At 36.8% G+C, this 576,716-nt stretch overlaps 3 protein-coding genes and 1 pseudogene across 8 annotated transcripts; 3 read left to right on the top strand and 1 right to left on the bottom strand.

The window, feature by feature from the left end:
• The first annotated feature begins 164,900 nt into the window (after window positions 1-164,900).
• SLC5A12 (solute carrier family 5 member 12) lies at window positions 164,901-204,984 on the top strand. Its single transcript, XM_045825129.1, has 15 exons — window positions 164,901-165,591; window positions 170,466-170,531; window positions 171,941-171,992; window positions 172,846-172,913; window positions 177,342-177,496; window positions 177,595-177,735; window positions 179,971-180,100; window positions 181,051-181,139; window positions 186,768-186,880; window positions 191,617-191,684; window positions 194,272-194,358; window positions 196,673-196,839; window positions 198,856-198,959; window positions 202,094-202,221; window positions 204,076-204,984. Exons 1-15 carry the CDS (start codon window positions 165,253-165,255, stop codon window positions 204,226-204,228), a joined length of 1,860 nt encoding a protein of 619 aa, XP_045681085.1. The 5' UTR covers window positions 164,901-165,252; the 3' UTR covers window positions 204,229-204,984.
• Window positions 204,985-211,567: 6,583 nt separating this feature from the next.
• ANO3 (anoctamin 3) lies at window positions 211,568-500,304 on the bottom strand. 2 transcript variants are annotated; one of them, XM_045825477.1, is made up of 28 exons: window positions 499,927-500,304; window positions 424,300-424,371; window positions 350,183-350,377; window positions 349,073-349,144; window positions 338,214-338,332; window positions 308,944-309,102; window positions 300,470-300,570; window positions 295,202-295,246; window positions 292,473-292,604; window positions 289,238-289,344; window positions 288,367-288,422; window positions 287,032-287,153; window positions 284,183-284,317; window positions 278,529-278,625; window positions 273,565-273,625; window positions 245,873-245,955; window positions 245,318-245,458; window positions 244,589-244,753; window positions 237,489-237,525; window positions 235,174-235,285; window positions 234,345-234,402; window positions 229,187-229,284; window positions 226,221-226,354; window positions 225,297-225,449; window positions 220,341-220,488; window positions 216,546-216,626; window positions 216,253-216,358; window positions 211,568-214,567 (listed from the first exon to the last, which is right to left on the bottom strand). In XM_045825477.1, the coding sequence occupies exons 1-28, from the start codon at window positions 500,090-500,092 to the stop codon at window positions 214,385-214,387; spliced, it is 3,138 nt and encodes a 1,045-aa protein (XP_045681433.1). In that variant the 5' UTR covers window positions 500,093-500,304; the 3' UTR covers window positions 211,568-214,384. The 2 variants fall into 2 exon arrangements, with proteins under 2 accessions (XP_045681433.1, XP_045681434.1); XM_045825478.1 differs by lacking the exons at window positions 424,300-424,371; window positions 499,927-500,304 and adding an exon at window positions 411,180-411,329.
• MUC15 (mucin 15, cell surface associated) lies at window positions 261,295-273,366 on the top strand. Of its 5 annotated transcripts, XM_045825480.1 has the most exons (5): window positions 264,920-264,947; window positions 265,680-265,790; window positions 267,138-267,856; window positions 270,132-270,281; window positions 272,127-273,366. In XM_045825480.1, the coding sequence occupies exons 3-5, from the start codon at window positions 267,175-267,177 to the stop codon at window positions 272,285-272,287; spliced, it is 993 nt and encodes a 330-aa protein (XP_045681436.1). In that variant the 5' UTR covers window positions 264,920-264,947; window positions 265,680-265,790; window positions 267,138-267,174; the 3' UTR covers window positions 272,288-273,366. The 5 variants fall into 5 exon arrangements, with proteins under 5 accessions (XP_045681440.1, XP_045681439.1, XP_045681435.1 ...); XM_045825484.1 differs by lacking the exons at window positions 264,920-264,947; window positions 265,680-265,790 and adding an exon at window positions 261,295-261,476 and having other exon boundaries at window positions 272,223-273,366; XM_045825483.1 differs by lacking the exons at window positions 264,920-264,947; window positions 265,680-265,790 and adding an exon at window positions 261,295-261,476 and having other exon boundaries at window positions 272,220-273,366.
• Window positions 449,546-449,658, top strand: LOC123810239 (annotated as a pseudogene).
• Window positions 500,305-576,716: the final 76,412 nt, after the last annotated feature.

The raw sequence follows: 576,716 nt of genomic DNA, 5'->3' as shown, positions 1-576,716 counted from the left end.
TGGTTCAAAGGCTAATGCTCAATCCACTGAGCCATACCAGCCAGGGCCTGGCTATATGTTAGAAAATTTATTGACCTATGACCTCTACCACCAAAATGGATTTTTAAAATGTCCTGATTTAAGCTTTGACTTCTAGAGGTGTTTTCACATAACAACTTTTATAATCACTTTCCATGTTTCTGCTCATCAATTCTACCCCTTGTCTGACACATTCAAACAGTTGGGGAGAGAGAGCTTGTTGCTACAACTTTTGCCCTTTGTTATTATAGGTTCTCTTAATGGATATGATGCCAAACTGTAATATCTGAAATTCTAGCATTTTATATACCACGATGGTAAAAACAAAACAAAACAAAAAACATCCAGGCATTTCATACCTTTCCCTCCTACACTTTCATTTCAAAGACTACATCCTTGATCAAGGTCTAGAGAATTAAAAGAACAAAGGAAAAGCAAGGCGTAGCCCTACAGTCATTCAAAACAACCTTACCTTGAAAGTCTTCGCAGCATTACAGGGAGAAGAGAGCAAAGTTCAGATGGCTTTTTGCTCCATAACTGTTTACTGCTAGTTGTATTTTCATATTAGACTTGAATGTAAATAGTAATGTAAGTCTACTTTCACTGCTTTCTCAGATGCAGGCACACTCCAGAACTAACAGACTACTGTGGCTGCTCAAACATTCCACATTGTTGCATTGGGAATTGGCATAGATTCGTGTTCAGGAGCAAACGTTCCAGAAGTAGGGAAACCTCAACCTGAATGTTGATGCCATTTCCTGTAAGTATGCCATCTTTGGCCTCATTTCTACAATGATGATTAGAATTTCTAATTCATGGATTGTTTGAAATGTCTTGAGATAATGTGCATAAATTATTAAGTATGGTACTTAGCACTGTCACATAGTAAGTATATATTACTATTATTCCACTCTATCTTCTCAAATGCTGTTGTTCCTTTTCACCAGAAAGTCTCTTTATCTTATCCTTTTAAAAACCTGCCCAAATGTGGGTGACATCTTTTTCTGTGGCAGATACAACTTTGATGCCTTTGTTTATACAGAGAATAAAAATTCAGGTTTTCACAATAAGGAAAAGAGTTTCATACATTCTTTATTTCCCTATAAAGTACAACAATCAAACATTACAAAATACTGTCCTTAGTGCTCTTAGTCTGGAAGGTGGAGATTTTACTCTCTTTAAGTATCTTTGCTGCAGAGTAAGTGTGCACTTAGGGTGAATGAAAGCAGGGACTCTGTTTCTGGACTCTGTATTGGAGATTCTGTAGGCTTCTGACCTGTCCTCCAGCCCCAGCCTTTTCATAACTTTTTGAATGGGTAGGATTTGTGACTTCTCACAGTTAGCTGACAATGAACATTTTGTAGGCAATTGTGTTAGACCTTAACAAAGAGCCCTTTTACAAATGTGTTTGGTAGGGTGAGAAAGCAAGGCCAACAGACAGAATTATGCAGTTTGTAAATACTGGGTATTTTTGCTCAGTGCAAATGTGCAGTCATTCTATATGGAAATGTAGCTCTTTTTGGCACAACTCCTTTAACAGCAATGATCAATGGTAGTAATATTTTTTGGTATCACTAAAGGAAAAAGTCATACACAGTATTTATACCAGAAAAATTTCACAGGGTTATTTTATTTCTGTGACTCTAATACACCTGCAGTTTTCTATTGTTTATCTACACAACCAGTATATCATAATTCATCCATTTCCTCTATTATTACATAATTATAATACGTTTTGGGAGATTAAATCTTTCTTTATTTGTTCCTTCAATGTCCCATGTCTCTGTGTGTATGGAAATACACACACATTTCATCTCTGTGATTACATAGCACAGATGTTGGTGTATAGTCTGCAAATCCCTATCTGTCCAGAGAATGAATCAGTGCCAGAATCTGAGACTTATGAAGCGTTCAAGTCAGAAAGGTTCCTGTTCCACCTATGCAAAGCAGATTTTACATCTTGGACCCCTATATATGGTGCTTTTCTAGTCTGCATGGACTTGAGCTGAATCCCCAGGGTGACCTCCTCCATATTTTCTTACCAGCCATTGAATCCTTCCCAGGGAGAACAGGAAGTCTGGCACTGCTTTTGATGACACATCAATGACGTGATGTCTGGTTTCTATTAAAGATTGAAAAGCAAAACATTTGAAGCCGGAAACAAAAATTTAGACACTGTCATACATAAACATTAATATATTGCTTAATATACCAAGTAACTAGCTTTGGGGGCTTCCAGTGGGTCCTGAATCAAAGTGGACAATAGTATAAGAGGCCTAAGCAAGAAGGGTCTATACAGAATACCATTCATTGGGAAATACCACAGACAACCACAGTATTTTTCCATTGTGGAATTTTGGGATTTTCTAGTAAATAGTGCCAGTTAATTTAGCTACAAATATGTAAACTATCCAGTTAGAGGCAAAGTAGTTTCCAAGCATCTCTTGAGTTTTAATGTAAAGCAGACTCCGTTGCTTCAATTTTGCACACATATGTGATGCATCCAAATTTGCTACATCTAAGGCCTATAGCTTGGCCTCCATGTAGATCGGGACTTAGCTATATTCTTGCTAAGATTTGAACTAGGTCTCAAGGGCTCTTATATTTAAAAATGTAAAATGTATATTATCTAGCAAATAACTGAGTACCCACTGCATGCCAAGATCTGCATGAGGTTCTAGAAAAACATAAAATAAGATTAGTGCTTTGTTCTCAAGGAGCACACAGTGTAGTGGGAGAGGTAGACGTATAACTTGCAAAGGCAATTCAGTGTAAGAAGAACTGTGATGAGGGATGTACAGAGACAGCACATCTGACAAACTGGGGAAAGGGCCACAGGTGCCTTCCAGAGGAAGTGATGCTCACCATGAGACTCTCTCCATTGATTTCTTCATTGTTTCATGGCCTAGGCATTGGAGATGTTTAAAATGATATATACTATGTAGGTGTTATGGACTGAATGTTTATGTTCACTGCAAATTCATATGTTAGAATTCTAGTTCCCAGTGTGATGGTACTAGGAGGTGGAGCATTTGGGAGGTAATTAAACCATGAGGGTGGAACCCTCATGAGTGAGATTAGTGCCCTTAGAAAGGAGACTCCAGAGGCATCCCTGTTCCTTTTGCCGTGTGAGAACACAGTGAGAAGACAGTAGTCTGTAACCCAGGAAGCTGGGTTCTTATCAGACACTGAATCTTCTGGCAGCTTGGTCTTAGACTTCCCAGTCTTCCAAATTGGGAGAAATAAATGTGTGTAGTTTAAGCCGCCTACTCTATGGTATTCTTTTATAGCAGCCAGAATTGACTGGAGGGTAACCTACTGATATCACAACAGAGAACAGAAATGCCACCAGAATCCACAGGTAGGAGAATTTTCTTTTCGTCAAGAGTAAGGGAAGGATGTGAATATTTAGGCATTAATATTTAATATTTACTCTTACTATGTGCCATGAAGTTGTCTAAGAATTTATAACTATTACCTCATTTAATCCTCTAAACCTCCTATAAGCTAAGTATTATTTTGAGATTGAGAACCTTGTGGAGAAAAAGTAGAAAAAGGTTGTAAACCAAACCAAAGGGGGGCGAGGAGTAAAAAGTGAGTGAACTATGGAGAAACCCTCTAAGAGAATGTCCCGCCCAGAGGACATAGCTCTTGGACTAGGATCTGAGGCAGCACAAAGTCACCCAGCTTCTTAAAAGCATTAGTTGGAAGGGATAGTGAGGACAGGGAGGCCAAGATGGTAATTCAGTTTTACTGACAGTTTATTTTGAAATTTGGCCCTTAACAATGTTTGATAAGTGGTCTATTCTCAGATTTTTACTTCTTTAGGAAAATAACCTCCTCTTTCTTTCCAGTGCATGGAAATGGATAAAAAATAATAGTAATCGTTAATTTCTTTAGAGGGTTTACTACGTGCTAGGAACTGTTTCAAGCACTTTAGCATGCATTACTTTATTCAACTCAAGTAACAAGTCTGGGAAGAATGAGCTATAATCACTTTTGTTTTCCAGATAAAAAAGCTGAGATTTAGAGAGGTTAAGTAATTTATCTAGGGTTCACATCTCTTAGTGGGTGTTTGAGCCAACATTAAAATCTCCCGCAGTCTGATTCCAGAGTTTATACTTTTAATCCCAAACCAAGGGAAATGTTAGACTATAACTGAAGACAACATTTTTCAGCTATTGTAGAAAATTCAGAGAAATAAATTGTAGCAAGATATGTCCTTTCAAAATCAAAATATGCTTTAAGTATTTAAAGATTTTTTGGCCATAAGGCACTAGAGACCACTAACAAATGTGTGCTGTCTCAGGCGGAGAGCAGAAACAATGCAGTGATAGCTGTTAGCTGTCACCCTGGGGCTTCCTGCAGCTGCGATTTTGTGGGGTTGAAGTTTGGGGCTATCTTGTCACTTGCTTTGTGGTGTCAGAGCCTTCAGAATGCAGAAGCTACTTTGCATTTTTATCTTTATTTCCCTCAGACTGGACAATCCCTGTATCACGTAACTTATTATCAGTCATGTGCTCTTTGTTGTCCTAACATCTTGCACCGGGGCTGGTGGGAGGGGGCTGTTGTTCCTGATTTCAGTGGTCTCATTCTTCTCCAAAGTCATTTTCACCGTGAGGGATACAAAAAACCAAACCAAACCAAACCAAACCAAAACCACCACCTCCCCCAAAAACCCAACCGGTTTTCCTTCTGATGTTTTGTTTTGTTTTTCATTGGAAAGAACCTGCAAAAAATGCTTTTCAAAACATTTTAAATTGCAGCACATAGCCTAGGAGGTGATTAAATGCAATGGAAAAATATGGGATTCATAAGAAAGGGTTTTCAGGGAATTTGCACAGAAAAAAAAATGCTCCAGCTCTTTAAAATACAGCTTTGTCTGTCAAAGTGCCCTTTTTGGTACCTTTACACATGGACTTTCTTTCCCAAGAACTCAGGCTCCAAAGGTTCCGAATTTACAATCTAAGGCAAATGCGGAATATTTGAGGCAGCAGGTCAGAGCAAGCAGGGACACGGGCCTCAGGCGCTGGCTCTCCACCGCTGACATTTACTAACTGGGAGACGTGAGGCAAGTTTCTGGGCTCTACCTCTGCCAGTCCCAGTTTTCTCATCTGTAATTGGGGATGATGATAACAACTACCTCATAGTCATATAACTACCTGCATATCTGTGAAGATTAAATGATATATATGAAGCTATTTGGAAAGTTCTTGGTATATATGAAGAGCTGAATACCAGTAGGTATTATTATTGTTTTCTAAGTATCCTTTCTTCTTCTTCATTGACATTAAAACGATAACTATAAAAAAATATATGTGTGTTGGTGTTGATTCTTTCTTCATTAAAAGGCAGCCTAGAAGGTTTCAGCCTTCCTCTGGTCCAGGCTTCTCCCAGGCTAGAGAAGTCTGCCTCTTTCTCCCAGGGGCACCCACAATGTACACATTACTGCTTTGGGTGAACCTCACTGTTTTGCATGATAGGTCGCTGCATTGTTGGAAAGCTAGCTCAGACTTTTAGAAAGTCCCTGTTCTAGTGCTGCTTTCCAGTAACTTCTACCCGTTTGTCTTAGCTTGGTTCTCTTGGGCTACCTGGCATGGATCTAGTCCCCCCTCTTCCAAATATATGACAATACCCAGGCAAGTTACTTAACTCTTCATCTTGGTTGCTCATATGTAAAATGGAGATTGTTTCACCCCCATAGGGTTTTCCTGAGGATTAAATATATACACACAGACACACACACACACACTCATATATATGTATATATATACACATATATGTAAATGTATGTATGTATATGTGCAGTCTGTCCAGAAAGTATCTAATATGTAAATGAAAAATAGAGACATTTCTTGAAAAAGATACAAGATACAAGAAACATTGTACATAGGACAATGATGTCTCAGCCCCTTCAAAGTAGGCACCTTGGGACCTCACACAGTTCTCCTTATCGCCATCACCTACTCTGTCATATTTTCCTGAATTTCATCAATGGTCTGAAATCTCTTCCCTTTCAAAGATGACTTTAGTTTTGCAACCAGAAGTCACAGGGTGGCAAATCTGGGCTGTAGCAGGGCTGAGTCCTCTGGCTGATTTTGATGTTTTGCCAAAAAACTCTGCACAAGATGTGATGCGTTAGCAGGTGCATTGTAGTGGTGAAGCAGCCAGTCTCCAGTTGCCCATAGGGTGTTCAAGCTTAATACAAAATTTAATGCGGATTCGTTGCTTTATGGACTCAGTCATTTTGAATGTGTTGGCCACACAGTACACATGCTCACTCAATGGCATCTACTGTACTGACTAGTACAGTGAAGTTATCATTGTCCACACATGTACATTCCAGCCACTCTCCTTGGCTTCCAGGATTGTATTGATGTCATGCAAACTGTTCTCATTATATTAGCAATGGTTGGACTCTTTTCGGACAGACTTCATATACATGTATATATATGTATGTATATATATGTCGATATATATAATGTGTTTGAAAAGAGCTTCGCATACAGTAGGTGCTCAATTAGCTGTAGGATGCCAAATCCAGTTTAAGTGCCTCCCTGGATTCCATATGTTTCTGGTGTATGTGACTAGTAACTTCTGAGGAAGATGGCCTGGCACCATGCTTTTCTTCAGGCCACAGAGGGGGAGGCTTTGATCTTCATTGAACTACATGGCAGCCCTCCATGGTGGGGGCCTTAGACTTGGGGGACTGTCTCAGTCAGACAGCCAGACCCACTTTGAGCACTTTTCTCTGTCCCTTGTGTCACTAGCAGTCATGACCTGGCAGTGCCTTGTCTCACTTCTCAGCTCTGCTGCAGGGCTTCTCTCTTCCCCTGGTGCTCAGCAGACCTTGCAAGTCACTTGCTGCCCATATTTGTTCTTTGGTTCACTTAGGCCAACAAGGCCGCTGGCTAGCACCTTGAACCAAGGATTACATAGTGGATGGCACTGCTGCTGTGTTGGGTTCTGGCTTCCTCAGGCCAGGATGGGCAATCCTGAGATGTGGTGAGGTTAATGTCCCATGAGGCACACATTGACTAATAGGAGCTAGGAGTTATCCTCCCTTTTCATTCCTTGACAGTTTGGAGAGCAGTGTTTCAGCCAGCTCTCTGAAGACATCCCATGAGGTTGAGCACTTGGTAGTGCTTGTTGGAATATACTATTAAAATTGTTCTCCTTCCTTTCCTGCCCCTCTCCTCTCTTTCTTTATTACTTTCTTCCTTTTATTCCTTCCTTCTCCTTTCTCCTTTCTCCTTTTTCCTTCCTTCCTTTCTTCCTTCCTCTCTCTCCTTTCTGTTCTCTCTTTCCCCATACTCTTTTTTTTTTTTTTTTGACTCCCATATTCTGGGATTGTGATCCAAATCCTTTTTCAAGAGTTGGCATGTAAACTGTTGTTCCACTCTCTGTATTCTTGGGAATTCCAGCAAAGACAGGGAGCATTATTATTATTACCACTACCCCTCTTCTTGTTCCAGTTTAACTTGATTACCAGTTCTCCACTCTTTCAAATCTCCTGCTTTATGAGTCAACACCTTTGGCCCAGATTTTCCTCCCTCTTTTTGCTCCTCTCAGAGCATTCTCCCCTCATTTCTCATTCCCTGCTTTCAAACTTCATGTGGAGATTTGATCGAAGATAATATGGTAACAGGGCAAGTGACTCCACATGTCACCTGTTGGAGGTAGTATGTTGGTATTTTCACAGGACTTTTCTAAAGAAAGACAGTCTTAATTTAACTGGAAACCACGAGTTGCCAAACATTTCCTGTAAAGGATCAGGGAGTTAGTGTTTTAGGTTTTGTTGGCCTTGGCCATATAGTCTCTACCATATGTATTAAACTCCTACAGGTGTAATGAGAAAGAAACCATAGCAAATATGGAAACAAATTGGTATGACTAAATTCCAATAAAACTTGATTTATAAATACAGGTTTGGGCTCAGATTTAGACCATGGGCTATAGTTGTAGACCCTTATTATAAATTGAGGATTTACAAGAAAACAGAATTTTGAGAAAATATGGGCTATCTAATACCTCTCAATTTCTGTTTATTTCAAATTCATTTTGATTTAATAAAAACTTGTGAGAGAAGGAAAGAGAACAAACTCGTATGGAATGCTTCCAATGAGGCAGACCCTAGGCTAGGAGATTCCATATGATATGACATTTATTGTTATTTGCAATCCTATAGTTGTTGATAATCTTTTTTTTGATGAGATGAGTAAAGTCAATCTCAGAGATAAATGGTCACTTTGTAAAAAGCAGTGTCAAGATTCAAAAACAGGCTCTTTGTACCTGAAGGTCTATATTAAAGTATTTTAATTAAGTACCTACTATGTACAAAATTCTGAATTTCTGGCTGCATAACATATTGAGGGAAATAAGACAGTTTCATTCAAGTTAGAAGGAAAATAAAATGTTGACAAAGTAAAATAAGACTATCTCTGATGTCTCAAAAGATGTACAAAGTACTATGGGAATTTAAAAAATGGTGTGTACCAGGCAAGTGGGAAGTAGTAAAACCCCACACAGTGAATGGAAATTAAGGTGAAATCTAAAGAACAAGTATAATGTTGTAAAGCAGAGATAGGGAGAGGGTTGGCCCAAGCAGAGGAAGAGAGTGAAAAAAGCCAAGCAGTCTAGAATAGGAAGAAAGAGTGCCTACTGAAGGGACCCAGGCCATCAATGACAAGACTTGCCTTCTTCATAATTTGGACAAAGGCTTAGCCCTATGCTTAAAGAGCCCCTCTGAGTCTAGCCCTGGCCTGGGCCTGGCCATTACTTAAGTGAAATCAACCTTTTCTAATCTTCTCTTGGAAGGGTATCTCATTGAGCACTCAGGATTGAGATAGAATTTTGGTCCACAAAAACAAAAAGGGACAGAGTGGGAGCTAATGGGTCAGAGGTTGAGTAGACATTGACAGAAGGAAATGCAGAAAATAGTCACAGATTGGTCCAAAGCCAGAACATCTTAGAAAGTCTCCTGAAAGAATGGACAGTCCATGACGTGCTGTTTTCATGTCTTTTGCCCTCCCTAGGTCATAAGGTCTATAAGGGCAGGAAGCCTGTCTGTCCTTTTGAACATGCTGTCTCCTGCATTTGGTACATCCACCTTGTACATTCTATGTGCTCAATAACTATTTGCCATTTTGTTGGTTGAATGAATGATGTGTTTGGTCTGTTTCCTTTCCCAGTTAGAGAGCTAGAGCCCGAATCTTGCCCAACTTGCCCAGCCATCCTCTGCAGAACAGCCTTTTCCATCGAAGGATTCCTACAATCCACTGGTGCTCCTCAACTGGTGCTACTCTCCCAACCTGTGGAGGCTCAAAGCCAGGAGGAAGTGCTCAAATCACCTCATGTAACCTAGTCTTGCATCATTCACAGAGAGAAGGAGATTTTCCAAGTTTTTGTTGCTGTGGAGAGAGGATTTCAAACTATAAGAGGTCAGCAGTGCTCTTAACATTGCCTTTGTGTTGTTTTCAGATAAATATTTTTACTGGGACATCTTTTGGCAATGAAAGCTTGCTCCCAAGACTGTGGAGAGAAGGGAAGCTTTGCTCACCACATGCCAGTGGTATGCACTTGAGTCAATTTAGGGTCAGTGTGATTTGATAGCATGTTCCTTTTCACTTTTGTCTTGATGCTTTCCCACTGACTCAGTGTCTATCGACCCTTTATTCTTTTTTCAAATGGGAAACAGCTGGGCTAAAATGAGGTCCATGTCCAAATTCCCTGTTCCCTTCCTCCTCAGTGTTCCCGCCCCTTTCTCTGGCCAAGAAAGCAGCAACTGTTTCTGAGACAGTAATTAGTAAAACATCTGTTTTACTAATTACCAAACAGCTCAGTTTGGCAGCTCATTGGTGGAGCTGCTAAGTCAGATTCACATATTTAAACATTTCTGCCACTCACCTAGGGAGGGTCTGCTTAAGGTCTGTCACATCATTTTGTTGGAGTAGCTCTGAGAGCATGCCTGTTTACCAAGGTGGGTGAGTTTCTTTATGAAACAATAACCTCTTGATCCTTCCACAGAGAGTGTGGTTGGTTCATCTCTGTCCATCCCGCTCTCCAATGCCTAATCCATAATGATGTTAATGACGATTGAAGGATAATCATCAATGGTTAAATGGAAAGATACAAAACTCTATGTTGTACCCTTTTCTTTCTCAAGGTTTATTTTGTCCATAGTACATTTAGCCTAATTTTTTATGCTAAAGAGTAAACCAAAATAGTATTTGGTAATAAGATCTTGTGATAATAAAAATACCTCACATATGTAAAGAACTTTACTTTTTTATGTTCTAATATTTTTATGTATATTTTATTCATAGTTGGGTTCATACTATATTTATTCTTTAAAATTTATTTTTATTTAATTGTTCAAATACAGTTCTCTGTCTTTTACTCCCATCCCAGCCCAAAGATACTTTCTTATACATAAACTTAGTTCATTTTTATTACCACATAGAGCAAGCAAAATGAATCATTTCTATTGCTTGGGTTTTCCACTCTATCAATCCCTATATCCAGTATAAATCCAAACCATTGATTCTACCTATGCAGTGGATCCCCAGTCAGTTCTTTATATTTTCAGTGTTACTAGCTTAACCTGTGCTGTCATTCTTCTCTCATACAGACCTTTGAAACTACATGCTAGCTGACCTCCTAAACTTCTGATTCTGCTCTTCACAAGCTTGCCATGATCTATCCAAAGCATGGGATTGATCTTGCCACTCCCCTTCTTCTGACACGCCAGTCACACCCCACTGCCCACTAGATCAAATGTTCACCTCTTAGTATGGTGCCTAAGGTCTTTGCTCAAGTCCTTACCCACCTCCACTTAGTTTCTACATGACTTGTAGTTGCTAAAACATTTCATCCCCTTTATATTTCCCTGTATTTTTCTATGTGGTACAATTTATCCAGAATATCCCAGTCTACTCTGTATTTTTGCAAAACTCCTATTCATATTTGAAGACTCACTGAAACACTCACCTTATCTATGAAGGTTGCCATGATCCAGGAAGAACGAAGTGCCTCTGTATGTGGCACTTTAGAAAAACATAGTCTGGCCATCACACTGTAAGAAAATTGTTTGCATGACCAGTTCCTCTACTAGTCTGTTGGCTTATTATATCTCCTCTGGCTATAGCCTAATGCCTGTCTCATAGTGGTTACTTGACAAATGCTTATATCATAAATGAATTTTGCAAATAAAGAAAGAAACTATGAGTGAATAGCATGGAATGAAACTTTAGAGATATGTTCTAATCCCTGTTCTGCCACTAACTCATTGTAATCTCCCTGGACCTTTGTTTTCTCATCTATTAAATGAGGTCATCCCATTAGACTTATCTTGCATGGTCTCTTCCAGTGCTGAGGATTTAATACTGTAAGAAATTCTGATGGGTTTTGTTATTTTCTTAGTTACTAAGCCAAATCCAAGTTCAACATCTCCTGACTTGGAGTTTAGGTACATCTAATATGCTTAATTGTTTTAAGGCAGAGATTGAAATAAAAGAGGATGATACATCAAGAGAAAAACAGTTATTGGCCCTAGTGTTGGGAATATGTTGTACCAGCTGTGTGATCTTAGATGAGGCTTTGTCACTTTAGTCCCAATTTATTCATTAGCATAATAAGGGCAAGGGCCTCAATTTCACATATGTGGCACTCACTCCTTATACCACACATTACTACTATGCTCAAGGCAGACATTGCTAATCAAGAACTCATTCTCGCCAAACCTATATGCAGGATTAGTATTCATTACAATGTAATCTACAAGAAGTGACATTATTCTACTGAATCATTTTAAATGCCAAGAATGTACATGAGACTAAAAATAGAAGAAACCCTTCACTATTCTTGGCACTAGATATTTTCTAAAGTCCCACTCAGTTCTGTTATTTTCTAATAGATCTGTAGTGGGCTTTTGGTGTGTTTGCATTTAGGTTTCTAACCTCTGAGAGTTATGATGAGGAGGAAGCCATACCCAGATCCCTCGAGTGGGTGGGCTTTTCTATGATGAACCTGTACATAATCAGTATCCTATGAGTAACCAGCAGTCTGTTATGTTATTTCAGGCCCAATGCTACTGACTTGGCCTCATAAATCATCAAGGGTATCTACATTGAAAGCATCTAAGCTGAGTGAAAAATCAGTCACAACTGGGGACAGATGTAGATGTCCTGTTCTCGTGTATCTTTTGTCTTCTCGGTGGGCTGCTGCAAAGGAAGTGTTAACTGATCTTGTCATCCTCATCTGCTTTCCAGAAGCAGATGAATGTGATTTAGCAAAGAATGTGATTACTTGGGGAATCCTGGATGCTTTTGGAAAGTAGATGACATCAGAACATTCTCTGCATTTTAATTCAATTAATTTTCCCTTTTTGTTCTTGACACATAATAAGTATAAAAACAAATATTTGTGTAATGAATGAACTCTTTGTCTTTTATCTAGCAAGCAATTCGACTGCCAAGTGCCATGTTCCCTCTGATTACCTACTCACTCTCACATAAGTAGTGTCTTTCTTCTGTTAGTTGCCTTAGCTCCTCTGACTTGGGTAATAGCTGACTGTGGGGTATAATTAGACCCATTTGAACACATGAATCTCCATGTCTCTGACTAGTCTCTATGTCCCCACTGAATGAATCAGCATTCAGTAACTACTTAGCAATAAATGATTATCCACAGTCATGGTACCATAGTCTCTAAAATGAGAGTGCCAAGCAAGGGAGGGTTTATTATGGTATTAAGTAATGCAGGCTTAAACTGTGTGAGCAGAATCATTATCTTAAGACTACAGGGTGAGGCAGTCCCCTGGATTGGTGAGATAACATGTTATATTTAGCTCTGCCACTACCATCTTCAGAGAAGTGGGGACAACCTGAAGCACATTCAGAATAGAGGCCAAGGTTGGTGATGGACCTGGAAAGTGTGTTATTAGGCAAAGGCTGCTTCAGTGCTCTGGAAGCATTGACTTAGGGAAGAAAGGGCTTAGAGCTGGTCTGATAGCTCTTAAAAATATCTGAAGGGCTTCTGTATAGTAGCAGGATTAAGGCTTAATCCCATGGGGCAGAACTGAGACTGGTTTGTAGAAAATACACATAAGTGTGGAGATGGGAGCTATCCTCTCTACGTGCCATGGAATCGCTCACATTCACCTCTTAGGGATCCATGGCTAAAATCACAAAATCCCCAGATTGCAGTCTGGTTGCTAGGTTTATTGATTGCACATGACTCAATATTCCTTTTATTCATTTATTTAAAAAATTGTAAATCATAGCAATTTAAAATTTTAGTTGAATCAGTAGTATACACACACGTAATATATACACACATTTACATTTAATGTTATCTGTATTCTTTTCAGGTGTACAGTATAGTGGTTAGACAATCATACACTTTACAGAGTGATCTCTCTGGAATTTCCAGTGCCTACCTGACACCATAATAGTTATTACAATATTACTGAGTATATTCCCTATGCTGCACTTTACATCCTCATGACTATTTTGTAACTATCAATTGTATTCCTCAATCCTTTCACCTTTTTTACTCAGTCCCCCACACCCCCTCCCCTCTGGCAACCATCAGTCTATTCTCTGTTACTATGAGTCTGTTTCTGTTTCATTTGTTTCTTTACACTGTTCTTTAGATTCCATATGTAAGTGAAGTCATATGGTATTTCAATATTCCTTTTTGAATGAGACATAGGGTGATAGATGTATTGCTGCCTATCCCCCTCCTTGGAAATCTTGAGCCAGAAAAAAATCAGAGAGATGAAGAAGCATGCCACTCAGCAAATAAGCCAAAATAATTACATAAAATCTAAACTTTAGAACTCAGGGTCTCCAAACATCACAGATCCATGGTACCACCCTGTGAAGCCTGTGAAGTAGTTTATTGACCAGAGGATCAACTATGTGCAGAGTTTGAAAACCACTTGACTGGTGTCTGTCATCACCCATTATTTCTAACGAAGGCAAGGGCAGCAGGCTCAGGAGGTCCTGGAAAGACCCTGAATCTCCCTGCCTTGCCCATGAACATAGGCTGGTCTGGTTACAATCTCCTGTTGGGAAGTAGATTTTAGCTTAATAAAAGTGATGCCTTTTTAGAAACTGGAGTTGCCCAAAGACAAGATGTACTACCTTGGTGCATGGTAAGTTTTCCAGGGCACTTTCAACAGAAAGGAACTATTTTCTGATGCACTCAGAAAGGAGTTACTGAATTTTTTTGGACTGTAAGATGCAACAGACCATAAGATGCACCTAGGATTTAGAGGGGGAAAATAGGAAAAAAAATTGAAGCAACAAATGTGGTAATATTTAATAACACAAATAACATAGGCCACCCCCCATAGCGAGTCAGGTAAGCTACATTTGGATTATAAGATGCACCACCCATCCTCCCCCCCCAATTTGGAGAGGAAAACCTGCAGAGGGGGACCAGGGAAGTGTGTCATATAGTCTAAAAAATACAGTGAGTGCACGGACTTCCCAGGTTATCCCACTGGTGCCACTCAACCCTGTCTGAGCCCCAAACACAGCCACAGGGAAGCCACAGCACACACTCAGATGATTTTCCACCCGTGTTTCTTAAACCGTTCCCTGTCCCTGCTTCTATCCTACTATTATCCTTATGTTACAGAACACAACAAGGGGGGGCCTGGGACTATATACTATTATTTAAAAGGCCCCCAGGTCCGTCATGTCCGTCGCCCTAGGAAAGACGTCTCTCAATGCCAGAGATTTGTGAAAAGGAAAGGAAATGTTTATTTAATGCTATACAAACTTAAAGTAGTGACCTAATGTCTTTATCAAAAATCCCAAAGTCCCCCAAAACACCCACAAACACAGTCACAGTCCTGCCTTCCTTCCCCCTTTGCCCAGTCCAGAGTACCATATCTCAGGGAAGGAAATAGAAGTCCATGGCTCAGGCAGTCCTCTGGTTCTTCCCAGTTAGTCCTCCATCTCGACTGGGAGACCTCCCTGGGTTCCCGGCACCCTCAGCTGAGTCACCGGGATCTCTGCTAAAACCAGGTGGTGGTTCCCCCTTCTAAAGCTGTGGGGGTCCCCACTCTGTCCAGGCCTCGTGGTTCTCCCTCTCAGGGCTGCGGGAAGGGGAGAGTCCCCACTCTGCCAAAGCCGCGTGGTTCTCTCTCTCTCAGGGCTGCGCATGGTTCTCTCCCTCTCAAGGCTGCACATGGTTCACCTCCTCAGTGCTGCACATGGCTCTCCTTCTCAGGGCTGCACATGGTTCTCCACTCTGTTAAAGACGCATAGTTCTCTCTCCTAATGGCCGCCAAGTCTGGCTTTTAAATCCCCATGGCCAATCTTCCTCTGCAGCCTCATTTCCGACTCCTCCCACACTCGGCTTCACATGCCAGAACTTGTATCCTTCCAGCTTTACTGGGCTGCCATCTTGAGTCTGGGCAAGTGTGGCCCCATGTCCTGGAGCCAATCTTCTCTGAGCTCCCACGCAGGCGCTGTAGCTTGGGGGGGGGGATCTGCCCCAGTCACGTGTTGGTGGGGAAGTTACTTCCATTCCCCTGGCTCAGAGATGATCACAGTTATTTAACATATCTAAGCGACCAGCCAAAGGCTATAGATATGTTAAATGACCACGCCAGAGGGTAGCTGCAAGGCTGTTGCTATGCAAAACAGATCTCAATGGCCTTGCTCCATTTGTCCCTTCCCCCCAACCCACACCCTGGGTGGGGGGATGGAGACATCTTAAAATCTCCTGGACACCTTAAGTTCTGGACCCCATTTCAAATGCCCATTTGGGGTCCCCCCCTCTTGGCTGCACCCTGTAACATTTATAGCAGTGATTTTTGCTGTTTATCTTCCCATAGCCACCTTTTCTCATCCCTAAGGTTGACTTTTTGTCCTGTGACTCTCATCATCACTTGCTTCTCTTTAACCCAGCTAGGCTGCCCTTGGGTCCCTAGAACAAGCACAGCCCTTGGTCCCCTTGGCCCAGGACCCATCTGTGCTGGCATCTCTTTTCCCTGGTCCCCCTCTGCAGGCTGCCTTCACCTCGCAGAAACAGGGTGTGAGGCCATGCTCCTATGGAGGAAGGAGGTGCCCTCTCCTTTTACCCAACCACCTGGAAGGCTGCGTTCTTCCAGACAGCCCTCCTTCTATGATTTTCCAAGAACAGAACAGCACTATTGTTTAAAAAAGCTGTTAACCTGGGTGGGCTTCTCTCTCCCTAACATCTGCATTTACCTCACTGAAGCAAGCTTTATACTGCACAGCTTAATTAAAATGCTTTTACACACAACAACATTTTAGACTTAATATCTTCTCAAGGAAAAAGCAAAACTGAGGGAAAAGGAGCTGTGTTAACAAAAAGCATCTGCGTTATTTCGCAACTTTTCTATTTAGGCTCTCTTGCTGGTAAAACAACGTATTAAATTTTCTTCACTAACTTGCCTTACAAGCCCATGCTAATGACATGGAATAATGACTGTCTGGATGTAATTAAAGGAAATAGAAACCTTTCCATCTGCCCACTTCAGATGACATCCTGGCTTTCTCATGCATGCTTTACCCTCAGAAAGCTGGTCTTCGATGTGTCAGTGCAATGAACAGCGATGTTGCAGCTCAGAAATGCTTTTGAAGGTATTTCATCATACATAATGAAATATAAACAGGCAGAGCATTTTAAATATATATATTTTTCTTTGGATAGTACCCAGAACACCCACAAACACACTCTGTGGAACCTGGACCACGACAGTGAGGCTGAAATGTAAATATGGACGTGGGAGATGGTGCCATATTCTGACAACAGAGCCAAGTTTGTTTCCATACATTCACCTGAGCCAGACCCTTGGGTAGAAGACAATGGCCAGGCCAGACAACTCTGGTTTCTTTCGTTCAGCTAACATTGGTTAGACCAGTGGTTCTTGACATTTTAGGGGGCACAGATTTCTTGAAAAATTTGATGAAAATTTTAGGATATCCTTTTCAAAAATGACATTCTCACATGAGCAATTTCATTTTATTTTGGCATAAGCAATAGCTTTTATTTTTGTCATTGTAAAAGTAAAGTACATTTACTATTAAAATTAATAAAAAGAAGATATTAATTCACAGTCCCCACAAATATTTTTATCTTGTTATCTCTTTAGACAAATTACTTTTTTTCCACCTTCTTTTTTTACTATATTTCTCCATTATCATTTAGTCCCCTTATACTCCCCTCTCTCCTGCAATCACCACACTATTGTCCATGTTGATGAGTCCTTTTTCCTTTTTGCTAAATCCCTCCATTCCCTGACCTCACCCCTCCTAGCTGTCATCTGCTTTCTATCTATGAGCCTGTCTCTATTTTGCTTGTTAGTTCAGTTTGTTCATTAGATTCTACATATGAATTAAATCATATGGTATTTGTCTTTCTCTGGCTGGCTTATTTCACTTAGCATGATGTTCCCTATGTTCATCCATACTGTCACAAATAGTAAACTTTTCTTTTTTTTACATCCAAGTAGTATTCCATTGTATAAATATCCCCTAGTTGGTTTATTCACTCGTCTACTGATGCACACTTGGGCTGCTTTCATGTCTTAGTGATTGTAAATAACACTGCAATGAACATAGGGGTGCTTATGTTCTTTTGAATTAATGTTCTGGGTTCCTTCATATATATTCCCAGAAGTGGGATCACTGGATTAGAAGACAGATCCATTTTTAATTTTTGAGGCACCTCTATACTGCTGTCCACAGTGGCTGCACCAGTCTGCGTTCCATCCAACAGTGCACTAGGGTTCCACATCCCTCTTTTTCCACATCCTCACCAGCACTTATTGTTTGTTGATTTATTGATTATAGCCATTCTGACAGATGTGAGATGATATCTCATTGTGGTTTTAATTTGCATTTCTCTAATGATTACTGACATTGAGCATCTTTTCATGTCTATTGGCAATCTGTATGTCCTCTTTGGAGACGTGTCTATTCAAGTCCGTGGCCCATGTTTTAATAGGATTGTTTGTTTTTTTGGTGTTGAATTTTTTAGGTTCTTTATAAGCTGTGGATATTAGCCCCTTGTCAGATGCATTGATGAATATGTTTTCCCATTCAATGGCTTGTCTTTTCTTTTTTTTCAAAAGATTTTATTTATTTATTTTTAGAGAGAAAGGAAGGGAGAGAGAAAGAGAGGGAGAAAAACATCAATGTGGGGTTGCCTCTCACGCACCCCCTACTGGGGACCTGGCCTGCAATCCAAGCATGTGCCCTGACTGGGAATCAAACCAGTAACACTTTGGTTCACAGGCCAGCACTCAATCCACTGAGCCACACCAGCCAGGGTTGTCTTTTCACTTGTTGATGTTTTCTTTTGCTGTGCAAAAACGTTTTAGTTTGATGTAGTCCCATTTATTTGTTTTTTCTTTTGCTTCCCTTGCCTGGGGAGATATATCCAATAAAATACCGCTCCAAGCAAGGTTTGAGATTTTGATGTCTATGTTTTCTTCTATGATTTTTATGGTTTGGGGTCTAACATTTAAGTCTTTAATCCATTTTCAATTTATACCTTTGAAGTTAATTCATATTTGGTAGAAGAAGCAAGCACATACAATGGGCTAATGATAGTTTATTCAATAAAGATGTTGGGAAAATTGGACAGACACATGCAGAAAAATGAAACTAGGTCACATGAGCAATTTTAATAATATACATATCACATAAGAGCCTCAGGCAAGGAGGGTAAGGGGTTAGGAAATCAATATAAACTTAAAGTGTAATTTGCAGCTCAGAACTTGATGAGCACTCTTTTTCATATGAATTACCAACTCTTGTTCCAAGTTTCAGAATCATGACAACTTGCTAAACATCCCTACTGAATCCCATACATGTGTCATCAGAAATTCAAATTCAATCTACCTAAAAGTTAACATCTAACCTCAAAATATGAGTTATTTTGATTTCTTACTCTGTATTCCTTTGAGCAGTCAGTCAACACATTCATCCATTCCCCCAACCCTGCCCGGGGTTCTCTTACATCTGTTTTTCCCTCGCTGCTTCCTTTGCTGCTTGGGTCCTTAGTACTACTAGTGTGCATTGGAATTGAATTTTTCAAGAGATGTAAACCTTTGGCTCCAAAACATCTTTTTAAAGATTTTATTTTTATTTATTTTAGAGAGAGTGGAAAGGAGGGAGAAAGAGAGGGAGAGAAATATTGGTGTGCTTGAGAAACATTGATGGGTTGTCGCCCAGCTGGAGACTTGACCTGTAACCCAGGCTTGTGCTCTGACCATTTGCACCAGCAATCTTTCAGTTCACAGGCTGGCTCTCAGTCCACTGAGCCACACCAGCCAGGGCTTAAAAGCAATAAATTTTCTTATAGATTATATCCAATAAATTGTCTCATAGGTTATATCCAAAATTCTCCTGTTTTGATTAAAATGCTTCTTTTTACCTGGTGAGTTTATCTTTACTTGTAGAACTCTTACATCTTTAAAGAATCTCTTGTCATTTCCCCCAACTTTCTCTCTGTCTTTCTCCCTTCTGGAGAAGATACCATCTTTCTTTGAACTTCTATATCACTGTGCCTACATATCTTTTCAAGCCTGGCAAAAATATTTATGACTTTGTAGAGCCATTTGCTTTATGGTATATAACTTTTATATCACAAAGTTCACCCATTTTTAGTGTGCAATTCAATGATTTTTAGTAAATTTAGAGTTGTGCAACCATTCCCACAATCCAGTTCTGTATTTATTTAATTTAGCAATATTTACAGTGCCGGGCACTGTGATCAGCACATTATTTTTTATAATTATAACCATTCTGAAGATAGTAATTATTTCTAGTTTATAAATTAAGAAATTAAGGCTTAAGGAGGCTAAGTAATCATCTGAAGTCACACAACCATGAGGAAGCTATGTTGGAGTCCAGATATGCTTGACTGCAAACATCATATTTTTAAGCAATTCAACCTATGTTTCTCAAATAAGAAAGAAAATCCTACTTTAAGACTATAATCTACTACATAAAAGTGGATTAGTGTTACTCATGGTTGTATCCAAATGCCTAGCACACATTGATGCAAGCAGTAAACATCTGTTAAGTGACATCATGAATGCATACCTATGTTTCATGATAATTTAGAATTTCTCCGCTATTGTTTTTGCTCAAATGATAGTCTGCTGATAAGTCTGGGGTGTTGGCATAATTTGTGCAATTATGATTTGTAGTGGAACAGGGAAGGGTTTATTAATTCTGTTGCCACGGGAAGGGGATGAGCAGGCTCACTGATTTATGTCACCCCTGAGCTAATTAATCCCTCAGGGTTTTAGTTCTTTAATCTATAACATGGGATAGCAATAACCTATGTACTCACCTTGAAGAACAATTATATTGAGAAAAACATGAGGATAAAGGTGAGAAAAATAAAGGGACAAGGAAAAAAGGAAAGAAAGGAAAATAGTAACCCCATTTAGAGGAAAATGTAAAACCTTTTTCTCTCTTCCTTATGTATTGGTATCATATCCATTCACTTCCCTCCTTGTAAAAAGTGAAAAGTAGATGCTCATACTTTCCTTGATTGTCCTGAAATTCTAAAATCTCCTAGTTAATATGGATCTAGTATAATTGTAATCAAATAAAACATTGTCTGTGGCTGACTTTAGCTTCATTTTATAAACAATTAAACTTTACCCAATATGATGGGAGGAAATAAGAAAAAAATTAAACAAGGAAAAGAAAATAAATTAAGAGAAGAAATTGATGACAGCAAAAACAAAACAAAAAAACAAAAACAATGAAAAACAAAACAAAACAGGAATGAAGGGTCAAGAAGAGAAAAATAATTAAATAAGAAAAAAGGAAAGAAATACATGGACTAGAGAAAGCAAAGGAGAGAGTTGAAAGAAGGAACTAAAAAACAGAGTGGAACAAAAGGAGTGTAGAAAAGTTGGAAAGGCAGAGAGGAGAGAAACTACATTTAAACTATTTCCGCTAGGCCTGTGCATTTTGAAGCAAAATGATCTGAATCCATGCTTTAACCACAAGCCTTGGAATACAGTTTGAACTGGAAACAGCCTCCATCCTGACAGTTCTCCAAATGTTTTGCTGCTGAAAAGACTGCTTAATGTATGGGATCCTTCTGTGTCCCAGGCCATGTTGGAAAGCAAACCTGGAAAGCCTTGGCTTTCCATTTCCATAAGGAGCAAAGGGTTATGTTAGCCAGACATGGAAAAGCTCAATTCACAAACACATGCTGACTAGGGGAGAAGAATGAGGGTTTAACAGCACTGCAGGAGGGCCAATGTGCTCATGTCTCTCCTGGTTCTGCTCCAGTGTGATGTCACATGTCATGACAAGAATTCTATTCCACTTTGGTGAAAGTGGTCCTCATTAAATGAACCCTAGAAGGCTCAGCAAGGCAGAATAAAGATGGCTTTGGCCTGTCTTGAGCACTCAGTAAAGGGGAAGGATGCTAACTTTCTGTCAATACTGTAAAGTCCAATCAATTCTCAAGATAATTCATAAATTATGTAAACCTCTTGAATGCTCTTTGCAAATACTATATGTTCTGTTTATCTGCAAAAATGAACACAGCTATTTCTGCCCAACTGCTATGTCTTTCAAGACAATGATTTGCTATCTGTTTTATATTGAGGCAAAGGGATGCAACACATCTGTAGATTGCACAGAAGGTTGTTTATAATGCTTGCTTTTCTACCATAACCTTCCCAAGTGGTTTGGAGATACTGCCTGGGTCATTCATATGTGTCAGAGCTTAATTGTTTGCTAAATGAAGCTGAAGCATGACATATAAAATGTTTTATTAATTGTGATTATACTCAAATCCACATTAACTAGGAATTCCTACAATTTCTGAACACTCAAAGGGAATTATGGAAGTGTATATTTGTTACAAGCTGAAAGTTTGTGTCCCCACAAAATTCTATCTTGAAGTCCTGAGCCTCAGTGAGATTGTATTTGGAGAGGAGGCCCCTAAAAAAGTAACAAAGATTAAATGAAATCATAAGAGTGGACACTGATTTGATAGGATTAGTGTCATTATAAGAAGAGACACAAAAAAACCCACACCCTCCCCTTCTTTTTCTCTCCCTCTCTCACTCTCTCTCTCCTTCCTTCCCTCCCTCTCCTTTTCTTCCCCTTTTTCTTTCTCTCTTATCTGGCACAGGCACTGGGGAAATGTGATGTGAGAAAATAGCAAGATCATAGCTTTTCCTGACTTTATAAAAAGTCAAGAAAAGAGGCCTCAGAGTGAAATCTACCTTGCTGGTGCCTTGAGCTTCAAGTTCCCAGACTTCAGAACAGTGAGAAGTAAATATCTGTTATTTAAGTCACCCAGTCTATGGTATTTTGTTATGGTAGCCTGAGCAGATTAATAAAAAAATTCTTTACTTTTTGCAAAGAGAAAACAGGTGCATAAAAAGTTAAGACATGACCAAAAAAGAAGGAAGGTGACCTTGTTCCCTTAATGGTAGTTGGTGGTTTTTCCTTATTTCTGAACCCAACTGTTTCATTCTCTTAAAATGTCTGGGACTAAGCAAATATTCCAGAACATTTTGACACTAATCTGCTGATTCCGTAGTCATGGACATACATAAAATATTTTAGAAACTGTGTTTTTTCCTTAGAGAGAGTAGTGTTAGTGGCCTTACACTGAATGATTGCCTTCAAAGAAAAGAAAATCCTATGGGCAGGGGATTTTCATGTTCTTTTTAGCCTACAGATTCAATTTACCCACTCACAGAGGTTTCAGTATTCAGATGACTGTGATTATTTGCTAAGTATGCTCAGTTCACTTCATTAATATTTTCAGAGGAATTTTTAGACATTAAATACTAGCACCCCTGAACAGCCCTTCCCTTTAAAAGAATGTATGGTCTGAACCTGGTGGGCCTGCCTCTGTTCTCTAGAGATGGCTTTCACCAGAACCTCTTCTTCCCAATTGCCTCTTGTTGGGAACCACCCTGACTGGTATCAGAAGCTGAAACCCCTGCCTAGGCTAAGGCTGAGGGAACGCCCTTGGAACCGTAAGCCAGCAAGGAGACAAAAGCTTATCTTCCTGGCAGGAATGCTGCTTCTGCTGCTTTATTCATGACTGAACCCCAGAAAGCTTGGTCGGTTAGCCAAAGACGGGTAAGTTTCCCCACGGGGGGGAACGACCTAAGACAGGCACAATCCCTTTGGGAGGCCCCCCAAAAGAAGGACTTGGGGGGCTGCAGCAAAAGGGGGTGATGGACCCTCACTCCTCGACTTTGACATAGCCTGAGTTCTCAGCGTCTGGGAAAAAACCTCCTTGTCTCCCAGTTGCCTTAGTTCCCTTGCTCCACCTAAGCCTGAAACAATGACAGGGTGGTGCAGCTCTGTACTGAGAAGTGCGGATTCCTCGGGGTGATCAGGCCTAAGAAAGAACATCTAAATTACTGTGAAACCTTCTTTGTTTAGAATGCTCTCAGTTGAATGAGAGGGGTCCAAGGAGGAAGTTATTTTGTTCCTCAGTCTTACAGCTCTTTGACCCCCAACTCAATAGACTGGCAGAGTTCTTTGTTTTCTATGGTTCCTTACTTCCCCCTAATGAGTACTGTACTTTACCTGAATTATTATGCAAAATGAGCCCAATAAAAGCAGGTATGGATGGTAAATCAGCGCGCTCCCCACTAGGGGGGGTGGCCATTTCGTCCCTACTTCCCCACAGAAACTGGGCTGTCTCTGTGCATGTCGTTTTTTCTCGCGTGTTTATCGTCGAGCCATCCGCAGAGTTCCGTGGTCACTGCTGGCCGGGGACCCACGCATCAGCCTCTTCTTTCTCTCTGGTCTCTCCTCCATTCATACCCTGTCCCCATTGTCCTACAATACTAAGTGACCTGCAAGTCCCCGAGGGCTCCAGTTGTATCCATATCTTTGGTTTCTGTACTTGCAAATTTCTGTTTAGAAAGTGCTTCCCTACTGGGATAATCCTGTCTATACACTTAATTTTATCGATTTTATTAACAACTTAGTGAGAGCTTACTGTTGGAGAGATGTATCCTCCACACTTCACAGATGTGGACTCATTTAGCCCTTATAATACTGTTATTCTCCCAATTTTAAACATTATTAGTGAGGTAGAGGTTAAATAACTTACCCACCCACTGTCTCTGGTGTATAATATTGGGATTTGAACCCAGGCGGTACAGCTGTGTATTACAGTCTGTGTTATAGCATGTATTGCAGCATGTATTATAATATGTATTACAGTCTGTGCTTGCAGTGGTATGCGATGCTTGCACCAAATCATCCCATGGATGTCACTTCCTTTGGGAAGCATTCTCTCTAAGGCTAGGTTACCTTCCTCAAACAGATGGTGAGCTACTTGAGAGAAGCACTGTTTCTTTTATTTATCTTTTCTCCCACTTACCGCTTGGCACATAGTAGGCCCTCAATAAATGTTGAAAGAATGAAATATGTGATTAGCTGGATCATATGCCATATCTCTAGTTCTGCTTCTCTGGCTTATTATAAAAACCAAAGGGAAACCCTTGACTTGGAAGTTCCACCCTGTTTTTAAAAGTATCTTATTTTGCTCTTTGACATTATACACCATGTGGATGAAGCCTTATATAATCATCAATTGTTTATTAAGAATCTATTATTTGCTAGATACTGTTCTAGGTACTGTGAACAAGATTTTGGCATCTGTGAACAAGACAAAGGTCTGTGCTCTCAAGAACCTTTTTTTTCCTAGCCATGTCACAGGCTGAGCCTTCAGGGAAGCATGTTCTGATATGGAGTTTAAGGGTCACGATGTGTATTATGAGGTACTCTTGGTATCAAAATCTGTGGAAGGAAAGAAAACAAAGTAGGACTAGAGAGAGGGGATGTTGAGCGGCAATTAAGGCTCAAAGACAGGCCACTCCATGGGGAAGTTGGGAGATAAAATGGCCTATCAGAGTTGTTCCACTAAAATGGCTAGGCTTTTATCCCTTACCTTGACTATTCATTGTATCTCAGCTCTCCTAGGAAAGAAATGACTTTGGGCAAGGTGGCCCTCTGTAGTTGAGACAATCCATGAAAATGCAGACAGCTCTGTGATGAACAGAAGGGGTATTAGACAGCCTATCACCATGGAAGTGCATCATACACTACATGCTACATACATATAATTCCAATATAGGTATAATTAAAAATACATAAGCCCAAATCCAAAATCCATACTTTTTTTTATTTTGGAGATTTATTCTTAGAAACAATAAAAAAAGAAACAAACAAACAAAAAAAGAAATAGTAGATTAAATTTATATACTTTGAGAAATAAAAGAACATTATAATGCTAATTATTATATAAGACACTACAAATAGTAAAGAAATGTGATAAATTCTAATTTTATATAATTTTATTATTTTAATATATGCACACTTTGAGGATAAATGAGTGCTATAAATTCCTTAATAAAAGTGGCATGTTAAATACATATACATATACATATGCTTACATATGTACATAAAAGAGAATGCCTAATGTGATTATAACCTATAAAATTCAAAACAATAGTTCACCAGGAAGAACAAAACTCTTTGTCAAAATTGTTTTACCAGACTTTGGTTAAGAACACATAGTCACTGTGCAATTGGGGTCCACTCCACTATTTGGGGATGAGTAAGATATAAAGATCTTGAGACCCATCAAAGAAAGACATCTGCCTGCTAGGCCTCCAGTTTCTGATTTGTGCTTTGGTCTTGTCCCTGAAGTGCTGACACATATTGGCTAATTCCAGGGGTGTGCTTTTGGCCAACTTCATTGTCTCTACTTCCTCTGTCCCTTCCTCATCTTCATGATTCTAAGACACAATTCTAGCTATTTCTGTGTAGCACGATGGACAATTTTTACTCTTACTTCCATAACATTCTTGACTCCAACCCCAAGTGCTAGACCATAATAACATGTGGGTTTGTTTAGTGCCTTCAGGAATAACGTTTAGCCCTCTCCTAGGTCCCGTTAAAGTGATCAAGAGACAAAAGCTGAATATCATCCTAGTTACCAGGTACCTAAATTAAACCTACCTGATTAGATTCCCAAATTTATGCCTTTTCAACTATGTGATCTTGGGAAAGCAGCTTCACCTCTCTGAGCCTTAGTTTCTCCTCTGTACAATGGGAAAAAAATAGTAACTGCTAGAAGAATGATTAAATAGTGCCTGCAACAGTACTGGCAAAGGATAGTGTTCAGTAAATAACAATACCCAATAAGTATGCATAATTTTATTGTTATTACTACTAACGTTGGCATGAAAGAATGTAAACATATGCGTAAGCATGTATATATGTATTTCCCATGCTGATGATGGAAACAAAGTATAAGCTACTCAGCTGGGTCATTAATTTAAGAGAAGAGCATCAGCTAATATGGTATATAACAGAATCAAGGGGTAAAAATATACCAATACATCTCCAGTCTCTTGAAGGAAGGGGCATATTAGTTTCTAAGCACTGTCCCTTTGTCCCTTGAGAGGAGAAAGGCAATTGATCAGGCTTCTGTAGCTTGATGGAAACACTGCTTGAAAATATTCAATGCCTTTTGGTCTAAGTTGCTCTTGTTTAAAATAAGAACTTAAAATACTCCTTGAAATGGCATTGTATGGTCCAGTGCATTTGAAAAATGTTGTAAATGGTTTAGTCCTCTAGTACTAACATCAGCATTTAAAAAGCTGCAGACAATCTTAGGATAAAGACTTGCATTTAACTTTAAACCAGCATTTTCCAAACACATTGGCCACATTCACACATGCTGCCACTCCACTCCTGTTTGTTTTGTTCTAAAACCAAGACATAGCCCTGATTTCCTGTTTGCACAAACCACAGGCCAGATGACCTTCACTTGCTTAGTGCCTCGGATAACTAAAGAAGCAGGACAGCCCAGCCCTGCCATCTCCTGGAGACACACAAATCTGGGACCCACAATGGTTGTCCATCCCCTCCACAAACACCTTAGAGGTGCTTATCGAATCTCGACCTCAGCTTGCCCCAGCATTTTATAGGTACACACCAAGAGTCCAAAACAACAGCTTGCCGCCCTGGCCAATGGTAAAGTGGACCTTCTCACAGCTAGATCTGGGCAGCTACTCAACTGAAAGAAATGCCTTCCCAGCACAGGTTAGGGCCAAAGGAAAAAAGAGCTCTTATGCCTGGAGCCCAAGGTGGAATGATGAGAACAGATTACAGCAAGATTGATGGCACCATGGGCCCCTCCTAGACACCACTCTTGCAAAATGGAGCTTGCTTAGTCAAGTGGGTACACTACACAGTAAATGGAGAAACAAAGAGAAACACAGAAACCCGTGTATACACACATACACACAAACACATACATTCCCTGTGTGTTTTCCAGATAGCTGCTTCTGTATCTGAGGATAAAACCAACTGTAGATGGAGATATTTGAAAAAAAGGAAGTTATATAGTTGCTGACATGTACTGTGTAGTTAGGCCTATGGTGGTTGTGTCTCTTCTGAACACAAACAGACTTTTATTGTTGTCCTTATTCCCTAAACAATACAGTATTACAACTATTCACATAGCATTTACATTGTGTTAGGTATTATAAGTAATCCAGAGATGATTTAAAATATATGGGAGAATAGGTATAAGTTACGTGTAGATATTATGTCATTTTCTATATATTACTTGAGTGGATTTTGGTATCCCTGAGGGGTTCTGAGCCAATCACCCCTTGATACAGAGGGATGACTGTAGCTGTCCTTCACTCTGGAATCAGGGGTTTATTCTTACCAACCCAGTTAGTAAGTCTTTTGTGAGTGGGGTTTGTTTACAAATCCATCTTCTATAACCCATTGATCCCTAAGTGAACTGTTAAAAATTTAATTTCTGAACCTGTAAAACTGAGCCCACAAACTGTATTTGTGAGGGCATGCAATAGAGATGAAAGATAGCACCCTCGATGTCAGAACTCTAGGGCTTGGGTCCTGGTTTTCTATTAACTGCTTTCAGCCATTAAATTCTCTTCACTGAAGCTCTCTGCTCTCCACTGTCCTCTTCCTTTAGCAAAGGGATGATAATGCCAGTTTTATTCTTGTAGTTGCAAATTGCTGTGTAAGTATATAGTATCACCATGATACTCAAACCCTGAAATCCTTACTCCCAGAGCTAAAACATATTTGAGAGATTGTGTCTTGTAGACCCCACCTTTAGAAAAGTGAGTGTCTTACCACTGAGACTTAATTTCTGGTTGACTTAATTCGCAACTCCAAACAAGAAAGTTTTGCACATGGGTGATTCATGGTTTTTCAGATATAGCTGGGTTTCCACAAATACTTATCTAATCTAATTCAGTTGAAAATATTTTCTGCAGCATGTAGCTGATGTAGAACTTCAAATACACAAAATCTCTATCTTTCCTGTGATTGGTCTTTCTATACTAACCCTCTATTCTATTCACTGCTGATCACTTGAGCTAGTCACTTCCTGGTGGTCTTAATCAATCAGATGAGAAGCTCAGGCCCGTTCAGGATTTTCCCATTGTTCTCCAGTCCCTGTTCCCCCACTTCCTGTGATTGATCATTTGCTCTGGTACCTTCTGGGACAAACAACTGTCCACTCTTCTTTTTAATCATCTGCTTAAGAAACTAAACCTTTTCCATATTTACATCTCTAGAGAGGTCTGTGCCCATACCTGGGTTCCCTGGTCCATGGTCTAGTGGAACTAGGTTACTTCCTTTATCACTTTGCTCCCTTCTTCCACTTGTCCATATCCTTCTTGTCTTCTTTCTTTTTTTCCTTCTCCTTCATTTGTTTCTTTGTTTCTCTCTTTCATGCTGTGCTCACCCTGCCCTTACACATATACACCATTTATCGAACACATAGTATTAGTCCTACAGAAGTTACTAAAATATAACCCTTGCCCTTGTTAAGCTCTCAAATAAAGGTACCTGGATCATCAAGGTGAGGCCCAAAATTTCAGCCTTGCAACAGCCTCAGTCTCTCAAAAGAACTTTCTCACTGAGCAAGCCACATCCCCAAATGCCAGTCACTGAATCTTAAAATCATCTTATCTTTGAATCATCTAAGACATGATACCCATCACCTGGCTCAAATGCCAGAACTAAGAGTTTAGCATGGGGTCCAGAGGTTTCTTTGGTTCCAGGCTAAGAAGGGGGAAGCTCATCTTCATTGTCTATTATTAATCACCATCAGTTTGACTGTGGTTACAGATGAGGTAAATTCCCTTAGCAGGCTGAGGCAATATTTTCCAAAGGAAAGCAAGTTTTGTTTTTCAATTGCTCCTCTTCATCATCACAAGCCTTGCTTGGACTCCCTGCCTGGATCTGCCCACAGTGACCATCTGGCTCACAGCTGCTACGGCCAAGTGGAAACACTCTGGCATGAGCAGTCCAAGGGCTCCTTTTACTTCTTGTAAATGACAATGTCTGGGTTGTAGGTTATCCCATATTTTCCACTGGAAAGGCAACAACTGTCATTTTCTTTCCTTTTTTCTTTTCATACACGGTTGTTTACAGTGCGACCACATGTGTCAGGCACATGGCAGGGGACTGGTTAGCTTGAACTGTAAGCTTGATCCATTGTATTTCATCAACTCTGTAAATGTAGCTCTTTGGGAGAAGCTGAGAAACTGAAGTTGTAAGGTCAGAGTTGTGGAATCCAACCCAATGCACGCTCATTTGGTCAGATGAGCCTGTTGGTTGAGGGCTTACATTGGTCTCGGCACCATAGAATAATCTGTCCCTTCCATTTTCTGGACCTGACCAAGCCTGGTGACATGGTTTGTAACAGCAATAGTTAATATTTATGAATACTTATTATGTGCCTGATACTGTGCTGAGTGCTTTATATGCATTATCCTATTAACCACCCTATGAAGTAGTTGTAAATATTATCCTTCTTCAAAATTTTGAAATCTGAAACTTCAAGAAGGTGAGTCATTTGTTCTACAGGTTGTCTGGTCTACTTCTATTTACTGAAAATGGTAGGAGTATTGTAAACTCCTTGGGGGCAGGGATTATAAATGCCCTGTACCAAGTTCTCTATACTTAGCACAGAGCTTCTTGCACAGAAGATGCTAAAAATAAAAACAGAAACAAAACAAAAAACAACCAACCAAACATAAAACCCCAAAGTCACCTAAAACCCAACACATGGAATGAGTAAGTGTTGAATAAATGGATAATAAGTTTATATCTTTACAGTAGAAGTCTGCCTTCACTAAAAATCATGAATCTCTCCAATCCACTTAAATGGAGATCATCTACACTCAGGAATATGGCAGAGAAAAATGCCTCTGCTACATGGATCTCTCTGGACACTGCTCGCACTGCCCCCCATCTCCCCATTAATCTGGCAGCTGGCCCTTCTTACCTGAAAATAGGTTACAACTGATGTCTTACTTGTGTTGACCTGTACTTTTCCCTCTAGTCATGCTGCTTATTCCATTTGCTCATTCCTGTCCACCTTCAATTTTCAGCTCACATTTCATCTCTTCCTGCATGCCTCCCCTACGGTCCTTTAGTCTCTGTTTGCTCCTACAGCAATTATAGACTCACAAATGCCAGATCGAATGTAATGATTGCCAGGAACCCAGCAGATTACATTTAAAGGCTGAGGGTTTAGGTCTATTGGATAATGAGGGCTTTAGACACATACAGTCTTGTGTCCTGGATGGTCCCTGGATGGTGGTTAATGATGACTCAACAATCCAGCATTTGTGGTCACATCTTTGGGCTCATGTCTGTTGAGGCTAACCCATCCTTTGTTCCTCTGATTCTTCACATCTGTAGGGTTCAAATTGTGCCTATGTACAAAGACACAAGCTTACAATCAGAGTATTTCTTTACATTGAAACTTTAGACAACATTTTTATCTGACATTTAAGTGCCTACTCTGTGCTAGGCAGTTTACCTACATAATGGCATGAATCCAGTATTTAAAGTGCAGGACCAATCTGAACTGAAACAAAATATGCTAGTTTCTAGGGCAGGCATTTTTGGAGGACTGCAAAGTTCATGTGGATTCCATCTACTTGAATCTTCTTTCTCACTTCTTCCTCCTTCCCAAAGTTCCACTCTTGGAACTTCATTCTCATGATTGTTCCTATAAAGAGGCAACCATTAGGGTTTTCATGATCATCATATTATGCCATGAAAAACTTTTCTTCTACAAAGGGTGGCCATCCAATTACTCTAGCTGTCAGAGTTTTGCTTTGCTTTCTTTTATGACACTTCTGTGTGTTAGAACTAAGGTCAGAATAACCTCATAGCTGATATTAGATCAGAGTATCATAGTTTACAAAGTGCTTTCAGAGGCCCTCTTCTTCACCTTAAACTTCTTTAAAAGGGAAAAGAAGATTACTGTCCTCACTTTGCAAATGAAGAAACCAAGATGTGAAGAGACTGAGTTTCTGGTCCAAGGTCACACAGCCAGTAAATAAAGGACTGATGTGTTCCCCGTCTCCAGCTTTTTCCACTATATCATGCTTGCCATTCTCAACATTGTCCCAGACAATGCTAACCACTTAGAAAGACCTGGAATGCTTATTTAAAATATCAGTGGCAAAGCCCCACCCTAAGTGATTCTAACTTCAATGGTAAAATTGGAACCTGCCTGTCATGTTTTTTCAGGTTCCCTATTTCCAATGTGAGAACCATTGATTGATAGTCTTTGTTTCCATGACACTTGGTAATATGCAAAGGATTCTACAAATTGATAGCAATATTAATATTAGTGTTTCTTCTGTGTAGCAGTTGTGAAAAGTCATACTGTTAAACCATTGATTTTCTTGACCATTTCAATACTTTTCCCTTGAAGACTTCTTTTTCTAATTTTTGTCTACATCTTCATAGGCCATTCTACAGAACTGCTGAGCAGTTGTCCTGTCTGCAGTAGGCCTCCAAGATGGGCCCCAGAGATTCAGGTTCTTGGTTTTCATACTCTTGTGTGATCTTCTCTCTTGCAGTATGGGTGGGAGTTATTTTTATTTTATCTATTATCTATCTATCTATCTATCTATCTATCTATCTATCTATCTATCTACCTACCTATAATTTCTAACAAACAGAATATGATAAAAGTGATGGGATGTCACATTCTAAATAAAAAGACTATGACTTCTACCTTGGAAACTTTTTTTTCAGTATTTGGTCTCTCTCTCTCTGTTTTTCCTGGCACCCTCTTTTAATTTCATGGATACAATATCTTTTCTTATTTCTCCAAGTTCACTCTAGTCAGTAATTTCAGGTATGGGGGCAGAGTTGAAGTCATAAATAAACATGGAGCCCAGACTATGAACACACACTAAAGCAAGGGGTATTGTGTAGAGAGTAAGATGATCAAATGGTTTAAGTCATGTATAATCCTTAGCATTCCAGGAGTCTTATATATATAATGTGTATAACATGTATCGTTCTTATGTGCTAAGAATACTTAGCATGTAAGTGTTCAAGAAATATTAGAAGAAAACAAAGGGGAAAATAAGGAGGACATCTTTTTAATAATTCAGGTAAGAAAGTCTTTATTTGACCTAAATTGTAACAATGGATACACAATAAAAGGGAGGATGTAAGACCTCATAGAATAGGTAAAAACCCATCCTGTGTGATTAATTAGTCTATGTATAGTTTTGTGTTTATCTGTTATTATAATCTACTTAATTAGATTGTTAGCTTCTTAAGGGCAGAGAGGAGTCCTCATAAAGTTGATTATTTGAGGTTTTCAAATTAGAACTGTTCATACAGTGGGTGTAATCGGTCCTTCTTGTCTCTTACATATCACTCTCTGACCCTCTCCTCTCCTCACCTTGTTGCCCAGGCCCTTGCAGTTCTGCTAAATGACAGAACTCATTAAAACTTAACCCTTTTTATTTTACCTCTGGTTACTTGGACCACTGTCACAACAAAATCCACTGCTTCTTAAAAAATAATCATCCATTTTTCTCTCTGAAAGGAAGCAATTTATCTTAAACCAGAAATATAATGAGGATACTAAGTTTTCACAAATTAAAACTAAATTAATTATATACCATCTAAGCAGTTCATTGGAAGCTATGAAAAAAAATACTCTCTTTATAGCTCCTTGTAGGAATTTGTATTTATTGCAATTAAACACACAACATGGATTTACTTATGCCATTCATATATGCCAAGTATGTAGCTCATACTAGTTAGTCAAAAATACTTTGGACAGATTCTCAAGGTACCTGAACAGGCATTAGACAAAGAAGGAAGAGAGTTGTAGCCTTGAACTCTGTAGCATCACCAGCATGATACATCAGGCTAACACCCCTAGAACATTTATGGTCTAGTTTCCTACTAGGTAAATCAGTAAAAAATCATATATGCATGGTCTTAGAAGGGCTAATTAAAAATAAGGTGTGTTATTTTCTTCCTCTCTCTCTCCCTTTCCACCTCCCTTTCTTCTTCTAGTCTCTTCTTCCCAGCCACCTCTCTTTTTTCTTTAGTTAATTGAGTAACTGTTACATTCCATCCACTGGGTAAAGAACAATTAGGAAGATAAAGCCTCCATTATATTTGATTTTGACTGGGGAATAATTTCTACCACTAATCAGGCCATAGGGACTAAATTTTAAAGCAGTCTTTCTCACAATCTAAAAGAGAGTTCTGCGTGAGAACCTGAAGGCTGGTGCCTTCCACTCTACCTCCTTCTACTCCATTTGACTGTGAACTGGTCAGGCAAGAGACTAACTTTCATTTGACTCTCTTTTCCTTGCCTTCTGTTCCTCAGCTTCTCACCCCTCCCATCACCAGAAACATTATTTTTCACATTGCTGGAGCTCCATAAAAACTATTAAAATAGAAATTCAAGTAGACAACCTATGCTATCAGGGAGGACCAGAGAAATTGCTATTGGGATTTGGAAATGAAATTTCACAAAGCAATGTGTTGGAGAGAGATAGGTAGAATTCTGGAATGGGTGAGCTAGAGACATGATTGTAAAAGCTACATCCTCTGGGGACTCTGAGGAAATTACCCACGCTCTCTGGTCATTGCACCCAGCTCTTAGTAAAATGAGCATAATAGTATCATTCTTTTTCTCCCTCCCTGGGCTACAGGTGCATAAAGTGGATCACGTGTGTGAAAGCAATCTGCACTCCTTAGAAGGCAGGAGTGACAAACCTAAGACATGGTATTGCAATTTCTTCCTGAGTTTTTGTATTGAAAATAATGACATTATTTTTGTATTTAAAGTAACATTATTTGAAGTTAATAGAATTAATATATTTTATTTATGATGACATTTTAATTGCTAGAAACTGAAGGTATATAAAATGTTGGTTTAGGTGAACATTAAAAATGAGATCAGGTTTTTTTTTTTAATGAAAATAGTTGCTTTATTTTCAGGTGGGCGAGGCTAGGCTTATGTTGTGGTAACAAGTGCCCCCGGAACCTCAGGGATTTCACATCTTACGTCACTTCTCGCTAATGTAAAATCTGTCAGAAGTCTGGGAAGCCCTGCAAAGCAGAAATACAGCAGTCCATACCACTTGTGCCTGGAGGCTTCACCATCTCAAAATGAGCCTTCTTCATGATCTCTGGGACAGAGGAAAGTGAGACTGGAAAATCAGACAGCACTTTTCCGTGACTCAGCCTGGAAGGGCCACATCTGATTCCTATTCATGTTTTATCACTCAGAACTAGACACATGACCCTCCTTCCTCCTGAAGTGCTATGGAGTGTAGTCTGCCATAAATCCCCGGAGGAAAAGAGAATTTGGTATTGGAAAGCATAAATAATGTCTACCATACTACCTTACTTACAAATAGTGTTGATACATGTTCCCAATGTCATAGGTAATAGGTATAACAGTGAGAAAGGTGAAATGCAGCTTAGACTAACAACTCATTTTAGAGATACGGAAACAAAGGGTTTATGCCCAAGGTCATGAGGTCAGTCATGATGAGTCAGGACTAGAACCCAGATCTCCTGACTCCCAGTCCAGAAACCTAATAGGTGCCAGACACTCCAACAGATTCCTGACTCAACAGATTCCATATTACTCACGACTTCAACACTCTCCCCTGAGTGCTTTCTTTGGGAGGTTAATAGGTATGTCTCTCTCACGCAAAAGTGATTCTGTGGCCAAGTTAATTCACAAAGCCCGGTTAAACAGTAGGATAAACAAGGCTATATGGATTTTTTTTTGCAGCAGAAATTCTCAATCTTTAACATAATAAAGCACATTGTAACCCTTAAGGTACCAGAGCATTCAGAAATTACTGAGCATTTTTGAACACAGAAACTATCCCCTCGACTCCAGTATTATTTTCTTTACATCACCTTCCAGTGAGGATCACACTTTAGAAAATTCTACATGATCATAATATACTTCCAAAATTGTTATGCTGGCAAAATTAACCTTCGAAAGTTAGCCTTATCAATATTAGTTAATAAATAGATATCTTTGTTCTCTCCACCCCTCTTTAGGCACCCATTTCTTTCATGTCCTGATTTTGAGGGCCATATTTCAATGATGCATATCATTATTCTTACATGCATATGTATCTCCAGTCATATAACAAATATTTAGTGAGCATACACTCTATGCCAGGTCTGACAGTGATGTTGACAAGTTAAAGATGAACAGGATGTAATCTCCATTTTTATATTGTATATAGATGAAAATGGAAACTATTCCAAATAAACAGTGTAACAAGATGTTCTCGGTGCTATTACAGACATGGGAATGACATTCCATGGAAGCACAAAATAGATGTGACCAAATTTTGCTCTTTCTAGTGAATTAAAACTCCCAGGAGATTTTTCACAAGAACTATTATTAAGTCTCTCTCATCCTTTATTTGAAGAAATGATACCCTGGATCTCAGTGCTGAGTTTAACTCTTATGGCAATTACCCTGTGTCTTATCTACTTTGGTCTACTGGGGTAACTGGACAGTGTCTTTTGGAATTTCAATCTAGCTCTCACTTCCTGCTCCTGTCATGTATAGATTTGATAGCCTTCCTGAACATTTTCATCCAAGTTCCTAAGGACAATTTTGCTCAATGTAGGGCCAGTGACCCACAAAAATAAATACTCCCAATATTAGAAAACTCCATGTCACTACAGAATCATCCTCTGTCCTTAAACCAGTTCCAGCCCAAATGAAAGCTCTGGAAGAAGGAAGACACAGTTAAAGTGTTCCGGATCGGCAACTGCCCTCCAAACATTCTTCCTATAGAAATTTGCATCAGAGAGGAGAGCTTTTGCAGTTGTTACTCATCCTTATTTTCATCTTGTTTTCTAAATGATAACTGAGTTCCTAGAGGTACCAGACATGATGGCAGGCATGCTAGGGACATGCAATTTAATCCACATTGTGGCCTTCCAAATTAGGTCCACTTACCCTCATTTTACAGGTGTAGAAACTGAGGCCATGAGAATTTATGTCTTGCCTGGGGACACACATGTCCATATATCAAAGAGCTGAAATTGAATGTGAGTTTGTCAAATTCCAAAAGATTTTTTATTTAAAACATACTCTGCCTTGTCCTGAGGCCTCATTAATCTCTGGATATAAATATGCCAACTATTCTATTGACGCTTGAATAATTTTCACTTACTACTTGCCAGGTCTCCTCTAGCTGTCTCTGGGAGTCTACAGGGATGTCATACATACATTCTGATTCAGCAGTTTCTAAACCCATCATTATTAGAATGATCTGGGAAGATTTTAAAAATTAGATTCCTGGGCCCCACCTTTAGAGAATTTTGATTCTGCAGATCTAGTGAAACACCCAGGAACATATATTTTTATGAAAGTGTCCAAGTGATCTGATGACAAATTAGGTTTTGATACACTGGTTTGTTTTTTCATATGCCATCATAAATTGGGATTGGGGCTTGAGGTCCAGATGGAGCGTAGATGATCAACAAAGTGTCCTGTGATAATGACGTTAGAAAATAATTTGGGGCACTGTGTAAATATTCAAGATCTTAAATGGCTTGGGAGGGGTAGGGTTTGCCAAAGTGATAGATAAAAAAGTGAAGAGCTTTGTGGGTTATGGATATAATGTATTGACAATAAATATTGATAATGGAAAAGGGTTGAATTTAGAATTAATTTAACTTATAGAAAATGGTCATTGTTTCTTGTACACCTGAGTTTGTCACCAATAATACATGTCATAGGAGAAAGATGGGGATATTGATAAAGAGCACCCAACTTAGCACTTGGAGTCAGGTTGGTTGTTATCAAAGACATCCTGGGGAAATGAACCAGAGACATTCATATTCAATGCTATTTTATCTGTCAATATGCCACAAAACATTCCATAATTTCAATAGTGCAGACCAGGAGGAATCTTGTGATTAGCTGCTACTTCTAATTGTAAATATTATTGGAATGTCTTTATCTGATAATATTTTACCTAAGTGATATTTATAAATAATTACAGTCTTAAACTTGAATATAATAAACTGGTCTGCTGTAACTGATGAAAGTCTGTTTCATGCTTTCTCATCTTCAGCAGGAGACTGTGACTTCCTTGAGTGCAAGTAAGTAGAATTTTAAAGTTTAATTTAATTATTTTTGTATTGCATAGAACAATGCCTGGCACTGGTGTAGTAGGTGGTTGGCAAAACTGAAAAAGAAGAAGAAGAGCAATAAATATTAAAAAGAAGAAGAGGAGAAAGAAATAGATGGAAGAGCTGTGGATGAAGGAAGAAGATGACAGTAGAGAAAGAGTAGTACAGGGAGATACAAGAGGAAGGAGAAGAGGAAGGTGGGGAAAGAATTGTAAACATTTGACAGGCAGAAGCAAACAGGGAATAGGCAAAAGTCAGCAGATTGCTCCCAATTCCACATCAGATCAGAACGAGCTGTATCGCCCAAGAACCTGCAGCCTACACAGGAGGCACACTTCTGCCTCTCTTGAAAGAGTTAACTTCCATAGTGAGCAATTCCATAAAACTTGGAGATCCACAAGTAGTTCTTCACTGATAAGTTTAGAACCCTTAGTGCTGAGTGCACAAGATTCGGGAGAACATTCTTAGTTTCTCTCTGGTCCTTTAACAACTGGGCCAGGTCATGTTGTGTTCAGGAAGAGAGAGGTTTCATGTCACGCTCCTCAAGAGCTGCTGCAGCACTGAACTGAGCGGTAGGTCTCCCCACAGCTGGAGTGGCCTCCCATTGATATCATCATTACCATTCAACTTGATAAAAGGTTTTCTCTTCCTAGAAGTATGAAAGTAAGCCTCCTTTTGCTTTCTGGGAAGACTGGCTTTTCTCTAAACACATTGATTTTCCTCCGTTTCTCAAGCATAAACCCAAACAATTGTATCCTGTTTATTTTTCTCTTTTCATTTTCATCAGCCATGCTTTGAGGACATTTCAACAAATTGTGCTGCTGGAGTGGCTGCCTCCAAGCTAATGGACATAAATAAGCATAGCCAGGAATTGGCTCTTGTGGCCTTGGCAAAGTCACCATAGAAAGAGAAGAGGAGAAAAGATATTTGTTGGAATAATGCAAAGGAGTAGCCAGAAAATGCCATTAGGCAGACGTGCCCCATAGTCTTTTGGAAATGAAATGGTTTCGGCCTGTCAGCGTTGTTTCCTAAGAAATGTACAGTTGTGCTCTTTAGGCTAGGCAGCAACATCAGTGATGTTGTTCTTCTGTGTATGTAAAGTTTTCTCATATTTGAAATTGTTCAAGCCCAAGACTGGAAAATGTTAATAAATTCTGGTATTCAAAAATGTATCCTCTACTCTTTTGATTTCATGAACAGGGAATACTGAACTTATAACAACTTTTATGATAAACTGGGACCAGTTTTATGGACCTTCATTATTAAATTTGATAGCCATAAAAGTTTGTGCTGCATGCAGTTTTTTATCTTCTATGTTAAATAATAAATAGTGATTTTCAAAGGTCTCTCTCTCTCTGACTCTCTTACCCTTGGTGTTATTCTAGAAACCTGTCAAAGTATATGGTTTTGTTGCTCCAGTTTTGCGATGGCTATTTCAAGAGGAAGGAAACATTGTCATTTAATTTAAAAACACGTTTGTAAGATTAAGTTTGTAAAAAAAAATGACCAGAGGAAAATGAAACGTAGCTTTATCTAAATGCACACATTGCTTTTTAACCCATGCAGGAAACTTTCCAAATCTTTATTTGTTACTTTTAATCACCACTTTTTAAACTTTTTGCCAAATTATTTCCATGGGCCAGTACAAACTTTATCCCAGAAAAATGCGCTAGTCAATTCCTGAGCTATGAAGTGTGTGTGTGTGTGTGTGTGTGTGTGTGTGTGTGTGTGTGAGTGCATGCTTGCAAGACAAGGGAGTTTATCTCTCAATCTCTTCTACTTTTAAAACAAATAAAAGATAAGTTTTGCTGAAACAAATTCAATTAATTAGGAAGTATTTGACTTAAGCTTATATTTTCAGGTCACCGTTTGAAAATAACTTGGGTTATAACCAACTTTGCTTTTGTATTAGCTTTGGTGTGAATACCTTCTGGACACCGTTATAGACATGCTGACAACAAGGCTAGGCTTTAGCAGAAAGAGATGGCAATGACATTCACTGCAAGCTGAATTTCTGCTATTTGTCAGCACTCATCAATGACTTTATCCTGAGACTCAGTTGATTCTGTGCCACAAACACAAGTAATTACAGTTATAAAATTCACTGGGTTATCATATTCACAGTCTCTTAATGTCAGCTTTTCTTATATATTGACTATGACTAAAGAGTAGTTAGAAAAATATCTTCCTGTGCTCAAAATCTCTCACATGATATTCCCTATTCACCCATGTCGCAGCATAACGTGATCCTTGGCTGCCATGTGTTTCCTGTATAAGGCTGCTATACCTTGGCTCCAATTTGACCAAATTCAGCTGCTGCCAGAACACACTATGACAAATTGGAGAGAGTCTATAATCAACGAAGGATTTTTGTGGCTTATAAATGCACCCCAAATTGCCAATAATGAATATTCCATAAGCAAGGAGGTTTTTTTAGTTCCAAATGCTATTAGGGAAGCGGAGGTTCTGTCAAAAATACTTACTTTGCGAAATACTTTTGAACTTAGCAAATGACTTTAGAGATTAAGCAGAAAGACTCCAAGCATGAGTGCTGCTTACATCCAAAGTGGGATTTGCACATGCAAACGGACTTCACAAGAAACCTCTCAAAACCATACACATCTTCCCAAGGAGATGAGAAATTTGTTCATATTTTCCAAAGGCTCAATCTCTAGGTCCAATCAATTTTGTTTATGTTACTGGAAGATTTCTATTTCTAGAGGTTGGAAATGTTCCTTCCAGTGATTAGGAAATAAATTATTCACTGTTTGGAAGACAATTAGCTTTCTCCGGTGGCTAGGTGACTTTGTATACTTTGAGGTTTTGCTGAAAAGTAGAACTACATTAAACAATTTGATTTCAAACAAATATTTTGGAACATTTTGAGCTGGAGGGACACTTTAGAGTACCTAGTTAAGAGGCATGATGTTAAAGGTGAGAACACCAAAGAGCAGAAGTGAAAGAGACATGCCCAGACTTATGCTGTAGGTTGTGCAGGTTACATAGATCTAACTTCTGGGTTTCAGTTCCTCAGGTTTTTCACTACAGTAATGTATCATCATTTCCCCCTATTTTAATCTTCTCTTCATTGTATCTTCATTTACTCTTCTCTTCATTCTCTTCTCTTCACTCTCCTTGTTCAGTTCTTAAATATTTTCCATTTGCATATAGAATCCTGTTCTTTTTGTCCCTATTTGTGATTCTCTCTCCTAGTGACCTACATATTTTTATATGCTTTTCTGTTAATATTTCTAGCTTACTTCTTAGTAGCTTGCTAGAGCTTGGTCAAGTCCATGTAACTCTTGAAACCACAGTTTATTCTTCTTTAAAATGTGGCTAAGAACACCTTACCTCCCTGAGATGTGAGAATTAAAGGAAATGATATGTATGGAAGACTTTTACAAACTACATATCATTATATACATATTAGATACTCTTATTTTTATTGTTAGATATTCTACCCTGTTATCCTCAATGTTTTACACACTTATATTTTAGTAGAAAATACAAATTTTCTACAGCATTTATATTCAACATATCTTTATAGCTATAAAAGTACACTATTCTGATTCTAGAAGACCTTCCTACTCATGATCCTAACTTATCTTCTCACTGTGCTCTGATCATTGACCCTATTACGCTTGTGCCCATATTGCTACAATAATTCTCATTTTAAAAAATCTCCCTTCTTTCAGCTATATTCCTTTAACTTTCCTTACATTTGTTGCACAACTCACATATCTTTATAAACTATCTAAACTTTCTCACCTTCTATTCCCTCAAAAGCATGTGGTGGTTACTCAGTTTTTCCTTTCTGAAATGCCTACTTTCCTTTCTTGAAATCTAGGACACTACTGTCTCTTGGTTTTTCTTATGATCCAATCACTGCTCCTTCTTAGACTTCTTCATTAGGTCCTTCTAGTCTTGTTAATGTAAATATGGAATGTCTCAGGCCTTAATGTTTGAACATCATTCCTATCTCCTGTGCTGCCCAGGTGAGCTCATTCTGTGCTACAACATTAATTATCACTTATATGCTAATAAACCCATCATTTAACTCGACCTCCTATTTGTCCTTTAAACTCCATATTGTAAGGGACATAGTCATCTTCCTTCTGAACATCTACATTGAGAAATCTGATAATAATCTTTAACCTAACATGTCTGAAGCCTCTTTAATTTTTTTCTCTCCAAATCTGTTCCTTTCTCAGACTTCCCCATCTTAGTAATTGGAAAAAATACACTTTCATTTAATCAGGTCAAAATTGCATGAAGTTATCCTGGCTCCTTTATTTTTATGTAACACATTTTGTTTCTGCTGGTTTCATGAGGCACATGTAACAAATTACCTCAAATTTAGTACCTGAAAACAACAGAATTTCATTCTCTCACAGTCCTAGAAGTCACTTTGAGTCCCAATCAGGATTTCAGAAGCCCTAGGATAGAATCTGGCCCTTGCCTCTTCCAGATCTGGTGGTGAACCCTGGCATTCCTTGACTTGTAGCTACATCACTCCACCCTCTGCCTCCTTGCTCCTACTACCTCCTCTTCATTTTTGTGCCTACTAAAGCTCCCTCTACCCCTTTCTTATCACACTTGTCATGCTTATGATTACATTTAGGGTCCACCTGAATAATCCAAGATTATCTTCTCACCTCAAAACCCCTAATCACATTGCAAAAACCCTTTTTCCAAGGAATTTAACATTTTTTGGTTCCAGAGATTAGGACCCGATATCTTTGGGTGGCCATTACTCAGTCTATTACAATTACCCATCAACAAAACCCTAACAGTTCTGTTGTCAAAATATATCTAGAAACTGACCATTTCTCACCACTTCCAGAGCCATTACCCAATTTCATCATGTTTCATCTGGATTGCGGCAATAACCTCCTAAACTGCATCTTTCACCTGGATCCTCTTAATTGGTCTTCCTGCTACAGAGCTTGTCCTCTTCAGTTAATTGTCAACTCAGTGGCCAGGAAAATACTTTAAGAAGTTATTTCAGATCATGTCACTGTTTCTGCTCATAACAGTCATTCTAAGATTTTCATCATCTTCAGAATAAGATCAAAATTTTCAACCAGGATTTACGAGGTTCTCTTTAGTCTGGTCTTCCACCTGACTGACACTTTATTACTAATTCTTTTATAGATTTCTCAGTGAGGGCTTGCTGGTCTCCCTGCTACTCCTTGAACACACTAAATATGCTCCATCTCCAGAAATTTCTTCTGCCAGGAATGTACCTCTTGAAGTCGTTGTCATGATTTGCTCCTTCACTTTACTCAAATATTGTATTTTCACAGTGACTTTACCTGATCATTCAATTTAAAGAGTCACTCTCCTCCGTGTGTCAGTTTCTAATCCCTTACTGTGCTTTATTTTTTACTTTTAAACACATATCACCACATTATGTGTTTACTTGTTTATTTTTTTTGATTCTCCCACAAACAATTTTGTTCCTTAGTTGGCATATGGTCAGCACTCTCATTTTATGAAAGAGCCTAGAAGATACTAGTGATGAGATTGCAATATGTAAAATAAGGTAATTAAGTATACTCTACTAAAAATGATGATCAACTTTTCTCTTTTATTTATACCAAGGGATAAGCTGTGCATATTTAATAGAATGCTATCCTGCGATGCTTTCTGTTTTGGTGGTGACTGTTACCTTTAAGTCTGAGAACAATAAAAGAATTCTCAGTGCCCCATTCTTGAGTGAGATGTTGATAACCTGTGCAGATCCACAAAAGTAATAGTTATGAATCAGTTTTGTGATTCTCAGTTCAACAAATTCCTCAGTAGTACTTCATAAAGTAGAAAGTTGACAGACATTTTTTGGAGACAAATTTTATGAAGAGGGTTGTTGGGCTTGAGCAATGTTCTGCCTTGCCCCATTTAATCCCCTTCCTCCTGAACGGGATAAGATGGGGTGGGCTGCTTATCTTTCATCTCAATCCAAGCAAAATGGCTTCAGAAGAACCAGGCATGTATCTTGGCTTGTGTTCTGGAGTTTATGGGGTACAGAGAGTGCTACTAGTTTGATGGTTAGAACACTGTAAAGGTAATAGATTACATTATAGATTATATATGTATAAATTAGATTTCTAGTATCTTAGAATAGTTGTATTGAGAAGTAGCTTCGCTTCTACCAATATTATATCTGAATGTATGTTTTATTAATGATTCATTTTGTACTCTATAAATGAAGCCAACTTGAGGTCAATTTGTATTCCAAGAAAAGCCCAGGGCTCTCATGAAACCCTATCCCTGCCTAAGTTGCAATATCCTTTGCTTCTGTTTTATAGACTTCCACAAGAACTCATTGAATAATTATGAACAGCTTAAGACAATAGCTTGAAATCCACTAATCTGTTGATGAAGAAAAATAATCACTGCACAATGTGACAAATGGTACATACTTGGCTGCTATAAGGCGTTGATGCCAGCTGAGAAGTGGAAACAATGAACTCTTCCTGAGGAGGACTGGCAAGGTGTTCTCAAGGAAGTAAGCTTTGACCTGGGTTTTAACTAAAGAGAGAGGCAGAGAAAGGAGAGTGGCATTTGGAGTAGAAGAAACTGTGTGTAAAGACTCAGGAAAGAAAAAGGCTGTCATATTCATGGAAGAGAAACAAGTGTAGGCTGTGTGGTTGTGGGATGGAGAAAGTGATAATAGGTTAAAAAGGTCTCTGGAAAGAGTCACATATGAACATGCCAAATACTGATTTTTTCTTGTAGTTAAGTCCTGGAGCACTCATTAGTAGTGTTAGCACAGGCAGCTAGTTCGATATTAATGAAAGAGAAGGGAGCCAGACATCTAATTAAACTGGATTATCTAGGTAACTACAGCATCACAGCATCCCAGGGGACAGCTGCATCATCTGCCAAAGGGGACATTAATCCCCAAGCAGGCAAGAAAGACTGCTTTCCAAACTCCACAAGGAATAACTGGGTCATTCACCCAGATTTCCAAGGGTAGGGAGAACTGGTGAGGGGGAAATGTCTTTGCTAGGTGCATGCACAGTAGAAGCCAGATAAAGAAGCAAACCTTTGGAGCAAGTGCAGTAGGAACCAAGATGTTGACCACCAGGGGAGGAGTCTAGTCTGGGAAAATCTGGGAAAAAGACTAGGTAGGATAAGGGCATGACTCCAGAAGATCTAGGAAATGGATTAGATAGAGGGAGGGCCCAGCATAAACCCACAAAAAATTAGAAGGAAATTGGTTGGTTTTAAAAAAAGCTTACCCTTTCTCAACCCCAAGGAAATATAATCAAAGCTTAACAAAGGACCAAGGCACTTGCATGCTCTTTTTCTCCATAGCAGCTGTGTGAACCTGGGTGCGGCAGTGTGTGGGTCAAATTGCAGCACTGATCACAGGCCAGTTGGGAAGACAGACAGAGCTGGACTGCTAGGGCCTCAGGTGTCAGGCTAATGACACTATAGCTGAGGTCCTGGCCCTCCTCCTGGGCTTGGTGGAGAAAAGTGGGGGCCCGCAACCCCAGAGGCTGGACTTCTTTTGCAGCTGAGCCACCCGGTCATGATGAGACAGTGTGGTTGCCTGTTTAGGGACATCTATATGCCCTATGTGCCCTTCCATTAAATCTTGCCGCTATTGCCCAAATCCTCCTAGGCACATGTGTCTCTGAAATACTTTTCTTATGAAACCATGAGAACCCATTTCTAGACCAGTCAGGCAGACCCTCCTTGGTCCCGATCCACCTCTGACAACAGACCTATTGCATTGGCCTCCTAAAACGTTCTCCCTCATTTACTTATTACTTCTTTCTAAAGCATCAGTGAAAATACAACAAATGAATTTTGTTGCTGCTGTTGTTCAAATAAAGCTTGTTATAATCCTCAGGATGAAATAGTAAAAAAATTTTAACATGGTCCACAATATCCTGCTTGGTCTCACTTCTGTGCACTGCTCCAGCCTCATGCATTCCACACTGCTCTGTGCGATGTACTCCTGCCACAGTGTGCCTTCTTTTATTTCCTTTGATGCACCACACCACAGGGCTTTTACTGCTATTTATGCCTGGGATTCACTCTCTGTGGCTGCTTCCTCCTCCTTCTCCTGACCATTGTCTCTATCACCTGTGGCACCTAAATCAACTGCTGTATTCCCTCTGTCTCTTACCAGTATCATCACTGCCTCAGAATAACACTTTCAGGAAATTTCAAATGAACGTAATAGTCTCACTGCATCACATATGTTTCTGAGAGTTGTCATTGAACATTATTGTATAATTTCTGTAAATTCCCTCAGACTAATCACCGTGTATTTTCCTGCCCACCCATCTTTAGTGCCCAATGCACAGGCTCTAGTACCTTTACACAGAGCAGGTATACAATAAATATCTCTTGAATGAATTAATAAAGCACTCAATTACATATAAGATGATTATGGGTAATGATTTCTGACTTTTTAAAAGTTATAAATATCAATTAACCTAATATGTTTGCCAAAATCTAACTCTAATTTTTAGTATTCATATTTAAAAATTTTCTAATCTCCTTATGCATGAGAAAAAACATTAAACTATGTCCAAAGTAATTTCTATGAATCAAAATAAAATGCATTGAAAGATATGTAATAGAGATGATCTGGTATGAAAATAAAAATTAATACTTCCATGATGACTGAGTAATTCTAGGTGTTTTCAGGTGGCATTTAATGAACATTTCTTCTAAGTTACCACTGTCAAAAAGCATTTGCTCTCTATAAAGCTCTAATATATACTGCACCTGAAACATACACAGAAACTGCAAAACTTTACAATGGCAAGGTTTGTAAAGAAAATATAACATATGATTTGAGTGACTGAGTAGGCTTTTCATTTCAAAACCTGAACATAATGCTAAGAACCAAACCATCATCTCTAATGACAAAAAATGCCATTACTTAGTGAAAATTTTTATTTTGTGGAATTTAAAGATGTGACTTTTATTTGCATAATGGTTTTAGTCTAAACAATATATCTTCTCCTACTTGTGGTCTCTTCTTCAGAACATAAAGGGCCCATATAGTTAAAATGGAACAAACTGAGGCAGAGTGACACTATATGATCCTTTACCTTGTTCATGTAATCAACAAGTGCAATAAAATTCATTTAATCAGATGACAGTCTAAATTAACTGATATTCCTTCTTCCCATCTTCAGTGCTGGCTGCAGTGATGCCTCTAGAAATTATTTTGCATACTAATCACCTTGGAATCTTGTTAAAATGAAGGTTCTGATTCAGTTGGTCTGCAGAGAAGCAAAAGATTCTGCATTTCTCATGAGCTCCCAGGGTCTCAGATGCTGCAACTTTGTGGACCACACTTGCCAAATAATGCTGAGACCACAGGGGCACAGAAGACAAACTCCTTTCACTGGAGTTCTGAGTTCTGCTGGGTGGATTACGTGGCACCAAAAGTTTGTGTTGGAGAGGGGAGATCGCCTGTGCAAAGTTTTCTAAAAGTCTCTACAGTTGTTTTCTTTTGCTTTTCAAGTTTAAGACTTAGCACTGACTGGTAGTGCTGATACTATTAATGGGACCACTGTTTCCCCAGCTATAAACTCTTGAAAGTGCTAAGTTAAGCAGGAAGGAGCACTTTGCTCCTTCAGCCTTTTTTCCTGTCTCCTACATTCACTCATATGGCAAGTCATATTCCTTACCCACCCTGTGCCTATTACTCCTCTCTCCTTTTCCCCCTCATTGTTATCACCAACAACATTTTCTGTGAACTAGCAATATGTTGGTCTTTACATGTGTTGTCACAGCAGGCAGTTAGTTAGTTAGTTGCTAATGAAAAAGACTGGTGTTCTGGTTAAGCCTGATTAAGTTGGGAGACAGCAGTTTCACAGTCACTTCAGGAAGTAGCCCACATCATTCCAGGCAACAACCCACCTAGTCAACTAGGCAAGACAGATAGATTTACAGCCACCCCTGGGGGTAAGTAGCAGGGTTCTGCCGAATTAACAGGGAGAGGGAGAAAGCAGTGAGGGGAAATACCTTTCACTGAGTGTATGCACAGCAGGAACCAAAATGACAGCCATAAAGGGGGAGGGGACTAGCCTGGGAAATTCTAGGGGAAGGATTGAATTGTTTAAAGGCACAAGCCTTGGAGAACCCAGGAAAGAGATTGGATATGGGGAGGACACAAACACAAGCCATGAAAAAGCCAGGAAAGACATTGGGTAGTTAGAAAGAAAGCCTGCTCTCTCCAGAACCCAAGGAAATATATGGAATCTAGACAAAGAACCCAGTGTGCACCCTCCTTGGAGCATACCTGTGCCCTTCCTTCTCTCAGGCACATAATTTTTATCTTTTCTTCTCTTGAACTCTAAGGGTCCACATGAGACTTGTAACCAGGGGAGAAACGATCAATGGCAGAGGACTCTCGTTTTGCCTCTGTAACTTCCTTTCCTGGGTCCACACAGCCACTAGCCTATCTCCTGGCCACTCTTTGTCTCACTGAGAGTGTGCTTTCTTTATGTCCTAATAAATCTTTGCACTGTTGCTTGAAGCTCCTCCTACAAGAATGTCTCTGAAATTCTTTCCCCACAATACCACAGAAGAGCTCATTTCCTCTGGTAACAGTTTTATGCATTTTTAACCTGAGTCAGGTATATTTAAAATTTTAAATTCATTTTATGAATGGGGAAACTGAGGTTGAGAGTACAATTTGTCCACTCACATTAGTAAGAAGTAGCAACATGGAAATGTAAACCTATGTCTCTCTGACTATAGATACTGCTCCTAACTGGTATACTGGTTGCTTTCCCACTGATATCTCTTCCCTCAAGTCTACATTAATTTTTACTGGGATCTAAGCATATTTATTATTGCAGATTTATATAATCTTAACTTCATGTTAAGGTTATGTGACCTTAAGGATACTTGAAGTTTTAAGTCATTGTCATTAAATCTATTATACACACTGATGTCAGAATTTCTTCCCAATGCTCATTCTGATGATGTCTCATTGCCCCACAAATGTGTTGGTTGCATTTAAGCTCCTATACCATGTAGTCATAGCTTACCTCTCTCCACAAACTTTCCACACCAGCAAAACTGAGATGAATCCACATCTCAATGCCTTTTACAAGGACTGTCCTCCAGCTCAACAATCACAAAGTCAGGGCTAAAATATTAAACATCATCTTCTCCATGAAGTATTTATCAGTTTTGGATTAAAAATCTTCTTCATCTTCCTGAATATATGAAGAGGTTTTTACTGTCTTCTGGCACTTATTTAAAAAGGGGCATTGAGGGAGTCATGATTTAACTTCTAATTAAAAAACTGAATTCAAGTCACACCTTATTAAAACAACTCTTTGGGCCAGTATATTAAATTGTTCCAATGAAAGAGTGAGGAGGGGTTAAATTCAGTCTAAATCCAAGTCCAGCAATCCTTCTGACTTAGAGTTCCATGATTGAATCAGCTTCTAATCCCCTACTGCATCTGTTGTATGCAATGAATGAAAATATTTACCCTGCATATAGAATGATGACATGTATGTACCATCCTTGGGAAAACTGAGAAAAGTCACCAAAATCATTTTTGGTGTTCTGTGGTTCACATGAAGAACTCAGACAGGTTGAAAGGATGAGGTACACCTTTGTAATTCATCCACCTGGAAGCGGCATTTTTAATAATTTGCACAAGGGGACTGTAGGTACAAGCAAAGACCTTGGATACTAGAGCAATTTATAAATTTAACCTCTGTACAAACCAAAAGCTTACTATTATTATAATTATTATGGGTATTTTTTCCTGGTGAACTCTAAGTTCCTTGAGACAGAGGCTGTGTTGTATTCATTTTGGCATGCTCCTTGTCATCACCCTCTCTGACCCTACACTTGTATTCAAATACCTCATTCATACTCAGTCCTTTATAACTAGCCTTTTGTGTTTACATCTGGTCTAAAGAAAGTTAGTCCTGCTACATCTGTATTTTTTCTTAAGGCATTATGATTTTATTTTTTGAAATTAGGTAGGACAGATAAAAAAGAAAGAAAGGTAGGCAGTGAATAATTATAATGATTGAAAGAATTGCTTTCTCTGTTTAAGTTCTACCCTAGACTTCTCATGCAATGGGGATTGGAGGGCACTGCCATCTGGCACTTGGGCACTATGCTTTAGAAGCCATGGGCAGCTTCTTGTGTTTCTCCTTTGGAAGTAATGAGAATTCTTAATAAAGACTAAGACCTAGAACTAGCTTATTTTCTCTTTTCCTGGGACTAAGTGCTGGTTATAAGAATATACCACACTGCGCGTAAAGGAGGAGGATTCTTAACAATAACACCTTTTCACCAACCTTGTGATGGACCTCAATCTGGATTTAATTTAACTTAGAGAGACAAGAATAGTGAGACTTTTAAAAATATTCCATGTATTTTATATATAACAGAAATAAGGAAAGAAGCAAACAAATGAGGCTGTCACATTTATATCTATTGTAATAACTCAGTTAGTTGCAAAATAAATAACAGAAATTTGGTTTACTATTGTAGAAGTCCAAACAGATCCCTTATTTTAGGTTTACTCCCTTCTTTTAGACAAAAAAAAAAAAAGCCAAACACAACACGATTATCTGACTGGTCCTGAAATGCTGTAATTTTTCATGTGACAGAGCACAGAACAGCCCCACTTAGAAAACCAGTCATTTCTGGTTCGGCCTTCCTGTTTACTCTGAATCCACTCTTTCTTGTTCTCTCATTGACTGGCTCTTCTCTCTTTTGTTTCTTCCTGTTTTGAAGTCTGTGTCTCATCCCATCATTTTAAAAACCAATTCAGAATTCACTCCTCAGTGTCCTGGATGCAGGTTCCTGATGAGTGATAAGATCTGCATAGCTGTCAATTCTGCTATTTTCTGCCTTTCCCTAAGTTTTGGGTCAAAGACTCCACCAATGTTTTCTCCTTAAAACCCTCCAGCAGGATGAATCCATGGATAGAAGAAGGGCATTTATTTAATAACAATATTGTGTCTAATTTCCCTCATATTGTTTTTGGAAGTACAGATAATCAATGAAAATATACACGTAGTTGAAAATAAGCAGTATATGGAGGGAATATTTGAAAGTTTGCTTTCAACCAGAAAGCTTAGGAATCATGTATTATAAATTATACTTTTAAAAAAGGATCTTCCTCCTTCTCTTTTTTCACAGACTCCAATATCAAATTGACTAATACCAGAATCTCTTCTGCTATAATCCCTTGCAAGACTAACAATAATCCCTGGTTAAAAATGTTTTCTAATAGCACTATTTTGTATGACATTTCATAATTCTTTTTGATAAGTCAAAGAAGAATCACCTTCATTTGGAATCTGAACTTCTGTCATTCTTACCTACTGATGCTAGTTGTCCAAAAGCAATTTCTTCTTTCAAATGGTTGAAGAGAGTAATAGTTTCTCCCCTTATTTTAATCAGAATACAGTGTTTCCATTCTTTCTGCTGTTCTTCATATAACTGCTTTTTCAAATTTGATATTAAAAATATTGCCAGCCAGTTATAGGCTCTAGGATTGGTCACGCTGGGTTGAATCCCACCTCTGCCATCTACCATCTATTGTCTGTGTAATCCCAGGCAAGCAGTTCTGTGCTCTTGTGATTGTTCCTGCATCTGCATAATGAGAATAAAAGTAATACTTGCTTAATAGGTCTACGGATATTAGTTGAGAACATACATAAAATGTTTGCGCCTGATTAAAAAAATCAACCCAATGTGTGATGTATGGTTCAGATAAGTTCAAGAATGAAAATGGAAATATCACTTCTGCTATAGAAATTTTACTTCTATCCAAGAAATAAAGATTTCATAGGCTAATTCGGGTGTTTCACTACATTGTTAGGTTATATTGCTCTTGCAATAAACTGAAAATCCCAGAAGAGCTCTTGTTAACCCAAGATTCCCTTACACTGTGGTTAGACAATTAACTTTTAGAATCTAGGTGCATGACTTTACATTGATTCTTATTACATTTAGCAATTTTTGTTCATTGTTTCAGAATTTTGAATTCTCTCTGCAACTCAGAGGTTTTTTTTACTAGATTTTGCCTAGCCACTTTAAACTAGTATTAACTCATAATTTTTTTACTGTGTTCCTGAACCTCAAATGTTCTTGAACCTCAAATTGAGACACCCAGAAACTTTAAGAGAGAGCACTTTTTCCCTGAGAAGGCTTATCATCATAGAATTCATTCATAGTGGATGCAAGTTGATTGTCTGTGGAATTTATCCTCTTGAAAATAATTTTTTAATAGTGTAAATAACTGCTTTTTCCAATCATCAAGAAGTAGTATTTTTTCAAATGGTGATGCTATTTGGAATAATTGATTATTGCCAACTGGTCAAAATGCCTCCTTTATATGGCTGCTGACATAAATTTGACTGATGTTCCACAGCTCAACATTAGAGTCCACTGCAGGTATTGCTCTTAGAAGTTCTTTGAATAGGGAGTTATAAAAGCAATAACCTGATTTCTGATGTCTAGACGTTCTTTCCCACATGACTCCATCAAGGAAGGCTGAGACTCAGGCTGTCCCAACCTGCATAATTTATGTAGTCGAGGCCTATTTTCACTGTCAAGAAGCCAAATCCCTCAGGCAGCCTTGCCAAGGAACTGTTCCACTCATTTTTTTTTTTTTACATCCCCAAGGCCTTCATCTTAGCATTGACTTTCCTTATTAACAAAAAGCAGGAAACAAGCTCCTATTTGTGACATAATGTCTTTTCCATCAAGAGAAGTTAAATCCCCAGAAAAAAATTGCCGCCTTCAAGTTGTTAGCTTTCCCAGGAAGTTGATTGTTTATACATCCAATGTTCATGACTTGCTATTGAGGTATGCCTTCAAATGTATTTGTTAGGTTCAAGTGACTAAATGGATAGTATTCCTGGTAAAATTACATCTTCTTTCTGCGGCAAATCTTTCTAAATGGCAATAAATATTGAAGATCAGGAGGAGATTTTTTTTCTCTCTAATTGCTTCTATACTAGCCTTGTGGGGAGAAGTGGGAGGCTGAGATCCCAAATCTCAATTTAAAAATTATCTGATCATAATTAAAATTATTTTTATACAATAGGCCCTATGTTAACCCATATTTTGACCTTTTCAGAAAGGGTTGAGCATGATAGAAAAAGGATGTGCCTGAGAGTGAAAAGACTTGTGGTGTTGTGCTGGCTAAAGTATAGTTTTGAGAATTTGATCTAAATAATTTTCCTATTTGGACTACACATTCCTCTTAGGTAAAAAGAATAATCTAGGCTCGAATCTGTAACTCTTCCCAGCTTTAATATTTTAGAATTTATAGGCTGAGACCTCACCATGAATGAATATAGTACAGGGAGTATAGAGAGTGAAAAGAGAAGGAAGAGGAAATTTTGTGGAATGGAAGAGCAGAAGAAAGAGGTGGGTTGTGTAAGTACATGTCAGTTTTGCGAGTAGCACCTATAGTCATACAATAGAAGAGTGAGGAGGATTTTTGTGCTTAAGAGACATGCAGAGAGGGTGTTATCACCCCACTTGTCTTTCTACCTTTTTACTTTTCTCATTTCTGACTCATATAAGGTATAATTTCTGTCCCTGAGTAGTGAGACACATCTAGGGTATCAGGGACTAAAAAAGGTGTGATTCTGGAGGCATATAGAGGGTTCTGTGGTCTACTTAACTTTGAGAGCAGTGAAGAGCATGAAATGGGCTTGTACTAATTGTTCATGGCTTAAGAGACCCTGTAGATAATTCAAAGGTATCATGCATGTGTTTAGAGAAGAAAGTCCTCCAATGTGTGTCTTTCTTATGATAACAGTGTCAAATAATTTAATAATTTATTGTGAAGATAGGAAAGAGCCCACTAAAGTTTAGATAGTGATGATGAGAAGATACAAGAAAACATTTCTGAAGAAAATTTTTTTTACAAAGAATAAAAATCAAATCAACATCTGATTATCAAATGAAACACTGGAAGCTAGAAAATTTTAGAATAACATATATAGGATAGTTGGGAAAAAATCTTCAACCCAAGTATAATATTTATTTATATGGATAAAAAATACATGGCAAGATATTTAAGGATCAAAGAATACATGCTTCTCATTTATCCCATCTAAGGAAACAGGTAAGTAGGAACTCTAAACAAAAAGCAAGCAAATCAGAATTGAGACTTCAAGATAGTAGAATATGAGTAGGAGACAAAACAAGGGTATTATATTTTGTAATAAGTATAGTCAAAATCTAGGTGGATGATAAGGGTTGGACAAGGAATATGGAATATAAGTACAAAATAAGAATTTTTGAACTAGCAAAGACAGTCTGGAGTGGAAATTCTAATGATTTCAAACCAAAAATACTTAACCCCCCACCCAGCAAACTTGAGGGCTTGAGGAGGCAGACAGATGGAAAAGTAAATGCTTTTTACACATTTCATGAACTGGAGGAATGTGGACAAGAAAACATCTTTAATGGTCTAGCTGTATTGGGGGAAAAGAGAAATCATCGATGAAATAGAACATCTTGATCAAGGGAATAACCTCCATCATTACAAAAAAATATGTGTCTGGTTATTGTGTTCAGAAAGTTAACTATAAATAGGATGTAAGAGTACAGTAAAAATCCCAAATTATAGGAAAAAATGAATGACCACTTGATCTAAGCAGTAAAAATAAGAAAGAAAAATAAGAGGGAAACAAAATTTGTTTAAAAGAATGGATTGATTAACCTGGAAGCAGGGATCGTGGGTCTAACTTATCATGGTAATACTAAAGTCTAGTATAAGATACGCTTTCATTTATTGGTTGAATAAACAAATGATCAGTATGAGAACCACCTTCTTAGTAACATTATAGGTTTAGCAGCATTTTAAATAAAAATTCTAACCAAAAAAGGTACAGATTTCCAGATATAAAATAAGTTAATGGGGATATAGTATGTAGCACAGGGAATGTAGTCAATAATATTGTAATAACTTTACATGATGACAGGTCGTTAATAGACTTACGGGGTTATCACATTGTAAGGTATATAAATGTAGAATCTCTATGTTGTATACCTGAAGCTAGTATAATATTGTATGTCAACTATATTTTATTAAAAATCCTAAATGAAAATTATGATTATTCCCTACAAGTTATTTTCATTGGCTGGCCTTTCCCTTGGTTTTCATGCTTAGCACTAAACATCTGTGGAAATGCTTTAAGAATGTATTGGAACAGGAATTCCAGATTCCCAAACTGGGTGGAGTTGCAACACTTCATTTTTTGAATTCTGATGCTGGTTTCTCCCCCCCCCACCCCGCAAAAAAAGATCCTAAATAAGCATCAAGTTAAAAAGATTAGAAATCAAATTGCTTGCCTGGTGATGCTGAGGTGGCTATGGATATTTTGGGGATCCTACTAAGGGAAAATTATATGCTTAGTTTGGGCTTATCAGGATATATTTATGTGGCTTGCCATTACCTTCATGTACTCTTAAGTTATTGCTAGCCATCTCAGTAAACTTGCAAAAATAATCCTAACTCCAAATATTCCATCTCACTTAGTAATGAGACTAAATGGTACAGGACCAGATGCCGTATGGGGAGATGAACTTTTCAAATGCACCTAGGCAATGGAAATATACTGGTAGTGGAGGAGAAACAAGGTTTGAAATGAACTGAAATTTTATGCTGAGGAATATTTTTATCAATCATCATATAATATTTGATGCTTCATATTCAGTTCTTAATAAAATTTTGTCCAAATAGAGAAGTTCTCTCCTGTCAGAAATGTTCTCAGTAATGTAACATAAATAATTATTAAGGCATCATACAATCAAAGGATTTCAAAGCTTACTGTATGCAATCAATAGAAATTATTCTGATATTGAAAATATATTGTGTCAATTTTTTCTTATATTCAAAGTGATAATTTATTTAGAAGAGACACATTTTGAATATAAGTAATAATTAGGCTATTATTTTGATTGGTAATTAAATTAACCAAGTGGAATTAATCATACAAATACATTAGTAAAAGAAGTGATATCCCTCTGATTTCAAATGAAATACTAACATGGGCAAAACCAGCATAAAACTTATACAACAGCACTATAATGAAACCATTGAGGACAACCTGGTTAAAGGCTATCTTTAATTTAAAATTTTCAATATCATTCATTGAATTAAGAAAACTTGAAATACCACAAAATCTGATGGTGCACATATGAAGAAACATTTGATAGAGTATTGTTTGATTTTTATCCAAATTTGACAACCATCTTAAAAATTTAAATGAAATTATCAATAATTCTTTAGCATCTGAAAGAAACCTCTAAACTATAAATACAGTTTAGAGCAAAAATGATAGAAGGTTGATGTATCTTTCCATTCACCCTCCAGAAAATGGTATTACAAAAGTTATTGTTATATGAAGAGACAACTAAAGACTACGTAAGCCAAGAAATATAAGAAAAAATATTATAAAGAGATATTAGACAGGTAAAAGTAAAAATGTTTTATTCTTGAGTTTTTGGCCTTTATGACATATGTCAGCATTTATAGTCTGTAATTGGTTTTGATTTCTCTTCTAATTCAATATAAATATTATTGTCCTCATTTGGGAAGAGAGACCCGACATGTCATGGGACTCTCACCTGTAACTACGGGGACAGATGAAAAATCAATGGGCAGGTATTCTGAGCAATGGAAAGCGGGGGTGAGCAGCATTATGCTCACACAGTGATACTCAGACACACACACAGGCATATGCACTCTCACAGGCATCTAAACCTCAAGGTTTAAATGAACTATCAAAGGATCATGCTCCAAATTCTGTCTTCTTGGGATTTAATGATTTAGGAGATAAAAATTTAACAGTTGAGAGCTTGGGTTTTGGGATCATAGTTTCCAGGTCCTAATTGAGATCTTACATACATTGGCTACTGGTGTTTGGACAAAGTATTCAGCCTTGTTAGGCATCAATTTCCATTATTATAAAACAGCAATAATAGGGTGGCTGTGAGGAATGCTTGACTCTCATTATTATCTGCTGTCTCCTGTGGGGAAAGAAATGGAAAAAGTCCTGGGATAAGCATGGAAGTTCAAAGGCAAGTCATCCCCCATATCTTAGTATCTCAGGAAGATTTTTAGTTGGCAGACTTAAAGAAGAAAAAAAGAAGTATGTTTGTGTTAAAGTTAAATATAGAGCCAGGACTTTTATAATATAAAATTTGTGACCCTACCACTAATTATGAAACAACCATATTTTACTAGTTAAAATATAAACAACTATAATGTATTTTTTGTATTTTGAACATATATTGTATGTACCTATGTAAATAGTGTGGACTTTGACTTATGGTAGGCTTGATTTTGAATTTCAACTCTGCTGCTCCCTAGGCCTGTGAGGGAGACAGGTGATGCACCGATGTGCTTCCTCACTTCTAGAAGCTGGCGATGATGTAAATAACTCAATTGAACACTTGCTATCCCAGGCACTGTGTTAAGGGCTTGTGGTATGATTTCATTTAATAATTATAATAACCATATGTGATAGACTCTGTCATTATCACTATTTTATAGATACTGCATTTAAGGTCCAGAAAAAATTAAGACATTTGCCTAAGGTAAAAGAACTAGCAGGTGAAAATTAGATATTAACAAAGAGATTCTAATTCCAGAGCACATGCACTGTGGACCATTTTAGGCTTCAAGGGAAAGAAAGGATATGAAAAAAACAACAAGAATGTAAAGCAAAGATGAATATTATGAAGTAGCACTTTGTGGCCAGTCCTTAAAATTCTTAACTGCTGTAAAGGCAGAGAAGACCACTGATGCTTGGTCTAAACTGGGGAAGTCCTCACGAAGGATGTGGCTCAACCTTATGCTGGTAGGAAGAGCCAGCATTTAGGTAGCTTTCGATGCTCCATACTCTGCCTGTCTTGTTGACAAGGACAGCAGGGCATGCCAGGTTTCTCTTTATTTATTAAACTTTGGGAAGTATGCATTTTAAAAAAGTCCACTAGGTTGTGATATTGTGCTATAGTTTTTCAAGATATTACCATTGAGAGAACATGGGTAAAGGATCCATAGGACCTCTTGTGTTATCGTTACAGGGTGCAGCCAAAAGGGAGGACCCCAAATGGGCATTTGAAATGGGGTCCAGAACTCAAAGTGTCCAGGAGATATTAATATGTCTTCACCCCTTCCCCCACAGGTGTGAGTTGGGGGAAGGGGCACACAGAGCAAGGACATGCAGGGCTGTTTTGTACAGCCACAGCTTTGCAGCTAATCCATGGCATAGTCATTTAACATACCTATAGCCATTGGCTGGTCACTTAAATATGCTAAATAGGTGTGGCCATGCTCTGGGCCAGGGGGATGGAAAGGAACTCTTCCACCCAAGATGTGACTGGGGGGCAGGTCCTTTGAGTTACAGTGCCTGTCTGAGAGCTTAGAGAATATTGGCTCCATGATATGGGGCCACACCTATCCAGACCCACAGTGGCAGCCCAGTAAAGCTGGAAGAATATAAGATTACTGGCAGGTGTAACTGAGTGTGGGAGGAGTCGGAAATGGGGCTGCAGAGGAAGATTGGCGCAGGGATTTAAACCCAGACACGGCAGCCATTGAGTGGGAGAACCACGCAGTTTTGGCTGAGTGGGGACTCCCGTGCCCCTGGGAGAGAGGACCGTGAGGCTGGAGCAGTGGAGAGAGGACCATGTGCCTTTGCCAGAGTGGGGACCCCTGCAGCTTTAGAAGGGGGAACCACCACCTAGCTTTAGCAGAGATCCCAGCAACACAGCTGAGGGTGCCGGGAACCCAGGGAGGTCTCCCAGTCAAGACGGATTACTGGGAAGAGCCAGGGGCTGGCTGAGCCAAGGACTTCTATTTCCTTTCCTGAGATACAGTACTCTGGACTGGGCAAGGGGGGAAGGAAGGACTGTGTCTGTTTGTGGGTGTTTTAAGGGACTTTGGGATTTTGGTGAAGACATTAGGTCAATACTTTAAGTTTGTATACCATTAAATAAACATTTCCTTTCCGTTTCATAGATCTCTGGCATTGAGAGACATCTCTCCTATAGACGGCGGACACAGAGGTCCTGGGGGTTTCTTTCAGTAATAGTATATCGCCCCAGGCCCCCCCCCCACCCTTGTTTGTTCTGTAACATTGTGAAAGTGCAATGGACTCAAAATAAAAAGTTTTTTTAAAAAAGGAAATAACATGATGTGAATGGAAAGACATGCAATAATTCATTCACTGTTACCACTTGTGGAGTCAGGCCTCAGCAGTGAAAAGAAACAAGGTCTTGCCCTAGCAAACACTCTGACCCAAGATAGAGAAAGTGAGTAGAAGTAAGCCCAAATAAGCCATTGAAGTTTCTCCCATCTTGAAAGCAATAGAATGTTCTGATTCAAGTAATAAATCTTTCTGGCTACACTCTCAAGTGTAATAGCAATAGGTCATTGGATATGCATGTTTAAGGGACAAATAGCCACCCCCCCAACACACACACAAAGGGAAGTTATTTAAAAATCACACAATAAGGCAATGAAGGAATCAGATCCAGTGTGTGCCAAATCAAACTTCAAGGAATTTTTCAGTATCAAAGTTTACCTGTACCTTCCCTGGAAAAAAAGCTGTTATTGAGATATATGACCTTGGTTGTACAAAAGGAGATCTACCAGTTCTGGGGAAATCATGACTCACAGTAATTTAGTCCTCATGAGGTGTTGGCAGGACTCAACTCTTACTTCACAACAGCTGTAAAATCTGCCTGGGATACCCTTGTGAATGGTCAGTGATGAATGGCCAATGGGAGCATGGGGCTTTGATTTAGTTGAAAGAGTTCTGACAGAGCACACCTGTGAGTACTGCACTGTATTCGGGAATAGCAACAAATGTTTTTGATTCTTTGGTCCCAGAACATCTAGTTATATTTATTGACTGGATAACTGAAACAAGACGAATCTGGCATCACAAAGCATTGTTGAATTTTGGGGATTTATTTTTTTAAATCTGAGAGCCAAAACCATCACTTCATTTGGAGCTCCAAATGAGCTGAGTATAATATTTAGCCTGACGTTGATCTTTAAATGTAAAAGCTTAAACTATCTGAGTCCATGTTAACTCTGCAGTCATGCCAACAGCTACCTCCTTTTTAAGGTGCCTCGGACTTGGATGCGGAGTGATTTGTGTAGCAGAATGTCAGTGATGATGTGCAGTTTTGTGTTTAAACTATGCAAATGGGCTCCTACAACTAGGATTTGTCACTCATGTCTGTCTGTCTAGTGAAATTTTCATAAATTCCATCAGGAATTGATAGAGGTATATAAGTCCTTGATCCTTGAATCACAGAATTTTAGGACCTTAGAGGTTTCCAGTCTATTTTTTTCAGTGTCACCCTATTTAGGGTGACAGTTGAAATATTTATTAAGTAGGAAGGCTGGACATTGATAAACCACAAAGCATTCAGGCTAGCCATAAGGTACTAACACTGATCACTTTATTGCCAGAACATCAGCTATCTGGTCCACTGTTCTGTCCAAAACAATCCCAGTGATTAACAACAAGACTAGTAACATCCAAAGAACTTACATAACACAACCAAGTTTATAGAGTTAGTTGCCAGAAATGAGTGCAAGAACCATGGTTTTTTAACTTCCTGAAGTAGAGAGGTCCAGTGGAGACAGCCTTGGTTCAAACAGAGTTTGCATCTGAGATTCATGACTTACTATAAATTGTAGTAAGGACAGTGATTATGTATATAGTCATTCATTCACTAAATATTTAATAAGTGCCTGCAATTTTAAACTGAACCTTGAAGGTTAGGTCAATAAGCACATTCCAGATATTGAACATATATTAGTCTTGTGACCTGATTGCTGAATGACAACACTGTGTTTCATACAGTTCAGGGCAGTTTAAATGAGGAAGCATTTGTAGTACCAAGAAGATAGTAGGCACTCAATAAATATTTATGAATTTGATTTCTCCATGTTATTGCATTCTTTCTCAATGTGTATCTCAGTTGTAACATATTGACCATTTATTTCTTCAGCTTTCAGAGAATTTGTAATACGTCCTCTTCTCTCTTTGAGGAGAGTTTCTTACTTGATTTACAGTTTCAAAAAACTGTGACACCCATGCATTTGAGCTTCTCCTTGTAAATACCTATGTCATAGATTTCATCACTCAGTCAATTAAGGTTTACTAAACTTTGACTCTTGACTCCAGAATTTTCTAGATTTTGTGATAAACAAATATATCAGGTATCTTGATTCTCTGATGTACCATCAGCCCTGAGACCAGTGAACCTTACATGTACAGCTCATGTAACATTTTCTAAACTTTGTACTACTGGGTTTGCAAGATATTTATGGACAAATAAGTTGAAGAGACTCTGAGTTAAACATTTAAGTTATTAAGCTTTTGATAACTCATGACTGTTGTGAAACTTTAAAGGCAATGATAAAATTATATGATTCAGCTTTTCTCAAACTTATTTGAGCTTGGGACACTTAATTTTATTAGAATACCTATTCACATATAGGAAAGCTAATATTTCACAGAACCGACTTTGAGAAATGTCTTAAAGGTTAGGAGTTAAAAATACCTAGGCACTCATCTTTCTTCTACCATCAAACAACCATATGAACTTCAGGCAAGTTGCTTAACTTTTCTGTGCCTCTATTTCCTCAACTCTTAGGAGGTAATAAGAACACCACCACCATACTCTAAGTACTGTATAGAAGAGAAAGTAGGAAGCCAAATGTGAAAGTAATTGTGAAAAATTACTTTGGCATATAATTGCATGCCCTTGTAAGTCAACTGGAAGAAAATAATAAAAGACAGTTTATAGAATCATACAAGACATTGTGTGAGTCTCCTATAGCATTTCCTGTGATGGTCTTGAAAATCTTAAAAATATTGATTTTTATAAAAAATTAAAGAATATCTATGGATTTTCAAATAAAGATTATAATGCTTTTAAATTTATCAATGTCTGCATAAAAATGATTCTGGCTTTGCACTATTTTTCTGACAACTTGAGAGAATACCTTCAGAAGCCAATGGCCCATAGTTTCCAAATAGTTTCAACAAAATTGTACTTATATGTAGAAAGAAGCAGCATGATGTAAATTTTCCATTGCCTTCATAAGACAATGTTAAAGTGTTTCACTAAATTCTCAATGCATGTTCAATTATAAGAGTTTTTTCTATCAAAAGACTATCTGTAATAGTTTTAAAATTCTTTACAAAATCATTGAATAAGTTCAAAATAATTATGAATCAGCTGTTTGAAATCCAAGTGGAAACAATAAATTTCCCATTCAGTATGTCATAGGGAAATTGCTTATCTTACTGTTACCATGGATTGAAAGATTCTTATAAACATTGCTGGTGTCTGGGCTCAGGTTTTCAATCATCTGTGTGGTTTTTCTAGAATGCTGTCATATCAATACAATACAGGATGATGCACTGTTCCCCAAAAAGTGAGCAAGAAGAAGGGACACAAAGAGGACTAACAGGAAAGGTCAGGAATGTTTACTGACCAGCATGAGTGTAAAGAGAGGCGGCGATTCAGCCTGGTCCTTCATATGCTATTTACAAATGGCAGTGGTATTCTGTGAGAGGAAGTCAGAATCCTTTAAGATTCAAGATGAGTTAGAGAAAAATCTTGGCTTTCTTACTTTCAACGTGTATGGTCTTGGAGATAATTCACAAGATGTTTGAACCTTAGTTTTCTCTCTTGTAATATGGAGATACTATTATTTACCTCAGAGGTTGAAAGAAGTATTAAATTAAAAAATGAATCAATAGTAGTGGCTGGTATATAGTAGGCACTCAATATATATGCATTTCAGAACATGAGTTGAGAAGAGAATCCTTGCTCTTTCACCAACTGATGGTAATGTTACAGAACAACAAGGGTGCCAAGAGGAGCCAACGGGCGATATACTATTACTGAAAGGAATCCCCCAGGTTTGTTATGTCCGCCGCCAGAGGAAAGATGTTTCTCAATGCCAGAGATTTGTGAAAAGGAAAGGAAATGTTTATTTAATGCTGTACAGACTTAAAGTAGTTGCCTAATGTCTTCATCAAAATCCCAAAGTCCCTTAAAACACCCACAAACACACACAGTCCTTTCTTCCCCCTTTTGCCCAGTCTGGGGCATCATATTTCAGGAAAAGAAATAGAAGTCCATGGCTCAGGCAGACCCCAGTTCTTTCCAGTAATCCGTGGTTGGCTGATGGGCCTCCCTTGGTTCCCAGCACTATCAGCTGTGTCGCTGGGATCTCTGCTAAAGCCAGGTGGTGGTTCCCCCTTTTAGAGCTGAGGGGGTCCCCACTCTGGCAAAGCCACATGGTTCTCTCTCCACTGCCCCAGCCACATGGTCCTCTCTGCACAATGGCTGCAAGAGTCTCCACTCTGCCAAAGCCATGTGGTTCTCCCTTACATGTCCACAGCCACGTGGTCCTTTCCACACAATGGCTGCAGCCTCTGGATTTAAATCCCTGTGCCAATCTTTCTCTGCAGCCCCATTTCTGACTCCTCCCACAACTGGCTACACTTGCCCGTACTCTCATATCCTTCTAGCCTTACTGGGCTGCTATAGTGAGTCTGGGCAGGCGTGGCCCCATGTCATGGAGCCAATCATCTCCAAGCTCCCACACAGGCACTGTAACTCGGGGGACCTGCCCCCCCCAGTTACATCTGGGTGGAGGGAAGTTACTTCCATTTCCCTGGCTCAGAGCATGGCCACAGCTATTTAATATATCTATGTAACCAATTAAAGGTTGTAGATTTGTTAAATGACCATGCCAGAGGTTAGCTGCAAAGCTGTTGCTATGCAAAGCAGCTCTCAATGGCCCTGTTCCATGTCCTTTCCCCCAACCCACAACTGTGTCGGGGAGGGGTGAGGACATCCTAATATTTCCTGGACACCTTAAGTTCTGGACCCCATTCTAAATCCCTATTCCCCCCCCCCCCTTGGCTGCACCCTGTTACAGTAACAATAGTCTCATTATTTCTAACATTCATTTTATATGTACCATTTTAATGTGAAACTGGTCCATTAGAATTCCTTGGGAGCAACAGAAAAAGAAAGCAGGAGTATAGTGTTTGGAGTATAGTATGGCTATTGCTCCTACTTCACTCACACACGTGGGACATCAGATCAGATTAGGAAACTCTGTGCTTGGGTCTAGCTTTTGAGATCACCCAGAAACCCCAGCTGGTGCAGTCGAGTGTGGCTCATTTTCCCTGGTTTGGGGTTTAAGAGGAAACTACTATACATCTGTTTTGCTCTCTGTTCTGAATACCTACTTTCTTTATTGTGTAGTTCTAAGAAATGGATCCAAAGTCTGAGCCATATGTCTCAAAGATTGTCTGTCTTCATGAGCTTTCTCCTTCTGCCCTAGCCTTAGACTCCTGGCCTTCTCAAAGCATATGGACCACTTGAATTCTGTCTATAATCAATGTCTGCTTAAATATTTTTAATTAAATCAACCAATCTAGAAATTAATTAATGTGTTTACATGATGCTAAAAGAATCCCACACCTTTACTATCTAATGTATTAAAGACTCTACCCTTCAACACAGGTTTTTATTCAACTACCTCACTGGTTTATAGAAGAAAATGATACCTCACAGGTAACAATTGGAAGACAGTATCATGCAATAATTCAGATTCAGATGATTCTGATGCATTACAGAGCTGAGCCAAAATTGCAATTCATTAGTAATTACTTCTATGACACTGAACCACACACTTGACTTCTCTCAAAGTCACTTTCCTAATTAATAACATGAAGTTAACAGTATCTGCCATAGGGTTGTGGTAAAATTTGAATGAGAAAATACATATAGAATGAAAGAAAAATGACTTAGTCACAGTAAATCTTCAATTACTGTCACCTAGTCTTGTAATTATTATTTTATTTTTATTAAAAAGTAAAACTAGGCATAGAGAGAAAGTATAAATTTGGCTTTGGATAATTTGAATTAGAGAAAGGAGAAGGTTTAGCCTAAGTTAGAAATAAATTAATAAAGAATTTATTTTTAGAAAATGGATCCAGTTTTGGAAAATAATTCAGAAAATTCTAATTAGTATATAATGGGAAGTAGCCAGTTATTTCCCAAAAGAGTTCTCTAGTTTTCTTTTGTATCTCTAGTATATTTAAAAAAGCACTTCTAAACAGAGGATATTTCTCCAGCTCAGCCACTAGATATATTTTGCTAAATGGATTACATCAAAGATAGTTTAGATTCGAATTGTGTTTTTTAGCTTAAGAATCACTTCAGTGACTTTTTACAATCCCCCCCTTTTCTTTTTGGTTTTTGTGTATAAGGATTGTTTTTCAGGCCCTGGCTGGCGTAGCTCAGTGGATTGAGCGTGGGCTGCGAACCAAAGTGTCGCGGGTTCGATTCCCAGTCAGGGTACATGCCTGGGTTGCAGGCCATGACCCCCAGCAACCACACATTGATGTTTCTCTCTCTCTCTCTTTCTCCCTCCCTTCCCTCTCTAAAAAATAAATTAATTAAAAAAAGTCTCCATCACAAGAAAAAAAATTAAAAAAAAAGAATTGTTTTTTAAAGTATTTGTCTTTTCTATACTTTATATTGGTAACATTTGGGAAAGAAAATAAGGTGGCTATTTTACTTTTTCTACATTTACTAAATTTACTAACATAAATCAGAAAAATCTTTAACTTAATTTCTCTGTTAATAGAGCTCTTTCAAAATATGCTGATTCTGCAGTTAAATTTTGGTGTAGTTGCTAAATTGAAGATACCTGTTAGTATGCTTGAAAAGCCACTTTTATAAACATTTCTTCTTCATTTTAACTGAAAATGACAAATTCAATAAAATTTCTTAGATGTTCTCACATACAGTCCTTTTTTTCAAACCTCACAGTTATTTAACTAAATCTAAAAGCTCATAAATATCAATATAATATTTTCAATTTTTCCATGGTTAAGTTACATTGTAGATACATGATCTCATAATCACAATTTCTGGATCTCTAATTATACAATGGTTATGGTTAGTGGAATGGAGACTAAAACAATTTTTTACAATGCAATTTAGAAATTGAATGATTTCATAGACATTCAGTGCTGCATTGCTGCATTATATCCAAGGGTGGACACAGCTATTTGGATATTATGTACTGAGAATAAGACTTCACATAATATATCCAGATAACTGCAGTTAATTTTTCTCTCTAATTTCCTTTCATTCTCCAGTTTGTTATATTTTCATAGAGCCATAATCAAATGTCTAATTTTCCTGAAACTGTTCTTATGTTGGCAATCATAGGCACATCAGACCAACTTATGCCATGTTAAACCCATAGGCTTTATTTTCATTCTACATTTTGTGAAAATTATAATCCCTAGTCTGGATATATACTAATGGTGTTCTTCCTTTTTTTGCCATACTTCTTTCACCATATATTTATATCCAATGTGAAGATAAGTTTTGAAATTCTATGATTTGAAAGATAGGGCCCACCTTTTTCTAATTTCATATGCTCTTTATTTGTGGAAAGGAGAAATAACCAGTGAGTCATAAATATAGTGCCACCTCTATAATAGATAGTACCTAAAATTTTAATCTAGATTTCTTTAAAAGAATTTTTTGAAGAATTTTTAAGAATGGTCTACCTAATTATCAATTGGGAAAACCTCTTTTAGGAGGCACAAAACTTTGCATCTCTGTGGTAAATTTTTTTTCTCCTAGAAATTTATACCTTATCCAACAGCAGATGGTACTTGCTCAAATATATTTACTGTGGTATTATTTATACTAGCAAAAGTTGGAAAACAATAAAATTCTCAACAGTAAAGTAGTTTAGGTGACCCCCATTCTTTAATTAGATGGACTATAAAGAGCCATTAAACAGTAATCATTGAAAGCATTATAATACCTTAACAATGCCTATATCTATGACAAAATGCTTGTTTAATATGGAATCAAAATGGTATTTATTCATTTTCACATCTATGAAACTTTTCACATAGAGAAGGGAATACAAAAATTAAGAGAGTTACAGCATTCAAGTTATGTATTATAGGTAACTTTATATTGAATATCAATGTAAACATACAAATACATCTGTTTAAATTATGCATACAGTTGTCTGCATTTTCCATGCAAGTTTCTCTGGATAGAAAAGGAAGCAATCAGGCAACTATATACTATTCTGATTAAGCCATTGATCAACCAAACTTTATAAATTATCTGTTTCAAAGACTACATAATGCTAAATTAAACTGGCTAGTACAGTAAATTCAATTAACAAATTAGTCATGGAGAAGGTAATCATATTTAAGGGTGATGCATATTTTCCAGACCAATCAGAATGTACTCAGTCTGAGGACTATTGAAAAATATTTTGAAGTCTAGATTCCAAACATCTGTAATGTCTTACGTTAAAATCTCCTAATTCTCTATGGCTATTCTCTAAATTTTGTAATCTTGTTAGAAATCCCTCATTTAGTGGCAGGATATTTTGGGGGAAGTCTGATAGGGGAATCAAAGACCTGTATTTTAAACCTAGTCAAGCATATATTCTTTCAATGACCTTGGACAATGTAACAAATCTCTCTGGAATTTGGGTTCTTCAACCGTGAAATTAAAGAGATAAGTTCATTACCTCCCTGTAGGTTTTATAATACCAATATTTGTTAGTAAGACTCCAAAAATAAAGGCCTTATTTAGATCTGGTTTTTCCCATGGATGAGGTAAATGATCACCTGTTTAGTTCATAGGAATGACTCTGGGACAGAAAGTCTCTCTTCTTATAGTCTTAGGGGCTACGAGTTTTTTCAGGACTTCGCTTGATCAAGGTATAATATTTTCAGAGAGGACTCACTTGTTAATCAAAATTTTAGCAGGTATGAGGTTCCTGATGAAGCTGTCTCCTGTCTTTGTCCCTTAGTACATGTTTGGGATCCTGAGGTCCCCAATATATTTTGATGGAAAACAGAAACATGGGTATAAGGCTTAGGTAGTCTGATGACAGGCCTTCAGGTATTTGGGGAAATTGATTTAATAGGAAATGCGATGGGAAAAAAGTGAAAACATGAAGATCAGCCAATTCTTTCAATTTTTAAAAAATTCTTTTAGCTCTTTTCCAGTCTAAGAAAAAAATCAGCAGGGGAGACGTGATTTTAAGGAATAGCTTTTGAACAGATCAGATTAAGAAAAATGGATTAGGAATTTTGTAAAGACTAAAACCTTCTCAGGGATTTTCAGAGCAAGAAAGGTACGCTTAATTAGGTAAATTATTTGTCTGCAAAATAAAGTCACATAATTCTAACCTTGGCCACAGTAATTTTCATTTTTTTTCAGCCTAAACTAACATACCTCTTTGAATCCTCCTGAATATATTTTATTTCCAAATTGCATGGAATTGGTTGTCGAAACATTCCCACAACTTGCTTTCTTCCAACTTGGCTTCCTTGGAAAGCAAACAGCCCATTTTACCTTAAATGACTGTAATCGTAAATGGTTGGTTGGCTTTAAAGAACAGCCTGGTTGTATGAGAAGGTAGCAATTATTTCCCCAACAGTAAAGGGATCTTACTGTTTTCTTTTCCTCAACCTTCATGTATCAAATATTTAAGAACTCTGATAAAAACAATAGATGATTTGAAATTTTTTCTTGCTTTGCTCAATCTAGTATTCACATTATACTATTAACCAGGCATCCTGGAATTGAGGAACTCATTAAACTTTTAGGACTTAATTCTCCCCACTTATGCTTTCATTTCCTATTTAACATTTACCTCTAATTTTTAAACTTAACCAAAACCAGACCAGAAAGCAAACTGAGAACTGGAATTTCTATTCACTGGAAAAGCTTTCATAAGAAAGCTTGAATTGTCTTTAATTGTTCTAGCATTGCTGTAACTTAACAAGGAAAAAAATATCAGTAACATAAAAATCCCATCACCCACCAGCTGTTTTGTTTATACAGACGCATACAGGTTAACTGATGGAATGTAGTTTAATTGGCTTTCTTCATGGTTAATTTGAGTAATTCAGAAAGGATTTCCCCTAAATTATTTATATATGAAATTTATAGAATTTACCAGATAGTTATATTATTTTCTAAGTTTTTTTTCTACACATACAACCAGCTCAACTAATAATTATGCCATAGAAAATAAACAGGATAGACTAGCATGGTTAAGAATCACATTGTTACTTAAAGGATATACTTTAAAAAAATTTTTATTGACACTATTACAAATGTCCCCACTTTAATTCTAATTTTGTAAATATACATGCACACAAATAAGATTGAGTGGTTTTAATTTAGTTCTTGTATTTTAAGATATCTGCATTGCAAATGTATCGGCTTTGTAATAAAAATTACAAAAATAAAATTTTCTTTTAAAAACCCTGACTGAAAAACCCATGCCCTGACTGATGTGACTTATTTGGCTGGGCATTAGCCTGTCAAATGAAAGGTCACCAGTTCATTTCCAGGTCCAGGCACATGCCTGGGTTGTGGCCCAGTCCTAGTGGGGGTATGTGCAAGAGGTAACTGATCAATGTTTCTCTCTCATCCTTCCTACCCCTCTCTTTAAAAATAAAAATAAATAAAATCTTAGAAAAATAAAAATGAAGATAAAATAAAAACTAAGTATGGTCATTACTATGGTTGTGAAATTTTTCAACTATTTTATATGTCATTTTATATATAATATGACCCTGAATAAATTAAGCAGCTCAGGGGGAGAAAAGTAGTCACTTTTACTTATTAATCATAATAGTTTTTATAGCTTCCATAACTTTCTAAATGTACTGCTGCATCTAATTCTCTTTGTTTTTTGTCCTTGCACTTAAAGCATTTCAAATACTTCACAAACATGTTTGACATCAACACCTTTATCACCACCAGGAAAGACTGACTGAATGATCAATAGCATTGGTCTTTTGAATGTGGGAAGGATGCTTCCTCTTGGATTTGATCTAGGGGATTAAGCTGTAGCTCTACACAAGTTCGGCCATATGTTTTCCCCATTGATCTACACGGCTATCCCTACAGGTGTCATAAAGAAACAATCTTCTCAGAATAGATCTTTCTTGTGCTGATGAAACTTTCGAGCCATTATTATTCATGCACTCCTATCTCATGAAATTATTGTGCCAGCTAATTCGGGTTTCAATTTATTATTTTTTAAAAATTTATTTATTTATTTATTTTTAGAGAGGGAAGGAAGGGAGAAAGAGAGAGAAAGAAACATCATTGTGCGGCTACTGGGGGTCATGGCCTGCAACCCAGGCATGTACCCTGACTGGGAATCGAAACTGTGACACTTTGGTTTGTAGCCTGGGCTCAATCCACTGAGCTATGCCAGCCAGAGCTCAATTAATTTATAAATAAACTTTGTATTTTAATTCCAATGAAAAGTATTACTTCAAAAATATTTTGCTTAGAAATAATTTCAAACTTGTAGAAATGTTGCAAACATGAGAATAGGACATTGAACATCCAAATGCCCTTTACCCAGATTCACCTATTGTTAACGTTTTCCCCTAATTGCTTTATCATTGGATCTCTCTTTCTCCCTATATGAGCATAGGCTGCATGCATCATGTCTCTTTATATTTCATATGGATTAAAAATATTCTCTTACATGACCACACAGCAATCTCCTTCAGTAAATTTAGCTTTGATGATTTTTTTATCTATAGTATAAATTCCAATTTTAACAATTGGCTCAGAAATGCTCTTTATCCTCATTGAACTGTGGGACCTCAGCATTAGCACACTGGCCCTCATTCACTGAGGAAAATTATTGTAACTACAATTAGATGAAACCTTCTGTAATATCCACTGTGAAGAAGTTGTCCACTGTATTCCAAGGCGTGCACTTTATAAGATCCATAGCAAAAACTTGGGTCGAGTCTTACCACCAGAAATAACTGTTTCCTGAGTACTCACGGACACTGAGCATGCTTTCATGTTTACCTTGGCTATCAAGAAATATAAAGCCAGAAATGGTGGCAACTCTTGTAAGAATGTGTGGTGGTTTATTTTTCTTTGTACTAGCCCCAGATTTATTATTTGTTTTCTATTACTGTCTTAGTTAACTTAGGTGAGTATGACAAATTACCAGAGACTGGGTGGCTTATAAACAACAGAAGTACATTGCTCACAGTTATGGAGGCTGGGACATTCTTGATCAGAGTGTCAGCATGGTTGGTTTGGGTGAAAACCCCTTTTCAAACTGCAGATTGACAAATTGCTTCATATTCTCTTATAGCAGAATGAGAAAGAGCTAGTTTACTGATAGATTAATGCTCTTGTTATGAAGGCATTAATCCCAACCAGGAAGGCTCCACCTTGATCACCTACCTAATTACCTCCCAAAGCCACTATTTCTAAATACCATCACATGTAGAATCATATTGCAACACATGAATTTTCATGGGACACAAACATTCATTCCATAACACTTAATGCCCCTTTTGTTCCAATTTTCACATCTTTTTACTTTACTCTGAACACTAGTCTTAAATCTGCCTTATTTCCTTCTAGAACACAGTCTGGGTGTAAACAAATAAGTGGACTGAATATATACATAATACATACATAACTGTGCAAAGAAAATGCCATGTTAGAAAACTGTAGTTAGACTTAAGACAAAGAGCCTTCATGCCCTAACTAGGTATCTATCTGTGGGTAGCATCTCTTCACACGCCTTTACTGGATCCACTGCTTACATTTCCAGCAGAGAGCCAGGCACCAAAACCACGTCCTCTGATTTTGTTATCAATCTCAGGATGCCCAGCAACCCAAACGGAGATTCTAATCATGAAGACAACTTCATGAAGACAACTCTATGAAGACACATATGGGTGACATTGATGTGTAGATGTACCAATTCCTCTTGATCACTTGAAAGTAAAGGAGGTTTGGTAGCATTCATATTAATAAATTTAATTCACTTCCACAGTCTGGACCTCTTTTTTGGTAACTGCAGTAAATAGAGACCTTTCAGGGTTCCATACCAATCGTGGTTGTCTTTTTCCATTTTGAAATCTTCTTGGTCAAAACTCTAAATGAAGCTGATTCTATCCAGAACACTTTGCTAATGAAAAAAAAATTAGAAACTGCTGGGTTAGGCTTAAAATGTGATTTTTAGAGAATATTTGCTAGAGATTTCTTTTCTAAACAACTTATCTTCTTACAGGTCAGGGTGTTGTGCAATATGTAGGAATCCCCATGCCCACCTACATAGAGTTGTCTCTATAAGCAGATGGATTTGTTGAAGTCTCACTTGAGAGTGGATTTGACAATTTAGAAAATACAGCCATGTTCATGACCTTGCCTGATTTTCACAGCAACCTAGTGAGATAATCATAACATGAATTATGAAACGTATTTTATAGATGAGGAAATTGTGCCTCAGTGAGTTTTATGGACAGAAAGGGGTCACATGCTAAACCTGACAAGCTCAGGGGAGGCCCTCATGGTGGGCCTCAGGTGGTTCCTAAAGGAACCATTTAGGATGGTCTGAACATACAAATTCCTAACTAAAAGCAGTCATGGTGGGTAGTCACATCCTAGGCCTGCAGCTTCTTGACAATGGTCCATTTTTCCCTTAAGTGAGCCTGTTTATTGTCTTTTTGCATCTACAATAACATACCTTTGGAACGTCAGAGTAATCTTGTCCAGGCCCTCAAGGCACAGCCACCACACCAGAGCACCAGAACAGGAGACCACAGAACCCTCACTATTACCTCGTTTCCCAATTACCATCTCTATGTGCTGTAAAAGTTCATTAGTAACTGCCTTGTACCCACAATGTAAAAGAAGTATGTGTCTCTCCATTTCACTTTTTATCCAATCCCAGAGATTTCCGTGCGTTGCTTTCTCCCACCTCCTTAATCTGCCACCAATGAATCTCCTGTCACTCCCCTTACATCTCCTCCTTTGACTCTAGTGTATAAAATAAGCTGCGAAACTGCCATTCTCTGGAGCACTTTCTCAATTCGTTGAGATTTTGCTTCCAGGCAATTACTGTCAGTCTGGCTCAAATAAACTCATAAAAATTCTCTACAGGTTTGGATGCTTCTTACATCAACAGGTTAAAGCTGCCCAAGACCAGAAAGGGTCTATCTGCACTCTTTTGATTGCAAGCCCCAAACCAAACTCATCACTCACCCACTTCACGCAGGGCATCACCATGCTTCCAGTCTTCCAGGATAAATAGGCTAATCTTCAACTTTTCCTTTGGTGGAACTCTCTACACTTTGTGAAGAAGCCAAGCCCTGTTGTCTCTGTCCCTAAATGTCCCTGCCATCTGTTTCTTCCTTCTGTCACTTCATTATCTTCTGACAGCTATTACTTTGTTACTGTGGACCTGAATCATACTAATCCATGTCTAACTGGCTAGCCTGCCACCAGCTTCTTTCTGATTCTAATACAAATCTGTTTGTGTAGTGTCTTAACACATATAAATAATTATGACCCCTCTGCTTCAGAATCCACAATGAATTTGTACTGTAAGAAAAAAAAATCAGCTTACTCAGGCTGCTAAGTGGAGCTCTCAACTATTTATATCCAAATTTATTTATAATTTTATTTTCTGCTATAGCGTACATTCTCAACCTGTAACTTCTATTACAACCATGGCGTTCTCCTTGCTAGTCTCAAAAAGCTCTGTATTCTTCAGCTGCTGAGTCTTACTTAAATTATTCATGCTATTCCCAAAACCCATCCTTCAGGATTTAACTCAAACATGCCTCCTTCAAGAAAAGTTACTCTATTTCTCCAGCTGGAATTCATCTTCCCCCCATAACTCCATGACTCTTGGTTCAACTGCTATTTTAAAACTCACTGGAATCCAATCTTTAATAATCATTTCTGTGTGTCTGTCTGCCATGCCAGACTACACATTCTGTGAGGGCAAGGTCCAATTCTTTTTCCTTTGTTTTTTTCCTACATCATCTACAGTGTTTTGCATTAGTAGGCATTCCATAAATGTTTGCCAAGTTAAATTACTTGAGGATCTCAGGACTTTGGGTTAAGGTACTAAATCCATTTTTATTAAAATGAAGATTTACCTGAAAGAAGCCCCACAGTGACCAAGTACATCCATTTTTCTCTATCTGTGGTTATGTTATCAGCACAACAAAAACCAGCAATGTTCTGAGAGGCTGGAAGAGGAAGCAGGTATGCTAGGAATGGGGAGGTTTAGTGCCCGTAGACTTTTTGTGTAGGTTAGCATGAAGGAACTTGGCCTCAAAAAGGATACACAAGCTTACAGAGAAAACATGATAGGCAGTAAAAATGGTGGAGGGAAGAAGAAGAAAGCTAGCATTTTTTGTAAGCATTAATCCTGCACCAGAAACTTTGGTATAGGTTCATATTTGCCTCTCACACTAGCCACAAAAAGATGATGTTATTATGCCAGCTATTAATTAACTTTAACAATGAAGTGACTGAAACTCAAAGAGGTTTAGTGATTTTGAGCCCAGGGTCACCTCAGTCTAAAGTCTATTGTGTTCCCTGCCACGTTGACTTGAATAAGATGAATACTTGAGAGAAGAGGAATAAACTTGCTGAAAGACACAAATAGGGGATGGACTATCAGGTGTTAGTGGGAAATTTCTATTTCATTGATAATTTTGCCTTTGGTTTATTTTTTTTGAGGAAAAAAGGAAAGTACATTCTGACAGGAGAAATAGACTTTATATCTGATTTTGAACTCGTATTCCATTAAACCTCTGCTCTTTTCACCATAGAAAGCCTTCCTATTTCCAGTTGTACATTCTGCAATTTGTCTTGGATCTAGGGAAAAGGGGGAAGGGGAACCTAGTGAGAGAGGTGGCTTTTTATATAATCACTTTCTTTTTATGGAATGAACTGTGGTTTGAAAGTTAGACTCGCATATTTTAGACCATAAATCTGAGTGGGGCATGCTGTCTTGGCAAAAACCAGTAGCAATGTGCTAAGTGTTTACTGCCAAAAGCAATAGCATCATGACAGCAGATAATTATGAACAGTGCTAGTGATCAGTGAGCGGTGAGCAGTGCTGGGAAGAGATGGCTCAGAGAAAAGGGTGAGGGGGCTCTAGCTGAAACCAACCCTATTCTCTAAACCCTTGCCCCTGATCCACCTAAAGCTCAATCCACTTTCTTTCTTCAAGGATAAGAGTGAGTTAGTGCGGAGCAAGGAAACCCCTTAAGAGGCATCTGGAACGCGGAATGAAATGATGATCAAGAGTGAGGAAGGTTCTGTTTTTGTTTTCAATACCAAGCCAAAAGCATCTTTACACCCCCAGACTTACAAAACGTGTTGCTATTCCAGTGCAAGTTCCCAAGGACCTTTGTTATTTAGGTTCTTTCATCCAATTTTCGCTCCTGATTTCCAGTGGGCACATTTTATTAGGTGCAAGAGCTGGATCTTGCTGTCTCTTTCTCTTGGTCTGGAGTCAACTTATGAATGAGGGCAATTCAACCTCCACAGCATGGCTGGAAGGAAAAAAAAATCTAATGAATTCAGGCTGCAAGGGGAAAATCTGCTCTGGGGCTCTTTTTCATAGGGAAGGGAGAAGAAAGGAGGCAGTCAGGCAGCTCTCTGGCAGCGTCTGGAGGCAGGGGGCGTCTGGACCTAGGGTTTCCTGCTGGAGTTAAACAGGCTCTCTGTTATGTAACACCCAGATGGCGGTGCTCTTTAGGCAAAGGCTCTCTCTGAAGGCCACACCTCGGTCCTGCTTTCAGGAACTTTGCTTTGGTGTTTTCATGCTTAGTTCATCTCAACAAAACACGCCTGTTTACAAAGCCTCATTTTGTCTGAACCCATGGACTTCCTACAAAGGAATTTCTCCGAGTTAATGAAGTACAGCTACTACCAGAACATTTTGTTGATGTAGCTCCATCAGGGATTTCAATATTCTAGTAAGTGAATTGTCCATCTAAATTATGACTAGCCACTTGATAGGTAGAAAAAAATTTATCCAGGGAATTCAAGACTTTGTTTAAAAATATTACCTACTTCCTTGTTAGAACATTCTGAATGTAACCCTACATGTTCCTTGATGACCCAAGGTCATAATGAAATGTATTGATTTATTGCATGGCATGATATAATGATTTCTTTAGGCAAGGGTAAGAAGCAACGTATGTATTTAGCAATAGTGCTTAATGGAAGTAAACGGTTAGAATAAATGTTGGCCATGGAAAATCCCCTGTATTCTAATCAGCAAACCCTTGGAAATTATTAGTCATGTCCTTAGTGATCAGTACCCTTGAAATTAATATCCCTGGCTTTCTGGCATTTACCATGTATCTATTTTACATATTTTTAGCTAACTTAATCCTCAAATAACATTACAATACAGGTAAAATTATTTACATTTACCAGAAGAAAAAGGACTTAGAAAAGCCACACAAGTTGCTTAATGTCACACAAGTAAGCGGCCAGGTTAACATTTGAGCACTCCTTACCTCCTAAACACCAATGTCACCTACAATACAATGCCTTGCTCATTCCTCTTGTCCCTAATTGTAAATTGTAATTGTCCCTAAATGCTATAGTAAAACTACACAGTTGAGCATTTTAAATTGGTAGTCTCATTTGAACATACACAGACCTCTCTCCTCCATAATTCAGTAAACAAGCTTCAATTGAATGCCTACAATGTTCCAGGAACAGAAAAATCAAATGGTCCATGCAGTGAAAAATCCATGAATACTGGTTCTATATATTCAACTTAGGCAGTTTGGCCAAATGTGAGTGTTGTAACCTCCTCTACAAGGCAAAATTGTTAACCTTTGGTTTTATGAAGACCCTTTAGGTTTTATTTTCAATTTCATGGTAGGTGAAAGAGATAACTGAAAGGCTAACTCTGGATAAGCAAGTTATTGATAAAAATTATACCTTGCTTCCTGCCCACCTGCCTGCTCCTTCCCCTTAACCTAAAACATGCAATTAAAGAGAGTGTGCTGAGTAACTTACAGCCATTGGAACCAGCGCAGTGACAGAACAAAGTCTTCTTGGTCTTAATTCACCCCATGTATGTTTACTAGTGTCTACTACGTGCCATGCACTCTTTTGGGACTCAGTCTTGATCTTTATTTTGGGTCTAACTGTGCTACGCATTCACTGTTCTATTTGGAACAGCATTTCTACTTGAGTATTTCAGATGGCTGCTTCCATCCTTTTCCCCTCTTATAAGCCAAGAGCAACATGAAGTCTTTGAGGCAAAGTTTACAACCTTGTTTTTCTGTTACTAATATAGCATGCTGTTCTCATCATAGCTCTGATTTGGCTACTGACATGATGACATTTTGAAGTGTTTTCTCAGAGTGCCAACAGTAAAAAGGAAGCAACAACAACAACAACACAAAAGCACAAAGAATTCAGAACAAGTAGGTTCATTCCAGAAAATTCTACAAGAAAGAATTCACTTTTTGTCAGTTCCCTAAAGACCAAGAGCTTGCACCATAGAATCTGTCTGGGTATTTTCTGAGACATCTTACTGGGGAAACTGGGGATGAATGTGAAGCTGACCCTTGCATCCCTCCTATTAGCTCTCCAATGGCTCCTCGCCATACTTCAGGTAGATGCAAGGACCCTATTATTCAACAACTCTTCATCTTTTCAGAACCTGCTCATGAATCACCTCTTATGAGAAAGCTTTCTGACATCCCTACCCCAGTAAAACTGTCCAGTCTTTCTTTATATTCTCAATCTTTCATGCAATAGCATTCATTGTGCTGAATTTCAGTATTGATCCAGCATTTAGGCTCCAGGGTTAGATCGCCTCGGATTAAAACTTGATTTCCACACTCAATTATTTGACTTTCAGCAAATTTCTGAATATTTCTGAATGTTTGCTTCAAAGATGTTAAGATATTTCATTATTCTTATACAGTTTGCCTATCAATAAAATGAGAATAATAATAACAGTATGTTTCTAAAAAAGTTTGTTATAAGAATTAAATGAAATAAGGTAAATTAGCTATTATAGTATGGGACATACAGATTTCAAGGGTAATAAAAATATCACCCTTGTAATTATTTTATGCTTGCTTATTTTCTCTACTAGACAGTGAATTCACCAAGTACAATAATATTTGTACTTAGTGTCTGATGATGTTCTTATTTAATTTACTGATAAAAGCTTCATGGAATAGGGTACGATTCACTACAGGCTATATTAGTTAGGAAACAGTTTCAAGTTGACTCAAATGGTAAAAAAAAAGTTGCATTATGAGGAATCACACTTGGTCCGAAGGATAATCAGCCCATTATATGATAGGAATGCAAGGAGGGACTACCATTCTATAGACAGTTATTTTCTACAGCATATATCCTTTTAGGAGCTTGTTCAATTTGTTATTGATACCAAACTTAATTTTCCTGGGAAGGCTCTGATTTTCTCCTAGGCCAGGTTGTACTTCTGTTATAAGCCAGGTATCCTGTAAATATTCAGTAATAGTATAAAGTGTTAGTATAGGAAGACTAATAGCCGTATAGCATATTTATCAATCACTTATTATAGGATAGCCATTTTTATAATTGTTTCATATGATTTAACTTAGTTAATTTTAATAAGCTAACTTTGTCACAGAGAAGTTAACTAACTCATAGAAGTCTGCACAGCTAGTAAAGGGAAAAGCTCAGGCTACTAGTTTAAGGATTGGTGTTAGCCAGCAGGCAGCTGTTGTCTGCGTTAGTGAAAACCACGCCTCTACTTGGAAAAGTTTTGACTCTTCTGCATTAAACTATTGACTCTTTTATACTGAAACACAGTCTTGGAGTGAGTGAATCAACTCAGGTTCCAATATTGCCTTTGGCACTTTCTAACTGGTAGTTTGGGTAGCCCATTTAATTTCCCTGTACTTTAGTTTCATTACCTATAAAAAGAATTATGATAGCTTCTTAAAGGGTTATAGTTTAAAATTGAGATATTTTATGCAAAGAACCTGACATAACATAGACCCTTAATAAATAGTAGTTGATTTTGTCAGTATAAATATTCTTTCCCATCCCAACTCATAAAGATTTTTGTTGTCATTGTAGAAATGAGGTCCCAATATTCACATGTAGAATAAATAGAAAAAAATGCTATTATTTTTGTACTTACTTTTCATCTATTAGTGTAATACCTTATATATGTGTTTGAAATAAATTATATAGAGCAACAGATATCACTGTGAAAACAGCTATCACTGAGAAGTGAAGGAAGGAAGCAAAAAGCTAAGCATTCATCAATGCTTATCCACTGAGAAATGTCATGATATTCTTTAATTTTGTTTTCTGATTGAATGTCTATATCTATCTTTTCTCATAATGACTTAGGTGCTTAATTCCACCAAAGGTATTTTTAAAAGAATGCCATTTCTTGATAAGAAATATGTGACTGTTGCTTTGGAAAAAAATACTGAAATGCTGATATCACATTCAAAAAATTACTTGTCTACTCTTGATAGGGGAAATCAAGAGTTAAAAATTTTTAGCTTTAGTTTATAAGTTTATAGGCTTAGTGATTAATGCATGTAGAAAGCTATTGTTCCAGGAACTGGAATGTATGACTGGACCTACAATGACTCCAGGTGGCCCACGAATGATTCAACCTTTGTGCCTCAGGAGGGCTGCAAGCAATCAAAACAGTATCTGAGCAATTGCATTCCAGGGAGGTGATGTCTACAGACCAGGATGCAGATAAAGAATTCCTGGATGTTAGGAAAATTGCCGGACTGCAACTTTTATCTGACTAACCTTTTTTCCTGAATTCCAAACACCTTAACTACCCTTTTCTTCTCCTTATAAAAAAAAGTCAACTTGAAATGAAGTGTTAAGATGGTTTATAGGATACATAACCTGCTGTCTTCTCAGGTTTCCAGTCATATTTATAAAGCATTAGTTAAGATTCAATCCTTGTCTCTACTTATTTGTTCTGGTAGTGACAGGCAGCATGAATGTCAACTTTTCTGGTTTTACTCTTTGTTCTCAGAACACACCATGTACACACTGGTCTTTGTTCCTTTGGTTGTGCTGCTCTCCTTGCCTCTTCTCATTTCTGCATATCTTCCCTTTACCCGAGTACTTGGTTTTAAGTTCAACCCCATAGGTCTAAAGAAAAAAAATGCTGACTACCTCTGAATGCCTAGCCCTTTCTGACCAATCCCTTTCCAAACTCATGTGGGACTTAGAGTCTTTCCAATAATTTATGTTAATATCATGTTATTTTGTAAAATTCATACAAGTAAAGCTGATTGCTGGAAAGAGCATGAAGTTTAGACTCCAAGTCCCTGTTTTTCTGCTACTAGAAAATTGAACAGAATCAGTCTTATTTTTCTTTCCCATAATAAAGAGTGTTGCCACATCAGATACATTTAATAAATGTTTGCTCAATTAATTATTAGTAGATGCTCAAAATATTAATTTATGTCCCATGTGTACTATAGCCATGATCCTTTCATGAGTATGCAAGCTCACGGTTCCCTGATTGGGTGTTGAGCTGACTCTGTAGAGCCTCCCAATTAAACTGAACCTGTATTTTTAAAATTGAACATCTAAAACCTTAGATCTAACTGACTTACAAGTTCTTAGTCAAATAATTGGCTGTGATTTTGGATATTAAAAAGCAGCCATCATGAGTAGGATGTCACTGATACATATTTTTGTCAGAGGTAGAACTTCTGGAGGGATGGAACAAGTTGTTTTCCAAAGATAATTATCCCATAAATTCATTTTGCAATGTGACATTGACAGACCTCCAACAAGAGGCAGGGGCTATGTTCTCTTCCTGCCATTTGAACTTGGATGAGCCATTGTAACTACCACAAACAATAGAGCATACCATAAGTAATATTATATAAACCCAGCCTGGTTCTGTCTTTCTTGAGACATGTACTTTCAAAACATTAAGTAAACATGTAAAAAGTTCAATTCTCCTTAGGTCCCCATCCTGAAGAGAATACACAAGGAGGCCACACAAGAGAGAGATACCAAAGAAAGCTCAGTTATACTAGTCTCCAATCTTCTAAGATCAGGTATCAAAACATGTGAATGACAAAACTCTAGTATAATCCCAGTTCCAACCAACATCTAATTACAACCTTGCTAGAGACCCCAAGTCAGAAAGCCCATATGGGCTACTCTTGCATTCCTGACCCCCAAAATTCTGAGGGAGATAATAAATGGTTATTATGTTTTAAACCACTAAGTTTTAAGGTGATTTGTTGTGCTACCATGGTAATGAGAACAGGACAATTGGGAAATTTATTATTATTTTTCTTTAGCCCAATTGGCTCCAAATCGTCATACAGATGAGCAATGTCTTAGAACATTCCAACCCTCAATCTAAGTGACCACTGTGATGGGCAAGCAGGGACTCTGCCCAGTTTGTGAGGTTTCCATTGATTCTTGGGGTTGTGGCAACTGAGAAAATCTAAGAGAGTTGTCTTCTAAAAAACACATGGCTCTGGAGGAATACAATATACTTTCTTAATAACTTTTCCAGTAATTAAAGTTTTATTTCCTCATCCTTTTTAGTAAGTAAAAAATATATTTCAAATCACTCTTTCCCTCAAAGTGGGAAAAAGGGGTGAGGGAAGCAGAGACCATATGTCTCCAAATAAATGTAATTGCAGGCCTTGCCTTCACCAAGGTCACACACCTATACAGTGGAGGGCACAGGATGGTGGAGGGAGATTTTCACATCTGGATTAAATCAAATCATATTGATTGCAGCTTGCAGACTGCAATTTCTTGCCAATTTTCTTGTTATTAATCCCTTGGGACCATTAAAGAAAAAAATATGGTTCTAAACTCTTCATAAACTGGAATTGGCTGGAACTGGGCCACAGCCATGGTGGACAATGAACAACCCAGAATTGCTACATGTTAACAAAGCTCCTCCCTTGCAGCCATGTGGTGAAATAAAACATGAGGTCTACACAAGTAGAAAGAAGTAAATAGTAGGGTTTTGCTTCTGGCCATGAGGGAAGTGAATGAAAACAAAGTGTGCAAATCCTGAAGGGGCTGAGAGCAAGAAGTCCCTCTCAGTCCATCAGTGGGAAAGGTGTTGACTGGTCACTGAGTCTGTCTGGAATTTCACCAGAAGGAATGTTTTCCCAGAGCCTTGGTCCTGGTAGTGCATACAAAACATTGATGATGGACGATTATAGGCTTAGAAATAAGGGGGGAAATTGAGAAGGGCAAATGGTCGAATTTTTTTAATGTATTTTACCCTGCCAATGAGTAGCCTGGAAAAGAGAAATCATGATTCTCAAACTCAAATTGGGCTCTTACATCATGAGTTGGCATGAATTCCTACAGATCTAAGGACAGAGTTGACACAATAGGGAAACAAAAACTGGGTCCTGCTTTCTAACTCTTGGCTCCAATGAATGAACACCTTTGGTTTATATACATTTAGTATTTTCCTTTGTCATTCATCTAGAGTGATGGTTAAAGGAAACAGCCTTAGACTTATACCCAGATCCACCACTCCCAGATCCTCTGACTATTTGGGTAGGCTTCTTAATTTCTCTTTGCCTCAGTTTCCCCATATTTAAAAACTAGGGTAATGTGTGTCCACCCCAGAGTATTTTGTGAGGATTAAGTATAATGAGACAGGAACAGGACATCATGTAGAATCTGGTACTTAGTACTCAGAAACTTTCAGTTCATATACTTATGTTCTGCTATATTTGTCTGACCCACTCTACACCTACACATGATTTTCTAAGTTGATTTTTTATTGCAGTTTCATTATCATTTATCCTCCTTATACTCCCACTCCCACCCAGCAACCACCACACTTGTCCACGTCCATGAATTCTTTTTCCTTTTTGCTCGATCCCTTCACTCCCTAAACCCTACCACCATCAGAGCTGTCAACCTTCTATCAATGAGTCTGTCTCTATTTTGCTTATTAGCTCAGTTTGTTCAATAGATTCAACATATGAATAAAATCATATTGTATTTGTCTTCCTCTGACTGACATATTGCACTTAGCATAATGTTCTCTAGGACTCTAAGCTGTCACAAAGGGTAAAATTTTCTTCTTTATTTATAGCTGAGTAGTATTCCATCTCATAAATGTCCCATAGTTGTTTTATCCACTCATTTGCCGATGGACACTTGGGCTGCTTCTGTATCTTGGCAATTGTAAATAATGCTGCAGTGAATATAGGGGTGTTTATGTTCTTTTGAATTAGTGTTTCAAGTTTCTTCAGATAAATTCCTAGAGGTGGAATCACTGGGTCATGAGGCATTATCACTGATACAGCTGATAAAAGGTTAATACCCCAAATTTATACAGAACTTATAAAACTCAACACCAAAAATGAAAACTATATGACCCAATTAAAAAATGGGCAAAGGACCTGAGTAGACACTTCTCCAAAGAGGACATGCAGATGGACAATAGACATATGAAAAGATGCTCAGTGTCACTAATCATGAGAGGAATGCAAGTTAAAACCACAATGATATTATGACCTCACACTGGTCGGAATGGCTATCATCAATAAATCAACAAACAACAAGTGCTGGAGAGCACATGGAGAAAAGGGAACCCTTTAGCACTTTTGATGGGAATGCAGATCAGTGTAGTCACTGTGGAAAGCAATATGGAAATTACCTCAAAAATTAAAAATGTGTTGATTTTTAGTCTTCTTTCTTACTTTCCTTCCTATGGTATAATGAATTAACTATTTCCATTTGTGGTGTTTGCTGTCACAAGTCATAGGTAACAATAAACCTCCTCTCCTCCTTTTCACTTAGCCTGATATAATTTATCTACAGTTAGGTCTTTTTTTTTCACATTAGGTTTTACTAATAGCATTTAAAAGCCAGTTCTTTAAAAACCAGCTGGGAGGGAGGTGGGGAGGGCTGGGTGGGTGGGCTGGGATGGGAGTAAAAGAAAATTGTACTTGAACAACAATTAAAATAAAATTAAAATACACCAACTGAACAATCACAAACCTCTGGATATTTTTGGCGTTGGAGTGATGTTCTTTCCTATGCAGAAAACACTTCATCTTAAGTGAAAGCAGAAATTGAACAGTATTTCCTTGAAGACCCCATGTGGTTTTACCTCCTTTCTGATTTAAGAAAAAGAAACACTAATAGAAGATTTATCTTCTTTTATAGAACATTAAATTTTGTGATTCAGGTAAATTAATAAAGAACACAAAACTGTTAGCTTGTAGAAACATTAACTTATCAGTAACATGAGAATATCTTTTAAAAGCCTATTAAGAAATAAAATTAGACCTAGGTCAGAAACAGAATCACAATCTGGGCTAGACTTAATCATGGTGTTCGTGTTTAAATCAGACTTTTTTTTTCCCAAAAGAAAGAAGAATTTTAATGCAATGTCATAGGGGCCTATGGGTGTGCCTGTTGCTTTCATTTACAAACAACTATCTGAGCATGTCCAGATATTCTTTTGTTGAGTTTCAGCTGAAACCTACTCTATTTAATTAAAAATGTCCTGAATGGTGACTAAACATCTTAGTTTTCCCAGGGCTATAAATTCCATGTCCCAGGAAGATCCCTCATTTCTAGACAAACTGGGTAGGTTGGTCCCTCTATGACAACCAGTAGTGTTGGTATTACTTGGGAGCTTGTTAGTAATGCCAAAGCCTGGTAATGTCTCAAACCTACTGAATCAGAAATTGCATTTTAATAGGATTTGCACATGATTCAGAGTCACCTTAAAGTTTGAGAAGACTGTTCTATAAACAAGAGTGGAGAAGCTGTACACCTGTAGTATAAAATTCCTGAGGCACTTTAGAAAATGTTTTCAAATGTCTCTATTTTTTACTCTCTTTAGTCAAACACTAACATTAGTAAATTTATGGGCAGATATTCATATGCATGCCCAGGAATTAGTTCATCATAATACCTTCTTTGGAAGCACAGAATATCAATAGGTTATCTACTCTTAGCTCCATTAACTCTCTCTCTGTGTCTCTCCCTGTCTCTCTCTTTGCTTTCTAATTAAAATAACTTTTTTTCCAAAAATTTTTTTTATTCATATATACTTAGGTCTCTGGAAAGTGATAATTAAACTCACCAAAATACACAATCATATAATCACTACATTAAAGAACTATCATATCATTGAATTTATCTGGACACATGGATGAAATTGTTCTAGTGTACTTTGGACTTCTTTTGAGATGACATAGTTTTAATTTTTATTTTTGTTCAAATGGTTATCTGACCATTGTATCTAAACATTCAATAAACAAGTCAAAATGCTAAATGTAACTTGTTGATAATACAGATCTTTGTTTTGCAGTTCCTCCAAGTTCTATGTGTAATCTAAACCACACAGATTCCCTTTCCCTTTTTGGAAGGCAACAGAAATCCAGCAGAATAGTAGAAAATTAAGTTTTTTCATATTTTGATTTTGTCCTCTCTAAAGTACTTTTCTTTAGCATGGTGGGTTTTCCACCTCTGCTCTCATATCTATGGGATATCCTTCTAAACCTCCAAAATTTGTTTAACTTGGCATAAAGTCCTAGAACAATTCCAGCAAGGCTCCCTGTGGCCACCATCCAGAAACAAAGCCCAGACACACTACTGGCCCGTTACCTGAAGCCTTGACTGCCAAGTCAAACTGCAGGGTTGACTTAACTCAGGAATGAAAGTAAGGCTTTGTGCAGTAATTACATTGTTCTGGCCTTTGTTTCCCTTCATTCTTATCCAGTTTAACTAAGGTATTACACTGCATAACTTTGCTAAACAAAATACCCATATTTCTTTCCAAGGAAAATGATATTTTCAACATAATGTAAGATTTGAATGAAGACAGATCTTAGTTTGCCTTAGTCCAACATTAAAAGCTGAATGACTTGGGGAAAAATCACAGGACCTGTGAGCCTCAGTGTCCCCTTTCATAAGATAAATAATAACAAGTATCTTTTAGAGTTGTTGTGAGAATTAAATGAATAGGTGTATGAAAAGCACAGAGCACAATGCCCCAGCATTTGTTAATTTCTTGCTAACTGTCATGATTGGTGGCTCTCTATGTTATGTATAAAATGATAGTACTTACAGTACTGAAAATAAAAATAAAATCATTATATAATTCTGTACATATGGCTAGGCATATGTATTTAAACATGTTCATATGTTTTCCACAACTCTAATTTATTTGCACAATTTTTTCCTAGTTGGCTGTCCAAAATATTAAATGTCTTCGAGGAAGAGAAATAAAACAACACATGCTCTGACTTGTCCCAGGCCAATTCTTTATTTTTTTAGACAGATTATGTCAAAATGCCATTGTTTTCATGGAAGATATGTAAGTAAATTACATGAAAGCTCACACCAGAGCCTTACTCAGTCTTCAGTACTAATCTATGTTCCTTTTATGCATAGCATATGCTGAGTTTTCCCTTGACATCATTTAAGACAAAGATTCCAATTTTTACAGTTTTAAATACACATTCTACCCTCTGTGCACAGGGGACAGCATGATAAAGGGATATGGTGTCAGTCATACTCTACTTTCTGTTCATTTTGCTGTGTACTTAAAACTTCTCTGAAAAACAAAGTTTATTAAAACAAACACACAAACCAACCAAACACATAGAAATTTATTCTGTCACCGTTCTGGAGGCCAGAAGTCATAAGTCAAGGTTGTCAGAAAGGATTCACTTCATCTGGGAGACTCTGTTCTTTGTCCCTTCCAAATTCTGTGGCTGTGGGCATTCCTTGACTAGTGGCCATATCACCTGCATGACTTCCTCCTCTTCCTCAGGGTGATCTCACAGACTCAAGATGCTCAATTATGTCTGCACAGGTTTATAGGTTCCAGGGGTTAGGGCATGAAAATATCTTTTTGGAGGCTATTATTCAGACCACAGCAATGGTCACTAACCCAATCTTGGTCAACAGACCTCAGGGAGATTCTATTCAAGAACTTCTAGGACAGCTTTTTTTCTTTATTTCTCTTATATTTATTAAAAAGGATGCACAAAAAGTAACTTCCTTTCTACCTTTTCATGCAGTTGTAAGAAGGCAAGTGCCATGAGCAGTGGCAGCCATCTTGGGTCTAGGAGGTGACAAGCCTGAAAACTTGGTTGAGCTTCTGAAACAAGCCTGGAAAAATATACTTCTGAGCTATATTCCGTGTGAGGTTATAAATGTCCTTATTGTTTAAATGACTGGTAATTGTTATTTTTGTTACTTGCAGCTCAAAACACCCTAATTACTGAGATGGAAACATACAGATATAAGAAAAAAACTTATATGATACTTACAGGATTAGAGGGTTATAACCCAGGAAAATAAGCAACTAGCTATTCCAATTGTCAAGTTGACTAAAGAAAGAATAGTTTGGGTGTTATTCTAAGAATACAGATAGAAAGAACCATATTTATACTTAGGAACAGACATGAAAAGGAATAGCCTCACTGGAGCTTAAGAAAAGTTGTGACCAACCATAGACTATACATTTCATAAAGTTCGTTATAACTCTATTCAGATGAATGTACACATAAATTATATCAAATATCAAGAATCCACTTGTCTTGCTTCCAGACTTTAAGATCTAATGGGCAACTTTTGAGATCTTACTGGGTATTGTAGTACAGTTATATACTCATCAAATGAAAAGACAGACTTTTATTTGTAGCAACATATAAAATCTATTGTTCAGAAGGCAGACCCTGATGCAGTACTGCATAATCAGAGTTGGATTTGACACAAACCTTATGTGATAAAGTGCCAGTTCATCTTCTGCTTTACCTCCAGTTCCCTTAGCAATAATGAAAAGGTAACCTAGACAGGTTCTCTTATGCACACATAGCCTGACTTACAGCCAGAGAAAGCTTGCGAAGATTATGAAAAAACCCTCCATTATGAAGTTCATGGAGTCATCCCTTCTATGTGATTAAGTGAGAGTTTAATTTTGATTGCTGTCAGATTTTACAGCTTTCAACACCTGCAGTTCCCTGGTAGACCTGAGATAGGTCTTTTGCAAAATTGTTTTCTCTTTTTAACATCTAAAAAGCAAGTCTTTATTTCACTGAAGGCATGACAGATCTATTTTGCTGTCAGCAGGTCTTTGACTTAAGTAGATGAATTAGCTCCCTGATCTGACAGTCAGGCTGTCTTCTTTGCTGTGCCCCACCACTGTCCTCATTTTCTGCTTCTCAAAGCTGTCTTCACTCTTACACATAGCTCAAAACAGTGCAGCAATATTCTTTCCCCATGCTAGAATCGTGAGGGATTCTCAGTGGCTCAGTGGGAGCATCATTGGACTCTGCTTTTTGTGGAGACTTCCCCACACCATACCTAACAACCCAAATCACCACCCTTATAATCACAAAACAAAAACAAAAACAGACAAAAAAGAACCCTGTAGTTTTGTCAGTACCTGAAGAATAGTCTCTGACCATTTTCAAGTTTTAGGGCAGAGGACAGGTGGCTTCTATTTTTAGAAAGACATTATATGATACCAAGACCAGTGTCTTGCCTTAATAATAACTGGCATTTATTGTGCAATATTTGTGTCTCCTTTAATGACCTTATTAGTAGGGACCACGATTATCCAATTTTTAGCTGAGAAAGTTCCACTTACAAGTCAAATCACTTAAAGAAATTTCAAATAACTAGTAAATGATGGAAATAAAGTTCAATTTAAGTCTTGTTACACTCTTCACTTCTGTATCTTCTCACACTATTGAGATGTTTACTGCAGCTACATTTACACTGCATTCTGCCATCCTGAACTCTACTGTGGATTACCTCCAGAGAAATCCCTGCTTAACCAAACCTTCAAAAGAAGTGGGAAGTACTTTCTGCAGGGACTGTGGAGGCAACAACCCATGAGCTCAACTTGGCAAAGGTGACTGGTTCCAATTATGCAATTTAATTTCAGTCTCCATGTACTTCACAATAGTTTTCACATGTTGCCAAAGGTATAGGACCAGAAATATAATATGTAGACAATTTGCATTATCATGAAGGCAGTTGCTTTTGTCTAGAACAGAGGTTGTAACTCCAGCGGGGAAAAGTGAGTTTAAAGTTCTGCATAGGAGATAAAAATTGGAGAATGAAGGAAAAGATGGAAGTCCCTGAAAGAGGTCACATGTGTGTAATGGATGTGGGCTGGGCAGAGAACATAAGTTGACTTCAATATTGCCATGTACAAGCAATATAGGACCTAGGCCCTGGCTGCTGTGACTCAGTTGGCTGGAGCATCGTCCTGTGATCTGAAAGGTCATGGGTTTGACTCCCAGTTGGGGCACATTCTGAAGTTGCAGATCTGGTTCCCAGTCAGGGTGTGTGAGAGGTAACTGATGGATGTTGATGTTTTTCTCTCACATCAATGTTTCCCCCCTCTCTCTCCATCTTTCCCTGTCTCTAAAATCAGTAAGCACGTCCTCAGGTGAGGATTTTTAAAAAATGTATTAGGATATAGGATCCCTTCTGGGCTTCAACAAGACACCTGAGGAATAAAATCTAGATGGGGGAGACCCCCTCACAATCTATGATGCTAAACTATAGTCCTGTCCATTAGTTTCAATAAAATGGATGTGTCCTTTTGTGTACTAACTGTGCCAAGCAAAACACACAGGTTCTCTTTGTGTGTTCTCATGATAGTACTACAAGGAAACTGCTGTATCTTTCAGTTTTAAAGAAGATGAAACTCAAAGAAATGAAATTTCTTTACCCCCTTTTGGTGCTTATATTTGAACTTTCATTATGATTTAAAAAGTGACAGAATGTGCACACTTAAATAATGTATTCTCACATAAAACATCCGCACACAAATGGAAGGCTCTTCCAAATGTTGGTCTATACACGGTGATGGTATGTATCAGATAATCTGATATGCCTAGATAGCTTGATAGTTTTTTCCAAGCAGCTTCAAAATTTTGTCTCTCTAGGATTTGGAGAATAGGGCTTTCTAACATAGCATGACATAGGAAAAAGATGGCCTGAGGATAACTCATATAAAAATTCAAATAATTTCAATAACTCTAAATTAGTTTGATGTGAATAAGCTTCAAAATGAACTAATTAAATTTAAGCTTTCTAAATAAGTAGAACAATTAAAAAAATTTTTTTGCTTAGAATATACTTTCTTAAAAGATCCCTAAGGAGAGTATTCTTAGTGTCTTCTCAAATTCTAGGCTTAACCCAAATGAAAACTTGTGTAATCAAACCTATATTTCTTTTGCTTGAATCCTACACCCTGGACTAAACCAAAATGGCTGGTCAATTGTCACAGGACCACCCCAGACAGCCCTCATGGGTCATGTGATACACTATTCACTAAATATTCAAAAAACATCCCAGGGAATTTTCTTGTGCCTTAGGAGCAGGCTTTTGTTCACCTCAAGTTCAAAGATCTGTTTTCTTCATTGGGACCTTTATATAACACTCCCTTCTGTGCTGTTATGAATATTCTCTAAGATCTGGACCTCTGGAACCTCTCAGGATGTCAGAAGCAGCTACTTGAACAAAGTTGTTTGAGAGCAGGGGTTGTGATTTTTCAATTGTCACTGCCATTGGGTGATTCTTACCATCTTGAAGCTGCTCATTGTTGGATTATGTGTGTGAGCATGTGCCAAATTTGGGAAAAGACACTCTTCCAGCATGACACTGAGCATTGTTAACTGGTTTTAAGAAACAAAAGCCATTCTACTGAAATCCTTATTAGAAAACATATCCCACAGTTTACTCAGTTCATTCCAGGACTTTTAGCCAGTGAAGTGTTTATAAGTTTCGAGTTGGGTAAAATAGAATCCGTCAGGGATATGTCACTGTTTCCATTACATTGCCTCTTTTTTTTTATCCCAAAGTAGCACAAGTTTATTAGTGTGTCCATAAAAATTAATATTCCACTGAAACTTAGCACCAAACTATAAAGTAAATGTTTACATATCCCTTCTAATATTAACCCAGTTGTTTCTACAAAATGATAGACCTGCCAGGTGTGAAAATTCTCAATTCATAGCCTTTCTCAGTTAATTCAGTTGAGCTATTCTTTCATTGACTAAACTTAGCTAAAAAAACAGCACCTGAAATGGACAGGGTGCCAGAAAAGGGCTGCGAGAGAACTTTATTAATTATCCAGCAGCTTCCAATATGAGGTCATCCTGTAAAGTATAAACTATCAAATGAGGCAAATATAGCCAAGCAGAAGTGTTATTTGCACCCAATCATACACCCCTGGTCTCTGTCAACTACACGTTAGCTGTCAGGAAATAGCCTGAAGGCCAACAGGCATGTGGCTGCAGTGGGAGAGGTGTTTGGGACAGAGTTGCAGATGGAGTGTGAACTGAGCTCCCAACTCATTTGGCTGACCCAAAAGAGGGGACGCCAGACCTCCATCAGTGCTGAAGACTTTAGGTCTATTGCAGGAAGGTTGACAAAACAATTTTCTGGATGAGAGAGGCCCGTGAGGGCAAGGGGAAGGAAAATGTGGTGAGCTCAAGAGTGAAGATAGAAAAGAACTAAGGAGCCAGAGTCTCTTCTTTTGTCATTCTGTATCCTAGTTCTGTTCAGAATGAATCCCTGTTCTGAGTGTTTTGTCTCCTTCACTCCTCCCATGCCTTCCTCTAAATACCTATTATAGTAAAAGAGATATCAGATTTAGAAGGCTTATTTGCTTTAAGACCTGCTGCACTACTTACTAGCTGTGTGATTTTGAAAAGACAGTTTCTTAGTTAAATTTCTTTTCTTTATTCATCGAGTAAACAACTAGGGAAGAGTTCTCAAATACTTGATGGTACAAAGTACTGCCTCTTTTACCTTATGTGGTTAAGGTAAAAAATCACATGAATCAATACATATGAGATTATTTGGTAATAATAATAATAGTAATGTTATTAGTAGAAATATGGATCTTCCACGGGACCACAAGGGAAGCATTTCAAGGACCCGTGCATGGGAAATTGTAGTGTAGCTTGATTTATTTTGGTGGAAATCTGACCCTGGGTTTCCAATGTTTCATCTACTTCTGTCTCACCATAGAAAAACTTTAACCTTGTCCTCAGCAAGGCCAAAACAAGAGCCAGTGTCCATAGTTTCTGCTTCACATTAAAGCTCAGCTCTTCAGAGCCCATGTCATCTGCTGCAGGCCCTGGTAGCTTCGAGGCCTACATGGTCATGAGATATCAGGTGAGAGAGCACATGAATAAATGGGGTGAGCGCATTACTATTTGGGAGAGAGAGAGAGACACAGAGAAAGACAGAGAGACAGAGACAGAGACAGAGGCAGAGACAGAGATTGTTTGCTCCTGTGGGGTTATTATTAGCTTGGGGTTGGGATGGACTAGGTACTTTTTTTAAAAAGAACCTATTAACTTCTCAAGCATTTGTGGGCTTTTTGATGGGTCTATCCCCCAGTCAATCCATTGTTCCCTATACTAGACTGATGAGCTTCTATGGTCAAACACTTCACCCCTATGCCATTTTGCCATTTTGACATCTATTGTTCAGGTATCTGCCTCCCCTTCTCCCTCTACCCCTAGGCAATCTGGTACCCAAGGTAGGAAGGGAGGGGTATTAATTCCCTTGGAGCATAATGCTGTGGTCTCCTTAGCTTCCTGGTGAAGCAAACAAGCTCATGGTCCCCAGATCATTAAGTTAATTCTCCTTCCTCTCATTTATTATTAATGATTAGCTAACTACCTATGGTAACAATAATAGTAATAATGATGAACATATATTATGTGCCAGACAAAGTTAAGAATTTGGTATTCAATATCTTACCTAATCTATACAAGCAATCTATTTAAGCAATTTTGTTTTTGATTTTTCAAATGAAGAATCAGAGGTTTTGGAAGTTTCTGCATCTCTCCTAAAATGCTTATTCTCCCCAAATAATGTATAGATTTAACAACCAAAATCCCAGATTGTTTACCTTTTTTGTAGATACTGACAAACTGAACCTAAAATCTGCATGGGAATGCAGGTGACCTAGAATAGACAGAATAAGTTTGAAAAAGGAAAATAAACAAACAATGGAGGGGATATATACTTCCCGATTTCCAAACATACTATAAAGCTATAGGAATCAGAAATGATGTGGTACTAGAATTAAGATAGACATGCAGATCAATGCAACAGAAAATAGAATATAGTAATAGATCTATATGTATGCTAGAAAGACAACAGGGTAATTCACTATGGAAGGACAGGATATTTTTTAAAAGAAAGCAGCAATAATTTTATCTAAATGGAAAAAATATACTTTGGCTCCTACCTCACAACAAATAAAAATTAAACATTCATTACAGATATGAATATAAAAATTAAAACTCCAAATTCTAGGGAAGAATCTTGGTGAACTAAGAGAATGCAAAATTTTAAAATAGAGCACAAACACACTAACTATAAAAAAAAACAAATACTCTGGGAGATCTGGACAGTTACATACAAAAAAAATGAAACTTGACTATCAACTTATACCATACACAAAAATAAACTCAAGGTGGATAAAAGATTTAAATATAAGTTGCAACACCATAAAAGTTCTAGAGGAGAACATAGGCAGGAAAATCTCAGATATTCCATGTGGCAATATTTTCACTGATACGTCCCCTAGAGCAAGGGACATAAAGGAAAGAATAAACAAATGGGACTTCATCAAAATAAAAAGCTTCTGCATGGCTAATGAAAACATCAGCAAAATGAAAGGGAACCAACTGCATGGTAAATATATATTTGCAAATAATACCTTGGACAAGGGTTTGATCTCTAAAATATATAAAGAACTCACATGGCTCCACTCTAGGAGGACAAACAATCCAATCAAGAGATGAGCAAAGGACCTGAACAGACACTTCTCCAGGGAGGAGATATGGAGGGCCCAGAGACATATGAAAGAGACTGATGCTCAGCATCACTAACTATCAGGGAGATACAAATTAAAACCACAATGAGATGTCACTTCATATTGGTCAGAATGGCTGTCATAAATAAATCAACAAGTGCTGGTGAGGTTGTGGAGAAAAGGGAACACTGGCACACTGTTGGTGAAAATGCAGACTGGTACAGCCACTGTGGAAAATAGTATGGAATTGCCTCAGAAAACTAAAAATGGATCTGCCTTTTGACTCAGCAACTTTACTCCTGGGATTATACCCTGAGGATCCTGAAACACCAATTCAAAAGAACCTATGCATTCCAGTGCTCATAGCAACACAATTTACAATAGACAAGTGCTGGAAACAACCTAAGTGCCCATCAGTAAATGAGTGGATCAAAAAACTGTGGTACATTTACACAATGGAATTCTATGCAGCAGAAAGAAAGAAGGAGCTTCTACTTTTCATGACAGCATGAATGGAACTGGAGAGCATTATGCTAAGTGAAATAGGCCAGGCAGTGAAAGACAAATACCATATGATCTCATCTGTAAGTGCAACCTAATCAACAAAACAAATAAACAAGCAAAATATAACCAGAGACATGGAAATAAAGAACAAACTAACAGTAACCAGAGAGGAGGGGAGAGAGGGATAATGGGGAAAAATAGGGGTAGGATTGTCAGGAACACATATAAAGGACACGTGGATAAAGCCAAAAGGGGTAGGTTTGAGGCTGGGAGGTGGGGATCAGTGGGCTGGGGGAGCCATGGTGGGGTGAAAATGGAGACAACTGTACTTTAACAACAATAAAAAGACAGATTTAAAGAAAGTTTGCGTATATTAATTTTAATAGGGTATTGAGAAAGAGAGCAGATGAGAATACACAGCTCTAATCTATTATCTTTTAAAGGACACTAAATAATTACATTTAATTGCTATCGAGAAGGGAAGGGAGAGGAAAAGAGAGGGAGAGAAACATGAATGTGTGGTTGCCTCTTGCACACTACCCACTGGGGACCTTGCCGGCAACCCAGGCATGTGCCCTAGACTGGGAATCGTACCAGGGACCTTTAGATTCACAGGCCGGCACTCAACCACTAAACCACACCAGCCAGAGCTCAAGGTCTTCTGAGTAAAGGTCCAAGCTGATATGAATACCTAGGGAATCAAACTGCCATGTGGCTCTCTTGTTAGTACAGGTATATGGAAGTTAGGTAAGAAATGGAGCCCTAGTACTGGCCAGTCTCACAGTGGCCTTACTGCATCCAAGGGTGTATCCAGTGTTCATTTCTCTGGTTTCTGAATATGTATTTGGAATGGACATATTTATCACTGGCAGAGCCCTGCATTGATTCCTTGGATCATGAAATAATATCAATATAGTAACAAAGTTACCACACTCATTTAGAACCTTATGTAACTGGCTAATCAGAATTGGTCTTATCGAATCCAGAATAGAAATGTTCAGGCTGGCTTCCCAGACACATTACTTAATCCTTGTTTTCTTTATTTTTTCAAGATCCCTTTGAGTAAAAACCATAGAGAAGTAGTTTATTCCATGGCTATTTTGGGGTCTAAGTAGAAATTATTTGTCAAGAACAGTGAAGGATCAGACATTTCGCCCTACTTGTAAGTTAAGTTAGCCTAACTCGGTTTCATGGATGCTGGCAGAAGATGTGACAGTTTTAGTTCAGAAATTGCACGATTCTTGGCATAGCATGTAACATGAACAGTATGTATTCATTGATTTCCCCTTGCCCTCCATGTTCCATGGGAGTTAGGTGGAGTAGCCTACATGGATGCTGCACATGTAGTTGGTTTGCATCATATGTGGTTCAGGAGCCTCACACTTAGAAAACTCCATTTAATGGACCCTTGTAAAACTTCCTGACATCTTCCTTAGAGGGAGATACTATCTTTTTATACCTGACTCTAAACAAATGTGCCCTCTGCTCTAGAGAGAGACATTATTTTTATCTAAGGCTGTTCACTTTACCAATATCCTTGAAAAAATAATCTTTAAAAAAGGCAAGATATGCAGAAACATGGAGAATTGTGTCTCAACATTAGTATATCTTTTTCTGTCACATTTTGGTATAAAATTCATATATTAGGTAAGACACAAGTGTTATTGATAGACTTTGTATTATTGCAATATTATTTATAGTAGTGGAATTCTATCTCAGCCTCTGCCATTGACAAAAGAGGCAGGTACATTTTTCACATTAATTTCAGTATTTTTTAAAAATCTTTAAGAGTTACACTCTTTCTATTCTTACTTTTTGAAATACTTTCAGTCTAAACTTACTTTGTAGATGAAGGCTGGTATTTGCATGTGTGTGTAGCTGAGACCACTGTTTTGGGTCCCAACACAGTTCCTACTGGGTTAAGGTTGATGCATTTATTAGTCATGCCATTCCATCTGAAAGCTTCATCATCGAATGAGAGATTTTCTGAAGGGGCCCTCAAGTGAACTGCACATTTTTTTTCCTCAGTGTAATTCAGCCAAGAAATAAATTGGCATCCTTTTTGGTGTGAGCACGTAGTGGAAAGAACATCAGACTGAGATCCAATAGACTCATGTTCTAATCCCATTTATTCCATTAGCTTGCTGGGTAACCTTGGACAAGCATGTAGGGCTTTAGTAGCACACAGTAAGAGTCCCATATAACGATTCGAGCCAAAAAAAAAAATGAAAGAAGCTATGCCAATTTCAAATTACATATCTGGCTTCTCAATTTTGAGATGGATTTTTTCTTTATATGCAGAACAATATTTTTTTCATGTGAGAAGCAGTCTACTTTACTCAAGTTCTTCTTTTAAACAAAGAGAAAAAGATCAAATAAAAACCATAGATGTTCCAAAATATTTTCTAAATCTGTACCTATGGAAAAATTCAGTCTTTTATGCTTTACATATTAGGCTACAGAGAGGGAATAGAGAAGTCTTAAATTAGAAAATCTCTCAATTTTATATTTTATATAATGTACTCAAAGTTTTTTTACTTTGAAAATATTGTATTTCTTATTTTAGAATATGTATCTATCTTTGCTTATTCCCACAGTCACCACTCTACATGGGCCTAAATGATTAATTATTAATCTCTGAATTGATTTCCAAGTCTATGTCCTGTCTCTACCCTCAATCTATCCTTTCAATTTAATCTTAAAATTTAAACCACTTGTGCCTGGTAGATCAAGTCCAAACTATTCATTCCAACATTTCTAATCTAGGATTATCTTGTTTATTCGACTTTTATCTTTCTCTACACCCAAAGGGAACTCTCATTCTAGTCAGATGAATACACGTATAAGTGCCTTCAGTACTGCATTTTTATCTCCATGACCAAACTTTTCTGACTTAGAACTTTCCCCTCCATCTTTTCCATCTATCTGACTTCACCCTTTCAGCGCAGTAGTATATCTACTTCTGAGAAGCATTTCTTTATTTTTTTCAGATCTTAGCAAACATTTTAGCCTTTTTAAATAAAAGTTCGTAGGACTAGTACTCTAATCTAAAACACATACATTTTTTAGTTTTACCTTCTTATTTTTCCTCAGGTTGGGCTTTTTTTGAGATCAGAAATGTAACTGACTTATTTATTATTCCTCAGAGCTTTTGTCTCCCCCAGTTTCTCTTGATTTGATTGGTTGAATTGTGACTTGGTATGAAGGTATTTGCTGCACCTTTTATGCTTCACTGTAACCCAGTTGGAAATAGTCCTTTGTTGTTCTTCTGTACCATGGAGATGATGCAGGGTGATGTGGCTTTAGTGAGAGGAAGCATTTCCTAAATGTACATTGACATCTCTCTTTACTTACAGTATCATTCATCTAGATGAGGCTTGGATAGAGGGTTTTAGACTCAGCAATCTGAAAGTTATTGGCTGGTTTTGAATTGTATTTTTAAAAGAGTGTTGAGGAGTAAATCCAGAATTGTTGGGAACCACCCTGCCTGGTATCAGAAGCTGTAACCCCCACCTAGGCTAAGGCTGAGGGAGTGGCCTTGGACTGCAAGCCAGCAAGGAGACAACAGCTTATCTCCCTGGCAGGAGCACTGCTTCTGCTGCTTCATTCATAACTGAACCTCAAAGCTTGGTCAGTTAGCCAATGACGGGTAAGATTCCTCAAGGGGGGAATGATCTAAGACAGGCACGATCACGTGGGAGGCCCCCAAGAAAGGACTTTGGGGGCTACAGCAAAAGGGGGTGATGGACCCTTGCTCCTCGGCTTTGACATAGCCTGAGTCCTCATCATCTGGGAGAAAATCTCCTTATCTCTTGGTTGCCATTGTTCCCTTGCTCCACCTAAGCCTGAAACAATGACAGGGTGGTGCAGCCCTGTGCTGGAAAGGGCAGGTTCCCCAGGTGATCAGGCCTAAGAAAGAATATGTAAAATCCTGTGAAACCTTCTTTGTTTAGAATGCTCTCAGTTGAATGGCAAGTGTCCAAGGAATAAGTAAGTTTGTTCTTTAAAGTTTTACAGCTCTTTGACCCTGACTCAAAGTAGGCCCTCAGACTTCCCTGTTATCTATTGTTTGATCCTTTCTTCCTGGCAATGAGTAATGAGCTTTTACCTGAATTCTTATTCAAACGAAACCAATAAAAAGCCTCTCCGGAGGGGGAATGGCGCACTCTCCCCACCAGGGAGGGTGGCCAAGCGGCGCGCTCCCTGAGTGAGGAGTGGTCAAGGCGCCCTCCAGGAGAGAGGGTGGCCCTGCTGTTCCTATTCCCCCACAGGACCTGGTTGTCTCTGTGTATGTTTTTCTCACGTGTTGACGAACATCTGCAGCCGAGATGGATACTGCTGGCCGGTATCCATCCACACAGAATAAAGTAGGTTAACTAGAAAACTTATAGAGTACCTACTAATTTATTTGTATAGTCATGTTACTCAATTAAACTCATTTTTCAATTAAACTACTATAGTGGTTTCTAATATATTTATTTTTATAAATAAATATATTAGAAATATATTTATTATTTATTATTAAAATATATATTAATATATATTGTATATTATAATATATAACACATATTTATTATTTATTATAAATATATTATTTGCTATATTTATTTTTTACTTTTTAAAATTGTTGTTCAAGCATAGTTGTCCCCATTTTCCTACCACCCTCCCCCCTCACCCAAACCATCCCCTCCTCCCATCCTTCTACTTACACACTTCGGCTTTGTCCATGTGTCCTTTATACATGTTCTTTGATGGCCCTTCCCCTATTTCCCCCATTATCCCTCTTCCCTCTGGTTACTGTGAGTTTGTTCATTATTTCCTTGTCTCTGGTTATATTTTGCTAACTTGTTTGTTTTGTTGATTAGGTTCCACTTATAGGTGAGATTATATGGTATTTGTCTTTCACTGCTTGGCCTATTTCACTTAGCATAATGCTCTCCAGTTCCATTCATGCTGTCATGAAAAGTAGAAGCTCCCTCTTTCTTTCTGCTGCATTGTATTCCATTTACATTGTAAATGTACCATTGCTTTTTGATCCACTCATTTACTGATGGGCACTTAGGTTGTTTCCAGCACTTGTCTATTGTAAATTGTGCTGCTATGAATATTGGGGTGCATAGGTTCTTTTGAATTACATTCTTAGGGTATAATCCCAGGAATGGAATTGCTGAGTCAAAAGGCAGATCCATTTTTAGTTTTCTGAGGAATTCCATACTGTTTTCCACAGTGGCTGTACCAGTCTGCATTCCCACCAACAGTGCACTTGTCTTCAAGGAGGACATACAGAGGGTCCAGAGACATATGAAAAGATGCTCAGCATCACTGGCCATCAGAGATATGCAAATCTAGTTGTTATTTTGGTCTCTGGTCCTGTCTCTTGTGCAAACTTTCACACTAGTTGATTAGGTATTTATAAAACAGAAACCCACCACATGACTCTTGTTCGAAACCCATCAGTGGTTTCTTACACAGTGGCTGCAGGATCAGATCCTAGCTTAGAAGCATGGTTCAATAGGCACCATCATCTGATTCCCCAATATCATCTCATACCACTCCTTGCCTCTTGCCTGGTGCCTTGAAATGCCAAACTGCTTGTGATAGGTGAAACATACATTTTAAAAAGTGCATTTCTAATCTATAAAACAATCACCACAGAGATGTTTAGACATTGTATATCTCCTAAGAATTATTCGTGCCCAAAATATAAAATGTGGATCTGATGAGGTATCTCAATCTAACTATATAGTTCAGAAAATACAGGGTCAAAAAAGTTTGTGGAGCAATGCCGTTAGGGATTCATCATCAAAATCCAGGATGTTGAAAACTCTGAGTAATTAAATAACCTGGTTTCTTCAACATATAAATTACAAGGAAAAATAAAGTTATGTTACAGGGTGCAGCCAAGAGGGGTGACCCCAAATAGGCATTTGAAATGGGGTCCAGAACTTAAGGTGTCCAGGAGATTTTAAGATGTCTTCACCCCCATTCCCCAGGTGTGGTCTGGGGGAAGGGACACGTGGAGCAGGGCCTTTGAAAGCTGTTTCTCATAGCAACAGCCTTGCAGCTAACCTCTGGCGTGGTCATTTAACATATCTATAGCCTTTGGCTGGTCACTTAGATATGTTAAATAGCTGTGGCTTGCTCAGAGCCAAAGGAATGGAAGTAACTTCCGCCCCAAGATGTGACTGGGGGCAGGTCCCCCGAGTTACAGCGCCTGCATGGGAGCTTGGAGAAGACTGGCTCCATGACATGAGGCCACGCCTGCCCAGACTCATGATGGCAGTCCAGTAAAGCTGGAAGGATATGAGTTCTGGCATGTGAAGCTGAGTGTAGGAGGAGTCGGAAATGGGGCTGCAGAGGAAGATTGGAGCGGGGATTTAAACCCAGATGCAGCAGCCATTAGAGAGAGAACCACACAGCTTTAGCAGAGTGAAGACTCCCATGGTCCTGAGGGAGAGAACCACGCGGCCTTGACAGAGTGGAGACTCCCGCAGCCCTGAGAGGGAGAACCACACGGCTCTGGCAGAGTGGGGACCCCCATGGCCTGGGGAGAGAGGACCACGTGCCTTTGCCAGAGTGGGGACCCCCGCAGCTTTAGAAGGGGGAACCACCGCCTGGTTTTAGCAGAGATCCCTGCGACTCAGCTGAGGGTGCTGGGAACCCAGGGAGGTCTCCCAGTCGAGATCGAGTACTAACTGGGAATAACCAGAGGACTGCCTGAGCCATGGACTTCTATTTCCTTTCCTGAGATACGGTACTCTGGACTGGGCGAAGGGATAAGGAAGGAAGGACTGTGTCTGTTTGTGGGTGTTTTAAGGGACTTTGGGATTTTGGTGAAGACATTAGGTCACACTTTAAGTCTGTATAGCATTAAATAAACATTTCCTTTCCTTTTCACAAATCTCTCGCATTGAGAGATGTCTTTCCTCTGGTGGCGGACATAACGGACCTGGGGGCTTTTTTTTTCAATAATAGTATATCGTGCCAGGCCCCCCCTTTTTTGTTCTGTAACAGTTATAACATTAAATGACTAGACTCAAAGAGATTGCAGACACCAAAACACTCTAACATATGCACTTTATTTAGATCTTGATTCAAGCAAACACATATTAAAAATAAAATAATATTTTGACAAATGAGAAGGCATGTGAACAGTGACCAGACAATAAGAAATTGATTTTCAAATTAACTAATGCTATTTTGAAATGTTTAGTGTTTATATCTTTTATAGAGATATACAGAAACATTTATAGAGGAAATGGTGTGATTTCAAAGACTAGTTTCATCATAATTTGATTTTTAGGGAGGGGAAAAGGTTGAAAAATAAATGGAGGTAGAGATGAAGCAAGATTGCCCAAGAATTGGTAATTATTGAAGGTAGGTAATGGGCTTATGTCTTTTTCTAGTTTTGAATATGTTTCAGTTTTCTGTAATACCAGGTAAAAATAAAATTTAAAGCATTATCAAGTAAGTAGTGATTTTATAAAAGTGTGTTTTCAAAAAATTTATATCAAAGTATAATTGCTAGAATGTGAATGTTTCGAAAGGGGGTTTTCTATTTAAAAAGATTAGGAGCAGCTAGTCTAAAGTCTACTTTGATGTAGAGGAGGTCTGAACAAGGGAGGAGACAGAACTGTGGTCCAACTACATCCACTGAGATAGTGAAGTACGTGTCCTCCCCAGAGTCCTGGCAGCCTATGTGCACCTTCTTTTTGATAAAGAATCATAGCCTAACCTTGCTCTAGATTATTCTGCAATGCTAGCTAAAGGACTACAAGTTACAACTTTGGAGGCCTCAAGGCTTCAAACCATTCTCTTACAGTAGCCTAGATATCTTCATACATTGAATGTGCATACCTATATTAGTGAAACCACTTTTAAATATGTATTTCCTTTGACCAGGGAATTAAACTTTTCATAATTTCTACTAATTAAATAATAGCACATGTTATTCATTCCTCCTAGATACATTCACAAGATGTTTGAGATTAAAATGTTAAAATATAGATATGTGTGTGTGTATGACTCCACTAGAATTATAAATGTGGATTACTAAGTGTCCATTGCCCTCTTTCTTTCTACACACATGCACACACACACACACTTCCTTGTACCCAATGGCCACCCAAACCAGGAAATTGACATTTCCTTTCCACTGCTTTAAATAATCTTACATGCCCACAGTACTTGGATCCAACAATCACTTTTAATTCAGAAGGGCAGATTTAGATCTCCCATACAAATAGGAATTACTATAACAGACACTAATAAAATCTTCACCTTTTTATTTAACACACCAAAGGAATTTCCCTATCACGGGCAGCTTCTGTGTTCATTTGAAGCTTAGAACCACTAACAGGGATTCTGATGGGTCTCCAGAAAGCAAGTCCTGAATTTCTTTGTGGGCAAACATAGAGGAATATAGAGGGAGACTGTAAGAAATTATGTGAGAGATGCTAGTTGTAAATCCCATTTCAAGCTCAGAGCTGATGATGGTGCACAGAACCCAGATGGGAAAAGAGGTACAAAAGTAGTTGTAAACAGAATGCCTCGATGGTGAGCAAAACAACAAGTTGTAGGAAGATGTTGCTAATGTAAGGTGTTCCTAGGATTTAGTTGAACTAAAAGGAGATTGTTTTATTTTCTATTTTTTAATTTAATAATTATTGTATTTTTCCATTACTATTTAGATCCCTTATACCCTTCTCTCCCAAGCAATCACCACATCATTGTCCATGGCCATGAGTCCTATTTCCTTTTTGCTCAATCCCTTCACCCCTTCACCTCTCCCCTACCAGCCAGCTGTCATCCTGCTCCATCTATGAGTCTGTCCCCATTTTCCTTGTTAGTGCAGTTTGTTCATTAGATTCCACGTATAAGCGAGATCATATGGTATTTGTCTTTCTCTAACTGGCTCATTTCACTTAGCACAATGTTTGCCAGGTCCATCCACTGTCACAAAGAATAAATTTTTCTTTTTTATGGCAGATTAGTGTTCCATTGTGTAAATGTTCCATAGTTCTTTTATCCACTCATCTACTGATGGACACTTGGGCTGCTTCCATATCTTGGTGATTGTAAATAACACTACAATGAACATAAGGGTGCTTATGTTCTTTTGAATTAGTGTTTTGGGATCCTTTGGATATATTCCCAGAAGTGGGATTGTTGGGTCAAAAGGCAGATTCATGTTTAATTTCTGAGGTATGTCCATACTGCTTTCCACAATGGCTGCACCAGTCTGTATTCCCACCAATAGTACAAAAGAGTTCCCGTTTCTCCACATCATCGCCAGGACTTACTGCTTATTGATTTGTTGATGATAGCCATTCTGACCAGTGTGAGTTGATATCTCATTGTGGTTTTAACTTGTGTTTCTCTGATAATTAGTGACGTTGAACATCTTTTCATGTCTATTGGCCATCCATATGTCCTCTTTGGAGAAATGTCTACTCAGGTCCTTTGCCCATAAATGGAGATTATTTTAGAGATCTTGAGGGACAGGAAATGAAAATGAGGGGACAATTGGCCTTAGTACTCAGTGAGGTAACCAAGAAGAGAGAATTGAGCATTGTATTAGAAAGGCAAGATAGATCCTAAAGCGAACAAGACTCTAGAGTGAAAGCCAGGAGAATCAGGAGCAGTTTATAGAGTTAGTCTAGTTAAACAATTGGGTAGTATGTAGGATTGTGGCCAAAAATATGATGCCAGGATGGGATACCTGGTATTAATTGGAAAGGGTGATTTTATGAAACAAAGATGGGAGGGAAAGTTTAAGGAACACTACATTAATGCAGGAGTGATTAATTCTACATTTCTACTATTGTGGACTTTGCCTATGTTTCAGGCATGATAACTGGATTTCTGCTTTGTTACTCAGACTGTATATTTACCCTGTGCCTTCTTTTGGTAATCAGGCCATTGACTTGTTCTGTTATTCTTAAGTAACCTTCTTAATAAGCCAGGCTAGAGAGCATGTCATATGGTTTAGACTCTTGGCCTGAACTTCTTCTACAAGGAACCATAGTCCTGTCCTTGAGTCTCAATCCTGTGGTTCTGAATATGCAAGGAAAAATATAAACTAATGAAAAGGTCTTAATAAAGAATTATTTTTCTGCTAGTTTATTGCAGGCATCTGTTGCCAGGATCTTTGCATATTGTTTTATTCCAAATTTTCTCTTTTGATTCTCCATCATATTCCTTGTATTTCCACCTCTGTCTAGAACAGTGCTATCCATAAAATTTTAGACATAATGGAATGTTTTATGTCTCTTTGTAAATATTAGCCTTTAACTTAATCTGGTTTATTAAACATTTGTAATGTAGCTTCTGCACCTAATTTTCTTTTAATTGGTAGTTAATTTATATTTATGTTAAATAGCTACATATAGCTACCAGCTTCCATATAGAACACTGCAGTTCTAGAACTTGACCCAGTGCAGTAGAAATGTTTACTTCTGAGTCCTAGTCCTATCCACTTTGCACTTGGCTTTCTGCAATTTGCAATATCATAGGACAAAATAAAGCATGAATCCCAGAATTTGTAATTCAGGCTGCTGAACCCTATTAATAAGCCTTCAGTCACTGGCTGGAGTCCAACCAAATTGAAGGGACCAATTAGAGAAGGGAAAGATACTGGATTCGAGGGTGCACCCCATTTTCATTCTCTAGTCATTTTGATTTTGTTTAGCCTGCTATTGCCATTGTGCTGTTGGGTTTTAATATGAATCACAGCGGTGAATTAAGAGCTAGGCAGTAATTAGTGATTAATTTCAGCCAGGTCATGTGCCCAGCCACGGAGATTATTTACTAGTTTAACAACCTTAGTTATCATTGAATTGATTCTCAGAAAGCATGAGGTTATAACTTATGTTTGTAATTGTGTGTGACTTTTTGGACTCAGTCAAGCCCCAGGAAGATAGTCACTGTTCCTTTATACTATTTTTCTGTGTCTTGTCACTAAGAAATTTAGTTGCTCTTATTCTTTTATAGCTTCTTTGTTTGGGATAAAACTTCCTCTACCATCTTCACTGATTGATATATTTCTTTTTTATATAAGGAATTTACTCAATTAGTTTTTATATTATAATATGCATGTCTTTTTCATGAGATGGGGAATTTGTAAAACCAAAGTATAATTTCAAAAAATCAGGTTTTAAATCATTGAGGAATTTACCAAAAAGCTTTAGGGAAAATTATTTCTTGACACAGTGCTCTGTTTTCATTAATTTTTAATTATTTTATATTAATGTTTTTATGTGACATAATTTTGAAAATCCCACTTCAAAAATATTTTTAAAAATTTATTTTTAGAGAGAGGGGAAGGGAAGAAGAAATAGAGGAAGAGAAATATCCATACGAGTGAGAAACACGTGGCTTTTCAATTGGTTGCCTGTTGTATGTGCCCCTGTAGGGGACTGACCATGCAGCCCAGGCATGCGCCCTGACTGGGAATTGGACTGGCTACATTTCTCTTTGCAGAACAATGCCCAAACAACTGAGCCACACCTGCCAGGGCAAAATTCCACTTTTGATCAAAAGACTCTAGGGGATGATTGACTTCTTTACGAGGGAATTGTTCAATAAATATTTTGCTTAGAAAGTATGGCATTGAAAAACAACTTAAAATGGGTGGGTAAAATTAATGTACTTTTTAATCAGTTAAAAATGACATGACTAAAATGAAAAATAACACCAAATGTTGACAAGGATGCACAAAAAATGGATTACTTATACATTGATGAAATTGTTTGACTACTGTGAAAAATCATTTGACAGTTCTTTTCAAAACTAAAAATGTACTTACCATATGACCTATCTGTTGGACTCTTGGGCACTTATCTCATAGAACTGAAGACTTACTTTTACATGGAAATTTGCACACAAGTGTTTATAGTAGCTGTGTCTGTAATAGATTCAAACCTTGGAACTTCCTAGAGTCATTATCTGTTTTGAGCCTTACTATCCACCTAAGATTTTGGCCACAGAATAAGAACCAAATTTATTGTCTGCTTGCCTAGATTGACTCCTCAGCAACTCTGGGTTCTTCACCATCTCCAAATTCTATTCTAATGTTGAAGGTCAAAGATTTAGTTTCAAAATTCTAGGATACAGGCTTAAGGAGTATCCCTTGAAACCTGGGAAAGTAAAATTTAGGACAATCTAAGGATCTTGGATTAGAAAATTTCACTTAAACACCACCATGAAATAGAAGGTGATCTATGGACATTACCTTGAAGACTCAGTAAGGAACTAAGTGACTCCACGTAGCCGCTACTTAAATAGCTCTGGATATACACTCACAAGAAAGAAGTAAAAGAAAATAATAATAATAAATAATTCTGAAACAATTGCTATGTGCCAGTCACCATGCAAATTATTTTCACATACATCATCTAATTTAGTGTTAGCAAATACATGAAAACCTTACTACCATTCTTACTTTCCAGTTGAAGAAATTGAGGGTCAAAAGTTAAGTGACTAGTCTAGGGTGTATAGCAAGCAATTCCAAAATAATGAGGGAAATAGAATACATGAAAAGATCCAGAAAAGAATGGAAGCTGAACCATGTGATAAAGAGATGGCCAACAAATAACTCAAATATGACAGTATGAGTAGTTACCATTACTAGAGCTCACATGTTCTCCATCTTTGCTGATGTCAGAAAAGGGAAATAAGGTAACCCTTAACAAAAGATACTGCTATCTAGCAGAAAGCTGGATTTCCCAGCAGGCAAGCCTGTGTGATGCTGGAAGATGTTTTGAGGTCTTTACATTCATTCAAAACAATTATTTTTATGCATAATATTTGCTCAGAACAAGAGCAGATATATGATAATATGAGTTACAAATGTACTTATCCAGAATATATTAATCAAAAAAAGAAGTGATATGCTAGGTGTTATGCTCAGTAATTCTGGAGCCGCACTGTTGATTACAAAAGATTGGGCCTCAGGCTTCCTATCAGACAATAGACAAGCAACACTAGTGCAAGGTGCTAGGAAACAAGCAGGGTGCTGAGGGGTGTCTAGTCTGGTGTTACTAGGGGAGAGCTTCCCAAAGAAAGTTTTCTCTGACCACGCATCATCCAGGCAGAGAGGAGCAGGAAATGTACTTTAGGTGGAATAAAAAGCATGTGCAACATAGGGATTGTGTGGCTTCTCAAAATCCCTTCCAGGGGAGGAATTTCATAAATCAACCCATATCTTAGGTCCCTCATGCTGTTATCACGGTCCTGGCATCACTGCTCTCTTTCTGGTTTTTCGTTAAGCCACTAAACCACTCTGTAGCTAGTTTTCTCACGTGATAAGTGAAAATTTGGGAACTATCTCTCCATGCATGTTGTGGAGCTCAGGCAGCCCATGGGAGTGGGTGATGGAATGGGACAACATGGGGCGTGGACTCAGATGACCTAGGTACAGTGCTTGGCTGTGCCGTATACTAACTTGATGGTCTTAGAAAAAGTTCCCAAAACTCAACGGCCAAGAACAGGGCCATAAAGATGAGCAGAAACAGCTATTTTTTTTTTTTTTGCTATTTCCTGGCAACAAAATAAAGAAAATTCATTCCAGTGAAATGGAAAATTTATTCCTCTAAATTGTTTAAAAATTTTATTGGCATCCTATTCAACGGGGCTTGTGAAACACAGATTGCTAGGTCCTGGTTTAGGAGGTCTGGGTGGGGCCTAAGAATGAGCATTTTAAACAATGTTCCAGGTGCTGGTGGTATCGGGGATCACACTTCGAGAACCTCTGTTTTAGAATATGTTTTCTACTAACTAATTTTCAAGCTCTTCCTTTCTAAACCAGTGAATGCAACTATTTCTTCAATACCCATGACTCTTCCTTTCAGATAACCCCAAGTACCACCAGAAAATGCTGCAATGTGAAGACAGGAACAAGCAGATATTTGACCATTTTAATACGCCAGCCTTTATTCCAAGCCCCTGTCTTGGCTGGATCTTTCATTTGGTCATTATTAAAGTAAATAGAGTAATTGGCAAAGTCATCAGTAACCCCAGAGGATTCAAAATCACTTAGTACAACTGTTTATTTTTGTTAAGGGCTAGGAAACCACTTATAACTATTTTCTTGAGAATTTCAATGATGAGGAATGCAGCAGTGTTCAAATGGGTATTTTATCTCCCCTTGGCTGCCTTTTTATGTCATCTGACAATTCCCACTTCCACAGGATGAGAATTCATAAGCTTATATTTCTTCACTAAATTATATCTTCTTTTCACAGTTTGTTTTCTTCCATCCTGGAAGAACAGCTCTGTAAAAAAGTTACTTTCCATATTACATCATTAAAAATTCCTGACATAAAACAGTCAAAACCTGAGGCAGAGTCAATTGCTGATTCTCCATTTGAAGCAGCTATAGTCTCAACATCAGTGTGATTTATGTTTACACAACACAATCTTAGGATAACACCAATCACCTTAGGAAAGGGTTGAGTTTGACACCACAGTATCTTCATCTCTGCCTCTCCTGGGAGCTCCAAGTTGCCTTGCTTTCTCCTAAAATTTGGGAAACATGACCGAAGGCTGTCGGTCAGAGAGAGGACCAGCTGGGAGATGTAAAGGTAGTTTCACATATACTATGTAGAAGAATAACAACATCTCATTGTACTCAGGAGGACATGAATCATTTTTACGGTTAATTTAGGCTGAGCCAGAAAGACAACTCAGGACTCCAGGCTCCTACTCATGCTGCCTTCTGAGTTTCTTCGGGATCTCTCATCGCTTCTTTCAATGTCTCCCATCCTGCTGAACACCACCCTGCTGAACACCGCCGTCCATGGCTCTACTCATTTTCTGCCTCTACCCAATATCAAAATTACCTTTAATAACTGCTTCAAAGTAACATGGTGCCAAACCACTTTTTAATAAGAAACTCACAAAATTTAACAGCTTTCAAGACCTAATAAAATTAATCTTTATGGTTTACAAGGCTAAAGTGGATCTCCTGAGTACAGAGTTTTTCTTAACTGTGTCTGTCACTGAACCAGCCTCTGACTTCAGATCAAACCTGACCAGGAATTTGTAATTTTCTGCTTTCACTTCCATTCCCAGATCTCAGCAACCACCAGGGTGTCTGGACTCCTCTTCTGCTGGAACAGGAAGGGTATGCCTGTTCTTGCCCCTCCAGGAGAAGAGATGGTGTGCTTGCACAGCAATCTTGGTTGTTCAGAGTGACTGTAGTCCTGACCAACTCCTCGTGGTGGACATGGGGGAAGGTGAAGAAAACATCCCGAAGATAAAGGAGGATGTCAGCCTTGAGCAGAAGGCCTCGCTAATATTATTAGCAGTAAAAAACTTTTTTCCATGTGACTTAATTAACCACTGAACGAAAAGCAACTTTGAAGAAGAGTATATTAATTCATTAGTTTTAGTTTAATTTGTGACCTCTAACAAGTACCCATACTCATGGTGGATGAATTCAGCCTTTAACAGAAATTTTTCCATTCCCTTAGCTTCTTGTTTCCTGTTTTGTCTTTGGGGTACACAACATAGAGACATCCTACTGATGAAATGAAATACTATATTTACTGGTCACTTAAGTCCACCACATGCACACACAAAAAGTGGTAATCCTGCCCTGACCTGTGTGGCTCAGTTAGTTGAGCATCCTCCCACAAAGAGAAAGGTTGCCAGTTCGATTTCTGGTACAGGCACATGCCTGGGTTGAGGACCTGGTCCCCAGACAGGGTGTATGTGAGAGGCAACTAATTGATATTTCTCTCCTCTCTTTCTACCTTCTTTCCCTTTTCTCTAAAAAATAAATAAACAAAATCTTTTAAAAAGTGGTAATCTAATAAATCCTGATAATGTAATTTATACTCATGATTATTAGTAGCATTACATATCTTAATAACTACTAAAATCTGTAGAAATTAGTAGTAAATTAAAATAAATACTTCTGGTTTTGTTTATGAAAAAAGCTTACATACGTATAACAATTGACAGTTTACACAATGTTTCTTGCATATTTTTCTAATGTCCATCATGATCTAATAGATAAGAGGAAGTTATTATTTTTATTTTAGAGATAAAATTTTAATTATTTGCCCAAGGTCACACGTCCATTTTATACCAGGTAAAGTTTAAAGAGGTACTCCTCTTTAAACTTCTGTGCTAATATAGTATGTACAAACATATTGGAAGCATTGGTCTAAAATGCCTGTATTCTTTTGGTTTCCATAACAGTACCATATCTTATTTTTTCTTCTTTCTACTTTGGTGTTATATTTTTTGTATCTTGGCCAGTTTATTATTCTCTGCCAGAGTACTAAATGTTGGAATCCCTCCAAGTTTCTGACCTGTCTTCCCACCTCACCTTCCACTCTGCTTAAATAACTTGATCCATTCACATAGATTTAAAATTTACCTGCATGCCAAGAACTCATAAATATTTTATTTTCACAACTGTCTTCTGTCCGTGTTTGACTATCATTCTTACATCTCCATGTGCCAGTGCAGGTTTAATGGGTCAATCATTGACCTCTAAACTCTTATTTTCTCCCCACCTCCCACCTGCTCACAGAAACTTGTTTCTTATCCAGCTTCCCACATCAATAATGACACCCTCATATAACTAGATGCCCAAGTTCCAAACCAGGAGTTGTTTCTATGGCACCTCTTCCCACATCAGATCAATAAGCAAGTCCTCTTGTGCTTATATCATCCAAAGGGATCTTAAGTCTGTGCACATTCCACCATTTCCACCATTAACATACTCTAAATCAGTAATACCAGTTCTCTTCAACTAGCTCCTTTGAGCTAATTTCAACAATATAAGATAACGCTCTTTTTAAAATAGAAATTAGGCCCTGTTAGGCCTATTGTTTAAAATAGAAATTAGGCCCTGTTAGGCCTAGAAATTAGGCTCTGCTTGTAAATCTTCAATGGCTTCCTCCTGGCTTTTAGAAGACAAATTAGTAACATAACTTACAATGCCCTTCTCTTAGCAGCCTTCATCCAAACCTCATGGCCTCATGGCCCTCTTCTCCTTCCCTCCTTCACTACATTTCTGAACCCTGACCTCCTCTGATTTGTTCCAATGTATCCACCTCTTTAACGCCTCAGAGCCTTTTAGCATGCTGGCTCCACTTCCTATAGTGTCCATGCACCTCAGAGCTCACGGTTCTTTAAGTTGTTGATTGTGTCATTTACTCAGAAAGGTCTTTTCTGACTCTGTTCTCTGGATCTAAATGAAATCTTTTTAAAATATGACTTCAAGCATCCCAAATCTTTTCTTTCATAGTACATGTAACAGTTTTAAAGTATTTGATTCTTTGTATGATTATGCTTGTTGTTTTTTTCTGTAATTCTTAGTAGACTATAATGTTAATGACACCAGGTGTCAAGTCTGTTTTGCTCTCTTCTGAACAGTAACCTAGCATAGTCCCTGGAAGTATACGTGTTATTTATATTTGAATAATTAAACAAACAAGTTTGTCAAATTTACTACATATTTCCCCAAAGTCAAAACCCCTAGTCTCTAGTTCTTATTCTGAAACAAACCAACCACATCACTCACAGCAAATGTCTTTTGGGTGCTGTTCCCCTCATCTGTATAAAGGAGTGATAGTCCATTTGCTAACTTTCTTTTTATCTCCAAAATTCCCTATCTCTATTACATTAGTAAAAATATATCTGGCACTGAGGTTAGAGCCTCAGAACACATTAATGGGTCTCTAAGTGAAGGGGAAATGGGTTTATTTGTGCCATAATGATATTTAACAAATTCTGTTATTTTTGTGTATTTGAAGCAAATTTAGGATTATATCTCCTACAAAATGTATTTATTTACTTTAAAAATTTTATTGGGTGATGTTAGTTAATAAAAATATGTATATTTCTGTTACACAATTCTATAACACATCATCTGTATATTGTGTTGTGTGTTCACCACCCCAAGTCAAGTCTCTTTCCATCACCATGTATTTCCACTATACCCTCTTCTACCTCCCCTGTTCCCCTTTCCCTCTGGTAGTCACCACACTGTTGTCTGTGTCTATGAGTTTTCTTTTTTTCCCCTTATGAATTTTCTTTTTCTCTGCTACAAGGCTTAATAAGATAAAGCTCATGCTTGTGAATCATGAACTGGATTGTGTGTGTGTGTGTGTGATCTCATATAGGTCTTTATCTTGAAGGGCACCTTGACCCAAGTTCATTCTGAAATTTAAATGTGTCATCTCTTTAGTCTATGCCTTCCAATTCTTGTATAAAATCAGAGGCTATTGAATTAATTGGGATAGTAAAAATTATAAAATAATCCAAACACTTATTTTTATTGGCTATCAGTGGTCCCAGCAAGTAAGAATCTGTCATGTTGATTTTTTATTAGCATCTGTCTGGAAGACATTACAATAAAATGGAAACCCTAGTCTTTATGAGTAAATATTCAAAACAAATAAACATCACTGAGAAGACAAAACACTCCTTCCAAATTACCTGTGTTTATCTTCCTCTGTGTTTCCAACCCTACATATTGTATCTTCTGTCTTACTCATGTCTTGCTCTTCTTCTATTATAGATCACAGATGTTTTGGGCTAATAGTTTTATAAACTAGTCCTTGTTTCTTGCTTTAAAATTGGTTCCATATTTACAGGACATTTTTGGAAACTTGTATGAACTCAAATATTTATGATTGTTGCTAACCTCAGAATTAAATATTGCCTTCCCCTTAAACAGGAGAATTTTTTAAATTAGGTTCTGGAAATTTACTGGCTCTGCTCTCCAAGAAGCTTAGGATCATTTATCCTAAAATTATCTGGTAGTTGGAAAAACTAAAGTAGACACTGGGGAAGCCAGCCCTCCCACAGAAAGAAAGGAGCATGAGCAATGAATGGCATGCCTTTGGCTCTGCAACTGACCCACTTAGGCTCATCTCCAAGAGCTCCAGTTAAATAGATGACATTTTTTTCTGTCCTGCTTAGGACCTGGGTTAGGGGAGTAGGTGTATTTCTGTCTGTATTGGAATTTCCCAGAGTAAGACATTTATGGTGAGATTTTATACATTGTGTGTGACTTACATTTTTTATTTATTTATTTTGCTACATTTCTTTTGAAAAGTTTTTTAAGCAGCAAATTATAGGACAAAGAATGTGTGTTTTGAAGCCTGATAGAGCATGGTCAAATCCTGGTTCTCCCTCTCTTTTCTTCTGAGCCTTCCTGTCCTCATTCACTTATTGAGGACAGTGCTACACACCTCATCAGGATGTTGTAATATTAAAAGGGGTGATTTTCTAGGTACAGTGCCTTAGGATATATAAAAAATGTTTAGTAGAGTGTTGCCTTATTATAGCTATTGTTTATAGCCTTCAAGATGCAACTTTCTACAGAAAATCATGGTTCATTGAGGTGTTATCTAGAGTGAGGAGAAATGAGGCAAATTTCAAGGAATATTCATTCTTGGGTAATAACTTAAGCACTTTCACAGCTTCTACGTTATCTTTTTCTTTCAACCACTTATCGAAAGTAGTTATAATAAGTAATGTGCTTGCAGTCACATAACTAGTAAAGTAGTAGATTGAGGAACTAACCAGTTCTATGGTTGGTTAGTTATGGTTCTATGCCCTTTCCATTCTGACTATAGACTTTTTTCTCCTAATTTTAAGAGATAGTGATAGGTTTCCATACCTAAAGCAGTGCTTCATACTATGTACTGAATAAATATGTATTGGATAAATTAATGGCATTTTTGTACTGTGAATGTCATGGGCTAGGAGGCCAGTTAAAAAACTTAAAACTGTCTGTTCTAACTATACCTGACAGGCCAATGGATAAAGGTTTCTATGGAATACTTCACCTTCATTGAGGGAAATATTAAGGCCAGAAAAGCCACCCCACAGCTATGGAGACTCTTAGCTCCATATAGAGCAGCAGCATGAACTTTTTACCTGTAGGCTGAGGAGTTGGCAACAGCCAATGGATAGGGAATATGAGAAGCAGAAATGAGACACAAAAATGACCACAGATTTCTAGCTTATGCAACACAAAAGATGATGGAGGCATTAATTGAGAAAGAGGACATATTTAAGAAGAGTGCATGTAGGAAGGCTGATAATAAGTTTAATATTAGGAACCAATACAAGGTTTTCCAAGCTATTGAATGGCAATGTCTATAATTTGTTTGCAATATGAAATCAAGAGTCAGGTCTGAGAAGAGAATTTTAGATCCAAATTTGGCAGTTGCTGAGGCCACACTTGTTGCCGAATCAATGGACAGAGACACCTGTAATAGCTGGGTTCTGAATGTATATGCAGTCACAAATGCTAAGAGGCAGCATGGAACAATACTTCTCAGTGTGAACCCTAAAGCCACATTACTGAGTGAACATCCTGAGTGCCACTTCCCAGCATAGTCATGTTATCTAAGTCATGTTACTTAGGTTCTCTGTGCTTCTGTGCTTTTAGCTAAAAAAATAAGGCTAATAATAGTACCTATGTGATAGGCGGTTGAGAGAATCAATTATTCTATGCTTAGAAATTATGTAAACAAGTTCTGGCACGTCATAAATTCTGAATAAATGTTAATTGTGATTGTAATGGAAATATGAGAAAATCCTTTGCATGCACACACATCCAGAGAGGAAGTGTTTTTCTTCCTGAAAAGGTCAAGAAAAGCTTTTTTCTTCCCAGACTGCCCTTCCTTGACCTTTTTTATCTGCCTGACCATTCACATTTGTCCCTCAAAACCCGCCCAGCTTTCATTCTTTTCTGTAAAGCCTTCTGCTATCCTCCTCACTTTATCAGAATGGATCACTCTACTTTTTATGCCACTTCTAGACCCTGTAGTTTACCACCATCTGTTGGATTGTTCTTGTTTGCTTTACCTTTCATTCCCAACTTTCATGAAAAGACTTTGCATTGAATATTGAAGATTATCATTAGAATATGCCAGAAACCTAGAGTAAAGTATATGTGTGTCAAAAAGATAAACAAGTGAAGTGGGAAAAATTACCTGAGGACTTGTCTTACCAACTATTAAATCATATGTTACTCTTAACAAATGAACCAGATGATGACAAAATGAATAAATAGATCAATAAAAAGATAAATGGTCTAAAAAAAGATTTTATTTCAATTAATGGCATTTAGAAAACTGGATAATCACTTTGAAAAAGAACAGAATTTCACATCATGCATGAAATAAAACATATCACAGATAAATTTAAGACTGTAATATTTTATTTAAAAAATAAAATATATTTTACTATATTATTATTAAAGGTCTGGAAACAATTTTTTTCTAAGTTTACTACAACAACAGCAGAGACTACATTTTTAAATTGCAATTGATAAAATAGAATGTATAATTTCCATACAGCAGAAGTACTGAAAATAAAAATGTAAAAAATACATTACAGATAAAAAGCTGGAAAAAATATTTGTAGCAATCAAGGCAAAATAAGGATCAAATAACTTTGACTTTCAATAAACTTTTTACTATAACTAAGAACAAGATAAACTCACACAAAGAAAATCACTAAATGACATAATTAGTTCTCAAAAGAACTATTAATCACTAATAAAGATATTTTACCAAATAGCTAATTGAATATATAAAATTAACACATATTGTACATCAACTTAAAACTATTAGATTGAATATTTTTTTAAAAAAAGAGTGAAATCCCTCATTGACATGGGTGTGGCCAAATGGGTCTTACCTAAATTGTAGGAGATATAAACAATTATAGCTTTTTGCAGAGTAATTTGACAACAGTTTATGTAACAAAAATTTACCAAAACATTCTCTCAACTCTACTTTTAGAAGTTTTTACTAAATAAACAATCACAACAGTCTTTATTTACAATGCAGTTATCTGGAAGGAACTTCAGAGTAAGTTCTAGAGTGGCCATATATGGGTTAGTTATCAGCCATGAAAACCATTAAGACCTGTGTTCATTGACCTGTACGTCAACACAACGTACTATAAAGTATAAAACCTGTTTTTAAAATATCACCTTTATTATAATCTCATATTAATAATAAATGTTTATGTGTTGGGGAGAAGTAGAGAGTTCATATAAAGGTGTGAAAATGTACTTAAAGAGTATGTCTACGATGGTATTGTTGGTGGTTTTTATCTGCTTTCTTTATATGCATAGAAAACCACACATATGGTTTGAGACCATATTATAGAGAATACATTGTCGGGAATACATGTATAGTGATTTTATAACTGGAACGTGTTATTGTTATTATGAAAAAAGATATTGCCCAATAACCAAATGGATTAAAAATAATACACTTTTGTAGTTTCCAATGGCATTCGCTAAATACTTGGAAATGGTCATCGTAAGGCCTCCCTCTGTGTAATTAGAAACACAGCTGTTAGCCTTGCACAGAAATAATTCTAGACTTAAGATTATGTTTTCCTATTTTTCCTTCTCTTCTTAATTTTCCAGAGCCTAAGAAAACAAAACACTCTGAATTATTAGTCCATGGAAAAATTATCAGGGGAAAAAGACCATTTTCAAAACCTTCAATTTTAATAAATAACTTTTTTCTAGGACCTAAATGTTCAAAACATCCATGAGTTATAGTTTAGAATGCCAGAGCTATTTCCCATGGAATGCCAGATCCATTTTTCAGATGTGTTATTTGTGAGGCTAGATTATTTATCACAGGTGTCAAAGATTTTTTTTTCTCTCCTTTAAAATTGTGTAATTAGCTGAAAAGGAAACCTGTTTAATTTATTTAAGGAACAGGATATGGAGGCAACATAAACAGCTCAGTCTCATGATAAATGTGCAAGAAGCTGCAGATAGTAGATTTGTAACATTAACATACCTTTGGAGTGGATTTTGTTAAGATGGCTTTTCCTAATATAAAAAATATATATTGCTAGTATGAAACAGCATCATAGAGATGGCATGAATATTATTTTCTATTTTGTAATTCACATACAATGTGAATGAATGCCCAATTAAACAAATGATGGTAGAGCTCTAGTGTATATTGAAATACCTTTACATTTCTTTAAAATATTTATTAAATATTAACTACTATGTAAATGTTTTCAGCATTTCTCCACTCTATTCCTTTCTTGAAAGACAGCTTTCTGTCCCTTATTAGGACTTTTCCTTAGGAGAATGATATTGATTTTGCTACTGCTGCTAATAATAACCACCACCACAATAAAAATTGTTACATGTAGTTATTACTTTATGAGCAACACAGCACCTCTGTTGTTATTAGTTCCATTTTATAGATAAGGAAACTTACATGTTAAAGCTGTCTAGATAGTAACTGGTATCTAGAGAAGGGTCTTATTAAACTGGAAGGAGGTTTCTGTTTTCCCCAAAGCTCATGAGTAGTTGATTTCTCTCATATTATAACTTTTAAAAACACTTTTGAGAGAGAGTTAAAAATTTTGAGACCATATTATAGAGAAAGGAAGATGGGCAATTATTATATTTATAAATCAAGTTATACAAATGGTATCTTTCCTCCTATTTAAAAGATTCAAGCCAGTTTGCTTTCATTCATAGAAACTCCTCAGAAATGCAAGTCAAATGACTGAGAAAACTGCTCTGGAAGTGAATTGTCTCTAATCCAGCAGATTAGCCACTGGAATCGTGTGAGCCACCATTTGTATACATGAATAAGTAAAATGCAAACTGATGTTCAGGGCTGGTATCAGTTTTCCAATTCTGTGTAACCAATTACACACACTTAATTAACTTAAAAGAACACACATTTATTATCTCACAGTTCCATCGAACTGGAGTCTGGGCATGGCTTAGTTCGGTCCTTGGCTGAGGTTCTCAGAAAGATGCCATGAAGGTGTCACCTAGGCTGTGGCCCTATCAGAGGCATAAATAGAAAAAAACCTACATCTGAGCTCCCTCAGGTTATAGGCAGAATTCGTTTCCTTGTGGATGTAAGACTGATGTTCCCTTGTATTTTATTTTTTTTTTTTTTGCTCGCAGTTGGCTGAAGGATGCTCTCAACTCCTAGAGTTGCAGGTTTTCACCAGCTGGCCCTCTCTATAGGCAGTTCACAGCACAGCAGTTCACTTCTTCAAACCAAGAAGAGAGAAAAGTCTAAGTCCCTCTCATGTGATAGAAAGATGAATATATATATACACACCCCCACACACAAGGAGTAATAATCACAATGTCAAGAGCGACATTACCCCATCACATTTCATCCTCTTTGCCATATTTTGTTTGCTAGAAGCAAGTCTCAGATCCCAGACGTACACAGTGTGAAATGGGGCCACTCTAAGTTCTGCCTACTACAGTTCCCAAGACACAAGTGACACTCTGGCAAAAGAAAGAAAATTGTATTTGTTTCAATGTCATTTAAAAATCAAGCAAATATTTTGATATTATATTTCAGCAATGATATGGTTTCAGATATACGCATCATGATCATCTCTCATTTCTTACAGTTACCTTTTATCAACATGCACTATTATTTTTAAAGGAAGCATGTGAAGAAAGAGACGTAGCAAAGAAAAAGAAAAAACGAAACAGTATAATATAATTTCTATGTTAAGAAAAAAGGAGCAAAAAATGATCAAGAGATATTTTTTCTTAGTACTGAATGAAGTGGACCCCTTACTTGAGGAAGGACAAACATAAGTTACAGTGGTATGGCTATCACTGGTAAAGAGTACTAGAAATGACACTGCAAAGAGAAAAAAAAACTCCCCTATCTACTTATCTATCACATAATATTCTGCATAAATTGCTGGTGCTTCTCATGGACTAGGAAGCCCTTCCAAGGAGTTCAAGTAGACATCTCTTGCAGCAGCTTGAGAAATATATTACATGCACCCAGAAAAAGAAGTTAGCTAATTTGTGTTCATGTGCATTATACATCTTCAAATACAAAGCAAAAACATGAGGTGAAAGGGTGGAAGGACTGAGCAAAAAGGAAAAAGCACTCATGGACAGGGAAGACAGTGTGGTGATTGATGAAATAATTTCTATTGAAACTATACATGGAATAAATATATTTTAATATTCTATAACTGAAAAATAAAAAATTGTAATTTGTAAATCAGTTCATGAGGTAGAGGATTTATCTCATTCATTTAAAGAAAAAGTAGAGAAGACGCTCTGGTCTTGGGAATGGTATTGGCACAGCTCTAATCAGCTTTCTCCCAGGACCCCACATTGTGGCTCTCACGGATTCTACAGGTGTTCTTTGGAAGTTTTTTGGGGAGGAAGGTTAAGAGGGGCATAAGCAATTATGTGCTGGGTGACAGCAAAGAAAGTAAACAGCCAAGATAGAACTGTTTTAAACATACGCATGCGAGTATACAGGCATTCTTGCTTTCATTCCTCTAGGCCAAAAGTTCCCTACTTCTTCCCAAAGCTTATCTTTTTGTCCATGATCTGGATTCTGGAATCTCCTATCTACTCAGCCATCTTGATCTATCACTGTACTTTCTCTGCCTTGGGTTGTTAACATTTTCCCCCCATGGATTATTCTCCTACAGCACATATTCTCACTGCCTCAGAATTTTTCCTCTTCCAAAAATCCTTTTCCAGCTCTTCCCCTACCTTTTTCTCTAGCTATGCCTCATCTGGCCTGTCCAACTGTACACTCCTTGAGAATAGGACCTGAGCCTGGTAATCAATGTTTATTAGAAAAGAACGAACAGCTCACATTCTGAATCTAACATCGGCCTGGCAACAAATCGTCAATATGGTTCCTGTAGCCAGTGGATCACAGTAAGATCGAGACACAGATATGGGATTTATTGGCCAAATAACCACTCCAAGAATTTTAGCCACGTGATATAATTCACGTGGCTAAATTATATCGCCACGTGGCTAAATTATGAGCCACGTGGCTAAACAAGTACATTCTATGTACTTGTTCCATAGAATCACTATGGGAAATGATCTGTCTTGAGGTCAGATTTCTGTCACCTTTCATGCACACTGAGGCTACACACCTATTTTCAGAGCTGTTCTACTTCTCACGACATTGTCCCTTTCTTGGTATCTGAGAGCAGTGAAGGCCTAAGAGAATCGTTTCTTTTTCTTTTTCTCATGTTTTCTTTAAGGTCTAAGTAGCTTGCCTTCTAATTAGAGAGGACATGAGTAAGTAATGTTTGCATACAGAGGAAGAGACAGTTTTGGGTGTTTGCTAAATAGCCCAGGAAGTAGATTAGCCATGCCCAAAAAGGCTGAAACTTGGTGCATATGTGGACTCTCCAGTTAGTCAAAACAGACTCTTTGGTTAACAGCTGCTTTTCATTATATGGTGCAGCCTCTAAAGTGTTGTGTGTTTTTTGTTTTGTTTTGTTTTTATTCCATCAGAATAAAAATCTTCTCCATTGGCCTTGGGCATACGGAATTTCATAGTCTGGAAGGGTCGGACTATGAACACAAGCTCTATAATCAGTTCTATCAATACTAGAAGTAGCTGTGCCTGCTTAACTTCTGAAGACACTGGGCTTGATTTGGGGTGTTGTGGATTAATCTAGCTGGGAAATCACCCAGAGATATAACAGACATATGGCCTATCTTCTCTGGGGCAGTTTTCAAAAGACTAGCTCTGTTGTAACTATACACATATAAGTTGTTAGAAAATAAGATTCTTGTTCTTTTACAGATTTGGAGAAGCAAATATAGCCATGCTAGTTTCTTATGGGGCAATGTTTCAGAAAAACATGAGCTCGAGACTCAGACTAACAGGGCCAAATCCTGGCTTTCCTATTAAGAGCTGTGTGATTTTGAACAAGGACAAGCTAGTTAATGTCGCTGAACTTTGGTTTTTCTCATTGTAAAGTGGGAATGAAAGAGTGCCTACATCCCAGGGTTATTGTGAGGATTAAATCAGATGATTCATATAAACCATTTAGTCCCTAGTAACCACTGACTATATGAGAGTTATTTGGATTATTATTTAAAAAATTTATAGATGAAGTAATAGAAGCATATGTAGTTCCTAAAACTTGTCTGAGATAGACAGCTTGTTAAAAAAAATAGTTAGAAATAGGGTTTGGATCCAGATCTCTTTAGCAACAAACTCTTTGCATATTCACTTCAGCATGATGCTTGAAATGAAAACATCCCATAACGTACTCAACCATATGTTTCACAATTCCTTGCTGTGGGAAACCTAGGTTCAGATTCATTATACATGTTTCCTTTCTGTGAGAGGCTGGGATGGCACGGGAAGGGTTGCATGGGAGTGATCTAGAGAAGGCAAACCCATAACTCTGTTCATGGTTTTTTATGGTTGAGCTTCAGTTGGGGCAGATGCAGGTATACTAATAAAATTATTTAGTAATTGGTTTAGCATGGACACCAAAAAATCAGAATGGACAGGTGGCTAGCTCCAGATGGAGATCCTGGAGGTCCCTTGCTATGCCAAGTTTATATTCAGTAGTTGCTAGATTGTTGGGAGGTCTGTGGTCTGGCTTGGGGCAGGCCAAAGACCTTAAATACCAAAGACCTTAAATACCAAAGGAAGTATTTAAAAATCTTAACTATGGTACAACTATGCAGTAGCATGTCAACTAAAGGTCAGCCCTGGAGGTATGTGCCTTTCCTTCTAGTTACTGGGTTGTCTTCCAATTCTGGATATTCTAATGCTTTTTTTTTACTAGCGAATTTTATGGTGAGTTATGCTCAGTTTCTTGGCAAGTGAGAACTACTCCAAACCCAGGGTCAAGTCTCATTCCATAGCCTGCATTCTTATTCCTATGTCACATTACCGCAACCTCAGGGTAATAAAACGTCCACAGTTTCGCTGATAGTTGAAAAAGCTGAGACCTAATGGCTAATAGTGACAGAGCCAGAACTTGAACTCAGAGCTTCTCCCTTTTCACCCAGAGCCTTTCCATCACATCCCATTTACCTCTCTAATCAGCACTAAAAATAATACTGGTCTTCCCTGTAAAAATCTGGCCCCTTTCGTTACTTCAGCTCCCTGGTTGGAAGGACTCTGATCAGGGGGTGCCTACACTTTGAATCCTATGAAGGATTTGTAATCAAGTCTCACCTCATGCAATAACTCAGACTCCTGTGCAATCCAGCCACTCAAGCTACTCTTTTTTATTTTATTTTTATATGAGTGATGGGAGCTTACTCAATTGCTCAAACTAGCTAATGGTACCACTTCCTTTTCACTTCCATGTGACAATAATAACATGTGGTGTGTTGAAACTCAGAACTTATCATAACTTTGCCTATATTAAGATGAGCAACCAGCATATTTCTGGAATATATTGGCTTACTCAAATGCCCTGGCATGCTTGATGCATTGAGCACTTTAGGCTAGGTTTACCCTAAAGGTAGAAGAGTAGGAAAATGGCAGTGAAATGGAGATAGGAGAGTATAATAATAAAATAAATACAACTAAATAATAAAAAGGGCTCTTTGGAATAATTGAGTATCATGTTCAATAAAGAAGCATGAGTTACTTTTTATTCTGTACCTGCTGTCTAAGAAATAAAGTTGCCCAAGAAACCAGGCTATTTTTTGTCCAGAATAATTAAATTGTGAAGCTCTACTCCACTTTTATTTCTTGCCATCAGAATTTCTCAGTTCAGTCTTTTAGAGACTTACATTTTTCTTATGCCAAAAAAAATATGCCCTTTTCTCCTAAAACATATGGAACATCCATTATTAGTAAAGAAGTTACAGACATACTTGAGAGAAGTCAATAACTGGTGAAATCCTAACAAAGCCCATTTTCACATACTGAATATAATTTCTTCCCAAATGTATTTTTAAAAGATGCTTATTTATTTATGTGGCTCAAAATTCTGGCTGAGTCCTGACTGGTGTGGCTCAGTGGATTGAGTGCTAGCCTGCAAACCAAAGGGTGGCTGGTTCGGTTCCCAGTCAGGCCACATGCCTGGGTTGTGGGCCAGGTCCCCTGTAGGGAGTGCTCAAGAGACAACCACACATTGATGTTTCTCTCCTTCTCTTTCACCTTCCTCTCCCCTCTCTAAACATAAATAAATAAAATCTTTTTAAAAATTCTGGCTGATAAAAAGTATGTGATATTTATACAAGACTACTTGGTAGACAGCAGTAACGATTCATACTTCTAGTGTACTAGTTCTTTCCTGTGTGTTTGTGTATCACATATATAATAAAAATGACATATAAATGATATACATAACCTGCATCTTAAAGGTGTGTGGACTGACGCAGAGTAAATCATAGCCTGAATATAGACATGAATATACTAGGTAATTTATAAGACATTGGAAGTATAGAATAGCAAAGTAATTTTTTTGCATTCTTCACTGAGTGCTTACAAAGCCTGCTGTTCCAGAGAATTAAGTGCCAAGCTGTATATTATGAGATGAAACATGTGCTAACTTTACAGAAGTTCCCTTGCCAAGCACTAGAGATGATGGAAACTGTGGGAAAATGTTCAGGCAACCTTATGTAGTGGAAAATAACTTGGACTAAAATTGTGAGGCCTTGCCTTCGATTCCCTGTGTTGCCTCTTTCTAACAACCTGAGAAATCACACAGTGTCCCTTAAACTCATTTCTTCATCTGTAAAATCTGTAGTTCTTAGTTGCAAGATAGTGGTAATATTCTAGCAACACAGCACACTTCAGCGGTTACGATGTAAGGGAAACTAGTAGCAGTTACGATGGTTTCCCTCCCCTGACCATGCCACCTCATCTGCTTAAAGATGAAAACAAAACAAAAGGTGAAAATGAAAAAGAATTGCTTTGTAAGTAAGACAAAAGGAGAAGACATTCTGAAGAACATTGCATCTATTGAGAAGTTAAGGGGAAAATGGCATCAGCGCAGGAACTGAGCACTGATCTCCTCAGTCTTTCTGGTGTAAAGCTGTGCTCAGTCAGAAGCCCTGAGCTTGGAGCTCACTTCCAGGCCCTGCAAGTTTGGGTTGTTCAGCCAGCTCGGAGTTGAACATTTCTGTTTCAAGAGGTGAAACTTATAGCACTAACTGAAAAATTATAATTTTTCTTCCCTACTGAGGCATTTTTGTGAGTTATGGGAAGGGTACACACAGTAGGGCTGTTCCTGGCAACTGAGACATACCACCCCCTGGGGAAAGCTCACATCTGTGTTTCCTGGGCCTCGTTAGCTTACGGCTGCAATCAATTCACAAGCACAGTAGCACAGTGGAATTTCTCTAACTCTATTCTCACTAACAGAATTATGAGAACCGTGGGATTAGTGCTTTTTGAATTTTGTTCCTTCCCGATTAGTTTATGGAGTCCTCAGAGACTGATGCTCTGGTGCTTGTGAATTCATTCCTCTTAGCTCACAGTGGAATTTTTGCCATTTCCTCAGGCACGTGGAGCGAATGCAGCAGTTTCCACTGACACGTTATGGTGCTGGCCATTTCTGCTTCACGCAGACATTCTGAGTCCTGTCTCTGGTTGTCACCTCTGATGTTTACTTGGCTTCTCCTCCCTGCCTGATGGGGACTTGTTAGATTTCTGCCATTCGTTGCTTGCATTTACACTGTTGCTGTCGTCCATTCTTTGTGGTCCCTCGTCCTCTACAGGCTCTAAGGCATCAACATTGAAGGTCTCAGTTGAAAGTTTAGCAAAACATTTTTAGATTTATTTTTAACTATTGTTTCCACTCAAGACTCTGGCACAAGTTTCTGGAGAAAAACATTAAATACGTGGATAATACAAATTGCTCAACCACTATTGCCCTGAAATGAATTCTTTCACTCTGTAACTGCTTATCCATCTTTTCAATACTTTAGGTGCCTTACTCTCTCCTCTGTAGATTGACTTTTTTTAATAATGACTATTGGCTCCTTATAAAAATGCCAAGAAATGAAAAAGATAGTCTCTAAAAGAGAAAAAACCTGGTTAAAAGACATAGCAGCAGGAATACTTGAGCCCATACTGTAGGATTCCTAGGCTGCTCACATTGGAGTATACATTTTGGAAGCAATTAAAACCAGACTTGCCTCAACTAAGAGTACTCAGTTCATGTAGAAGCTTGGAGTTGAATAGAAGAAGGGAACCACCATAGATTTCTGAGCTATAGGTAGCCATGAACAGTCATGTGTACAGGGTGGCTTGGAATGCACAAAGATTATAAACAGAGAGGACAGCTAGAACTGCATGACACACATTTGGTGATACCAGTTTAGAATCTAGTGGTGGTAGGGTGGTAGACAGGGTTAGAAAGGAGAATGAAAGGCATTTTAAAGGAATAACTGACATAGCTAAGCCCTCAGGCGAACATAAAAATTCCAAGGCCATTTCAGGGAGTTCAGCGGATTGAAATGCATGAATTCCCTTTTGGGGGTGTTTCCATTAGGTGATTTTCACACTAGGGAATCTTATCCAGGAGTTGCTGTCTCACAACTTCACTATCCTGGAATGCAGACCCATGCCCAGCAGGATGCAGATGACTTCATCAGAATCTGCCTGTGGTGCCTAGATTTAAGTTTACAGGGGTGGAATTGGCAGATCTGATGAGTGCAACAAAGTACACAGATCACCAGACTTCCAGATTTGACTCGAAAACACTGAAAAATCAGAGCAGTTTTGTGCAAAAATGGGAAGGCAGAAGGTGATACCTACACTGGGGGCAGGGTGGCGGCACTGGTTTTGACCCTGTGGTGTGATTTTGGACAGGTGGCTATGTGGTGAAATACCCAGTAGACAAACGTAAAGGATGGTACCTTCCAGAAGGTTGGCATTAAAGATAAATGTTTGAGTCCCTGGCATAAACTTCATCACCTATCACAGTGGACAAAGCAACCATGGGTTTCCCCTACAGGACAGTCAGCCATGAACACAGGCTGTTTTGACTACAAAGCTATAGGAGGGGTGTGATTTATGATTCATATCACTGATTGCCTGAATTGTCTTAGTCACCCAGCCGCTTTTTTTTGTGTCATGCTGACCCTTGTGGTCTTCCATGGCATCTGATCTAGTGTGTCCACATGGAGGCCTGCACTGTGATACTGACTCATAACGGAACTTTAATGTTTGCCCAATTCCTGCTTTATAAAGACTTGCCCCAGAAGGAGAGGTGATATACCACTTTCTGACTTTTAGAAATATGAGAAAACTCCATCAAGTAAAATAATGCCTCTAGTTTCCCTTACTTCCTACACTGATGTCATTTAGCTTTCTGCCTCTGCACCCTCTGTTAGTGTCATGGGGAGTGGGATATGAAAGAACACTTTCATGAGAGAACTGCCACTGTCTTCAGTAGGTCACAGCAGTTTTCAAAATGCCAGCTCAGCAAGAGACACAAGCTTCAGAGACCACAGTGCAAGATGTAATGTTCACAACCACAGTGAAGTTGGCCCAAATAATTTATTCTACAAAATTTCATATTGTGGCCAAGGTATAGAAAAATAGCTACATAATTTATAGGTCCCATTTAAGTCTTCTCCCTGTAAAATTAAATTCCACCCTCTTCCTCCTTCTTGCAACAGCAGTTTCCTGGCACTGCTGACAAGCAGTGCTCTCTGGAGCCCTACTTCTAAGAGCAATGCAGACTGTCCGCAGGCTTGTGATTAACCTGCCAAATAACTGAATTTGAAGACTTCGTTTAGGAAGAATCAAAAGAATCTTGACTCCATTTTCCAGATGGATTGTTCCAAGGGCCAGAGCAAAATTGGTCTAGAAGAAAATCAGTTGTGGTTTATGAGAAGAAAAGTGAAGAATGGAGCTTTGGGATAATACAGTGCTGGAGTCTAGTCCTAACTCTTTGCTGCCTCAGGGTCTTTGTTTTGCTGTACCTCAGGCTCAAATCACTGTTCTCTTAGCTTAGCTTGTTACATTGCTGACATCTCATTCTTCATATCTCAGCTTAATTGTCACTTCTCCAGAGATGTCTTCCCTGACCAGTCCACTTTCCTATTCTCCCTCTACTTATTATCATCTCGATCCCGAGTTTATCAACTCCAAAGCATTTTTCTGCAACTGTATTTTATTTATCTATCTATCTATTTATTTATATGTTTATCTACTTTTAGCTTTGCTTTCCCTCTAAGAGGCAAGTTACTAGAAGGCAAGATGGTAAGCACCCTCTTGTTTTATTTTTGAGAAGCACAGTAGTGTTATGACTCTCAAACTTTTGGGTCTTAGGATCTGTTTAAAAGTTATGCGGAACCCAAAGAGCTTTTATATGAGTTATACCTCTCTATACTTATTGTATCAAGAACTAAAGCTGAGAAATTTAAAAAATATATTTAAATCATTTAAAAATAAGAACAGTAAAATCCATTGCATCTTAACATAAGTAATAATTTTTATTAAAGAAAAACTATGTTTTCCAAAACATACAAAGATAATAAGAGCAATGAGTGACATTGTTTTATATATTTGTAATATCCCTGTAATATCTGGCTAGTGAAAAAGAGCTACATTGTCACATAAGCTTCTATATTCAGTTTGTTGTGATATACTGTTTAGATCGAAGAACAAAAAATCAAATATTACATACAGTCCTTTTTAATACACCAAAATTGGTAAGTGATAGTCCCTTAAGGGTTAGATGCAAAATAAAATCTGAAATCATATGGATGGAGTTCTCACATGTTACACTATAATTCATTGGTCTTGTAGTATGATAATCAATTACCTGGGAATGATTTTGTAACATCATGAATTGATCATCTAAACAAATATTGGTTAACTGGTGTATGAATTTCTCTCAAATGCTAACATAGTTTGTGATAAGATCTGAAAAAATTTCATTTGTAAATAGCATCAATAATTTCATAAGAAAATCATTAAATATTAAGAAGCTATCAAGTTCACAATGATATATATATTTTTTTTAAAATCCTAGTTTTCATTTATAAATTTAAATTTTATGAGTGAGAACACATACTCTCAGCTGTTTGTGTGGCAGCAACAAGCTCATTTCACTTATTTATTGATTGATTTAATTTTTTTTAAAGATTTCATATTTTGGAACAGTTTTTATGATCACAGTAAAATCAAGGTGAAGGTACAGAGAATTCCCATGCACTCCCTGAACACACACACAGCATCCCACTAACAACACCCCCATGAGAGTGGTACATTTGTTACAATTGATGAATGCACTTCGCCGCATCATCATCATAGGAAGTCCACAGTTGACATTATGGCTCCCTTTGGGTGTATGTTCTGTGGGTTTGGATAAATGTGTAATGACAGCCATCCATCAGTATGGTACTATATAGAGTATTTTCACTGCCCTTGGCCTACGTATTCCTTCCCCAGTGACCCCTGGCAAGCACTGATTTAATATTTTGTTTAAGATTTTTAAATCTATGTTGTTGAGCGATAATGGTCTGTAGTTTTCTTATAGCGTTTTTATCTGGTTTTGGTGAAGGGTAATGCTGGCCTTGTAGAATTAGTTAGAAGGCATAATCTTTGCACTAAACTAGCTTTATTAGTCTTGAATCATGTTAAAGTGAGGTATCTTTTCCAGCATTTTAAGGGTCCAGGCCAATAATCCAGATGCCTAGTTATCTCACAACTAGTTCAACTTTGGAGCCCTTGGTAGACTCTCCAGTTTTCACACCTCATCTGGGAAGTAATAAAAGACATTCGATCATACCATATGGGGCCAGATAAGAGTCTTTGAATCTCCCTTCCCCAAGTAGACATCACTTTGAGCATTTGAAAACACGGCTGATACAAATAATACATCTTCCTTTATCTATTCAGACCACATAGAATCTGAACATCACACAATGCCCATCATTGCAAATGTTTTTCTGATCATTAATTTATAGCTGGAATTAAGTCTTTGGAATCAAATTCAAAAGTTAAGAACCGAATAGTCTGATGGTATTTTCCCTTTGTGCTGACAGAAACCCTTTAATAGAAACCTGGTACCAGACATGCCCTGGGTCTTAGCCACCCCTCAAGAAAGAAGAGGGGGCAGGAGTGGAGTAAAGGAGACCAAAAGACAGCAGAGGAAGAGCAGAGAAGGACACTGTGACATAGCCAGGGCTGTTTTCCCAGAACTGAGACAAAATGACCGGGCAGCTATTATTTTCCCTCCAGGAAAATCAACCCTGTCTTCCTTCTTTCCATTGTTTCTGCTGTTTTTTTTTTCTTTCTGATCTTTTTGTTTTTATTTTAAAAAATTTCCTTGTCATGGTTGTTTTTAAAGTGATCCAAAGACAGCACCAATGTGTCCAGGTGGCAGTGTTCAAACAACCTGGGACATTTAGCTAAGCAAGTTGTGGGATCAAGGACAGCTGCTTTTTTGGATAATTACACACTTCTAGGGAAGAAACCTGTAGACCAGAGCAGAGCTCAAGGGGGAGCCATTGACCTTCTACTTAGAAGTTAGAACAGACAACATGTAAATCAGTCTCGCGCTCTAGGGACACAAGGAAACACTGAAACAGATTGTTAGACTGGTTTCCTTTCTTTGGACTAAAAAGCTATTTAAGATTAAATTACAGGATTTTGAGGACACGTTTATGCTTTTGGATATCACTGCCCTTCTTTCTCGTTTTTATATGAAATAAGGTACTTTTTATATGAAATAAATTTGCTCGGATACTTAAGGATTTAGGAATAAAAGGCAGTGACAAGAACCATACATTGTTTTTAATATCCCTGGAAGTTTAATAGAAATCATTAGACCACAAACGTAATCAATATTGAATTTGATTTTGTTTGTAATTTCTCCATAACTTGAGGTTATATTGGTTATTTAAAAGTAACAGAAATGGCTAGCTGGCTATTGATAATTTTATAAGACTTTCTGGCATGTGATTTGTGGGTCAGATATTGGTAACAAAACATAGTCACCTTGCTCATGACCAAGGGGTGAAGCTACCTATTAAGTGAAAAAATAGATAAAATAAGTTGTCACTCGTAAAAAAGATAGGAAACTCCTGAGTAGGCAACATGCACACTCAAGTCCTTCCATTCTTTAGCTATAGATTTCTGATTTCTGTGGACTAAATTTTTTATGTTTATATTTTCAATTGCTTATTCAAAGTTTATTTCCCAGCATAAACTTCTGATACTCACCCTCCCATGAAGAGACCAATGGATGACATTTTTATCTACCGAAGCAGTACATTTTCAGTTTTCCTCCTGTGACTGTATGGTAGGTACAATTTAAAGAATAAAAGCATTTGAAAGAGACAGTAGTACGGTGATTACCAGAGAGAAAGGTGGGCAGGGGGAGGTAAGAGAGGGTCAAGGGGGGATAAGTGGTGATGGAAGGAGACTTGGCCTGGGGTAATGTATTGTAGAATTTTACCCCGAGCCCTATATAATTTTATTAACTAATATCAGCACAATAATTTCAATTTAAAAAAAAAAGAGTAAAAGCATCAGGAAATGTGAACTTCAGGCCTTCCCTTTGCCAGGGCTTTCCACCTCTAGGGGGTGCTATTGATGTCCTTAAGCACACCAAGAAATTGTTTCGCTATGTTTCTTTTGTAAAATTCTTTTTTTTCTCAAAAGAAATATTTACTCCCATCTTCTTTCTGAGTAGTGACAGAGTCAGAATTGACAACTACAGGAAAAATCTCAATGTCCACCTTCTCAAACTACAGATATTTTTATGGCCAAAGCACCATGCCTTTATTTCCATTATGTACTATTTTAGGTCTTCAACATCTGTCCTTGGTATTATTTTAATAATTTGTTTCCTGGCCACCATCTTACTGTCTTACTGTTTTTGCTAGATAAATCTTTCTAAGGCACAGTTCTGAAAATACTTCTTGCTCAAAATCCTTCAGTGGCTCCTCATTGAATATAGAAAGAAGTGAAATCTCCTTAGCCTGGGATTTAGGTCACTGTATACACTGGCTTTGAAGTTTGTTTCAGACTTTCTTGCCATTACAGATCTCTCCACTTTTAACTCCAGCAATAATACTGCACTTAACATACTCCGTTTTACCATGCATTTTGCATGCCTCCAAGCCTGGAATTCTCTTCTTTTCCATCTTTAAAAGAATTATTGAATGTCTGGGAACCAGTTTAAATATTTCTCTAAGGAATAAAATATTTTCAGCAATTCTGCTTCTGCACCGTTATTGAACTTTGCACACATTTTTGTCAACTTCATGTTGTTTATACAGACCTACTTGTCATACTTATAAACTGCTAGAGACCGAGAATTAAGTTGCTTCATTTTGAATCTCTGCAGGACCTTAACAGAGTCTTTAAAATAATTTATTAGTTACCTCCAAAGTGGTCAATTGCTAAATTATAACTATCCTCTAAAACTTCTCCTAGAGAGGTACAATGGCTGTGCAGAAAAAGAAAGAGTAAAGAAAGAAAGAAAGAAAGAGAGAGAAATATTTTCTAGTGATTTTGGAACTAACAGGTGACACTGTATTCAAAACACTCATGTTTAAGATAACTCCCCACAATCTTTGTTAAAAGTTTTTCTCAGCCATCTTAGCCTTACCACATTCTGAAATGACAAAAACAATGATCTAGGTTTTTTAATTTATTTTTTCCAGATCAGAAGCCTGGCTTTCTGGTGGCTGCTTTGGGAATAGCAGCCCTACACCAGATATTTGCTGAGGGTCCTGAGCAAAGATTCTGCCTGAATACAAGAAAGAACATACTCCTGACAAGAAAAACTAGATTCAGCGTGCTTCTGTAGGAGCCAAGGAAGAGATGCCTAGTATCCTGGGTCAGTCTTCCTAGAGCTGCTTAGAGGTGACAGGTATGATGAGGTTCCTGAAGAGTAGCCAACATGGTCAGTTACGGGTGGGATGTGGAGAGGAAAACAAGTTAGACAATGAAACACAGGTTAGAGTTCAAGAAATAAGAGACTCATTGTCAAAAGTAGGGTAAATTTTCCATTTCTTTTGTTAATTATTTTCTCATTGTTATAAAATATGTAAGAATTTGTATGTCGGAGTGTAGAATGATGTATCTACATGAGCTGAGATGGTTCCAGACAAGGGAAAACTCTTGACATTTAGCTCTATTATGCAGCCTTATTGTGGTAAAATATGACTACCACATATTTTTACCATTAGATTTTAAGACATATTGAAAATGGCTTTTAGACCCCTACTATAATTTTTGTGGATTGCTAGGAGCCCGGGATCTAAGATTTGAAGAAATCGTTATGATGAATAAATCTGAATTTTTCATTATTAGTTTTGCAATATGAGGAACTTAATAATCCCATAGCTTTACTTTCTTATGCTATTGCTTCACTCCCAGAGAAGGTGGTCTTCATTTTAAAATCCTCTGTTCTCTCCGAAGCCACCCATATGTTAATGACTCTGGTCTGCTTGCCCACCCTGTTCCTTCACGAAACCTAACACTGTCATCTGCAATTATTTGAAGGTAAAGAGGTCCAGACCCAAGCCTTACAAAGAATTTTCTTCCAGGGAGGCTTCCCATTCCCAGTATGACGGGAGAGTCAGATGACCCCAACTGGGAATAAGGCCTTTCCAGGATGGTGGAGAAAACACTACCTGAGTGGCTGCTTTGTCAGTCATGGATGGCTTAGGCATTTTGCAAAATCATCCCCCTTCCCTTCTGCTCATGAATAATCTGTGCTCAGTGACCTGACATTTTCTCTTTTTATTCATGTACATTTATTGTTTATAAAAAAAAATACACAGCATGTTACAAACATTCTAAAACTATAAAAATGTCAAGCACAAAGCCTAATTATTCCTGGACCATGTCCGTAAACCTCCAGTTTTACAGCCAGTCCCCATGCCCTGTTGGAGCAGCCTTCCACTTCTTCTTGCCTGCATGTACTAAAGTGTCTGTGCATATGTGGTTTTTTATCTACATATGTTTTTTCACTTCAAATGTGGTATAATTCTATTTAACAGACATCTTTTAATATTAATTATCATGTCAGGGATGGATATTCACTTCACAATCTTATTGTTGAAATGAACTGGAAGTAGAATTATTTTTGTCTTTCTTCCCCCTGGAGAAGTGGCCTTCTGTTTAATCCAAATCATAGACTTTTGTTCTTCTGTTCCTTAGCTGAGACCAGAGAATAATTTCAGTATGAATAGCTCCTCTTATCATTTCTTTACCATATTCTCCCATGAAGGTTTATTGGTCTTTAAGATAAAGAACAATTATAGAGCACTTGTCTGTTAGCAACTTAGTATTTTCAAAGGAAAAAAACATAAAACTCAATAATTTGAAACCTCTAAACCAAATGAAAAATGATGCTTTACTGAGAATCATTTCCTTTTTTTGCCTTTTCCTTTCTCCCATTCTGTCTTTCATTTTCACATATCCCTTACATATCCCTGGTGTTTTTGTCTTTCTTTTCTTGGTTGTCTCTTCTCTCTGTGTTTCCTCCTCATCTTTTCTTTCTATTCTCACATTCTTTTTTTTTTACCTTGTCTTACCCTCCTCCTTCACTGTTTATGTCATAGAATTATAGTATTCTTAAAAACACATTTGCTATAGAGAATTAATTAAACATACAATAAAATACTATGTAACCTTTAAATTTTATGGTGTAGAAAAAATATATGTATTATACATAATACATATACACTTAATAAACTTAAATTTTCAGAAAATCTACAAAACAGTGTCCATATATAGTAAAATTCCATTTTGAAAAATAATTCTATTTATATGGATATGGGATATTATAAAACCATTAACAAGATTTATTATTGGAAGCCCTGGCTGGCATAGCTCAGTGGATTGAGCTCGGGCTGCAAACCAAAGTGTCACAGGTTCGATTCCCAGTCAGGGCAAATGCCTGGGTTGCAGGCCACGGCCCCCAGCAACCGCACATTGATGTTTCTCTCTCTCTCTCTCTTTCTCCCTCCCTTCCCTCTCTAAAAATAAATAAATAAAATCTTTAAAAAAAGATTTATCTTTACGTGGTTATAAGATTATATTATTTTATGTTATATTTAAACTTTTTGCATTTACATTCTTCTTGTTTTTTCTTGTTTAGCATACATGGCACGTCAAATAAAATGGTTTTACAAAAGAACTTCCAAACAACTTTATTGAATGAAATTTTCCACCTTTTCTATAATTTCAGTAACATAAATTATACAGTTAAAAGTATATACTAAAAGAAGGAAATTAAATTAAAATTAGAATGTAAATAAGTAATAAAGTGACTTTTCAGTCACTTAGAAGATGGAATACAAGTCTTCTGTTAGAAATACAGTCTGTCAGAAAGGAAAAACAATACAAGAAAGGATTCTTCCATAAACTGTCCAACAGGACCTTTGAGTGGAGGTGGCCGCCACAAGCAAGGAGGGGAGTACTGTTTGTGCTCCAGGCTCTGGTTGGCCCCCAGGGCCTGAGGCCCACCAGGCCCAGCAGTCAGCACAGACAGAACTTCGAGGCAAGGACCTGCAGACACTTGTGCTTTGTGCATCTTCCTGAGGCCAAGACTAAATCAACTTTAAACAAATGTTCAAGAAAAAGGCATGGTAGGCTTCAAATTGCCTTTGTTATTTTGTCTGATGTGCAGATGGTCTTTTGGGCAAATAAGTAGCATTGAACTTACTAAAAAGACTTCAAATCCATTCCACGGCAGACTCCTTAAATACAAGGGGCATTACTCATATAAACTGTCAACCAATGTTCCAGAGTTGTAGCTTCTGGGAACAAAAACTTTAAAGAAATGAATTCATTCTTCAATGCATCTCTTAGCTGACGGATCCTCTTTGAATTTTAATTCAATGCTGGGGAATTTGTGTTTGCACCTAGGCAGCACATACATTACACTTGGTTCTCCCTCCAAGTCTTCCTTGATTCCATGCTTCAGATCTCCCCTGATGTCTTGCCTCTTCAATCATCTTTCTCTTCCTTTTATATTTATAATTTCCTCAACAACTTCCCCTGACAATATAAATTAAGTAAAAGTCCTTCATTTCTAAAAATACAATAAAAATATACAGTTGTATATTTTTCTTAAACACCACTCCTATTCTTTTCTTCCCGTTGCAAACCTCTTAAAGGTACAGCTGACAACTTTTGCCATTCTGTGACTTTGCTATATGACTCAGACATGAGAACTCAATTGGATACATATATTAATAGTGAGGCAATATTTTAAGTCATCAAAGGGAAAAACCATCTAAAGAATGAAAACAGTTTGATAACAAAAAATGGTTCTGGGCTAAAGATTAAGAAATGCCTGCCTAAAAGGGGTGGACCAAGGGAGAAGGAGTAGAAAATAATTGATGGAGGGAGACCAAAAAAAAAACAGTGAAGAAATTTCAGTGTCATTGAGTACTAGTAATAGTAATACTAGTTACAGTTAAAAGAACAAAGAAAGCAAAAAAAGAAAAAGAACCCAACAACAATAATAAATACAGTGACTATTCTCTGTGTTGATCGTCCATTTTATACTAATCTTTCTTTTTGGCATATGTATTATTTTTCATTTAATTTTCATAGCAATCATCAAAATAGATGATCATGACTCTTTTTTACAATTGAGGGGTCTGAGGCTCAAAGAATTTCTATTATTTTCCAGCTATACAAAATAGGGTGACAGAAGCATGATTAAATTCAATCCCTTGTGCAATATTTCACATGCCTCAGGTGGCAGTTTATAAATATGTAAATATATATTTCCTTTCCTCTGTCCTTCTCTTGTTAAATGCCCAGAAACTCTCAGAATGTAAATTTCCTTCTCTCTTCCTGCCTCACTTCCTCTTTGTTCCATCATGCTTCTGCAATGTGTGGTTCCCAGTTGCACTGCTCTGGGTCTTCATCTTCATTTGTCTTACAGATCAAGCTTCCAAAAGGTTACAAATCCTGTAGATAATATCTTACCTCCCCAATCCAACACTCTGCATCCAAATATAGCATTCTTAAAAATCATGCTGATGATACCCTTCTCTTTTTAATCTTTTATTGTGGGTAAAACAAGGAGTCTATGTTTTCTATTGCTACCCTAATAAATTCTACACACTTAGTGGCTTAGGCAACACAAATTTGTTATCTTATATTTCTGGAGGTCAGAAGTCTACAATGAATCTCCCTGAGATAAAATTAACATTTCACAAGGCCGTATTCCTCCGGGGGCCATAGGGATTTATATTCTTCTTTAGGTTTCTTCCTGCTTTTTTCAGCTTCCTTGGTTAGTGGTTCCTTCCCCCATCTTCAAAGCCAGCAACATCAGGCTGAGTCCTTCTCATGCTGCCATTTCTCTGTTTCTCCTTCTGCCTCCTCTCCACTTACAAGGACCCTAATGATTACTTTGGGTCCACTGAGATAATCCAGTGAGAAAATCTCCCAATCTCAAATTCAGCTGATTTACAACCTTAATTCCATCAGCGATGTTAAAGACCTTTTGCCAGGTAGCCTAACATATTTACACATCCTTGGGATGAGAATGTGGACATTTTTAGGGGGTCATTATTCTATCTACCACATGGAGCTAGGGAAGCCTCACCGCAATAGTACAGTGAATTCTCATATTCCCTTCACCATTATGACTTTTCTCTCCATATACTTGTGTTTATAGCCACACATATTGTATTTACATGTATTATATGTAAATATACATATAAATTATATGTGCAGATGATATATCTACAAATATATGCATTTTATATATATTATTTTAGAAATGTTTGAAAGTAAGTAGTAGACATATTGACCCTTTATGTCAAAATGTAGCTTTTAAGAACAGACATTCACTTATAACCATAATGCAGTTAGCATAATTCATAGTAAAGTAATAATGACACAACAATCTTTAATATTCAACTTTCACCATTGTTCCAAAAATATCCCTTGTAGCAGAAATAAATAGATAAATAAATAATAGATAAATAGAGAGAAAGAAATAAAAGGAAAGGGAAGGGAAGGGAAGGGAAGGGAAGGGAAGGGAAGGGAAGGACTCTAACACAGGATCAACCAATGCTGATAGTTTTTGAAGAGAAGAGTACAGGATGTTCATTTTTACAGAATGTACCTTGGTCAGAGTTTCTCAATATTTTTTCCTCATCATTAGACTCAGGTAATGCATTTTTGGCAGCAACACTCCATAGGTCAGGCAGTGTCATCTCAGGTCTCAGGGCACTGCCTGGGAGGCATGTGCTCTGAAATTCTTGTGTTATCACCAATGTTAATTTTGATTACTTGGCCAGTGGTGTTTGCCAGTTTCCTCCACTGCAAACTGGCAAACAACAGTTTCTCCTTCATAAATAAATAGTCTGTGGGAGATAGTTTCAGACTATAGATATGCTAATTCTCATCCCATCAAACATTCACCCAAATGTTTTTAACTTCTATTGCTGACTCTTGCTTGAATGAACTATTAATAAAAGAGACAGGAAAATGAGATTTGATGAAAAATTGATCATTCTTTCTATACTCTTAAATTGGCATTTTATTACAAGTTTATATTAATCTTCAACTCACAAACCCGCAGTGGTTACTCATGGCCTGTCGAGCAAAACTCCTCACCAAAGTCGTGAGAACACTTTGGAGACACAGGGACATAGGATGTAATTTTCTACTTGATGCAAGTTATTATCTAAACAGACTCTAGCTGACCTGTCAATTGTTCAGAATTCGTTCTAACTGCACCTTGGCATGTGTGATTGGAAGAATGGTCTTTAAAGAGGAAAAGATTAGCATGACCTAATGTCATGCTAATGTCACAATGTCACTTGTTATGCAAATGACATTAGTGAGGGGCTATGCCTGTGTTAAGTGTGGGGAAGGGGAAATAGTGGCATTCACACCATGCTGTTGACTTCCCTGCAAATGAGGCATTCAGTGCTCTAACCTTTCAAATTCCTGAGAAGCAATATGAGCTTCTTATTTATAAAAAGAAAATACAAATTCATTGTTTTGACAGTTCTTTATAGAGATATTTTCCCATGGCTGTGTTTAATCATAGTTTATAGGGACCAACACAGGCCATAGACATTTCCATCTATTACATCATGTTGGAGACTGATTGCACTACAAGTTTGGTTTAGTGTTATCATCATGAAATGATGGTAACACCATCATTTGAAGATGGTTAAACAAATCAGGTCATTAAAGAGTTCCTGGGGTTTCTCAGGCCTTTTATTTCACTGATTCTAAAATGTATAGCCCAGGCTCAGTACTTGGTTATTGTGCAGAGTGACCAAAACTCACTAATTCTCAACTAACTCAATGCTGGGCTTAGTGATGTGACCCAAGTGAATGATACAATGGTATGTCTGCCATCAACACAAATTCAGTCGAAAAAAGTGGGAAAAACATGATGAAACAACTAGCACATTTGATTGGAACAAACTCTGAGACCCAGGACCTTTGTGAAGGAACTATGGCTTAACTGAGTCTTAAAAGTTGGATTGGATTTGAATTGGAGCAGAGGAGAGGGAAAGGTATTCCAGGTAATGGAAACTGCATGAACAGCATGTGGGAAGCAGGAATGAAGATGCTGCTGCTCTGGAAACGTTAGAGGAAGGCTTGTGTTGGAGAACAAAGAGAGGAATGAATTATAGAAGTGAGATGAGATTAGCTGCTTAGAACTGTTGGGGTCCAGGCAAAGAAGTTTCACCTTACGATGGCAAATAGGAGTTCCTGAGAAAGAGAAAAATAGCATTCCAAGGAAACTATGTTGTAGAGTTTTGCAGGATGGATTAGAATGGATGGAGATGTGAGGTAGGAACATGGCTGAACAAGCACTGTGAAATATCTTGTAAACTAGAATGCACGATTCAAAGACCTACGAATGTGAAAGAGAACCAGAAACAGGTTAAAATCCTCTGGAATGCAAAAGGCAGAGTTTGTTTAAGAGAATTTAGAGGAAGAATTCAAAAAGGCTAGAGGGACATCTCAGAGTAACTAACAGCTAACATCTATATCCAGTCTATTTTTGGCTCTTGGCAGACAGCGAACACACACAAAACTGATGTCTTCAGAAAAAAAGTAGAATTAGTATATGAGGTATTCAATTAATTCACAATTTAAAAGCTTTCATAGTAATAGCTATTTACTCTTTCAGAGGGCTTAGAAATAAGTTGTAGAGCATAACAAAATATGATAAATTAGCCTGGGTTTCAAGTGAGTGAAAATGCAGAAAAATTATAAAAGACTGGATATAAGTTGTAACAATAAATAAGACTTGTCATTCAAGCTATAATGAGCCACACATTTAGTATGGGTGTAAGCAAGGAAATTTGGCTCTAAACTTTCTCAAAGTTAATGTCAGGTTGGAAAAACACAGCTGTTAAATAAACTAGCATTATCAGATAAAACTATATGAATTATTAGATGAAATTGTAACTTTGTTTACAAGGTTTAGTAACTTTGGTTTAAGTAGTGTAAATTTAGCAGGGTAACCTCTCATTGCATGTATTTCATGTGAAAGTTATTTTTCTCTGCAAGAAAACTCTCTCTCTTTCTTTTTCTCTCTTTTTTTCTCCACACCCTTCTCCCCTATACACACATACTCTATACATAGACTTCCATACAAAGAAAAGTACTAGAGCTAATAGTAATTAAAGAGTAGAAAATGTCTAACTTTGGCTATATTGGCTAGTTTTGATGGATAATTCAACACTCCTCCGTATACACACACAAAAAAAAATTCCCAGAAAATATTCCCTTGACATAAAAACATAGAATTGGTTTTTATAATCTTATGTCTTGTGAGGGACTTGATGAAATTAAGAATTTACAGGTAGATAGGATGGGTAAGGAGAGAAGTGAGAGAGAAGGAAATGAGATATTCTTCTGGGTTTTTTCCCTGTGATCTGAAAAATTAATCATAAGCCAATATTTAACCTTGATTGCAAGAGGGCTCCACAGTGGAATTTAACTTAATCTGTTCCAAGAAGTTATCTGAATTTGGCAGATAATGTTGCATACCTCAGGAAAGATTAGAAAACTCATTCAAGTACCAGTTGAAATAACATTTAAAAGTAAGAATTATATTTTATTTGTAGTAAAATATAATGACTGCTTAATCTGGTACTGTAATATTAGAAGAGTGAAGAATTTATGTGCAAGCCCCATGCCAAAGTGAATTCCCAATATAAGAAAAGGCTCATTAGAGTATAAAGTTCTTGCTTCATATTTTGTCATTAATGTCAATCAGGTACTTCACAACACGGCTGTGGTGGATTCCTGCTTTTATAGGCAAGGCCACTATAAAGTCTTGGGGTGTTTTCATTTTTGTTACATCCCAGCTACCAATCCCAAAAGACTCTGTCTTTCTAATAGAGGAAAGTCAAATTACAGCTTATACAGTAGAAAGAAAGAATGTTTTATTTTAGTAAGAGGGAGTTATGGAGACTATTCGGTAATATCCTTATGAGCAAATAAGAGGCAGAACAATGACCATGGTTAGGGTTTGAAATTACACATATTGAGTAACATCCAAACATATTCATTATTTGAAAACTGTAAGAAAGCTCATGTGTAAGAAAGCAGTAAGTCACAGTGAAAAGAATCCTACAGGTCTGGATTGTGTTCTGGCTCTGATACTTACTGAATAATATGGCCTTGGGAAAGTCAAACAACTTCCTCAGTCTCAAGTTCTTCATCTAGGAAATGGGAATGGTGATGCCTGTTTCTAAGGGTTGATGGAAGAAATAAAAAGACACACTACTTAATACACCTCGTATAAAGCCAGGCACATAGGTGGTAATCAATCCAGGATGACAACTTTACTAATTTCAGGGTACTTTTTTGGAGATTCTGGGAGTATAAAGACATAATTCTTTTTCTCAGGAATGAAGAGTTTAACAGAGGAGTCATATAGATAAATAAAAATAAGAAGTTATATAATAAATATTATAGCAGCAATACATATAATGTTCTAAAGGGGCATAGGTTGAACAGTGATTAATTCTACTTTGGATTGTTGGGGAAGCTTTTCTTGAGGAAATGACATTTGAGCCAGTTTTAATAATGAATAGCAATTTTTCAATTTCTCAGCCTGAATAAAGATAAGAATATATGAAAACCTCAGAGTAAAGGATGAATTGGGTCAAGGTTAAAAAAAAGAGAACTAAGAATTAGGTTACAGTTAGAATTTGAAAAGCAAAGTATATATATATTTTTTAAGTCTTTTTTTAGGGTTAAGGAGGTTGCTGTTTTTTTTTTTTAAGATTTTATTTATTTATTTTTAGAGAGGGAAGGGAGGGAGAAAGAGAGAGAGAGAGAAACATCAATGTGTGGTTGCTAGGGGCCGTGGCCTGCAACCCAGGCATGTGCCCTGACTAGGAATCGAACCTGCTATGCTTTGGTTCGCAGCTGGTGCTCAATCCACTGAGCTATGCCAGCCAGGGCTTAAAAAAGCAACGTATATTTTGCTAAGAATGTAAAATTTATCTTTAGGTAGTAGGAACTATAGATGGTTTTTATCAATTTTAAGCAAAACAATGACAGGTTTAATCTGTTTTAGAAGGAATGCTGACAACTCTTTGGAAGAACTGGAGAATTTAGAGACTGGAGACAGAAGATGAATTAGCTATTGCTATAGTCTGTGTGAAAAATAAGAAGTGCCTGGACCAAGGTCAAGGTAATAAGAGTGGAAGGTGGGATTGGCACTCCAGGGACTTTTCAGAGACAGATCAACAGAACCTGGTAATGGCTGGATATTGAAGACTAAAGAAACTGGGATTTTGATAACATGCACAGAGGTGTTATGGGAAGGATCATCAATCTGTGAGAAGAGGAAGAGCAGTTTTGCAGACAGAATGTTGGATTTACTTTTGAACAAGTTAATTTGAAATGCTGAGAACCCATCTCAATGTAATAAAGAGTTGTACATTTTGATCTGGAGTACAAGAGTCAGAGATGAAAATAAAAAGTGAATGAATATAAATAATTATATAAATTATAATTATATAAATTATTTATCAGTCACGATGTTAAAAGCTTTACTACATTATTTTATTTAACTTGGTCAATATCTTTTTGTTTAACCTGGGGAACCTCAGAGAAGCTAAATAGTTATACACAAAGTGGATTTTATTCCTCAGAAGGAAAGTACATTGGGTCAGTTTAGGAGCTGTTAACGACCAGTGACAAGAAGTTGAGTGAACTCTGTAATTTATTGATTCACACAATTGAAATGTCCAAAAATAGCGTAGGCCCAGTTGATTTTGGCCTTAAAACTCAACAATGTGCCATAAAAAAAAACCCAGCTTCTGTTTGATTCCTGCTCTGCCATTCACAGATTTGCTCTGACTGACCAATTTAAATCATACAGTCACTGCCTCCCAATTAATTTGAATAGAGAAACGTGATGTGCTGACTTCCTCACACCTGAGGTCATGTGCATCCTTGTGAACCAGCCACCAACCAAATCCAGGAAGGAGGGAGGGGATTACGCTTACTAGTGAAGGTTTATAGAACCTATTCTTTCTTTGGAGTTATGGGCATCAAACCTAGTCAAACATTAGAATGGAAAAAAGTTAAGTTTTAGGGGGAAGGAAAGGGGCTGCTGGGAAGAAAAATAACAATATTCACTAAACAGAGTAACCATCAACAAGGATCAAAAGTGGATTCTGGAAAGGCACTCTATGCAAGGGGCAGGCTGAAGAAGTAGTGTGATTGCAAGAGAAGGAGAACGAGTGTCCGAAGAAGTAAGAGGGCACCAGCGAGGAGCACCGAAAGAATGGGAGTCACGAGTGCCCTTGAGCCTAATTTTCCTCAATTCCCTCAGAAAAGTCCATTTGATTTAGTTCTTTAAAAGTGATAAAGTTATTACTAGACTTTTCCAAAGCTATTTTTAATGCATAGAAATAAGGATTTATGCTAATATGATCATAAAACCTCACTTGATGTTTTACAATAATGTCCTCATGCTCTAGAAATAGTCTGTAATTCTTTTTCTCTTTTAATGGAGGAAATATGAAGTTTCTGATCCCAGGAAGGTTGGTGTGGCCTTTGTGGGGGAAACCTTCTGACTTTCTACACTGCAGTGAAAGTTTCTGTGATGGCTTTGGAGGGGGCACAATCTCCAACCCCACCCCAGGACCTTATAGGAGGCACTCAACCTATAGTGAGACAGCATTCTCTCCAAGATTAAAAAGACAGAATAAACTCAATTTTTTAAACTGCTGTATGTAATTATTTACTGTAACTAAAGATACAGCACTGCTTTACACAAAGAACATAGGTTGGTGGAGAGAGGTGTCTGACAGACCTGAGTTTGAATCCAACTTTTGATGCCAGTCAAGAGGCGTGACCAGGTTACTACAGCCTTTCTAGCATCAGTTTCCTGGCAATAAAATGGTGAAATTAACACTACCTTGAAAAGTGTTTACAACATTGAACAAGACAATGTATGATTATTAACTAGCATGGCACAGAATAGTCGTCCAGTAAATGGCAGTTATAAAGTCTGCTGTGTGTTATCTTTATAGTTGCTATTGTTATTTGCTATAAAAATGAGGCAGTTTAAATATGGGCTAAGCACACAAGAAAGGAAATCAGTTTGCCTAGGTTTGAGTTCCACAACCATTTTTTAATATCTGTAAGTCTTTAGACCACTGTATCACAGTTACAGGCTAATGGTAAGGACAGTACTTTCTCAAAGGACTGTAAATTGAATTAAAAGACATCACTGAAGAACAAAAGAGGGCTTCACATGGCAATAATTTTAAAAATACTTAGTTAATCATTAGATATTCCTGTTGTTTAAAGCCCTCATATTAAAGGGATTTTTTTTAATCATCATTTCACCTGTCTATGCCAGCCGCAAACCTTCTAGCTGATTGCCCCCTTTTCCTCTTTTCTCTTATCTATTCAGTCTTTTAAACTTCACCCACCATTCTCCAGTGTAATTTATTTTGCTCTTACTTCTTTGACTTCTATAGACATATACTCTTAGATTTTTATATTCTCTGCTGTGACTTTCTTATCAAAGGAGTTTTCTGAACAAATGTTTTATCCTGTTACCTATGAGAAACACTTAGTAAAGTTCCAGCAGATAACACGTGCTCATAAATATAGCAGTTAACATTAGTGAAAGTAGTAATTATCATTATCATGATGTTCCTAAGGGGAAGGAACTTGGTCATGGGAAGAAGATACCGTTATAAGGCACCGCTCTATTGCCTTCTTCCATAGGAGCATTGGACAGGTTACTTAACTTTCTTGTTCTCATATTCTTCATCTATATTCCAAGGTACACAATTAGTGTGTATCTTAGAGAATGGTCATATGGACTGCATGAGAGGACATGTAATGTACTTAGCACTGTGTGTAGGCATATTTAACATTTAATATATGTTTATTATTATTATCATTTATTATTATTATAACATACATACTAGTTCAGTAAACACACTTGAAATACAGTAAGTATACATGGGATTTTCTTTCCCAACATATGTCTGAATGTCTGGTACAATGGTCTTCAAAAGAGAATCTTTGAAAGATTAGTTGGAAGACTAGCACATCTGTTGGGATACAGGGAAGGATATTAGGGGATATAGATAGATAGATACTAATAATACATAAATATTATATGTAATATATTTATAATCTGTATATCTTATCTCTGTTATTCTAATATATATTATATAAGTATAATATAATATACTTTCAGGAATTGGATTTTGTTGTGGAAGAAGAAGCAGTGTGCACAATTTGTTTTTTCCTTTAAGGGAAAGTTCTGGCACATTCCTGACTTCTGGCTCCCTGAAGTGTTTTATTAAAGTGGCAGGTCTCTAAATATTCATAGGATTTATCTACTAGCCTCTGCAGCACTTGTGTCTTAAAGGCTTTTGCATGTTAGTCACCTTTGACTCATTCTGGTCAATCAGTATGATGTCAATGATGTGTTAGATCAGTGTGATATTTTGTAGGCTGTCAGGACTGTCCAGCTCTCTTCCCTATATTATGACAAAGAGACAGTTAACCCAGTCTGGGGTAAAATTGTGAGTATATTGTTGTTGTGAATGTCATTATTTCTGATTCATACTCCTGATGAAATAGAAAGGAATACATTCACCAAATTACTGGTCACATACCCTGTATCCAAAGCCATATTATATCAATGTAATCTAGCAAAACATATCTTGTTCAGCATGATAGCTGTTATTGGGGATGCTCCTTTGTTCAGCTTTTTATAGTCTACATCATTCTCCAGGAGCCATCTGGTTTCTGTAGGAGACCAGGCTAGCAAATGAAAGTAAACTGCTTTCTTTAAATCGTGTATATTCTAATCTGTCTGCCATCTCCTTTAGGATGCAATGCTGTATTTGATTTACTATTTTGGGCAGACATGGGTGCAGGTTTACAGGTTCCCACTTGGCTTCCCAACTCGACTGGCAATTATCCCAAACGCCAAAGACCCAAGGTGAGAGTGACTCCAACTGCCAAGGGTATCAATCACAAGGATACACTCATGGACTGAGGAAATGCCACCAGGTGAATTTATCATAGTTCAGACTTTAGGAAACATGTTGATGCCTCAGATCTGCAGGCATTAGAGACATTGTGTTCTATTTATGATCTCCAAGACCCTCATTTATTTAAGTCCTCTTGACTGCCATTCTGACCATGCCATTCATTGTGACAATGGTGACATCCCAGTTTCTGGCTGTTCATTCTGCTGCATAGCTTCTATACTTTGAGAGCCTTATTATCCTCATGGCTTTTAGTGAGCCAAGATCTGTGACAGCTTCTCCAACTGCCTGACCTCAGAGGTGTTCGTGCCTCTTTCCTCCTCACATCCCCAATTCTGGTGAAACCTAATTCTCCTCTGGGCCTCTGGCCTTCTGGTCCACCTATAATGTATCTGCACAGCTTTCTCACTTTCTCACTCACTTGTGTGAGTATGCTTTTTTCAAAGTAAACTTTTAATTTTAAAATAATTTTAGATATAGTAAAAAAGTACCAGGATAATACAGAGAGTTCTCATAATACCTCCCAACCAATTTCTTCTTCGATAACCTCTTCCATCACTATCCACAATTGTCACAACTAATTGACCAACAATATTATTGGTTAAAGTCCATCCTTCATTTATACTTCCCTAGTTTTTTTTTTACTGAATGTCCTTTTTCTGTTTCAGGGTCTCATCCACAATACCACAGGACATGAAGTCGTCATTGCTCTTTAGGCTGCTCTAGACAGTGACAGTCTCTCAGACTTACCTTGTTTCTGATAACCTTGACAGTTTTGAGAGCATTTGCTTTGTAGAATGTCCCTCATTTCACTTTTGATATTTTTATCATGGTTAGACTGGTGTCCTGAGCCACTTTGTCCCTTTGTCCACCATCTGCTATGGCAACTCAGATGCTTCAACTTTTCCCAGCATAGCCAGTGCTTTCTTCTTCTTCTAGGAGCCATGCTAGTGGTGAGTTTGGACCATTCCCTGGGGGCCTGGCTGAGATATTAAGTATCATATCCCAAGAGAGTGTCCCCAGGTCAGTAAACTCTCCTTTATCTAGTCTTGTGTCCTTGGCGGATAGTATTGGTGATCGGAGAAAAGACAGACTCTTGAGAATTAACATAACTATGGAAGTTTCTGTTGATATCCACAGATGATCAGTGGGTCTCCAGAAAATTAGGATTCCATTTCAAGAAGCAAGGGGGCCCCCAGAATATATTTGGGTTCTTCATGCAGAATGCAGTCCTTTGACTGGCAAGTAGTGAAAAAGTGGCCCACAAAACGGCATTTCTTTTCTTCTCCTTTCCTTTCGGTAGGTTCTTTTCCACCGTCTGGCCTTTAGAACAAGCTTGCACAATGCTTCCTTATAGAGTCTTCTGCTTCATGGCAAGATGGGACATAAAATCAACTTACAGAAGGATTTCTTCAAAGATTATTCAGAACCTAAAATTTATTGAGAGTGTCTTGTTTAATGTAACATGTAATGTTAATTTTTCTTCACATTGAATGACTATTTCCTGGGTTGAAACTTCACCATTCAAGACCTTTGTTGGTGATAGACAGTAATATCTTATTACTAGACAAAAGAATGATTAACAAGAGCCAAAGTCTAAAAATAATGTTTAATGAAAGAAGAAATAAGCTTGTTTGTGTGCAGAGTGCTAAGCAATGATTTTTAAATTTCAATGAAGATTTTCTTATAAGTTGTGTATTTCTAAAATTCTTATCTTATGTAGAAAGACCCTTTATTGAACCAAACCTGCATATCTGATACTACATTCATTATCTTAACTACTTTAAAAGCATCATTTTATTAATCCTCACAACTACTCTTCATAGTATCATCCCTATTTTACAGCTGAGGAAACGAAGTCTCAATGTTTTCCTAACTTTCTCCAACCTGAATGTGCAGCAGAGCTGGAAAAGGATCCAAATTTGACCAAAGCTATAATGCCCTGTCTTCTTAAAGCTAAATGTTTACTTCTGTCTTACAAGGTCACTAGTTGATTTTTAAAAGCCACCTCCCTTCTTTTTCTTTTTCTTTTTTTTTTTTTGTATTTCATGCCAGCTCTGCAAGTTCAGTTGGTTATTCAAGACCCAAAAGAACAAACCCTTTAATCAAGTATAACAAGACCTGTCTTAGGAAAAGAGAATGTCAGGCACACCATCAAAGGGCAGGCAGAGCCACAGTTCCAAATTTGAAAATTGAATCGCTCCTCTTGAGTAGGATCATTGTCCATTGATTCTTATGAATAAATTATATAGATGTTCCTAAATTAAACACATAAAATCAAACACCAGGGTTTCTGCTATTAGGTATTGTGAGGTCTACTTACTGTTTTTCCTCCTTTGATATTTAGGTTAACTTTAGTCCCATGAGCATCTGGGGCATTTTCATTCTTTGGTAAGTGAAAATAAACACATTATAAGGTCAGGTTTAGTGGCAGGAATTGGGGCACGAAAGCTTGCCTGCTGCAGTGTATAGGATTTCCTCCACCTCAGTGGTAATGCTTTGTAAGTGTTGGGGGGGGGGTGCTTTGACACAGAATGGTGAAGGATGCACCTCTTCTTGACTGCAAGCATTTCCCCAGTTGAGACATTACCAGGAAGTGGGGCTGTAAAGCAGAATATTCTGGAAACTTCTGTGATCAGAAACAAAGTACCAATCACTGGCCTGAAAGTTGGCCTGAGGCATTTGCAAGAAGTCTGCTGAATGTACCCCTCCCTTCCAGTGTCTGACATATTCCTTGCAGATAGGGTGCCCACATGTCTTGGTTTGCTTGTCACAGCCTCAATTTCTCTCTCTAACCCAGTGTCACAGTACTGCTCTTTCTACTTCAGCATTCCCAGTTAAGATGATGAATTAGAACTTACAGGACATCTTTACTTATAGATGACACACTTACATTTCCATCTCCACAGCCTAGCTGGATTACAGATATCTTGGGAGTATGAACTAGATTTCACTTGCTCTTGCATACCTCCTCAGCACTTAGCTTTGAATCTTTTATGTAGCTTGTATTCAATAAACATGTGTTTTATTAAGTTGACCCTTGTATGAATTTCCCCATCATAAAAAAAGAAAGCAACAAATATGTATAGAAAAACTAGTATGTGGTAGACACTGTCCTAGGAACTGATTTATATTATCTCTTTTGTTGCTCATAACTACACTGTAAGAGATTTCTATTTTACTAAAAAGGAACTCAGCAAGATTAAGTAATCAGACTAAGTTGCATAGTTAGCAAATAATACAGCAAAAATCCAATTCAACTTCATTTGATGTCTAAATTCAAGATTACACTCTTATTCTCCCTGCTTCTACATAACTGCATATTCCAGTATCCTCATACAATGCTTTTACACTTTCTAATGCATAATACTGTGGAAACCTCAAAACAGCCTTTTGAGATTAGTTGCATTATCTTCATTTTAATGAAGGTTTGTTTGTTTGTTTGTTTGTTAGTTTGTTTGGTTTTACTTTGAGTCACACTGCAGATGAGCAGCAGTACTGGGCCCAGACTCAGTTTCTTTCACTTCAAATCCAAGTTTCCTTTGATCCAATATTTTGAAAAGTATTGAACATGGGGTAACAACTCACCTGGTGATATCTTCAGTATTTTAAGATTCATTGTGACCTCCCACGCCACACCTACCCCGCCTTCAATTAGGAATACTGAACACAACCTTCCTACTTATGCAGATGATGGATTCTTAAGACAAAGATAGTGCGTTTGGCTTGTGATATGTTTTTCTCAAATTGTTATTAAAAGTGCTTTCAATGAATAATTTCACAATGTATCTTTCCCACTTAGTAATTTTTGCTACCTATCCATGCTTTCCCATTAGAAAAACATTAGCAATCCTGGACAGACCTCATAGACATCAAGCAAAGTCTAATAATTTAAAAAGATACTTGGCAAGACAAGGAGTAGGCCTTTGAAGTTGAAATGTAGTAGGTAAACATGTATAATCACCTCATCCTCATAGCCATTCCCATATATAGATCTATTTTAAAACTAGAAAAATAACTTCTTCAACCCATGTTTGTCCTATGGAAGCACTGAGATTGTAAAGGATATATATATCCTCTAAAATTTTAAAATATAGCAAACAGCAAGATTATTTGCAACTACGCTTTCTTACTTATTCTTCTCTAAGTTTTAGTTATGATATTCCATAACATTTTTTCTCCATGGGAGACTGAAATAACACTGATTTGGAAAAGCTTAACACATTTAAAAAATAGGCCATACACTTGCTTTTCTAAAACCAGAAAAGACAAGAAGTTACTTAGAATTTATAATGGCTGCAAATATCTCCCATGTCACAAGTCAACTGGAAGCTTTCCTGACAGAGTTCAGTGAAGATAGAATTTTTAGTACATTTATAAGGGCATTACAATCCCAAGATACAAGAACTCATGTAAAAATAAAGAAGTAAGTGATATAAGATGAAAAAAAGAGAGAATTACATTCTGAAATGAAATCAGAAGGGCTTCCACAATCTAGACATTACAAATACAGACTAGAGCAAAGCCAAGGGAACTCCAAAGTTGAAATCTGACTTTTGTCTCCCTGGCTTAGGAGGTAAATATTTACAAGTAATAATACAATATTTCCTTTGGTATTTTCCTATATTCTTTGTTTATTCCAGGACAGTGCTGAAAGTTCCTGGTACAAATGTTGAAGTATGACAGCTGTCACTAATAGTGACATAATAGGCACCATTATGACGTTTCTATGCTGTGTAAGGTAGTTGACACATGCTCTAATACAGCATTGCAGTGAAAAGGGATTATCTCTACTTTAATGATGATCAATTGAGTACCAAAGAAAATAAATAACTCTCTTAAGGTGATAATATTAGGAAATGATGCAGTAAACATCTGAGCCTAACTCTGACTTGAATCTTCTAGTCCTCATTATTAATAAGAGCTTCTATTTATAGACACTTAAGGATGTATCAAACACTTGATTATCACATGCAAGTTTGTTAAATTATTTCTATATCATAAACAGTCAGCAAAGGCCAGTTGTAATATATATATGTATATATATATATTACACACACAAATATAATAAAATAACATTTTTAATTTTGTTTCATACATATATATGAATTAAAAAAATTCAAGGACTCCAGCCAGGAAGGACTAGCTAAAATTTTTGTGTGGAGTTTGTATCAGTATGCCTATAGAATTCCCATGGAAACCTATAGTGGCAAATTGCATCAATTTATTCTACCACTCCCATACTACCTAGCATACTTTGTGTATGACATAGCTATTATCTCAAGTTTCATGATGAAGAAAGAAAGACACAAAGTAAATCTCCTGCAGTCAAAAAGTTGGTGGATGACTCATATGAGATTTAAATTCAGGGTTTTCCCCTGTTTTTAATGTAAGACTAAGCATTTCTCATTAATTTAAATAATTTCTAATCAAGCACCTGAAAAACTGAATCTTCATGGGAATTATTTTTATAAAGAATTTTCTATGTATCATAAACCAAAATAAAATATCATCCAGGGCCTAGCAACTTAACTTAGTTAGGAAATCAAGTCTTAGAATAGAATTAGAAAGCACGGAACTATAATAGAATTCCAAGGAATTATTTCTTAGATTAGAATTCCAAAAGACACTAAAACAAATACTACTGAGAAACTCAGCTCTTAAAAAAGAGTGAATGGCCAGTGTGGGTGGACCTCTGTTACTACCTCTTGATCTCTTACGAACAACTAAAGAGATGGTTTTGGTGTCACTAAACACTTGAGAACATAATCACCCAAATCTGGTCTTCAGATGAGTCACTATGGAAAAACTGTCTGTTGTAGTTATCATATACAACACATTTTAGTTATCATACACAACACAATACTAAAAGTTTTCTTTTGATATAGCCTTTGAGGCTGGGACACATTTACTTGCATATTCCTAGTAGTGACAACTTTTCTGTAAGTTTTAGTTTAATAAATATGCAGAAATCATTTATTCACAGTGAGGTGAGTAGTAGCAGGAGTGGCAGGAGGGACATTGGAATGGATAAGAAATGATAGACTAAAGTGTTCTTGTGGTAAATGATAAAATTGGGTCTGAGCTTGCCAACTATATTGTATGTTCAAGTGTATTTCAAAAGAACCTGAACACTACAAGTCACTCAATGTTAAAACTATTTCAATTAAAATTTTATTTTGTCAATTGGTTATGACCGCCATTAGCTCCCTGAAGATGTGTTGATATCAATGTTCATCTTGACAGCTAGACCCAGATTTTTCTCTGATGGATTTGTAAAGCCTCCCATAAAAGCTAGAAAAGTGAGTAAGCTGAAATCATTATTGTAAGAAATACTCAGTACAAAAAAAACCCCCCAAAAACAAAAAAAACATCAAATTTGGAGCCACTCAGGCTAGACTTAAGTCTAAAACCACCAATTAACAGCTGTATGAACTTGATCTTCACCTTGCACAAATCACTTTTATGTGTTTTTTTAGTGAAATGGGACTATTGACTGATTTTTTAATAGATTCTTATTACCATATAAAGTAAAAATGATATCATAAAGTGTCAAACACAAAGTACACTCTGTCCCCTCTTGGAGTTTATTACCAATTTTTATTTTAATGCCTAGAAGCCTGAATCAAACAAGAAATCCTCTCCCTTTACACTTACTTCACAAAATCAAGCCCCAGTAAGTCATGCTGTGGTTTTCCCCTTTGCCATTCTATAACAGAAGGGTTGCTTGAGACCTAAGGACAACAAGTGAAGGACTTTGATCATCATGCTCAGTTGCTCTCCCAGTGAGATATTTCCTCTAAATGTTCTACTTGTTTACTCTAGACATGTCCCTTTGTTAGTCTGTTTTAATACTAACTATGTTCTCTTCTGGACACCGAGTTTGCTTTTTAAAGTTGTAAGTCACCATTTCTTCACATTTGTTAAGCCTATGTGGAATGAGTAAATAAAGTGTAACCTCAGTCACATTTAATTACAATGAATTTTGGGAACCTGATAGGATGGAGTACAAATTTCAGTTATTACTTAGGTGGGAAAAATGTGTCTGGAGGTAGATAAATATTTCAGCTTTTCAAAAATATCTTAGAAAAAAGTTTTAGTTATTTTTTTCTCCTACTAATAGAAGAGTTAAACATAGATTATACAGATGAAAGGCACCACTTGAATTCACATAATTTAGTTTCATTTACTGAGACACTTCAAGGTACTGAGAAGTACCTCAGAGAACAAAATAGACAGTGCCTGTGAGGGAGTTTACGTTCTTGTAGAGGGATGTTACATTGAAAATATCATACAGTATATTAGTAGGGTATACATTTCTTGGAGAAAAAAAAAGAGTAGGACAGAAAATTTGGAGTGTCATTGTTTGCAATTTAAATATGTTAGTCTATGAAGGTCACATCTGAGAAGACTTGTAAAGGTAATTTAGTTACTTATATTAGTCTAATTATATAATTATTAATATGATATACCATCATTTTTAAAAATATGGTCACTAAGAATCAGAGACATTAGTAACATGTCCAAAATCACAAAATGGCTTAGTAAAAAGGTAGACAAAGACTTGGTCTTTTTTTGCAGATAAAGGATGTTTTACACTGTATCACACTGAGGCTTGGGAAACATATTTTTCTAGTATATGAATGAAATTCAAGTGTCAACTCCTAGATGCTCTAAACCCTCCAGCCTTCCAAGATAACCCTCTATTTTAATGTTAGAAAGCTAGATGGGATGGGGAGAGAGAGGGAGAGAGGAAGGGAGGGAGGGAGAGAGAGAAAGAGTGAGAGAGAAAGGGAAGGAAGGAAGGAAAGAAGGAAGGAAGGAAGGAAGGAAGGAAGGAAGGAAGGAAGGAAAAGACAAGAAAAGCAAACCAAGATACCAAGTGTTCTCTTCCCCACTTCAACCTCAAAGATCATAGATTCTCAGGAGATCTTCCTCCAATTTTTGTTTATTTTGGGCTCTCAGTCTTTCCTGTGTTTCTTACTTCCTCAACAATTTTCCTTCCTCATCTACCATTTTGAGAAGAAAGATAAACACAAACTTTTCTCTAATTTAATAATGAAGTGCTGATGCAATATCAGTGACATAGCAGGTTTTCCCTAAGGCCTGGGGTAAGGAAGAGAATTACACTTCAGCATAAACATTTTTACATGACAAAAACTTACCCTTTGTCTGAGGGTCTAATGTACGCAGCATGATGACTATAGTTTAGAATAGTACATTATGTACTTCTTGAAAATTGCTAAGAGCAGATCTTAAATATTCTCACCTCAAGCCCTCCTAAATGCAATTATGTAAAGTGATGAAAGTGTTAACTAATCCTAAATGTGGTATTCATTTTGCCATATATACATGGATGAAATAATCACATGCACACCTTAAATGTACATAACGTTGCATGTCACTTATATCTCAGTAAAGCTGGACAATGTTTAACATTTACTATTAATTATTCTAATTTGGTTTTCTCTTACACTAGGACAGTCTCATTGGTTTTGAGAAATGTTCCTTCCACAAGCCAGATTCTTGTACCATTTTCTTGTCTCCCATCTTATGCCAAGTCTCCAACACCATTTCCACAGTTAAAAAAAAAAAAAACAAACCTGTTAATCTGCAAACAGAGTTCTGTTGTCTTCACCACTTTCTCCTCAAACCTACTCTTTTTAAATTCATAAAAGTGCCAACCAATCAAGAGACCTCTATTATGGGTCATGCATTTTGCAGCTCAAAGGAGCAGAAACTTTGGATTTGCAGCTTATCGCTTTCACAATAAAATCATTGGATATGGTCCATTTATCATCAGTCTCCATAAGCAGAAGTATGCATTATTGTATACAGGATTATTTTCTTCAAAATAGGAATTATTCAGTATACCTTGGAAGGCAGAAATGGCTGTAGTCTCTCTAAGTCTGGCAAAAAGCAATAATTGCTATTCAGCTGTAACTTGGGGTAACCAGTTTGCATCCTGGGGATTTATTAGATAGGCATGCTCACTGAAAGGAGAACTCTGTGGGAGGACAGCTTTCGCTACCAGATTGCAGCAGCTTCCTCACTATCTGGGGAGTTCTTTGAGCCATCCTTGATAATGGCCACTGGATTTAAAAAAGTCATTGTGTAAAATTATTAGAGTAGATTAACTTTTCTGAGGCACAGCTATGATCTTGCTATTTCCTTGTTTAAAATCAAAACAAAACCAAATAACAGCCATTTATCCTATTATACTCCTGTTCCCACTGGCATTTAGAACAGAGCAGTGAAAACAGAGTCATTCCATAACAGTGCAGTCTCAGAATGGCCAAGTCCCATCCATGTATACATTCCTCCTTCCTGTCCCTGGCCCAAATAAACACAGTGTACATAGTCCGGGATTAGCAACATTGCACCAATGGTATCTTTTCTTTGGATGCTCTATCTTTCCAGTTCTTGATCCATTCCTTGCCTTGGTAGTATTCAATGTCCTCCAACTCTCTTCCTCTTTCTGTTATAACTTACTTGCTCCATGCAAGATGCAGAACTGTTTTACACTACAGAAGCTACTACTAACAGTTACAAAACTAATCTGTTGGGTAACTGGATAGTGGAGCCTTGTTGGGTGACTGTGTGTGTCTGTGTGTGTGGCAAGTGATGGTTTCCACACTGTAACTGTCTTACACTAAAGGAATGAAGTATTGATGGTGGCACTTGAGACACCAGCAAGGGGGTGTAGGAAATATTGGAGTTTCTTCAGGTCAAAGAAGTACATTTTCCCTTCTTTTTCCCCATGTTAATATTTCTGATATAGAAATGTACCTTTTAGTTGATGTAGTGATTTAATATATTTATTGTTTTTTTGTTTGTTTCCCTGAAAAGTTATTAATAAATTGATGCTATGTCTTGTAATTGGCATAAACCTTGCATAGTTTTAATGGGAAAAAGGAAGAGAGTTTAAAGACATGGAATAATACCAAAGCCTCTCTTTTATATCTTTATCTCAAAGGGTAAAAAGAAAATAACTGAGAATTAAATTAATGCATCGATGTTGTACCTTATAATCAGCAAAATGTTGCAAGCAAGAACTACTTTATGAGAGGCATAAAGTTTCCTTCACATCCCAAACTGTTAGCTATTTTGTTTCCCTGGTGTTTTAAACTCCAAGACTAATGAAATTCATATAGAAAGTATTGTTTCTTGATGAAGGTTAATTAAAACCACCAGAGAGAGATCCAAGATGGTGGTGGACTAGGTGGGAACTATATTCATCTCCTCCAAGGACCAAACTGGAATTATAACTAAAATATAGAGCAAGCCACCAGAATAACCAGCTGAAGACTGGCTGAAGAGAAGTGTTATAACCAAGGATTTAGAGGAGAAGTCACATCGAGATGGTAGGGAGGGTGGAAATGTAAAAAGGCTGGCCCTGCTCCCACAGACAGCAGCTGAGGTTCTGGAGGGAAATCCTAGCTGCAAAGGATCCCCCCAAGGAGTGTGGGGTTTCAGCCCCACACCAGGATCCTCAGCTGGAAGAGGTACACACAGAACACCTGACCATGAAAATCATCAGGGATTCTCTCTGCCAGGGAGAAATGAAGTCTGCCAGAGACACAGGTACAATTTTATTTTATTTTTTAAAAAGATTGCATTTATTTATTTTTTAGAGAGAGGGGAACAGATAAACATTGATCAGTTGCTTCTTGCACACCTCCAATTGGGGACCTGGCCCACAACCCAGGCAAATACCCTGACCAGGAATTGAACTGGCAACCTTTTGGTCCAGAGGTCAGTGCTCAATCCATTGAGTCACACCAGCTCAAAATGGTGTGACTCAATGGATTTTAACGGGCCAATGCACAAAATCTCTTTTGCAGCCACTCAGCCTGGGCTCCAGTGGAAGGAAGGTGAAACAGACTAGAGTTGTTCACAAAGAGTCTGGGGTTTGTTGCTCTGGACAGAGAGCTGAGGGGACATCTGCAAGGATCTCTGTGCTGAGTCACTCTCCCATACCACAAATTCCATATTTATGGGGTGGAACACACCTGTCCCATGGCATCAGCTTGGGGAAATGCAATCATCCCAATGTTGGACTCCTTCTTGTCACTGTGTCTGTGGAGGTAGTGCCCTGCTGCAGAGCCAGCTGCCTGGACTGTGGTGTAGAGGTCAGGGAAGACTCAGGAGGTGTCAGTGATTGAGTGGTATGGCTTTAGGGGGTAAACATTCCACATTCTTTCTCATGGACCTGACTGGCCCCTCCTCATCATGGGAGATCCTCTAGCCCCACCCCCCAGGCTTCCAGAGTGCTCAACCCCTCAACACTTGGTGGCTGTGTCTTGCTGAGGTCTGGGCAGAATCTGGGACAGACTGAGTTGTATAGTTCTGGAGCAGGAGCCACACCACCTCCACCTTCCCTCAAGCCTGACCACCTCTCCTATTCTTAGCAACTCTGCCCTGCTGGGATTAGGTTCCAGGCAGACTCTGGGATAGATTGTATTGTGTGGCTCTAGGATCAGAGAAATTTTTCCTCACACATTGACTAGTGTAGAGCCTTCCTTTCACACAACCAAATCATGATTTGTTAAAGCCTGATGAACTCTGCCAGCCTCACATTGATGATTCCCTGGGACCCCACCCCACCACAAAGGTATGTGAGCACTCAGTGGGTGGTAGCTAGACCTGGGACATTCTCCGAGTGATTTCAGACCCAACACTGGCACCGAGTTTGAACCTGTATCAGTCTGGTGAGCCCCTCTCTTCCCTACCTGGTGATACACTGAGGACTTATCCTATGTATCTTGAGTACCACCAGAGGTTCTTTCAGTGATTGAACCTAACAGGCTGCTGGCAGGTGGAGGCAGGAAGATCTTAGGGTTCCTTGAGACTTTGGCTGAGCTGCCCCCTTGTACAGTGATGGCAAATGCCAGTCTTGGTTCACCGCTTGATCCTTCCAGCACACATCCAGACTGAACAGAGCCAGCCACAAATTGTGGATTTCTTTGTAGCTCCAAACAGCTTGCCCAGGGCCAGTCACAGTCAGGGTCTGACTTCGCCTTCACCAGAGTATTTCTCAGAAACCCCAGAACCAAAATACTCAATGTCCAGCATCATGCAACATCAGTGCAGAATTCAGATAGCTTCACAAATAGCATATTCAAAGGGAGATCCTGGCAGTCCAGCCCCTGCTAAGGAGATATCTGCTTTGTGTGGTCAGCACCTGCACAGCAGATCTTATACTCTGGTCAGGTTGATTCTCACAGTCAGCAAGGCTGAAAGTCTACCCCATACATGAACAGGCCACCAGCAATCCAGAATCAATTACAACAGGAAGCCTGTCATAACCCAACAAGGATCATTCCTAGAAAACCCAAGGAGGTGATCAAGGAGCCTATACCACATGGTTCCAAAGGACAGCTGCTATGACCCCTAGCCATACTGGGGTCCTAGCAAATCTAGAAACATAGAAACAAACACAAAGAAGTAGTAAAATGGGAAGGAAGAAACAGGTGTAAAATGAAAGAACAGAGGAAATATCCAGAAAAAGAGCTAAATGAAATGGATGCAAGCAGTATACCAGATATAGAGTTCAAAAGAATAGTTACCAGGATGCTCAAGAAACTTAGAACTACAAGGAACTTAGTGAGAACTACAACAATATGAAAAAGGACATAGAAACTATAAAAACAGTCAGAAACAAAGAATAAAATATGTAAAGTGAACAATTACTAGAGGAAATAAACCATAGGTGAATGAATCAGAGGACAGAATCAGTGATTTGGAAGACAAGGTATCAGAAGACAAGCAATCAAACCAGCAAAAATTAAAAAAAAATAAAAATGTGGATAGAATAAGGGTCCTTTGCAACAAAATGAAGTGAACCATTATCTGCATCATAGGGGAACTGGAAGGAGAAAAGAAGGGATCACAAACCTGTTTGAAAAATAATGACTGAAAACTTCCTTAAACAAGTGAAGAAAAATGACATGGAAATCCAAGAAGCACAGAGTCCCAAATGAGATGAACCCAAAGAGACCCACACCAAGAGACATCATAATTAAAGTAACAAAAGTTAAAGACAAAGGGAATTTTAAAAACATCAAGAGAAACACAGTTACCTACAAGGGAGTCCCCATAAGCATGTCAGCTGATTTCTTAACAGAAACATTTAAGTCAGAAGGAATTGTCATGAAGCATTTGAAATGATGACAAACAAGGACTACAACCAAGACTACTTTACACAGAAAGGCTAGCATTTAAAATTGAAGGATAAATAAAAAGCTTTCCAGACAAGATAAAGCTAAAGAAGTTTGTCACCACCAACCAGTATTACAAGAAATGTTAAAGAGTCTTCTTTAAGCAAAAAACAATTAGAAAAAAAAACCCCAGAGGAACACAGTTAAAAGAATAAAATGGCAATAAATATCTACCTATCAAAATCACTTTAAATGCAAATGACTTAAATTCTCCAATTAAAAAGCATAAGGTAGCTGAACGGATAAGAAAATAAGAACCATATATATGCTGTCTACAAGAGATCCACCTCAGAATGAAAGGTACATACAGACTAAAAGTAAAAAGTGGAAAATAATATTTTATGCAAATGAAAATGAAAAAAAAAATCCTGGAATAGTGATAGTTATATCTGACAAAATAGAGTTTAAAACAAAGGCAATAGTAACAGACAAAGAAGGACAATGCATGATGATAAATGGAGCAATCCAACGAGGATAGAACACTTGTAAACATTATTCACCCATTATAGAAGCACCTACATATGTAAAACAAATCTTGGTGGACATAAAGAAAGAGATCAACAGAAATACCGTTATGGTAGGGGATTTTAACATCCTATTAACATCAATGGACAGATCTTCCTGACAACAGTGGCCTTAAATGACACACTAGATCAGATGGATTTAATTGATATCTTCAGAACATTTTACCCCAAAGCAGCACTATATATATTCAAGTGCAAATGGAACATTTTCTAGGACAGACCACATTTTAGAAAATAAAACAAGTCTCTATAAATTTAAGATGATTGAAATTATATTGAGCATCTTCTCTAACCTTAATGGTGTGATACCAGAAGTCAGTCACACACACACACAAACTGAACAACACACGAGGACAGGGAGGCTACATCACATGTTACTAAACAATGAATGGGTTAACAATGACATCAAGGAAGAAATCAAGAAGTACCTTGAGACAAATGAAAAAAAGAACATAACAACAGAGAATCTATGGGACACAGTGAAAGCAGCCCTGAGAGGGAAATTCATAGCATTACAGGCCTACCTCAAGAAACAATAAAACACTCAAATAAACAGTTTTAACTTTATACCTAAAGGAACTTGAAAGAGAACAACAAACAAAACCCAAAATAAGTGGAAGGAAGGAAATACTAAATTCAAAACAGAAATAAACAAAATAGATTTTTAAAAATGTTATAAAAGATCAATGAATCCAAGAGCTTGTTCTTTGAAAAGATAAACAAGATTGACAAAATTTTAACCAGGCTTATTGAGAAAAAAGAGAGAGGAACCCAAATAAATAAAATCAGAAATTAAAGTAGAAAAATAACAACTGACTCCACAGAAATACAAGCAATTGTAAGAAAAGATTACAAACAACAATATGCCAATAAATTGGACAATCTGGAAAGAAATGAATGAACTCCTAGAAACATACAATTTTCCAAAACTGAATCAGTGATAATCAGAGAATCTGAATAGACAGATTACAACTAGTAAAATTGAAGCAGTAATCAAAAGACTCCCAAAAAACAAAATCCCTAGACTGGATGTCTTCTTACATGGATTTTACCAAACATTCCAAGAAGAACTAAAACCTTTCCTTCTCAAAACTATTTCAAAAAAAATTCAAAAGGAGGTAATTCAAACTTGGGATAAAACTCATCCCAAGTTCATTTTATGAGGCCAGCATTATCCTAAATTCAAAATCAGATAACACACTACAAAAAAGAAAATTATAGGCCAATATCCCTGATGAATGTAAATACTAAAATCCTCAACAAAATATTAACAAACCAAATATAGCAATATAACAAAAAGATCATACACCATGATCAAGTGGGATTTATTACAGGAATGCAAGGTTGATACAACATTTGCAAATCAATAAATGTAATACATCACATGAACAAAATGTAGGATAAAAACCATACAGCATATCAAGAGATGCAGAAAAAGCATTTAATAAAATTCAGGGCCCATTTATGATAAAAATTCTAGCAAAGTGGAAATAAAGGGAACATACCCAAACATAATAAAAGCCATATATGACAAACCCACTGCCAGCATCATACTCAATGGGCAAAAACTATAACTGTTCCCCTTAATTTTGGGAACAAAACAGGGATATTGGCTTTCACCTTTCTTATTCAGTGTAGTACTGAAAGTTCTAGTCATAGAAATCTGACAAGAAGAAATACAACACACCCAAGCTAAAAAGGAAGAAGTAACTCTGTCATTATTTGTAGATGACACAATACTGTCCATGAGAACCCCAAAGATTCCACTAAGAAACTACAAGCACTGATAAATAAATTCAGTAAAGATATGAAATTAATATCCAGACACCAGTTGCACTTTTAAATGCTGATAATGAACTATTGGAAAGGGAAATTAAGAAAACAATCCTGTTCACAATGTTTCAAAAAGAATAAAATACATAGGAATAAATCTAACCGAGGATGTATAAGACCTGTACTCATAAAATTATAGTACACTGAAGTAAATTGAAGAAGATAGAAATAATTAGAAGCACATACCATGTTCATGGATAGGAAGATTGACAACATTAAAATGTCTATACTACCCAACGCAATCTGTGGAACCACAAAACTCCCCAAATAGCAATAGCAATCTTAAGAAAGAACAAAGTTGTAGGCATCAGTCCACTTAATATCAAACTATACTATAAAGCCATAATAATCAGAACAGATGGTACTGGCATAAAACAGACATGTAGATCAATGAAATAGAATAGAGAACTCAGAAATAAACCCACAACTTTATATTTAATTAATATTTGACAAAGGAAGCAAGCACATGCCCTGGGCTAAAGACAGTCTATTCAATAAATAGTCTTTTGAAAATTGAACACATATATGTGCAGACAAATGAAACTAGACCACCTTCTATGCCACACACAACCATAAATTCAAAGTAGGTTAAAGACTTAAATATTTAACCCAAAACCACAAAAATTCTAGAAGAAAACATAAGCAGTATAGCCTTGGACATTGCTTGTAGCAATATTTTTCTAATATATCTCCTCAGGCAAGGGAAACACAAGAAAAATAAACAAATGGGACTACATCAAACTGAAAAGGTTTTGTACAGCAAAGGAAACCATTAACAAAATAAGAAGACAACCCACTGAATGGGAGAACATATCTGCTGATAAGGGGTTACTATGCAAAATTTATGAAGAACCTATAAAACTCAACACCAAAAACCATACAATCCCATTAAAGAATGGGCAAAGGACTTGAATACACATTCTCCAAAAAAGGACATACAAATGACCAATAGACACATGAAAAGATGCTCAACATCACTAATTATCAGAGAAGTGCGTATTAAAAGCACAATGAAACATCAACTCACACCAGTCAGAATGACTATCATCAATAAATCAACAAATCGCAAGTGTTGGCAAGCACGTGTGGAGGAGGAAATCCTTGTGCACTGTTGGTTGTAGTAGACCATCCTGTGTGGCGTAGACCCAGCTCCCACTGGGAGATGCACAGGACCCACGCCCACAGATAGGTTCTCCAGTGGGGAATCAGGCCTGCAATGTACCTAGGCCACTATGAGTCTTGTTTTTTTGCTAAAACTCCCTCACCCTGAATTGAGGATATTTACTGCAAAGCAACTTCCTAAAAACCATGCTAAACTTTCCAAGGATGAGTGTAACTGGTCCAACTACTTTTGCCTTTTCATTTGCAAATAGCCCTCTTCTGTTACATGATTAGCAGCATTGGCTCCTTTGTTTTCTGTAAAAGGTAACCGCCTGAAGCAAATCTGTACATAGTAAATGAGGACCATCTTGTAATGGGTGGAGAAACCCAATAAGGGCCTGTCATGGTGGAGGCTGAGGCTTTTTGCTCCCCTTGAGAGAAAAACCATGCCATCCCTTTTCCTCCACCACATTTGCTAATCCGTGTGAACATCTCATTTTATCGATAATGACTCGGACCCCAGGAGCGGGGTCTGCATCGGTTGATGGGAATATAGACTGGTATAGCCACTGTGGAAGGCTGTATGGAGTTACCTCAAAAAATTAAAAATGGAACTTCCTTGTGATCAAGTGATTCCACTACTAGTAATATATCTAAAGAAACCTGAAACACTAATTTGAAAGAATACATGCACACTTGTGTCACTGCAGCAAATAGGGTTATTTACAATGGCCAAGATTCAGAAGCAGCCCAAGTTCCCTTCAGTAGATTAGTGGATTAAAAAGCGGTCGTACATTTACACAGTGGAATACTACTTGGCTTTAAACAGAGAATGCACTCTTACTTTTTGCAACAGCATGCATGGACCTGGAGAGTATTATGCTACATGAAATAAGCTAGTCAAAGAAAAGACAAATACCATCTGATTTCACTTATATGTGGAATCTTTATTTTTTAAGATTTTATATACTTATTTTTAGAGAGTGGGAAAGAGGGGGAGAAAGAGAGGGAGAAAAAGATCAATGTGTGGTTGCCTCTCAAGCACTCCCTACTGGGGACCTGGCCCCCAACCCAGGCATGTGACCTGATTGGGAATCAAACCATGACCCCTTGGTTCACAGGTTGGCACTCAATCCACTGAGCCACATCAGCCAGGGTGTTTCATTTATATGTGGAGTCTAATGAACAAAATAAACTAACAAATAGAAACAAACTCATAGATACAGAGAACAGACTGACAGCTCTCAGAGGGAAGCAGGAGGGGAGGGGAGTACCATGAAAAAGGTGAGGGGATTAAAAAAACCCTTATAGACAGACTGCAGAATGGTGATTACCAGAGGGAAATGGGGGTGAGGGGAGATAGGAGAGGGTAAAAGGAGGGTAAGTGGTGATGGAAGGAAACTTGATTTGGAGTGGTGAACCTACAGTACAATATACAGACAATGTCCTATAGAATTGTATGTATGAAATCATATAATTTTTAAATAAATGTCACCCTAATAAGTTCAATAAAAAAAATAAGACCAGCAGTATTCATTGATTCTGCAACTATAAGCTTTTGGTATTTAACCTTTGAACATCACAGATATAATAATAGTGTTTTGAATTAATAGTCATCTGACTTGTACAAGTTGTTTATATGCCTTGTGGATTTAATATTAATTCTTAGGTGGTATATTAAGTAGTCAAGCTTCTGGAAGCCAGAGTTCAGAGTTTCTGCTGAGACTATTACAAACAAAAACCTGTTATATAATTAGAATACCTCATGATAAAAATGATTAAAACCTTAGGCTAAGGTGAAAATGTTAAAGACCTTTTCTGTTAACACTGATCATATCAACTCTACAAACTTAGAGAAGGGATTTGAGAAACAGGTCGCAGACAGCTCTTGGCAGAGATTTTGCATTTTTATCTGTAACTAACAGCCTATTTCAGCCATCGAAGCTTTCTGTGCTGAATTCAAATTCATGAAGGAAAGTCAGGAATGAAGACAGTGTCTATGCTACACAACCACTAGAAGATTTATTCGGTTACCTGAATGTCAAAAACAAAATTAGAGTTTCTTATTTCTGATAGGAAATGTTTGGCCTTGGGAATTATGGATAAGTTTTGTTTTCTTCTTTTGCTTTTAAGATTATTTCTTTATTTTCTACAATAGCTACTATTCACTGGGCTCTATCAACCAGGACTTGTGCCTTTATACCAGCTGACCAATTCACACAGCTATATTCTTTAAAATTGACAGGGGCACTTGCAAATAACAAAGTCCCAAGGGAGACTGAATCCTACAGGAGCAGAGTTGGGGTGAGGGAGCAAGAAACGTGAGTCAGGAAAGGCTCCAAGGAACTCAGGAACTGGATCTTGTGCTTTGTTGAGGTGGGGTTGCGAAAAACCTTAGAGAAGGAAGAGAAGCACAAACAGCATTGAGAAATTGCCACCAAAACCTTGCTGGAGATACTTCAGAACAACTGACAGAATCTAATAAGGGCAGAAACAAGAATTTACAACTGGATTTTCACCTTTCTTCTCTCATTTGTCCTGGTCTTAATTCTAACTAAGCCTCTGGATAGAAACATTATAAAACGGTCAAAATAAAGGGGAGATGGAAAAGATAAAGCCAAGGACTACAAACAATTTATTCATTTTTGACAAGTCCACTTTTTGAGGCCTAGTGTCAGGAGAGAATCAACTGCTAAGTTCAATGTACTCCCCTGTAAGCATAAATAATAGCCAATAAGCTAAATATTATTGTCTTTCATTTTAAAGATCAGATAAAAGAAGTCAGGAAGTTTGAGACCCTTAAAGACTCATGATAACCCTATAAGATGATTATTCCTTTGTTTATGAATCTCAGAAAAGCTAAGTGGTTTGTCAACAATATCACAGCTCAGTTGAAGGTTGAGCCAACTTGAACAAGGGCCTGTTTCCTAGTTCTTTGCTCCTTTCCCTCCATACTCACTGTCTCAGGCAACTGCAAGTTCACACCCCCCGCCTTTCCTTACTCAGGAGAAAGATGCCACTGAGGGGGCTGTGTTTGCATTTTACAGATTCCATTTCACAAATTCAGAATGCTGAGGTGGTCAACTTGTATCACCTCTGTTTCCCAGTAATGTTTAACCTTAAGTTTAAAAAAATCTGGAGATAAAAGGGCATGTTATCTGGCAAGTCCATTCCACATGCACCCTCCCCCAGTTTGTTATTAATTTCAGAACACATCTGAATTCCTTCTCTGTGGCATATGCTTAAGTAAAGGAACAGATAGTTCCTGGTCAGGGTCAAATTTCAATTTCTCATCTGTTGGTATCAATACTGTTACCAGATTCCTCTCTGTAGCCAACTTTTCAGATCTTCTCTGAGCACAACGTGGTGTTTGAAGATCCATAAAGTGCCTCTGGTCATCATTCTCTTCACAGAATCAGTCTGCTCTCTGGGAAAAACATCTGCTGTACTGAGCTTTGCATTTGGAACCAACTTTTCCCTGGGACCTGGTTGAAAGCAGTTCTCTGGTGCCATACTTCCCAGCATGGAGGTGAAGAACTTTAAGGTTTGGGATTATCTCGTATTTGCAGCCCTCTTTATTGTTTCTTCTGGAATCGGAGTGTTCTTTGCTGTCAAGGAGAGAAAGAAGGCAATGGCAAAGGAGTTCCTGGTGGGGGGAAGACAAATGACCTTTGGTCCTGTGGCACTGTCTCTGACAGCCAGCTTCATGTCAGCTGTCACTGTCCTGGGCACCCCTTCCGATGTCTACCGCTTTGGGGCCTCCTTTGGGCTTTTCGCCATTGCCTATACTTTTGTCATCATCTTCACATCAGAGCTCTTTCTGCCTGTGTTCTACCGATCTGGTATCACCAGCACTTATGAGGTAAGACCGCTATTACCCTGTTCTCTATTTTGGGAGGAATTGGTTCTATCTCCACTTGAACAATATTTTTTTATTCTTGCTTCTTTTTTCTGTAATAATACATGTCCTCTTAATGGTAACATGTGGAAATTGAAGAATATTCACTCATTTTCAAGAAAAGATATTACAATATTATTGGGACAAGTTTAAGCTTTGGATACAAACACACCTATTCTTTCATCTGTAGAACAATATGGAGTCAACATCATGAAGCTATTTCAGGGATATAATGAGAACCCATATATAAACACCCAAGGCATTGCCTAACTTGTAAGAGATTCTCAATGAAAGAGAGCTAAAGTTATTATTTGTATGATTATTAACATCATTCTGAAAAGCATGCAGGACATATGCCATGAATTTGTCATTTTCTAGCTAAAAACAGAGATAGTACAGATGAATGATTCAGTCAAGATCGTATAGTGAGTAAAGCTTACTGAGAACCTACTTTGTCTGTATCTCTTTCCATTAGAGAGTACAGCTGAGCACTCCAATACAAATAATCACTGTGCTCCAGTTATTAATGGGGAAATAGTAATGTTTTTAAAAAATTAAAAACTATTTTAATAGGAATGGATTGCTAAATAAAACACACATGGAGGGGAATTTTCCTTCCATTATTTTAATGGAAGGAAAATGAGGTAGTTATGTTTTGATGTTGCAATAATTCTCAAGAAAAAGATCAAGTTAAATCATTGAATATGCATGTCCAATATTTAAGTGTGACTAATAATCGGTTTCCATGAAAAAGGTATTTATTTTCCTTATCAAACTTTATCCTTAGTCCCAGCAGAGAACTCTTAACAGACCTTTTTCTTTCTTTTCTTTCTGTAAGCTAAATGATTGTAAAGGATTACTCTAGACCTCAAAGCCATTCAGGCAATTGTACACTTTCTAGAAGGTTTTAAAATTTTGATTCCACAGTTGATATCCCTAAAATTCAACATTAACCTTCTCTCCCCTACCCAAAAAAGGAAATAAGGATTAGGTCATACAACAGTTACTACCTAGGATATAGATTCAAGAAAGAATGACTAAATTTATACTTAGTCTTAAAATATATGTACAGATACACTCATTGCTCATTAAAGTACTTCTGAAAATACAAATATATTCTAGTTTTTTTTCATTCATCTATTAAATTTGGACTCCCAAAGGCATTGCTAGCATTTTAAAAAGAATTGCTTGTGTGTGTGTGTGTGTGTGTGAGAGAGAGAGAGAGAGAGAGAGAGACTTAGATTCAGAAAATACAAGTTCAATGTCTAATCCATTGCTTAACAGCAGGGTCACTTTGTGCATTAGTTAGCTCTCATCAACTCTAGTTTCCATGTAGAAAATAACTGCCATATTTTATGAAGCTTTTGTGAAGTGTTAAAAAACTTTTTAATTATTAAAACATACCCAAATGTGAAAATCATTTGTACCACTAAACATCCCTTCAACAAATATCCACTAAGCATCTACTGTATTCTAGGCACACCTTTGGAGATAAAGCATTGAACCAAATATGAAACTGAGGAGATTTGAAACTCTGTTTTAATTATTAAATTAGTGCAGAAATGAAAAAAAAAACATTTACAGTATCAGGGCCTCCATGGGACAAACATGGGTTGAAGAAATTAATTACCTCTTGTTTAAAAATATATCTATTTGTGGGAATGCCTACAGGATTATATTGTATGAATTTAATTTACAAAGTTTATTGTCCTCCACATATTTAAAAATTTTCCATATCTTAATAATAAGAAATCAAGGTTACATGTAAAGCACATATGAGGTTATTTTGAGATTGCCTTTTACTCTGTAAGATTTGGCAGTGTGGCTTAGGGGTTAAAAGTATGGACTGTAGAGTCAGTCTATTTGGCTTTGGATACTAGTTCGGCCACTTGCTAGCTGCGTGACTTTGGGAAAATTGCTTAACTTCTCTGTAGTTAATTCTTACATATGTAAAAGAGTGATAATAAAATCACTTATCTCAAAGGATGTCTCTGCAGATTAATGTGGTATCGTATGCAAATAATTTTTATTATTTTTTATTTTTCAATTAATGTTGACATTCATATGCAAATACTTTTAATACAGTCTGGCAAACAGTAAATCTGACCTAAGAGTTTTGTATTATTATTATTATTATTATTATCTATCTACTGATGCTTGAATCTGTTTCTTTGTTCATCTTTCATTCCCTGTTCCCTACCCATAAATCTTCTTTCTGGGATCTTTTTAAGTCCTAAAAACCAAAGGGAGTAGAGTCTATTTCCACAACCCTTGAACCTGGACAGAGCTTGTGATTTTTTTTTTTTTTTGACCAACAGAATGTGGCAGAAGTGATGCGTGGAGTTTAGGCATCATTAGGCTCATAGCTTCTGCCTTTGCTTTCTTGGAATGCTGTACTGATACTGCTGTGTCAGGGAGCTGTTGCAGCTGGTCTAGCTTCTGGAGTATGAGTTGAAACATAAAGGGAAGTAAAGACACTGTAGCCAACAGCCGTCACCAACTACCGGATGAGTTAGTGAGGCCATCTTGGATTTTCTCATCCAGCTGACACTTCCTTGAAAACCCAGGGGGAACAAGTAGAGGAATCACCCAGCTGATCTTCAAAATTAGGAGAAATAACACATCCTTGATTTTTAAGCCCATGAGCATTGAGGTGGGTATTACACAGCAATAACAGTGGGATTTCAAGACTAAAATATGTCATCTGTACTACTTTGTCACTATTCTGTCCCATGTCAAAACATACGGAATTGTTCTCACCCTCAAGGTATAAATTAGGCTCAGCTCATTTCCAATATCATACATTTGCATTATCTTCCCTTAGTTTATAAATAGTCTTGGTCTGGCTGGTGTGGCTCAGTGGACTGAGTGCTGGACAGTGAAGCAAAGGGTCACTGGTTCGATTGCCAGTCAGGGCACATGCCTGGGTTGTGGGCAAGGTCCCTAGTAGGGGGCAAGAGAGAGGCAATCACACACTGGTATTTCTCTCCCTTTCTTTCTCCCTCCCTTCCCCTGTCTCTAAAAATAAATAAATAAAATCTTTAAAAATATAATTTGTCTCATCATGCTGTTTCTACTTCAGTTGATGTTATATTTTTAATTATACACTAATAAATTCAGATTATTATTTACCCTTATCACTAGTTTAGAGGCTAGTGTCTACCTGCTTTCTCACTTTTGTTGGACTTGTGCAACGAAATGGCTTCTAAACTTCTTACTTCTCTTTAATTCAATTTTTCATTATAATTGCATGGAATATTTTTTCTGTATATCCTCTTTCATAGTGGTTTTAAGCATTATAGACTACTTTTTTAAGTAAATTTCTTTCCTTTTATTTCTCCTTTAAATTACATTTGTGATATCATAGCAGTTATATTTAAATTTTGAGAAATTAGATGTATAGGTATAATATATCATTATTGAATCTTATTTTAGCACAGTAAGTGATGTTACAAAATGTTTGTTGTGAAATAGATATTTAGGGCCTGATAGGATCTGAACCCATGTTATGAAGTCTTCTTTTAGGTCATTGTAAGGATGAGCTCATCCTCTCTGTAAGATGGGTCATTATAGTGTTTGGGAAGAGGCATGACATGATGTGGTTTGTATTTTGAGTATCATACTGATTGATGTTGAGAATGATTATAGAATTTTGACTGCAGAAGCAGTGGTTCTAATTAGGAAGCTATTGCTATAGTCTAGGCAAGGGGTAATGGTGTTACGGTGGCAACAGAGGAGATGGTGCAAGTAAATATGTATGTCGTGGAAGTGGGGTATAAGCTCTAGGATTAAACGATGGACTGGATGTGAGCAGGGAGAGGAATTGAGGAGTAAAGGATGGCTTCGTGTTCTTTGGTCTTGAACCAACATGAAAAGTGGCCTTGCTATTTATTTCCTGAGGTGTAAAAGAAGGCGACTAGACCAGGCTTGGGGGGTTGAAATTAATTTAACATCATGATGGTAAATGTTACCCGTGCAGCCCAGAAAAGGGCAGCTTTTCTGTTGAACTTGTGTTTTTCATTTTACAGTCTGTTGACTGTAGTAGTAGTGGTAGATGCACTAAAGGTGGCCACTGAACACACTCAATGAGTTAATACATTCTTCCAGATGTAAAATTACATAGTTTGAATAGTCTCCCTTATTTCATGGATGAGAAACCAGAGGCTTAGATCAAAGAGTGAGATGGTGGTAAAGCTCACACTAGGATTCAAGGAGGCGTATTTCTGATCTAGGTTTTTTGAAATGTATCTTTTTCTCCATACTGTCTTTCTAGGTTGACTTAAGATGGGAAAACTATGGGTAGGACAATAAAGGGCTTAGAATATGAAGCTTCCATGATACAGAATAATTAAAGATTTTGAGAAAAAGAGGGACATGAACAGAGTTCCATGTAGGAGAATCAATATGACTTGATGTGTGGTTGATAAAATGGGTGGAAGGACTGGAATTCAGGAGACTGATTAGGGAGCTACTCCAGTAGTCTAGGAAAGGTAAAATAAAAGCCTGAGGCAAATTTTGGAGCAGTGGGAACATAAAAAGAAATGATGCTTTGGTATATCCAGTAGAAAAACCCTGAGTAGAAAGCCAGAATACCTGGATTTTTTTTCAAGCAACTGTTTATGTTTCCTGACCATCATGAGAAGCTTGAGCAAGAATTGAGTTTCAGTATATTTTTGACTTTAAACAGTCCAAACTTTTATCCCATTCTGCCAAGTAGATAGCATAAAATCACATTATAAATCCAGTGCTAAATTCAAAGGAACAACAAAAAAATGAAAACTTCTTAGCAGCTCCATGTGAAACACACTGACTTTTTGTATGTTGTTTATTCCCTATAGTACTTACAGCTGCGATTCAACAAACCAGTCCGCTATGCAGCAACAGTCACCTACATTGTGCAGACGGTAAGGAGAAGGGCGGCTGCAGATGTGGGATTGTGGGCTGACAAGGCACAGGTTTGTGTGTTTCAGGGGGCAGTTAACCCAAATAAAGGGGAGACTTCATACTAAGAAGAAACTATATTCTTTCAGGGATAGCGCTTTCAAGATATGTGATTAATAAAGAGTCACCTGTTGCATATGCCCCACAAGTATGTACAAATAACAAACAAGTGTGTATCAAAACCACACACACACAAAAGCATTTGCTTAAAATTCACATCACCTCTTAATTAATCTGTACAAGTTGTATATAAAGATAGGAAATGGTCTGTTAACCGATTTATTTTTCTGTTTTTTAATTGTTCAATTACAGTTGTCCCCACTTTCCCCCTATTACTCTTCTCCACACTACCCACCCCCACTTCCCACATTCAATCCTCCCCCACCATTGTCTTTGTCCATGGGTCCTTCATACATGTTCCTTGACAACCCTTGCCCTTCCTTTCTCCTTTATCCCTCTCCCCTCGCCCCTCTGATTACTCTCAGTTTGTAACTGATTTCTTTTTTTAAACTAGCTGAGTTGAACCAGAAATACTCACTTTGTTGAAACTCATTTGAAGACAGTATTTCCAAACCAATACTACCACTTTCTCCTTTTGGACTCCTCCCCTGCCTCCCAGGCTCCCGGTACCTTCATGTGACCTCAAGGTTACCTGGGGCACCCCGTTGGTGCATTTCCACGGCTCAGGAAGCACTTTCTGCGAAAAGATAACCGTCTTCCTGTTTCTTAATCGAAACTCCACTCAGGGACTAAAGGATTTAAGGGAGACGAAATGTGGAAAATAATGCACCCTTGACCTGTTCACAGGTATTTGCCTTTTTAGACCCTCACATGCATCTCTAAAGGGTGAAATTTCATTTAAAATAGAATGGAACTGCACCCACTTCCATCAGTGTGTGGTTGCCATTCCGGGAGTTACAAGGTGTACCTGGTACATAGTTGTAGTCTTCTTTGCACATTACTTCCTCCTCATGGACGCTTTCCAAATTCAATCCAGCATCCATATTTTACAAACTGCTAACCGTATTTGTGCCATTGCGATGTATGCTAGAGGGAGAGAGAGAGAGAATCAAAAACTTGAAGCTCAGTTTTCTATTCTTTGGAAGTATACAAAGTCTAGCCATAAAATCTCAAAATATGCAGCCATTTTAAAAACCCCACCCTATTAGATATTCCTCCATCTAGTCCTTACACCCCTTCTGCAAACTCATTACAGTGGTCACCAACTTCCAAATGAGAATGGATGGGAATGAAATGTTTGGCAAACAAGGTGAAGGAAATATATCTCTAAGGTCAATAAAGAACTTTCTAGGAAGCTTTCCTTTCTGTGTCATTTTTCTCAGTGATCACCTAATTCTTGTTTCTCCACCAGATTCTCTACACAGGAGTGGTGGTGTATGCTCCCGCCCTGGCGCTCAATCAAGGTGAGTTGTGCACATTTCCTTGGGTACCACCCACCATTTTTATGCCTGCATTCTCTCCTTGAGAAATAAACATAAGGAATCTTGGGGAGACATTCCTGTTTTTAGGTTGCTCTGAATTACTGTAGGAGTCACGATATAAAGCTCTCAAAATGGAACCTTGAAAGTATTGCAAATAATGATTGGTTTTGCTCACCTGGTTCCACACACACAATTTAATTGTTGTTTGTTTTGTTTTGTAATCACTGTAATGCCAGCAGGTTTGGTATGGTATAGACACATGACTAAATAAGGTCACCTATACAAATGGTGATTTCTCAGTGCTTTCGTGAAGTTGATAATCTGACTACAAAAATAAAATGTGCTTGAAGTAATTACTTCAAAATTGATACTTGACCCCTTTGAGAGAATAGAATCCTGGACACAAAAAGGGAAAAGAAGTGAAATAAATTTCATAATGATACCTATCAGATTGAGAGTTCTCAATATTCCATTGAATTAGAGTATCTATTTATATTGAGAAATATCAGTTCATGGCTGATGTTTAATTGGTTTCAAAGTATTCATACTAACTTTGTTAAGGATAAACAAACACAAGTATTTGGTGCAGATCACAACCTCCAGAATTTTAGGAGGAAAAATTTGACTTTTAACGTTATGTGAAATGTATAAACTGGGTTAATGGATAATAATATAATAATCTTATCAGAAGTGAGAAAATTTAAGAAAAAACTCTAATTTTATTTTCATTTGCCTACAAAGAACACTGACAAAAATACTGATGTTTTCCCTTGTAAAGCTTGCTCTTTTGCTTTTCTCAGAAAAACTTCTTTCAATATTTTTTCTCCTTTTGCAGTGACTGGGTTTGATCTCTGGGGCTCCGTGTTTGCAACAGGAATTGTTTGCACATTCTATTGTACTCTGGTATGTACCTAGCTGTGAAAAAGTATTTAGCACTATCTCCTAATACAGGATAAGGGCAAATCTCCAGCAGCAGGGCTTCTAAATATAGCAGAAACAGCTATTCCGAAATTAAACACAAGTATGCTAGCTTATCTGTTACTCTTTCCTGAGGAAGGTGCTGTTGTTTTATATAAAACCATTTTTGGTATCAACCATTAGTGGAATTTAAGCTCTGAGTTCATTTGAGAAAGCCACAGCTAAGAGAACACTTAATGAATAAAATACCTCCTTGATCAGAGGATTAGGTGACCAAATGCAACTTCTGGGAAAAAAAAATGCTCATTAATAGTGATTCTACACCATGAGTAGAATTTATACTTCACTGTCTAATGGTTGAGAAATATGAAATGCATATGTGAATAATCAGGGATGGCTGGCATTTGGTAAACCTGAGAATTCCACAGCTTGCTTCTGTCTCTTATTTATGGACTTGGCTTTACACATGCTCAGTCTTTAACTAAGGGACCTGGTGGTGTAGGCAACATATTTATATAATTGCTACAATTAGTTTAGTTCAACAAACATTCATGGAGCACCTCTTATTTGCCATGCTCTGCAATGGGAATCTCTCTTCTCCTGCGTCATTGCCACCATATACAATCCAAAGGCTATAAGTAACCAGTTAGAAATACGGCAATGGATCCCAGATAATTGGATTTTCTTTCCTCCTTCTTACAGAGAAATCAAGTACTTGATATGTTATCATGTAGTAGACCTGCATGTGTTTTGGCATTAGGTGCATACCACATACTTTTTGAATATATATCATGAGAATATATAATTAAAAAATGCCCCTATTTTTTTTTCATACTTGCATTCCCACCATTTGTTTACACTATAAAGTTTTATCTTAGCTTGTTTCCATTCCATCTCCACTACCATACCATTCTACTCCAGACACACAGCTCCTCCCCAGGTTAAAAATAGGCTCCTGTTCCTTAAGCATCTGGCATTATCTGAGATTAGTTGCTCTGACATACCTGCTCATGCAATGATAAGGAGAAGCACTGCTAGGGGTACTAAATGCTGACTTCTTAGCAACAATAGTGAAAGACAGAAATAGTGGATTAACACCTTCAAAGCACTGAAGTGAAAAAAATTGTCAACTTACAATTGTGTATTTAGCAAACCAATATTTCAGGAGCTAACTCTCAAGAACCAAGAGAACTTACCACTAAAATATCTTCACTTGAGAAGAACCTAGAGGAAGTGCTGTGGGAAGAGAAAAATTTATCAAGTTTTATATAAAAAAGTAATAAGATAATAAAATAATAAACATTTAGAAAGTCTAGCCAAACAATTTTTGGTACTTAATGATAATAGTTTTAAAGTATAGTGTAATTTATGTAACATCTAATTACATATAACATTTTATAATATTAAAAATATTATAATTATTATTATTACATGTAATTTGGGGATTAAGAAAAAGAATAATCACCTGCTGAACAACAGTAGTGTGTAAAATCAGAAAGAGACTAACCAGACTTAAAGATTTTATAAGCCTTGAATTGACATTTCTTAAATTTAGACTCTAAATTAAAAATTTTATGGGGACTCATTTAAATGAAATGATCAAAGTGAAAAAATGGAATTAAAATAATAACTAAAGAAAACTTCAACTGATTTAAGCAAGAGAAGAAAAGAGGGTGGGGAGGGGAAGCATAGAGAAAATAGAACAAATAGAAACCCAAAAGTAACATGTCAGAAACAAGTCTGGATATTTTAATAACCAGAATAAGCTAAAATGAACTAACTCTATTACTTCTTATTTGGTTTCAGTGCTTCCCTCCACCCTACCTGCCTCTGACAGATTAATCTGGAAACATCCATTTCTTCAAGCCACTTGGCAACTAATTCTCTTCTTGCTTCCCATTGTTTACAGGATCAAGTATAAGCTTCTTAGCCTAGTGCTGGAAACATTTCTTTCTGTGAATAAATCCACCCATCTAATCCCTTCCCACCACACCCCTGTTCCTTCTCTCTGCTCCGTAGCCAGGTTAGAGGCTCCCATGTCTCACCAAAGGGTGGCTTATGTCTAACACTTTTGCTGGGACATACTGCGGACTCTTTACACTGGTAACCCTGTGGCTGCCTGGCCTAAAACAAATGGTGGGAAGAGATTAAGGAAATAGGAAGTGACACTTGCCATTCAGGGGTATGCAATCTAGTAAACACTGGATGTCAAACAGCACAGATAGATTAAATACTTAGGGATACTATGGCACAATCCTGATTAGTGGTGTGTGTGTATGTGGTTGTGTGTGCACACATGCATGTAGGTGTGTGTCTTGCTATGTGGAGGAATCATAGAGTCAGAGCAGTTTTCAGGGTGGTTATAACCTATCATTTAATGAACTTTTGATAAAGTGGTTTGTCTTCATATCACTATCTCTGATGTTGAGATTTCAGTTTGGAAGTTTCAGTGTCTTTAGAGGAAATCAAAATGTTACTCTTTGGGAAGTGGGAGTTAAGAAACTAACTATTTTTCAAATCAGAATCTTAACATAATATACAAATGAGGTCCCTCTGGCATGAATTTTAGTGTATTTTAAAATTGTATTTTAATTGTAATTTCAAAAGAAATGATGGGACAACCCTAATATCATCTTTCTTCTTAAGATGAAGATGAAGGTGAAGCCTGTCATCTTTTCACAGAAGTTCTTGACACTCTGGAGGAGTAACAGGGGAAGATAATTCTATTTTTTATTATTGAAAATACCACATCCTTTCATTCTCACAGTGCTATTAATTTTCAAAGCTCTTTTAAGTACATCGCTTCATTTAATCTTTCACAATTTGCTCATTCCACCTTCACCAAGGTGCTGCGGGATTTTATACCTGGGTTATTCCACCAGTCTCTTTCCTCTTTTCTTCTTGTCCACATGTTCTCAACTAGAATTGTACATTAGAATCACTTGGGAACTTTCAAAAAACACTGAGGACTGATTCCTACCCCAGACCTCGGTTTATTCAGAATCCTTGGGTAAAGGGCTCAGATATTGTTTTGTTTGTTTGTTTGTTTGCTTTCAGGTTCTCCAAGGAACTCTAAGCACCTCCCTAACCTCTTGCCAATCACATTGCCCTGTGTTGTGCTGTTAGTTCCACCTTCCTGAAATTCTGGTTCACTCAACCCACTATTTGACCATCCTGTAGCTCTTAAAACTCCTATTTCCATGAATACCCAGAATCTATCATACCTTCCTAGTTCTTTCTTCTTCTAAGTGTTCTACCATTTCAGCTTTCCAAAATTTATTCACTGTCTCTAGCTTTACAAAAAGAAATCTCAGGTTGCACAAGCCAGGCCTGGGTGATTATCCTCATTTCCCCCTCACTTATATTCAGTTAATCACAACCTATGTTGATTTTACCTCCCAAATATCTTTCAAATCCATCAAGTCCTTTCAATCTCTGCCTTATTTCAACCTGTTGTCACGTGGGCAACTAAAATAAACCCTGAGTTGCTCTCTCCACTCCTGTTCTGCTATGGTCCTTGCAATCTACTGTCCACCCAACTACCACTGAAACTACTGTGGAACGAACAAAGTTTTCATCACATAAATGTGTTTTGTGCTCTCTTATTGCTCTTAAGAAATCATTTAGGTGGCCTTGTCATAATCTGTGTGTTCTGGTCTCTAGCAAATTCAGCAACCTCCCTATGGGCACTCTGCATATCCCTCAGTCGGTATAGTCTAGCTTTCCTTTACATCCTCAGGCAGCCATGCTTCTCCTTGCTTCTCCTCGCTGCTCCCCTGTCCTCTGTGTTCTCTGGACCTGGCAAATTCCCTCTTGCTCTTCAGAGCTTGGCTCCCATGACACTATTTTTCTTTTTTTAGAGAGGGAAGGGAGGGAGACAGAGAAAGAGAGAGAGAGAGAGAAACATCAATGTGCAGTTACTGGGGGTCATGGCCTGCAACCCAGGCATGTACCCTGACTGGGAATCGAACCTGCAACACTTTGGTTCGCAGCCCATGCTCAATCCACTGAGCTACGCCAGCCAGGCCTCCATGACACTTTCTTAAGACCAGATCAGGACTCCATGCCATATGCTTAAGTTGTACTTTCCACAATTTTAAGTTAAAAGCTATATTATTGTCTAGTATCTGCTTCTGCCACTGGATTATCAAGGAAGTTAAGGGAGTTAATTCAGAAACTAAGGAAGAAATCTGTCTGGTTTAATCCCATACTTAACATCATACATGGCACATAAAAGGTGCTGAGCAACTGTGCTGAAAAAAAAGAAAGGAAAAAAAGAAGAAAGGAAGGAAGAAAAAAGAAGGAAGAGAGGGAGGAGGAAAGAAGAAAGGAAGGACACATAGATCATATTAATGGAGTTGGAAGCATTGTAGGCTTCACGTTGAGAACTCACACCCATTCTCTCCATTTCAGGGAGGACTGAAAGCAGTGGTGTGGTCAGATGCATTTCAGATGGTTGTCATGATTGTGGGCTTCTTAACAGTTCTCATTCAAGGATCAGCTCAAGTTGGTGGACTTCACAGTGTGTTAGAGCTATCAGCAAATGGATCTCGACTAAACATAATTGAGTATGTTCAATGCTACTTTTTCATCTTTTATAAAGATTTAGCTGCATGTCCTAATCCCCTAAAAAGTCTTTGTTCACTCTCTTCTCTCTGCCTTGTAGCTTTGATATAGACCCTCTCAGGCGACACACTTTTTGGACAATATCAGTGGGAGGAACTTTTACCTGGCTCGGAGTCTATGGAGTTAATCAGTCAACCATCCAGCGATGCATTTCTTGCAAAACAGAAAAGCATGCTAAGCTGTAAGTTATTAATAAAAACATTTCTGCATTTTCTCTACCTTATTGAGCATTTCATTAATGCTTCCTAATGCTGTGTGCATATAAGAGAAACAGAAAGATTCATTTAACCCTTCCAACAATATTTTGAGGTATGTATTATTACTCCCATTCCAGCAAGGAATTATTAGAGCTGGGATTTGAACTTAATAGTATGTCTGTCTTTGTTCTCCATCATTTTCTGCCTCTATTTATTGAGAAATGACAGGGTTAAATTAGGTGCTGTGTGTAGCAATGCACACAAAGTTCTGAAGTTCCAGCCATCCCTGACTTGTCGGGTGCTTTTGACTTTTCCTAGAGCAGGAAAGAGTCACTGAATATTTCTGCAACTGACTTTAAAGTACTTTCAATGCACACTTTCTTATTTCAACCAAAGGAAATGAAGTTGCTTGGACATGGTTCACCAATTTGTAACTTAAATTCTAAAAGTGAATATTTCACTTTATCTGCTTCACACATTCTCAGAAGAAAGAAGTGAAAGCATTACTAGTGTTTCAGCAATTCCTAGCAACCTATTTATATCTGAGAATAATAAATAATATTAACAAACTCTCTAAACACATGATCATCATTTGATCAAATAGTTGAGTTGATGAAAATGTATTAACATCAAATATGTCTTTGATATTAAGATTCATATAAAATTAAAATTCATTTAAAACTCTGCTTTAAAATAAACGAGAGTTGAAGGTAGAACTTATACGCTAGGCCTGTTTGTAGGAAATGGTGCTCTGAGGGTAGGAGGAGTTGATACCGGTTATCAGGTCCCTCCCCAGCACCATTCCATCTCCCTGCTAAGATGAGTACATCCACATACACACACACTTACTTTCTATTCCCATTCCCTTTGTTTATTTTCTTTATATTTCTTATATCTTAGATGTGACTCAAAGATAATCTCATTCATTTAGTTCATGTCAGAGATTATTGCTTGGCTCCAGTCCAAGAATATCATCTCCATGAATGTGGGTTCTGTGTGCTTATTGCTTGCTGTACTGCAAGTACTCAGAAGAAGCTGGCACAGAGAGTTTGCCTGAATACAACCAATGCAATTCATAGGTATCAATCACTTTATGTATCAAGTGTATTCCAAAAAGACTATCTCTAATTCAATCCCTCCACACACACAAAAACAAATGAAACTCAAAGATAAACATTGTAAGACTATCCCCAAGAGAATAGCTTTTGAGGTAAGACTCTTTGCTAATGTAAATAATGTAACATAGAAACTAATCAATGGGATAATTATTGAATATATTTGCTTCAATAATGAATACTTAGATTTCAGGGCTTTCTGAAAGTTGGGTATACCTATACAGCACAGGCTTTAGGGGACTTTGAAATGAAGGTGTGCTCCTTACACTTGAATGTGGATGCACTTAATTCCCTTCATTTAATGACTGGGTCCAAGAAAATGTCTGGTTCTTCTCTCCTGGTCCTCTGCCACTAGAGCCAGAATGAGACTTTTTATTCTCTCAGGCATTGCAAAGCTAGCCTGCTTTCAAGTCTATTTTCAGATTGAGAAAATGAGTAAGTTTTTTACTTTCACATGACAGTAATAAATACAAAATAACCATAGGCTGCTGCAAAATCATATGCATAACTATAATTAAGCATATCTATGTGCTCTAGAATAAAACAAATTGCTCCCAAAAATATGGATAAAATGACCTTAAGGCTCTTCACACTTTCTATTTTCTCAAAAACAAACAAACAAACAAACAAATGAAAAAACCCGTCAACTTCACATTTCATCTGAATTAATCCCCAAAGTGAGTATTTCCAAAACTTATCTGTGTCTGCATTCACTTTCTTATTCCTCTGGAAGAAAATATATTAAAATGTAAGTTGGCTTTTTGACAGTTTCCTGAATTGATTGGGAGGGGCATCAGTTGAAGTTATACGTGAGTGGTTGTTATGTGAAATTTCATTTAAGAAAATAGATTTCACACCACACATTGAGACTTTGCAGAAAAACTCCCAATTAAAAAAAATCCATCAAATCTACTTCAATCAAATTTTGTAACCAGTCTAAAACTGTAATGTTCTCAAACAAAAACAAGAGCAAAAGTATAAAATGTAATAATTCTTGAAGGCTGTAACATTTTATTTTAAAGCAAGAAGGCCAAAAAAGCTTTCACCTTGAGTTTTTGTAATATGTAATAGAGGCTACCAATAGACCTGTGTGTTTTTTTCTAGAGCCTTGTACTTCAACTTGTTGGGTCTCTGGATCATTCTGTTTTGTGCTGTCTTCTCTGGCTTAATCATGTACTGCTACTTCAAAGACTGTGACCCTTGGACTTCTGGCATTGTCTCAGCACCGGACCAGGTACATATTTCTGTCTGGCCCCTGGGAACAGCTAAAATGAGTGTGCTTCTAGCCATTGATGGGTAATGTGAGGTCTTCTTCTTTTTCCACGTGGACCAAAAGACTACATTTCTTTTCTCTCCTCCTGGGTGATATCACCACACCTTAGGTTCTAATATGAGGGATTAGACATATAAAATAAAAAAGGTACCTCACCTTGTCCTTGAAGATGAGGCCAGGAGCTAGGGCAAGGCTGCAGACAAAGAAAGGTAACATTGAACTAAAGGGTTTGGTTGTCAAAGCTACCTTTCAACTCTCTGTAGACATCTCAAGGTTGATTAATGGTGCTTTGGTCTCAAATGTAACAAAATGACCCATATTCCTCTAATGCTTCAGCTCATGTCTTCTCATCATAGCTTAAACAGTATCACCCCGATGTACTCCACTAAACATTCTCTTAAAAATTCCCTTTGTAGACAAATGTTCAGGAGGACCAGTCATCTCGTCTGTCTTCCCCCATATCTTCCACTGTCTTACCCTATCTTATGGGGCTTCTCTCTCACAAATCAGGCTACAAAGTAGAACCATAGCACCTAGATTTCTTGAAGACCTGCTTTAAGCATTTGTTTCTATGCTTTACTTACTAAATTTAAGGGTAAACAGATAAGAAAATATCATACATTGCAAACAAAAGAAACATTTTTAAAGTTTCTGAGCTTCCTAAAGTTTGTCCAGCCCTTTTTTCTGTCTCTTTTCTGCCCCTCCCCCTTCCCTACAGAGGGACCTCAGGTCCATGGAATTGGATTGGTCATAACCTCATTTGCTAGTATGTAACAACCTAAGTCCATGCAAACTCCTCTGTTAATATTAATTGTGTATTTTTTCACTTCCTTTTGCTAAAAAGCTACATTTGCACAGTTCAGACACTGGTGATGAGACCTCTAACCCTATCTTGTTTGCTTCCTCATCAGCTGATGCCATATTTTGTCATGGAGATATTTGCCTCAATGCCTGGACTGCCAGGACTTTTTGTGTCCTGTGCCTTCAGTGGAACTCTGAGGTTAGTGCATTGACAGCACTCTGCTGCAATGATAATGACAGTGCAACAAGGGTGATTGGGTGATAGTGGTAGTAAATCACTAGTATTTAACGAGTATTTACTGTGTGTCAACTTGTGCTGCTCAATGCTTTATTTGTGTTTGCTTGTTAGTTGTTACACTATATATGAGAATGAAACTTTGCTCACAATATCATCAGTTTAGAGATAAGAAAACTGACATTTAGCAAGGCAGACAACTTACCCATGGGACATAGGAAACTGCAGAGGCAGGACATAAACCTAGGTGTGCCTGCACATTAAACTTTTCTTTTATCTTACTAACGCTGTCTAATGGCAACTGACCCCACAATTGCACACCACCTTTACACTAGGCAGCTCACTCTGGCAGCATTTGCCATCCAGCCACGATGTATATCTGCAGATCCATCCTTTGCAATCCATTCTCCCCATTTTCACTAGCGCACTGAGGCAGCTAACAACTCCCACCCTCCATAGGTAGATTTTATTCTAAGGTTTATGTTATGCCAGGCACAATTGGTGATGGCAGGGATGTGGGGATACTGCAGAGAACAAGGCTGGCATTGCCCTCATATAGAGTTTGCATTCTAATTGACATAGAAAGTGGACAATATATAAGAGGACAAGATAAACAAGATATAGTGTCATGACAAATAATATAAAGGAAATAACAGAGTGATATCCTAGAGAGAGGTGAGGCCTGGGGGATTCTGTTTTTAAGACAGCATCTTTAGGTGCCCCCTGTTTGGGTCTGTGACTTGTGTGATGAGATTGGAAGCATGTGAAGCAGCTAGCTCCATGAAGAGCACATGCAGGCTTACAGGCAGAGGGAGGAGCAAATTCCAAAGCCCCTGGAAAAGAAACTGTGTGGAAATGTCAGGAACAAACAGAAGGGTTAAAGCTGAGGAACTGGGAGGGGAGCAGATGGGGATGAGTTTGAACACGTAAACAGGCATCTGATCATGAAATGGTAGAGTTTGCATTTCAAATTAAGTGGGAAGACATTAGAAGGTTCAAAACATAGGAGTGAGTAATGTCATACAATCGAAGACTCAGTTTTCTGTGTGGGGAAGGGCTTACAATAAAAGCCCGAGCAGTAAAAGTGAGTGACTCGTTAGGAAGCATTTGTCTTCATCCAAGTGAGAAATGACAGTGACTTGGACAAGGGTAGGGGCAACAGTGTTAAGGGCAATGCACTAAAGCAGTAAGGTAGTGTCATTACTTTCCTTTAAGCCAGACCTACTGCCTTTAAGAACCAGAGACTCGGCTAGAGAGAAAAGTCTTATTTCCCTTCCTGGAACTCTGCTGCACAGGATCAATTACAGGATTGGTTAAAGGCCAAGTTTAACATAGTAAATTGATCAGTAAGTTGATCATAGTAAATTGATCAAAATTCAAGCAGTATCAGAGGACAAAAGTAAAAACTATATCTTATCCTCCAAATCCCTTGACCCACCCCACAAAATTAACCACTGTTAGTAATTTCTTGTTAACAAATCAGAACATGTCTTCACTTATGTGAACATATGTACCTTTTAGTGTACAAGAAAGAGATCACATTGTTTATACTATTCCATTTTTTAAATTAATATAATTTAAGAATCTTTCTGTATCTGTAGATCTACCCTATTCATTGTTTGATCTACCAGTCCTTTGATGTAAAGCATAACTAACAATGCGTATGAGTTAGTTTGTTAGGCTGCTGTAACAGAATACCGCAGACTGGGTGGCTTATAAACAATGAAAATGTATTAATCATAGTTCTCAGGGCTAGGAAGTCTAAGATCCGGGCACCGGCAGATTTGATGTCTGGTGAGGACACACCTTCTGGTTCAAATGTGGCTGTCTTCTTGCTGAGCCCTCACACCTTAGAAGGGAGGATGGAGCTCTCCATCGAGTATTGTTAGTGGTCTCTCACTGATCCCATTCATCAGGGCTCCACCCTCATGGTCTGATTGAGTGTCAAAGGCCCCACCTCCAAATACTGTACATTGGGAATTAGGTTCCAATATAAGAGTTTTGGCAGGACATAGCACACCACATTGTATGTCTTTCTGAAATTGTGCAAGGATATATGTAGGCTACATTATAAGAGGTGGAATTACTGTGTCAAAATACATATTTATTTAAAACTTTTCATGGACATTGCTAAATTAACTTCCAAAAATTTGTACTATTTTATATACTGAAAAGAAAACACTAGTGTAACTCTTTCCCCACACTACTATCAATATTGAGTACTATGACACTGTTAAACTTGTCAGCCTGATAGTTGAAAAATGTTAACTAATTTAACTATGAATTCCCTTCATCATAAATAGGATTGACAACCTTTCCCTAATTTAATTGGTCATTCATTTTCTTTTGTTTGTTTGTTTTGAAAAATACCAATTCATTTACCCAGGAATTTTTTTTTCTTTTGAATTTTCCTCTTTATAAATCCGAAAATACTTTTTGACATGTCTTGTTTTTCTCATTTGTTCTTTATGCATTGGCTTTATTAATGGTATTTTGAGTATATGGAGATTTTATTTCATATTTATTAATCAATTATTTCACATTACAGTTTCTAGTTAATATCTTTCTCAGAAAGGCTCCCATGCCATGATTATAAATGATCACACAGATTTTATTCTAATATATTAATGCTTTTGTTAAATGTTAAAATTATTAAATGATCTAGACTACACATGTGACATGAGGAATGGAGTTTCTGACCCATATTTTTTCTGTTAGTTACCAGTTGTCCCATTATTTTTTCACTAAAAACCAAAAAAAAAAAAAAACCATTCTCACTACTGATTTGAAAAGTCACTTTTAGTACATCCTACATTTTCCCATGTGTTCAGGACTTCTTCTGGATTCCTTTTTATATTCTTTTGATCTATTTGTCTACAGTTATGCCAATTCTAATAATTTTAGCAAGTGTGCTTTAAAATATGATTTGAAAACTGTGAGGCTCATAATTATTAATTACCTTTCTTTTGCAGAAGTTCCCTCAATATCTATTTTTTCCTAATTATTTTCAATTATTATTTTAATTTTTTTAGGACTTGATTGTACTGAAATCATATCTGCAAATATTTTTGTGTTTTTCTTTTTTTAAATAAGTATGCTTCTATGTTAATTCTCACATATAACTGTGCTTTGAGGGCAATGATAATTGAGGAATGGCAAAAATCCTTGTTTTGTTATGTAATTTAAAGGGAATATTTCTTGGATCCTATCATTAAACATGATTTTAGATTTTGATTTGAAAGATATATACATTTTTAAATATTTAAATAAATTAATAAAATTGTAAAAAAAGACAAAAATGCATACATTTATTGTACTTTTAGGAAATATGTTTACAAAGGAGGATATTGAATTTTGGTAAAATTTTGGAAATTTTAAAATAGATACTTTGAAAATTTTTATGCTTTGACATATTGATATTGTGTTGACAAATTTTCAAACTAGAAACTTCTTGAATCCATATAATGACTGCAACTTGCTAATGTAATTTTAATTTAGCATACTGTTGAGTATTTTACTCTGTTTTTTCAGAATTCTAAATTAGCAACACAAGGTGGTGTTGCCTGTGATGCTGGCATTAGGACCTCGAGGAAACTAAAGATGGAACCAATGAGTACTGGAGGATCACACACAAGCAGGGGTGGCACTAGCCTTTCCAGAGAGTGCTCTTTGTTTTTTTTTGTCTTACTCCATGACCGCCTTTCTTCAGACTCCTGAAATACAGCTGTCAACAGATTAAACCCCTTAAAGATTCCAAGAAAGAGATGCCCTTAGGAGTGTATATCATAGAGAAACTATTACTGCTATAATGTTCAGGAGAGTATTGGATTAGGCAAAGGGGAAGGCAAGAATAGGATAAAGACATAGTGGTGGAGAGATAGGAAAAAAAACTTTCTACCATCTTATAGCAGTTTTATAATTTGAGAAATCGACATATGATTAATACAACTGACTGCAAAAGCAACCCAGCAGAAGTTCTAAAAATCTGATCCTTCTGGGCCAAATTCAGCTTTTTGTTCCTTCCTTCACGATGGATTCAAGGGTTAACTATGATATTTGCAATTTTCACGTAATTAATTCTGAGACATGCGTGTTGGGAGCATGGGTGCTCCTTTTATTTGATCATCTGCTTTCCTTACTTGACTTCCATGAAGCTGCAGGGAACATATACCAGGCCTTGATTCTCAGGAAAATAAGAATGATATATACTTAGAGTTTCAATTCCCAGAAATGGGTCTTAGAAAGTTTGTACTTACTATATCTATCATTTAGGGATGGAACTATTAAATAATGCATAAGATGGACCCTTGGAACTATTCCAACTGAAGTAACCCACAGCTAAGATTAGTTACTATTATCCAGCATTACCAAAAAAAAGAAGTTTCAATTTTCTTTATTACATTTGGCACAGCTATAACAAGTCTTCAAATGTGAATTGGAGGATAACAAAAGACCTAATAATGAATGCCAACGGAAAACTTACAAATGGTTGGCTAGATTTTGTTCAACATCTTGTTAGTTTTCTAGAACTTTTGTTTGTGGTTGTGATTTTGGTTCATGTGAATTTACATAGTTATCTATTCTACTAGCTGAAATATTCCTGGCCTCTATAAGGAATTCAATAAGCTTTTGTGTATTCTGCAAAGAAAATGACAACTTTCAGGTCCTCTCTCACCTAAGTGAGTTTTAGAGCCATAAAACTGAATTCTAATGGGAAAGTCAGAGCTTTTATAAATTTAGGTCTTTGATACCTTTCCAGCCTTATCTTTTGTCCTTTAACCCCTTACTGATTGCTGGCTAGCTGCTCTGATGGCTGCAGATTGTTGAATGCAACAAACTTTCAGACATTTAAATGTAATTTTCCCTTTGTTCTAGAACATCTTTTTCTCAATTTGCATGGGTGTTTTCAGTTCCTATTTTAACCATAACTTCCAAAGGTGAAAATCTCCTAACTTCATATTGGTTTAGGTCTCTGCAAGACATGTTATCTTAGCACTTTGTTATTTTCCTTCATAACAGTTTATACAATTGTTAATCAATCACACAATTGCTTGTTAAATGTCCCTGCCTCCAAAACAAGTGGAAGATCTTTGCTCATTCACTATTATATGCCTAGTATCCAGCATGAACAAACAGATGCATGAATGTTATTAATGCATTAATTAGTATAATGAATGGCAAAGTGAACTGACACCTTAGTTAGGATAGTCTCTGCATCTTGCTTCAAGTCTAACCTAAGCCCGCCATCACACCACACCCAAGCACACACACATATGTGCACATGCAATCTCTCTGCTACTGCTTGATAACTCATTTAACATCTTGTTAAGAGAAATGAGTGGGAGTTAAAACAGGAAAATCTAGCTTGTTCAGTGGAGTCTGTGGGAGAATTGAAAGAGCATTAAGCAGAGAAGCAGCTCTGAAGAGCGAGTAGACAGGACATGTGGTTCCCCTGGAGTTCCAGAATGAGGATGTATGTCAGCATCTGTTGTCCCAGAGTGCTGCCTTATCTATTTGCCCTGGAAAACAGGGCAGGCTGGTGGCTTAGCTTTATTTAGCTTGGACCGTGTTCTCACTTTTCTCTCCCTGTAGCACCGTGGCTGCCAGCATCAATGCCTTAGCAACAGTGACCTTTGAGGATTTTGTCAAGAGCTGTTTTCCCCATCTCTCCGACAAGCTGAGCACCTGGATCAGTAAAGGCTTATGTAGGTATAGCCAGTGAATCTCCATCCCATATCATGAAATGTATGTGTGTGGTACATGTCAGAATCCTACATGTGCTATTCAGAACACAGGCACAAAAGCATGTGAGATACGTAAGGAAACTCACATGCAGATTCTTACTCTTGCAAAGATACCAGCAGGGTACCAGGAAAGCATGGCCAGCTAGCTCACCTTTCACCGCCCTTACTTTCAGCACTCTTTTGTGCTTGCCCTACATTCTGGACTCATCACTTCAATATCTAGTGATTATGCTATGAAATGATTGTGCTATGTATTGATCATATTAATTCCTCTGTATAGGATATTATTCTGCTCACTACAGCCAGGCACTTTGTCTAATAAATCTAAATACTTTATTGCCAAACTCCCAGCAATATCACCTCAAAGAATAATTTCTCCTTGCTTAATTGTGTGATTGTATATTATATTTATAATTATTATAATACCTATTATCTTAATTATAGTTTTATACAACTGACTTCTAAGTATAAACAGATAATTTCTTGTTTACTTATTATAGGAAATATAGGTAATTTGGAAAAATATATAAACTTTTAAAATAAAATTATATCTGTCTAATTCTGTCACCTGTTTTTTTAGTTTAAAATTAAAAAATGTTTTTATTGTTACTTTTTTTACAAGAAAATTTGCTCTCTATGTTTAGCTTTTCTTTCAGCATAACTTTAAAATAAAATGTATTGCATGTTACCTAACTGCACTCTCCCATGTGGGACTGCATTACATCTGAAAATGCATTTGGGAAGAATTGACACCTTTGTAAGATTTACATATAACAATAGCATTAATTTTTTTCCATTTAATAATATAATAATTTTGATCCTAGATATTAATGATATTCATGCCTTCCTCTTCCTCCTTCTTGTCCTCCTTGATGTCTTCTTATTCCCCTCTCTCTCCCCCTCTTTTGTTCTTCTTCTTCCTCTTCTTCTTCCATTGATGTTGTGAATGAGATGCTTTCTCCATCTCTCCTAAACTGTGTATAATCAATGCGGAAAAGCTGTAGCTTTTTGTTTTTGTCTTATAAAGCATATATCCTTCCATTTACCCAATTATTGTTGATTTCCAAATTTTAATTGGCTTTCTAGTAAGTATGGTCATTGCCTACTAATATTGGTAGCTTTATTCTCCTTATTCTCAAATTTAGGTTGTTTGTTTTTTATATTTTTCAGTTTTTCTCTTATTTCAATAGCTTTGTTTTTTAACTCTTCATACTTTAAGAAAAATTTTCCCTCAGTTAATTCTGAATTCTCCACAAAGTAAAGTTTTAACTGTAATCATTTAAATTCTGCTATTATATTTTGCCCCTTAAATTTTATTATAAAAATTGTATCATGCAACAAGGTTTAATGCCTTTTACTATGAATTCCTATATATATATCATCCATTAACATTTTTCTAAACTAATTTTTCCTCATATCCATTTAGATCTCTATCCATTTAATAATCCATCATATTTAAATACATTCCCCTAGTTTTTTAGATGCATATTATTAACTAGAATTAAGTAACTGTTTACAGTTTTCTTTTTAAAATAATTTTTATTATTATATTACAGTTGTCTCAATTTTTTCCCCTTAGCCCTCCTCCACCCATCCCCTCCCAAAGTCAATTCCCACACTATTGTCCATGTCCGTGGGTCATTCATACATGTTCTTGTCTAGTCCCTTCCCCTTCTTTCCATGATTCCCCCCATCACTTTCAGTCTGCTCCATGTTTTCATGCCTGTGGTTCTATTTTGTGCATTAATTTATTTTGTTCATTAGATTCCACTTATAGGTGAGATCATATGGTATTTGTTTACCTGCATGAAATGGACAGATATTAAGTATGCATTTGCTGAGTTTTGACAACTTCACACACCTGTGCAAACCAACCACTAAAGACATAAATCACTGTCATAACCCTGGAAAGCTTCCTTTTGCTCATCCCAGCCAATCCCTGCTCCCCTTCCCCCAAATACTTTCCACAATAGATTGGTTTTACCTCTTCTCACATTTCATGTAAGTGGAATCACACAGTACACACTCTTTTTTGTAAGACTCCTTTCACTCAACAAATTTGAGATTTATTCACGTTGTTTTATGTATTCATGGTCCATCGCTTTCCATTACTGAGTAGTATGGCATTGTATGGATATAGAGTAGGTTTGTGAGTTTTGTTTGCTTTTTTTTTAAGAGAGAGAATGAAGGGGGAAGAGAGAGAGACATCAATTTGTTGTTCCACTTAGTTATGCATTCCTTGGTTGACTCTTGTATGTGTCCTGATGAAGGATCAAATTTGTGACGTTGACATAACAGGATGTCACTCTAACCAACTGAGCTACCTGGTCAGGGTCTCTCACAGATTTTTTTAAAACTTTTACTTCTAGTGGTGGACCTGGGCTGTTGCAACTTGAGGTTATAATAAATAAAGCTGCTATGAATACTTTTATACAATCTATTTTTTTTGAAAAGTACCTAAGAGTGGAAGTGCTTGGTCCACTATCATGGTTTTTATTTCCTTGTAGTCTTTCCTTATCACACCTGGATCCATCTTTACCTAACATATTGGTGGTGCCCCCTATCTCATTTCTTTTCATTTCATTGGTTTTCTCTTGCCCTCTCTGTTGTTTGCTTCATTGAGATTGTATACTTTTATGTTATATTAAGTTTGCCAAAGAGTTTATAAGTATTTTTCTTTTCTGGTCATTAAGGTAAATTATTTCCAGAAAGTGTAGTATTTATTTGAGCATTTAGGTGAATGTATTTATTCCCTTGTTTGACAGCACTTGCCATGAATTTCATATGATTTGTTTCTTTTGATTTATGCTTGAACAAGGACAGATCAACACCTTACCACATGTTTGTCAGCTGGTTAATTAAATTGCCTTTGTCTATTTACTTATCTTGAATAATGAGTTAGAGCTAACAGCAGGTGGATGGGCATTACTCCCAGTACAATTCCCAATTTCTAGCAGATATTTATGAATGTGCTGGATTGAGTACAAGTTTCTTTTATTCCCATGGTTTATTGTCTGATCCTCTGAGCTGATGTAGCACTGGCACAATCCACAACATTAGCTGCAACTGTGGAGCTTTCTTTCCCACTCACCTTTACTGCTTTGCCTTGCAGTTCTTATTGATAGCACTCTTCTGAAGTATAAGTATTCAGTGCAGGAGAGGTTGAATCAATTCTCTAGTCAGCACAAAAAAAGGTAGAACCCCTGATTGAGGGATGGCTGCTGATTATTTCACTTGAATATGTAACTGTTGGTGCACCAAAGGATAATCAGTAGTAGAGAGAAAACATGTCCTGTCATTTTCTTCAGGTAGGTGAAGTCCTCATTCATAAAGCAATACAGAATCAAAGAAAACATTGTTTTCTGCAATCTAATTATCATCTTTAAATGTAATAGGAACAAATTTAGAATTCTGAAATGTATTTATTGATCAAACTTGGCTTTTAGTATTGTTCTGAGTTTCCTTCTTTTTCTGTGTCTTATTGAGAAGCTGGAAAATCCAATATAAAAAGATGTTAGCCTGATTTCCTTTTGAGTGACTTGCTGATAATAAGCATCATAACTATCATGTATTAACCCTGACATAGAATAATAAGAACAATAATAATAATAATAGAAAACAGATAGTATTTGCTATGTATCAGGCACTGCTAGATATATTAATTTTTTAACATGCAGTTCCTTTTTAGAATGTGAGATCTTTGGAGCAGGAATCAAGTTCTGACCTTTTATAGTACTAGCCTCTGGTAAAGTGCCTGACACATGGTCCATATTCAGTAAAGTTGCATTAATAGTCATTGGGAACTGATCTAGATATTTAGCTGACAGAGAATTTCAAAGAGAATGAGCAAAATTGCTTTCTCTCTGTTTCTGTCATTGTGTTTCCATGGATGTCTAGCTCCACCTCTTTGTCTCTCTTTCCCTCTCTTGTTTAGTTTATGAGTTATAATGGGTATGAAATGTACTTTTAAGGTGATTTTTGACCAAAGATGTACTAAAACAATTATTTTTTAAAAGATGATGATTTAAAAAAGACATCATCTTTAAAAAATGACTAAGAGATATATGCTGATTCATGCAACAAGACCCTGTGGTACTAGAAGCACCGTGCGAGGTGCTTCAGAGCACGGCACCCTGAGGGCTCTGGTGGTTGTCCAACACGGATATGTGAACAAATAGCCCAGTATGCTATATGCCAAGGGCCATGAGGGTAGTATGAATAAATCACTTAGGGAAACAACCAGCAAGACTGTCCAGATTTGCAAAGCTTGTAAGATAAAATGTATAAATGTTTAATGCTTTTCAAGCTGTAAAACTATATGAATCCCAGAGGAGTTAGTAACTTCTTCAGGTGAGTGTTTGTTGGTCAAAGTGGAATTAGTTCCCACTGTTTGGATCAGCCTTGATGAATGGCCTTCCCACGGTTTCATGTTGCTTTCATCTGACAGCTTTCTTCTTGAGTCTTCCATAGGAAACTACTTGACACTAGGTTCCAGCTCATTCCACCTGACCTAAGATAGCATGTTCCAGGGAGAAAAATCTCCTAAATGCTCCTCCTGGGGCTTGTGATGGCTGAGGTCAGTTCTTACTGACATCCCTTCCGATTGGGCTTGCATCAGAGGGAGTTCTGGGCAGGAGCTAAAGCAACCCTACAAAGCCAGGTTGGGCGATGGTAATGAGGTTTTTTTATCCTTTCAGGTATCTTATTTGGTGTGATATGTACCTCCATGGCTGTGGCTGCATCCCTCATGGGGAGCATCATACAGGTAATGAAAGAGGAAAAAAACACATTTAATTTCATAGCTACATTTTACCCACTTTGTGTTCTAATGTTTTTCCTGTTTTTCCAAGCCATTCTCTGATGCCAGATCCAAATTAGACATACGGATAAAATTTCAACCAAAATTGCTTTCAGAAGAGCAAACTATTTAAAAAAAAAACTAATAATGGGACTCGGTGACAAAGTACACTGTAATAAAATTATAAACTTTAAAATTCAGATCTGAGAAGTTATGACACTGAAGTAAAAGTAGGAATGATAATCATGACAATGAAAACAATTGATTTTATGAAAGGCTTATATAATCTAGGTAGAGTCTCAAATGTATTACCTCACTTAATCTTGATCACTTCTCTAGAGGGTAGTTTGATTAATCTACTGATTTTATAGCTGAAGAAACTAAAATGTAGAGCGGTGAAGTAATGGTCTCAAAGTCACATAATTAGAGAGTGGAGCTGGGGCACGACTCATCAAGTATCTACCTATCATCCAGCCTGAACTGTCCCCCACATGTCCCACTCTCAGTTCCATGAAATGCCCACACTAAAAGGAGCCTAAAGGATAATCTGTTTTATCATTGTCCTTTTGTAGACAAATAGAGAAAAGAGTAGAAATATCCTCCTCAAGTGCTCACAGCCAGTTAGTAGCTGAACCAGGTTTATAACCTGGACTCCTGAGGTATAATACCTCATCCCTTCACAGACTGCCCAACTCACAAAGCAACAACAGAGAAGCAAGCCTTCAGATTCCATCCACTTCAACCCTTTCAATTCCTCTTTATCTTTGTATTATATGAAGATTCTTTATGTTTTCTTGGCATGGCATAGGTTTTCAATAAGTGTTGCTTAAACAAAAAAAATGAATACATGTGAGTGGATAATAATTACTGACTTTCTTAGATTTTTTTCTTTCTATCACATAAGACTTTTATTTTTCCTGAAACTAATGAATTTGTAAGAGATTTTTAATTTTTCCCTTACTGGGAAAGATAAGTACTTTTTTTAGTGAATTGACTTTCCCATATAATACCTAGTAAATTAGCTTCCAAATTCATCAATCATAGCAACTATGAATTAATGCTGTCAGTCAACAGAGGAAGTGTCAAGAATATTATATTAAGTATCTACATTTTGGAAAAGTATCAGCTTTAATCTTATCAGCCTCTGTCTTATGAAAGATTTATTTGTGGCATTGAGTTCTCTAAAAATTAACCTGGAAAAACATTCATAACATTGCCTTCCATCTCCTGTTTCTGGACAGAAGAACTTGCAATGCAGGTGGAGGGGGTTCGAAAGCCCCTTGGTCATGTCCCTTTATTGTTTTTAGAAGTCTCTCCAAAGTAGAATGAACCTGAGTTAACAGAAAGTTCACTAAATCATACCTTTGTGTGCCCGGGCCAACATTAGAATTTAAATATTCTATTAGTGATGGACTCTTTCAAGAAATTTTTCCCTTAAGTGAAAAAAAAGAAGGCCCTTATGGTGATCTATGCTCTTAACTTTGTTTCTTTTTAAACACTCCTTTTTGAAAAGAAAATGTGGGTTTTATAGCCAGACAAAATGGCTTAAAACTCTTAAATCTCACCTCTGCCTCTGTCTAGATGGAATATGCCTTTATTTTAACTATGGTTTCTCTCAGTCCAATGTTCTCATCTATAAAGTTGCATTAGTGTTACCTACTACAAGGGCAATTTTAAGGATTAATGAGGTCCTTTATTTAGAGCACCTGAGTAGCTCATCCTTATGATCTGGCATATAGGGGGCATCTGACAACCATGAGATACCATATATGTAAGATCTTTGGAACATCCTCATCTCAGCCCCTTGATTTAAGAGCCCTAGAGTTGCATTAATGGAATGAGACAGGGCTGATCGCAGAGTAGCTCTGTGTGCATGAACATGCATGTTTGCCTGAACGACTGTGTCTGCTGTTCAAAGAGGCCATGGAACAAGGCTATAAGTTGACAGCAAATTAGTTTAATGAAAAATCTTTGCCACTCCACTGGGCTCAATAGTTTAGAGTTTAAAAGATATGGAAATACATTCATCAAATTCCGTTCCCACAAGAAGCCGTAAAGGAGGGGAATGGGACATGAGTGTCCTATGGCCTCCCTCCATACCTCAATGCTTCAGCTTCCTTGAGGTGTTTTGTACAAGATGTCAGAGGTGGAGTGACAGGCAATTGCTATGAAAATAAGATGATTGCTCAAACAGCTGGTCAACTACATAAGATATGAAATGTGTTATAGGTGTACTTATTTGGTACACTATATAAAAACGTGGTTTTGATAAGATGGAAAACACAAACAAATCAATGAGTTCCAACTCGAAAGAAAACTACTTTTACCAAATCCACATTACCTGAGTGTGTATGCACATGCACACATGTCTGTATGTATTTTTATTTTTTAACACAATATTTACCACTGAACGCAGAAGGGAGCAGTGACTTCCAGAAAGCCTGTGATTAATTAGTGGTGCAGTCAGGAGTAGGATTGAATTTTATCCCATCTAAAAAAGAGGTGGACCCAGGTAGGTCACGAAGCTGTGATTCTGACCTGCTTTTCTCTGCAGGCTGCACTCAGCATCCACGGCATGTGTGGGGGGCCGATGCTGGGCTTGTTCACGCTGGGGATCGTGTTTCCTTTTGTGAACTGGAAGGTAAGGGTCCTGCACTCCCCTCTCCTCTCTCAACTCTTACTCCTCCATGGGAAGGCCATTTGTCCTTGCCAAAACAAAATGACAAAATGAGTGGCGTCTTTCCATAGAACTGAACAAAACCTGAGCCCTCCTATCTCTGACTCAGTGAAGCTGTTTTAGAAGTGGAAAGCGAAGCCAGTGAGAGGTGGTTGTGAAATATCAACTGTCACGCCATCAAAGATGATTCCTCAGGGTTTAAATTGTCTTCTCTAAAGTAAGGGACTGCACAATGAAATTTCAAATAGATATTGAATTCAGAAATACTTTAGTTTAAACATGATTTTTAAAACTTAAAAAATATGTACATCTCTTTTTTTTATTTTTTTTTTACTTATGTTATAATGAACTAATTTAAGGAGGGAAGAGGAGACAAACCCTGTATACTCTGAGAGCTGGATCTTCTTGGTTTTGCTAGCTGGCAAGCTAATAGTCTGTCCTTAAGTAAATGTTGGTTGGATGACTGTGTAGTAAGTATAAATCAAAATAAACATTTATTTGGAAAAATAATAATATTTAAAAATCTTTTAAATATTACAATTTTTCAATCTAACAAGTTGATAGTTTTAATATTTCCATGTATATACTTATATACATAAAGTTTTAGAAAATTAGACTCCAGAAAACCTGACCTTGCATATTTTTAATATAGTATACAGTTGTCCACAAAGCCTGATCAAATGAGGTATACCTAATTGGGTCTCTGTGACTACTTGACCATTATTGATCTCTCTTCTAGATAAATCTTATGGGAGGGGAGTGGATAGGTAGGGAACATCTAGGAATCTGCAGTCCTTCACTTGCTGTCTTATTAGAAGACACTTGGTTTTAATCAACTTTTCTGATATTGAAGTTGACAAGGATAGTTATATCCTTGGTGAGACAGTATGAAGGAAGGCAATTTCTTAGCCACAAAAGAACTGATAACTAGCTACATAATATCTTAATGCATTCTAAACATTAATTTGTTATCTATGTCAGTGAATAGTGGTGCTTCTATTTAGTCAGGAAAACCACCTTGTTCTAGATAAAATATAATAAATATTACAAATTTGTATCACCTTTCCCCTTGTCATTGGCCTTGGAAGATCTTTGCAATCCATCCTGGCTATCTCATTACTAAACGTGGAGGCCACGTCAGAATCTCAGCATGGCTTTCCAGGCAGCTGCTCTAAACCAGTGAGGGTGGAGCCTTGTATTGAAATCCATTCACCCTTTACTAGTAGCCCAGAGGTCAGCAAACTGCACCTTCCAAACTGAATCCAGCCATCTTCCCGGTTTTGTTATGGCTGGCAAGCTAAAATTTCTTAAGAAATGGCAAGCTGACATTTCTTAATTGTTGGACAAAATCAAAAGAAGAATAATGTCTTGTGATATGAATATTAAAAATTTGCATTTTGGTGCCCATACATTTTACTGGAACACAGCCACTTTCCTTTGTTTACCGAGTGTCTGGGGTGTTTTCCTGCTGCAATGGCAGGACTGAGTGGCTGTGACAGCCCCTGAATGGCCTACAAATCCTAAAATGCTTATTAGCTGGCTGTTTATAATAGATGCTTGCAGACTTCTAGTCTAGACGAAGTTACAACCATTCAAATCACATGCATTGTTTTAGTTTCTCTAAATCATAACAAACAGAACATTCCACTGCTGTTATTGGAGAACTTCTATTCTGCATCAATAGAGAAACAAACATGTTGTTTTCTTTTGCAGAGAAGGCTCAGCTATTCAGGAGAATCCAGGAGCATGCAGATTTTATTTTCCAGTGGGGCTGGGCTCTGCTTAGACTGTTCTGTTTCTTTTGCAGAAGAAGTGATTTTTTTCACTGTTTATTGAGAAATGAAAGGGCTAGTAAATATATATGCTAGAATTTAGATTCAACACTCCAAACTTGGGAGTCAGAGGCTGCTAGTATCACTTGGAAAAGCATATGAAAGAGTTTGTGTTATTAGCTTATAATAATAGATGTCAATGAAAAATGACCACGTTGTCTCCATTATCTGAGGTTTTCCCAAACTTCTGAAATTCAGCTGTTGGGAACTAAAGTTTCAACAGCTGTTGAAATGATCACTAGGAAATTATGTAGTGCTTTTATTTAAGGAATGAATTATTTTTAAATAAAAAATACATTGTGGGAGTTGGAAGGAAGGCTGTTTCCAGAACGAGTGACTAAGATTTAGGTGGAAAACCAGAATCTCTGAGGCATAGTACTCTTCACTTCATCATGCTTTCAACAGCTTTGTCAAACTTCTCATTAACTTTTCTTTTCCTTCACAAGGGTGCACTAGGAGGCCTTCTGACAGGGATCATCTTGGCATTTTGGGTGGCCACTGGGGCCTTCATTTATCCCGCACCAGCCTCCAAGACATGGCCCTTACCTTTATCGACAAACCAGTGTGTCCCATCAAATGTGACAAAGCTTGTGGCTCCGGTGCTATCTAGCAGGTATGGGGCCTCTAAAGATGGCGGTAAGTCCCAGGAAGTGGGTCACCAGGTTAGAGGAAGGGGCACTCTTCAGCAATCAGTCTGAGCAGACAGATGTCGCTTTGCTGTGGGACATCCTCTGGGCAGCACAGAGCACTGTGGAGTGTCCTGTAGGGCTCCAGCTTTCTGTAATTTCCATTCCTCTGTGATCTGGTGTGGAAGGGTAAATGTGGCAGAAGGAAAGTTGGAGGTATGAGTGCAAACAGATAAAATAGTGAGAAGATTGAAAATACATCTGAAGATCATAGTGTTTTTTGAAAGAGTACAGGCTTTGAGTAGAATAGGTTTGTGAGCAACACAGAGAGTGGTTGGGATTTACTGAGGAAGGAGAGGTGGTGTGAATTTGTCGTTTCTATTAAACTGTACAACTCTTAACAAAGGATTTTCCTTTCAATTGTGAGCTGGGATAAGTACTTGAAGATACCAAAATACAGGAGATATGGGGTGCAGGGAGAAGACCTTGGGCTTTGAAATCAGAAATACCTGGGTGTGGATTTTGGTTTTACAATTTATTCACACTTTATCTTTGTACAAGTTAGTAACTTGTCACTTCTTGAATTCTTACAGTCTTTAGGGAAAGTAATAAGTACTTTACCAATATTTTGAAAGTGCTAAATAATACAAATTATATATATAATTTTAAATTATATTAAATTTATATCTCGATATAAAATTATATCTAGCCCTGAGTGGTGTGGCTCAGTTAATTGAGTGCTGGCCTGTGAACCAAAGGGTCACCAGTTTGATTCCCAGTCAGGGCACATGCCTGGATTGCAGGACAGGTCCCCAGTGAGGGTAGGGCACAAGAGGTAACCACACATTGATGTTTCTCTCTTTCCCTTTCTCCATCCCTTTCCCTCTCTCTAAAAATAAATAAATAAAATCTTTAAAACATTATATCTGTGTATAAGTATTAAAGTTTATTATCCATCTACCTATCTATCTGGAGAGAATGAGGGAGTAGGAGAGAGAGAAAGCCAGGAGCACTGTGCCTGACTCCAATAAATTCGCATTTCCACACCTAATTATGCTCCTGAGTAGGTGGTCCTTTCCATATAATGTATGAGCACTGCATTGTCTTGCTTTCATTTGTCTGAGTTTCATTAGTTTAGAGTTATTGTTCTCCACAAATCTTATGCACAAACAATATCAACTGATTTATAGTTTCCTAGTCTATCATGTTGTTTTTTCCTTCTTGCTTGTGCTTACAGTATCTATCCTCTTTTCTTTGCTTCATCAACTAGTAACCACTTTTTTAAAATGAACTAAGGCATCATTTCATACATCAGCCTGGGTTTGATGCCCTTTCTAATGCTCCCAGAATCCTCTTATGCTCCTATTCCACCAGGACATTGCCGCTCCATTTTATGGTGGCTAACTCCTATATTTAGACTTAGTGGCTTACTCTCCTTTTTCTTTTTTTTTAAGGTTTTATTTATTTGTTTTTAGAGAGAGAGGAAGGGAGGGAGAAAGGGAGATAATCATCAATATGTAAGAGAAATATGGATTGGTTGCTTCTCATATGGCCCCAACCAGGGACTGGACCTGCAACCCAGGCATGTGCCCTGACAAGGAAAGGAACCAGTGACCTTTCTGTTTGCAGGACGACACCCAACCCACTGAGCCACACTGCTCAAGGTGGCTTTATAACTCTTCAATGTCCGTCACAATTTCTGGGACTAAATCTGGGCTTAATAAATGTCTGAAGAATAAATAATACAAAAGAATTGGAAGCACGGTCTTTATTGCAATTGTATCTCAGTAGCAATATTTGTAATTTGGGGATGGATGGGATAGAGTAGAATACTAAGCACTACTAGTCTACCTTTGAGTCTTCAAAAAATAATCAAATGGCAGAAAGTTAAGCTTTGGAGTTTGGAGAGATGCCAGGCCCTAAAATGAACCCCCAATAGTCCAGTCCTTGAAGTCCCTGTGAATCATAACTTGAGGACTCACATGTGCTGTTGTCCTCCACAGACCTGCAGTCGCTGACGCCTGGTACTCGCTCTCCTACCTGTACTACAGTGCAGTGGGCTGCCTGGGCTGCATTGCTGTTGGAGTAATCATCAGCTTCATCACAGGTTGGGTGCATGGATCTCCTCTTTGGGGCCAAGAAAGACCTGGGCTAGTTTCATGCATTGGTGGACGAGGGACTATTCTACTGGTGTGATTTTGGATCCACCACAAAAAGCTTCCCTTCCCAAAGATCTATCTACTCTCCAAAGTGACTTGCAAACACATCCCTCTTTATATATATTACTAATCATATATTCCTAATGTTGAAGATTAATACGTGATTAACATATAACATATAACTAATAATATATATAAAACATATATTTTTAAGTATCCTCCATATATTATGAAAAAAAGATGTTTTGATACATGGCCTCCAGAAGCCTGAGTATGAGACATCCTTTGTGATATAACAATCAATAAGGAAGGTTAAACATCAGGAGTGATTCTTTTCCCCTTTATCTCAGTAAGAGACTGGAGTTTTTCCTATGACCACTCTGCTCTCTCATGGGTTAGCCTTTACTAATTGGCTATACAAGCAGAGGAGAGTCTTACTGTCACTTTTGGGTATGTTGTCCTCTGGAGGTCACTGCCGCAGGGTCATGAGCTCTGCACAGTAAGCAGCTTTACTGTCAGACATTTTTGCTACCAGTGTTTACTGTTCGTACTTTGAGCCACTGTCCCTCTGATGGTTTAATGCCTTTTTTATGCCAAAGCCCATGAGGGATTGGTGAGGGAGAATGGGGTGACACAGGCCCATTGTAATTTTGCTACTCTGCCTCTTTGGAATATATATATGAGTGTTTTAGCTGAATAAATTAGTATTAAGATGTTGTATTTTTCCCCACCACCATTATATAACTGTAGGCAACAGGAAGTCAAGATTCATACTCAACACGTAATCTAAGTGGTAATAATTTGGGTGACTGTGCACTGGATATACTATGTGTAAGCTCTGGTGACTTATTACCCCAGGCACCATATCACCAGCTATTCTTTTAAATTTAAGCCACCCTTGGGTATGATGTAGTATAGAACATAAATTTTGTAACTCCAGGCATTCATGTGCTAAAACTCCCCATATCTTTCTTTGTGAAATTAGATTCAGATGAAATTTTGTTTATTTATTGTGTTTAAATTCTGCCTTACTCCCCCAACAACTGTGGAGGCTTCCTTGATGCTGGTAAGGATACCCCTAGACTTACCGGTCTAGTGGTCAGACAGCTTTAGCAGACAACCAGAGCTTCAGCTGCCTAGCTCCAAAGCAGAAAGTGTGCACACACCAAACCCTGTGGCTGCCCAGTCTAGGTATTTTCTATATGCACATCAAAATTCACATGTTCTTGAGCTGATATTGTAGCACTTACATTAATTACATTTGGATTGAAAATTCTTTGCTATCTTGAGTATAAACAATTGTCTTTGTATTAATTCCTGTGTTTTCTTTTTCTGCAAATGTCCCAAATACTAGTAAAATATCCTTAAGACCAAAAGGGAGCACTTTATGAGAGTCCAATTATGCCACTCCAACAAATCTTTGGAAAAATCATTTACTCTTGGCATCAGATATTCCTGCCTTGGGTGCCTGTCTTTCAAATGAGGCCGTAGGGCTGACTTGATGCTTTCAGTTCTAGTCTCAGAGGCCTTTGCAAGCCTTCTATAATATCCTATATTTTAAAAGTGTCTTACGATGTTTAAGAGTCAGAAGGGAAGACCAGAGGCCTTTTGCAGGCCTGCTCATTTTGTATCTTATTTTATCTTGGTCCTGCTGTTTGTCTTGCTTGGTATTACTGAGTGGTAATTTAAATTCTGCTTCTTCTGGATAATCTAGCACTTTAAAAATTTGCTATTCATGTTACTCATACATGTTGATAAACAGAACTATGTCTGTTTTGATTAATACTACCAGATCATTTATATCATTAATTTTTCTCTGCATCAGCTGCTAAAGGGTGATCTTGGCTCAAGATACACATCAAAGTCTTTATTATAATTGGTAAAATTCTACTGGGCAGCTAAAAGTTATTTTCCTTTATATTTTTAACCATATAAAATGAAAATACCATTTCATATATCAAGAACTAATATCCTTGTTGGTTTATTGAATGGCCAGAACATCCCACTGTGAGAATAGAGCATATAAATTTGTTCTATTCCATTTTTCACTGGGCGACAATTTGTATTGATCTGAATCTTACCCATTTTTATTCCTCATTTATCATATGGCTGCAAGACTCAGATATGAAAACCTTAATTATTAGCTCATTAAGCTTATCTCTTGGGTTAGGAGTCAGCAGACTAAGAACAAATGTGACCCACTAGTTGTCTTTATAAAAAGTGTTTTATAGAATCACAGTGATGTCCATTTATTTACTATTGTCTCTGACTGATTTCATTCTACAAAGAGATAGTTGAGTAGCTACAAAAAAGACCCTCTGGCCAGCAAAGCCTAAAGCATTTAATTTATAATGTAATATAATATTTTAATATTCAATATTCAATATTATATAATATATAATATTATATATATAATTATATAATTTTATATATATATATAATTCCTGACAATTTAGAATGTAATCATGGAAATGTCTCTGACAAGATCAAAGATACAGAGGTCAGCAAACTTTTTTTCTTAAGGGCTGGGCATTAAAGACTGTAGTCTTTGCTGCCCAGACTCTTGTTTTATAGTAGGATTTGAAGGAATGGGACATCGAACAGTTAGGTTTTAATGATGGGGAAGGAAGTACCAGGAAAATCTAGAGTAGCTGGGGAGAACATGAGGGTATTGTTTGTTCAGGATGCTGGGGTGGAAAGAAGAAACAGCAAATATAACCTTTTCAATTTTACAAATATTGACTCCACTGCCCTTTAATATATCTGATTGGCTTGAAAGCTGAGAGCTTTCCTAAAGGAAGAAATTATATAATTCCTGCTGTCACTTTTGTTAAAGGGTACTAGTAGAGTTTCCCATAATAAAATATTTTAAAATAAGTGTTTTTCTGTTTAACTCTGTGGCCATGAGCTTGCCTCACCTGACACCTTGTGGATGTTTAAAAAACTAGCTTCCACCCCTTTGAGCAGTTACCAATTTCTGTCTTTTAACCAGTCAGGCCTATTTAAAAACAGCTCTTAGACTGAGAAGAGACCTACTTTTCAAGTGTGCAACCACCTAATCCACCTATTCTTTCATTAATAGGTCACCAGAGTGGCAAGGATATTCAACCAATGCTAATTCGACCCATTTGCAACTTATTTTGCTTTTGGTCTAAAAAATATAAAACACTGTGCTGGTGTGGAGTTCAGCACGATGGTGGAACAGAGCAGGTGAGCTGGTGTTCGAGCTTCTGAAAAACATTCATTGGCTCAAAGAGATTTCCTTTTGCTCATTTAAACCATTTGCAAGGGTGGGTGTCGGGAGGGAAGGCAATGAATATTAGGACCTGGAGGAATCTGGGTTTCAACCTCAGTTACCTCAGCTGATTAGCTTTTAAGCAAGTAATTATGTTGTATCTAAATGCGCCTTTGCGCTAAACCGTTGTTTTTGCAAATGATCAATTTCCAAAATTTTATTTAACCCCTCCAAGGGTGGATTTTAGGAAATAATATAAAAATAAATATTAGAACGGGAATAAAATAGGGTCACAGTCTCACATAATGGTGAAAGCATGGGCTTTAGTGTCGGCCCTGAGTTTACCCTGGATTCCATGTCTGATTCTCCTTCATGCCTCCCAACTTCAGTTTTTACCTGAGCACTGAGGGTGAGGGGTGGGGAGTGGGAAGTAGTGCAGCACAACCTGGACACATACATCTCTAGTTCCATGGAGTATCAATATAAAATAAGATTTATTGGGGGAACTTAGGTAGAGAAGCATTGGGATACACACAACGTGCTCTCATCCCCCTACCCTTATTCTCCTGATTCCACTGAGAGCTGTGCTTTGGCCAGGCAGGGCGAGCGACACTGTCCAAGTACCGTTCGGGCCACTTCCTCCAAAGGTCACAGCCTGTGGCCAGACCAAATTAGACTTACTAACTGATGCAGCTCGATGGAGTGGGGGTGCGGGCAGTCCAGGGGCACCAGGGAACGCTGTCCTCAAGAAAAGGGAAGACTGTATTTTGGATTTGGCTCCCTGCCAAAGGATCCTGAAAGGAGGGGAAGGGAAGCAAGAAAGAAAATAAAGCTGCCTGGAGCAGTGTTGGCTAAAGAGCACCAAGTGTTTGGAGTTGTTACGGTGTTTGACAACTGCAGAACCCTGGGAGGAGCAATGTTTTCTCTCACATTTGCAGCTGGTCTTACCTGCATGTGTTGGTCCTCTTAGCATGACTGATGACAGGTGTGGGGTTTTCTTTTTCTTTTTTGTTAGGGCTTATTGTCATTCTTTTGGTCCCAGACATGTCATTCTTTTAATACTCTAGGAGAGTGGCCCCTCACCCTTATCACATCACCTGTTGTCAGTTGCTCCCCTTCTCTCCAAAACACCATAATAACATCAATATGAAGCAAAGCTGAGTTTAATAGTTACCGCAGTAAGGCGAGCACCGTCTAGGCAGGAGCTCAGAATGGGAAGGCACTCTGTTTTGCTGAGAAGGTAGCTGGTTGGTCAGTATATTGTTTGGATAAATGGATTTTGAGTAAGCTCCAAAAGGAAAGTATCGAGTTACTTATTAGTTTACATATTTATCTTCCTAGGCAAGAATTTCCTGGACTAAATGATAAATCCTGTTGATGCAGGCAGCGTCTGTTGTCAAGGCTGAGTAGAGAGTGGGAGGGACACTTAGCATGCCACTATTGGGCTCTGTTGCCATACAGTACCCGTGTTAGGCCATCACCGTCTGAGACACATGTTGTCTCTTCTCAGGAGGTGATACTAGTATGTCACAGGTTTGCTCCACTAAATTATAAGTTATATATAATTTTATATATACACACACATATATTCACACGACACACAATGTATTGTAAATGCTCACTAAATTATTGTTTTTATTAGAAATAGTACCTACATGAATTGAGGCATCAGAGTTATCAATTAAAAAGTGTCATGGGTCAGTTATTTGTGCTGCTTTCATATTTATATAACATTTTTTCAAAGGAGGAGGCCTAAACGAGAGTCCTTCAATTTGTTTTAGAATACACCAAGACTATTTCACTAATATGTGCCTTTCAATATTCCTCAGGAAAACCTTGAGAATGGCAGTACCCAGAAACAAAGAACTGAATCTGTCTTACAGAACGGACTCAGAGGAGAAAGCCTGGCCCCTGTCTCAGGTTATGATCCCAAGGACAAAAGCTACGACAATGTGGCCTTTGAGAAGATTACCCATTTCTAAGGCAACACGTGCACGCGTGCGCACACACACACACACACACACACACACACAGATCCACATAATCCACATACTTCTTGCCTTTGGTTAGTTTTGTGTAGTTGCCACTGCTAGAAGACAAGAATCTCTATGTCTATTTATACTTATTTATATCTACAAATAAAATGAGTGTTCCCCAGGATAGTCTTTGGAAGATCCAAACTTTGAAGAGAGAACAGTCAAGCCTTATGTGCCCTGGCAACTTCCTTCTTGAATAAATGAAGACTGGATTTCACCATAGTACAAGGAATTATTCTCTTTGTTTTGCTTCGTGTCATATTAAACTTCCTTGTTTTGGTAGTTTTTTAACCATCAGATATTTTGGAGTTTGGAGGCTGACTGAGGATGGGGATAAGCATATTAAATGCTTCTCTGTCTTTGCCGATGAAACAAGGGAACGGCATCTACCCTACCCCCATACCTCACATAAATGTGGACACATCCTACATTCTCCCCATCCCACAGCTTCAGGTGGAACACACAGCTGCTGTTAATACCCTCGCCACACAATTATTTTTATGTCCTCTTCCAGTCATTTCTCCTACTTCAGCCGTCCTAACCAAGCCTTAACAATAATTGTGCTGAGTGCAGGAGGAGAGTGGAATTCCTGGTTAGTGAAAACAATTATAACTAAACACTTTTCCCACTTTGGGCATTCAGTGTTGTATTTCTTCTCCTTTTTTATCACCTTACAATGAAAATTGCTTCTGTGCTCAATAAGAGGTGTGTGGTCTTTCTCTGGAGATGTATAAAGAAGAAAGGAATGTCCTATAGGAGGCTGTTAAGACAGCATTGTGTAAAAGGGCCTTGCCAATAGCCCACCAGCCCACAGGAGATTTCACCAGACAGGTATTTTTTTAATGCAAAATACCTTGTTCACAGGACTTACATTCTGATCATTCAGCTCTTACATGCAAGCTCAATGTGCTAACATAGCAGAAGATCTTATTAGTTGAATTCTAGTAGATAATTTTTAAAGTTCTGGAGTAAGAAAGACTAAAAAATCAAAAGGTGGGTTAACAAATGGAGACATAGTGAAAATTTTCTGGAAGAAGCAAAAAAAAATTCTTAAAAGGCAAAGAAAAGAACCAGTGCCACTGGGGTTAGGTCAGAGGAAAGAAGATACATTATGGCTGGTGTCAGATATTTATTTTGGTGGCCAGGTAAGATCAAGAGACCTAGAAACAGGGTCAGCCAAGTAAGAAGAAATGGTCCAAATAGGCAAGGACAAGGACTCCCAAAAGCTGTGCTGTCTAAATGTTAGCCAGGAGAAAGAAACCTTAAAAGAAACATGAGACAGGGAATATTATGTAACCAGTATGTTTTATTAGGGGGAGAAGACAGAAAGAAGGGGAACATCCATAGACGAATGAAAAAAATGACAACTGGCATCTATATGCCACAGCTCAATGCTTTTCTTTTCTCAAATAGGAGAAGACAAGAGGAGGAAAGAAATAATTGGGAAGAGAGTTATAAAAGAGACATGGAAAATATATTTGAAAAAGGCTGAAGGAAGCAAAAAGGGGGTGTGTTTGGAAAATATTTGAAATTGAGAAGGAACAAAATTTCTAGAAACATTTTAGTAGTTAGGACATTCCTATACATTTTAACTTAAAAAAATTAGGTGGATGTTGAAATCTGGGCAAAATCTCACTGGCATATATATTTGGAACATATTTCAAGATTCTGAGCTTCCACTTGAAATTGCACAAAAACAAAATGTACCATATGGTGTTTCATTTCACTCACAAGTTTTCTCACATATCTTGCTCACAAATTATCCTACAGGTATTTTTGTCCCTTTTAGGTAACTACTGGAAAGCACTATGTTAATACTTAACCAGAAATATTTTTAAGATCCTTTTTTTTCAGTCACAAATTTTCTTACCTGGAAATGTTATTTAAGAATAAAGTGACTTACAAATGGAAGGTAGTAATGTTTTCATATTATTACATAAACCTCACAATAATTGAATAAACCTCACTTTCTAATTGAATAAACATGCAAACCTCTAAGGCTTCAGGTAGAGACAGGAATCCACAGGAGAGTCATCTTCCACAGGGTATAGAACCCACTTTTGTTGCACAGCAAAGCAAAAGGGAACCAGGAAGTTCAAAGTCAAGAGATTAGTCATAGCACACCTCTCCTACCCTCGCTCTGAGGAATGTCAGTTGCGAGCTGTGTAAAGGCCACTGGTGCAGTATAAGATCTGTCCCATGCCAAGTTCAATACAAGCCATGGAAATGGGTTAAATTTGTGACTTTTTTTTTGCCACAGACTAGGGATGTCCCCCATAAATGGGGCTACAAATGATGAGTTCCTAGCACAGCCTAAAAGGTATCAAACTTGATGCCAGTCTCTCTGTTTTAAACACAACAAATATTGGTAAAAAATAGAATGGAATGACCTTGATGCCTCTTACACTCGTTCTGAATGAATCTGTTTTCATGGCTGGCATTGTCTTTGTCACCATTTGAAGAATACAGCTTATTGATTGAAATGAGGAATACATTCAAACAGCTTAAGTTCAGACATAAGTTCTTACACAAACTATCTCAGTTTGCGAGAGGCTAAGCTTGGTAAGACTTTTTAAACTTTAGTTGACTTACAAAATGAAAGGAGCAAAAATTGTCCACACTAAATAGGGGGCTGTTGTGAGGATGTACAGAGGTAAATCATGTACAGTAAGTAGCGCTGTGACTGGCCTGCATGGGACATTTAATACTTGTTAATCTGTATTACATGAAGGAAGGAAGGAAATAGTACTCATTAATGTATTCATTTCAAGTTAAGTTTGTTCACTGTTTTGAGGATTTTTAGGATACTGGCATAGTACAAGAATTACTGAAGTAGTTTGAGAATTAGAAATAACAAGATAAACATAAGGTATAAAGGTATTAAAGTAATGACATACATTTCCAATTAGTAGCCTTATCAATGCCAAGTTTAAATAAAATATGATTTTCTGGAGAGTCATAAATTCTTGAAAATTAATACTGTAGTAAAGATAGACAAGTTTATCACTGAAAAATGCAGTATTCATATTTATGGTTGAGTATTACGTCTATAACTGTAAACCTTGGTAAGTAGATAGCATTTTAATCCAAGTTGAAGATTCAGTGCACAGTGAAAAGCAATTGTGATTCTCTAAACAATAGTGGAAAGGGGAAGGGCTTTTCTCTTTATTTAAATAATACTTATTGACTAAAAATGTTACTATTTTGAAACTTTATGGGGTTAGACCATTTTATTATAGAGGGGAAAATTAACAACAGACCAAAGGGCTTGCAAACAGTATTTCAAAGAGGGTATTACTGAAATATTTTTGTGATATTACAATTTTAATCAAACAGTATTTCCAAGATCCTATTGCTAAATAGAAAAAAATAACGGAGCCTCCCTTTAATTGTTCTTTTAGAAATCGTTTTAAAACATGGCAGAATTTTTAGCTTTCCATATATACATTCGTATATTTAGAAACCTCTGTGCTCAATTTCTATATTGCAAGGTATGTAGGTTTACTGTAAAGTGAACCTTTTATCCAGCATTTGTATCCTTGAAGTAGAATCTATTTTCAAACATCTTAATTTGTAATCAAATTACCAATGACATATATTAAAATGATAGAAGATTGTAATTAGTCAAGTGCAACTTATAATTGATAGTAAACCACTTAATGGGTTTTATTATTTCTAATTCTTTAAAAAAAGTCAAGCTATTATTTCCTCCTCTATTCTGATGTCCTGACCAAGTCAATGTAGATTTGCAAACACCTGTGTGAACAACAAACATAAGCCCACTTTTCTAATATTTTACCTTTCGTATTTGAAGTGTCAGCTATTTTCAGAAGGCATACATGGTTAAGCTTATCAACATTGGGCTACTTAATCACAACATGGTCCTCACCTGGGGTGTCAGAGAATCAGTGGCTCTCTAATTAGAACCTGTAACAAATAGTCCTGGCCTATGGCAGTGAATGGTAATTGATATTTCTGCATATCAATAGGAAATTTAAGATATGTTATATTGCCAAATGTTATGGACCTTTTTCATAAAGCCCTTGAGTACTTGTAAATTAAGTGCTGTATTTACAAAAGTAGTTAATTTTAGAGAAAAAACCTGTAGAATGAGCATAGATATATCATTAAGCTAGATACTTATTTTAATTATTTTTTAAAGTAAGTTCAGGTCGAAGTGCATTCAAATGATCAATGTGAACATTTTCCACAGGGATAGGAATAAGATGCAAAATACTTGTCTACCCTAAAATATTTTACAGTAACTAATAGGCTAAAGCAGGTCTACCTAGTAACCAAGGAAACTGTCAAAATCAGGTCTGACATACTGTATAACATGATTTCCTCTTCAGTGCATCCAATAGTGCCTGTAATATTGGGGCTACCCAAGTCTCAGGGCACGCATTTGCGCACACACACAAGCACAAAACAGAAGTTACCTTATGACTTAATGGGTTACCTTGATCTTTTTGTCCTCAGGAATTTCCACAAACAGCAATATATCTATTTTGTTGTTGTTGATTTTTAATGTTAAAGCAAATGTATACACAACTGTTCAGGGCATTCAGTTAATTTCTAATTTCAAAATCTGCTTGGACAAATTAAAAAGCTAAGAGTAATTTCACATAGTGTATTGATTTAATGTCCTAATGTAAGTAATTGCCATGTAAGAAAATACATGAGCAAGTCTTAAACTGCTTTTTATAACAGTGAAATACAATCAGGCAGAATGCATGGAGAACTGAGCTCAGGCGATGGTATGGGCCAATGTGGAACGACACTGCTGAGGTTTACATGTACCTTTATTTTTTACCATTTTCAAGAATGCTGACCTGAAGACACCAGCTTAAAAATTGATTCATTTTATTTCAACAGAGGAAAGCTCCCTTAAGCTGACTTTCAAATTTCTTATGAGAGTTTGATAGGAATGTTTAATGATTAACAATAATAAATATCTCTATCTATATATCAATGTCAATATATCTCTATTTATAGATACATAAGTATAGATATTTATGTAGGGGGTGTCTCTCATACACCCCCTACTGGGGACCTGGCCTGCAACCCAGGCATGTGCCCTAGACTGGTAATCCAACTGGTGCCCCTTTGATTCAAAGGCTGGCACTCAACCACTGAGCCACACCAGCCAGGGCTACTATTTATGTTTTTAAGTGCATTTTCATCTTTGACATTAAAAATTGGCACATTTATTTTTTAGCTGCAGTTTTCACTAAACTCTAAGCTACTGTGTATAGCTTCATAAACCTTATAATAGATAATGAATAAAAAACTCTTTATTTCCTTTGAATGTTAAAAGATGAACTAAATTGCAGTTTTCAGTCAGAAAGGAGACACAGTATGTGTGCAGCAGATAATGAAATAGAATCTTCAAATCAGATACATTATTTTTTCAGTAGAAAAGTCTCTATGTCCCCTCCACCATCCCCAAAACATTGCTTGTACACTGATCTTTGCCACCAGATTTTTTGGACCATCTAATCGCTCTCTTCACAGAAAAAAAATCATGAAAAAATACACTGTGTCAAAATCAGTGGGAAAACTCTCCTCATCCTACTTGTTAGAAAAGATATAAAATTTGCCCTAAAGGGCTCACCTGGCAGTGAGTGGCATGCTCATTGACAAAATAATTATAAAGGTTTTGAGGCAGCTTGAGTACCATGCATTGGTCATCACCAGGACAATTATTTTTGTGGGCATTATCTAAATGGGTCTCATTAAGTTTTATTTTCCAACTAGTAATTTAGGAAAGCTTTGTTTTCTGAAAGACAAAGGGCAGAGACACAGCTTTTCTCACAGAAAGAATGACCATTGTGATGGAAATACATATTCTGAAGAAGTCAATATAGGCATATGCTAAAAATGTCCCACCGTTCCTTCCTAGGGAAAGGTGTAGAGCAATATCCACAGAGCTCACTATCTAGACTCCTCAAGATTCCCACTTTGAGCCAGCTGTGTGTGCAACAGGAGGCTTTCTGGAGGGAGAATTGTGCCGGGGCACACACACTGGTGCAGTCACAAAACAGCAAGATTTGATGGATAAGCTGCTTTTTCTAGAGAGCAGATTTTGATGGTATGGAAAATTGGACCTGGTCCCAAATATTGCATGTGTCTTTTCTCTACCAAACTGTGTGCTTTCATTTCACTTTCCTGAAAAAGATGCCTTCATGTGGATGTGTTTAGGATACAGTAGCTATGTACTATGTGTGTTCTTTAGAAAGAAAATCATCAGATGTAGTCATGGAGGTGGTTTTTCAGATGAACCCAGATGGCAAATTCAATCAATGCTAACTTATCACCAGTGCAAATACATAAACCCTAGCTAGCACAATCTTTCCTTTGGACTGTATATTGTTGGCATCTTTCATTTTGAATAGAAATGCCCACCCTTCCATCAGAATCTGGGTTTTTCAGGCCATCCCAGAGATTATTTTCTGAGACACTGAGAATACCAAAAATGAGGTAAGATGTTAACTAGTTTTTTGGATGTAACCTCAACTATTTCCAAAGCCTTTATAACACTGTCATTGGGAGAAAATGGAGTAGAAGGCCTGACTCGGGCATATCTCAAAGAACAAGTGCCCACTGGTTTTACACACCAAAAGATATGCCTAGCAAAGTGTGTGAGCGCGCACACACACACACACACACACACACTCAACATCCTGGGCCTATGTCTACCCGCCACAAATTGACATATTAATCAATTTAGCCATATCAGTTAAATAACTCATCAGGGAGCTTGGATTTTCAATTTTAACCATCAAGTCGAGTAAAACAAATGGCCAACTTGGTAGCCTGTTGTTGACAGTTGGCTCTGGTGCCCTTACATGTCCTCCTTCCTCTGCATGAACTATATCTGTGCTAAAATTCCTGTCCTAAAGAGATTTTGATGATAATTAGTATAGCCAGCCCAAGTGTGAAAAAGAAGCATTATTACCCTCATCAGAACCAAGCAAGCTTCCTCTGCCATCTGTTTCCAGCACAAAGCATTATTAGGATCAATATGACACTCCATTGCACTTTCATTTGCAAATGCCTTGATGGTGACAATGAATCTAACAGAAGACAAATAGTCAAAACTTTCTAAGCATGTGATAAAGGGCTTGTAAGAACTGGAAACTATTGCCATGTAGAGCTCAAGAATGAGTAATGCCCTCTCCCCATACACACTCAACAAATCCCAACATAATATTTAAAAATCAGGCAGGAGTAAATTTAACGTGCAAATTATAGGAAAATATATCACATGATAATTTATTGAGTGAAAAAGTTCCTTTTCATTCTACCACAATTGTGCTACCACAGATTGTGCTAAGAGTTGTTCTGGAAGAATGTACAGCATTGGAAGTTGTACCTCATGCAGTCACTCAGCAGCATTTGATCTAAAAGTGCATGCACAGACTCAGACAATTACACACTGTTTCTGTTACAGTCTCAGGCAATTTCCCACACACTATACTGTGAAAGCGCTTCGGCTTTGAACGACTTCTCGAGGTTGACTACATGCACATATATATTAATTTGCTTGAAAAGACAACAGTTTAGAATATGAAAATAGATAAGCAGCATTCATGTAATACAGAATTCCTGAGAAGAGTGTGTGCTATATAAATCTTTGAGAAAGACTTTGTATTTATTTGAAAACCATGATACAAAGCATTTAAACTAAAGCAGAGTGATCTAAAAGTAACATACTGTGAAGGGCTGTCAATATTTTGTTGTTAACCATGATGAAGGCATAGCTAAATTCTACTGCTTTGTTTCCCAAGAGGAAAATTTCAGATGCTTTTTCATTGTTCCTCCCATTTTCCATCATTTTCAAAAACATTAGAGAAGGAATTTTCTAAATTGAGGTATTATACTTTGTAATTTTAAATAATTTTTTATTTTCACATTTTTCACCGTAGGCAATCCATTTAATTTTAAACCTTGATGGTGGGTGTATAAAAAATAACTCAGAAAGAGAAGAATTCTCAGGTGCACACTGTCATGATTCTTTGCTCCTGTGTCCCTTATTTGGAGAAGATATAAGTGACAGGTTATGCACCTGACTGACATTTACATCCTCAGCAGGCACAGAGAGTATTTATTCTCAGGTGTGTGTATATAGAAGAGGGAACGCAAATGCTATGAAAATGGAGGGGTTTACAGCTTCATTGTAGAGTTAGTAAAGTAGGTTCCTCTGATACCCAGGCAGCAGAAACAGAACCTCTGTGGAATATGATGGGAGAGTCCCATGTGGCAAGGTCATGTGATGGACATTTAGAGGATGAAGTCCTTCCTCTTGCTCAGAACCAGAAAACAAGTAAGGAAGTGAATATTTCTGTTAAAACCAAAGAGCCAACCAATGACTACAACTTTTCCATAGAAGGAAAGAAGGAAAAGTTAAAAAAAATTAGTGTTAGACTTATAAAAGTAATTTTGAGTAAGAGAAACTGGATGATTTTCTTACTAGAGAAAAGCTAGCATATACATGAAGTAGCTTTATTACTATTGGGTTTAATTTGATCTTAATGAGTTTTGGAAATAACTGCCTTGTTTAATTGGACAAATAATAATCACAATAATCGCATCTATGTGTAAATGGGTGAGTAGGTTATGTCTCACCTTATTCTCAGGGGAAGAAAACTGAGATTAGCTTGGACTGTTCTGCAAGGAAAAGGTTCTTGATTTCTATCATACATTTCCTTAATTCAACTCTTCTCTTTCTTCTCTTGCTGCCCCCATAGCTTATGCCTTCACCAGATGTTCTGTAGTTCAATGTCCCATCTGCCCACTTCACCCATCTGTGAACAGTCACACTCAAAGATACAAAGTTGACACCGAAATAGCAACTCCACAAAAAAAGCAAATCTTTCACACTTAATTTGCCTTTGTTTCTAGAGAGTTTTCAAAAATAAATCAAATCAATCTGCCAAAGAAATAACAGAAAACTCCCCTCAGTAATGAAAGAAAAGTAAAATGGAAAAATAATGTGTCAATGTTACAAGTAATAGAAATTTATATCCATGCATTGTTTTCATTCACTCATGAGCAAGAGTGCACAATGCCAGAAAAGCAAAAGAGTTGAAAAGCATCTGGCTTCTGTTTTCCTGAAAAAACAAGTCACAACGGTATACGGTGGAAGTGGTCTCAGAGCTGCATAAACTGTAACTTGTATTACATATTGTCAAGGTGCAAAGGTACAAGGAAAACCAAAATATTTACAGCACTTCATTCTGAGTGGGTTGATGTAATAAATCAGCAAGGGGAACATTAAATATATTATAAACAGACTTCCATGGCAAAACATGAATTAGTAGTGTTCTAAATGATATGAGTATAAACACACATACTGTATAAGCATGTGGCTCTATTGGCATTTAGTAAAAAAAAAAAATCCAGTGCAACTGGTTCTATGAGTGATACAACAGATTTAAATAGAATGCAATAGACTGTTATTTTAGTGAATGGTATTCTTTTCAGAATCTCAGATTTTTGGTTTGACAACTAAAACTGATGTGCAGCTCTTCAACTGCATAGTCAATGTAGAGCAGCATAAAGTCATGGACCTGTGGCACAGGTCCGTAATCTCAGCAAGAAACAAGGGAAATTCTTATGAACCAGTAAACTGTAGGGACATGGATTTCTGGCAGCGAAGGCAATCCCTCATTTAAGTTATTTCTGATGAGTATCGTAACTCATCCTAAGGTTCCAAAGTCAGATTAGAATGTGAGTGAAAACCACACTATACTTGAAATCATGCCTGGTTTATGAAATTTTACATGGAACTCTTTCTCTAGAAACCTCACTATCACCCTCCTTACTATGCTACAGCTGATGGAAGGCGGGAAGGCCTTCAAACATACAACTCCCTGTGTGTTATATCCTAGCTTCCTGCTGTGTCAACCTAACCATTTTTTAATGTTGTAAGTCATCTTTTTGCCCGCCTAGAAGCTTGGATATTCTAAATCCAAGAACTGGCTGTGATGCATTTCCAAGCAAAATATTATACACATGGTTTGCCAGGAATGCTTTCCTCTGGGATTCCACCTAGACTTTGAAGTTGCTATTACTCCTCCTACTGGGCAAAAGGTATCTACTAAGGCCATTCATGGTGAACGGGATGACCGCTTTTCCTCCGTTGTTGTTGCAAATGCTCTAGCTCAGCCTCATACATCATTTCTTGGACTAAGTACTTCTCCCGTCGTATTCGGTCATACAGTTTTTTTGGTACATCTGGAATCAGGTATGCGATGAATGACTTGATCCCAAAAACAAGGTGCTGAAAATTTAAGAAGAAAAAGTACACTTTTCAAAGATTCAGAAATGCCAATTATAAAACAGAAAAACCATGAACAATGTTGCATTTGCCTCACAGTCAATCATCAGAACTCAGTATATATGATTTAGAATATTAATATTTTCAGAAATTATGTTGGGAATACTACTGTTGCCTCATATCACATAGGTATTAGGAAGAAACGAAGAACTGTCATATACACATGAGAAAGATCACATCCAGGGAAAACCCACGTATCCAGGGAAAAACCATGGAGGGATGGAGATACACAGCCAACAAACTAGAGAGAATGTAGTCTGCCTGTGATGCTGGGATTAGACTCAACCTCCAGTACTTGAATTTGTCAAAACTTCTACTCTACTAAGTCCTTTATCATTACAACTGCTTTAAATTTTTTGTTTGTTACATAATTATTCTACGATAAAATATTTTAAACAACAGACGGACAAAAGTATTACATATAAAAAACAGGAACAAAAATCAAAAGGTAATATGCCCGTGGTTAAAAAGTACAGATGCTAAATGAGACTGCCTACATCTGAACCTTACTCTGACTCTTGACACAGATGTATAACCTTGTGCAAATCACCCACATTCTCTGTGTATCACCTCTAAAATAATGATAATAACAGTATCTCTTAAAGGCTGGTATGAGGATTAAATGAGTATACACACTACTTAAATATTACTTCCTATTATTATAAATGCATCCTTTGTCTTTTCCCATAAAGAAATGTAGATCTTTCTGTTACTCAGTAAAAAAAAAAAAAAATCTGATACTGATAGAGTTACTGTGATCTATAGAAAAGGACACATTTACCTAAAGGATTTTGTGACAATAGTCTCTATGTGGAAAGAAAGAATTCACGGCACTTTTAACTGAGCTTGCTATGTGTGTCCCAGGAGACTGCACTGCCCAGTGGATCATAGTGAGCAGGTCAAGTTTCCCACAGAAAAGCAGGTTAGGAGTTTCTTTCCTCGCTATCTCACTCTGTAATTTTGATCATAGGAAACAGATGCCTTCCAAGTTTGTCCTTAGACCTTAGTAGTACATTAGAGAATAGATAATATATTCCAGTGTTAAGCTCTTACTATATCAAACTGGTTGGTTTATGCTAAGCAAGGCAATAATTCCGTAGCTTCTCCAAGATGTCTTCATGGGACTACAATCTCATATTATTGCATGGCCTGATAATCTCAATCTATGCAATTTTTATAAAAGTGTTCTCAGGCATAACTGACTAAATTATGCAATGTCCCTTCTATTAATACACACAATCAACTGTAATTAGAGTTGATTGTTCAGGAAATACATTTCTCTATCCTGGTGAATAGATATGAATTATTTTGTCAGATGATAAAAAAACATCCTTTTCTTTTAAAATTTGGTTATTAGGAGGCTCAAAACTAAGCATTCAGTTCAACTGTAAGTAGGTTTTTATTCTAGTTTTCCTGGTACAAACACCCACCCACTGACCTACTTTTTTACATTTTTCACCTATTGCTGTTTTGCACTTGTTAGAGTGATTCCATTGTATCTGAACCTTTTACTGGGACATAGTCTAGTCCCTTTTTGGAAGTCAGTAGTGAGTGTACTTCAAAGAGGCAACTAATATATCAGCTGGAAAAGCATTTACCTATGGTTATTTCATCAGTTTGTGACTAACCTCGAACACGATAATGAAGGCCAACCGAGCAGCGAGGATGTGCCAGTACTGTAAGGTGAACTCATAGGGTTTGGAACTCCAAGGGGGACTTCTGTAGTCTCGGTATCTAAAGTCCACAAAAAACAAACAAGAAAATTTTTTGAAGAACAGAGATCAAAGTATGGAGGCCCCAAATATTCTTGATTTGCCAGAACTCCAAAATGACAGTGAAAATGGGCTCGTTATTATGGAGAAGGAGGAGATGGAATGATGAAGGCAAGAAGAAAAGATAGCTATAATTTGTAAGTCAGTACCTGCAATAACCTGATTTTCCCATACCAAGCTCACTCAGGTCAAAAAAGGAGAGGCTGTTGTTGACATATCCCTTTAAACAACTGGAGGAAAAGAAAAGTATCATGTCATTCAGAGATTCATAAATTTCTAGTCTAAATTCCTCATTACAAATGACAAGATTTGGTAAGTACCACCATTCTTTTCATTCTAATTACAAACTCCTAGCCTCTTAGTGATCTGATTCTACTCCCTAACTCCCCTTACACCTGTATTTAATGAGTCAGACTTTCATCTGCCATTTTTTCCCAATAGTTTCCATCTTACACATTCATTTGGTTTACATTTATTAAGTGTTTATTATGCACTAGGTATTGGTAATTACTTCCTATGGATTAAACCCCTATAAATGTTTTATAAACATGCAGATAATATTATTTGCTTAATTATAATTATGCAGCCAGTCAATGAACATGTTTATTTGTAATATATTTATTAATTACGCAAATATATTTATTGAAAACCTCATTTTGTTAGAAAAATTCTAGAGTCTTGGTATTCAACAGTGAACAACTCATGTAAAAATCCCTATCCTGGTGGTTATATATTAAATTATGATCAGGGTTTTTACAATAACTTTTTAATCTCCAATGTGTAAATTAAAGAACTAAGGTTTACAGAGACTAAATAACTTTCTCTAGGCCTATAATTCTTGAAAATTTTGGTCTCAGCCACCCTTTATACTTTTAAACATAAAATCTCAAAGACCTTTTTTTGGGGGGTATATCTATTAATATTTAACACATAAGGGATTAAAACTGAGAAATTTAGAAAACATTTCTCTAATAAATTTAAAATAACTATCAAATCCATTATAAATTAATAGAAATAACACATTTTAAAGAAAAAAATAGCTACATTTTCCCAAAGAAAAAAGTGTAGTGAAAAATGACATTGTTTTACATATTTCCAAATTCCTTTAATGTTTATCTTAATATTTAGAAGACAGCTAGATTCTCATATCTCATTAAATTTTCATTAAATCTGTTGAATTTGTTATTTGGGTTAAAGAGTTAAGTACAGAATCTGTCCTCAAAAATATAAATGGTTGGAAAAAGGAGAACTATTTTAATAATATTTCAGATAGTTGTTGACATTGTTCTTTGATATTCCACCAAAGCTCTGCATCTGGGCATTTCTTACAGTTTAGTTGCAAGTGGAATCCAAACATATCAGTAAAGTTTTCTTATGTAATTATGTTAAAATCCATAGTTCTACCTTGAACTTTGAATTTATTTTTTCACCCATAATGATTTTGTAACATCAAATATGGGTCATTTGAAAAATATAGGTTCCCTCAATTATACAGATCTTCCAAATGTTGATATATCTTTACTATAAGCTATGAAACATCAGTAACATTAATATTATCATTGATTTTTATTAGAAAAAATAATCTATAAGTTCTGGAAAGCTTTGAAGCTCACAGGGGTACATAAAAAGTTATTTAAAATCCTAAGTTTCACTTCAAATCTTAAACTTTATTCATAGTAACAAACACTGCCCATTATTTCCTTAAAATGATAAGATAGTTTTGTGTATTTTAGAAAAGTGTGAATAATCATTGGCTGGCCATCCTCACTGCATGCTAGAACAGCTTGGTGAGTTTGCAGCTCCAACAAGCACATGGCGCTTTTCTTTGAAACGAACATCTCACTTCGATACATTACAGAAGTGCTTTATGCACACTTTGCATTTTGTCATATAGACTATTGAGAAGGCATGTATTCAAGAGCAGAGATTTGGTGAAATTAATAAGTATTACTGTTTCATCAGGGACATTCTGGAATTTCTTACTAGCACTTTTAAAATGGTAATAGTATAGTAATGAGAAATACTATCAATCCTGGTTCTTGTTGGTGTCACTAACTTGGGTTAAGCAGAGTCACCAGAAAAATTTACCCCCACAGCTTTTGCCCATAAGTGCAAATGTTAATGTGGTGAAAAAAGAAGCTCTATGACCGTATTATTATTAAAGTAGTATTGGCCTCATGGGCCCTGAAAGATACCTGCAGAATACACCTTGAGAACCACTGTCCCAGGGTAAACAGTTGATAGTACCTGGGTTCAAGTGCACATCTATCCCATTTTAAACCTGGAATTCTTCATTACACGGCCACACTGGCTTCACTCCCTTCCCTGCCCCAGACCTCATAATTTACCATTTCGACTGTTATCTTGCCAGCACCCTCCTCATTGCTCTCTTATCCTTTTGTCACCTGGCCTTGAAAATTTACAATCTGAATGACTCTACTCCAATTTAGCTGCTAAGCATACCTTGAAAAAAATGAAATAGAAGGTTGACCCCATGTATGTGTGTTTTCAACTTCTCATAAGCCTTTCACACCTCTTGAACTTATTCTACATCCCTAGTCATTCATTTTGGAGAAAGGGTCAGGAGCTATCTCTACGTGAAAGGTAGGTCCGGAAAGTACCCAAACAATTTAATTTTCTTTTGCCTCTAGGTGGCAGTAAAGACACCAGCTTCTAAGGAAGAAGGCTGTAAAACTGTCTACATATTTTATAAACCCTTGAAATCTGTTCCTAGATCATTATGAATTAAGAAAAAAAGGATTTTTTGATTTTCAATTATAATAATAAAACCACTTTATATTGTGTTTCAGAGTACATAAAATGTTACCTTAGACATCATTTCTTAATCATGGGTCAAGATTGATGATGTTCCTTTGAGTAAAAGGTAGTTAGCATTTAAACCTAAGGTGTTTAACTTCAAGTTAAAAACCCTTGAAAGGACTCTATAATATAAAAAAATATCATGCTTTATTACCTGCCTTTGAAAAACTGAAACATTTATGTTTCTAAAGGAATTTCTATGTTCTAAGAAAACATCAGTTCATCAGCAGATCTAAGGACTGATTTCATCCTAAACCAGGGCTCAACCTGTTGGGGCACATGTCCTGCCTCTAGATAAGTCACATACCCAAAACTACTCCTGAAGGAAGAAGGACAAACAACTTCTCTTATCACTGCTTTACCTTCGATTAGGAATTCTACATCAAAGGCTAATCTCCAGCTAAAATTCCAGTTTCTCTCTGTTCCCGAACACCAGTCTCTCTTGCATTCCTCCCTAATACCAGCATTCAAGAAGAAAAAATCTGAAATATCTCATAGTCCCTGAAGCAATGGTTTTAAGCTGGGTGGTTTTGTCCCTCAGGGGACATCTGGCAATGTCTGGAAACATTTTTGGTTGTCACAACTTAGGAGGGTAGGGAGGCTGCTATTGGTAATGGACTGGGCTAGGGCCAAAGTTACTGCTAAATATCCTATAATGCACAGGACAGCTTGCTGTAAATTCCTTTAGAAGAATCTCTCATCATATAGCTGACAGGTCCTTCCTATTCTGTATGTCCCCACCAACTAGCTTTATTCACTTCAGCAATTTTTTTACCCAGTGTGGGCCCCAGTTTCCCCATCTGCATAGTCAAAAGATTGCACTAGATGATTTCTGAGGTCTTTTCCAGTTCAAAATGTGACTTCTAAATGCATTATAACATCTTTTTTTAACATTTTGATGTCAGTGATACATTTACAAGGGAAAACATGGAGAGACTCTAAAACTGTTTACTGTAAAACACTGTTTTCCTTTTTATCCTGCTTGATTTCTCCAATATACACATTATAAATGCAATGGTCAGAAACATTGCCTTTAATTGTCACAGAACAAAACTTCCCAATAAGTTCTTGTTTCAATAACAAACATAAAATCTATCAGAAAAACGTGTACATTTCGCCCTTACTTTTCACCGTAGTCGAAATGTCTTGCACAGGGGCCATATTTGTATTCATAGACAAAACGGGGGATGTAATCTGATGTAATAGCAATGACAAACGCATTGGTGATCACAGCCAATATACCGATCCCTTCAAGAATTCCATACCATATACCTAATAGAATAAAGATAAAAGATAGTGAATAAAATAGAAAAATAAAACCCTCTCCTCAATCTTATTTTGAAAAGAATGTTATAGTTATGTTGGAATCACAGTTGCATTATTTAATTTCTTGGTATTTCTCACCACAGATAGAACAGATATTGAGTGCTTTTTCACAGGGGAAAGGAAGACCTCTGTCTTGAAAGGTTTGAAAATTAAAATACCGTTAGGAATTGGTTTACGTCTGTAATAATGAGACTTGGTACAGCTGCTTCAAAGCTTAATTACAACTTGCTGAAGTAATAAAAATAACAAGCAAAAATGATCTAGTTAGTTCTACATCATTCGCTAAAGTCTGAAATATATATACTCGCTACGTCAAGTACTTTTTAAGGCAAAAGTACAAGAAAGTAAACCTAGTTTGATATTAAGACCTACAAATTACTAGTTGACATTTCTGCTTCTTAAGAGGGCAAACTGGCATCAAAGAGACACACAAATAAAGCTTTGGAAATTGCATATAGTATCAGTATACTATTGACTGTAGTCAAAACTATGTTTTAAATAGGACTAAACTTAGCTTTAAAAATATTGATATAAAAATAAAAAAGCTCTAGAAAAAATACTCAAAGTGCTAAAGATGATTGTACAGATAGGCAACTTTGCCCCTGCAATCCTCCCCACCTTCCTTATTTTCAAAATCTTTATAATATATCTGCATTGCATTGTAAAGAAAAAAAATAAATTAACATTTCCTTGGTTGGAAAGGCTGTATGACCAAGAAATCAGAATGCAAAAAAATTCAATATTTAAACATATCAAATTTAACACTTCTTTTCACAAAAGTCACACTATTTAGTCAAAAGAAAACAAGTCAAGGAGAAAATATTTGCTTCATATAAAACAGAAAAGCATTATTATTTGTTATTAATATACAAAGATATCCTAAAATTTTAATAAAGCAAACCACCCAAGAGAAAAATGAGCAAATAATCCAAATAAGTAATTTGGTATAAAAATATAGGTAACCAATACATATATGAAAAAGTTTTCAATCACTAGTATTCAGAGAAATGTGCTTCAAGAAATAAGATTTTTTAAAATTTATGGGATTGTTGAAGATTTGAAATTCTTTATTTTCTAATTTTATTTTAATCATTGTTCAAGTACAGTTTTTTGTCCTTTACTCCCATCCCAGCCCACCCACCCCTCCCTCCCCATCTCCCTCCCATTTCCACCCCCCCTAGTTTTTGCCATGTGTCCTTTATATTTGTTCCTGTAAACCCTTTCCATTCTATCCTGAAATTTCCTCCCCTCTTCCCTCTCCCCTCTGGTCTCTGTCAGCCTGTTCTCTATTTCAGTGTCTTTGGCTATATTTTGCTTTTTTGTTTGTTTTGTTGTTTAGGTTCCTGTTAAAGGTGAGATCATATGGTATTTGTCTTTCACTGCCTGGCTTATTTCACTTAGCATAATTGCTAGCTACCAGAGAGATGCAAATTAAAACCACAATGAGATACCACTTCACACCAGTCAGAATGGCCATCATAAACAAAGCAACAAACAAGTGTTGGAGAGGTTGTGGAGAAAAGGAGACCCTAGTGCACTGTTGGTGGGACTGCAGACTGGTACAACCACTATGGAAAACAGTATGGAACTTCTTCAGAAAACTAAAAATGGAACTGCCTTTTGACCCAGCAATTCCACTGAAACACCAATCCAAAAGAACCTATGCACCCCAATGTTCATAGCAGCACAATTTACAATAGCCAAGTGCTGGAAGCAACCTAGGTGCCCATCAGTAAATGAATAGATCATAAAACTATGGTACATTTACATAATGGAATTCTATGCAGCAGAAAGAAAAAAGGAGCTCCTACCCTTGGCAACAGCATGGAAGGAGCTAGAAAGAATTTTGCTAAGATTTGAAATTCTTATACCATCCAGTGCTATTTGGAGATTGAGGAAACAGGAAGTGTTTTAGGTAGGTAGGTAGTTGTTTAAAGTATGTCTTGTTACAATGTTTGTGATAATCTGATATTGGGATCATACTACAATCTGTATATATGGATATGTGATGTATAATACATATCAATTAAATCTATATCTATATTTATATCTATCTATAGCTATATGTATGTATGTTTATTCCTGTTTATGGTTGGGAAATTAAGTAAATGTCTATAAAATTTATGTCATTCATATTATGAATATTATTACTCTATTTAAATGAATTACACCACTATGTTTTGAGCTAGAGGATCTTCATGAAGAAAAAAAAGCAAAGTCCTGGCTGGCGTAGCTCAGTGGATTGAGCACGGGCTGGGAACCAAAGTGTCCCAGGTTCGATTCCCAGCCAGGGTATATTCCTAGGTTGCAGGCCATAACCCCCAGCAACCACACATTGATGTTTCTCTCTCTCTCTCTCTCTCTCTCTCTCTCTCTCTCTCTCCCCCCTTCCCTCCCTAAAAAGAAATAAAATCTTTAAAAAAAAGAATATTTAAAAAAAAAGAAAAAAAAAGAAAAGCCCAAAATAAGCTCATAAATATTTTTTACATATTTGTATGAGCAGGAAAAACATTGACAAAGAATATATGTCTGATTGATTTCACTGAATCCCTTAAGTAGAAGGGAAAGGTAAAAGGGGGGAGGATTATTAATTATTTTTATAACTTTGTGTCATCTGGTTTGAGCAAGACAGTCTAGCAAAATTTAAAAAATAGTACTCTATGCATTGGAAAGTGCAATAAACACTAAAGCTAAAATTGGAATTTTGTTTTTCTCCTCCGAGTTATTTTTTAGATTTTCTTTAACGTGCTTACATTATTTTAACAATAAAATTATACACATATCCAAATTAAATAGCAGCAAATTAACAAAATGAATATTAGTTGTTTCAATAAATGGGAAATCAAGTTGAATGGCATTACATCTCTACAGACCAATATATTGTGAACAGATTTTCGTGGTTGTTGAATATACATAAGACTAATATCAACAGGAAAAAGTAACTTTGCAATAATAGCCAAACAAGGAAAGAATGCAAGGCTTTGCTTTTCCATATGTTTTGAATTTCTATTACAAAACTTCAGTTTATTAAAACATTATGCCAAGAATAAGTAGTTAGATCAATGTACAAATGGAGGTTCTAGTAATATACATAAGTTTATGTAGAATTTGGGATAAGAAAGATAATTCAAATAAGTTTAAAAGGTATGGGTTGTTTAATAGTTTTAGGATAATTGGCTATCTGTTAAAAAAAGCTGGATCTCAGTTTTAATGCCTTTATTAATAGCAAATTTCAGACAGATCAACACTTTAAATAAAATCATAAAATTCCAACAAACAAAAGGCAAATAACACATGTAGCTAAAATACAAAACAATTAAAACAATGGGTGAAAAATCTTGAGTTCTAAAGGACCTTTTTAAAGAATGCCACAAATAATAATAGCTATAAGGGAGATATATCAATTTGACTATATATATACTTTAAAACCGTATGCATAATATAAAAAAATTACAAATCAGCATTTCAAAATGTTCACATTTATATCAAAGACTAGCATTTTTTAATATGAGATAAATATCACCAAGTCAGGTGTAATGGCCAAAGGTCATAAACACAAGTAGTAAAGAGAGATACAAATGTATTAATGTCATAGTTATAATAAATGCAAGTAAATCTAACATATCATTTTTCTTCCTCTTATTGTTGAGGATGGAATGACAAAAACCTGACTACAGCTGGAGTTGTTGAGAAAATGGAGAAATGAGCATTCATTAGCTATGGTGGGGGAATACATTGGCGCAGTATCTCTAGAGAACGTGTTAGCAAATGATCAAAACTTTAAATGTTCACGCTCTTTGACACAGGACTTGCATTCTGGCAATTCACCTCAAGAAAATAATAAGACAAAGTATGCATGAAGATGTTCACCTCTGTGTTGTTTAGAATAGCAAGAGCTAAAGCAATCTGAACATCTCTAAACAGGTGGCTGATTTTTTAAACTGTCATACAACATATAATAGAACTCTGTTTACACAATGGAATACTACTCATATTCCATTGTGTATAAAAAAGAAGAAAATTTTACCCTTTGTGACAGTATGAATGGAGCTGGAGAACATTATGTTAAGTGAAATAAGCTAGTCAGAGAAAGCCAAGTGCCATATGATTTTACTCATATGTGGAATCTATATGATTTTACTCATATGTGGAATCTAATGAGCAAACTGAACTAACAAGAAAAATGGGGACAGACTCAGATGGAGAGAACAATGACAACTCATAGTGGAAGAGGGTGAGAAAGTGGGGGAATTGAGCAAAAAGGAAAAAGGACTCAAGGACATGGACAACAGTGTGGTGATTGTGGAGGGAGAGGGTATAAGGGCACTACATGGTAGTGGAAAAAATACAATAAAGATTAAATTAAAAAATAGAAGAATAAGGCAGAGCTATATTTATTAACATAGAAAGATGTACATGAAATCCTTTGTAGTTACAAACAAGTTAATGAAATAACATGTTTAGTATGAAACTACTCTCAACTAAATTAGTCTTTTTCTCCTTCCTTCCTTCCTTCTTTCCTTCCTTCCTTCTTTCCTTCCTTTCTTCCTTCCTTCCCTCCTTCCTTCCCTCCTTCCTTCTTCTTTATTTCTCCTCTCTCTGTCTCTCTCCTTCTTTCTTCCTTTCAACTAAAAACTGCTATTTTGTTATGGCTGGAAGGGAGCCCCAGCGATAGAAACCTGCATGGTATTATATAAGACCTGGTCCCCTCTTGGCTTTAGCAATGCCAACACCATTTAACTCTTGAGTCTTACCTATGTCAGTTGCTCGGGCTGGCAGAGGCCTCCGCCACTGGGTGACAAATTTGTATGCATCCAGCCTGATTTCAATGATATTGTTTAACAAAGCCAAAAGAGGGGCCAGAGGAAAAGCCGCAACAAATATGGTGGTAAAACCAAACTGCAAAACTGTAAAGGGAGAACATTCAAAAATTAGTAATAGAAACACTATCATTTATTGAATGCCTTCATTGTGCAATATTAAGTGATTCACATAAATTACTCTTAATCTTTTCAACATCCCTACAAGGTAACTATGTTTATCCCACTTCAGAGTTAAGGAAACTATAGCTCGTATGTGTTCAGTAAACTCCCTAAAGGGCAGATAGCTAAAAAATGTTAAAACCTGCATTCAAACTCAGCTCAGTAGACTGAAAGTCTATGTTCTTTCCACCTCTGTACCATGCAGCATATAGGAGGAGTAAACACAGAAGAAATCAAAGAGGGGGCCTTAAAAAACGCTTAGCTCTAGAAAGGACCCAAGAGACCTAGTCTTGTCCTCTCTAGTTTAAAGATAAGAAAACTGAAGTCCAGAAAAAGAGCAAATGTTAACCTAACACATTGTGATTTTAACAATTGGAATGTAAATCTTTATTTTTCTAATGTAAGTAAGTATGCTTCTTGAAGAAGTCACGACTTAGACTAGGTCTGTGAAACAATTATTGGGAGGAAGAATTATTACTTTAATAGGGCTGACACATATTATGAGGACAAAATGTAATAGACTTCCAAGGACAATGCTTTTAATACCTTTAGTCTATTGGGATGAAGGTGTCAAGGTATTTTAGAATGCTTGGCATAGAAAGGAGAGAGATGATTTTCTCTTGAACCAAAAACGGCATAAAATAGAAAACTAGTAACAAGGCAGCCAAATAGTTCTGCAGAAGGATCTCTCCTTACCCATTTCTAAATATTCATCCATCAGTCCATGAATATTCATAGGCTGCAGATTCCAATCATTTTCCCACTGAGGTATAGAAGCATCTTGTATTCCTCGCTTGATTTTATGTCGTGACCACCAGTTCTGGATCAACCTACACCACAAGGCAGACAAAGGGCTTTTGAGCTCTTATTTAAGTACCTGGGGAATAATTCATAGTGTATTAACATCAACTACCATGGGACTACACTAAGCATTCCTGGGAACTGAAGGTCTCGTCTTTCAAGTTTAGCATGGGAGAAAAGGCCTCAGCCTTCAAGAACTCTCCAAGATCCTATAAACATCCACATATTTATCTAGGAATTGATCCCCCACACACTTAGACACTTCCTGATATTGATTAGACAGACAGACATCTGTTTCTATGATTGCTTCCCACACCCCATCTATATAAATACTTGAACTCCTCTGTTGCCTGTTGTTGTGATTGCATCTGAACCCTTCAATTTCCATAACCCGAAGTTTCTGGGCTATGTTTTCTGACTGTGAGTACAATCAGGTTCCACATTAAAACAGTAAGACCTAGATAGGGTTTCAAGACATGTAGTTTCTAGTCCCCACCTTGCAATGCACTAAGTGTGAGTTTTAGCAACTCATTTCACTTGATTTATAAAGCAAAGGGTTTGATCATCAGTGATTACTTTCTGCTACTATAGTGAACAATACTTTACAGGCAATGGACTTGTTTTTGAGTTCATTTCTCAGACTTGGAAAGTAACAGCACTCTTTCCCTACCCCAGGGGCAGTCTTGAAATTATATGACTCAGAAATATACCACTACATACATATTGTGGACTTTTGGGCAATGAATTATTTTGAGTGAGATGCAAAGTATTTCTAGAATGAGGGACATTTCACAGGATTCAGTATACAACTCTCAATTTCAATGAACTGTGGACCTAGAACTTCAGGGGGAGTTAAAAGAACTAGAGGTAGACCAAAATATGAGGCAGTACGTCAACGTGTGTCCCACAGAGGCTGCCTCTGGGGGCCCCTGGAGATAAAAAAGGGGATGGAAGTTGGAACTGAGGCAGGTTTGCTCGCTTCTTTTCTATTTATTTCAGTTCTGCTTAAGATTTTACTTGGAAGGAAAAGAACTATGGTTCAAAAGTTTGAAAATCATTGCTTTAGTGACTGGCCTACCTCTGCTAGACTATTTCCAATAATACCTCTGCCCAACTGTTGCACAAACACCAATAGGATGTCCTTTGCCACGGTACCCTGGGCATTTGATATGCATAACCCAGGCTGACCCTGGGCAAGGCCATGCTAAAAGAGTGCTGTCCAAAGTGCATGGTGAGTACAGAAGCCCAGGAAAATGGTAAGAAAAGAATTATTCTTAATACCGTAATGACTACACTATCCTGATGGTGCTTGTGAAGTGCTCACAGCACCTCAGTTCCTGTGCTGGGCACTTAATGGCTAATTTTCTCAGGCATTTTAAGATAATATTCCCCCAACCTTATGTTTCAAAGAGATGAGCCAAGGATAGGAAGGGGTATGAGGAATAGAGTCGGCTCCCATATCCTCCATCCCCTATTCTCTCTTCATTTAGAAAAGATTCATTTTAATCTGGTGTGAATATTGAAGATCTGTATAAAAATCTCTTCACAAAAGGGTGTTGTCATTTACTGAAGTTAATGAGCATATGGTCGTCTCAATCAATCTTTATTAATCCTTTACTTCACACATAAAAATGATAAGGTTTCAGTGAGGCCAAGTAAATTATAGGCACCTTTTAGCAAGGGGTAGAGAAGGAATTTGAATAAGGTCTTGGTGCTTTCATACTAAGACTGTTTGTGATTTAACACAATACTTTATGGCAGATTTCCAGACTAATGTCCCCTCTCCAGCCCCAAAGTCTCTGCTGAGGAATGTCCCAGTGCCAGTTGTGGGCCAGCAGGGAGAAAGAATCATGGTATAATTTGATGACTAATCCTAAACTATTTAAATCATCTATCACCTAACCAGTTCTTCCCCATAGTCAGGAAATTCCTCCAAACAGTCATGTTTTTAACTTTGATTAGGCCCCAGAGCTATCATACCAACTTGTTTGAAATATAGTGCATTTTACTATATTTTGAAGGATACCCTACTTAACAGATGAAAAAGTGGAGATTCAGGATCTTTTCATGTCAGCATTTCACAGACAGTTAAAACTTACCTAAGGGACAAAAGAGTGGTCTTGATTTGATGTTATTACAATCATCTTGTTCTGATGATTGGTGTGTTGTGTGTGTACGTGTAACATGGAGTACAAACCTCTTCCATCCCTGACTTTATCTTTGTTTTACCCTTTTTTTTGTGGGGGGGGCATAGTGGAAATGGAGTCTATAGTAAATAACAACAGTTTTGGACTTTTGATAGTGAAAATAAATCAGAAAGTTATTTTTCTCCCCAAGAACATGTACCATCAATAATATTTTAAGAAAAACAGCCCTGGCTGGCATAGCTCAGTGGATTGAGCACAGGCTGCGAACCAAAGTGTCGCAGGTTCGATTCCCAGCCAGGGTACATGCCTGGGTTGCAGGCCATAACCCCCAGTAACCACACATTGATGTTTCTCTCTCTCTATCTCCCTCCCCTCTCTAAAAATAAATAAATAAAATCTTTAAAAAATAATATTTTAAGAAAAACAAGTATCTTAATGTGTTGAACAGAGTACCAGTTACTCTACATCTAGTATTTCCTTCAGTCCTTACAACTGTTCTTGCAGTGGATATAGCTGTCGATCCCCTTATAGAAATATAAAAACTGAATATCAGATAATTGTATTCCCATATATACGGTCACACATTTAGTGAGGAGCAGAGTGAGAACGGGACCCTCACCTGACTGCCAAGCCCAAATTCTTAAGAATACGCTCACTACCTCTATCTGTCTTCTTTGTAACTATATAAAAGGCAATTTTACAGATAGTGCTCACGGGTATCCCAGCTCCATGAAGTTGTTCCATATTTGCTTCAAAAACATGATCACTCCCATCTGGAGGCAGAGGTCTATCAGGCAGCCACTCGGATGACACTGGAACAGAACCAGAACAGCAATGATCCTTCTCTTCTCAGCTGGCCTGAACATACCCACCTTTGAATTGTAAAGCAAATTCTAAAGCCAGGTCACATGGCCACAATGTATATAGAAAATAAGAACAGGAAAGAAACTGCATGAATGAGGATACTAGATAGGGGAGTTTTCAGGATTTACATCAGAACTTCAATCAAAAGAATAACAGCAGTAACAACAAATCTAACTTTTTTACACTTAACATGGCCATTATTTGTCTTAAATTAAATTTATTTTATTATTTTTCAATTGTTGTTCAATTACAGTTGCCCTGCCTTTTCCCTGTTGCTCTCCTCACCCCGTCCCCCCAACTCCCACAGTCAATACCCCATTGCCTGTGCCCATGAGTCATCTATTCATGTTCCTGGGCTTGCAGCTTCCCCTTCTGTCCCCCATTACAAATCTAACTTTTTTTTAAAAGATTTTTATTTATTTGTTTTTAGAGAGGGAAGGGAGGGAGATAGAGAGAGAGAGAGAAACATCAATGTGCAGTTGCTGATGTACAATGTGCATGTACACTTTGGTTTGCAGCCCACGCTTAATCCACTGAGCTACGCCAGCCAGGGCTACAAATCTAACTTTTAATTAGCACTTGCTACTGCCAAACTCTGTGTCAGGAATGATCACCTTAGTAAATGTTCTGGAATACTATAGTTCTATTAACAGGAGACAGACAAGTGTTTAATTCTATGGCAAAATGTTTATAATATTTTTTAAAAATAAGCTTTTTATACCAGAAAATTTTAAATTTGTAGAAAATTTTCAAAGATAATACAGAGAGTTCCCACATACCCCTCACCCAATTCCCTCCATTGTCATTAACATTGTCAAGGTATATTTGTCAAAGCTAAGAAGCCAACATTAGTGCATTGCTATTAACTAAACCCTAGACTTTACTTAGATTTCAGTTTTTCAATTTATACCTTCTCAATCCAGATACCCTAATGTATGTATTTGTCATGTCTCTTCAGTCTCCTCTGCTTTAGACAGTTTTTGAGTTTTTCATGTCCTTGAAGGCTTTTTAATTAGGGTGACGTTAGTTCACAAACCCAAACAGGTTTCAACTGTACAGCTCAATAAAACCTCATTTGTACCCCATATCCTGCACCCATCTCCCCAAGCAAAGCCTCTTTCCACCCCCATCCCCCCTTTGCCCACCTCTACTTCCCCTCATCCCCCTTTCCCTGTGGCTACCACCACACTATTGTTTGTGTTTATGTGATATATTCTTTTGATTAATCCCTTCACCTTTTCTTTGATAGTTTTAAGGACTGTTGGACATGTATCCTGTGGAAAATCCCCCAATCTGGGTTTTTCACTTGTTTAGACTGGGGTTATGTGTTTTGGGGATGGAGGCAGATCACAAGAGTGGAATTTTCATGACATCAGGGGCTACATAATATCCATATGACATCACTAGTGATATTAACCACCGTGTGGTGGATCTAGTGTTTTGCAGGTGTTTCTACTGTGGAGTTACTCATTCTCTCCACCCCCCACCCCCCCCGGCCCCAGTCTTGTCTTTAGAAGTCAATCACTAATCTAGCTCGTTCTCAAGATGGGGGCAGATGTTAAAGCTCCGCCTCTTCATGAAGTATCTACATATACTCTTAACGTATTTTTAAGTGATAAAAGCATGCCACAAAATACTTTGTCAGTATAATCCAAATTTTTCCTTCTCCGTGATCCTTTGCACTTTTCAATGTTAAATTGAAGTTAGCATTGACAAGATTGGGTACATTCAGGTTGATATGGTCATAGCAAAATTGAAGCAGACTCACAGATACAGAGAACAGACTGACAGCTGTCAGAGAGGAGGAGATTCTGGGAGGAAGACTGGGTGAAAGAGGTGAAGGCGTTAAGCAAAAGACAAAACTCATAGACACGGACAACAATATGGTGATTGCCAGAGGGCAAAGAGGGTACAGTGAGGCTGAAGAGGGTAAATGTGACGGAAGGAGACTTGACTTGGGGTGGTGAACACACAATACAACATACAGATGATCTGTTATAGAACTGCACACTGGAAACCTATATAATTTTATTAACTAATGTCACCCCAATAAATTCAATAAAATTTTTTAAAAATTCTACGTCTTAAAAATAGCATTTTTAGAAACGCATACAAACAAAAGTATGATTATAATGGAAATTGCAATCAGTATATTTTGCTTGAAAACAACGCACTATAAAAAAGTTTTGGATAGAAAAACGTGGGTGTGTTTCTTTGGAAATGGGTTCATGTCCTGCTCACAAAGATGATCAACTCTACAGCTTTGATCCGCAGTTTCTATTTCTACCAAATCGGTAGCAGTGGGACTTCAAAGAGAACAAATAATTAGGACATGAAAAGCCTGATTTTCCAGTTTCAGCCCAGTAATTTAAAACTTCTAATCTGAGCCAGAGAGAGTGTTAGGCCGTGGCGATTTTTGTTGTGTGGAGAAGTCTAGGTTTTCCCATCTAAGCATGCCCTTTCTCTCTAGGATGAATTGAGGACCCCCTGAACTGTGCCACACAGATACGATAAATGGGTTGATAGACTGTCCAAGGCAGAATAATTACTGAACTACAGAAGCAGAGCAAAGATCACAGCTGCACGCTGATGCTCTCATTTTTGCAGAGAGTCTCAAAGAGGCAAATTAACTTATTGGAGGTCATGCAATGTTAACTGATGGTATGGGAATAAAAGGGTTGGCTCCTGAACCCAAATCCAGTGCTTTTTTACATAATGCTAAAGATGAATCCTATTTACCAAACGTTTTTGTTGCCTTGAGGGGTTGGTTTATCAAAGCATGTTATTACGTGGGGAAGAAAAACGAAGACTATTAGAGAACCATGTGATTGAGTCACTGTCCCCAAGAGTAGGCCAAAGTTGGAAGGTTGGGTGGCAGACCATCTATAATTTTGTTGAAATGATGCCCCAATGGCTTTGTGATTTATAGGGCAGAGAAAGGGATCTGGCATTTTTTGTGAGTCTACTCTCTTCACATGATGATTCCCTTGAGCTAAATCTAGTCCTCCATAATCGAAAATTCATTTGGTAAAAGGTCTGATACTTAGAATGAGTAAGGAGCTAAGGAGCTAGGCATGAAGGAGCATTCAGGAGACCCAGGCTGTCACTCCCATTGCACCACTCACAGTCCTGCGACCATGGACAACCCAAAGCTGGGTACCTCCACCTGTGCTGCTCACGAGAACCTGGTGAGATGGGTGTTGGCATCTCCACTGCACTGATGATGAAGCTAAGCAGCAGACAGGACTATCAGACTCCGATTAATACCCATGATCCTTTCACTTCCCCTACTTTATATGTTTACTCCAAATCCAGTTCACCCGTGTGAGTTAGCAATCATTCAGCAATCTCTCATGAAAGTTAGTTTCCACTATGTTCTCGACTGGGTCTGTGCCCATCCCAGCGGTGGCTGGAAAGACAGTGTTCAGAGCACAGACTCCAAAGCTAGGCTGCCTGGGTCACACTGGTATCAAATGGATGACTTCATCAGTCTATCAGTATGTTTCATTCACTGGAGGCAACTTATATAACTTCTCTAAGATCCTGTTTTCTCATCTGTAAAATCAGTGTAAGAGTAAATTTTCTGTGATACTTAAATGCATGAATATATGTAAAACACTTAGAAATGATTGCTGGAAAGTGCTGGCATATAGTAAGTCCTCATTAAAAATTAGCTCTTGTTAACATTTTATGTAGATTTACATAAAATACTATGTGAGTATTTTATTTACATAAAATACTATAGCATAATATGAGGGAAGTCCAGTATAGCTGTTCATAACTGTTCTAAATTACAGTGCAGTGTTGTTTATCTGTCTTTATAATGACTACCATTATTTGTGCCAGGGATTTCACATGCATGATCCAATTTAATGTGCTTATCACCTCTACTACTGAAATAGCCATTTATGTCACAATTTACAAAAGGAAAAACTGAGGCTTAGAGATATGTGAGGTCATGCATTTGGGTGTGACAAAATTAAGATGTGTACTGTCAGACGCAAAAGGCACAATATTTGTTAGATATCATGGTTACATTCTTTTCTTCATGACTATTGACAATGTCAAAGAAAGGAAAGGGGCTTCTTCATCGTATACCCCCTGCTCTGCAGCAGGAGCCTAGAACAGAGGATTTGTCAATGCATGCTTGTTGTATGATTGAATTCATTATCTTTCATTATGTGTACTTTTCACAGATACATTTATAGGATGTTTAGTGTCTATTGTAAACACACATTTTTTCATGTCACTAATTTTTTCCAAAGCAAATAACCCCTTGCTGAAAAATATGGCTCTATCTATGGCATATATATTGTGGAAAATGTCTAGAATGGTTATAAAACACTTCTCCTGACACCAGTATTATAATTATTTCCTTGGCCCTTTCAAAGAAGAATCATGACTTCCAACAATTTCATATAAGGATAGCCAATTACACAAAATCATTGGTGGCATTAATACACAGACCTGCCTGCCTGTAACGACTCTGTTCCCCACACTACCGTTGTTAACTCCAGCTGGGCACTTCAACTGGGTAGATGAAAAGCCTTCTAGCAGATTCAATCACTCTTCTGAGCTATGAAAAAAACTGCACATTTGATTTGGGGACTTCTCAAAAACCTGGGATTTTGAGTAGCCCTAGTCTGTCATTGGCCAGCAGAATAATATTTGGGTAGTTGTGGAGATAGAGTATCGATAAATAGCAACTAAAATTTATTGAGTACCTACCACAGGCCTGGGGTTGTGCTAATTTTGTTATACACATTATTTCTTATCTATGAACAGCTTTGCAACCCAAGTATTATTATTGTCAATTTACAGATGAGGAGAGAGATATTCAGAGAGGTTAAATTAAGAGCAAAGCAGTATTAAGAAGCAAGGTTAGCATTTTCAGCATGCCTGAAATTCCCTGTACTTACCTTCTCTCCCTCTTTCTCCACCCCCGTTTCTCCCACAGTCACTGGCCCACATCCATGCATATCCCCACAACCACCCTTACATTACTTACTTCCTCCAGTCTCCACCGGTTAAAGAGTTTGTTGTAATTTCCTGGGTGGCCTACAAATCTGTAAAAAGCCATTTTTAATTCATTAGCATTTATGTGGGTTGACTGAAGAACATCTAAAGCATCGCAAGTACAAGTGTGGGGAGACGTGAGTGTTCACTGATGTAACTTGTTCTGAATGGTTGACTTAGGTCATGCTCACACATCAAAGTACTGGACATAAAAAGGAAAAAGTGATGTGTGAATTCAATACTGATGGGTTGAGAAAGTACAAACCAACTGAATGAAATTCTCTGCCTTCACCTCTAGAGTTTTAATGTCTGGTTGACCTAGCTAAAGAACACTAATATAATGTGGTAAACAATTTAATTTTAAATGGGCATAGCTTCAACTATGTTTCCATGGCAATGGCTGGGGTGTTAATCAAATGGCATACAAGAAGCCGTGGTCTAATATTGTTTCCATGTTTTACAGCCAAAATAGGAAAAAAATGTTAACATGGAAGGTAGTGGAAGTTTCCACACTAAGGAACTGTGACCTAGGGTTATGCAAAAATTATTTTCTTATTTAACAAAACCATTACTGAAGATTGCAGAGTCATAATTCAACCCATGGATGGCAAATAGCTTTTATTTTTTTATGCCAACTTTAATGGTAGTGAGAGCTGGAAGCACTATACTGAAATCTTATGATTGAAAATATGTGAAAACTGATTAGCCCCATTTTCCAAGGCCGGGCATAAGAAAAGTGCCACCTTTGTTAACACACTGCAAGTGAAATTGTTGACAATCTTTTTTACTCTATAAAGATAATGTATATAAAGCTGACTTACCTCCCCAAAAAGAAAGCGATATAGAAGATAGAACTGTTTAAATTGACAAACTGGAAGAGGAACATCTTCAGGGCAAAACTGTTTTCCCATTCCGATTCTGTTCGAGGATATTCTAGAGGAATACAGGGTGTTGTTTACATAGTTGAGGTGAAGGACAAGAAATGTGGATACAGAATCAGAATCTTTATGTTTAAGTTCTGGTCCGGTCATTTCCCAGGTCTGTGAGGCAGTCAGGGTCTCTAAGTCCCAATGTGCATCGGTGAGATGTGAATGATAACATCTGCTGTACAGGGCTGATGAAAGGGTCCAGTGGGGCAATCTGCAGATGTCCCCACTACTACGAAAATTTGATGCCTGTTATTAACATATAAAGATTTCCAGGATCCTCTCTGTTATTGTCATTTAGAAGTAAACACAGATATGAAATCAACCTTTCACCCTATCTGGCTGTGCTCAACACAGGGACCTAACTTGTGCACAGAGTTCTTTGAAGGATGAGTATTTTGAGTGCACACTTAGTGAAATGGTAGAGAAAACAGAGGGGCTACATCAGGCAGAAGAGCCAAGTTCTTATCTCAGCTTTCCACACAGCTGCTGGTAATCTCAGGCAGGTGTCTTCATATTTTCTGCAATAAGTCTTATCATCTATAAAATGAGAAATTTAGATGATATGATTTAAAGAACCTGTCAACTCTCACATGGTATGGTTCCAGGATTCTTAAAACAAAAGAAAACCAAAAAAAAAGTGGTGAGAGAGACTGGAAGAAGATGGCAGCATGAACTGCACCCTCTGCTCTTACCGGGGCATCCACATAAATGACAAAAACTATATATGTAAATCTAACTTACTGTGATATAATCGAAGGATTCAAGAAAGGAAGAAAATTAGATGAAATCTAGTAAGAAAAAAGTAGGCCAATATATAGGCAGGAGCCAAGGACAGAATAAAGAGGGACTAGGTCCCAGGGAACTTCAAGCCCAAAGCCGGCAGGTTCCGGAAATAGGAGGGCCTGGGGGTCGTCTGTACAGCTGCCTGGTTGGTGGGCGCCAGGGAGAGCACTCGGGAGGGCCGGTGTTTGCTCACAGAAGCGCTGCTTTGGTCCTTAGCACAAGTCACTCTTCTGTTTCCTACTATTAGTGATGGTACCCCAAGTCACTTTTTTAGATTTGTTGTCATCCTGGGTTTAAAGTACTTTAAAAGAAAATGAATATGAATAATCAGAGCTAAAAGAATGATTTGAGGCAACCTAGTTCAAGTGCTTCATTATCCAGATGAAGAGACTAGCTCAGATCAATGAACCATCATCCCCTCTTATTGAGCAGTTGTCATGTGCCAGGCAGCCAGCGACAACAGGATGAAACAGGAACTGTTCCTATTCTCATTTTACCAATGAGGAAGCTGAGATGCAGAAAGAGGAAGAGGTACAGAGGGAGGGGAAGGAAAGGGAGGAGGAGGGTAATGAATGGGGAGAGGAGAGAACTTGGTCATAGTTACATAATGTCCAAGTGATATTATCATTTAGCCCCAGAGCATGAACTAGGGCCCATTGGTCCCCTCCATACAATGTTTCTTCTATCATCACTCGTCCTTGTAACTGCATTACAGGGGAAGAAACATATCACAGTGGAATGATACAGTTATTCCACCATAGTTAACTGGAGCCTGTCATGTCTGCTTTTAAATTCTACTCATTTAATTATCTTGTTTTCTAATCCATAAAATGAGTATCCTACTGTCATAGAGTTGTGGTTACAGTACAACAAAATGATGAATGAGAAATGCTAAGTCTAGTGCCTGGCCCCTGGTGAGTTCCCAAACAATAAAGGATTCCTGCTCAAATAGCTCTGTCTTAAAGACTCTGACCCCCAAACAGAGGGACCAACAATCAAGTTAAAATATAGAGAAAATACATTTTTGGATATACAAGGTCTCAAAAAATTTACTTCCCAGGTATCAGGACAAGAATTAAGCCAAGGCAGATGGTGACATTGGGTCTCAAAAGTAGTATCCAACTGAGAAATAAAGGCAAAATAATATTGTAGAGATCAAAGAACTGAAAAGGTAGGGGAAACAGCACTCCAACATGGGAAGAACTATGTTTGATGACTTCTAGTTTGGAGAATTTGTAACTACATACGTTGCCTTTGTACAGTTATGTGACGTAGTCCAACATCCTGTGCTGCTTCTTTCATTTCTAGTGGCAATTATGTAACTGAAGTTGATATTAAAAATACTAATGTACATAAAGCAACTACAGACTGATATTCCCATATAAAGTGTTCTTTTACTAAGGAGTGAAGAAAAATGGACTTACCTAAATTAGTGAGAAGGTAAGCAATTTTTTCATAAGCCTGTAATATGAGAACAATAGTCACTACTATTATTTTCTTTAGGAAAAGCTGCTATTTACATACTCAAAGAAGCATCTGTGTATTGTACAAAGTAGCTACATTTTAGGTAGAAGCATCTTTTTAAAGTTACTATGTAGTGTTTTACATATATGCACATAATATAGTGTTGTAAATATGTGTATATACAGTCACACTTGATTTCTGTAATAACAAAGTCTGTTTCAAGAAATATATTTCCATTTTATAAATAAAGATGAGTCTGAGAAAAACATCAAAGTCATTTAACTAGTGAATGGCAGACCTGGTATTTCATGCCCAAATTATATAGTATTTTTACTACATTGGAGGGCTAAGTGGAAGGTTGATTTCTTTACTACTGATAAAATGTTTTCCAAACTCTGACAAAGACAGTGCACAAATACGCATTCCTGAGGAACAAAACAGGTTTGCTGGCTATTTGACACAAGATTCGTAAGACTAATGTGTTGAGTCTATAAGCAAGCAAGGCACATTCATAATAGAATTTTATAATATTTTTCATCTTCTGCCACCTTCTCCCTGCCCTGACATGATCTGTTCATGACTCATGCAGACTCAAGGAAGGAAAGCATATTTTGTTATATTCCAAGTCAATATAGTTGGGAAAGTACACTTGCTACAGAAAGAAGGGTGAGATGTGTTTGTGGGCATATGTGTGTGCATGTAAATGTTATTACATAAACCTATAATTCTACAAATTATTCTCTAGATTATAAATTTCAATAACCCTCCTTGCTGGCATGAACAATTAAAAGGTAGGTATCTAGACACTTTAAAAGTTGTTCACCTTCCCTGCCTGTTCTTCAATAGGGCTATTGTGATTATTCATCTTAGCCATGATTTAAATCTACCTCTCCCTAAGATCTAAAGTGTTATCTCGAGACAGAAAGATTACATTGAGTACAATAGTCTCATTCTTTCTCTAGTGTAGGACTTTATATATAAAAAAAAACAACTATACACGCAAATGAATTTTAGGACAAGATTAGCTTAAATTCATGAACACCAATGTTATCTTGATTGTAAAATGGTCTTTTCTCCTCTCCATTTATCATCAGATGTTTATAGAAGGGTCTCCAAAAAGGATAAGATAGATTTGTGTCAATCAATAAGTAGATCTTAAATGGCCCTGTGCTTCTGGCACTGAACTCAGTGCCTTCCCTGAGAGTGAAAGAAAACATTATTTAAGTATGTGTCATTCAGAGTATTTGGGAGGTGCCAAGCAGTACTTTATATATATTATTATTTAAGTTAGTCCTTAAAACAATGTTATCAAACAGGTATAATGGTCCTCATTTTACAGAAGAAGAAATTAAAGTGTCAGGTACCTTGTTTGAGGTAACACTAAGTACATAACAAAGTCAGAATATGTTAAATGGCTTTCTTGTACTATTTATGCTATGCCTTGTCACACAAACTATTTACAGTTTTCATCTTAATACCTAGCACCAAGAACCTGTCTGCAAGTCTGGGATGGCAATGTTTGCAGCTGATGCCCCAGTGGATCACAACAACATTTGGAAGAAAGTTATAAATCACAAAGGAAGATCATCCACCTCTGGAAGTAGTGCTCTTGCGAAGCTTTCTGGGGTACTTTGGAGCCTGCATCATCTCAGGCCCTGATGCTAGCCGACTGGCACAGACATGATGATGAGCCACAAAATCTGTCCTTGCAGAGTGACTTGTCAACTCCAGAATCACCATAGTCCAGGAAGAACCATCATGTAAATACATCCAACTGTATGTGTGTAAAAGGTATCATATTGACAAGGCAGTTTTGTGGGGTCTGTGGAAGGTTTACCAATGGAAACCTTAGCCAGATTTCAATTTTTGCAATATGAGTGCTTTTTATATGGAGAAGGTTTGAGGATAAAAGCTCTTTTTTTTTTTTCAAATGTAAATTTGATCACAAGTTCTTCAGTTTAGCTGAAAAGAACTTGGGTTAAAACCTGAGGTTTGAACCCTGGACCTGGAGGTCCTGTTCCCAGAGCAGTCATGCTTGCCTTCCCAAGCAAAAGTTAATTAACCACATTCGGCCTCTTCGTGTTCTTATTTCTTCAAAAATATTAGGCAAGTTCATTAATTCACTCAAGAATTTTCAAAGATAAGTAGGTCTTTGGAACAAACTGCCAAACACAGGAACACAGGGTACTCTCTTGAGGGCAATAATAAATGATGGGTGGGTGGGGAATAAATAGGCATGAAGCCATTAACATTGATTACTTTTAATGGGTACACTTAGTTTATGGTAGGAATGGGGGTGAGCGGCATCTGAGGTTGAGTCAAATGACTTTTCTTAATATTTTTAACGTCGTTATACCATCAACAATATATATTCTGTAACTGAAAGTTCAAAACTGATGAAGATCATAGACTTGAAAAAGGAGAAGACAAAATTAAGACATTAAAAATGAACGAGGAGGAATACTAGACATTAGTATAGTGGCCAGGATTTCTATATGAACCAATAGAAATTTCAAATTTTCTTGTGTTTTAGACATACATTTGATAAAAAAAAGACAGACTATATGTTGACAACGTATATGTGCTTCTCTTTTCACAGAGAGCAAATTGGAAGAAAGTTAAGATTTACCAAATGCCTTCTATGCACCAGAAGCAGATCTGAACTGAAGTTCCAAGATGTTACAAGAGATGGCAAGGATCACACAGGTAGCAAATCTCTGCTTTGCCTCTGTGTCCAAGGCCCACTCACTGCCTTTTTGGCAGGCACATTTCTGAGAAACTGGCAACACACACCTAGGAGAGCCGGGGCAGCGCTCAGGGAGCTGGGCAGAGACAGGGAGAGACAGAACAGAGGAACGTGTGTGTGTTTGAATGTTGCTAGCTACTGATAAGCCTTTTCTTTACTGGGTGAAAAACAGAATTTCAAAAGTTATCCACAGTTGCTACCTCGTGGCTGTGGGTTTATGGGTGACTTATACATAAAGTAAAAGCAAAGCACATTCCATTTCTAATTTATTCCAAATTTTACAAAATGCTAGAATGTTTTAAAAATAAAGGTTACTTTTTTCTAATTATAAATCAAAACCTACCTATAGGGGTAAATATTTAAATAAACAGAAAATATTATATTAAGTCAAATATTATCCCACTACTGAGAGATAACCACCTTTAACATTTTCTTCTCATTCCTTATTGTCTCAAAATGTAGATGTGTTCCAGTGGGAATCAAGGGCAATTATATATAATTTTTATGTAACTGCATGCCCTAAAAATAATGTTAAAATAGCATTTTAGTTGGTTTTATGATACTCCATAGAATGTGAATTAATGTATTTTTTGTGTTTTTGGTCATTTAGGGAGTCTCTTTCCTATTTTTGCTCTCAAATAATATTATGATAAGAATCCTCTACATAAATCCTGGACTACCAGTTTTGATGATTTCTTTAAACTAGAATATTGGAAATTAATATCAAGCATTGTCTTTTCCTAGTTTTAAATGCCACATAAGTTTATCATAGAAAATCTAGAAAATACAAATATACATTTAACATTAGATAAGATGTTATGAAAATAAAAATCACCTATACTTTTCAGTGGTCTCTTCTGATAACATTTTGATATATACTTGCAATTTTTATCTGGGTGGCTATAATTGCTCTTTAGTTTGATTCTTGATACTATCTTTGTCACATACATTTTTAAAATCAGGTTTATGTTTGCTCAAAAAGCATTAAATCTTTGTCTAAATTCTGAATTAATTAGCACACAGGAAAACATCTTTTATTTAAAAGTGAAAAAAGAACATCTCATTTTATAAGGTCCTTAGATGAGGACCATTTAGTTTTTCCCTAGAGTTTTTTTTTCTTGAGAGTAGAAATTTATTAGCATTGCAACTACATTGTAATATATTCTAATATTGTGATGCCTTTTACATCGGTAAATGTATCTGCTAAATTGACTGGTGGCTAATCAAGTACCCGCCTGGATGGCTCCCCACTGCCCAAGGAGGGGGGGAGATGAGGCTTAAATTCTTCATATTACGTGCTACTCCAGATCGCCACAGCTAGGCACTGACCTCCTCTTCTAATCTCATTTTCTTCAATCTTTCATAAATGTACGTTTCGCAGACACTTCCTTCAATCTCCTCAAGACAGACAACATGCGCTTCCGTGTCTCTGTCCACCTGCAGGTTGAATTCTTCAAATGGTAATCCGCTACCTGCTCTTTCTGGGCTCATCGGAGTGAGCACCCTCTTTTCTTCCCTGTGAGCCCTCTGATCCACTACCGCAATCCCACCACCTCATTTCGGATGCAGCTGATGGCTTCTTTCTCATCTTACTCAGGTTTTTCTCGTGCTGCAACTATGCGGCAGTCCCCATTGTGCCTTGAGTCTTATTTTCCCGCTGGTTGATAAGCTAATGGAGAGCGGCACTATGACCAGTCATTCTGATGTCAGCCCACTTACTAAGGGTAAGAAAGGAATTCAATTCAAGGTCAGGCTGGCTGACTGCTACTGTTACCTAGAAATAAACGCATCAAATACTTAGCCTCCTTTTCCTCAGAAAATGGGGCTACCCACAATAACCTCTGTCCACTGGAAAACTGTCATGATATACTGATTTTGTTAGAAATAAGACCTTTCACTATCTACCATAAGAGTATTATCATAAGTGTTAAAAAAAACTACAATGACTGTGGGATGAATGGCTCTCCTTCAATGTGGTGACTTTGTGCAATGCACAACCTATACTACCCTCTAAGCCTCCCTTTCTTAGTACTGTATTTTTTTCAGTGCTTATTATTCAGTTTAATCCATAAGCCAAGGGCATAAGTTAAAATAGTATATGGCTTGTTTGAAGATACTATAATCAATATTCTCCTTCTACAAATTAAAATGAACCTGAAGAAAGCAGACTCCAGTAGAAAATATTATTAACTATCATCCTTGCATTAAAACTTACTCATTGATTACAAGTGACCATTCACTTTTTTGTCAAGGCCTTCCTGATTAGTTCAACGTTTAATAGCAAATGGCCCTAAATCTCTCCAGGCTAAGCATGTGACATTAGTGTCAACTGACATTCGGAACTAAATGTTTATGACTTAGATATAAATATCAACATCATTATTTGAGTGCTGCTAATCTATCTACAATAAATTATCTCATGATGTCAATATATCAGCACTAACACTATATGTATAATTTGGGGTAAGGTATTTAAGCTTTTCCAATTTTAGTTCCCTCATTTACATAATGGAGAGAATACTGGCCTGTGGTGTTGTTGGGAGAATTAAAGATATTATCCTAAAGGTGCCAATCACTGTCTCTTCCCTTCAAACCCAGAGAAAACAGACCCTCATCCATAGACCTTGCTGAAGGGGTAGGTAGGCCCAGGCCTGATGCTGCCCGCTCAGCCGTAGGTTCACGAGGCACACGCTGTGTGCAATGGTAAAACCAATTGGATGCTGTTGTTGAGAAATGAGCACACTGAAATAACTGGATGATCCATGTGAAATGAACTATAGAAAGCTGACCAGTATGGTTTTGTAGTTAGAGCCAAAGAATAGAGCACAAACAGAAGTGCCGCAGCACATAGCACGAGACGAGGAAAACAGGTCACGGTTAGGCACAGACGGTCATCTTCCTGATAGGACGGAGTAGATGGGCAAACAGAAGCACTGACACAGGAGGAAGAACGGAAGGCAGACAGAAAGAAAGAGGTGGGGGAGGGGGAAAGGGAGGGAAGTGGAAGGGAAGAAAATTTTTCTTTTGCTTAGTCCCAGGGAAAGAAAAATGGAGTGGTTGTCTGACTGCATTCTATTTCACCTGAGGCCCTGGTGATAAAAGTCCTTCACTTTCAGATTTTCCTACATCTTTCCACCAAATTCACCTGTGACTTAGAGTTTGTAGGGAATGGTTTTCTAATCCAAGCAATCTTTTACTTGAATGAAAGGAATATAGTGCTTTCTAGCACACACTGGACATTTATGAATGAAGTTATCACTAATCAAACTGTAAACTCAAAGGGAAAGGAATTTTAACAATATGAAGGGAGACCAAAAAACCAAAACTTATTTATAAAAAATTGTGTATTTATTCCTATATTTTTAAACTTCAGTCACCTTCCAAATACTCTCCATTTGATGCAATTACACCTGTTGAGACATTTTTTACACCGATCAAAACAGTTTTTGAATTCTTCAATTTTGATGCCTTTTAGTGTTTCTGTAGTTTTTTGTTTTACCTCTTCCACATGGGCAAAATGTTTCCCTTTGAGGACCTTTTTCACTGGGAAACAAAAAAAAGCTGCTCAGGGAGGGTTTGGGTTAATAGGGAGCATGGGACATGGAGGGTCATGCCAGGTCATGCTGTGTTTTTTGGTCAAAAATTGCTGAACACTCAGTGCACTGTGGGCATAAGTGCTTGTAAATCACCCACCATGCAATGGGCACACACATTGAAAGAGTCTTCAAAAAAATTCACTGAAGCCACACACAACCTCTGACAATGCCAGCTGGCACACTGACACAGATGGGTTCCTAGAACACTCACCTACTGAGGGGAAGCCTGTACTACAAAGGGCCCACCCTCCAGAAGGTAATTCTGGGTTTTTCAGGGGAGGTCCCCCCTTATACAACAATCATTTATTTTATTTTATTTTAGTTAAAGATTTTATTTATTTATTTATTTATTTTAGAAAAAGGGGGACAAAGAAAGAAAGGGAGAGAAACATCAACGTGTGGTTCACTTGTATGCACCCCCTACTGGGGATCTGGCCCACAACCCAGGCATGTTCCCTGACTGGGAATCAAACCTGAGACCCTTTGGTTTGCAGGGTGGCACTCAATTCACTGAGCCACACCAGCCAGGGCTCACTGATTTTAATTTGAAGGAATCTATCATGTGAACTACACGGATAAAGTATTTTCTGCTAAACTCAATTGTCCTTGCCAGAGACATGGCTTGGTCTTATTTTGGTTTCCTCTAAGTACAAGCTAAGTATAAAGGAAACAGACACCTCTTCCCTTTTGTACCTATTGAGAAACTGTAAACACTTACAAGGTTCAGGGCCATGATGATTACAAAATTGATACAGACAGCAGCTGCAGAGGTTGCAAACTGCCAGTGTTGTTTGATGAAATTCCACTTGAATGATGCAAACTGCTCCATGACAACCAGGCGATACACCACGACTGCAAACACTGCAGTGATCACCAAAGAGATCTGCAGTTCGGGGGACCAAGAGGAGGTAACCATATTTTGCACAATTAACAAAACAAAGGCAAAACCATGGATCTAATACACTGCTCCCAAGATCTAAAAAATTTACTTTTCTAAGAAAGTATAGATACATTTAATTTTTTTCCATTAAGGAACTAAGTTACATTACAGTCAAAATAAATAGTATAAGATTTAAGTTGTTGTAGTGTGATAAAGTTATCACACTAAAATGAGAATTTTGTTAAATTTCCACTTTTAAATGGAATACTTGGCTTTAAAACAAGATAACCCATTCATCAGGGTGACTCATGCAATTTCCATTTTACCTTAGGTAATCTTTGTTTCTTCCATAGGGTGTTTTACCTAAGGGCACGCAGAAACTCCCTTGGTCACTACTCCATGACCTGCTGTGAGTTTTATTTTGTGTAATAGTACGGAGCGCCAAAGTATTGAACAGGATGTGGTCTCTTGCATCATCAGGATCACAAAACAAGTTGGTACCTATCCTAGAGCTGCCTTCTAACCCTGGGATCCCAAAACACCCTGACAGCAATGGCGATGCTTTACCATGAAGAATATCCCTGAGATAGAGACAAGGAGACGGCTGACTTTGTCTGAAGAAGGCTGATGAGGCTCAGGTTTTCCACTGATGGGATTCACTCTCTCCATCTTGTAGTACTTTGCTTCGAACTGGGGACGGAGCGTTTCCTATGAAAGAAACTGCAAGTTACTAAATATCAAAGGGAGAAGATTTTAAAATTACCCAAGAATTGATACAAAATTCCTGCTTTTTGGCTTATTTTTATATCAAATCTTAGCAAAGAAAAAGTAAGAGGCAAATTACTTTCCAAAGAAACCCTGACCTATATATTTTAATCAGACCAATTTTCCACTAATGTAGTTTAAGGAAACATCATAGAAATGCTTTGAAAAAAAATTATATTACCTCATCATTGATCTCTTTTATCTTCATTAAATAAAAAGTATTGTTAGTAAAAAAAAACATCAAGGGAAAATCTAATACATTTAGCTGCTTTTGATTTATATGTCAAGGGCAGTGAACAATTTTCTGCATAATTTGTCATCCCAGTTTCCTTATCTTCTGTTTTCCTAACATCCTACCTCCTCCTCTTCCCATTCAATGAGATCCCAAGTATACGTCAGTGTACTTCTTCTTCTTTTCCAAAACTCCAGGAAGACTGTAGCTAGAAATGATAATAACATTATTGTTATTATAATAATGTACTCAGCCACATTACACTCTTTCACCCTTGCTTTTCTTCTTTGGGTTGATGCATTTTCACCATATTATTGAATTATTAAAATTATTTAAATTCACAGTAAATTTATACAATTGGAATTTTGTTTTCTCACACTCTGCTCTCCCTATCTCTATACCCTGCTATCAGTGTGCATTCCTAGAAGGGAAGTAAATTTTTTCATTGGATTAAATAAGCAGACTTTTGGTAGCATGGCCCATCAAAGTGATGCTGCAAGGGAAGGTCAACAGTAGTGGCAAACTATTTATTGTTTCTTTTGATTTGTACATGCACATTCAAAATCATCTAAAAGACCTAAATAAAGTCTTCTCTGGGAATGACAAGAAATGCCAGGTGCTTCTTCTCCAGGATCCAGAGAGGGCTATGGTGGGGTGTGGGAGGAAAAGAGCGAGGCTACCATGCCTCAGGCAACTTTTGCTCAACAAGCGAGTGCTGTGCATTGACCTGAACTTGCCATCTGGCCAAAGGTGTGATGGCTCACATTTATACTGGCAGCAGGCACACCTCTGGTGTTGCCCATGGCATCAGTAAGCTCTGGAAACAGAGAGAAGTTCTTGACTTCTTTCACACAAAAATGTTCAAAAAAGTTCTTATGTTTTAGAACTCTTCAAGGTGATCCAATTACCCAAATCTTTGGCAACCATGAAATGTCCTGGATGTTCGGTGCCAATCACGAAGAAAAGTGGTGGTCATCACTTGATTGATGTTGTTGCTGCTAAGTTAGCAGCATTAAAACAATCATGGCCCCTAATGGAGACATCTCTGCCACCAGCTGAAGTAATTGGGGACATAAAACATGAAATTATGGGATCACAGCATTTAGCTGCTCAATCAAACAAAAAAAAATGGTTAGAAAAAAGGCTGTACATTTGGCCCTAAAAGAAACTTACGGGTAGGTCTGAATGACCGACAGTTCCTCCAGATCACACACAGTATCATATGCTACGATATGTGCACAGCTGAACTCACTGGGACATGGACAAAGTGGTTTCAGAGGGAAAAAAAACACCAAATAGTGCTTGAAGCTATCTCCAAGACAGCTTCCCAGGTATACAAAAATAAAAATTAAAAAAAAAATAAATAAAAAGCCAAATTTGTCTGGAGTACAGCTCTGGAAAACCCATTCATACTTGTATTGGGCATTTTCCCTTGTGTTTAGGCCCCTTTCAGGCCTGGAAAATTAATTTTATTTGGTTGTGGCCTTCAAGGATACAAAGATGTGTTTGTACTACATTCTCTGTTTTCTCCTTGGGTGAAAGTATTCTCATGCCACAGAACCACAGCCTCAGCCGTAAGTAAATTGACTCCTAGAAAAGCTCTCCTATTTGGGGAATCCCTTCAGAAGTCTGTGGTGACTGGGTAACTCACACCACAGGACACATTACACACTCTGTTGGTAAGATCTGGCTGGTTTTGAAACACTTCCTTTGTGCATGTCATCCCCAGTCCTCCAGTCCCATAGAGCAGGCTAAACCGGTAATCAAAACTCATTTGGCAAAACTGGTGGATTCCTCTAATCTGCCTGGGCCTACGTTTCTTCCCTTGGCATTGCTCAACGTAAGATGGACTCTTGTCAGCAAACATAGACTGTCACCTTTTGAAAGTGTCACCAGCAGACCCATGAGATTAGATCAAGGAATGTATGAACTTGCACCCCTGAAAGGAGACCTCCTGATTTACTGTAAAGAACCTATAGGGCCCTTCAGACTAACTCCAAGTTCCTGCAGGAATCTTTCCATTACAGAATCCAGGAGATGGAGATCCTACATCATGATCTCCAAACTGGAGATGTTGTCTTTTGGAAATGCCATCTCTGTAAAGGTGCCCTCCAGTCCTGATGGAAAGGGCCACATTGGGTATTACTAACTCACCCTCCACCCTTGTGGCACTACATGGAAGGGTACTCATGTTTCTCATTTAAAAAGGACATCCACTCCTGAGTGGTCATCTCAGCCTCTTAGAGATCTGAAACTGAAAATCTCTAAACAACCCAACACCACACTAGAATTCCCACTCCTGGATCGGAGCAGGTGGCACCTGATGTAGATGGCTCTCCCGAGACCCCAGACAGCCAAACACACGTGATTCCATCCAGCAACTTGCACTTCCTTTTGACCATTTTTGTTTCATAGTCTAATTATATTGCTATTATAACCTAATTTTTGCCTGAACAAAACTCCTGAGAAAACATTTTTCTTTTCCGTAGTTCTTCAGTTTAATCTTAAGATGAACATACTCAGATTCTTATGTTTGCTTCCTGAAGTGACTATCCTATTTGCCTCCCAACACCCTTTCAGTCCTGCTGTCCAACGATTATCCAACAGCATCAATTTAACAAATGGTTGGATATGAGCTAAGTATACTCAAGACAAACCAGAATAATGGCTTGGCCCTCAAGCCTTAAAAGCTTACAAAACCTAACTGAAAATAACACCACATTTAAAGTCCATCTTTAGTCTCAAACCTCTCTGATAGGTAAATGTATGTGGCCTACTACAAATACAGTAAGAAAACTTGGAGCCTAACCTAAACTAGAAAGTTCTTAGTCCATCTACATATACTCAAATTCCAATAATACACAGTGAAATAAAACACTACACTGCCCTAAGTCATCAGTGAGAGATACCCCACTGGCTCACATTTAGCCCCCTGGGTTAAAGAGTAGATTCTAAAAAATAAGTTATAGATTCTAAATGTGAGATGGGGGACTAAAAGTTTTAATGTCTCAATTCGGTCATTTTTCTTTCTTCCAGAAGAGTATTATGAATTTAACCTGATTCTTGATAGGAGAAGATGAGAAAAAGCATTGAACTGGTAGTTGGTTGAGGATTGACTAATGGGTCTGAAAATGTAATGTCACAAAGAAACAGAAATCTGTCAAGGACTCTTTGAATCAGTAACTTTAAGAAAAGTATCCATAAACCATGAAAGTGGCAAGCAAACGTTAATCATTTTATTAGAATTGGTGGTGAAAAGTTTGGTATGCATAGTTAACTCTGGGATTCTGGCTGGACAAGGTGGTGTCTGATGCAAGAAGCAGGCTGCAAGAACACGGGAGAGTTAATGACGGCAGGGATCCAGATGGGTTTCAGCAAGGGAGAGAAGGCAGAGGAGGAGGGGGGTGGGGGGAAGAGCTGGACAAGTGAAGCAAGAGGATTGATTTAGTTTAACATCTTAGAGCTGTAAAAATATCCTAATGCCATGCTCCACCTCAGAGAAATTAAATCTAAATCTCAGGACAAAACCCAGCGCCAGTATGCTTTTAAAGCTCCCAAAGACTTCCGACATCGGCCAGTGCTGATCTCCCGCACCTAGAGGAAACGCAGTTGTGTTCGTGAAAGAGGTGAATAGAAGTCAGTCATGGTTATTGGGCCAGAACCTTAATTCTAGAATTGTTTAAGGTCAAGCTGTCAGAAATAATGACTGTTGTTTCATTTTAATTTCCAATTATTTGTAAAGAGTTTTAACAATCATTGTAGATACATTACTTCTAATCTCTATCACAGTCATTCTCAAAAGTTAACAAAAGTATGAATGTCGACTACATATGAAATGTGCCATAAAATGGCTATTTTATTACTCTGGTGCTTTTAAGATGAGAAATTTAGGATTTCGAGAGATTAAGCGACTTGCTTAGGTTACACGGCTAATTGGACCCTAAATCATTTTTAACTAAAAAAACTCATACTCTTTCTATCATAGTGCCTCCCTGGATGTTTATGGATGGAGTTGAGACTGGAGATGCTCATAGGTGGGAATGGGGATCTGAGAGCAAGCCGTGAAAGTCTTTAAGCAAGCAGTACCCTGGAGACAGGTAGGTAGGAAGCACAGAGAGAGTGGTAGACAGGAAAGAGCATGGGCTTAAAGGAGGGAACGATGACGCAGTAGGGCAAAGAACAACGGCCTGGAAGGAGTCTGGTGGCTGTGGGATGGTGCAGAGGAAAGGAAGCATACTAAACTCACTTAATATTAAAATAAAAATGCTTTAAAAATTAAGTGTATAAAGTGAAAGCCATTTCACTTACAAAGAATAAAGTGTCAACAGACATAAATAGAAATACTTATAGAATATGTATGTATGTATATATCAAATATATAAATAGATTAGTTACATTATAGAAATAGATACATAATGCCCAAAAGAATATATAACAAGGTATTAATGCTAATTATCTGCGAGTCCAAGAAGTGTCTACTGCCTACAGTTTTGTTCTTCTTACTGTTCTACATGGAAAGTTTATCAACCCTTCCCCTTGGTTTCAGAAAATGGCTTGAGGGTGGAGTCGGAAGATAGGAGGCCTCCAGTGGGACAGGGCTTTTGCTATCAGGGGAGAGCCCAGTTTTATGTGAGTCGTGGAGCAGAATGGGTGTTGTGGAAAGGCTGAAGATGCTATTTCCTGATTCTGTTCCTTGGCAACCATACATTGTATTAATTGTTTTATTCCTGCCCTTCTGACTGTAATGACAAACTCTTCTCAACTTCAAAAAAATCACAGAGGCACATGCCGAGTCCAGTCCTTGTACTTGCATGTTCTCATGTCCATTTCCAGTGGCTCTCCTCTGTGATCTCAAGTCAAAGGCCCGGAGTGACGGAATCCCATGGTCATGCATGTAAAAGACGTCAGATTCCATATGTAGTTTGTTCCCAGTTACTTATTTTAAACTTACAGAAAACAAGGCCCCGAGTGGTTGTCATGCATCACTGACCTTGTCCAGAAATCTGCCAAAGCACCTGCAACACTTTATTACATTTGTTCCTGTGCTTGCTTTTTCTTACACTTGAAGGTAAGATTCTAAAGTGCCTTTTCCCCCCTTATCATTTTTAGTGCTTAGAACACTGATGATGCTCAATAAATATCTGTTAAATTGGACTGATTGGTTGAATGGAATCCAGTGATTGTGACTCTAACTCCTGGTCAAGTGCTCTCTCCATTATTCTAGACCTTTTCAAATTATGCTGCATGGAATTTCATTGGAAATATGCGAAGGGACCCTCACCAGAGAAACCTCCTTTTTTATCTATTTTATATATTGATCAAATGCAATATTACTTGAAAAAAATTATTAATTTAAAAGTTTGAAAGTGACTTCACCATACTTCTGCAAGGTTGGGGGTTGTTAGGGGGGTTGAGGTGCAGGGGAAAGAGGTCAATTCCCAACACAAATGAACTTCAATATGTTTGAATATGGAGAACAAAAAAGGAATTCCAAGTATTGTTTTCATCAGAAGAGATAAAGACTTAAAATCTTCCTGAAACAAGACCCAGCTGAAACAACAGTTTATCAGAGCAACAACTCTGAGAGTGCCAATTTGGATAACACCCAGGTACTGTTGAAGACTCACCTCCATTTCCCAGGTTAACTTTCAGCAACATCCTCAAGCATACTCTGCTTTCCCCACATGGCATTGCAACATCCTCATACTTGAGGTAAAAATAGAAATCTCACTGAACCGGTTCTACAATGAGCAGAATGGCAATGACAGTGGCACGTTTTAAAGTTCCATGCCTAGGGAATGCTACTGTTTTATTTGTTTGTTTGTTTTTTGGTTAACCTTTAGCAGATATGAAATTAATGGAGGTCTGTACCTGAATCTAGAGTAAGCTAATCAATATACAAAGCCTATAGATATTGGGAGGTGACAGATTTTGAATATTTGAGCTGAACTGTACTTGGCACAGCCATACACGTAGGACTCATGAAGTAATCAAGCCCTTCATGTCTTGTTAAATTTCTTCTTTGTCTAAGGATATGGGATCTTTCTCTAACTTTACTTCCAATTTCCTTCCCTTCTTTCTTCCTAATAACATTCAATAAGAAACAACAAACAACTAGGTTCTAAGAACCAGGTATGGCCAGCAGTTGAACCTTAAGCACAGAAAATCTTCACCAATTCCTAAAATCAGACTTGACATTTTTCCCCCTAATAAAATTCATTTAGAAATAACAAGCTGCCTGCAAACAGCACGTTGTTATATTAAAACAATGAGAGCAGACCTAACTTTTATGTAAAGAATCTCTCTAAAGCTAACTCTTCCGGCTGTAACCATGGAACATTTCATTTCTTTAACATGACCTTTTCTGCTTTCTTTCCTTCTGATTCAAACTGGCCTCACTCAGCACCCTGACTCACCCACCTCCCTCTCCCTAGCTCATCCAACTCCCTTAACGATTAAGCCCTCTGGACAATGAGGCTCTAATCAGCATCAAACAATCTTAGGAATGAAGGAAGCCTCAGGTCTATTGACCAAAGGGACAGAGCTTCAGTCAAACCAGAGATACCATCTAGGTCTCAGTTGCATTTCTGCTCCACCCTAGAAAATCGGTGAATTCAAACAAAGTTACTCATGGCTGACATCAGGACCAGATGTACTGATCCACTACCCCCTACCCTAGTACTGACCAATCAGTACAGACCATGACCCTGACCCTAATTCCCTTAGTTACCATGACTAATGATTTCCCCCCTATGTAACCCATCCCCTGGAAGTCATAGGGTAGCCAGGTCTTTCATTAGCTCACTTGTGCCTCCAGGCATGGGCTACTTTCTCATGTAATAAACCCTCACTTTTTTTTTGCTCCAAACCCCTGTTCCTGTCTTACTGGGCTATAATGCACACAGGCAAATGGATTCCTTTACTCTGGTAACTCAGTCACTCAATATGCCACCAGCATTTGTATATTAGACATTTCAGTAGCATCTGTTCAAGTGCAAAGTGATCCTTTCAATTGAATTGCTGAAAAATTGGAGGAGTCCACTCACATAAAAATTTGTCAGCTTTTGCTTTGTATTTTTAAACAAAATACAATGTAATCTTTTTAAAGCACAGAACTGATTTTTCTAGGCCCTTTCCTCATCTTACCATTCAACTCTGTGACAGACTTCCTTCCCTCAATTCTATGGAACATTTTCTGATTACAAACGCGACACCAGCAGGTGTCTAGGAGGGCCCGCCATATACTTGGCTTTCAATAAACATACACTGAATGAATTAATTAAAATTGTAAAGAAAATAAGTCACCTATAATCCCACCACTAATAATAAGCTATTATTAAAATTTTGGTAATTCCAACCAAGGTAATTTTCTTGAGCAGTATATTTAGGACAGTATGTTGCTGACAGGCAGAGGTACAGCCATCCTGGTAATTAATTTGTGACAAAAAAGGAAAAAACAAACACATAACTAAGTCATTTAAAGGCCTCATACCCCTCATAGGCTGTCCTGTCCTCCCCAGGAAACATTCACAAGGATCAAGAAACTGTCCAGTGAATGCCTGGAACAACTGTGGCCCCCAGGACAGTGCTCCAAACTAAGGTTTGCATTCATCATGTAAGGTTTGCATTCATGGCCAGCACCAGAGCCCTGTACACTGTTATGTATTTGCCTTTTTGCCTTAAAGGCATCCCTCTGGAACCGAGTACTTGGCACCATAGGTGAATGCCAACCACTATAAAATAAATTATTAACCTCACTCTTGTAATAGTATAATAAAATCTATCTTGATCAAATTATAATTATCCTAAAAAAAATCTAGGAAAGGCGATGTGGTGTGTGGAAAGAGCAGGAATTGTAAAAGCCATGCACTGGGTAGAAGCTGTCTGTGGTCTTCTCTAATTGTGTCATCTTGGACAAACGGCTAAGTGATGAAAAGCCTCTGTTTACACAACTTACCAACAATGGTAAAATTGTCTTCATGGGGGTGTTGCATGAATGAAATAAGGTACAATTTGTAGGTAGACTAAACTTAATTCATTTTAAGAGTCAAAGAAATTATAATAACCAATTTTTTCAACATTCTTTTAGTTCTTGATAAACTGCTTGGTTTTTACTGCATTAAGATACTGTATTTTTCAGAAATAATACAGCTGTTGTTAATGAGTTATATTTCAATTTTATAAAAATTCAGCAATAAGTTTCCCTATATTAATTCCCACTTTTGCCCATATCTAGCAATGGCTTATATCATCTTTTTTTCTTCTTTTGTATTTAGAACTGTAAAACTGCCTTTGAATAATTCCATACAAAACATTTTTAAAGCACAATATTTGTGTATTGTTATAAAGAGTATATAGAAAAGGAACTGAATTGCATTATATACTAAAAAGAAGAGAACTAGCATTTATTGAGCACTTTCAATGTTTCAGACTTTGTGCTAGATATTTTTAAGTTACCTAATATGATTTCTACACCAACCCAGGTTTGGTAAAGATTACTGATCTCATTCAGTAGATGAGCATATGAAGATCTTGGAGGTTAAATTACCTGAAGAAGTCACTTGGGTGAAATTCAAATCCATATCTTTTTCCATGCCAAAGGAAACTTGATTTGGGATAGACCTTCTTGAATTATGTAATTTACAACATACTTCTGCTAAGAATTATCATCTCAGACAAAATGTTTAAGCAAAATTGCAACATTCTAATAGATGTAAATGAGACTGAGAACTTGTAGGAGGTTAGTTGCTCATCCACACAACAGGGATCCATCAGTAAAGAGTTCAAAGTCCTGAACTTACAACCCCCCCCCCCACATTTCGTAGTCTAAAAATGATTACTGACTATTCCTTTTTCCTATAAATATCTCTACCAAGACAGAAATCTCCACACTGGTCTTATAGAGAGTATTTCCTTTGCAGTAAACCTCTACTGAAGTTTTGATACATATAACTTAATTGTCTGAAAAGATTTTTTTCTTTGATTAATCCACTATATCTAAATTTTGTGGAGCCAGTCATGCAGAGGCAAACAATACTTCTTGGTCCACACTTTAAGCAAACGATTAGTCAAAGGATAATTAAATTGTTTATATTTATAATTTTGATATGTCTAAAAGCTCCCTTTAGATACAACTAGAATCTCTGTCTCCCCCAAATACTGGGTGATAGAGTGGCCCTCAATGTGTTTTGACAGTTGACTGATGGAATGTTGAGTCAGGGATACATTTAGTTTGGGTTTAGTAAGGTATTTAAGGGGTTTGCAGACACCTCCGTGTGCTGTTCAGGTATAGCTAACTATGCAAACACAGGAATGGGTTCTGAGGGAACTCCTTCCCGTGCACAGGCCGACTCTGGCAGGTGCCAGGTGGGGCCTGCGTGGGGAGATGCACAGGTTCCCTGGTAGTCGGCGCTGACAATGGAAAAGAAATAAAGTCAGAAATGAATGGAGCCAGAAACTCCTCTAGGGAAATTTTTTTTATATCAGTTCATATTGAAACACACTAGAAATTTTCCCAAATTTACAACTTGTGCCCAAACGGACTGCACTTTATCCCAGGTCACTCTGACTCCAAAAGCAGGTTACTGACTTAAAATAGTTATTCAGAGAAGGAGATTCACAACCACCTTAGGTACCTTTTTTAAAGATTCTCTCCTGATTCAGCACAAAAATTTCTTTTTCTGTAGCTAAGAGTTTCTAGGAACAACCAGTTAAAAACAACATTTTCATTGTTCTCTATAAGGTGTTTGAGGTGTTATTTGTCCTTTAAATGAATGTGAAAGCCACTTATTGTTATTTGCTGCCTGGGAACCTGATTTCAAAATCCTCCTCAGGTCACATAAATTTTTTTCTTTTTCTTCTGCCCCAGCTTTTGAGCCAGGGAACAATTCAAGACTTTTCAGAGAGTACAGACCGAGCACAGGCATTTCCTTCTTCCCTCACTCTGCCCCACTCCCGGTCATGGCTCAGTGCTGAGAACACTTAGCAAGTAGACTCCACGCACTGTGGCTGCTGAGGTTGTTGTTTAGCTATTATAACTTTTATAACCAGAAAAAAACCAAATTAGAAATCTAGGATTTTCTATTTGACTTGACATGTATTTTTAGAAACCATTAATCAATCACTTGGATTTGTTCCTAAAGACGGCAAAATAAATTATAATATTATCAGTCTGCCAGTTTTGCCATTTTATCATATTTATGCCTGGTTGTATGTGTACTTAACTAAGTCCATATGAAATGATTACACAGTTTATAAATTGGGCAACTGTAACCTAATGAGCTTAAACTGTATAATTAAATTAGGGTTCTAAAATAAGGAAACGTATAACAGTAGACTCTGTCAGACAGGGATGAATTGGTCGTGTAGTATTCCTACACAATAGAATATCTTGTACTTGCTAAAGAGAGCAATATTATTTCCCAGCAGGCTGCTACTTGCAGGTTTGAAAAGTTGTTTCGGGCATTAGGAGTAAGAGGCTTCACTTCAGAACTCATCTATACAGGAGTCTGGAGGAAGCCCAGAACTCTCCATCTTGACAAGATGTCCCCATACCCGTATTCCACACAGGCACCTTGCTGTCCTTTCTCCCCCACCTTTGGTTCCATCAGTACTAAATCGCTTTGCTCTTTAACTGTACTCATATCACTCACCTCAAGAAGACCAAAATTTTCACATCACCCCTTAACCCTTAGATTTTAATCCTCTGACTGCTAAGGAATGGGGATTTCCTTTGAGAACATCCCCACTCCATCCCAACTCTTTGATATATTTTCACTATGTCCTCGTTTCCTCAAAGTCATCAACAGCAAAGTCTTTTATGTTGCCACGATTCTTGATCTGACACCTGGGATGGCCCTGAAACCCCACTTTCCATATGGCATTCTCAGGTGATGGCTATTTGTATCCCACCCCAACAGGTACTGAAGATGAAGTAGTGAACAGCTTGTTCCTCACTGATGCTTCAAGAGCATTTTTCTCTCTCTTTAAAGATTCACGGAGTTGAGTGTCACATCGTCAGTCCACACTCCCTACTACCTTTCCTGTAGCAGTCATAACACTCTTTGGGGACGCTTCCCTCAACCGCTCCAAAGATTTTTGAGCTCTTGACTTAGTATAACGCTTACTAACGTAACTTCCAAAATAATTCTTGGAAGTTACAACATATGCAGATAATCTTTCTAGAACCTTGGATTCTCAGTTCTTTGATCTCTACCCTCAAAGTTATTTTCTCCTACACTACATTGCTCATGTACTTCCATGGCACACTTCTGATCAATAACTGCACCCTCACCCTCAACATGATCTCCAGTTATCACCTTCATCCTTTTAGCTCACTCACCCTGAACTCCAATTTCAATACTCCCCTGACCCAGATTTTCAATCCATTGACCCGCCATATTTTCACTGTCCTTTCCTCCTCTCATACCCTGACTTCCTTCTTTATGTATGTTAGTGGTCAGTCATTACATTCATTCATTAGCCTGCAAATACATTCAACTCTCAAGGCTTTTTCTCAGTTTGTCACGAACCCATAGATTGAACATGACCCTAGTGAGAAACCATCCTCTATCCACAATGGACATTGCTAAGGAAAATTACAGCTATGCTCGGTGACTTATCTCATTTAAAATTGATTTTAGTGGATTCTTGAGCCTGCTATGCTGTCATCCTTTCTTCCCTTCTTTAACATCCAGCACCTGTAATCATATTACTCTGAGTTGCAATTTTTCTGTCTTTTTAACATTAAAACTAAAGTATTCAAAGAAATTATCCACCCAAACTATATCTACCCCTGTGCCCACTGTCTCTTTATTCTCACCTGCTCTAACACAAGATTTGTGTAGCCCTGGCTAAAACCAGGTCTTCTTGTGAACTAGCTCCCACCTCTTATCACCTGCTAAAGGGAACTGGTCAAGGATCTGTATGTACAATTATATAAATAGGTCCAAGGGATATATTTAAGTGAAAAAAAAGCTGATTTCAGATCTGGATGAGTCAATAAGTAGAAAAATATTCTAGGAAGAAGCAAAGTGGGCCAGCAGATGTCATCCTTAGTATATTCACTTATTTTTGTTATTATTGTTAAATGTATTTATTTGTTCCTATATCCATTCACTCATTTATTCATTCATCTATACATTTATTGAGCATTTAGTCTCTGCCAGGGATTATTTTAGCTCTGTGGATAAAGTAAGGAAGAAAGCAAATATAAAAAATGCTACTTTTAGTAGCTTTCAAGTACAGGAATAATAAACAACAAAAACAAATGAGATGGGGTATGGCAGCTGGCAGTTGAGTGCTGTGGAGAAATTAATGGAGGGCGAGGAGATAAGACAAGTTTTAAAAATTTATTTCCATTCTACTTATACCTCAGAATATTATCCTTTATACTCATATTTATGTCTTATAATGCTTATTGATTATCTTGTCATACTTCCCTAAAGCAACAAAGAATATAAAAGAATTTAAAATTATTTTTAAAATCTCTTGTGAATATGAGGGTTTTTAAACAATTTGGATTGCCTTATTAAATATATAATAAAACAATAAAATTCATTCCAAAATTTAATGAATATTAAACATAAAACCTAAGATGTTATTATAAAAATATCTCAAAGATATAATGTCATTTTTTTTTCAATTGATCGAGGCATCCTTGGATATATCCTGGTTTTTACTGAGATAGCTTTCAGCATCAACTCTATTTTAGCTTCTTGTCTTCATGAAGACATTTACCAAGAAAATATATTGACATAAATGTGTTGATAAGAAGAATGCAGAAGGTTTCGTTACAGTTATGTCATTCATTTCCTTGAGCCACAGCTGAATTAAAGTTTATATATGATTTCTCAGCTTTAAAACCTTCCTTAGCTCCCCATTTGTGTAATATGCATACAACTATGCACCCACACATGTATGTCCATACTATGTCACAACTTCTACTTAACAAAGGGCAAAGTTCTAGAAAGCCCTTAGCGCCAAAATGGAGTTTTTAACTTTTTCCATAAAGTTACAGTTAAATGAAGAAGACCATATTATATCCTGTGACTTGACAGGAAAAAAATAAGCTTGCATGTTAAACAACTCTTAGTGTTCATGAGAATGGTCCCTCTATTTCTCCTCTAACAGAATATTAAAGCAACAATTATCATCCCTAAAGAAATTTTCCAGCCATCAATTCCCATTATGTTTATAACAAATATCACTGAAGTATACTAAAAGAATATAACAATCACATTGTTTATTTTATTATTAGTCAAATATTTATTTGTTGCTGAATGTGTCCATGCTTCTACATGGAGAAAAAATATGAATTTAGTTTATATTCTGCTTCCAACTCATAACTTGCTGATAATGGATTTGACCTAAAGTAACAAATTCCCTATGTGTGACTTCAGCATCAGGCATGCCATACTATAGGATTTGAAAAAAAATACCTTTTAAAATCTAGAACAATGCTTTGATTTTATTTGAGACATGGTCCCAAGCTACTCTACTTCTATTTTCAGATTCACTGTGACACTATCTCTGTATTTTTCATGTTCTAGAAAACACTTGTGACTGTTTCCACCATTAAAAGAGGTGTTTCTTCTTCCAATATATATTGAGAGACTTAATTAATGGCTATGAAGCAATCAGTAAGTGGCAGATGAAAAGCACCATAGTAGGTAAGCAAGAAAAATTATGCAAGCATTGCACTATGTGTCATCTCAGCTGGCTTGGCTGACGAACTAGTCAGGTAATTGTCTCTTATTGTTGGACTAACTCTAGTGAAACAAGGTCTGCCACGGGACTGTTTTTCCAAAATACGGCATATACCTGGCAATGTATCTCAGTGAGACTTGTTTGCCAAAAAACTACTTTTTAACTTCAACTCAGGTGATTTCACAGGTGATCACAACTAAGTGAGCAAAGCAATAACTAAGGCATTACATTTATGCATAGTTTTCATGTATAGCTTACTTCCAGCATGTGCATGAGGGAGGGTAGGTAGGGTCTATCTCCAGGGTCAGTTCTAATCAAGTGGTTATGAGTGTCAGCAGGGCGATGATGAAAAGGATTCTGAGGCCACAGTTAGGGTCTTCAGAAAAGAAGGTCATGGGAGATGGGCTCTGACTTTTATGGCAGTGAAAGCAGAGAATTGTAGCAAAAGTGCCTTGTAATTTCTATGCTTAGTATGGGCCATAATTAAGGGTCACGTCAGAAAATGGTAATGTATTCATACACATATCCAGAAAAATTCCTCAGGGACACCCAATCCTGCCAAGTCATGTTCAGTTCCCTAAGTACAGACATAAAATATTTATTTCAGTTGAATTTTTTTCCCTCAGTAATCTGAAAATAACCAGTTGAATTCTATTAAGCCATTGCTTAGTAACCAGTCACTTTACTAAATTTAACTTGCTTTTCCTCTTACCAATGCAGATACAGCTTAAATATTCTTGGAGTGAACATTTTTGTAGGGGTTGGCTTCATTTATAATCAAGCTCTGAAAGGTCCTTTAGGCTTCATAAAATTAAAAACTATAGAATTACCTTGTTCTTTCCTGGGGCCAATTACCTGGGCAGATTCTTTGCATTCAACTTGAAGCTCCTGAACCTTAGCTAAAGTTTCGTTTTCTCTCTCAGCAATTGGAAACCTATCTCCCTGCACGACAGAAACTAAGCACGAACCTCAGGCATACTTAGCTGAACAGACTTTGGCGCCAGTCCCCAAATATTGATGTTCTGAATATCCCAGAAAGTGCAGTTTCACTCTTCTCCTTTTCATAAGCCGTGAAAGGAAGTGAAGGAAGTATGCCAGGTTGTTATTCAACTCTAGCATTTAATCAAGCATTACCTGGGCACTTCTGAAACTCTCCAGCTTCGAGATGGAGAGTAAAAGCAAAGAGAACACAGGGTGGAAACTACTTAATTGAGAAAGCTCCCAGGATTTCTCAGGATCATGTGGCCACTTGGAGACAGGCCCCAGTCACCCCTCAAACTTCTGCAAGTCAGCAAGAAATCCCATCCCAGTCCTGGTGATTACTTCGAACTTAAAGCTTACAGCTTTCTCAAGGGTCCCAATACACATCGATTCACCCTGTGTTAACTGTCACTTTCTATAAAACTGATTGCAGTGCACAGCAGGGAAGGCTACCCACTACTGACCCCACTACATTTTCTCCATTCAGGTTTTAAGTACACAAACAGAACGTTCCACGGTGGGAAGGAAAGACTTGTTTCTGAGTCAAGAGAACACATGTGGCCAGAAGACAGCGGCAGGTGCAGGGCGTGACTCATTTTGGTTCCTCACCTGCAAAGTGGGAACCCGGCATGTGTTAGAAATTCCTGATGCACCAGGAGTGTTACCAAAGTCTTTGTCCTTTTTTCACTTAGGACTAGAAATAAATGCCCTTTGTTTTGCACCGCTTAAGCCAACTAGCTGGCTCCAAAGTCAAAACAACCAACCTATGAAAGCTGGAGGGCTGGACTTATTTTTTTAAAGGCCTGAATGAGGTTGTATCTTCGTGCTGACAGCTGAGAAGCAGGTCAGTCAGGTTCTTGGGTTCTTCTATTACACAAGCAAGATACAGCCAGCTCCACCTAATTTTCTCCGCCACCCTCCTGCCTAGTGGGACATCGTCATACTTAACCTATCACTTTCTCTAATGCACAGCAGACTCATTTTGGCCGGGACAGCAGTGGTATTTCAGTTCCTGTTTGTAAACACCTCCTAGACCTAAAGGTAAGTGTGTGCTGGGTGCTGTGTTACACAGAATTCCTCCTCTCCCAACCCTGTGTCTGTTTGTCTGACCCTCTCTCTCTTTCATTGATTTCCCAAAGAGAATGAAAGTGGGCTCAACTGTTTGACAAAGAGTCTGGGAGGTAGCTACAAAGACCATTGTAAAGACAGGTAGTTATTTCATGAAATAACTACCTTCCAAATAAGTATATGCATTGTTAAGTGAGTTAACTTTAAGAATTATTGCCGGGTTTACTAGATAATGAAACCAACTGAAGAGCTAAAATAAAAACCTTCTTCAACATTCGTGACTCCAAGTAAGAGTTTCCTTAGATCACTTCTCAGTAAAAACATTTTAAGTGGAGATTCCAGCATGAATGTAAAGTGAATATTTAGATGTCAGTTATGCATTTTAGGTTTCAAGGTTGTTGTGAAAGTATTAGAACATGATAGTTTTAAAAAGCAATCTCTTTATATAATTAATTACATTCCCAAAGACTTTCTTTAAAAAATTTGGCAAAATGTGTGTATATAATACTTAGCATGATATGTGCACGTGTCCACCACTCACTGGAAATCTAAAGGCTACGTCAGTTTTACAGAAGACACCCCATGGAACAAATATAGTTTCTTGAAATTAATCTTGCTTTACTGTTCACCCACTTTCTGTTTGATCTATAGAGGCTGTTTCTACAGACTGTGACACTGGACAGAAGGCTGGAAAGCATGTGTTTGGGAATTTGGGTCCAGAATATTTCTTTCAGAGACAAGTCTGTCTTTCTAAGCATGACATTCTTTCACGTAATTATTTCAGTATTGAAGTTTATGACTAACAACGCCCAAGTTAGCTGGGCGTATGCCATTCTCTATATTTTTACTGGATTTTTGCATACCTCTCAGACTTTTAGTTAGAATGATGTTTACAAACTTTTGACAAAAAAATTTGCGGGGGCTGGGAGGAAAGCCACAGTTATCTTTCTTTTTTAAAAAATATATTTTATTGATTATGCTATTACGGTTGTCCCATTTTCCCCCCCTTTTCCCACTCTGCCCTGCACACTCCTTCCCACATTCCCCTCCTTTAGTTCATGTCCATGGGCTGTACATATTAAGTTCTTTGGCTCCTATATTTCCTTTACTATTCTTACCCTCCCCCTGTCTATTTTCTACCTACCATTTATGCTACTCATTCTCTGTACTTCCCCCCCCCTCCGCCCTTCCTCCCACTCCCCTGCTGATAACCCTCCATGTGATCTTCATTTCTGTGGTTCTGTTTCTGTTCTAGTTGTTTGCTTAGCTTGTTTTTGTTTTGGTTTGTTTTTTTTTTAAGCAAATAAAAGTAAAATAGTATGCCTATGATTCTCAGGTATAGTCCTATTTTATGATTAGTGGTCTCCTCACCCCTTCAAAACCCTCATAAAAGAAGCATTTATAGAGTGATAATTCCCTACATTCTCATTTATTGTGGCTCTTTCATTTAAGGGAAAGAAAACACTGCCCAAGATTGGAAAAGTCACTCATAGTAACACTCAAGGTCTGCCTCAGACATGGGCTACATGTCAGACTGAGTTTCCTATGACAAAGACAGACAAAACCTGTCTGTCTTACTTTGTGGTCTGAAATCTATAACAAGAAGCGATCAAAAGCAACTAAGACAGTAGCACAGTATACTCTTTAGTCGTTTTACTACAGGAACATGCATATTATCTCCTCAGTGTATCTACCTGAAGTAATGTTTTTATTTAAACCTTCTGGTTTTGATGGAGTTCAGAATGACTAGCATTTCTCTTCCCTTGCATGGGCTGATTTTCCTGACACAAAGAGATAATTTTCTTGTTTTTAAAGTTTGGTATAAAACAAGTATGACACAGTCAGAACACGGAAGCTGGGCAGAATAATGACTTCATGCATTTAAGGAGAAGCAAAATTATGTACAGAGATTGTGGATTTGCCTCCCATAAGGGCCAGTTTTGTTTCTCTCTCTCTCACCACCTTCTGTAGCCCTCCATACAAAAGTAGTAATGTGAAACCACTTTTTAGTACCAACACCAGAAAAAGGGAGAAAATGGTGTTCATTTTTCTCTGTGTAAAGGAATTATTTTAAAAAACAGTGAAACTCACACTCTCTGAAAGTATAGTTTGCAAGTTATTAAATATTAGAAATAATACAAACATCTCAGTATATACAGAAGTATTTAGAATCTGTGCTTAAGCTATCACAAAGTAGATGGACATTCTTTTTTTCTGTTCCCTTTATAATAATTCTAATCTAGGTTGTTTTTCAAGTTTGTAATGACCTCAGATTTGCTCCTATGTTACACCCTCAAAGTTTCTGTTGGGAGTTTCCATTGATGGGCAAGAAAAGGCAGAGAACAGGAGTGGGGGGAATGATACTACCTGGTTGGTTGTTCTGATTTCCTTTCCCAGTACAATTTCACTTTTCTCTTTCCTTTTGCCTGTCTCCCTCTATACTGCATCTGGTTGACAGATGAACTTGGGCACACACAAACACACCATCCATCATTCACCTTAACTTAGTTTACATAACAGTTCACAATATAGTTTAAGAATCTGATCTCTGGAGGTAGAGACGAGATGAGAAGAAAGTGCAAAGAGAGAGGATATATTGTTATTTCACTGCCCTCTGGAGCTTCTCTACCACTTCCATCAGCCTTTGCTGTTCATAATGTGCTTTATTCAATTCAGAATGGGATTGGACTTAACTAAAATTGCTTACTCTTTGCTCCAGCAAAACTCCAGAACAAAGGTGTGGAATAGGTAGTGGTTTCAAGACCTGGCTGCTTCTATCCTTTTAAGATGAAGGGACCTATGGAAGAGGTGTAACATGGTTCTCTTACAAGCCTGGGAACAGAAATGAAGTTGTCCTTGCTGCCACACCCAGACAGCAGGAATAAGTCTATGTTCACAACTGTATTAATTTAGGAATAAAATGCAAATAGTATTCATAGCATTCTGTCTCATCCCTCTCTGTCCCTTCTTTATAGGGTGTAACAGGATGTTTGGCTCATTTGGGGTATTAATACCTCAGGTTTTCACGTTGCAATCAAAAACTAGGTGAAGGGTAGAAAGATCCCTTTGGTGGTTCCATGTTACAGGCAAAGGGAAACAGGGACAACAAAACTCACTTTGTTGACTCTCGATAAGAGGGCTCTCATTATGGGAAGGGAACGAAAGCTCAAAGCCATGTTTCTCCTGTAACATTACGAGAAAGGTAGAAGAACAGCCAAGGGACGTTTTCTTACCCTCGGGTGACCACTTCATTAGAAAGGGAAAATAACCAGAGAGCTTAGGTAGAGGAAAACCAGATCAAGCTGCATAGTAACGATAAGACGGGTGACCAAGTGCAATTCATAAACTAATCAGATCACTGGCAGTAGATAATGACAAAGGCTATAATGTTTGCCACAAAACTGATAGAGTTCACAGGAGAAGGGTGCTTCTGAGAAGGTCCATGTGAGTATTTTTCAATGAAATGGAACTGCGTTTTAGATGTGCTAGGTGAGGCATCTGTTTAATGAAATGTAGGTCCTGGAGAAATCATTTGTGTTTTATTCACGTTAATCTGTAAACTACACCATAAAGGTGTTCATCTAGAATTCATAGAGACAATTGTTAAAATGCATTAAATTAGGATAAAATTGTATTTAATGCATTTGAAAGTTACTTAAGGTAGAACACCCAATTTTTCCAGTGTTTAAAAAATGAGGTTATAAGTTGCTATAATTAAAATAGAAAAATAATAAAATTTGTAGTTGTGCTAAGACAAGGCTGATGGGAAAAGTTCTAAACAGCAGTTGAGTACTAAATTCTGTATTCTTTTGTAATTTTTATTATATAGATGAGTATTTTTTGGCTTTATATGTAGGTTTAAAACTAACTCTATTTCTCTAGTTGTATGTTTCTAGGTAATGTGTTTATTAGGTTAATTTTTATGCCCCATTTTGTCATCTGTAAAATAGGATGAATAATCCCTTCCTCAGTATTTGATTATTTTTAGTAAGGATTGAATGAGAAAACCTGCAGAACATCTGATATAATAAATGCTTAATAGTAGTAATATGTTTTCCAGTTATGTTAACAATTTTTAGAACCTAAATTAATTTTTCTTGGTTATACCAAAAGTGCTCATTAAATATAAATAAATAGCATTATCAAAAATCCAAACACGTATGTAACCCATACCAGGTCAAGAAACAGAGTAGGGTGGACACAGAGAAGCCCTTCCCATGCCTACCCAACTGATACCATCTCTGGCCTCCCCATGAGTGACCACTTTCCTGACAGCTAACATTCTAGGTTTGTTTGTACCTGTTTTTGAACTTTATTTATATGGAATCACCAGGACAACTGGTATTTTAAGTTTGGCATTATAATTGTGATGATCACCTATATTTCTGTATGTAGTTGTCATTCATTAATGTCCACATATTAATCTTACACAATTTATTAACCAGTCTGTTACTGACAGGTGTTTAGATTGGGGACACTCATAAATAATGCTCCTGTGAATGTTCTCATACATCTGAACCTCAGTTTCTTCATCTGCAAAATGGGGGTGACAAGCTATTCTTTTGGTCTTAAGGGATCACTGTGATGGTCATGTGAGATGTTACTGTAAACTCTGTCAAGTGTAAGACACTCAAAGAAATATTATGTTTTAATAATAAGGAATGGAAGTTAATGTTTACTAACTGCTTACTTTAGGCCAGATATTGTTCAGAATAATTCTACTTAAATTATTTCTTTCAGTCTTCAGAACAACAGTGTGAAGTCAATATAGTTATGGTGATGACGATAAAACAATGGCTGGTTATGATTATTGTTTTTCATAGGTTATTTGTAAAAGAAGCCAGGATTTTAATATACATGTAATTTCAAAACCATTTCCCCCATATCCTGCTATCTACTGAATTAGTAGCACTTCGTAGTAGCGTAGAAGACACTTAACAAGAAAAATGATGTGCCTGGATTGGAGGTCAGGACTATGGTTCAAATCCCAACTCTGCCATTATCTAGCTGGGTAATTTATATCACTCTAAACCAGATGCTTCATTAATGCAGTAAGGAAATATAAATAAAGAGTATCCTAAAATCTAAAAGTCTTTCTGAATGAAGGGTATCATGAGAAGTATTTTGAAAAACGAATGTTAATTTCAAATTCAAATAACTCAAATTAGGTATAAAATCTTTTCAAGTTGGTTCACTGATTCACTTTAAAGTGGTACATTTACTGTATATTCAGTAACACAATTTTCATAATATTCAAAATTACATCTTTATAAATAACATGTTTTCCTTAAATAAGTTGAAGGAATCAGCCAGTTCTACATCTACATGCACTATATTTACAATATTTTAAAAAAATCATTTAGTTTATACACACACACACAAACAATATTTGAAATAGTGGAATAGTGGTGTCTGGCCTGAAAAAGTTTTTGCATGTAATTTTCTTAAAGGAAGAAAAAATATTATATGGAATACAGAACTCAGTTATTCTAATATTAGTACATAATTCAAAGAAAACAAATTTTTGGAATTAAGAGTATGGTATTATTATCTCAGCATTATGTCTCTAGATTTTATCACCTTAAAAGTGTAGATCTTTGTTTAATAATTCAAATGGTTGTTATTTTCCTCCAGATTTCCCTGAATAACACCAATACCAAAGAAAGCTATAATGTTGACCTCAACACAACTCCTGTTGATTCCAACCTTGTTTAGTGTTCTTCTATTTGCCATGGGAAATGAAGGTCTGGAAGCAAACACAACAGAAAACATTGCAGAAGACTTAAGAGATACAATAAAAGAACGTGTTCCTTTCACAAGTCAAGCAGATTTCAACTTAGATAAAGAAATGCAAGAAACCTCCAATCACAACGCAAGTAATTCCTCTCGTATGGATCCATCAAATGAAAGTCCTGAAACAACAGATTCCGGCGGTAATTTGACCACAGACTTTTCCTGGAGTCCAAGAACCACGCCCCTCGTTTCCGAAAGCTCTCCCTCGAGCCACAGCGTTGTTCCTAAATTACTTCAGAACTCATCAGTAACAGATGAAAATTCTCTGTCCCTCTCAGAGCCTCCCAATACCACGTCTGCTGTGCCTTCAGAAAAGTTCCCTTGGTCTTTGGCCAATGACACCGTGAAAACTGATAATGGTTCCATTACAGTTAGCATCCTCCCTTCGGCACCAGCTACCACGTGGGCGAATTCCAGGACAACAGAGCCAGATGCCTGGCTCAGCACGACCAGTGACAGCATAGCAGCGTTCACCCCCTACCAGGAAATGACTCTACAGCCTACCTTAAACTTCACCAATAATTCAAAAATCTTTCCAAACACATCAGACCCCCAAGAAGGTAAATATAAACACACTTAACTTTCCTTTGGTATGAAATAATCTCCAAGTAAATCATAGGGGTTACAACTGGGGAATGTGTCATACTAGAAAAATGAAGGAAACTACAACAGCATAGGTTGCTCTCACTTTTAGGGGTCACCATGATATAACCATTGGAAATAGGGAAGGAATTTTAGAACTTAGGTCAGCATGTGCTGGTCATTACTGTAGGGAAACATGAGGAGACAGTGGGACAAAATGAGAAGTGGGTCAGGCTGACAAGAAATAGAAACTGAGGTGGTGATACAGTTTAGAGATACTGTCTAATGATTTCCACTGAATTTTAGAAAGACTACTTGAAATTTCATATGCTTTTAGGAATACTGTACAAATGAACTGTAAAAATATATGACTGTTGGTTTTGAAACTTGATATAAGTACACTTATAAGTTATCTGATACCTATTGCAATCACAGGAAAATAAAACACTGATTTTTTTTTAAAGTACATAAACTCAATGAAAGGAAATCCTCCCTAATTTTTAGTTTAGTACCTAATGAACACCATAAAACATAGTTTACCTCTATCTCAAAAAAATTGTACATGGGGATATTTTTATCTTTCATTTTTATGGATTACATCAAGCTTTAAAACCTAAGCAGAGAAAGAGCTCCAATATTTAATGAAAATTCATTGCTTTATTTTTTTCAGGTCTAACCATGTTTCTATTTCCTTGAAACCTAAAAAAAATACTCTTTTTTTTTTTACTACAAACTCACCAATTTCCAATACAACTTATTTACAGATTATATTAATGATGCAAAAACCAAACCATATATATAAGGTCTTATTGGAAAATTGTTGCAAGTATACAGGAAAGGTTTTAGATTCTGAAATCTAGGCTTTCCAATAGCTCTGCAACCAATATATTGTGTGTGTGAGTGTGTGTGTGTGTGTGTGTGTGTATATATATATATATATATATATATATATATATATATATTTTTAACATTTTTGTTGTTGTTCAAGTACAGTTTTCTGCCTTTTCCCCTCCCCACCACCCCAGCCCTCCCAACTTCCCTCCCCTCTTTCCAATCCCCCTTGTTATTGTCCATGTGTCCTTATAATTGTTCCTGCAAACCCTTCACCCATTTCCCCCATTACCCCCTCCCACCTTCCCTCTGGTCACTGTCAGCCTGTTCTCAGTTTCAGTGTCTGTGGTTATATTTTGCTTGCTTGTTTGTTTTTCACTTTAGCTGTAATTTTAACATATCTACACCATTTAAACATGCTCTAATATTCCACCAGAAGTATTTTTAAAAAATACTGTCTTTTGTCTTTCTAAATTCAAAATACTTATTGAGAACACTGAGCACTTACTCCTGACATTGCTCTTTAATTTAAAAAAATGCTAACTTTGCTTCACTTTTATTTTAGTAATAATTTTACTGTTAACTTTCTGGTGTGAAGATTAATTATTTTTTAAAAACATAGGACTTCATATAGAATCAGAGACTATATAAGATCTCTTATCTACCTAGTTAACTTCTCAAGAAATTAAAAAAATCTCATTAAAAGTAAAATACACTAAATATGAGTTCAGGGAGCAGTAAGTAGTTTATTGATGATGGTCTTCAACTACTGACTTGGTAAAGGGGATGACAGAGTGAAATCGTGGGTTCTCTTAGGCTCAGACCTACACATTTGTTCCCTGTGTGCAAGGCATGGACAACACCTTGCTTCAGTCATTTGTTCTCTTTCAAAGTATCCTTATCAGGACAAATTGCTTTTTTCTGATTGCCTTTTTACTTGGAGCTTTGTGGATTCATTTTCTATTATGCACTTACTCCTATTAGCTTTTTACTTCCAAATTATCATAGAAACAAGCTCAAAGTTCATTTCACCACTAAAGTTCATCAGAGATTCAGAGTTGATTAAAAACAATATAGCTTTCAACACAGAAGTTATGTCCTAATGGAACACACACATGACATTTCAGTAGTATCAGTGTTGATAAGCAGTGAGATGCTGTTATAAAACTAGTACTTGGTTGTATCAAGAAACATATTTTGCCAGTATATCCCAAGTACTCAGTACTTGATAAAACACATACAACATCACCCTTATCTAATAAATAAATACATATAAAATATTATTAAACATTCTTTGTGGTATGTAGGAAGTCCACAGGTATGTACGGGTGTGTGTGTATCTACACACACACACACATCTGTTCTTTGAACAATTATTTTTATTTCTTGTTTGTAAACTATTTTTTTCTTTTTTTTCTTTAGAGAATAGAAATACAGGAGTGGTATTTGGGGCCATTTTAGGTGCTATTTTGGGCGCTTCGTTGCTTACCCTTGTTGGCTACTTATTGTGTGGAAAAAGGAAGACAAGTTCATTTTCCCACCGGCGACTTTATGATGATAGAAATGAACCAGGTAAAAACAACTTTCAGGACTTCCTCTTCCCACAGTGGTTTTAAGTGTTGACTGCGATTGGTCACTATATTGTCTAGAGAGGTTCAGAGATTCACATGACAGGAATAGACAAAAGATTTACTCTGATCTACTCTCTGGTTCTCAAGTAACATAAACAAAATAATTATGAACCTGTGAGAAAAATTTTTTAAATATTTGAAACTGTTGCTCACTGCATCACAGTTGGTTTTAAATAATATTCCCTGAACCTAAAATACATGTATAAAATTGGAAGATAATGTTATGGTCTTGAGAAAAATATGGCCAGTTTTGTTAGCATTGCTGGATTTTTTTTATTAGCAGTAATTTGAGCAAAGACATACGCTAATGAGAAGCTCTTCACAAGTTTTACAGACACAGTAGACCTATACTAATTATTTTATTGAATCTCTTAAACATGATTTCTACAGAGTTGCATATTTGGTTATATAAAGTCACAAGGCACAATTTACCTTAGTTCAGGATTTTCCCATTCACATGATAAAAAAGAACCATAATGTCTATGAATAAAATAATGTAACTGCTAACAATTAAGCACTGAGTTTGATCTCAACAATTCAACGTTTAGAACACAAATGAAATCAGTTCAAATGCTTGACTCATCCCTTTGTTTACTGGTTTTCACAAGGGACTCTTGCTATCATAAAAAAAAGTTACATGACCCTGGTGGGGTCCATAGGTGAGTCCTGTTGATTTTTGGTTACTTGAGACCATGACTGACATACACTCTTTTTTGGAACCAAATCCACTACTTGTAAGTTTAACTGAATTCTGTCTGAGTTTCTAGCAATCGATGTAAAGTAGAAAGTGGAAGTTTTCAAAATTAAACAATAGGATTTCTAACAACAAGGGGTTTTAGTTTGTTTTTGACTTTCAGAATATTTTTCTTTATCTATAATCACATACAAAAGCTCAGTGTATTAAATTAATACAACTTAAGATGTGATTGAAACAAAAGAAAACAACTCATTTACACCATCTACTTTACTCCTTCAAGACAGACTAGGGACACTTCTCCCAAATCCCTATAGTCCTTGGGAGACCAGTTTGTAAAGAGATGGCTCAAGAAAATGATAGGATATGAACAACGAACAATACTCAATGAACAATTAGATTAATAATCTACTTAGTAATTAGTCACTGCTTTAGTATTTAAGCGTATATCCTGCATGCCAAGTTTTCTTTGAATATAAGTTCAAGCTCATTAAGGAAATAATGTTTGGTTGATTCATGAAAAAGAAAAAAAATTATTTATTATCTGTCATGAAACCTTGAGTACATGGTAGGGTGGATCTACCAGCAGGACATACAAGCTTTTACAAAAAGTTTTCTTCCATCTCCACATTTAATGGCTCAACCATGTGAAGTCACTTGGTAGAATAATGACACTATTTTTAAATTAATTCTCTACACTTTTTAAAAATTATTTTTACACCAGAAATAAAAATTTTAAATATCAATTGACAAGGCCTGAAATCACAAGATTCAAGTAGTAAGACATTTGTTTACTTCTTTACACAAAATATTGCTGTGTACACTTTTGTTGTGATTTCTCCCTTAGTTCCTTTAGATTTGGTGTACCAGCGGGGAAATTTTGGAAATCAAACTGTTCTTTTAGTATTAGAAAGAAATGTGGTTTAAAAATATCTATTTATTTACAATTTCAAAACTAATATCTACAAAGCCCATATAAAGGGTAGATGTACTTACTGATATAGAATGATTCCTAAGGTGTGGCAGATACCTGAGTGTGTATGCATCTTTCATACTGTCACCATAAAACACTCTTTTTGGTTACTTTTTTAGTTCTGCGATTAGACAATGCACCGGAACCTTATGATGTGAGTTTTGGGAATGCTAGTTATTACAACCAAACTGTGAATGATTCATCCATGCCAGCAGGTCGAGAAAATGCACGTGATGGCATTCCTATGGATGACATACCTCCACTCCGTACCTCAATGTAAAACTAAGGGGAAAGGCTTCAGATGGCAAGTGTTTACCTACATCCTGGACTTTGCACCAACCCGTCTTCCCAAAGCTGAAATGAGATCACTGTCATGTGGCTTGTGCCAAGAAGAACTATAAAAACCTGAGACTAGGAGCAGAAAAAGAAAGAGAGGAGAACTCATCCAAGAGGTTTCCTTTCTTGCCTGTAGTGAAGCATCTGTTGAGTAACCTTAATTTGTATTTTGGTCTACTTTTTTCTATAAAAAATCCATAAAAAATGTTTATGGATTCAGGTAAGACTAAAAGATTTCACCTCGATTACCCTGCTTGATAATTTAATTTTAAAAAATCTTTCAATGAAAATGAAGAACCCAAACTACATTTTTACTGTTTTTCTTATTGGACAAACATCAATGGATGGACTCTTGACTGCTTCCCCTATAATCCTAAAGTCATGCATCACTATTAACATTTTGTTAAAGGAACATTGGAAGCTAGAAAGATAGTATGGCACAGAATTTCTCCTTCTGGGAAATTTAGGTGAAAGGAGTGAGAGACCTACCTTTTAGTACAGTTTACTTTTCTGCATCAGCACATAGATGGTCAGTCCCTTGAGTTGCCAAGTTGACAATGACTTTGCACTCAACAGGGCTATGTTAGAAAAAGGGGCCCTAACTAGGAAAGTAACTGCTTTTCTTCAAAGGAGCAGGTATTCGAACCTGTCTGATTTACTTTAGGCCTCAATTAACTGGGTACTTTAAAAATTCAGTGAGGAACATGGTAACAAAAGTTAGCCAAATCATGTACCTGCACATAATTTTTACAGTTTTAGGATGTTACTTAGGGACAGAATTTAATATGTATTTGACATTACCGATCAATTGTATGTGGAATAGATTCTGCATCTGTAAATATATGAAGAATAAGGTAAAAACAGATAACTGGAAATGTTAAGAAAACAAAAATGTTTCTGACCATCAGTTTCAAGAGAGAATATTCAAGAAGCTCAGCTTGGATTTTAATGTATTTCAGTTTGTTTTTAATTACCATCTGCTTCTGGCAGGAAAAAAATAAGCATTAGTACAGGAAGGTCCCAGGCTTTAGGGATTAGAGGATTAGATCAGGAGATAAATTCCCAAAGAAGCAATGAATGTGTGAAGAGGGCAACCAAAGCAAGAGACTCCACTGAATTGATTCATGGTGTGTGTGTCCATGCAAGTGTGTGTATGAAGAAACACAGCAACAGCCTCAGAGAATGAGGGATAGGAAGCAAGTAATGGAAGAACATACTTACCCCATATTGCCATAAAAATAGCAAAGAAGACAGTTCCTCCATTATCGAACAAGTATGTCACCTTAATGGAAACAAACAAAACTATGAGTCACAGTGTTGGTTAAAACAATCCAGTGACTGTGGTTTGCATTTTGGTCCTGTAATTTTTTTCCAATAGAATCACATTATTTCATAGTTTGTAAATACTAGGTATGAGATCATTTCAGGGATCCTGCAACTGTTTCATGCGATTGTCTCATAGGGAGAGACAAAGGGTCAGCATTTCCCCCTTTTCTTCTCTCTTCCTTGTTATTCCCTTTGAGCTCCAACTTCATTTCTGCTTGGAAACCTTTCTAGCACCTCGAGGAAGTAGTTGTGTGGGACACAGGAAGTCAAGCTACTGAGTGAACTGTAAGAAGTCAGCTTTTCAGTTGAAGATACCCAGTTGTACTTTTTGTTAGCAAAACATACAGGACTGAAGGAGTTGCAAAATGCAGACTTCCAATGGCACGATATCACAGTGCCGTCCCTACTCTCTGATATGTCAGAATTGACCATGGCCCCAGAGAGGCTATAAGAGGCAATGAATTTCATCTTAAGTTGTTTTTCAGAAGTTTCCTAAATCACTGACATGTAGGATATAGTGCAAGTGTTTTTGAATCAGACATTACCTGAAGTTTTATAAAGAACAATGTACAGTTATATGATGTTACTGAATACATTTTTCAGGGTTGCAAGAATTGTTTGATTTTAATAAAGTGTAAATGCAGTTTACCTTTGCTTCTTTTCATTTGCATAATGCCCTCACTGTATTTATAAGTTAGTGAGAGAGATTAAATGCATACAGTCAAAACAATATATGTCTGGTGGTCAAATACACACCATCACCACTATAGAAAAAAGAAGGACACTAACCTCACCAGAGAGAGGAGATGGTTAGGGACAAAACAAAAGAACATCATTATAAGGGGAATGGGAGTAAAATGCATTCTTCTTTGCTCAGTCTACAGTTCAGAGGTTGCTCAATGAGAGCAGTAAATGGGCATTTGTTGGGAACCGCCCTGACTGGTATCAGAAGCTGAAACCCCCGCCTAGCTAAGGCTAAGGGAACGCCCTTGGAACTGTAAGCCCGCAAGGAGACAAAAGCTTGTCTTCCTGGCAGGAATGCTGCTTCTGCTGCTTTATTCATGACTGAACCCCCAAAAGCTTGGTCGGTTAGCCAAAGATGGGTAAGATTCCCCACGGGGGAATGACCTAAGCCAGGCACGATCACTTTGGGAGGCTCCCCAAAAGAAGGACTTGGGTGGGGGGCTGCAGCAAAAGGGAGTGATGGACCCTCGCTCCTCGGCTTTGACATAGCCTGAGTTCTCAGCGTCTGGGAGAAAATCTCCTTATCTCTTGGTTACCTAGTTCCCTTGCTCCACCTAAGCCTGAAACAATGACAGGGTAGTACAGCTCGGTACTGAGAAGTGCGGATTTCCCGGGGGTGATCAGGCCTAAGAAAGAACATGTAAATTACTGTGAAACCTTCTTTGTTTAGAATGCTCTCAGTTGAATGAGAAGGGTCTTAGGAGGAAGTTAGTTTGTTCCTCAGTCTTACAGCTCTTTGACCCCCAACTCAATAGACCAGCAGAGTTCTTTGTTTTCTGTAGTCCCTTACTTCCCCTAATGAGTACTGTACTTTACCTGAATTATTATGCAAAATAAGCCTAATAAAAGCAGGTATGGACGGTAAATCAGCGCGCTCCCCACTAGGGGGGGTGGCCATTCTGTCCCTACTTCCCCACAGAAACTAGTCTGTCTCTGTGCATGTTGTTATTTCTCGCGTGTTTATCGTCGAGCCATCCACAGCGTTCCGTGGTCACTGCTGGCCGGTGACCCACGCGCAACAGGCATTTTAACTATAACCCCTGGATCATGCTGCAAACAATATGCTGAAACAGATAAAGGCAGGATGTATTTTCCTGTATCATAGCATCACTGAAAATATCATTATACAAAAGATGTACTCATTTTGATGGTTTGTGGATGGGTGTAAGATGTCCTATGTGGCTCTAAACTTCTACTATTATTAAGGCTTGAGATTTCTAAAAATGTTGTAAAAATTGGTTTTCATAACAATCATCAGTAGGTCATCAGTATATATTATGTACTGAAGAGAAAAAGACCATAAAGAAATTCTCCTACAGAGCTTATAAAATTACACCCAGTGGGGGGATCCAGCTTTTTTGTTTGCAGAGGCATTCCACAGAGCCACCTGCTGCCACCACCCACTGAACAGCTGTCTGCTTTCCTCTAGAAGTGACCTACTGCAGGGAATCGTCTCTTCGAATGTTCCAACACAGACTTTGCAACGGGGACTGAAAAGGTACTAAGAAATAGTGGCTTTTGCCTGCTCCAGAAGCAGCCATGCTTTTAAAGAAGTGGTAAATAAAGAGCCACAGGATTCACAACACTTGGGTTGCAAGGACATGATTGGTCACAGTTTATGCAAGATTTTCCTTGAAAAAGCTTCTCATTGTTTTCTTGATAAGTTTGTTCACGCATCTCAGCTATTTTTTAACTCAGTACATTAAAACATTAATTTTTTAGAAATACATCCATGAGATACAGCATGGTGTATGTAAAATATTCATATAATGTGAGTCATAATTGTCTCTAAACATACTCTTTTCTACCAGGAAAAGGAGGCATGAGGATTCTGCATGATGAGAAAAGCCCCTGGTTTTGGACAGTTTCTTTGCTTTATCACTCGGCCAGATGTGGGTGTTTCTTATATGGATGCTTAGTGTTCAGATAATGCCAGTGTAGCTCCTTAAATCTGTTTGAGTGAAAGCAGAAGTGACATATGTATGGATTTGTTGGTGTCCCTAAGGCAGTCATTCATGTCTTTGAAATGCATGGGCTGGGAGAGCGACATATGTATATACATCTAAAAACTCCAATGCATTTGACTTTTACAAAAACTGTGCAGGAAATGCTTCCTAAGATGAGACATCTGTGTTGACACTGGACATCTTTCAAAACTAAGTGTATGTCAGAAACGAAATTATAAACAAAACAGACTTTTTCTATGCCATGTATTCAAGATATAATTCAGAAGCTAATTTTACCAAGTTTGGTCTTGCAGTAGAATATTAAGTGTCTCTTGATTTTATACCTAGCTTTGTCAAAAGTAAATGTATAGAGACTTCTACTTCTGAACAAGATGGAATAGCAGTGACTAATTTTACCCCCCATTCTGGAAACAACCAAAGAATGCACAAAATATATAAACAACAGATTTCAAGATAGTGAATGTTAGGCAATGAGTGCTGATGACCCTGGAGAGGTGGAAAACAGAGGGAGTGAGTATTATGAGTGCCTCAGGTTACTACACTGAAAGAGTTGGTAGGGTGCAGAGAGGGGCCATCCAGACAGTGCCCAGTGAACATGTATGTGAGGAAGCTACCTGAGGAAAGAAACATCTGAGAGGATCAGAGGTAACAGTGTCGGGAGCTCAGAGACAGAAATAGTGCCTATTCTCACTGCCAGACTGGAAGCTCACATTATACAGAGTGCATTGAGTAAAGCACACAGAAAGATCTTGTGTTTATTGGGGATGTGGTATTAGACAGAACACTGCTGTGAGCCCATGTCACAGATTTTAAAATCAAGACCCCAAAAGATGAAATTATTTTCAAGTAACTAAAGTACAATGAGAATAGTTAAACTTAAAAAGAATGACCATACTAAGGGGTAGTGACTATATAGAAAACTGGAATTCTCATACACTGTTGGCAAAAATGTAAAATGGTACACACACTTTGGAAAATAGGTTGACAGTTTTTAGAGAGTTGAATCTCCAACTATCGTATAATCCAGCTACTTTACTCCTAAGTATTTACCCAAGAGAAACAGTAGTACTTATCTATTGGAAGATTTGTAGATGAATGTTCATAGAATCTTTATTTACAATGGTAGTAACTTGAAACAATCCCAAAACCCATTAATAGATGAATGGGATAAACCCACTCTGGTATGGCCATATAATGCAATGCTAACTCAGCAGGAGAGAGGAATAATCTGCTGATAAATGTTACAGCATGACTCTCCAAATGACTATGCTGTGTGAAAGAAGTTGTAAAAAAATCATATCCTCTAGGATTCCATCTACATAAAAGTCTAGAGAACACAAACTTGACTATAATGACAGAAAGCAGTTGGTTGCCTGAGTACTGTGGTGGAGTTGGGAGGGTGGGAGGCAGGGATGACAGATCAGAGTTGGTGAAGAAACTTGGAAGTTATGGATATGTTCATTATCTTGATTGTGGTAATGATTTCACTGGTGTACATATATAACCAAAATGTACCAATTTATACACCACACATAGGTACATTTTATTATACGTTAATTATAATTTATTAACATTATTTTATAAATAAACAGTGACAATTGTGAAGTTTAGTTTCTCAAACTTGTATGAATGTTAGAATCACATGGGAGGTTTTAAATATACTGATGTCTAAGTTTCAAATCCAAAGATTTCTATTTAATTGCTCTGGGATTATTTGAGTTTCAGGAGTTTTAAAAAACCTTCAGGTGATTCTAATCAGCAGCAATCTGAGAACTTTTGGTATGTCATTTTATTTTTTTTTCTGTAAAATTAGAAGTACTTTAATTTCATGAGTCTTCATGGAAGATTTAAATGTAATCATTACCAATAAAAATAATCATCATTTCCTAAAAAGAATCTAGACATCATTCCAAGAAAAACTTTGAGTCTATAATAGCAATAATCAATATATAAAAACAAAGGGAGACAACAATGTTCAAATAAAAATATATGCATTTTTGTAATTGCCATGGAGTGGCATCTCATCCCACTGTCAATGATATGGATTGTGAAAACCCTTGGGAACATTTAGCTTGGGTAAAAAGCAATTTAATGAAGTCATTTTTACTACCAGGAGCTCAAGAAGGACACATGAGGGTCCACACTCACCTTGGCATAGATACAGCTGTCATTGAGTCTCTGTAGTGAGCAGTTCTTGTCACAGAGAGGGCACATGAAGACTTCGGTAGCCTTGCAAATTTCTTGGCTTGAGAAATCAAAGAAGAAAAAAAGAAAGCATAAACCTTCATGTTTAGGAAGGTGCTTAGCTCCTACAATCAATCCTGTGGGAACCAGCAAGACAGAGAAGAACAAAAGAAAAGGAAATGATGGGGCATGATATCCAGGTAAGGGAGAACTTAAGACTGTGGCTCCAATTTGAATCTTTTTAAATTTTATATATATTTATTGAGAGAGAGAGAGAGAGAGAGGGAGGAAGGGAGAGGAGAAACATTGGTGTGAGATAAAAACATCCATAAGATGCCTCCTGCATATTACCCAGCTGGGGACCAAACACGCAACTTTGGTATGTGACCTGACTAGAAACCGAACCCACAACCTTTTGGTGTATAGGCTAACCAATCAAGCCACATGGGCCAGGGTTCCAACTTGAATTTTTAGGGTATTTGTGATACAGAGCTTCCTGTTTGCTTCTTTGTTTTGAGAAGTCTCTATCTAGACAATGTAATGACCATAGGCCATCTTTTACACTTGGGAGACACTTGTGGGGTTTTGTTACGGAGACACTTTTACACCCAAGGGAATTTTAACCAAGTTCACAGGCTTGGAAGTGGTTAACTGTATCACAGCTCACTATTTTGATTTCTCAAATTTATTACCCTTCCCCACTGAATCTCACAGTCTTAGAATCAGCAAGATAAATAGATTCCATAATTCACACAACTTCATAATCCCCACTGCAATAAATCAATGCATCATGTCTACTAGTGTAGAGTAAATGGAGGCAGTCTGGCTCCCTTTTTGTCTGGGTAACTAAGGAAAGCAGTTTTCCTATAACCTTGAATGGGCCTGACCAGTAGTGTTCTCATAGCCTTGAGACTGTGTCCGATAAATGGTCCCCACAAGATGAAGTGGGCTCACATGCGCAGAATCATGCTATGTTATATAATTTTTTGGCTTGAGGCTGGCTTTGTGTGTCTCTAGTATTTGAACAAGTAGGAGCTTCTCACTAGAGAGACACACAGCTTGTAGCATGCTTGGCTCACCCACCCATGAATAAAGGCATATTAAGCACCCCCATGGCACTGAGCATTTTCTCCTGTCTCCCTGAGTCGCGAGTGGACCCACCAGGCCTTGAACAGCTGCAAGACTATGGGAAATTTGAGGATCATGTCCATTGGAAATTTGAGGGAGCTGATTCTCCTTTCCCTTTCCTTCCGTTTCCTTCCCTTCCCTTTTGTTGCCTTCCCTTTCTTCTCCTTTCCCTTATTTTTTTTTTTGTTGTGCTTTGACATGCAGTGTCATGCTGACATGACATAGATTTTATTTACTGAAATATATATTATATTCTGTATTAGAATGTAACTTTACAATATCTCTCTTCAGTTTTATGCCACTACCTTTTAAAACATCTCAGCATACATCATAGTTGACTTTGTGAAAGGAGTAGGGCATCAGTAGGAACTTCTCAAAAGCCTCACAGCCTGAGAGTTTCCAGCCATCTATTTTCAAGATGTTTTTGTTTTATGTGTCACACATGGTTCTTCCCCACTGAGTATCACCTGAGTAACTTGTTTTTAAGTAAATCTACTCTGGAAATGTTGAAAGTAATTTCAAGGCTTTTGAAAATATGCCTGAAAATAAAAGTTTAATTGATGGTGTTTGTAGTGAGAATTGCAATTTTCCAAAATGTCTGCACTCAAATGAAGCAAAAACAGATTCATGTGCATGTCAAGTGCTGGATGTGTGTATTCTCAAGCCATAGTAGGAGTAAACAGTAAGGAAGCATACTACATAGTCATGCAGTGCTTTGCAGTGAGCAAAGATGAGTTCATGCTCATGAAATTCAGTCCTCACTGTAATCTCCTGCAATGGGAGTTATCCCCACAACACAGAGCAAACTGATATTTCATCTAAGTGAGTTGCTCGAGATCACATAGCTAACAGTAGATACTTTAGGGAACTGAATTTAGTTTTTTCTTATTCTGGGTCCAGTTCTCCATCAACTATAATATATCTAAAAGAATGATACATTTGTTTTATATTTTAAAAAAAGCTGTCTTACCAAAAACTAACTTATTAGTGATGATGATATAATAGGTCTTACACACACTATCATCTTCCCACTTTCACACACACCCTATTTCTACTAAACAGGATGTCCATATGAAGTAGAAGGAAACAGGCAAAACACACAATTTAAAGGTCCCAGAGAGAGAGAGGATTGTATCTTCTCTTAGTAATACTACTAATTTATACAAACAAGAAGAAATAACACACTCCTTGAAGGAAATTTTGATTGAAATGGTATTGCTCTCATAATCCCTTGTGTTTTGAGAATGACACAATGCATCCTGTATTGAAATCTCATACTAACAAGGTATAATAAAATCATTTTATACCATACCATCTTCCTCATCTTCCAAATGGTCAAACAAAACAGCAAGTCTACAATTCTAGCTACCAGACTGAATCCTACTTTTAATTCCAGAATCATTAAACTCATTCTCTATAATTTTATCAAAGTATAACTTGATACATAATGAAAATATTAAACAACTTTTGACAATGTATTTTTTAGCCTGAAATAAGGGATTTGAGGCCATCAGAACTTTCGTTTTTACTGCACCACTAGAGGGAGAAAGAGAGCCCAGCAAGAGTGTTTTCTTCATTTCTTTTGTTGAGGCAGATAATATAAACCACGACTTCAACTGTGGCTTTCTTTTCTTTTGCCTCTAATGTCAGATATACATAGTAAGGGCTGAATCAAATAAAATAATAATCACCACCACTTAAGGTAATGGGTGGAGAGAGAGATTTGTCCATTTGGGGGTGGATGTCTGGATCCACTCCAGGGTCTCGAGGCTTTCTGTGACAAGGCACAGAATAAGATGCTTGGTGATGTCCATTTGGGGGACTTGTGAAAATGTTTAAGTAGATTTAAAAGAAGGTAGTATAGAAGCATGAGGAAAGCATGGGTTTTAGAATCAGATATAATCACCAGGAAAAAGCAAATCAAATCATGAGATATTAACTCATACCTGTTAAGATTGCTATTACCGAGCAAACAAAAAGACAAAAAATGACAAGTGTTGGCAAGAATGCAGAGAATTTGGAACACTTGTATGTTGTTGGTGAAATGGTACAACCACTATGGGAAACAATATGGACTTTCCTCAAAAAATTAAAAAATAACAGTACCATATAATTCAATAATCCCATTTCTGAGTATCTATCTAATAGAACTGAAATCAGGATCTTGGAGAGATATCTACACTCCCATATTCACTGAAGCATTATTCACAATAGCCAAAATATGGAAATAACCCAAATATCCATCAATAGATAAATGCATAAAAAATGTTGTATAAACATACAGTGAAATATTATTCAGCCTTAAAAAGGAGAAAGTTCTGCCATATGCAACAGTGTAGCTGAACTGGAGGATATTACATGAAGTGAAATAACCAGTAGCAGGACAAACGCTGCATGATCCCATTCACATTAGGCATCTAAAACAGTCAAACTCGTGGGAACAGAGCAGAATGTAGTTTGCCAGGGTTAGGGAGAGGGAAATGGGAGCTACTGTTCAAGAGGTATAAAGTTTCAGTTATGCAAGATAAGTAAGTTCTAACAATCTGCTCTCCAATGTTGTGCCTATAGTTAACAATACTGTAGTGTTCACTTAGACATTTTTAAAGAGGGTAGATCTCATATTGTGTTCTTATCACAATTTTAAAAATACATTAGATTGAGATTTGACACTTAGCTGACCATTTACTAGATATATTAGCCTGACCAAGTCCCTTACCTCTCTGAGGATCAGTTTGTTTATCTCTAGCTGGAGATGATATCTATTTGTGATATTATATAAGGGGCACTGATAACGCACCTGCCATATCACAGAGAGTTAATAACCCTCCTTGCTAAGGATGTTGTGAGCAGAGGGTCTAGAAGGCCTTTAAGACCCAACTGCTTTTGGAAGAAGTTCAATTTCTTGGTGAATTCTAATGCCAAAGAAGAAAAGATGGACTAGAAAGTTGGGATTCCTGTTCTTTGCTCTAAACCTGAAACCCAGGGCCTGAGAAGCAGGCCATACCTACCTGCTTGGTCATTTTCATATTACTAGATATATCCTCTCCCAGGCATAAATATGACCACATTTGATTACACAAGACCAGTGAACACATGTAAATATATACATGTACATATACATAGAATAAATAATCTACAACTTGATGGTTTTGTAATTCTACAGTTAACTGCAGGGAAATTAAGAAATATGGCTTTAACTTATCTGAACAAAGCTGGTAGAAACATAATAAATACAACCTAATCCTCAGCTTTTCAACATTTTGTTTCTTTACAAGAAACCAGAAGAGCTTAGAAGTATACTGAAACAAAGCAACACAAAAGAAAAGCTCTGTGTTCTCCACCAACCCACCATGATAACACCTACAAGTTCACGTCTGACACCTTGAATGGAAGATTTCAGCTCACGAAATTTTGAAAGATATTCAGTGAAGCTTAACTTGATTTAGAATAGAAAGTCTGACAAGTTCTTAATTATAACATGACAGAAGTAGCAGAAATACAATACCATAAAGCACTGAAGCAAAGAGTTTGCTAACGCCTTTTGAAACACTCCTTGTATTGAAGGTTAGAGGATACCAATATCATACAAAAGGAGCCTAATTTGCTCCACTGGTACATACGTCAATAGGGACAGCAAATCGAGCCCTTTCATTGTCTTTTGTTCATTTCCAGCTTTGTAGGGGTGGAGGGGGAGTCTACACCACATGGTAAAACCCTGTACCCGTGGAACCAAGATAAACAGCAGCTGTCTAAGAATCATTTTCTGTTTGTGTTAATCCATTTTACTTATTTTATTTTTTAAATTTATTTATTTTTAGAGAGGGGGAAGGGAGGGAGAAAGAGAGGGAAAGAAATATTGATGTGCAAGAGATACACTGATTGGTTGCATCTTGCACGCCCCCAACGGGGGACGTGAACTGGGACCTTAGTTCTCATGAAGTGTGCTTCTCTGGGTGGAGCAGGCTGACCCTTCAGTCGAACCCAGGTGCCTTTCTCTTTGGCTTCCTTTTTTTTCTGCTCTTTTTTCCTTCACATGTTTCAGGAAGCTATCTCGGCTCTTAGAGTGCTTAATATGCTCAATTTGTACATTAATTCTCTCGGCAAGAATCTTGCCCTTGTTTGTTTACAACAATGCCCACTGCATGCTGGGTGTCATTGTAGACTCTTCCAGTTTTGCCATAGTAACATTTGTGGGGCATTCCTTTCTGAACAGTGCCCATTCCCTTGATAGCTACAATATCACCTTTCTTGTGGATTCGCATGTATGTAGCCAAAGGAATAACTCCATGTTTTCTAAAAGGCCTAGAGAACATATAACGGGTACCTCTCTTCTTTCCCTTTGTGTTAGTCATTTTGGCAAATTACTGGAAGATGGCGGTTCTGGCCGCCAAGAAGCTCATTACTTGTTTTTTATAGTCAGCATTACCATAAAATTTTTGTCCAATCGGAGGAAAGACCAACAGTTTTCAATAAGCCTGTTAGTAGCTTACCTTACTTGACTTGCATTCATTGTAAATATTCCATAGAAGAAAACACACAAGCCAACCAGTGCGGCAGGAATCAGCATTCCAGTATACCATCCCAGCCAAGCAAAGTACAGCCCAATCTTCTCACCAAAATACAGCCTGCATAAGAAAGCAAACTGTTAGCTTAAGGCCACATAAGTCACACTACAAATGCTGATGTCACACCTAGTCAGAATTTCAGACAGATGCCTGAGGCTACCAGCTCAGTCCCTTGGCAGCTCCATCTGGATTATCTTAACATTCATGGTTGTTAATAATTCTAATAACGGTGACATTGATTGTCTTTAAACTTGTCATTTTAGGAACAATTTTATAAAATGTGTTTATTTCTGTATCAACTTTCTCAATGTTGTTCATAAAGCTTTTCACCAATTAATTCTTGCATGTCTCCAGCCTCCTAGGAGAGTCCCTTTTTTGTTCTCCACACGTAGCTGTGCTACACCACATTGCTTTTGCATGACTTAGAAAAAAGGCTCTTCTCTAGGTGGGTGGGGACAGCAGATCTGATATCAGTCTCCATATGTGCGACTACCCAGACACCTGTACACGGGACACAATCTGCACAATTATGCCACATCTTCCTCAACAAAGTTCAACCCTGCAGTTCCTGGAACACATGATTCTTTACTTGGTTCATGCTTTGAAATATTACATTCCACTTTCTTCCTGTGCCTGGCTTACATTTATCTGTCACTTTTGATCGCTTCTCCAGGAAGCCTTTCCTGACTTCCATTCCAACCAGGGGTTAGATGCCCTGTCCTCACCCAAGTTTCAGTGCCTAAATTCACTGCAGTTACCTGGCACACCTCTGTTCCCCTCCTGTCCCATGGCTGCAGCTGTTGGGGAGGCGACCGTGCCTTACCAGCTCCCACCATAGGGCGTTATCAAATGAAGTGAAGGGAATTGAGTGTATTTTATTTCCCTTGAGCTGATAAATACAGTCTACATGGAAATGGCAGGAGAATAAGGTGGTTGTAAAGACTAAATCGCCTTTTCTTCACCAAGTCTACTGTAAATATTATCTGTCACACTGTTTATACAGCTCAGGTATAAAATGATAGCTTCTTGAATTCTCTACTACTGTTCAGTTTCCATTTCCTAAAAATGCTCACTTAACACACAGTTTGGCCCAACAATAGTTTTAAAGATCGGTGTTTTATAGTTCATTTGGGAATATTGCACTCAGCAGGGATTCTTGCTGGGAAGAAAATTATCTTGTTATTTTTTTCCTTAACAAGACTTCTTTTTCTGAAAATTATTCTCTTGCTACTTTATTTTCTGTATTATTTGTGTAAATTCTACCAGGTGTAGACAAAAAGTCACCTTCCATTAAGTGCCATTTATCTAATTTTTTTCATTTATTTCTCCTAGGAAACACACATCACTAGTCTATTCATTTTTTATACAATGATGATGTTCTACTTTTAAACAGAAGATTATTTTAATAACAGATACTGCATCAAAGCCTTTGTGCCTTTAAACAAGTGTTCTTCTGAAGGTTGGAGTTGTTTTGTTTTAGCGCATATTATATGTCAGAATATCTTTAGAACAATTATAGAAAACTACATGTATAGACCCCTTACATAGAGAGTATTATACTGAGATTTCAAATTATACACTGTTAAAGGTTAAGTAAGAGGAGTGACACTATTATCGGAGAGGAATACAATCACCTGAGTTACATCAGATTTCTGATCTGCTTCCGGAGAGGAAAGAGACAGTTTCAGGCAAGGAAGGTGAGGGAAATCCCTTGACCAGAGCAGTGTTATTCCCAATCTTCTAGGCCATCTAGTGATTCCTTAAACATATCTCAAAACCACAACAGGGCAGGGACGAATTCGGGGCTGCTGTTGTGTCACTCCCCATCACACTTCACCCATGGCCATTCCATTTTTATATTTTTTATATTGCTTCCCCATGTGACATTTCATTTGATGATAGGATTTGGCTGCAGAAATAACCTCAACCATAAATAAACATATGATAAATTCAACAGTTTTTAGAGAGAAGTATTTTATTAATTTTTAAATCTTTTAGGGAGAAGTATTTTATATTAAAATCTTTCTGATGCTTATGGTGAAACCTTTTGAAAAACGCCACACAACTCTTCTGTTTACTGGGTTTTGTAGCTGACAATATCTAAAGTGTGCTCTTTTCAGATTCGGCAAATTTTTTTTCAAATATTTCGAATCAAATAGATACTCACTAAATCTTTGTTGAAAGATAAGTATATACCTAGATGCTTTGTTGGTCATTTCCTCTTTGCTCTCGAATCCTTTTTCTGTCTTTCCTTGTTTTGATATGTTTTCATAGGAAAGTAGATTACACAGATTCCTTTATGAATTGCTCCAGGTTAAGTGGGGCCAGGAGGTACTTGGAGACTCAAAGGAGAAAGGAAGGAAGGAAAGGAGAATCCAGGATCTTTTCTCCTGTCTTGGTTGTCCTCAGGACAGCCATGGTTTATCCATAGCTCTACTCCCTACATTTTCACATCTTTGTAGGTAGCCCGGTCACAAATTTCATAGCCCAGGTATCAGGCACTGAAATATACTTTATTCCATTTTCCTTTCAGCCTAGGATAGTTCGCAATTTTCCACTGTTAATCTCAGGTTGTCACATTATTCCTGTTTGATTTCTCACTTTTCCTGTCCCCTGTCCAATCAGTTTCCTAAATTAAGTCCCTTTTATTGAAAAGATTCAGAATGGCTTATTTTTTCCTGATTGCATTCTGATGAGTAAATGAAACAATTCCAAATCGAAGAAAATGACAACAAAATAGCATATGCTTTCCATTATCGATTCACATGGAGTACCTAATTAAATCCAGGGGCTGATGCTTGTACCACATTCCCCATCGTGCCCAGCGCTCATATAATAGATGCCTGTTATTCTGAGGTCCATGAGTTTTGATGGGATGGCTGCTCTTGTAGGCTCCCTGAAACAGATACAGTAAGATAAATGGGTACCCCTTCTATTACTAAAATTTGAACTAAATAGAAATTGCTTTTGTTTTGTTTTCTTACAGAATAATTAAAAACTTATTGAGAGCTTCAGAAATTGTAAACTTAAGCTTATCTCTGGAATGATGTTGTCTTTATATATCCATCATTCATTGAAAATATTGATAGTTCTTTAAAAAATCTTCTCTTTAATTCCTTTTTAAATCAATGAGATTCCTTTCACTTACAGTAAACTAGACTTTACTCTGTGGAACCTAAGGTCTATTACTAAACACCATGACTTCACCATCACTGAGAGACACTGGAGTCTGGTTTTCAGGGCTCAAAACTGTACCTTTGAAACTTAAGGTTTCTATGCCTCAATGACTTATTTATAAAATGGAGTTAATATCATCGTCTATTTCAAAGAGTTTTTGGAAGGATTAAATGAGTTAAACCATACAAAACATTTAGCTCAGTGCCAAACAGTAAGTGCTCAACACATTTTATCTCTTATGGGCTGCACTATTCTGTGAACTCCTGGGAGTCCACAGCCTTAATACATAGAACAACGACCAGTTTTGAAAGTACATCAGTGAAATTTTTAACGACTCCATTCTTATGTGGAAATTCAAATTTGCTTAAAAAATGAATGCAGGGCGTGTGTCTGGGGGGAGTGGGGACATGGTAGAGTTAAAACTGATAACGGATTCAAATTTAACTCAAGACTCAGCAGGCGAAGCCCACCACAGCTTAGAGCAGGCTTTTCTACTGAAAATTGGCAGAGAGGTAACATCAGGTAGAGAATCAAGTACATAATGGACTGTAGGTTTTCTGTGGGTTTGATTTTCAGGGATCCCAATGCAATAAGTACAAACCAGGGACCTGCCCCTTGGGAATGGTGTGGGTCCCCGACTGTGTCATCGTGGAGCTCTGTGTTGGAGTGGAGGCATCAGCCAGAGCAGCTGAGCCACGTGCATGAGTTCCCTCCAGGGCTGGGCCTCCTGATGCGGGCAAACTGTAGGACGGTTCTGGGCAGAGGAGCCTGCGTATAGCCACCAAATGTCACGGGGGCCTCAGAAAAGCCCAGTTGCTGATTGAACTTTCTTGAGAGAGGGAAGCCAGACTTAAATTTAAAAGTAAAATGGGATCAAGCATTGAGCATGGAAAACTTATTAGTTTGTAATGGAAATTGTATTTCAAAATTACCTCATGTGGGGGAAAAGCTGCTATATAGGAGCCATTGTTTATCAGTTTACAGATACCTGAAAAGAGAAGAAAGGACCAGTTCTTGAGTTAGTTTAAATGAAGACTGTCTTCTGAAGCAACATGCATATACTTCAAACAATAAGTTACTTGAAAAACTTAGAATAACCAAAATGACTTCCCTAACCACCTCACCTATGAGGACACTGAGGTTTTGAAAGAGACTGATGTTGAGGGTGTAATTCTGTCCTTACAATATTAACACAGGGAGATTTGCAAGGTGCTAACATAAGATTTCACTTTGCCACATCATGATACAGGGGGAATTTTAACATCTACTCATTGGGGATCACATAAGCCTACAGTAACTTGTTCCTCAACTCAAAATTTGGTTAAGGGGGCAGAGGAATTCTCCACCCCTCAAAGAATCTCAAAAAGATAGTGGTGTTGAGAATTCATTGTATTATTTAATTTTTAATAGATGTATTGTGTGAATGTAACCTAGTTCATTTGCCAATTCCTAATGATGAACAGTTACAGAATTTCCAGTTTTATTTTACTACAAAGCCACAATGAACAAATGTCTTTGTATATTGTTATTCAAAGTTGGATTATTTCTTTGGCATACATTTCAAGAACAAAATTTCTCTTCCAAAATGTTTGCATATTTCACATTTTGATACATATGGCAAAATGTTCTTAAAAGAGTTTGTTTTATTGAAAGGCAGGCAAATAGAATGTTTAGAGTTTGTGCTCAGTGTGTTACATGTTCATATTTAATGCATGAAGGCGAAGCTTCAGTTGTTAAATATTTCTTGGTAACATTAGCAACTGCTAATTTTCCTTTCTCTGCATTATTATTTAGTGTTCTTACCCACTTTTGATATTCCATTCTCGTATTTGGTGTGCTGCAGCATGTGATAAACGATCCTGCTTCGAGTAGCGTTGCTGAAGAAGGTGTCCTTATTGTTTATTATGAAGCTGTTAAGATAGCGGGGGTGGTTTTAATAGTCAGAACAGAGCACAGAATCCAGCAACAGGAAGAACTTCCCAGGTGGCCATCCATCTGTCTTCTCTTTTATACTAATGTATGTGAAGTAGAGTAAATCAGAAAATAAACTATCCTCTTTAAAAAGAAAATCAATCAGCAGAGAAAAATTAAATACACATCATACAGGGTATTATCAAATGTTCATGTAAATATCTTTCGGTTCCTAAGAAAGCCTGGGTGTCTTCATGATTTTTGTTTGGCACCAAACAAGGAGTTTCCATGGGCTCCCATACATTTTAATTAAGCAACGTAGTTCTAAAGAGAACACATTAAAAATTGATGCAATTCCCCATGCCACATTTTCCAAGCAAGCTTATCTTACAGAACTTTAATAATGAGCAATTGTTCTCTCTTCCCTATTGGCCCTATTCTGTCCCTACATGGGAAGAGCTGCAAGGAGGAATCGCGTCAGAGTCAGTGACAGGAAAACCAACAGGGTGATCCCAGGAGGAAAGGAAGGGTCTGTTTTTAGCATTGGAAATGCTAAAAAAATGGAAAATGGAAGCATTTTCCATTTTAAAAAAATGAAAAATGGAAGCATTTTCCATTTAAAAAAAAATGGAAGCATTCTGGCTCTCACTCCACTGCTTGACAATGTCTGTTTCCAATTGTTTTATCTGTATGAATGATAAATCGCCATTTTCTCAGACTCAGTGCTGAAGTATTAGGTCTTCTCTGATCCTTGCTTTCTCTTTACTATCCATATTCAAAGAGTCACTGCCACACAAAGTAACTTTTATAACTATACTGCCCCCCGCTGGCTTTCTTGTATCCATCTAGTTCTGGGTCTCATTTGCTCTTGCCTAGGTTATGAAAAGAATGCCCTCTTACCTGGCTGCACAACTTCCCACCTGACTTTAATGCCCTGTTCTGACTCTTGGAGGACTCCCACTATTAATGGGTCAGCAGTTCTCCAATACGCGTAATTAAATTTTTTACTTTCTTCTGAGGGCTCTCTATTCTTGCATTTCAACCTCCCCCTTTGTCTTCTTACAGCTCTGGCTTCTTGTACCTGCTAGTCTGCCAAATTGATCGTCACCATGGAATCCCATCTTTCTTTACCTCAAGATTTTGTTCTGTTTCTCATATCTGTTCTTTTACCTCTCACTGCCTCCCTCCACACTTTTCCCTTCCTCCCTGCTGAAAAGAACTAGCTCCTTCATAAAGGTTTGCTGGATCTTCTCTTCTAGGTATAGTTCTTACCTCTCTTACAAAAATGCACACTTCATTTGTATCTTTCCTAATGCGTTAATTTTACTCTGCCTTGTATTATGGTAACCTATATACCTGCCCATTTTATTAGACCCAGAGTCGTTCTAATATTCTGATATTGTGCTTTCTATTTCTGTACTTGGATGCACTGAGTTAACAGTTCTTGTCTCCTGTTAATTATAAGCATAAAAAGAAATGTCCATCAATTATTTTACCATCAGATTGATCCAGAATTTTTGGAACAAGTATTTTTTAAGAGATAAATTCTTTTTCTGTGGAGTTACATTACAAATGAAGGAAACAGATAATACATAAGTAAATAAATCAGTTACACAATTTCAGGAGTTGCTAATATGAAGAAAAAAGGAAACTGCTTAATGGCATAGGGTATGACTGGACAAGGGGACTACAGATAAGATTTTCAGAGAAGGGCTCCCTGAGCTGCAGGTTTTGAGTGGGAGCTGAATGATAAGAAGGGACAGGCCATGTGAAGATGTGGAGGAAGAGCATATTGGCAAAAGAGAACAGCAAGAACAAAAACTCTGGGATGGAATAAAGCTCGAGCACTCAATGGGTGGAACCGAAGCTTGTGCCCCTGAAGTAAGTAGATGGCATGGAAATTGTAGAAGATGAGAGGATAGCGCTGGGCAGGGACCACAACATTTAGGTCCACATGGTAGCTGATAAAAATTCTGAGTTTTATTGTAAGTGTAAATGAGAGTCCATTGCAAGAAATTTAAGCAAGACAGTTGCATGATATGATTGAGATTTTTGGAAAATTGCCCCAGTTTCTCAGGTTCCAAGGGAAAGAGCAGATTTTTTTAAAAAATCGGGGCAACACAGAGCTTGAAAAAAGTACAACAAAAAGCTGAAGCAGCTTCCATGAAACTGCAACGTGTCTCTAAATGTAGAAGTCATTTGGGTTTCCATTCCTTCCTCCATTTCTCGTAACTGGAATTAAAAAATAATGCTTGCAGATTCGCCTGTAAGAGTAAATAATAGCATACATAAAATACTTGGAAAGAGAGGGTTTCCCATTGATTACTGGCTCAGCTACACGTCTGGTGGTCAGGAATTCTGTTTCATCCTGCCTCTCAACTGCCACCATCCCAGAAGACAAGTCAGTCCAAAACTGTGTATGGCAAATTGATCTTGCAGCCATAGACCCACTGTATACTGCACATTTCTCCGTCTTCATGCTTATCTTATTTTGTTTAATTATTAACTTTACCTTTTTGTCTGACCCAGTTGACTGGAAGTACAGTGAAAGCAGGGACTGTGCCATAACCTCAATCTGCATCATGTAGAAACTTAACAAATAGTAAGCAGTAAATAAAGGAGATACTGTATGTTGGTAGATAGATAGGCATGTAACAAATCCCTAAAAAATTCTTATTCACCTTAGTTTAATAAGATTAAACTAATATATACACATTAATTAAATATAATTTTAAATGTAATTTGTTAATTAGAACAATATTACTCAAGCATGTTATTTAACATCAATTCTATTATTATTAAATTCTCATCTTTTATGTTACTTTTGTTACATTAACTGACTTACTATCACAGTAATTATTTTCAAAGAATTAAGAGCTAGACTGTCATTCCCTGAGTTTACAATTAATTATTCACTACTGGAATGTCTCTAAATCATAGTTGATAATTAATTAATAATGTTCACTGACTGTTGTTCTAGGTTAAGTGTACATTTTAATAAAAGGATACCTTCTCTGACTTATTTGGCAAACTGTGGGACTGTTCCCAGCTATTCTTATTCTACCAATAACTCCCGGTAATGAAAGATGCCATGGCAGGTAGTGGGAGCAAACGGGTGGGAACTCACTGGTGAATCCTTGCACGGCTGAAGGGGCCGGTGTAGCAGTCTGACTCCTCCAGCTCTGGAAACGCTGACTTGTCCAGAACCATTGGGTTTTGAGACATCCATTTTTTGAGTCTTCTAAAATAATTGTGTACACTGGAACAAAGTCACATTTTAGCATTAGATGAGGATGCATCCTGGAGTAATGCCTACCTTCCACTGCCGCTCCAAAAAAAAAAAGGGTTCCAAAAAGACATAAGACACACCCACACTCAACAATCACACACATGCATTCTTCCTGTTTCCAGGAGGGAATGAAAAGAAATCTGAATTAAAGAGGCAAAAATACTTGGTCAGAGCCCAGATTGCGTCATACCAGCTGCGAAGGCTGGGGGTTGAGGCATGAGGGGTGGGGAGTAGTGATGATAGAGTCATTGATTTTTTTCCTAATTCCCCAAACCAGTTGCAATTTGTTATGCTTTCCTGAAGGATCATTTTAAAGACTCTTTAAAAACTGAATGTGCAAGTGCATTGTAAACAAATGATAAATAGTAGCAATAGTAAAACTATAACCCCTTCCTATCGACTTGCCAGGAGAAATGATGAACTTCAAAATCTGAGTAATTGCCTGTATATCAATTATCACCTCATGTTTATTGGCTGAAATACCCTTGCACAAAATACCTTTCCCACTTCAAGAAAGAAAAAATGCAAGTGAAATCTAAGTGCACACAATTAATTTTGTTCCTCTCTTTCTAACTATCTACAAATTGGGTTTTGTAACTTTATAATGATGATGACCACACACACACACACCCCTCCACTAAATTTTTCTCCTCCAATGGTAGTTTTTTTAAACATCAAGATCATTCATTTCCTTAATTGAAAGTCTAAATTAAGGCAAACAACACAACCTTCTTTTTTTCAGTTTAATATGTAATATACTTTCATAACCCCCTTTCCTATTTGTTCACTACCCTCTCCATTTGCATCCACAAAGTAAAGGGACAAAGGGAATATTTGTAAAAAGTAGACTGTAAAAAGGTTGACTATAGTAGCATTTAAGAGACTTTAGTAATTACTTGAAATAACTGACTACTGAATTTTTATTTCATGAAAGAGAAAATTGTAACTACAAAAGATAATAAACAGATATAGTGTTCATTTTCTGTTTACTTTTGAATTTAACCAAAATAGAAAAAAAATTTTTCTACTGTTAAAATGCTGTTTCTTTAGGATTTAATATATATGTGTTTATTAGTCATTCTAAACACAAGTTTATTCTAAAACTAAATTATGATAGTATTAGATAAATAAACATTTGTGGCCATTTTAAAATACAGCATTTCATCCTTCTGCAAGTCCCTAAAATAAAGATGCCTGTTTATCAGAAAACCCACTCATTACACAGCAGCAGAATCTCACTAATTCTACAGAGCAAACAAAATTGAATTCAGGCATTTCTCAACAATTCCAACATTAAGCAGGAGCATGCAGGAAAAAAAACCCCATAAAAATCTGCAGTTGTAAATTTATAAGTTATAATATTCCAGTGACTTTGGCTTTATTACATGAAAATTAACTGAAATTTGCTACACAGACCAGGACCAAATAGGCACAAGGGAAGTGATGGAAGTTCATTCTGATGCTGCGCGTGCGTGCTAACTGGACAAAAAAAGGAAAATCTGACTTGGCTGGGGATCACAGTTTTTTAAAAGAGCAACTTGAGTACTAACCCCTTTAATACTTGTTCTAATATTAAGTTTCTTCTTTCATGATTTATTTGTTTTGTCACCAATCCCTACCATGCCTAATTTAATGTTTGAAATTTTAAAATTAAAATCTTTCTTATTGTAAAGTTCTAAATTATATTCAGCCATTTTCTTGTTAGAAGAACTATCCTGAAATGGTCTGATATTTACATTATATAAATCTTCTACTTTGTGCCATTCTGACTTGCAATATCCCATAACATTATTCAATAGGGCATACTCTACCAAATTCATATTTTGTTTTAGTTAGTTGATTTTTATCACAATGAGCAGAAAAACAGCCAGGTGTAAGAAGCTTTTTATTTTAGTATTCATTAAAAGGAAACAGTTCCTCCAGTGAAACAAGACCACGGCAGTTCAGGTAGGATAATTTCTTCTATCTGAGGCTTGTGGTTTGATGAATTCCTTTAACATAGCTGCTGTTACCCAAATTGGTAAGAGATGCTGTTTTTCAAGAGCTTCATGAAAGCTCTTAAAAAGAAGTTTGTTCAATATTAGGATAAGAAAGGCAGCTTTGGGTGGTGGAATAAGACTAGTTTTGTGATTCCAAGGTGCTGTTTGGCGATTCATCACTGTGAATGCTAGTCTTTCCTTTACCAGTTTGGTCAAATAAGAGATTTGGGTCACATGATCTAGAAGGTCTCTGTTGGGTCTGTTAATTTATTAGTCAAGTGGGTCAATATTTACCTATCAATCTTGGCTTTATAAGTATTTTCAAAATTTAAAATCTTCTAAAATCCTAACTTGCAAATATATCAAGTGAAGATTGCAGGAATGTCAATGGTACATTAAAATAAAAGAGATTGTCTGTTTTTAAACATTGTTCAATGTGGCACATCTTTTTTGAAATCTATTGAATAAATCAATAAAGTGTTTTTTTCCCTAAAATTTACAACTGCGGGTAAGGGTAATCAAATGTCTTTCTATTTTTTTCCCCAAATGGCAAATTAATCATAAACAAATTATGTATCACCCACCAACCTGCCCGTTGATTTGCTCCTCGGGTCAGTGTAATAGGACTTTTTCCTGAAAAATAACAGAAATCAGCTGGGGAAAGTCACATGAAAATAGTGAAACCAGTGAGTGACAACATGCGATCATTTTGAGCATTTCAATATTCCAACTTCCACATGCTTAAGAAAGACATGAAATCAACCAGTATAATACATAAAATTTACATTGTTTTAATTTCAAAATCTAAGCTACTAATAACAAAACACTTTCATAAATCAATACATCATTTTAAATATTTGATTTTTCATTCTATTTTTTGAAGGTCTCACTTCTGCTACACGATGCATATTAACTACAGTATCTGTTATACGAAGTCATCCATCTATCCCTCCATCTAAACACATATGTAATGAATATTTCTGATTTTGCAAGGAATGTTAAAGTATAACCTCTAAAAATTTAGAGAATAAGGAGTGTTTCTACTCTTAAAGAGCTTCCTTTACAATTGAGAAGACAAGTGATAGTTATGATAAAATATGCCAATGCAGGAAAGTAGAGTTCTGTGGAAGTACCTAGGAAGGAATCTCCACAAGTTTCTGCAGAGAAGGAGAAAGGAGACAGGGAAACACTCCCAGAGGGTGTGCTGTCTGTGTTGAATCTTGAAGCCTGAGTGGGAGTAGTCCCCTGAATGAGCCTTGAGACACGGCCTTATAGACTGCCTATGAAGTGGTTATGAGACCAAGAACAAACATTGTTGAGATTCAGGAGCTGTGACTAATTAGGTAATCACCAGAGTAGAAATTACGAGTTGAGGATAGTGATAAAAGACGTGGGGGCATGATGAACAAGGCACAGAAAATGAGGAGTCTGACCACTAATGCTCAGGTTTTGGATGAAAAGCAATGGGAAGATATGTGTTTTAAGCAGGTGTGGAACATGTTTTATTTTAGAGAAACTAAAAATTCTAATGACAGAGGTTAATTAATCTCTTCAAAGATTCTCACTACATCCTCATCCTGGAGCTTGGGAACGTCATCCTGAGCCTCTGTATCCCCACTCACGAAACCCATTACAGAGGATCAGTGTGGTATCTAGAAAGCACTGCTGAGAGGCAGGACAATTTATATGTATTCCTGTGCTAACTGCTTAGAAAACTAGAAAACATTCTTAGCTACCCCACTTCATTGCAATCACTGGTCCTATGACTAGAAAATAGTTTTTAGGTTGTCCCGACATACTAACCACTAAATTCAAATTTGAGATTTTAAAGCTTGCTATGTGTCTTCTGAACTCACACTTTAAATTATCTTCCCCCTTCATTTTTTTCAAACATACATTTGTTTGTGTGCATATATCATTCAATCCCGTTGGACTATAAACCCATCTTCACTCTGAACTTCCTCTACATAGACAGACTGTCTTGCACTATTTATCCCATTGTTATACAACTATTCACTGACTATCTTTTGTAGTACATTGAGCTTCTTGAAGACAGTAGTTCTATTTCATTTGACTTTATATGCCCGATGTATACTTGTCACATTATTTGATAAGTGGTAAGCACTAAGATGGCTGAGGAATGAGTGAGCCTTCATTTAATTCAGAGTTGCGATTATCTCCTTCGGTGCCGGAGAACACTACATTCAGTAAACATTTGTTGATAAGATATTATTAGAAAACTACAAAAGTAGAAATTAGTATAATTTTAATATCAAATATCTAGGAATGTGAGTAAGAGGAGAAAAAGGTTATAGTTATAAGTATTGGTCATGGATATAATAAGACATATACAATCAAAGAGCATTTGGATTAAGCACTGCTCTTTTTTGTTGCTATTTTGAAATAGTTTTTTAAACATTTTTTTTAAATTTTGAAATGCCTTGGAACAAATAAAGGAAGAAAGTCATACAAGATGAATATACATATCTTTAAGACCACTACATCATAAGAGCAAATAAAAATTAAAATAAGAGACACAAATTTTCCGATTAACTAACAGCTTGATTACTAATCGAAGCTAGGATGAACTATGTGAAAATTAGTGCTAGTGAGTCCTTTTACTTGAGGACTGGTTATGTTTATCTTGAGAGCATGTCAGTCATGGGTTGTACTGTTTGGCTACATAAAAAGCTACAATTTCTTTATGTTGTTGCAATTTCTTGGCAAATTACCTGTGATGCACATCCCATTCTATTTTAATGCTTATTCAATAATAAAAGTGTTTTCTTTCTTTTCTACATTTGTGGAGCAGTTTTCTGGATTGGGGGAGATTTTGTTTTTAATTATATACCCCCAGCAATATACAAGTGTACACTAAAGCTAACAATCACCTGCCATTCTTAGTTTCCTACAGAAATGAGCCTGCAGAACCAAATCATTTTCTACCCCTAATCCTCCACTCTGTAATTTACTAACTGTGTATTATTCAGGTACAGAGCTTTCTTTATTTTTCCTTTGAACGATGTCTGCTATTTTACACCTTGCATCAGGGCAGCATTTATTTATTTTACCCACTGTTACACAATCGCTCAAAATTATAAGTAAATAATTATGTCAATGCTGTTTCCAACCAGTTTCACACAGCCAAGTAGCCACATGCAGAAATGAATGCAGGGCTAAGAGGGGAGGGAGGTCACACAGATGGGACCCTGGGTCTCTGGCTTCTTGTCAAGCACAAATACTCTACTTTTATTTATTCTGTATATTAGGTTTCCTGTCTGTTTTCATATCATTTTATTTTTGAATAAGGCATCCTTTGCATAAAAAAGTGATCTAAATTTAATCCTAATTGTGATAAAATATTTCTTTTATCTAGAAAAAAGATGGTTCTTAAGAAGTTGAAAATATTCCCCCAAATTTGCTGCATTTAAAATATTTGTAGGGGAAGCTTGAGGAAAGATGGAAGGTTGACCCCACCTTGTAACTCAGCCTGAGAAGCATTTAGGATGACTGAATCATCCTAAAACGTGTTTGACACTTTTAAGGTGAAAGAGAGGTAAGAATGAATAGGGAGCACCTTTGAATTAAAAGAAAAATAATGAAAGCAGGAGTTGGTATTTCTGGAATGTAGACAGTACAGGTTAAGTCCATCCTGACAGGAAAAACATTAAAAAATGTAGAGTATTTTAATTCCTGAAATTCCCTTGGTGAGTTTTGAAACATCAAGTCCAATATTTAGGTTATATTTACTTTAGAGGAATAATCAAGCAAAGAGACAGCTAGAAAATATAGGTATACAGAATTTTACACATACATTCAATCTGATAATTCATGTAAATTGCTCAAGATTCATGTTCATACAAGTCAGCTGAAAACTTCTGCAGGCAGTGTTAAAACTAATATTTTTTCAGAATAAATTTGCAGCTTTTTTGTGGAATATAACATGCATATTTCAATGTTGAGTAAATATGTAGATTAGCCACATTTTTATGTGTAAATCTTTAAAAAGAGATGCATTTTCCTATTTAAGTTCTTTGCTATTTTTGTATATTTAAAGACAGCATATATGTTCTTAAATGTGCTAACAGTTGACAGTTGGAATGTGAATTGGCCACCATGAAACACTTTGCTATGTAGTTTATGCTTGATTAGCTTTCTCTTTTTATGAGCTGAGAACCATCCCAAATTTCAGGAATATCATAAATAAACAAATAGCTGATAACTAAGGCATTAGGCAATGCTGTATCTATTATTTAAGCTCGTCTGGAAATATGTTCCAAAAGAAGTCTGTGTTCCAGCACTCCTCTAGCTATTTTCCCAAGGATACTGTCATATGAAACTTTTAAAAAATTCATTATCAGGTGGGAGTTTGGGGAAGGTTGCTCGGTATAGCTGTCCCTTGAAATTCATAAAAATTATGTAATTAAAATGTTACAATCTCTGAGACAGTATTTCTTTCTCATCTGCATCAGAATCATTTGAGAAGTGTGTTACAAATGTATATACTCAAGCTTATCCTAGACTTAATAAGCCAGAATATCCTGGCGTATGTTCCACAAACCTTTATTTTTACAAAGTTTCTTGGGTGACTTTGATGCACTCTGAAGACTGAAAATGAGGAGCACTTCTATAAAAATTCCTACAGTGAAGAAACATTGTGTAACTCAGAATTCAGAATATCATAAATAAATAGCATATTTGGTCACAGAATATTTTTCTACTGAGCCTGTGGAACCAGCATTATTTTGATACATTTTGAAAAATGTTTCATATTTTCTAATATGTTATTATTAAATCACTATACAGCAATTGTAAACATTATTTAGAAAAACATAGTATAAAGACAAAATTTCAGATACAACATTAATAAGAAGAGATAATAACTGCATAATTTTCATGATTTTTGTATTTCTTTGTTTACATGTCTCAGAACTCCTCTTTCAAATGTATCCTTACCAGGAAATAAAAAAATAATATCATTTTTTTAAAAATGAATATCATAAGACTTATTGATGCCAGCACTTTTAACCAGAGTTGGCCTCTTTCATGCTACCAAGTATGAGAAATTTCTCCATATGTTTGAATTGTGCTTCTGCTGTTCATTCATATTCATTATTTAGAGGCCATTTTTATTGGTATATTGTTACTCTGAACCTTTTAAAACATTCTTAGGAGCTGATGAAGCATGCTGAGCTTAAAATGAATGTAATTGTTCATATCTTCAATGTGAGTTTACACTTTGTATATAATAGGAAAACTACTGAATTTAATTTGGTAAGTGATGGAGGAAAGGAAAACATTCTGCAATATAGGAAATCATGTCTATTTAATATTTGTTGGTCTACAGGAAGGACTGATAAGTCTTTGAACTGAGCAGGCATCTCATTACAATTTTCCTTTGATACTGAGGGCAGAGCTAAGAAACCATCTGGTTGAATTGCATCTGAGGGATGATTCTTGCTAACCACTATCCAGAGAAGAACACCGTATTTGTTTACTTGAGGATAATACTTAAACCTCCTGCCTTCCACAAAAACAACGAGAGTTCTATCCACCCATAAGAAATAAGAAATGAGATTGATCTTGAGAATAATGTTATCAGTTAAAATTTGGAAACGACTTTTTCTCTCGCTCTAGAAAAGTCCACCTAGAAATGATATAAAGTACCTAGGGAGGCAGAAGATTTTCCACATTAGGCAAGCAAATTATAAGGGGAAAAAAGTGTCCCAGATCACCTAACCTTTGGAAGAAAAAGCATTTCCCTTGTTGAAAGAATTGCATTTATTGCTGTAAGGTTTTGCAAAAAGACTGATCTTAATATATATTGAGAGAAAATGAAATAAAATTTCCAAGTACCTGAAGGGCATCCTGATATTCAGCCTCTCTGCATACTTGCACAGCGTGTCCCATGGAATGTGAATTTTAATAAACATGATATCAGTGTTTGCAACAGCTGGCTGAAAAGGAGAGCAGGGCAGGCACCATTATTTATAATCAAAGCTGATGATATCATGGGAAAATTTGATTTGAGATAAAGAACACTGTCCTCTTGTCTACACATGTGCCATTGTCATTAATTTAAAAGTAATTTATATGAATAAAAATTCTTAATATGTAAAAATCTTAAGTAAAAATTTAATAATGCCATCATATACAAGAAGTAATCACCAGTATGACTTAGTGCATTTTCTTATATTGATCGTTATCAAGACCCAGAATCCCCAATGAGAAAAATTATGATCCAGTTAGAAATCTAAAATTATTTTTGCTGGGTAATTTATCAAGTTCCTCCCATTCTTGCTAAGAAGAGATGGACAGTTGCCACCAGTCATTCAGTGTTTCATTCACTTATTCTTTTAGCATATCTAATTGAGTAATTACTACTTGCTAGGTACTATGGAAATCCTGGGAGGAAAATGGAGCAGAACATATACAAGTCCATTACCTTACAAAGCTGTCAAATTTTCGTGGTTATTCTAACCTTTTAGTGCACTCTTTCCCATATAATGAGATTATAAGAATTTCAGTGTCTTTGATCTAGACAAGAGTTTCTAAAGCAGAGTCATATATGTACCAGAATTATCTAAGAAGCTTTTAATAAAATTGCATACCTTGTTCTAATTCTTAAGAATTCTCATAACTGCATCCCATTGTTCTGAATATTTTGCTCAGATCACTAATAGAGGATCAATGATGCCTCTTTGAGCAAATCATCAAGATTCTAACATGTGGTCCAATAGTGTAACACTAGTCTACTAAATAATCTACTACTTTGGCATTGCATATTCTTCACATTCATATTCTACTTTTTTTAAAAAATATATATAGATAGTTATTTTTGGAAGTTCCTACAGTATCTGAGGCCCACAGAGCTAAGAAGTTTGTGGCCACAGGGCTTCTCCTTCCTCTTATTAGAGGAGTGAACATGTATAATGGAAGAAATGCATCTGTTCCCATTTAGACACACGTACCAGGTTAGACACAGCGGGACTCCATTTGGTTAACATTGTTCATTTAAATTTCAACTAGACAGAACTTCTCCAGAAACATACCAGTCTTAAAAACTCAAAAGTATGGAAGAAATTGATCAGTTTGTTTTAAAATTACATATCTTTTAAAATTAAACTGTTCAATTTTATATCCCTCTACTCATAAAGCCCTATATTTTAGATATGGCTAATTTCACAAGTTTGCTAGAACAATATTTTCAATTTGTATCAGCAACATTTTAAAGCAGGGTTATTGGAGAACCATGAGCCATTCATTGAACTAATACTCAGATGTAGAAGATAGCCTCACCACTGATGCTGTACAGCAGGCACTTCCACAGACCAGCCTTTGCCAGAGCTTGTTTCACAGAGTATTATAATGAAAAGAAGTGGTGGGGAGGGGTGTGTATTCCATGGTCAAGTTAGTTCTGGGTTTCCCACTAGAAAACTTCTCAGACATTTCAATATGCATGTGCTTGCTCAACAATACAAAAGGTGAAAAAAGCCTGCTGAATGTCCACTGTTTTGGACCAGGGATTGTTTTTTTTCTCTTCTGGTAGCTTATTGGGGTACCAGTATTTTACAAACCACCGTGGGAAAAACAGCAAAAGATGCTTTCACCTCAGTACAATTTCCAAAGACCTTCCCTATGTGGAATGTTTATTTTAAATGAAGCTAAAGAATGATGAAAACAAAAGTTGGCAAATGTTTAATGAATGTATGGATGTAACTTATTTTGAGTTCATTCTGTGTAACTTGCACCTAAGCAAGAAATAGTGGAGATAAGAAAGAAATTAAGCCAGAATTATTTTGGAAGAGGTGTTACGCGAGGAATCAAATTAGCATCATGAATAAATAGATGGCTTAGGACTGATTAACTCATTTCTATCAAACTCTAAAATGTGAAATAAAATACACCTAAATAAAAGGGATGCTTTAGAGGGATGTTTCTGCATTACTCTACCATAGATGAGTGAAATGTCAAGCTGAGGGCACATAGAGCTAGAACACGTTTAATTTTGTATGTCTTCAAACACATGTAGATCTTTTCAAGCAACATAAATTGCCTTACAGTTTCCTTAAATTAATTTCCTTTTTTAAAATAACTACTTTAAAAAAGTTTTATTTTTTTGTAGCTACTGAGCAGGGGGCTGGTGAAGGGATTATTTGTCAGGGGGAAAAATGACTTTGTTTTGCAATCAAATTCCTAATCTGGCACTATCCTGTTTAACTCTGGCTAAGGCAGGCTTCTCTGAGGGAACAAAACACCCTCTGCCTTCACACTTCACATTATTATTTAATTGTTCCATCCAAAATTCCCAAGAGGTAGAACATTCACTTGAGAGGAGATGGAATTTAAAAATCATTTTTACAAGGTCTCTCTGCAAGTTAGCGTCAAAGAACTGAAAGAAAATAGAATGTGGAGCTCATGGTACTGAGTCCAAGATAACAAGAAATTGCTAATATGATCTGGAAATTAAGTTTGAAAGCAAAGCACCCTCCCTGACAGGGACAGGTCATCTACCTATCCGTGTGGCCTTCAAATATGCATCATTCCCTATTGACATGACCATCTAAAATCTGTTGACATCACCATGCAATTGAATGAGGATTTGAGACCTACTCTGTGCCAGACTCAGTGCTTAGCTTTGGTAAATGTAAATAAATCTAAGAAAATGAGGACTGTTTATTAAGAAATGCTCTCATTTTTCAGTTAAAATCCAATAGTGCAGATATTTTCACAATTTCATTGTCTCTTTTCTGCCTGTCACAAGCCCTAAATATTTTCAATTTATATTGATTAAAATTAAGTTGCCATCAGAGGCCATAAATATTTATGATAATGTAAAATGCTGAATTAGAGAATTCAAATAGATGTAAGTATTTACATACCAGTTAGTCAGCAGTTAACATAAGATTTAAACTGAAAATATATTTAGATTTTATCTTGTCATCATAGAGGTAAGTTCCTTTCTGTTTGCTTAGAAGGACAGTACATTTCTTCATGGTGCTGATATTTTTTAATAGTGTGGCTGGAAGAATTCCTAAACCTTCTTCAAGATCCTCATTCTCCACTGCTGTCCTGGTCATGAACCACCCTGAGGACATGTGAATATAATGAAATATTCACCCGCATGATTAGGTATGTTGTATATTATATTGCTGTTAAGAAAAAGAGATTATCCTTCAAGGCAGATGAGCCCCTAAAAGGAAACGGGCTCCTTCTGGCAAGACAGACTGAAAAGAACAGAGGGACACAAGGAAGATTCTCTATTGTTGGTTTTGAAAATGGAGGAGCTGTGTCATGGGGAAAGGAAAGAGAATGGCCTGTAGGAGCTGAGAACAATACCTGGCTGACAGCCAGCAAGTAAATTGGAACCTTAGTCCTACAACCCCAAGGAATGAAGTCCTGACACAACCACATAAGCTGATGGGGCCTGTAGTTCCAGGTGTGAATAGAGTCTGGCCAACACACTGATTTAAGCCTTGTGAGAAACTGAGCAAAGAACCCAAGTACGTCATGCTCTAAGCTTTGACCTACAGAACTGTGTGTTAATAAATGGGCTTTGTTTTAAGCTGCTGAATGTGTGGTAATTTGTTAAGCAGCAATAGAAACTCAACACAAAAGCAGTGTTAAAAATCTTAATTTGAAACCTTAAGGCAATCATTTTTATGATATAATGTTAACATGCTTTTTGTAGAAACATGTTTTGGTTCAGTGATACTGAATTTGTCATAGCAGGTTGATTTCCTACACTAACATTGGGGTAATTAATCTAGTCCTAATTAACTCAGCTATTAAAAAATCAATGTCATTCCTTTTAGAATTAAAAACATAAGATAAACCTTTGGTAAAAATATCTTTCACAAATGAAAGAAATAATTGTAGAAAATTCACTTTAAAATATAATTCAGAAACCTTCATTTTCCTTGCATTATACCTGATATTCTATTACTCTATCTTCCTTTTCACCTTGACCCAAAAACCTTTAAATTTTTTTTATCTCATCTGTTTTCTGTTTCCTCAATTTTTCTCCTTTCCCTTCTCTCCCTGTTTCCCTCCTTCCATCTTTCTTTCCTGGAGACAGAGACAGAAAGGGAGGGAGAGAGGGAAGAAGGGAAGGAGGGAGGGAGGGAAGGTGGGAGGGAGGCAAGAAGGGAGGAAGGCAGACAGGAAGGAAATTAAGCAAAATTTGTCAAGATCTCTTTTCCCTCATTAGCTATTGCTTTTCTTCTTCCCATTTACAGACAAGCAAGTTGATGGTATTTGTAGATGCCTCTATTTTTTTCATTATTTGCTCACTCTTCTACTAATGACAATCTAGCTTGCAAGCCCTAGAGAAATGATTCCATTGCTTTTACCAAAGATCTCCATGTTGTCCAATGGAATAGGCCTCTTCCTTGTCTTACTAGACTTTTCAGTAGTAATTTACCCAGACAACCACTCTTCTTCCCTGTGACTCCTCATCTTTTCCTTTTCCTACCTACTTCCAGCTCCTCAAGTGACTTTTCTCCTCTTCTATGTTTTACAGGCTTATTCTAGGGCTCATTTTTCCCCCTCACCCCTATAGCAACTTTTGTCCTAATAAATTAATAAATAACTTCTATTACCATCTATATTTACTTTCAGTTCAGATTCCTCACTTGAGTTCTAGGCAGAAATTTCAAACATTTCTACTTGTATCTCTCAAAGTTACCTCAGTTACTAGTTTATGGTTTTCATTTCCATAATCCCATCCAAACTTCTCCACAGATTAGCACTCTCCTAGTCAACGGTAGTTTTATATCAGGTATTTCTTCTGCAGATGGCATTTGGCCCCTTTGTCTTCCCATGGTGTACTCCTCCCCATTGATATCACTTTCTTTCAGATCACACGTGCTAACGTAGCTACCTAGTCACACTCCCTATATAACATTCTGTTTGAATTATTGAGTAATGCCCTTCACTATGTCATTTTCCTTATCTGTTCATGTTTATTCTCCTTCCATGAAAACATGGCACATTCTTATCATAGTTCCTATTCATCCCCAGAATACCGCATGCATGGGTGCCTCACTTATGCTTGTTGAATGAACAAAGAAATGACTCAAGCCAGAAACCCATGTTATCCTTAAGATTTCCTTTTCTTTCCTACCATATCCAAATCACCATCAAGTATCTATAGTTTATCTTCAATAATAAAATGTGAATGTGAATTGATAGAACCATATTTGTTGAACCCAGAATTCAGGGACAGTGTTATACATGTGGACACTGGCTTGCTGAGAGCCAGTCTAGACCAAAAACAGAAAAAAAAAACCCACAAACAGAACAAACATACATCTTTCAGCAGAGACTAAAGAGCAAAACTTCCGGAATGAATGGATTTCTTTTTAAAAGCAGAACAGAACCCCTTTGAGATGAATGACACTCAGGATTATTGGCGGGGCGGGGGGGGGGGGCGTGGAGAATCTAGAGGGATAAGGGAAAGGAAGACTTAAAAGAGAATCTAGACATTTTGCCAAGAAAAGTGGATAATGACTATGAGCTGATTAGTTAGTTTTCATGACTGACTTCTACACAGACTGGGAGTTAAGTGAAGGCAGGTACATGGTCTACTTTACTCATTGGATCCCCAACAGCTGGCACGATACCAGTCCAAATTGCAGAAATAACAAATAACTGGAGATATTTGAGCAAAACAACTACCAGTATTTTAATAGAATGTGTTTATAAACTGCTCTGGAAACAAATGAGGAAGTAATTGATTCTTGTGGTATAGGGAAGAAATTACAAGGAAAATAAATGAAGAAAAGCCCATCAAAAGACTTAGTTAATAAATTTTCCAATAAATATTTCTTGATTACCAGTGATATGGATATTCTGGATTAAAAATCCTGGAAGAGGCATAAAAAAGGAATCACAATAAAGGAGTCAATAGAATTTGAGATCAGAAATCCATTTAACCAATTCTGTAACTATAGGTTACATGTGAATAAATCCTCACCTTGAACAGTTTCAAGGCATTGCATGATTGTTATTTTATGCATTTTAAAATTATTTTAATAACTAAAACTATGTTTGTTTTTCTACATTTCCTAATGTATATTCCTCAGAAAACTAATAGCAGGAAATGTTCTGTGGGGAAAGAAAGGAGGGGGTTCTAATGTTACTTAAATATTGGTGGGTACTCTATTCATTGATAAGAATATTAGACAATTATCTAAATATTTAAACAAATAAACTATCAAAGCTTTTTTTTTGCCTGCTCTGTACCATTTTTATAAGAAAACCATTAACTATCATTGGTTATAATTTAGAGGTTCCTCCAACAGCTTATTTAGTTTTTTTTTCCTCTCAGTGGACTGACCATTACCTGATTTCAAGAGTTACTCTAAAGCTACAGGAGAGGTATTGGTGAATAAATAGACAAGTAGATCAATGCAACAGAATAGTGAGCCCAGGAACAGACCTGCATAATATCAACCTGACTTATAAAAGTCAACTGATCTTTAACAAAGGAACAAAGGTAATACAATGGAGTAAAAACAGTCTTTTAAACAAATGGCTGTAGAACAGCTGGAAATCTGCAAGCAAAAAGAAAATGAATCTAGCCATAGACCTTACACTTCTCACAAAAATTTAGTAAAAATAGATCATAGAATTAACTGTAAAGTAAAAAACTGTAAAACGCCTAGGGGAAAAAAAACAGGAAAATACTTGTATGACCTTGGGTATGATAATGTCTTTTAAGATACAACACCAAGTGCACTATTCATTAAAGAAATAATTATAACACTGGACTTCATTAAAATTAAACCTTCTGCTCTGAAAAATACAAAGTCGAGAATGAGAACACAAGCCACAGAGCTGGGAGAAAATATTTGCATAAGACACATCTGATAAAAGATTGTCATCCAAAATATATGAAGAACTCTTAAAACTCAATAATAAAAAAAACAAACAACCCAATTAATAAATGGGCCAAAGACCTTAACAGTCACCTTATCAAAGAAGATACATAGATGACTAATAGCCATATGAATATTTGATCCACATCATTTGTCATCAGGAAAACTAAACTAAACTATATTAAAATAAAATAAAATGTAAAATAAAATAAAATATAAAATAAATAAATTAAATAATTAAAATAAAATAAAACACCATTACACAACCATCACAAAGGCCAACAACCAGGATACTGACAACAGCCAGTGCTGCTAAGGATGTGAAGCAACAGGAACTCTCACTCATTGCTGGAGGAAATGCAAAGTGGTGTAGCCATCCTGGAAGGCAGTTTGGATGTTTTTTACAAAACTGACTCTCATCATATCATCCAGAAATGCAATCCTTGGTATTTACCCATAGGATGTACAATAGATGCTTTCTTCATAATTTGCAAAACATGTAAGCAACCAAGGTGTCCTTCAGTACATAACAGGTAAATAAACTGTCGTATATCCACACAATAAAATATTATTCCACACTAAAAAGAAAGGAGCTACAAAACTTAAATGGATACTTCACTGTGAGAAATGCCAATCTGCAAACTCTATACACACTGTGATTCCATTATATGACACTCTGATAAAGGCAAAACTATGCAGAAAGCAAAAGACCCAAAGTGGGGGATATTGGAGGGATGTCCAGGTGAACACAAACAATTTTTAGAGCACTAAAGTGCTCTGTATGATCCTGCAATGTGGATCCATTTTTCACACATGTCCAAAGCCAGAGCATGTAGAACTTTAAAAAGGAACATTAATGTAAACTATGGACTCTGAGTGATAATGACAGGTCAATGTAGGTTTACCAGCAGTGACACATGTACTGCTTTGGTAGGAGATGTTGATAGTGGGGGAAGCATCACATGTGAAAGGGGCCAGGGTATGTACAAATCCTTGTACCTTCATCTCAGTTGTGCTGTGATCCTAAAACTGTTCTAAAAACAGTTTTTAAAAAAGCATAAAAGAAAAAGGATTAGGAAGACAGTCACTCATTTTTCCAATATTAAAACCCCAATACTAACAGTGTGGCAAACTCTCTTCTTTCAATATTATCTTTTTCTTTTCATAGGGTTTTGTACTTTACAGTGGTATAATTATTCCTTCTTCAATTTAAAACATACTAAGATAGTTATGCACTTTGAAAAACATTTAAATTTACAGAAATGTAGAGTAAAAAAAGAATACACATTTAAGTGGGACTACGCATAGTATGTATTTCTTCTACATTTGGGAGAAAATACCTATCCACTTTGTAAAGCCATGTGCGACATACTTTTCATATTAAAATATAAAAGATCATCTCCCTTCCAGCATATTATATAACATAGTTAATGTTATTAAAACACCTACCTCCTTTTCCAACATCAAGCCTTCTGCTCTCAGGTTTTTTTCAAATGTGTTTCTCTTGTCATATTGTATATTTGACTTCCTATAAACCAGAATGTAATCAATCCGCTTTTTGCCATCTTTAAATAGAAGTCCACTGGATGCTATGTAATTCATGTCATTCTGCAAAGAAAACAATGATTGTTAATAGTGTGGGTGAGACAAGCACACAGTTTGGGTTTCAGTCACTTCTTTGGATAATGGCAATCCAATATCAAAAAAAATGTGTTTTTATATTCTACGATACGGAAAGATGATTTAAAAAATTGTCAGTCTATTGGAGGAGACAAGCTAGGAAGTAATGGAACACGATTTGAAATTAGGAAATCTAATACCAGAACATGGGTTCTCTGATGCTGGCATCTAAATGCACATGTTATTCTATATAGCTTTGTAAAACATAAGTTCAGCTAACCTATGTTGAGTATTTACTCAACATCAGGCCCAGACATAAGTGGTTTATGTTTTAACTTATTTAATACACACAACTTGCATTTCAAAGATACAGATACTATGGCTTAAAAATATAAGTGCTGAGAACTGAAACAAACATTATTTTCTATATTAAACAATATTTAGGCCAGAAATAGTTTTCCTAAATCTATGTTCAATGACACTAAACCAAACAATAATCCCTGAGCTGCCTGCTCCAAGAAATACTTGCTCCCAGAACATTAGACAGTGATCCAGTTAAAACAGTACACTTAACACCACTGCGTGAAGGCCCCAACCTCGCTATGCTCACTCGAGTCTGCTCTTTTGCACAGACTGCCTCATTTTCTACTGAAATTCTGCTTTGTGAGACTTAACTGAAAATCTCTCAGACCAGGTCCTAGAACTGTTTGAGAACTCTTTCCTTACTTGACCTTTTAAAAAAACACTACTAAGACTATCCATGTCGTATCCTTATTTGCTCTAACTTTAATAAAATCAGCATTAGTGATCACCAGATTTTCATGATAGTCTCCTGAGAGAAGGGGTTTTACCAGTATCTTGCCCAAGATCACTGAAGAGCCAGGACTTAAGTCCTATTTGGACTCCAGTTTCCATGTTCTTGGCCACTGTAGATATTGGCCTTCTTGCTTCATATTTTCCATCAAACTACTTGAACCTCTGCACCAACTCTTTACTCCATTTTTCCCATAAAGGTATTCTTCAGATCCAAAAACTTTCCTGACATGTGGAGAGCTATATGATAACTTTTACTTAAGTCAAGGAACAGAACTTCACCCGCTCCTACAGAAGCCCTCTCTCATAATCGTGAAGCTCTCTGCATCTCCCTCCCCTAAGGTAATCATAATCCTATCATGTAAGGGACCGCTTTCCTACCTTCTTAGTTTTATCACCAAAGGTTGTATCTTTAAACACTATATTTAGTTCTGTCTGCTATCAAATATTATGTACATGTAAATATAAAATGACTAATATTTTGTGTCTGGCTGTTTTCATGTAATATTATGATCATGAAATCTACTCTTAAATTTTATATATTTGTAGGTCACTTTTTCGTTGTTTTATCATATGAGTACAACAAAACCTTATTTATGCTTTCCACTAATTGTATTATATATCTGGGCTATTTCCAGTATTGGTTATTACATATAAAGCTATAATAATCACATATGTGTGCATCTTACAATATACATGTGCATCCATTTGTATCAAGTCTGTCACCTAGGAGAAAAATTGCCGATTCACAGGAAATGCTTGCTTTCAACGTCAGTAGGTAATGACAAGCATTCTAAATCAATTTAAATCTCTACCAGTAGTACTTAAGTTTCCCCTGCTTCATAACTCCATGACATCTTCACAAGTCCTCCACAATGTGTTCTGCTTACTATTCAGCAGGCAATAATGCCACACTGACATTGAAAAATAAAACTGTTTTCAGATTCACAAAACAGTCCATCACAAAAGAAGCCAATTAGTGCCTTGTCATAGAACCAGAGCAGGCTCCCTCAGAGGCCCAGCAAGGTAATGGTGGACATGGGGCTTGGGGCAAAGAAGAGAGTGAAGTCGCTGATTGATTGTTCTTTGGCACAACAACTTAGGCTGAAAACAGAATTCCAAAACCAGAAAAGAGCTTCTTCTCCGGTAGTAGCCTAAGAGCAACCTGTCCTACCTGGGATTTCCATGGTGATTTACTTCATCTTGCTTTTACTTGACACTCAGTGGACATGCAAGCTTTGTGGTTCTGTGCAGCTCCCAGATGAAGGAATGAGGTTTTGAAGATGCAGGGATGTGCCTCTCAGTGCTTAAGCTTTGGGGGAATGAATGCACAGGAAGAAAAAAACCATTACCCCCTCCCTTGACCTAGAGGCAGGTGCAAAAGGATCCTGCAGTCTCACCTGCTTGTAGGATATGTAATTTACAAGGCAAAACTATTTGCTCCAAGACATAGTTTCAAAATAGCATATATTGAAAGCAAAGCAGTAACAAAGCACCAGAAGCATTCCAGACCTTATGCCAATCTCAACCTCCATCTCATTCTTGAGTTTCACTCTCCCAGGAAGAAGGCTTTTAGAGGAATAGAGACACTTGGGAATGAGTAGAACTTAAGATGCCTGTTCTTCCTATCGCTTGATAACTTCACAACATTGAGACTTTCACAGCTTTTTAAAACACATCATATTAAAATTTTAAGAGCTTTAAAAATAACTGAGCTGCCAAGTGAAAGAAGGCAGTCTAAATAGCAGGAGGCACGAATCATTTAGGCCATCCCAGAGTCTGTCTATCATGGTAAGGTTCATGAATTATATAAAATCAAAGGACTGGTTTGAAAGATTAAAAGGTTGGTTTAGAAAAGAGATCTCATGGAATACTGTATGAGGAAAGGAAGGCTTATGGTCTCATTCACCAAAATCCTCACTAGAACTACTGGGGGATTATTTACCAGTTTGGAAAATGTCAGAACAGGGGAAATAAGAAAGAAAAAAAGAAGGAAATGAAGGGACCTGTTTTTTTTTTTTTTTTTTAACTCCTGGTTCTATCTCAGCTAAAGTCTCTTTAGACAACAAAGCTTTCCTCTCCATTGTTCAATTTCCCTGCCACGAAGCAGTGTAGGTGCTAATGCAAGTAAAGGCCCTTGTCGCTCTGGCATTCCATGATGCTCTTCTTTTCCCCACGTGTTTCTCCAGAGGCTGTTTTCTAAGATCTTTCAAATCATTCAACTAACCCTGGTGAGGGTTTTTATGTCTGTAAAGAATGATGCTCACATAAATATCTGGCAGCTGAATTCACTCTCTGAAGTTCCCCAAAGGTCTTTTCAGGGAAAACTGGGAGCGACAATTGAGATGTTTTACTCCTGCCTGAGTAAGCACCTTTAACATCATGAAGGAGAAAACAGGCGACAAGGGCTTCTCTTATTCCAAAATAAAGAGCAGTCTCTGCTCTAACTCAATGTTATCAAATTTCACGTATCAACTGGAATACAAAGCGCATACTTTGGCATGTGGCATTCTTTTATGACCACCGAAATAAAGCCTGGAGGGGAAAATGCACAGATGGAAAAATCTCCCTGATAAAATGTGCATGAAGTGTGAGGGGCAGAGCATAAAAGCAAAAGCAGGGTTATGAGTCCAGCAACATGGCAACAGCACACCAAAACACTCCTGCCATAAAACACCTAGAAATGGTTGATCAAATAAAACACATGTATTTTGAAATTCATAGAGAAATGAGCAGGAAGACATCTAAAATTCTAGTTGCCAGGTTATGTAAAAAGGCAGAAAACCAGAAAACATGCAGGCAAGTTGATAGTGTCACTGCTCTGGGCAGAACTAAAAACCCAAACCAAAAAATAACAGTAATGAAAACATACTTATAAGTTTAAAAATAAGACATATAAGTAATAAGCCAAAAAAATAACATTCAATGAGAAGAAGAAAATATCTAAAGCTAAAATATGGTCTCTTTACTAAATTATGCTGTTCAGATAAACTAGATATATACATATGTATATGTATATATACATATATAAATTAGTTTGACTTCTTTGGACTTTATACAAACATTAATTTTAGTTCAGTAATAAACATATACATCTATGGTCAATTGCCTTTCAACAAGATTGCTAAGAAAATTCAATTACAAAAAGAGCCTTTTCAAAAATACAATGCACAACTGTACATATATTCATGTGCAAAAGAAGTTGGATCCCTACTTAAACCACACACCACAATTTCCTCAAAATGAATCATGGACCTAAATGTAACAGAAAAAAAAACTGCAAAATTATTAAACTATAAGATTTTAAGTAAGTTTTTGGGACCCAGGGTTAGGTAATGATTTCAGATATAAAACTAATAGCGCAAATAACAACAACAACAAAAGATAACTAGGACTATATAAAAATTAAACATGTTTGTGCTTCCAAAAAGTACTATCAATAAAAGGCAAATCACAGAATGAAAAATAAATACTTAAAAAACACATATTTGATTAGGGACTATATCCACAATATACAAATAACAGAAACACAAATAGCTCAGTTAATAGTAAGTAAAGGTTTGAACAGAGATTTCATCAAAAGGATACACACGTGACCAACAAGCACATTCAAGGTTTCTCAAAATAGTGAAAATTATTAGGGAGATAGTGTTTCACACCCACTGTGATGGGTAAAATCAAAAAGACAAAATTGAGTCAGCACTGGCATGGATGTGGAGACCCTGGACACTCACACATTACTAGTGGAGCTGTAAAATGGTACAGAAGCTTTGTAAACAGTTTGGCGATGACTCATAATGTTAAACATAGAGTTACCATATCACCAATGTAATACTTAGGTATATAAAGAAAGTAACTGATGGTATGTATTGCCAACCATAAAATTTGAAAATGATGTCAGCAGATGGTCACATAGGAATTTCCAATGTATACATCCAGGAAAAATGAGAACACGTGCGTACAGAAAAACTTGTACATGAACATTCATAACAGCATTATGCATAATAGTAAAAAAAAGGAGCAATACAATGTCTATCCTATGAACACATAAAAAAATGCAGTATATCCATACAATAAAACATTGGTTGACATTAAAAAGTAATTAGGGATGAGGTGGCCAAGTGGTTAAGGTGATGGACAGCTAAAAACTAATTAAATATTCACACATACTACACTATAGATGAACATTGAAAATATACTAGATGAGAGAATCTAGTACTAAAGACTTCATATAATTTATTTATATTAAATTCAGTAATAGGCAAATACATAGAGAAAGAATATAGATTTAATTACATTTCAGGGCTGGAGGAGGGGTGGGTGGAATAGAAATTAACTGGAGGTAGAAGAAATTGCTAATGGGTACAGGATTTCATTTAGGGGAGACAAAATGCTTTAAAATCATATTGTGTTAATGGCGGCATAACTTTGTGCAAACTGGAAACATATTGAATTGTATACATTAAATGGGTAATGAATTGTATGGTATGTGGATTTTATCTCAGTAAAGCTCTATAAATCAATTAGATAAATTATTAATTATGAAATGCACAAAATACTGCTTGTAGAAGCTAACATAACTCAGAATTGGTGAATAGTTCTTTTTTTATTATTTTTAAATTCTCTTTATTGTTGTTAAATTACAGTTGTCCTTATTTTCCCCCCATTACTCTCCCCTGCCTTACCCAAACCCCACTTTCCACTTTCAGTGTTCCCCCTGAACCTGTCTTTGTCCATGGGTCCTTTATACATGTTCCTTCTCTTGACCCTTCCCCTTCCTTATGCCATTATCCCCTTCCCGTCCCTGATCGTAGGTGAATAGTTCTTAAACAGATCAAAAAAAGAAAATCATGGATAAACTTGCCTACAATCCATGTAAAAGCATCTATTCATCACAGGAATACTCATTATTATAAATATCACATTCATCCTATAAAGTTGATATAATTTAAAGTAAAATCTCAACAGTTTTATGTGTATATATATAACTTAACAAGCTAATTCTAATATTTATGTAAAAGATAAAAGTTTTTTCATAGGAAAAATTCTGAAAGAACTATATAAGTGGGCTTATCCTTTAAAACATCATTATGTACTATAATTGTACTGTAATTGATGCAGCAATGTATTCATGTGGAAGTAGACAATATAAGAAGCAGAAGAGAGATCCCAGGAAAAGACCTACATGTGTGAAACTGAGATGGAATTACAAATCCATGTACTGTTCATGAATAGGGCATACTATTCAGTTAGTGGTGCTAAGTAAATCAGATATTTTCATGGAAAAACTAGACACAATACACAAAAAAGAAAAAAAGAACTAAAGATAAATATGAAAAGAAAAAAAATTAAGATTTTAGAATAAAATATAGAAGGATGTTTTTATGACTTTGGTAGAAAAGTAGTTTGTTTATGTGTTTGTTCTTTATGTGTTTGTTCTTAACTAGGAAAAAAAAAACACCACCACCAGTAATGCAGGTAAAACTGATAAATATGACTACATTCAAATAAAACTTCTATACAAGAAAGTCTTCTTCTTTAAAAAGAAGCTTTAGCAAGAAGATACTTGTCATAAATACAGCTAACAAATGATTAGTCCCCAAAATAAATAAATAACTCCTCTTAATCAATAAAGCAAGCAAATAATGTATTAGAAAAAATGTGATGGTATTAATAGACATTTAACAAATGAGAAAACACTGTTGTGTTATCTAGAACAGAAGAGGATTAGAAACAAACTCCACACCAACCAGAAAGTGCATAAACTGTGGAGACCCATTCAATGCCGTTTGTTTTGGAGTCATGCAATGGAGCATGATGTATCTGCTTACGTAGCCATCCCTCAAGGGGTTAACTTTTTAAATAGCAATATAAAATACACCAGATATTCTTCACAGTTTAAAAACCTGCAAAATGATGCCCCCAATTGTTTAAGGATATACCATATGTAGTGAGTGTATAAGAATATTAGTAAGAAAACTAATCATCAAAATCAGAACAGTGGGTAATTTTGCTGAGACAAAGAGGAAAAGGATCAGGGAATATTTTATAAGAGTATTCAATTTTATGTGCGATAATTTATTTTGAAACAATTATGACAAGCAATTCACACCCAGTAAATCTCAGTGCTGGACATAGCTTGTTACAGCTAATATAATCTAATAATACAGTTTTCAATTTGCCTAAAATATTCATAATAAGAATTTAAAGATCAACATTGCTGTTGACATTTGAAATCAACAATCTGGGATTGTATATTTGTTTAGCAGTTAAAATCTTACTTACAATTTAAGCCTCAGTTTCCTCACCCATATAATGGGGACAATAACTTTGCATGAACATTTTAAGAATTAAATGAGATAAACACTGAAACATTAAGTGGCACACACACACTATAGTTATTGCAGTCAAAGACCTTTAAACAGTCAAAACTCTGACTTTAATCATAGCCACCCAACAGTATACTACCTTCAGTCAACTCTACTTGTACCTAAGTCCTCATTAAAAATATGAACTATGATAAAATAAGCTTATCAGAGACATTAACCTGGACATATTACATCACAGGTGTAATATGATCACTGGTGTAATCGAAAAAAGACTCTGTGAGGTCTGAGGGGCATCTTTAGGAACAAATGAAGAGAGGTGAACTCTGTCAAGTTCTACGTCAACCATGTAAGACAACGTTTTATGTAAACTCTACTTAAACCCAGCCTGAAGTTATTCTGCACTTGCGCTGTGTTCAGTTGGAAATACAAAGAAAATATGTTTAAGAATTTACTTAAAGTTTGAAAATAACAATTTTTAGACTAGAAGATAAAATTTTAAATGCAGAACAAAGTTAAATGACATTTTTATTATAAAGGAGTTTGAGACAATGAACTTTGTACAGAGTTTTGAAAAATAAGACTGCTTGAATGCCACGTTTATTACTTGTAACATTAGTGCAATGACTTACAACATTAACATGAATGCCATACTTGCTTTCACAGAGCTCTCAAAACAAAAGAGTTTATTGTAAAGGGGCACACGATGATTTCCAACATGTGTTTAAGAAACCAATTTAAAATATTGGTAATCTCACAAATCCAATGACTACATGCCTAAAAAATGAAGTGCTATTTCTAGTTATTCAGGTCAATCTTTCCCATGAACAGTAAAAAATTATGCAAAGCAAAATATTAAAAATTATCAAAGAATTCACAAGATAGTGAAGACCAAGGCAGATATCAGAAATGGACAGGCAAGCTACATACCTGAGCACTTAGGTAGCTTTCACCTACAAGGACATGAACACATCCTGTAAATATGGACTTTCCATTAGCACTTTCCTGGGGGCGGGGTGCCAAGGGTGAGCCAAATAGCCCAGTCTGCCCAAGATATTTTTAGGGTAACTCAGCAGTAAGAATACTTGAAGAGTAGTCAAGTACTTTGGCCCTAGCTTCAACAATATAAACAGCAGGTAAATGCCTGTAAAGAAGAAGTTCAACACAGAAAGCTCAAATTCTACCAGGGTAGGTTGACTTCATCTGCACTTCTATAAATACAAATAAAAATGTCAAGTCAAAAATATAGAACATAGAAAAATATCTCTGAAACACAGGAATTACCCAGAATATTACTCTGGCCAAAGGCTACTTTTTCATTTGAATATTCATTTTGAATTGGCAGACCCTCAGATTACAGTATCAATGTTTCTGGCACTGGAGATGATAGCTTCTCAGTATCATCCTTTATGTCCTTGACCATACATAGAAATTTGTGTAATTCACATGTGATTCAGGGAAAACTATATTAAACTTTTAGGTGTTTATCATTAATCACCTACTCCATGAAAACTGAGAATAAAGTCTCCCATAACCCCCACATCAAAATGGGTTTGATCTGATGAGAAATGGATTGGCTCCTGCAGAAAAGATGAGCCCTAGACTGTGCTCCTTACAGTTGCGGAAAATGTTTAAGAACCAGCAGTCCTATGTTCCTCTTCCTTCTCCCTAAAAACTCTGTCAACAAGACAAGAAACACTTGAGATCAAACAAGAGGAAGAATGATTATCAAACAACTATTTTTGCTAAAATCATAAAGCAGAGACCCTTATCACATTGGCTACAAATAATCTGCTCATCGTAAAAATATAACAGGTCATGTTGGAAACTTTGGAAAATTGGCATTGCATATACAATGAAATATTAATGTCTAGCCAGAAGTTTAGTTTTTTCAGTTCTAGAATTACTCTTGTTAAAAGTTAGATGCTTCATGAAGATATAGAGAGAAAAACAAACTCAATGAGATCCCCACGAGTGTCATTCAAGATTATGGCCCTGGCTATTTGTATTGTATGAGCTTCTCCAGTGGTGATTGTTTAATTTCTTAAACTGCAGGAGAGCGGGTCAGGACAGAACCAGTGGCTTTTAATCCTGTTCTGGTAATAGGCAATATTCCAAGAAAAAAAAACATACACACCTATCAATATAACCACGTTTACCATTTCAGAGAGTTCACGGACCCCTGGGAGCTCACGTGAGAGCTCTGCAGAGTTCCTGGACACCAGGCTAGGAACTTCCAGGTCAGACAGTTGCAGAATCCTCCCAGTTCTGAGAACACCTGCCTCTGGAACGAAGCTCCCCCGGCAAGGCTTTGCAGAAGGGGTTGCACCTCTTACTGCAAACCCTCTGGACACTATGGAAGCCCCACAGCCAAACTAACAGTGTAGCCATTTGAATTTATATGAAAAAGGGGCATTAGTGAAGGTCACAGACATTTCCATGTCCATCTTTCCTTTTGGAAACTATGAACAACCAGCACAGAAGGCCTCATGTTAGAAACCGAGCTAAGTAGAGGCATTTAAATTTCTTCAATTTTTGTGGAGACAACATGGCATGTAGTTAGGGCACCAGAGTTAACAACCTACTTCTACTTCTTATCTCGTGTTACAATACTTAATATTTCAACATCTTTATTTATAAAATGGTAATAATAGGCCTATTTACTTCCCCTCAAAAATTGTGAAGATGGTGGCTGGTGTGTTTAAAATAACTGGCATAAGTGCCAGACTTCTTAAGCGCTAGATAAATGACAGCTGTCATCTGGGAAGTGACTAGACAAGGTACAATGTGGCACTGTTTCTCAAATTGTTTATATATATATTTGTATATTGCCACAGCCATAGACCATGTCTTTTATTTTTTATTGCATTTTTCCTTTAAAAATAGCCTTTTGCAATAGCCTTTGCAAAAATCATGTTAACCTAAATAGAATCTGTTAAGTGTGGTCATTTCTTCTAACACACATTAAAATATGGTTATGTTTATTAACAGTTTTTCAGTTGTTACTGTATAGCTTAAAAAATACTTTTAAAGCTTTGTCAAACATGTGGCTATGAGAAGCCATTAAACCTTACCTCATATTAAACCTAATTTGGGTTTATTGTCCCTGGCCTGGTGTAAGACTTGAGACAAGGTGGCAGGACTTCTGATGTTGGAAAGAGAAGAGGAAATGCCCTGAGGAGGCCAGATGGCAGGGCCTTGGGCATCTGATGGTCAGCCAGTGAGCCACAGTCCCTGAGGGCTATGAGCAGAGGAGGAGGACAGCAGGCAGCACAGAAGATGCAGGCACTTTAAAAAGAGACATCAGTGATCTCAGGGCCACAGCTGGACTAGCTGGTGTCATTCTTAGCAAGTAAAAGCTGCATCTTTATTTAATGGTTATCCTATTTTAAAGCTGGCAAAACAGTCATAGGTAATTCATCACTTAAAGAAGTAGAACAAAAAACAAAATGTAGGTGTGGTCCGGACATTAGCTTTGAAAGGCAGACAAATTGGCTCTGCTGATTTACTGATGCAAATCATTTGTAATGCATCCCTGTTTAAGAGCAGAACACAAGGTTGTAATTCTGTGAAGGATTCAGAAGAGCATTAAATCACTGCGTATTTTTTAGCTAATACTGCCCTGAGCTGCCTAGAGCAGTCCTGAATAAGTGTCTCCCTATATTGAAAATAAAAAAATATGTCAATAAACAAAAATGCAAACAAATTACATCTCATGAGAACTGGATTATTATAACTCAGTGGTACACACACACACCTACTGTAGAGGCTACTGAGATCTACACGCTGAGGAAACAGAGAGGCATCTATATTCACCAAATTTCTTTTTTTGTGTCTACTGCCCCAGATACTTGTGCAAGTGATTGCAGATAGAGAGTGAACAGTAATCAAAAAATAAAATGAGTACTAAAGTGAAGTCTTGTATAGTCCAGTTTGAATAGAATGATTTTAAGTCACCGAAGAGTCCTAGCAAATTGCGTTGGGGTATGCAGGGCCATGGCAACCACATTAAGTAGTGGTGACCTGGGAACACACAGCATCACAGATGACTCTTAATAATACTGTTCAACATATGTTTAGATAATGATGTTTTTCCACTAAAACTTCCCCTCTTGTCTGCCTGTTTTAAGACTGTATCGAATATAGATGACAGCTTCCGAGATCCAAGTTTGTCAAGAATAGTACTTTGTCTAATCTTGTCCCTGCCCAGGATCTCTTTCCATTTTACAAATGGTTATTTTATGTTCATCAATGAAAAATATTTTAATTAAGTGTCAAAACATGCCAGTAGCCCCTGGTAAAACTCCAATATCTCATGTCAGGGTGAGAAATCTTTTGAAGGCAGAGTGAGAAATCTTCCTGAATACATTCTTGTTACCAAAGGAAGAACAGCTTACCAAGGAAGGACTAAGATAAAAAATTACATTTATAAACTCATAAACATTTTGAGCACTCTGGCAAGCATTTATGATTTTTGAAAATATCGTTTTCCAATGCACTCACGCACGCACACACACACACACACACACACACGGTCCAGAGGCCTATATTTAGGAATCTTAAAAACATCTACTCACCACTTAATCCTCTGTGTGATTTTTTAATAAATAAACTTCCTAAGTAATATATTTTATTAATGCATGTGTGTCATTTAAAAACAAATTAAACTTATTTTTAGATAATGCAAGGAAAAATACACATGGAACTTCATATATGTACATGAATTTTTCTTATATACAGGTAATTTCCCAGTAGGAAGTTTTCTTAGATACACATAAAACTATCTGTATCCGATTTACTTCTAAATACCTTGGCTGCTGCATATACATCTGGTCCAGATGCTGCTGATCTAGTCCAGACTCTGTACTTCTGCTTCTTCTGCTCCTCCAACCATCCCAACCCTTCCTCTGCCCTTAATGATGGCATTTTTCAACTCTCCCATTTTTCTCAACCCTGCTTTTGTTTTCCCAATAATGCATGATCAATACAAAATAAAGAGACAGTATTTCTAGAGATAACAGCTTGGAGATAATTGCTATTACAAATTCAGAGTTTTCTTTCCCTCATTCTCTTCTCTCACCCAAATATAGATATAAATGCATGTGTCTATGTACATGTAGTACACATAATATGCAGCAACACACCGAATTTTATATATACTGTGATAAAATGTGTTCTTATTCAACTGTATACTACAGATATCTATATTAATCAGGACTCTTTCAGTTCTAAATGACAGAAATCCTATGCAAGCCACACAATCTTAACTTCTTCTCAATCCCCAAAGACTTTCTCTGCTTATACAGTAAAAAGTATTCAGCTCTCTACCTGTCGACAGCCCAGAAATAGAGTTAGATAGCTTCCAGAACAGTAGGTTTTGGAGATTATTAAAATGTAGTTGTCAGAATTCTCACTACTTCTACTATTATATCTCTATTCTACCTCTGAGTTCTGTTTTTGTTTCTTCTTCTCTTTGCCTCATTACTTCTTTCTAAAAATAACTCTCCCTTCCTGTATTTGTAGAGGTGGCATCTTTCCTCACAGTTCTGAGAGAGCATCCCAGCTTGGATGGAATTCATCTTGGGGACCTTGTCCAAAACTGTATTTGTCATTTTAGATGGAGAATTATTTTGGCTATTTTAGAGTAGGAAAAGACGGTCAGCTCCACCTGAACCCCAAAGAAAGTGACGTTTAGGTAAAACAACAGGAAAAGTCCATTATACATGTCTAATACACAAAGTTTTATCAAATTTTGTTTGAGTGAGGCACAAAACAATGGCTGTTCCATGATAGTGCTGAGTTACTTTCATCTTGTTTAAGTGCAAGAAATACACATGAGATCAAGGATACATTAACATTGGGGTTCCTAAAACTCTTACTTGCTTTTTAGGGAGGAGTGTCTGAGGTTTGATGGGTCTCAGCAGCTAGAGTGGAGCCAATCTGCTGAGTCAGGGTATTCCAGGACCAAGGGTAGGAAATGCCACAATTTTATATTCCCATGTTTTATTTATTGCTGTGCCACTGGCCCACTAGAGGATTAATGGAGCAGGCTGGCTGTGTCTCACTGCACTTTGAAATAGCTGAACATCATTCTTTCTATAATTATATCATTATTTATTTACCTTCTCTTGAAGGGTATTTAGGCTGGTTTTCCTATATTCTTTGCTATGATTCATATTAATGCAATGAATATCCTTGTTCATATACCTCTGATTATTTTATTAACATAAATTCCTAGAAGTAAAATGACTCAAAATTTTTATTCCTTTTTAAACATGAGCTTACTTCCTTTAACTCTTGAAAGCCACACTCATAACTGTACTCTACCTAAAGTTGTAATATTTTACTAATATCCTCTTTCACGTTTACTTACTTCACGAGTTCACTGTGAGCTCCTGTGATGAGTCAGGCTTTGTGCAAGGAGCTAATGTAATTACAAAGAGAAATAACCCAATGGTCCTCATCCTTTAAAAGAGAGCAATTTAGTCAGGGAGCAAGATAGGAGGACAAGTAATTACAACTTAGTGTGATTTGTGCCATAGGAGAGGTGAGTTCAGGAGCTTTGAGAGCAAAGATGTACTGACAGCCCATGGAGAGAAGTGATATATTCTCTTCAACAAGTGGTGATAGAACTGGACATCCAAATGCAAAAAAAAAAATGAATCTAGATACAGACTTTACCTTTCACAAAAATTAATACAACATGAATCATATACCTAAATGTAAAGTGCAAAACTATACTCTCCTAGAAAATCACATAGGAGAAAACCTAGATGACATTGGGTATAGTGATACCTTTCAAGATACAATACCAAAGACAGGATCCATGAAAGAAATAACTCATAAGTTGAACTTCATTAAAATCCTACTCTATGAAAGACAATATCAAGAGAACTAGATACAAACCACAAACTGGGAAAAGTATCTGCAAAATACACATCTGCTAAAGGACTGTTATTTAACATTCATAAAGAACTCTTAAAACTCAAAAAAAACAATCCCCAAACCCAAACAGCTTGATTAATTACAAATTGTTTCAAAGGCCTTCACCAAACAGACACTTCACCAAAGAAGACATACATATGGCAAATAAGCATAAAAAGATGCTCCACATTATATGTCATCATCATATATTTAATTTAATATAAACTAAAATAACAATGGGATACCACTACACATCTATTAGAATGGCCCAAATCTGGAACCTTAACACCACCAAATCCTGGTGAGGATGAGGAGCAACAGAAATTCTCAAACATTGCTGGTGGAAATAAAGTAATGGTACAGCCATTTCATAAGACAATTTTAGGTGTTTCTTTAAAACTGGACATTTTCTTAACATATGGTATGGTAATCCTTGGTATTTCCCCAAAGGAGTCAAAAAGCTATGCCCACATGACCACCGGCACATGGACCTTTACAGAAGCTTTATTCATAACTGCCCACACTGTGAAGCAACCAAGATGCCCTTCAGTATGTGAGTGCGTGTACGCTGGTCCATCCAGACAGTGGATTACTATTCAGCACCATAAATAAATGAGTTACTAAGCTGTGTAACTCATGAAGAACCTTAAATGCATATTACTAAGTGAAAGAAACCAATCTGAAAGGCCATATTACCGTATGATTCCAACTACATGGCACTCAGGAAAAAGCCAAAGAAAAGAAACTGTAAGAGCACTAATAACAAGATCAGTGGTTGCTGAAAGGGTGTGGGGTGGGGTCAAATGATAAACAGGCAGAGAACTAAAGATTTTTAAGGCAGTGAAAGTCTATGCACGGTACTAGGATGTGTATATGTCACTACACATTTGTTCAAACCCATAGAAGGTCTAACACTAAGAGTGTCCCCTAAGATAAATGATGGATTTTAGTGTTAGGTTCATCCTCTGTAAAAACGTTACCATTCTTGTAAGTTGACGCTGATCATGGGGGACGCTGTGCATGTGTGGGGGCAGGACGTACGTGGAAAATCTCTGTACCTCCTTCGCAGTTTTATTGTGATCCTCAAACCTCTCTGAAATAGTCTTTAAAAAGTGATGTATGATTTAATTTTTGAAAAATTAATAGAGAAGGGGGAGTATGAGCATTCCTAAGCAGAGGAAACACTACATGTAAAGGCACAGGGCATAGAACAGGGAGAGTGCATTCCAGATCTGTCAGGGTTGGTAGTGATAGGAGCAATTAGTACCTGGAAAGACTTTCAAATAGCTTCAAGATAATTTTTAACATTTGACACCCAATGCTCTTATGTCCTTATTTATTGTCCTCCCCAATAAACTGCACACTTTTTTGAGGACAGGAACTGTATTTTATTCATTTTGTACCAACAATACTTTGTACAGTGCCTGAATGCACATGTGAGTGTATACACCCACACGATTCACACACAAGCACATGGCCCATTCAGATTGCAATGGTCTTCTCAAAGCCACAGCTTTTCCTTTCAATGAAGTATTTCAATTTAGGAATTTTATAATGAACATGTTACTTATTGCATACAAAAGGGAATAAAAATCACCTATAATATCAGTACTATAATTGGTCTCTCTCTCACACACACACACAATTATAATTTTGCTTTCTACCTGCTTTATTTTTTCACTTTCTTGACATATTCCCATATTATTATAATCAACCCTATTGCAACTTTTCAATAACTGCTACCTCTGTGGTTAGAGAGCCAAACGGTTTTCACATTTTAATGTCAGAGACTGATGTATCCACCTCACCTGCAACCACTCACTGTCATTTTTCAGCTGTCATTTTTCATAAAGTCACCCCAACTCCTACCACTGATACCCCACCCTCACATACACAGTGATCTTATAAAAACAAAAATCTGTTCAAAACCCTTTGAACTGAGAATAAAATGCAAACTCCCACCACAGTCCCCCTGCAGCCTTGTGCCTGCTTACCTCTCTCCCCACCGCTTTCATTTCGGCCATCCCGGTGGTCAGGCTCTGAGTTCCTGCCTCACAGGCCACACATCAGTTTCTCAAATATACCATGTTCTTCCCCACCTGAGGGCCCTTGCAGGGCAAACTCTATGGCTGAAATGCCTCTTTCTCCCACTCTCCCCTTGGCTGGCTTCTCATCTTTCAGTTCTGGCTGCTAACACCTTCTGAGAGGCTGCTTTCCTGGTCACCCCGAGTAGCTCCTCTTCCAGTGCTTAATGACCCACTTAAAGACAACTGGTAGACAAGTATTTATGTGTTGGTTTACTTACTTATTTTGTGACTCTTCCATTGGACTACAAGCTTTGCAAGAGTAGAGATGTTGCCTGTTTTATTCATCGACAAATATTGAGACTGAATATAGATTTTGGCACATGGTAGTCTCTCAAAATGCAGAGTACACTGGAGATATTGAGGGGAATTTTCAGGTAGTGATTCTCAAATGTGGTATCAGCACCAGCAGCATCAGCCATCAATGTCAACTGAGAACTTGTTAGAAATGCAAATTCCCTTGTGTAAATGTACCATGAAAGCAGTGTTTGTTGAATATTTACACAAGGGAGTACTACCTGGCCCTAAACAAAAAATGGAAATCTTACTTTTTGCAACAGCATGAAAGGGCATGAAAAACATTATGCTAAATGAAATAGGCTAGTCAGAGAAAAGCAAGTACCATATGATTTCACTGATATGTGGAATCTAATGAACAAAATAAACTAACAAACAAGATGGAAGTAGACTCATAGATACAGAGAACAGACTGACAGCTGCCAGAGAGGAGAAGGGTTGGGGGGCTGGCTGAAAAGGATGAGGGGCTTAAGAAAAAGAAAAAAAACAAAACACTGCACAGACACAGACAACAGTATGGCGATTACCAGAGAGAAGTGGGTGGGGCAGGGAGAAGAGGGTAAAGGGGGGATACATGGTGATGAAGAGACTTGACCTGGTAGGTGAACGCACAAGACTATCTAGAGATGATATATCATATAATTGTACACATGAAATGTATATAATTCTATTAACCAATGTCATCCCAATAATTCAATGACTTTTTTAGTCATGCAAATTCTAAGGCCTCCATTGGAATCACTATTATTGGAAGCCCTGGAGGTCGACCCTGTCCTCTCTCTTCAGGGAGCCCTGCAGGTGATTCTGATATTTCCAGTTCCACAACCACTGTTGTAAAGTGTCTGTTTTGAAACAGAACCATACATACTTTGTCTAAAAGTTGCCACAGCCAAAATTTCTTAGAATGTGAAATTTGAACTTTAAATGTCACTGAATCTATCATTTTATTGATTAAAATGTTAAAAAATAATTTTTGAAATATTTAATCTAACAGTTAGTGATAGTTCTGCCTGTTAGTTTTCTTTTAAGGTTGATAAATATCCACCTCTCTTATAAATACTAAGAATAATCACAGCACATATTCTTCCTGAAGAGTCTTTAAATGTAAAGCTACTTTCATACTAATGGTTGAATTCAGTTAAAATCAGATAAAATGATGAAAAGTTGTGTTTCTACTTCTCTCAAGATGGTTCAAACAATGAATTGATCTGGATGATTTATCAGGCAATTTGCTTTTGAAGGAAATTTTCCTACAGTGGTATTAGTTGTTTTATTTAAGGAGGATCATTCATTTTCCACGTTTCGAGTACTATGTAAAAGAGACCTACTTTGCTGGGCAACGCTATTAGTGGGGTCACAAACAAGACGGAAAATTAATTGTTGAAGGTAAAACTTTAGACTGGATCTAAAACACCCGAGTTACGTGACCTGCATAACTGCATCAAGGGGGACTCTGATACCATCTACTAAGACACATATCAATGGAAAGAATTAGAATTCTTTTAAAAAGTTAAACAAGAACTAAAGAAAAGAGAAAAAATATTGATTGAATTTCTGTAATGTAACTAGCATTGTTCTAAACTTATTCGCACTTCATCCAATTTTATTTACTCAAAAGTACAAGTTTTTCTGGTTCACCTAGTGAAAACCAAAGCCAAGCTTTTCAAAATAGAATAGTCTATGATGGAGCATAAACTGTGTTTTTTTTACTGTTTCTCCATGAAATCAACATTTAAAAAATATATATGAGCTTTTCATATCCTCTTAGTGGAAGTAATTTACAGAGAATAAATTTAGGTATACCTCTTCTAGCTGACTGATTTTTATATTGAAATACTATATAAGGAACCTTTAAACACTTATTTTTTTCTTAAAGAAAACACATTTCCATACCAGTGATTATTCAGTTTAAGTGATCTAACTTTAAATGCATATTTAGAAAATAAGCTCCCACTTCCAAAGAAAAGTAATTAACATTTTTAAACAAAGAAATTAAAATAAAGCTCTCAGAATGGGAAAAAATTAATTTTATTATCACCTTTAAAACTATGGAAGAGTGAAGACAGCAAGGTGAATACTTCTTGTTTTGTTCCCTAGCTTAAATCACAGTTAATTTCACAGTTGTGTTACTTGTTTATTTTACCACTTATCGGTGTGAGATATGCTTCAAGTTCAGATTTTTTTCTTAGATTTTCTACTTTGAAATTATTTACTAAAACATCTTAAATAAAATAATATTTAAGAACATTTCAAAATAAGTACTTTAACAAGTAATTTTATCTTATACATTTTTGAATCAAGAACTAATTTTAGAGCAGACTTTGTGAATGACTATTTCAATCAAACTAACATTCAAATGAATTTAAAAATAGTCAAAATTTGAGAGGTGGCATTTGTTTTACATGCAAGGCAAACTGATAAAATATTACCATAGAGATCCTATATTTCTTACTTTTAAAAATAAATTTCTAATATTTTGAAATAACAGACATACTCATCCCCCATTCTGAAATCAATATCAATTATTCTTAATTGGCTTCTCCACCAATTTTTAAGAAAACAAGAAAGTGATATAGATTGATGTACTATTACACATACCACAGTCAGAATTCCGGGTTCAGCTGCATTTGGAATCCTTCATTGCTGACACCAGAGTCTCAAATGACAATCTCCTTTAAAGCACCGTTCAGCCCAACAGCACTAGGTTCTCTCCTCCACGCCTGCTTTTCCATTAGCCGGAGTGTTACATATTGAATGCTGCACAAAGCATCTGACTGGAGGGTTTTTAGACAACTCTTTAAATGCCTTCGTCTGAATAATGACTTTTAAAAACAGACAGCTCATCTCGTTAGAAGAATACCTGTATTGTCTTTTTCTTTTTCTTTTTTTTTACTTTATTTTAAGGGAGTTAGGAATAGGGTGCGGCAGGAGGCTGCCTTCCTATCTCATTGGTTAATGTGTCTATGTATGATTCACCTAAGTGACATTTAGTCATATGACATTTGGATAATTTTATTGTCAATTTTTAATCATGTAGTTCACTTTCTTAAGTTATTTGAACGAGCTGCGCAGATTAACATACAAGGGAGGAGGTATCTTTCTGTCTGAACGGCAGTGGTCTGGGCAACGAGACTTTTTCCTTAGTGAGCCAGGTAATGTTTTATGATAGCTGAGTCAGGTTCACTAAGAATTCGTATGGATTTGTTCAGCTTTTCATGGAAATCGTCTCATTTTCTTGCTCATCAGAGAAAAGTACAACAGATACAAACCTTTCTAATTTCTGAGAAATCCTGCATCCGTTAAACTTGTGATTGCATTATATTGGCACTGGGCTGAATATAATGAAGTGACTGTAATTGGAAAGTGATGAAAGTAACTGTTATATAAAAATAAATACATAACTGGAGTTGAGTGTTCTTGCCACCCTCCTCCTCATGGTTAACATTCACTTGATGAGATGCAACAGAGAATTACATTTATTTCCGTTAAGAAAGCTTCCACAGGACAACTTGTAACTGGCACTGAGGAGATACGGAGCTAAGAAGCAGCCACTTGATGGATACGGCCTTGAGTTAGTCAGCAGGCTTAAACATTGACTTTTCAGTTGGCTCACGGAGTAGGAAATTTTAACTTCATGCAATAGTCTGAAACTTTTAAATAACACATGGTGGATTGCTGTAACCCCTGGGTTTAAATTGCCTGTGGCATCAGGGGATTAATAAAACCATATAGGTTTCTGTGATGGACACCCTCATTTGCAATCTCAATTTGTATCTTGCAAAAACCTCAACAACAATAATTTTTAAAAAATTTCCACAAGCATAAGTAGTTATTTAATAATGACAAGAGTGTTTTATTTTTGTTGACATTCTTTTTCTTTGAGATTAGTGGTAGCTGCTCAAAATATTCATATTTTGATGAACTTATTTGATAACATTAAGAAGTCTGCATGCCCATGTGAATGGAGGAAAAGGACATGGGCAGGGGAAGAGCTACAAGCAGCAGGGAAGGGGTATTTTATAGTTTATCAAGATCTGAGCACAGGACTCTCAATTCTACTATATTTTATCTTAAGCATAAAATATCAAGAAAAGCACAATATGCATAGTCCCTAATGTACTTGATCACACCCCAGTAATGCAAACATGTTCTCTACCTACCTGATACACTTGTCTTGTAGCTTCTATATAGCCCTTTGTCCATACACACCTCCATTATACAGCATCTGGCAGAGGTAAGGACTGCTTGAGTATGGTGGGTAGGGTAATAATATGGGTGTAATAATTTATAGTTTTAATTTGAACTTTTCACCTAAAATGTCATATGGTGTGTTTGAGTGTGATATTGTTATGTTACAGAATTACATGCTTCTGATTTTGTAATAAAATATTTTGTAATAAAACAGGGGTGTTATTGTGCCAGAACATGTATACAGCACAGCAGAGAGCTTAACACTGCAGTGGCTTCTGTATAACTCCTGCTACTGCTTACCCATCTCTACGATGTCAAGAAAGCCACTTTGCCATTATAAGCTCCATTCCCTCATGTATGAAATGTGGGTAAAAATACACCATAGCTTTTTAGAGTTACTGAGAGGCTAAAAGAATATAGGTCCCCAACACCATCCCTGAAAAGACCTTAATAAATGTTACCTGATGTATCTATTTAGTATCATCATTATCATTAATGTTCCAACTCTCAATCCTGTGATCCTTCTGATATACACACAACCTGGAGGGTCTGGTTACCTGGTTACCTCCATAACCTGGAGATGGGAGATGAATGAGGTAGCTTTGATTTTCAGTATTTTCAAATGACATTAGTTTTGACCTGACTTCTCTGACTATCTTCATGTCTAAGCAGTTACAACATTAATTTAATGTGAGCCTATATTGATCAAATGTATAAATATCAAGTAGAACAATTATCTGTACAATTTAATTGGCATGCTCACATACTCATTTATTGAGTTTACTTTCACATTCCATAAACATGTTTAAAATTTCTGCAGCTCTCATTTTAAAGTTTAAGGTCCTCCAGGGAGGCTTAGGAAATAGATCTCCCAAAATGAGCTCTCAAGCACTCATGGGGAAAACCCATAAGCTGGTGACTGAGGGAGCCTGCTGTGTGTCTAATTAGCAAGATACTAGTTTCAGGAGAGAGGAAACATGTATGGCATCTTGTTTGTTTTCTGTATCTCTTATGAAATAAGACTAAGACTTCCTAAACAGACAAGCACATTATTTCCTCTATAGTTTTTAAGGGAACTAAAATATCTGCCCCAGCACATGCTTCCCTCATCTCTATCTGCTCTAATAATTAAAATGTCTCCATGCCTTGATACCTGGTATTCTGCTCTACACAGAGCTGTTGGCAGCCATAGGGTGGGGCTTTTGTGGAAGAGGTGGGTGTTTTGTGTTTTTTTCCTGATTGACAAGAGGAGTTCCATACTGTGTAGAAGAGGCATTTGAAAATATTTACTATACTGATTATTATGCAATTCCAAGGAATGTAAACCTTTTCCATTTTCACTATTTTTCTGAGGTTTAGTATTAAGTTTGTAACAGACTCCCTGTCTATTTTTATTAGTTTGTTGATACAAGAGTAATTGCAAACAGGTCAATCCACTCCTAGGGTTTCATAAGTTAGCCACGCAATTATTAAAATGCTGAGCTGTCTGCTTCAGAGCCATGGTTTAGGGCTTTAGACAGATGTGACTAATATATGTGAGTGTAATTCTTACATTAACTATTGAACCCAAGTCAGAGAAGCACAGGGTTCTGGAGTCAAAGAAACAGAGCTACAATCCAGCTCTGTTTCTGCCCAGCTCAGAAACGGGGCTAGAAATTTACCTCTCTAACTTTACTTTCTTCATTGGTAAAATGAGACTACTACTACTTCCTCTCATTGAGTTATGAGAATTACTTGACATGATGCATGCAAAGTGCTTAGCCACAGATTCTGGTGTATAAGAGTAATTTGTACTGGGGGATGGGGCTAACTGAAATGCCACTTACCATGGTGACCAGACTAAAGAGGTAAAGTCCTGAGTTGCTCTTGTCTTGCCAGTGTAGTAAAGTAGAAAAGCACCTTCAGAAAACAGAATCACCTTATTTTAAAGCTTAGCTCAGTCATTTACTAGCTATGCAACATTTTAAAATGGGAATGATAATATGGTAATACTTATGAGTTAAATTTAAACACTGTACAAATTCTTAAATTGTAAGCATTTTCTCAGTGAAAAAGAGCTGAAGATTTGTATACAATTGGTATCAGACTTCACATATTGTTTTTGCAACCACCTTCTTACATAACCATACTGAGGGGGTTGTTATTTTTCAACTGCTTTGTTTGAGGGCATTTCTATTTTTAGTTTCATCTTTTATTCTTGAACATTTAAATGCTTTAATCCTTCCCATTCCTCGCAAATAACAGTGTGAGAAACATCCTTAAACATAATTATTTGGGATAACATTTAATTACATTCTCTGGATAAATTCCTACAGTGGGTCAAAGAGCAAGATGATTTTAAGGCTGGTAATCTTATTGTCAAATTGTTTTCCAGAAAATTTGGATCAATATATACATCTACTAGCAAGAAATAGAATGAAAAGTTTATAGGATAAATTCTGGATTTTATTTTGTGTTAAAATGTTTTCTAATTTGGTTTAAAAGAGCATTGCTTACACTTGTATTTCTGCAATTACTAGTACTGCTTATCATTTTACATGTTAAAATTATATTGTTTTTCAATATTTTTTACTCTTGAATTTATTCATTATATTATTATGATATCTTTGCAGATTAAGAATATTAACCATCCTTACATACATGTATATTCCAGTATGTCAGCTTATTACCAAGTGCTAAGTTTATATCTTACTTTAAATTTGATTGTAATTTTGATACTGATTAGTATAGAAATACTTAAATCTATTAAGCATTCCATGATTAATTGTATTGCTGATTTGCAAAATCTATTTTAAGAAGCCAATTTTAAAAAATTACGTGATTTAAAAAAATGTTAATTTTTGCATATTAATTTTGAATTTAATATCTATTGAGATCTTAAGTTCTTGTTATAAGATGTGAGGTAGGCATCTAAAATGTTTTAATCCCCTCTGAATAACTGACCCATTCTTGAGAGACACTTGCACATTTTTGAAGGACCAATATTTCATAACTGATTTACCTCTGTCATCATGCACACACACTTTTAAATTTAAGCAGTTCACAGACAATGTGGAGTAATTCTGTAAAACCTTATACTAAATCTTCTGGAAAATATACACTAGGAGCAACTAAATGGCACAAGGGGAGGGAGACGCCTCCAACAGCACAGGGAGGAAGGACTGTGTCCCCCTCAGTATCACAGACCCTGCTGACCAGACCAGGTATCCTCTGGGCTGTTGGAAGAGGAATTTTCTTAATACTGGACAAGAAGATAAATGTAAAACACTGGCCAAAGGATATAAATCAAGATAATGTGCTGTATGTCCCATATTTTACATGAAAATCAAATACTAGGGTATCATTGCCCACAATGATATTACTACACATAAAGATTATCATTTTAAGTCCTAAAGGTATTAACATTTTTCTTTAGAAAATAACTACCTCACTAAATTCAGATAATTAACATTTGATTTCATGTATATTTTGTCAATTAAAACAGCCATATAGGGTCAAGTTTAGTCCTTTATCTTGTAGTTCATCATAATTTTCCTCCAATTGCTGAAAAATATGCACTTACAGAATATTAATCCCTGTTCATAATATACAGGTAAAGAGCCATGGAGGCAAATAAAAGAGCTGCAACACCCACATGAAAGATACATCATACAAGGCCACAGAGCCAGCTCCCTTTCACCTTCTCCACCAAATCATCAGTGTCCCCAGTCTTAACAGAAAGTTATTCCTGTTACCGAGTTAAAGATGAACACCATCTGACAATTTATACAATCACATTGATTGGCCTTGAGATTTAAATTTAATGAACTGCTAAAATATTCATGCAAAGGTTTTCCTAGCCCATAACCTCTTTTCTGTCTAATTTGATACCAAACGTTCTGTAAAAGGAGACATCACCATCATATGGAATGAATAGAGATTTATATTCTCAGACTCATTATTGGCAACATCTGTAGTTATCGTTGGCATCCCGGGAGATGGGAGCAGCAGCAAGCTCTTCACGAAGCAGAAATCATGGATTCTGCTTCACGAGTTTATTTTTTCTAACACAGACTAACTGTAGATAGTTGTGTACACTGTCCACTCCTACAGGCTCTGCCTGGTGTGTAGAGCATGGCTCTTTGATGGAGAGGATTTTGCTTCTGAGGATCATCCTGTTGACTATAGGACCTTATCTTTAAGTGTTATTCACAGCGCTCTCTGTATTACTATGACAGAGACAGGCAATCATGTTTTAACCCAAACTATGTTAAAAAACAATCCCTCTATACTCAAGACTTTGCTTGCAGATAGCCCAAGAACTCCAGTTTATACATTTATGAAATTGATTCTTTTCTTACATTACAAATTTGCTTTCTGGATTTCTATCCACAAAGGTGTGAGAGAACATTTTGTCAAAATGTTGAAAGGAAATAAACTCGCCTTTAAAAAATTAGTTCATTATTTTTATTGGATGTTTGTGACTGCTGTAACTCTCTATATAAATATAGTCCAATGAAATGTAATCTTGGAATTTTGACCTATGTTAGTGTTATTATAAAGAAAGCACTTTTGTAAATAGAGTTTTAGAAATGGTCATTTCAGAAAGTTTTAGATAGGTTGCTTAGATATCATGCAATTTAGGCTATGATATTTAAATATATTTGGGTTCTATAGAATTAAATGAATAATATGAGTATGTTGTGAAAAACTCAGACACGAGTTTGCAAATATTCCCAGTGACTGATGACAAATTCACTTTTTATTAGCAATCACTGATACCGGCCAACATGTTATCTTTTAACATTTACGGTTGTCTCCATTAGCTATTGGCGAGAAACAAACCATCCCCAAACACTCATTATGCAGCTCAGGATTCTGTGGATAGGCTGTCTCAGGTGGACTGTTTCATGAGTCTATGTCTCCTGTTCTTTGTCACTGAATTTTCTCATATTTCTGCCTGAGTTGGGTAACTGGGCTCACCAAGCTCTGGCCCACTTGGTCTCACCCTCCTGCAGAACAGCCATGACTTGTTCACATGGTGGAGGCTGAGTCCCAAGAGAAAGAATGTGAGTGTAAGACCTTCAGAGTCTCAAGTTCAGCACTGGCACATCTTCCCTTCTACATCAGTCTACTGGTCGACACAAAGCCCAAGGCCAGTTGAAGAGTTTTTCACCTCTTGATGGGAGTAGCTGTAAAGTCTCATTGAAAATAGAGTGGGCACAACAAAAAAAGAAGTGTGGCCAATTTTCTTTTTTAATTTAAAATGTCTTTATTCAGTGATAGGTAAATACTGTTCCCTACTAAAAACAATAACATTTGTCTTTCAATCTGGCAAGCTTAATTAGGAAATTCATCTGTCTTTTTCTTTCATATTATGTTGACATGATACAGGAAGCAGTATGCAAGAATCAATTTAATAGGTATTATTCAATAATTTCACACAGATGGAGAACTTTGGATAAATGGTTAAAATTATAGATGCATATTCGATGTGGGCATATAGATAATCTGTATGCACCAATGAACTTGACAGAAGATGTGTTTGCACTCATTTCTGGTAACCAATTTGCTTTCTGTGACTCTTCAAAAACAATGCCAAACCTTACAGATCCTGGAGAAGGGATTTTTCCTCTTTTTGAGTTTTCTACAACTGATTTCTTTCTGTTTTCTAGTAGCTGTTCTTTCAGTGATTCAATTGTTTTCCATTTCTTCTTTATGTTCTTGTTTTTCTTTTGTCTTTTTCAAGATCTTATGGTGAATTTTCTATTTACTACAATGCTTCTGAGACATTTAAATATGGCTTCCATTATAAAGCTAAATCTTCACTTATCCTATACTTAGTGTCATGTCTAATTTCTAGAACTCTTAGCTTTCTCCATTTATATGTCTGTATCTGAACTGCATCCCAGCAGCTGGAGAGCAAAACCTGTTCTGAGTTTCCCACCTTTCTATGCCTTACAGTGACAAGTTTTGCACATAACATAGTAGCTTTCAAATAAAGAAAAAATATGTCCTACTACTTTATCAATATAACATCATCATATTATATTTCAATATTGCAGATGTTTTTCCATCTTTAAAATATTAAAGAATTTTAGTGTAATCAAATAACACATGGTAAAAGTTAATAATTTGAAGCAATGTATTCTAAAGATACAATTTATTGTTCTGAAGATTAATTAATCCCAAAACAATCTATAGTGTGTTGCCGATTACTTGCTAAATTATCAGAAGCAGTAAATACTTGGTCAAAATAAAAGTTCACCATGAGGACTCAAAATCATTCAGAAAATATTAACACCAAAATATGCATGCAGGTTTAACACTTTGTCCTTTATTTTATATTCTGAAGTTCAAGTTTAGTCAAAGTGAGGTTTGGGATATGACTATTGTTGAGCAGAAATGAAATGGAGGGTATCATTGCTGGCGTGTGGTAAATTCTAGAGAAGCAGATATTCAAATTTTATTTAATCCTAGTTCATTTTTTAATTATTTGAAGTACACCGTACTTGTCTTCCTGTTGGGGATATAAGTATCTTAAGGAAAAAAACATATGTTTTTCCTCAATTTTTCTTGTAATTCCTTCTTTCAAGTCACTTGAAACAATGCTTTACAGATAATAGACTCTCTAGACATCCATTGTGTTGACCATATACACAGGAAGACAAAGCAAACACAGGGAGATTAACCCCTGGTTTGTGAATACCCCAAGAAATATGGGCACAAAATAGTGACTCCTTTAAACAAAACCAAAGAAGAATGAATAAATTTGGTACCATTTATCACTGCATGTATTTATTGAAGTTTGGCATCTTTTATAATAACATTTAAATTGTGCCATATTTCTTCATTAATGTTTCAGTGGTGACTGAAAAAAGGATTTGTGAAATTAATTCAAGTCAAACCGAAGCAAACATTACAGAGAATGTGATATATGAGGTCTCTCCAGAAAGAATCCAGTCATGTAATAGGAAAAATAGAGACATTTATTGAAGAAGATACAAGATACAAGAAACATTGGACATAGGAAAATATGCCTCAGTCCCCTTCAGAGTAGACACCTTGGGACCTCACCCAGTTCTCCTGATCTCCATCAGCTGCCCTGTCGTATTTTCCTGAATCTCATCAACAGGCTGAAATCTCTTCCCTTTCAAAGGTGATTTTAGTTTTGGGAAAAGCCAGAAGTTGCAGAACACCAAATCTGGTCTGTAGGGGGGCTGAGTCACCTGGGTGATTTGATGTTTCAACAAAAAACTCTGCAATAACATGATATATATGCAGGTGCGTTGTTGTAATGTAGATGCCAATCACCAACTGCCCATAGCTGCGGCCTTCTGAATCATATGAATAGTTTTCAGGAGGAATGTTCAAGCTTAGCAAAAAATTTGACGCAGATTGGTTGCTCTACTCACCTAGTCATTTTAAATGCGACGACCAAGACCACACAGTACACATGCTCACTTAATGGCATCTACCACCACCACTGACTAGAGGAGTGAAGTCGTCATTGTTCACACACGCTCATTCCAGTCAACTCTCCTTGGCTGCCAGGATACATCAACATTGTGCAAACTGTTCTCATTACATTAACAATGGCTGGACTTTTTCCAGACAGACCTCATATTCACAAGTATGATTATTGGCCATGTAGTGACAATGAAAGTTGTCATTCTTTGTATTAAACTGAAAATTTTACAAAGGCATTCCTTTTTTAAGCAATAAAAAAACAAGAAAAACAATGAGCTTGAACTGAGCCAGGATTTGTGTTGGAACACTTCAAAAAGATGTTGGACAACCACACTCAGATGCCTTGAAGAGTCTGATTTTGAGAGACAGTGTGATTACTCAAGTAAGGATTTTTTTTTAAACTGAAATTTATCCTGGTTACTCACTGTTAATGAACTATAGTTTCAGTGAGGTATTATCAGCCTCCAAGTTGTTATAAAAGCCTGCTATCTAGTCAGCTTTCACTGTGCTCCAGATACTGTCATATGGTTATCTCAGGTAGTCAGCGAAGAATTTTGTCAAGCAGACAATGTGATTCTGATTTTATTGACAGATAAAACAAGGCTGAGAGAGTTTAACCTGCTTAAGTTAACAAAATTAGTAAGTAAAGGAACTGGAATTCAAAGCTTGTTCCATTTGACATTAAAATTCATATATTCATCAAACCATGCTGCCTTTCAAAAAACATGAAAAATGGTGGAATCATGGAAAAATTATTCCATTTATTCTTTTTTTAGGTTCCTTCCCTAGAGAAGATATTACCAAATAATTTTATATTTCAGATTTTTTAAAAATTCTAGTATAAAATAAAAATGTGACATTTACACATTACTTTTGAATTTTGTATCCTTAGACATGTTTATTAAATTGTGCATCCTCTTACACTCTCCAGCACAATGCAGATTACTGTTGAAAAATTAAAAGCTTTAAGGAGTTATGGCCTTCAAGTGGCTTTTACTAGTTTAATTTACATTACCTTTGGCAATCTTCTCCTGGATTCAGAATTATCTTTGGGAACAAAATCTTTAATGAGCCGAGAACGGTCATAATTAGCATGTTCTGATTCATCCAAGTAATCCTTATCTTTTCCTAGGGCTACAAAAGAGAAAAAGATAATTATATCCATTTTTATCCTTTTTAAATTTTCTGTCTTTTTACGTGTACTAATCTTGCCTTTTTTCATATTTTCCTAGTGCTCAGCCAAGTATAATTATCTTATGACCCATCCACCAAGTAAGCCAAAAAAATTAATAACATGGAAGTTTGCCTGTTAGTGAATTAATACTGACACTAGAGTAACTTTCATAAAAGTTAAATGCATCTCTGGTATTTAACATACTTAAACTTTTTGAAAATAAAATTATAATTATGCACATTTTACTGGAAACCACCTTTTTGAACTTGAAGTAGAGATATTTGTAAAAATTCAGTATCAAGAGATAGTACATACAAATATAGGTATTTGTAAGAATTCAATAGATTTCTGAACATTTATTTGACTAGTTAAAAGCTGTGTACATTTGAGAATTTATTTTCTTAAAAAGTTGTAAAGTTTTATAAATGTGAATTTGACATAAGGGTATAAGAAGTCTGAGAAACCATAGAAGAAATGCTACCATTCATTACAAGAAAGATTTTAGAAAATAACAAACAAGCTATAATCAATGTAAAAGAATATAAAACACAAAACCTCTATGGTGGCTGTAAGAACCGTTGACACACTTCACAAAATTTATATTTCCTATGATAATAATATCTCTTCAAATTAAAAAAAGATTAATATATGCTTAACCTTTTTCAAACAAATGAAAATATTATGGAGACGCTTATTTTTAAAAATTGTTAAACTGTTAAACACAAATTCTGACATGGACAACTATATATAGTGCATTAAAGAGTTCAATCATTTGACATAGGATTGTGACAGAAAAAAAGACAATTTTGATTATAAAGCATACATTAATATCTTTATTAGTAAAGCTTAAAATCTTCAATAATGTGTTATGCCATACAAAGCTAGTAATATCAGGTTCTTAGCATTGGAATGAACTAAGATTGAATGGGTCACACCATGTTTTAGGATATAATTAATTACTAGTTATGTTAAAGTGCTCTAAGAATTTAGGGTTATACCTTCACCTATGAATATAGCTAACAATGATAAATGGCTAACATTTACTGAGTACATACTAAGAGCCAGAAACTTTAGGTACATTATTTTCTTCAATCCTTACAACAAGTCTACAAAGTGGGTATGATTTTCATAATAGTGGAGAATAGTAACCCAACCCATCACTCTTTTGACATTGTTCCTGTAAGTGCTGATTCTGACTAACATGTAGCTTGTAGGTGAACAGCATGTTTATGTGAGAATCCTAGTAACTAACTTCAAAAGTTCCAATATTCAGACATTCAGTCATGCGAGATCTGAGAGATTTGCTGACCTTCAACAGGAAAACCAGGATGATGTAAAACCAGGATGACAAAAACCAGGATGATGCACACAAGACCATCACTTGGCCAGTTTTGAGGTCCTTATCAGAATGAACTATGCTGGTCTTCATGTAGAAAACTTTTCAACCCCCTTTTCTTGATCTCACTGTTCTGCCTCTCCTCTCCCTTCTTATAAAAACCCATGCCTGTGCTGAGATGTTAAGATGGCCTTTAAGACTGAGTCCCCCATCTTTTCAGGTGACTGAATACTTAAATCAATCTCTTTAATTTATACCAGCATCTATTTTCTTGAGTATTGTCTTTCAAAATGGCGGGCAGCTGGACCTGCATTTGGTTACATTTTTTTACCTACATTTAATAATAAACTAAGACATATGCAAATTAAGTAGCATGCCAAAGTCACCAAATCAGCAAGGGGTACATTCCGACTTGAAACCCATCAAGATCTGACTTCAAAGCTGATGTTTATGAATAAACTATAATGTTTCCTGTAGATTTATGTAAATTACATTTCATTCAGCCAATACTTATTTATTAAACACCTACGACATATAAAGCATCCTTTTAAGAGTTTGAGTTCTGGAAGCAAACAGAACACTGCCATCATGAAACATCAAAGTAAGAGCAAAAAAACAATATAACAAATTAAGTGAAATATTAAGTATGCTTTGCGATCAGTGCATTGGAGAAAAACACAGCAGGGAGGAAAGATGCCAATACCAAAGGTGAAAAATGTTATTACAGTACAGAGAATTGTGGTAACTTCTGAGCAAAGGCCAGATATGGTAAAGCAATCAGGAGTGTGATGTAGCAGAATGCAAACTAATATTGATTTCAGGCAACCCAAGTCAAAATCCTGGCTACACCATTTATTAGCCTAATGGCAGTGGGTCATTTATAATTTCTTAATCTGAAAATTGTAAATATCAAATCCTCTAGTCCCAAGGAGTAAGAAGGACAATATATGTGACTTGAAAACATTAGGTACTGAAGAAATATATATTCCTTTTCTTTGGCCTTGCCTTAAATTCACAACTCTAGTGTTTAAGAATCTACCAAACAAAGTACGTAAAATACAACTAATAAAAAAGACATCTTCCATTTTAAAGCCTAAGAGGATAAGACACAAAGTAATTACCTTTAGTATACCAAGAAACAATTTAAAATGTCATTATAACTCCCTTTTACATTCATCAATAATATGATTTATGATGGAAACTTGGTTTGAGTGGGAATCCATTAGGTCTTCTAAATTTTGTTTGTGAACCAGCATCAGCTCCAAAGCTCAAGGGGACCAATCAGTATAGCAGGCCATTATGTTTGCAACATAAAACTTAGGCCCATCTCTGGAAGTGTAATTTTAATAGCCAAATTATTACAGCTCCATCACTCTTCCTTAGTACAATGCCATTTATTTCATTACTTTGTTACATTATATTATAACTGCTGGAGCACCTGGAAATGGATGAGGTAACTTTTGGACAATGTTAAATATGCATGAGTGATCTTATTAGTTGGCCTACATTTACACGTAATTCTGCAACCTTCCTGTTGCTATTGATAGTGTGTTTCAGAGCTGCCAGAGTAGTTGAGGCTGAAGATTAAAATAATAATCATAATAGCCTAAGATTATGGTCATAGTTTATAATTTACATATTACCTCCAACATATATTCTCTTATTTGCATCCAAGAAAACATCCTAATTCAGCTCTGCTCAAACAAGCTCTGCTTACATTATAATAAGGAATCAAACCATATTATTGATATCACAAGTCAGGAAACTGTGTATAGATAGTATGTAGTTAGTAGCTGAAACTGTATCTTTGGACTACTAATACATTGCGTAATGTTTAAAACTATTATTTCACCAAAGTTTCCTGTAAGGAATAATTCTAATGGTCCATTCATGGATCACTCAGTGGTTAAAATGTGATCATGAAGATGTAGGTTTATTCTTTATAGTTCCTTTGTTGCAACCTTCTCCCTAACAATGTCCTTGTTCTAAAGTCCTGACACTAGCCAGTCACAGAGAGGAGGTAAACTTGGTAAACCCCACCACTAAACACATCCTGCAGATAAACTGCTTTCCACTGTGTCACTGTTTAAATCTATCCACGTGCGTCCTTCCAAACATTCACCCAGTCATCATTATCCAGCTATCCTTGAATAGATAGTATCTGCTAGGCAATATGAATAAGACAGATAGGAAGAGCACTTATTATCACTTAGTGAATTGAGTGTAAATAAAGTCATATCCAAAGTGCTATGATAACAGAAAGGAGGAAGCATCTAAATGACTTTGAGTATTAGGAAGGATTCAGGTAACAACAATGTTAAAAAAAGCATTCTGCTACTTCTTAACAGTGATCATTATTGGGTCTTTAAATGCTCTACAAAAACGATTTTTCCACACAATTTAAGTGAAAATAAGGAACATAATTAAATTAGGTCCTGAGTGAGAAAAATAAGAAAGTACTGATTCCTAACAGGTGAGGAAAATCACAGCGATGAATAACATCATAGATCTCAAGGTAATGCATTCTACAGCAGACTCTCCAAAGGTTTGTGTGCCAGTAGCCTCTCTATCTTTCATCCATTCATCTGGCCTTTCACTGATCCTAAAATATTCTTTGAGCACCTACTACATGCCATGTACTGTTCTTGATTCTCGGCTACAGGCATCAATGAGATTGACAAAGTCTCTGTCCTCTAAACACAGAAAGAGGGAGAAAAATAAATTGCATAATTTCAATAAATCACATGATAATACTTACATATTATGAACAAAAATAAATCAAGATTAGGAGACACAAAGTCAAGCTTGTATGAATTTTCTTTCTATCAGCGTGGGGCCCTGGGATAAGAGAAAATGTATTCTGAACAAGGAACAAAAAAAATTGGGATTGGCTGTAGCATTCTAAGTAAAAGGAAGCATTAGGAAATGGCCTAGAGGGGCCAGGCCCAGATATCTTGTAAGATCTCAGAAGCCACAGTAAGGAGTTTACATTTTAAATGTAATGGGAAATATGGAGGGATCTGAGTAGAGAAATAATGAGATTTAGTTTTCCTTTTACTAAAGCTTCCTGTAACTGCTGGGTGTAGAGCGGACTATCAGGAGGCAGGAGCTGGAATGGAGACCAATTAGGACTTGCTGTGTTACACTGTCTACCAAGAGCTGGAGGCAGGCTGGCCCAGGGTGTAGCAGTGGGAATAGCACTTGTAGCAGAAAGTGATGAGCAGTGTCAGAATCTAAATATAATTTCAGAATTGACCCCAGACAACTTATTTAATGTACTTAATAAATAATTGAAAAGATTTACAGTGACTGTAAGGCAGTCATAACTGGAAAACAGTGTGTTATTTCAGTGCAATTCCCTTATTTCTATAATTCCTAAATAAACTGACATTAGCAGATAGTCTTTGTTATACCAAATTCATAAGAAATATTGTTGGTGAAAGTAATAAAATCAGTGGAAATTATCTAATACTATAAAACAAAAGCAGAATTACCATGTACTCATTTGATTATAACTGTTTTAAGACCAATGAAAACTTCACCAATCTAGATCATTACAGTTATAGAAAACAAACAAATGTCTTAACTGTCTAATATAAACCACTTCCTGAGGAAGTTGTTTCATAACAATAACAAAATGTTATTTCGCTGGATTAGACGACGGATATTGCTTGGTTGGACTCCAATTATGTTGGTTTTAATGAGTCCTATTTACTTCATTTCAAAGTTACCTGATTTTATGGCACCATGGGTATGGGCAGAATCAAACATGGGTTACATGAATTTCTCTGTCCTGGTTATTTTCTAGCATTCTAACAAGAAAAAAGGGTGGGTGATACACAGTAGCAAGGTTTCTAGGATTGATGGGCAAGATTATTGTCACACCAAAGATTCAAATTCATTGTCACGTGGATCAACACTTTCCAGATGATTGTGAGTGTATGTATGAGTGTATGAGTGTGTTTGTGTCCCTGTGACTGGTAATATGGGGTGAAATGGTTCCCTGGCTTTGGGAGCTGCTCTATGAAAAGTACAAATAAAGACTCAGAAATGATAATAAAAAGAACAAACAAAATTCTAAACCTCTCAACCTGATTAGCTCCTTTTAATAGATTATCTCCAGGATATATTTTACCATACAATGTGACCCCTCAGTCCATCTTTTCACTGCTCCAATCTTGGTACTTATTAACATCTTGCAGAGCTAGTGCCCTATGCATGTCACTGACCGCTTTTCGCCTTACCAGGCTTGGTTCCTATTGAGGTAAGAGAGAAGGTAGGCATTAACACACTTTCTGAGTTAGAATCTCAGTTCTCCCTTGGCTATAAGGCATTTGCAAATTATTTTATTTCTTAGTGAATCAGGTTCCTCTTCTGTAAGAAAAAGGCAGATAATAGTACCTGACCAAAAAGACTGTTATGAGAATTGAGATAATGCACATAGAGAGTTGTGTAGTAAAAGTTCGGTAAATTATTGTTATTCCACTCTGCCATAAGAATCACATTTTGGTTAAAATAGGAACAGCTGGTTAGTGAAGCTATCTCTGAGACTAGCAGAATTTGGTGTTGAAGGATAAGCTTACTGACTGCATAAAGCAATGAACAGATATTTGTTGAACCTCTATGATGATGTTCTTGCTAGGAGTTATGATGAAGCTATCTATGCCTCTTCATTTAATTCTATAATCTTGCAAAGTATGAATAATGAATTCCAATTTACAAATGAAATTAGAGAGGCTTGGGGAGGTTAATAATATGCCATAGTCACATAGCTAATAGGTACAAGAATGGAGATTTGACCACTGGCTGGCTGGGAAAACAGCACACTACAAATCTTGTTGTACAATCAAAGTGGAAATTTCAGCTCTGAACCAATAGATTATGAACAATCTTTCCTCTAGAGCTCTAATTTTGAACAATGAGAAATATTAATCCTCAATGAAATGCTGAAGACCTATAATTCACTCTGCCATAGCATTAATATTTTCATTGGCAGTTCAAAGTAGTGCACTGTAAAAAAGAAAAGCCATTAATTGGCTACATCAGTCAGTTTGGTGATAAATACAGTCAGCTACAGCTATATTCTCACGTTCATTATAAAAAAGAACACATCATATGTACATGTTTTAAATCCTTAAAAAGCTGTGATAGTTCTCTAAACTGAATAAATGATAGAATGATGCTGGGAAGTGCTAAACTATTGAGTACGAGATACAATCCCTGGAGAGACATAAGTGCAAGTCGTGTGTCAAATGACTGAGATATATTGTACTAGAATTAAGGGGAAAAATGAAGGTAGGGCATCCAATTATATTAAGCATTTGGAGAAAATGGTAATATTTGTGATGGCAAGTTGTGAAAAACGAGAAGCCTGGGACAGAATACACAGGTCTGCTCCACTGGAATGACTGCTCGGCCATTAATGAGCACCAACACGGGAGAATTACTAGTGCACCGCTTCTATGCACATTCCGGACAAGATTTTTGTTCCTTTTTTTTTTTTACCAGAAAGTAAGTAACAATAGTAACCTCTTTCAGAATTAATTACTATAGAAAAGACCTTTGTATTCTGAATGTATTTGTTCTGATTAAATGTTCTTTTTGACATTTTAAATGAAGTGAATCTGCTGGTGGTTGTCTTCCTTTAATTAGGAAACTTAATAAGCCTGCACTGCTTCTCTGACACATACACACAAAAAAGTGTATTATAAGAAACATGACTAATTTCCTTTGTTAAAAATTGTAAAAAGGTACCTTAACAATGTCCTCATAGAGAAATCAAGATATGTGTTTTATGCTACAAATGTTTAACCCTGGCTACGGTGTAATATTTACCTGGGGAATACTTAAGACTACAGGTATCAGTTGCATTCTCCAAACCATTTAAAACTGATTCTCTGGAGCTGGGACCCAGGGAGTTCTAAAAGCTCCTGGGTGACCTAAATGTGGACCAGGCTGAGAACCCTGGTGTAGGCGATGGAGCCAGGCCACCAATGTGTTCACTAATGAGAACGTCATTTAAGCAGGTTATAAATAAATTCATTCCAATGTTGTAAAATAAGTTTGGAGGAAGATTATTATCACTTTTTGATAAAATCTTTTTATTTGTGTTCAATTTGTGAATAAGAAAAGTTCAAAGGCATTGATCATAGGCAAGTCCAGTGAGTGACAGGTTTTAATGTACGTCTTGCTCAACTAAAGAAAACCTTATGTGATAACAGAGAAAGGACCAAGAGGCGGCTGAGTAAGCTTGTCATTGTTATAGGAAAAATAAACTAGTGGGAGTATCAGGAGAGAATCTTTCAGTATCAATATTATTACAAATACTAGATAACTATCAATTATTTCCAAATTTCAGTTTTGGAAAACTATTTATAGATATGTGTGATATTTTGATTAAAATATGAGCATTTTTTCTACTTATCAAAAAATTTTAATGTAAATATTTTTACATATTCTTATCTATAATATTTTAGATGTTGTCTAGAGAAACAAAGAAAGAAAAAACAAACAGCAAGAAAAATATAACAACAACAAATAATCACCTCAGGTAAAAATTCCATTAGCTAGTATACTGACATATTTCTTTCTAGTCCTTTCCCAATACATTTAAAATTAGTAATTAAAATAAGAGGTCTACATTTATACTTAAGTTATTTTCCCCTCTATCAACATGCACTAAATGTTCAATAAATTTATTAACATCTATGTGATACTCTAGCATGTAGACATTTTACAATTATTTTAACTATTCCCCTATTAGAATAATCAATTTGCTTCTATTTCTAAGTTTGATAATTACTATAAACAAAGCTGTGAGAAAAGAAGTATTTTTTTATTTTTTGATATATCTTAGAACAGATTTTTAGATGTAAAAATAAATGTCCTTGAAAGAAATGTTCTACAGGTTTCCTCATTTGGCCCATATAGTAAAACAACTCATCAAAGAGCCATTTACCAACTTGTTGATAAAGAAGCAGAGTTGAAAACAGCTGAGTAAATTTTAAATTTGTTTGTTTGTTGTTCCTTCCTCTAAAGACTTCATTAACATGATATTAAAATAACTTTTAACAAGTAAAAGCAAGTGTGGCAGGTTCGATTCCCAGTCAGGGCACATGCCTGGGTTGCAGGCCACGGCCCCCAGCAACTGCACATTGATGTTTCTCTCTCTCTCTCGATCTCTCTCTTTCTCCCTCCCTTCCCTCTCTAGGGGGAGGGCTAGTGCTGGTGGAGGGAGTAGCTCAGCCAAGAGTTTGTACAGCAACAAGAGGAGCATTTCTCCTCAGTCAAATCCTAGAGGTGTCTGGACTCAAACTGGCAAAATCTACAAGGGCTGGGAGTGAGGATGCATGATGAAAACATGAAGAAAACTGAAAATCTGACAAGAGCCCATGCAGAAACCAACCTTTCCTCTAAAGAAATTCAAAGAGAGAGAGAGAAGTTAATGTGGGAATTGCCACTTTACAGTAAGGTTCTCAATCTGACATTGGGTCGTCATCTGTGTAGTCACTTCTTAGCCATTCACTCAAAAGTTAAGTCTTATCAGTTTTCAGGACATCTCCATATATCCAAAACACTGAGTCAGCCTTCCTGTTCTTTTCATCTTAAATGTAAACAGGCAACTAAAGATCATAAATTTTAGTAAATTCTATAGCCAAAAAGAGAACAACTAATTTAAATAAGCAGACAAACTGAACCTTGAAAAAACAGGCTAAAATTTAAAGAGCAAAGAAAAACTTAAGACAATCACAAATAGCACTGGATAGATTAGAGATCTCTTCCTAAAATAAAATAGCATGCTCTAAAAGTTACATTCTAAGAATATAAAAAAAGCTTGGAAATCAAATAACATATATGATTTTATACCACCCTCCTCCCCAACACATGTATAAAAATATTTGGAAGAAAAATTTAGGAAATCTCCCAGATCCAAGACGGAAATCAAAACCACAGGATAAAAGGAAATGTTTAACTTTTAATTGGACCTCCAGAAAGAGAGGAAGGAAAAAACAAAGGCGCACAATTGTGGGCAAATCATACAGAAGCAAAAAGGAGTTCTGAGGCAAAATGAAGGGACATACAACCTCTAGAGCAGGAAGGATTAAAACACACACATGTGTACACACACACACACACACACACACACTCTTCCTCATTGTGCTGTAGAGTTTTATAGCACAAAAAGCAAAGATAACAAAGATGTATGTAGAGGAGAAAACTATCAATTGCAAAGAAATAAGATAAAAACAGCAGTAACAACAGATGCTCGATGAAAGTCTCTAACTTTAAGAAAAAAGATTTTTAATCTAGAATTTTATGGCCAAGCAAATACCAATCGGTAGCAAGAGCTAACTGAAGTCATTTCAGATATACAATCACTTAGAATGTTTGCACATCACATCAACTTTCAGAGCTTAAGGATATACTCTGAAAAAAAAAATGAGAATGAAAACTAGCAAAGAATAAGTGTGACATTAGAAACTGGAATTATCCTGTACTCCAAAGAAAAGTCAATGTAACCAAGAATTTCTTAAAGGAGAAGATTGAGATGATGGATATAAAAACAAGAAACTGAAACATAATGTAAATGTTTGGAAAAAGGAATATTTTTGTTCTCCCAAGAAGAAAACAATGTCAGTCTAGGAAAACAAAACTAACAAAAGATAGTGGTATAAACAATGAAGTAAATATAATGTATGATTCTGATTACTTACAGAGGGCTAGAAAGGGGAATTGATCTAACCTTGACTCTAGGAATATTCAAGAGAGGCACAGAGGTCATAGCAACTTGAAACTGTACTATACTACATCTGCAGGAAGCACCATTTTCACAGCCATAATATATCTGCCAAGTGAGGAGTCAAGATATACTGTTGAAATGTGATTGGATATGATAAAAAGGTGCAAATGCACTATTTACAGTAATAAATTTAGTCAGTAGAGAGGTTTAAATTTAAAATGGCAATATAACTATGAAAAATTGAAAGGTTATATGTGATAAACCTTCATCCAGCACAACAGGAAATCAACAGATAATGCTGAAATTTGATAAATACTAGACATAGTAATATAAATGTACTTATTCATGGAGAACTGTAAACAATTTCCAAGAGAAAAACCACAGAAATTATTCCTTTTCTTCAGTTATGGGATTGTTATTCATTACAAGTTTATAAATATTGTTTACATGTCAAACAATATAAAATACCTTAATCATTTAACCTCAGAATATTATACTCACCCAACATATATTAAGAACCAAACATGAATTTTTTTCCTAAAAACATAATATTCCAGGTTTGAAGAAGAGAGCTTATCTTTAAGAAGGGGAACAATATAAAAGGAATAATAGAAATCAACTCACCTAAGCAAAAATCACTGAGGTCAGCAAAAGAGCACTTGAGTACAGAGTCTTTTTTATCCTCCTCAGCATTAACTGAACCAAAAAAAAAGGACAATTGATAGATTTGAGAAATAAAAAGATAACAGTTAAAAAATGACCATAGTGACTATAGTTTAAATGATAGTCAAACATAAATAATTTTTTAAGTTAATGAATTGGAATTAGTTATTTAAAATTAACATTGGTACTGTGTTTTACAATACCTTCACCCTCTTGAACAATTAGCCACTTTCCTTGTTGGACATGGATGTCATTGGACTTTTTATACTAGGTAGTGATTTCACATTTCAATATTATTTAAAAGATAATCTTGGTATATTCAAGTTACCCAAGGGAAGAACCAACCCTAGGGAATTATAAGGAAATACAATTGAATAAGACCCAAGCCTCTCAGAAAGGGATGGGAAAACAAAAGTACACTCTCTCCACTCAATGACATGCTGGCCTGGTTGTATTTGGACTCCTGACTCCTATGAACATGACGGCGTGTCAGATTGGCAGATCTGTGTGCAGAGGAGTGCCTGAGGGCAGCCGCCAAGTCTCTTTAATGTGGCATCCAGCTGGCTCTTACTGACACCTCGTATTTCAGCACTTGTATTTATCTGAGGCTTCCATGCCCACATTTGACTGTCAGTACGTGTCCAACCACATCTTCATGCAACCAATTCTTCTTCCCTGCTTTATTGTCAATATCATTTACAGCCTTTGGTCTTTTTAGGAAATTGAGTTTATTATTGATGACATATCCTACTCAATTACTACTTGTAAATTTTCACCAGCAATGACAGTGAGCCAACAATTCAGGTACGCCGGTCTAGTTTCCCCTGCAAATTACAGTTTTTAGATCCAGGTTCACACGGGCTTGGCTGCCTCAAGGTAAGACAGAACTGAAAACACCTCTGGCCAACACATAGCCTTTCACTTAACTCGCACACGGTACTGTTCTTCCTATGCCAGCCTCCTTCCTAAAGAGTTTATACATAATAGGGAAATGGGGAAAGGACAAAAGTAGAAGGAATTGTTTGGAAAAAAACTTAGTCTGTATAAGTTGAACAAGAAAATGGAGCTCACCCTGCTCTCCTTTGTCAGGGGAGATGGAGGTCATAGACGTGGGAGCCTGAGACTCACTCTCTGCCGCCTGGAAGAGTGAGGTGGACTGGCTCAGGCTCTTGGAGTAAGCGTAGCCCTGGGTCAGGCATGGCAGGGACCTCCGAGATGGTTTCAATGAAGTTTCTTTTGCTATCTCACTCTTGCTTATATTCATACCTAAAAATCCAAATAGGTGAGTGTTAGTTATCAGAAATATTCAGCAGAAATTTTAAAAAAATAACTTTTATTCTTATAATGGCTGCTTTTGAAAACTACTCTTAAAAGGCATGATTTAGGAATTAGAATCTGTTGGATAAGTTTTGTTTGTATCAGAGGTTGTTGTCAAACAGTTCTGAGAAATAAACAGTTCCTCTTTCAGTTTGGAGTTTCACCATGTTTTAAAGAAATAAATGTTTAAGTTCCCTTGGGGAGCTTAATAAATGAAGCTTAATTACTATTAATAAATGAAGGCTTTCTTTATATGCCTTAGCCTCCCTTAAACACATGCACACTGCTTTGATGGTGACCAAGAGACCTGAAAAGGAGAGCATAGTGCAGAACAAAAACCGGCCGGCAGGTAGAGGTCCAGAGAGAGCATTCCTGGACTTAGGGAAACAGCCCCTCCCCTCATGCAGTGAAGGCTGATTTGCTGGAAGAATGCCCCTCAGCAGCACTCTGACTCTGAAGGTGGGAGCCCCAGTAACTGTCTGCTACAGCAAAGAATGCCCACCCCAGATGGGACACGAAACAGGGAAAAGGTGAAAATCTACTGAAGGTCATGAATCCAGCAACCGGCAGAACTAAATGTTAACGCTACAGCTATTGGCTCCAAAGCCTTTGATCTTTCCAGAAAGCTCCATGGCTCCTAGTGAACCTATTCCCAGATGGTCTGTTACTGTTGCTTGGCTTGGTATAAAAAGCATACAAATTTTAAGCAGAGTGCTCTGTATGTAGATACCATAGGGCTTTACCTCAGGCCCTCTAATAATTCTAAATCCATAATTTTAGTGAACTGAGGAATATATTTTGATGACAAAAGGAATGTCTTCCCACCATCCATCAAACTGTATTTCTTCTATTGCAAACTCCTCTATAAAATAACAGATATGGATAATAAAAACCTACTATGAGCTAACAATGTATGTGACTGAGTTACATAAAATAAGTATCAATTAATATTTTTAACATTGATTTTTGTTCATTCCATTTCCCATCATTTATTTAACAATTTCAAACAATTCTTGAGTTCTTACTTTGAGCCAGGCCTTAACTTGGTGTTAGGTGTAAAATGGCTCTCACACACATGGAAAGCAGATCTTTCTATTAAAAAAACAGTACAAAATGTGCACTAGCCATTCTAAAGCCACCCAAGGAGACCTGCTAGAGGAGCCAGATGGCGGCACCACTGTACTCTTACCTGACAAGGTCATCAGAACCGAGTCTTTGTGATGTATTCCTTTTCCTACACTTTACTATGTGTAATTCTTGGGTTTAACACATTTTTTCAAGGGAATTGGTACACAGATAAGAAAGTCTGTAGAAAACACTATATGAACATGTAACTGCTAAAAATATTTGTCAAATGAACACAACAAAAATTGAGAAAATAATGATGAAGATAAAACAAATGGCCTCCCTATTGCTCGGCATCCCCTGTATCCCTAATGCAAAGGCAGTTTCCCCATTTTCTGAACTATTGTTTCCAAAGATATTATAGAGATAGTCTTTGCTGGTAACCAACATAATCAAAACCAAAAGTCAGATATCTTGTGTCTAAAGAGTACAAAGTTTCTTTGCAAAGTTCCACATCAACAGTCATCACGTTCTGTTTGTCATAACAATCTGTTCTGCTCTTTGCTTGGCATGATTGACATTAACACCCCCCAGAGCAAAAATCAGGCCTTTTTCTTCTATGTTCCAAAGTTCCATTTCCTTTATTATATGGTTTTACATGGTACCGTTAAATAATATTTTGATAACTACCCATTGAAAGTTAATAACTAGAAAAGAGACTATAGTAACATGTCAGTTTTAGTAAGCATATGTCACTCCTGAGTTCAAGGGTAAACCTGTAGAACTGTAGAAAATCTGTCATTTCCTATACTTAGGACAGATTTTTCTAAAATAACAATTAGTACCACTTCCAATTGTTTGTTGGGAACCGCCCTGACTGGTATCAGAGGCTGAAACCCCCGCCTAGCTAAGGCTAAGGGAACGCCGTTGGAACTGTAAGCCAGCAAGGAGACAAAAGCATATCTTCCTGGCAGGAATGCTGTTTCTGCTGCTTTATTCATAACTGAACCCCCAAAAGCTTGGTCGGTTAGCCAAAGACGGGTAAGATTCCCCACGGGGGGAACGACCTAAGACAGGCACGATCACTTTGGGAGGCCCCCCAAAAGAAGGACTTGGGGGGCTGCAGCAAAAAGGGGGTGATGGACCCTCGCTCCTCGGCTTTGACATAGCCTGAGTTCTCATCGTCTGGGAGAAAATCTCCTTATCTCTTGGTTGCCTTAGTTCCCTTGCTCCACCTAAGCCTGAAACAATGACAGGGTGGTGCAGCTCTGTACTGAGAAGTGCGGATTTCCCGGGGTGATCAGGCCTAAGAAAGAACATGTAAATTACTGTGAAACCTTCTTTGTTTAGAATGCTCTCAGTTGAATGAGAAGGGTCTTAGGAGGAAGTTAGTTTGTTCCTCAGTCTTACAGCTCTTTGACCCCCAACTCAATAGACTGGCAGAGTTCTTTGTTTTCTGTAGTTTCTTACTTCCCCCTAATGAGTACTGTACTTTACCTGAATTATTATGCAAAATGAGCCTAATAAAAGCAGGTATGGACGGTAAATCAGCGCGCTCCCCACTAGGGGGGTGGCCATTCTGTCCCTACTTCCCCACAGAAACTAGTCTGTCTCTGTGCATGTGTTGTTTTTTCTCGCGTGTTTATCGTCGAGCCATCCACAGCGTTCTGTGGTCACTGCTGGCTGGTGACCCACGCGCAATAATTGTTCCAAGAGCACTTCACAAATGCTCACATATTTGAAAGGATCTAATGAAATGACGATATCACTTGGGAATACATAAAGATCCAAGAGGTATAGCTGTAAAACAATATTTTTTAGAAATGCATTCACATAAGGCATCAGACCTCAAAAGAGAAAAAGTTGCTATTCAGATACCATATAATTCAATGAGTTTTAAACTGGTATGGAGTTTTAATTGGAGAACAATAGATCTTTAGAGAACTTCAAAAAGAAAATTGAGCAGTAAAGAAATTTGATCTCAGTGTAAAACATACATTTTTCAAAAGCCCATTCTTCTGGTAAAATTTATCTTCTAGAAAAATAACTCATCCTAAGGATTCAAGTGAAAGTAAAAGTTTTTTAATAGGATAAACCTAAAAAATTCTACCAATTGGTTAGGAAAATTTTGGAATACTTTAGTAAAATAAAATGATATTATTACCTAATAAATTTTATATTATGTCCCCAAGAAGGAAAATTTTAAAATAACAAATATATCTGTCTGCCTCTTGTTATATTCTCAAGAAGAATTATGTGCTTTAGTAAAACTTCACGCCTTCATCAGAAGTATTTAGAATGGATGTGCTGAGAGTAGGTGGTGTCTCAGGATGCCATTTAATTTTATAAAATCCACACACATTATTCTGCGTTAGTGGATATAATCAATGCATATTTATCTAAATAATAAGCATTTGGGGAAAAAGCATAAATGGACACAATTTTTTTCTTCTTACATGTCAATATCCCTGTGGCTCCATCTTCTTCAAAGCCACATTTTTAAATTGCTGCATGAATGTTGGAATTAATGCTAATGATAAAAGCAACATTTACTGAGTGTCTATAAAGCACCAGGTGCATCCTGCATATTATCAATAATCCTCACAATAGTCCTGGCAGGACTTGTCATCTCCACTTTACATGTGACAATCCTGAGATGCAAGAACTTAAGTAACTTGTCTCAGATCCCCATTAGAAAGTGCTGGAGGCTGAAACAAATGTGGTGCATCTGAATCCTGGGGCTCTGCTCTTTGTAATACAACAGGCAACCTCTTTGTGTACTCAGAAACATCATTTACAATAGTATGCTCTTCACTCATTTTTCAGTTTTATCCTGACTTTGAACAAGGAAAAGTACATCTATTACATCAGAGTTTTAGTGTGATAGAGATGGCTAACTCAGATAAATTGATGAAAGTTTACTAAGAGAATTATTTACAAAGGTATGGCCAAGATTAAGAAAAACCAACAAAGGTTTGGTTTGAAGAGAGTGAAGCTCTCTTCCACTAACAAGAGACAGAAAACTTTATCAACCTTGGTCCTGAAGAGCAGGAGGGAGAGGGAGCAGATACAGGAACCTGGAGGTACTAATAGCACCTATGTGCTTAGATAGAGGAATGTAGCTACTGTCAAACCACAGACGAAGGTTGGGAGCCAGGGACATAAAATACCCAACCTCTCTTCTGTCGGCATGTGGTCTGTAGCTGTTGCCTCCCTCTGGTTAAAGTTAAACAGGAGCTGGAGATCCTGTGAACACCTGGTTGTTGTCATCCATAGACACTGCTTCCTGGGACACTGGGCAGAGAGAAAACGGTGCAGGATGGATCTGGAGGCATAAACGGAGATTATCCACTACATGTTCACGATGTATAACTTCACAGGGGCTTCCAGCATGACTTTTGGGCACAGAAAGCAGCATATGCAATATTTTTAACCACTAGAAAATAAAATTTAATTTTTTTTGGTCAAGAGTACTCTAAGTACTCTAGAGTACTTGTAAGTACTCTAAGATGCTTATAAGTTAACCTGGGAAAGGTAGCTCTTGACTTTAATGCACTTTTGAGTCTGATGGTTGTGTGCAAGACTCTATGCAGGAGATGAGGGGGAATAATACACACAGTGTTTTTCAGAAAGAGTGACTAGCAAAATCAAAATTTATCTCATATAATTAAAATATATTAGGACAAATAAGAAAAACTCTCCTTAAGTGTAATGCAAAACAGAATATTGTAAGGAAAGCACAAAGTTATGTAGGGGTTTGCAAATTGGTGAAAACACCTTTTAAAAGTCCTGAAAGAGAAATGAGTGCCCTTGTTTTTACTTTTACCTTTGTGTCTTGTTCACTGATTTTCAAGTCAAACAACCCACCACAAACAGGTGAATTTCCCTTGTTATATCTCCCCTTAGAAACAAGTATTTTGCTTTAACAGGACTTACCATGTTTGTGTTTATTTATTTATTAGTTATTATTTAACGTACAGTCTCTCCAGCTATAAGGGAAGTTTCATGAGGCGCATGGGCCATGCTTGCCTTGTTCACAGCACAGCTTCAGCCCCAGGCACAGGGTCTGCACGTACAGTATGGGAACGACATTTACCGATGGGATGCAACCGATTTTCTTTTATTGACATTGTATTCTGTCAACTTCCAAACTTGCTTACCACTTTCTGGAACAGCTTTGTAGATTCTTTGAAATTTTCTATATAAATTATCATATTGTCTGCAAAAGAAAGTAGTGTACTTTCTTACTGTCCCATGAATACCTTTAATTTCTTTTTCTATCCTCATTTAATTCCCTAGAACTTCCAATGAAATATTGAGTGAGAGTGGCAGAAGCAGACAATCTTAGGGGGAAAGCCAATATTCTTTCATGAAGTGTTTCATAAATGCCTTAAGTCTATGGAGGAATTTTGTATTTGGAGGTTGCTGAAGTTTTTATCATGATGGATGTTGAATGTTTGTTTCTGCATCTATTGACATATCATGTAGTTTTCTCATCAAGTCTGTTAGTGCAATAAATTATAATAATTTATTTTTGAGTGCTGAACCAACTTTGCATTCCTAGGTGATATTTGATATATTTAGTTCTCACAACAATCCTAAAACAAAGCTAAATTAGGAATATTTAATAGTAAGAACACGAAAGTTAACTAACTTAAGGATGTTCAGCCCCATTATTGACAAACCCCTTAACTGAATGCAAGACCAGGGGTTCTCCAAGCTAAGTTCCTCTTACTATAGCACCTTTCACAGATGCGTAAGAAGAAATATTATCGACAGCTTCCAGGACAACCACAAAGCCCTTCCTTCCCTATACTCCACTCCCCAGGTGAAGAGGTCTTGGTAATGCTCTAGGAAATAGATACTTTTGTTCCAGGGTTCTTGAGTCAAGCCAATGAGTACATTGACAAAAGTCACTAGCATTGACCTATATATAGTCTTTCTTGATCTTGCTGTTTGGTTACATTTGCCTCCCGTGTGTTAGGACGTGTGAAGGGGACATAAAGCCAGCCTACAGCTTATGCAGCTAACCTTCCTGAAGACAGTTTAACCAGATTAGAATATAACATAAGGATCTATTTTCATTTTCCATCAAGATTTCTTTGTGTTTTCAAGGCTGTGAAAAGATGTGATATTAAGGTTCAAAATTAGATATAGGCCTGGAATAAAGAAACCTAGTTCTGCTGTGACTTTATATCTGAAAGCAGAGCCCCGTTCAGCGGAGCCAATAATTTCACCTAGAAATTTTAAGCCAAGGCTCAGTTAGAAAAGACTAAAATCACTGTTGTTTAGCTGAAGTGTATCTTCTCTGTATTTCTTTCCTATGAATCTATTTTAAGATTTGAAAATAAGTCTCCTGGGTCTCCACTAAAGCTTTGTTTTAACTCGAGAAATGCTTACATATCCTCAGGAATTCCATACTCACATTATTTGTCCACTTCAGCAGCATTATTGAAACTTATCAACTGAAGAGAAATAAGATCATTCAAATGTCTAAGGGACAACAAATTTCTTTACATACATTTATATATATATATATTTAGAGAAGAAAAATAGTTTGAATAATCTTATCAAGAATATGATGAGAGTATCTAGAGCAAGACTACTTATTATATAAAACAGAAATCCATAAGAAAACAATAGCGAACCTACACAAAATCAATGCTGAGCACTTCAATCATTAGAACAGTAAGAAATTGAAGCATAATTCATTTGATTCAGTCCAAGTCTAATGTCAAAAACCTCAAGGGAGTTTCATCACCTCCTAATTTTCTTTTAAAAGCCATCTGAATATAAATGTTCTAATCTTGTCATCATAGAGTGAATAATGTATTTTAATTGACAGACTGACATTATAGAAAAGAATGCTTTCAAAATCACTCACATTGTACAGAGACTTAATGCCCAGTTCAAAGATAAAGGAAAAGAGAACTTTTTCCTTTATTTTGCTGGTTTTTAAGGAATCACTGGTCTTTGATAGTTTTCTTCCAAAGTGCTACACAAGGGAAAACAAGAAATGCTTTAGAATTTTTTTTCCTATTCCTTGAAAAGAAAATGGACTGATGGATAAATAGGTGCCACTTTTTTGCAAGGAGAACAATGAAAAGCAAAGGAATGTCAAGTCAAACAGATTGAAAACAGGAGGCCATTAGCTGTTCTGTCTCTTTTAGCAGAAACTATATCCATCATTCCTGACTCAGATATCCATTTTCAGTGAAAAGATTCTTTTTAGCTTAGTGACTGGATTACAAATCCTGGACTTCAGTCAAAAAGGCTGCAGGGGGCAAACTGATGACCGTGAAGTCCTAAAAGGTCACAAACACTCCTGGTTACAGCACTGAAATCCTGAAGGTGGCATGCTTCAGTTAGGCTGGGCAAGGCCTTTCGGAGTACACACATTGTGTAAATGAATGAGTGCAGCTAGAATACCAAGTTCTGAAATTGCTGGCAGGTCTAGAGTGTGGTATATTTCCACGTGCCAATCGGTTGGGTGGCCTTAGAGCACTTCTAGGAATATTCAGCAACTTATAAAGAGATTCTAGGTAGACCTGGAAATATAAAAACCCTAATGTGGCTCACATGACTTCCAAACAGACAGACAGACAGACAGACACATACACACACCCATTCCCTCTCTCACACCTACCCCAATAACATTTGGTCAGTCTGGCTCTGTCCTGGTAGCTGTGGCTATTATTTTATGGCCACAAATGTGTGTAGTGAAGTAAGAAGTGTGTTTTCAGGACAAAAGAACTCACTCCTCTAAATCATAAATAATTTTTCCCAAATCAAAACAAATAAGTTGGCTGGACCATAATGATCACAGACAACTCTGAAGAAGGCTACTACATAATATTAAAAAGAAAAAAAATTCCAAATCATGGCATTACTCCAAAATTAAATTTTGATTAACGTCCAAATTCTGGACAACTTCAATTCCATCGTTGTAATATTTTATGGTTTTCAGTAGTTAATTTTTGTCATTCTGTTTCTAAAAGAAGTCTCGAGCCCTTTATTTCAAAATTGTTTCCACTTATTTTCGCCTCCACTATAATCTCCTTCAGTTGGAGCCTTCCACTGTGAAGCTGCCAGTGAGCACAAGCAGACTTGGGCAGGAGCCATGGTTTGTGAATCCGCTCCACCAACTCAACCCCTTTATCCTCTTTTTTAAAGAAAACAACAATGACAAGGCCTCAAAGAGTAAATCAACAAAAGGTGCATAAACATAGTTTATAACCTTAGGACTTTGAGGTTGTTACAATACCGCTCTTGAAGTAAGAAGTTATTTTCACATTATATTTATTTTAAACAAAATTCAAACTGGTTCTCCAGCATATTAAAATAAATGAAATGTATGATATTTCTACATATAGGTTAAAATAATACAATTTTTCTGCAAAAACAGAGACAATAATTACACTGAAATTGAAAAATTAGATGAGATCAAGGAAATGAATTTCAGTCATCCTCAGATAATAGTTTTCCCCAAATTGCAAGTCACATTTGCTTTGAAATAGTCTTCTTTAGGGATTTAAAAAAATACACCATAAAGACAACCTAATTATTATCTTAGTTATTAAAAAAACTGAGGTGATCTTTTCACTGAAGTAGCTGTGGTAAAGGCATTCAGGGATGATCAAATGACATTTGCAAATACGTGTGACTAAACCAGACAAATCCCTTACTTCTTCTTCCTGCTTACATGAACACCGTGGGCAACACAGTGCCAAGGCAGGACTCATGGGTGATGAGTAAATATGCCCATGGCTGCTGTGGGATTGTAGGATGAGGCAAGAGCGTCCTCACCCTTCTCAATGTAAGGCATACATGTAAAATATTCTGTTTTGTGGCTTTAAAAGGGACTCCTGGCATCTGGAACTACAGTGACTGCCTGCAACATTCATTTTCAGAAATCGAGGGAAATTTCTCTGACACCGTCTCTAACTTTAGACGTTAACAGGGAGCAAAATGTACAGTGTGAAATTCAAATTAAAGAGGAATGGGGTTCTGTGCGACTACCTTCTCAGTAGTTGAATACACCCAATTGTGCTTCCATAAACATCCATACTTTGTACAATCTTTATGCTGTACTTAAAAGTCAAGTCTCTTTCTTTTGAATTTTAATAGCACTTAGTCTGTTTAACGAATAGTGGTAATTTTTATGTGCATTATAATTTGTGTGAGTAAGCTATATCATTACCATTGTACTCAGCCCCTTGAGATCAGAGACCATAAATGCTTGTTCATTTCCTCCATAATAGCCTGCTCAGTGCTTTACATTTATGGGACAACTTAAAGCATTACACAGATTTCAGTACACCGAGGGCCTGTTATATTTTTAAAAATATTACTCCACAAACAAAAAACCCTAAAACAACTATCAGAGCATTACATCACTTGCAATATTGCTTCATTACACTGTAATTTTAAAATATCCTTTAAATTTACCTGTTAAAATGTATATACTCAGAGTATTATTCACATATCAAATTTTTTTATTTTGGTGAGTTACTATTTATCAAACAAATCCTTTATTTGACTTTCTTGTTTTCACTTAGTAAATATTATTATAATAAAGTTACATTAATTAAGGGCTTTTTATATGCCAAACATATTTCTTCTTTTTAATTCATAATACTAATAAAACCACAGCATTTTATATTTTAAATATATTTTATTGATTATGCTATTACAGTTGTCCCATTTTTCCTCTTTTTATTCCCCTCTGCCCTGTACCCTCTCACACCAGCAATCCTCCCCCTTAGTTCATGTCCATGGGTCATACATGTAAGTTCTTTGGCTTCTCCATTTCCTGTACTATTCTTAACCTCCCCCTGTCTAGTTTGTACCTACCATTTATGCTTCTTATTCTCTGTACCTTTTCCTCCATTCTGCCCCCTCCCCCTCTCTACTGATAACCCTCCATATGATCTCCATTTCTGTGATTCCATTCCTGTTCTAGTTGTTTGCTTAGTTTGTTTTTGTTTTTGTTTTTTCTTAGGTTCAGTTGTTGATAGTTGTGAGTTTGTTATTATTTTACTGTTCATAGATTTTTATCTTCTTCTGTTTCTTAGATAAGTCCCTTTGACAATTCATAAAATAAGGGCTTGGTGATGATGAACTCCTTTAACTTGACCTTATTTGGAAATCATTTTATCTGCCCTTCCATTCTAAATGATAGCTTTTCGGGGTAGAGTAATCTTAGATGTAGGTCCTTGTCTTCCATGACTTGGAATACTTCTTTCCAGCCCCTTCTTGCCTGTAAGGTCTCTTCTGAGAAATTAGCTGACAGTCTGATGGGCACTCCTTTGTAGGTAACTGTCTCCTTATCTCTTGCTGCTTCTAGGATTCTCTCCTTGATTTTACTCTTGGCTAATGTAATTATGATGTCCCTTGATGTGTGCTTCCTTGGGTCCAACTTCTTTGGGATTCTCTGAGCTTCCTGGACAACCTCCAATACAACTTTAAACATTTCAACATCTGAATCATAAGGGTGCCAGTAGGAGAAGAGAAAGAACAAGAAACTGAAAACTTATTTGAAAACATAATGAAGGAGAACATCCCCAGTCTGGCAAAGGAAATAGACCGCAGCACTTTAAACTTACATGTTTTTTTAAATTAAATTTCTCCAGGTGGCATTGGGTAGTAAGATTTCATAGGTTTATGTCCATGGACAGCATGTTCATGGGGGCATATGGGAAAGTTTCCTCACTCTGGAAAGGGGAAACAAATTGAATACTCTTTCTTTTTATAACGGAATACTGTGTCTGTGTCTAATGGCAGGCACTGCTGCAGCCACATTGTAATTATGAGGGGCACTAGCCTGAGGACGAGAACAAGACTCTAAAGATGGTGGAGCAGATAGATGTACATTACCCAGGTACCTGTTAACAACACTGAACTGGTGAATTGGTGCATTAAACAATTTGGAAGGAGCCCTAATTTGGAAGTGCTGGTTATTCAAGAAAAAATGTTCTTCATTGTTTTGAATTAGATTTTCATTGTCAAATCAGAATTTATTTAGGAAAGGCAAAGGTCATCTGCAGGTCATCTGCAGGTCAAATCTGACTTGCCACTTGCTTTTGTAAATCAAGTTTTATTGATAGATAAGCTGTATTTATCTTATCATATATACTATCTACAGCTCTTTTATGCTGGAACGTCAGAATTCAGTGGTTGCAATAAAGAGCATATAGCCTGCAAAACCCAAAGCATTGCCAGCTATAAAAATTGTTGCAGAAATATAAAGTACAGCATAGGAAATATAGTCAATAATATAATAATCCCTTGTGGTACTAGATGGGTACTAGACTGATTAGAAGGATCACCTCATAAGGTATGGAAATGTCTAATCACTATGTTATACAGCTAAAACTAATGTCATACTGTGTCAATTGTAATTAAAAATAAATCTTAAAAAAATAAAAGAAAGCAGCAGTTGTGAGAATGAAAGGGGAAAAATAGTATTTTTTACCTGGTCTTTTACAGAAAACGTGTGCCACCTCCAAAGTGGAGCACAGGGCACAGATGACCCAGTTAGGTACTTTGGGCCTGGGAGCTGATGACCCTTAAATGAGCTTGTGAAACAGTCACTCGTTTCCACCAGTTCCTCAAATGTAATATTAAAGGAAGTATTTTTAAAAGGAAACAGAATGCGGCCCTGGCTGGATTAGCTCAGTGGATTGAGCGTGGGCTGCGAACCAGCCATTGCAGGTTTGATTCCCAGTCAGGGCACATACATGGGTTGCAGGCCACAGCCCCCAGCAACCGCACATTGATGTTTGTCTCTCTCTCTCTCTCTCTCTCTCTCTCTCTTTCTCCCTCCCTTCCCTCTCTAAAAATAAATAAATAAAATCTTTAAAAAAAGGAAACAGAATGCATCTGTATAATGACTGATTCCTGCTTTTTTAGTAAAGTCTTATAAGAAAAAGCACAATTTAGATAAAGTTGGCTCATCAAAAAAAAAGCAGGCAGGGAGGAACATACCATAGTCCCCCTTATCTATGAGCCCCACTGGATGCCTGAAACTCAGATAATACCGAACTCCGTATGTACTATGTGTTTTCAAATACAGTAAGTCCTCACTTAACACCATCAGTGGGATTCTTGGAAACTGTGACTGTAAGTGAATGACTAACAAGGAAGCCAACATTGCCATAGGCTAATGATATAAATAAGAGTTAAGTTCTTAAGAGTGTATTACTGGTCACAAAAAATTACCAAGCTTCTAAATGAAGACCCAAAACATTTCAATATTAAGCACTGAAATAAAAGAAAGCTATACACGCATTTAGGAAAGATTAACAAAAACAAGTATGATCATTATTCTCCAACCAGCTTATTCTAGTTCAGGGTCATGGGTGTGTGGAGCCCAAGGCACAAGGCGGCAGGACAGGAGGTAGGAACCTGCCCTAGACAGGACGCCCTTCCGTGGCAGGTGCATCACAGCCACCCCCACACTCACCCAGACTGGGGCAATGCAGACACACCAGTTCCCCTTGGGGGCACATCTCTGGGACGTGGGAGGGAGCCCAAGGACCCAGAAGAAACCCACACAGACATGGGGAGAACATACCAACTACACACATGGTCTTGATCAGCAGTTAATTTTCTTTCCTCATCAATATCGTAATGAAAGGAGTTGAAGGGCACAATATTATTCAAAGGCTTGTTGTACATACACACCTATTTTAAAGTTTAATTTATAAAGTAGACATTGTAAGAGATTAACAATAGGAACTAACAAAATTGAAACATAGTAATGATATACTGCAATAAGAGTGATGGGAATGGCTTTGGGGCCATTATTAAGTAAAATAGGGTCACTTGAACACAAGCACTGTGACACCTTGACTGTGAAGCTGGTAGCTCACACTGTGTGGAGAAGCCGAACAAAGGGATGATTCACGTTTCAGGTAGGAGAGAGGACTTCACAAGATTTCCTCCCACTACTAAGATCATCGCCTGATTTAAAACTTATGAATTGTTTATTTATGGAAATTTCCATTTAGTATTTTCAGACCATAGTTGACCATGAGTAAGTAAAACCATGGAAAACAACACTGTGGAAAAGAGGGGAGAGTACCGTATAACTTTTCAAAAAAATTTGTGGCATACAATAAAAATGAACACGTTAGAGTTGTAGAGTGCTGGAAATTTTAAAATTCCCCATTTCACACTCTAGCTGATGGTCGATGAGCCAAAGAAGCAGGGAATTTAGCATGAAAGTTGGGAAAACATAGATGAATGTGGCTAAGACGGGGGAAGTACATGACATTGCAAAGCATGGGGCTGTGTACTGGATTGGCAGGAAACAAATCACCACCTGTACACTAAATTAGAATGAAACTCATGCTACAGAAACCTGAAATTTGTTTCAAAACAAATCTAATTGTTCAGCTCTTAAGGTCATCCCTGTATCCTTGCATTTAGATATGAAAAAAGTTAATTACTAACCACATGCTTTCCCTCCTTAGTAACAGAAACACCATTTTCTTTAACTGTTTCATATACACACATACAGACATATTTGTGTTATATATGTGTAATTTCCTATTGGCCTGGACCACTCTGTCCACCACGGTATCTTCAGCACCCAGGATATTCCCAGACAGAAAACCATTTTAATGAAAGGAAAATACTGAAGAAAATGTATGGGATAAAAAGCAACATGTCAAATAACAGATGCACTGTGTGTGGTGTGGGCAAAAATGGGGCCACATACTAAACTTGCCAAGCTCAGAGAGGCCTGCATGGTAGGCATCACAAACTCAGACACCAAAAGGAACCACATACCATGGCCTGAAATTAAAACTTTCTAACTAAAAGAGTGTCATGGTGGGTAGTCACACCCTGGGTCTGGCTTTCCGGCCAAAGGTCAATCCTGGCCTTAACTAAACCGGTCTATTGACTTTTTTTGCATCTAAGATAACATATGCTTGGAATTTCAGAATAATCTCCCCTTTTCCAGGCCCCTCAGGGCACACCTGTTAGGTAGGGTAGATAGCAAACCACAGCAGGGAGGAGGGAGACACGTCTCACCCACTGACTCAGCAGTCCTGAGCCTGGTCCATGAAACACCATGCTAACATAGGAGGAGGGAAGTCCCTGAAATTCTAGGTTGTATTTCTACTATCTGGGAAAGAAAGCCTTTGAAACTGTGCTTTCGCCTCAAGGCCTGAAAGGCAGGAGAGGGTCCACAGTGGCCAAAGGAAGAGGCCCATAAAACAACTTTCGTTCATTGCTTACCTCTGGTCACTATCTGTTTAATAAGGGAGTCCCTACTGCTTACAGAAGGAGCCCACAAATAACTTTGGGTAACTGCCCCAACTTTAATTAATTGCCTTCTGTCATATCTGTCTTACAATAAGATGTACAAATTGAGTCTGAAGCAAGATAAGGATTCAGGCTAACAGACCCCGCACCACCCCTCCCCCCCGCCACCATACATATCTAAGTGTGGGTAGTCATGTCCCTCTGGGAAATGTGGCACCACCTTTACCCATCAATTAACATCTTCACCCCGTCCTGCCAACTATAAACATCCTCATCACAAAGGACTCTCTCTTGGCTCTCAGGCCGCCAGGCCTGGTGCACTTGCCACCCCAGCCTTGGGCCATCCTTACTTTCACTGAACTTACCCTGCTTTGCCTATGTCTTTTGACATCCTCCCACCCCGCCCACCTTACCTACGCCATTCTCTTTGATGAGAGCAGATCACCCACAAACCCTACTTGCATGCTAACAGATTCGCTGATCTATATTTTATTGCATTGGCAAGAAGAACCGAGTTCCTGGGAGTTTCTCCCATGACACACCAGTACAAGAGCACCACAGAATCCCTCATTGTTATCTTTTTCCTCAAACACCATCTCTATGTGCTGCAAATGTGAATTGTTAACTATCATACCCATCAATGCTTTAAAAGAGGTATTTTTCTCTCCTTTTTATTCTTTGCCCAGCTGAGGAGATCTCCAGCTTTGCTTTCTCTTGCCTCCCTAATATACCACCAACAGATTTCATGTAACGCCCCCCCACCCCATTATGTCTCTTCCTTTGTTTGTAATGTGTAACATAAGCTACAAAACTGCCATTCTCTGGAGCACTTTCTAAATCTGTTGAGATTTTGCTTCCCAGCAGTTGTCAACTTGGCTCAAATAGACTCATAAAAATTCTCTGCTGGTTTGGATGTTTCTTAGGTCAACAGTACATTTGAAACTGTCAAATATGTATCCAGGGTGTGTACAGAAGTTATCCAGCCATGTGATATGAAAAATAGAGACATTTACTGAAGACACAGATACAAGAAACATTGCGCATAGGACAATGATGCCTCAGTCTCCTTCAAAGTAGGCACCTTGGGACCTCACACAGTTCTGATCGCCATCATCTGTCCCACTGTATTTTCCTGAATCTCACTGATGGTCTGAAACCTCTTCCCGTTCAAAGGTGACTTTAGTTCTGGGAAAAGCCAGAAGTCACAGGGCACCATATCTGGGCTAAGTCAGATAGTGGGGATAAGTCACCTGGGTAATTTGATGTTCTGCCAAAAAACTCTGCACTAAACATTATGTATGCACAGGTGTGTTGTTGCGATGAAGCTGCCAATCACCAGTTGCCCATAGCTGTGGCCCTCTGAATCATCTGAATGGTTTTCAGGGAGGAATGTTCAAGCTTAATGTAAAATTTGAGGCAGATTAGTTAGTCTACTCACCCAGTCATTTTGAATTCCATGGACACACAGTACACATGCTCATTTAATGGCATCTACCGTCCTCACTGACTAGTACAGCAAAGTCGTCATTGCTCACACTTGTGCATTCCAGTCCACTCTCCTTGGCTACCAGGGTACGTAGATGTGGTGCAAACCATTCTCATTATATTCACAATGGTTGGACTTTTTCAAGACAGACCTCATACCTTTGGTTAAGGCCAAGAAGGTGATATGCTAAATACATACGCTACAATTTGTTACAAGTAATTTTTATTTCAAAATGGCATTTAGAATTGTTTTATATTTTCAAAAATCACCAAAAAATTGAGAGCTATTCAGAATAATCTCTCCCTTTTGTATGCTATCATGTTTTCATGCCCTGTGCACATGGGGCCTGCCTTATGTCTGTGCTGGCGCCTGCGGTCAGTGGCGGATGCCTCAGAATGAAGCCTTCACTGTAAGAACACCCCAGCAATCCATGGTAAGCTCATAACAGGTTAAAAAAAACACAGAAACTACTTCTCTCAATGACCTTGCATATTAAAATTCCCTCAAATGTTTGAGTTAATGCCCCAGATTACAAAGTCAAAAAAAAAAACCAAAACCCTCCACTTTGCAGAATCCCTATTTGTAGAAACATGGACTTTACCACAAGGGTATCACTGTGGCAACAAGGAAAAGGTAATCAAGATTAAAGATTAATTTCATTTATCTAATGAAGTCATTTTATCTGTATGTGATTAGCAGAACTGTATGCATTTTTTAAGCTTTCCTAATTACTGTGTGTTTTGTCAGGAGTTTAGCCTTTGCTGACTGCAGAAAGTAAATAATTTAAATCCAAAGTCAATATAACATATCTCAGAATCCAGGAAGGCAGCTGATACCGTGAAGAAGTGAAGCACAAAGGAGAGGAGGAAAATGCCTTACTTTCCAGTGTGGTAGGGGCAGTATAAAATGTATCAGGTTAAACCCATTAAGAGTAGGGGATCAGCCCTGACCAATGTGGCTCAGTTGGTTGGAACCTCATTCCATAATCAAAAGGTTGAGGGTTCTACTCCCAGTCAAGACACATACTTAGGCTGCAGGTTCAATCTCTGGTCTAGGCACATATAGCAGGGAACCAATCAATGCTTCGCTCTTGCATTGATGTTTCTCTGTCTTTCCTCCAGGACAATAAAAAAAATGTCCTTGTTGAGAGAGAAAAAGAAAAAAAAAGAGAATAAGGGGTCAAATTTTTGGTGATGGAAGAAGATGAGACTTTGGGGGATGAGCACACAATGCAATATACAGGTAATTTATCATGGAATTGTACACTTGAAGTACACACAATCTTTTTTACCAATGTCACCCTGACACATGTAATATACATGTGTGTTTGGGCTATGGGGCAGGGGAGAGAGGGGAAGGACTGAACCCATTAAAAAAATCAACAAAAGTAAAGGGCTCCATTCAAAGACAAATGAGAGCAAAACACCTAACCCTGTTGAGAGTTTGATATCTCTAGAAAATCTCCTAAGCCTTTTATATCTGGTTCATTTAAATATAACAATCACCCTGAACACTGAATACTTTCATCTTATCTGCAAATGAAGAACCAACACTTCCTGAAGAAATAATTTGTCCAAAATTAAGTCTGCTGATAAATGGTGAAGCCTGTAATTGAGCTCAATTTGCATGTGAGGCCTGGGCTCCTTCCTGCCAACACCCCCACCAGCATGAAGTGCCTCTCAGGGAGACAGAAGGAAGTGCAGGTGGTAAGAGTGGCAGAAGCACATGGAGAGGAGAGAACTTGATGAACTGGCGCAGATAATTAGGGGTCTGAGAGTCATGCTTCGGAGTTTGTATTTTATACTTAGCATATTTGATTGGAGGTAACAGAAGTCTCTTAAATGAAGGGGAGCATCGCTTTAGAAAGATTATTCTGGTGAGAGTGCTCTCATTGAAAGTACCATCCTTCACCATGGTCCTGTTTTCAAAGGCAAATGTCACTAAGAGAAGTAATACCTCCAGTTCTTAAGACTTTAGTGTGAGAAAGATTCACTGAAGCTCACAGAAAGAGACCGGTGAATGCAAGAAGGGAAAACTGGGCTCTGGAGGAAAACAAGAAGTGTCGACATAGTTTTATCTCTCCAGATTTTAAGTTTTTCCAGTGTCTGGATTGGACAAACCTGAGTTGGAGGAAAATACAAACACCCAATATCCTCAACCCTGTGACTTTGTCGTTATCAATCCATCTGCTTGGAATGGCCTATCACCCTCCTGTACCCACCACTTACTCAAATTCTAGTCATCTTTCAAGACTGAGTGGAAAAGTCACCACATTTATGAAATCTACCCTTTCTGGTTAGTTCATTTCCATTTTTAAAGGACACCGTGGTTATTTGTGATTCTTTCATCTTTCATTGCAAAGGCTGGTGAATGGAACCCCCCCAGGATGCACATGTCTCAGGATAATCCACATAAACAGCATCCCTCCAGTTTTGCAGGGCACACGCTGCCTGGCTCTGTGTAGAAGGCCTGCCTCTCTACCAGATAATGGAAGCGTTGCTCCTGCTTCATTCATATCTTACACAGTCACTTTCTTAGTCCTGATAATCATCATCCGTGCTGCAGTACAGCACACAATCCTATTTAAAAGTCAATTTAAAATCATAAATTATATCAGATACACAAAAAGAATAGAGTAGAATACAGTTGAACATCCACCCATCAAGTAAGATTTCATATTTGACACTTATTATCATCTTGTTAAATGTGCTTTGGTTCATGCTTTGTAAGTCACAGAACATTGTACACATGCAATCAACTTTTTATCTCTCTCCAGCCTTTCCCTCCATTCCTCTCCAAACTCACAGGGGTCTTTTGAAAACACCAAGCCTGTTTGTTCCCCTTGATTGTATACTGGCTGACAGTTGTTTTCCTGCAAAAACTCATTCTCGATTGCTTTAAAAATGACTTGACACCATTTGACTTCCCCCAAATTTAGTGTGCTCAGCACACTGAATAGAATACGGCTCTGGGCACACTCTTCCTTAATGGACTGTAAGGCAGAGCTTCCACTCTGCAGTGCACCAAGGTGTTTTCATGGAGCTCTTTGGCTAAATATTTACTGAGCTCTGCTGATTTTTATCCCAAGTTTCTTATGCGATACAATATTGTTGTACATCAAAGGTCTTTTTATTTTCACCCATCCTTATAACAATTGAGAAAAATTGAAGAAAACAGGTTCTCCTCATCGTTTTATAGCTGAAACAAACCAAGGAACAGAGAATGTAAGAAACAAGCTGAAGGTGTTATAATCCACGAGAGACGCACAAAGAAACAATCTCAGCATTTTACCACTGTGATGCGTGGGTCACCGGCCAGCAGTGACCACGGAATGCTGCGGATGGCTCGACAATAAACACTCGAGAAAAAACACATGCACAGAGACAGACTAGTTTCTGTGGGGAAGTAGGGACGAAATGGCCACCCCCCCTGGTGGGGAGTGCGCTGATTTACAGTCCATACCTGCTTTTATTGGGCTCATTTTGCATAATAATTCAGGTAAAGTACAGTACTCATTAGGGGGAAGTAAGGAACCATAGAAAACAAGGAACTCTGCCAGTCTATTTTGAGTTGGGGTCAAAGAGCTGTAAGACTTTGAGGAACAAACTAACTTCCTCCTTGGACCCCTCTCATTCAACTGAGAGCATTCTAAACAAAGAAGGTTTCACAGTAATTTACATATTCTTTCTTAGGCCTGATCACCCGGGGAATCCGCCCTTTTCAGCACAGAGCTGCACCACCCTGTCATTGTTTCAGGCTTAGGTGGAGCAAGGGAACTAAGGCAACCAAGAGATGAGATTTTCTCCCAGACGAGGAGAACTCAGGCTATGTCAAAGCCAAGGAGCGAGGGTCCATCACCCCCTTTTGCTGCAGCCCCCAAAGTCCTTCTTTTGGGGGGCCTCCCAAAGTGATTGTGCCTGTCTTAGGTCGTTCCCCCCTTGGGGAATCTTACCCGTCTTTGGCTAACCGACCAAGCTTTTTTGGGGTTCAGTTATGAATAAAGCAGCAGAAACAGCATTCCTGCCAGGGAGATAAGCTTTTGTCTCCTTGCTGGCTTATGGTTCCAAGGGTGTTCCCTTAGCCTTAGCCTAGGTGGGGGTTTCAGCCTCTGATACCAGTCAGGGCGGTTCCCAACACCACTGTGTCTTCAGAGAACTTCAGTTCCACTGAAGCAAATGAAAATAACTTTCTTAAGAGTAATCTTGAGATCTTTTGTTATTTAAGCATTTTGAATTTTTTCAATTCCAGATAAATTTTGTTTGTATAAAAAGGACGCAGGCTAAAGACCTGACAGTTAAAGATACCAGATGCAAACTTCTAAAAGCTAGGCTGTGATGCTAAATCTTATTCATCACATTTTTTTAGAAAAAAAATATAACACCCTTTACCTCTGAGGAAATTCAGGTTTATAGTCAATACATGTTTTCTAAGATCACAGATTAGGCCAAGGTTGGGAGCCAGGTCTGTCTGAAAAATACCCATATCACTTTGCCCATGGTCTTCAATAGTTTTCTCTGGGTTAATTACTGAATTGAACAATCTGGGTGATCCAGCATTTGGGGATTTCCTCAGTCCTTACGATGAGTTTGAGGCAGAACAATGCAAGTCGCATCATCTGTCACACGATGATGGTAGCTGCACCTAATGTCCTGTGAACCAAGGACAATGAGACACTTGTGTTTGTTCATTTATTGATTACTATCCATGAGACTGACAACTGAAGAAAATTGTACAAATGCAGAGAAATCAATAAAAAATATTTTTCAACTCAGTTCCAGCTATTGAAGATATTAATCAATGTGGTTTTTGAGGAGAGGTTTAGAGTTTTAACCACCTTTGCTATTTGGCCAAAGTTATCACTGATAGTGTCCAGTCCCATAAGTTGTGTGGGTTTTCTGACTTTCTAAAACTATGTGTAATGTACAATATATCTACAACTCTAAATAAGCTAGAAAGGTAAGGTAAGTCATTTTACAACATGAGAGTTTTAGGAAATAGTGTGATATATAAGGATACACGATATCATGAAATGTCTAGAAAAATTGATTTGATGGATATTACATAATGGAAAAACTCAGCTGTGATTCAAAAGGCCTGAGGTCTGCTCTTTTTATGATTCAAACAAGCAGTGTATCTTCTCTGAGCCTGTTTCCCCGTAGTTACAATAATGTCAGGGCCAGATGATCTCAAACATTCCCTGATTTGATGCCTTTTTAAATGCTCATTCAGCTAAGGATTTTCAAGCCATGTGTGAGTGGATCTAGTAATCACTGTGATATTTTATCACAAATTAGAAAATACCATTAGAATTTTACCCAGGTATTAAAAATCATAGACCTTGCAAGGAGTTCGGGAAAACAAACATAATCACATGACTTATGAAACAACTTTTACAATGAAATGGTAAAATTTCGGCAGTTAAAATTAATGTTTGATATCCTAAAAGCTGAATCAGCTTTATTTGTCAAGTTGGTCAAAACATTTCCTGATTTAGAAAGTCTACTCAATGATAATGTACATTTACAAATCAACTGGGTATTGTTAGCAGATTAATTTGAAAGTAAATTTACTTAATATTTCCAAGTGAAAAGGTTTTGTCTAAATTATATAAATAATCCCATCTTTTACCAAAGCATTAAAAATTAATAGTATACACATTAACCACTTACTTATCTGAGGTTTTAAAAGATGTTTGTTAATGCCAATAACAACTCCTAAATTATATTACTTTGTGATATCGAAAGAAAAAATTTGAGACTGATATACTTGCCAACACGTTAACAAAATTCAGTCTTATACTTGTTTTTTAATATTGAATACCTTCTGATGACTAAAGCAACAAATATAAGTCATTAGTGTGACTACAGGAATTTATAACCAAAATGTACCCAGAACTGTATCAGAACTGTTACAAAGGTGAAATCTAGACATGGACAGGGATCCACCATTCTCCACTGTGGGGTGAGGCCTGGGGCTTTCACTGCATGACATTAGCGCAAGTCCTTTGGCCTCTATCCTCTGCCTTTAGATATCGATTTCTTTCATTTTTTTCTTGCTTCCTCTTTGCTCCCAAAAGAGGGCATGCTGCAGTGCTTTTGGGTGTGCGCATCCCTTGAGAAGGAAATACCAGGGAAAGGATCCGGCACTCAGTGAATACTAAAGGTATACAGGCTGTGTTTGGTGCTGTGGTGGATGCTCTCCTGGGGGAGGATTAAGATGAGGATATTTATTGGATCTAAGGAGAAAAAAGCAGAGAGTCACACAGCCATGGAACGAGGCATATGCGATCAGTGCCAGAGAGAGGTAGGAACCCAGAGGATGGGAAGAGTCTTAAAAGGACATGTGTAACCAGCTGCCCTATCCATTCATAGTTTTTTTAGCATTAGAAGGTACATTCAAAATCATTTAGTCCAAACATTGCCGAGAACTTTTCTACATATTAATAGAAGAACTAGAATCCCTTTCTAACATTATTTCTCCACCTCCAGTTTTTAAACATTTTGTTTCAGTCTTCAAATTCCAGAACTCTGGCCCCTCACACTTTTTCCTTATTACTCCTGACTTCTAGTGCAAGTAAGACTAGAGTTTCCTTCCCGACACCACCAATGACCTTCTAATTTTAAAACTTACCATCCTTTTCTCAATGTGTGTGTATTTGTGTGCATACAAATCATTATAAGAAAAATCTGTCAGAGATAATTAAGGATGTTTAGAGAGGAAACTTATTTTGGAGAAGGAAGTGAACTTCATTTTCCATCAGCTACATCTTCAGTAGAAGCAAGATTTCAGAAGTAAAGTTCCCAAAGGAAAAATGGGATTGGGGAATGTACTCTACTGTAGGTTATAATTATAGAAAAAAATTGAAAAGGGTGGACAATGATGGGTGAAGAGCTAAGTCCTTCAGGAGCATAAAACAATGAGGAATGTTGAGAAATGATTCAAGATAACGTCTCTTATTTATGGCACAAGAGGAGGAAGTGGAGACAAGAAAGGAACAAAGAATTAAAAAGAAAGAGAAAGGGGAGAGCAGGAAGGAAGTCAGATTATGAAAAAGAGAATCAGGAAAAAGCAAGTCACAGAAGCTTAGAAAGGCGAGAGGTCAAGGTAGACGGGTGGTCAATTAAATCAAAATCATGCTTTTATTTAGCACATTTCAAAATAAACTCTAGAGGTTTTAGAAAGATAAATATTGATAAAATACAACCTATAGAGAAAAATAACATAGATGAAAGAAGAAAATATCTACCGGCTCTGTGAAGACCAGCTCTCTGAAGCAAAAGGCAAACAAAAGTCACAAATAAAATTAATATATGTATATATAAAAATAAATATACAAGTAATGCTAAAGTAAGTTAAAAAGACAATGACGCCCTGGCTGGCGTAGCTCACTGGATTGAGCGCGGGCTGCGAACCAAAGTGTCGCAGGTTCGATTCCCAGTCAGGGTACATGCCTGGGTCGCAGGCCATGACCCCCAGCAACCGTACATTGATGTTTCTCTCTCTCTCTTTCTCCCTCCCTTCCCTCTCTAAAAATAAATAAATAAAATAAAAAAAAAAAGACAATGACACACTAGAGATATACTAATACCAAATGCAATTGGCAAAATGTAAATATTTTATTTTATTTATCAGTGGAAGATAATTATTATGCTGAATAATTATTAATTATCAAATATAGTAAATTTTAAATAATTAAAACAGTAACATAAAAATTAACTTAATTATTTAATAATGTGTGTTATGAAGTCAAGGTCCTAGTAAGACCAATTAAAAAGTAATTGAAAAGATAATTCAAAAAAAAGAAAATACAAATAGTTTTAACAAGAGTTGCAAAAATTGTTCAATCAAAAGTATACATTCTAAAGCACCATGGAGGGCTCTTTAATAATAAAAAAATTAAATAAACACTTTAAATCACTAAAACTCAAGTGTGAGGAGGTAGCCAGGAAACTGGTAAAATTACACATCACTTCTAGCCTCGAAAATTGGTCCACCCACTGTAGAAAACAATATACTAAGGCATAACAAGAATATGATGATATCTATCCTTATGAGTGTGTTTAGTCCTAGAAATTAATCCTGAGGAAATCACTGAAGGGAGAAATAAAGAAAATAAGTTTCGAGTACTTTCAGTGGAGTTCTAAGGCAAATATTCACGATTCGTAAAGATAGAAATAGATATTGGATTCCTTCATCGTATCTATGTATTTTTAGAGTTTACAAACCATTTTCCCTCAGTTTTAAATTACACAATAATACATCTGTCCAAGTATCTTCATTCCTATTTTAATGGTAAGGTAGAAGTATTATAACCCAAGGCTATAGAGCTAATGTGTAACAGAGCTAGGTGTTGAGCCCAGGCCAAAACAATTAAACCAGTTCACAGTTTAACGAGTGATTATGTGTCATCTAATCTTTTCAATTCAGTCTCTTTCTCCTCTCCTCTCCCTCTCCTTCTCCTGTGTCCCAGCCCGCCCAACCCCAGCACAGCATAATGCCAATTCCAACAAAATCCAAGATATAGTTTTGCAGTGGGACTTTGAATGTCTTTCTTTTCTAATTAGCACATTTACAACCTTATTGTGTTGTAACAATCTTCCCAACCTGTCTTTCACCTCTCTGTGTCTGTTTTCTCCCACCTATAATTTACTGGTACACAACCATAAAAAAAAATCCTTTTTCGAATTGAATTACCCAGGCCTTAACATCCATCCAATACTAAGGAAATACGTAAGGCCTAATTTGAGTGCCTAATTCTGTAAAGCTTCTCTGAAAGGTGTTTGAAAGACATTCTTGGTGATTTTCCCAGAGCTTGGCAGGTTCCTCTCTGCCAATGAAGAAACCAATTCCTGAAGATTTGAACAGTTTGAAGACATTTAACAAAACCCAATCTAAGGCTGAAACAGTGAGTGGTTTATCGATCACTGATTGCTTTCGTTTTTCCTTCTTATCTAACTTTTATATCTGCTTTCAAGTGCTACCTCAGATGCAAGTCATCAAACACCTACTTTCCAAAACAGCTCAGTGCACGCTTCCCGAGTGAAGGCAGCACAGGTGCACAAGCCCTTTCCATTAGAATATTTCAAAAATACATCACACTTATTGTCAGCCTCTTTCAAATTCTAGAATTTTGCAGAGTACAAACAAAATTAGAATTTCAATGTTCCTCAGTCTTTTAGTCAAGAAAACAATAATACACTTTCAGTAAGCATAATGTAAAGATAAAGCACTATAAAAAGTATCTCAAGATATTCAACTTTTAGACAAAATTAGCAAACATGTCGTACTTAATACATATTTATGATTATAAAGTAAGACTATACGTAGGAATCAGAAAATTCTTTTCAAACATTAGTCAAAGTCCTTAAGGTCTCTAAAGAATGGTACCCGTAACTGTCATTTTGCAAAGTGCCCATCTGAAAATGCTCAAGTCAACATGGCTAAGGTTGGAGAAATACAAATTTAAAAAGCATGAGATGTGCCAATATGTGTCAGCACCTGAAGCCATTCATTCATTCACTCACTTAGTTATATTTAGTCACCTTTAAACTTCACAAAGTACTTCTAAGATATGTTTTCTTAATATTCCCATTATATTCAGAGAAACTGAGACATTAAGGTAGCCAGGACCACAGGCTAAGTGTTAGAGCTGGGCTTTGAACCCAGGCTTTCTCAGTACATGTTTTTTTTTTTTTTACCTTGTTGTACCATTGTGTTTCTATGCTTTGTTTTTCCTAATAAAGAAAAAAGATCATATTTGCAGTAGTTGCTGATATCTCTCTGACACCGGCTTAATCTTTTTGCTATGGAAGTGGGATATAAATTATGTATTAATTTAACATATCAAATCAAGTTGTCCTCAAGATTCATTGCCTAGGAAGAAATTCTGTGGGGCTTACCTCTAAGTACTGAATTTGCATTCTAAATACAAGAACAGCAATAGGTTTGCTTGAGTTTTAGCTTTTCTCCAATATAAAGTGTTGCCCAATGCTCCCTCTTAGTGCTAACATTGTACAGAATGCCCCAATGTTACCCTCTGTGGGTAAAGTTTACATGGCAGAATCCCACTAGAAAAAACAAAGAAAGAGAGCTATGTAGAAAGGTGTGTGTACGTGCACAGGCAAATATCTCTTTGTTTGTTTGTTTGTTTGTTTATTCTTAAGTCCCCCTCATGCAGATGCTGACATTCTCTCAATGGGGGTGGTAAGCAGTGCCTTCAAGTGGCTCTATGACCAGTGCACATTAACAAACCGTCGTAATAGGACCACTTATAAGGTTTGATGTTAAAGAGTGGCTTTGGCTTTCTCAGTTCCTTATCTGTAAAATGAGAAAAGTCATAATGTATTATGAAGGCTTAAATGAGATATTACATGCAATGTTATTGTGAAGAGATTTTAAACAAACCTTCATTAATTCATCTGTTTTACACTTTGCCATTGTTTTGTTTGGAACTGTGCTAAAGTTAAGACATAAGTATATACAATATTAACATTATCTATAAGAAACCTACAGTCACTTAAGGAAGAATCAAATATTATATATAAAATATTCCTCTTTTTGCATGATGGAAAACATTTTGAAGGGTTCTGCTAAAGTAATACCCCATTATGGTTAAAACACATTGTAATGTGTTTCTTGGTTTGTAGAAAGTAATGAAATTTTCTAAGGGTGAAAAAATAGCATACTAAATCAAATCAAACAAAAACTAAGCAAAAAAACAAACAAACTATGATCTAGAACTAGAATAGCTAGATCAGTGGCCACCCTACAGTGAGGAACTAAAGTTGAAATTTTCACATTAACCTTGGGCAGTTAAAGCAGGGTAAAGTGGTCCAGCCACATTGCTCCCAGCAATAAAAATTGCAAATTCTCCCTAGAGAAGAGCATCCTTGGTTTAAGCCTTCAGCATTCCAACCAATTATGAAATTATGATCTGGCAAATATGAGACAATTTTGATCATCCAAAGAAACCCCCAAAAATGAACTTTATTCATTAAAATCTAGACAAATAAAAACATAGTCTTAGATCCTTAAGGATTTTTCATTAAATTTATTGGAGTGACATTGGATAGTAAAATTATATATTTTCATGTGTACAATTCTGTGATACATCATCTGTATACTGCATTATGTACCCACCACCCAAAGTCAAATCTTCTGTTACTATATATCAATATTTCAGATACTGGAATACTAACATATATTTATATATACACAGACACAGAGTAAGCCATTCTCCAAGATGCCCACACCCTAATCCCTGAATCCTGTGATTAAGTTAAAGATATTGACATGGAGAAGAAGTCTGTTGTCCACGTAACCCTAAGGTAATCACCCAAGGGTCCTTATAAGAAGGAAGTATGAGAGTCAAGGTCAGATGAAGAGATGCAATGATGAAAGCAAAGTTTAGAGTGTTAACGAGGGGTTTGAAGATGAGAACCTGCTGGCTTTGAAGGAGAAAAAGGGTCCATGAGCCCAGAAATCCAAGCAGCCTCTAGAAGCTGGAAAAGACAAGGAAACAGACTAGAGCTTTCAAAAGAAATGCATCCTACTGATACCTTGAATTTAGTTCAGTGAGTCTCATTTTGAACTTCTGACTTCCAGAAATAACACTAAGAGTATTAAGTCGATGACACTAAATTTGCCCTAATTTGTTGTAGCAGTAATATAAAACTAATACAGCCAACAAAGGACCTGAGGGTTATCTCTATGTTTGTTGTAAACACTTTTTCCAACAGTGAGACACTTAGCTCCCAATATCCTCACTGCATTTACATTTTCATTCAATCTATTTTTTCTATCAACATATTCATTTATGTCCTTTATGTTAAATGTTCTTTTCATACAAATCCCCATGTATCAAACATTCTATAATTTTAGGATAAAAATGTCAGTACCATGTAGGAAAAGTTTTTAAGCATAAATAGGATTTGGGTATGTTTAAAAAATAATACTTTAAATGCATTAAAGAACTTGAGAAAGATTGAGATTAAGCCTACAAGGGTGAAGGGACCAGAGAGGTAAGAAAACGATGAAGCAGGACAGAAGTCTTAGAGGAAAAAATCAGGAACAGTGGAACTGACAGGGGACAGGTTCACATGACCAAAATGCCAAATCAGAGAACTAGGCCCATCATGTTAAACCCGTTTTGATACCTTTCTGAAAGTGACTCTAAATCCTACTAAACTCAGGAAGGATGAAATGTAGGGAGTAAGAATATAAGCAGAAAGGCCAATTAGGAGGCTACTGCATTGACTAAGGAAGGCAGGATGGTGGTTTGGCCTAGTGTTAGAGTGAAGGGATTAACTGGGAGAACTGTAAAGATTTGGCACATGTTGGATGTAGAGTAGAAAGAGCTAAGTGGTAAGTTGTTTTCAAGAGAAAGGAGGAAGGAACCAAGAAAAACTAGGAATTGAACCTTGAGTATTCGGATGCATTGGAAGGGTCTCTTTACTTCAAAAGGTTTTCAGTTAATCCTGTTTTAAGCTCTACCCATGTAGCCCTCTCAGAAGTTCTTGGTACTGGCAATTTTGGAGGTGTTCTGAGAACCGATGGGCGATATTCTTGTCTGCTTCTCCATGCACTCTCAGTTTTTCACCTATGTCATGTATGAAGTTAGTCACTACTCACTTATCTGCTTTTTCCAGATTCCAAAACTGTGAGGATGCCTATTGCCAGTTGTTATTACTTGTAAAGCCCTCAGGACAATGCCTGGTATAAAGTATGTGCTTTATAAGGGTTAACTATTATTGTTATTGTTCTGTTGTTCTATTACTTACAATCCTGTACTTCCACACCATTGCCAGTTATGATGGAATTAGAAATAGGCAAACATTATTCAAGGCACATATTTAATCAGGAGACTAAATATTGTGTTGTTTTTTTTTCCTCCTAGCTCAGGCTGAATCCTGGCATTTGCTTTAAGATGTCTTCAGTGTAATTCTTCTCTGAAGGCAACCTGAAATAATTGTGAAAACACATAGTCTGACATGTTAGATTTCAGGACTTAATAGTCTAAACTCATTCAGAACAGGGAGACCCTTTATATAAATTGCTGCAACTTCCTAAAAAGAAGCCAGTTCACTATCTTTACTTGAGTTTAATTATCAGGAGCATTCTAAAATGTAATTGTGGAATGTCCATGAGACACCATATCAAATGTGGAAATAAGTCAAGATTCTCAAAAATTAAACTCACAGTTAAACATGATAGAATATGTAGGTTTAATGACCCAAGGGTTAAAATTTCTCAAAGCATGTCTTATGGAATTCTTTTTTAGTATGCTAGTACATATTGATACTAGCATACCAATATGCTAGAACCAGTATACAAAACAAGTTTGTTTAAAACATGTTTGGCTACAGCTTGGGAAAACTAACCTACTTGTGTCTTCAATATGCTTTTTATTATTAATATCCATCTCAGAGGTGATTAGAGGATGATAGTAAATATTATGAAGAAACAAGTTCCTACCTCATTTGATCACTATCATCCTTTTTTATTTAAATATTGAATAGAATTTCCAGAATCAAGCTTTGGAAAATGTGGATATAGACTGAACTTCACCTATAAGCATGACAATCTAACTGTGAGTGAATGTCTCTTCTATTTAGTACTGAAGAGCACAATGATGACGGCATTTACAAATACCTCCAGTCAGGTAAATGTTCACTCAGAGTTCAAGATATAATGATTAGAATAAATGTAATATTCTTACAAAGATTCACCTGTATGGGAAATCCATTATGGCTCAAAAATAATTAGGAACAGTGGTTGCAATTTTTCAACTTTTCATCAAAGAATGCAAGTGTTTTTTTACTACTAAAGAGGGCAATCTCACAGCCTGGGCAACACATACTTTTAATTATATAAACAGTACAATTTTTACATAACCTTGGAGCATCCTCAAGGAGGCTGAAACTAGGGTTTACAAGGATGGGTTCATAAGTGTTCTAAGCTAGCCGCTAGAAAGAAATGGGCTTTAAGAGAATATTAATATTTCTGAGCCATGATGACTAACTCCAAAGTAAAGGAGCATTTAGGGACAATTAGCCTCCTTCTGTAACCATTTCTTTTTAGGTACACAGCTTTTAAAAAATAATACCCATTTTTAATTAAATTTTCTTACAGTAGGAGTTCATAGTTCTTTTTATCTGAGAGATTATCAGAGTGGGTGGATGAGGGAGGAAGAAGAAGAGTAGAAAAGCCAAGTGTAAAGTATTAGATAATGTCCTTGCTAGTCACATTCTAATCTCTGGAAATCTCAGCAAATGGAAGAGGGAGGTTTTCCAGTTGGCCATTAATTGTAAATAAACCATTGCTTTGAAAACTCTAAGATTGTATATTCATTTTATGATCTATTATTATTATCATAGTCTCAGTAGATTCTATATTACTGTCTTAGAACTTCGAACTTGGGAAATACAAAGTGACATATTTTATAATTTTTCTCTTGTTTGAGCAAACTATTTTACTTCTGATGAATGTACTAAGCCCAGAAGTCTTTCTGCACAAATTGAATATAAACTGCATGAATCGGATATGTATGTATGTGCATGTATATATGTGTTTATATATACTAATTTATTACCCCAATTGGCTGGAATTTAGAGAGATTACAAAATATGGAGTAAATATAAAAATAAAAGTTACAGTATGGTCTTATCTTCAAAATATAGTTTGAAAAGCAAAGAATACAATCATGATTTTTCTTGCCATCAAGGGCATTTTTCCAAGAAATATAAAAGTTTAAACATAAATCCATTTTATGTTTATTTCTGAAAATAAAGTACCCATTTTCCATTTTACTAGACAATCACTAGTAAGTTCTAAATCACAGCTGACAATCACCATCTGTGGGGAATGGTCTTGCCAATAGTCCACTGATGAGAAAAGCTTTGGACAAGTTATTCTCCAGACATTGTTGACAGTATTCTGCATCAGACACAAGAATGGAGATTGGGCATGGAGACGCTGTTAGAATGAGGCTTTACCAGATACGTATGGCAGCCAACAAAACCATTCTTTCAGTCAACAAACATTTATTATGTCTACATGTCAGGTACTGTTGTACGTGCCAGTAAACAAGACAGACATTGTTCCTTGGAACTTCCAAGTGGCATGAGATTGTTAATACAAAGTCTATACTCCATGAATAATTCCAGATGGTATAAAGAAAACAAAACACGATAATGGGATGGGATGGGATGTAGAGTAATGTAAGTGCTGTTTAGAAAGGGAGGTCAGAGCAGGAAAAAGACTATTGAAAGTAGTGATGCAGAACTGAAGCCTGAAAAATGAGAGGATGTCAACTATGCAGACTCTGAGATAGCATTCTAGGAAGAAGGAACAGCCAGGCATACAGTAGGGAGAAAAAAATAAACACTGTTACTGTGGTGTGTTGTCTCATGGACCTTTGACAATCATACGTGAAAAAGTTCTGGATAATTAAACTTCACTTATGAGAGTGGGCTGAATGTTTTAGGAATTGACAGTGACCAAAATAACAAATCACCCTATCTTCAGTAAGTTTAGGTTATTAAATGCTGACTGCTAGCATGTTAGGCTTTAGTTTTCACAGTAATTTTGGGTTGCCTTTAGAAAAGAATTGCATCTAAAAAAGAAAATCATCATGAATCAAGTGCCAGAATTCAGCTTGAATTAGAAAAAACAAACTAAAATAATATAAAATTCAGACTTTAGATTAAATATGTATATGGACTCATGACTGCTTATTTCTAATCTTATCATAACTGGCAAGGAAATGACAGTGAAGTGTTCCTAAAGATAAGTCATAAAAACTTGTAAAATATAATTTTGTAGTAAATGTAGTAAAATAATAACTTGCATTCACTTAGCACATACTTTGGGCCAGGCGTTTCTAAGAGCTTTGCTTTTAACAAAAATTACAGTAATGATCCTCATAATTTTGGAATCTGGAAAAGTAGAGGCGATTGGTAACTCACTTTAAAGATAAAATAGGTGAAGAGCTGAGAGTTCCTGGAGAAGCCAACAAGAATCATGCCTATCAGCTGCTGGAATCTAGGACAGCTCAAAATTACAGATATATGCCAAGAACCTCTCTAAGGGCTGCATAGGGTTACTGAAAATCTTTTAAAGTAAAGAGAGACCTCCAATGCATCCAAGTGCTCAAGTCACAATTTCCAGTTTTTCTGATTCCTTCTTTTCCCTTTCTGTTAAAACCAATGTGTCACCTAGTGCTTTCAGTCATTCTCCCAACACATGCTAAACCTTTCCAGTTTTCTCTATTCTTCCTACTCTAACACTAAACCACGCCATTATCATCTCTCACTAGATCACAGCAATGCCTCCTACCTGACCTTCTTACTCCTTTATTGCATAGTGATTTCTTAAAGGAAATTAGACTGTATCTTTCTTCTATTTAAAGCATTCTAATGCAATCCCTATTAAAATATCAATGACATATTTCACAGATCTAGAACAAACATTTCAAAAATTTATATGGAACCATAAATGACCCTGGAAGACTCAGAAATTTTGAGAAAGAAGAACAAAGTAGGAGAGATAGCACCTGATATCAAACTATATTACAAGGCCACCATAGTCAAAACAATCTGGTACTGGCATAAGAACAGACACATAGACCAATGGAACAGAATAGAGAGCCCAGAAATAAGCCAATGTCTCTGACCAATTAATATTTGATGAAGGGGATAGAAGCATACAATGGAGTAAAAATAACTTCATCAACAAATGGTGTTGGGAGAGCTTGTCAGCTATATGTAAAAAAATGAAACTTGACCACCAACTTAAACCATACACAAAAATAAACTCAAGATGGATAGAAGACTTAAATATAAGTCATGGCACCATAAAATTCTTAGAGGAGAACATAGGCAGGAGAATTTCATACATACTGTGCAGCAATATTTTCACCGATATGTTCCTTAGAGCAAGGGACATAAAGGAAAGAATAAACAAATGGGACTTCATCAAAATAAAAAAAGCTTCTGCATGGATAAAAAAATCAGCAAAATGAAAAGGGAACCAACTGTATGGGAAAATATATTGCCTATGATACCTTGGACAAGGGTTCAATCTCCAAAATATATAAAGAACTCACATAACTCCACATCAGGAAGACAGACAATCCAATTAAAAAAAATGGACAAGGGACCTGAGCAGACACTTCTCCAAGGAGAACATGCAGAGGGCCCAGAGACATACAAAAGGATGCTCAGCAACACTAACCATCACAGAGATGCAAATTAAAACCACGATAAGATACCACTTCACACCAGTTAGAATAGTCATCATTAATACATCAATAAACAACTTGCCAGCGAGGCTGTGAATCAGAAAAGGGAACCCTAATGCACTGTTGGTGGGAATGCAAACTTGTGCAGCTACTGTGGAAAACAGTATGGAATTCCCTGAAAAAGCTAAAAAATGGAACTGCTTTCTGACCCAGCAATTCCACTGCTGGGATTATACCCCAATAATCCTTAAACACCAATTCAAAAGAACCCATGCACCCCAATGTTCACAGCAGCACAATTTGCAATAGCCAAATGACAGAAACAGCCTACAGGCCCATCCGTAAATGAGTGAATCAAAAAACTATGGTATATTTACACAATGGAATACTACACAGTAGAAATAAGGAATTCCTACCCTTCGAGACAACATGGATGGAACTGGAAAGCATTATGCTAAGTGAAATAAGTTAGGCAGTGAAAGACAAATGATATATGATCTTACTTATTAGTGGAACCTAATCAACACAACATACAAGCAAGCAAAATAGAACCAGAGACATGGAAATAAGAAACAAACTGACAGTAACTAGAGGGGAGGGGGAGCAAAATAATGGGGCAAAGAAGGGGAAGGGTTGTCAAGGAACATTTATAAAAGACCCATGAACAAAGACAAAGGGGTGGAGAGAGGATTGAATGTGGGTTGAATGTGGTATGGGTGGGTAGCGAGGGGGAAGAGTAATAGGGGCAAAATGAGGACAACTGTAATTGCACAGTTAAAAAAAAGAAAAGAAAAACAAAATATTGCAATGGCTTCTATCTAATCCAGAAAAAAAAATCCAAACCAGATTTACAAGATTCTACTTAGTTGTCTGCATCTTTGATCTTTTCTGTTTTCACCTCAACTAAGGCCACTTTCTCTTATTTCTGCAAACATGTCAGGTTCTTACTTTTTTGGGATACCTATAGTAGCTTGTCTTAACATCTTTCCAGAGACAGCTTCTGTCTATCATTCGGCTATTTGCTGATATGGCACTTCCCCAGACAACACTGAGTAGCATTCTAAGTCACTTTCATACCGCTCTTCTCAATCTCTGGGCTGTGTACCATTATTTCTTATTTTGGCTTGGTTAGGTTATTGATTAATTATATCAGATGAGACACATCCGCCCACTTTTTTTTGGTCTCAGCTTCAGTAGCTGCTACAAAGACTTAGAATAATAAGTGTTGTCAAGCACCTTACAACCTACTACTCTATGATAGGGGAGGCTTGTCTTGTCCAGAGCTCCTTGTGAATTGATGCCTACCTTTTTTAGATGGTACTGTTGTCCATCTGTCTTTTTTTATTCTTGTTTACTCTGTTATAGTTGTCCAAATTTTTCCTCTTTTGCCCTCTTCCTTCCAGCCCACCCTCTGCTCCCACAGTCCCCCTACACTGTTACCCATGTCCATGGGTCATTCATACATGTTCTTTGACTAATCCCCTTCCCTTCTTTCCATCATTATCCCCTTCCCCCCTCTCCTCTAGCAGCTGTCAGTCTGTTCCATGTTTCCATGTCTCTTGTTCTATTTTGGTTCTTAGTTTATTTGTTCACTAGATTCCTCTTATAGGCGAGATCATATGATATTTGTCTTTCACCGTCTGGATTATTTCACTTAGCATAATGCTCTCCAATTCCATACATGCTGTTGCAAAGGGTAGAAATTCCTTCTTCTTAATTCCTACTGCATAGCATTCCATTGTGTAAATATATCATGGTTTTTTAATCCATTCATCTACTGATGGGCACTTGGGCTGTTTCCAGCACTTGGCCATTGCATATAGCACTGTATGAACACAGGGGTGCAAAAGTTCTTTTGAACTGGAGTTTCAGGATTCTTTGGGTATATTCCCAGCAATGTTTTTATTAATATTTATTTACTAATCCAAGATATTATAGATTGTTGCTTATTTACATTATCCACATGTTTCATTTTCCTTCTTATGTGCATTATATCCACGTATTTTTCCTCTGACTATGCCATATTTTTAAGATGTTCTTTACTAACTAATTTTTGGCACCCAACTCAGTTTTTATTCTAGGCAAATATCTTTATTTCACAGTTGTTTTTGAAAGATGGTTTTATCACAGTGTAATTCTACATTGACAATTACTTCTCTACAATTTGAAGACATTATCCCACTTTCTGATGGCATCCATTGTTACTCTTGAGAAGTCAGCATTCTGTCTAATTACTGTTTATTTGCTGGTATTCATTTTTCTCTCTGGACGCTTCTGATTTCCTCTTTTTTCATATTCTGCAGTTTTACTACAATGTATCTAGATGTGGATTTACTTTGATTAATGTGTTTGGTATTCAAAGATCTTCCTGAAATTGAAGATTGATCTCTTTTGACAATTCTGAAAGCATCCTTCATTCTCTCTATTCTTTTTCTAGATTTCCAATTAGGTATATTCTTGCATTTTTCATTCTGTTCTCCATATCTTAGACTATTCTTTATAGTTTCTAGCTAATTGCTAAGTTATGTTTTGCCATTTTTGTCATATTTAAATTCCAATTCTTTAGTCCTCTTCATCTATGTCAATTCTGTAGTTTAACAGTGAGTTTTTTATGACCTTGATTATATGTTTAGAAATCAAGAGGCTCATGTGGTTCCTTTTGAAACTCATTTTTTTGTTTATGATTGCTGTGCTTATACTTTCAATCATTTCTTTTATGTCCTTATAGTAAATATTATAATATTTTACATGTACAAGTATACATGTATGCAGACATTTGTATGTATAAATCTTTAGACTTAGAAAAATAGAAGGAAATAAATTAGTAGGATAAAAGTTCTAACTTCTAGGTAACAGTTTATGATTGATTTTATGTTATCATTTGCATTTTATACATTTTCCAAATATTCTATAAGCATGCATGACTCATGTTTCAATAAAATGATGTATCCACAAAAATATGTATAACATGAATATAAATGTTCAAAGTAAATGGGCCAATCTATCTAAATCTATCTAATTCAACTGTGATTAATGCCACTTTATGGCTTATCTTCTTGCTTTAATTTTATAAGTGGTACCAGTTACCACTTGATATATAATGCATTTTCTTCACTTATACTGTCTCTCTCTACCAGTAGAATATTGACTCTCTAAAATAAAAATGCTTATTTGTTCTGTTTACTGCTAGAATTAGAACAGTGCCTGGTGCATTGTATAAAGGCAATCAGCATCTGATAAGTAAAAAATGTAATTGAAGTCATATAACAAGTACAGTTACTTAAAGATTCACCCTTGAATTAAATGGAATATGTACCCATTGATGGTACTTTATAAATGCACACTAACATCTATTATAAAAAGAATATTTATTTCTTTAGGTTCATTTATCCAGGTCTGACTTTTCATCATGAAGAGGACAAGAAGGCTAGTAATTAATCCATTTTTAAGGGCTTCAGTTATTCCTACTTCATATGTCATTCTAAATAGGACAAGTTAATACACATCCACAAATAGACTTATTCCTTACATCAGAGAATAAAGAGCAAGATTAAAGATGAGGAGGGTATTCATCTGTCCAGTTTCATTTTCTCTTTGGGAAACAAGCAGGGTACAGGAGGTAGAAGGGCTGATGCTGAAAAATTGAAATTCTTCTGAGTATCCAAGGGTAACCCCCACATAATGGTTCAGTGACACACCAAACTAGGAGGTTTTCAATTTAGAAAACAACAGTTAGCCAGACAATAGGCAATATTGTTTGAAGAGAAAATGAAAGAAGATGCTTTCTTTATACAGGGATACAAGTAGACAACAGGAGGATAAAGTTAGAGAATGAAATTGTATTGGGTACATAAATTAAGATTGTTAACAAACATAATCAGATCCTGATGAAAATAAAAGCTAAAATCGCAAGAGTATCCTAAAGGTTGCCAGGGCATTTGAACAAAACTGTTAAAAAAAAGAATTAAAGAAACTGGTAATTAACAATATGTTGTTTCTTCCTATTTAAAAAATCAGCAAGCAGTAAAAAAATCAGCTTTATATTATACCTGTTATCCTTAGTGCTCTCAAATCAGAAATTTTTTAAAGGAGGAGGAGGTAAAAGAAGAGGAGGAAACTGAAAATTAGAAAATGCCAAAGATTTGGTATTTTTTTTGACATTCAAATGCATCCAGATAGCACAGATTTTGAAAGATTTCCTAGATTCGTTTCTGAAATCTGATATTTCAGATTAAGTGTCTGCTTCTTTTGCCACCTCTACTGTCAGTACTCACCTCTACCCTTCCAACACACACAAACACAGATTAATATCATTTGAAAAAAAAAGTTACTTTAGAGTCATACTTATCTAATTTAGAATAGAAAAATAAGCAAGATGTTATTGTCTATGAACAGAAAGGGAGACAAATCACCTACACCATGATTGTAGATCTCTGTGCTTTTTTGAACCAAGAGATATCATATACATAAGCACATTTTTCAAAAAAATTTTCTTTTCTCCTCCTTTCTCCTCCACTCTGTCCCTCCTCTTTCCACCTTCTATAAGTCTTTCCTTTTACCTATGGCACTGGCCAAAGTTAATATTTTATACAAAATTAGGTAAGAATTAGGGAAATCAAACTTTGCCAATTGTATTGCCAGAAAATGTATAATTTTATTTTAAATTAAGTGTATTCATATTGACGTTCTTGATGTAGACATTGATACAGAGATTATTCAGAAACTGTTGTTAGAGCTACCTACCTTTTAATTCTTGTAGTGAAGTCACAGCTCACATATTCTGGCTCACGTTATAAAACCCACAAGCTTTCTGTCATTAATATTTGTGTTCACAGCGATGGGGCACAGAGGGCTCTCTCAGCACTTTTGAACACGAGTTTTTTGTCACCAGGATTTGTTTGCCCACTGAGGTACAATTTAATACTTATAGAATTCAGGATGTCAACTGGAGAGAGTGTCAGTACAGAGGTTATGCTGTCTCTAATGATGGCCTTGCAGGCATGAACAGGGGAGATTTGGAGAGAAGGGGCCTTTTTGGTTCCATGGCAAAGGTGTTTTAGAATTGCTGCAGAAATTACTGAAAACATTAGCAAGGGGTACACTGTTGGACCAGTGAGGATATCAAATACTAGGAGTAGGTACAAGCCCTCACATTGAACAGGAGCCAGACAGCAGAAATGAATTTGCCAGCAGACCCATTCTGTGTGGAAGAAGAAAATTAAAATAGCTTCTTCTCAGCTTGCAGAATTTGCAACAGCACCCAGGACCCTGGAGCTATGTAGACCCACATAAAGTAGCACATCTGCTGTCATGATGAAACTGTGCAAAAGTGTGTGGGTAAAACATGTGTACTGCAGATGTTAGTTTCCATTAGCCCACCTCTTCTTCTCATGAACATGAAAAATTAATATACACTAAACCCTACTGTAAAAGAAGTCATTTTCGGACTGTCCTTGGCATCAGTGAATGGACCAAAACTAGGCACTTGAACTCTGAAAAGACAAAAGGTTGTCTTCTTCCTTTCAGAGACAAAGTGGTATCTTCTTCCTTTCAGGGACATGTTAAGCCAATTGGTTTCATCTCTTTCTTTCTACAACTTATATTAAGGAACATGAGAAAATTAGTTATCAGTAAGAAGTGAAGATGACAGGAGACTTGAAGAAAAGGAAATTCATAAGGTAAGGAAGTAGGTTGCCTCAAGAACATTTAAACAAACCAAGGACACATCATCAGAAAGCATAGACTTGAACACTCAAATAGATAGGATTGTGCCTCCCACAAATTCAATTAGAAACTTCTAAGCTCCAATGTGACCGTACTTGAAGATAGGGCCTAGAAAGATGTTATTAGGGTTAAACGAGGTCACACAGGTGGGGCCCTAATCCAGTATGACTAGTGCCCTTCTAAGGAGAGGAAGAGAGTCTGAGGATGCATGCATACAGAAAAAGATTCCATGTGAGGGCACAGCTGGACGGCCATCTGCAAGCTAAGGAGAGAGGTCTCAGGAGGAACCAAACCTGCAGCACCTTATTCTTGGATTTCCAGCCAGGAGAACTAGAAGAAATCAATTTCTATTGTTCAAGCCATCCAGTCTGTGCTTCTTTGTTACAGCAGCACTAAAAACAACCCTGATTAATACAGACCCTAAAAGTGGGCACCAATCAATTCATATTTGCACATGGATTACCTGATCATTTGGTGTCTTACCATCAACTAACAGGATGACTTAAAGAAAATTATTTAATCTCGCCCTGGCTGGCGTAGCTCAGTGGATTGAGCGCGGACTGGGAACCAAAGTGTCCCAGGTTCGATTCCCAGCCAGGGTACATTCCTGGGTTGCAGGCCATAACCCCCAGCAACTGCACATAGATGTCTCTCTCTCTCTCTCTGTCTCTCTCTGTCTCTCTCTCTCCCTCCCTCCCTCCCTTTCCTCTCTAAAAATAAATAAATAAAATCTTAAAAAAAAAGAAAGCAATCTATTAAAAAAAAAGAAAATTATTTAATCTATAGATCACAGCTTCCATATTTGGACAATGGGAGAACTTGATCTCTAAGATATTCACAAATTTAAATTTAATGGGAAAGGCACGTCCCTAATTATACTATCCCACCTAGTTTTACCACTCTCTTGACCAATGCATTTAATGGACTTAATTGCTCACTGTAGACCAAATATCTAGTTACATCATTGTTTCTTGACTGACACATGCATATGTTAGTTCCATCAATTGAGCTATAAGAGTCTTCAGGGAAAATTCCAGATCAGACATTTATCTAGTCTTTTAAGAAATATTTATTAAACATCTCTATTGATCTCGAGAATAAAATTAGAAAGAGGATGCACATGAGACCTTCCCTCATAGGAGACTAGCAAGAAACATTATGCAATATATTCATAAATATATATTCTTAGTTGTTATAGTAATCTACTAATATTTGCTTAATTAAAAACAGTACAATGTTATACTGGAATTCACAGGAAGGTAATTCCTTCCCTCAAAGATAAAATTAATTTAGAAGATAGACTGATAATCTGAGGCATATACCAGAAGCACAATTTGCTCATGCATTTAAAATCAGTAGTGGAATTTCTTTTGAGGGTCAGCCCTAGCTAGCATGATTTCATAATTGCCACAAGGCCATCTGCTAAAAAATCTGCAGCCTTTGCTTGCCACCAGTCATTCATTTAAGATAATTTGTCTGGCTTAATGGAACAAGAGGGATTTTAAGGTCAGACATAGCTGTTTTAGAGTTCATAAAGTACAGTTTGAATTTAAATTACTCAAACTTTCAACGATTCAATCAACATCCACTACCGAATGATGGAAAAATATAATCTACTTCATGTAATTGTGAAAATTAGAGATGATATATAAAAAACTCCAAGTAGACTATTTGACATAAAGTAGGTATGCAAAGTGTTGATCATGATTATTTTGTTTCAAAGCAAAAATCACAAAATAATTTTGATGACTGATTGTGGCTTCTGCAGTACTGTCATGAGAATAACATGAGGGTAGTTTGACTCAAGATTCATGACCGTGGTTGAGAGATTTAATTGTCATACTCATATTAAAAACCTCTCTTTGAAAAAGGGAATGATAAATGGAGGCAGTAAAGTTCAGTTCCAATAACCCTCCTGCATCCATGAATCAGGCACTGAATAAATCCAGAAAATTGACAACTCTTCCGCTAAATTCTAATGGATGTATGTGGGAGGGGTGAGAGTTATTTTACAAAACTCGGGAACAAGGTACACCACCCACAGGCAGACCCAAACAACAACTAGCTATGGAAAGGAGATGAAAATCTTAAAGGAATGGGGGTATAAAAGAAGTTGAAGTTTCAAAGGACTAAAAATGAACAGTCATTGACAATTATGTTAAGTGTTTTCCACTGTGCTACCTGGGGCATGCTTAAAGGGGTCGGAATAATAGTTTCAGAAATATTACATTCTCGATCACCAGGACAGCATGGCAGCTGACACCAGAAGCCCAATTTACCCTCCCTTTGCTTTTCCTTCAGAATAAATATGTTTATTGCAAATGTTACCCAATCTTTTTGCCTGGCAGTCATAAAGGAGAAGCATAAACAACAATGGTTCATGTAGATCATTACAATTAACTTGTCAGTTATATCATAAAAGGCAGTTCGGTCACATTTCCATGTTAAATGCAATTATGTTTTATTACAGATACTACAATAAAGCAGCAATTTTCAACCTTTTTCATCTCAGGGCACATATAAGCTAATTACTAAAATCCTGTAGTGCACCAAAAATATATTATATTTTCATCAAAAGTATATTTTTTGCTGATCTGACAAAAACATGTATAATTTTTATTGATTTACAAGAATAATAATAATAATCACCTAACCTTTTTGCTCCAAAGTGACTTTATAAAAAATCAGTATGTAAGAATTTCTGGTACCAAAAATTACCCAGTCAAATGCAACCTTATTGTTCAACAGGACCAATATGATGCAACTCTATTACATGACCAATGTATTTACGGATCAAGACAAGCATTCACACTAAATGGCTATTGTTAGGTTGGCCATTGTCATTTTTTTAAAATTTCACAATCTAAATGAAAAGAAGTCAGGGCCCCTGAATAAACAGTCGATATTGTATGTTTTAAAAATTCTTGAAGCAAACCAGTTGAAAAGCACTGTAATAAAAGATAAATCTCTTCAAAGTGTAGTTTCCTCTTGTTCTGCTGTGATGCGGGACAAAGTCTGAAGCAATAAAAAGTCACAGGTATTTAAAATGAAAAATAAATCTAATATTCCCCAAATTTATGTACATACAAAACACTTCCAAAAGCACCCATGGACCTTTTCTCTCAAGACAGTTTAACTCAACCAGTCCTTATTAAGGACCTGGATAATTCTCATTGCAAACACCACTTTTTATTACCCAGGCTATAAGCACTGACCTCAGATATGGTTAATTCTGCCCTCAAATTAAATTATACTAGCCTTTCCTGACTTCTGGTAGACAAGCCAGGAAAGGTAAAGGTAAGTCACATGCTGACTGGGTAGCTTAATAGGATAAAATTTAGGGATGAAGCTATATTTACACACCTAATATAGGGTTTTCTCTCTCTGTCTCTCTTTCTCTCTGTCTCTCTGTCTCTCTCTCTTTACTGAGCCATAACTGACATATACCATTATATTAGTTTCAGTTATATAATATGATTTGTTATTGGTATATATCGCTTAATGATCATCACAGTAAGTCTAGTTAACATCTGCCACCATACATAATTACAAAATCTTTCTTTTCTTGCAATGAGAACTTTTAAAATCTATTATCTTAGTAACTTTCAAATACACAATGCAATATCAACTGTCTCACCATGCTATACATTACTCTCCCATGACATTTATTTCATAACTGGAAGCTTGTTCCTGTTGACCTTCTTCACTGGTTTTGCCCCTTTTCCCACCCCCTGCCTCTCACAACAACCAATCTGTTCTCTGTATCTATGAGCTCTGGGTTTTTGTTTGCTTGGTTTTCTTTAGTATTCCACATGTAAATGAGAGCATATGACATTATCTTTCTCTGTATGACTTATTTCTCTTAGCATACTACCCTTGACATCCATCCATGTTTTAACAAATACAAAATTTATTTGTTATGGCTAGATAATATTTCACTATATATTATTACTTATATGTATATATGTGTGTATATATGTATATATGTATACATATGTGTGTGTGTATATATATGTACACCTGAAATGATCAAAATAATGAAGGGGGAAAGGTATGAATGATCTAATATTTACCAAACAGCAGACAAAAGTCAGACCATTAGTAGAATTTGAAACAGAGTATATACCTTCTAAATCATTGGAAAGTTGAAAACCAACTAAACACACACACAGATATACATATGTCACACACTTTCTTTATCCATTCATCCATTGACACTTAGGTTGTCTCCATGACTTGACTAATGTGGATAATGCTGCAGTGAACATGGGGTTATTTATTTTGAGTTAGTACTTTTGTTTTCTTCAGCTAGATACCCAGAAATAGATTTTCTGTGCCATGTGATAGTTCTATTTTTATTTTTTGAGGAATCTCCACACTCTTTTCCATAGCAGCAGCACCAATTTATATTCCTGTCAGCAGTGCAGGATGGTTTTCCATATCTTTGCCAACACTTGTTATTTCTTGTATTTTTAATAATAGATATTCTAATAGGTTTATGATGATATTTTATCATGGTTTTGATTTACATTTCCCTGGTGAGTAGCAATGCTTACCAACTTTCCACATACTTGTTGGCCATCTTATATCATCTTTGGAAAAATGTCTATTTAGCTCCTCTGCTTATTTTAAATTTTAAATTAGATTTTCTTGTCCTATTTTTTGTTATTGAGTTCTGTAAGTTCTTTATATATTTCTGGCATTAACCCTTACTAGATACATGACTTGCAAATAGTTTCTCCCACTCATTAGGTTGCCTTTCCATTCTGTTAATGATTTCCTTTGCTGTGCAGAAGCTCTGTAGCTTGATGTAGTTCTGCTTGTTTATTTTGTTTTTGGAGTAAATACAAAAATTCATTGCCAAGACCAATGTCAGCATAGGATCCTCTCTGGATATGCGACTAGTATATATTCAAATTTGTCATTGCTATAAAGTTGTCAGATTATCCAGTTAATTACAGAAGATTCATTGTAAACATTTTTATCACTTATCCATCTACCCCCAAAATTTCATTAAAGTAAGAAGTAAAGAATACAAACAGTTTTTAATCTATGAGATCAAGGAAAACATGATTAGATAACATTAAGAAACTTGAATTAACTTTCAGAATACAGTAATAAGGTGACAAGAGAAACTAATGAAGAAAGCTTCAAATAAAAACATGAGGAATGGATTCCATGAGACTTGCATTAAGAGGGTCAGCACATTGACATATTACTTATTGTGGGAAGCTGGGTGACTCCTAAAGTCAAGAGAGATTGGCATCCCAAAAGGTTCATCTGCCAGGTCTCTTCCCCTACTGCAGAGGACTCTTCCGTATTTCCCATATCCACCACTCTCTCAGCCAGGGGACAGAATGTGTTCCTCTACTATCTGGTCTCCCTGCAATGAAGTACATCCGGAACCAGGCCCAGCCTATAGACCTTCCATGTGGCATTTTAGGGACTCAGGCCCAGCCAGGGATCTGTGGGTGTCTAAGAAAGTTAGCAAAGTAAAAGGCAAAACAGAACTAAAACATATATTGTTAAACAAAATTAAGGAGGCAATAAAGACAATGCAGTATGCTAAAAAAGATGGAGTAGGGAAGGATAAGAAAAATTTTATTAAGGGCAAAAAAAGTCCAATTAAAATTTTCAAAGAGGTTAATAAAAGATTAAGGGGATTTTGTGTCCATAAATCAAGTCTAGGATGCTGAGAAAAATAAAAAGAATAATAAATAGATACTGTATTAGCATCTAAATTATATAACATACTTCACTACTTTATACATACTTAAATATAAAATTTATATGTTAATTTATGTATTTATATGATATATCTATCGTATTATAGATACGATATATTAATACATATTAAATTCATATGTATTCATATAAATTCACATATATTTATATATAGATAAATGCATATAAATATATAAATATGTATATAAAATATGTATATTCACACACAATTATCAGCATAGTTCCATTCTGACCAAGAAAGAAGAATGGGGATCAGTACACCTTCCCATCTGAAAAAATGGTTTCCAAGAGTCTAGAGATCAGGCATCAAGGGACAGTAATCCCTGAGAGATGGTAGCAAATGAGGGAGCCCTATAATTCTGCCAGCTTATTGGCTTGAGAGAGTTTCTAAGACATGCTGCACCAAGAGAATACAATCAGAAGAGTTTTCTGGGCAGTGCGAAGGGTGTGACATAATATTGCTGTTGTTTTCTGAAGTTATTTGTCACGATAGCACTATTTTTAAAACCATGAACATATACTACTTTAATGCTGTAAAAGTGTTTAATGAGAAATCAGTAACTGTTGTCTTAGCAATACCTCCTAATTAGTGCAGCCCTGCATAAACTTCTATTCACATGCTGAATCATTTATTTTCATGCCTTATGGTCAAAAGGAAAAATAACTGAATAATATATTTTAATAGAAATCTGGATTTTATCACCCTTGCATACCAAATTTTCAAAAATAAAATAAAATTAATATTTATTGTGTTAGGCAATTATTTCAATTTTACTGATAAAAAAGAATAAGAAACTGATGTCAACACATTACAGCTTATTTGTGGGTGGTAGTGGAAGCAATTAAACATACAATTAGAACTCACTGTGATTATGCTCAAGGATATGGGGAAAGTGGCTGAGTTTAGTTATGAAAATGATCAAAACAGGAATAGTTTCCAAGTTTATAAAAAAACTTTCTTGGATGGACAATATAAACAAAATAATTAAGGGAGAAATGTGTGAATGATCTAATACTTACTGAATAGCAGGCATAGGCCAGACCATCAGTAGAATTTGAAACAGAATATATAAAAATATATATACATACATATATATATTCCAAATCATTACAAAAAGGTGAAAACAAACTGAACTTTAATATATCAAAAATAGAAAGCAACATAAATGGTAAAAATCTTAAAATCCAGGCAGCATTAAAACAAAATTTAAAAGGGCAAGGCACACTCATTCTGACAAATATAATTCATATATCGATAAAGTCAGAATTCTGGAGAAGTCACATTTATGGAAAAGCATCTAATTCCCACTACCTGAAATTCCAAATGAAGTAACCAAAGATGAGAGAGAGGAAGAGCAAGAGGATGAAAGTATATGAATAAACCTTCATCCCCACTTGAAGGCTACAAATTAAGAAAGGGTTTTGGAATAGACAAAGCCAGATTGAATAAAGACCTTTGGTGTTGTATTGCAGGAAAAGAGATGAAGGATTTCTGGTTTGAGTTCACTAACATCCCTTGACTGGAACAGCGGACAGGGCAAATTAAGACCCTTTTGCCATTCCTTGACCTCTAAGGCGTCAGTGGCATAGAAGCAATAGCCCGGGACTAGTGTGTCCATCCCAAACAGTAAAACACGTGGAGGTGGAGTTTTCATTGATTCTACTGGGTTTACCTTGATACAGTATGGAACAGAAACAAATTAATTAGACAAAACCATACAATTTGCTTTAAGTAGAAAACAAGCAAAATAATTTTTCATTAGTAGATGTGGTCAGAAGCATAGCCTACTGAACGCTTATGAGAAAAAAAATGGACCTAGAGAGACTGCCCAAAGACCCACTTTCCCAAGTCATCTCAAGACTCCAGGTCACTTAACTGGCAAACAAACTGAGAGCAAGCAGTCAGCCAACCATAAGATGAGACTGGTGGGTACAGGAGGGAGAATCCTCTCAAACTGCAGTAGATACAACACCTGGACTATATAAGGCCTTTTTAAAAAAATAGGACTGGAAATAATTTGTCTCAGAAGTTACAGAAAAGTAAAACTTTGAACAAAGACATGCAACAATAAGCAAAATATAGACAACACCTGCAATTTCCCCTTAAAAATAGTGTTCTCAAAAACTGTTAAGTTATAACACATTAAAACGAGAACAAAGCCAGGTAAAATTGAAGATATAATTAGTGTCACTAATAATTATTGGTAGACATTTAAAATGCTTTCTGAAGAAATAAAGAACAGAATCAACTTATGGAAATTTGAATCATTGATAGAAGATGCATCTTAAGCAACACTTCTGGAATGTAGGAAAAGACAAAAATGATAACAATAAAAAGAGAGAAGATAAATTTTGAAGGTGTATATCCCTGAGTTTATACAATGAATTGCCATGGTTGAACAGAGGCGAGAATAAAAGAACCAGAAATAAAATAAAAGCATTGCTACAATAAATTCCCCCAGCTGAAGAGATACACTGCAGCTCTAAAGGGCTCCCCACGCACCAGGCAGACACAATGGAAAGAGATTCAACGCTCAGACATTATTGCGAGAAATTTGAATTTTATTGTGAATGTCAAAATCCACAAGAATTTAGGCAGAAAAAGGCAGTTTACCCTGCATAAGTAAAACTTTGGCCTGAATTTCGATTCTTCTTTCATAGCACTGAATTAGATTCGATTATGGAGAAGTTACAATATTTAAGGAAAATCATTCCTGTTTTATGTATTCTGTAGTCAAAGTTTTTATTAACATGTGAAGGTATCAAGAAAATGTATTCCATCAGATAAAGCTGTGTATTGTCTGCAAAAATTTCAAGAAGCTGTATGCTTTTCAACTGAGAGATCCATCAAAATGTATATAGCTAAAAAAGTGTAAAACTTGTAGGAAATATTTAAATGGAGGCACCATTTTACCTTTAAATAAAATTAAGTCTAAACAATAATAAACTAGAAAAATAATAAATAAAATAACCCTAAATAGTAATAAGCTAGAAAATCAGATTCTAATTATATTTTTTAAATGTAGAATTTTTAACGGGCACAATTTCAAAAAGTAATAATTTTTCTTTTTCAAATGTTCTACAAAGATCATATGTTCTTTAAAATTTAGAAAATATATACATATACATATTTTAAATTTGGGCCATGTGCAAATATAGCTGCATAAATAAAATCCCCTCTAGGTATCCTGCTTAAACTTGCTGAGTGTCTGCAATTAGTAACAGCTCCCGGATCAGCAGGTCCCAAGTCTACACTCGTGCAGTACCCACCACATCTGATGTCGGTGGGTCATCCATGCTGACGTGTCTCACTCGTGTCTCCCAAAGGAGAATGAACATGGCTTTTATATTCTAACCCACAGTCTTTTGCAAACAATTTGAACACTGGGCTCTTAGCAGCAACACTGGGCTGGCTTCAACATTTTGGTTTGCTTTTTCAGATTTTCCCCCATAGATCAGTCTGTGTTTTGTTTGTTTTTCTTTTCTGTCCTTCCTCTTCTCTGCCCTCTCCTCATCTCTCCTCATCTGCCCCCCCATCCTTCTTTCTTTCAGATGCATGAAGTTCTAAGATGAAAGGGTATTGCCAGAGGAATACTCTGCTCCACTAAGAAAGGAGGTCACTGTGCTTAACTATTAGTTTCTGGTAATATCAGAGCTCTTCCTAATGCAAAGAAGATTATTCCTTCACTGGCTCATTAGTTTGTTTAAAACAATTCTCATTTCTCACGTGATTTTTATTATCAAGTAAGGGTTCCAGTAAAATAGTACCATTTAAGAGGGCAAACTGGGAAATGCTAGTTAAAAATAACAATTCCACGTACTGGAGATGTGAAAATATTGCATGAGTCTCATATTTTTGAGATGGTATATAGCATAAACAGTTGTACAAGTAGAATATATTATTAAGGCAACTATATATTGTCATTTTTATTTTAACTTCAATAAGTACGTTACAGAAGGAATATAAACATGGATTTTAAATTTTGAAATGTTACTTTAAAGCTCACCTTCAAGGGTCAAACTCTAAGCTATGTTAATGTAGTTTGTAACTGTGGTACCAAGGGGATGCACAAGTAAAGAATTCAGTGCATGCTATGAATCAAAATAAATCCTTTTCTTTGAGTTGAAAGTGATTAATGCATCTAAGTTAACCATCTAAACAGTATTTATTAACACATTTCCACTGTAATAATGAGCTCTTAACCTCCTTTCAAGGAGTCCTATAAACCTCCGTGTCTACAGTAATGATCCAAGTCCTTCCTTGGTAATAAGTTTTGAAATGAAGCAAAAGAGCCAAAACCTTGATAATTTCCTAAGAGCCACCATACACTTCTCCTGAAAACCCATCTCTTCATCTCAGGCTAGCCTTCTTGCCCCGATACTTCCACGTCACCTGGTGTACATCCTATCAGTGTTCTCACCAACCTCCACTTCATCTCTCCAAACGGTACCTAATGGGCAGGGTCAGGGAGGGTTACTGATTGATCGTAACTACAGGCTTTGGGCTCAATGCCCATTTTTTGCTCCCTTTAGAACACATGGTTTCGGACAAGGTGTGGTACAATTCATTAGATTTCAAAGAAAGCCAACAATATCTGTCTCAATGAAAACCAAGAAATACCTGAATTATTTTTATTACTACATTATAAAAGAAAATTCCCAATGTTTTGTTTTGCTGTAATGCCCTCCCCACCCCACCCTTTTGCTTTTACTTCATTCCTCTCACAGGCACTGATAAATAGCAGAAAAACGTGATACCTGTCCTAAGGGACTGAGAAGGAAGGGCAGGCCATCTTCCCGCAGGAGAGTGCGTAAGGGAAGAAGTGATATTGAGACATTGTCATCATGGAAGTAGGTAGAGATGAAATTACTGACTCTATAAAAAGCTTGACAGGAAGATCTCATTTCCACATGAACTCTATCTCAAAAATGACATGTGAAGTATTTTGAAGTCTGGTTTTGGCTCGGACAAAAGAGGGGCATGATCATTTGGAACACAGATGGTTGCTTTTCCTGATCTATAGCATTAACGCTACATGGCACTTTCTAGCTACCCAATAAATATCTGCTGTTTACTCACCATTATTGAATTCATATTTTTGACGATCAAAAAAAGTTAACCTCAATATAGCTGCATATTTATTGACTGTCAACCCATATATCACTGTACTTAATATAGCAACCATACAAAATAACTATTATTTTATAGATACAAAAGTCAAGTTTTAGATAATTTTTGAAGCTGTCAGATAACATGGCTAGTGGGTAATAGATCATGGATTTGTATGCAACTCTCTTCTTATACCACCTCCTTATACTAGACACTGTGAAATTTTATTAAAATATTTCCACAACATTAACATGAGCAGCCCATTTATTTCAATACTAGGTCTACTCCTGGGAGTTTACTCCAAGGATAAGGATGACTATACCTTTTCTTGAAGCTGTTTTGCTTGCTTTCAAATTTTTAAGTGATTCCTTGACCACAATAGCATTTTTATGAGTAAAGCCATGACAGTTATCTCTTTAATAAAAAGTAAGTGGCTAAGAGATAGCTCTATGTTAAAACATCATGAATACTGATGGAAAAGAACATAAATTTTAGCTAAGCTTCCTCAGCAGATGTCAAATTTTATAAACTGTTGTACCTTCTATGTTTAGCATGGTGTCTGGGATACAGTAGACATTCAATAAGTATCTGCAGATATGCACAGCCCTGGGGTCTAGGATAAGCCACATCATAATTTCTGGTGTCCTGTCATTTCCCATCCTAGTACACATATCCCAGTACACGGAAACCTCACACTCAGTGTTCATGTCCAGGGGAAATGACATAACAAACATTAAGCCCAGACTTGAAAGAGTAAGATGAAGAATACATGACTAACGGGGACTGGGTATTCTGGGGGAAGGCGGTTTAGAATAGCATGAGACTGGAAAATACTATTTCTGAGAGGCTAAGAACACTTCATAGATTGTGATCACCATATAAAAAGTGAGATATAACCTGTAACAAAAACTCTGAAATATTCTCTGTTGGTATCTTTGTTGTGCCTTGTAACTGACTGAATTTCATAAGGGCCCATACCTTTCCTCTTTGAATGATACATAAAGATCACATCCTGGAGTGTTTGTCATGCCTATGTATCAACAGACTGTTTTTCCTAATCTATTTTTTCAGAGACAAACTACTCTTCTGAAACATGATGGATCTCATGGGGCACATCCATGAGATTTATTCCCAGGTTTGTCACATAGGAACAATGTGACTGGGTGCAATTTTCTTCTCAGTCTGATTCCTTTATTTGTAAAACAGATTTTTTGCCTCAAAGTGTTAATATAACACCTATGCACTAGATTTCACATTGACAGACACACAGTAGGCCCAGAACTATTACCATCAGCTTCTTTCGACTTTTATACTCTCAGAGAGAACAAGTTTTACAGTTCATTGTGGGTTTAAATTCCAGCTCTGCTAAATATTTATCTCATGTTACTGGGGAAACTATTTGTCACAATGTACCTCGATTTCCTTGTTTGTAAATCAGATCTGAGAACACCTTTGATTTTTAAAAGTGTTCAATAGCAATTTTTCATTTACTGAGAAGTTGATAGCATCTTTTCATTTACAGAGAAGTTGAAGAAAAGATTTAAATCTGTGAAAAAATCTTGACACAAACAAAATTCACATACATTAAGTTTTATAGCTGTTGAGTACCATTCACATCAAGGATTTTTATCTTGGTAGAAGGCAAGAATATCAGGTAATTTCAAAGAAACCCTTGATTGTTACGTTTCTAGTTGGCCATAGAAGGTATTTTCAAGACTATGTTTGAAGTAGACAAAGGTATAGAATCCCCGTCCCTTTTTCACTCTTTAATATTGAATCACACTATTCTTAAAGACAATGGGGTACTCAAGGACCATGTGGGTCTCAGACTGAATGAAGAGAAAGGTATGTCTTGAGTGTTACGTATAGATAGAATATCCCTGTGTATCATTAATTGTCCAAACATATCATCAATAAGTGTTTTTAGAGCATATATCAATAAAAATGAGTTTAGTATGGACTACATATGATTGTAACTGCTATACATGATTTGAATTCCAACGTGTTGTTTTCTAAATGGGCACGAGTGCCTCTGAGTGGGTGATTTCTTCACATCTGGTAAGATACATGACTAACTGCAAGCTGTTCAATGTGGTGTGACCCACAAACTCTCTCATCTTGGAGCAGTGTGGGAGACAGGGAGAAGCATCATTCAAAATACAGTGGCTAATGGAGGCATTATGCCGAAACCAGTATGCTAAAAGACAGTATTTTCCTCAGTGAGGAAATCTGAATTTACTACTTTACCCACAATTTTTGTCTACTTTCAGCAAATGACACTTTACATCTTTTTATTTCATATCAAACAGACAAGTACAATGAAGAGAAAGATGTAATTTGGACTCTACCTGAATATATTTCTTTTCGGTTGCCATTTTCCACACTTCCAGGCCATGAATAATACTGCTGTTTAATTTTTATAGGCATAATAATAGATCATAAATAATCAGAAATCACTAATGTTGTATCAGAAATAAATGTGAATTGAGAGGCTAATAATATATGGGGATTGTTTTTAGATAATATTGTTTTATAAGTTTAAACCCTTAATACATTGAAATTCATAGATATGATTCAAAAGAAATCAACCTAAGCACTGAAATATAAGAAAAATTAGTTAAATTTAACTTTTCCTGATCAAAGTTCTGTAGGAGTACTTACAAAGTAAGTATATATCACAGTGGAATGTCTTGGACCTTTTGAAGGCCAGAAAAATAGCAAAAAAAGTGGGGAAAGGTAGATCAGTAAACATCTTTTTTTAAGTACACACTATAAAAAGCCATCCTCAACACAAATCCTTTTGGCCCCAACGTATATGGGAGAAAAAGAAAAACTTACAGAAGTAAAGACTATGGCAAAGGTCATATAATCATATAATACACAGCAAATCACAGAGAAGAATCATTTGAATACAAGTTGCTTGACTCTTGCACTCAAGGTCTTGACCATGTCTGTCTCTCTCATTTCAAGTCTGAGGCCATGCTGTGTTTATACGACCAGTCTGTTCTCAAGGTTGTTTTAGACAGGTAGACTAAAATGTTCTTGAGTACCACTGGCTGCAATGATACCATTATGTCTGTGAGAACCACTACTTCACAGATAAAATATGTTTCTTATGTCTTTTGAATAGGCCCAAATTTGAGCCAATGTTAGTAAATTAAACTTATTTTCCTTAAACAGAAAAAGAAGCTAAATCTTTGCCATCAGCTAAACTTTGGATATTTTGAAAAATTAATTGGGAAATATTGGTGTAACCAAGCAGATAAGTAAGGATTATGTAGGTTTAAAAAGCAAAAACCTCATGCTGAGTAATGGACAGACTTCAATCTTATTGATCTGGAGTTGGGGCAGATGAAAGAGTATTGGTGTTTTATTAAAACACTAGTTATCAAGTGTTGAACTAAATAACAATCTCTGTAGGAGTTACTTACCTTACACAATTGCTTACTCATAACATTTCTACATGACAGACAGGTAGCTCTACTACTCCTAGTTGTGACCCTGAACACTTGCTTAACTTTTCTGTCCTTCAGTTTCCTCGTCTATGGAATGACATTAATAGAGTTTCTTTTTATGATTAAGTGGGTTACTATAAATAAAGTAGTTTAAACAGTGGCTGGCAAAGGAGAAGCATTTAATAATAGCACCTATTATTCTGATCTCCTACATAGGGGAACTGAAACCCACTGAAATTCGTTAGCTTGCCATGCTCACTCATTGTGTAATAGTCTTAAGGTTCAAACACAATTAATTTTATATGACTCCACAGCCCTGTTTTTCATTTCACACACTGCCTTTTTCACAGTGACTTTACATTGTAACAGCAAATTATACAAAACTATAAACTTCAGGTACATCTTCTCTTTACATAAATCAAGAGAGCTATAAAATGTTGCCATGCATTTCACTTCAGAAAAGACATTCGAGATATTTTGTTATGAAATGTTATGAAAGAGTATTCACCAAAGCCCCTTGCTTTGCAAAATGTTATACAGTTAAAAAAAAAGAACTAAATGGTAAAGAATTGAGAGCATTTAGGGTAGTGCCAAGGTTCATGAAAGAACAACTGAAGACAAAGCCTGAGAGCTCTTCTCTAAGGTTTAATAACTCATTTGCTGAAGTGTTCAGTAAGGAGGCAAGACAAAAACTCCTGTTTAGGAACCTCATCAATTTTTGAAAAGGAAGGGTGTGGTACTATAGTTTGTATGAGCAACACGCTGCACTTATATTTCCATAGTACTACATGCATGTACATAGCTTAGTATACCTGGCATTTATATAGTTTGCCTCTACAAATAAGAGAGAGCATTTATTTACAACTTACTATAAGCTACTCAAATTCATTATCTCACCCAATGCTTACATAGTTATATTATTTTACAAAATTGTTTTCAAATGGTCTCATTTATAAGAATCCTGTAGGATGCATTTTTGTTAAGCAAGCAGATTCCTTGTCTCCCCTGGAGATGAGATTTTATGTCAGAGGGACTGAATATGTTGTATTTTAGCAAGAACTCCAGGTGATTCTTTAGATCTTGCTAATGTGATAAACCTTGATCTTATAGTTGAGGGAAATGAGTGAAACAAATTGCTCTAGATACCAGTGAACGGTGGAAACTGTGTTTAAACCAGACCTGTGCAGTGCATGTACCTGCAAAGTAGCCACCTCCCACCTCTAGAGTAATTCTAAGCCAGATATAAAATACTGTATGTACAATTTTAGAAGGCATTTGTGGGAGATGCCTTCTGGGTATCCTATTAACTTTGTACCATGACTAATGCAATGCATTTGCAAAATTCTTTCAGCAATACAATTTCACATCCACCCAATTTTACCCATAGGGAAGTTCTCCCCTCTATGGCCAACTGCATCTCAGTTACAGAGAAGATGTAAATACGGTGGCTCATATTTGGTGAACTTGGTTCCTGCAGCTGGTGCAGGCATCTTACATGCTGCCAACAGTCAGGCTGGTTGCACTAACACACTGCCAGCCTAAGAATGTGATTTTCTACTTCTGTGACCTCTGAAGAACTGTAGGGTCAGAAGGAAGTGTGGGGCTTTTCCTGTCTGAAATTTTTATTTTACTATGGCCACAGAAGGTTCACTGAGCTAGCTTGGAAATCATAGAACTCTGCCTGAAACTCTGATATTTTTGATGAGAAGAGGTAGAGTAAAGGAGGAAGCCACAGCTGTGGTAAGAATCAGATAAGAGCTGCTGGAGATGCCTTCCAGCTGCTTAAATTTTCTTTTCCTCCAAAGAACCTACAGTATAACTAGGCTTCCTTACGGTGTGTGGAGCAAGTAGAAAGGTGGACTTTGGAGTCAAGCAGGGCTGGGTTCAAACCCCAGCTCCACCCATCATTAAGGGCTAACTTGCCAATGCATGTAACATCTAAACTCAATTCCTTCTCCTTGAAAATAGGAAAAATGATATATGTAACTACTAAAGCTTCAGTGAATATGAAATAATGCAGTGTACTTTTAAGCTTTTGAGACGGTTGGTAATAAGTAGTGTTCACACTAGATTAGCTGCTACTGCTGTTTTTTTGTGACTATCAGTGTTTCTTCACTGCAATCTTGAGAGATAATGATTATAATCCCAAAATTTTGAATAAGAATGTATGGCTCAGAAAAGATAAAGACCCAAAGCTACAGGGTTCATTCACGGGGAACTTTGAGTCAATGATCTTTTCATCAAGGTACAACTTATCTAACACTAATCCACAAATCTTATATCAATAGTTCCTAGATATCAGCACAATTATAAAATACCAATATAATAAAGAGAAAAAGGTTGAATGTTTGTGCTCTTTAAAGGCTTGTTTTGGTAACTTGATTTACATAATCATGCTGACCCCAAAATTTACAGTAACATCCATGTGCAGAGTATAATTTTGAAACCTAGATTCATTGAAAACTTCAGCTCCTTATGACCCTCAAGAAGTGTGATGTTTTACTTCAAGATAGCTTTAAAGTATTCACTTATTTACATTATAATTACTTTGGATCAATTTTTTTCTAAACTTGACCATTTTCTTCATTCCTAAGTAGAGGGTATATATCTATCATATAATTAATACTATTTTTGCTAATCCAAAGTCATCCTTTTAAACATCAATTGTTCTTACTTTGAAAAAATACAGTATTTGCTCTGAGCCATTTAAGATATGCATATATCTTAAAGATATTTCTTTAAGATTTTTAAAGAAATAGTCCCAGATACATGTATTTTCTTTGGGGATTGAAATATATCTACATTCTCTTCCATAGTTTGGCTGGCCCTTACTGAGGGATTATCAGTGGGTAACTTTTTTCTAAATAGTTGGGAATTATTATAACAAGAACAATGTCTTCTTTTCATTAGTCATAAATAAAAAACAAACTGCCAAAATACCAGGGAGAGTTAATATACATGTGCAGATGAATTTCTGTAATGGCTTCAGATTTTTTTCTGGTTTTACTGGCTAAGAGTATGTGAAGGTTCTAGATCGTGCAGATATCAGTGAGGGGTAAAGGAGTCTGAAGAAATGTATATGAGAGATTCTGAAAGTAGGTATTTCTTCTAACACCATACCTTCTGGGTATTATGAATTGGGAACTAAACATAAAGCAGGAAGGCTGCTAAGACATTTTACAGGTGTGCACCTGCAATAGCAAATAACTTATTTTGAGAAAAAGTGAATGAACATATTTTATACTCTATAAATCTCCAAGTAAGTGTAAAGATTATTATTATTAAAAGACTTATGTGAGTACAAAGTATTTGATTCTGTGAAATTATTAAAAGCACTCTTTTCATGTTTAAATAAATGTCCTCCAGGATAATAATAAATCACTTGACAGCTTCGGCTGATCCCATTAAACACAAATCTTCTAGGACAGGATGTGTTTGATGTGACCTATGGTTGGTTTCACTACAACTCTTGCTAGATGTATTGGTAAATAACAGCTACCAGAAGGCAGTATGAGCATTGTCCTTTTCTCACTCATATGACACATGAATCCATCATGAATCAAGCGAAACAGAGGAAGCCAGGCTAGGAAGCACAGTTGGACTTTCACCAGAAATCACTGCTGATTTGCCAGCTAACGTGTTCCTCCCGTATGGACTAAAGAAGAGGCAAACACACACTCACAGTTGTCTGTAAGCATAACACTCTCCCATTTACCCATGGGACTTCAGAAATAAGCTGCTACCCCACTGCCCATCCACCAGAAATCCTCACTTGTACTTCCTAACTCAATAAACCTCTTATTAAAACAACCTAGAATTTAATTAAAATGTAATAAAAATTCAAAAATACACAGGGTGGGGCAAAAGTAGGTTTATAGTTTTGATTACGTAGAACAGTTTATTCTGGTATTATTATTTATTAATTATTGTATGATTTTCCATACAACTAATTGTAAACCTACTTTTGTTCCCCTCTGTGTGTGGATGTCCTGTTCAGAAAACACAACTTCACTGTCATTGCCAAGAAACAAAATGTAAACATCTTTCTAGAAAAATGTAGAGTTGCCCAAAGTTCTCATAAAGGCTGTGTTTAGCAAAGCTCTCAGACTTCCTGCTTTACGAAGTTCTCTGAAGAAGGGCGGTTTTGCAGCAATAGGCGTTCTTGATAATACCACCACTGAGCACAATGCCTGGCACACAGCAAGAGCTTGGTAAAGATGGGTGGAATGGAGAGTGGATACATACCATTTATTTGCCATGAAAGTTGAAAATTATAAAATGAAGTGAATATCTAAATTTATTCTATGGGAATTTTGGAAGTTTTCCTGAGGGATGGGCATATAATTTGGGTAGTGTGCGATTATAACTCAATATTACTGTGCATGGCTATCTTTTGATGGTCTGTAGTCCACTATTTTCTGAAGATAAACCCCAAAGGAAAAACATTGAGTGACAAAAAAGTAAATGAAAGGCAAATTTTTACAAGAAAACTACTAAAGATTTCTTTTACTTCTTAAGAGTCAAGAGATGAGTGAAGGAGACAGAGGAAGAGGGAGGGAAGGGGAGGGTGAAGGAGGAGAAGAAAGGGAGGGGAATTATTATTATTATTATTCTCTAAATCTATTGAGCCCCAATTCTATGTCAAACTGCTAAGAACATCACAAATCTGCAATGTAAATATTATCTTCATTTCACAGAAGTGGTAACTGAGGATGAGCAATATTAAAGAACATGTAAATGGGAATGGACAGTTAAAATCCAGGGCTGAAAATGAAGACTATGGATTAAATTAATGGAAAAATGGCTTTACATATAGTATTTCATTTTATAGATAACTATTCTGGCATCTATCCTGATTTGTTGAAAAATACTGCATAATATCAGTGAGGGAGTTTGGGCCAGGGCTGGATTACTACATATACATATATAGAAAAATATCCACACCTTCAATGAGATTAAATAGTGTGCCTGTCTTCCAACTGAGGGCAGAACATTTTTAAGTCTTATAGTAAAGTGTTTTCTGGATAGCTCAGGCTATTTCTAGGCATAATAACTTTAAAATCAAAATAAAAATGCACTGACCCCACTTGCTTAAAGCAAAAATAATCTCCATAAACTGGATTACTCAGCTAAATTATTTTCTAAAAGTGAACTAAAAGCAGTGCTTTCCACTTTATCTGGCCCAGGAGGAAATCGTCTCCACTGTCACAATGGCACACTGCCACCTGCCCTACCCCAAATGACATAGGCAGAGAGATGGAAAAGGCCAAAGGGGTGAGGACTTCAATCTTTTTGTATTATACATGAAACAAAGCCCCAAGCAGTTAAACACTTTAAACTTAAAATTTAGGATTCCATAGTTCTAATACAGAATTTTCTCACCTTTATTGTATAGTTTTCAGGTTAATGTGATAGTCAAAAGCATGTGTCTTATCTCACACCTCCTGGTTCACAAAGAATTTAGAATATTATTTTGCTTCTATCTCTTTGAAAAAGAGAAACTAAAAGAGCTAATCCTCACTTTGGTGTGTCTTTTACAAATGCCCTCTGGATCTAAAAAGGAATCAAGCAGGACCACTTTAGTGCTACATCCTTCGTATCCCTCCTCCTCTCCATATTTATCCTTCTGCTAAAGTTGCCTTTTGTGCCAAAAGTAAAGAAAGACTTGAAAATATTGGCTCATAATGCATCATAAAGGAAACAATATGGAGTGCCAGGACTAGCAAAAAATTTTATCACTCACACTGAGCAATGACAGTTGGTCTAAAATTGGCAACTATTTGTTTAAAAAAAAACTTAGTACATATCCATACATAATAAATCATGAGGGGCGGGGGGGGAGCATTTCAAAGTTCCAGGTTGCAGAAATGAATCACCCATAGTCAAGTATTAGAAGGTATAATTGTACAAAGCTAGTGCAAAGTTTCAATAACCTTTGTCTTCATTCTGAAAGATTCTATGTGTTTAAAATAATGATTAAAGAAAACACAACTTTCAAGCCCTGGCTGGTATGGCTTGGTGGATTGAATGATGGACTGTGAACCAAAGGGCTGACAGTTCAATTCCCAGTCAGGGCATATGCCTGGGTTGTGGGCCAGGTCCCCAGTAGAGGGCGCTTGAGAGACAACCACATGTTGGTGTTTCTCCCCCTCTCTTTCTCTCTCCCTTCCTCTCTCTAAAAATAAATAAGTCAAATCTTTTTTTAAAGAAAACACAACTTTTGAAGCAATTTAATTTTCTTCAGAATATTTAGATTTGAAGTGGGATAGTAGACTAGCTGAAATTTTTACCTACCTGGCCGGCCAATCTCTCACCCAACTGTTACTCACTTTCAATTTCAACATATTTTTGCAAGAACTTAGAGGTCTTGAACAGTGTATAAAATTATGGAATTCAAATCTCACTCAGTCCAATATTCTACCTAATAGAGGAATCCCTTCTAAATTATCCCTGGTGTGTCTATACAGCTTTTGCTTTAAAAAGTCAAATATCTACATAGACACAATGGTTGACAAACATAATGTATTCTTTATTTAATTATAGTTGGTATACAATATTAGTTTCAGGTGTACAATAGAGTGAGTTGACATTTATATAATTTATGATGTGATTACTACACTAAGTCTAGTCATCGTTTCCCCATGCAACATTTTATACACACACACACACACACACACATATACATACACACATACACATACATACATATATATGTGGCATCTGTGGGGGGAAATAGGGATATTTAAGTAAGTATTTACTTCACTTTGAAAGATCAAATTTACCGTTCCAAAATTCATATATCTCATATAGTATATGGTCAAGTATGACATAATTACCACTATATTTAATGAAATAAAATGTCAATGTTGCTGTTTAATAAATGTTTCAGACAAACTCCAGAAAACTGGGAATTTGCCTCAGTATAAATGCACTCTATAAATTCCTTTTAAACGAAATATGGAACAAGGACTGAAAAGTGTGGAGGATAACTTGGAAAAAATCTTGATTAGACTATGAACACGTAGACTCCTATCACTGCACCCAGGGAGAAACATGAACTAGATGCCAGAGAGAAAAAATAAAGCTCCTAGAAGTGGAACCTACCAACGATTACAAAAAATCTGAAACACAGAATCAAGCATAGGACAAAGACAAAATAAAGTTCTCCAAGAAAGTTTCTGAGCCCCCATCAACAGGCCAACTTCTTGAATTCTCCAAAAATTCATTTATCTTAGGACTGTGTCAAAGCTTCTCAAGACATCTGCTTGTATGAAGCTTATGAGCCATCTGAACCACAGATGGGCAAACATGGTCTGATCCTTCTGTCTTGAAACCTCCGAGTGCTGGTAGGGCAACCCCACTCAGCTGGCTTACTGCAATGCATTGAACCACTTAGCAGAAATTCACATTAAATTCAGTCCCTGAGATGACGAATTCTACTTCTCCCAAAGACTGTGCGGAGGCTCAGAATTCAGAGTCATCTCAAATGCAGAGTGAAAAGGCATTAAGACAAAGAATAATTAAAAAAAAAACTTCACAGAGTTCTCCACCTCTGCGTAGTATTAGCCTGCAAAGGATGCTCCTACACAACTGCAAGGGCATGCAGAGGGGGACGTGACACTGATGGGGAGCGGGGACCAGTTCCAACTGACCTTTTTGCTGTTTAAAGGACTGAATCGAGCCTGAATGATGGACCATTTTCACTCTGTGCGTCCCCGCCGGGTTAGGAAGCTGTCCGAGAGGGAGGCGGAGGAACAATACCCAGACTTTCTGAGAAGCTCCGTGGTTTCACGCAATCCCAGAAGAGGCGCGAGTGCGCTGCAATCCGACACCTGCTTTAGCGGGCGCATCACTCCAAAGGCTGTGCGCCCAGTGTTGTCATGGCAACATCGGAGGGCGGTCCAGCGTCCAGCTCCCCTTAGTGGCTACTTGCGGAATAATCCCGAAACCCCTGCCTCCAGTGCCGCAGAGTGGGTGGGAATTGCGCGGGGTTTGCTGGGAGAGACAGGGGAGGACCTTTTTAAAGAAGTGTAAGTAAGTCCCAGCAAATCTCCAAAACCTCTAGTAATTCCCTCTTTTTCAAGTTTTGAGACTGGTTTCCACCCGGACAGAAGCATTAATTTTCTAAAAGTTGGTTTGTAAACACTGGCACTTACAGAAGGGCAAAGTTGGTCTTTTGGAGAGGAGCACATCCTCAGATGCGAAGACGTTTTTCTTCTCCTCTTAAACTTTAATATGGAAAATATGAATAAACCTCCATTTATCCAGTAGCATGGTTTTATTAGGTGAGCATTGTTAAATGTCTAGCAAATTACACTAGAATTTCCCACTTCTGCTTCAACTATAATGACCTTGAATCACATGTTCATGACACTGGACCATTTGTTACAGATGCGGGGGGGGGGGGGGGGTAGGGGGAAGCTATCCCTAACGCTTCATTTAATCTTCATGGAACTCCTATAAAATAGGTAGGATATTATTCTAATATTATAAAAGAGACTGAAGCCCCAAACAGCAAAGAACAGCAAAGGTCTATGGTTTTCGGAGTTTTGAAGGTTTGTGAGATCACTCATAATCGGGTCAGGGATCCAGATAAAAGCAGATGTGAAAGATACAGAGATTCAACATTTTTAGAACCTCAAATAGATTAATTTACTATGAGTCTCTTCTGTCACCTGTGCTGTATGATACAAGGACAGCAAAGGGAATGTAGCTTTAAATAAGATGATGTTCTGGTTTTATATGGCTACATAACAAACCACTGTGAAACTAGACACTCAAATCTATAATTTATTATTTCTCGTGGTATTCTGTATGTTCACAAGGCTCCGGCTAGTGGTTCTGACTCAGAGTCTCTCTTGAGTTTTCAATGGTTGGGCCTCAGGTCATCTGAAGCAAGAAGAAACAAATTGGATTCTGCTCAGTGGGAAGTGTAGCAGAGAATGTGCAGCCTCCCTTAATGAAGGATAATGGTCCTTCCAGAAGGAACATATTGAGCAATCAGTAAGAGCTCAGTATGCAGGCAATGAAGAAATACTCGGTTAAGAAGAACGAACTACAATTGAGTTTACCTGCAACTGAAGATCTAGAACAAACCCCAGACTATCTCCACAAAAAGCTCATCTTACAGAGATTTTATAGGAGAAGGCACTGAAACAGAAGGCAATAAATAATTTCCCTGAGAGTGTTTTTATGTTTTGTTCATTTGCAGTTAATACAATTCTAATACAACTCAACGACTCATTGGATTCTAATACAGCCCAATCCTCATAGGTAAGGATTAAATTAGTTTATATATTTAATATGTGTCTCATAGCATAAAATTAATGTCCAATAAGTATTAGCTGTTATTATAATTATGATTTCTTAGTATCTGATTTTCTTTTTAAAACCTTCTAAGTCACAGGATTAGAAAAAATATTTTTGAAATGTGAACATTAATTCAATTTTTGATCAGGAGGAATACTTGCAAGAATTTAAAAGCTCTAATTCTACTCTACACTGCCAGGTTGAGGTACTATTTTCAGTTTTTTACAGCCTCTTGTTTCTGAGGATGTCTGATTTTCTCCAGCCATCCCATCATCCATAACCCAGCAGGAGGCAGGGGGGTGCATGCTGCAGCTAGAAATGGGTTAAGAATTTGAACCACTTTAGAAATTAGTTGCCCCCCAAAAGTAGTTTTGTACTATTTCTAACACTGTTGCACCCTAACCTCTCCACTACAGTTATGATTGCATTGTCTTCTGATTAAGTTGATTACTTTTAATTGGAAACATTTTAGGCTAGACCAACAGATTGACTAGCAGGGAATTCAAAGAACATCTTTGCTTGTTTTAAAATCAATGTTTTAGGGAAGGTTGCTAGAGGAACAGCTTTGTGAGGAGCCTAGGAATTTAAAGCACCATCTGCTTTACAGGAAAGGCAACGCAAAGATAAGGAAACATGTGTGTGTAAAGAGAGAATGTGTATGTTTTGAAAGTGCGGAGTGCTGAAAGAGGGATTTGAGCAAAACCTTCCTAAAAGGTAAGTCTTCCTCTGTTCAGATGAAAGGAGATGTTTTGATATTGACATCTCCATTGTAGAAAGATTAAGAGTCGATGTTAAATAGCCTCATCATGGAAGGCCTGAACTGATTGTTGGGTTGCTTTTTCTTACTATTTTTGGTTTCAAAGATCTTCAGATTTTAACAATGAGAAAATGTTTGATATAATTTTCAGTGAGAGAAAATAATACCATGTATGGTATGATCTTGACTACAATTGACAAAATAGGAAAATTAAGAATGAAAAAAAAACATCAAAATGTCCAGAATAATTACTCTTGCAAATTAGGATTAAGGTTGATTTTGTAATACCTTCATATTTTTCTATCATTTTCATACTTTCTATAAATGATATATATAGAGAGAGAGACTTTCATTTATTATATACACATCTTTAAACTGCCTCCATATCTGTCTTTCTACAAGTCCAAGTCCAATTTTTCTTTCTTTTTCAGTTTTGAATCCTGGCTTTTTATTTTCATGTTGAGGTTTCTGCTGCCTTTGCCCACCCACCGCTCAACACCTGTCTCCTGTCCTCCCAGGTGATTAATTTATCAGGCCCTGTGCTAGCTGTCACTTCCCAGAGATCCAATGACTCTGGTCTTTACATCACCAGGAGGCTTTTTATTCCTTTGATGAGTGAAAAGGTGAAGTGAATACAGTTAATAATAGTGTGATAACTGCCTGGTGACATGATTACTAGACTTGATTTAGTAATCACGTTGTTAAGTATATAAACGTCGAATCACTATATTATACACCTGAAACTAACATAATATTGTATACCAACTATACTTAAATATATAATAAATGTATATAATTAAAAAAAACAAATTCTGATATATGACCCCTAGCTTAGGCAATTGTGAGTTTCCCTGTACTGTGTTCTGCGGTAGGTACTGAGGGAGTTCTGTCAGAATCCCTTTGCATCTTGAATCTCCAACTTAATTGAAATTGAAATTGCCAGGTCTGCTTCTCATTGCCTAAGTGGAGACAGAAATAGAGATAGAAATTCTCTTCGCAGTCATTTCCCTTGTAGAACTCAGTTATGTAAGGTACTAATGGGTGAAGTGAAAGAGCCAAGTCATGTCGGTAATGGTTTCGTCTGCAGAGAGTAAGGAACAGAGGAGAGAGTCCAATCTCCCTGGGTGATATTATTAAGGGAGACCCTGGTCTCCCTGAGAGAAAATTAAGTGTAGAGTATATGTTCCTTCAGAGACCAGGATAGTTCCTGCCACACAAGCTTAATAAATGCTTACTAATGAATAAGTAAAAAGGGAATGAAGTTAACATTTTTACATGACTTCCAGAAAAATGCTTGTTCAGTATCCTGACCACTGTCTTCTTTCTTATATAAAGCCAAAGAGAATATCTTAAAATATTTTTATATATATATATATATACTTAAAATATGTTTATATTTTATATATTAGTATTAATATACTAATTATTTTCTTGGTTCTGGTTTGCTTTCCATACTGTAGTAAAGACATGTACAAGCTCTTAAAAAGAAAACAAACACAGCTGGGATAAATGAGAGGGTGGAATACAATTTAAAAATTGCCTCCCCAGAAGTCTGTTTCCTGGACACAGGTGACAGTTCGAGAACACAATTAAGCAGATTAGTCCTGCTGATATTCCGACTGCATGCTCAGAGAAGCCTTCTGAAACGGCATTCCTGATGGAGGTGGGACTCAGAGAAAGCCAAAGGAGAAAACAGCAGCCTCCACCTTCTTTGAATCTGGCCTGACATGGTCTTACCACATAATATTTTGAAGAGACAGGAACACAATATAATTTGCTTAAGAAGATAGCATCAAGAGAAGCAGATGTGTGGGGCAAAGTAGGTGATGACGGATAAAACAACAGTTTGTGCTTATGCCCCTGCCAAAATCTTAACAATTATTTCTTCAAGTTGCCTTTAGAATCAAGTCCATGTCCATTGTTCTACCAGTCAGGGAGCTGCATGACCTGCTGTCCGCATTTTTCAATCCTGTGTCTGAGACTCTCTACAAACCCTTGTGATCCTATAATGTTTTGTTTTATTTTTTCCCTCATAGGCCTCTCTGCGTTTGCTGCTGCTGTTTCTTCTACTTGGAATCTTCATCCGGAAACTTTTGTCTTGGCCATAGTTTTTCTGAGCTCCTACCCATCCCGCAAGGCCCCAGAGCAATGCCATTTCCAGGATAAAGCTTTACTTTATCCGCATCCATCCACTATAGTCAGTCAATGTGAGTTTAACCTCCTCTAATTCTTATAGATTACTAATAACACTATTTCATGGCTTTTTTACTATGTTTTCTAGCATGTTTTATATATACAGGGTAGGGAAAAGGTAGATTTGCATTTGTTAATATAGAAAACAATACAATAATTACTAAATAATAATAATAAAAATAATAATAACTTTGTTTCATGTACTCACAACAGTAAACCTACTTTTGCCTCACCCTGTATATAAGCTTTTGAAAGTGGGCTCAGGCTTTTTTCCTAGTTCCGAAAAAATGCTTTAAGGAAGACTTTCTGTTGACTTCTTTTTCTTTTTGTCACAGTCCCTAAAAGATGGTTTGACACATAAAAACTAATCAAATACACATTCACATGATCCTTATTTATTGTTTTTTTTATTTGTTAAAGGAGTCTAATAGGATATTCAAATTCAGTATATTAATTGCCTTTCAAAATTAACATGCAAGACTGTGGTTTTGCACTGCTTTGCGATTTTATTTCTGCCAGGCAGATAATTTCATAAAGACTGCTTTTGCTGTGGTTTCTTTGAAAAAGCTAAGAACGTCATAATTACTGATTTATTTTCTATGTCTGCTCAGTTGGCAGTGGAGGAAGTCAGCACTTAAACTAATAACTCTGGTCATACCAGCCACTATGCTACATTTGGATGCATTGGAATGTTTTTGAGCAGAGCTGATTCTCAGCTGGTGCTCTGGGTAGAGTGGTGCTAGTTGTTTATGGTTACAGTCTTTTGATAGCTCGATGCCCCTGGCTGACTGGTTTAGGACTGTGCTGTGCTGATTGCTTGGGTGTTTGCCAATAGCAAGGTGAGATGAAGGTAGCTTTTGTAGTAACCTATTTACTTTTCAGAGACATTATGTTCTTGACTCCTGAGAAGCTTGAGTGACTGGTTGTGAACACTTGTGGTCTGTATTTGAACATAACCAGTCCAGCTGGAGCAAGGAATGTGCTTGCTGGCTTGTCATTCTCCCAGAGATTAACCATGTAATGCTGAGCAATGTTTTTAAAAGAGTATGCATGCATTTTATTTACTGGAATAAAGGTTTCTTACACATTGTTTATTAATAAAAGCAGACTATGAAGAATATTGCAGTGAGATACATTTTTGCAAAATGTTATATAGCATAAGATATATCTATAATGATAACTCAAAATATAGCTAAGTGCACATGGAGGAGATATTGATTTTTTTTTTCATTTTACTTACCAATATTTTAGGCTTATTCTACAGTCATTCTTAAAAGAAACTTATATTCTGGGTTGTCTTTTGTCACAGTGTAATTAATAACCTGAAACTTTTAAAAGTGTCCTGGTTTGGACAGTAAGTTGTGTGGTTACATTAATTATCAACTACATATTAATTATGTTAGAAGTGTAAGTGTAAAACCAAAGTGCAAAATGATAACAAGCATTTAAAAATGATCTGGATACATAATACCATCATGACATTTTAATCCAATGATAGCTCAATTTAAAATTGAAAAAAAAAAAGCCCCAGCACTTTGCCATGGAGGCTGCCTTTTTAACGGAGCAAAGAAATTCAGAAGGAGGACATTGTTTGGGGGAATTTAGAGCCTAAAAGCATATCCTGGTATCCAGCATGCTTAAACTGGCATGTTGTCAAACGTGGATTAGATAGATGTTCCTTAAGGTCGGTTCCACCCCTCATATTCCAGGATTCTTGTCTGCTGGAAAAGAGTTTTATGTACTCCTACTTCATAAATACAGTCGTTGTGGCTGGTTTTACCAGGGTTATTACTTTTTCTCCTCTGAAGGAAAATAATGGGAATAGTACAGAAAATCCCCTTGATTCAATCTCCAAAAAAGAAAACTTTGTGGGGATCTGAACTTGAGTAGAGTCTGAAATTAGACACTATAGTACCATAAAGAGAAGTAAGTGTGCCAAAGCAAAAGTTACAGGATGAAAACATTGTTGAATTAATTACTTACTTAATGAGAAAGCATTACATTTACCTTGAATAAGCAGTTTTGGCAACTTGAAACCATTTTTGTATCAATAATCAGTATGTCAGTTACAGCCTTTGTATTCATTTAAGTAAATCTGAAGTATCTAGATTAACATCATTGAATAATTGATTATATTACATCACCTTGAAAAACTTTCAGCAATCACACTTTATATCATACAGGGTGGGGTAAAAGTAGATTTATAGTTGTGAGGATGAACAACACAGAGTTTATTCTTGTATTACTAATTATTGTATTTTTTTCATACAAACAATTGTAAACCTACTTTTGCCCAGCCCTGTGGAATGTTCTCCTTCCTCCCTTTGTATAATTTTAAAAAGTAATAGGAGAAAGCTATATATTTTCTTTTCAGTATATTTAAAAATATATATATTTGAAATCTATGTGCCGAATTCAGCCAGGATATATATTTTTAGTCTTTGCAAGCTTTATGCAAGAAGAAACAGTACATCTTTGCAATTACTTAAGAATAGAAAGCAAACGGTTATATAAGCTCAGTTCTAAGCCTTCCAAGTTTGTGGTGTTTTATTGTAAAACAATGATTGAACATTTGGGAAATTTTTATAGTGTTACATTTTGCACTATAAAAACAAGGATTTGCATATGGTCTCTTTCAGGAAATTTTGCCTGTTAACTCTAGTGACTATAGTTTCCAATCTCCAAATTAGATTTTGTCACTTGGGAGTCAGTAAAATATTGACTAAGAAAAACAGAAAAGACTGACATCAGATTGATAAAAGTGACTTCATCCCAGAATCACATACCCAGAGAAGATATAATTATTCTCAAGTATAGAAAGACACTTAAGGATCTGCAATAATTTGAGGAATATATAGCATACATAATTTGTTTGATAAAACATTTAGGGACTCTACTAAAAAAAAGATGAATCAAGAGAGAGACCTCAAGATAAAAAAGAATAAATATTAGAGTATACAATATTCATCTATTTACCTGCCTGATTTAACTCAAGATAATAAGATACTTTTTCCAGGGATATTTATTATAGAGCTATTAAAAATATTGAAAAGAAAGGAAACACTATAAAGTAATTTTTACTAGTTATTAATTCTCTCAACAAATCAAGCGGTGGAAAAATGTTACAGGAATATAGTGAGGAATGGGAGAATGAGAAAGGAAAAGTAGAAAGTGAAACTAATCTTCAAACATTCTTTTCTCAAGGAGAGGATCAAATAAGAGGCAAATAAAATTATGTATTTTAACAGACAAAACAATTTGTTTTAAAACATCTGATTCTGAGGATAAGAAAAAATGAATGTAATATTTAATGAATGAGAAAATAACTGTAATTTGTCCAAGGAGAAAATACGAAATATATTGAACCTTGATCAAGCCAGGAAAAATAAGGAAAAGGGAAATGCATGCTCAGTGATGGAAATAAATAATAAGTTCAAAGCAAAACACAATGAATAAAATCAAGCATATCAGCTGAAATTTCAAATGTAAACAGACTCATTTATCCTAATAAAAGACAGATTTATATTTGATTAAAGTCAAGATATATACTTTAAGAGGAATAAAAATATTTAGGGCAAAGTAATAAAGTGCTGGGCAAAATAATGCCAGGTAAATGAAAATTGAAAAGTAAGCAAGTCTAACAATACTAATATCAGTCAAGATGGAATTTCACATTAGGAGGATAAATATTAGAGAGGCACATTAGGTAAAGATAAAGGATAATATAAAAATAAGATACAATGGTCATATATTTTATGCATCAAACCATATAGCTTTGAATACAAAAGCGGAACTATTAGACAATCAAGAAATTAGTAAGATTGCAATTGCAATGGAAGACAATATATAACCTCTAAAAATTATAAAAACATAGTACACCACAGTAAAGAAATAATGAAAGATCTATATGACTTACTACAAGTTAGTGAACGTTGTTCAACTGAAGTTTATAAATACATATTATCTTTGTATTTTATGTACTTATAGAAGCATCAGTTGTGTGCTTTGTCATGTCTATTTGTATCTACTTTGCTAAGCTACAACTATGCTTTTCAGAATTTCCTTCCTGTATGGCTCCAGGTTAAAGCATAATAAAGAAGAAATTTGTGCAGGACTAAGCAGTCTGAAGGGAAGCCAATTCTAATTAGCCCATTCTCCCTGGTACCATGTCCAGCGTTTTCCTCCCTAGAGATGCCATGCTACTAGCAGACACAGGTACAATAGCCTTTCCATAGACTGCTCCACCCCCACTCCATCCTGGTCTCACTCCAAATTCCCCATCAAGCTCTGAAGTGTCTGCCACACTAGGGCTTCATAATGGCTGGTTAGTGCTTTTACTCTGACCCTCAACATCCCATCTTAGACCGTTATTCTCCAAAAACTCCTATAACAGAGTAAGTTTAAGATTTTCACATTAGCCAAAATAGGAAGGAGTCATGGTACCTTTTTTTATAGGGCATATGGGAAAAGCATTCTTTCCTAAATGGCTTTGAAACTGTGAAGCATTAGAGCCTATTTTTAACCAATAATCCATCTCTTAGAAGTCTATACAGACAACACAGCCATAAATAATGACCTATATGTCAGGGCTTTTATTGCATCATTGATCATGGTGTCAAAACTCTGGAAACAAAACCCATACCCAGCAATATGGTAAATTATGATTTATCCTATGATGTTATTTGAACAGGGAAAATATATATAGAAAGCTACAGGCTAGGTTGTTAACATGGGTAGGTGGTTTAACATGGCTGGATAGAAAAGGAAAGGAAGAAAAGGAAGCCAAAAGGGGGAAAAATAAAATTATACATTCAAAAGCAAGTATATTGACACATCTATGCATTTATAAAGTTATGTAGACATATGGCTAAAACAAAATTAGACATTAAAAATTTCTCATAATCTGGCTTAAACTAATTTATCCACACCAGCTTTCTTTCCATTCCCCAGTACACTCTCTCAGCTTGGGTCAGAATATATTCCTTTACCTGCCTCACAAAAATAACCAAAAATACTTCTCTCTGTTACTTCTTTTAAGAATGTCCTCCACCTGTTCTTCATCCAAGTTCTCTGAGGCTTAGTTAACGTGTGACCTCTTCCCTGAACATACCAGTTCACACAAAGTCTCTTCTGAGCTTCTTCATCCTTACTTAGTGATTCTGCACTTAATTATATAGAATCATGAGTTGTTCTCTGATTATCTTATGCCAGTTACTTGTGTCTCCCCAACTATTAGTCCTATTCTAAGGTTTTCTTCTTTTTTTTTCAACTGATGTATCACCAAATTGTACCTTGAGTGTGGTGATTGCTATGTTTAATATAATGCTTGGTCTTTGGTTTCCAAATAGGGAGAGAGCTAGGAAAGTAGGCAGCTTCACCTCAGAAGATCTCAGTTAAAATTTATGCTCTGTTTCTTCTTAAGGGATGTGCTTGAATATATTTTATTTCTCTGAGCCTTAGTTATAAGTCTATGATGTTTCATACAATATGTTCAAATAGCCTGCATTTTGGGAAGAGGACTAATTTTAGAGTCACCGAACCTGGCCTTGAATGTGGATGGACCCTCTAACAGCCTATCTCATATAACACCTAATAATTACAATGCTTCTATTCTGATTTCTATAGTAGGTAGAAATTTTGTGTGCTACTAGTTTTTAGGATCAAACCAATATCTGTGAATGGTCAACAGCTCTGTCTCTTCAGGAGACAGGCCTGGTTTCAAGTCCTGGTTCAGGCCCTTATGAGGGCGGAAGTGGTGAGACTACAGACAAGTGACATCACATACCACATATATAATCTTCATTTACTTTACCTGTATATGATAGTAGTCTTGGCCTCATACAGTTGCTGGGAGGAATCAGTGAACCCACACAAAAATCTCAGTGAAGCACTTGGAACATAAAATAAATCACGAAATACCAGTTCTTCCTAATATTCTTATTGTCATTAATAATATCCATGAGCCTGTTTTTATTCATGTGATTCTTCATTGACTTACCATTTCTCCTTGCTAATTTTAATTCCATAATCTTTTCTTTGGGTCTGCAGAAACTTAATAGAAGAAAGCCATCTAGAGGCAAAACAGTAAGTAGTGTTCAACAGTAAAGAAGGAAGATCATAGCAAACTTCATGCCAGAGAAAAGCTGGCCTGCTGTTGCCACGTGTAAAAGTGAAATGGGTCCCTATCTTATGCCACCTACAAAAAGTATTCAAAATGAATTAAAGACGTAAATGTAAGTCTTGAGCATGGAAAACAACCAGAAAAAAACATAAAGAACATCTTGACATTCATCTTGACAATGATTTTTTGGATAACACAAAAATTTGACACAAGTGAAAGCAAGAAAAGCAAAAATAAACAAGTGGAACTTCATCAAACCAGGAAACTTCTGCACAGCAAAGAAATCAGTAAAATACAAAGATAACCTGCAAAATCGGAGACAATATTGTAACACAATCTATCTGACAAAGGGTTAAAATAAAAAATATATACAAAAACTAATACAACTCAATAGAAAAATGAACAATTACAATATGGGCAAACAACAGAATAAACATTTTTCCAAAGACTTACAAGTGGCCAACAGGTTCATAAAAGGTATGCAACATTACTAGTTATCAGGGAAATGGAAATCAAAATCACACTGAGCATAATGAGATATTACCTCACAGCTGTTTGAATGGCTATTAAAATGCAGAAACAAAACAAAACAAAACAAAAAACAAGAGACAAGTGTTTGAGAGACTATGGAGAAAAAGAGAACTCTTGTGCCCTGTTGGTGGGAATGTAAATTGGCACAATTACTATTGAAAACAGTCTGGAGATTCTTCAAAACTTAAAAAAGAAAATAGAACTACCATATGATCCAATATTCCTGCTTTTGGATATATATTTAAAGGAAATAAAAACAGCTTATCAAAGGGATACCTAAACCCCATGTTCAGTGCAGCATAGTTCACAATAGCCAAGATATGGAAACACAAGTCTCCATCAGTAGAAGAATGGATAAAAAAGTATGATATACATATATACAGTAAAATATTATTCAATCGTAAAAAGAAGAAAATCCTGCCCATTGTGAGAACATGGCTGGACCTTGAGGGCATTATGCTAAGTGAAATGAGTTAGAGAGAGACAAATTATGTTCTCACCTACATGTGGACTCTTAATAAGCCAAACTCAGTAGAAACAGGGAGTAAAATGGTGGTTACCAGGGTCTGATGGTGGAGGAAATGGAGAGATACTGGTCAAAGGGTACAACTTCCAAATAAAGATGAATGAGTTCTGGGGACCTACAGCACAGTATGGTGACTATAACAAACAAAACTGTATTATATACTTGAAAGTTGTTAGGAGAGTAAATCTGAATAGTTATCACCGCTAACAAGGGAATTATGTGAGGGAATGGAGGCATGAATGAAAACCTTATGATACAGCTTATTGAATACATATAGCTTAATACATATTAAGTCATCAGATTGTATATCTTAAACTTACATGTTATATGTGAAAAATATCTCAATAAACCTGGAATAAAATAATACCAATAAAATGCTAATAAAATTATGTCTATGTTAGGGAAAATAATACTGCTTTGTGAACTAGTGATCACAGCATATATCCAGTACATTAATTTCTCAAAACGCACACTTCCATATCATACACACTGGAAAATAGATTCTGTCACACCTATAACCAAGGCAAGGTAATGATGTGAAAGGTTAATAGCAATTGGCTGTGAAGGCTCAATGTCCTCATCTCAGTGTGGTGTTGGGACAGGGAATCTTGTGGGCCAAAGTAAATTCTTCCACGAAAAGTTAACTAACAAGTATTGTCAATGTTTGCTTCTCCGTTTTTATGTTTCCTTACTTGAACTATCCATCTTCTGAATGAAATATTCACTGTCTAACCTTAACACTTTAATTTATTAACCAATCAATTGGTTAAACAATAGCCTTGTTCTCTTGAGGACTGGGCCTCAGGAAGGAGTTGATTGATAAGTATGTTTTGATTTTATCTGATTTCATCTAGTGTGTGGGTTTTTAAGGCATTTTTCTGTTTTATATATGCATGTGTGTATATTCATATCTATATAAATTAAACTGTTACCATATAAAATCTATATTAAATATCTTAAAAGTTATGGGGAAGTGTGTATTAAATGATTTTCTTAGTGATCTTTTGCTGATTAATTTATTAATACTTACTATGAGATTACCAAGTTATTATTTCATAATGTTAATACATTTCTCAAAAACAAGTGGTGCAAAGATTTTTGCATGTAAAATCTTGTATTAGACATTTGTAAGTAAAAGCAATTTCATTGGAACCTTAGAGTAGAGCTAAGTTAGAGATGGGAATGTGCTTTGCAAGCTTCATGATGAGGCACGTTGTTGTTAATAATATGTCTATGATACTGCAGATCTGTGTTAAATTTTCACAGCCTACAAAGATGCCGAAGTCTAAAGAGCAAAGGTGGTGGGATTGCCTGAAACCCCATCCTCAACCGTACCTTCATTATACATGCCATTGGCAGCCCACACGCTGTTCTCAAGCCCACGATGAGATGAGCATTTTTGCAAGCCTGTGTGAGGGAACAAAAGGACAAGAAAAAATTGCTTAGAAACTCAGTAGACCAGAAAGACAGTAGAAAATTATTGTTAAGAATAACTTCTGTTGTTGACTATAGCTGCTGTAAAACTACTCTGTGGTATAGGTCAAATTAGTTATGAAAAAGTATGTAGGAGGACACAAATTTCAGTTAATTGCATTAGAAACTAAGCAGGTGGGTAGGTTCTGTTTGCTATTATGCAAGCTGATTTAGCTGTCATCTTTGAAAGAGTTTAGAATGGTTAGATTTTCCAGTTACATTTTCCCTGGGTGAGTAACACACTTTTCTGATATTCTTCCCACCCAGCCTTAAAAGCTGCATGTTTTCCTTCACTCACTCCCGGTCCTTTTTTCTGTCCATGATGAATCACCAGAATTCCCTGAACCTCCACCTCCTCGCCTCTGGAATTTCCGTCAATTTGGTTTTTGTCCCTAGAATGCCTTGCCTACTCACCAGGTCAATGGAAAATCTATTTCTCTTTTAAGATACAGCTCCAAGATTACCTTCAAAGGCAATTTTCTAAGTAACACCTCCATTTAGAAATAATAATTCCTTTTAAATAAGCAGTCCTACAGAAATGTTTCCAATGCTCCAAAGAAACCTAATAAAATATAATTTACTGGGTTAAGAAACCAGAGGCCCAGAATGTTCAGCAACTTCACCAAGGCTACAAGGCTATGAATAAGGTAGGACAAGACTCCATGTATCTAGATTTTTAAAATTCCAAATGAAATTAGAAAGCTAATCACAAGGGTAACCAATGGTAATTCCGCATTTTCTACTGGGTTGGTGTATCTTATGAAACTTCACATCATGAAGAAGTAATTAAGAAAATAAAAAGGTAACCAGGCAACAGTAGTGCCATTTTCCTAATAACAATATGAGGGGTATTATGCAAGGATAAGTTACTTTTGCTTCAACTGAGCTCTTGAGTATATCACAGAAGATAGGTGGAACAGCTGCTGGGAATTAGCACAAAATTTCTACACACCTGTTCTGCAGAAATATATCTATAATGAAAGCTCCTAGCTGTTCCTTTATGACTGCCAAAATCTGAACGCGTAATACCCCCTGGTCTTATGAAAACATAAGGCAGAATCCGATCTGTGATCTGGCTCTAAAGAAAACAAATAAGATAAAGTTTAAGCAGAAAATTCTTTGTGTAGAACTGTACAGAATCTTGTGTCCCATAGACCAGTCAGTCCTTTGGGCTTTAGTTGTCCTGTAAGTAATGAGGGGGATGGGATTGATTGTTAAAAATATTAAATGAAATTTTTATCTACTTGGTTATGTTAGTTCACTATGCTGTTTTTTGTTCATATTTTTGTTTGTTCTTAAAATCAGAATCAATTTAACATGATGAAAAAGCCAAAAGAAAGCAAAATGTTAGTAATTGCCTCAGAAACATGGTATCAAACCTTTCAATCCTTATTTTTAAACATATCAACTATGGGACATTTACACAATGGAATACTACTCGGTTACAAAAAGAAAATGTTACCTTTTGCGACAGTATGGATGGACCTGGAGAACATTAAGCTAAGTGAAATAAGTCAGTCAGAGACAGGCACATACCATGCAATTTCACTCATATGTGGAATCGAATGAACAAACTGAACTAACAAGGAAAGTGAGGACAGACTCATAGATAGAGAGCAGGATGACAGCTGTGGGGGTGGGCTGGGGTTTGAGGGATTGAGTAAAAATAAAAAAAGAACTCATGGACATGGACAACAGTGTGATGATTGCAGGGGGAAGGAGTATAAGGGGTAAGTGGTAATGGAAAATATAATAAAGATTAAATTAAAAACATCTCTGGTAGAGCTGTAACATGATCGTAAGTTTTATTAAAAATACTTTTGAATAGAGGAGATCCAAAAATGCCTTTTTAAATATGAAGTGTATGTGTGTTCACATCTAGTCCACACATTATCCCAGATAGTTAAACCAAACTGAAGGTAAAACATGCCAAAATGGGAACTGATCTGCTTCAAGTTCATAACAATGACTTCAAGTGGGTGCTTAACATTGTCAAATAGTCAAAATAGATTTCCCTGGTTATCTTGTATTTCCCCATTCTCCTACAAGACTATTTCATATTTTATTCTATCACTTCACACTGCCTTCCAGCACCTCCTCTCCAATCCTCAGTCATAGCTGATGATTTTGCTTCCGATTTCACTGAGAAGTTGAAAGCAATCTGAAGAAAACTTCCACAGCTTCCACCCACCCACCAGCATCTGGACTCATATTCTGACTTCATGCTTGATAATCAGATAAACTAACTGCACTTCCAACTAAGCCCATCTCCTCTAGTTATGCAGTATTTACCATCCCTCTCAGCTACCTCAGAATATCAGCCCAGTAATTCCCCTGTGCTCTCTCTTTACAGGATCAAATCCAGCCTCTGCTCCGCCCTCTAGTTGGTAAATCCCATCAATGTACAAGCATGCTGTTCCAATTTCTGAAAACACAGAAATAAAATTTAAAAGCAACCTCTCTCGACTTTAATTCTCCTGGTGGCTTCTTCTCACTTTAAGTGTTCTCGTTGGCTCCAAAATTCCTAAAAAGGCAAATCAATAGTTGCTATTTCTAATTCTACTTCTTTAATCTTCTTCAATGTTTTTTGTCCTGTAACTCCACTAAGATTACCAAAGTTCCCAGCAACTTCTTCATTGTCATAGTCAATGATCAATTCTCAGCTTCTAGCTTATTGATATATTAGGGGCATTTTTGGCATAATTTCTTGTGCCTTCCTCCCTGATGCACTTTTCTCATGGGGCTTCCTGGGCTTCGCATTGTCTTGGCTCTTTTCCAGCCCCACTACGTGCTCCCTCTCGGGCACCTCTGTGCATTCCTCTTGCCTGTTAACTCTGGATAGGCCCATGGGCCAAGCTCTGTACCCTTCTCGTCTTTATCTTTATTCGCTGCTCTTGGTGATCTCATCCTGTCTCACGGTTTTAAATATGACCTATATGTGTACACCTCCTAAATGCACATTTCCAGGCCAGATATCTCTCCTTGATTCCAGGCATAGATCACAGATCTTTCTTCACATTCCATTTGATCTGAAAGAATCATGTTCAAAATCAACATTCATAAATGAACTTTCTGATATTTGCTCTCAGACCATATTCAGCCATAATTTCCCCATCTCAGCTGAAGGTAGGTTTGGGTTTAAGTGTAAATGGACATAGGCAGATGAATTTAAAATGAAATCTAGCTAATGGAACTCCTTTGCTTGAAAGTCTTCACTCAATGAACCCCTATTTCACTCAGAGTAAATCCCTGAAATTATTATATGACAACAAGTGCTGCAAAGCCTAAAATAATTTGCTTGGCATGACAGATATAAACACATCTCTCTCAGGGAACCATTTTTCCATATGCGCCCCCCCATCCTGTTGCCATGTGTAGAGACTTCGGTGGAGTACACTTCTGGCCTCCTTTCCCCTGGGGAAATTTTCAGTTATTTGGGTTATGTGATTTTCAAGTTTGTTTGGGAGAAAAAGGAGCTAGTAATGCTTGGTTTCAGCAGTTTCTCCCCTGTTCTACATTCTATTCTGTTGCCCTCTCTCCTGCCACCAGATCTGGTATCTGACACTTATGGGAGTTGCCTGAGGTTTCTTAGCCATGTCAGTTACTTGATGGATAGGTCTCAGGGGCAGAAGGAGAGGAAATTGGGGCATATCATTTGGTCAAACATCAAAGACCCAGTCTCCTAGCTTTCGTAAATTATATATCTGACTTTTTGATATCCATCTGTCAGTCTCTAGTGCTCTATTTCTCAATTGTTTCAGAATTCTGGCAGGGAAGACAGAGGTGACATCAACAGAGGCCATTAAAATGCCAACATGTTCAAGGATTGAGATATTAATTTCTAAGTTTCCTGGTTTTGCATGTATTGTCTGAGGGCAGGAGGGTTTAGTGGAAAAAATAGGGGACTGGTGTCAGGCTGTCTTGACTTGTAATGTCAGATGTGTTACTCACTTCATCACTCTGAGTCAAGTTATTTATGTCTCAGTCTCTTTTTCACAACTACCCAATGGCATGTGCAATGACCCCTTCCTTGCATTGTGGTGGCGTTAAAAGAAATAATAGACATGGAGTGACTAGCAGAAATCCTGGTACAAATGTATACTCAGAATTATTACTTTTCCCTAATACATATAATCAATCTAATAAATGATTGAAATAAAGTCAGAAATAGTATTTATCAGTAGACATGAGACAATTGTTTATGATCATAAAAATAATGGAGTGGTAGCAGCATTTTGGGGAAAACGACCAGTCTTTTATTTTGAAGGGAAAGGAAAATAAATTTTGTTCTCACAAAACTGAAGTAGAATAGCGAGGAGGAAAAAAAGGCATCATAAATCTGTCCAAATGTGCAGTAGCTTGTGTGGGTGGAATAAAAGGACCCTTAATTCATCCAGCCCACTGCCTGTGCTCTTCACGATGAGGAGATTTATGGTTTCTGCAGGGATATTGTTGATCACTGTAGGACCGCAAACCAGTAAGTATCTGTCTGTGTTAGAACAGTGACACCCACTGGTTGTTCTTGGTACTGATGGAAATACTCACTACTAAAAAGTATCCCCTTTATAAAGTGAAATTCAACATGTTCCTGAGAGATGTCAGCCAGGTAAAGGGGAATGCCCAAGCGTATCTAAAGGTAAGAAAAGGAAATACTTAAATACTCAGAGGTGAAAAGGAATCTGCATGTGGGATAGTTGAAGTAACAGGGGATACTCAGTCAGAAGATAGTAGTACATAAGCAGTGATTGCTGACTTTAATTTATAGGAATTAATCTCATCGAGTAACTCCTAAAGTACACCAACTAAATATATGAACCAATATAATTTTATGAGTTTTTCAGCACGGAATGAGCTGCCTTGGTTGTGGCTTCCTATCTCTAGAGCTCCTCAAATAAATTTTGAACAGTTGTGAATTATAGTAGCCATAGAGAGGGTTCATGCAGAGCATTAGGAATTCTAGATGACTTTTACATGTGTTCCAGCTTCCAGTTCTTGACACTCAAGGGCTCAGAGCAAAGCCATATTTATGTGCCTTGAAAGCTAATAGTATTTTTCATAGTGAAACCTGATTCCTTTGTTTATATGTAAATTATGAAAACTTTTAAAAACCGTTATGGCCTTATTCATTTTAGAAATAGGAGTACTTGCCAAATTAGTGCCTTTGCTATCATTCATCAATAATTACTCACTGCAGTGAGATATAATAGAAGCATCTACAACTTCTCACCTAGGTGATGATTTTCTGTCACCTAACACAAGACTAGCAAGAACGACTGACCCCTGTCCTTCCTCCAGCCTTTAACAGCAGTGAAACCTTCAAGTCTCATGGTAAAACCATCCCCGGCTCGAGGAGGAGCTCAGTCTGTGTGAATGACAGGGAGGACTCTGCCGGGACGGCATCTTCACACTTTCTCTCCCTTTCAGGCTGGTCAACCAGAGACATGATTTCAGTGTCAGTGACTTCGATATGTTGCATTAAAGGGAAGTCAATTAATCTCAGGTCAGCGCCAGCATTGGCATCTCATTTCAACATTTTGTCATCTTTTATTTTAGAGATATTTGCATTCAATGACAGAAACTGCTAACTTGCCCAAGGCATGAGGGTTTTAATAAACTCATTCATGAAATGAGAGCTTGTTGTCCTTAAACACCCAAAACATTTTATATATAAATCAACGTATGTAAGATCAGTAATCTTACTACCCATTGCCACTTTATTACAGTGAATATTAGCCAACTCACTTTCTTTTCTTTATTAAAAACCCCACATATTTAGGCAGTGAACATCACCGGCAACACTGTGTTTAAGTAGCTGTCTACCATTGCCTTTTCCAGTTGGCATTGGACTGTACTTATTAGAAGAGCATTTCCAGTCTCAAAAGTAGAAACGGAATCAGCTCTGCGGATTGAGAGCAGGAGGAACAACAATGTCAATAAGAACAGAGAAGCTGGAGGCATGGGTGAAGGGGGCGGGGAGGGAGGAATTTGGCCCCAAGTTTTCACTGGCCTGTTCTCTCGGACTTATTCCCAAACAATAAAATCTGTAAGCGCAAACCCAGAGATAAGACACCTTGGAAAATTTCAGTCTGATCTAATATTTGATGGAAAAATGAGTTGATTTATTTCACATTTTGACTTTTTATAGAAATAAGTAACTTTTAAATGACTTTTTAAAGAAACAGCTATAACTTCTTTTACTATATGTTACCTTTAAGTGTGGTAAAATACATTTAAGGCTTTTTATTAGCCTTGCTGTTTTCCATTAATCTCCTGACTCAAATGACTTTGATTGTGGCCAGAACTTCATCTCAAGAGGATTATTAAAACACATGTTAGAGAAGTGACAGAAGTGGGAGATTCTCCACTGATGACTCTGCACTCATTGTGTCAGATATTTCTGCCTCTTAAAGGCATGCAGAAAGGAAGAAGGAGAGAAAGAAAAAAAAAAAGGAAAACAGAAAGGCACACACTTTTTTTTCAATTTTTGAAGTTTCAGAGAATCATGAATCAGACTGTGGTAGATAATGGGTTTTCTTTCCCAGTGAGGGGCAGTCATTGGGTAGGTGGTTGAATCAGAACAGGGGCTTCATCTTGGTTTTGTCAGTTCTATGGTGTGACCCTGGGAAAGTTGCTTAATCTACTGAGCCTTTTGTTACCCATTTGGACAGTGGTAATGATAATTACTACAGCAATTATAATACCTAACCCAGTGCTGTTTTGAGGTTTCAGAGAGGTCATGTTCTACAAAGCGCCAGCACAGTAGCTGTTGCAGATCAACCCTGAAGTGATATGGATTCGAAAATAGCTCAATGACCATCAGTTTTTTTAAATTCCATGTTGAAAATATGATCAGAGGACAGAGGCTTGTCACCATATATTCAGGGTAAGTCGGCTTCTGAACCCTAAGAAAGATTATAAATCGTAATTTCTCACACGGTGGACAACGGTCGTTCAAAAACACTTTGTTTCTACAGAGGCTGCTTTCCACCTCTGTTCTTTCAGCTTCTGGCCCCCACCCGCCCACACCTCTCTGCAATAGGCCACCCTCCTGTGGCCTCATCCACCGAACACACGGGGGCGCTCACTCTAAAGCGTGGTCAGACACACTGGTCATGGCAGGAAGCCAGGAATACTTAGGTGAATAACACAAAGCACCAGTTGTGTCACCTGAGTGAGTTGTCTAATCATTTTCAGAATTTGTTTCCTCACCTATGTATTGGTATTAGCAATGCCAGTCTCAGGGATTACACTTAATACTAATCTAACAATATATGCTGAGCACATGGATATATAATTAATGCTCGAGAAAGGTTAATTACATTTTCTGTCTTCTGGTTCAGTTTCTCCATCTGCAAAATGATGGGTTTGCATAGGTGATTTTTAAGATCCTTCTTGGCATGACAAATTCCGTCTGTGTATATCAGTATTTCCATAAAATAATCTCTCCCCACCCCAGGATTTCTCATACTGCAAAGCAAAGCAGTGAAAAATGACTCCAACAACAGCAGTAACAGGAACAAAAATAGAATCCTTGGATTTGCTCTAGACTCAAGATGATCTATGAACAAGCAAATAAACAACAATAAACTACAGGAGCATAGATCTCATATTTTCCTAGTAATGTAAAATCTAGATAAAGCAACTGGGCACAACAACTGAACCAGGTTGTGAAAAATCACTCAGGATTTAGAAAAAGGGGGGCATTGAAACAATAGGGTGACAGACTGAGTTTCAGAGTGATACCATCAACCACTCTTGTTTTCCTATTTAAAAGGTAGGGTAATGAATTTACTATGAATTGCTATGACAGATCATGCTTCAGATCCAAGGTCCTGGCAGACAGCCCCACTTGTGCTGAGCAGCTTGCTTCCTCATATCTGAAGAAAGGAGTCTCGTGAGCAAGTATGAAAGAGAGAACGTTCTTGAATTGGCAACTAATAGGTTCTGCCCTTTCTACCCACAAGTAGTTTCTGCTCTAACCAATGAATTTGAACCACAGAGGGCATTATATAAAAAGTGCTTGTAAATGCATTGTGTAAGGTAAGAAATATAGTCTGCTGTGTAACACTTTAAGTAATATGTTCCTTTCTGGCAAAGGCCCATCAATAAAATATGGAACAAACTTTCACCTGGTTAATCATGCTTATATAAAGGAAGATACATACCACTAAATTTATAGTCATTATAACATTTTAAAAAACCTTGAACTAAATACCTAGTGGAAAGTCATGTGTAAAATAGAAAGGAATTCATTCTGGGAACACACAGAACATAATATTGGTCAATGGCGATAAGTTTGCTCATTGACACGAGTCAAGAACAGCTGTATGTGTAAGAGTTAATGTAGAAGAGGGCTATACACATGATTGATGTCATTATTACTATATACTTACTTTTTCTTTCCTAGAAACGTCGGTGCTGAAGGTTTAGAATTTAATGAATATAAAATAGCTCACACTTCCAAGGGAAATCATGTTAAACTCCACAATAGCAAGATTTGTTCAAACTAAAGGTACATAACTGGGTTTGGGGGATTCTCTTAATCTTCTAAATTTATATTCAGAGCTTTTGTGCATGAGAAAATATATATGTTTGTTCTGGTGAGTTGATCTATAACTTTTATCCAGTTTTCAAAAGGGCTGGGGACCCCTAATTGTTTTAATAGTTTTCAAAACTTTAAATAGCTAGTCAGCAGAATGCTAGATGGACACATTTCTAATCACTGTAAAATAAAAAAAATAATAGATGGGCCAAACTGACTTAAAAACACCTTTATCTATTCATATATAGTTTTTATTTCATAAACTGGTATAATAATTCTTAAGCATAATTAGGTTTGAAAACACTAAGTAGAACTAAATAAAAAATAATATTATATGGATATTTTGGCTTCAAAAACTTTTTGCCCTTAAGATATGTATTATTTTCTTAGTAATTAACAAATAAAAGGGAACAGAACTTAAAAACCCTCTTGGGTTTTAAAATTAAAACATTATGCTAAGCAAAATAAGCCAGGAGGTGAAAGACAAATACCATATGATCTCACTTTTAACAGGAACCTAAACAACAAAACAAACAAACAAGCAAAATATAACCAAAGAAACTGAAATGAGAACAGGCTGACAGTGACCAGAGGGGAGAGGGGAGGGAATTTCAGGGGAGAATGGGAAGGGTTTACAGGAACAAGTATAAAGGTCACATGGACAAAAACTAGGGGAGAGTGGAAATGGGAGGGAGGTGGGGAGGGCTGGGGGGTGTGGGCTGGGATGGGAGTAAAAGACAGAAAACTGTACTTGAACAAGAATTAAAATAAAAAAGAATATGTAAAAAAAATAAAATAAGGCAAACTATGACTTGGTAGGCATTTCTGATTTTAATTTTGAAGCAAGACAATAGTATTTAAATAACTTGAAATTCTTTTAGAAACAAATAGTTTTGCTATAGCAAAACATCTCATATACCTAAAAATCACCACATTATGCAAAATGCACAATTAAAACTACAGCTTACTGTAAAATGGGGTTAGGGACAATACTCAAAAACTTAGGTCACCTAAAAATTGAAGCCTAATAAAAAGGAAGCACAGTTGTATATATTGAATGGTTAACATATACATAAATACTACAATAAGGTGACATTTGACAGAGACCTGAAGTTTGCTTGTGAAACTGGCCATTGAAGGAGTTGTCGATTTTGAAGGGGTGGAAGGAGGGTCATCTGAAATCCAATGGGAATTTTCAATGCTGATGTGGACGGGCAAGGCTCATAGCACACAGAGAGAGGTTTAGCTGGTAGATGTCTGTGGTGCAGGGGCAGGATGCATATCTACCAGTGTGTTGTGCCCCCCTATGGGGCTGGCTTCAGCTGGGTGCAGTTTTCTGTGTGCACCTAGTGTTTCCTGCAGATACACTTATACACAAGGAGAAGCACTCCTTATATAAAGAAGAATTAACCCTAATGCATCAGAACATGTTGCGCGTGGGTCACCGGCCAGCAGTGACCACGGAACGCTGTGGATGGCTCGACAATACGCGAGAAAAAACACCACATGCACAGAGACAAACTAGTTTCTGTGGGGAAGTAGGGACGAAATGGCCACCCCACCTTGTGGGGAGCGCGCCGATTTACAGTCCATACCTGCTTTTATTGGGCTCATGCTACATAATAACTCAGGTAAAGTACAATACTCATTAGGGGAAGTAAGGAATATAGAAAACAAAGAACTCTGCCCGTCTATTGAGTTGGGGGTCAAAGAGCTGTAAGACTGAGGAACAAACTAAATTCCTCCTAAGACCCTTCTCATTCAACTGAGAGCATTCTAAACAAAGAAGGTTTCACAGTAATTTACATGTTCTTTCTTAGGCCTGATCACCCCGGGAAATCCGCACTTCTCAGTACCGAGCTGTACTACCCTGTCATTGTTTCAGGCTTAGGTGGAGCACGGGAACTAAGGCCACCGAGAGATAAGGAGATTTTCTTCCGGACGCTGAGAACTCAGACTTTGTCAAAGCCGAGGAGTGAGGGTCCATCACCCCCTTTTGCTGCAGCCCCCCCCAAGTCCTTCTTTTGGGGGGCCTCCCAAAGTGATCGTGCCTGGCTTAGGGTCGTTCCCCCCGTGGGGAATCTTACCCGTCTTTGGCTAACCGACCAAGCTTTTGGGGGTTCAGTCATGAATAAAGCAGCAGAAGCAGCATTCCTGCCAGGAAGATAAGCTTTTGTCTCCTTGCTGGCTTACAGTTCCAAGGGCGTTCCCTTAGCCTTAGTTAGGCGGGGGTTTCAGCTTCTGATACCAGTCAGGGCGGTTCCCAACAAGAACACCTTCTCAAAATATAAGAATATAGATTACTTCTCAACTAATTGTAATGGCCTAGTGTTACCTGATACTAAAAACAAGGACCACTCAAGAAAATAAAACTAAAGACCAAACTCTATTGTAAATATAGATGCAAAATCCTCAACAAATCTCCAAATAATAGCAAAGCAAATCCAGCAACACATAAAAAGGATTATACTCCATGACCTAGTGGGATTTTCCCCAGAAAAAGAGATTGCCATTAACTTATGAATGTCAGCCCACACAGTACACCGTGTTCATAGAATAAAAGACAAAAGTCATGTGACCACCTCCACAGACATGCACATACAGATAACTTGATACAATCTACAGGTTTTTCATGATAAAAAAACACTCAACAAACTAGGAATAAAAAAGAGAAATTACTTAACCTTAGAAAAGGTTTCTATAAGAAACTCATAGCTAACACATACTTAATGGTGAAAGAGTAAAGCTTTTACCCTAAGATCAGGAATAAGAAGAGGTATCCACCATTGTTTCTATTTCCCACTTTCCTGGAGGTTCTAGCAAGAAAAAAATTAGTCAAGAAAAAGAAATATGGTGTTTCTTTTAGATTATATATAGTCTTTAGATTATATTTGCATTAGATTGGAAAGTAAAACTGTATGTGTTTATTTATATAATTTATAATTTAATTATATATATATACACACACATATATGTACATATATACACATATGTATATAACCCTAAGAAATACCACTAAGAAACAATTAAAGCTTATCTGAAAAATAAATTGTATATTTATGCATTAGCAATAAATGACTGAAAACAAAATTAAGAAAACAATTCCATTAACAATAGTATCAGCAATTATACAACATTTAGGAATAAATTTAACAAAAGAATTACCTTCCTATATCTTTAAACTTGTACTATTAAATCACAAACACTGTTGAAAGACATTTTCAGAATCCTAAGTAAATGGAACTAAGTCTCACGTTCATGGATCCGGAGAATTAATGTTAAGATGGCAACACTCTCCAGGCTGATCTGTAGTTTCAGTGCGATCTCTGTCCACATTCCAGCCAGTGTGTGTGTGGGTGTGAAAACTGAGAAGTCGATTTCAAAATTCACATGGAAGTGCAAGGGACCCAGAAAAGCCAAGACAATTTTGAGAAAAAAGAACAAACTGGGGGACTCAAACTTCCAATTATCTGAACATACCACAAAGCTACAGTAATGAAGACACTCTAGGACTGGTGTAGGGTTAGACATATTAGTCTAAAAATCATTCTTTATTTTAATAGACAACTGATTTTCAACAAAAGTATCAAGACAATTTGATTGGGAGAGAATAACCTATTCAAGAATTATGCTTGAACTAGAGAGACACATGCAAAGGAATAAAAGTAGACTAGATTAATTTCATATATAAAAATCACACAATCACAGAATGAAATATGAGCTAAAACTAAAACCTTTAGAAGAAAGGTTTTAGACATCAGAGTAAGTCTTTGTGACTTTAGCTTAGGCAGTGACTTCTTAGGTATGACATTAAAAAGCACAAGTTACAAAGGAAAATTAGATAATGTTGATGCCATCAATTCAAAAGTTTTGAATTTCAAAATACATTATCAAGAAAGTGGAAAGATAACCCCAGAGAAAGGAGAAAAATACTCGCAGACTATGTAACTGCTGAGAGACTTGTCTTCAGAATACATACCAAATACTTAGAATTCAACATTTTAGGAGCTCTGTGCCCGTCACAGAAAGGAAAGCCCACCCACATTGCCTGGGACTCTCATTATGCAGAATGGCGTGTTAACAGCAGTATTACCATTTTTCTGAGAATTTCAGTCTACATCAAACACCTACTGGATCACAATCTATATTTCAATAAGAACTCGGGGTGATTTTTGCAAAGGTTTGGGAAATACCATTCTACAACCAATGATTTTCAGAATTGGCTGCACATTGGAATTGTTTGGGCTAATGCCTGGGTTTCAATCCCAGAAATACTGAATTAATTAGTACAAAGTGTGGCCTGAATATCTGAGACTATTAACATTTTCCCAAATTATTTCAATGTGTAGCCAGAATTCACAGCCAGAGCTAACTACTGACATATCCCAGGCCTTTACATCCCAAAATAATAATATCTTTTATGAGCTCCGAATACAAAAATGTTAAAATCTATCAAATACACATCTTTTGTAGTTAAGGAAGTTTTCTTCCCCTGACTGTATTTTGACATTCTGTTTTTGGAGCCTCCTGGGCTCTTTCTCCAACTGTAATTTCAGGATGCGGTGAACTGACCTGCTTATTTTCAGATGGACAACAAAAGGTTGATTTCCCAGCAGGCCAAGGTAATAGCCATCTGTTAGGATGGAACAGAGCCAATTCAAAAGGTGGTATTCACCACTTTATCTGGTATCAGGAGGCAACAAATGAAACGCAAGGGCCTTTCAGAACTCACAACACCTCATGCATCAGATCCCTGTGCCTAAATTAGAAACACATGCTTCACTGGAAGGGCGCTCCTCTGCTGGTGCCTTAGGGAGGACTCCACTTTGAGCGATGCCTTTATCACTCATGCCTTTCCACGGACCGCTGCTACGCTGCTGCTACTGTCCTTATGCGGCATTTCATGATTCAGCACATGACAAAGGGAAGGGATGCCCCAGGGTTGCTCTGAACTGCATGCATTTGAAACCAACACTTCATATCTAACAGAAGCGATTACGTAAGATTCTACGTCTGTGTAAAGTAATTAGGTTGACTGGCACCCAACTGGTTGCTATTATTGTTGTTTTTATGTTTATGCTTATTTTGTGTTGTGTATTACATTGGAGATACCCTCAAGTGCTTTGAAAACTCGCTGCGGTAAAAAAAGATTCTATCTTCCATAATGTGTTTCTTTATAATGAAAAATGGATTTGGGGACCATGTTAAAAAGTACCCTTTAATTGTATTTGAGTATTTATTAGATAGTCACTTAAAATAAAAAATAAAGAGCACAGTGAATATGACAACAATGTGATTTTTATACACCTTAAGGTAATAACAATAGTTTTATGAAATTTTATATAATCTTGTATGCCTTACTTATTAAAATATTTTCAGATTCTTCTTCCACTGCAGTTTTAGATAATTTGTTTCCAATTATGTAAATAGTAAGAGTTATTTCCCCTTTGTTTTTTACATTTTCTAACTTTTTCTAAGTTTTTCTACAGTTTTCTAACTTTTTCTCCTTTCAAAAGATTTTGATCAAGACACTAGGCTCCTGTGCAAAAGGAGCACACAATTTTCTAAAAGATTACTCAGTGAGTAAATTTTATTAAGGTTAAATCTGTGGGTGACAAGTAGGTACTGACTTTAACGTAGTTATCAAAAATTGAACACAGTAAAGAGAAAATAAAACGCATTGCAGTAGCGCCCTCTAGTGGACATTCTGAAGGCAAGAAGCTCTAACGACAGTGCAATTCATAGGTTCTTTGACACCAACTATTCCAAATATCCAAAAACTTAATGCAAGGAAGAAAGATAAGTATTCAAAGTGTGTATTTCTTAAGGCAATAAATCCAGTAAGAAATTGAGTTATATTCTTTCACTTCTAAATTGAAGGATACAAAGAAAGTTAAAGCTCTATCATTATTATTCACGTTCATATACAAGTAATGGGTATAAAAACATTCACCTCAGAGGGTGGCTTTCAGGATTAAACAAAATCTATTTCTCCCTCAGTTTTCTCCACATCAAATTTGAATACTCTTTCTCCTGTGACTCACATTCTTTTCTACTAACCAGCCGTTAACCATTTATTGTATGCCAGTCGGCTCCATCTGTAACCTATTACCGAGTGCAAGCCACCATCACTCCCTTCCCGCACTGACGGATCAGCCTCCTAACTGGCCTCCCCACTCCCCTGCTGCCCACAAGATATTCAGCTTTATAGATTGAATGGAAAATATATCATATCAGCTGCAGATACAACCGTGAAATTGCTCCCACTGCACTTGGAACCCTCCTCGCTCTGGCCTCCAAGACTGCGCTGATTTGGAGGTGTCTGCGCCACCGAGTCACATCCTACCGCCCACCTAACCACTCTATTCAGCACGATGCTTTTCTCTCAGTTGCCCCAAACAGGTTACAGTATTTTAAGTCTCAATGTCTTTGCATGAATGGATCCCCACCCCTTTCTTCTGTCATTTTTCTTGTGTCTAGTTCTTTTTCATCTTGAAGGTCTGAGCTTACATGTTTTACTGATCTCTGTACCTAGACTTGGTCTCCAAACTCTAGGTTTTTTTCTCGTAGCACCTTGTTTGTTTCCTTCAGAGCACTGATTACAATTTGCAGTTGTTAGTTTAATTGTGTATTATGGTTATTGCTTATTTATTTTAATTAATTAATTATTATCCCTAATTAAATTTTACTGTATCAGGTCTGTCTTTATGATGACAGATTTCTAGTATACTGAAGAAGGTGTTTTTAAGTATTTATTAAGTGGATTCAAAGACGGATACAAACGGTCAATCCTTTTCTCTTTCCAGGAAGATGTGGGCTCTATTAGTTCTCATTTTTACTGGCAATTATGAGCTGCTATAATGTTGAACTAATTGTTAAATGCCTTGACAATTGCTTGCAGAAGAAATTCATGTTGAAGATAATAAAGTTTAAGAACTAGGATCCCTCATTTTCCCTGGACCTTACAAGACCAAAAAAGGAACATGAGAAACATGCTCACATTGTCATACTTTTTTTCAGTTTTTTAAAGTTATGGTTATGCTAACAGATTGGTACATGAGTGACATCAGTTCAAAGAGGTTTCAAAATTAGTTTCTGCACCAGAAAATGCAATGACATCACATAGCTCATATACGAAGGGGAATCAAAATACAATTCTCCATATTTCATAGAAATCCTAAAATTTTGCATAGTGATATTAATAACAAGTTGTGAAAAATTATAAAATAACAACAATTTAAAATATTTTATCAAATTTGAGGAAGCAGTGAGTTTATCTCTTTTTTTCTGTAGGAAATATTACAAAACTACACTCAAAAATATCCAAGGACCATGTAGTCAAAATGTAAGAAAGGAATTATGGAGTCAAGACAAACGGTTACTTAAAATGTGCTATTTTCTGTGGGCATTGTAATTTTTTATTATTTTTGTCACTTTAAAAAATTATAATTTGCTTTTGGTTTATTTTATCATTCACTTTCTAGCTCTATCTTTGTAATTTTGTATTTTTTAAAATGACTCCCAAATTAAAGACTACTGAGGCTTCATGAAACCTCAATTTTTTCCCCCGAGCGGAAAAATTGCTTGGCTGAAGTGATAAATAATAAATATTGTTTCAGCTGAATACATTAGAGATATATTCTTGTGTTTTCAATTTTATTTAGTCAGTTTAGTCTACTTACTTTTTTGATGCCACACTCTGGACCTGCCTAATGCCAGGAATAACAGATTAAACTCCTTGATTATAAAAATATATTACCTTGTGTTTTCAGAAAGGCATAAATACACATGGTAAGATTTTAAAAGTTGAGAAGAAATATAAAAAGGAAAGTAGTTTTGGAGAAAAGATGAATTCAAAAGTGCAATTAATATGCAGAATGCAGGCTCTGTGGTCTCTAGTTTCATTAGAAGTTGGCAACAAATTTGCCCCTGACTCTTCTACCAGCTAAAAAAAAAAAAAAAGACATGCACAAAGACACAGGAGTCCGATAATCTATTAAGAAAAAAGAATAAAAAAAGCAAAAATCTCCTTGCTTAGGAAAAGCTCAGTTCAGATTAGTCCCTGGGCCTCAGATACATGTTTTCTTCAGTATGTTATGAGGAGAACAGTCCGTGGTCATATGAACAGCATTGTAAACTATATTTTCAATGGAAAACAAGGAGTTTCAGAAGTTTTTGTCTAACACCCTGCGATGGCTGATGATGTAATAATTGCAAAGTGAAATTCAAGAAAAAAAGAGTTCTATTGATGGCCAAATGAATGTAGCCCAAGCCCTGCCTCACAGTTCCCTGCTGCTAATGCAAATTCCAGAATAGTTTAAACGGTATATAGGTGCAAAGTAATGGTTTCTATTTTTCTTTCTTTCACACAGGAAGATAGGGGTTACAGCTGATCTAGGCAGTTTTATCACTGCTGAGGTATTGTTTTAGTATTTGCATGAGCCAGTCTGGGGCAGGTATCCTCCTGAGGAGATGAGAATCCTAAGGAAAGACACTTGCCTGGCTGCAAAACCTGCATAGCTCTAGTTATAGGAGAGGTCACAGAATGACAAAGGGCAAAGTTATGTGTTCCACAATATTTTGGGGGACTTATCAGCACAGAACCTAGCACTTGGGCTTTATAATTCTGTGTAATCTTTTGCTACACAGAGGTATTTCAGACTTTTCTTGCCAATATACTTTGATAAAATTTCCTATAAATGTTTTACTAGCCCTTGTTGACCTAAGTAAAAATTACTATAGTAAAAAGTAATAACATTTTACTCCAGTTTAGAGTATCTTTGCCAAATTGTAGTTTTGAAAGCTTCAAGTTTTCTATAAACTTTTAAACTGAATGTGAAGAAGAGTCTCTCTCAAATCATCTGGGACGGAGTTTGGACAGAGCTGAAGCTTGTAACAATTGGGAGGTAGGATCCCTTTAGGCCTACCTTAATTATTTTTCTCTTTATTTTCCTATTCTCACCAGGAATTAAGATTGAATTGGAAATGCTCTTCCAATGATGAATTTGAGGAGAAAATAATTATTTTCTATTCATTCATTCACTTGTGTCTTTACAGGAATTAATTGAGTTCCTGCTATAGTATTATATATGCCTGAAGATTCAGAAGCCAGCCTGCCTGTCCTTTATAAACTGTATGACCTTGGACAAATTACTTAGCCTTTTTAATCTTCATTCCTTTATCTGTAAAATAGAGATAATAATGTTACCTTTTTCATAAGATTATAGTAAGAATTAAGTGATTCACTACACAGAAAGTACTTGGAACAGTGTTTGGTGCACAGTGAAGTATTATCACTACTATGTGCCAAGTGCTAGGGGATGAAACAATGGCAGGGACAGACATTACACTTGTTCTTACTGATTTTGGCAGCTGTGGCAATGAGCCTGTCAGCTCTCTGACTCCAGGGAGCATGAAAGATGGCTGCCCAGTTGCTGTGCTGTGCTCTAAAATCTATTATTATTTTTTTTTTAAAGAGGCTTGTCAGCTGCTCCCTGCCAGAAATTGAGTGTAGCAGAGATATCATGGAAGCACAGTTCCTGGTAAATGGAGACCTCTTCTGACAGATGGTGTTGATGCCAGGACAGATAAATGGATAGCAGGGTCTAGGAATCATGGAAGGTGGGGGGTCGGGGGGGATGTGATTATAAAAAGGTAGCACAAGAAAAATCTCCCAAGTGATGTGATAGTTCTGTATCTTAATTTCAGTAGTGACTACACGACTTCACACATGTAAGAACATGGCATAGAACTATGCACACATCCTGTCCCAAAGTGTCTCCAGGTGTTCATATTATACTGTCATCCCACTTGCAGTAACACTTGGGGAAGACCATCATCAAAGCTGGTAAAGTGAGCATCTCCTGAAAAATCCCTCCTTTACAAAAAGCAGTAAAAAAAACTGACAAACATGGTCAGAATTAACTTTTTCAGAGCTTTGGAAATAAACCAAAAGTTCACAGAAATCCAAGAGTTTAATCAAGAAAAATGGCTGAATCTCATTAAAAGCAGTGAGTTTGGGGGTGTTATAACTTACTTTATTCCTATCTAATCTTCTAGCTCCAGAGTAACTTTAAACCACAATAGCCCATGTAGTCACCGGGCTGTGAAGTACAGCCCAGGGAATATAGTCAGTAACACTGTGATAACTGAGGATGGTGCAGGTGGGTACTTGAAGCATGGGGGGGTGGCATTTTGTGAGGTATGTGATTTCAGAACACCTGAAACTAATGTAGAATAATATTGACTAGAAATTACAATTAAAAAATATGAAAGAATTAGTAACTAGATTAAGTTTTATCTGAACATCTTTAAAACGTATAATAACCTAAAATTAGAGTGAAAAATAAAAGGTTGGCAGCCATTAGAGGGAGGCAGAGTAGGGTTGGATCCCCCTCAAAGACTGGTTTTCAGACAATTGTCGTTGCATGACCCATGTGGCAGATCCAGGGAAGACCCAACTTGAAGGCTGCAGTGATTTCACTTGACTCAGGGCTTGCACATTGCAAAAAGAGTAACAATATTGAGTATCTTTTTATGCTTGTTAAACACTTGCATTTCTTTGGAGAAATGCTTTTCAAGTCTTTTGCCCATTTTTAAAATTGGATCATTTGCCTTTATTGTTACATTGCAGAAAAGTTCTTTTTATATTCTGTGTATAAAACCCTTTTTAGATATGTGATTTGCAAAGATCCTTACAGTTGTGTCTACAGGACAGTTTTTAAATTCCAGGACTTAGAACAAAAAAAGCGATTGAGAAAGGTAGCCATCTGGTAGGATATCCATTTGTGTGTACTGTTTGTTTTATGACATTTCCAATGTTATAAAATAATGACTCTGACTTAGTCAAAATTATGAAACAATTTTAAGTTCTCTGTTTTCTGATCTGATCTCTCTCACCGCTTGAAGGGAACTAGCTGTGATAGGAACCCACAGGCCAAAAGCCGAAGAGGCTGAGGGTGCGAAGCATTTATTTCCCCTCTCCTGGATTGTTTTTATGGCCATGAGACTAGACGTGCTTTCTTGCCTCCATTTTCTCTCACCTTCCTACCTACATACAAAGTTAACCCTTTCCCAGACACTTGGATTTCTCTGAAGTAGCCCTTGGATGCCATATGCTGATTTCTAAGAACCAGAGCAGAGAGGCAGGGAAGTAGAGGTGCATACACAGCAACTTGAGTTACAAAGGGCCCCAATGTACAAATCCCAGGATATGGCACTGACATTACATGTCCCCCACAGTCTTGGTCTCAGTTTGGGTTCCCTCAGAAGAAGACCCTGTGGCAAAATTTCAAATAGGAGTAGTTTCCTTGGCAGGTATGGAGAACACTAACAGAGAAAGGGGGAAGTGACGTAGGGCATTCAGATAAGAAAGGCTATATTAACTAGAAAATTACTACTGTAGGTCATTGGAGTTTAATCAACTGGGGGACGTGGGGGACACTAGTGCAAAATTCAGTTATTTCAGGATTAGGACATCTGAAGTCCAAACTAACCATGGTATGTTTATGCCCACTTTTGAGAACTATCCACTGATGGCTGCTTGCTTTTTTTTTTTTTTTACTGCTGGAGCCCATTTAAGTAAAAATAAACAGTATGGTCTAAGTAAGGATGAATACTAAAATTTTTATGATCAGTTATGACTCTTTGGAAAAGATAAAACTAGAGAAGTGCATCTTAACTGAATCACATTCCAAAGTATGTTCTGTTGAGTCATGGCTTAATTTACACTCTCAAAAACATCACCGATACCTTAATATCTCTGCCTCTTTGCTCTATTATCATAGTATTGGCTTCATGTGGTAGCCAGAGTGGTCAAGTTGCATTCCTTACATCTTCCAAAACTCATAGTTAGTGGAAAAGTACAAATCTCTTTTCAAGGAGAATTGGCAAAGGTCTCATTTTGTACATTCTTTTTTTCTTTAAGATTTTATTTATTTATTTTCTTAGAGAGGGAAGGGAGGGAAAAAGAGAGAGAGAAAGAGAAACATCAATGTGCGGTTGCTGGGGGCTGTGGCCTGCAACCCAGGCATGTTGCCCTAACTGGGAATCGAACCTGCAACACTTCATTTTGTACATTCTTGAGTCAATAACCAAGGCCAGAAGAATGTGATGATCTCATTAGATCTAAACATTACTGGACGTACCTGGGAGTGCATGGTAGACCAGGAAGGGAACCTGGGAGTCATTACTCAGATAATGAGAATGACCACTGAGCTGTAACATGACAGATACCACCAACAATGTCTTAGAAGGAAAACCAGGGGTGGAATATAAAGTTCAGAGTACATCCACTATTTATATTTGGAGACACAATGGAGCTTATTTACATATTAAAACAATCTTTCATTCATAGAAATCTTATGTATGTTTTTTTTTAATTTGTATTGTTCATTGTTGTTGGATACAGTTGTCTTCATCATCCCTCCACCACTCCCCCTGCTCCATCCCTCCCTGCCTCCCACCCTTTTTATCCTACCCCCTTTGGTTTTGTCCATGTGTCCTTTCTACATGTTCCTTGATAACTCTTCCCCTATTTTCCCCCATTACCCCTCTTTCCCCTACCCTCTGGTTACTATCAGATTTTTCTTTATTTCAATGTCTCTGGTTATATTTTGCTTGCTTTTTTGTTGATTAGGTTCTATTTATAGGTGAGATCATATGGTATTTGTCTTATTTCACTTAGCATAATGCTCCCCAGATCCATCCATGCTGTTGCAAAGGGTAGGAGCTCCTTTTTTCTTTCTGCTGTGTAGTATTGCATTATGTATATGTACCACAGTTTTTTGATCCATTCACTTACTGATGGGCACCTAGGTTGCTTCCAGCACTTGGCTATTGTAAATTATACTGCTATGAACATTGGGGTGCAGAGGTTCTTTGGAATTTGTGTTTCAGAGTTCTTAAATTATAGTCCCAGCAGTGGAATTGTCAGCTCAAAAGGCAGTTCCATTTTAATTTTTCTGAGGCAATTCCATACTGCTTTCCACAGTGGCTGCACCAGTCTGCATTCTCACCAACAGTGCACTAGGTTTCCCTTTTCTCCACAACCTTGCCAGCATTTGTTGTTTATTGATTTGTTTATGATGGCCATTCTGACTGGTGTGAAGTGGTATCTCATTGTGGTTTTAATTTGTATCTCTCTGGTCGCTAGTGATGCTGAGCATCCTTTCATATGTCTATGGGCCCTCTGTATGTCCTACTTGCAGAAATGTCTGTTCAGGTCCTTTGCCCATTTTTAATTGGGTTGTTTGTCTTCCTGGAGTGGAGTCATGTGAGTTACTAGATGGTTTCACAGGACAATTTTACAAAACATTTACAGAAAAGCTAACCCCCATCCTTCTCAGACTATTCCAAACAATCTAAGAAAAGGGAAGACTCCCAAACTCTTTTTATGAAGCCAGTATCATCCTAATCCCCAAACCAGATAAAGACACAACAAAGAAAGAACCCTGTGCTTTATATCACAGCCACACTACAGGCTTTAAGAAGGTCCTCAAAAACTCAGTCTACTCTATTAAGTGATGATGTAGTAGAATGTTCAAGGAATAATGGAAAAAGGAAGGATCAAGAAGGTTTTACAGAGAAGATAATATTTAAGTCAAGAAAAAGGAATGCCTTGTTTGGACAAATATCTGAAAGAGGGAAGAATAAAAGGGGGAAATGCATTTCAAGTAGAAAGAACAGAATGTGGAAAAGCATAGAAGTGTGGATGGAAATAGCTTGTCTGGATACATGTAGTTTGATTTGGCTAAAATCTCAGAATTGAAATGTAGGAGTAATGAAACATTAGAAAGATTGTTTTAACCCAAATTGTGAAAACCTTATTTATGTTGTCATAAGAAGTTTATACTTTCACTTGTTGGCAATAAAGATTTAATAAGATTTTTTGTTTGTTTTTTTAAACAAAGGTGTTAGATAACAAGATGAGGATTCAGACATCTGGGGATCAAAATCCATTCCTTAATATCAATAAAAATGAAATATGTTATAATAGAATCTATCTATGCTAAAGTCTATATATAGCATGAATAATTATATCTCCTTTCCAAGGTGCTCTGTTCATTTATATAATAAAAATGCCCCTTACTAAATACTCATATGTGCTCTGAAGTCATTTATTAATAACAGCTGATTTTCATTAAAATACTGTCCATGTGAGCTCAGCCAAAATAATACCAAGAGAGAAATCCTCACACCAAGAAATTATTATTTTGTGAAGTTGAGAGATCTTTATATTTTTCATGTGGATGAATTTATTTCTGACTTTAACACTCCCCCACTGCATGAACAAAGGCAGAACCAATCTGCTGCAGTGCCGTTTGAATGGTGTTTAGTAGAGGGCAAGCTCACCCCTAACATGAGGACTTAGCAACCTGCTGCTCTTATTTAGAGCATGACTGAAAACAAAGGTGACCTCGACCTTGGCAGAGGTTATTGAGACCCCATTTACTGTAAAAGGAGAGATCAGTTTATCAAGTGACGGAGATGGAAAATCATCTGACTCTGAAGACAAGCTGACCAATTATACCCATCAAAACCCAAGGTCATGAACACCAGAAAGGGAGAGAGTGTCATTTTTGAGGGAGATACCCTCCAGAGGGAGAAACAGGGTGGTGAGTTAGGTTAACCAATTTCACCTTTACATAAGACAAGTAGAGACATTTTCAAACACATTAAATTGACTACTGAAAACATGTTCTAACCTGGTGTAATCCTAACAGAGATAAAACAGAGTGGGAAGTGCTTTTAAGTGAAAATCATAGCTAAAATATAACCCCTGAGGGGTAGTTGTCTTATGGGAACTTATTGGTTGGGAAACTAATCTTTATTTGAATATAAACATGACCGAACCAAGGAAGTCTATGTGCATACAGTCTCATTTTAAATTAAAATCTTGCTTTACTTTTGGAAAGAACTAAAAATTTATGTGAACATCAAATTCACCTATAAAAATGAAGGCTAAGTTTTTTGAAAGGGGACTGGTGGGCCACCTGTCCCAGAATCTCCTGGGGATAGTTGCTAAAATTTTAATTCCAAGGTTTCATTCCAGATCTTTCTCATCAGAATTTCTAAGGTGGGTTCTATATATCTGCATGGTTGACGAGATCATTAAGAGAGTCTTTTCATGTGGTGATATGTGAGGAGAACTATGGAATCCCATGGGGTACCTGGATGTTACCTGGGTTAGGTGCATTGCTTGGGTCTGGCTCCTAAGTGCAGCCAAGTAAAGGGTCATCTCTTTGCTCACATACAAATACACATTTTTTTTAAAGCAGGCAAAATCTCCTTGCATTTGGTGACAAACTCTGCTAGGCACTGTGTGTACATTACTATATTTTAATCTCCCCCAAACCTGCAAAGAAAATATTCTTATTTTCTTGCACTATGAACCTGGAAGATGATGGGCAGGACCTGGAAAGCTGAACTGCCAGATAATGAATTAGCCAATTAAGACAGTAGTCAAAATGAAAGCAACAATCAGGCCTACAGTCCTTTACTGCGATAGTATATTAAAGAAGCTGAAATAGAGAAAACACTGGCCCATCCCCTGTTTCTTATTTTCCCATTCAATAGTACTGGTCTAGCACCAGCTGGATCATCATAGATGTGGGGTCACTTCACTGCTGAAAGAACCCCAAGAGGGAAGGGAAAGGAAGAAGGGAAGAGACCAGGAATAGACAACTGAACACTAAACCAGAGAGGATAAAAAAGTATCTTTAAGTTCCCCCTCTACCACGCCTTAGATGCCTCGGCAGAGGTGCCCCAGAAAGTCTGCTGCCAAAGGCCCTTGATAAAGAGGTCTCCAAATAGAAGTGACTATTCTAGGACTGCAGACTATGTGTAAGAGCATGGTTAGCTTGGGGAAGAGGGGAGCTGAGTCCTTGAGTGCCACTTCCTTCAGTGACTACAATGCATTGGTTGTACACTGGATCTTGTAAGAGGAGGGCAAGTCCCCTTTGTGACACTTGCTAGGTAGAGTGTTTGTAATTGTCTGTGGGTGGGCCTGAGAGATCACACATAGGTTTTTGGCCAGGTTCCAGACTACTTATAAACTAAATGTTTAAGACTTGAGGGCTCCTTCCCCAAGACTCTGAATCTGTTAGTTGTGGGAAAACCCATGTTTATGCATGTGGAGTAATTTTTCCCTTGAGGTGCTTTGACTAGATCATCATTTCATTTGTACTCATCACATTATTGCAATGGCTGATTCTGACTCCTTTCCCCTTCCAATTAAGCCTCTACTGTGATAAGTAGGGCTGTAGAAAAAATCATGCTGTCAGTGAAATCATTTAGGAAAGGAATCTGCTTTGTGGTTGCAGTGATCTGGAACTAGGAAATTTGTAACTTCTTTGGAGGCCAACAGAGATGGCAAATAAGACCCTCGGATCATTAGTTCTAGCAATCTCCTCTTAATTTAGATGATAATTTTAAAAGCCAATAAGCAGTATTATATAAATATGCCAAGGCTGAGACCTTTGGCTTAACACTCCAGCAGATGCAATTTTTCAGGTGAAAAGGCTGTTTCATATGCAGCCTTTCTGCCTTTAAGGAGAGTCTGTTATTATTGCTTCTCTACTTTTTAACTAAGATCAATTGTAGTATCTGTTCTCATAAGTTTAAGAAGAACTTGTTATGCCAGAAGTCTCTGGAAGGAACACATATATGGTTGATTATTTAGATTATATACAAGAAGTGTCCCAAATTCAAATGAAGAAAATATTATAGAAGTGATTATGATTGTATCCAATAAATGTTATACATTTAGCCGATGTGGCGGTGGTGATGTTTCTTTAAGTTAACAAAACATGAGCAAAGAAATTTTGCAAAACTACCTGATGAACCAAAGATGAAATAAAGGGAGCTAGTAAAGCAGAAAAATAATATTTTAAGACATGTTTCTTCTATATCCATATGAAAATACAAGGATCTCTGATTATGAATTTTCTATGGATTGAATACTTGCCATGTATTGTAATATAAATTATTAGTGATGAATTACTGACATAATATTTTAGATATTATCAAGCATTTATAATTTTAGAGTGTCACCTCAACTTTTCTTCATACATGCTCTCAAAGGTGAAGCTTTTGGTGGCTTCAGAGAGTGATGAAAAAGTCCCAGGTGAATTTAGTTTGAACCATTGCAGACCTGGGTGTGTCTATGAAGGTGGTTCTTATGTTCAACTTGGACTCTGTACATTAAAGCCTTTTAAAAATACTTACCCATGTATACTCTTTACTTAGAAATACTTATACTTGTTTGAATTAACGTTTGGTCATTTGGATTCAAGCTCAATAAGAGCAGGAGTTATGCTAATGGCATATAATAGGTGCCAGTAAAGGTGTTAAGATAAATTAATGAGGAAAGCCTAACTAATAAACTTTAAAAATCTAAACCACAGGGAAAGGGGAAGTGATGAAGGAGAGATGGAGGAAATTTCAGAGTATTTGCGTGTTGGGTATGAGCAAATTTGAAAATACTTCATTTCTGAAGTCAAGCCACTTTGTAGAGGTAGACTAAAAAAAGCCTTGTATATCATTCAGAGAGGAATTTGGTCAATCCCAGTGCAAACATCTAGATATAAAATTGTTTTGGATCAAACATTTTATCCCAGAGATGAGAGGCAAAGAACATTTTTGAAATACTGTCTCTGTCCCTCAGAAGGGTTCTAGTAAAGATGGGCTCACACAGGTGGGATAGCCCCCCTATTGTGTAACTTGTGAAGCAGGCTATTCAGTCAGAATTAAAGGTTTGCTCAACATTCAGCCCATTCATTATGGCCACCCTTTGAATTGTAACCATTTCACCTCTAGGTTTTGGGGTTTATAATTTGTCAGGCATCTTACTCAGGTTATATTTATACCCACCTGAACTTTTAGAATTGGCCCTATACATGATAGTATTTGACTCACTACAGAATCCAAGTCTTGGGCCTATGATTACTTGTGCTGTACAGAATTACTAAGATGGAAGCAGCTTCCTGCCTAAAGACTGTAGTGCTCATCATAAAATTCTATGTGTCTAGAAAAGAAAATATAAAGGATATCTTCTCCTAATTGTGACTCGTCGTGTTGCCAATGATGAGGATGTGTGTAATATTTATTGTACAGAGATTCTTTTATTAAACTGTTTCAGTAGAGCAGGGACTGTGTGTGTTTTTTCTCGTTAGTGTGTCCTCTCACAAAGAGAATGCTGAACAATATCTGTTGGGTCAGGAAATTGTTAATGTAGGACCTACTTGGTGCCAAGCCAAGGACATAAGGATGAAACAACTCATCCTGTTCCTCAAAGGAACTCTCAGTTTAATGGAGGACATAGCTGTTCAGTCAGTCACTGAATTCTACTGGTTCAACTCCATGATGGTGTGAAAGTGATATGCATTCAGTAGAAACTGTACCTCAAATTTTGGATTTTGATATTTTCCTGGGTTAGGGATAGATACCCTTTCATGACATTGGGCAGCAACTGTGAGATAATTTTGCCCAACTACATAGTATTCTGAGTACTTTTAAGGTAGGCCAGGCTAAGGTATAATATTCAGTAGGTCAGGTGCATGAAATGAATTTTCAACTTATGATGGTTGAAAGATAGCATCTTTCAAATTATGATGGCTTTATCAGGACATAATCCCATCTGAAGTCAAAGAGCATCTATATATGATTATTGCACAAGATGATAACCCTATCAGTGTTGATAAACATCCAGCTGCTAAAGCAGCACAAAGGAAAACCACTGAATTCAGATTAATGAAAGTGGAATATCAAATGGAAAATAATTATTACTGACAAAGTGTACAAAATATGGAAAAGAATGTCACATTAGTACAGAGCTGAGTATAGCATAGTGAAAAACAATTCTGCATTTTTATTTTCTCTTTTCTTATTGCCTTCTATTTTTCCTCTTTATTTCATTCTTAGTACCAAAACCACCAAGTCCAACCCATATCTCTGAAAGAGAAATTCAATCACTACATGAGTGTTGTAGGCTGACTTATGTCTCCCATAACTCCTATGTTGAAGTCATCCTTAGTACCTGGGAATTGACTATTTTGAGATAGGACCTTTCAAGAGGTAATCATGTTATGATGGGTAATTTGGGTGGGCTCTGATCCAGTATGGCTATTGTCCTTATGCAAAGAGAAAATTAGGACAAGCATATACAAAGGAACAATCATCTTAAGACACAGGGAGAAGATGGCTTTCTACAATTCAGGTAGAGAAATGCTTCAAAGAAACCAATCTTGCTGACATCCTAATCTTTGGTGTGTAACCTCTAGAACTGTGAGAATGTACATTTCTGTTGTTTGGACTCCTAGTCTGTGATACTTTGTTATGGCAGCCTTAGCAGACTAACATAATGAACATGTGTCTCTCTTCTTCTGGTGTAAAGGCAAGTATTCTCACGTAGAAGGTATAAAGATAAAGGGCCTTTGTTTTGTATTATAATTCTGGAACTAGAGTAGTTGGCACATTTTCACCTTGGGTTTTGTTGTCCTTGCTTTATTTTTTTGTGTGTTTCCCTGGACTTCTTCCAAGGAGTATATGGTGCCAAATTTCTACCTAGGAACATGATTTGAGAGTATTATTGCTAGCTTTTGCATGCTAGAATATGTGATGAGCTTCAAAAGATTCATTTAATTAAAATTACTGAATAAAACGGGTTCCTGGTTAAGTCAAAGCTAAATGTCCTCATTTCGTTTCTTGGAAATATTAGAAAATCTACTCGGATGTCATGTTTTTCTTTGAATAACTTGCAGAATCTTCCAGGAAATCTATTTTTACTGCTTTGGCCCACATGACCTTCTTGCCACCCATGTTGTGGAAAAAAATATATTATCTGGCATTTCAAAAAACAGAACCAACAGTATTTAATTTTGATCTTTTTAACTAAGGTGAATAATTTTACATGGAACTACATGTGATTGGCTTACTTTTAGCTAAATAAACCTTAGATTATAGAATCATGAAGTAACACTTGTCCTGGATGAATTTAGGTCTTTGACAAAATAAGCAGTTTTGTTAATCATCACAAATAATAAAAGGATAATTATGTTTCCAATGCTACTTTCCCTTACATTTGCTACTTTCCCTCACATTTGCTAGTTTTTAGTTTTCACGGAGCTTCCTATGTCCATTAAAAACAATATGATGCAAATGAATTATTTAGAGTCTCTGCAGTCATTCACAAAACATAGGGATTTTTTGCAATTGATTAAAAAATAGAGCAAGACACATTTTAGCCACTTTCTTTCCATAGCTCTAAATTCACTTTATTAGTCAAGGTTCAACTAAAATATAAGCTATTTTAGGTTTTAAAAAATAAACGCAATTTAAATCAATGAACTAAATACTCAGGTTGCAGAAAAGTGAAGGAGCTAAACGAGGGGTGGAAAAGCTGCTAAGAAATGGGCAACAGCAGAAAGACAACCACTCATGGGGTAGAATGACAACAGGAAGAGACAGTTGCTAGAAATCAAGATATGGGGTATCCTGGTAGAATCTGAAAGTATGGCATGCTTGTCAGATAGAGACTAGAAATGAGGAAAGAATGCAGCCCAGGCAGAGAAAGTGGAGGAGGGAGGTAAATTCCCTGGTTTCTTCCCTTATGCTGTTTGGTGTTCAGCCAGTGCTGGCAGAAGCTTCATGGGCAAGAGACAGTGGTCAGTGTGACTCATAACAAAATGGAGGGTGGATTTGGACATAACCACATAGTTGAGCAGCATTTTAAATAGTTGAATAAAATTCTACAAACTTAGATCTCAAATCATTTTTATATTATACAAATTTACATTTTGGTTGCTGAAGAATAAATGTGAAATAGGGGATAAAGGAGCAATCAAGGAGAAAGTAGGAATGGACAAAGTAGGGCTTTGTCCCTTAGCTTTCTCTGGCTAAGAGAAAGGTTGGTGTTGGAAGGAAGAAGGGCAACCATATAGAAGAAAATCACATTGTGATGAAAATAAGGGACAAAGAGTTCAGGAACCTTATTTATTCAGTGACTTACTTATTCAATAAACATTCAAGGAGTACCTATTATATTTCAAGTACTATGTCACTCAAGGAAGCAAATATAATAAAATGTCAACCTCTGTGGTCCCAAAGTGCTCACAGCATAATAGAAGCTGAACATTCAACATCAATTTTAATACATTCTCCTGAAGGCTGATAAAAATAAGCACTGTGGATTATTAGGCCTCAGAGGAACAGCAACTAGACAGAATAAAAGTCTAATGTGTCATTGATTTTTGTCTTAATGAAACTTAGCTGGTTGAAGAAGGGTGTTGAGAGTGGGAAATTGTTTTAATCAGAAAGAGGAGAATGCAGATAAAAATAGGAATGTGAGAAAATGCATTTTTGCAGCCTTGTAAGGGCTTTGGAATTAATAAAGGAAACATTCTTATAAGCTTGATGATGTCATAAAGGTTAGAATGGGCCATGTCATGAATGGTCTTGTTTGCTAAATTCCTCTACTCTTTCAGTTCAGGCAACCATGGACCCTGTACAGCTGTCTTCCTCATTCATATCACTCTGCATGTCTGTAGCACCTGTCATCATGGGCAATAGTGTTTGTTCCTAGACCTGAACATTTGATTCAAAGCCATGCAGTCTCAAATATTGGATACCATTGACCATCCTTTTACAGCCTGTGTTTCTGGTCATCTTTATAACATAGAGCACACATTGTTCTAAGATCTGTAAATGCCTGTTGATTTCTAACCCAAAAATTTCAGAATATAACTATATGCAAAACATTTGACAAATTGTTCTCAACACCCTTTATAAAGAACCTAAGGCATTACTCCTAATATTCCAGAAATGCATCTACTCTTCTTTCTTCAAAATACCATGGTTTCTATTGAGTTTTTGATAAAGTAAAGCTTAAGGACCATCTAAACTGGGGCATTTTGTCTGGATGGTGCCTCGGTACCTGTTGGTCGTACAATAAAATGAGTGACTTGGTGGCAGCATGGCCAGCTATAGGTCATGCAATCAGAGAAGACCACTGCCACAGGTGGGTAGTGGCAGGTGAGACATATAAACATCCAGGAAGGAGAAAATAAAAAAAAATATGGGGAACAAGGAAAGGCAAGGAAAATGGGGTATAAGTCTGAGCAGTAAGAAAATTATTTTGAAATTGAGTCAAATATTTTTTAGTCTCTCCCAATATGCTTCTTGTCATGATCAGAAAATTTTTCATGGTGTGGTTGATTTTAGAACTGTAAGGAAGAGTACTAAGTACTTTTTGATTGAGGAATAGATAGGAAAAGGAAAATGAAAGACTAGTTTTTGGATACTTCTGCAACAGAGGGATATATATATTAGTAACGAAGTCATATTAAATGTTGTCTTTTCAATGAACATTTTTAAAAAATGGTGAAAAGCCATCCCATAATGACTGGTAAAAAATAAATTGATAGTTCTAGTTTGACATGTACTTTAAAAGGTATTTTAGCCCCTCATAATAGCCAGAATATATAAATTCTCTTATTTTGTTCATGCTTGTTCTCTATGGAAGGTTCTCTTCTGGCACAGAGAGAATCTTAGAGAAACTGTTGATACATTATGCCATATTTAAGATTAGCTATTTCATTGACATATTATTCTGTTCAAAACTAATTTTCTGGAAAGGCACAACCTCTTCTTGGGTTTCCGTGCCTTAGTAATTTTCTCCTTCAAAGAGCCTTCCCAGCATCATAAATCCATTCACCAAAAGGAGGCTTTGCTGAGTGCCTGCAAAATTAACAGAAGTGAAAGCAATCAAGGACAATCTGTGCACAGATGTACATGACAGTGCTCTTTAGCCAGGTAACAACAATAACAAAAAAGCCCACAAGTGGTTGTATGGATTTAATTTTGGGTGATGTCTAATTCTTACTTCCTTGGTATTGGGGATATTTATTAGGGGTTAATGAAAGTAGTGTCTGAGTGGGTAAAGTAAGGAATTCTTGAATCAGATTTTGGTTCAGCTCCAGGATGTCTTCTCTCTTTCTAGTTTCTGTCAAGAGTTATTCTGCTTCTCTGTCAGTCCCCGACTCCTCCAAGAACTATTGTATGCTGGGCTCTCTCTTTCTGGAGTTTCTGTTCATTTACTGTCCATGTTCATCTACCACCCTGTGGTGAGTGGTCCTCAAGGGATCAACTGTTTGTGTCATGGGATAAAACACAGAAAACTCTTTGAGATTTCAATGCCCTCAATTGTAAAATGGAATAATACTTAAGACTTACACCTTATAGGTGTGCAATGGAGATTAGATAATACTTATGTGAAAGTGCTTTGTGAAGATATATGATTTAAAATATTACCATTCTTGTACCCTTCTATGAATGACTAGATATTGTTGAGAACTTCTATCACTCTCTCCACCCATCTCCCTTTCTGTTTGTGTATTTGTATATTCAGACATATATGTGCATTTAAGAGACACATACAAACATGCAACTAAGTCAATATATGTCTGTGTTCCATGACAGAATGGGCTACTTGAGTCTTTCATTGTGGCAAGAATGAACAAAGTCTAAGTTTTGGTCATTCAAGGTTCACCCTGAAGTAACTGCAATCCAAACTCCATTAAAGTGTCACTTTGGAGGAGCAGCAGGATGGATGTTGTCAAGACAGCTTCAGTGTCCATCATGGGAAGCCACTGAAATAATGATTCTGTACATTCATATTTAATTTATTTATACTGTTTCTCATTCTGTAAAGAATCTGAGTCATGTTCCAAGGGAAACTTTGAAGTTTTTTCTCTTTCTTTGGACATTGATTTCGTGAATATGTATTGGTTGTAGGCCTAGGTGTATAGGTTCAATATGAATAAAATATAAGCCCTAGCCAGGTAGCTCAGTTATTTGGAGTATCTTCCTGTAGATCAAAAAGTTGTGGGTTCAATTCCCAGTCAGGGCACATACGCACATTGCGGGTTCATTCCCCAGTGGGGTACATATGAGAAGGCAACCAATCAATGTTTCTTTCTCATATTGATGTTTTTCTCTGTCTTTCTGTCTTTCCCTTCATCCCTCTCTAAAAACAATGAAAACAAAATGTCCTAGGGTGAGGATAATAAGATTGAATTCAATTTTAATCTTGCATCTGAATACTACTGTAAGACTCAATTGATAGAAATGGACTCTTACCAGATCGTCATACTCCTGCCCCCACAGAGTGTGGGTGAAACACGAGAATCTAGCAGAGAATAAAGGGAAAAGGAGCAGTGGTGCCTCAGTAAATAACTCAAATATGAGGATCTTATAAGCCTACAAAGTGGCTGTAATGAGCTTTGAGTTCAGCTCTGAACTTCCTTGAAGAAATATGAAAGATTATTAAATCATTTATTTCCATTTCATTTTAAGAAAGTAAACTTTGTTTTATTTCCAAGTGTCCTTGAGCAGTAATGAGCATTTATTTCATAAGTATGTGTTAAATGATTAACTGATGCAACTGCTTAGTAAATTTGTAATGAATATCATTATATTACATTTTGATCAATAAGAATGTTAAGTGAAGCATCTTTCTGAAAGTTAATTGCCCTGATCAATATAAGGGGAAAATATTACACCATGGAGAAAATAACCAAGAAAAATACTATAAATAGTTATCTTGCAAAGACCAAATACATAAATTTTTACTCTGTAAAGTGTATCATTAGTAAAGACATTTTATTTGAACATATTGTGGTATTCATGTAGTCTGAATTCTTCATAGAAATAGCTACTTTTTTTAGGAGCACTCACACATGTTACATTTATCTCTGTGAATAGAGTCTCAGTATTTGTTGATAGTTCTTGGATTTATTTTTTACAAAAAAATATGAAATAAAGCTGTGTGGAAAAGCTGTGTGAATAAGCTATCCAACTTTTTCTCTAGCATCCACTATCTCCGTTCCATCATCCCTCGTCCCATCAGTACACACAAGAAGTTGAAGTTTTAGAGGAAACCCTAGATAGAGGTATATTTTGTCTTCCTATTGTTAATGACTTGTCAGAAATAGCACTTATCCCAACAGCAGCTGGGTCTCAATAGGACAGAAATTTTATATTCATTTAGCTCTCTTCCTATATGGAGCAACCAACAGAATATTGTGCCACCAACGTAAAGCTGAAATTCACCAAGCATACTCTGTGATGAGACAAATCTGTCAAGCAGTAGGCATAGCATCTAGCATTTTATAGTACTTTAAAATTTTAAAGTGTTTTCATTGAATTCATATCTTGGATGTTCCCACTGAATCTATTGCATAGATAGAAATATAAATTTAGTATTTTTCTTTTTATATAGTAGAAACTATAACTCAAGAAGATTAAATTCTTAGTCTAAGACCCAAATCATTAAGTGGCAGGGTCAAAATGCTTAGGGCTTTAATGCATAGGTTTTGGATTCAGTAACTAAATTATATTGGTCCTGACCATATTGGTCATTACCAGTTATTAGCTGCATGTTCTTGAGTCAGGTTCCATTACATGATTAAGCCCCTTAAAAATGAATAAAAAATAAACAACTCTATTGAAAGGTATAGAATAAAATGAGATAATACCATCCAAAAATGTGTACATGTATACATACATGTATGCTTATATCTGAATATATGCACATATGCATACATATTTGTCTGCATACATATTTAGCATAAAGTTGTCAATAAATATTATTGATATTAAGGATGATTTGGATTTTGATGATTCTTGTCAATTCCAAATCCCTTTATATAAATTGCATATCAAAAGATAGTGTATACATCTAGTCAGTAATCATAGATGATTTTGATCTGCACTGTTGGTATTTTGAGCTGGATAAATCTCTATTGTAGGTAGCTGTCGTGTGCATTATGGGTTGTGTTGCAGCATATCTGGCTTCTACTTCCTAGACACCAGTAGTAGTGGCCACTTCTCCTATTACAACAACCAAAAATAACTGTAGACACTTTCAAATATCCTCTGCAGAAAAAAAAACATCCCCAGTTTAGACCACTTATTTAACTAGCATGCAGTAAAGACAAATGACACATGCTTATTTTAGCTATACCCTAAAAAAGATAAGAAGAAGGAAGGGAAGAAATAAAATACTTAGATATACACTCTGTGACAGAGACAGTGGTATTAGTTGCTTGCACAGACATTATCTCCTTGACTCATTCAACAACTGTTAAGCTGTTCTTATTTTCTTTTTATGGATTAAGAAACTCACAGGAGTAATATGTATATTTTTACACAGTAAGTAATAACGCTTGTGCAAGTGAGGTAACGTGATCAAACTTGTACAGTTAGTAAGTGGTGAAATCAAAATTTGTATCTGTAAATAACCAAAATTTTAAGATTTTATCCACCATCCTACATATGTCTGAAAGGCAAATAAGACTATGAATATAAGCAAAGAAGTAAATAAACTTCATAGATTTTTAAAATTTTAATTTTTATAATTTATAATCTCTATAATTTTAGAAAAATTCTAAAAGTCAGAGGAAGGCAATATCCAAAGCATTTGTATTCAGTGGTGTTATATTGATCCATTCAACAACTAACAGTAGAATCCTCCAGATTTAGTCCCAGATAAAACATAACTTCTTTGAGACTAAATTTCAATACATGGTACAGTTAGTTTCATACTGCATAATTCTGACAAGCTAAAAGATTTGCTAAAATCATTCATTGACTTGAATTCAAAGAGGTCAAGCATTTTTTTCCCACCCTATGAATTTAGAAAGTACAGGGACTAGTACACACCCATTTGTCTCCAGACTTAATGGATTCTTCCTGGTTACCACACTCCCTGATGGTTTCCTACCTCTCACCTCTTTCCCTATTAGTCACCTTCCAGTTCTCCTTTCACAATCTGCCATTGACTCAAATGAAGATCATTGCAGAGGCCTGGTGTCAGATTACTAATGTCTCCCACTCTGCTTTTATCCTTAACATGCTCACTTATCTTGTCTCCATGCAAGGTCATTCTAGTTAGAAAGTGCAGCAATATACTAGATCTTAAAATATTTAGACCCATGACGCCACCTCCTCCCATAATTGATTGAACTGGAGCAGCTACAAACTCTACTTTAGTGCACGATATAAACTGATAATACCTTTCCGGGAATCATTACAAGCACTCATAAGTCATCAGCTCTGAAAGGAAAAACTCTGGCCTTGTGAAGGTCAAAAGCCGGGCATGTTAAATTTGTTTCCAATTGGCTGACTCCACAGGAAGAAGCACAATCTAGTTGTTGGAAATTCCTTCCAGAATGAAACTGCAACATGGAAAGAGGCTGGTTTTGATTGCATATTAATGTTGAGCATCTCTTCTTATATTTTCCCGAACTACCATCCTGGCCCTTGTGTGTCTCAGAGGTCTTGACCTTGAAGGTCAGATAAGTCAGAGTGTGGCACAGACTCACTCATCTCTTACCCCAGAGATTTTCCTTCAAAGTTGGCAAGCATCAAATGGGCTGGAATAGTTGATTAGCAATGGGGTTTTTGTTCTCAGATCCCATTTTTACCATTGACTGGCTATTATACCTTGGTTAAGATTGTCATTGTTTTTTTGAATATATATATATTAAATACATATATTATATAATGAATATAATTATATATGATATATGTAATATAGAAATATATTAAGTATTTTATATATTTATTATATATTATATATTTTAAATATGTATATATTTTAAAGAGAAACAATGACTATACATATATATATATATATTTTTTTTGATTTTTAGAGAGAGAGAGGAAGGGAGAGAGCAAAAGAGAGAGAGAGATCATTTTGTTGTTCCATTTATCATTTATTTATGCATCCATTGGTTGCTTGCTGTCAGTGCCCTGACCAGAGATCAAACCTATAACTTTGGTATACCAGAATGATGCTCTAATCAACCAGGCTACCTGACCAAGCAAGTGTCATTATCTCTTAGATTCAATTTATCCATCTGCAAAGAAAAAGCATTAGACTCATTGATTTCTTAAGATTGTCTAACTAAAGCATTTTCTCATTGCAAATGGTCAAAAATGCACCCAGTAAGTTGCCCTCTTATTTTTTATATAATTCAGGATACTTTTCTGAGGCCGCAAAGCACTGACACATTGTCCAACTGCTGAGTGTGTGCAGAGACATGCGAGGGGAGGTGCTGTGTGCCGCAGTAGTGGCTTCCACCAAAGACAGGGCGGTGAGACGTGCCTTTGGTCATCACGAATGTGAGGCGTTAAAGAAGCCCTCTGCTTCCTGCATTTTCGTGCTGAACAGGATGCCTGACACCTCCAGTGTCTTCATTCTGTGTGGAATCTGGCTCTCATCTAAAATCCAACAAGGGAAGTTCTCATTTTATACTTTCCACATGTTTTGTTTATGGTCAGTGACATAGGAAAATCTCTCAGTTTACATAACCGTTTTATAGGGCACTGGCACACTGTCATTCTACCCGATGCAGGAATTTTGTCCAGAACTTAGCAGTCACTCAAAAATATCAAAAGAAGTTTGAACTTTAATAAAACTTGGTGAAGAAGTAAAAAAAGGCATGAAGTGTGTGTAAATTGATATGTGTATCTGTCTAATATATATGAATAGAAGTTTATGTGTGGGAGGCTTTCAAATGTCATCATGAGTCAGTGTGAGCAAAGCCTTCAAGAGTGTGGTGATTGCTTGGGGGAGGGAGGTATAAGGTACTAAATGGTAATGAAAAATACAATAAAGATTAAATAAAATAAAAAAGTTAAAAAAATAAAAAGAATGAGGTATATCTGAACGAGCTGATACTAAACAATCAATGAGCCAGGGTTGGAGGGTTTGAGGCAAATGTGTGTGTAAAATGTTCCTTGTGTATTTGAAAAAAAGAAAGGGATTATCACACGTATTTAAATGCTAATTATATGCCTTAAAATAAATGAGAGAAGAAATGTAAATGAAATCATTAGGTACACCAAGTAGCAATGTCATTCACTTATAGTGACTCAATTTTTGTAAAAGAGGTAATGGAAGGAATATTCCATGAAACTTCTAAAAACTGCCCCAATAATTTACATATTAGAACACTAAAGAACACAGATTAGAAGATATTAGAACACAGATATTAGAAGACATATCTGTCCTCAGGAGTCCTCATCAGTCTCACTGCATAAGAGACTCTGTAATGTAGTTCACAAATCAGAGGGAAAACTAGCTGGGGAGCAAAAAGGATTTTCTACAGGGATTCTACTGTCATCATCCGTGGCTTTGCCAGCTCGACAGTGTCTCCAGAATCACTTTCCTCATGATGCTTTTCAGTGTTTTAAGTTCCAGAATCAGACCAAATCAGTAACTAAAAGGTTATTATATCATTTTAAAATTTGTATTAAATAATGTGATTTTTCTGAGTCTCTTTTGGAGTAAAGGCTACAGTTGAACTTAGCTTTATGAAAATAAAACATTTTGTAGGTTATACAAGAGGATAATTCTTCTAATCGCATATTTAAATTTTTCACATAAAAGTTTAGAATATACCCTTTATTCTGGGGACCATAACATAAACCAAGGGACTCTTGAGGCTATTGTATGCACTGAATACACATGGCACTATTTCACTTAAAATGGTACCTTTTTGTTGCTTTTTGTTTTATTTTTTAAATAAATCTTTGATATCGTACCTCTTTTTTTAAAAGATTTTATTTATTTATTTTTTAGAGAAGGAAGGGAAGGAGAAAGAGAGAGAGAAACATCAATGTGCGGTTGCTGGGGGCCGTGGCCTGAAACCCAGGCATGTGCCCTGCCTGGGAATCGAACCTGCAACACTTTGGTTCACAGCCCGCACTCAATCCACTGAGCTATGCCAGCCAGGGCTGTTGCCTTTTGTTTTAAATGGTAGATAAATGCAGGAAAACATTGTCTCATTGAAGGGAAACTCAACTCAGAGATTTGCTTAGTGTTTGCAATGAATTACTAACTTCGACCTATAAAGAAAAAAAAACTCCATTCTTCCTTTTGAATTATAAAATCATAGACATTAAGAGTAGCAAAATTCCTGAACACATTGGATTCAGCAGACTTCAAGGCTATTCCTTTTTCCATTTTCTTGTGTATATGTAGGGGTCATAAGGCAGATTTTATTTTAGAAACAGGCTGTACGTGTCTGCATGTAAAAATTGAAAAGTGGCACCTTCATCTAATGTTAAGAAACTAATGGCCTGAAGAAGTTCAGTAAAATGCCCAGAAAGAAAAACAACTAGTTTGTGACAGAGCTACAAACATGATTTTGTTGTCCTTATGATTGTCAATTCAGTGCCTCAGCCATATCTTTCTTATGGTAAATTGCTTCAACATTGAAGGATGGCAGAGATGAATCCAAAGTAAGTTTTTTTTTTTTTTTGCATAAAATCAACTCACTGACAGCATATGTAAGCATCAGGTAGTAGAAAAATTGTAAAATAGTATCCCTTGGGATTTTGACCATTTAACTGTAGTCTGTATATTGAACATGAAGATGTTAAATAGGACTACATAAAACATTTCAACAGAGGGATGGCTTACACATGTCACACAGGGAGAATGGTGGCATCTAGCTGCCTGTCTAGCATGGTATTTCAGCTCAGAATGCAATCTGGTGGTTACATTGTCTTCCAGAAAGAGCAGATTCTACTCTTCCCTTGTTTCTCTACCTTCAGCAACACAAATAGGTGGGGCAAAGAGGCAACCAACAGGAAAATGTAAAGTGCTCAGAGCTGCAAGAAAAAGAAAAAACTTCAAACATATCTAAATAGAAAAGGAAGATTTCCTAGTTTTATAAGCAGGGCATTTAGGGAGCAAGAGGCAGAGTTATTGCTCACCCAATATTCCATATGCTAGATAGACTACATTGTCCTGGTTCTTTTGTAGTTACACGATAGTTAGGTTGGGGCAAAGTGAATAGTTTTGTCTGGTGAGCTGTAAGCATCAGTGATAGTGATGAGGACCACTTCCAGGCAGTGAGAAAAACAGAGGCTTGGTCTCCATGTTCTGTTGCAGTGAGAGTGGAGGTCACGTGTTGAGAAAACACGACCCTCAGTGAATAATAATTCTAGGTCCCTGAGACACTGCTTGGGAGGGAACTAACTACGTAGGACTTTGCATGGTATAAAGGTGTATCATGTATGTGGTTACAAAGATTTCTGGGTTTGTCTTATAAGAGAGTTTAGTTTATATTTCAAGGAAATTATGTCAGTAAGAATCAATTAATAAAAGTTCTTTAATGTGAAATTTTTACAAATTCATAAATATAAACAGCATATAGTCAATATATTAAATAAGATAGTAAAAGTATGTTTAAAGGTATGAAAGTATTAAAATATTTTTTCCTTTCTGATCATTAAAATTTTTTTTTTAATTTATTGACTTTAGAGACAGAGGAAAGGAGATCAAGAAAGAGAAAAAAAACATCAATTTGTTGTTCCATTCATTGATGCACCCACTGGTTGAATCCTGCATGTGTCCTGACTCAGGATGGAACCTGCAACTCTGGCCTATGGGGACGATGCTCCAATAAACTGAGGTACCAGGGCAGGGCAGTCATTCCCCCCCTTTTTTTTAAAGCATGAATTAGTTTAACACAATTACCGTGGACCACCAGAAGAGGCACGGAATTACACAATTCAAGAAGTAATAGACACCAGAACACCACACAATTCATCCCTTCAGCCAAAGCTGGCTATGCCTCTCACCTGTTCCTTTGTGTAGAAGCAGAATGTGTGCAATTGTCATTCCATAGGATAACTCATTTTTAAATAGGTAATGCTTTGTTGCCTGCACAAAGTCCATTGTAAACAATACGCTGCAGCTATACAGTGTTACTGAAGGATGTCTGGGTTCAGTGGGTCCTGTTAAAATATGGTGATGAACATTCATACAAGGTCTGTCCAGAAAGTATCCATCTATATAATATGAAAATGGAGACATTTACTGAAGAAAAGACAAGAAACATTGTACATAGGACAATGACACCTCAGTCCCCTTCAAAGTAGGCACCTTGGGACGTTGCACTGTTCTCCAATCACCATCAGCTGCTCTGTCATATTTTCCTGAATCTCATTGACATTATGAAATCTCTATCCTTTTCAAGGTGGTTTTAGCTGTGAGAAAAGCCAGAAGTCACAGTAAACCAAATCTGGGCTTTTGGGGCTGAGACACCTGGGTGATTTGATGTTTCACCAAAATACTGCACAAGACAAGATGCATGAGCGGGCACACTGTGATAAAGCTGCCAATCGCCAGTTGCCTTTATCTGTGGACATTTTCATCATATTGCATCTCTCATCCAGTGAAGTAGTATACCTCCAGGTTTGACCTGGAGAGGCATACTCATGATGGACAACACCTTCCCAATGAAAAAACACAGTTAATACTATCTTGATCTTGCTGCAGCTTTGCCATGCCTTTTTCAGGTGTGGAGAACCAGGCAATTTCCATAGGAATGACTGGGCCATCATTTCTGAATCATAGCCATAGATTTACAGTTCATCTCCAGTTATGACCTTCTTGAGGAAATCTGGTTCATCAGTAGCACTTTGAATCAATTCATTAGCAAATGCAGCACAATGTTCCTTCTGCTCTAGAAGTAGAAGCTGCAGAACAAATTTTGCTGCTCGTTGCTGGCCTTCCAGAATGTGGATCACTTTCAACACATTGTCGGCCAGCTTTGAAGTGTTTGTGCCACACTTTTATTTGTGCTGCACTCGCCGTGTCATCCCCAAAGCCTTCTGAGTCATCTGAATAGTTTCTGCAGAGGGATGCTCAAGCTTAACTTAAAATTTGATGTAGATTTGTTGCTCTACTCACTCAGTCATGGTGAAAGAAACAGCCACATAGTACACATGCTCACTCTATGGCTTCCACCACCCCCAAAGACTAGTACAGTAAAGTCGTCATTGCTCATGAATGCACATTCCAGTCCACTCTCCTTGGCTGCCAGGTTACGTTGATATCACACAAACCATTCTTGCTATATTAAGTATAGTTGGACTTTTTGGGGACAGACTTCTGTATGTCCTACTGGTAAATCTAGGTAATCAGCTTCCATTATAGAATATTTTGAAGTGCTGTACAATATCAGTCATAGTCAGTATTTTATCATTGTTTCAGTTATAGTTCTGACATAAAAATACAAGAATCAAAAGGGAATAGAAAAGAATGGTTCATCGCTAGAATAGAGCATTTCACATGAAAAGTTCACAACTTCAACAAGTGATTTCAACTGAATGATTGTGTCTGAGTAAACATACGGCATCAATAATCCAGTTTAGTTCTACTAATTGATTTCACAAGGATTTCACTGAAGAGAGTTCTTGAAAGAAAATCTGTCTTTTGTTGAAATAAATACCCCTCGACATAGCTTTTATTCAGTTTCTCTGTACTTCCATTCATTCCAGTAAACAAAAATCAAAGGCAATGTCAATGTCACATATAATAACCTTCTTATTTAGGAAAGAAGGCAAACTGGAAACAGATCAGCTTGGAAGATGTAAATTTTAAATCCTTTGTCTTAGAAGTCACTGGGGTTCCCAATTAAATAAAATATCTGGATCTTCAGTAATATCCTCATCGCTTCAAAACAAAAAAATGACACAGACCAAGGTGGCACAGCACTAACAGTTTTTCTGAAATTCCATCTCCTTCAATACCCAAAAGTCTGTCTCTCGGTTTCAGTGACTAACAAAAACTGAAGTGCTTATAATTCTCAAAGTCACTGAGTAACTGAAGAAGTGTATTCCCTTTTTGGTACTGTAACATAGACATACGGATAGTTCAGTGAATTAAAAAAGGCAATTTAGAAACAGAACCTTCCTGTACAAAGAGAAATTCAGAATCTGGTAAGAGATTTAAATCACTGAGAGAAGATGAAATATAAAAACACATAAGTGGACAACTGGATCACTATTGGAAAAAATATAACACTGTATCCATACCTCACATTATACATAAAAAATAAATGAAGTAATCCAGAGACCTAAAAGTAAAAAATGAAACAATACATACTATGAGAGGTTATAACTGAACTTTTAAACTCAGGGTGAGGAAAATTATTTTTTAACTGAGTAAAAAATTTTGATACATTAGAAAAATTATAATAAATTTGAATGTATAACAATAACATAAAATCAAAAGAAATTAAAAAACTTGGAGAAAATTAGTTTCAATGTCACTGCAAATGAGATTAATATGCATAAAGGGCTCTTAAAAATCAAGAATATAAATACCAAAAATTTAAAAGAAAATTAAGCAAAAATATTTATAGTCTTAAAATGTGCAGTTCATCCCTAAAATATGATGAAATATTCAGTTTTAACTCATTAAAAAGATTAATGTATATTAAAACTACACTTGAATACTATTTCTCATCAGATTGACAAAAACTTTAAAAGTCTGACACATTCTATTTATAAGTCTGTGTTGTAATAGGCATTCTTTTACACTGCTAATAAAAATAAAAAATGTTACTGGAATAGAAGAAAACTTTCTATAGCATGTATGTGTTGACCCAGTAGTACTGCTTCTAGAAATTAATCCTGAAAGTGCACCTTCAAGAGGAAATCTTACCTTTTGCAGCAGCATGGATGAACCTGGAGAGCATTATGCTAAGTGAAATAAACCAGTCAGAGCAAGACAAGTACCATATGATTTCACTCATATGGGGAATCTAATGAATACAATAAACAAGCAAACAAGAGAGAAACAGACTCTTAGACACAGAAAACAAACTGACATCCTTCAGAGGAGAGTGGGTTTGGGGGGGTTAGGTGAAAACAGTGTGAAGAAAAACAGAATGAATATTACAAGTGGAAAAAGGGTGCTGGAGAAACAGAAGACAGTATAGGGGGGATCAATGGTGATGGAAAGAGACATGACTTTAGATGGTGAACACAAAATAAAATACACAGATGATATATCATAGAACTGTAAGCCTGCAACTTATAAAATTTTATTAACCAATGTCACCCCAATCAACTCAGAACCATTTAGAAATAAAAATTATGTTGAAAGAGTTCATTATTGTATATACCAATAGCAAAACTTTTCAACTCATCGGTTAAACACAAGTGGAAGTGGCTGTTTGAATTGTTATGGTGAAGAGTACAAAGTATCAGAATTAGAGCATGGCATAAGCTGAAGACAGATGTTTGCCAGAAGCACATGGGAAATACAAGTAGAGTCATGCAAATAAAGAATCTGTCTTCATCATACAGCTCAAGATGTATAAATGAAAGTTGAGATATTCTTATAAGACACAAGGAGAATACACTTAATATTGAATACAGAGATGAATCGCTGATTAATTCATCTCTGTTTTCTACAAATGGGTTTAATTTTACAATATTCATCAATACCTTACACATTTCCTGAAGAACCAGTGAGATGCAAACATGTGTTGTCAACTGTGACCAGCAGATGTCAGTAGTAGACAGATCATCCAGTCATTACTTTCAAATTGTAAAGCAGTTGCTCAAAGAAATATGCTTCTAAATGGAAGCAGGAGTTGAGAAAATAATCATAGTCATAAAACGAAACATAGGAGATGCAGAGGTCATGGTAAACTTTGTCATTATTTTAAGATTTTTAATTAATTTTTATTTATATTCATAACTGTTAAATGAATACTTTTAAACTATTTTTTTTTAGAGTTTAGTCTTAATTTTTATAAATTGAGATTTAAGGATTATACATTTAAGTTATTATTATCACAAAATTCATGTAACTAAAATAAGATATGGCATACTATTTATCTTGCATTTTATTAAAATATAAACTGTGAGATTTGCTCATATAACTTGAAGAAAACTTCATCTGATCAAGAAGTGTTCAATATACAAAAAGGGAAGAGTAGGAGGTAACAACTGTGCATTATTTTATTAAAAGACTGAGTATGAATATATAAGGGGTTAACAAGAGTCTCAAGAGGGTTCTACATACTAAGGGGAAGCTTCAACAGCTGCTTCTCAGAGCACTTGAGTCAAGAGGTCAGAAGTAGTTACAGCACAGAAGAAATTAGACTTATCGATCCTCTGCTTAAACCATCCAGTGGCCTCTGTTAATTTATACATTGGTGTTATAAATTTAAGGACCTGGGTCCTTGGGTAGATGGTTTCTGTCCACTTTTCCTGCTTCATCATTCGCCATTGCCGCATGTGTACCTTGTGCCCCTGATGTAAGTGTCATTTTCTGTGCCTTGAACATTGCTTTTTTCGGTGCCTCTTTTCATATTATCATGTGTGGTACTTTCCATGGGGATGCCTAGCTCTCTTCTCTGCAGGCTCATTCCTATTCATCCTTTAAGATTCACCCAGACTTCACACCTGTGGAAAGTTTCCTGTCTCTCCAGTGGATGGTTCAACTGTTCTGCTACTCTGTTTCCATGCTGTTTTATACGTGTCCCTATTGAGGTTTAATCACACCCCTTTTTCATTGACTATTTACTTCTCTGACCATTTCACCTGGCTATGGGCCTGAGACAATAATAGCTACTCATTCATTTTCCATGATTATTCACCAAACTCACCCACTACATACCATGTGGGAGGTACCAGAGGTCTATTTCTGATCAAGCTACAGACTGTCTCCTTAGGAAAATTACAGTCTTGTGGAAAAGGACAAGTAACCCAGACAAAACTTCACCATGATATGAGAAGTGCAGGGAGTAATAGAACGGTTTGTGAATGGACCTAATCAATAGGCTGCCGGGAGATGGTGACTCTGAAAAGTAGGTGGGGCATTGGAAACTGTGCTAGTTAAAGTTGTGACTTAGAAGGGGTGGGACAAATGTTCCAGGCTTTATGAATAGAGTACATAGAATGGAAAAGGGCAGAAGGCAATCAAAGTATCAACCCCAAAGCTAACCATTAAGTATACAATGTAAGACATGAAGGATAAAACAGCAAGAAATAAAGAGGCCAGAGAAATAAGCAGGGAAAAAGATTCAAGACTGAGTTCCACTCTGACAATGGAAAGAAATTTGAAAGGGCCATGTCAAGGAAGGGACATAGTCAGATTTGCTTTCTCAAAGAACATTCTGACTCCCTGTGTGGAATGACTTAAACAAGGACACAAAGAAACAAACAAACAAAAAAAACAGTTTAAAGGCTTAAAAATGAACTGGGGTTTAGATGGTTCTGACCTGTAAGAAGGAGAGTGACTTCAATGACAACAGAGAGAAATGGGCAGTACACAAGATCATTTCAAAGTAGCAGTGACAAAGCTTGACATTTTATTGGATGTTATGTCTCTCTTATCTTAATTTCCATGGACTTTTACCGTGGCTAGTACACAGAGCAGGCTTTGAAAAGTCTTTTATGGATGAATGATCAGGTAAATTAATGAATGAATAAAAATAAGGGTATCTCTGGACTGAGAATCATTTAAAGCCATTTCAAATCAAGTAGAAAATTTGCTTCCTAAACTTTGGGATAACTTGTTCTCTATCTGGAAAAGGACAATGGAACCCAGGGCTGTTTCAAAGTCCCAATGTCATGGGCTTTTGCCCAGCTAGTTTGGCTGATGCTGGCATGGATGTAAAGGTAGCAAACTATGATAGCAGGTGATATGGGATTTCATTTAAAGTCTGGGGAAAAGTCACTTAAAATTTCCACTGAAGATATTAATGCAATGTGGCAATATCCAATGGGCTTGAGGACACTGTGCCAAGAATGACCACACAGGTTGAGACCTAATGAAATGAGATGACCTTGAGTGGGAAAGAGAAAGAGCAGTGGGGTAAATGCCACATTATAGTCTATGTCATATAGAGTTTTGAAGAAGGTCAGAGTAGCAAAGACATACAAGTTTTCAAGCCTAGGAAGTAAATGCCAGCCCAGGGGTAAATGATAAAAAAAATATTTAAATGATCAGTTAGAAGCCAGTGATGAATAAAGGCTAGAATGGTTCCAGACAAATGGCTCAGGATTTTGCTTATAGATGGGGGTGCCTATAGAATGTTCAGAGTGTTGATGTGAAAGCCTAGGAAGAAGGCCTGGATTTGGGAAATCCATGAAGTCCCAAGGCATGTGATAGCAGGGAGGCTAAACATTGGTTTCCGACTCTGGGGGAAGGTGGCTCTGAAAGGTCTCCAATGTCCAAGGCTGGAATTTTATGATGGGTTCAGTGACAGAGATCAACACAATACTGGCAACATTTCCAAGGTCACAAAGATAGTAAGCATGCAGCCAGGATTTAAATCCATGCCTGTCAAAACCACAGCAAATACCGCTGACCCTGATGGTCTACTGTGTTACCAGAAAAAAAAAAAATCAGAAGAATAGATGCAGAACAGCCTCTCTCTTACACAGTTAAGGCGTGTTCATGCCTGTGCCACACAGCATAAAACAGTTCACATGCAGAGAAGTAGTTTAAGCAATGACATGTCTTGTGTGTAATGATAACATGCAACAGTACTTGTCTTCTCTTGAAGATACTCCCCATGAAGAAGCAGATCATGGAATAAACAAAGCCTCAATTCAAGGCATCTCATCTTTAACATGTGCAAGTGACCATATGTTTTTGAAAAATTTGCAAAAGTCATAATGCATCAGGACTATTGTTTCTCTCTACTCTGAGTTCCCTCTGTTCACACCTTACTTTTTATCAAGCGGGGACTTGGAGCTTTGGAATGGTCATGAGTATTTCCTGTGGCTTCACAGAAGATGTTGAAGTGGGAATGCATTTATTTTTTGATTAGTGAGATATAATTATTGGCGTCTCAGCCATATCTATGTAGAGGTAAATCATTGTTGATAGTCCCAGTGTAAAGGTGGCTTCTAGGAATATCCCTACCATCTACTGTGTGAATTCACCCAACTTGATGGCACAAAGGTGTGAGGACAGTGACTGTGACTATGAAATTGATGTCACCTACATTGTTTTACTCCAGTGTTTGTGCTTGGAGGAGGAACCACATTTGGAATGTACCAAGCCAGAAACATGTTTGAAAAATTATACCAGATCTCATAAATTATAAATAACAAAGAGGAGAGGTATTTCCAAATTTGACATTCATCCTAAAAATTTATGTGGCACTACTAAATATGGTTGTGTATCTAAAAATAACTTTTTAAATAAAAATATGCTACTTCAGCCAAGCATGATAGAGTAAATATTTTTAAAATTCTTGTTATAGAAAATGTTATTATAAAATCAGTGTCATATAAAGAGGTTATCAAAGATCATGAAGCCAAAAATTACAGGGGAAAAAACATGATAGAGGGTATCATGCACTTGTTAATAAAAATAACACATTATCTTTTATAGTTTATGTTTTTGTGCAATTTGGTGGCATTGATAAAAGCATAATTGTAGTAATTTTACTTTCTTAACTCTAAATTCACATTCTTACCCAATACTGTATATATAATTTTACAGTATTTCTTTTAAGGAGTCTTACTAATTTTATCAGCTTCAGCCTATACAAATCCTTGTCCATTTCTCAGTTTCAGACTAGAAGCAATTTTTCATTTAAATTTTCTCTGAGATGTCCATCTATTTCTGCCACTTACTCATGTTTGAATAAAGTTGAATTATTCTAGTTCAGTGCTTACAACATGGAAAATGGTACATAGAGTTAAGAGGGCTTTCTATAGAAAATCTTTATTTGACATGACCTCAGTAGCCAGCATTTAATAAATAGGCATTTTTAGACTTTGTACAAAGACAACATGCCTTTTTATGCGTACACTACAAACACAACCCAAAACAAGAGCTGAGAGTGGTTTTAAACTATAAGCAAAAGAATACAGACATCAGCACTCCGGGTGTCATTTTGGACTCTGGGCATCAGGGTAGGCTCCTTAAGTGGGCTGGTACCTTTGTGTGTTTGACTTCCCTCAGCCACAGAAACTGGTATAATATTTAGCATGAGCGTGCCTCAAAGCAAGGGTTTGTGAAGAAAAACTGAAAGATTCCAAAGAAAAGGGCTTTGTTTATTTTGCTCTAATAAAAACAGGATATGACTTCCTTATGTACTGCTGGTTAGTGTAGATTTCTACTAAAAAAAAAAAAAACCCAAAACAAAAAACAAACACCAAGTACAAAAATGGAATGATCATGCAGGCTCACATAACACAAAAGCTTTAATATAACTCTTTGAAGTTCTACCCAAGTTTCTAACTCACATTCACTTTAAAGTTCTCCCTCTCACCAAATCTTTTCCCCATGGGCTTAAACCTCTCCTGAAAAAAAGAATATTTTAAACGTGCAGCGCTGCATCTTCTACCAGGGACATCTGGCAATGTCTAGAGACATTTTTGTTTGTCAAAATTGGTGGGAGATGGGTTTTCCACTGGCATTGCTGAAGCCAGGGATGCTCTTAAATATCATAAAACGAGAGGACAACTTTTTGCAACAAGAATTTTTCTGCTAAAAATGTGAACAGCAACAAGGCAGAAACACTGATCTAGCAGATGGCAAACACACAAGACGGAATTAATATGACAACTTAGGAGGAGGTTTTCAAATGACAACAGTGCCTGTCACTTTGCAGGACACCCGCTCTCCCCACTTGTTCTCAGTTTGGCTTCCACATGAAAAATACATGTATGCCATGTTCTGGGGTTAAGGGTTGCGTATCTCTTTCTTTTGAAAAAATTATCTTTAGTGATCTGGAGGTTTATTTGCTTCTAGTTCTCTTAAGAGATTTGCACATTCAGTCAGTTTGTAAAAAAAAAATTGTTTATTAATATCGTCCTTTGGAGGCGATCCTATCAGTACCGCTATTTGGCAAAAGCAAATTTGAGCTAAGCTGAACACTGATGTGAAGCAGCCCCTTGGGACAGGAATGGCCAGGAGGTGTTACTGCACACAGATAGTATCTAGGAAAGAAGTGAGAAAACAAAGGAGAGCCCTGGGAAGGTGAATATAACAAATTAAATTCAAATGCTGTTAGTCAAACAAAAGTCGGAACTAGCCTGGGAAAACACAGAGAAAAAGTCAAGAGTTTGTACATGTAAAACGGAAAGTAGAAAAGGGATTGGGGCAGGTAAAAGAAGGTAAAGAGGGAATAAATGGTGACGGGGAGACTTGACTTTGGGTGGTGAACACACGGTAAAATATACAGGTGATGCATCATAGAACTGTACACTTGAAACTTATATAATTTTATTCACCAATGTCATCCCAATACATTTAATAAAATTAAAAAAATTGAAATGTTAAAGAAAGTAGAGAAAAAAAATCAGTGCAGGAAAAGGCCATTTTATTATGAATACTGCCAGGCACACGGCTGTCACTGCTCTGGCCATTCTTTCCAGGGTCAGCCTTTGGGATTGGCTGCAACAGCCTGTCTTGGTCTGACATAGTTGGCATAAAGTGCCAGAACCTCAAGAAATTGTATTTCTGTTAACGTTCACCCTAAAAATGCTACCTCACTTACTGGAAATAAATGAGTAAATAAAACCCAGAAATGGTAAGGCTGTCAAAAGAGAGAATTCCTTATAGTGTGGGAAGACTGCAGCGTACAGCCATGGCTGCACCCACACTCTCTTGTTCACAATTCAACATCTGTAATCACCACACTAATCCTGGAGGAGTGACCTTCTCCACTCACTGTTTCAGTCCATCGTGGACACACACACACGCCTCCTTCCCCAGTTCAGTCATTCAGACAGGAACACACAGATACACACGCACACACAGAGCAAACACTCTATTAATAATGACCAAGGTTTTTTAAAAAAGTTAAAATGTTTAAAAGCACAATAGCAAATATCTAGAGATAACTTGAGTTTAAATTTGCATTTACCTCTGAAATGCTTTCATAACACATACTATGTCCCAGGGTTTTTTTTTTTCCAATCACTCAACAAATATTAACTAAGTTGACTAGACATCATCCTTATGAATAGGTACTACCGTTATTCTATATAGACAGAGAAACTGAGACACAAGAAACTACTTAAAACTTGTACAAGGTTAATTAGCTGGTAAAAGATGAACATGAAATTCTAACCGGAATGTCTGAGCCCAGAGTCTATGACCTCTCACTGTGACTCTAAACTTTACTTTGAGGTCCACCTAACCAGCATATGAATGCACATTACATGGCAGAGGACACATTTACTACAATTTGTTGGCAAGACACATCGATATTTAGACTCCTGAAAATTCAGGCTGAGCAAGAGGAATGGAGAAAGAGATTTTAAATCCTCTCTCCTATATCCAAACACTACTCCAAAGTTTTCATTGCCTGCCTATAGTCTAGACAGAGATTTTATATCTTTCATAAAATAGCAATTCAAAATGGATCATAGAATTAAATGTAAATACAAACTTATAAGCCTTCCAATGGATAACATAGGAGAATATAGATATAATCATGGGTTTGATGCAAGTTTTTAGATACAACCCCTGAAGTGTTATTCTTAGAAGAAAAATTGATAGGCTAGCCTTTATTAAAGTTATAGCTGTTTCTCTGAGAAAGACAGTTAAGAGAAGGAAAAGATAAGCTTCTGATTGGGAGAAAATGTTTGCAAAACAAGTTTATCTGATGAAGGACTTGCATACAAAATAACAGCAATAACCCTTAAAACTCTACAATAAGAAAACTAACTACCAGAAACTGGGCAAAAGATCTGAAGAGACACCTCATCAAAGAAAATGTCCAGGTAGACATAAACATAGAGGAAGTATTCCTCTATTCGACATCTTGTCATTAGAGAGTTGTAAACTAAAACAATAATTAAATACCACTACACACCTGTTCAAGTGGCTATGATTTTTCTGAAAAGTGACAATGCAAATTGCTGGCTGGGATGCAGAGTTCAGGAACTCTCATCCACTGCCGATGGGAACGTGGAGTGATTTAGCCAGTTTGAAAGATAGCGTGACTATTTATTTCAAAGCTAAACATAATCTTAATATACAATCCAGAAATCATGCCCTTAGATACTTGCCAAACTGATAGAAAACTTATTTCTACAGATAGACTTGCTTGTGAAAGTCATAGTAGCTTTATTCAGATCACCCCAAACAGGAAGCATTCAAGATGCCCTTTAATAGTCAATGGCTAAGCAGACAGTGGTACACCCCCTGCAATGGAATGTCATTCAGAAATAAAATGATATCTATGTAGAGTTAAAGACACGGGTAAACATTAAATGCATATTGGTAAATGGAAGAAACCAATCTGAAAAGGTTGCACGTGGTATGCTTCCAAGGTACATTATGTTGTAAAAGCTATAGAGATGGTAAAAAAAAATTAGTCATTGCCATATTGTTAGGGTGAGGAGAGGGTAATGAGTAGAGCACAGTGATATTTAAGGTAGTGAGACTATTATCTATCATACTGCAATCAAGGGTACATGACACTACACATGTGTTTAAAGTTCATGACACAAAGAGCAAACCCAAATATGTGCAAATTAAAACACAGTTTAGGTGGTTGGGGTATTTCAGGATGGAAGGCAGAAAGTGACAAAGACATCTACACACGCTGCAAATGTATGAAGCAACTTAACTGAGGGGAAGAGGGGAAGACATGTGTCCCAAGCAACTTTGGAAATGAATGCAATCTGTAAGACTAAAGGCGAGAGAGTGTATGCAGTAAGTGCAGTACTCCAGTTGGTGAAGCTGACTCTGATGTGGGCATGGCTCAACAATTCTGATAACACCATACATGTTTACTGGAAATGAAAAGAAATAAACAAACTGGTGAGTAGTATTTTACATCATTGTGAGTAGGATGTTATTGATAAACATGGGAGGAGGATATAATGTTCCATGTGGTTAGACAGATACATTAGCATAAGCACATGTTTAGGTTAATGTAGGTATAGTTACACATATACATAATTGTATATGTATAGGTTATTATGCATACATATATTTCATGGTTCTTCCAATTAAGAGAGCCTGAAAGTAATGATATGGTGGAACTAATAAGCATACTTAGTGTTCATACCTCAGTTTCTAATGCTTCTTTGATGAAAAGAATCAGTTTTTAAATAAATAGCTCAATCGTTCACTAGAGGACTGGAGAGAATATTCAAGAGAGCCTGAAATATCTTATATTGTCCAAAAGTACAGAATGTTTCACAAAGAAAAATAAGTCCCAGTGGTAGTGGTACACCAGAGCAACAGGAGACAACTGCAGCAGCTCCAAGGGGCCAACACTAGAAGAATTTGAGCAAACAATTTATTGTATTAAAACCCAAAGTATAAAGTGGGTATCCATGTGTCCATACTGATAAAAATCAATAATATTTAAACAAATGGGGGAAGCAGACAAAACTCCTATGCAGAAGATATAATATAATTTATCTAGATATAACTCTCTCAAGAAAGTGAAAGAGAATACTCCCTGCTCCCAAAGTGTGGACTGTGCATTGTGAATTCCTTTGAAAGATTATGGTATGGGTGGACAGGAGACAAAGCACTTCCAGGTAGAAACCTGACATGCACAACTTCAGCTGGGTGATAAAGGTTAATCTCAACAGTGATAAGTTGTGTTCATAGTATAAACCTTTGATATGATGTAATGAAAATAGCATCTCACCTCTGTGGTCTTTGTCCCCCAAACGCATAAATCCAGTCTAAACACAATTTCAGGAATTTTCTACAAAATACCTCACTAGTACTCAAAACTGTCAAGTTCATCAGAAACAAAGAAAGTTGATGAAATCGTCACAGCCAAGAAGAGCCCCAGGAAACAAGACAAATATCTAAAATTATTGTGGTTTACTGGATGAGATTCTGAAGCCAAAAAAAGGACAACAGGTAAGAACTAAGAAGATCTGAATACAGTGTGGAATTTAGTTAATAAAAATGTATGAATATTGGTGTATTAATTATTAATCGTAGAAATGGGACACACTAATGCAAGGTGTTAGCAACAGGGGAAACTGGGTGTGCTATGTATGGAACTTTCTGTGCTATTTCCTGAATTGTTCTGTAACCTAAATCTGTTTTAGAAAGTTTATTTTAAAATGTTGAAGAGGCAGGGAGATTAAGAAATACTAAAAGGTAGTTACAGAATAGCCATGGGGATGTAAAGTCCAGTGCAGGAAAGGGAGTAGTCAAAGAACGTATGCATGACCCATGGACATGCACACTGGTGGGGAGATTGCCTGAGCGAGCAGGGGTACTGGGTGGAGGGGGGCACAGGGGGATGTCAGGACAGCTGTAATAGCATAATCAATAAAATATAATTACAACATAAAATGTTGAGGAGGGGAAAAAGGGAAATTGAGTAGAGGAAGGAATATAAAGAGAAATCAAACTATTCCAACAACATAGTTCTGAATTTATCTACATAGGTCCAAATAATGTTAGTTAATAGTGAGGCCATCTACGTGGTGATTATAACTAAGTTGTGATTGCTTTACTAAAACAATTCATCTTCCTTTTGAGGCAAAAGAAAGCAGTTGTTCTTTTGGAACGATTGATCAATAGCACAGCTGGAATCATGGCACTAATCTGCTTAGCCACCCTTGTTAGTTTGTCTTCACCGAAAGAATAAAGGCTGAAGTGTTTGTTCTGACATTAAATGTTATTACAAACTGCCCCCCTCCCCACTTTGTAAAAAAAAAAAGTGGTCCTGGTATAAGGCAGAACAAAAGTCTAACTGAAGATACTGGATTAGAAGAAAACGTAAAGCCAATAGATCTAATAAGTCCTTGGTTCTTAGCCTGAGTATAATAGCTTCAGATACCCTCAAAAGTGAATTGTCAAGTTCACTGTCGATCTATCACATGAACTTAATCTATAGTATGGTACGCATGAAACTAAGAAAAAGCATTTTTAAAATAATTTCAGTGAGTTCCCTAGTCAATGTAATATTTTTACAACATAGATGATAAAATGGGAAAATTGAAAAGATGCCCAGCATGGGCCGCGGGCACATGCTGTGATGTCTGAGACTTTAGGTGACTTTATGATAAAAGGATATATCTGCAACTTCAATTTGTGATATTTTTAAAGACCTGAGACATGTGGCTCATGAATGTCAATCATCAAATCTCAAAAATTAAGAAATAAGTTAAGGCAAAGGTGTATGTTAAATAAAGATTTAAGATATTTGTGGGGTGGTGTTAGTCAAGAAATTTTCAGAGATGAATATGCTTCGACTCATTTATCAATTCAGTGAATTTGTTCATGTTTCCATTGTACACATGAGCTGAAAGGGCTCCCACCAATTTAAAATAAAACAAACCACCGTGCTGGAGAGGCCAGTCTTGGTCCCTAGGAATCATAATATTTAGCCCTGTGTGTTCCCTGTGTTTGTGACTACCAAAATACTTAACACATGTAATCATTTGTTTGCTAGCCATTTGCCTCAGTTGCCCAGCTCTCCCTCTGGCTAAGGCACACTGCATCATGAATGATCCATAACCTGTCAGCTCACCCGCTCACACACAGCACAACCCATGTTTGTCTTGTTTAGCACCAAATCCCCAAAACTAGGCACAATGTGGCACAGACCAGGTGCCAAAGAGATATTGTAACACAAATCAGTCATCTACAATCTGAGAAATGCAGAGAAGTAAACGTGTCATTGTGCCACATGATGAAGATTTTAATAGACTGACCCACTCCCAAGCTTTATCAAAAAAAGCTTCACAGAAGAAAAGATCCTTGAGAGGAGTTTTGAAGAAAAGGAGTTTTCCAAGGGAAGAGGCAGAGTGGGGCTATATTTCCTATGGTACCACACTACAAACAGCTACATAAATCCTGCTATGAACTGGTTTAAGAAAACAAAACTGAGTTAAATGAACTGAGTTCTGTGTTCAGTCTAGTTTTGGTTAGAGGCTGATTGGTACTGTGGGAGGCCACTCTGTGTAGTGTGGGCCCAGCTCCCACTGGGAGATGCACAGGACCCACGCCCACGAATAGGTTCTCCTGTGGGGAATCAGGCCTGCAATGGACCTAGGCCGCTATGAGTCTTGCTTTTTGCTAAAACTCCCTCACCCTGAATTGAGGACATTTACTGCAAAGCAACTTCCTAAATACCATGCTAAACCTTCCAAGGACCAGTGTAACCAGTTCAACTACTTTTGCCTTTTCATTTGCAAATATCCCTCTTCTATGATGTGATTAGCAGCATTGGCTCCTTTGTTTTCTGTAAAAGGTAACCACCTAAAGTGAGCCTGTGCATAATTAATGAGGACCTTCCTGTAATGTGCCCAGTAAGATAATAAAAGTTCATTGGAGCAAGGGCTGAGGCTTTTGCTCCCTTTGAGAGAAAAGCCATGCTGTCCCTTTTCCTCTACTGGATTTGGTAACCCGTGTGAATGTCTCATTTCATCCATAATGACTTGGACCCCACAAGCAGGGGTCCGCATCAGGTACTCAGACATCACAATAGTATCTACCGCTTTGTTCTGCTTCCTCTGGGTTCTCACCATCATTAGCCTGCACAGACATTCCCTGCCACTCCAGGCTCTCTTCCCATCCTTTCCCTAAGCCCAGAAGGTAAACCCAGTAGTCTAACTAAAGTCCTAAAGTCTATTGTGTTTGAATAATCCTAGTCTTCTTTCTAAAACAGTAAGATACTCTCTGGTCAGACAAACCCACATAGAATATGGTCTTATCTACCAACATCATGATTAGAATGTGGCAAAGGGAGGTTTCTTAAAAGCAATGTGGCTAACAGTTTTCATTTGAAGAAAATGTTCATTCCTGCAATTGTTACATACCACAGCTGTCAATATGTATAGTTAGTCTGAAAACCATTTACTGAAAATAAAAATCAGTTTCATCATTAGAGAAAGATTTGCCCCCATGCTAACCTGAAAATATTGAAACATGGGAAGTCATTAATGTGAGTGACTTGGCAAGCCACAGATTCTCAGAGTAGGGAAGCATCTTTGGCCGAGTTACTGACCAGATGGTTAAATATGACTTCTCCTACTGGTTATACAAGTATACATTTTTGCTTATGTCCCATCCCTGTATGAAATAAAAAACAGGAACCCAAAGGGGTCTCATGGATTGCACCCTGAAATAGAACTGAATCAGACGGGCTCGGCCAGCCCAGGGCCCCTGGAGGAGTTTCTGTAAACAGCCTAAGATTAGCCACTTCCTCCTCCTCCTCAAAATGAAATACAAATCTCTTTCATGGGAGGAAGGGAAAATCTCAGTGTTGCCTTGGGGACACATTAAACTTCTACATGAGGCCTAGATTTTATGTTTTAGCTACAAACGAATAGAGAGTCAGGAACTTTGAGAACAGAGGTTAAGGCCAGAGTTTTTTAGACTTCTGTGAGTTAAGAATGATTGTTTGGCTGTGGGCCCAGCCTGATGTTATCAGGCTTTGACTAGAAAAAATGGGGAAAGCTAAAATGAGGCTTCCGCAAATAGGAACATGTCTATCAACCTTCCTGGTCATTGCTATTAATTTAGTTCTTGAGACCTGCTTTTCTGTCTATGCTTAACTTATACTACCCTACAGCATGCATCTTCCACCCTAGCCAAGCAGGTCTTTTCTTGTCATTATTTTACCCCAAAGTGGGAATTTATCCCCACATCTACCATTGAATTCTTCCTGTTGTAAGTAGCAGAAGAGTCAAATCAAATGAGAAATGACCAATATGGAATCCATTGGTCCAATAACTGAAATACCTAGAAGGAAGGCTGACTTCATCCACAGCTTAAATTAAGGATATAAACTCTATCTTCAAAGAATAGGAAAGGGATTGATTCCCCAAAAGAAATCTAGAGTATTCATACTGGAAGCAAGAGGTATGTATGCAGAGGTGGCAAAAATTAAACTAGCGAACATGCACACCTAGGCACACAAATGGATACTTTTTAATACTGTGTTCTGTGGTCAACCTAGGAAACCCAAAGATTGCCCTTCTCCTTTCTCTTAAAAAGTCTCTACCACTTTAAAATTTCTTTCCTTTCTATTCTCTTTGGGACATATTGATTACTTTTTTGAAAGTCTAGACCATGTGTCCTTTATCACTGATTTTTCCCTTGGTATGTACTGTGATGAATGGTTACCTCCTTTTTCCCTTGAGTGATCGATCAATCCAAATTACAGAGTTAAATTCTAAAGTCCACTGCAGGGAAGATAGAAAACCCTTTTCCTAAGAAGCATTGTAATACACAGTGTTAGTTTTCTAGGATAGCTTGGCAAAAGTAATTAATTCATCATGTGACTGAGGTACAGTATTAAATTTTTAATTTGACTTTGCAGAGCCAGGCCAAATCTCTTACTATTTTTTAACATCTACCACTTATATTGGGAGAGGGAAGAATACTGTTTCTACTTCTTGCCCCATTGGAGCTGGGAGATGGAAGGAGGTGCTTACTACCAATCATTCGTGATGGCTCCCATATTCTGCCGAGGGTCTTCAGCAGTACAGATGCTGGAGTTATGCTCCAATACGTGGGCCTGAATCAGATGACATGGGGGCAGAGGATGCAAAACAGAATGTGGTATTCAAGGGGGCTAATGAGTCTAGTACGGATGAGGATTAACACAGTGACCAAGTTAAGACCAGAAGGGTATTGGTTAGAAAGAAACAGTAGGGGAATATAGGGAAATTATCTGTGTGGCATGGTGAATATAGCCCAGCCCCTGACTCTGAAAACTGGTGGGGAGTGAGTCAGCACACAGGACCCAAGCCCTCAGATAGGTTTTCCCATGGGGAATCAGGATTGCATTGTACCTGGCTGCTATGAGGCTTGCTTTTGCTAAAACTCCCTCACCCTGAATTGAGGCACCAAACGTTTGCTGCATATCTTTAAACTAACTTCCTAAAATCTATGCTAAACCTCCCAAGGAGGAGTATAACCAGGTCAATCACTCTTTCCTTTGCATTTGCAAATATCCTTTGTCTTGGTAGTAATTAGCAACTTCCTCTTTGTTTTCTGTAAAATGTGACCACCTAAAGTGAACCTGTACATAGTAAATGAGGACCGTCCTCTATGCAATGTGCCCAGAAAAGCAATAAAAGCCTGTCCAAGCAGGAGTTGGGGCCCTCTCTCTCACTGAGTGGCCATGCCATCCCTTTTTCTCCACAGCACTTTTGCAGTCTGTGTGTATTTGTTCATTGCAGCCACAACACATGGACCCCACTGGCCACGATCCACATCAGGGGAAGACTAACACAAGCAGATATTATGACATGGGAGTGTAGAATATAAGCCCTGGCAGGGACTCAGCTCTAACTTAACTTTCAAGAAACTAAAGACTAAACTAACATGACACATTCAAACAGTCATTATATTGCAAAATCCTCCATGTAGGCTCTCTTCTTTTGTTCTTGTTGCCTTCTTCTGTGTAACTATCGACTACTAAAGATGCTAATACTGACCATGTTCAGGGTAAGATGAGAGCTTGGGCCTAAAACTGAAAGGATAAGGCAAGGGATGCCAGTGATGTCTGGGATGTCGGGGAGAATGGGGTTGTGACCAGCCCAGGCAGTACACACGCACACACAAACAAATGCAAACCTATCAAAGTGCATTGTTTACTCAGTAAGTACTAATATAATGAGTGATGTCTTCTCTAATGTTAAGAGTGGACACCATGTTTAAGTCTGCTTTTAGTTAATTCCTTCCCTTGTACAATGTCTTAGACATTTTTGGATGTCTCATGTTATATACATTGTTGACCCATGGATAACAAACAATTTGCACACAGAAATTCAAATTAATTCTATTTATTCTCCTCACATTTTTTTTCTGTGATGAAGTGGTCACTTTTTATGGAGCTAAGAAAACTCTTCTTTTTAAAAATTAATTTTTTAGAGAATTCTTATAATAAACATAGGAGTTAAATTGTTGAGAATTGTTGTATTTGATTTTTAAGGCAAAATAACATGAGAAAATGACCAGACTCTCTATGGTTATGTGTATGTTTATTAGCAATTATGAAATATGTAGCATTTGTATGTAGCAGTCAAGGGATATCTGAAACCTACCCTCTTGGCTCTGCTACAGCATTAACCACTTATTTAAATAGTTTTGCTTTGAGGCTTGTCTCCATGTGGCCTGGGAAATGGAGCCTAAATTCTGAAATTTGAATCACTGAAACTAAATGCTTAGTGGAAATGAAGAACTATGAAACACTGAATCATGCTGATCTACTGTGGACTCAGATAAGAATTCTGAGGAAAACATCTGTGAGACAGATAAAGAAGAAAGATGAATTCTTCAGTATCAATGGAAAATAAACCAACAAATGATGAGACCAGGATTCTTTTATTACTAAGGATATTTAGGCCAATACTCCCAGATCTTTGTTTTGGGAATTAATCATAAGTAATTTCAAGGGATTTTGGCCAAAAACTCAGGAATTAGGAAACTCACAGTGATATGTGTATTTGTAGAAAACGTTTGTTTTTCAGAATCATTATCTCCTGTCTTCACAGAAACCTATAAAAATGTATTTAGATTGAGAATCCACAAAAGAGTGATATAAGTAGGCAGAATGATGGAAAGGGGACATGAGGAGAAATTTCATATGTATTAAACAGGTATTCTAAACCCCTTCCCTGCACAAGGCAATTTTTATACATTTTTCAATCCTGTAGTCAACTCTGCAAAGTGGGTATGTTACTAAAAACAGGCAGAGAATATTAAGTAAATTGCACAGGTGTTAAAAATCTGCCATGTGTCTGAGTCATAGTTAGAGTTGTCCTACAACAAAGCTCATGCCATGTTCTTATCTTGGCTACTGGGAGTAAGAACACACCTGAGGGCCTGATAATGCAAGATATAAAAAAATTATAGACTGACCTCTATATCTAATTACTTGTGTGATCTTGGACAAGCTACTCATGCTTCTTGATCTCACTCTTATATTTTTATGTAAGAGAAATTTATGGATCTAGCCCTTCCCATCTATGAGTTCAATCTAGTCAAGTTAATTTAGATAATGCATGACTGCCACTAATCTCTGCCTCGTTATTTAATGCACTGTTCAACATTCAGGGAAGTTATCTCATTTCTAAAGTTTTGATTACTTTTTAAAATTTTTAAAAAGATTTTATTCATTTATTTTTAGAAGCAGGGGAAGGGAAGGAGGAAGAGGAGAGAAACATCGATATATGGTTGCCTCTCATCTGCCCCCGCACTGGGGACCTGGCCTGCAACCCAGGCATGTGCCCTGACTGGGAATTAAACTGGCAACCCTTTGGTTCACAGGCCCATGTTCAGTCCACTGAGCTATACTAACCAGGGCAAGTTTTGATTATTCTTTTAAAGATGTACACAGGGAAGACTTTCCACTGTCTACTTTTATCTGGAGTGAGAAGACAATAGAGAAGTTTGGTTTGTAGCACAGAATAAACGCTCATTTTCCTTACCCAACTCTTAATGAAATAAAGTAAAATTCTCAACTGATTCTGAAAAACCACAATATCTTGAGAATAGAAGACTGTTCCATGACGCCAATGCTTAAAAATAACACAGCCTCACTGTATCTAAGATAAATCACTGATTTTATCAAGAAGCACTGAACACCCACTGTGATCACTGGATATCAACACCAGGCAGCCAACAGAAACCAGGGCTCTTACACAGCCAACACCTGTCAGTGTTCTTTCCAGAAAACCAACTTCAGAACTTTCCTCTAGCTTTATGCTCTTGTAACAGAACGGTGAATGCCCACAGACATCTCTAGGCTAATAGGAATTTTCCTTGAAGTTACCATTTTATCATAAAATTAATGTAACATTATTAATTTACTAATTTCCTGACAAATAATCCTTTAGTTAAAAATTAGTAAGATTGTTTATCAGGTAAAACAAATGCTCCTGAAGTTGGTGATGTTCACTCTCTACATAGCCATGTATTCCTCTGCACAACTGTGCCTGAATTTGAGCACCATTAGCACTATATAGATTCTGAAATTTGGACTAATTTGGGTCCAAAGGATTAATCCTTAAAACATGGTAGTCATCACATTCTGGAGCACCATTATAGTATGTAATCTATACTACATAATGTATTTTGGCATAACAGCATTTTCTAGATGCTTATTAGTTATAGGCATTGCACTAAATGCCTCTTGAGGGTATTATTTCACTTAATATTCTTTTACTTTTTTAATGTATTGATTAGAGAGAGAGAGAGAGAGAGAGAGAGAGAGAGAGAGAGAGAGAGAGAGAAATTGATTTGTTTCTCCACTTTTTTATGTGTTCATTGGTTGATTCTTGTATGTGCCCTGACCAGGGATTGAACCCTCAATCTTGGTGTATCAATGCTCCAACCAACTGAGCTACCTGTCCAAGGCTCATTAATATTCTTCTTAACTATTGTGAGGTAGAAATTTTATACCCTTATCACATATAACAAAATAGAAAAACATAGAGGTTCACTACATTTTCTGAAGTCACAAACTAGAAAGTATCAAAACAACCTATGAACTCTAGTTTGATTCTAGGTTCTAAGCAATTACTTCCCTTGCTGACTACACAGAATAACAACTTTTATTTAGATGATGATACTGGATTATTTGAGAACTCCATGTCTAGGTAGACAACTCCCACTTCTATATCAACCAATAAATGTTCAGTTAAAATGTATAGCTCATAAAATTAAAAATAATAATTGCTACAGACTTTTGAGTTTACTTTATAACTGTATAAAATGAGAATATTACATCTTATATTATCATTGTAATTTACATTTTCTACTCAAAAACTGGAATGAGAACCTTCTGCAGAGACTTTTCAGAAACCATAAACATGTTTATTAACTTTTGAGAACTCAAATTGTCAACCAGATAAAGTAAAGGACTAGCAAAATGGAAAGTGTCTTATGAGGATATCAAAGTAAGAAACATGGGACACGTAGGTAGCACACTTATCATCTAAAAATAGGCAAAATTCTACTATCAGTAAAAGAATCCACCATAGCCAACTCAAGGGACAAGCAATGGTCTCCCTAATGTTCTTGAGAAGATGAAAAGTATCCTCATATCTTATAGCACAATGAGATTTGAAAAGAGTGAATAGTGGTGCGTGAGACCATAGCCATAAGAAGTTGGGTGGCCAGAAGCCAATAATAAGTTTCTCCAGTGTGCAAATTTATACTAAGTAAAAGCATTTAGAATTTATGATTACTTGTAGGACTTCCTAAATCCTCCCAATATAGAGACTTCATATTTTTTAATCAAATTCCTATGAAAAATTAAATCAGAGATTCTTTGAAAGAGGCTTAGGACAAGAGGCTACTGTCCAAGTCCCTTGTTTTTCAAAATGAAAAAGCAGGCCCAGAGTGGCTTTCTCTTGATGGATCCACCCATTGCCTACTCTCAGCCAGTGTGTCTTGTGTGGATTTCATCCTGTACCAGAGCTAGGAGTTCAGCCATGACTCAAGCACAAGCCAATCATGGCATGGGGTTGGATTTGGGGGTACCATTGTGTCATTGTCCTATTTACTCACTGATTTTTCAGTGCAGTCCTGGTCTCAGAGCAGCAGCGAAAGCTTTGTAATCTCAGCAATGGCAGCAGCTGTCTCACTTTTCATGCCTCATCATCAGCATATTTTATTCCCTAAACATTTAGCCTATGTCTTCAATATCAACTTGATGCAATGATTCTGTGAGCTATAAAATATCTTCATAACAGACCTTTTCATGTTTAATAGACAAGCCCTGATTCATTAAAATAATTTCTCCCTTGTAATATTATTCTCTTTTTGCTTTCTATAGTTTCTTATTTTTTATTTTATTTTTCCACATCTTTTTACTGTTGTTCAAGTACAGTTGTCTCCATTTCCCCCTGACCACTTTCCCCCACCCCAGCATTCCCCACTTCCCACCCTTGATTCTACCACCCTCGAGCTTTGTTTTGTTAAATACATTTTATTGATTATGCTATTACAGTTTTCCCATTTTTCCTGCCTTTATTCCCCTATGCTCTGCACCCTCACCTACATTCTGCTCCTTAGTTCATGTCTATGGGTTGTACATATAAGTTCTTTGGCTTCTCCATTTCCTATACTATTCTTAATCTCCCCCTATTTTGTACCACCATATATGCTCCTTATTCCTTATACCTTTCCCTCATTCTTGCCCCTCCCCACTGACAACCTTCCATGTGATCTCCATTTCTGATTCTGTCCCTGTTCTAGTTGTTTGTTTAGTTTGTTCTGTTTTTTTTTTTAGATTCAGTTATTGATAGTTGTGAATTTGTTGTCATTTTACTGTTCATAGTTTTGATCATCTTCTTTTTCCTAGATAAATCCACTGAACATTTCATATAATAAGGGCTTGATGATGATGAATACCTTTAACTTGACCTTATCTGGGAAGCACTTTATCTGCCCTTCCATTCCAAATGAAAGCTTTGCTGGATAGAATAATCTTAAGTGTAGATCCTTGCCTTTCACAACTTAGAATACTTCTTTCAAGCTCCTTCTTGCCTCCAAGGTTTCTTTTGAGAAATCAGTTTATAGTCTTATGGGAACTGCTTTGTAGGTTACTGTCTCCTTTTCTCTTGCTGCTTTTAAGATTCTCTCCTTGTCTTTAATCCTGGGTAATGTAATTATGATGTGTCCTGATGTGTGCTCCCTTGGGTCCAACTTCTCTGGGACTCTCTGAGCTTCCTGGACTGCCTGGAAGTCTATTTCCTTTGCCAGATTGGAGAAGTTCTCCTTCATTATTTTTTCAAATAAGTTTTCAAATAAGTTTTCAATTTCTTGCTCTTCCTCTTCTCCTTCTGGCACCCCTGTGATTCAGATGTTGGAATGTTGAAATATATTACAAAGGTTCCTAAGCCTCTCTTCATTTTTTTTTAAATTCTTACGTCTTCATTCTGTTCTGGTTGAATGTTTATTTCTTCCTTTTGCTCCAAATCATTGATTTTAGTCCCAGTTTCATTGCATCCACTGTTGGTTCCCTGTACATTTCTCTTTATTTCACTTGGCATAGCCTTCACTTTTTCTTTCATTTTGCAACCATACTCAACCATTTCTGTAAGCATCCTGATTACAAGTGTTCTGAAGTGTGCATCTGATAGGTTGCATCTGATGGGTTGCTATCTCCTCATCACTTAATTCTATTTTTGGAGCCTTGATCTGTTCTTTCATTAGGGCCATATTTTTTTTGTTGTTTGTTTCAATGCAGCTGTTATGTTGTAAGGTGCAGGGTCTTAGTTATTCACCAGGGTGAAGCAACCCACTTAGCTGCTTTGTGCTGCTGCATGTGGGGGACTGGTCTAAGGGAACAATGCAGCTTGCTCAGCTCTCTGCTGTCCTTCAGTCACTTCTCTTTTCACCCACAAGCAAATTGGGCCTTTCTGATGCTGATTTCTGGGTGGGTGGGTGTTTTTTTGTATGTTCTAGGACCCTGTGCATCTCTCCAACAAACTCTTCTGTGAGGCTGGGAGATTCTTCTGCTGCCACAACCTCTATAGGTTTTTATTGTCAGAGGTTTTGAGGCTTTATTTCCCCACACTTGAACCCTGGGTTGAGTGGTCTGTGCCACTTTGCAGTTGTTCTTCCAGGTTTATCCACATGCCAATGTGGGACTGCCTGGTGCGCCAACCACTGCTTACCCACTTGGTCCTCTCTGCCCCAACTTCCCATCTCCACCCCTCTTACCAGTCCGGATGAATGTTTTTTCTTTAACTCCTTGGTTGTCAGACATGCATGCAGTTCAATTTTCTATCACTTCTGGGTGTTTTTTGTTTTTTAATTTGCTGTTGTTCTTCTTTTAGTTGTATGAGTAGGCAAAGTGTATCTATCAATGCCTCCATCTTGGTTTGAAGTCCTCCACTTTCTGTACTTTTTTTTTTTGATTGTTAGTTTTTATAGGTGAACCTTTCTCTTCTTTCCTATAGTTGCTTTTTAGATGCCAATGGACTTTCTGATGCCTAAAGCTATCATTGTTTACCACCTCTTTTTTTCCTAACTCTAGACTTTAAAAAGTGGACAGAGCACCTCAGTTTGTCTCAGTGCCTGTCTTCCCTGAATTATTCACCTTCTTAAATGCAATAAAATGATTTGTTTTCCATCCATTCTGTCACAGAGAGCATTATGCTAAGTGAAATAAGCCAGGCAGTGAAAGACAAATACCATATATTCTCCCCTATAAGTGGAACCTAATCAACAAAACAAGCAAGTAAAATATAACCAGAGACACTGAAATTAAGAACAAACTGACAGTAACCAGAGGGGAGACAGGAGAGGATAATGAGAGGAAGAAGGAACATCTGTGGACGTCACATGGACAAAGCCAAGAACAGGTGGGGCCAAGGGTGGAAAGTGTAGATGACTGGGGTGGGGGGGAGTGGTGGGAGTAAAATGGACACAACTGTACTTGAACAACAATAAAAAATAAATAAATAAATAAATAAATAAATAAATAAAATGGACTTACAAAAAATTAAAAATATACCTAAAAATGATTTCTTTTTTCTGAGAAATGATAATGAGACTCATAAGGTGATAGCCATAATTTTAAATTGATATAGCAAATGACCATTTATGTGCATGTACTAACTATTTCTGTTCATAGAAGAATTTTGTCAGCAGGGTTAGGAGTTTTAGGTCTAGGGAGAACAGTGGCTGCAAAAATAATATTATAGATTAATATCCTTAATGCTCTTAAACAATTGTTTCAAATATCTGATGCTTTCTCATGGGCCTCCATGCTGTGGTCCCAGCATAAAGATGAGACTGGAATAAAGAGGGTCATGGAAATTCTGTGAAAGGCATGTGGGGACCTAAAACTCTCAGATGCCAAGAAACCTCCATTTAGTGGAGGATTCAGGTACAATTCACCTCATTCTATGTCTATATTCACATAAGTTGTTTCTTGTTTTTCTTAAGTATATAAAATGTAAGCTTCTATTAATATAATTTATTTTTCTCACTGCAAAAGTAATACATGATCAATCAAGAAAATTTGGAAAATAGCAAGAAACAAAAGGTAAGTTTTATGGAATCCTATCCCTTGGACTAGTATATTTTAGTGTTTTGGTATATGTTTTTCTTGTATTTTTTTCTTGCACAAATTTCACTTATAAACACCTACACAAAAACTGTATGTCTGCAATTATGTTTTCTGCTTCTCTTAATATCATGCCCTAAATATTTTCCAGTACTAATTAACTGTTCTATAATACTGGTCTTTAAACCATGCTTTTTTGGTAGGGTCTGATATAGTTTAATTATTTACAAAGTACAATGTTGTTGGACTCAAATTGCTTTCTATTTTCTCTATAAAAAGTACCACTGCAATGAACATCTTTGCACCATTATTTCTGTGTATGTACATGATTTTATTTGAAACAAATTTTTAGAAGCAGAATTTCTGAATCTATGTGTGATTTGAAATTCATTTGAAACAAAATGGCAAAATTTTTTTCCAGAATACCTTACTAATTGACTTCTATCTTCTTGTTTATGTAACTAAAATAATGGTTTTAAATTTTGTTTCCATATTTACCCATGGATATATTTTACATATGCAGGAAATGACTAATTTCAGTGTGTACCTATACTCCACTATTTTGTCTCCCCTTTTAAAAAAGGGGCATTGGTTTTAAATGAGGTTGATTAATTACAAGAGAATCTTGAATCTATTTTACTTTAAAAGGGAATAGTACTTGTCAGTTACAGTAAAGTACATTTCCAATAGTTGGCTAAAAGTTATTGGTAGTATACCTGATTTCATAGTGCAGATGAAAACCCATTACTTAGAAGAGACCTCTCTGTCAGAGAGGAGCTCTCCTTCCCAGAAGGAGCTTTATGAATAAAGACTGTGGCTCTATTTCATCATGTCAACCTGAGAATCTCATGAACACTTCACTACAAGTCTTGATTGTTTTCTATAAAGTCTTAGATATAACAAAATATCAAATGGTATTCTAAAAATAACAGATTAAGTATTTTTCATCTGGTATCAGGAAGACATGATACCTGAAAACCTTTGAGAAGAGACATCTATACACCTGCTTCTATCTCTCTCTCATCTCTGCTTCTGTCTAGTTTAGTGAGCTCCATCAGGTATTATGGAGTAATGCATTGACTCCATTAGCACTTCCAATGACTATCAATACCTCCATTAGCACTCCTTTGTATGTTATCAGAAGGGCCACTTTTAAACTCATGATTCTGATTATATACTCAACATCTAGTAAAATGTTTTCAGCAGGCATTTAACGAAAGGATAGTTGTTGAGGTTATTTTGTTTTGCAGTATCACATTAGCATTAACTTTTCATTTTGCTAAGGCGGCCAATGTATGCATATTATATGAAGCTGGATTGCTCTCCTTGAGACAGAATGAGTTGAAGGCCCCTAAGCAGAGCCATTAAGAGATGAAAGTTAAATTTTAAAATTCCACAAAGGAAGTGAAGGTTCCTATCAATTGGTCCATCTTTGTAAAGTCATTTTTGGAACGAGTAGTTCAGCTCCTTCTGTTCATAGAATGCTTGACTGTTCCCTCTCTGGGAAATAGAAGAGATGTACAATGTATCTCTTATCCTGTGGGAGTTTGATTTTATTTAATAAAATTACAATGACATCTACACTCAATAGCTAACAGCTAAACATTTAAATCTAAGATTAAATGTTGAAAATAAACATTATATATTGATATCAATAACATAAAAAGGGCTATTCTCAGCATTCAATAGAGAGAAAATTAGAACTTTCATATTAAGGATGAGAAGGAGGACTTTTTAGAAGGGTTTGGTTGAAACCTATATAATTATATTAACCAATGTTACTTCAATAAATTCAATAAATATGAAAATAATTTTAAAAGGTTTGAATCCTAATTCAGCTGAGGATAATATGTAAGTACAAGAAAAATAGGAAAACACTCTGTCAAGTATATAAATAGATCAATAAACACTATACAAAAGCCTCCTGACATAGAGCTATAGTTGGTTATAGGTTACTGTCATAAAAATTACCGGGACAACTTGTCATAATGGGAAGATTATTGTAGGGAGCCCTTGCCAACAAATTTATCATGACTACTGACAAAAACATCAGTTTTCAAACATTAATGCATATGTATATAACATGAGGAACTTCCAGTCAGAGTGGCTTTTATCAATACAAAAACAAACAACAAGTGCTGGCGAGGATGTGGAGAAAGGAGATCCCTTCTACATTGTTGGTAGGAATGTGTATTGGTGTAGCTATGGTGGAAAGCAGTATGAGGTTATCCAAAAAAAATCTTGAAAATGGAACTGCCTTATGAACCAGTGATTCCACATCTGGGAATTTATCCAAAGAAAACCAAAACACTAATTTGAAAGAATGTATGCACTTCTATATTCATTGCAGTGTTATTTATAATAGCCAAGATTTTGAAGCAGCCCAAGTGTCCATCAGTAGATGAGTGGATAAAGCAACTCTGGTATATTTACACAGTATAATACTCCCCAACCATAAAAAAGAACATTTTACCCTTTGTGACAATATGTGTGGGCCTGGAGAACATTATACTAAGTTAAAAAAGCCATTCAGAAAAGACAAATACCATATGATTTTGCTCATATGTGGAATCTAAGGAACAAACTGAACTAATAAGCAAAATAGAGACAGACGCATAGAGAGAGAGAGCAGGCTGACAGCTCTGAGGAGGGTTGTGGTGTGGAAGGATCAAGCAAAAAAGAGAAAGAACTCATCATGGACACAGTCAACCCTGTGGTGATTGCAGGGGTAGGGGAGTGAGTGGAGGTGGAAGAGAGTACAGGGACTTAAATGGTAATGGAAAAATACAATAAAAAATAAACTATTAAAATTATCTGGAGCCCTGACTAGTGTGGTTCAGTGGATTGAGCACCAGCCTGTGAACCAAAGGGCCACTGGTTTGATTCCCAATCAGGGCACATGCCTGGGTTGCAGGCCAGGTCCCCAGCAAGAGACAGCCACACACTGATGCTTCTTTTCCTCTCTTTCTCCCTCCTTTCTCCTCTGTCTAAAATAAATAAATAAAATCTTCAAAAAATAAAATTACCTGGAAAAAATGTCATAAGAAGATCATCGTAGGGATTTCTTGCCAATGAACCTGTCATGACCATTGACAAAAACATTGGTTCTCCAACTTAGTACATATGTCCATAACATGAGGAACTTCTAAAATCTAGATTTCTGGATTATATCCACAGAGTTTACATATAAAGGGGCTGGGATGGGAACCTGAAATTTTCACGTATTGCATGGATCCTGATGATTCTAATGCAAATGCTTCATATGCTGTACTTTGGCTTTGGAAACCACCTTGCTAAAGCACCATTCTCCCAGCCGATACGTTTCTACCCTGCATAAGACTGGCCAGATGGAGCTATTTCCATCACACATATGGATTTTTTCATAAGAAGATTTAGAAAGTACATTGAGAGCAGACATTGAACCTTCCAAATAATTTACATTTCTCACAGACTGTCAGAGAGCTGGACACAAGAGTAGACACCTAATAAATACAAATAGTTGATAATGGTATAATCATTACTCTCATAGTCATGTGACAACTAGCTGTAGTTCTCAGCATCTTGAGAAATTAGGACCTAAATTCCTTCTAACAGAACAAACATCTTTTTACACAGTGGTTTGTCCTTTACTTTTTGATCAGAGATGCCTTCTGGGCTGCAATGAGCTAGATGCACATCCTCGAACTCAAGGTTAAAAACACAGAGTGTATTCTTTGGAATTCCTTGCATATCCTTAGAAGTCATGCTCTTCATTTTCTTGAGACAAAGAAATAATCATCCCAAAGCCCTCCTCACAAAGCCCTAAACTAATCTTGACAGAAAACAGATTGTTTATTTATGCTGATATTAACACAACTAGAATTGTATTAGAGTGGTCAGTCATTTCTGGGTCCCAGGACACATCCAAAAAGATAAATATAGTCAAAATTTCTTAAAAATGCAATGACTGCATGTATGTATAAGTATATGCAATGTAAGAAGATATTGTATACTTTTAATTAAGGGTTTATATTTACTCTTCTGGCTACTCCTGGATAGTGTAATACATTTTTGAACATGTGGTATTTGTTTGAGGTTGTGTGAGACTTTAAAATCTGTTGTTCTTAGAAAATCACAGCATTTAATTATCCCGTGACTCAGCTGTACTTCAGCAGAGTAGATACCAAAGTCATCTGGTATCAGGAGGCATGATGCCAAGAAATTCTTTGAGGGAAGATACTTATTTAATGTGAAATGTGATGAACAAACAATCATGAAACATAGCATCTTTGTTTTTGGTAATTGGATGTTATACAACTACCAGTGGAACATACCCATTTTAAAAGGAAAAACAGATGAAAAACCAAATGGTTTGAATTCTTTCAAATTAGCATTTTATATTTAGCACCAATGTAAAGTAGTTATATCAGTATCCACGTGAATTATGTCAATGTTGTTTAAATATGTATGCTATTGGTCCAATTTGATATTTGTTGGTACTGGCTTATTTTCATTTGTTGGTACTGGGATAACTAACAAAACAATTTTTTAAATAATAAAATATTTTTTTTTGTTAAATGGTGATTATCTAATTTTATGGAGGTACTTAAATTCTAAAGGAATGTCATACTTCATCATGCAACAACACTTTAATTTAGGACTAGAATAGCACTAATTCATGGAAGATAAAAATGATAAGTAGGGTCTTTGAGAAGCTGAAAAAAGCCATAGAAGCATTCAGAAGCATAAAGTATATAGAAAATAGATGTAAAGACACAGTATGAATTACAGTAGTAATTCAGCCTAACTAAGAATCAAACATCCATAGAGGCAGACACTGCAAACAAGAAAAAGGGACAACTTTTAAAATTGCCCCCAGGACATCTTCAGACAGAAGTCATCCACTCATTCTGCAATATTATACTAACCTAACCTAAACAAGTGATTAGCTTCTTTATATGGGAGCCTCTAAACTTCTAAAAGAGCTAGTTACCAAAAACTCATGGAAATCAAAAACATAATTAGGTCCAAAAAAGTTTTGATGAATGATAGGTACATAATAGATCATTTCAGGGAATTGAAGATATATAGACTTTATAAATATATATATGTATCATTGGTAAGAACTCTTTGCATTTATGCACAAATATTTTTATTCTTATTGTTCATGCTGGTCATAAGGAACAGTGTCACACATGTGCCAAACACGCGGACTACTGATCTCATGGTGGGGAGTGACCCACTGTCCCACTTCAAATTTCTTAAAAGACTAGGCAATATTAGTTGATTGGCTTATACTTTGATATGGAAATAATAATGTTACCTAATTCTTTATAGGGCTGAATGTGGGGGATTAAAAAGTATATAAATATAAATATACATATACATTACTATCTTATATATAAACACATTACATCTTCATATATGAAATTATATGTTTATGTATGCCATGTCTATATAACACATTATATGCTTACATATATAAAACATTTGAACACTGCATGATACTCAGAAACTGATATATATATATATGTGCGTATCATCAATGCCGCAGTGATGATGATAATGACCCTGACGATCATGTTGATAGATCGTGATCTATTTAGTCATGGCCTTAAAAGTTATTGAAAGCGTGTTCCAGAACCTAGTCAAGATATTTATATTCTTATTACTGATTACTGATAAAATCCATTTTTGGAAGACAAAGAAGCATTTGCTCCCTGCATGACTGATTTAAAACTTAATTTCCAAGTGGTATTGAGGAGAAAGATGAATACTAAATTTAGAGGCAGAAAATAGATTAAGAGCTCCTCAATTATCCCTGTCTCTGACACCACCTCCTCACACACACACACACACACACACACACACACACACACACTACATGTATGTGACTTTGTTCCAACTGTATTACTTTCCTGGTCTTTGGATTCTCCTTCTACTGAATAAAAGATAAATGAACTTTATCTCATTGACAACTTCTGAGAACTATTGAGATTCTGTAGGTATGAGTTATCTTCAAGGTATTGTATAAGTGAAAGTTATAAATACTGTTTTGCTGGCAATGAAATATATTTCTTCTTACAAGGGCATGCTAAATGTTTTATGGACTAACATTCATCTATTCTGTTTTATTTTTCCATACTAGAAAGATGTGCACATGCATGTTAAATAGCTACCACCACACCACTGAGACAGAAAGAACATAGCTCGATCACCTCATTTTCATTTTCATATAGATCCTAGCCCCTAGCCCTCAATCACAGATATTTAGGTAGTGTATTTTGTATGCATTCATACAACCTTAACTCTATGGGAAATAGGGCAAAAAGATCTAGCATGCAGAAAAGATTCTAGAATATACAATGCTCCGTAACAATTTCAAATGAAGGACAAATCCCACAATGGCGCTAACCTGCACAATGGAACTGTCAGGTAACAAATTGTGTGATAATTTCAAAATAATATTTTTGCAGGTAAAATATATGTGTAACCTGATTTAAACAAATACTTCCTTTACATAAAAGTCATTAAAAAATAAATTACATTTGATCATTTAGCTAATCCTATGTATTACATGTGTATTATTCATAGGCACAAACAATTATGAAGGGACAATTATCCTCACGAAATGTGACCTCATAGGAGAGGAGCTACAGGCATATGTATTTACAACAAAAATTAGAATGTGAGGCTTTGAATATACAGGGCAAACATTTTGTAGACATTTGAGTTAACCGCAGGTATTTGGGAATAAAAAATTATTTTATCTCAGTGAGATCTTAATCAATAGAAGCAAGGGAAATATTGGAAATTACTTTGAAGTAATCTGAACAATGATTGGGGGTATAACTCATGCTTGCAGGATATGTGCAGGTCACATGAGGATGCAAAAAGTTTTGGAAAAAACAAAAACAGATATAGATCATAGATCATCAGGCTTATAACCCAGGTCACACAGAGTTGTAGAAACTGCAAACCAAAGGCAGGAATGAGTTAGCCTTATGCTTGTGGAGGACTGTGTGCTGACTGAGGACTGTGTGGCCATCAGTGGGCAAGAGATGTAATGGAAACCTTGGAAGTAAGATTAGTTTGAAGCCCATACAGTTGCATTCACTATGGGATTTGAAGGAGGCTAATCTTTCAGTCTCTTAGCCAGGAGGACATGAGTCAAAACATAAATAACCTTTATATTCAGACACCCTGTTGAATGATGAGATGATAGAGGTGGACAAAGAGGTAGAAAAGACAAATATTAAACTAATATGCATACACATAAACATGAAATTTATATTGCAGTAAATGCTAAGGGATGTTAGAGATGATTTAGAGGTTTTTGACAAAAATAAGAATGTAAGAAGGAAGAGGCATTTCTAGGGAGTTTAGCTTATTTGTGTTGAATCTGAGGCAGTGCCAGGATATTGAGGTAAAAGTGTCTTCCAGGCTCTGGTGAAGAATTTATACCTAAGCTGCAGATGTGCAGGTGAGCTGCATAAAGACAGCTGTTGAGTCTGTTGAAATAGATGTTCAGAGACAGAGATAAATTGAAGAAAAAACAAGGTTAAAAGAACATAGGTATTTAAATCATGACGACATTGGCAAATGACATTTATAATACTTTGTTTATAAACCTCTTTTTCCTGCCTAAATCTACTGCAATAAGCTATTCTCATTTATAAAGAGGTGACTTGTCCACTTTATTAAATTGTAGGTGCAAAAATAGTAATAATAACATAGAGATCTCTTTTCTTACTGATACAAAAGGGTGTGATATCTCCTGTTTATATAACTGCTGATATTGTAAAGTTAGTCATATAATACAAAAGAATCTATAAGCAACAAATCAGCTATTGGTTGGGAGTCACATAAAACTTCATTTCAAATATATAAAAGTAAATAAGTATGCTAAATTCTGTTAGAAGAATTCTCTGGTTGCAAAATGCAATTCATTTTTCTTATAAATACTTTCCATCAGACAAAATTTAATGTCTAGTAACATCCAGAGCTATAAATTCCTTGTTTAACTTTCACTTTCACATCCTACTGTCTTTTTTATGAGAAAAGATAAACAATTATATAATAACAAAGTTTTGCCTTTTGAATAGCATTTAACATATTAATTTTTGATTACATAAAATTCTCCTGAAAAGTATAATTAATTCATTGTTGGCTTATCATAGTTGTTCATTATCAACCGAACTCTCAGAACTTTTTGATAACTGCAAACTACTAGTGTGTATCATTATTTACCCAACTTTGCTGAGCAAGAGTGAAAACTGCAATTCTGGATACATAACACTGTAGGTGTCAAAATAGAAATTCTTCACGTTGAAATCTATCAATACTGCCATCTGATACGGAATTTAAGTCAGGTCATAAAATAACATAGCCAAAAGGAATATTCTCTTGTTTTGTTTTGTTTTGTTTTGTTTTAGTTGTTCAAGTATAGTTTTCTGCCCTCCCCCCTCTCCCCACATCCCCAGTCCTCCCTACCTCCTTCCCCTGTTTCTACCCACCTTGTTATTGTCCATGTGTCCTTTATCATTGTTCCTGTAAACCCTTCACCCTTTTCCCCCATTATCCCCTCCCCTCTCCCCTCTGGTCACTGTCAGCCTATTCTCAATTTCAATGTCTTTGGTTATATTTTGCTTGCTTGTTTGTTTTGTTGATTAGGTTCCAATTAAAGGCGAGATCATATGGTATTTGTCTTTCACTGCCTGGCTTATGTTCTTAATAAGAAGTTAAAGAACATAATATATTCCATATAATCATGAAAAATAAGATATAATAGATAAATGGAAGATGACAAAACTTTTTTTCTGCAGTTTATAAATAAAATTCCTAATTTTATCAGTCATCCCAAACAAAACTCAGCCTTAAAAGGCTGGAGCATTCAAATAAACAAAATCTACTTCACTATGAATAGTTTTCTGGGTTCACTGAATTTCACTGCATTGGCAAAACCCTCTGTGCCTTTTTTAAAAATTGATTTATGTATTTTTGGGGGGGAAATAATTCAAAAAGTTAAAATTCACATCAGCTACAACACCACAAAGTAAGTGTCATCATGATTTATTTTTTACATATCTGATATTATGGAAGTACAGCTCTAAGTTAATATACTAAAAAATATCAATATAAAGTTTAGCTTACCAGTGGGGACAACAGTGGAGTGTTGAAGTTCCAATTGACTAGAATCAGCAGAGAGTTCAGTCAAAGAGGTTAAAGTAAGATCTGAGTTGGAAGCGTGCTCATGTCTGAAGCCTTCAGAAGAAAGATAATCCAGTTCAAACTTCACTGTTGACATTGCAAAATTCATGGAAAGCTATGGAAATCAAAGGTTACACTACTGAAGTTTTAGAAATCATAGGAGGGAGAAAAATCACTGTATTGGAATCAGTAATAACTCTAGGCTCTCCAGTAATTATTTTCACTTGGAAATCCAAGAGACAAAAGATCCAGAGCTGGTTCTCTAAGAAGTTTTCCGCATCATGCTTTTCCTAAGCAACTGACTTCAGTAGGATGGATGAATTTTAGAGTTGTTTTTCTTGAAGATATCTTGCTGCCTTTAAGTGATAGCAGCACTATCCCCATCTCTGGGAGGCTACAGTGAAATGTAACATGGGCTAAGTGAGGACATAGGGAAGGCTGCAGAGAGATGCTTTTAGAAATGTGGTATTAGAAGTTCACATTCACATTCTTGTGTACAAAAGATCAGCTGGGAGGGGCTAACGACTGTCAGAGAATGCAACTTTATTCCACTGGGCAGCTCATCAGAGGAATGTTTTAATTTGAAAGAAAATTAATCCTAAATTATATTTCCTGGGTCATGACTGTGAGACTGTGTCCCTGATATTTATTAAAAGATGACTATGATTATGGAGATTAAAAGACTTCCTCACAATAAATGCAATGCTTGTAAAATACTAAAAAAGAGTGAATTAAACTAAAAAGCTTTTGTATAGCAAAACAAACAACCAACAAAATGCAAAAGTAACTTATGGAATGGGAAAAATATTTGCAAGTCTTATATCTGATAAAGAGTTAACATGAAAAATACATGAAACACATTAATAATTCAATAACAAATAAATAATCAGATTTTTTTAAAAATTGGTCAAACAACATGTATGTCTCCAAAGAAGACATACTAATGGCAAACAGGTACATAAAAATCTCAATGTCACTAATCAACAGGGAAATGCAAATTAAAACCATAAAGAGATATCACCTCACACCAGTCAGAAAGGCAGTCATCAAAAAATCAACAAATAACAAATGCTGTTGATGACGTGGAGAAAAGAGAACATTTGTGCACTGTTAATGGAGCTGTAAACTGGTGCAGCCACTGTGGAAAATGGTATGAAAATGCCTCAAAATATTAAAAATAAAGTGGCCAAGCAACCCAGCAATTCCACTTCTGGGTATCTATGTGAAGAAAACAAAACACTAATCTGAAAAAGTATGCACATTTCTATGTTTACTGCAGCATGACTTAAAATAACCAAGATGTAGAAGCAATGTGGATGTCTATGAATAGGTGAATGGGTAAAGAAGACAAAAAAGATATAGTAGAACATTACTCAGCAATAAGAAAGGATGGAATCTAGCCATTTGTGACAACATGATGAACCTGAAGGATACTATGCTAAGTGAAATAACTCAAACAAAGACAAATACCATAAAATTTCACTTATATGTTGAATCTAAAAATAACCACGAAAGAATAAATAGAACAAAACAGAAACAGACCCGTAGATATAGAGAACAAGTTGATGTTTGCCAAAGGAAGGGTTAGGGTGGGGGGTGGGTAAAAACATAAAAAGAAAAGACATAACATGTGTTGACAAGGACATGGAGAAAAATGGACACTAGTGCACCGTTGATGGAAATGTAAATTAGTATGGCCGCTAGGGAAAACAGTGTGAAAGTTCCTCAAAGACTTAGAAACAGAACTACCGTATGATCTAGCAATCCTACTTAGGGTATATATCCAAGTGAAATGAAATCATTATCTGGAAAAGATAATTTCACCCCCATGTTCACTGCAGCACTATTCACAATAGGCAAGACCTGGAAGCTACCTACGTGTCAGTCAGTGGATGAATGGTAAAATAAATGTGATACAGAAGGGTATATTATTCAGCCATAAAAGTGAAAATCCTACCATTTGAAACAACACGGAAGAAACTGGGGCACTTTGTTAAGGGAAATAAGTTGGACAGCTGAAGACAAATACTGCATGATCTCACTTGCGTGCAGAATCTAGAGGAGCCAAACTCATGGAAACAGAGAGCAGATTGGTGCATCCAGGAGCTGGGGGATGGAGGAATGAAAGCCGTTTGTCAAATGGTACAAACTTCCAGTTATAAGAAGGGTAAGTTCTGGGAATATAATATCCCATAGGGTGACTATAGTTAGTGACACTGTGGGGTATACTTGACCGTTGACAGTTGAAAGCATTTTATTCCCTCCCACCCCACTGTGTTTACTGAGATATAATTGACACATGACATTACATAAGATGGAGGTGTTACCCAAACTTATTGTACACTTCAAGTCTTTAGTGAAGTGTTTTCCATGAAATCTCAGCTAATAGTTATATTTAGAACAATTTTCTATAAATCTTAGGCAATAAAAACATCCAAGTTTTACTCATGTCATCTTTTTAATACCCAGAACATGTCTTCCATTTTTTTTTTATTCTCAGAGTGCAAACAGAAGATGGCAGGAAATGCCACACAAAAATTTCCTTCCTTGTGGGTGATCTAGCTGCAAATATTTTTTCTCTCAATCCAAATCAGTTTATTTCTGTTTCTATAGAAACCACTCACTTGCCTGTAGTTAAGTGAATTCAGTTCTCTGGTCCTTCATTCGTTTCAAAACATAAGCTGCATTTGTAAACCTTTTTCCTCGGGCATGCCTAACTTAGGTATAATCTGTTTTAGTTCTCTTAATTTGCCAATCTAACTTTATTTTCTTCTGAAAACAGCTAAATGTAGTGTGAATGATACAATTTTAAGTATGTCATAAAAATACATTTTTGAACAAGTATAAGAAGCTTGCTTTTTACAGTTTGCAGTAGATTCACAAGTCCACAAATGAACACATGTTAGGAATGTAAGTCAGACAATATATTTTCATTGTCTCAGATGCTTTGCTCTCCCAAACATTATGTGAACCCATTCACTAGACATGTATTTATTATTTTTCTCATTTTAGAATGACTCTGAGCTGGATGTTTATCTTCTATCCTGAGAAAATGTTAAAATCTAAGAATAACAAAACAGTGAATTATCAGAGAATTTGAGGAAATTCTGGAATATATGGAGGGAGTGAGCTCTGAACGCATTGAATAATGGGCAATTCCATGAAGGCAAAGAGGAAGCTGCCCAGAAGTAAGCAAAGATGTTTATTCTGGACAACCACGAATAAGCCATCACCCCTTCCTAGTTCAGAACAGGAGAAATTAAAGGTGAGTCAGGTTACGTTCGTTGCTCTGTCCCTAAGCATCATTTCATTCCAAACTCACACTAGGAAAACAAGAGGTCAGTGCATAATTACTTCTTTTGATGTCAGGGCAAGATAAAGAAGGGGACATTCCCCAGCTAACTGCAGAAATCCCCAAGAAATTGTGGAAAATCAGTCTTCTCAGTCGTGAAATTTTACCACATACCCTGACTCCTGAAAATCTCCTTCCCAAATTTCCATGAACAGTGACACAATGTTCCTTACTGCTGTGGTAGAAGCATAAGCAAAGCCAGTGAGTAAGTCAGGAATTTGGCTATTTTAACAAAATCCTAGTACAGGAATAGCAATTGGTACATACAGATTATGCACTGAGTACAACAAAGGTCACTTCTTGTCAACCCAAGTTATCTCTGCCTCAAAGAATAAGAACAAATGTTTGAAGAAAAATAACAATTTAAATAAGAAAATTGAGCAATTAAATAAAATAAACCAGGGTATTAACATATATGCATAAAACAAAAGACAGTTTTACTTTATTTTCAAAGAGATTTGAGAAACTATTATATGCATATGATAAAAATAAACTGCTAGGAAAAGGGGACAGAGTGAAAAAAAAATATTGCTTAAAACAAGTAAAAGTCACACTTAAAAGTCAACTCAGTATAAGCACTGGATGACAGGTCCATCACTGCTAAAAAGCACATTCACTTGATTAGAAAATTAATGTGAAGAATTATTTTAAATGTAGAGCAAAAAATTAAAAACTGGAAATTATGACAGACAGGATACAGAATACAATATGTATAAAACAGAAATTCAAACAAATGAATGGAACTTATGATGAAAATATAAGAAAGGAAAACAAATAGTACGGATTCCTCAAATTCAAAGGACTGTATTAATGTCAGACAAAGGTACTGATAGTGAAAGAAGGCACCTACCTTGACACCAGGTATACCTTGAAGTAATGTGAATCCTGTGGTTAAAGACAACCACAGCCAATTCACATTAGTTTTGTTCAACCGAAAATATGCTAGTAAAATATGTGTTTAATTAAAGGGAAACAATAAAAAGTGATAAATAAAATGGCAGCAATAAGGAAAATATCAATATCTAACAAATTTCAAAATAAAGTTGAGAGTGATGGGAAAGTTGTGTTTAAATTTGATTGGAGGACTTCTTAGCTTCAACATAAAGTGATAGAAGAATATAAAGTAAAATGTATAGGTATCTGATTAAAAGAGATCATGTCTCCATAATCCAAAAACACAGCAATATTAAACATAATTAAACAAGAAAGACTCAAAAGTAGGTAACACAAGCATTATTTCTGGAAACATTATTTGAGGAAATACTCCAGTCAAAGAGGGAGTAACAAATAAACAGAAGAATCAGAATTAGAGACTTAGAAGAGAAAGTTAATTATAGTAAATGGTGAACAAAAATACTCTAGTAAAATATGTATTTAATTAAAGGGAAACAATAAAAAGTGATAAATAAAATGGCAGCAATAAGTAAAATATCAATGAAAGGGGCTTAAATAATCATATTAAACAGGGACTCATAATTTTTCTACTCCTACTTTCTTTCCTCTTCTCTCCAACCCCAACATATTTCAAATAACTTTCTAAATTTCAGGTGAAAATGTTATATATGTAGAAAAAGAAAAGTTATATAGAACCAAAAATGTCATAGTAATTAAGGAAATATATGAGGTTATTAAAACCGGTTTGACTCCAAGATCGGTTTTGATTAAGGGATAATACAATGATAGCAATTATCTATCTGGAAACTTTCCAATAACTACATTTATTTTTATTCTTTCCTTTCTGCACTGGTTAGTAAATCAAGTATTGCATTTATTGAAATGGTAATAGTGAATATTCTTATTTCATGCCTAATCTCTGGAAAATTTTCAACATGTAGCTAAGTATATATTTTATTATACTTTTTGATTCTTTTTATTAGATTAAGGTCATTCCTAATTTGATAAGGATTTATTTTTATAAATACATGTGAGTTGACTTTATAATTTCTACTGAGATGACTAATATCTTTTTCTTTTTAATGTGGTAAATTAAAACTAATTTTTAATTCTATATTAAAGTTGAACTTGGCCTTGTATAATGATTTTTTATATATCAATTGGATTCAGAGGCTAATATTGCATCTATATTTATGCAATAGACCAGCATATAATTTTCTTTCTAGTAGTTCTAGTAAGACGTAGCATTGAAACTGATGCTGTCTTCATATAAAATATTTAAAGACTATTATTTTTCCTAATCTCTGCATATTTTAAAAGATTGGTACATTTAATTGGTATTATTTAAAAGATTGGTATCTTAAATGTTTAATAAAATTTACTTGGAAAGCCATCTGGATTTACAAGTTTTCTTAGTGTTAAAATTCTTAATTACTGGTTTACTCTCCTTACTAGATACAGAGCTTCACTCCTCCCACCCCTAATACCCTGAGTCAGATGTGGAATGCTGTCTTTTCAAGGTATTTTTTCTTTCTAGCTACTTAATTAATTTTTTTTGGCATAGTGCTACTCATAATATCCTTTCAATATCCTTTTAATGTATGGAGGACCTAAATTTATGTCCATTTTTCATTCTTATTATAGGTGGTTTATGCCTCTTTCTTTTGATTTGAACAGTCCTGCTCAGGATATTATCAATTATATTAAACTTTTCAAATTATCAATGCAATGGTTCCCCTTTATTCTCTGGGGATACATTCTAAGACTTCAGTGGATATCAGAAACTAAGAATAGTATCAAATCTTACATATACTGTTTTTTCCTACAAATACCTATGATAAAGTTTAATTTATAAATTAATCATAGTAAGAGATTAACAGCAATAACTAATAATAAAATAGAATGAATATAATGATATACTGGAAAAAAGTTGTGAATGTGGTATCTCTCTCAGAGCATCTTACTATACTGTACTGACCCTTCTTGTGGTGATGTGAGATGACACAATGCCTATGTGATGAGATGAAATGAGGTGAATGACATAGGCCTTGTGACAGTGTTAGGATGCTTTAAGGGTTACTTGAATGCAAGCATAGCAGTAACTCCACAGTCAGCCTGTGAACAAACAGGGTTACTAAGTGAACGACAGATGGGTAGCATGTACAACAGGAAGATGCTGGCCAGAATGGTCCACATGCTGGGACTGAGTGTGAGATTTCATAATACTACTCAAAATGGTGTGCCTTTAAAAATTCATGACTAGTTTATTTCTGGAATTTTCCATTTAATATTTTCTGACTTCATTTGACCAGGGGTAACTGAAACTGTGGAAAATAAAACCATGGATAAGAGGCGACTACTGTAGTAAGTAAGCTCTCTTGATTTTTCTTCTTGTACAATATTTGTATATCTGTTTTTATTTTGATATTATAGTTCTGACTCTTCTAAGGAGAATGACATTTTAAACATTCTCATTGACAACCTTACTGCTTCAGTTGTAGTAATTCAACTTACATTTAATTCATTAATTCCTCAAAGAACTAAAAATGGAACTATGATATGATCCAACAATCCTACTTCTGGTTATATATCTAGATGAAATTAAAGTCACTATTTTAAAGAGAGATTTTCAACCCCATGTTCATTGCAGCATTATGCACAATAGCTAATACATGGAAGCTACTTGAGTGTCAATCAGCCTCACTTTGCAGACAGATGAAATAACATTGTCTTATTCTTATTTCCCCATAACCTGTTTATGCATACTTTGATCTCTGCTTAGTGATTACCATAATAAAGCATACTTACTTGAGTTTAATAAATTTGTATTTTGTCTTTTGTTAACCAATGTCAGCCCCATAAATTTAACAAAAAAGTTAAATAAATAAATAAATAAATAAATGGGTACTTTATCACTTCTTGAAAAATGCTTAAACCTTAGAACCCTTTTATTTACCTCCTTTTGTCTCCTCACTTTTGGGGATATAACTCTAATTTTGTATATATATTTCTTACAAGAAAATATGACCAGGATTTCACTTAGACTTTACTAAAATACTTACCCTGTCCTTGGCTTTTTATTTCTTTTTGAAATTTCATTATTTTTTGATGACTTCTCTGAGAAATTCTACCTATTGAGTAAAATCATACATTTAACCTCAGTTTTCCCATTGACACTGCTTATTAGACTTATCCATGAAGTGTTCATTCATTTTCCATGGCCAGACCTCAGATTTATGGAAATAGAAGTTGTTGAAGTAAAGTTGGCAGAGCGGCATGTTTCAACAGTCATCTATCAATCTCAGTAATGAGTCATATTTGGGAATCAATGGATTAGATACTTCCCAAGAACCCTGCAGTTATTTAAGATGCTGTGATATATGATTATACAGATTTTATACTGGGGATCTCAAAAAAAAATTCTTAAAATTTAAAGGCAATTTAGAGGTTATATATTCCAAATTCTTCATCTAGTTCCATAGAAAAAGTTCAGTGAAATTAGCTGATTTGCTTTAACTTCCAAAATGAGTTATGAAGAATAAAACCAAGGCAAATTCCAGCTTGAATTGAGGCTTTTAATATCTTTACAGCCAGAAAAAAAATGTCAGTGAGGATTAAAATACTCTTTTAAAAACATTTTATTTATTTATTTATAGAGAGAAGAGAAGGAAAGGAGAAAGAGAGGAAGAGAAACATTGATGTGATAAAGAAACATTGACTGGTTGTCTCTTATATGCTCCCCAACCTCGGAATGAACCCACAACCCAGGCCTGTGACCCCACTGGGAATTGAACCCATGAGATGACACCCAACCAACTGAGCTATGTCAGGTAAGGCAAATATTTCTTTTACTTGGTGTCCAATTTTAACTTTATTGAATGCTATTTTATGTTATTATGGCTTTTGATCCTATATCTACTGATTAATTATTTTTACCCATTTCCCTGATATCATTTTATATACTACTTTACATATAATAGGTTCACAAATTGTACTGAAGTCACTCAGAACTCTATAATCAATCAAATTGATTACATACTGAATAAATATATTTTCATCCAATGGCAATAAATACTGGGAGAGGAGAGTGTTTATATCTCATTATATTTACCATTCACATGGGTAATGCATATTTCTAAGCTCTGGATATTTGCTTCCTCATTTTCTAAATGAGCTGCTGAAAATCACTTATGGGAATCAATCTCACACACCAATGTATTTTTAAAAAAGCTCTATGTAGAGTGAAAAAGTTCAATTTAGCACAAGTTTTATTAGAAATAATGGAAAGTTATTTGAATGCATTAGCTGCACATTCCATTTCTTACAAACTATAGCCACAAAAATTCATTTTCTCAGACCACCTCTACACTTATTACATCACATGACTGGTATTTTAAGCCTAAGATTCATTCTAATACTGAAAAGAGGATTATATGTGTGTCCCTAAAATATGAATTTAGAGACAAGTAATCAAACACTTATAAGAAAGTACAAGGATAATATCATGATTATATTTCCAAAAATATTAAGCCTTCATAATATAAATTTATAAAAGCAAAGAAAAAGGATACATTTACTTTTCTTTAAATAGAGTAGAGATAACTTTGGCCACTTGAGGAATAGACTCTCAACTCTGTTATAAAAAGCCTTATAATTGACTTGGTCCTGGGGCTTGTAGGGTTAAGGATAAATGTGCTCTTAAAGTTTCCAGCTCCAAGAAATTACATATTATTTTTTAATGGAGATCTTAAATTGCATATCTCAGTAGACTTACTGAGAGAGTAAGTATATTAGAAGAAAACAATCAGAGCTTTGATTGTAAGACTACAGAGATATACCCTTGCAAAACCACAGACTTAATTTAATGCATAGTACAACATGTTATACTATAACATATTGTCATGCTATGAAATGATGGCTTTCAGTACAGATAAAATCTTCATTTTCCTAACTTTTTATTTAAAGTAATTAGAAAGGCAGCAGAGCAATGGGAAAAGTTGGAATTCTAAAATCATGGATCTCGATTCAATCCTATCTCAAATACTAAGTACTTATGTTCATCTGTTAAAGTTGACATATTTGAATCTGCTTCCCCATGTGAAAGTGAAATAATGATAATACAAGCCTAGAAGAATTTTTTTAAGAATAAATGAAATATTATATTCAAAGCTGCTAGTATAACATTTGGTTCATGATGGCCTACTCATTCAGCACATGTATTAAATGTTTTCAATACACCAATCATTGGTTTAGACACTGTTTATCAAAATAGTTGGAAAGATAGACTAAAGCCAATAAACCTATAAAGGTAACACACATTAGGGTAGTCAAGGAAGAGCTCTTGGGAGGTGTCTGTGTGGGAAGTAAAAGGAAAGAAGGGTCATGCTTTGTGGATATATGCAGTAGGAACCTTCCAGGCAAAGGGAAAGTATCCATGAATAGGGTGTGTGCTGCACTATTTGAGCACAGTAGGTTCAAAGAGGTCCTAATATGTTCCTAGAAGGTAAACTAGGAGATAATATAATAAATAGGATATAATAAACTCTATGGCTAAAAACAAGGATATTGGGGTCTGACTGTGTCATATGTCTATATTTAGCAAGTCACTTAGCCCTCTGGGTTTAGGTTTCCTCATCAGTAAAGAGGCAACAACTGTCCTCTAGGGTTGTTCTCAAAACTAAATGTGTTAATAAATATTAAGGTGCTAGTGTTGGGAACTGCCCTGCCTGATTTCAGAAGCTGTAACCCCACCAAGGTTAAGGCTGAGTGGGAGACCTTCAGACCATAAGCCACTAAGGAGACAAAGCTTATCTCCCTGGCAGGAGCACTGCTTCTGCTCCTTTTACATTATCCATAACTGGCCCCCAATGCTTGGTCGGTTGGCCAATGATGGGTAAGATTCCCCAAGGAGGGAAAGATCTAAGACAGGCACAATCACGTGGGAGGCTTCCAAAGAAGGACTTCAAGGGCTACAGCAAAAGGGGGTAATGGACCCTCACCCCTTGACTTTGACAAACCCTGAGGCCTCATTCTGTCTGTGAGAAGTCTCCTAATCTCTTGGCTGCCTTACTTCCCCTGCCTGACTTAAGCCTGAAACAATGACAGAGGATGGTGCAGCCCTGTGCTGGAAAGGGCAGGCTCCCTGGGTGATCAGGCCTAAGAAAGAATACATAAACTCTTGTGAAACCTACTTTGCTTAAAATGTTCTTAATTAAATGATAAGGGTCTGAGCAGGAAATGTGTGTGTTTCCCAAAGATTTATAGCCCTTTAGCTAATAGACCCTGACTCAGAATAGGCCCGCAGAGTTCTTTGTGTGTTATCTATTGTTTGATCCTTACTACCTGACAATGACCAATGAGCTTTACCTGTATTCCTGTGTAAAATGAACCCAATAGAAGCCCATTGAGGAAAAGGCTTTGGTCCTTCTCCTTTGAGAGATCGGCTACCTTTCCTCCCCAAGCAGATCATGTCTTGGTAGACTTATTCTCATCTGTGGTGGCCAGGGGGGCCCTGCGGGTGGAGCCCCCCAACATATTAGTATATATTAAATAGCAAAGAACAATTTTTAAATTAACAAAGGGTCTCATGCTCCTCTTATTAAAAACTCAACCTCCATTTTTCCAAGAATGTATTCCAATCAGAATTCTTGGATTTGGTATCACAATTTATATTTAAGTCCTGTAACCATTTTGAGTTTATTCTGGTGTATGGTTGAAATTGGTGGTCTAGTTTGATTTATTTGAATGTACCAGCCTAGTTCTTCCAACACCATTTATTGAAGAGACTTTTTACTCCATTGTATGCTTTTGCCCCCTTTGTTGAATATTAATAGACCATAGAGACATGGGTTTATTTCTGCTTTCTCTATTCTGTTCCATTGATTTATGTGGCCATTCTCATGCAGTATCAGACTCTTTTGATTACAGTGGCCTTGTAGTATAGTTTCATATCAGGTATTATGATCTTTCCAACTTTGTTCTTCTTTCTCAAAATTGCTAAGGCTGTTCAGGGTCTTTTATGGTTCCATATAAATTTTTGGAATATTTTTTAGATTAGTGAAATATGCCATTAGTATTTTAATAGGAATTGCATTGAATCCATAGATTGTTTGACATAGTATCATAACATGATAGCGTACATAGAAAACCCTATAGTCTCTGCCAAAAAACTACTCAACCTAATAAGTGAATTTGGCAAAATAGCAGGATACAAAGTCAATATTCATAAATTGATGGTATTTTTGTACACCAACAACTAACCATCAATAAGAGAAACTAAGGGGAAAAATCTCATTTACTACACAAACAAGAAAAATAAAGTACCTAGGAATAAATTTAACCAAGGAGGTAAAAGACCTGTACTTGGAAATCTATAGAACACTGAAGAAAGAAAATAAGGAAGATACAAGTAAATGGAAACATAAACTGTGTGCATGGATAGGAAGAATTAACATCATTAAAATGTCCACACTACCCAAAGCATCTATAGATTCAACACAACTCCTGTCTAGAATCTAGATTTCTAAATTCTATAGAAATCTAGATCTATATTTCACAGATCTAGAACAAATATTCTAAAAATTTATATGAAACCAAAAAAGACCCAGAATTGACTCAGCAGTCTTAAGAAAGAAGATCCAAGTAGGATGGATAACAATACCTGATCTCAAACAAGGCTACTGTAATCAAAACAGTCTGGTACTGGCATATTCATATATATATTCATATATATATATTCATATATATATTTATATATATTCATATATATATTCATATATATTCATATATATATATACATATATATATATATATATATATATATATATATCAATGGAACAAAATAGAGAACCCAAAAATAAACTCTAGTCTCTAATCTCCAAAATATTTAAAGAACACATATGACTCAATACCAGGAAGACAAACAACACAATTAAAAAATGGGCAAAGGACCAGAATAAATACTTCTCCAAGGAGGACAAACAGATGGCCCAGAGACATATGAAAAGATGCTCAACATCACTAGCCATCAGAGTGATGCAAATTAAAACCACAATGAGATATCACCTCATACCTGTCAGAATGGCTATCATTAATAAAACAACAAATAAATCAATCAATAAAAAAAAATTCTGGAAATGATGTGGAGAAGGGGGAACTGTAGTGCACGGTTGGTGGGAATGCAGACTGGTGCAGCCACTGTGGGAAACAGTATGGAATTTCCTCAAAAAATTAAAAACGAATGGCCTTATGAACCACTGTGATTCCACTGCTGGGAATATACCCTAAGAATCTTGAAACACCAATTCAAAAGAACTTATGCACACTTACGTTCATAGTAGCACTATTTACAATATCTAAATGTTGGAAATAGCTCAAGTGCCCATCAGTAGATAAGTGGATTAATGAACTGGTACATTTACACAATGGAATGCTCTATAGCAGAAAGGAAAAAGGAAGTCCTAAGTTTTGTGATAGCATGCACGGAACTAGGGAATATTATTTTAAGTGAATAAGCCAGTTGGCAAAAGACAAATACCATTAGATCGCATTTAAAACTGTAATCTAATAACAAAATAAGCTAATGAGAATATAGAACCAGAGACATGGAAACATGGGACAGATTGTAGCTACAGGAGGGAGTGTAGAATGGTTGAAGGAAGGGGAAGGGATTAGTCAAAGAACTTATATGAATGAATGGCTCATGGACATGGACAATGGAGAGGGGATTGACTGTGGGTGAGAGAGGTGGGTTGGTTGGAGGGGGCAAAAGGGAAAAAATTAGGCCAACTGTAATAAAGCAAACAAAAAATATAAATAAGTAAATAAATAAATAAATTCTTGGAATTGATATTTTAAAATATAGTTTATTCATGTGAATTTTATGGGTACTTTCTGTTCTGAAAATATGCTTTTCTCTTCGCATGTTTTATTTTTAGGTTTCCTTTGGATAGAGTTAGGATTTTGTTTCTTTCCAAAGTTTAGAAATCTTACTTAAGAGCTTTGTTATCTCTTGGACATTAGTGAGCTACACAAATATTTTGAAGACTGATGAATCATAAAATTCAAAGAAGAATCTAAAATTCAAGAACAAATAGTTTTGATGTTTTTTTTTGAAAACTGTGACAGTTTGGTTAAATATTGTTATCTACTGTAAATATGACTAGAATTTGGCATTCACATAAAATGCAAATCTCATCACCTATATTTAATGTCTTTTGTATTTAGACTACATATTTTCTTCTTGTTTTCCCATGCATTTTGCTATCTTATCTTGTCACAACACAGTGAAGGACATATTATTTACCCCATGTTGAAGATACAGAAAATGAGATTTATACAGAGTAATTTAAAATAACTGTGAAATTAAATATTAGGGGTAGAATTCAATCTTGGGCATCTTAAATCCAACATTTAATCATTATTGCTGTGGTCTGAATATTTGCATCCCCTCCAAAAGTATTCATGTCAAAATACTAATCCACATAGTTGATGGTATTAGAAGGTGTGGCATTTGAGAGGTGCTTAAATCACGAAGATAGATCTTTCACAAATGGGTTTAGTGCCTTATAAAAGAGGCTCCAGGAAGATCTCTGTCCCTTCCACAATATGAGGACATGATGAGAAGTCTGGAATCAAGAAGAGGGCCCCCACCTAACCGTGTTGGCTCCTTGATCTTGAGCTTGTAGCCACCAGAAAGGTGAGAAAAAAAATGTCTCATGTTTATATGTCACCAGGTTTGTGGTATTATGTTTGTGTTGCAGCTGATCAAATCCAGGCAGATCCACTCTCATTTCCAGGAGATGGAAGAAAATGCACAGAGCCATGGGGATGCTTGACATACCTTTATTCATGAGTGGACAAACCATACATGCTGCAAGCTGTGTGCCTTTCTAGTGAGAAGCTTCTACTTGTTTTAAGTACTAGCAGGGAACAAAGCTGGAAAAAATGTCAGAACATTACATAATATAACACAATTCTGCACATGCGAACCCATTTCATGTTATGGGAACAGTTTATCAGACCCAGTCTCAAGGCCATGAGAACACTACTTATCAGGGCCCTTCAAGGCTATGGAAACACTGCTTCCCTTAGTTACCCAGACCCGAGGGTAAGGAAGCCAGACTGCCACCACTTACCCTACAGTGTTACATCTGTCTGGTCAAACTAAGAAAACTAATCAAAAACAACTTCCACTTTCTATTCTGCATGCACCTAATCTATCACAGAGCCCCCAGCAATAGCTTTGGCTCATAGTACTTATTGTATTTAATAGTCATATAATACACAAGTGGGTTTGTTTTATAGCTCTTTGGGTATAGTATTATCTCTCCCAACTTGATTAAAAACTCCTTGATAGAAATGTGCAGTATATATATTTGCAGTATATATATTTGCAGTCTATAAAACAGGTCTGAAAATATACTGAAAATACACAAGTTACTTGGAAAATCTTTTATAAACAAATCAAAATATCTGTACTTGAAAAGATACAGGACTTAGAACTACACAGATTTATGATGGAATCTCCTTCGACATTTCCTAATCTCTGAGCCTGGGTAGTGGTTCTGAACCCTTACTTTCTTCATCTATTAAAGTAGACTAATAATCTCTTTCTACCACGGTCATTATACAGATTGCATGTGTAGGACAGTAAAAAATATTTTTCCCTCTAACATTGAGTTTTTAGTTGAGACTCCTATAATGAAAGGTTAACAAGAGGTAAACAAGGTAAACAAGTTTATTAACATGTAAACCTCATGAATTCATGGGAGGTAACCAGGGAAAATGAGTAACTCCTTATGGTGGCTTAGAATTCAGGCTTAAATACAATCTTAATAGGGAAAGGGCAGAGGATGTAGGCTTTCAGGGGAGTGTATGAAGTTTGCCTGAGTGTGGTATTGTTAAAGAAACAATCCCCCATGCCCCAGGGTCTTTTGTACTATGGTTCTTCTTTGCCTGCCACAGGTAGGAATTGTGGCTCTCAGTGCCAGAGCTTGGTAAAAAGGAAAGGAGCTTTTTAATTAAAAGTTACACAGGTTTAGAAAAATGGTGGAATTCTACTGCTAAACCTCACTCTGTTTAGAAACAAAGATACACCCACAAACATACAGTCCTGCCCTCTTCCTTTACCCAGTAGGGCCAGTCTCAGAGCATGGCAGTCAGAAGTACTATTTTTCAGAAGAAAAAAACAGAAGTCTGCAACTCAGTTCTCCTGGTTCCTTGCAGTAATCCGTGTTCCACTGGGCAGGTCTCCAGCAGTCCCCAGCACCATCAACTGTGTCTCTGCAATCTCTAGTTCTCAATCCAAAATCACATGGCACCTTCTCATGGCCTGCCAGTGAGAGTCTTTTCACCCCTTTTCTGCCTGCATTGTCCCTGTCCCACATGGAGGCCCATCTTTTTCTTTAAATCCCAGCCTGGAACCTCCTCCATAACCCCATTTCTGACTTCTCCTGCAACTGGGTACATCTGCCAGCATTCCCAAATTATCTGCCTTTCTTGGCTACTACACATAGTTAGTCTGGGCAGGCATGGCCCCATGGCGGGGAGGGAACCATCTCCAAGCTCTCACACAGGCACTGTGACAATGGGGAGCTGCCTCCCAGCTGCATCAAGCAGGGGTCAAAGTCAGGCCCATCTCCCTGGCTCTGTACAGGCTAGGAAGCTGGCCTGCTGCTATTGATATGCAAAAATAACCCTCAATCCCTGTGCTACTGCTTTTCCCAGCCTCCCAGCCAGGCTTGTGGGGGGCCCTAGGGCCTCTCAGCCTATACCCCATTACATAATCAGTTTCTAATTTCCTCTCCTGTAATCAGTGTCAATCTTCTCTGGCTGATGAAACTCCCAGGAAGAAGACTTAGGACAATTGAGCTTCTTTTGGAGAATCCGTCTTTAAGCAGATAAGGGGAATTCAGATAGAACCTTTATCTGCATTTGCTGTTTTCCAAAGTGTCAACAGTTCAAAACAATCAACATATCAAAGTAGCATATTTTGGGGTGGCATGGTCTAAAACCCTACAGTCATACTTAGTGGTGGCATATTCTGCAACCCTTCAAATATAAGTTATCACTGATGACCTTGACACACTGCAGTCATTCCAAAGTCGTTAGTGTTCCTCATCCCACAATCCCTCACATCTGCTGGAATAAATTGAACAAATATTGCATGTTATCTCTCACAACAAAAATAAGTCCATTTTAAATTCATTCCAAAGATCCATAATGCTCTTGATTTGTATTGCAAGTCATTTGGTTTTGAGAAGAGAAAATATGCTCTTCACTGTTAGCAGTAGATTGTGCTTTATTTTACTTACAATTCAAATTAGATGTTCAATTATTCTTCCTATTTAAATAATCTTTAAAAATATTTTCCCATGAATCTCATCCTAGAATATAAAAGATTTTGGAGATGCATGAAAAAGTCCTTATGAATAATGTCATCTAGTTATCAGAGACTTAATGTATAGGGTGGATAGGGTCTGGTAATTTGAACAAAAAGTGTATGGCCTTGGAAGTCATCTGTGGCACCCATAAGAATGTACCTTGCAGTTCTCCAATGACAGAGGCTGAGTAAGATTTCTGGCTGTTACATTCTGAGATTCATTGCAGTGTTTTTCCCAAGGTGCTACTTTCTGTGTCTGCTCTTAGCCAGTAATAGCATAGCAGGGCTACTATGGCAGACGTACTCCTGGAAGACTTGGGACTCCTGGAGGATTTTGACCTGTCTCAAAGTTTCTTAAACTGCACTGCTGTCTAGGACAACTCTACCTAACCCTCTCTCCCTTTCTGTTTCACACAGGGATGAATTTGCTTCACATTCTACTAACTCTCCCACTGTTTCCAGACTCCTTCTCTATTTTCTTTCCAACAGGCATTTCCTAATAAAATTTGTGCATATTTAACCCTGTTTGTTGACTGAAATGTAAACAGGAAGAACAACTAAATGTTCTAAGAACTGGAATATAAAATACATAAAAAATTAAAAATATTTAGTTAGGAGAAAATGTCTATAACATTGCATGTACCAGTAAACCATGCCACAAGAATCCTTCCAGAAAATGAATGTGAATATATTTTAAAAGAGTTTAAAAATGTCTTCAAATCTTGAAGTCAATATGAAATAGGGAAAAATTGTGGATCTCAAAGTCAAAAAGACTGGATTTGAATAAAAGCCCTGTTACCTATGGGCATGTGCATGTAAAATCAGGTAAGATATTTAAACCTTCTGAGACTCATTTCCCTTTCATATAAAGTAAGAATGAACATAAGTACCAAAGTGGCTGTCACCCAGTAAAAAGGGTTTCCCAGTGCCCTTGCTTTGTTGATAACCTAGACCTGGAATCCAGTGACTCCATCCTGATTTGTTGCTTTGTATTGCCACCTGATAACCTCCTTGACTCCTGATTCATCACCTCCCATCTTTATTTCTGTCCTCTCCAATCCAATGCTTAATACTGCTTCTCTCCTTCTTTAAACCAATATTTGAACTTATCCATTATATTCTATCTGCTTCTGATTGATCTAAGAAAAATTTAAAATCTGTCCTTGTCTTCTGGTATCCAGTCATGGACTAAATGATTGGTCTTTTTCTCAGGTCTGCTTCAGCTCTAAAAAGGGAGACAAATAAACAGAACACTGCAAAGTGAGGGGCTGGATCACAGCTAGGTGCCAACTCTTGAAAGAATGTGATATAGTATGATGCACATACTGGAAACATTTAGAGAACTCATCAGAGTCAAGGGAGATAGAAATACTATTGCTAAAACTTGCATGTATACCTGTATTTCTTGAATACCTTGTTTGCTTTGATTGTGATTTTCTAATCCTTCTGCTTCCTGTTCCCTCACAGACAAATAATGCCAACATCCTTATTTTATGCCCTAAAAAGCAGGCATCATTCCTCTTAGTTCTTGGCTTTAAACATTCTGCTTATTAGCTTTCCTTTAATCATTTACATGGCTCTTTAAAAAAATCCAAGAATCAATTTAGAATTGTCATATATTATACATGGCTATTTTATGCTATAAACTTTTAACTACACATTTTAACACAGATACATACCTAGTTACATGAAGGAACACCTCCAACTCACTGTAGTAGATAGGACTCTGTTTTGCAGGCTGCTTCACTGGTACAAAACAGCAGTGAGTTCATAAACTCAGTCTCCTACTGTCATTGATTTCACAGTGTAAACAATAAAAATAAAGTTAAAAATGAAAATAAATAAATAAAAAATGAATGGAAAGCTGAACTCACTAAAAAAAGAAGAAACACGTAATCTCTTACAAAATGTCTGCTTTCATCTCTTTCCTGCAATTGCTGACCTTATTCATATTTCATTAATCCAATATTTACATTTTTTAAAAGATTTTATTTATTTACTTTTAGAGAAGGGAAGGGAGAGAGAGAGAGAGAGAAACATCAATGTATGGTTGCCCCTCTCGTGACCCCCACTGGGGACCTGGCCTGCAACCCAGGGATGTGCCCTGACTGGGAATCAAACCTGAGATGCTTTGGTTCACAGCCTGAGCTCAATCCACTGAGCTACACCAGCCAGGGCCAATATTCACATTTTTAATTATATAATCTCTCCTGGGGAGTGGGAACATTTTTAAGTGATTTCTAAATTATTAAAAAATAATTCAAGGAAGAAAAATATTAAATGTTCTTATCATTGCCTTTCAGAATCCACCACCTTTAATAGTTTGACACAATTTCTCTCAGAGATTTTTTTGGATTTATAATTTTGAAAAATTCATAGTAACACATTATTAAAATAACAATTAATTTTCATTGGAAATCAGAAGGCATTACAGATAAAACTAAAGCTGTCCCTTGACCTTCACTGGTTCATTGTCACTCCTTCCCCCCTTACCGCTTTCTAGGGAAAAAGTAGGAGGAGGAAGTTATTTAGACCCTTGAGAAAAAATAAAGTTTTTCTCATATCCATTCAGAATCTAATTTTATATAGTAGTGTGCTATAATGCCATGACCTGAAGTCTTACAAGTCTTAAAACCTGTTGCATTTTTCCACTCCAGAGCACACTTGTATGTGAACAGTCCCACCTTTCCTCTTTGCTCATAAAAATTTGGCTCAATTTAAAGGCCCTTTAAAATTGATGATAGTGTTACTGAACACAAAGGTGGGGGGGCAAAGGCAATATACTATTATCAAAAGGGAACCCCCCAGGTTTGTTATGTCCACCGCCAGAGGAAAGATGTCTCTCAATGCCAGAGATTCATGAAAAGGAAAAGAAATGTGTATTTAATTCTATACAAACTTAAAGTAGTGACCTAATGTCTTTATCAAAATCCCAAAGTCCCTTAAAACACCCAGAAACACACACAGTCCTTCCTTCCCCACCTTTGCCCAGTCTGGAGTACTATATCTCAGGAAAAGAAATAGAAGTCCTTGGCTCCGGCAGCCCCCAGTTCTTCCCAGTAATCTGTCTTGGTTGGTAGGTCTCCCTGGGTTCCCTGGCACCATCAGCTGTGTCACTGGGATCTCTGCTAAAGCCAGGTGGTAGTTTCTCCTTCTAAAGCTGCGGGGGTTCCCACTCTGGCAAAGCTGTGTGGTTCTCTCTCTACAATGGCTGCAAGGATCGGGGGTGTCACCACTCTGCCAAAGCTGAGTGGCAGTTCTCTGCTAAAGCTGCATGGTGATTCTCTCTCACACAGCTGTAGGAGTTCCCACTCTGCTAAAGACCAAGTGGTCCTCCCTCTACACTGCCACAGCTGTGTGGTTCTCCCTGCGCAATGGCTGCAGGAGTTTCCACTTAGCCAAAACCATGTGGTTCTCCCTGCAATGGCTGCCGCATCTGGGTTTAAATTCCCGCGCCAGTCTTCCTCTGTAGCCCCATTTCCGACTTCTCCCAAATAGGCTACACTTGCCAGCATTCTCCTATCCTTCCAGCTTTACTGGGCTACCATCATGAGTATGGGCAGGTGTGGCCCCATGTCCTGGAACCAATCATCTCCAAGCTCCCACGCAGGTGCTGTAACTGGGGGAACCTGCCCCAAGTTTCATCTTGGGGGGAAGTTACTTCCATTCCCCTGGTTCAGAGCATGGCCACAGCTATTTAACATATCTATGCAACCAGTTAAAGGTTATAGATATGTTAAATGACCACACCAGAGGTTAGCTGCAAAGCTATTGCTATGCAAAACAGCTCTCAATGGCCCTGCTCCACGTGTCCCTTCCCCCAACTCACACCTGTGGGGGGTAAGGACATCTTAATATTTCCTGGACACCCTGAGTTCTGGACCCCATTCCAAATCCCTATTTGGGGTCCCCCCTCTTGGCTGCACCCTGTTTCAATAGCATATGAGAAATCCTCCTCTACTCATTAGTCAGAGTGACTTTCTCTCCATCCTACTCACTCATGCTTACACCTCCATCACAGAAGTCATCGTGCTTCTCTCGTGCTGTTGATATTTGTGTGGCCTTTGCTGCTGGTAAGTGAAGGATGTGAGAACAGAGGCCGTTTCATCTTCATGCTCATAGCTCCTGAACAAAACATGCTACTGGTCCTCAGCCTGGATTCAAAAAATCTTTGTTTTTGATGGAAAATAGTGGGGAGATAGTGTAATAATATGTGTGGAGGGATGGAAGCAAGGACAGAAAAACTCCAACATAATATTAATTTATTCAAAATCAACTGGATGTTTTAGATAAAATAATAGAAATAGTATATACAATGTGGAATAAAAAGGTCAGAATATGCTTATAGGTGAAGTATTTGTAAATAATTAATTTTTTATTTCTTTCAATGACAGCTTACATTTAATATTATTCTGTAGGAGTTTCAGGTGTTTCAGGAGCACAGTGGTTAGCCCTAGAATATTATTCTGTAGGAGTTTCAGGAGTTTCAGGAGCACAGTGGTTAGCCCTAGGAAATATTCTTGACTAAATGAAAATTGACTATACAGAAAATTTGAAAATAAAAAAGTATCAAATAAAGATGCATGCACAACTCTTAAAAATTAAATTAGCTACCAAATTAGAAAAAAATTATTCATGTACTGTCTTTTTGCACAGAACTTTCTAGTTGATGTCTCTAAAATAAAGCCTTAAAATCTGATGAAATTATACAAACAGCATTTCTTTTTAAGTTTTGTGTGACTCCAGTCAGAATGTTCCATTATTTGAACTCTAAACTAAGATATATGCATAGAAAATAATTAATGATTAATTTACATTTATCAATTAATCTGGTAGATTTTAACTTTTAAATTATATTTTATTCATTATGCTATTACAGTTGTCCCAATTTTTTTCCCCTTTGCCCCCCTTCACTCAGCACCACCCCACTCCCTCAGGCAATCCCTACATCCTTGTTCATGTCCATGAGTTCTCTGGCATATAACTTCTCTGGCTACTCTATTTCCTGTACTACACTTTACATCCCATGGACATTCTGTAACTACCTATATATACTTCTTAATCCCCTCACCTCATCACCCATTCCCCGACACCCCCCTCCCATTCTGGCAACCATCAAACACTTTCTGTATCCATGATTCTGTCTCTGTTCTTCTTGTTTGCTTAAATTTTTTGATTCAATTATTGATAGATATGTATTTATTGCTACTTCATTGTTCATAGTTTTGATCTTCTTCTTTTTCTTAAATAAGTTCCTTTAATATTTCATATAATAACAGTTCAGTGATGGTGAACTCCTTTAGTTTTTTCTTGTCTGGAAAGCTCTTTATCTGCCCTTCAATTCTAAATGAGAGCTTTATTAAGTAGAGCATCCTTGGCTGTGGGTATCTACTTTTTATGACTTTGAATATTTCTTGCCAATCCTTTCTAGCCTGCAAAGTTTCTTTTGAGAAATCAGTGACAGTCTTATGGGAACTCCCCTGTAGGTAACTAACAGCTTTTGTCTTGCTAGTTTTTAAGATTCTCTCTTTAATTTTAGCATTTTAATTATGATGTGGCTTAGAGTGGGCCTCTTTGCATCCATCTTGTTTAGGACTCTCTGTGTTTTCAGGATTTTCTTGTTTATATCCATCACCAAATTAGGAAAGTTTTCTTTCACTATTTTTCTTAATAGATTTCAAATTTCTTGCTCGTTTTCTCCCCCTTCTGGCACTCCTATGATATGAACATTGGCATGCTTGAAGTTGTCTCACAGGCTTCTTATACTATCCTAATTTTTCTGGATTCTTCTTCTTCCTGTTGTCCGGATAGGCTGTTTTTTTTGCTTCCTTATGTTCCAAATCCTTGATTTGATTCTTGTCTTTATATATTCTACTGTTGTTTCCTTGTAAATTGTTCTTTATTTCAATTAGTGTATTCTTCATTTCTGACTGGATTATTTTATGCTTTTAATAGATTTGGGGCCCTCACTAAGTGCCTTGAGCATCCTTATAACCACTGTTTTGAAGTCTGCATCTTACAGATTGCTAAGCTTCATTATATTTAGTTTTTTTTCTGGAGTTTTGATCTGTTCTTTCATCTGGGCCATATTTCCTCATTTTGGCAGCCTCCTGTGTTTGTTGCTATGTATTAGGTAGAGCTGCTATGACGTACTGTCTTGGTAGCATGGCCTAATATAGTAGGTGTTCTGTAAGGTCCAGTGGCAGAGCCTTCCCTATCACACAAGCTGAGTACTCCACATGTACCCTATGTGTGGGCTGAGTACACCCTCTCTTGTAGCTGAGCCTTTATTGCTTGAAAGGTCAGTGAAAAAGATTTACCAAGGCCAGTCAGCTGCTATGTCTGGCTGTGACCACTGACCACTAAACTCCACCCTCTGCTGAGGATTATCTGTGGAGGGGCAGGGTGGTGATGCTTTGACATGGTCTGTAGCTATCCATTGAGTGTGCAGGCTCTGAGTGTGCAGGCTCTGAGATTTTTCAGGTGGTGCAGGTGAAGTCAGCCCTCACCTGTATTCTGCCCAGAGCCACTCTGCACAAGCTACAAAGCAATCTGAGATGGTTGCTACTAGTTCTGGGCTTGGAGGTTCCCAGGAGAAGCCAAGCTGTTAACCTAGGCTAGCTGCTGCTAGTGCCAGGACATAAATTGCCACTTATGTAAGGGGTACAGAGGCTGGAGGCTCGCTGAGGTCAGCTGTTGCTTGTTTTAGAGAATTTAGGAAGTTGCGAAGCATACGCCAAAACCAGCCATACATATAGAAAAACTACTGTTTACAGGTTGAGTGGGCCCATAAGTTCAGTGGGACAGAGTCTCAGGGGATTTCCAGGGCAGGGCAAATGGTGTTAGCCAGGTTGCTGGAGTTTCAGGTATGACACTTGCTTGTTGGCTCTGTGGCTTTGTAGGGGGGAGGGTTCAGAAAAGGAACAATAGTCTCTGCCCAACTTTCTGTCCTGGGGAAAGCTGTACACCAGCTCTTACCGTGATGTCAGATACTTCAATTCCTTCTTGTATGCCACTGGTACCTTTCAAACTGCTACCCCAGTACTGGAACTCAGAGGGAGTGAATCTGTATAAGTCAGTGTGTAGGTTCTGTAAGAGGAACTGCTTGGGACTCTAAAAGTTTCTTTCACCAACTCAATCCCCACTGGTTTTTGCAGTCAGAAGTCATAGGTACTTATCTTCATGGCACTGGAATCCTGCACAAGAGGGAATGGTGTGAGGCTGGGACCCCTTGCTCCTGAGATATCCCTCCTGAATTTTTATCGTCCACACATGGGTGGAGAGGTAGTCTTCAGAAATCCAAAAGGAATCAACCAGCATTTCCATGTCTCTGCCCCTCCTATCAGTATGGATGGATGATGTTTCTTTAATTCTGTAGTGGTTGAACTTCCACTTGATCAACTTCAGAAATCAACTTCAACTTGATTTCTGATGGTTCTGAGTGATGGTTGTTCTCTAGTATAGTTGTAATTTTGATGCGGTCATGTGAGGAGGTGAGTCATGTTTACCTACACCTCCACTTTGACTGGAAGTCCCAGTCTGGTAGATTTTAAAACAATACTATTTTCAGTATTGTTTTAATCTAGAAACAAACATAATTTTGCAGCTGCTAGCATTCATTTCCAATATTGCATAAAAATGTAGTTTATATCCTTGTACCTAAGTTATAGTGCTATATGTTCCTTCAAAATGATAGTTCAGAGTCATTAATTAGCTGATGCTTTTCGATCAAAGAGATAAAATGGTATGAAAAGGGATGAATGAATTTCAAACTACTATTTATAAAATGAAGTTCAATTTAGAACACAGGTAGCAAACACAAGGCCTGAGGGCTGAATGCAGCCCTCCACCTTGGTTTATCTGGCCCAGCACCTTGTTTCTACCCAGCAGCAGCGCCAAGCTCCTTGCCCCTAGTTAAGGAGTAGTTACATGCATACAGTCCTGAAATTACATTCGGCCCTTTGAAGGCAACCTCGAGGCTGATGTGGCCCCTGGTGAAAATGAGTCTGACAGCCCTGATTTAGAATATAGATTTACAGTTGTGGGGAAATGCTGGTTGATTCCTTTTGGATTTCTGGAGACTACCTTTCCAACAATAAATTCTCCCTGTGATATACATATTAACCAAGCATCTGTGACTTATATCTCATTTAACCCAGAATTTGCTTTACAAAATTTCCAAGGCCATCTCCTTTCCTAGGACTACAAGAAATAAAATGACAAGGGAATTCTTACTGAATTAGTCTTGTTAACTCCTTTTGAGGTTTTTCCACATTTCAAAATGAATTTCAATCTTGCCAATTATAACACCAGTGGTTATAGATTGGATATAAGTTACCAGCACAAAAGACCAATCCAGATGAGAAACTTAGAAAAAATGTGCCTCAAAAAATTTTTTATTCAGTGGCTTTTAGGTAACAGAATTAACCTCATAGGATATCTATTAAATTAAAGAAAGGGGACAGAGCAGACTATTAACTAGACTTGCTATGTATGAAACAACTTCGAAATCCTGATGTCTATTTATTGTTCATGGGTCTGTGCACATCATACAGAAATACAGATTAATCTAGAGCAGTGATTTTCAACTTCTGTCATATAATAGCACACATAAACTAATTACTGAAATTCTGTGGCACACCCAAAAGTATATATATTTTGCTGATCTGACCAAAAACTAGCCTTAATTTTCATTCTTTCACATCAGATGTCTATTGTTGTATTGGCTGTTGCCATTTTTTTTTAATCTAAAAATCTAAGGGAAAAGAGGCCAGTGCCCCTGATTAAATAGTCAAGTATTGCACATTTTAAAAATTCTTGCGGCGCACTGCTTGAAGACTGCTGAGCTACAGCAACAATCGGGTTCTTCTGAAGTAGTGGCAGTTAAAAAAATCATCTGATCTCTGCAGAAATTTCATTAATTTTTAATATATTAAAGAATTCACAAGAAGAAATCTTCAAATAAAGGAAAGAACACTTTATAAATGTCCCAGATGGAATTTTTCAACTTTGCCTTCGATTTAGTAAAGAATCAGTTTATGACCTAAATTACATTGAGTCAAATGTTGGGAAAGCTTCTATTTTAAGTTTTTTACATTGAATGTATTTTCTAATTAATTATTTAAACATTGAAACAGAGAAATGTACTAAATGCACTTCAAAAAGTAGCACATACTTTAATCTTTAATCATTTTAGATCTTTTTTTCCCTTGAAATCAGTCAAATCTTCTGGAACTAGCACTGTAGGATTATGTGAGCGGATACTTATATTGTTAGGTGGAGTTGATGTTTCTTCAAAGGGTGGATTAATTGCACTAATTGGATAGGTTTCCTAGAAAGGTTCTAAAAGCCTGTCTGCAAAACTTACGTAGCTTCTATTTTATATATGAACTCATTGCTAATCCTCTGAAGACTAATGACCAGTGCTAACATTTGAATGCTTAGATGTGACATGTTTTGTGAAAAGCTTCAAATGAATTATCTTTTACAATCTCACAGCTCTCACAAAAGGAGTATTTTAATGTTTGCTATAAAGAGAAGGTAAAAAAGGGCTCTGGGAGGTTAAATAACACTCCCAATTCAGGTAGTGATGAAGGAGCCGAGATATGACATTTGCTCTGTGTGACCTGGAGCTTGTACATTTAACACTATTAATGTCCATCCTGTGTTTGCTGCCTCACAGATACAATCCTAAAACCAACATTGTGAAGTGGGTGTTTATATCATCATCTCACATGTGAGGAAACTGAAGTTAAAAAATTTGCACAAGGTGCCATTTTTATTTAAATCAAGATTTATATTAATGTATTTATAATTCCAATGTCCAATTCAGCACAGCGGGACTTAGCACTTAATACTCACAACTTCAAGAAGAATAAAAGAGAAATAAAAATCAAGAAGTTTTGACCAATAAGACACCACGCAGATGCTAAGAAACATGCAAGAAAGAACATGGTTCTTTATAAGACATAAAGTGAATCCATTGAGCATGGATGGTTTTTTAATTGGCCTGTCAATGGCCTTACTGGGAAGCAGAAGTGAACACAATATTTTTTTTATTGATTTTATTTATTCTTTTTCTTTACTCCTTAAAATTCCAAAGGCATTACTTGAGTGAAAATAAAACAAACTAATGAGTACTGATGTTTTTTTAGAGTCACAAAACTGAGGTATTTAATTCTGAAAGAGCTAAATAGTTGCAAGTAATGTATTTTGGCAGTTAAACCTGAATTTGAATCTTGGCTCTAGCACCCATTAAGTAAAACCCATTAAGTAAAAGAACACAGAAAAGTTCTTTTGCTTCGAGAAATTATAGTTGCCCACTAATAAAATATAGAGAACCTTAACTCACAGCATTATTATAAAAATCAAGTGAGTTAAACCTATGCAATCACCTCATAACCTGCCAGGCATATAGTAATGATTATATCATTAACTTCTTTCCCAACTCTATTTCCACATATCACAAATAGTGAACAGATATTTGTATATACCAAACATGCATTAAATACAACAAAGATAAAATATTGTTTCTTGAAAAGATTTCTCTATTATACATGAGAAGAAATGTGTATGTGAATACTGGATTATGACATAAGTTAAACTGTTCTTGTGAGTTACCATCAAAATAGTTTAATAGCATAGCTTAGTCCTAAGGGCAGAATGGGTTCTAAGAAGACATGTAGAATATTTGCATCAGATAAGCATTATGCTTGGCTTCCAGGGGGGAAAAAAGACCTTCTTTAACTACTCTAGAGTTTTTTTCTCTTGAGTAAAACAAGTGAAAAATTAGGCAATTCTGAGTATATCTAATGCTTCATAAAATCATAAGGAACCTTAACTTCTTTTATCTTTCTGTACAACCATTGCTTGTTTTTATCCTCGAGCTTCCCTGTGTAATGACCACTGTAGTTCCAGCAATAACATCAGTACCCCGCCTAACAATAAAGAGAAGAGTATTGCAAATGTCTTCTCTTCCCCCTAAAGAACCAATCCTAAGTTACTCTTAGGATTAAATAACAGTGATTAACTGTTATTTCATTCACCAGAACTTAGTTGCATGGCTACATACTCTGAAAGGAAATAGCTAAGTGAGAAATATGATTCAGTAGAGTTTAGTTACTAAGGAAGACATTAAAAGTGTACATCAGAAGTTTCTTTATCCATTTGGGGAGGTTGTGTTTCATTTTCTCACTTTGTATTGCCTCATGTGAAAGAGGTCTTCTGCAACATCAGAATTATGCTAGGTGAGAGAGGCAGTCAACATTAAGAAGAAAGACACGTTTTCCACGTGCATGTTCAGCTCTTAGAAATGTCAGCTATAATTAAAAGAACAACTGTGAGAATGCAAAACATCCCGGTGTGAAGTGGGTAAAACACAAATGCAAGTGAAAGATGCTGAAGGAGGAGGGCATTCTGGTAACCATGAAGGGTGTGGTCAAACACCAGCGGACAGATGATATCAGGTGAATGGGAAATCAATGTTTCCTCTGTTCTTCAGACTCCAAGATGCAATAAATAAGACCAGATCCTTTCTGCACATACTAAATTTGTGTATTTTCTCAGCCACTACAGGGTTAATACTAGAGTTACAAATCAGTGAAAGGATCAGGGGGTGGCTGAACAACTTACTGAGTGACATCTGCCTGCAGCCCCACAGCACCACAGGAAGCAGTTGCTTCGTTCGCCTCAAGGGGATTAAGACAATATAAAAATGTCAGCAATCTCCCAGACAAAACCTTTTATTTATTGAACATTTCCATTTTTTCCAAATGATTATTCTTTTGTGTTAATGTTTTTCAGCATGAAATATATAAACACTCATTACTTCTCCTTTGAACATGTGGCTGAAAGGCCCTTTAGCAACCTATAGCTCAGTCCCTCAGACAAACAACTCAAAATCAGCGAGCACTTCTGTAATGTACAATCCCAACCGGTGCCATTTTTTGTTTCTATGCCAAGTCTTTATTTCTACTGTCCTGACCAGCATGCCTTATTTCTATGTTATTTTGAAACCACTGTGATGCATGCTAGGGAGTTTTCTTAATATGATCAAAGGTTTTGGAAGACTAAAAACATCCAGGGTCTTGGTCAGTTAAGGAATAAAGACATTACTTATGGTCAGGTATGCCAGGTCTGAGACTAGTTTCAACAGCCATCCTTATTGTCAAGAAACTTACACTTTATGTGTTATCTCATAAATTTTTGTCTTCCCTGAGTTTTCAGGGTGCTTAACAAATACTGGTTGATGATGCCCTGAGCTGCAGAAGGCTCTGAGTTTCAGTATTAATGGGGAGAGAATTTTAAAGGGCTTTAATGAAGAAGGCCCCACATATTTATAAGGACAAATGAGACTTCATAATTGCCATAAATGTATTTAACGTACAGTCACAGAATGTTGACGTAAAAATGGATCTCAAATATGATTTAAGGGGATGAAAAGAGAGAGAGAGAGAGAGAGAGAGAGAGAGGGAGAGAGAGAGAATTATTCTCAAGTCCTCAAGTTCACAGGGTAAACTGGTTAAAAAATTATGAAAATGCCCTAGAATTGTTAATTTATTCCTGCTGATTGTGTGTGTATACACAAATTCAAAACTGTGATTCTTTGAATACTAACTTCTTTAGATGTTAAATATATTCTCATAAATTCAAAAATAAGCACTTCAAGAATATATAAAATGTCTGTTAGAATGTTAAAATCTCTGGTATGTTTTTCAGAAAAGAATCAGATTAACATTAATTCAGTATTTCTGTAATATATGTGTTTTAAAGGAAATATGAGTATACTTTTTTTTTGGTTGAGCAGTGACTAGCATTTGGGAAACTCAATGTTCTATAAAACACTGTGTGAGAAGAGCTGAATTCATAAAACCAGGTTGTCACCAAAATTGGAACTAATAACTAGTAGAAAGAAATCATACAACAAAATGCTATTTCATTATCCTAGTTTTCAAAAGTGCAGATTGGTTAACAGTAATATAAACTACCAAAGTATTGTAGCTTACATGGAGGGAAGATTCTAGGATCAAAATATAATTATCCTTGGGTTAATCTATGACCTTTACTTGTGGAAGATTTCAATAGAATAAAAATGACTGCATCTTTACCATGGACTTGTCAAGTATGTGAGTACAAATAAAATGCCATCACCAACTCTTGTATTACATAGTGCTAAATGGAATGTTAAGTTTTCTTTTGTTTTTTCTCCCCACACAGTATTTCCCTTACTGCTTTATGTTGCTTTAACTATGTCATTTTTTTTCCATGAGAACTAATCTTCCTTCCCTCTTCTTCCCTGAGATTACAGCATATAATTTATTTGGACTTGAGGAAGGATTCAAGTCAAGGAGGAAGTTGATTTGGCATCTACTGCCCAAGAAAATCTCTTGTTATACCCTTTTTTGCATATAGTTCCTTAAGAAAAAAAAGACTTTCATTGTACCTATTTATGATATTGTTTCACCTTCCTCATATGTTTATAAAGTGTCCAACTTTTGCTTGCCATTACAGCTTAGGCTGTGTATATTTAAAAAGTAAGAAGAACTTATATTTATTTTGGAAATAATCACATTCCTCAGAAAACCAAAAGTTCAAGCTAGTGTATGATGACAATCAAACTTCAAAGAGAGCAAAATCTTTTAGAGCTGAAATTCCTTGAAACAAACTAAAAATATATACAAGGAAACAGAAAAAAAATTGAAGTATAAAAACAACTTCAGTAAAAACCCAACCAATGATCTGCTGTCTCTGTGAGTCCCTAAATGCTTTAACAAATTATAACTTTGATTAAAATACATGCTAAACATTCTTTATTCTTTTTCTTAAAAATCTAATATGTATGGTGACAGTAAACGGTGTTAGATGTAAAGCTAGAGTTAAGTTTGCTAAGTAATCACACATATCATGTAAACTAAGGTGGCTTTTGATGTCAAGTAAAAAAAATCCCAATGATTTTAGAACTTGGAGGTTTTAAATACAAGTAAGAAGACACAGCTAGGGTATGTTCATTCATTGTAACGAGGTCCAATGCCCCAATTTTTGCTATGTTTATCCATGGTACTCTCATCTTGCCTTCTTTTCTGTTTCAGCTGGCAGTCCCCCAGCCTCTCTTGGCCTCCTCAGGGACAATAGAGGAGAGTGGATTCCCAGTTTTCAACCATCAAAATAAATGACTGCTATAAGTGCTGAGTTTGATAAGATGGTTGTTACACAATGGCAAATGGATGAGTCTTACAATGTCCTCTATAATGCTCTGAATGCTTGTGAAATTGAATGACAGTGGTGATAAGATTCCTTTTTTCATTCATTCACTCATTTACTCATATAAGAAATATTGTAGACACTGAGATTAGATAGATAATAGATAGATAGATAGATAGATAGATGATAGATAGATAGGCTTACATCCTGCTGGGAGCCAGACATTAATAAGTATATAATGCAGTTTCAAATAGTAGCAAGAACTATGAAGCTAAATTTAGCGGAGACAAGAGATAGAGATACAAGTATGCTGTTCTTTTTTTTTTTTATGAAATAATCAGGGTGGGCCTTTTTTTTTTTTGCGGAGACATACATGAAAAACTAGTGCAAACCTAGGGAAAAACGTTCCAGATAGAAAAGAAAAAATGGTCTGAGGCTAGAGTGAACTGTGTCTTATTTGGATTTCAACAGGATCCGTGTGGCTGCCACACGGTAACGACCTGGAAGAACAGGGAAAAAGTAGGACAGGGAGGGAGCCAGGGGTCAAAACCAAGTGTGGCAGGACAATTTTGAAAGATTCTGAGCAGAGTACAATGTGATGTGATTTACATTTTCAAAACCTTGCCCTGACTGTGTTTGAGGGGCTGAGAGTAGAGGGGCAAGCCTGTAGTCGAAAGAGCATTTCAGGACACATTTGCAGTGGTACAGGCTGGAGATAGTGGTTCAGGGAGTACACCATTGGTGAGAACAGTGCGACTCCGCGGGAATCAGTGTATATTATTATTTATTTATTTTTATTGAATTTTTTGGTGTCATTGATTAATAAATTTTTATAGGTTTCAGGTGTACAATTTTATAATACTTCATCTGTACATTGTATTGTGGTCCCAAGTTAAGTCTCCTCCCATCCCTATTTAACCCCCTTTACTCTCTCCTACCTCCTCGTTCTCCCTTTTCTTCTGGTCATCACCATGTGGCTATCTGTCTAAGAGGTTTTCGGGGGGGGGGGTTGTTGGTTTTTTCATAATCTCTACACTTTTTTTCACTCAGCCCCCAACTCCTCTCCTTTGACAACTGCTCTATATATCTATTAGTCTGTTTCTATTTTGTTTGTTAGTTTATTTCATTCATTAGTTTCCACAGTTGGATGAAATCATATGCTATTTTTCTTTCGAATCAGTATATATTATTGAAGGCACAGTAAATCAAACAGACTGAAAATGTCACGTGGTAAATATACTTCCAAGAGACATTATCTTGAACAGTGCTATGCTATTTCATTTATCTTTTAGCAGATTAGTGAGGGAGAAAAAAACTGCAGTCACTTTTTCTGTTGCAGTGTTTAACTCTCAAGTTCATCTTGAGAGGTATTAAATAAATGTTAATTTGCAAATTGTGTTCTTATAGCAGAAGTATTAATGCTATAAGATACAACTGACACAAATCCAAATCTTTGCCTAATTTATCAGATTTATAACTTTGGACAAATTGTATAACCTCTGTGATTTAGTGCTCTTGTTTGTAGAGTCACATAGTAACATAACTCAGTAAGTTATATCAAGTAGTAAGTGAGGATGTGAATCACTAAGCCCACTCTTTCTCAAGCATTAGCAACAATTCAATGGGTATTAATTTATTTTCTCCTATATAGTCTGAGTAATTATTCTCTGGCTATTTGTGCACAACAGGAATTGAAGCCAAGACTTTGAAGTACACTTGTTGTTAATGGGGAGGTGATCTTAAGGAAAGCCAGAAATCCAACAATGTTCTTGTAGTTGCAAGAGGCTCTTGGAACATGATGTGACTGTGTCATGAAAATGAAAAAAAGAAACCTTCATGTGCTGGGAATTTGTCCATTCTAGGCATAGATAATTTTCCTTTGGCAGGAAGCCTGAATGTTTACTAGCTTTTTCCTTCTGTTATCTAAAAAAAAAAAAAGAAAAATAATTTTCCCAGGCAAATTGGAAGTTCCCAGAGCTATCTATCCAGAAGACTTTTAGTAGACATGCCTTATTGTAATGTAACTAGCTGACCTCCAGCTATCACTGAATAAAAGCATGAATCTCCAGGACCCTTTTTCAAAGTTGTATACTTTATTCAAATTTATGTATGACGATATGTGTTCATTTGAAAACAAATTAGATTTTTAAAATTTTATGACAGCAGACTGAACCAAACTTAAGTCTTGCAATGTGCCTTGATGTCTATTAGTTATGGTCCTTGTATTTGTTAAAGAACAAAATCAACAGACTAGATTTGAAGATCTAGTTGGCTTCATTAAGCAGTTTGTGAATCTGCAGCATCCTTTCTAGTAACTAGAAGGGCACTCCAGGGAGGCTGCACAAAGTGAAAAGATTTTATAGGAAGAAGGGTGGAGCAAGGGAGCTATCAAAAAAGAAGAAAGATTATATTTAGAACAGAATATTGTCTTTTGGAGAAAAAAGTGTGGCAGGGAATTTTTAGTCATGCATATTGTCTCTTCTTTCTGGGTGATTGGGAGATGGAGAGGACCCATGTGACAGATTACCTCACTGGTATTGACCAGAAAATTGCGGACGGGTTGATGGAGGTTATTTCTTGGAGAGGCTGAAACAGCAATCATGGGCTTTAGTACAAGTGATGACATTTTAGGTTTATGGTTTTCTCTGTAATATAATTAATAATCATTTCCACATAGATTAAGTTATAGTTAAATTGTTACTAGCAATCTGGGAATAGGCATGTTGTTCAGTAATTCTCTGACCACTGACACTAGATAATGAGTTTCCGTCTAGAGGACAGAGCTATTGTCGATAGATCTAAGCAATGGTCAGGAGAAGGTTTGGGATAGAAGTGAGACTACAGGAAATGACAAGGGCATTGGACTAGAGTGAAAGTAAGAATTGGGAAATGTATTGAACAAATATCTGTGATTTGGAGTGGCTGTGATAGAGACACCTTTAGGAATAGGGCACGCACAACTGGCTAGGCAATAATTTATTACAGCTAATAAGCAGTTTCATATACGACAAGTTAAAGTGGTAGCACAACGCAAGTCGTTTATTTTGGCAGCAGTTACTTTCCTTTGGTGCCTGTTTCTGGCAGGTTTTACCCCCATAGCATATACCTAGGTTATACAATGGATGATACATAGATTTTTCAGCCCTTACAAGATCTTCAGTATGATGAATATTGATAACTTACATAATGCTCTGTTTTACTTTCAAATTAAACATTTTTTCTTGGACTCTTTCATGTTGTATAGCCATAGGTTTGATAATAAATATTAAAAAGTTTCTCTTCCCTAGTGATATCATTCATGTGTGACCTTCTTTTTCTTTTAGTTTGCACTCTGCACTGAACATAAGCATAGACTTGTACATTTCATCTTTCAGTTCATATTCAAGTAAGGTAAATTAAAAATGACAGATATTACATGTGCTATAAACTGTTATGGGACTTGACCTGGGCATTTGTGCTGTGGGATTAAAGGACAATCTTCTCAAATCTGTGAACATATTTTTAGGAAATACGGTTGTATCAGAAACTGAGGCTGCTTGTTCCAGAACTCTTGTTTCCTTTTGTTGTATTGTTTAAAGTAAAGTATTTCTTCTTCCAACAGGCTGCCAAGAATCAGCCTTCCCTTTTCAGCCAAATAAAGCAAATTCAATGTTTATTGGACTCATAGGAAGACATTTAACCTCTACGTTCTTTCTCCCCTAACATCCCACAAATCCATAAGTGACAATAAAATTTAGTTAATTTTCCCCCATTTTCTGTGTTCTCATTTTGGAAAACATTAAAATCCACCACTAAACATTTATCATTAAATTCTCCTTCTCCATAGCCTCTTTCCCATATATCTTAGAAAACTTACTCTCTGTGAAGCTCTTATTTTGAAAACAAAACAAAACAAAACTCTATAATGTCCAGCACTTTCTTCAGTGATGATGCTCGACCTATAAATAATGGCTGACTACATTAATCTACAGAAGACCACTCAAAAACCTGTCTATAGATATTCTTAAACTAATGTAGAAATTTAATTTCCTTTCCTATTGAAAAAGAAATAAATCATACCTTCATAGTTCTCTTAGATTCATAAGAATTTCCAGGGATAAGTGATATAAGCACAAACCATGGAGGATACTGCACTTATATCTAGTGCATATCATAGATGTTAAACTGGAAAAAGTGATATCATTTTATGGAACTCACTAGTAATGTCTGGATTTTAGATCAAGTTCATCAAGTTAGCATCCTCATTGTTCTCTATCAGGCCAAATCACAAAGATTAGTAAGTACATCAGTACATCATCAGGAATAACAACAAAAAAAACCCTCCAAATTTAAAGAAGTATAGCAGAAAACAAAATAAAACCATTCCGTCTGTAGATGTTCTTTACCAGATCTTCAGGACCAAATTTGGATTTCTGTGTGAGTCTTCCAGGCTTAATACTGAAAAGTCTTCTGGAAGCCAATCAGTGACCTTTTCCTGATCCTCCCATTTTCCTTTCTGGACTTACTTCTTCAATCACTGTGTAAGATTTAGTCCTTATAGCCCATCCCTTAACCAATGTGTTCTGAGTGCTGCTGCTCCTGCCTGAGCCTGGGGGAAACTATTGTACTATTTTGTTATCACAGCTCATTGAACCAAGAGCATTTCACTAACACAACTAATTGAACTAGGAGAGGAAACATGATAAAAGAATATCATTCATAGACAGGCTGGTTGAATAAAAGATGGTCTGGGCTAATTAGATAACTCTTCTGCCTTTTAGTATCAGGATGTTGAGATTGTGTCAGCTGGCTGATAGATTTAAAACAAATGGTTCCACATAGAAAGGGGTCAAGGCCAGTCATCGTTAACATTTTTCAAGTTGAACGATAAGATGAGGGCTCTGTAGAGAGAGAGGAAAATAATAAGAGAGACGAGAAATAAACTGGACTGTGTTTCTGATGTTTTTTTTTCTTCTCAAGAAGTCAAACTCTGTGTTACTTTCTGTATTTTGGGTTCTTGAAAACTTCTCCAGGTTTCTTTCTTAAATAAAAACTTTCCTGTCTTAAGCATATATGAAAAATTTCCCATTGAAACAAAAAAATACAGTTAAATAGAACCAAACATTTAAATTACATAGACAGAGATTAAAGCAGAAATATCAAAATTGAGCATCTTTGAGACCCTGCTTTTCACTGTTTACTTAATCCTACATAGGTTAGAGTCAGGAGATCAGAAAGTAGTTATATTTATGCCAATGATTAATAAGATACAATGACCATTGTTTTTAGATTTTATTTATTTTATTTTTAGACAGAAGGAAAGAGAAGGAGAAAGAGAGGAAGAGAAACGTCAATGTGTGGTTGCTTCTCATGTGCCCCCTAATGGAGGCTGGACCTGGCCTTCAACCCAGGCATGTGCCCTGACTGGGAATTGAACCAGGGACCCTTTGGTTTGCAATCCACTGAGCCACAGCAGCCAGGACCAATGACTATTTTAAACTCCACAGTGACAATATTTTATTATGCCACAAGATGGTGGCTTTGTTAAAAAAAAATAAATTGATTTCCTTTAAGACTGTTACGTTACTATGTATCAGACTCTCTGCTGGAAACTTTAAATGAAATAAAGAGACCCTCTTCCTTTAGAGCCTTTCAGCGTTGTTTGGAAGACAGACATACAAATGATAATGATGGAGTAATGCTGTGACATGACAGAGACATATACAGAGCACAGAGAGGTGCATAGGGTATTGTGGAACTCCATCTTTTACACAACACCAGGAAGGCTATGCTTTTCTCCAATTTTCAAGAATAGAAGGATGTTAGGAACACCTGCTTTAATAAAGCTAAGTCAGGAAAAGAGCATTGCCTTCTTCTACAATGTACATCATGCTTATAACCTACAGCAGCAGATATTCCATTATTATAACTGATTTATCTTAACAAGATTTGTGGTTGTAGCTTTTGTCCGATCTAGTATACCCACATTAGATTCATAGAAATCTTATAAAATTTTGAGAGTTATTAGATGCTGGTAGAAGTACCACCAGCTTATACTAGAACAGAGGCAATAAGAAATGAAAGAGGCCTTTGGGTCCTTGCTATAATACAGTTAGAAAGCTGGATGAGGAAATAACCTAGCAGTAAATGCTGGTAATTTCTAATGAAAAGAAAGGGTGAACCAGAGGACAGATCAATAGCCAAGAGGTCAGAGCCCAAAAGCCATGGAGATCATTCTCAGGGTGTAGGACTGGGCCTCAATGAAAGGATGGGCAACCTCTGCCCAGATATATTGTAGGATATCTATGGACCAGTGGCTCCTGTGGGTATTGTAATTTCTGCTTTTGGGGATGAAGGATATATTATACCATTTCTGACATTGTATAGTGATTGTAGAGAAACAAATGCTATCTTTTTAATTGAGAGTTTTTTATATCAAGAAAAACTATACTCACAAACGTCTCTTTTAGAAACTACTTGAAAGAGTTCATCTGGATCTGGAACTGATATAAATAACAATATTCAGGACTCAAGCTTGGGGATGATTTCATAAAGAGATATTGCTTTGGGAGAGGCTTAGAAGTGAGAAGTTTTGTTTTCATGTGGTTGATAGACAAGTAATTTGTGACCGGAAGACCAACTCTGCCATTTTCAAAGTATGGTCACCAAACTCAATGACATTTGTTTCATTGTGAGTTGGATTCTATGTCTCCTCCTTTAAAAAATATTTTATTTATTTATTTTTAGAGGGGGGAGGAGAAGAGAAGGAGAGAGGGAGAGAAACATCAATGTGTGGTCGCTTCTCACGTACCTCCTAATGTGGGCTGGACCTGGTCCTCAACCCAGGCATGTGCCCTGACTGGGAATCAAACCAGCGACCTTTTGGTTTGCAGGCCGGCCCTCAGTCCACTGAGCCACACCAGTCAGGGCTATATCTTCTTCTTTTGAACTTTGACTCTCATTGTTTGAACAACAGAATATGGTAGAATTGACATGAGACACCAGGGCAGTTTTTAGGCTAAGGGTTTAGGATTGTGGCAATTTATATTCTCCCTCTTAGACTGTAGAATCTCGGAACTCAGCCATCATAATTGAGCTGTTAACACTCTGGAGCTATTCCACAGTCGTGCTGTTTCACAGCTGAGCTGTTTGTACTGCATAAAGTTTCCTCCAGCACACCCCTGGTTGGGGATTCCTGTTAGTATTGAAATGACACCAGCAAGCACTGGTTGGCAAGAGATAGGACTGGAGTTGTTTATTTATAGTCTTCTAGTAAATCATTTTTAAATAAAAATGCTTTGTACATTAAGTTTTGGAGTGGACACATAATTCTACCTTCTTTATATAGAAACTCAAGTTTTACCATTTATTTTACAAAAGTTTATGTTTGTATGTATTTGGAAGAATCATAGTGGACCAAAATAATTTGCTGTAAGGAAGAAAGAGCCTGGAGCTTATAGAAAGAATTTGATTTTTGGCCTTGAATCCATGTGCACGATTTCTCAAGTGAAAAAATGGAAAAAAACAGTATCTTCTTTCCTTACTTCACAGGATTTGTAAAACTATCTTTAAAATGAGCTATGTGAACATGCTCTGCAATCAATATATATTCTTAAAGTAAGAGCTTTGTATCATTCACCATTCTGGGTAACTTTGAATGAAATCTCCTATAAAATGAAAGGGAATTATAAAACTCAATACCTATAGGAGTCATTGGAAAGAATCACTCCCTCTATTATCATTTTACAGATAAATAAGACCTAGTGACTTTTTTCAAGTTCAAAATGGACATAATCTATGAACCCTGAACGTTAAGACAGCACTACAAAATCACCATCAAGGAAAAAATTGCTACACTGAATAATGCATTATATTTTTATTTTAATAGTTTTGGACCATATGCAATACCCCTAGGATAACGATTTTGACAGTTAAACAGCCTTTCCCGTCAGCAAAATGAACCAGAGGAAACCCTGAGTTTCAGGTGAAAGTAAAACCCATGGTCATCTTCAACAACAGCATCACTGACTAGCCTTAGCTCAGATTCCTCGGCGCTGCCTTGATACTCAGCCCAGGAACAGAAGAGGCTCAAAGGGGCAAATGACTCCAGCAGCAAACACCGATCACATCAGAAGATGGCAGTAAAGGAACAGAAGCGAAGTGTCTTTGACAACAGGCTGCAAATATTTCAGTTCCACTTACTCTCAGTGGAACTCAATGTGTGGTATTTCGGTTTCTAAAATTTAATGTATGCATTTTTAGTAGAATTAAAAACAATATTGGAAACATTGTATAAGGGGAAAATAACAGCTCTCCCTGAAGCTTGCAATTAAAATACGGGGAGCATATTACAGTAAAATGTGGTTAACTACCCACAGGCACTTATAGTTTGATGATGAGACAGGAGATATGTCAGCAGTGAACATGTAAACAGAAGTAGGCGCAGCATGCTGTAGGATTGCAGAGAGAGAATATGTTGGTAAGTTTAGGGATCATAGGGGTTTTCTGGAGTAAGAGATGTTTGAACTGAGCACCAAAAAATGAATGAATCGGAAAGAAGGGTATAAGGGATTCCTGGTAAAAAGAGTGTCATTATAAGGTTAGGAGGAATGGCAGAGTTATTCCTTTAGATAACACTGGGGTTATTAATTGTGAAGTAGAAATGTATGTGATAAGTGGAGAACTAGTATTTTTTAAGTACAAAAGAAATAGGTATATACATATATTAATTCCTTTATTCACCATTTCCTGGTATGGTAAATTCTTAATTACCTATGCTTTTTGGCAGAGGAAATTGAACCTAGAAAATTAATTAATGTGCCAAGGATCATATTATTAAGAAGCAGTAAAACTAGCATTTAAACATTCTCCCTGACTTCACAAGCTATACTCTTTTCATTGACCTCTGGTGACCGAATAAATATTACTAAATTCTATCTTTGTATACAAAGGATTCCAATTGCCAAGCTCTTTCCCATATAAACTAAGTATTTCAGTTGCCTACTATGTTTGCCCATGGAGAGATGCAAGCTTAGTTTTTATTTTCTCTACCACCTTGTCAAGATTGGATAATAATTTATGGGTGAATATAGGTCAAATGGTGCATAGCAAAGAATGATCTGTGACTTAACCAGCTTACATATTCATTCAATTGATTTGATTTGACTTGTTTCAGATCAATGCCCTCTTGTATTACCACAAAAATCAGGGCCTGAGCATTAACTTGAGCATTGTATTATTGGAAAGTTATATTTTAAGACAACAGTGAATTTTTAAGTAGGTGATATTTTATTCAGAGACATTCTTTGCCTAAAAATAAAGTGATTTTATGTAAAATAACTTACACATTTCAAATACACTTTCCTACGTCCATGGATAACATAACCTCTTTTAATTGTTTTTGCTCTAAGGGTAAAGATGACTTCAAAATCACCTTCAACACAGAATTCCAGGCAACACAACAGACTAATTAGAGAATGGGGGTTGATAATGTTTTTTCTTCTCTGGCCTGGGAGTTTTCTGAAAATGTCTTTGAGATCTAGAAAACCAATATTTCATTAATCTATATTGAGTTCCAGATGCAAATTCTTACTCAGAAAATGATTAATGAAGAATGACTGTGACATTGACTGAATCGACATAAAACTGAGGAAGAATTTGTCATTGCTAGAATTGTCAGTGTGTCTACAAAATTACCAGGGCTATGTTTGGCAAGAGATACACGAATAGGTTCCATACCTAATCTGTCCTCCAGTGCCCTGTAATTTCCTGTGTAACCCTTATTTTCTCCATTCTGTAGTTCAGAAAATGCAGAAGAGTGTGACATTCTATAGAGAAATACAAGATAGCCTTATCCCTTAAATTTAAAGAAGCATCAGGAGGGGAACTCATGTGGATACATAGTAAGCATCCAATCTTTCCCCTGTTACAAGCTATTTAATTGATCACAATTACTTTATCTTAGAGTATATCATAGCATGCTGGGAATGTTTGGGCCTGAGTTAGTCACAACTGTACTTCATCAGCATTTGTGGAATTGTTTAATAGCTGTCATCTTTGGCCAGGCTTAACTCAGTGTGGTTCTATACTATTCCCCTCTCCGTCACTATTCCCAGTGCTCAGCAAAGTGTTTGGCTTGTAGTAGAATCACAGGGAAACAAATAAATTAATGCATTTATTCAAAAACACCCACCCTTGACAGGTCTAATGCCTTTTCATAAAACGAATGAATATTCACTGCTTAAGTTCATCAAGCAAGACTAGTTATGAGGGTAAAAGTGGTTGCTCACTCACAGCTTTCCTTACCTACAATGGAGGTGAGACTTCCAAGCCTGTCAAAACACCTTCTGTGCCAGTTGCAAATATATTGCCTCCCAGGTACAAGTCCAGTCCTTTGCCTTGTTTTATGTTATTAGATTTGGATTGAAAATATTTCTCGTGTGCATGTTGCCTTGGCATTAGGCTTCATCAAGAAAGAACATGGAGGAACTGCAAGGCTGTAGCAATAGAAAGGATATTCTCTTCCTAATTTCCAGTGGGCTGTTTTTGGTATAGCTGCCAATAGCATGTCATTTCTGAATCTTCTTAGCAGCTTTCAAGAGCCAGCTGTGGTTTTCCTGCATTTGACAGCATGTTTCTTTGTCACCCAGAAGCCAGCTCCAGGATGCCTGCACTTTCTAGTAGTCTCTCAAACATCTATTTGGCTGGTCATTCTTATGTACTTACTCTGGTCTACCTACACCATGCATCAGGGTGGTCATTTCTGGTGCTCACCAAATCACCTACATGTCACATTGAAAATCTGATTTTAAAGCAAACCCTTCATCAGAGAAAAAGGGAAATGAATAAAAATTTTCAGGATGAAGTACAGTTTCTAAAATATTTACAGTGTATTATTTATAAATTCACATAAGTTGTTGAGCACCTTCTAAATGTGAGACATTGCACAAAATATGGAATTACCATATTTCTCAGACTATAAGACCACATCCCCCCCCCCCCAAATTTGGGAGGAAAATGCAGTGGCAACCCTGCTCCTGCCTCCTGTGACCATGCTCCATCCTCCCCCCACCCCTCCCTGCAGAGAGACAGGTAAGCTGCATTCAGACTATAAAATGCATCCCCATTTTCCTCCCAAATTTTGGGGGAAAGGTGCATCTTATAGTCTGGAAAATACGGGTAATTTGAAGGTAAAGGAAACATGGCCACAGCTCTCAGGAGAGGTAGGAAGAGAAGACTTTCATTTCTTTTACTCTATATTGAGAAAGAGAATTATTGACTTTAATACTCCAACTTAATAATCAACAAGTGAGGCATGTTTTAAACAAGGGGTGACAAATGTGGTGATATTCTTTCCAGAAAGTGTCATGTAGACCGGGTGTACTTTTGGTTGATGCTTTACAACAGGGACTAGTACAATTCCTATTAAGCAGCAGAAATTTTTTAATGAATAAAAGAATGAATACCTCTGCTGTTGCCTTCCTTGAAGATTCTGTAAATTATTGAGTACACCAATTTCTTAATAATTTACAGAAGTTTGAATAGTTCAAAGAATTTTTTCATGAACCAAATTCCAAATTTCCAATCTATCTTGACAAGTTTTACCTTTACCTTAATTTGTTTACTTTTCTTGAAGAGTAGGCACTGAGATTTTATAGGGTGAACATCTGAAATGGAACTATGGAATTCCTAGGTGAAAATCCCATGATCATGAAAGCAGAAATAGCTGCAAAAACTTGTGAAATTTTTGTGAAGTATTTCCCCACCAAAAGCCACATATGTAATGCAGTGTACAACACTAAATGTTAGCTATTGTTTTAACTTCCACCTACCACCTACATTTTATTTCTCACTCTTTGAGAAGTTTCTAATACATCTCAAGGACTCATTAAAATTATTTAACTACTGAACTAAATCAGGAAGTGATGAGAAAAATGCAAATATGAACAAAGAGATAGATACTATATATAAACAAACTAAATGGAATTTCTAAATATGAAAAATACAAGGACTGAATTGAAAATTTCACTCAGGGATTCAACAGGAGGCTTGATCAAGTAGAAGAAAGCATCAGCAAATTTGGAGACAGTGTATTATAAATATTAAATCAGAGAATCAAAAAGATAAGTAAAATCCATAAATGAGACCAACATACTAATTGTGGGTGTCTCAGAAAGAAAAGAAAGTGAGAAAGAGGCACAGAGTTTATTCAAGAAATAGTAACCAAAACCTTATGACTGAAAGTAACTTAAAGATGACCAGGCTCAACCCTAGGCAACTCTGGAAAAAATAAAGCCACCAATAGCTTAACAAAGCATTTTTTATTTTATATTTTCAGTCATTGAACACAATTGTATATTCATTCATTCATTCATTTAGTTATTCATTAATTTCTATATAACATGAGCTAAATATTGTTTAACGTACTACATCAATGAACAAATCAAACCACTCTCTTGCTACTTTTGAAACTTATATTCTGCAATGAGTCAATCCATAAACATTAACTATAATAATATTAAGTTATATAGTATTGATACAGGCTGAACCTCTCTTAGATGGGAATGTCAGTTACTACTTGAGCCTCTCCTAGGTAAGATTAAGGTTTCCCTTTCGGTATTTCCCAAACCAATGAATCTGTGCCATTGCCGGTCAATGCCACCCATGGTAAGAAACTGAAGAACAAAGAGGTCCATCTGGGCCTTCACAAGGAATTTCAGCCTCACATCAGCCTGACCTCAGCGACACGTCAGGCAGCCATACGCTCTGCTCTGTCAGGGTGTGCTCCCTTTATGCAGCGGGCACCCTTTTTCTCTCTCACCCAGTTTTCCTCAGCCTCTTTTCTTGAATCTGTTTTGTCACTGCTCTTTATTTCTACACTGAGAAGGGACAAATTCCTCCACAAGTGACAATATATTGCAAGCTAATAATTGGGAAAAAAGAAAAAGAGCAGACTAAGGGCAACAATGGGTGCTGACATTAGTTTATTTAATATTAGCTAATTTTATACTCAGGGATGCATAGAGATATTGTTTAATTATTTACTTGATGATGAGTTGCTTTCATAGACAGCAAAAAATATATTGCAATTTTAAAATAGCCTTCATTTGTAATTTAGAGGTCACCCATAACTGGTTTTTAAGGAAAGGTTGGCCAAATGGTCTGAGATTTCCCTACAAGTCCTAAATTCTAATTCATGTGGGACATTAAAGTGGTGAATGCTCATTTTTGCTACACCAAGGTTTGGGGACAAGAAGCAGTACTAGCTATGTCATGATGAATATACAACTCTTGAAAATGGTTCTATGACTTGAGTCTAGTGCTGAGTTCTCCGACGTCTCCGTGGTCACTAAGCATTTCCCACCCTTTGTTGCTGTGCACCTGTAGCTCTGTCTGCAGCTCTCTTCCAGTGGTTAGTCTAAGTCTGGATCCTTTTCACAGACAAGGTGTCAAATCAAATGCCACTTTCTCAAAGAGACCTTTCTGACATACCACTTAAATCAGCCAAGTCTCTTTGGCATTCTCTGTCATATTAACTATTTTATTTTCTTTATAGCACTGAAATTAAATAATTCCTTCTTGTTTCCTTATTTATTGCCCTCCCATCCTTCTATTTGAGCTCTCTGAGAGCCTACCTTCAGTCCATCTCATTCAGGGTTATAACTGCAGTCCCAGAACAGAACAGAGTAGATAAATATTGATTAAATGAATGGGGGCCCCTATGTGCCCATGAGTAAAATATTCAGGTGACATTTCTCTTTAGTGCACTATTTTTATTGTAGTTAACCTATAAGTCCTAGAGTAGATACAATGAAATAATTTGACTCTTGATTCAAGAAATAATGCATTGGAGAATAGAGTCTAACTTATTCTTAAACAGTGGGCTCTGGAGTTCAAATTCTAGATTTTATCTTGCCAAACTTACTTAAAATCTTTGTGATCTTAGGCAATTAAATTTACCTTTCTGCGCCTCAATATCCTCATCTGTAAAATGGAAATACTAATATTAGTATCAGAGTGACTTAACAAAGGCACCCTTCTTAGAAAAATACCTGATATACAATAAGTATTTAATAATTATTATGGTTTTATTTTACAGAGTGGCTGTAATTCTCAACATTGTGGTTGTACCTGTGCAAATGATTAGAAGAACATAAGAGTAACTATCACATATACAGTAAGCCTGTGCCTCCAGATGTGGGTGAATGCATTTACAACCAAACTGGTACTTCTCTTGATGATTTAGCTGTTTTCAGAATCCCACTTAGGATGGTGAATTGTAGAAAAGAAGCTGAGTAAATAAGGGCCATCCCAAAGCTGCAGATTTTGTGATGACTGCAATCTGTCTTTACTGCAAATTGTCTATAACTTTTGCAATGCACTTTCTTCTGAAGTTTCTCCGTCCTGTAATGTGTCTTTGGAAATGATTTTTCATTGATTGGGCCCTCAGGGACATGAAATGTCAGAATGGGACTTTGCTAAAATACATTCTTTAAGTATACATTCTCATTTTTATTCCAAATTTCTGAACAGGGTATGTTTCATTTGCCTGAGTAAATAATGGAAGTCCAATTTCAACTGTGCATAAAATATGATAGTAACAGTAATTCTCCAGGCCCAGGCTTTCTCCAAACCATACATTAAATTAGTGCTACCCTGTGAAAGAGACATTCTTTATTACTTCTAATTGCCTGTGTGAGATTTCTCAAACTTCAAATCTATCCAAGTCCTCTCATAAAAGTAGAGGTGAGACTCAATGGCATAATCTACAGAGGGAAGCCAGATATAAATTGCCTCAAAAGACCAATACATTTCTTCAGGACTGAAAAAACAAAATGTTTCATGAAGGAGGAAATGACCTTGGAGATTGATATTTAAGATTTTCAAATTGCAACAATATGTGTAGAAAGAATTGATTCCCCCTGATATCCTGTGTTAAATTTTCTAGTCTCTATAATAAAACACTTTTCTGAAATATAAGCTGACAGGCACTCTTGCTTCAACAGTGATGCAGTCTGGGTGGTATAGGACTTAGAAAGGAAATAGCTTCCCTACTTATGCCTAAATTCTCACACTATTGATTTAGTCCAGAATCTGAAGCACTTTTTTATTGTAGAATTTTTACTCTACTATTCCCCCAAAGCCTAAACAACCTTAACCATGTTTCAACTAATCACAATTACTTTTCTAGGGGACATATTTCTTAACTTAAAAGAAACTTCTCTATTTGTGAATCAGATATCTGGTAAGAGGCTTGAATTGAGAATATGTAAAGAACTCATACATCAATAATAAAAATACAACCCACTTAGAAATAGCAAAAGAATCTGAATAGAGATACTTCACCAAGAAAATGCACAAGTGGCTAAATAAATATATTGAAATGCTCAATACCGTTACTCATTAGAGAAATGTAAATCAAAACCATGACATAATATCCATTCCACAGGCTGAATGACTCTGAAGATTTTCTTCTCAGCATTGCCACTAAAATAACATTTAAATTTATTCATCTGGAATGTAATGGCCTCTGTAATGTGCTCTCAATCTAAATTTCCAGCCCTGTGTTCTGCTATCCTCACCCTTTACTCACTGAATTACTTGCTACTCCTTTCCCTTGGCCCTGCCTTCTACTGGTGTGGTGCTGTAGCTCCACTTTTAATAGGTCCCCAGGTGAGAGTATCACACATGGGCTGTGAAGAAAGGTCATCTGTTGTCTTGCATATAATAGCTGTGAAAACTGTTACTTGAAAAGTGGCGTACTTACTTCTGCAAACTTTGCCAGACTGTATGTGGTTCTTTTGTTCCCCCCTCTCAATTATTTTAAAGGACAACCCCCCTCTTTCTTTTTTCCTTCACACAGTACCTAACCTATTTCTGTGTACCTTGCAAGTGTAAAATCCCTCATGGTTATTTGTTTGATTTATAAAGGACAAAGAATTTGCTGTAGTATTACTATGAATAAAAAATCTTTATGGTAGCAGTGAAGGTGAAGTTGAAGTTATCGGCTAAAACAAATGTTCACTTGAATTTTGTAGACTGACTTTATCCTTTGTTCCTAAAAACACAATTTAAAGCAACTTCTTGAGATTTATAACTTTAACAAGCCATACCACACTTCATTTGACAGGAAGCTACCATGAAGTTTAATGAGCATAAGAGCTCATATATTATTGAGGTCTGAATCAGAATCTCATGGAGGATTGAAAAATTGTTTGCTTTGTTTTGCTTCTTTGGAGTTTTTAAAACTCAAACTCTGGGTATTATTTTGAAGAGTCTTACTCAGTAGAGTTGACAGCAGCTTCGTTACCTGTGCACTTAAAAAAGCAAAAACCAGCAACACAACAAAATGCCTCCTCAGGTTAGTCTATCAACCAGTTCTGGAAATCATATAAAATATGAATGTTAGGTATGAGCTTCAAACTCTACCTGAAGTATTTTTCTGAAGTTCCAGATACTAACCTGTTTTCTGCATTTACTACATCAGAATTTCAGGTTGTGAGAACCCAGGAAACTGTATGTGAAACAGATTTTATTGTTGATATGCATGTACGCATCTTTGAGTATTAATGAAAAATAAAGTGTCGATATTGCACCCCCATTAATGAAAGACAGCAAATCCAGAACCAAAATATATAAACAACTAAAGTATCTAAAAATTATTTTACAAGGATAGTAATTAAAGTAGAAAAAGTACCTTCCATCTTTCTGATTTTTATAAAACTTTAAATTATGGAGAAGTGGGGAGAACAGTAAAATTAACACCTACCTACCTTCATCTAGATTTTTCAATTGTTAACAGTTTCTCTCTTCTTTTGTCTTTGGCTGGTCCATTTGAGAGCTTTTTGCAGATATCAAAAGTTTTACTCCTAAATACCCTAGTCAGTATCTCCTAAAGAAGAGCTTTCTCCCAAATAACTACAATGCAGTTATCACATTGAAAAAATTAACATTGACCTGATTCTATTACCTAATATAAAGTCCATATTCAAATTTCCCAAATGTCTTTGATACTGTGACCTTTGCAGTTTTCATTTCCACCAAGTTTCCAATCAAGCATTACCTGTTGCATTTAGTTGCCCATCTTTTCAATCTCTTCTAATATAGAACAGCTTTCCTGCTTTTTTTGTCCTTCATGACACTAATATATTTTAAGATTTCAGATGTTATCTTTAATGCAAGATTTATTTATTGATTTTTCCTTTATAGTTAGTTTCAGGTTAAATAATTTTGGTAAGAATTCTATAAAGTAATGAGCTGCTCTCTATATTGAGATGTTAATTTGTACTGTTATTGGTGATAGTAACTTTTGATGTTTGAATTAATGCGTTGTCTTCCAGAATTCTTCATTGTAAAGCACATTTTTTATTGTCATTAATAAGTGATCTGAAGAGATATCCTACTGATTTTAGTATCTATCAATAATGCCTGCTTGAAACTATTATTATAGGTTTTAAAATGGAGATTTGTCAATTTAATCATTTCTTCTACAATTAATGTTTGATACTTTTTGTAAAGGCAAGGTGTTTCTGTTACCCTTGTAAGACCATGTGTCACCTGTAGACTTGGGACTCTTGAGATATCTAAAAGAAAAAGATATCCTGAAACTGAAAGGGGAGACTATAGTTCTGTGGAATAGATTATTGATGATGTACAATTCAGGGGTTCCTCTCCTGAATTTCCAATATCCCACCTCCATCTGTCTTGCCATGGTAAAAGTCCAACCTTGTCTTCAGTAGGAACAGGTTAAAGGCCGCTTCCTGGAGTTTATGCTGCATATGAAAATTCAGCCCAGCCCAGCACCTGGCTAGCTTAGTGTGTGTTTCCAGTGTCATCCATCTCAAGCTTCTTCCACCTGGAGCCTGTGTGTGGAGTTACATGACCATGGGCCACCAGGCTGCTAGGGCCACATGATTGCATGCTCCAGGGCCAGAAAAAGCACATGAATGGGGCAAGTATATTACCAGGTGGGCAAAAGAGAGAATTTTCCTCTGAAAGGCCCTGGGATGAGTGGATGCTAAGGCCACATGGCCATGGAGAAAACTGGAGAATGCACTGTGCAAGTGCAGGTCACAATCGAGAGAGAGAGAGAGAGAGAGAGAGAGAGAGAGAGAGAGAGAGAGAGAGAGAGAGAGAAGAGAGAGAGAGACTTTTTGTTTGCCTGGGATTATATTAACTTGGATTTGTTGTTGGGAACCGCCCTGACTGGTATCAGAAGCTGAAACCCCCGCCTAGCTAAGGCTAAGGGAACGCCCTTGGAACCGTGAGCTGGCAAGGAGACAAAAGCTTATCTCCCTGGCAGGAATGCTGCTTCTGCTGCTGAACCCCAAAAAGCTTGGTCGGTTAGCCAAAGACGGGTAAGATTCCCCATGGGGGAACGACCCAAGCCAGGCACGATCACTTTTGGGAGGCCCCCCAAAAAGAAGGACTTGGGGGGCTGCAGCAAAAGGGGGGTGATGAACCCTCACTCCTCGGCTTTGACAAAGTCTGAGTTCTCAGCGTCCGGAAGAAAATCTCCTTATCTCTCGGTGGCCTTAGTTCCCGCGCTCCACCTAAGCCTGAAACAATGACAGGGTGGTGCAGCTCGGTACTGAGAAGTGCGGATTCCCTGGGTGATCAGGCCTAAGAAAGAACATGTAAATTACTGTGAAACCTTCTTTGTTTAGAATGCTCTCAGTTGAATGAGAAGGGTCTTAGGAGGAAGTTATTTTGTTCCTCAGCCTTACAGCTCTTTGACCCCCAACTCAATAGACCGGCAGAGTTCTTTGTTTTCTATAGTTCCTTACTTCCCCTAATGAGTACTGTACTTTACCTGAATTATTATGCAAAATGAGCCTAATAAAAGCAGGTATGGACGGTAAATCAGCGCGCTCCCCCACTAGTGGGGGTAGCCATTCTGTCCCTACTTCCCCACAGAAACTAGTTTGTCTCTGTGCATGTTGTTATTTCTCGCGTGTTTATTGTCGAGCCATCCACAGCGTTCCGTGGTCACTGCTGGCCGGTGACCCACGCGCAACAATTTGTGATGGACTAGGTACTTTCTTAAAATGACCCATCAACTTCCCAAACTTTGTCATGCTTTGGGTGAGTCCACCTCCCCACCAATCCCTTCTTTCCCTAGGCTAAACCAAGAGGCCTTTATGGTCCAGCTTCTCCCCCTGCACCATTTTGACTTCCATTGTGCATATGCCTACCTTCCCCTGCTCCCACCCCCAATCTGGTATGGGAGGAGATGGGGAGGGAGGAGTTTTAATCTCCCCAAAGTGTGAAGCTATAGCTTCCTGCTTAGCAAGCAAGCTTATGCTTCCAAGTTTATTAAACTCAATGTCCAGTTCTCTTTGCTCTCTTTCCTAGCTAAACACTGCCAGTAACATTTCTTCCCAGTATTCCCACTGTTTGTTTCTATTTGCTTTGTTTCAATCACAATGGGATCATAGATTCTTTTATTTTTTTATAATGTGTTTATTATATTGTTATTATTAGTTCTTCAGATTCTCAAAATGTCTCAAATGTGGACAGTTGGAGCCCCTTCACACTGGTCCTATGTATTCTTTGATATGTCATTGTCACATTTTGAGTGTTGCCATGCTGTGAGTTACAACAGAGTGTCTCATTTTATACTTTCTCTGTCTTTGCTCAGGAAACAGCTGTTGATCCAAGAAGAGTTATTTCATTTGTAAAAGACATTTTGAAAACACTATTGGGTGTGTTTATAATTAGATTATCTTTATTATCTGGCCCATTCTCTGGACAGAGTTAAGAAATATTTCTTTAAAAATTATGAGTTTATAATGGCACTTCTAATTTTGACCTTAAACCACAGTCTTTATTCTCCTTCTCCATTCCATTCTTGTTTTTCCCCATTTGCCCACAGAGAACACTGGTTCTCCAAATATTTAATACATTAATATTATTTGCTTAATGGTATAATACTCATAAGTAGTCTGGAAATTACTGCACCATTATGACTACTATAAAAACACTGTTATAAAAATTCAAGATTTCTTTTTATTTTTGCTTAAAATATGTTCCACTGAACATATATAGTCATAGTATTATGTTCAAAGGTCACCTGATTTGTTTTCATTTCTTTCTTCTTTATACTTAGGTTATCAGTTTAAAATATCTGTAGGCTTATTTCTGTTCATATCAAATATAAAATATATATTCATATTTTCCTATTCTTACTGTTTTTTATGGAAGGATACCAAATATCAAACTATATAACATTAAAAAATCACATTCTCTTTCCTATATTTTCCATGGTGATTCCAGCTACCCTCTGTAGGTGATCAATTTGACTCATTTCATTTTATGTTCTCCTGTCTTTCTTTCTGCAAAAAATAAGTGTATATGCATATATATGCCTAGATACACATATGTCTGTATATGTATATATAGACACATACTGTGCAAATGTTAATATATATGTTTATATATATGGTTTTTACACAGATATGCATACACATATTATTATTTCCTTTTTTAAATACCTAAGTGGCATACTATATAAACTGTTTTTCACTTTGCTTTTCCACTTGACATTGTATCTTAGAAATCACTCCAAGTCAGTCTTTTATATTGTCATTTTTTTTGCAACTGCATAGCAATGGTAATGATTGTATGAATGTGAGGGTATGTCTTAGTTTATTTGCTCAGTCTTCTGTGTTTGGCATTGATGTTGTTCCCAACACTCTGTTATTTAAAAAATACCACAATGACCAGATGTGTCCATTACTTTCATACTCCTGCCCACGAATCTTCAGAGTATACTTTTAGAAGTGGGATTACTGAGTAAATTATAAATTGATAAGTAGTCTTTTTAGATATTACCACGTTCTTCTCCAGAAGCCTTGCAACCCTCCCAGCTGCACTCAGAAGTGCCTGTTTTCCAACAGGCTCACCTGCAGTGTGAGTCTGTCAGGTTTTTTAATTTCTGCCAATGCTGAGGCGGAGCAATGCCACCTCAGTGTAGTTTTCATTTGCATTACCACTGTTGGGGAATAAGCTGAGCATCTTTTTACAAGTTTAAGGACCATTTTGTATATCTATTTCATAATGCTACTTAAGTTACAGTGTTAATAATTTTAATAATTTTAAAAATTGTTTCTGATATATTGTCTTTACATGGTATGAACTCCTTTATGTTAGTAAGATTATCCTGTTGTTATTGATATTATTTGAAAAATTTTCCCTGTATTCATTTATCTTTTGACTGTATCTACATGGTCTTTTCACACTGTAAAAGTATTTTAATGTAGTTAAATTTATTACGCACTTATTTTATTGAATGAATGTTTATGTCATTGTTAGAAAATATTTTTATATCTTCAGATTATAAAATAATTAACCATTTTTCCTAGTACAGAAGAAGCTTCTTTATGATTTATTTATTTCACCTCTAATGCATTTGGAATTTACTCATGAATTATGTGTGTTATTTTCTTTTTACCAAATTTCTATCAGGATACCCACCACAAATTATTAAAGAGTCGTTTTTTTCTCAGTAATTTGAGATCCTTTTATATCCTGAATGTCCAAGTGTGCTTCAGTATATTATTTCTGAGCTTTCTCTTTTGTTCCATTAATTCATCTCGGTACTGATGTGCCAGTGGCAACAGGAAGTAGTCTTCATAAATTACTCAGTGACTATTAGAATTGAAAGTACTTTGTTTACTTCAAATCAAGATGGAGGCTTTTGGGAGTCCTGGGAAAAGACATTTCTAGAAACCATTTTTCAAATTAAAATAATTAGTCTTTGTTTTTACCAGTTACCATTTCCATTTGCATTATGTCTATTTTGAAGTCAGGGGAGGCTTTTTAGTAGAACCAGTTGTTGAATTTAGCTAGAGGTGAGTAGCATGTAAGAAGAAGCATTTGAAAGCTTACTGTTTTCCAGGCTGCTCAAGTTATTTTTAATTTTCTCCAGTGAGAAGCTTGTTATTTGTATCTTAAATCTAATTTATTTACACTTTGATTTGTTCTTAGATATAAATAACTTGAAGGAACAATGAAAAATAGATAATCTGCATAAAATTATGTGAGGTAGTGTTTTGAGGATGAAAGAAATTGGAGTTCAAAAAGAGGATCTTTTCAGATCTATCTTTATTAATCAATACACAGTGTTAATTATATTATTTATGTACTTATTATTTCATCAGATACAAACATTTGGTTGAAATATCTTGTTTTGCATAAGTCCATATTAATTTATGTTTGATCATTTAAGAGAGTAGAAAATCTTAAAGATTGTATTATTCCTTTTTATTGTTTTTAAATGTCAGTGTATTTCAAATAGCATTACTATGATTTAGAAAAAAATATCACATGAAACACTGTATTTCCTAAACTGTACAATGTTCTGCACTAAGGACTGCTTACACACCTTTACTGCACTGTGCACTAGGGTGCTGACTGTGATAGTTGGTCTAGATATCGTTTACAACAATGTCTATGGGGATTCTTTCAATACAAAATTTTCTGAAGACAACATTACTAATTACTCATACTTGAATTCATACTATAAAATGGGAATGACATACATTTCTTTATGCTGTTAACTTAAAGCAGAGGTTAGCAAATTATGGCCTGTAAGCCAAATCTGTCCATCTGTCTATTTTTTTAAAATAAAGTGTTATTGGAACACCACCGTATCATTTGTTTACTTGTTCTCTATCACTGCTTTTGCACTATTGGCAGCAAATGCAAGCAGGTATAACAAAGGTCATGTGACGCGCCTCCCTGCCACACACACATTCCAAACCTGAAATGTTTACAGTTGGGACCAGGATACCACATAACAAAACTACTTTCAAAACTTAGTGGTTTAAAATAGCAATTTAGGTTCTCTCATCTCATGATTTTATTGACATTTCTTTGCTGATTTCACTTGAGCCCACTAATGGAGCTGTATTCTACTGCACTATAACCTAAGCCAGCAAGTCCAAAGTGGCCTCACATACACTAACACTATTATCTAGTTCTCCCCTGAGTAGCTTATCATCAGTGTGCTAGTCTGGCTTCTTCACATAAGTGGCCCAGTATTTCAAGGGAAGGGAGGCAGAAACTACAGGAAACACCGCACTGAATGTTTGTGAGCTCCATCAGGGAGGAGCCAAGCTTTAACTGCCATTATGTCACTAGCAGTCCTTGGCACTGTACGTGTTTTGTAAAAGAGAGAGAAGAATCGATAAAATCGATCACAAAACAGAATTTGAAGAGGATGAGCTGAGCCATGACCTTTATGACCTTCGATGGCAAATATCTAGGTTAGAGACGAACCCTGGCCATTCCCGATTTCTCTGAGTTTCACAGACAGGGCCTCAGACAAAAACTGTTCCTTGCTTATTCTTTCTGGTTAGCTGTGGACCAGATTAGCCGTAGGGATCATAATAGCTGTTTGTACCAAATGTAGAGAAAGGTGAAAATGTAAGCCTTCGGTGTGCATCTTCAACATTAAGATGTATTACTAACCATTTATTTTGCAGGCTGTAAATTCATGAAAGAAGGTCAACATGCAGACTGTGATTTACTGTATGGAATGCAGACATCTGGTAAACCTACTTTACTATACCAGGCGTTGATCTTTCCAAGGCCAGAATGTTTCTTTTCAGGCCAGTGACTTAGGAGTGCTTATTATGTTTACTTGAGAGGTCTTATCAACCGGGTCAAATTGTGCACTAAAGTAATAGCTGCGCTTGCTCCACTTGAGTCAATTTCCTTGGATCAGAGAGCCTAATGTTTTAAAAGTCAAATATGGTGCAGTACTCTCTTTTTCTAACTGGAACAACCTTGGATAGATAAAAGATACATAAATATACAAAAATAGAGAATGGGTCTGGAGAAACAAATTGCATAGATGGATCAGACATCTTTTTATTTTAGAAAATGACTAAATTAAAACAAATGACATTACTTTTGTGTTTTAAATCTTTAAATTTATTAGTTTTAGTGTTTTAGGCAGTATTTAGCATAAAGAGATCTTTAGTTATCTTTATACACAGTCCTTTTTTTGAGGCTTATGATTATTTTTATTGGAGACCAGCAATGCTCAGAATCCTTCTCTCAATGATGCATATTAATGCTATATACAATTAAATGATTCTCCCCATGCTTTGCAAATGTCATCTTGACACAGGATAGATTTTTAGCATGGAATGGCTCTTTGCAAGGGACTCATACATAGCAACCAAGCAAAACCAGGACTTCACAAAAATTTCTAAGTCTGCATTTCATAAGTTCCTATGTCAAATTTAAGAGTCTTGCATTAAAAAATGGCATGAAAGTAAGAAAGCATTATTTAAAAATTTTAAATTGTGATATTATTTTGTTTATAAGAACTTACTAGTACCAAGCATTCATTGCATAAAACACTTTAATTGCTTTGTTTTGTCCTCACAATAGCGATTTTAGGTAGATCTTACTATTTCTTGGTTCAAAGATGCAAGTTAAGTAAAAAGCTTGGCCATGTTAAATGAGTAAGAATTCAAATCCAGGTCTACCTACTTCCAAAGTCCATTCTGTGTTCAACACACTATGTAGATTCTTTGTATTCCTGTGCACAACTATCTTGAGTTTTACCATGAATGAGCTACTGATCTGACTTCTAGTTAAATGTTTACACATTTTTATGAATATCATAGAATGATGAATGTAATCATGAAGCCTAATGGGACATTTCTGGCACCGATAGAGTGCTGCAATATGCCTTTAATCTTATCTTTGGGCAGCTAAACCCTTTTTAAAAAATATTTTATTTATTTATTTATTAGAGAGAGGAGAAGGGAAGGAGAAAGAAACATTAATGTGTGGTTGCCTCTTGTGCACCCCTACTGAGGCCCTGGTCCACAACCCAGACAAGTGCCCTAACTGGAAATTGAATTGTGGGCCTTTGGTTCACAGGCCCATGCTCAATCCACTGAGCCACACTAGCCAGGGCAGCAAAACCCTTTTGTCATTCCAATTTCATTGGGTATACTTTGTCTGGATTTGTTCACTGGTCAATTTTACATTATTGTAGGAAGACTGCAGTGCCATTAAAAGAGAAATGAGTTTGGGATATAAAGAAGCTTGAATCCCTGCATTAGCATTTTCTAGCAGTGTTAGTAGACAGATTACTCCAACTCTCTGAGGTTTGGATACTTCATTTGTAAGATAAAAGTAATAATTGCACCTACCTCAACTTACTGAGTTGTGGTGAGGATTAAAGAAACACTAGTTGTAGAAATTTGTTGTAATTGTGAATGATCATGGTCCTTTTATTGCTGTATTTTAGACATTTTAATAATCTACTTTAAAATTTCTATTTTTTCACCCTAGCTGGCGTAGCTCAGTGGATTGAGCATGGGCCATGAACCAAAGCATTGCAGGTTCAATCCTCAGTCAGGGCACATGCCTGGGTTGCAGGCCACGGCCCCCAGCAACCGCATATTGATGTTTCTCTCTCTCTTTTTCTCCTTCCCTTCCCTCTCTAAAAATAAATAAATAAAATGTTTTAAAAATTTATATTTTTTCTCAAATAACACTACTTCTTGTTTACCTTGAGTGCTAACAGCAAGTATTTACAGGACAGTTTGTACATCCAAGTACTGTGCTGATATCACGGATGGAGAAGGGGACTGCTGAGGTGGAAGAGAAAGATGTGACAGATAATGGGGTATGGGAGGGGTTAAATTGTTTGAGAAGCCTCAGTTCTGAATAACTGGGGAAAATGAAACTCTTTTAAAAAAAGGGAAATCTGAAAGAATGATTCCTAAGGCAGAGATTTAGTGTTTGGCCATGTTTAAGTTGAGAGCATAGTTCTGGATAGGAACTGTTCATTTTTGTCTTTGGAGCTTTGAGAATAAAAATTGGACAAAGTATTTTGGTTAAAATTTTAATTTTAATATTTGGTAGAGTGAGCAACAGTTGAAATAATAGTAGCAGAAATAACTATATAATTAAAATACCAGGCATAAAAATATGGGAAATTCTCTCAGTCAGAGGGAGAGAGAAGTCATGGAAGTCTACATGAATTTAAGATCAGACAAAAGAGGAAGAAAAAGTTTGCAAGAGCAGAGCATAAAAGGAGCCATTCAAATGCTATAGCATGCTACTTACTAGCTACATAACAGACTGTGAACTTGTCTGCCCATCTATACAATGGTGACTATGATACACACATGTAAAGGATGTTTGTTACCAGGAGTAAAGCAGGTAAAGAAAGAGCCAGTGTGCTGAGCTGGATAAGAGGATAGTTCTGGAGCGTGCAGTCCTGCTTCTGCCTCTCAGTGACGTGAACGGTACACAAGTCACAACTCCAACACCTCGGGCTTTTTTTTTCTTCTTTTCCATAGATGTTACGAAAGGATTCCTCCTGTGTTGTACACGTTCATCACTTTACCTATTTGTCTCTCTTGTATGTGTGTGTGTTTGTGAGGACATTTAAGTTCTACTCTCAGCATGTTTCAGTGTGTTATAATACAACCGTCATCAACAATGATCACCCTGTTACACTTTAGATTCTCTGGTCTTCTTCATCTTGCACCTGAACGTTTGTGTACTTTCCCAACCTCTCCCCTATTATTCCCACTTCCCAACCTCTGGTAAAGATAATAATGAAAGGAGAGACTCTTCCACCCCCAAATAAAATAAAATAACCTTGGAGGATCCCACAGTGAGAGAACATGGATGAGAAGCAAGATCTGTTTGATTTCAGGAACACTGGTGTATCCCATCGGGACGTAGTTCTCCCCAGCTGTGACTCTGTGCCCCGGAGAATATGTGGCACTGCCAGGAGACTGTTAGAAGTTCCAGCTTGGGGGGTTTCTGGCATCTTGTGGGTAGAAGCCTGGGATGCTGCTGGACACCATACAGTGCGGAAGTCAGTTCTCCACCACACACACACAAAATCCTTCAGCTCCCTGTCAATACAATGCTGCCAAGGTTGAGAGAAGTTTATTTAGGGAATAGATTACTTTAATCAATTCCAAGCTGAACACCCCAATTTCTCTGTATTTCTATTTATTAGAAATAACACTTGTATCAAGTGGAATAATAGTTTTAAAGTAACAGCTGCCACCCAACATTAAGCCATAAAACTACTTGGAGGCTTTTTTCCTCCAAGGTATGAGATCACTTTAACAAACACATTTTCCTTAGTGATATGTGTTTATTACGCTGCGAGCCCTTGAGCATGTCTGTGAAGCTGGAGGGGCCCTTGGCAATGGCACAAGAGTAAATCTTGAAAACACAGAAAGCAAAGAGAACAAGGTGCTTCAAATAAAATAAAAAAAAAGAAAAACTGTGTGAATTACCACAGGTGATCCCACACACTATATGGTTTAGCAACAACCCTTTTAAAACTCTTTTTCTTTCTCTGTGCCAGGGGAGGTTCATAAATTTTCATAGAGAACGATCACGAAGAAAATAGGTGAACTTGACTTTGAGGCTGTCTTAAAGACCTAAAATAAGTTTTAAAAATATGTTAGACTAGAGCTATAAGTTTTAGTGGGTCACATTGTGATAGTGTCTCACTGTTGTTTCCTTATTTGCCCTGGAAAACAAAGTTTCGATATTGTAGTTATTACTGCGTTATAAATATCACACCCTTGCTCAGGTACATAGAGATCAGCCTTGCTTCTTTTCCCTTTAATCTCGCCCTCCATAAAGATGTACCTAGTTTATGTCCCTTTAAGACTTAAACACATCCAATACTTGAGGTTTTACTGTCCGTAACAAAAAACTGAGAGTCTCCCATAGATTTTGACTACGTTTCAGGGACATATCTATGACCGCAACTAATTGTCCTTGGCTACTTTCTTCCATCTCTGTAGATCTCCTCCCTCAGTTATATTTATTTCTCCCATTACGGCTCTTATACAAGTGCGGGCTGCTTCTAACATCACTTTCTTCACTGTGCAGCCTCTGGCCGCCCGATTTGGAGACGGGACGGGGCGGGGCGGGGCGGGGCGGGGCGGGGGGGTGGGGGTGGGGTGGGGCGGGGGCGGGGGCGGGGGTGGGGGTGGGGGGGGGGGGGGGGGGGGGGGGGGGAGGGTCTGGCTACTCGGCTTCTTCCACATCCTGTGGCTGCCAGGGCTCCACTATGGCCTGAGATTCCATCTACGATTGATCCAACATTGCCTCTGGCAGAAATAAGAGAGCAAAGCTTGGCCCTTGGAAGGAAGGAGAGCAGATTTGTTTTTGGGAAACTAAGGACTTGGAAAACGAGATGAGCAATATTGTGGTCTAGAAAGGGGATTAAGATTGGCTCATGAGATATATTTTGCATCTGTTTGTATCCTAATGTTTAGGGTGAGGCAAATGTCCTTTTTTCCTTCTGATTTGTTACAGATTATCCCAAGATTAATACTATTTGATTCAATCTCGTGATCCTATGGTTTAAAATTCAGTTAAGATAACTTCTGTTTTATGAGGTAGTGACTAAGTTTGCTCAGTAGAATTCAGCTGTTTGCTTGGCTGGTTGGAAGGATTCAAACTGGTTTCACTCATGTGTCTGACCCCTGGGCAGTGGTGTCAGAAGACTCGGCCCAGAGTGCTTGTGCATGGTTTTCCCGCAGGGAAATCCAGGGTTGTCAGACTTTTCGTATCTTGATTCGGGCTTCCAGAAAGCATGTTGCAAGAGAAAAGAAGTGGAAGCTGAATAAATTATGGAGCTTAGTTACATATAAATATTGGTTAATTAATTTGGAAAACTACACATATTAATGTAAGACATTTATAATAACAAACTGGATATGAGATGTAAGGGAACTCTCTGTTAGCCCCTTCACATCTTTTTTTGTAAATTTGAAACTTTTAAAATAAGTTTATTTTTAAGAAATTTACTTTAAACCACTTAGCTAAATTTAAGACAATCTACATTCTGCCATATACTCAACTTCTTTAGCACTGAAATGTCCTATTAATCTGTCTAGGCACAAAATGCAATATTTTTGTTATTTCTTACAGCCTAGATTGAGGCTACTAGAAATATTAAAATTGGGGAGTTATTTTGAAATATCTATGTGGGCACACATCATTATATGAGGTCTTAAAAATGAAGAGCCTTCTCCTAACTGGCATAGCTCTGTGGATTGAGCATGGGCTGCGAACCAAAGTGTTGCAGGTTCGATTCCCAGCCAGGGTACATGCCTGGGTTGCAGGCCATAACCCCTAGCAACTGCACATTGATGTTTCTCTCTATATATATCTCTCTCCCTTCCCTCTCTAAAAATAAATAAATAAAATCTTAAAAAAAATGAAGAGCCTTCCTCAGCTGACTGAAATCAGAGCGATACAGCAAAAGAAGAAATCATATACATTGGAAGCTTGAGTGGGACTCACCATTATTGCTAGAGGGCTACTTGGAAAGCATTAGAAGAAATGGGATCAGCCAGTAGGAATAAAACCTGCTCCCAGGGGCTCCCAGCTGATAATCAGAAAGGAAACTGGGGCCTCACTTTCAGTTCCTCCAGGGAACTGAATTTGGTGAACAATCTTCAACGAAATGATCTTGGGATTAAATTCTTCTTCGGAGCTTATGGTAGGAAATACAGGGTTGTCAATACTTGGGTTTCAGCCTCGTGAGCAGAGAAACCAGCTGAGCCCACCTGGACTTCTGACCTACGGATTAGTGAGATAATATGTGAGGGTCGTTTTAGGCACTCTGTTTATGACTTTTTGTTACAGAAGAAACAGAAAGCTAATATAAAGTCTTCTATTATGCCTTAGAAAGAAATATTACAGCTTAGCCAGATATATTAACAGCATGGTTTATGATCTGGTCTTTTTCAGTATTTATTGTCACTCAGGATCACACGGCAGGTCGGCCCTTTCCCCGCAGGACGTAACTACTGCCATCGGATGTGGTTTTATGATGGAATTAGGGTTGCTCTGTTTTTCAGTCACTAATGAAATTTGAAAAGAATTCTGAATCTTTTAATCTGAAGTTGTACAAAGTTCCAGTTTGTACACAGTGTTTATTAATTACATTTCTAAAGAGATCTTTTTCATCCTATATTTAGCACACCTGAATTGTAGCTACACACTTTATGTGGCAACAGTTTGTTGGTGCAGCTCTCTGTGCTTGGTCTCTGATTTGAAATAGCCCATAACGATGCACATATGTGTTTGCCATATGTGGAAATAAAGAGTGAGATTATATTACATTTTTCTCGTAGGAACAGAAGCCTCCAAATGGGTATATTTATGGATTGACTTGTGTCCTCCCCTTCCCCTCAGAAATTCATATGTATTAGCACTAACCCACAATGTGACTGTATTTGGAGATAGGGCCTCTAAGAAGGTAATTACGGCTGAATGAGGTTATGAGGGTGGGACCCTAATTCTATAGGGCCCATGCTTTGTTGTTTTGTTTTGGGAAGCTGAGCAGACTAATACAAGTGTGGACTGAAAAAATATAGTACGTTTATGTATTTGGATATTAAGGAAATATTCATTAAATCTCTGCTTTGGCCATGTATTCATTCCTCTCAGTTCTGAAGTTGGACCAGAAAAATAAAACAGACAAATATTCCTGAAATCATAAGGATTACATTCCAAATGGGAAGAGACAAAATACAGTAATTATATAGGATGTGGGATTATAATGACTTTTAACAAGAAAAATCATGAAGGGGAAGGGGAGACTTGGGTTACTAGAAAATGCAGAAATACTTTTAGGTATAGCAGTGAAGGAAGACCTCATTGAAAATGGACTTTTGAATAGGAAGCTGTTCAAGAAAGCAAGGGAGAGTCCTGTGAGTAGTGGGGTGAAATCACTCCAGGTGGAAGAAAGACCAAGTGCAAAACTCCAAGAGCAAAATGTAACTGGTCTGTGGAAAGAACCATGTGCAGCTACTGTGGCTACAATAGAGGAGAGTCTTCAAAGGGGAAGAGTTAAAGAGGGTGGAGCCTGAGGGGGTAACTTGAGAGAGCCTTACAATTCCCTCCAGGGAATTGGTCTTTACTCTGATTGAGCTGGAACACCACTGAGGGGTTTTGAGTAGAAGGGTGGTGCAATTGGAGCTCTAATTTTAAAATGAAGAATCCAGTTGTTTTGCTCGAGTACACTATGGATACAGTGGGAACAGAGCAGTGAACTGAGCTGTTCTATGCAGGCAGTCCAGGGGAGAGATGCTGATGGCTTAGTTGTGGGTTGTAGTAATTGAGGTGGCAAGAAGGGTCAAAATGTAAATGTATTTTGATTAATTGGAATTTGGAATGTATTTCAATGGTAAAATCAGAATTAGAAGACAGGTTAAATGTGGAATAAAGGGGTATCCAGAATAACCCCAAGTTTGTTTTTTTAATCTTGAAAAATGAGAGAATGGAATTGCTACTCACTGAGATAAGAAATGATCTTATCTGCAATTTCTTTGGTGATGCTTAGGTTCCAGAAAAATTACTCCAACTTTATATCACTAATTACATACAGTTCAGTTTGAAATGAACAATTCATGAACAGTAACTTGATGCAAACTTGAGAACGGGCAGGTGAAGGGGATTAATGCATTAAAGAGGTACATTATTCATTGTTAGCATTTTTTTGCACAGCTGAAACTTATAAAAGTCAGACAAAATATCTAGTACTAGTTCTTGTTCAGAATAGTGTATTTAATTTCCTAAAAGTCAATTCCCAGGGTTGTCAACAAGCATTATTTATACACAGCGTCAGGAGCAGCACTATGGGGATATGATTCAATAATTTGGAATCCCTGATGCAGAACTTCTTAAAGCCTGAATATATCAATAAGCTTTGAAACTCAAAAGGGGAGCATTATATGTGACATTTCCCATGCATATTTAGTTACAGAACAGTGCATTAAACAGAAATATCCTGGAAAGTCTTCAGCAATAATGATTTAGTTGATAGTACCAAAAGAGAAATCAAAATGCTTAGGGAACAAAATAACACAAATTAAAAGTCAAGATAGTTGTTATTGTGACTTTCTCCCGATTTGTAGATGTTTTATTTAAGAAGTCTTAAAACCTGTCTGCTTGAATACCATAGTAAACATTGCCTTTATTAGTAATATTGAAATTAAACAATTTTGGCATTTTCCTGTGAAATATGAAACTGTTTTCTTTAGTCACAGGAGTGAAGAACAGGACCATTTTTGTGAACTGCGGTGGAAAAATTCAATTTCCTGAAAGAGTCTATTTTGAAGAAGAAGGCATCAGTTAGGAACTGTATTAAGTTGAAGGAAATCTAAAGCATCATTTAGTATCAGTTCAGTAGCTTAAGCAGAAGGGGGTTATTTTTCCTATATGGCAAGATGTCCGAATGGAGGTCTTTAGTATTTGTTAAGCTGCTCCGTGATGATGTTAAGGATCTAGGTTCTCTTTTTTCACCCCATCCTCTTAACAAAGTTAAGTACATCTTACTCAAAGTTACTTAACAAAGAAGTACATCTATACCTTCTGATTCTACATTCTTGAGACCACAATATCTCTCCGTCTCAGGGTGTGAGAGGGTCACTTAGTTAACAGGTTTGGGAAGTCATAGTCATTTTGCATAGAAAATGAAATGTGAACAAATAAAATGAAAAGTATAAGCACAATGTTTGAAAAACAAAGTTTATTCCTTCCCAGTGACTTGTGTCACTAGAGAGTGTAGAGAAGTGTGATCTGTTTTTCAAAAGCCTTTGTTCCCATATGCTCAGGACAGAAAGACTTGATTTCAAGTTCTAAATCTTCTTATTAGCTGTTTTCCTTGTATCATTTAGTGCCTTAGAGACCATTTCTTCATCTGTAAACTGGGGGTATTAATTGCATTTTAAGGGTAATATGAGGATTTGTTGTTTGTATGCACATATCTTTATAAACTATGTCGGAAATCTGGATATACATTGCTACCACTGATCCTGATTACTTCTTCATTGCTGATGAAAATATAGGCTGGCATATTCTTTTTTCTCCAAAATGGCATATCAATATTTTCTTCTTGTCTCACATGTTCTTCCAGAGCATTGCCAATTTTTGACCAAGGTGTACAGTCTATATTCCCTTTGTTTGAAACTTGATAGAAGTTCTTGACCATTTCAAAAAATAAAATATGGTGAGAGCAATGTTGCATGACTTCTCAGTCTAGGTCATAAAAAGTGATTCTGCTTTTCCATGGCACTTTCTTCCTTGGGACACCCATCCTGGGAACTCAGCAATCAAGTTAGGAGGAAACTCAGACCACACTGAGAGACCACTTGTCTCTGTTCCAGCTATGGCCGTAGCTGACAGCCAGAATTAACTGTCGCACATGTCAATGAAGTAATATTCAGAGAGTTCTAGTTCCCAGACTTAGAGATATTCTAACTATGGCTGAATGAATTTAGAGAGAAGCTACTCTCACTTCAGCCATGCCCAAATTTCCGCTTCTTAAACACAGTTATATTGCTGTTATTTTATACCACTAAGTTATGCAGCAGTTTATCATGTAATAGTAGCTAACCTTGTCACATAAGCAATGGACACTGTTAATCTCTCCATCTTTTGTAGATGATAGACCTGCTCATCAGAGGGGGGCTATTACTCCTCAAGGTAGAGAATAGTGAAGCAAGCTCTGAGTCCAGATTTGACTTCATAGGGCATTGTCTCAACCTGAAGGGCTTGTCTTTTGGTTCCACACTAATCATTAATTCCATGCAGTAAGGGACTATGTACTGAAACACAATAAGGAGATGTGATTCTGCCTTGGTTTGGTTTTGGCTGTCTTACTTTTACCCATTGAACACCATCGATATCTGATGTCAAAGAGAGTTTGAAACATAACCCCTCAGACAAATTACAAGTTTCCTATAGATTAATTCAGTGTTATTTTAAAACATAATAACAACTTGAGATTTGGTAGGAGTTAGTTTTTTTTCTCTTTATTTTTTTAAACAAGAGGTTTATTTAAACAAAAAGTTTTGACTTGAAGGGAAAACTAAGATTCATTTCTTTTAGAGCAATTTATTCCTACTTAAAGACAGATTGCCTAATGTGAAACAGCTGCATTAAACAAGTTATAAAATTGTCTTTTATTTCACAATGATAAATTGTAAAAAACGTTAAATTTTTCCCATTTAACATGGTAAGCAAAATTTTTATGTTATTTTTTGTTGTTCTTAAACAGTGAGAACAAAATAACTTACTGGAACATGAAGATAAGAGCTGAATGAGCGTGCCACTAATGGAGAAAGGGGGTATTTGCAAAGAGCCAGTATTTTTCCCCATCCCATCTCTATTTGTTGTCTATCGAAACATACCATTGGCCATTTAGTTTAAAAATGCAAATGCTTATGCACATATATCAGTTACTTTACGTACAATAAAGGAATGGGGGAATGGGAAAATAAAACAATAGAGAAAACTACCAAACTGCAGTTTTCTAATTGAGAATGTCGTCCTGGTCTGCAGCAACAAAGTTCTGGAGTAAAGTGGCAGGTTCTCTTTTTAGCAGACACCTCCTGTCTGCTGCTCGAACACACCAATTGTATCTCATCTTCCACTTCCAACTGTGCAGCTGCATCTTTCACTGAGTGGCCGCCCATCACATCAGAATCTGAACTACATCACTGACAAACCCTATCGTTCACAATAGGCCTTCATTTGTTTCCTAAGTGGTGTATGCCTCTTAATTGTGAACTGCACCACAGAAGCACCCTGCCCGAACCACCTTCAAATTAATGTGATCATTGTTCTCAGTCTTGACTCCTTCCTTGGGCTTTTTGTGGATCACAGCACGTGTCTGAGTTTCTGCAGCTGCCACTTCACAGAAGAGGCACCAGATCTGCACCAAATGAACACACAGGCAGCACCAGGAGAGGTAGAAGAGGGAGGTGGCAGTGGTAGAGCTAGTTTTTTTTAATTTTCATGTTTAAGCAAATAATTAAAAAATATATATACACATGTGGTTACAGAAGATCAATGTTTTTGTTCCCCAGTGTAAGAGAGCTGTAAAAACCACATTTAAAAACAATGTCTTCTTTTAAGTAAGCATACCTAGATTTTTACACATCTTCTTAGGTATAATTGAGGCAACTGAAATTATTCTTTTCCATTGTATCCAAATATTCATTGATGGAACTAAGTTTTTCTCTTCAAAATATCTGTGTGACAAAATTTCTTTATGATAATGATAGTGTCAGATCTGAGAGAAAGGATGCAATGTAAGGGGATCTAATCACCCTAACTAGAGTGGAAACAAATCTCAGAGAAAAGTCTTGTCCCAATCATTTTAACTATCATTTGTTGTATACTTATCATGAGCTCTGTCTGGTGTTAAGGAGTCTCATAGAATTACCTCCAATCTTCATTGAACAACTGTCGGTTAGAAGATTTTATCCCTTTTATAGATGGACAAGGGACCTCACAATGTTGAACTTACTTGCTATTACTGAATAATTAAGTGGAAGAATCAGATGCATAATTATCTTTAGTCATTATTTTACACAACTAAGGATATTAAATAGATAAATCAGTACAAATCCAACTCCATTTCTCAGCATCACCACCTTCTTGGTTGCAAGCCACAAATATCCTTTTCTTACCTGTTCAATTACCTAAACACTGCACTTAACTATTAAAAAGTTTAAATACAGCAAGTTTATATCCAGTGGATCTTTTTAATGCTCATTCTGAGATGGAAACTGGGGTGTTACTTCCAGCTCATTTAAAACATGTTTTGCTAGGCTATTTTGATGTTATACAGAGCATCAAACACCCGTATCTCATGAAATAAGAAATATATCAACTCTCCAGGGGGACAAATCACTAAGCGGAGGCTGAGAGAGGAAGAAGCTGAAAAACAAACCCATCTGTCCTGTCTTTACTTGAGATGTGATGAGCAGCTTAAGGCTATTCACAAAGCAAGAATATCCTAGAAGCCATCAGGAAAGAGCTCTGTTTTCCTTTCTGATCTGCTTTTGTTTATTTTGTCCCACTGGACTGGGTGGTGTTTATTACTGAGGTAAACACAATTTATTACAGATGATTTAAAAAAATTGCTAAGGGTAAATGTTGAGGTCCTAGAAAATCCAATTCAATATTCTCCAAAATGCCTGAAGCTAAACTCATGATTATCTCCAGAGATGCATTTTTAAATATTTCTTCCAAGATGCACCAAAGTCGATAGAGAAAATGCTTTCTGAAAAAGTATACATCATATATATAACAACTTATTGGCTGTAAATATATCAATGAAAAAGGACTGTCCTCTTTAGAAAATTCATTTCATATATAAGGAAATGGAGCATTCACACACACAAAAAAGGAGTCTATTTCTCCTAGGAAGCTCTTGTTGGCCATATATTTCCAAAGAGTAAAGAAGTTACATTTTCTCTCATCCCCCTAGTCTATTTCCCAACTGAGTCTATTGGATTTTACTATTCATTCATTTATCTACTATATGTATTACACACCCCTATATGCCTAGATCTGGGATGTAGGTGTATAATGTGTATGGGGAAATAAACAAGCCCTGATTCCTATTTCATGATACTTTTCTTTTCAAGTAAGCAATACTGATGTGTTAACAAATAATATTAATCACATAACAGTGATAGAATATTATGTTCACAGGGAGATAATGAAAACCAAAGGAGTCATTTGTCCTTGTATTAGGAGGAGAAACATGATAGAAAAAAAAATTCTACAGAAAACAAAGAGGCAGGCTAAGCCTTATAAAAAATCATAATTTGAAATGGGCCAAAATGTAAAATAATAGTAGCTAATAATATAAATCCCACACTAAATGCTGTGCCTGATTCTAAATGCTTTACATATGTTGACATGTTTCATCCACACAAACTCTCAGAGTAGGCATTATTAGTTCTTGCTTAAAGATAAGGAACAGTGTCTGGTAACATATTTAGGAGGGCAGTAGTGTTGAGATTTGAGCACAAGTATTCAATTATCAAAACTTTTGTCCCTGGTTGCTAAATTCTGTTATAACTCATGTAAAAATAGGCAGGGCATTTCTGGCAGAAATCATATGTGCAAAAGTTAGAAATGTGAAAATTATACCTCTGAGGACCATAAGTACTACAACATGACATAGAAAAAATAATACAATCATATACTCTTTTATCAAATGAGTACTTAGAATGAGTGCAAATGAGTACTTAGAATATATTGGCATTTCTTATGCAATAAAAAGTAAAAAATAGAATACTACCATACATCGATTTGTATGTTTTGTTTGATCTTTCTCTAATTAAATATTCTTGATAAATATTCTATAAATAGTTATTTATTTGTATCATCTTACTTTTCTCTTCGGTTTGCAAATTTTTTTATATAGACATTTTTGGAGGGGAGGTGTCCCCTCAAGATTTCTATTATGAGCAAAATGTTAAAACCCATTGCTTATGTTTTCTTTCTGTTATCTATTAAATACTTATGTTTCCTTATCATTATTTTTTGTGATTAACTGTATTTTAACAAACTGAGAATGATATTGGTATATGGAATAGAAAGCTTCTTATATTCCTTGAGATAATTTAAATTATCAAGAAACTCTATCTGTCACTATCTATGACCGAATTGACAGGATTGTTTACTCAATTTTCTGCAGTTCATCAGAGTTTTTGAAAAGAATGTTTAGGTGAATCAAGTGTCTTTGCTAACAAAAAGAAACACATGTTCAGCTAATTTACTTTCTCCCTCTCCCATATAAATAAGATAGCATTATTCTCTTAATGTCTGTAAACTGTAATCCTTTTAAGCCTCCAATGATTAATTTCCTTTAACAATAAACTTCTTGAAAACTGAGAACTTTTTCAGGGTTTTGAGCTTATCATTTTGAACATCAGTTCTCATTATGATAGATTTAACTGCTGCGGTTCAAGGAGAATGAGCTATCTATCTATTGATTCTAGCAGATTCAATTCTTTGCATCAGCTCTTTCATCTGTAAAACCGAGATAATCATACCCTCCACCTCTTGGGTTTATTGTGAGACAGAAAGAATGTATATGTGGAAAGTGCTTAGAAAAGACCAGGACAATGTCAGTACCCATTCATGTAAGCTGTAGCACAATCCCCATTATTTGACTTCTTTCCACCTAATATGAAATTGGAAAAAATATTTCTTGTCACCAAGTTATGTCTAACCATTCAAAGCATCAGTGAGAGGTGCTGGGGTCATGTTGGTAGAGTGGTACTTAGTTAATGGTTCTAATTCACTTGTGGCCTAGTTTGTGAAAGTTTTTCTGACCTTTCTCCTTCCTAATATTCATTTTTTAATCATTTTGCAGGTTGTTAAACTTTTACATGTTACCGTGAATCAGAAAGTATGCCTTTGTATGATAATTACCCTTGACTACTGATAAAATTAGTTCCTCAGCACCATACACTTGACTGAGGTGTGCATGAGACATCATCATGATGACTGTTACCGCAGCCTAGACGTGCTCTGAGCCCTAGTTCACAAGCAGATCCTGTCCCTGGGAAATCACTTCAGGGGAGCAATATGCTGCATTTATCTTCCTTTCCCAAGGTCGCTGCCCACAATTACACATGACCCACCAAAATCAAGGACACCCCTTTAACCTGTTCCCCCCATAGGATTCCTTATCTGTGGAAGTAACTCAGACAGGAATCAACAAAACAACAAACTAAAATTTCAAATCATTTCTTGTGCTTCTCTTTCTTTCATGCCCTCTGTCTTTGTTCATAGTTTGGCCTTTAAATTTTAAAGTCATTCTGTTTTATAGCATCTTGTTTTATTTTATATTGATTTTCTTTATAACTTCAGGTGCTGATTTTTTTGGTGAACAATTTCAGGTAACCTTGTATGCTTTGTGCATGCTCATGGACACTGTCCTTATGTGGAAATCTACTTCTGTCCTCTGGAAATTGCCTGTGCATGCGTTTTGTTCTTGGACTGACTGAGGTGAGACGAGTTTTATGGATGATCCTGGCTCTAATTTCACCACACACACACAGAGCTGTTCTAACTGCATTCACTAGCTGCCTTGAGATGCTGTAGCTATTTCAAACATTGTCACAGTGTTATACTTACTAACATTTTTCTTTTTGCTTTTGTGCTCAGGTGATCATTAATCATTTATTGCTAGAAAGGAGAGGAACAAAATGTCATTTTAACACTGAGGTTGAGAGGAAAGTGGAATCTATGTTTATTAATGATGGCCTTGAATTTCTCATTTCAAATAACCCGAGGTGAATAGGATGCTTTTGAAATGTCAAGTTAGCCAATGGATCCTGGGCAGAAGGTTGGGAATATAACCCAGGAGTCTAGCTCCATCGGTGCTGTAGGAGTCCTGTTAGCTGTCATACCAAGAGCTTGAGAAGATGTGTTGCACTCAGACTCAGCAAGTTCAAAGTGATAGGACTAGATGCTTAGATTCCACATGTTTGCAGATAAATTTAATTGGCCAAGCTGTGTTTTTTGTGTTTAGTTTTCAAAAGTGAGAGGTGAGGGTACACTTATCCCTTTTCAGAAATTCACATGAACCTGATGGTGGGCAACATTTTTTTTTTTTAATTCGGAATGGCTGGGATTGGGAGCCACAGCACAGAAATAAAAAAAATGAGCTGACTTAGTGAAAATCAAAACCAAACTTTAGAATCCTGGATATTTTGCTCTACTCAATTGAACTAAATATTCACATGTAGCTTGATAGGGAACATTTTGAAATGGAGGACATACAGGTTTATAAACTGGTACAGAGTCAAAACAATTTAGTGTCATGTGAGTTGAACAAATGAAAGATTTAATCTGTGTTTATGCTAGCTTTTCTTAACTTTCTCATTGGTAAGATGAGAGTAATATTCTCTGTTTCACTTTTCTCACTGGCTTTATTTCAAGGATCAAATAAAGTATGGATGTGAAAGCACATGTGGACTAAAGTAACATAAAATGTTAGGTGGTTAACAGATCAGAAAGATACCAGTTAATACTAACACTGTCATTATCTAGAATGTACATGCAAACTCCAAGTATCAAAATTTTAAAAGTTTAATGGGTTTGAGATCATTTGACAATGTGTAACCATGTCATATTTTAATTAATTAATTGGCATGGGGCAATTAAATATATATATATATTTTTAAAGATTTTATTTATTTATTTTTAGAGAGGGAAGGGAGGGAGATAGAGAGAGAGAGAGAAATATCAATGTGTGGTTGCTGGGGGTCATGGCCTGCAACCCAGGCATGTACCCTGACTGGGAATTGAACCTGCGACACTTTGGTTCACAGCCTGCGCTCAATTCACTGAGCTACGCCAGCCAGGGCTGCAATTAAATATTTTTAATTTTAATCCTAAAACTGGTACAGAATTATATTACATAAATTCCTAGCTTAACTTACTCTCCAGTGTGCTCCTTCTTTATCAATGACAATTACACACTTTGATTCTGTCCCACTAGTGTCATATAGACATGGCGGCACATAGCATGCACGTTTTCATGACTGAGAACTATACAATTCTGAATAGGGTGATATTGCTATCCTTAATTTTTACTATTAATATTGTCCTATTAATTTTTACCTTTTTTTCTATTTTACTAGTATTAATATTATCTTTGTTATATAAAAGTAACTTCATATCTTTATATATGATGGGGATGTTTTCTTTATTTGTGCTTTTTGTTTTATTATGACTTTCTTTTTTCTGATAATTGGTACAAAGTTAGTTATACAATATTTAGTTTTATGACTGTAAAGTCATAAGGTTACTAATTATTTTCTTTTTTAAAAAGACTTTATTTATTTATTTTAGATAGAGGGGAAAAAACATCAATGTGTGGCTGCCCTTCATGAGGCCCCAGCTGGGGACTTGGCCTGGCCAGGAACCCAGGCATGTGTCCTACCTGGGGATCAGATCAGATCAGCAACCATTTGGTTCATAGGCCAGCAATCAATCCACTGAGCCACTCCAGCCAGGGTCTATTGTGAACTATTTTATAATTGCATCTGACACATACAGCATTAAAAAAAAGCATTTGTTATTGAATAAGAAGAAAACTAAAGTAACAAATGTCAAAACTGTGTGGAGGAAAAGGAACTCTCATCCACTGCTCGTGGGCATGTAAACGGGTACAGCCACTAATGGAAAACAGCATGGAGGTTCCTCAAATATTTAATGATGCAGTTATCATATGACCCAGAACCTCTTCTTTGGGGTATCCAGCCTTGAAATTGGAAAACATTTATTAACATAGATGTATGCAGTCCGTGCTCATTGTAGCATTATTCATATTCACAGATGCAGAAATGATTGAAGTGTCCCTCAGTAGATGTCATGATAAAGAAGGTGTGGTGCATATGTACAACGAGATGCTCCTCAGTCATAAGAAAACAAGGGAATACTGCCATTTGTGACAACCTGGATGAAGTTTGAGAATATTATGCTATGCAAAATAAGTCAGAAAAAGTTAAGAATCATATGATTTCACTCATATGTGGGATATAAAACTGAAAGCAACAAATGAACAAACAGACACATAGATACACAGATGACAGCACGGTGGTTGCCAGAGGAAAGGAAAGTGAGGGAGTAAAGGAGAAAGGGGGTCAAATATATGGTGATGAAAGACGATTTGAATTTGGGTGATGGGCATACAGTGCAATAAACAGATCGTGTATCATAGAGCTGTACACTTGAAACCTATATAATTTTATTAACCCATGTCACCCCAATAATTTAATAAAAAACTGTGGAGAAAGCTTTGCATATCAAGGATTACATTTCTGATCTTATTACATTTAAAATTCTTCTAAAACCATGTGAGGTATATCACCATTTTATCAATTAGAAATTTGAGACTTACAGAACTTAAGCGACTTAAGTCTCACTACTAATAACTGGTAGTGACTTGAATGACATCTTCTGACTCTGAAGCCTGAGTATTTTCTAGGACTACAAGGTGCTGGTCCATTGGCATCTGACCAAGTGGCCACTTTCCTTCTTTACTTGTATAGCAGTTTGTATTGCATAATTTAGATGTAAGACTTTGAGATTAGGAAAACATGAAAAAAATACAGTGAACTAGACTATATTATGATTAAATGAGCTTACTGTCAACCCGTCACCTCCATTGCCTCTGGTACAATTTCTCTGCATGTACTGCATGTGCCAGCATGACCCTGGCCGCTCCAGGGAGCACTGGTGAGCAGTGACCATGGCCTTGTTCTCATTACTGTGAGTGGTTAATGATCTGCACTTCCTTCACTGCTGGTTAGAGATGCTTAGGAGGTTCATTACCTTCCACAGTTTCCAGCTTTTCCTTAAGCAAATCATTTTGAATTTTCTCAAATATGGCACAATTTTGTATTTGAAATAGAAATTTATTTTTGGAAACTATTACGATTTTTTGGAGTCAAATCTGGTGAATGAGGTTGATGGCTAAGTAGAGTTGTATTTCATAGGGATTAAAAAATTGTCACAAAACCTTAGACAAACAATACATGTAAAGCAAAGTGCATTCTTCCAAACTTATATTGATTTGTCTTTTTGATCAACCAGAGTCAGGTTTTCTCCTTTGGAAATGTCCTCTGACCTACAAACTTTTTTATTTGGTAGGGAGGTCATTGAGTATCATATTATATTTTATTATTAATCACTTATCTAACAGCAATTCTTTGACATTTACTGATGTCCTGTAACTCAATTAAAATCTGCCCATAGCTCCATAGCTCTCTGGGGCTGGGGTCAAATCCTCCATGACACTGCTTTTACTTCAGATACCTGCACTTCTGAACATCCATCAATAAATTTAGGGGTTCCCTTGAGCTCATCAGTTTTAATAATATGCTAGAATGTCCTGCAGAACTCAAGAAAACACCCTATTTATAATGCCAGTTTTATTGTAAAGGACACAACCAAATGGAATAAACACATAGGGCAATATTTGGGTAGATTTTAGATGCTGAGATCTCATGCCAGGGTTTGTCACCCTCCTTACACATGGGTGTGTATTCGCCCATTCAAGGTTTTTGAGCTTTGCATGTTCAGGTTTTCTTTGGGTATTATCATGTCACAGGTCATTTAATTGAGCTCAGTCTTCAGTTCCTGTCTTCTCCTTAGAGGTGTAGGTGAGGCTGAGGCTAAAAGTTCCAACCTTCTTAATCACTTGGTCATTCTGGTGTGCCTAGCGACTTCCTTGAAAGTAAGGGCCTACCGTGAATCACCTGATTAGTAGAAACTCCAGTGTGGTAACAGGGGTTACCCTCTCATTCAGGAAAGACACCCCGATCATTCCAGTCAGGAAATTCCAAAAGTTTCTGAAGCTCAGTTTCAGGAACCTAGGACCAAAATAAGATACATTCTTTGTCATAACACAGCCACTGACCATTCAGAATTTACTTTTTAAATTGGAAATGGGAGCTGGGAGGGGAGGGCTGGGTGGGTGGGTTGGGATGGGAGTACAAGATAGAAAATTGTACTGCAACAACAATTAAAATACAAAAATATAAAAAAAAAATAAATTGATTTAAACAAATGATTGTTTTTAAAAGATTATTTTCAAAAAATATAAACTACTATGTGATTTGGTTTTGGAATAACAAATATTGTATGCAACTGACTGTGTTTCTATATTTGTATGTGCTGTAAAAGAATAAAAGACAGAGAAAAATAATTCAAAATCTTTTGCAAGTGGACACAGAGAGATAAACAACACTAGCCAGCCCTAATTGGAATGTATCAACCGGGGCATTGATAAGATATGTTGGGTTGGATTTGCTTATGTTCAGAAGGAGCTGAAGTTCAGACCTCTATAATACTTCTTGCAAGGAAGCACTGTTCTTTATTGTCAAAATTTAGATGTTAATAGTTTTGTTGTTTACCTTTCTAGGAAAATCGAATTAATGGATTGTGAAGATACATAGATAAATCAGTTGAAGCCATCTACATATTCATGTTTTATACTTTAAGGCAAACCATTATTCTGTGAATCAAGGACATACTTGGAGGCAACACTGCATGTGAGATAAGGTTTCAGGGTGAATTAGATCATCTTTGTTCAAATCAGGTTTTTTTACTCACTAGTTGTGTTCCCTCGGGCAAGTTCTTTTCTCTGTTTCAATTTCCTCATGATTAAAGTGGGTATAACAGCAATATAATACTCATAGGGCAGTTGTGAGAAGTAAATTAATTTATAGTTTAAAAACACAAATAGTACATTTTATAATACAACGTATATGAAGAATTCTGAATTCTCATGTTGGCTTGAGAGGGCTTTTTTGCAGCCCATGATTTAATACTCATCTTTTTAGGCTTTCTGAGTACCTTACTGGAAAACTAGTATTATTACATTACAATTACATATAAATGTATATATATGTATATATGTACATACATACACCTACAACTAAATATCACATTGCTTATCTTTTTTGAATTTGTCTATAGACATTCTTTAACTCCTTTTAGTTTGATAGCTCTTGACAAATTAGTTATTTCTGAATGCCATTTTTTTTCTTTTGTAAGGTAAACTATTGTCTACATAGAGAAGTACTGTGAGGATTAAACTAAACCATGTGGATATATGTTTAGTACCTATGTGTAGAATGTGTGAACAATCTGTTTGGAACATGGGAGTGTGTATTTTTTTCTTAAAATTGTTGCTGCATGCTAGATTGTATATTTCTTTTGAGGTTTGGGGATTGGTATTGAGTTACTGAAAGAGCTGAAGTCTCTCAAAATATATCATGACACTCCCTGGCAGATGAGCCTAAATAAATATTAATTCATTTTCTCTGAACAGGTATCTGTAATGCAAATTAACAAAATCATTCTTCTGCTTATCAGAGATGCTTAATTCTTCAGTTTAGGTAGAACTGAATATTTATAATTAGATTTGTTAATCCAAGGTAGTTGCACTTTTTTGGAACTAGAGATGATGAAGAAGATGATGATTATGATAATGATAAGGAGGAAAATATACATAAATATATTTGGCACACTATATGAGTAAGAGATGCACATTATATCCTGTATTTCAAAATCAATATTTCAAATTAATTATTACATTCTCCCAGTGAAAATGGGGACATTTAAATAATCTCTTTAAGGGCACAAAACAAACAAGCAGTATAGCCAAAATTCAATCCTCAAAGTCCTTTTTTCTTCCAGCTAGTTTCTCTGTACACAGCAAGGATGCTCCCTGTCTATTAATAAGTGGTTTTTATTGTAAAGGAGAAAAAGAGTTGTCCACTTGTGTTGTAATTTCAGAGTGCCAAAATAACAGCCATGCCCAGAATTTATCACAAAAAATCTACAAAAAGCCTATTTATAGACCATGAGGTTTACCTATTGACCAAGGCCTCTTAAAACATCTGCTGACAAGATGTTAACAAGGGATTTAGACTAACCTTTAACATGGTACAGAATTATACATTTTCCTCTTTGTTTCTGTAAAAATATTTTAGAGCCTTTATTATTTGGGAATGGAAATCCCAAGGGTGACCTCTAAAATGTTATTAGGGTAGATGCACATTAAGGGAGATAAAAAGGACAAATTATCCAAATATGATACAAAGAGTATTTTAAAAACAGCACAAAGAATATTTTAAGTCATTTTATTTTTGACACAGGTGCTTTCAGAGGAACTTCAAAATAAAACACATTTTTTAAAAATCAAAGTATTTTGCTAACTTATTTCTTGGAAGCTCAAAGCTTCTTATTTTATGCTGAGAGATTTACTTGCAAAGAGTCAGAGACAGAGCACTGTGCTAGAGCAGGTGCCTGTAAATTGCCATCTGCCCTGCAGCAGTCCAAGCAGAATACACAGGAAGAAACCATTCAGGGGACTGGGATTAGAAAAAGCAAAACCACGGGCTTTGCATGACTGCTTTAACCAGTTTTTCAAGTGTATGAATAACCCACTGTACCTACCCTGGGAGATCCTCTGAACCCCATCCCGATGCCCCTAGGAGAAGTGAAGAAAATCCCTAGAGCTGGTGGAATGGGAGGGAGAAGGAGAAGAAACTGCATTCCCAGCTTTTG

Source organism: Phyllostomus hastatus, unplaced genomic scaffold (genome assembly GCF_019186645.2).
Source record: "Phyllostomus hastatus isolate PE091 unplaced genomic scaffold, TTU_PhHast_1.1 phas_scaffold_585, whole genome shotgun sequence".
Classification (NCBI taxonomy): domain Eukaryota; kingdom Metazoa; phylum Chordata; class Mammalia; order Chiroptera; family Phyllostomidae; genus Phyllostomus; species Phyllostomus hastatus.
Note: the sequence above shows the minus strand (reverse complement) of the source record. Positions and strands in the feature narration are given on the sequence as shown.

Excerpts from the sequence above, each read along its gene's own strand:
- SLC5A12 (XM_045825129.1), top strand. The coding sequence starts at position 165,253 with ATGGAGGTGAAGAACTTTAAGGTTTGGGATTATCTCGTATTTGCAGCC. Across the intron at positions 177,736-179,970 it reads ACAGAAAAGCATGCTAAGCT|AGCCTTGTACTTCAACTTGT; the intron begins GTAAGTTATTAA and ends GTTTTTTTCTAG. Across the intron at positions 186,881-191,616 it reads CTGGATCAGTAAAGGCTTAT|GTATCTTATTTGGTGTGATA; the intron begins GTAGGTATAGCC and ends TTATCCTTTCAG.
- MUC15 (XM_045825479.1), top strand. The coding sequence starts at position 267,175 with ATGTTGACCTCAACACAACTCCTGTTGATTCCAACCTTGTTTAGTGTT. Across the intron at positions 267,857-270,131 it reads CACATCAGACCCCCAAGAAG|AGAATAGAAATACAGGAGTG; the intron begins GTAAATATAAAC and ends TTTTTTCTTTAG. Across the intron at positions 270,282-272,126 it reads TGATGATAGAAATGAACCAG|TTCTGCGATTAGACAATGCA; the intron begins GTAAAAACAACT and ends TTACTTTTTTAG.
- ANO3 (XM_045825477.1), bottom strand. The coding sequence starts at position 500,092 with ATGAATTTTGCAATGTCAACAGTGAAGTTTGAACTGGATTATCTTTCT. Across the intron at positions 338,333-349,072 it reads CCTCAGTGATTTTTGCTTAG|CCCTAGGAAAAGATAAGGAT; the intron begins GTGAGTTGATTT and ends TCTCTTTTGTAG. Across the intron at positions 295,247-300,469 it reads AATATCAGGATGCCCTTCAG|GAAAAAGTCCTATTACACTG; the intron begins GTACTTGGAAAT and ends GTTATTTTTCAG.